At 34.9% G+C, this 576,716-nt stretch overlaps 1 protein-coding gene across 2 annotated transcripts; it reads left to right on the top strand.

Annotated features, from left to right (window-relative positions):
- Positions 1 to 213,338: 213,338 nt before the first annotated feature.
- Positions 213,339 to 572,444, top strand: LOC145664360 (uncharacterized). Of its 2 annotated transcripts, XR_014127421.1 has the most exons (3): positions 213,339 to 213,643; positions 530,658 to 531,068; positions 570,961 to 572,444. XR_014127421.1 is itself a non-coding variant. In XM_081730997.1 (2 exons), the coding sequence occupies exons 1-2, from the start codon at positions 213,584 to 213,586 to the stop codon at positions 530,982 to 530,984; spliced, it is 387 nt and encodes a 128-aa protein (XP_081587123.1). In that variant the 5' UTR covers positions 213,339 to 213,583; the 3' UTR covers positions 530,985 to 534,851. The 2 variants fall into 2 exon arrangements, 1 of the variants encoding a protein (XP_081587123.1); XM_081730997.1 differs by lacking the exon at positions 570,961 to 572,444 and having other exon boundaries at positions 530,658 to 534,851.
- The last annotated feature ends 4,272 nt before the right edge of the window (positions 572,445 to 576,716 follow it).

Here is a 576,716-nt window from a genome sequence, read left to right as displayed (position 1 = left end):
TGTAGAGTGAGAAGACTGAGGCGAAGCATTAGCTACAGGATCATGGATACATGGAGATGATTTTGACGGCTGGGGACTTTTGATATCTTCAGTGGATAGCTGGTTATTGTTGTCAATGCAGTTCCGGTAGGAGCTTGCTTCGAAAACACTGAAGAGATTGTACTTGGTGCAAATGTTGTTTCTGGGAGTACTAAAGGATTGAATGTGTATATGCCAGTATTTTGAAAAGCAGATATTGTATTCTGAGGTGTGGCAGCTTTAACCTAGACAGTAACGCCATTGCACCCATCGCGTTCGGCGTTATTGCAGCCACACAACACAATGAACATACCATCGTTCCACTACTCTCTACTGACACATGGACTCATGTAAACAAAGTTGATACACTCGTTATTGACCATTGTGTCTCATTAAAACAATACCGCTTAAATTTCTGCACATTACGCATCTGCAGTGATATTAATATAAAAGACCTCAAAAACTTTACGTTTTCCGTTCCCAATTTTCTGGTCTGAATTGATAACACAAAAACTGTACAACATACACGTTACACGACAGGAAATCAATTCACGCGCGAAAACAACAGATGTACCTCCCATGCATTGACACTTTGCAGAGTATTGCCACGTGCTTATTTTCTGTGCTGTAACAGTTGAAAAACAAACGGCGTTATTGAATCCATGGCGTTATTGTAGCCAGTTATCCTATCATTACAGTACGTCATATGTTAGAAAGCTGGTACGCTACATGGCGCTATTCGTTCAGCGTACAAGAGTGCAACTAATCAGAAACCTGTTAATCTGTTTATATTAGTAGGTTCAATGAAAGTATGGTGAAAAGCTAGAGCCAGACCTAAAAGAAGAACTGTAAACATCAAGTATTCATATCAAAATACCACAAAATAATCTCCGATTCAGCATTCCTTTCACCGAGACACCATTATGAATAACGCTGTATTTATTCTTCATAAAACCTTTTCACACGATATCTGTAGCTAATTTCAATTTCTTTCTTAAACTCAATTGAATATTTTACAATTATCTTTAGGTGCAGATTGGGTCCCAGTCACCCATAATAATAATAATAATAATAATAATAATAATAATAATAATAATAATAATAATAATAATAATAATAATAATAATAATAAGTATTCTGCCTTTTGGCAGGCCCTAGGACTAATGAGGTTTTATTATTATTATTTAAGGATTGGGTCTGGAAATGTTTCTTCCACGTTTCTTGATCTTCAACTTCCCCTTACAACTCCCAATATTTTCTTCTATTTTTCAAATCATCGATCAGTTGTGTTCTTCTTCCTATTCCTCAGTTTCCTTCTATGGTGGGTATGAAAAAGACATTTCTTCGCAAGATGTGTCGATTCCAATTGGCCTTCCTATGAAGGATGCTGGCTAAAAGTGTACTTTTCACTTCTATCAGTTTTAAAACATCTTTCGAAGCTCTCTAAATATTTCTTCTCTAACTTCCATAATACCCAAGTCTCAGTATCATACAGTCCAATGCAGGACCGTGTCGTTGGGGGGGGGGGGGCGAGCGGGGCAACGGCCTCGGGCGCCGAAGAAGGGGGCGAAAAATTCAGGAGAAAAAAGGAAAAAAGATAGGAAAAATTTCTTGGAATATATGTATGGGGGCGCTGTCGTATATTCTCGCCCCGGGCGCTGATTTTTCACGGCACGGCCCTGGTTTAATGCTCCATATATAGCACTTGACTGACTTCTTCCTTAGTCTAATATTAAGCCTGCTAGCTGAGTCTATATTATTAAATAATAATTGATTAGTAATGTACACAATTCCCAAATGTTCATAAACAAACTTCATCACCCTCTCCGGATCCCTTTTCTCACATTTTTCGCCCAATTATTATTCCACAAAACATAATTATAATTGACTTTATTTTCATCCTTCACATACGATCTTGCTCAGCTCGTCTTCTATTCCTGTGAGATCATAATTTACTTGACTGGGAATTCTTTGACAAAGGAGAATGCATCGACAACACAGACTAGTTCACTAGTAATATTTTTAAATCTTAAATAATAACACAGAGAAATCTTAATATCATTTTTTTTTAGTTCCTGAATATTTTGAGAAAAGAAAGAAAAAAAATAAACAGAATTGATGGGCATCCTTACCATTCATAATTCATTTAGGAAAAAATGCATTGTAGGTTTCTTGGTGGCATATCGATTTACAAAATAAGAATAAAACTGATTATAGTGTTTTCTAGAAAATGGCATTTTCTCAGGCCTCTAATTATATCCTTAATTTTATACTCTGTAGGAAGTATTAGGATGAAAACGAGACCCCACCCTTAACGAAAACACCAAGTTTTCTGAAATTTAAAAGTTAAATTCGAGTCGTTGAACAGCGAGGTTTTTTCTTACGCGGAAAAACATTCAAAATGTGCTTTTCACATACGTGTGTGAGAGTTTTCTCAAAAAACAGGTTCTACAGTTCATTTATCTATCGTACAGCTAGGCGAGGTCACTAAGCAGTACAATAGGGATAGAGTGGCCAGTTTCTTTTTCCCGTGCTGCAAATGGTCATATGAGGAAAGTAAAGAACTGGCGTAAAGTAAGAGTTCCAAAATTAGAATAAGATATTGTATACATTTGTAACAATGAACAATTATTTTTACACTTCACAGATAGTCACTTGCATCGTCAGTTTTCATTCTTTTGATATAAGACGTTCTGACTCATATAAAAGTCAAATGACGAATGTAGATCCTTCACAGAAGTTTCTTATATATACCGTAGAAATCAAGAAATATATAAATTCATTAAAATCTGAAACTGCACTTCTTCCGCTGTTTAGGCGCGCACCCAGAATTTTTTTATTATTGGGAAATATCCTTTTTTTTTAGGGGGGAGGAGGGTCCAATACGTCTATGTAGTGTTGAACCTATTATTCTGTACCCGAAAATATAATAAGTAATTCTTAATTACTGCCACCTATATTCTCAGAAAAAAAATGACGGAATTAGATTATTTTCATAAGAAAAAATAGCACAGATGAGATATAAAATTGAATCTGTAGATTACATAAATTATTTCTCTGTTCACCAAATATAGATGTGTTATGAAAGTAAACAAATATTAGTCGACTTACAAAGTTCATTTTGTGAGGTGTCTGGACACGATGGACTCTCCTCGCGGGTGCGCCCGTGCCTCTGTTTCAATACTTCCTTCATTCTCTTTGACACTCGAAAATGAAACAGAAATTTTCAAAACTTTAATCAAAATAGAAATCTTCCAGTTTAACGTCCCACGATTAAGTTTTACCCTTTAAGCTAAGGGAGACGGATGATTGAGACAAGTGAATGATGATGGAAGAATTGTTGAAATGAAAATGTTGAAGGAAAGGGCGAGAAAACCCACGAACAGCATCTTGTTCATCACAAACTCACTTAGCTGAGGATCGAAACAGGTACCCAAGCACCAGAGGTAAGTGTTCTACCACTGAGCCACCGCGCCCCCTATATTCAATACAAGGAAGAAATCAAGAAGACACTTCACAGTCCAACAAATGTGATTTTCGGGATGTTTGTAGTCTGCAACTCACAGTATAACAAACATTGATTTACACGGATACAACACTAATCATATTTTACCCTTATCATTCATACTTGACCATAGTGTGTTATAAAGTGATTTATTAAAACCAGGAAACTTAATTCAAGATACGGGATCACTATACGAGGAAAACGTGTTATTTCTGTTGTTAAGTTTATGTTGATAACATGTTATATCTTCATTAAAAAAACAAGTATTGTAAGTACATTTATTTTACACTGGGGGCAGGGAGAAGATTATGCTTTCTTTAAGAGAAGAAAAGCTAATGTTTGTAAATATTAATTTCTTCTAGGAATCATTAAATTATGTTGCAACACATGAATGAACTTCCTTAATCTGTGGAGGCTTAGTCAAGTTAATGTAATCTACAAATAGAATGAAAGTCTTTTTTTTCAGTAAACATTCTATTTCTTGCGAATCTCAACATAAGATTATGGTTGTACTTTTATTATTCTTATTCTTATTCTTATTCTTATTCTTATTCTTATTCTTATTCTTATTCTTCTTCTTCTTCTTCTTCTTCTTATTATTATTATTATTATTATTATTATTATTATTATTATTATTATTATTATTATTATTATTATTATTATTATTGAAATGAAATATTTAAGTTTTAATCCCACAGTTATGCCGGCTAGGCTAAAGGAGACGGTGGTGAAGAGAAATGAATGAAATGATGGAATGAAGAAAGTGGGAGGAAACGGGAGAACCCCGAGAAAGCCCACGCACACGGTGTTTGTCCACCACAAGGCTCACTTGGCGCCAAACCAAGGACCCCATACACCAAAGGTGAACACTCTACCACTGAGTCACCGCGGTTCCTATTATTATTATTATTATTTTCATCATTGAGTAACAACATACACATATATAGTAATCATTATAAAATCTGAATTGTTTACAATATTTGGGTAATTTCGAAAACATACTGACCGCAGAAAGTAGTTAGAAATAGACTATTCGTGTAGAGTACATCATTTGATACATTTTTAATTATCAACGTATACATTAAAGGTGAGATAATATGGTTTGAAATTGTCTATACTATGAGAATTGAGCTTGCAGGATGATTTATGCATTAACCAGTTCCACTGGATTCAAGTGCCGGTCGTTATTTAGATAGGAGGTTAACACTTATCATACCCTTGGTGTTGTATAGAGATGTACAATAAAAAAATAAAAAAAAAACTCAAAATGTACTCAACTCATGAAGCTAATCTCACAAACGTTCTGTAAGTTGGATTTGATTTGGTTTTCTGTTTAGCGTCCTTTTCAACAGCGAGGCTATATGGGACGTGAACCTACAGATTAACGTGTAATTCGAAACACATAAGATTCAGCCGGGAATCGAACCAGGATCTCCCACGCCAAAAGCGCAAACGATAACCGCTTAGCTACAAAGGAACTCATCTCTGTAGATTGGAGTCGCGAGGCATATTATCAAAATAAAATATTTTAAATTATTTTTCAAAATTCAAGAGGAATTGTAACTGGTTTCATTAACATTTTTGGATTACCAATGGAAAATACTTTTCAAGTACTGTTAAAGAAAGAATGCATTTCTCGAAACCAGGAAATGCGTGCGTTCTTTAAAACGTTTTCAGAAAAAAAAAGTAAGTATGCACTTTATTTTCTACAAGCTTTTTTGGTTTGTGAGAAAGATACCTAAAATTTTGGTTTCTTTTACAGTGACGTACAATGAACAAATAGGCTATAAATTTGTCTTGAGACATCGTTGGATCAGAGAAAGCAAACCAAGTAATATATATATATATATATATATATATATATATATTTACAATACTGTTATTCAGTGAGTAAATATATACATCTACCTATAATTACGTTGGGTTATAGGGAACGGAATAAAAAGTTTTATTTTTTAAAAATAAAATTATTCAATGACACAAAGAAAAATATATTTTAACTTAGTTGGATAGAGAGGAACGCGATTGAAAATTTTATATAATTTTCACAATATTATTGGATATTTACAATATTGCTAGAATATTTAAATATAAATCTTAAATGTCATTGCCTTGAAAATTATATAAAATCCCATTGCATGGTTCTGTATTTTTTGAACCACGTATTGTAAAAGAGGATTTATTAAATAAATAAATAAATAAATAAATATTGCTATAGACACAGGTTACAGTATTTTTATCTGTATTATATTTGTTCATTGCAAATACATAATATGATGGGTCATTCTGTTCCTATTTTGTTTCCAGTATATATCCTAATTCTCAAGCAGATGATGGAAACATTGTTGAAAATTATTGTAGTTTGAAGCATAAACCTTAAATACGAGGTTAGAGTTACAGTATTCACTTTATACGTAGACCGTATGTTTCGAAGACTGAATTACTGCTTCTTCATAATAATTAGTATATAATACGTAATAAAGACAAGAGACTGGATCAATTTTGCTATTATTGTGTAGTTGAGGGCGAAACAAATGAAAGACCTGAAAAGAAATGATTTTAAATCAACATATCATATCTTAATGAGCGAGGAACAAGAGAAGAAAAGAAGAAAGAGAAATGAACTGTCATTTTAACGAAAACTGACATGAATTTAACGAGGTGCAATTCTGAAAAGAATTTTGAACATTGTTTATTTCTTCTTCTATTTTCATTTAGCTTGATCCATTTTTTGGTTCTTCAATTTTTTTTTATGAGAAAACAAGGAGCAGTGTCAAGTGTACACCACGTGAAGGAATCTGGTTTGTATTCCGTGATATATATATTCTCAATTAATATTGAAACTGGAAGTTGTATAACGGATTTCTATCACTTCCGGTTTTACTTGTAGTAAAGAGTTACGGATAGAGATAAAGAGCATTCTTTGGTAACTTAGTCGATTACAAGAAACCCTTCGCGTCATATATTACCGTTTTTGCTCTATAGTGATCAACGTAAAAGAAAACCGGAAATGGTTGATATCTACCATTTCCGGCGATTGGATCACCATCAACGAACACGATTCCTAGGTTTTTTCCCTCTACATGTTGGCCAAAATTGAGGGTCATCCATCAAGCTGTTCTTGAGATTTCTGTGTCTCCCGGACGGACGGACGGACAAATATATAAAAAAGTTTAGGTAAACCAAACTCCTTGTAAACAAAATTAATTACAGTAATATCTATCATACGCTAACAATGAAATTTATCCAACCGTGACCTAATGTGACAAATGGTGATCGACTTCGACAAAGCTTAGAAATCATATGAAATATTATTGTATGCAGGGCTTCGATTTTCGAGTTATGGATTATCAAATTTGAAGTTTGGACTTAGCCTAATTCTTTGAAAACGGAATCTAATTGCTATTAAATATAAGATCACATGGACCAAACAAACCTTCAACTAAACGCTGATTTGAGGTGTAAGAAAGTAAATGATGGGATGATTGATAAGCAATGTTGTGAGTGAATTGTGTCCTTGTAGTAAATATTTTGTTTTAAGCAATAGGTAGAGTTACGTGTCTTTAGAACTAATTTAATATGTGATGTTTCTAATCTAATTACTTAAATAAATTAATATAAATCCTTGCTACATAAAGGGTAAAACAATTTTATTTATTTGACAAATATTGCTTTGTTAGTATTACCTGTTTGGGTCTTGTACTTTATACGTTACCGCACTAGTATTCGATTTTCTTTGGTTTATCAAAGTTACTAGTACTACGAAAAAAAAAAAATTTCTACGCATACGTAAGTATTTTGTTTAAATATTATATAACACCATCTAAAACTGTTATTGCTTGAAAGTTTAACTCACTAATGTATAAATATTATACCTAATTTCCTTTTTTCTAGCGTTGAAACGTAAGAATAAAAAAGTCGGCCAGAGTATATCGTTTGCTTTGTGTGTACGAGTCATATGATCAAAGAGACATGTTTCTCTTTTCGTTTCATTTGATACATCCGGTGTGTTGTTGCTGACTAATGAATGACGTTGCAACTCCAGCTGTAAGACGCTTGAGCTAGTTCTATGTGCTAGTCATAAAAAAAAAGAAAAAAGAAAAGAAAAAGAAAGGAAAAAAAGAAAACACGTTTAAGCATTTATGGTTGAAATCATTTCATTGCCCAAAAACGTCGTTGCTCTAAAGTCATGTGACTTCTCAAAGAAGGACAGAATGATTTTAAAATTAGAATGAGAGAAAATAAAAAATAAACTAAGACAAACACTTAGAGCTTCAGCTTTATTAATACGCATAAACATTTAAAAAGATAACATTAATACTAGTAGATGGTTATCAGTAAATGATTAAGTAAGTGTATCAAGTTTCCTGCAGAAAATTGTCCAGATTTTTTCCTCCACAAATTATTGACATAAAACTGACAATTAAAAAACACAATGCCCCTAACACTGACAATTAATTTCAATGTTTTTTGTGTACCACAGTACTCCGTTCTTTTCATTTTCGAGCAGTGGCGTAAGCAAGAGGGCTTAAGCAAGTGTTAAAATTATTCAAGTAATTATTCGAATATTCGCTATTCGCATATTGGAATAATTATTCGTTGTTCGAACAATTGTTCGAATAATATTCATTATCCAAATTATTGTTCGAATACTAGAAAATAATTATTCAAATAAAGAATTTTGTTCGAATATTCGAATAATGAATATTCGAAGAATCCCTTATTTGAATATCCGAATAATGAATTATTCAAATTTTAACAACACTAGTTTAAATCCCTTAAGGAAAATATTATTGTAAAAGTAGAGATTTACTGTATTAATACATACAGAAATCATGCTTGTCCTGGAAGGACATGAGAGTGAGTGTTTGGACCTCCCTCAATGAAATTCTGCATACACCACTGCTTTGGAGTCACAGTATTTTTGGTGTTGACCGAACATCGCAAAGAAGAAAACAATTGTTAGGTGAGGCTGTGACCTCATATTTTCTGTTGAAAGTGCGCCATGTTATTGACTATAGACTTTTATGGACTTTAGGTAAAGACGGGGAAAACCTTTTATTTTTCTTGTCAGTTTCGGTGTTACCGTATCTGTTTCATTTTTCGAGATTACATTTTGTCCTTTTTCATGCTGATATTTAACTACTTATTTACATAAATATCGAACACTTCTTATATTTACATATATAACTTTCCAATATATTAAAACTCCACTTTATTGTTAGTATTACTTTTCCCAATTTACAAAATGTCCATAGAGAGGGTGTTATTTTATTTCAAATAAAAACCTGAAGCAGGCGTCACTTCGGAAACTAGAAGCATGAAACTGAATGAATCAGGTAAGCTCTTTGAAGTTGTTTGTTGTTGAAATTTATTGAAATTTTAGAATATGTTGAACAAATAATAATAATAATAATAATAATAATAATAATAATAATAATAATAATAATAATAATAATAATAATAATAATAATAATAATAATAATAATAATAATAATAATAAATACCTTTAAGACATTTTCGTAAATTATTTGTGTAATAAATCACTAAAGTCGTCTAAATTAGTGAAGTAGGAGTTAGATTTAAATAATGCTTTGTCATGGTTTATAATGCGATAATTTTTTGTCATTATTTTGTATTAATGTTATTCCTTAGACGATTTGTTCTGCACTGACTATGAAAGTGGTTCCTAACTTTTTTTTTTTTTTTTTTTTTGCCAAATGACACACTTTACTGAGACTGGCGACAGTGCCACACACACACACACACACTTATTTGATTTTTTTTTTCTCCATAGGAGAAAGCTGCTTGTTGCTATCTACGTTCATTTTATCCATTATGCAATCAATATTGTAACCGAAAAATCCTAAATTTTTCCCACTTCCGGTTTCAACAGATAAATAAAAGTCGAGATGAAACTCACTCTTGGGGTGCTGAATCTGTGTCCAAAAAAAGAGTAAAAAAGAAAGAAATCGGAATCTCTCCATAACAATGTTTTTTTTTTGAGTGTCATTCACAAAGCAAAGATAGGATACATGCTTTTGGTGCGTTTCGTTTACGAAGCGAAGACATCTATCTGTTCCTTTTGTACTTTGTTCACAAGAAAACTGAAAGAAAAAATCCATGTGATGTCCAAAAGCTGCCTGGCGATCCATCGTGTGAGAGATGAAAACTCTGGCAGTGGAATACCTTTCCTCATATTTGTTATGTGTAAAAAAATCAATATTCAACGATACAAACTTTCAATATTTTCCCATTGAATATTTTTATTATATAAATTTATTGTGTGCGTTGCATATTTCCAGCGATGTACTTTATATATATATACAGGATGTTTGAAAGAAAACGACAACGTTTGTTAGGTGATTCCTGACACCAAGATAAGACAAAAAGTATAAACCAACCTGGGTGAAAAACCTGTCATTTCGTAGTTATAAGCTGCCGGAAGCATGAAAAATTGAACTTTAAAGATCCATAGCTCCAAAATTACTTCCTGCGATACTTCCGCAAAAGTTTTTATATTGGTAGTTGGTAAGTACTTCAAATTATATGTCCGTAGCCAAACTCTCTGTATAAAAATTGTAGAGTGCTTACAGCAGGATTCTGAAACTTTTTTTTTTTTTTTTTTTTTTTGGATAGCGCACATATTAGTCCCTAAGTAAAGTCTTGACCCGACTACGGTAGGTCTTATAGTATTGGAGCTATAGACTTTCAAAGTTCATTTTTTCATATTTTCGGCAGCCTATAACTCTGAAATGATGGATTTTTGCACCCTGGTTCGTCTATACTTTTTGTCCTATCTTGTTGTCAGGAACCACCTCCCAAACGTTGTCGGTGTTGTTTTGAAACACCGTATATCTATCTCTCTATCTCTCTATCTATCTATCTATCTATATCTATCTATCTATCTATCTATCTATCTATCTATCTATATATATATATATATATATATATATATATATATATATATATATATATATAAGCAAACTAGAAAGTAGTTTTACTTTACTAATGTTAGTTTTATTCCTTTTTATAAGATCTGAAGACGTAAATTGTTTTACGGAAGAATAGAACCCGGAATCTACAGAGTGCTTATTTTACTCTCTTGGCAATAGAAAGAAGATATATACATTATTTTTTCTCTCACAGGAAAATTAGTCGGTCCGTTTGAGAAAGTGTCAATTTTTATTCAAATGAAAGGCAAAAATTAAAGGGTAATAGATCCATTTAAAATTCACCCTTTTTTTCCCTTGGACTTTCACTTCAGATGATTAAACAAGTACCGCCTAAGAATTTTTCGCTTTTAGCTTTGTGAAAGATAGCGTATCGAAGAAAGAAAAAAAATATAAAACTAATTTAAAAAAAAAATAAGAAAAGAAGCTTATATACTATATGGAGCAAAAAGTGTAATTAGTTTTATCTTAATTCGTCATGCGCGACTTAAGTGGATTTGACAGTGATTTGATATTGAAATATACATTTAATCTAATTAAAGATTGGCTGACAGAAAAGAGAAAAGAAAAACATTAGAGAGAGAAAAAAATATAGAACAAGTAATCTATGGAGTGACTTCAGTTTATGTCTTGTATTAGTGAATTTCATTTTTCTTTTTTAAACAAATAATTTGAATAGACGTTTCCAGGATAACAAAAAAAAAAAAAAGGAAAACTACTTTTATTTCAATTATGCCTTTGAAGTATGTAGGAAGTCAGAAATTGGAAAAGAAGAAAGTTTACTCATCCAAACTTCTGCACAAAATTTATTACAGATAGAAATCTTACTACTTTTACAAATATTTAAATTTAACTTTTTTTTTAAAAAAAATAATTGAACATAAAAACAGGACAATGTGTGTTGTTATATTCATAATAGTACAAAAAAAAAAAAAAAACAGATCTTTAAGTTTATAAAATAGGAAGTGACAACAATCCAGTAGCCATGATTCTTACTTACAAAGAAAGAGGAAGAAATGAAAAGAAGGTAAACATATTGGACCCTGTTACCTTAAAGGTCTTCAATTATCTTTGGTAAAAGAGTAATTATGAAATATTGGCATTTAGATATATACAAGGATTATTATTACTGATAATAACAATAATAATAATAATAATAATAATAATAATAATAATAATAATAATAATAATAATAATAATAATAATAATAATAATAATAATAATAATAAATCTTCTAAAGCTGAATCGCTGTTAAAGCTATGATGACTCCCAGAACCCATTCAACACGCCGCGTTTTGAAAATCTTGCGGGAACCCCTGAAAAGCAGTAAATGCCATGACATTTCAACACAGAAATAGTAACTGTAACGATAACATTAATGGAGATTAGCTGCCCATTTTAAACACTGGTGCCATTTATTGGAATACGTTGCCAATATAAAATCTTTCTGAGCACATAAAATTACAATTTAGGTACAATCTTTTTCATTGTTATTCCAGGTAGGACCTACCATCAATTTAAGTGAGAATGAAAATAAAAAAAAAAATCAAGACTGTGTATAAAACGGAGTCTTTACTCTGCTCATTTTGCTCATAAGTGAGGTGAGCAAGCTCTGTTTCATAAGCAAAAACTCTCAAATTTCGTATGAATAAAAGCTATCATAGTTGTGAGAACTTACTCCTAAATAACCTTAGCATGCTCACAGAATTTGCTCTTCCGCGCCAAGACGGCCAAGCAAGTATTCTAAATTTTATTTTTATCACATATTTGATTTATATAATACAGCAGAAGCCATCTACTGTCATTAGCTTTAAGAATTTTAGACAGACAAAAGTAAAACCAAAAACATTACTTACGTTCTGTTTATTTTAAGCATTTAATATTTATGTTTTATTTACTTATTTTTTTACCTCATTTTATTTTATGTTTATCTATTTGTCTTATTTTGCACAAAGCATGAATTGAAGGTGCTACGATAATTGATACCGGTACAGGTCTTTGTATACGTCCCCATGAGGTTTGATAGCGTCGGTGAATAAGGCAAAAAATATGAACTAAGTATTACTAGTAGTATAGCAAGAAAAGTGACTCCAGGGTATTCGGAACTCCTTCCCTCGAAATTTAGAATAGGTACAAAAATGCAGTATTACTAGGCTTACATACGAGTACAAATATATAATAAGGTATATACATTAAAAAAATTGACTTTTGCATGAAAGCTCGACATTTTAATGACCTATAATTATCCTGGCAATTGCATTTCTGCTTTTTTGCCCTCGTTATCTCGTGCGTGGTGTCTCGTCTTCTGCAATGGCGTCCTCTTCTTCAAACTCTCTCTCAACAATGTTAAAATCTCCGTCCTTCATATATTTAGCCACATTATGCAGAACAAAACAGGCTAGAATCACGGAAGGCCCTTTACTGGTTGACAATCTTATTTTATTTTCCAGAATAGGGGATCGTTGCTTGACTTGGCCGAAGTAATTTTCTATTACACCGCATTCTGTGGTGAAGTAGATGTTGAATTTCCTTTCTGATACAGTAGCTGGATTGCGGAAAGGAGTCAAAGCCAAGGAGCAATGGCGTATCCAGAGTCTCCCAGAAGCAAGGCTTCTGATCTCTTTTCTGCTATGATTATGCGAACAGCTGGGTTTAATCATATTCGCCCAGGAAGCATCCACATTCGTGAATTCCTCGTTACAATTACAAGTGATATGAACATTAAAAGTTTAAGGTCCTTTACAATTTATGTACTCTTCCCTGTGTTCACGACGCCGTTAAATTTCCACATGTTTGCAATCGACGACTCCTACAGCGAACGAGAAATTGTACTGCTGGCGCCACTTATTTATTGCTTCCTGTTGTTCAGCAAGAGTTATGGTAATTTTGTCCACAAGTAATTCTCTACTATTTTCTCTAGAACTTTTGAAAATGTGATAGACACAGTACTCTGATCGAAACCTAGTTCTTCCTTCACTTCGCTTTGAAAGCCTGGATCACTTAAATATCTCAAAAACATTCGGATCCTCTGGTCGTTAGAAACTGTCGCGTCTATAGTTTGATTCGAATAGGAAATAATTACTTAACCACTCCACGTTTTCATTATCAAAGCGATTGAGAGGTTTATAGTCCTATTCGACAGTGTTTCTGTGCTCCTTGTATATTTTGTATCTTTGTTGTAAATTCATGAATGCAGTCATTTCCACAAAACGTCTTCAATTCTCGGCTTGAGTCAGCAAGTAAGCTAACTCAAGATTTTTGGAGAGAATATTCCTTAGTGTGAGAGAGATCTCAGTTTTATTCATACGAAATTAGAGCTATCTCAATAGTGCAGACTCCTTGCTCAGACGTTGAGTGACCTCTCGAAGAACTTGCTCATCTTTCTCATCTTTATTCATACCAAAAGGAGTAAACTCTCCAAAATTGGGGTAAACTCACCTTGCTCAACTTTATTCATAAGACCCTATGTCTTGGCTATATAATTCACTTATCTGTTTTTAAAGTGGGATATCTGGTTTTGATTCACGATAAGAACCACTGTAGCTTTTCTTTTCTTTCTTTTTTTTTTCTGTTCCACGTTATGCTGTTGGTTCACATCTTATAAAGTATCACTGCTGAGTAGGACTGTGTTATATCCGGATTTGGATATCGAAAACCGATATCGACAAAATATCGGTTAATCAATAATTATATCGAAACATATCGGAAATATCAAAAATATCCATTCTGTAGTAGAAAAATTTTCACTGATCTCGAAATATTGCATATTCCTACTGCTGACAAGTCACACCAATTGTCAATTTAAGGAAATTGTACTACTATTTTCATTGGAAAAGAAAATTTACATTTCGTGAATTGAAACTGGTGTAAAGCCTCTCTCTCTCTCTTTTCTATGATTTGATGATGGGCTTGAGTTGAAAATTTAATCATTATGTGTTGTGTAGTGTAGCTAAAAGTAAACAATAATCAGTCATTATTGTTTTCCTTAAGGCTTCGTATACCTGTCATACGAAGCATATCTTCCTAACTTTTGAATTAACAGAATAAAGCAAGACACATCATATGGCTGAAAACAAGGAGTTATCTTTAAACTTTCGCCATTTATTTATTTATTATTTTCTACTCAACAATGTGAAGTTTTAGTTACAAAAAGGTCATTTATCTACTAATGACAGTTTCTGGTAGCATTCGCAATTAGCAGAACGAAGTGTAGCAAACCTATTTATAAAGCAAAAAAAAAAAAAAAAACCGTCTATTTGGAGTAACGTTAATATACAAACTGCAAAACATTTAAGAGTTACAGGTTGCATAAACACTCGGAGAAAATATTTCGAGATTTCTTAATTCTTATAAATTCAAGACGCATCACTCTTGTCAGTCACCCTAAATTCTAAGAGTTCACAATTGGAATAATACTTGTTGCTAGCTGTGGTGACTCCTATCTGGCACCAAGAAATGTCGCTTGCGTGCAGACCATTTGCAGACGAGCTGAAGGCTTGGAGGCGGAGACAGCTATTATATATAATCGTTGACATAGCAGCATATGAACAATCTTTGCCGACTGAAATATAGTGAATATTTTTTTTCCCTATCGCTATCATTTCTAGAAAACAATTTGTTATTTTTAATTTCACGTAGCCAACCAACTGCTTCACGATCAATGTCGAAAATCTATACCTCATTGTCAATCAAACCCAAAATATTTTCCCTAAAACTTACACTGGAAATTTACTTATTTAAGTTCTGAAGATTTGTTTTAGTAACAAATAGTTCATTGTGTAGTTTTGGGAAGTTCCACGTTATTTCGTAAATTCTGAAGGCTTTCTTGGAAAAGTAGATGAAATACAGTGATTAAGTTACTTTATTTTATTTTAAACACATATCTGAAAATCTAATTTATTATAAATCGTTAGGTTTCTAATTAATGATTTGTGGCTTGATTAATTCGGACAACCATTACCTGATTGGCAACCTAAGAATAAGAGCAATAAAGTTGAATTGGAATCCGAAACCTCTGTCGAACTAGGAAGTTCATAGAGTGTAGATACGCTTTTTAAAGTTATTATTTATTTATTTCAGTTAGTCGTCTACTTACGACCGACTTTGGTTATGTCAATCTGATCGTAAGTCGGCCAGGTGGTAGCTTACTATACAGTACAGTATATAAAATAAAATTTTTATCAATTGTCTGCCGTTCTTAAGTTAGTTGTATGTTTATTGTTTCTAATTATGTAGTTATATTTATTTCTAAAACCACAGTACAAACTTATAATGTTTTCAGGGCCAAAATTGTTTACATTTCTATAATCCTGAGCAACAGTAGCTTTTCTACATTAGTGACATAGCTGGTTATTATTATATGATGCTGATGATAACAACTACCTAACCGAACCGAACCTTTCCAACCGGTCGTTTAGCGCGGGTGGTTGTAAGTTGACCACTAACTGAATTAATATTATCATTATTTTAGTAATTAGTAACTGTGCCACATTAAGAAGCAACTTCTTGCAACTTTTGTTGTATTAGTTATAACTATTCATAACATAAAGAAATAGAAATCTACAACTGGTTCATTTTTTATCCTGTATGCAGTATCCTGTCGTTCAAAGAAGCAGTCACCATTTGATCGCAAACTGGAATTCTTTTCATGTTAACATGCCAAACCAACAATATGGACATGTATAACAAACAAACATACAAACGAACATTCAACTTTATAAATATTAGATACACTACATAATTCTGTGTTATTCTTTACTGTTCTCGGATAAATTTAAAAAAAAAAAAAAGTATTATGAAAATGAAACACGGCAGGTATTGAACTTCAGCTGCTTTCTTTTTTGTCTTCGTTGCTGCCAATGTTTCGAAAAGTGATAGATTAGCGATAATATTGATCAATGGCAGTTCGAGTAGATGTACTCCGTAAGACACAGGAAGTCTCTGGCCGCCATAGATATGCACATAAATAAATAGGCAACATCGTTGTTAATTCAATTAAAGACACTTTTTGTTGAAACAATAGAATGGCTGTCGATGCATCAAGGCTTCATTAGTATTATATTTTGTTACAAGAAACTAAAACTAGAGTAATAATATAATGAATGGTTTGACAGATGGCTGCAGTAGTTAACGCTCAAAATGGATTGCCTCTTCACGAAGCGAAATGTTTCCTTCAATATATTGCATAACCAACTGTCAACCGATGGAAAAGGTCGGTCAAAGAGATATCGATCCGTTGGCTTATTAATTCGTTGCCTTATATGTTACTCAGGTTGTATGTCACAGATGGATGGATTATTTTATTTTCTTTACTCTAAGCACTTGTGTGTGGGTAACTGGGTGGTACCAATCTGCTGTAAGTAGTTTCAAGCAAAAATCTCTTTAAGTATTTTTTAGTAAATGTAAAAATGTAACCAAGGTGAAAATAAATTATCTGTGTACGTATTGTATTCTTTTCTTGTATTAAATATATATGTATATTTATTTTGCACTGAAATCATGCACCAGAGAATGGTTGTTGCTCACGAACCATACTCAATGAAGCTCGTATTCATTAGTTTCAATGAGGCTCACGCTAGAACAGGCGGAATGTTTAGCCCGGGCCGGGCCCGGCCCATGGATTTATAATGTGAGGCCCGACCGAGTCCGAAATATGTTTTAGCGTTTAGGCCTGAGCCCGGCTCGAGCTCGTGTGATAATCAAATGAACCCGGAATAAGCCCGAATTACAGAAACTTAATAATTAACGCAAAATTGTATTTTTATTTATAGCAATTAGAGGTTCAATTTTGCGGTTGTGCTTTAAAAGTTCTCTAGAAAGAACGGTCAAATAAATATCGTTATATAGTGTATTTACAAAGTTAGGCCCGAAAAGGCTCGAGAAATATGGTTGTATATTTAAAAATTTACGGCCCGAGACCGGCCCGGGCCCGAAGTGATATATGCTTTGTAGGCTCTAGTCCGCCCACGGGCCGGGTCGAGCTTAGGCTATCTCAGCCTCGGTATCCTGCATGAGGCTCGAGCTCACTCGATCTTGCGCTTACTAACATCATTAGACCTGCGCTCGCTATATTCTCAATTGCGCTCGCACCCAGACGCTGGCTTTCTATCCACTTATAGGGCTTGTGCTCACACAGCCTTGTTCTATATTATTGGCTCGAACCCAATTGAGCCCAAGAGTTGCAAATCTGGATATCTCTGTCGTATACACAGTGATAACCAAAGGGAGAACTTGTAGCGTACATTACTATTCTCAGCATGTTTCCCCAAACGTTCCACCATACATATTTCTTGGGGAATTTCTTGAGAATTCTCTTTAATTCTAGAGTAGTCGTTGCAGTAGTTATTTCCTCCCGCAAACGATTCAAACCGTGGATATGCACAGTATAGATCCACTTATTGGATATCAAAAGCCCTTCCCTGGGAATTGAGAGGATACATGACGATTGAGCACGTAGATTAAATGTGGAAGAGCTGCAACTTTGCAATGTTTCTTCTTTGTATTCGTTGCCAATGTTTGAAAGACTGATAAATCTTCTTCTTCTAAGCCTTTTTCCTAGTTAGCTGGGGTCGGCTTTTCGGATCTCTGTCGTTCACTGTTTCTATCTTGTGTCATATCCACTGGGACACCAGTCTGCTATATTGTTCTTCACAGAATCTTTCCATTTCTTCTTTGGCCGGCCTCGCGCTCGTTTTCCATTTAGCTTCTATGGCATTCTCTTATGACCCGTTTCTTATAGCATCCACTTGGTGAGGTACGTATTCCGAAGATCTTCTTCCACTCCCGAAATATCTCAGACTACTTTATTGTATCTTTTCTGCTGTTGGTCTCACTTTTACTGTTTCCCGAATCAGTTCGTTCTTAATTCTGTTCTTCCGCGTCACTCTACACATTCACCGTTCGAAAGATTGATAAGTTCTTAGATAAATTATAATATTGATTATTGGCAATTTTGGATTAAAGAACACATAGGGAATTTCTGTCCAATGATTTGTACCTACTTAAATGAGTAAACTACATTCTTGTTAAATTCAGTCAAGAATAGTTTTCTTGAAAGGTCTATGGAGATAAGGTTAGGTAATCGTACTGTTTATATCACATGTCTTCTTCTTCCAATTCAATGTCTAAGGAATATTGTCACTGTCACTGAACTAATTCCGTAGCTGTTTGCATACTATCATCAGTCTCAGATTAATATGTTGCATATTTGTGTTCAACGTATTGGACAACATAGATGAATTTAGTTTCACACTTGAGAAACAAGATACCACATCTATATGCTAATCTTCTTAGGCCTTTCCCAAATTCAAATATTTTTCGCTCTGTTTTTTTCTCAAAGCTATGTAAATTCACTTTTGATGGCAAATATAACGTCACCGAGTAATAGGATAAGCCAGCGCTTCTCAAACTTTTGTGAAATGGGAGACATTTATATTAATCAGAATGTCCCAACTTACTTTGTCTCTTTGGAAGAAAATTTAATTTTTTTAAAAAAAAGTCTTTAGACGATATACTATGTTAATACTAGTACACAGTTTATTTAAAGTAGTATTAAATTAAATTCCCTTAAGAAAGTACATATTGTATTCATTTTTCAATGATTGATGGCTATCAAGAATATTTTATAACAATATATCTCTATAAACTAGTGGGATTTGTACCATATTTACCTTATTAAATTGTACACGTGTATAATTTATTATTTGCATAATTCCAGGTTTCTCAGCCTACGGAATCACGAAGAGATGTGAAAAATATAAATAAACTAGGGTGTAGGACGATTTTTTTTAAAAAAATAAAGATTATTTGGAATTTTTAATTAAACATAAGATTTACATGTTTTTATATCCATTCTTCTTGTCAATTACAGTAAAGAATATTAAATAAAGATCCTTTTTAAACAAAATTGGAATAAAATAGGAATGAAACTAGCCAAAAATTGCAGATGGATACAGGAAAAATACAAATACAAGAGAAACTGCAAATTGAAGTACAATTCAAAATGACGAATAGCCTGAACCCTGAATCTTAAGTGACTTACTAGGCTTCACAAACGATAAGCAGCAAATCCAAAAAGCTTATTACAAGATGGAAATTACTTATGGGAGGAGGGGGCGCTGGTTTCAATGTATTTAAGTTCCAACAAAATATAGGAAATATATTAGAAAAATTAAACGAACATTTTTTTCTCTTTTTGGTCTGGAGTCCAACGTTTGTATTTTGTTTCTTTCCTCTATCTAGACTATCCTACTAAATATGACCGAAATCCAAACAAATTAGCCCTCCTTGTTACTGTAGTGGTTAACACATGAGACCAGGTACATCTGCGCCCGGGTTCGATTTCCGGGAGAAGTGCATTAAAATTTCAGAATTTTACGGTAATTCGTACTTTAACAAACAACAACCGAATAAGATTTGTTTTTTACCAGGAATAGAGCTCTGATATACCAAATCAAAAATGGGAGCTTAAAGGTATGTATGTGAAAGGAGGCATGAACAATGTTAAGGGAAGGTGAACTTGACACGAAGGTAATATACAGTCTTTTTTCAAAAATCTTGGCCACTCATCATACTTTACAAGACGTTACTATTCTATCAACCGTACATAGGAAATTTTCATATTTGCTCTAAATGAACTTCTCAATTGACCAAGGAAAATTCATATTTGTTTCATTTTATTTAAACTCTAAGTAATAATAATAGTACAGGTATTTTTAAAGAGAGGTGGGTGGTCAGTTTCTTTTTAACAGGATGATACATAAATAGTTTTTCAGTGTAGTTTATAGAAATGATTTCTCGTTTAGTATTTATAGGCGAAAAGAATACTATACTATAATTGAATGATATTGGACACTGGCGGGAAGTCATATGGACCGAAGCGAAAAAGGAATTTAAAAATTACATTTGGTCCAGGAAAAAATTCCTTGTTTACCTCATCAAATCGACGGGTAATACTGATCATGGGCGTCTCTGGCGGGGGACGGGGAAGACGCGTCCCCCCAATATTTTGAAATACGAAATAGTCAATATTTTATTTTAATTTAATTTATTTACTAACGACAGAATAACATAAATAATAAAATTATATTTATTAGGAATACAATATTCAAGCTACGAAACGATTATAAGTGTTTTTGATATACCTCAGGGGGTCTGTAAATGGAATCGAAGATAATAAACAGGTTGGACTAGGTAGTACCATTTAAATCACTTTCTTTGATCCCCCCCCAAAATTTTACATGCCAGAGACGCCAGTGATACTGATTGTCATAAATATCTTATGACAAACAAGAAGATGGCAAATTCGAAAAGTGTCATTTCTTTTTATATCAATAGGGCTACAGTAAAACGAAGATGACTGCCTTATTTTATTTTGTATTTAATAATTGTAAACTCATCCATCAAAAGAACAAAGACACCTTTAGTTCATGAAACCTTCGAGTGGCTAAGAAAATTCACTACAGTTTATTTTTCTTTTATCTTTTTCTACTTCCTTTTTTTTTCCTTTTAGTAATCACAGCTACTTAGCATATTCAATTAATGACGTATCAAAATCACGCTTTAGATGGATTAATTTATCTGGAACAGTGAATGTCTTGTGACACGATGCATTTTTCTGCACTATTTGATAATTGGGTTTCCTCCTTGTTCTTCCTTCTTCCAAATATACGATCCTTTCTTTTTTCTCTTTCTCTTTTTTCTATGTAGGTCTATCCATTTTTCATTATCTGCATCATTAGATATTTCCTATAGACTCTACTGTATCCGAAAGTGAGTCCAAAAATTGTCAAAAAGAAGACAGGCAAAAGTAACTGAATTTTAAATTATTAAAGATTCAAGCGCTTGATTAACTTTATTATTATTATTATTATTATTATTATTATTATTATTATTATTATTATTATTATTATTATTATTATTATTTACAAGTTGAAATGAAGAAGTGTATAGAAAATATTTGGACTCCTTCCCCCTTATGATACGTATTTTAATACATGTGTAATTATTTTAACACAAGAGACACTGACCAAAGCTTAAAACTTTACTTTATTTTAAATTATAATTTGTAACTGTTTCGTTACAAATTATAATTTAAAATAAAGTAAAGTTTTAAGCTTTGGTCAGTGTCTCTTGTGTTAAAACAATTAATCCAAAGCCATGAATAGTCTTACTATGTGTAATTATATATATATATATAAAAAACATAAGTTACTCTACTTTGACAAATTAACTCCCTTACTGCTTTAGGATACGCCCCTTAACCAATGATCTGATAAAAACCTTGAGGCAGAAACTACCGGTAACTATGCTCCGAGATTCATAAACGAATACAAAGTTTTCCGTGACGGAATTACAAACAACAGACAATGCCCATTGTAATGTGGTGAACAAATATAAAACTTACACCTTCTCCCCCCCCCCCCGTTAAAACCGTAATTTTAAAGGATACTGGATCACGTATCCGCTTATTTGTAATGGGGAGTTTATATACAGATTTTTATCTTTGTAACATGAGCATCTCATGAGATACTGTATTTTCCGCACTCATTTTGAGCTCCACATTTCATTAAGATACGCCCCATATTTCATTAAGATAATCAAAATGGCGGTTGAAATCAATATGTTCCACTTATTTTTATCTCCCTTTTCACCCCCCTTATGCTCATTGGGTTTCAACTCTAAGCATTACACTTATTTTCAGTCTAAAAAAAAAAAAAAGTTTAATTAAAATGGAATGAATTAAGTAACGTTATTATGTAAACAGATGGACCAAGACAGATAGAAGTTCATGGACAGTCAAATGGTAAAAGCTTGTTTAATACTCCTTAAGTATTAACGCATAATAAAGTGAAGTTTCTAGTTCTACGTCCCACGATTATGTTCTTTATGCTAAAAGAGACGGACAATAAAAAAAAAGTTAATGATTATGAAAGATTTCTTGGACTAGGGAGAAAATATGACAACCTCTAAAGAGACCAAGAACACGATGTTGCCCATCACAAACTTATATGGTCTAAGATCAAACCAGGGTCCCCGTAGTCAGTGACGTAACTAAGGGGGAGGCAAACGGGGCTTCTGCCTGGGCGCCGGATTGGGGGGTTGCAAAACTGGGCAAATATTTATTTTCACTATAAGGCAAGGAAAATAATTTTAGCAAACTAAAGATCATAAAAAAATACCTCAGAAACTTAACAGGACAACAACGACTCACCAACCTTAGGGTAGGCTCATATCCATAGAACATAAGTTAGCTTCAAGGCTAGGCTATCTTCTGGGGACATTGCAAAAACCTTTGCAACCGAAAGAGCCCGTAAAGTTAAATTTTAGTTCCAACTTTTTGTGTTTTCATTTAACTTACATCGATTTAAGAAATTTGCAAAATGTCTGAGTATAATACTCGAGACAACTGTTTGACTGTTTATCATAATTAAATATTCTATTCTAAAACAACAGACTGTTGATTCATTCTACACATATACACATCCCGATATAATTCCCAAAACACTGTGATTTACAGTTATTATGATAAGGCTATAAGAATATGTGAACTATGTTATTCTCAGCTCATTTGACAATCAAATACTAGTTAGTTTGGTATTTTATCTTGTATTAAATATTAAATTATGTACTGCAATTTTGAAATCAAGTTTTACCACTTGAAGAAAAAGTGGAATAGGAGAACTACTTTGAGATGCCAATATCAGGTGTAGTCGGAGAGTGTTTTGGTTTTGTTGGTCGGGGGAGGGGGAGCTAATGCGATTCTTGCCACGGGCGATAACTTGCTTAGTTGCATCACTGCTCGTACTAGATTTGAACGCTATGCCACTGACCTTCCTGTCCCCCGACAACATTCAAATAAATATCTAACCATAGTGTACTAACGAAGTCATCGAACAGAAAATAAATTTGTAAGAGAAAATTCGGACTACTGCTTTTCACAAATAATATCGAAAGAAGTTGGAAGTAAAAACCCATAGAAACAATTCTGTTAATGGAGTTAGGTGGGAGATAGGCTAAATTTATTAAATGAATCTCGTCTCTTTTAAAGATGAAGATAGACATAAAATTTCGTGAATAGAAAAAGGGGGAGGGACTGTTTTCTTCAGTTGAAAAGTGCCAGATTAGAAACTATACACTTATTGTTTGGTACGTAGTAAACAATAAAAATATCCATTTTGTCATTATACAGTCATAAATAACGAAGGGTCGGAAGTTGAATTAAGAAAAATAATATTTTTTCTTTATTTTTTTTTCCGTTTATGTTAACTGTGATAGAAAAAACTTACAGGGTAAGGGGATATGTTAATATTATACGAAAATCTAAAACACCTTTGGGTTGTATCTCAATTTTAACCCTTAGTTTACTATGTCATGAGGCTATTTGGCTTTTGTATTAAGTGTTTCAAATTTCTTAGAAGCATAGTTACTTCCTTGCTTATTGGTTCATTGATTTATAGTTACGTTTTTGTCAACAGCTAGGCTATATAGAACAAGGCTTAGAGTTTAAAGTAGGATCCGGGCATTACTACGTTCACGATGGTTTCCCACTGGGAATCGAATTAAGGACCTTGTGCACAAAAGACATACACGTTAGCCATTAGGCTAGAGAAGGAAACTTGTTTTTTTATCGAATCAATTATTTAATAATTGATGGAAAATAGATGGGTTGTTTGGGGCTTCTCTCATGGCTTAATAATAAGCATTTCTCTCTTGATGCAGAAGACTCAAGTTCGGTTTCCGGTGTGAGCTCATGTAATTTGGATTCCACGTAACTGTAGGTCAATGCTTCCTCGTTAAGCTCCGTGACAAGAGATATAACGATGGGCGCACACAGCCTGGTGTAAGAGGGGGCAATTGCTCCCTCCTCTGGATTTTCTAAAGGTATTCAGTTTTTCGAAATACATATCACATACATACACACACGAAATACATATGTATACATATATCGAAATACATATATTAGATTTGCTTACTCGCCTATTTCAGTGTTTAATATTTTATTTAATTAATGGGGTTATGCACAGTGTTGCAATATTAACTGTTTTGCATGAAGTATTGTGTAGAGGTACTGTATTTATATTCCCTAATTTCGATCATATGTCGGTCTCCCCCTCCCGCTTGGAAAAAAGTCCTGAGAACGGTTTTGTATAAACTCTAAAGAAAGAAGGAGGAAAATTGTTCATACCAATATTTTCAGTTGTTAAAAATTTTATGAACAAAAATCAATCTCGTTGAAACTACCTTAATCTATTCATTTTTCTCTCGTTAATACAATTTACTTATATGCATACTGTGTTCTTCACTCCGAAATCAAATATATTTTCCTCATATCTTCATTATTTGTTCCGTACTTTGCTCTGAACACCCACTAATTCTTTAATAATCCGATTCTCCGAAAAAATCAAAGGGCAAGTATTCTCTCAGCCCAGGTGCCGTCACTCTCGAGATGAAAACAAGATATTACACAGACAAATAACTCATAAACATGGTCACGCCGTGAATCATTTCAAAAAGATTCAGGAAGGAAAGAAACTAAAGGTTAATGTCTTTTTAAGGGGTAGAAGACAAATTGAAAAACAAATTTTCAGAGCTGATGGAGATATACAATGAAAACAAGATATACAAGCTTTCTCTTACTGAAATCAAAACATACTGTATTTAAGGGTTTGCGATAAAATCTGTAGGTTTGAAGGATGAATACTTAGATCTTAGTCAATCAGAATTATAATGATACCTTAAAATCCGAACTTAATCCGCTCCAGAATCCTGTTCAAGTGCCAAGACAATTTTTCTCTTTTAAAATGGCAGAAACTGAATTACTTTGTTCCTGAGTTCCACGAACTCAAATTTTCAAATAAAAACATTAAACTTTAAGGTAAAATCTTAACAAATAACAATAATATTTGAATAAAAATATAAAGTAATAAAAATAAAAAAAAATAATAAAAACCAGCAGAATACGGTACCTGTTTTTCGCACGGGAAGAATACGTTTCCATTTGGACATAAGGGGTACCGAAACTGTCACCAATCAATTTAGGGACTCCAAAAACTATGAATTCGACACTAATATCGGTCATTTTCAATTATTTTTACATGTCACCATCCCATCCTAATAGGAACTGGATTTGGATTTAAACGGCATCTAAAGTATCACTATTCATCTCAGCGACCCAATAAACTATGGATTCGACACTAACATAGGTCATTTTTTTTATTATTTTTATATATCTCCCCTCTCTCCCTCCCGCAAGTTGCAACTTCAAAGTGAAATGATCGAGATCGGTCGGGTGATTCAAGAGTTATTAAGTTACAAACATAGTAATTTTCATTTTTATATAGGCCATATAGATAACAGTGAAAAAAGCACTAATGCTTTCACAAAAGCTTCCAACAGCGAACCAAACGACAAAGCGTATGGGTTCTTCGAGTTCAGAAGAAACGACCAACGAGTTGAATATTCGTATTCCGGGACGAAATTTGCTGGAATTTTTTGTTCAGATTCCAAATTGTTGTTCGAATTCCGGAAACAATACTGTATAATATGTTTTTGATTGTTATTCTGTACTTTACATTAGACAGTCATTCTTTCTTCTATTGTCTAATACTCCGAAATATCAAGGGGAAACCCAGCTTTAAGCGAGTGCCGTCACTCGCAAGATAAAAACAAATATTACACAGACAAGTACTGTAAGTCTCAAACATGTTTTGGATGTTCTCGTACTATCTGTATCAAGCCCTCCTCCCCGTTCCCAGTAATATTGAGGTTACTTTACGTCATTTTCATTCAGTGCAAATATGGGAAATTTATGGGAACCCTCTGACACCCAATATATCCTCATCTGCACGATTTGGGTCTGTTTATATCAAATTACTTTTCCTGAATTGTAACAGGCATAACTATAGTTTGTTTATATTCATATTATTTTTCCTGAATTGTAACAGGCATAACTATAGTTTATTAATTAAATTAAATTTGCAATTTAATTTGTCACGGTCGTATCTTTTAACCTATTTATAAAAGAGACAGACTTTTGCGTCCCATAACAGCAGCAAGGCTATATAAGACTTAGATCTACAGCTGAACGTCGGATTCGAGCCACATGAGCATCTACCGCGTATCGAATCCGAGTCTCCAACACCAAAGGCACTTATGCTAACCGCTTAGCCACGAAAGAGCTCTAGAGTGTGTGTAACAAGTTACATGAAATAATATGAATTTACTCTCTCCTGGTGTAGTAAAACAACTACTTAAATCAAATCCCTTCTCCCCTTAGTGAGGAAAGAAATGTTATGATACACATACTGTTTTAACGTTAATTATTTGTGACTTTATTTTTTAAATAATATTAAACCCATGTTAGTGAATGTTTGAACGAGCTATTTCATATAGACTAACCGCAAATATCGAAATACCAGTCATTAGTTACCTTTTACGTTACTAGGTATTAGTAGTAAAATTAACGAACACATTTGGATTGTTTTGGGCCGCGGTGACTCAGTGGTAGAGCGTTCACCTCTGGTGCTTGGGGTCCCGGGTTCCATCCCAGCCCTCGCCAAATGAACTTTGTGGTGGACAAACACCGTGTGTGCGTGTGTTTTCTCGGAGTTCTCCAGTTTCCTCCCATTTTCTTCATTCCACCATTTCATTCATTTCTCATCATCACCGTCTTCTTTAGCCTAACCGGCATAACCGTGGGACGTAAAACTCAAAGATTTCATTTCATTTTACATTTTGATTGTTTTATTGCAAAAACATTTTCAATATTTAAGATTTTAAATATGACTTAGAAGTATGCATAATTGCAAAATGGAATGGAAAGTTAACTACATAATAACTAACCACACATCTATTTTTTAAATGAACTTGTTATGTTATGTAAAAAGAAAATGCCTCAAATCAAGCCGTCCATAGATTTCACGGGCTCCAGACATATATACTTCCTGACCCCCTCCCCGCAATTTGCCAGCTCCATTTATAAGAAAATAGCAAGTGTAATTCAAAAGTCTTTGAATACCTGTACTATTATCTATGGGTTAAACTTTATTTTGTTGTTTAAAAAGTTGCTAAACCGATATTTTAAATTTAATTTTATTTAATTTAATCTATAAATATATGATTTTTGTCGCTGTCGGGAATTTCAGACTTGTAAAAAAAAATCACAATTGAATTAAGAAAATAATAATAAAAAATATAACGCCCCTGTTTTTGTAAGGTTGTTTATCTTCCTCCCCTTATAGACTGTCATAACCGGTCTCCACACTTTTTATTTTTAAAATAAATTTGCTAACTTATAGTAATGCTTTTATTTGTCGTGGCAAATTAGTAAATTTAGATGAATATATCTTTTTAAGTAAGCATTGTAGTATATTTATTCTCACTGCATCTATACACAACTTCTCTATTTCTCTCTTGAAATTTCATATACGCTTTTTAAACTCTAACGTGTTTTTTTTTTAATTTATACGTATTTTTTCCTTTCTTTGTATTGCTACCAAAGTGAAGAAGTTTTTTGTGGTTTAGCCTTGCAGCTAACTGGTTTCAAACTATCTATGTATCCCCTTTCCATATCCTTTCAGTAGCCATGGTAACAATCAAGAGAACAGGAGACAAAACGGTAGATAAGGGAATTTCCTGGCGAATGGACAAGCAAACATGTCAAAATGGCTGCTTCCTCCTGACACACACATACATAACAGTAAGAAAACAATTTTCTTCACATAAAAGAACAGCATCTACTACAAAGAAAGTGTAAATGTTATGAAGATTTAAGAAAAAATCCATCTTTCTCCTGATTAATTATTCCCTTTATGATGTCTGTTGTTCCAAAAGAGAAATTACTGCATATTAATATCCATTATTCTTTCAGTTCTGTTAATGTCTTAACTGTTAACATAAACTAAATTTAATTTACCTAACACTGCTCAAGTATTTTGTTCTTCAATCAAAATTGTTTATTTAGCCTTCTACATTGAAAGCTTCGATTATTATTTGTAAAATAAAAAGACTATTTAAAGACAGTTTAACCAAACTTTGAACCTTTCATTGGATTGTTTTCTCACTACGAGGACCATTCAATAAGTCCTCAGAAAAAGATTTTAAGAAAATATCATTTTGGGTAGATTTGTGTTTATTTTTCAACATAATCTCCTTTTAGCTCGACACATTTTCCCCAGCGTTCCTCCAACATTTTTGAGCCGTCCAAAAAGTAGGATATCGAAAGATCCTCAAGGTAGGCATCTGCTTGGGCGATGACTTCCTCGTTCGACGTGAATCGTTTTCCGCCGAGCCATTTTCTCAAGTTTGGAAATATAACAATATTACTGGCGGCCAACTTCGGTGAATACAGTGGATGTTGTAATTCGAATTTTAATTACATAATTTTCGCCATCGAAACTTGTCTTGATGGAAAGAAAGTTTTTTATTTGCCAAATGAGGACGGTTTGTCTTGATTTCTTCTCTCAACCGGTGGCGATAACGACGCATAATAATATTCATTTATCTTTTGTCCTTTTTCCAAGTAATCGATGTAGATGATTCCGTGTGCATCCTTCCCCCCCCCAAAAAAAACTGTGGCCATCACCTTGTCGGCCGATTTCCCTCTCTTCACCTTCTTCGGAGCTGGATCGCATTTTAAAACCCACTGTTTCGATTGTTTCTTTTTTCTTGAGTGTAGTAGTGTATCCATGGCTACTCCACTGTTACGTATCGACGAAAAAGTTAGTCGAGATTGCGACGAAAAAGCGCCAAACCAGTCTCCCAATTGATCATACGATGCGTTTATTCTACAGTGAGCACAAATGCGACACCCATCTTGCCAAGATTTTTTCAAATTCATTTTTTCGTGCAAAATTGAAAAGACTGTATCTTGTGATATGCCTCTGGTCTCAACTATTTTGCACACTTTGATTCTTGAATCACTCAAAACCATACCGTGGATTTTGTCAATTATTTCGGAGGAAAGTCACTATCATTGGACGTCCCGAACAATGTTCAGCATTTGTGGATGTACGGAAATGTTTAAACTCATTTACCCAATTGTAAACAGTCGCGAACACAGGAGCAGATGTGCCATGAACTTAATTCAACTCGGCTTTGATATCTTCTGGTGTTAAACCTTTACATTGAAGTGTTGAAGAACCGCATGAAACTCATTTCTTTCCATTTTTCTAAATAAACATAAGTTTGTTTCTTCAACCGATTATGATAATGAAACCACGTGACGGGTATAGCTGAAACTTTAACAACAGTGAGGAATGACGCTTACTAAAAACAAACCTTTTTCATGTGTCTTATTTCGGATTTTTTAAGGACTTATTGAATGACCCTCGTATCAGGTCTTCATTTTTCAACCTATATAGTAGGTTCTCATTTCCCTTAAACAAATCGTTCCTTACGTTAGCCTATGTGCTGATTAAAGTTAATAATACCGATTTCAAGTGAATTTGTAATATATGATATTTGGTTTATAACTAAAATCTACGAAATCACGGGATGAAACTAGTCAGAGCTCTTCCAAAAGAAGCAGACACTCTTTGCAAAACATCACTTTCACGACATCTTTTAGAGACGAGACAACCTCAACTGTCGTCTCGTGAGTAAATCCAATGAAAACTGACTTAAATGTTTATTTATTTATTTATTGTATATTGAACACAACAGGTATATATCCATTGAAAGTGTTCAGTAGAATACATACTTGAATACATTACATAATATCTGTTCTACATGCTAAACTATGTAGTCAAGGTATTTTTTATATATATATCAAATATATCTATTGTAGGGCACTTTATTTGGACACTATTATATATTGTGCACATTCTCCTAATAGGCGATATATTTAATGCGTTGGTACGCTGGGGTGTTTGTAGCCGCGAGCGCATTTTCCTGTTCGGAACATAAAGGATCATTTCGGACAATAATATTGGCGAATCTATCTCATTATGTATAAGTTTATGCAGAAAACACAGAAGGAAATTAACTCTACTTGCTTCAAGAGAATACATTGAATAGCTTGGTAAGAGTTCAGGATATTTTTCGTATCGAGGATAGATCCCCGTTTCTTTATATATTAAATAGCAAACACATTTTGATTGAATTGCTTCTAATTGGTGTGTATATTTTTATGCACTAGGATTCCATATTATGGACGCGTATCCCAGTTCGGTACGCGTCCATACCAGTCTGGTATGCATCATACAGAATTTTAAGAATATTAGTGTTCTTTAATTCACTATCAAGTCTCATTACAAATCCGAGATTTCTGTAAGCCTCATTTACAATTCGATTTAGGTAAATATCAAATGAGAGATTTGATCTTATTGATACGCCAAGATCAGTTATTTGGTCAACTCTTTGCAGTGGTATGTCATTAATATGATACTCAAATTCCAAGTAATTTCTTTTTCTTGTGTAAGATATTACACTGCATTCTCAGTGTTTAATGGTAACTTTTAATTTCACACCACTCGTGAAGTGCACTGATTTCGTTCTGCAAATCAATGCAGTCTCTTTTCGAATGCATGACACGAAAATTTTTTAAATCGTCTGCATATAGCAGTTAGAAGAACAGAAAAGGTCCTAAGTTCGAGCCCTGTGGAACACCTGAATGAACTAAAAATTCAGTGGTCAGGACATTTTTGTAGCGAATACGATGTCTGCGTTCACGGAGATATGACGATAAAAAGTTACGTAAGGTTTGAAAAAAAAATAACCAGCTTACTAAGAAGAATATCGAGATTAATAACATCGAATGCCTTACTGAAGTCTGTATAAATTGTATCAACTTGATATTTATTGTCAATTTCTCTTGCTAATAATTGAGTGAACTCGGCAAGATTAGTTACTGTTGATTTTCTGGGTAGAAAACAATGTTGACTTCGCGAAAAAATAGGAGAGACAAGGGAATATATATATTTTTTTCTGAATAATAATTTTAAATATTTTGGCAGGTGCAGAGAGTATAGCTGTTGGTCTATAACTTTTTACATCAGTATTATTTCTACTGGCTTTAGCAATTGGACAGATATCAGCAACTTTCCATTTTGTTGGGAAGTGAGAACTAGCTAGTGATTTACAAAATGTGACTTGCAATAGCTGTTTAAGTAAATGGCAGCAACCCTTAATTATATACGGTGGGATTTTGTCAGGTCCTGGGGAAGTTCGAGGCCTAAGCCGCTTGATAGCATCTACTACTTCTTCAACTTCAATATGAGAAAATGTGAATTATTAAGAAGATCAGAGTTACCATGATGTGATAAAGGAGCAAGATCATACTCAGATTTATTATATGAGACTTCAAAGTGTTAACGTGTGATAAATGCATTAGCGATATCTATGTCGGCATTTAATTGACGTTCTGACCCAGGTTCGATTACCTGTGGGAGCTCATATAATTTGGGTCTTATGTTAAGCTGTAAATCCACTTTTATATAGTCTCGGTGATGAAAACGCAACGTTAAGCTGAAAACAAGGGATGGGCAATTCCGGAACTTTTACCTTTGGGAATCCGGAAAGTAAAATCGAAAAATTGCGGAATTCGAAAAAATTCCGATCTCAGAAATATCCCGGGATTCCGAAAAATTCCAGAATTCGGACAATTCCCATCTCGGAAAAATCCGTAATTCGGAAAAATACCGGAATTTTCTTGAATTCCGGAAATTTTTGAATTTCGAAGTTTTCTAAATTTCGGATTTTTTCCGAATTCCGGAAGTTTTCCTAAATCCGGATTTTTTCCGAATTCCAGGTTAGTTCCGAAATCCGGAAAGTGATATTTCCGATTCTCGAAAATTTTGGCCATCCTTACTGGAAACAAATCAAAACCAAATTGACTAAATGTTCAGAATATATTCCAAGTTCAACTAAATTCCTATACCAGATCCAAATAATCTATGAGTATTTTCTTAATCTGGGAACAATATTGATTGAGATTTAAAGAAATATATGTATTGCTTTAGAAGGGAGTGTGTAATTTGTATCCCACGTCAAATTTCTTGTCTCACAGCCTTGATACTGGAAAAAGATATGTTACACTTCACTTTACTGTAGTGCCTAAAATACATAACCTACTTTTCACGAGTTTCAGATTGAGCATTTGATAGAGTAAATGTCTTTCTCTTCCGTAACTTTGGTGTTATTTGTCCTTAACATACATAGCATGAATTATGTATGCAGAACATTCCAATGACAGCAAAAGTTTTGGAACAAAAACCAGCATGTTTCAATGAAGCAAAAGTTAAGTCCTTTTCTTAGTAGAAGTGACTTTTCAATTAACAATTATGTTTCGTCTGCTTACCTCACCTTGTCTAATTGTTAACAAATGGCCAGTACAAAGTATTGAAACTTCCTCACGCAATAGTATTTACGAACGTGCTTTCGTGGTCTTTGCTACTCTCATGTCGCCATTTATATTATTATAATTATTTTCATTTTCTAACTTTTTCCTTTCGTTAAGTTTGTGTTTGTTTCAGTGTCAGGTAAAGTAATTACACTGGGTAACAATAAAAAAATCTTTTTCATAATCTCCTGAATTTGAAAATAATAAAAATATATCTTCCACCTTTTTTTTTCACAAATGGCATAAATGTGCATCATCAATATGATGTAGTATATTGGACAGCTTGAATGCCAAGTGGTGAAATTCCAAAATTGATCATTTCCAGGAGAGAATTTTGAATTGCAATATCTCATGCAAATCACACCAAGAGAATGTTTTTCATTATCTCACTGCTTTATAACTGTGTTTTTCGTTATAACCATAAAAGAAATGTGAACTTGTCATGAGATATTGACTTTCAATGTTATTATCTCCATTTTCCAGTTCGAAGTTAGACTACTTGGCATCCTAGCAGTCCAATGGGAAATGCAGCATATTAGCGAAGCTTAGCGTACAACTTTTGTACAAAGCACCCAGATATGTTGGGGGTAGGTGAAGTAACATATGAATGTTTTCGGTATAAAAAAGATGCCTCCCCAGAAATAGTCTCTGCCCTCCGCTTGCCCCCCGAAGAAATTAAAGGTGGCGTCGTCACTGGTCAGTGCACCTCAAGAAAACATATTAAAATTGTTAACATATATTTTATTTCCTTAAACACAAAGATAATGAATGAATGACGTGTGGAAATTTAAAACTGCTGGTTGTCATTCTAAGTCGCAACCTGATTATACATGCAGGTTTATGAAGCTCCCATGTTCTATGTGAGAATAGAACAGTCAGACTCGAGAAAACCTTTGGAAAGAAAAACCATGGTCACGAAGGCTAAAATACTGTATAAGAACAGGGAACAAGAATACCAAGTATGAGAAACTTGTGGAAAGGATCAAAATTATCATGCCTCCTCTGTACATCAAAGTAGGGTATTGAAATAGTTTATCAAGGCATTACCGAAGCCTGGCAACTGTTTCATATACCTCTCTAATAGTTCCTCAAGTTTGACACATACAAAGTTAAAAGATGGTATTTTGGTCGGCTGAGATGTTCAGAACCTGATGGCAGACGACGACTAAAAAATAAATAAATAAATAAATAAAAACAATAAACAACATACAACGAGAGGAATGGACTGTCTTCAAATGTGTGGTTCGCAACTTTCTGGGGAACAATCTTGATTCTGATTACGCGCACATAGTTGAGAATTTGCTAACGAAATTCAAAATCACAGAATGCTCGATGAGTTTGTAACTATATACTTGAAGTGCACGTCACCTGGACTTTTCGCCTGAAAATCTCGATGCTGTAAGCGAGGAGTAGATGGAGTGTATCCATCAGAATGTTATGGACATTAAAAGACGATATTAGGGGGGAGGGGAAAAAGAACGTTCGAATAATGAGTGACTGCTGCTGGATACTCCTCCGCGAGACTCCGGGTAAATCATGTAAAAAGAAACAGCAATATTTTCATCATTACAAGGAAGAGAACATAAGCAATAAGGCACACTACAAGCTAACATTCTTTCAGATTCATACAAACGTAAGTGGTACAAACTAAACGCATACAACATTTGCAACACTTCTTTTACCTACGTGAACTGTATATTTAGAAATGCTATTGTTTCCAATCAGTGTATATAAAGCATACGGATTGAGTGAAGATGGTGTGTACTGACGGAAAAAACTAACATTATGTTTGTATTGACCTCCCAAATAAAACTTATGTTCCGGAAAAACGTTTTTTAGAGCCTTAAATTTGTTGTTTGGTGTTATTATAGAATAGGTTAAATGAAATGAAGTTTCTATTTTAACGTCTCGCCGTTATGGCCTCTAAGCTAAAGGAGACTGATGATTAATGAAGATTAGGATTAAACGGCGTGACAAACATCTTGGCATTTGAAGGCGGCGCTGCAAGTTCCCTTTAAATGCTGCTAGCAAATGAGAGGCCAGCGGTATTGCCAAGTTTATTTTGTACACATCCACGTCTGTTCCCTGGCACCTGATCGCGCTGTACTTCATCTGCTTAGCCATAGCCACACCCAGTGGCGTATTTAGGGGGGGCTTCCGGGCTTAAGCCCCCCCCGAAATCTTACTTACTATAGTAAAGTATATGAAATATCTTGCAGAATTTTCACATTTTCAGGCAAAGCCCTCCCCGAAAGTTAGCAAAGCCCCCCCGAAAGAAAATCGTAAATACGCCACTGGCCACACCCCTTTACTACTCGGCAACGTCGCGTCAGAGCTTGCGTTTTATACGTTTAGCTGAAATGCCAAGATGTTTGTCACAGGCTTTAGATTTCAGCAGCTATGTCCATGTTAACCCGTCACGTATGAAGGATGACGTCCCTCGGTGATCACACTACACTTGGAGTTGGCGAGGAAGAAAGGAATGGGGAAGGAAGAAAGCAGCCTGGGACCATTATGTTTGGTACCATCCCGGCATTTGCCTGGTGTGAACGAGGAAAACTCACCAAAACTTGATCCAAGATGAGTGGCCTTTGAAAATTTTTATACTTTTTGGAGCGAATGTCTCCGGAGACGTCTCGTAACAAAGGCGAATGCATTAGCGTCTGCGCTACGCGAGACACGATTAATGAAGGTGAATGATCAAGAAAGCATTAGTAGAATGATAATATGGGAGGAAGTGGGAGAACCCCGAGTAAAGCTATGGACAGGATATTGTCCACTATAAATTCACATGATGTGGAATCGAACCAGAGACCTCTAGCAATTTCACAATCAATTTTCAAACTATTCAGATTATTGAGAACTAAAAATAAATAACAAAATAACATTTACAACGCAGTAACTTTTTAGTAACTACTTGTACAACGTTATAATCTAAAACAGGCAGCATCTTCCATCTGTAATCATATTTTTCTATCTAACTTTTCTTGAATCAAAATTTGATTATATCAATTGGGAAAAGTATTGCCCCGAGGCAATACAAGACGAGAAAAAAGCTTTATTGTCTCGTCTCGTAAATTTTGTAGGATTCACTTCTCTATTCTCGAAAACCTTTTTCCCGTCTTGTATCATTTTGTAAATTTATAAACAAAATCTAAGCCCTGATTTTTTTTTTCTAAATATACAATAATCCGGAAGTTAATCAGAATCCTTCAGCGTTATGAAAGGCCAACGGAGGGCGTGATATAACAACATTTGCAATCTAGGATCTATGACTCTCCACTGTCGAACTTTTTTACATTTAAAATATAATGTACAAGGAGGATGTTAAATCCTTGGGGACTGGGGGATATTTCCTACTTAATATTTTGGAAGAATATTCCCTCCCACTAATAATTTATGGATGATGAATAAAGTACCACTACTGTCAAAATTCTGCAAATTAATTACAGTAATTCATGTATAACTAACATGTATTTTATGTAATTAATATATAGTATTATCTAGTGACTGGCGGTTTTAATAATTATGTGTGTTCAAATAGGTGAACTTTCCGTGTCCAAATATTCCAATGCGAAGAGTTTTTCTCCACCCCAACTGTTATTTCACACCCTGTGTAGTAATACTAAAAATAATCATATTGTGTGGTATGTCACAGAAATAACGATATAAGAAATATTTGTATAGTATGGTCCGCGCTCAATGAACAATGATATTTAGTGTTTTATTTTCTAAAGTTTCCTTTAGGCATTTAAGGAAATATAGGGGCTACAGGAAGTCTTCTCATATAACAATTTAATTTTTTGAATTCGCTTTGATATTTGTTGGATGGAAGACAGGAGCCCCGTAGAATGGTTACTACGACTCCCTACCTGTGAACACGTGAAGCCAGAGGTATACAAGATTAAGATGGTCAGCATGAAGCATCACAAGCAACGAATGATCGAGGCTTGTGCTATGCTTTATTTATCCAGGTACATTTATTATTTATTCTAAATTTGTGATTTTATATCCGTTTTGTGGCTCGGACATTTTGCCGTCGTTCAGTTAAGGTGAAGTACTATCAGACTGCATTTCCAGTATAAATAATTATTATACGAAGCTTCTCTCATAAGGTCTGTAAATGACAAGGAGAAGCTAAAATTGTAGATTACTTTTCCGATGTAATGTTTACAATAAGTATAAACTAAGATTATACTTTTTAACTCATATATTTTTTCATTGTAAGCCAATCTTTTTAGTAGAATTCTGCTTTACAGACTACTTACAGTAACCTACTTATAATTTGCTGCTGAAAAATGAGGTACTTGTTGAAAACAATGGCTAAATTTTATGCAATATAATTTTGCAAGTACCAAAGAGCTACGTTGTAAAATTAAACCCAGTAGTTTGAAATATGTTAAAAAAAAAAAAAAAAGACAAATTCAAGGAATAGTCTTAAACATGACTTACATTGTTTTAGTTTACTGTTATTATTATTTCAGCAAATTGTAAAGGCTTTTATAATTTGTTAAATATTAACTGTTATTTTCAAAAAACAACTGAAATAATGTGTTTGATTATTGAATTATAGTGTTCCTTTTCAGCATCAAGTTATATAAGACGAATCCTAGTGCTTAAAGCTCAATCCAAACTCTATGGATTTTATTCTTGGGAAGTGAATTCAATATGAGGTGAACCTGATAATATGCATGTTATCAATTTGGTCTCAAATGGGCGTTGCAATATGTATCAGCATGTATATACGTATATTTTTATATTAAGCACATTGAAAACAAAATTAGTTTTTTCTAAACATAATTCTAAACTGCAAAATAGTTTCCCAGCTTTTCACAGTAAAAGTTCAAGCAATTATTATCATGTTGTGTACATATATTCAGAACTACAGTGTTCTTAAGATAACATATTTGATGGTTTTGGCTTAGTAAATTCAGTGCTACATAGGCGTATCATATAAGAAGTGTTTCAAATGTTACCTCTCAGAATAATTCAACAGGAGCTATTAATAGTTTTGTTTATTTATATAATGAAATGAGTTTGCAAAAATGGATAATGATACTATCCATGATAGACTTATTTAGTAGTATCATCATTTAAGAAAGGAAAATACCTGGAAACCTGATAAAAATAGTGTTAAGAACCTTGATAGTTGTGATATAGGTGACATGTTTTATATGTTGTTAACATGCAGTTGTTGTAATTTTATGTTCTAACTAAAATATTACAGAGTCATTATATGATCTCAAATTGTAAATAATAATGTTCTTGTATTTTTCATAATAGTACTACATTTTGACTGTATATTGGTCTATGAGAAGACAGACATAGGAGTCTTCAGTAAATCACAACTCGGAAAAGTTTCTCTTTAGCAAAAGAAAGCATTTTTTTTTACATTCTTCAGCAATTACATAATCACTACCAACTAAACTAGAACATTCCGTGTATCTTTCTGTTCATAATTTCCTAATTTGTTGTCCTAATGACTTTTGATAACTTTATGCCTAGTTTTTGTTTTTGATAAATTATTTAAGTATTTAACGCCATAATAGAGAAGACAATTAATGTATATTCAACTCAAGTGAATGTAATTTCTTATTGTTGACTTAACTTTTTATTGACTTCATGGTTTTTCGATTCGAATTTCCCGACATTCGGAATTCGGGACAATAATTCTTGAGGACAGCCTAAAGTTACTTATTTTTTTATTTTCTTTTTTGGTTGGTTTTGAGTTTCACAACCATTTTCTACACCAAAGCTATGAAAGTATGATTAACATTCTTCCTTCCTTTAAGAAGGATCAAAGTTATGTCGTTTAATAAACAATCAATATTCACTAAACTTTATATATACGGTTTACCCAACATTGTTAGGGTCGTCAAGTCTAGGAGGCTTAGGTGGGCAGGTCATGTAGCTAGAATGGAAGAAAGTAGAAACGCTTTCAAAGTCTTGACTGGTAGACCCATAGGAAAACGACCATTAGGAAGACCTAGGCGCAGATGGGAGGATAATATTAAGATGGATCTCGCAGAGATAGGAATACAAAGTAGAAACTGGATCCAATTAGCTAAGGATAGAAGTCAGTGGAGAGCTTTTGTGAACGCGGCACTGAACCTCCGGGTTCCATAGGCCATAGAGTTAGTTAGTTAGTTATATATATCCGTGGTGTGGTTGGAAAGTTTTAAGACTGGGCTTGTAATTTAAAAATGACAGTACTTACAGGCTATTGTGAATGCATCTCCTTCGAAGTAGTCCCCTGCACAATGAACACAACGATTCCAACGATGTTTCCATTTCAGAAAGCATTCCTGAAAGTTATTTTCTGTGATGGTGTGAAGCACTCTCTTCGTATTTGCTTGAATGTCCTCAATCGAGTCAAATCTCTTCCCTTTTAATGACAATTTTAATTTAGGAAAGAAGTAGAAGTCAGCCGGGCCCAAATCTGGGGAATACGGGGGTTGCGGAAGCACAGGAATGTTGAATTTGAAAAAAAAAAACCTTGGATCGAGAACGCACAATGCGCTGGTGCATTGTCGTGGTGGAGAATCCAATTCTTTTCTTTCCAGAGGCCAGGCCTTTTCCGCCGCACATTTTGACGCAGACGCTGAAGAACACTTTTGTAGTAGCCTGTTGACTGCATGCCCCCTAGGGGCAAATTCATGATGCATGATACTCTTAGAATCGAAAAAAAAAAAAAAACAGCAACATTGTCTTCACATTGACCGACTTTGTTGCGCTTTCTTTGGTCTTGGTGAATCTGGGCTCTTTCACTGGTGAATCTGGCCTTTGTTTCTGGGTCATACCCATAAACCCATGATTCATCACCTGTTGTTACCCTATTCAAGAAATCTGAGTCCATTTTGGCTTGATTAAAGAGTTCTTGGGACACTTCAAGTATGTGTTGTTTCTGCTCGTGTTGCAACACTTTTGGTATGAATTTCGCGGACACTCGACACATGTTCAAATCATCAGGTAAAATTGACTGCATCGCATAGAAACTTAAATTCAGGTCTTCAGCCATCTCTCTAATTGTAAGAGTACGGTTCGAGCGCACTAAATCGCCAACTTTCGCAATGTTTTCGTTAGTTTTTGATGTTGAAGGCCGGCCAGACCGAGGGTTATCCTCTACTGCCTCGCGGCCATCTTTGAATCTGTGAAACCAGATAAATACGTCTGACCGGCTCAGACATCTGTCTCCAAAAGCTGTTTTTAAGAGTTCGTAAGTCTCTGAAGCAGATTTCCCATTTTTAAAAGAAAATTTCACACAAACGCGTTGTTCCAATTTTTCATCCATTTTGTGCACTTAAAAATCTGCCAAAATACGGACACACACACTCAACTGGTTGCTACGCCGTACTGGATAAAGATATGTCGGTGCATGTTTCGACATGTCTCAAGGACACACCAAGCCACCGCTTCCAAGCTAACAGGCGATTATATCTACTCCTCCTGAGCAGTGTTGCCAACTGTGTTAAAACTTTCCAATCCAACACTATATATATATATATATATATATATATATATATATATATATATATATATATATATATATATATATATATATATTGCAAGCTGGCTGAAGACTTGGGGATCAATTAATTACAATATTTATAAATTAGGTAATATTAAATTTTATAGGCTATATAATGCAAATATAGGAACACTTAACCAGAATTGAACAAGAGATTAGAAAATTTTTGAACCATTAACATTTCTATTCATTTCACAGAGAAGAGGAAAATACTTCACCATTAAAAAATCAACATACGAGTATTTAGACTAAAAACACATAAAGATGGCACTTTGTATTCAACACTCTTAAGCTTTGGAATTTGTTACTAAGTTTTAATATTCTGTATATAGAACTTAGAAAATTTCGGTTTCCAAAATTTAGAAAATTTCCTAATATTCTGTGCGAAGGAAGATAGGAATATGGAGTTGAAGAAAGTTTGGGCTGAAGACTTATCAAGATGCTGTCAAAAGTTTAAAGGAACTCCGACAATTGCCTTACGACGAGATGTGCTCAGTGTGGCTTCTCAGGTTAAGTATTTGTGGAAATTAGAGCAGCCAAGCAGCAATATGTACAAAAAAATCCTCGTTGATTATTAGGAAAAAATAAAGGAAACTTGTGTACATTATTTTTCCTGTTCATTGTTAAGTTTTGTGTCCGTTAATTCGTAGCAGAAATAAATACTGTAATTGAATAAGGTACGTACAGCATTTTATTTTGTTATATCCATTATTTGCATGAAAAAGATTTATATTTTTAAAGCATAGTTCACCATCGTTAAATGAACACCTATCTTTAGCAGAAATGTTTGCAAGTCTCGTTCGATTCCGCTACGACAGAGTTTACAGTATTTAAATTAAAATTGGAATAGTTGCTACAATAAAATAAAAGTGAAAACTAAGAATCGGCACAAACATCAAGAATTGATACTAAAATATTCGTGAAGGTTTGTCCTGTTTCACCCTGAAAAGTAAGTGTGTGCTGGCCAATCTTTTATTTATTTATTTTTATTTTATTTTATTTTTTTACCGATAGAACAAAATACGGTCTCATTATTTTGTTTCTAGTATACACTGTATAAGTTTCATTAGAATCGGCGTATATCACCTGGGTACCTTTCCTTGTTAGTGTCACTATGTGATCACTGATCAGTATACAGAAACTTTATTTTTCTTTTTGTTGCAAATGCAGTGCATTTTACCATCAACTGCGTCGTCATAATACAAAACATCAACTGAATTAAGTTCTATATTTGTCTTTCTACTATCCAAAGAGGCCAAACAACCTTGAAGGCTGTTGTATTGGACTTTACGTGAGAGGAGGCACGTGCATATTACTGCAGTGCCTGAAGGTTCAGCCATGATGAATACATCAACTGACACATTATGCTTCCAACATAAGAGATTGTTTGTCAATGCATTTATCCTTCTCTTTTCTCGTGATTCTCAGCATACAAGGAAGTTCTTCTGATAACATGACCTCTTTGAATCCAGATGAACTTGTTTTGCAAAACTATAAAGACAGACTGTAAAGGATCTGATACAAAACAGCGTTTCAAAGTACCATTGAGTTGCCCTATGAATTGATACTTTTGCCTTAGCTATATCGAAAACAAGGCAGGGTTGGAGGGCAGATATGAGAAACCTGTCGGATGCACTTCTTTCGAAAGTAGTAAAGTAAATATCTTCTGATACTTGACTGTAAGTGTTGAGTCTATAAGTTCAGTAATTTTATTTTATATTGCAGAAGGCAATTGATGACCAAATGGAACAATTCCGATTTGAATAAATATGTCCCACTGGCCCTAAGATTTCCTGTGGGACTCACATAGTGCTTATTGATAAACATGTTAGTGGAGACTGAACTACAAATTAAAATACATAATTACTTTTAAAAACTATGTTTTCATTCAAACTCAGACTAATACTGAAGTTCCTTGTGAAAGATTTGAACAAAACCCTGGTTTGTTTGGGAATGTTGTACATACAGTATATATGAAACTTTTTTTTTAATAATTCATATATGTCATATACGACAAGTGTGACAAATACAACTACTGAGGAAAACACTCTACTTTCAAGGAAAACCCCAGATCGGCCACATTTCGTCAATATTCCATTTAGAAATGTACCATTTACAATAATAGGATATGGCTTTAATTTAAAATTTACAGAATCTCAATTTTCAAAGATAAATTCAATTTTCATACACTCATCTCTGTATCCCAACAACACAGAACCAAATCAACTTTTTTTCTTTTTTTTTCTTTTTTTTACTTTTTTACTTTTTATATCACAGCCACCCCAATGTCCCATTTTTGTCTGAAAAAGTATGGTCAGTCTACACCAAGATATTATATTTGGTAATACTTTCTTTTCGAAGATATCTTTTGCTTTATTTTGGAATAATTAGACATTCTTTTTTCCATTATTTCTTGATTATGTACCATTCACCAGAAGTCGACATTAATTTATAAAAATATTATTTTATTTTTTTAATATAGTTTATGTACATTACTATGACGAACTTCATTATAATATACTGTATTGAAAGATTTGAATAGGTAGTATGCATGAAATAGTATCTATTTTTCTAAAATCAAATTTGTTGAATGTTTTCTAAATTTGTCGAATAGGTGTTCATTTGTCTCACATTCCACATTCCCGCTCTAGACGGCTCTGGTCCCGTATATTCAACTAAAAATATTAGTTCATTTTGCTTCAGCTTATAAACATTATATAAAATTAACTACAATCCATTTGTAGGCATAATCACAAATAATGATAGCCGATTCTACCTTATGAAGAACTGAATTAGACAATAAAGAAACCTAAAACAGGCTACATGATAATAATGACGTATGATACAAATAAGAAATTACTTTAAGATGGCTTTCACATTAAGGAATTTGTTCGATTTGTTACACTACATAAACATGACAAACAAAAGACCTCTCCTATTAGTAAAATAGCCATTCTACCTTCACTGTAGTGTTTCCACGTACAATGGATCAATCTGCTTGGTGCACCCTCAAGTTCCCTTGATTGCGTTGTCCGACCTTGGTACTTACATGAGAACAGAAATTCCCACTAAGATGGATCCAATGTTCTTTCCTAACTAGTTTCAAACTAATTCTATAACAATGTTATTTTTTTTAAAAAAAATGTTAGAATTCAGTTTTAAGAAAGAAAACACGTAATCCATATTATCCAATAAAGGGATTTTTATTAAACCATTTTTAATTAATGTAATAGCACAGATACTCATGCACATTTATGTATTTAATTCTGCAATTATTAATCATTGTGTATAGATTTAAACTCGTAAAGTTTGCAGATAGCTGATTACTGTTGAAACAATCTTTTTTGCTTACATTATATATTTTATCGTTCTAATTCGTTGTGAACATATCGGTAATACTTCATAGACACATTGTATTGGTTCACAGCTCTATGTTTTGTAAACATTGTGTTAACTGCGGTTTGGAAATGTAATTTACACTCCACTGTAAAAAAGAAAGCTTTTGAGTACACACAACACCTTGGATGCAAAATACTTCACTTTTAAGTTGTTGTTTTGATTCAGACTTATTAGGCAATGTTAAGCGGACGTAATAAGCACTCTTTCACAAAATAAATCTTTTACTGTGAATATGTTAGATAGTCGCCAGTCGCTATTGTTTGTTAAAGCAATAGAGATACGATATGCTTTGTTATTTCTGTCATAAGATATTGACTTACAATTACTGTACTGTTTTCTTTAAATTACTCTATTAGAAAAAAAAAAGATTTGTTTCATTTTTACATCTAAATAGATTACATTACATCTAAATAAATTTTACATCTTTTCTAGTAGTCACATTTCAGTTTATTTCAATAGTTATCTTAATTCTATGTAAGTTTTGAGGTTTTGTGTTCCATGCTCTTTGGTGAGCGTGTGCTGGGTTCAATTCCCAGTGGTAGCACTGGACCAGTCTTGTTGGGATTGCTGCAGTAACATAGGGTAATTGCGAAGCTACATCTGAACTAAAAAGGATTTCTGGGCTTTCGGCATCTAAGGCCATCTAGCCCATCACGTATGAGGGATGACGTCCGTCGGCAAGCACACTACTTGGGGAAAGGGAAACAAGAAAGGATAGGGGAAGGAAGGAAGCGGCCTGGGATATATGTTAGGTACCACCCCGGCATTTGCCTGGTATGAATGAGGAAAACCCAGGAAAACTTCATTCAGAATGACTGGCCTAAAAAAGCTCTTTACACTTTTTCAATCGAGTGCCCCCACCGGGAATCGAATCCGGCACCACTCGCACCGAAGGCGAGAGCGTTAGCAACTACGTTACGTGGGGCTACTGAACTAAATAGTAGCGGACTTGACTTGAGCTCCCTACTGATTAAATTATCAGCCTCTGCACCTTTGGGGCGTAAGATCCAAATTTGATTTCCGATGAGAATTCATGTGGTCCGGACCCCACTTAAGCTCTAGATTCACGTTTCATATAATCTCGTTGCTGAAAGGGACGGGAAACACCAATTGAACCAAGCAACCAATTGAACCAACATTTGAAGAAGGCTATGGTGGTTCAGTGGTAGAGCACTCACCTCTGGTGATCACTGGTTCCATTTCATTTAATCTCAAAGAAACATTGGTCCAGTCTACTTATTTTGAATTTTACGTTTCATGATTGTGTCCTGTAGGTTAAAAAGAACAGATAAATAACGGAAATGAATGATTATGCAAACTGGAAGAATGAAAATGTGGGTGCAAATCGGAGAATCCCGACAAAAGCCAATACATGACGTTGTCCATCACAAGTCACTTGATCTGAAATCGAACTAATGGCCCCTCTCACCAGGAACGAGTACTCTAACACTGAACTAGAAACCCCCTGGGACTGAATGCGATGATCACGATACGATAATTTAGTTGAACGTAGGGCATCAATAGGCCACAAATAACAGTTCGCGGTTAGTTGCGCCAGATAGTTCAATTTACAGTAGTCCTCCTACAATCGTTTAACAAAACTTAAAGATAATTCCATGAGACCATGTCAAACTTTTGACAAATGAGCAATCAGAGACAATAAAATAATCATGAAAATGATTACATATTTAAAACTGCTTTATTCTGCATTTACATATGACATGTTCGTTATATAACTAGTTTACCTACATTCAGTGGCGTATTTACGATTTTGTTTCGGGGGAGGCTTTGCTAACTTTCGGGGGGGTTGGGGCTGGCTTTGCCTGAAAATATGAAAATTCTGCAAGATATTTCATATACTTTACTATAGTAAGTAAGATTTCGGGAGGCTTAAGTCCGGAAGACGAAACTGCCTACATTCATAAACAAAAATATGTACTCATAGGTGTTTCTCTGCCAATAACTTCGAAGAAATGAACAAATTTGAGTACGGTTTATTATATCGAACGTAAAACTGAATTATAGTCTTGTACGTCAACAGTACCAGCCTGAAATTGGTTAATTGCTTCTTAAGTTGTGAACAGAAAGCATATAATATATGTACTTTTACAAACGACGAAATACAGATGAAGAAATGTTTATCGTCACCTTGCAAATTCTCGCTTTTCACACAAGTGGGGGACCACGGTGGCTTAGTGGTTGAACACCCATCTCTGGAGCATAAGGTCTCTGGTTGCACAGATCCTGCCAAATATGTCTTGTGGTGGATAAACAGTGTGTGCATGGGTTTTCTAAGAGTTTCCTCCCACTTACTTCAATCCACCATTATAATTCACCTCATTATCACCGCCTTTGTTAGCCTCTGTATATAATCATGGGATGTTAACTTTTTTAAAAAAAAAAAAAAACTTATAGCTTAGGAGTCTTCATCTCTTGAGGTAAATATAAACTCAAACATTTGCTATGCGAAAAATTGTAAATATCTGAGATATTTATTAGTAAATCCAAAAGATCCACTCTTTTCTAGCCTGGAGATAATACATTGATTAAAAGTTCAAAGAAATACTAACCTCAATTGTTAGGGAAACCTGAAGCTTTATTATAACGCAAACTTAAGTCGTCATTAGCGTTCCAAACTTGCCATATCAACTGCTCGTAGGCAAAATTGTTGCTTTTCCCACTTAAAAAGAAAAAGAAAGTCAAACAGAATACCAATGAGGAAATTTGAATAGTAGGAGAAAATACAGTTTTGAATATAATTAAAAAGAGGAAGAGAAACTGGCAGGGACATTAAGAAACATGACAGAAAATACGAAAGAAAGAAAGAAAGAAAGAAAGAAAGAAAAGAAAAAGAAAAAAAGAAAAGAAAAAGAAAGAAAGAAAGAATTGGCTACCCAAAGTGGGAGGGAGAAGGTGAACAGTGAAAATACTGTAATAAGAACAAGCTGACTTCAGTACACATGTTTCGATTAGACCCAGAAACGATACTATAAAAGTCCATTGAAGTCCTAGATGGAGAATAGCAGTCACCTTAAAAGAAAAACCTTCAATGATTTGTGTTTTTCAATATTTGCCCAGTATTTGTGCGAAAAATACGGAAAATACGACGATGTTGTCCTGAGTAATTTTGGAAAGCAGAAAATTACCTATAAAGTGAGCATAATGTCAGTTATATAACCCAAACCATGCGGTGACTACAACTTTTTTTTTGAAAGCTAATGTTAAAAAAAAAAACTCCTTCTAAACCACATATTTTGAAATGAGTTCTGTATCACATAGAAAACACAAGAGTTTACTAATAGTGTGGTCAACTCTTCGCTTATTTGCCTAAATTTGTTGGCATGAATTCGTTCCTAAATGCTTGAATTTCATACTAAAGAAAAATAAATTTCCTACGTAATTAAAAGAAAAATAAATTTCCTACGTAATTACAGGTAGTTATTGGACATAATTACTATATATGAAGCATATAAGGAAATGAATAATTTTCTAACTGCATCAAGTAGTAGCTGCAAATACTGAATGGTCTAGCAAATGAAAAATTGACGTGTTCTTGTGTGAAATGATATGATGAATACCTGAAGACTTTTTTAAAAATATATAAATTAAGTAATTAATATAATGAGAAATCCTATGTTAAAACATATGGACAATTGCTAAAGATTGGAGGTCACTTTCTATGTTATAAATTAAGTAGCTACTGCCCTGAAAATCCGCTGTTAAAAGATATGGACAGTTACAACAGACTGAAAGAGCTTAATACTGTCATCGATTTTCTATGCTGTAAGGTAAGTTAGTAATGCCCTAATAATCCTGAGTTAGAAGGTAATGGAGAGATACTGAAGACTAGAAGACTGATATATTTCTTTTAATATTCTAAAGTAAGTGCTAATAACTAATGCTTTCAATGTTACTCTGAAAATAATGAATTTAAAAAATACCAACTTTTATTGAAGATTAGAAGATAATGGTTCTAATTCTGTCATTGAAATGTAGCTTGTACTCGAACGTTTGACGGTTATGCCCTTTAGGCTAAAGGAGACGGATAATTAATGATAATAAATGAGTATGAACGAATTGGTGAAATGAGAATGTGGGAGAAAACAAGAGAGCTGCGAGAAAATCAATGGACACAATGTTGTTCACCATAAACTCACATGCCTGGACTCGAAACACGACTCTCACACCAAAGTTGATCGCTCTATTTTTTTATAGTGTGAGTCACCGCGTCCCTCCTAATCCAATACTAAGTAAGTAGTGCATACCTTCAACGTTAGCTTGAAAATTCGACAGCTACTAACGACTAGAAGATTGAATTATTTTTGCTGTAAAGCATTAGCATTTATGACCAACTGGCAGTTCGCAAGCATGTTTCATCCGACCCGCGAATAAAAATGATAAAATGTGCGATTTCTTCGTATTTTAACTCTATTCATAACAGGAAGAGTGTAGATGGCCACCATAATATATCTACATCGAGAATTGACATTTAGTGGTCAAACTTTTTCTTTTCGTTGACGGTACCAAGCCCATTTTGCAGGGCAAGGTCGTTAGTACCGCTTTTTTTTTTTTTTTTTTTTTTTTTTTTTTTTTTTTTTTTTAGAGTGCAATTTCATGTAGGTAAGTTCAAATGTTTGTAATTGCCCTAACCACATGAAATAAGAAACAGAGTACACATAATGGAACGAAGATTCAGAAAATATACGACTTACGCATGTTCAGCTAACCGTCGCCTCCCGGAGGAAGGATACAAGAAAAACCGAACATTGTCTCCAAGGATGGTACTTACTTTGTCCTGCCCAGCTGTGAGTTACAGCTTCATCATCATTGCTGTAAAGTAAGTAACTGATGCCCTGAAAATCCTATGTTAAAAGATACAAAGATGCAAAGTACTAGGTTATTATTATTAATGTTGCATCTGAAATCGCAAAAGGTGTCAGACCAATGATTTGATTAGATTTGCTTTTGAGTTTAGCGACTCCTTCAGCAGCCAGGCTGTATGAGACATGGATCTTAACGTGTAATTCGAACAACATGAGCTGCTGGTAATCAAACCCTGGTCTCCCACTCCAAACGCACGCACTCTAATCACTTAGCTACGAGAATTCTCTCAGACCACCGAGCGTTAACGAAGAGCGAGTGTAGGATTCAGGATCTAGGAAGGGGGCACTAAATAAACAAAGCTGGGAACCACTGCTCTAAGTTATGTAATTCATATCTTTAATATTACCATGAAAATAATGAATTGAATGATATCGTAACTTACTGAAGATTAGAAAAGGATTTCTTTGTATCTAAAAAAAAAAAAAAAAAAAATGTATCCTTATTATTACCCTAAAAATCTATTGTGAAATTCTGGCACCTCTCTACCAATTGGTACATTTTACAGTGAATAAATATCCCATATATATTTTAGTGATATAAACATGCCCACACTAGCACACTTAATTCCCTGAAAAACATTTTGTGAATAGTTTCAAAGTTATAGATTTAATATAAGTTCAATTTTCTTTGTAAAGAAAGAGTGTAAATCATAACAATAATGAAAATAGTACTGAGATGGGTTAATTTACTACTACTACTACTACTACTACTACTACTACTACTACTACTACTACTACTACTACTACTACTACTACTACTACTACTACTAATAATAATAATAATAATAATAATAATAATAATAATAATAATAATAATAATAGTCAAAAGAAAGTCTATAGGAGGTAAGACCATTTTTCTGGGCACTGCAAGTCTCTGTCTTAAATAATGTTGAGATGGAGTTTAAGATTGATTCGACATTGGAAAGATATTATTTCAGCTTGTATTATCTTTGCATATTTTGTATCCTGATTTCTGTATTTACTATAGACAGTTCTAAAAAAAAAAAAAAAAAAAAAAAATCATTTTCTAACGTTATACATAAAAAAGGCTTCTAAAATCGCAAATATACGTTTACTTAATGTATTGCTTGGTTCAATCATTATAGTATTTTCCCAATTACGTTGAAACTATTGAATAACTTGAAATAGAAACAAAATAACATTATTTATTGAATCTATTTGATCAGTAGCTTTTTTTTAAAAAAAATTCAAAGCAAATTCACGTCTCATATTAACCAACAAGAGTCTCAAGTAAGTTGCGCTCGAGAAATGAAACGAAACCTTTAGTTGTTTTAACGTTCTACACATATGTTTTCTATGCGAAAGAATATATAAAATAAGAAAAGGAGAATAGTAAAATAAGAAAGTGATTGGTAACAGAAAAAATTCGAAAAATACCTTATAAACACGCTGTTGTCCCTCAAAACCTCACCGTTTATGGAACTGAATCAGGAAGCCCTCGCACCGGCTCTACCTCTAAGATACAGTAGTCGCAGACTTATGCTCAAAATAAAGGAAAAGTAATGTTAAATCATATTGATATGATCAATTTGGAATTTTAAAAATGCCTCATATAATCAGTGGTGGATCTAACCTGGAGGCAGTTTGTTGAGCTTTCAAAATAATTGAAGCTATTATTTATATACTTTTAAAAGTTGTGTTGCCTTTTGTTCTTTATTGGAAATTTTTTGAAACATTAGGTACAGTTTCAGTTGCACTTTTTCTGTTATGCAATATGTAAAACAGTACTTGAGGTGTACAATGTCAAAGTTCAACCTAGTCATAATATCCTTCGGGAGAGAGTTAAGTTGAAAACTTTTGTAGAACCTATGAAAAATTATAAACTCATGATATACTATCATAGTCTGTGTTCTGGCTGGCCCCCTCAGTTTTTACTTTTTAGAAACGCCACTGCATATAGTTTTGGAACTTTCGAACTATCATCATATTTATAACACAAAAACAGCTCAGTCTATGTGTAATGCTAATATCCTGGAATGTTATAGAATCCTTAGGGGTGATTAGGATTAGGAATTGGATTTCTGGGCTTTCGGCATCTATGGAATATTAGCCCGTCCCGTATGAGGGATGACGTCCCTCGGCGATCATGCTATCCAAGGAAAGAGAAGGAAGGAATCGGTACCATCTCGACATTTGTCTGGTGTGAATGAGGAAAACCCAGGAAAACTTCAATCAAGATGGGGCCCTGAAAAAGTTTTTGAACTTTTTTGACCGAATGCCCCACCCGGAATCGAACCCGAGACTGGCACAGTAAGAATTCCTTATAATAAACGATCATGTGGTTCGGATTCCACGTTAATCAGTAGGTCCACGTCTCATATAGCCTCGCTGCTGAACGGGACGTAAAACTCAAAATCACCTCACCTCACCTTATAATAAACGAGAAACGTCAGTGGATCACGCTAATCCCTAGTAGTAAACATTCACGCCAATAGATGTCACTATGTGCGCGATCACTTTATTGCTTGTCGCTGATAGATCGCTACATACAGGATTGTTGTGTGTAACAAAATAATTGAATAATTGCATTAAAAAATATGGTATAGAGTTTTCGGTAGTTGGCGGGTAAATTTCAATAAACTAACGGTAATTTAACTAAATAAATTTAATCATATTCAATTCTCATGATATACATTCTCTACATTCTCATGATTATCTTATGATGCACAATCGTAGAATTTGAAACAAAAATTCACAAACAGTTTGATGCGGAAAGGGAAGACTTTCTTAAAATTTCCACGTGCAGAACCGTTGACTAGAAGATCCAATTTTTTTTCTTTTTCGGAAGCCTATGACCAAAACAAACGCTTTCTTTTTCAAGGTAGTTCATTTACTACATTTTTAACGATGATTTTAACACAAATGTGGAAATAGGGTTAGTATAGGCAACCAGGACACCTGTGGCTTGTGTTAATCTGCTTTGAGCAAAGTTCTTACTTGTTTTTTCGCCCTCATTTCGTTTGTTTTTGCCAAGAAAAGAAACATCTGACGGTGTTTCTTTAAATGGAGGAAACAAAATATTCTAAACCTTCTTTTTTTTAAAAAAAATACTAATAAACGTTTAATATTTATAGATCAGTATTCATACTTTTGTCAATAGAAATCTTATGCAGTTATTAATTTCCACTTACTTTCTTTCTTTTGTTCTTTCCTTCATGCTTTCATTCTTTCAGCACAATACAGTTTACACCTTGAAATCAATCTCTATCCTAATTGGTCACGGTACCTTAATGGTGAAATGCTAACCTTTCTTGTAAAAGATCACAGGTTCGATCTCACGCAATGTGTAATTGTAGGGGAGAATATCTCAAGGTTATGGCTTTCCTCGAGATTATTCCATTTTCTGTCACTTCGTTACTCAACCGATTCTTCCATTTTCACTAATTTGCATGTACAATAGATTTCCATTATTCTACTAGCTGTAATTGAGGGACGTTAAACTAATAAGTTTGTTTCCATTTAATTTCACTAACGCTTCAGAGTACTAAAAAAAAAGTTCTATTACCAACATATCAAAGATGGGCAAACAAAAGTGCATGAAATGTTATCAATTTGCAGGAAATCATTTGCCAATAACAACAGGAAACTGATGATCTTGATAAAATGTGATGCACACGCATTATTTCACAACTTCCAATTTATTCTTTGTATTAGTGGCGTAAACAGAATTTTATCAAGAGGAGGAGAATTTCAAGCACTAAACCTCATATCCTTTCAAGACAAGACTCATTTTTGTCTCCTGGTCTCTGTCTGTCTATCTGTCAGTCTCTCTTTATATATATTACTCTTTATATATAAGGAGCTGATTCCTTATATGAAATAAAGAAAACAGTTCTAACAAACATGGGTCGAAAAACAACTCCTTTCAGAGTTATGAACCGCCGAAAATTCGAAAAACCGCGATTCAAAACGCCCTGACTGAGAAACTGTAGAACCTATCACAAGCGGTTTAAGGAATTACACAGGAACTAATATATTCTCTGTCTAAATATCCATGTTTTATCATCCTCCGTCATCGGCGAAACGAACTGTAAAAAGGAAGTTCAGGTATAGGGATGCTCCTTTAAGTACTAATGGTGTGTTCGTTTCGCTGATACTGTTGAATTCTTAAACATGGATATTTAAACAGAATGCACCATGGCGTCATCATCATTGGTTAGCATACCATGAATTGGTTCCAAAACAGCCCGAAACCACCAGTGCACCAGAAGAAGGTCCTCCTGTGTGTTTGGTGGACTCCTGGTGGCATCGTGCATCGGGAACTACTACCAGGTGGTCGGAGCATCAATGCAACTGCGCACTGTCAGCAGTTGAGCCATGTTCAAGAAAAACTCAAAATTCTGGAGCTAGTACTTCTGAGTTGCAAAGGGATCCTCCTGTTACAGGACAACGCTAAGCCCCACGTAGCTAAGATGACCAGGGTAATGATTCTATGTCTTGGATTTGAAACACTATTGCATCCGCCATACTATCCGGACACTGCACAGTCCGATTATCACCTGTTCCATTCCTTGGAAAATTACCTTAGAGCACGCCAGTTCAAATCGCTAGTAGAGGTGCAAAATACACTTGATAACTTCTTCGCTTTACAGACCACCAAATTCTTCTGCGATGGAATCCATGGCCTTCCAGAACGTTGGCAGAAGATTGTCGATGCTGATGGGGACTATTTTATTATCTTCCAGGTACGTCTTAGGTGACATATCGATGTTCGAAGGTAGTGGATGAAAAAGCGACAGAACTTTCTCGGTATCCTTTATACAAAAATATTTATGGAGAATTTTCAAGATTTCTGAAGAATAGGACTCTTCTGGATGCTGCGAGCAGCTTCAAAATATGTGAAAAATAAAGTAAAATGTCTCTGTATCACTTATGCCATGTATCAGTTTCATTTGATTTGGTATACTATACGTGTGATTAATACAATGGCAGTTTTTTTAGTTTGTAATAGTGGTTATAAGAGTTAGAAGTTACAGTGGCACTAATAACACGCAGACATCTTCATTGTCAAATTTGAATCACCAATTATACAAATGCTGCTTGTGTTCGGGCTTGCTTTCAATCCAATCTGGAAGTCCTTTTCATATTGTGTTTATTTACGACACACTTTACTCATATTGTACCTAGTACTTATTTATTTTTTTCAAAAATCCTATTCATATTTATTTACCATGAACATCTGCTCGTATTTATTTACCTCAAATCCTACTCTAAGATAAAAGACAAATTCTGACCAAAATATATACTATTTAATAAATAATAACGTTGCAGTTTCGGCGAAGTTTTTTTGCCGAAACTGCAACGATATTATTTATTAAATAGTATATGCTTTTGTCTTCTTCATATCGACATAGAAGGAAAGATGGAAGGAAAGCGAGAAATAGGAAGAAGAAGAACACAGCTGATTGATGAATTGAAAAATAGAAGAAAATATTGGGAGTTAAAAGAGGAAGCCGAAGATTGAGAAACGTGAAAGGAACGTTTCCAGGCCCAAATCTAAAATTGAAAAAAAAAAAATCCTCATTAGTCCCAGGAGCTTCCGAAAGGCAGAATATTTAATAATAATGCTTTGGTCAGAATTTGTCTTTTATGTTATAAAAGAAGTTCTAAAGTTAGAATGAGTGGTATTTAAATCCTACTCATTGTGTATTTGTTTACTCCAAACCTAATCCAACGCGATAAAGTCAAATTCCAAAACTCAATTCTAGTATTACAACTGAACATCAAGACTATTTAATTCAAGAATGTTCGCTATTTAATCTTGTGTTTGTCAAACGATTTAAGTAATCAACTGTGATAACGAACATGAAAAACGTAAACAAAAGACACAATAAACATAGGACTTCTTGAATTCTTCAGATTCATATAGCTACATACTATATATATCAAAACTATTTAATAACGTTTTATTATCTATGCGGAAGAAATGTGTTGTCTTGCTTATCATGATTATCAAAGCTCTTCAAATGACAAACAGAGGAAAACAATTTGATTGTGAACTTAAAATATTGGTAGATTAGTGTACTGAAAACAATATTGTCATATTTTTAATCCGAGTGAGATATACTTGGATTTACACTGAAACTTATCTATGAATCTTTAGTACTTACACGTGTGCTTAATATAAATGTTTTAATTGTTTTAAAACATACAAATTCTTCTATTCGCTTCGCACAGTAGAGATGGTAATATACATTATGTTCTTCATAACTAGAAACTACTTTCTAATATTAAAGACCGTGTAGCTAGAAATTCGAAGTATTTTATATTGTTATCTTGTAAAAAGTACTGTTAGTCTTAACCAGTGGCGTACGGAGAGTTTCATCAAGGGGTTTCAAGTTCACATACCATTCTAAGTGTTTATGTACACATATTAATATGGTAAATATTTATTGTATTTTTATGTTATACCTTGCTCAAGTGGAGTTAAAACAAGAAAACTCCCTTGCGTACACCATTGATGTTGGCATCTAAGTATCATGCAAAAATTAATACTTTATTTATTTAAACTAAAAATTCAAATCTATATTAAATCAACAATTTAAGCTTAGAATTTACAGTACAATTAACAGTTAAATATACAGTATCCGATTCACTGAATTTAACTTTTACTATTTTAAACTTATAACACTCAAAAATACATATTATGATACATTCAGCTAAAACTTTCAAAAATTCCACGAAATTAAACTTTTACTAAGAGGGTCATTTGAGGAGTTATCGAATGCCAAACAGATGACAACACTAGTTTCAAATCGAGTACGTTTTAATCATGGACTATTCCGTTAGAAAAACTTTGAATTATTATCTGAATCAGCAAACAAGAGTTGAAATTATGTTGTAATTGTAAATGTAATGCAAGTTTTACAACTAAGCAACCGGAAGACTCAGAATAAATAATACCAATTTAATAATTCAATTGAGGTGACAACGGTGTCTTCCTGTTTGGCCTATTCCCGTTTCGTCTACAGACCTTTCAGCAATTTCTATCATTATCTCGGTCTCATCTTATCTGTAAGTAAAACAGGTATTCCCATTTTGCCTACGCTCACTGGACGAGAAATATTTAGTGTTTGAGGAAATTTTTGAGTGTTTGAGGTGGTAACGCAACATAAAGATAATGTAAATATTAATATACCAACTAAATGCAGTCATGCCATTTTCAATCAAGTTAAATCTATGGAAATTAATCAGTCTAAGTAATAATAAATTAAAACAAATAACTTGAATTTTACAGAAAAGAAAATTCCAGAATTAACACTGCATAGTAATACTTTTCTTGTCTAAAATTGTGTATTATAAAGGTTACGACTAACGTAAATTGAGTGTTAGAGAGCCAAGTAAGAAAGGAGTACCAGATTGAAACTTCGAATAGATTCTCGGTTTTAGAAATCCCAGAGTGCACTAGTATTGAGGATACTTGAATTGAAATCAGAGATAGCATTAAAATTTCAGCAAAAGAAAAATTGGGACACGCGGAAATACGTAGGTTCGACCAGGAATGCATTAAACTAACAGATAAAAAAACAGGCAAAATTACTTTGGCTACAAAAATGAAATAACTACACAAAATTTCATAGACATCAGCCGGTAAACTTCCAAAACTTTTTTAGAACAAAGAAACACGGTTTTTTGAAAGCTAAAGTTAAGGAACTTGAAGATAATAGTTAAAACAAAAACATTCGGGACATGTATAAGGGTATCAACGAATTTAAGAAAGTCTATCAACCGCAAAGTCGAAGTTTACGTTGAAAAGTGGATTTTAATGAATCTTTTCACAATGACTGCTTTTAGCTGGTAAAAAGTGTATCTGGAAAGTAAATTTAACGTTGTCAAAGAGAGCCATTTTAAAATGAGCATTGTTGAAATGTGACTTTTGGAACTACTAGTGGCACGGCACGACTTGCCTAGAATCACAGTCAATCATATCAGAGCTGTTGTTGACGTTGAGAAATAAACTTGTTCGTAAATCTTTGTTAAAAGAATCCCTCGTCCAGTGAGTGTAGGCAAAATGAGAATAGGCCAAACGGGAATACATGCTGAAACTACATCTAAGATGAGATTGAGATAATGATATATATTGCTGGAAGGTATGTAGGCGAAACGAGAATAGGCCAAACGGGAATGAACCGGTGACAACAACTGATCATCCCACCAGGAGTGGTTGTTAGTAAGAAATAATAGTTTTCTCTCTCTTCCCCATGCACCTTCATGAAGTTTAGCATTGAAAATCCTTTGAAATCAAGACATTATATATATATATATATATATATATATATATATATATATATATATATATATATATGACAACCAAATTTTGAGAAACCAAAGTTTTGTTAACTTTTACCAGTAATTATTTCAGACGATTTCTCCCGAGGGGAATTTTAATAAGTAATACTGCAAAAATACTTGTGACCCTTATTGATCACGATCGGAGATTTGTCCTGGGAAAAAATTTCCTCCTGGTCACTCCCTGAAATCATCAGTGGCTTTTAGTATCTCATTACTTACGATCCTGAGCATTTTTTCAGTAGAATATATTATAAATATTTCTTCTGTTTGTGATGATGATAATGATACTTTCACCAAATTTAATTTTTCATGAAAGTATGTGTCTCGCACAAATAGGAAATCACAAACCTCGGAGTTATAAAAATATAAATATGCATACAAAACAATAAAACTAATATATAATGTTTAGAAATCTATAATTTAAGTTGTAATATGTTTTTAATCGGTCTGGTAACAAGTCTGTTTCTCGTTTCTTACGTAACCCCCTGCAAAATGAGTATCCACAGGCATATCGTCAAATATTTGTCCTGGGATAATTCAATCCATAGTTTGGAAACCTATAATTATTACGGATGTGATCTACTATCATGTGGCTTTGGAACCACACCTCGATTTAAATCGGGCGCAGTTGGTAGGTATAAAAACATTCCTTTTGCAGACAAGTCCTTCGGAATATACTTCTCCGCACAATGATATCTCACTTCTAAGAGAACTAGATTACAAGTTCCACCAGAATCATTAGCTGCCACAGAGTTTATGATGTATTTAAAAAGTAATGATTTGATAATTTTGTGTGCAAATTGTTTTAACTTCAGCATCTACTAATGCACTACTGCTGTAGACCTCTAGTGCTCGATATTAATGCCATTTAAATATTTGGAGAAAATAATTGATATATTGCTACGTATATTGTATAGCTAGTGGCTGATACGAGTATAAGAAAACCTTGTCTGTATTCTGCATTCTCTCTTTACTAACTTAATAAGCATGAATTGAGTTTCAGTTGATAAAATTTCTTACAGGTAGACAATTTAGCATATTTGTAAGGTCTTTAGAATATTATCTCACACTTAAAATACAGTACTTACCTACGATTGAAATGTATATAAAGAATTCAGACGATTGGCCCAATCTTTGATTCCAATCTTACATGAGCGCATATTTCAGTTATTTTGTTTGAATTTCACCTTTGTCTTATTTTGATGTTGTTATGCTCTTTGAATTAAATCATTCTAACCATTAACAAAGGCAGAATTAATAGAAGAAATTAAACATTGCATAAGGATATACTGATATGAAATTAAATGTAAAAGCAGGGCCGGGTTAAGGGGGCTGTAGATCCGTTCCTCCAGGTGGACGGGGGCCTCCATTCTGATCAAAATCTCAACTGGCTGTCTAAAATGAATCATACAAGATACAATCATCAACATACAATGTAACAAGAACGCATTTCCGCTCTCGCCTTGTTATCAATTAAACATGAGGTGACTGTTCTCTTGACTTGCAGGATATGATAGAGGATTTCGCTAGAACGAAAGCTAGGAAAAGACTTTCTTGAGGTATTCATTTTTTAAATTTATTACATTTACATAATGGGTTAAGTTTGTGTAATTATTTTTATATATTTAGAAAGTTTTATTAGGTATAGGGCAGGATTTCTCAACCTGTGGTACGCGTACCACTGGTGGTACGCGAGACGCTGTTGGTGGCAAGTGCGACTTATGGAAGTACGCCTTTGGTGGTACGCGAGTGGAAAAGGTTGAGAAACCCTGGTATAGGGTATAATATCATCTAATGCATGACATGGTTGATATCGTAGAAGTACGTGTATTTTCTTAACTTTCCTACTTTACTTTCACAGAAATGTCTTAGGCGAAATCAGCAGAGGGCACATATTTTTTCTAGTCTCGGGCCCCCAAATGGATTAATCCGAATCTGTGTAAAAGTGTTCATATGTAATGATTATGAGGGATGAAAGCATACATTTACTTTAAGAAAAAAGTGCTTTTATACTTTTTACAACTTTTCCCTATTTTCCCTTCTCCCTATTTCTACTTTTGCCTAATTTTAATAGAAAAGTCATTTCTTTCACATTAATAATAATAATAATAATAATAATAATAATAATAATAATAATAATAATAATAATAATAATAATAATAATAATAATAATAATAATAATAATAATAAAAAAGAAGAAGAAGAAGAAACATTGAAGTCCTTTAAAATAATAACTGAACTATCATTATTTAGGAAAAGAAGAGATAAATATATTTACACTTATCTATATCTATGTATTTTATTAACTTTGATTCAATATTGATTCTGAGTAGTTAAATCAACTTTGAATATATCTATATATACAGTGTTACAATTATGAAATTATTTCATTCATTTTCTTTTCTTTTTACAAGAAAGAGTCTAGGGTTTGTATCATTCGTGAGTTAAGTGGGTCTACTAACAGGATTTTGTCCTTGGATTGACATTTGAAGAACTTGTGGTGAATTCCAGAGCTGGGAGTGGTGTTCGTTGGAAGAACGGAAGAGAGAAGACGGGCGTGTGATCCTCCATCTCGCATTCTCTGCACTCAAGAGTCACATGAAAAGTGGTACTTGTGCGCTATCATAGCAAATATTTACTGGTATTGTATGTCTGTATGTCACGCTGTGTTTTACCTCACAAGTGTTCCCTTGTACTTCTTATACTTGCGATCATAAATGGACCACATCGTGTTTGATATTCTTTATGTATCAAGAGTTAATCATAACACTGCCATTATTATTTCTTTTTTATTTTAACAGGTGTTTCTTGCCAGAGTAGTATCACGCATTGTCTTTCCCTGAGACTCCTATGGACTCTAGCTCAAAGAAAAGGAACAAGATCGAATTCCTCTTGTGGATTGTTGATGATTGCCTTTTGTTTTAAAGAGAATAGTACTCTATCCCTTTTTAATTTTTTTTACACGTTTCTAAAGCAATGGATAATCCAAGATCCTGATGGAAAGTGATATAAATTCTGTGCATTGAAGTGTTATAATTTTGAAGAAATAATAACCCTAATTTTACTGTTGTGTGCTATAGGCGAAATGACGTTTGACCTCACATGCACCAATCCGCTTACAGCGACGTTGCCAACGCTCTAATATGAGAATCCTATTCGGTTAGCACTCAGCGGACGTTTGACAATAGCGCAATTGCGAGCCCATTGGTTCATGTAGAACATCGATTGGACTGCTGCGTCCTATAGGAGATTAATCCTCATCAGAGTAATCTGTGTAATTAATGTAGCGTTTAATAATGGAAAGCAAAATCGAATTATTACCTATTAAAAATTAGACCGTTATATTCCAATATTGAAATATTCTTTAAATGGAAGAAATGTCTATTATGTCAACATAACCTCTGAAATCTTGGATCTTGATTAGCGATGAACCAGCTGAACCTTGACACATGGTTTAATGAATATTATGCAGGCTTATCAAGGTACAGCTGTATGGTAATAAAGGTAGACGGATAATTGAGGACATTTTCAAAACAAACGATATCGAAATATTTGGAAAATCAAAATGTGAATTCATCGATTGTTTCTGTATATTTGTAAGTAAACAAAATTTCTTTTATTCCTGTCAGTGTACTGATCAGCGTTTACAAGAAAGAGAAGGATTAGATATTAACAGGTTTAATGACCTCGCATAGATGCAGCGAGTTAAAAAAAAAAATAGTATAATAATTTCAGTTCAGCAATTATCTGTTTCTTCATGAAGTAGTTCTTCAGTATATTTTAGGATATAACAGTCTACTCGAAGGATGTTACAGAGAGGGAATAGTTAAAACAGTTATCTTGCATTATAAGCTTAGGTGACACGAGATGATAGACATGTTGCGCTTACCACAATGGCGTATCTTATGCAGCCACCAATGTAGGACTTGTGCAAAAGCAATGTGCATACCAATGTGGTGAGGAGAATCGTACTCTGTTATGAAAACGATGGTCTACATACAGACACTCTGGACTAAATACCTAGTAAAGAATAATCATACTACTTTAAAGTTGTCCTCTGCCATGATCTAACATCAATACAATGCGGCCATCTATGAATATGTGGACACGCGATAGGTGATAACAGGACTTTGTGATCATTCTGTAAACCTTGTAATTGAGTGTATCAGGAATTTTTCCTGTGATTCATGTGGAAAATAAACATAGAAATGGGCTTCATGCATATTCAAACTTACGATTTAAATTAACATTTTATTGATCCCAACATACATGAGGTATGCAAGTGTCGGACCTAACAACCGTAGTTTGGTGAGTATAAAGTATTTTAAATTTCATGATGAGTACTCATAGTTATTTAAAGACGACTGTAGTTTAACTTTTGGAACTAGTTATGCTTAATATTCTTCGGAGAGGGGTTTAGACTAGATAAAGCTAAGAGACACTGTGCTAATGGGAAAACAAGAATCTTTTCCTGGAAGAAACTCTTAATGTCAAAATTAACTGAAGTATTTACATACTTGCTTTCTTGAAAAAATCTGAAACTATACAAATACTTACTGCGAAGTTTGTATTATGCTCTATGTATGTATGTATACAAACTTCGTGGGAAGTTCCTGCAGGTAGAGATTTTATTTATATAATTACTCATAGCGTAATTCACACAACGTGCTCGGAGCCGCATTGATTTAGTGGTAGAAGTCTTACCTCTCGCGCAGAAGCCTGTAGTTTGATCCCAGCTCCCACCAAGTGAACTATGTGGTGAACAAACGCCATGTGTGAGTTTCCTCATCGTTCTCCCACTTTAGTCATCTCACTATTACAATATCAGCCATCTCATCATCACCATTTCCCTTAGCTTCAATGTATAATCTTGAGTTGCATATTTCAATACATTATCTCTAAGATAAATTAACAATTTGAGAGCAATATTTTTTCTATATCAACAAGAAACTGATATAATTAAGATACAAGTAAATATTAATGATACAATGATCTTACCTAAATTGGTGATGATATTGTATTAAAAATGACCTTTAAAAATTATATTATACGTATTTTAATGGATGTTATTTTTCCTGTTGAAGTTAACTTTAATTAATCAGGCTTGTATATCAAACTAATGTAAGAAGTTAGCTCTATATATTTCTTCGCTAACGTTTTTGTGAGTAGAAATTGTACAGTAATTAATTATAACTAAATTTTACATTTTCAAAGTCTTATTTTTGTTCCCTTTAGATCTAAATTATGAAATTTACCGGTAAATTGGATTATTTTTTTGCTACCAGCTTCATATAGGTATATGTTGCACTCACTTGCACTACTTAGTGGCTTGCATTCGCATTTGCTTACATACATATATATACGTACATCTGAGATTCTATTTTTTATTATTATTAATATTTTCTTATGTAGTGTGCAACATAGGAATACCAACACATAACATAGTGATGCTTTCAGGTGTAAGGAATCGGTATGCAGAGGAGTGTATTCTACCTTCTTTTTCGAGTAGGAATTTCCTAGACTATTCATTACAAATTCTTAATCCTTCAAACATAATCGTACTTGAAAAAGTATAATGATACTGCTAGTATTTTTGTTCTCTCAGTATTTGGCTGTAAAACAAAATGTCTATTTCGTACAAAAACCAACAAAAATAGTAATTCCATTATACATTTCTATCACGTAAAATGATATGTTTGACTGGAGATGGACATATGTTTGTTATACGTTCAGACGTAAAGCTAAATTTTAGTTTATGTTACCAGAGGTAAAAGTGGATCTGTAAAGGCAAGGAGACGCATAGATCGTTACGCCGTCTCCAGTGCATATCTTTGCCCATCCTACTTGTTTCTTTCTTTCATTCTTTTTCTTTTTTCTTTTTTTGGAAAGTGGAGGGACGCCATAGATATTTTCTCGGAAGTTGGGGACGACGTTCCCTTGCGTTTCCCGCATTTTTACTCCTGCTTGTTACCAGACCAGAGTTGGACTTTCAGTGGGAAATCATTTGGTTTGGATTCCATCTTCAGCTGTAGGTCCTGTGACAAAATTGACAAACTCCAAATCAATATTCAATCAGAATCAATGTGGTCGAGCGGATAGTTTGCCCTTGATACGAGTACTTATTCTTCTTGAAATTCGTATTTAGTATATCCGCTAGACACGCAAATGTTAACATGTGCTGCAAACTTTGACCTATAGCCGATATATTCAAACTTGAAGAAAAAAATGAAAAATTCCATTAATAACTCTGTATGGCAAATTTTGGATTGTGCTCAGCTACAAGTGGAACCAAGTGTTATACGGAACATGCCCAACTGATGACACTTGTATGTTGGCAAACTGGTCCCTGAGGAGACAATGCTATAGTCTAGTAACATACATATGTCTAGTAACAAGTTTTCTACGTATTTCTGGAATTCACTGAAATATACCATACAGCGTTATATATGTGAGATCCTGACTGCCTATATGTGAGATCCTTATCGCCTATATATAGTTCTTTCTTTCATACGGGAAGTACGTATAAATGGAACACTTATACGGAAAGTATTCCTATATGTGAGATCCTTATCGCCTATATATAGTTCTTTCTTTCATACGGGAAGTACGTATAAATGGAACACTTATACGGAAAGTATTCCTATATGTGAGATCCTTATCGCCTATATATAGTTCTTTCTTTCATACGGGAAGTACGTATAAATGGAACACTTATACGGAAAGTATTCCTATATGTGAGATCCTTATCGCCTATATATACTTCTTTTTTTCATACGGGAAGTACGTATAAATGGAACACTTATACGGAAAGTATTCCTATATGTGAGATCCTTATCGCCTATATATAGTTCTTTCTTTCATACGGGAAGTACGTATAAATGAAACACTTGTACGGAAAGTATTATAACACACACGTTTTCCGTTATACGTATGCTGCAGATGTTACATATAACCGTACGTTAAGTCCAAAAGCTAGAGGATTTACACATGTAACCTATGTTTTTAGGTACGCCATATACGTTTTTTTTTATGTGTGGAGAACTTTGAATTAAGCAATCCCCTTTGAAGATATAAACAAATCTGGATGAACAATATTAAAAATTTGTATTACCTCTGATTTCTCTGTAATATCAACTTCCTTCAGGTATTTTCGATTTCTTTTTTCTTGTTTTTGGTATACTTAGGTGTTTTTGTAATTTGTTTATTATATTCTCATCCTCTTTGAATTGTCACTGTGTTGGATGAATGTATATTTTTTTAAAAAAAATAAACAGTTTGAGGTCAAGTGAACTAATGTTATGTTCCTATTCTTTTATAAACTCTTAAAATATATTTTAATAAAATGGGAACATGTTATAAAACAGGATTTTAAAGAATTGGGATTTACCAATCATGAACGGAGAAGAGTGACACAAGTCAGGGTCCAGTAGCATTTTTTTTTTAATTTCTTTAAAGTTCCAGTGGCAATGAACGTTTAAATTCCTTAGTATAGAGTTGGTTAGGAATTATATTAATGTGCTTTCTCATATCTATACCGAACAAGAGGTTTCCACGTGTAGAAGTTAACGGAATAGAATTTAGATCATTTGCAATTCTGTCTCCATCCTTACACATAATAAATATCATCCTGTCTATGAGATGAACAAAAGCTTGTTTGTAATTAACTTTTTAGAAGTCATCTTCACATTTGAACATTTATTGTGGTAAAATTACAGAGTACAATACGTTAGAAATGATTACAAGTGTGCTCCTAAAGTAAACACAATGAAGTTCTATATTAAGCTGAAGAAGTTCCTTTAGGTGTAGCGATTAGCACACCAGGCACCAGCTTCATTCCAAGTAAACGTAATTAGGGCCTCCATAAGAAGAGTTACGTGTTAAATTAGTCCCCTCCCGGGTTGTCTGCATGTATAACTTTACCTGCACAGGGACCTTCTTTCTCACTCCATCACCTATGAGGAAACCAATAATAAAAAAACTATGAAATATAACAAGTGGCACTCTTTACAATTAACACTGTCACTTTTTATAATTATCATAATTATTCCCCCGTTGTTTTTTTCTTTTGTCCGATCACATCATTTGCATTAATAAACACTATACAGCGAAAACTAAAATATGTGCTCATAAATGAATAAATAAAATAAATAAAAAATACAGTTAATATGATTATTTTGCATTTCCTATTAAGTTTTTTTTTTTTTAAAGAGAAACTGTTTATATTCTGTACACTATTTTCAATAATAGGTCTACCTTATAGGAGGGCGGGCTACAATTAATCAGTGTTAGGATTAGCTAGTGCTTTCTTTCTGGAGAAAAATGTGCCGTACTCATCACGAATTTGTTATTGCAGAAATTTCCACATCTTTATCATATATGTCCTCCTCGTTTCTAGATCGCTTCATTTTTTTGGCAACTGCCAACTGATGGCCTGGAAGTAACCGTAATTTAAACCGTGTGAAAAGAGGAACCTATCATCTTGATGAATAACAGTGCGGAAGTTGTCCGTACAAGCAGAAACGACCGTGAAGAAATTACTGTAAGAATCATCTGAAAGAACCCCTTTTCATAGGACTATATTTTCTTGAAAATATTCACGGAGACCACGAATCGATTCTCTTCCATTATTTTATCGCATAATGGTTTCTGCCAATGTCTACAAATATAAATATTTATAATTCGTGGATAGTATTATTTAAAAAAAATATAAGCATAATTTTTTTAAAGAAATAAAAACATAAAAACGATACTCAAATATTGGAGAGAAGCCAGTCCCTTCAACAGCAATATTAGGACTAAAGAGCTCTGAGCCCTCAGGTTTCAGTGCCTTTCGGTACCTTTCCATTAAACTAGTTTTCACCCCAGTTCTAATGACAATTATTAACAAAAAGTCACAAACATATGTGTCTTTCTCACAACCAGAACACTATTCATAACCCCACATGTTACGCTGGAAAAATTTCTTTCATATTTCACCCCAACATCTTGAGAAAATTTCTAACCGCAATAAATAAATAAATTAATAAATAAATCTCACTTCACTTCCTTAGTATGCGATTGAGAGTTTTGTCATATTAAACCCTCCTCTGTACAGGAATAATCGAGTTCTAGTATCTGCGAGATGAAGTATCCTGCAACTCCCTCCCACAGTGTTTTTATTTATTTATTCTATTTTTGTGTCTAACACAGACAAGTCTCGACAAGAATACGAACGTAAACTTTCTATTCCTTGGAAACATAATACAAACACTTGAAATTAGGATAAACTTATACACTTAACATAAAACATATTAATTAAACTTAAATTATGAAAACATACTGTACTTTTGTAAGTTTCTGGCTCAGTTTTACAGTGCAGCAAAGCATTGCGAGAAGTATATACTGTGAATATAAGCTCTTGATTAAATTGAATGAAATAGTGAAACTTTTAAAATAGAACAAAACGTAGCGGGATAACTTTCAGAGAATTTTCTGTTATTTTAGAAATGCAGCCCTATGTTACAAACAATTCTATTGTAGAAACGCAGTCCTGGCTATAATTTTGTGTACAACGACTCAATTAATTAACCTAATAAATATAGAACTTACATTAAATACAAATTACTTAATAAAAAATGTTACTATGAAGCTATTATGTGTGTTTCAGTACGAAAGGATCGAAGGGACATACTGTGGGAAAACAGTACGCGTCCAAAATAAGTCGTTATATTAACGTCAAAAATAATTATTGAATGAAAAGAAAAAAACGTACTTATGGATTGGTCTAATAACTTTCATCTTGTTGCGTAATTTAAAAATGAACTTCACGTGTAGCAGACCATAATCTAATTTTCTTAATTGTAGGACGCGATTTTGGACTTGTATTGTTCTTCTACTCACCGATTCAATTTTTTATCCCACCTACGGTAAAAGATACATTTAGGAATGTGTTTGAGTCTTTTAGTCAAACAGTTGACGGTAACATTTTGTGACATTTGAGCATTTGTGAAAACATGAAAATTGGGTTAATTCATCTTGAGATCTCTTAGAGGTAAGTAGATGAAAACTAAATCATAATGAATTTCAAAATGCTTGAAATTGAAGTTTTTTTTTTTTTTCAGAAGTGAAGAAATCAGCTACAATTCAATTTTTCTCACTACGGTTTCTTCAGAGTTCTAACAGAAAAATATCCGTGTTATAACACCAAAAATGAAATGAAATAATAAATACAGTATCGAATCATTTTGTATATTTTGCAGAATAAATGTTGTTATCCTTTACTTTCTACGAAAAAAAATAATGTTTTAAAATTCAGGAACTAGATCTATTTTCAAGAATTAATAGTTATGTATAATACATTTGTAAAATCCCACTTTTGACACATTGTAGTAGAAGGGTATTTGTAGTAGAAGGATATTATAATTTCTAGGTTTTATATATCAGATTCGGGCTTAAGTTTAGAGTTATCACTCTAGGTTGAAACCTACAAAAAAAAAAAAAAAAAAATATTAAAACATTAAACATTGTTAGGTTAGGTTAGTTTAGGATAGATCAGGTTAGTTTAGGTTAGGTTTGTTTAGTTTAAGTTAGGTTAGGTTACCCGGTAAGACTTTAGTTAGACTAGAACAGTGACTCGAGCAAGTTCTCATAAAAGCTTCAATTTTCACTGAAGTTCAGTAATCCGTGGATCTCATAAAATTTTAATAGATTCTCTTCATTATTCTTATATAGTTCTGTAAAATTCAATGCGGAAATATCACATTCAACGCTCCGAGCAGTAGCGTACGCAGGAATTTATTTCGGGAGTCCAAACTCAATATGAGGGTACTTTTTTATTAAAATTCCTAAAATTGCCCTTAAAATTAGGCTAATATAATACAAAAGTCAAAATTTCGGGAGGGGTCCGGACCCCCAGGACCCACCCCCTGCGTACGTCCCTGGCACCAAGTCGTCATGCTATACGACTACCATGCTACTAAATCACCGAAACCTTCCGAGTGTTGAAAACAGTACCCATTTCTACCTATCTTTTCCCGTATTAAACATAACTTTACTGTCAAACTTATACACCTAAACATCACATAAGAACCACCAAATCATTATTTCTTACCTCATTTCTCCTGTAATTTTTTCTGATTTTTGTAAAAAACGGAGGGGCAACTCTAACCCCAGGTTCGTTGTGTGGATGGAAACTCCCACAGTAAAGAATGCTGTCCTCTCTTCTATCCATATAAGACGTACATTCAGTCTATGATTCCTTGTAATGTTTATTGGATGATATATTATTCAATAAACAACGTACTAATATACATACATGTAGATATATTTTTTGTTGGAGATCAATTCAACTACTCTTTTAACAGCCTCTTCATCAATTTACACATTATTATTAACATACACTTATCACATATCATTATATTATTTATATCTGCATTAACTTTCCATATTTATTTCTATATTATTAAAATCATATTTATTCCATCATATTTCCGTAGAGGGTTTTTTTTTTTTAAAGAAACACTACAATCATTTCCTCAATGCATATACATAGAGGCATCATCCAACAATTTATCGGTTATTCTGTTTTATGAAACTGCACATCGTATTATTTGATAGATAAAATATATATATATATATATATATATATATATATATATATATATATATATATATATATATATATATATATATATATATATAATTTTTAGTTTTGCATACAACATAGACTTCGGGATCAAACTTCTCTCAGCCCTCCCGTACTTTGAACAATTAAATTGTTCTCTCTACTTCTTAAAAATGGAATTAAAAGAAACTTTTCACCCATCGCACGTGTCTTTTTTAAACAGGATTAGCTTCCAGATAGACTTGTAATTTTCGTCAAGCAACAGCTACTTCGTAGATTGTGTAACACAAAGCCTGCCTCCCATTTTGAGAAAACGAAGCACGTGAAATAAGATGCATGACGGGATTTTCTATCAACGTTCATTTGTTTAACTTTGACCTTAGCTACGAAGATTGTTCTTGAGAGAGTTAACAAAAATAGGGAATCAGAACTCACAAGGCAAGGCACGTTAAGAGAATTTTCTTGGCGGAAAATTTTGTTTACTTCGTAATTTTTGTAACTCTTCATTGTGTTAAAGGGAAGTAAAACTTAAAAGAGTGACACATATTAACCTGACAGTGCATCAAAGAATTACGATAAACACTTAGTACGAACACCACTTTAACTTAATTAAGGTGAATACAATAACATAACGTTTCAAATACAGCATAGATACGTAGTGCTGTAACTTTCTCTTAGTTCAGAGAAGTTAGAAACATAGAATCGGAATCATTTTAAACAAATTCGAGAAGAGGTGGATATAGGTAAACTATGCTCGAGATACTAGCAATTATTTATATGGTTAGAGTTGCCCACGAAATGAGACAAGTCAGAGTTCTACCAACTGAAACAGATACACTTTCCGAGATAAGACATTACTTTCACGACATCTTTTCGAGACGAGACAGCCTCAAGTGTTGACTCGCAGGCAATCCTCGTCTCCAAGATGTCTGAATGTCCGTACCAAGATTTAATTTCTTCTGCTCAAAAATGTTGCAATTGAAATCTAAGTCAGGGAAGCTATTTGGGAAGAGCAGAAAAGCATTACCTCTTTCACCTAAGTTGAAGAATCACACATTTTAAATGAATTTTGTATATATTAATATCTAGTATAATAATAAGAAAGTGAAATCATTATATGGGTGGAGAAACTCTCCCCTAAGCAAAATCTGAAATGACACTGATGATCTCAGTACATATGATGAAATTTAGTCACTAGAAATTTTTGTTTAGTCACTAGACCATTTACCAGAAAGTTGAAATTAAATAAATACACTCAATATAAACATAATCGTAAAATTATCATTGGCAATTCCGTAGCTGCAAATTGAGTCGTTTTCGTGAAGTGTGCCATCCTAATTTTTTCAGCTTCATGACAGATAAATTGTATCAAGGAATGGTGTATCAGTACGTAAGTGCCTGTATATTTAACTGTAATTGAACGATCAGATTAATGTGTCGAAAGTTCATGTTAGGAACCAAAGGCCGTATCTGCATGGAACAACGTGGATGTTGCATCAGAAAGTTCTTGGTCGCATTCGGCAAGTTAGCAAATTACCTGTCAATAGCGAATCCCAGTGTATTTCACACCTCTCTACAGACCAAATCTCATCTAGTGAGATTCTTTTCTATTTCCAAGTTGAAATATAAATATTAATAAGAAAAAGCTTTGTGAGGAAATAGTTTTCATCAGCAAGGAAAATGATGAAGAATTTGGAGAAGGTACTGAAGATCATACAAAGAATTAACTTCCAGTAGGTGTAGTATTTTAAAGGGTAGGGGAAAAGTGAAATTTTTGAAAATAAAACAGTTTTTTTACCGTTTTTTCAAAGGGTAAGAGAGAAGGAGAAAATTGGGGAAAACGAAAAATGTTAATTTTTATTTTTAAAAAAAGCAGTTCTTTGTTACAGAGTCGTTGCAAAACAAAATTTGTGTATAAAATGTTATACAATAATCTTGTTCCTGTTGCATGCAGACGTATCCACTCATATTGCTGTCATTGATAGAATTCACTCTGAGCCACTACCTTTCTTCAAACATACACACAAACAAACATACTCAAATAAAGAAGTTTTTTTGAAGCAAAGATATATATATATATATATACATATATATATATATATATATATATATATATATATATATATATATATATATATATATATATATATATATATATATATATGTATGTATTAAGCGTGAGCCTAATTATTCCCTTTATGAACTATCTCGCATTCATAAAAACTCCCCCTTTACTTCTGTTCTTACCTAACTGGATCCAGTTTCTCTTTGTATTTCTATTTATGAGAGATCTATCTTAACATTGTACTCCCATCTGCACCTAGGTCTTCCTAATGATCTTTTCCCGATTGGATTTCCAGTTAAAATTTTGAAAGCGTTCATACTTTCTTCCATTCTGGCTACATGACCTACCCACTTGAGCCCCTTAGACTTAATGTTTCTAACAATGTTAGGTAAACGGAATAAATTTTGTATTTTCTTTTATGAATAATTAATATAACTTTAAGTTTATTGTTTTTCCTAATGCGCTGTTAGAAGAGGCATTATATCTACAACTTAGGATGTATTAACAGAATTGAATGAGTTTTTATATATATCATATTTCGTGAACGAAATGTGAATAACAGGAAGCAAAAATCACTGAATTTCGTGCAGATGTTCAAAAGTTATATCACATGATAACTTTTGCAAAGATTACTTAGGCTATATTCGTTGAGTGTGCAGCAACTAGAATTACTTAACGTTAGAAGTACAGTCTTGTTCAGAATATCACATCTCTCCTTTAAAAACTCTTGTACTTTTATCTTTATTTCAAAGAAAACTGATATAATAAGGTAGGTGCAGGTAAATACGCCATGTTAAGGGTGTTGGATATTTTAAGGCTTTCTTTCCTATTCATGAAACACAAAGATAACACATGTGCGTTGCAGAGTAACCTTTTTCGCATTTAGAAAAAAATGTGGCAATGATGCCACTCACATCTGTTTTTTACCCAAGGTAAAAAAAGTATTACAAGTGGCGTATTTACCAACACGTGCAGGTAATTACGCCAAGTCTACGATACTACTAGAAACCTGTAATAAATCCCGCAACTGCTTACATCGTCTGTATTATACGAACTCAACTATTACTACACAACATGGCTAGAGCTTAAAATAGAATAACCAAAGTGCAAGATGAAGATAAGAAGATAAAGTATAAAAATGATAATCTCCAAAGTTGAAATGAAGTTCCAAACTGAAAATATTTAGTCCATAAGAAGATAAACAGTGTCACTGTACTGTGACTTTAAGAAACTTCACCGATATTACATGCAACTTGTGGAACAAATGAAAACGTCTCTGTCTTCTGCAGTCAGTCCTACACAAGCCTTGGCGTATTTTGCTGCACCATGCTTGGTACTGATTTAGTAGCCATGGAATCACAAATACTGAAGTTACACTTACAAAACAAAGTGTTCGTAGGTTGACACGAAATAAGGCGCAGATTGCTGTAAACAATCGGCAATGTTCTGAGTTAGTACGGTACTATACCCTGGCCGGCGAACAATGATTTCTGACAGCTCAGCTCGCGTGGATGACTGAGAAGTGCGGTGTTGCCATGTGCTTCTCGCGCAAGGGAAAAATCGTCTGCTTCCTCGTTGATGGTGAGAGGGGGTGAGGGAAAGTTTGGCAATGTGCGGTGGTTACCATGGAGACGCGACAGGTTGTGAGCCTAAGGTTGGTTGACCTGCTGTCTTCTGCTCGCTCGCCATGGCCTTGTGCAAAGCTGTCAGAAATCATCGTTCACCGGCCAGGGTATAATAACGGATTCTTACCGCTATTGAAATAATAATGTACTTCTACGGAACCTTCCCGAAGCAAACAACACTGCAAGGCGTGGCGGTCTCAGCGCTCTCTCCCGCAGTATTCGTCAAACCGGACTTGTCCAAGCCAGTGGCACATATTGGATGCGCATTCTAACAAAATTCGTCGGAAACGCCCCAGCACTGAATACTTGGCGTATTTAGCTGCACTGACGTATATACCTGCAGTTACCTCAATACTTACGGGGCTTGGAGAATTCTGTCTTTTAAAGAGAAGTATGTAGTCATGTTGTTTTGAAGACAATTGTACACAGAAGGTTCTTTGCATTTATCCGAAAAACGTGCGGATTCATATCATCTTCCTCTTCTTTCTCAACTTGGTGGTAGTACTGAGTCTGATTCCGTTTGGTACGCCTCTGATATATTACAAAAATTTCTTTAAAAAAAATATTAACCGACTTCAACCAAAGCGCTATAGAGTAGAAAATAATGTAAGCGCCAGTAAGTAGAAATTTTTTAAAAATCACATAATAATAATCAGTTAAGATCATTGTAGTAAAGTATCATTTCAAACATATGACTTGTGAAGAACTTTACAAATACTTGTTCCAAGAACATAATGCACTTCTTCTGTCAAAACTGAGTGTCATAATTCTCTTGCTGTAACCAACATAGCTTCAACATAGCTTTCTATCTATCTTCAGAAAGATATAGACATGATCCATTTAAATGAAAAATCACACATTTTCTGAAATAATGTTCTGCGTTCGATAGTGTTGATATGGTAATCCTATATTATATATTTATGACTAACATTGTTAATAAATACTGTAGATCTATAAATTTTATTGTTAGTCCCTAAATGTCGCCCTTGGCGAAAAATCATAATGCAAAGGGCACAATAAGTTGTCTACTGATGTGTAAAGCAAGACTGTCTTCTTTGTTCCCACGAAAGGAAAAGGCGGGCACTCTTAGCATATATGTATATAGCCAGAGACAGAGAGCTTTAACTTGACTGCAGCGCAGTTCTCATTAGACCTTAATTATCTCTCGTTATGTATGCTTGTTTTCTTTATGTTACGGTACCTACACGTTGTCTCTTGCTTCAACGGAAAGCTTCTATGCACAGTATATATAGTAGAGTATGCTTAGTAATTCTTCAAGAAAGTTAAGGGGGAAAAAAAGTATCCCAAAATAATGCACCTTTAAGAAAAAAACAGAAGACTTCTTAACGTGTTCATTGATAAAATTCCTTCTGTTTTTTCTTATAAGGGTAAAAGATGCGATGGAACTTGAGTTTGATTCTTTCTGAAGGTTGGAAGGCGTCTAGTAGGTCCCTTTACACCTGGAATAGTCAGCCAGCCACTGAAAATCTTATCATTCATTCCTTCGACTCTTTGTTTGACTTGGATTTTCTTTATTCTCCTGCTAATATTCGTGCATTGCTACTAACACAAGCGTAAAGTCTTCATCAATAAAGGTTGGTTTGTTTTCGAATGTTTAGCTCTTTATAATAACCACCTTTGGCATTGTAGTCTGCAGACATTACTCTTTTAATTGTTTTATTAAATCACTTCTGCCTATGTCGTCAATGTCATTATCACCAATAGGTTCTGTATCTGCTGCTAGGAATATTGGCGCCTGCTGTCCTCGTACCATGCAGTTTAAGTCCTTCACATTTCGTTCAATATATATGGAACATGTACAGTAAAGTAAGAACGGATTCTTACAGTTGTTACGGTGTTTGGTGTCCCGACTGATGCAATTAAGATTACTATCAGAAATGTTTTGCTATTGTTGGCAGGTCTTTGGGAAATTCAAAAGCATATAATCATGCATTTAGTCTTCGGATAACCACTTCGTCCTAATAATTATCTGTTTTTATATTGTCCATCAGTTGTAGTATTATTTGCACCTTCACTGCTTTACCTTCCAACTAGCGTTGCACAAATGGCTAAAAGTGTATGTTCTAATGGGCAACACTAGGTCACTCAAGTCCTAGATCACAAACACTGTTTTAGTATTATATGATTCATAGTATAAAATCTATAAACTAATAAAGTGATTGTACGAACATAACGAAGAATGTTTATCAACGGTTAGAGATACACAAGTTGTTACACAATATACTGAATAACAAATATGGTTTAAATTTTCTTATATCACACCCTTCGTGGATCTCTCGTAACGCGGAAGAAGTCTGATAATTTCTAGATTAAACTAATTTTTTTTAAAGGCATAAGTTTTGTACATAAATTTCCAAAACTGGACTAGAAAAAAATTTTCTGAGAATCAAGTCGAGACGAAACTTTTACTAAATTTGCGAGACGAGACGAGAAAACCCTACTTCTCGTCTTGTGGGCATATACCATTCCCGCCATACATTTTAACACGTCCTTCGAAATATATTTATTCTCAACGTTCTAACCAGTTTCTTTTCCTCCTTTTACTTATGATGAGTTGATTTTCGAGTTTTTTCTTTCCTATTTCTACTAGAACTTTCATTGATTTTCTGTTCTTTATGTATTCTTTATGTAATTTTATGTATTCTTTTTAAACCCATAGTTTGAAAGCATTTAGTCATTCTTCACATAGATAATGATATATAGGTACGCTTATAAAGATGCTTTACAATTTATTATTAAGTATTCTGCCTTTTGGTAGGTCCTGTGACTAATGACTTTTTTTAAATTTTTCTTTCTTTCTTTGTTTTCCAATTTTGGGTCTGGAAATATTTCTTCCACGTTTCTCGATCTTCAGTTTCCTCTTTTAATTCCCAATATTTTCTTCTATTTTCCAATCGAATCGATCAGTTGTGTTTTTCTATTTAGGAATCGATCAATTGTGTTCTTCTTTTCCCTATTTGGCTTTCCTTTCATCTTCCTTCTATGGCGGTATGAAGAAGACAATTTCTTTCCAAGATGTGTCCAATCTAATTGGCCTTCGTTGGAAGGATGCTAGCAAGAAAAGTTCTCTTCTTTCCTATCGGTTTCAAAACGTCTTCATTTATAGGCTATGAAATGGTGATTTTCGTTTGAACTGATTTTTACGTTATGCGAACTGGGCCCGGTCCTGTGGTGGTCGGTTAACAGTGAATATATTATAATAAATTATAAGTTTAATATACACATGAAGCTTCCATCAGTACAGATTCATTAACGTCTCTGTTGTTTACATTGAAATATTGCCCCATTTTAAAAGAGTTTTCTTTTATTTACTAAAATTTCTTTATACTGTATATTTACCTTATCTGTACATTCAATTTTTGATTTGATTTCGGTTTAGCGTCCCTTTCAGCAGCGAGGCTATATGAGATGTGAACCCATAGCTTAACGTGGGATCCGAAACGTATGAACTGCCATACCGGAATCGAACCCGGATCTTCCAAGCCAAAAGTGCGCACGCTAAAAACTTAACCACAAGTGAACACGTACGTTCGGGAGACGAACTTTCAAGAGCTACTTGATTGATCACCATCAGTTTTGGCCAGAATGTAGAGGTCAAAAATTAGGAGTCGTGTTCATTGATGAAGGTCATATTAAACCGGATGTGGAAATATTCAATAATCTTAAATTTTAACATTTATTACAGGGATGCAAATAACCACTCGCCCGCTCGCCCGCTCGCCCGAGGCGAGTGGTTCATCGCTGCGGGCGAGTATTTAATATCATACCGAAGGTAAGTAAATGATTTCTATTGTGGGATATAGGCTAGTAACCTTTTTTCTTGGGCTAGTAAAATTTTGTTGCTTATTTGCATCCCTGATTTATTACTATAGAGCAAAAACGGTAATAGAGAGTGAGGAGCGTTTTATTTGGAATCGATTTAGCGTTCTCTATATAAGTACCACCTTCTCTCTTAATCTTCTATTCAAACCGGAAGTGGAAGAAATTAACCATTTCAGATTTCAACGTTGTTTGCTATAGAGTAAACACGGTAATCGATTGCGAGAAGTTGTTACCTACTCTTGAATACAATGTCCCAGGAATATATTTCATCTCCACTCTAATATCTCTATTAAAATTGGAAGTGGTTGAAATCTAGTACTACTTCCGGTTTCAATGTTAATTGAGAAAATATCACGCCATCTAAACCAAACTTCTTCGCGTTGTATACACGTAACACTGCTACTTGTTCAAGAAGGGTTTAATACAAAAATATACATGAAAAATGTTTATGGCCCATGAATTGAAGCTCGTAAATCAAAACTAGCTGTATCTACGTCTGCCTCCCTTTTAAGGTTTCCTTACAGTTCTGGTTATAATTTCCCAATTTGTTTAATTTTATTAAACCTTACAGAATAAAGTGATTTATCATAAACTCAAATAATAATGGAAGTAAGCTTATTTGGACAAGTAAAATAAGCTCTAAAAGGCGAATTTATTATTTAGACTTCAACTGAACATTACAGTAACTCACCCATTTCTGCGTTCATTTATTTATCTATTTATTCAACACAACATGCAACCATATTTACAGTGATTCTAAAAATGCATTACAGATCTACTGTATTTATTAATTTGCAACTTATTTTACACACGTACATATTACGTTGCTGATTAGGTTAGTTTTTTTTATTTTTTTAATTTTTTTTTTAGTAAGAGCCTAAATTATTATACAAGTGTCGATTGACGTAATATGATAGTTTTTCAAGTGTATGATATTCTTTCAGATAAAGAAGTCAAGAAAATTCATAAGAAAACAATATTTTATGCAAATATGCTATAGATGTATGTTATGTATGCTACTATACATTTAAACTAAATTTCTCATTCTGGTCTCATCCTACTGAATGGATTTGGGTTTGAACTTGAGCCTTGAATTACGAAAACAACCCATTTGGTGGTACGTACAAAGGTACGAGTCACGTTAAAGCTATAGAATCTTTGCATCCGAAAGTTTCTCCCACAGAGCAAATCCCTGCTTTCGCAATTAACCACAACTCATTAGGCGACGTTAATAGGGCAAGGTCGCGTTCATTAAAGGAAAGAGGTAGAAAGTAAGTAGGCATTTTTTTCTTAAGTAACTGTTAATATGTGAATGCTGTCATACTTTGTGTAATACTTTGTACGATACATGCCATCCTTCGAACAAGCTAAATAACAGACACATATTAGTGTCTAATATTGACTTAGATGTAATATAGACGAATCTACTTTGATCACCTATTTATGCAATCATAAAGAACAGGTAACAGGTATATCCTTATGGCTAAATGGTCAGGCTAGAGTCTCTGATTTTAGTGTGCGGAAGTTGGAGTTTAATTTTTGGTGTGAGGTCATTTGTAAATCCACTTCCCACAAGACGGGACGAGAAATAAGATTTTCTCATCTCGTCTCGTATTTTTTAAATCTAATTCTCATCTTGTCTCGATTCTTGGAAAACTTTTCTCGTCTCGAAAATTTTGTAAATTTATGTACAAAGTTTTTGCTCTAATTTTATCTTAATTTGATCTAGAAGTTTTCAAAATCCTTATGTGTCACGAGCGGTCCACAAAGAACTTGATTTAACAATTTAGATAATATTTGTTATTGAAGTGTGTAACTCATATATTGTGTTATTTCTTACATATCTTTAAGCATTGGTAAATGCTCTTCATTGTGTTCGTATAATCACTTTATCAATTTATAGTTTATCACTACCAATCCTGTAACACTAAAATAGTGTTAGAGATCTAAGACTTTGGTAAACTAGTGTTGCACACGAGACTCTAGAAATGTCTCTTCTCGTCTTGAAAACGAGAAGATAATTGTCAGTTTTCTTATCTCATTTCGAATTTGAAAATGTACTTCTAAGTCTCGACTGTTATTTCGTGGGTAACACTTCTTATACGAGGTTTGTCCGGAAAATATTGTTCACAAGGAATTTGTCCCTCCCGGCCAGAGTGTGAGTTTTGCGTGGAAGTTTTGAGATGTCTCAGAGCTCGTGTGTCCCGAGTTCGACACAAGGGGCAGGTGGATTCTTCATCACGACAATGCACACGCTCACACGTCGCTCGTTGTGCGTGAGTTTTTGGCCCGAAACTCAATCACCGTGACAGACCACCCGCCTTATTCACCCGATTTATCCCCTTGTGACTTCTTCCTGTTCCCGAAATGCAAAATGGTGCTTTGGGGACAGCACTTGGGAGATGTGGAAGCCATCAAGGCAGAAACGACACCGCAACTGAACAGCATCCCAACTGAAGACTTTCAGCAATGTTATCAACAGTGGAAACGGCGTTGGCAGAAGTGTATCTTGTCTAAGGGACAGTACTTTGAAGGAGACCATATTTTAATACCTGAATAATTGTCAAATAAAGTTCTTATTCAACTTTTATACGTATTTTCCGGACAAACCTCGTATAAGAACGGCATTAAAAAGAGGGTTTTAACTCCAAACACAGGAAAGAAAGAACATAGCGTACTTCAAATAGTATCCAAAGCACATATAATGATACAATTTGCTGTGTTAAAAGCTTAATTGCATATGGTACGAAATTTACATTCGAAACTCACATTCATAGTGTAATAAGTGGAGCAAACAGAAGTCGTGGGTTCATTCTAAGAATTGGTAGAGAGTTTAGTAAAAATATCACTCTTCCAAAATTGTATCATACTTATGTTCGCTCCAAGTTTAATATACGATGTTTGTTCAGCATTTTTAACATAAAAGAAGTAAACAATATTCATTAGATTCAAGTATTTTTATTTGCTACCAGAGAATTTTCAATAAAAACATGTCATTCCCTTATGTCCAGTTAGGGAATCAAATCATTGGGGTCCAAAAAATTCTTAAGGTAGTAGACTGGATCAAAATAATTTACAAAAGTATTTAAAATACTTCTTCTTCTTCTTCTTTTTTTTACACTCGTTAAAATTTCGATACTGATTGTAATATTTAATTCCATGTGAAGTTGTAATGTACTCCTTGACATTGTCTTACAAATGGTTATTCTTATTGTTGAGATTGTTTTATGAGTAAATTTTAAATGTTGAACTTTTAAAAAACAGTAGGCAAACTGGACCATGATTCCTCCATAAATACATACCTGGAAAAGGAGTAAAAAAATAAGAAAATAAACAATTAATTATGAACAAAAATTAAATAAAAGTTAATTTTTTATATGTCAAATATATTATAAAGTGGAACACAACTGAATATCTGTTTTTTTTTTTGTATAAATTGCGATAAAATAGTAATAATTTTATTAAGAAACTATGTTCTTAGAAACAAAGTTAATTATTTAAGCTATAATATTACCTAATATAAAGCGGACGTTAGCGAAGCTTCTACTATTCGACTTAATTGGCATTAGGGATGCGCACGAGACGAGTCGAGACGGAGTTTTCCTGAAAAAAAAAAATCAAGTCGAGACAGGTCTTCCAATAGATAAATATACATTTTTCGAGTCGAGACGTCACTTTTACAGCACATTTTCGAGACGAGACATCCTCAAATTTTGTCTCGTGCGCATCCCTAATTGGCATTTGTGTGTTTTCCCGTCCTGTAAACCTTATCTGAATTTGATGGAACTTGGTATATGCGTTCCTTTCAGTGCAGAATTAACCCTATTGTTTGAGGTTGTAATCCATCAAATATAAGGGGTAAAATCAACCCCATGTTCCAAGTTTACACATATACATGAAAGATAATTTCTCGTTAGAAACCACGTAAAAAAAAAAAGTTGACTGTGACAAAAATTAGTTTATATTTTTCCTTATTGCATTGTGAATAACCTGCAACTTGGAAATAAAATGTGCTAAAAATAAAAGTGTGAATTAACCTCCCCCTAGATTTCAAAAATATGTTCTACGATAATTTTATTTTAAAAATATTCGATTTTGGGTAATATGTAGTAGCTACATTTTCTTTAAGTCTTCCAATCATCTCCTCTGCAGGGAATTAAAGTCGGTAAAGAATCAAGTAATGGATTTACCCTCCTGTCCTTCCCCCTCGATTTCTTTTAGAGTTTAACTATATTTTTTTCAAAATCATTCGGTTTTCAAACAACATAATGTACACATTTTTATGACTCTTTTCCGTAATCCTCAGTTTTGTGTGGTTTCCGTTTTGTCATCTTATGTGGTTCTCCTCTGGTGGCTTAGTGAAGGTTAAAAGCAAGCCCTCGTACTATTTGAAAAAGACCAGTATTTCATATATCGACTTCCTCTGTCTTCAAGTACTCGTTTCTACACTTAATACTCTTAATATATTAATTGTGTTTAGGACAAGCGCTAATTACTACACCAGTGAGAAGGATTAATTGTAAAATATGAATAATTAAAGAACATATTTTTCCCTACAGATAATTTCTGCAGAAATGAATATATTTTCTGCAGTAATTATCGGATTTTGTTTCATAATATATGAGAATCCGATCGTGACTTTTGGACCATCCTTTTCATATCTAAGTACGTATAGACTAAATTGGCTTTGTTTACGAAGCACATAGACATAAATCATAAAGTATTGAATAAAATCCAATATTATTGTGGATAAATCTTTATGTACTACTTGCTTTAAAAAGTTCTCTCCTTAATATGCTTATGTACTTTGGCTTCTGCTTCACCTTGACGTCTCTAGCTACACCTATGTGTTTCTCAGCTCATTTGCGATTGTTTGTTGAAACTATTGTTGGCTAGTTGCAGAATGGGAAATGTCATCACCGCCAGATAATAATCTCCTGTCAATGAACTAAACAAACACTTACACAATTCAGTTTACTTGTGGCATAGACAGGCTACAGCGATATTATTTCCTCATTGTTCAGATTAAGAAGTACTACTTGCTAGTTAAATGTGGTTTCCGAATTCAATCGATTTATTAGAGCAAAACATTTTTGTTTAACTTAACGAAAAATGGCATTATATGTGCACTGGCATTTACTTATCCATCTGAATATCAGTTCAATTTCAATGCAAATCTAGTTCGGAAATCCATTCCAAATTCGTGTCTCATTCCTTTTGACACTAACTGAACTAGCTTACTAAGATATGTTCAAGTATAGTTGTTTCAGTACTAGATATTGTCTGACTTTACTAGATACTTTTTTTAAAAAAATATAAAATGATACGTATTGGTGAAAATTGGTCTTCCTTGGACCAAATGTTCATGTCCAACAACCCATATGGTCAACCAAATGAAGTCAGCCTCTGTTGATTTAAAATGTTAATAGTAGTGTTAACAAACGAAAGCACTACTTAGCTTTTTTTTTTTTTTTTTTTTTTTAATGAGAATAAATTTTTAAAGAAATGAGGATGACGAGGAATTTGGTGGGCTTTCTTAAACACTACAGTTTTACGTACTTATAATTTTCAATTATACACATTACATATACATCCACACGGTTACACGTTTCATCATTTATACTTCTACTATTACATTGTTCAGTCACTAAAATTCTTTCTTGACTGGATAGCAAGCCAGCGCTGTAGCTAGGATGTAGTCAGGTGGACTCAGCCTTCCTGCGACCACTATTAACTCTCTGAAGCTTTACGTTGCTTGTTTAGATAAATATATGCTCAAAGTAGTAAATTTTCCTATAGCGAAAAATTTGATTTTATCAAAATATTCTTCCATCCTTTGTAATACTACAAGAGACTGGACACACACACCGGCCAGATATCGCACCATTTTTGGGAACTTTTATGTAGAAAATGGAGAAGTGGAAATCAGAGAATCCTTTGTAGGCTTTGTGAAAGTCTCAGAAGGATCTGCTACGTCAGAAGCTTTAACGATGTGTATTCTGAAAGAATAGGAGAAGCATACCTGCTACTGGAGGATTGCAGTTTGAATGTCATGAAGGGTTACTACAACAGTGTTTAAAAGATCTCAGACTTGAACTACAAAAACGCATTATGTGCATTATTCATTACTCTCGTTGAACTTAGTAGTTTGTGATCCAGCCAATCATGGGCCAAAAATCACCATATTTTTGGTATCCTTAAGAAATAAAATGTCTTTTTTTATCAGCAATAACCGAAGGAAATAAATATTATACGTAAATATTTAGTCACCGAAATAAGACCTTGATCTGACTCGAGCATCAGCTTACGAGATTGCGGAGAAGATTAAAGTTATCCGAAAAGAAGGGATTACATCATTTATAGGGATGCGCACGAGACAAGATTTGTGGCTGTCTCGTCTCGAAAATTTGCTGTAAAAGTGATGTCTCGACTCGAAAAATGTATATTTCTCTATTGGAAGAGCCGTGTCTCGACTCGAATTTTATCAGGAAAATCCTATCTCGACTCGTCTCGTACGTATCCATAATCATCTATGCTCAGGGCACAGAATATGGCTAAGAAGTGTAAAATAGAAGCAACATTATTGTATAAAAGAATACGGAGAAAGAAGACTATGTCAGAAGAAGATACTCCTGATGAACCCCATGTTTTTCTCGAAAAAGAAATTGGAAGTTGATGTCTTCAACTCAATATTTGTTTCCATTATAGAGTTTGGAAAACAGGTTTAAAGGAATGAAAGAAAGAAAAAGACAGTTCTTTCTAGAGCCCAGTAAACTTGCTCGATTAGAAGATAAAGAAATAGGTGAAGCTAGGATTCAGTTATGAAAATACAACAGTAGCGAAATACCTGTGGACGTTGTATAAGAGATTGGTTTTCAAGTTAGTATGAGAGAAAGATTTTTTGAACTGTCCTTATGACGACCTGAAGTTCATAATTTCTAACGGTCTTCCTGAAATTGTGCTAAATACCACGATTGTCCATCGAATACTTTCGGTGATGCCTGTAGGTTAAGTGTCGCGAGTTGTGACAGCTTTTTTCAAACTGAAAATAGTCAAAAACTATCTCAGATCAACAATGAGTGAGAACAGAATGAGTGGTCTAGCTACACTATCTATAGAATCGAAAGTAACTTCCAATTTAGATCAAGTGATCAAGATCTTTGTGTCGACGGAAGTGCAAAGTGCAACAAAGTGTTGAACACTCAACGGGTCGAGTGCTTCTCGTCACGATTATCATTTTCTTTTTAGCCCTCTTCTAATATGGAACACGGTTGTATCGAACTCGACCCAGTGCAGTTCCAGGTAGACAAACTCGACATACTTTTAAGGATAACGTATGTAATTTACTAATTTATAATACGTATAATAAACTTTACTTTCTTCAAACCAGAGAAAGGACACACTATACATAGAAATTATGAATATTTATTATTTTCCTTCTTGAAAAAGAAAGAAAATAAAATAAATATCTGCCCAAAGGAAAATAAGCAATGTACGTTCTTGGGTCGGATCCAACTACAACCATACTATTTAAAGATTAGTGAATAGATAATAAAAGCTAGGTCACTATTATACACATACTTCTTATACTTCTTCATAATGATACACATTATTTTCTCGCCATTTGTGTAATTATACAAAAGACAAAATTATTTTAAATCATTAAAACAGACAAACAAAAACGAATAACACCATGGTCGATTTCGTGCCCAAACAAAGTGGGAGGGATGTTTCTTTAGTAGTTGTTTGATTGTTTATTTCTTCTTTTTGAATGAAAAAAATCTCCCTTTTTCTTGTGAGGGAATGGACATCAAACCCTTCTGTCTGTCCCGGAGTGACAAAATATTTAGCATCGCCATTGCGTTCTAGTGAAAAAAATACTTAAGTGGAATCTCATATTATTTATATGCTACCTTTAGATTACGAAAAGTAATATGTCATGTTTATACGTTGGTGTGAGGAAGAATGAAGATATATATATATATATATGTATATATATATATATATATATATATATATATATATATATATATATATATATATATATATATATATATATATATATATATAAACAGAGGCTCTGTTCCAAACACCTAGAAAGAAGAGAATAACACTGTGAATAGTTTTTAGAAAGCACTTCTAAAGACATTGCTTGGAAAAAGGAAAATAAACTTGTTATGGAATCATTATAGTTTTATACTGAGGTATCTGATAGAAAATATAGAAGGAAAAGCACAGAAAGGATCATGAAGTTTGTAGTTAAGGCAGACAATTACGTGAAAATGAAGAGATTAGCATTAGCAAGTAGTAAATATTATTCACTAATTCTCAACCGTCAATTTGCAGCAAGAAGCAGCTAGTGATAGCAGGATACTGATGCTGGTTATATTTTTCCTTCTTCAAGCCCTAATGTTCTGTATGGTAACGGAAACTAGGGTTGCTTACGAGACAAGAGTGCGTTTGTTTCTTGTAGGAAAGGAGTTCTGAAAATTATTATTTCTCTCCGGAAAGTGCATCCATTTCTATTGGATTGGAAGAACTCTACCCCGTCTCGTGTTCTCGACATAAAAAATCTGTCTCGACTTGTCTTGCTAATGAAGGTCGCAGGTAACGCTAATGGAGTCGAGTGATTTTGAGTTTAACATCCCTTTCAGAAGCAAGGCTATATGAAACGGGACCTAGTGATTAACTTGGAATCCGAACCACATCAGGTCCCGCTGGAAATCGAACCCGAGTCTCCCACGCCAAAGGCGCGTACGCTTACTGCTTGGCCACGAAGGAGCTCGGATAACGCTAATGGAGACATGTAGTGTTGCCCATGAGACGTGATGAAACGAGAAATAAAATTATTCTCGTATATATTTGTCGAATTCCCGTCTCGTCTTGCTTTTCAAAGAATAATTTCTTGTTTTGTCTCGATTTTTGAAAAACCTTTCCTCTCGTGTCTCGAAACTCATCTAGTCCTGTTTTGTAAATTTATGTAATAAATGTATGCTCTGATATATATTTTTTTAAAAAAATATCTATAAATTAACAGAATACTGTGTGACATGAAGGTCCTTAAAGAGTGTGATGCAACAACATTTAAATCATATTTATTATTGAAGCATGTTGTACAATTTCTTGTGTATCTTTAAACGTTTATAAATGTTCTCCACTGCGTTCGTGCAGTCATCTTATCATTTTTTACTATTAGTCATGTAACAGTAAAATAGAGTATCAGACCTAAGACTCAGGTGAACTAGTTGCCTAAGAGTCTCGTGGGCAACACTAAAGCCAAGACTCCAATGGCAAATGGAGCACTATACAGCCAAGTAGATAAAATTCATCGGTTACTTGACAATGTTTATTTGTAATCATACCCTTTGAACCAGGGGTGTAGCCACGGGGGGGAGGGGCATCGGGGCCAGTCCCCCCCAAATGACCAGGTTTTAAAACATTATGGTGAGACTACCTCGCTTCAATCATTTAAAAATAACAAAGTTTACATATTAATAATTTACGGTAAAATAGTATGGAAAAATAGTATTTTCCCATACCAATCGAAAAATAGTATGGTTTCTCTTCCTTATACCGATCGGAAAATAGTATGGTATACTTTTTTTGTGACAACAGATTACACAATTTACTGTGATTTGTATTTGACAGTTTGAAGACAAACGTTCTAACAAATACCATAAAACAATGGTATTAAACTAAGGGCGTGGGTGGATAAGTATAGTGAAATAGTACGTCTTAGGTGACATATGGATGTTGAAAGGTGGTGGGTGAGAAAGCTATAGAACTTTCTTAGTTACCTTTATAGATAGGTTCTGTGTACAAGGGCTTAAATTGAAATAGTTATGCACAAAGGTATAATGTTTGGTCCGAGGCAGTATTCTTAGTTAAACATAATAAAAATACCAGGAATATAATTTATGAAGAAAAACAACAAATACATAAATAAATAGATAAATAAATAAATAAATAAATAAATAATAATAATAATAATAAGCTAAAAACAATGAAGGAAACCAAAATTTTCCGGTTTTTTCAGGGCTCAGAAACACTAGCTGCAACACGTTTTTTTTAAATTGTACATTGCAGCTGGCCCCCTTCAAAACCGACGCCCCCCTACCAAAACCTGCTGGCTACACCCCTGCTTCGAACATAAGGAAACAAAGTTAAGCTAGTATTAAAACATACTAGAAAAATCTTACATGTTCAGAAAAAAGGCTGAGTGAGTGAGATTAGGCTTAAATTTAAATATAGGTACGCTTTGTCCCTGTAATATCGGTATGTTTAGGACAGAGTAGTGTACATAGGGTAGCGTAGCATGTATAAACCCTTAGAATAACTATGAATGTGAAATTCTTACGGTAAGTATAAGTTTTACAATACGGTTGAAAGACTATTTCCACTATTTCGTAGGTTATGCCCTACCCAAATATTTGAAAATGATTATCATTCTAATCCAGAAAGTACTAAAAATAAGGGTTAACATCACGAATGGTTGCAAAGACTTCAGTTATGATTTCGTTTCCTGTTTTGAAACATTTATTAACATTTTAAAATGACAGCAGTGTTAACTTACATGTTTCTCAGGGAAAAGTCTACGGGTAAGATCTGGGATATGATGTCCGTGCATAATTCATCAGTTTCGACAAACCTTTGTCAAGATATTCACCTATGTCACAAAACTGAGAAAAGCCATAACCTTGCTACTATAAGATAATAATCCTCATACTTATAGTTCTCTCTGATGCAAGGAATGATGTTTACTTGCTGTAAGTTCCATGGTGTGCCATCAGTAACCAGGGAAAATTTGGACTGAATGATTATATTGTTTTCTGATTACAGATGAACGGTGGCATTCACATGATGTAGTTTATTTTTGTTTATATGCGAAAGTACCAGACACAGAGGAAAACAAAGCCCAAGTTCGTAAGATGTAATAACACAAGTAGAGTTGGAATAATTGCTTTTTAAAGTATTGAAATATTATTGACTTACGACAAACAACATTGTATCAAAACACTATTCCCTGATCATCACCATTATTATATATATATATATATATATATATATATATATATATATATATATATATATATATATATATATATATATATATATTATTGTATATTATTATTGTCTATTGAATTTTCATTTTCTTCCTTTTACCTATATGGTTTGTATTTGTCCATGTGTTTTTTTTTACTAATATTTTTCAAATTTGTTTATTTTTAGGATCAACGTATGTAAATTATTAATAATACATCCTGCTTAATTGAATATTTACTGAATTGAGGATATGTTTGTAATTTTATTTTATAGTTTAGTTTGTATTCAACTGGTGTTAAATTTTTTTTATTTACTTTTTTCTGTATTTGGTTGTGATGACTTCATGTATTTTAATTTCTCTTTATTTTGCTTGTATTTTTCTTGTAACATTTTATTGTACATAATTGTATATATGACCATTATGGCTTTGGCTGTGGTCTCAGTCATTTATAATAAATAAATAAATAAATAAATAAATAAATAAATAATAATAATAATAATAATAATAATAATAATAATAATAATAATAATAATTATTATTATTATTATTATTATTATTATTATTATTATTACTGAAAATGAACAATCACTTTTGAAAGTATTTATACGTACAAGCTTATACGTAATACACAATTCAGTGTTACCCATAAGTCTGTAAGTTTCAAAAATGAAACTGTGTTATACTTCTTACAATTTGTGTTCGGTAACGCAGAGTATCTCAACACATACTACATATAAGCCTATATCTCCATTGTATGTTCTATTTATACAATTATGCGTCTTGGAAGTTCTGTGTAGACTATGTTATCCAAGCAGAATGTATACATTTCCATGACAATTATTTTATCATTTACATCTTTATTCAATTTGTTACATAATATATAATATATGGTGCTATAGTGAGCTTCTGGCTGTTTTAGTACTAGAAATTTCAATAAATTAAAATTTAAAATTATTATTAGTATTATTAACGTTTATTCTGGGAATCATATAGAAACTCTTCTTTAAGAAAATCAATTTGCATTTGACCACACATTTAAGCTGTTATATTATTTCTTGTTTGCTTACTTATAGACTAAAAGTCCGTTATTTAGCCGCAATTTTAGTAGTTTCGAATAGTTAACAAAAATAGTTTAGAAAGTTTTAAAGTACAATTCCAATCATAGATCACATAGAACATTCTCCATCCTAATTTTTTGCCATTTAGTAAAGAAAATGTAACAAATTGAATGTCTGAGATTGTGGAAGATCGGATGTACGGATAGCAATCAATGGTAGCGGCGAAGTCATTGAAGGGTCGTTTGTATCCGAAATGTTTTCTACGAGAACCGTGTGCTTTGCCATTGAGTGAGAGAGGTCTATTTATTTACTTTTAGTCGTTCTCCGGGGAATAATGTCAGCGTAAGAAGACGCCAGAAGGTAAAAAATACGATGCAAATAAATACCCAACATTTCTTCTTTATCCTTCCATTTTTTCCCCTTAATGTCTTGGTAAACACCTTTGCACGCTTCATCGAAAAAGAAGAAAAATCTTACTTCAGAAACCATTCACTTTGCTATTGGCGTCGAATATAGCCGACCTAGTTCCTTGTATAACTCCACGGTGCTCTTACTACTTCTGTTTCTTAGTAGTTTGACGTTAATGTCACGTGATAGTCTCTTTTCTTTCTTTTTTTCCAAGCTTACGTCATTAAAGTGTACCTACCTACCTACCTAGCCATGCGTAAGTACTCGGTCAAACATGGTCATCATGCCTCATTAGACGAGATGGTGCTAAGTTTTTAAGTCGCCGAAGCAAAATACTTATGCACACTTTTTTAAATTCAATTCTACACCAAATATATCTAATAAGTAGAGTTTGTTTTTTTCTTTTTTTATTTTCTTTATACATTTACACTAGTTGTTGCTTTGTTTTTATTTTAATTAGATTTTATTACTTGCAGCGTGCCTATTCATGAAAGGACATAGGGTGTTCTTAAATTTCCAAACATGTTTGTTTGTCCGATTGAAGTTGTATCGGCTAGTGACGTGACAGACTAATTACTGGTTCTCTATCGTGTCATTGTACAGAGGAATAGTTTAAGTGCTAACACAATGTTTGTTTAAGGAAAGTGCACACTACACATACATGCAGTATTATTCTTCTCAGATAAAATCCTAATTATGAGCAGAAAAGTTGTTAATTCAAAATAAAATTTAAAAAAATACTCTGGAAGTAAATTTATATAAATGTTTTATAGAACTATAGTATAATTGTTTAATTGAATCAAAATATCATTTCTAAATATCATTTATAAAATAATAGAGTGATAAATAATATCAACCATAGCTGGAGATGATAAGACAGTCATGTAGCCCTGTAATCCAGATCTCTTGGAATGTTGTGGGGAACGAACTGCACATATGAGTAGTGGAGTCGTTCAGCCTGTTCGCCCGAAAAGTTATTAAAAGTGTTTCTTCCCCTCTACATCCAATGATTACACAAAGAAATTAATTTTATAATGCTACTTTGGAAAAAATCAATATACAAAATATCAATATAAATACACTATTTGACTTAATTCTAGTCTTTATTTCATGTTAAGTGGAATAAATAATAATGATCTATATATTAAAAATGCTCGAAAAGTTTACATGTTGGTGGCCAATATTTTCGACAATAAGATTTCGAAAACCAGAAGTGCTAGAAACGTGACGTTTTCGCTAGGGGCCGTTTTGAGCCTATAAGATTAATATAGTTGCAGGCGGAAACCACGGTGTTATACAACCAGTAGAGAAGTTACGTATGGCGGGTTGACGGACATTGCAGGCGTTTTGCTTAAATCTGAATGGCAAAATTTACTGCATGCTGGCAACTTCAAAGGCTGAAAGAGACGCAATGAGGCGTATTCGGACGGACATGGATTTATTAGAAAAAAAAAAAAATCCGCTTGATATCGTGTTACTTCTACAAATTTTCTACAAACTCACTTCAACACCTATACATAGCAATTCACTTCCTTTATGAGTCTCCTATCCTTTACTTGTGTGAGTAAGAAGACATGCACAGTGGGAAGATTCATGGTCATAACAGAACGATGCGATGAGTAGATAGCGCAGGTTCAACTAGTACTTGATTAAAATATTAACTCTGAGATTTCTAAGGTGGTGTTTTGTAATTCGTGTTTCACTATATCCTTTAGTGCTTATTCTTTTTACTTATTCATATATTAATATACACTGCCTAAACTTAAGATTAACTTCATTTCAAGGGGGATATAGTGGTAGAGTGCTTACCTCTCGTGCATGGAGCCCCTAGTTCGATCCCCAGCCAAGTAAGTTTGTAGTGGACAACATCGTGTTCGTGGGTTTTCTCGGGGTACTCCCATTTCCTTCTACTTTCTCATTCCATCACATCTTTCATCATCATTCACTTGCCTTAATCATCCTCCCACTTAACCTAAAGGGATAAATAGTGGGATGTTAAACTGAAAGATTTCATTTCATTTCATTTTCAATTCATTTAGAAAGTTAAGTTTCATGAATGTTCGATTCTGTGTGATTAAGAATTGATTTCAATAACAGACAAATACGCAATAACTCTTAATTATCTCAATCTTTTCTCCTTTTATCGACTTGTGATGTATTCTTAAACATGTGAAGGTAACCAAGAAAGTTCTGTCCCTTTTCGTGGAGGTCTGTGTTCAATTGGCCCTCACACCGTGAGTTGAGCGCGAATGGAGAACTGACCCACACTAACAAGTAGGTCAGTTGTTAGTGTGGGTATACCCAACATACTACCTGGTTGCGGCAATTCAGTTATACCGTGAACCTGCGTAAGGACAGAGTGAACATGGGACCTCCACAAAGAGTCATAAGGGCGTGTATGCTGTACTAGTTCAAACTGAAGTCAAACGCCGCTGCAACGGGGAGAAAGATATACAAGGCCTTTGATGAGGGTGTCGTGACTACGCGGACAGTCAAGGTAGTTTAACAAGTTTAAGAACGGTGACGAAATACTCGAAGACGTACCATCAAAGATCAGCACATGCAAAAAATGAGGATCTTCAGGCAGCAATTGAGGAGAACAGTGGCCAGACATGTGAGGCACTGGGACTACAATTCAGTGTGAGTGGAACTGGAACTACAATTCGGTAACATCTCCATGAATTTGGGAAGCACAACAAATTGGGTCGATGGGTCCCACATGATTTGACTCCATGCTAGAAGGCAACGCCAGCAGACACTTGTGTTTCATTGCTGTCTCGTCTGAGGAAGTAGCCAATTCTGGACAGAGTGTTGACATGTGATGAGAAGTAGGTCCTGTTCGAAGCTCCAAGCGCTGTCATCATTGGTTAGCATCCCATGAACCGGTTCCGAAACAGCACTGCACCAGAAGAATGTCCTTCTGTGTGTTTGGTGTACTGCTTGCGGCGGCTCTGACCATCTAGGGCTGCTACCAGGTGGTCAGAGCATCAATGCAACTGTGTACTGTCACCAGTTGAGCTGTGTTCAAGAAAAACTCAAAACTCTGGAGCCAGCACTCCTGAATCGCAAAGGGGTCCTCCTGTTACAGGACAGCGTTAAGCCCCACGTGGATAGGATGACCCGGGACACGATTCTATCCCTTAGATGGGAAACACTATTGTATCCGTCATACTCCTCGAACACTGCACTGCCCGATTATCACCTGTTTCATTCCTTGGAAAATCACCTTACAGGACGCCAATTGAAATCCCTAGTAGAGGTGCAAAATGCACTTGATACCTTCTTCGTTTCACGCCCCACCAAGTTCTTCTGCGATGGAATCCATGGCCTTTCATAACGTTGGCAGAATGCTGCTAGGGACCATTTTTGATCTTCCAGGTACGTCGTAGGTGGCATATCGATGTTCGAAGGTGGTGGGTGATAAGGTGAGAGAACTTTCTTGGTTACCTTTATAATATATTGTGTCTCAAATTTAGTATTTCTGACAAATTTCGAACCAACGAAACAATTTTTTTTTCCCTTTTCAAGTCCCTTTTCAAGTTAATCTCATGTAGGTTGTAAATGGTGGTATTTCTGCATTTATGACAACTACCTTTACGCGTGCTTATAAAGAAATGCATTTCTATTGTATTTGTAAAATGACATATTCACTAAAACACTATATCAGGTAGTCTAAAATGTATTGAGCCTTTTGCACACGAAATGGCATCTGTGTACAAAATCTCAGAGTATACGAGTCGCACTGGGTCAGACCCAGGCTTGCCAACCATACGCTAATTTATCGAGATATAGGTAATTTAAGCCTCAATATGATAATGCCCTTACGATAATATGTGAATATACGATAATTTTAGAACGCACACGTTTTTGCAGTATTCGAATGAGCAAATAAATTGCAGATGTGCACTAAATAATAATAAAACACACACACTAAGGTTTCTAACAGTCATTTCCGATCAAATAAATCGATAACGATTTGCGAATTGGCAAATGGCAAGTATGAATTCTTTAAATTCAACTATGTTTAGGAGGGGATGGAAATATTGTTGTTGTTCAAAGTACGGTAGTGTTAATAAGGATAAAAAAAAAAAAATAGGACAGTGACGCCGATTTGGAGTTGGAAACTGAAGATTGCTAAATAAGTTTATATACTATTAGTAGTATTGTATTTGTTTCTACAATTATCACGTCCACAACGATTTTTTTTTGTAATATACGATAATTTTAGAAACGAAAATTGATAATTTTGTTCTCTGGGGTTGGCAACTCTGACCAGACTTAAAGTCATTTGCCAGCTGCTAGTCTATGTATAAAAATTTATATATTTGTGGCCAATCTTTACGACAATAAGATCTCGACAACCACAAGTGCTAGAAACGCGACGTTTTCGCTGGTCGATTCCAAATTTTGTGTAAATTTGCCTGTTTTCATTCAAATTTAAAAAAAAAAGTCTTTATTTTTCTATTCCTCATGTTAGGAGTCGTTTTGGCCCTATTAGTTGAATATTGCAACTAGGTTGATACCCATGTGAAAGGCAACCAGTAGAGGAGCTGCGTATAGCGGGTTGATGGAAATTTCAGGCACTTTGTTTTTTTTAGGGGGGGTTAGGATTTAGATTTCTTTGCTTTCGGCATCTAAGGCCATTTAGCCCGTCACGTTTTCAGGGATTACGTCCCTCGGCGAGCACACTATCTGGGGAAAAGGAAGGAAGAAAGAATTGAGAAAGGAAGGAAGCGGCCTGGGACCTATAAGTTAGGTACCACCCCGGCATTTGCCTGGTGTGAATGAGGAAAAGCCCAAGAAATCCTCATTCAGGGTGGCTGGCCTGAAAAAGCGTTCTACACTTTTTCGACCGAGTGCCCCCACCGGGAATCGAACCCAGGACCGCTCGCACCGAAGGCGAGAGCAGGCGCTTTGTTTAATCTGCGTGACAAAACCTATGTAGCAAGCTGGCATCTTCGAAAGCTTGTAGATCCACAATGAGGTGTACTCGGATATGGAATTATAAGAGAAAAAAAAATGCATTTGGTATCATCTATTACTTATCCAAGTTTGCCACAAACTCCCCCTAACATTCTATATAGTAAAATACTACATTTATATGTTTGCTCATAGCAATTCACTCCCTTTGAGAGTCTTCCTGTCCTGTCCTGGACTTATTTGTATTCGTAAAGGCAGATATAGTGAGAAGTAGGAAGAAGATTCACGTTCATATTAGAACTGTGCGCTGTATAAATAGCAAAGGTTTAGCTAGTAATCATAATATAATCTGATAAGGTCAACTTATCCTGATCATAAAACGGTTGCTAAATGATCTGGATGACATCAGTGACGATGAGAGTTGATAATACATCGTTTATTACCCCAAACCACACCGGATTCAATCAGTCGTGCTTCGTGCCCATGTTGATAGTTGGTCCTGTCCCTCATAACCACGTTGTAGCACAAAGACCGAAAAGCACAAAAATTCAAACTCAGGTAGCCAATTCAACATCAACCATTTATTCGCTATGTCACACTGAGACGATATAGTTAGACCAAGTAGTTCCTTCGTTTGAAATTAAGGCTGCGGATCTCTGATGAAAGTTGATGTGCTTTGAAAAGAAGTTTGCTGATATTTATTAGTGCTACGAATTCTAGGGCAACGAATTCACAATATTACTATTTGAGGTGAGATTTGTTTTTACTACCTTCTTGTATCCGTACAGTTAAGAGCTGAATTTGACGCAAATAAACTGACTCTTGTACACTATTTATTTTCACATTGGTGCTGTCAAATAATGGCTCAGATGGCTGTTGTTTTGTGTTCTTATCTAACACTAAGCTGTGAATGATGGGAACTACTACTTGCAAGGGCTTAGAACCATGTTGGGGACTTGAATACAATGTAGTTGGCAGGTCCATAAACCATCATTGCAAGATCATCTTGGGCAGAGAGAGCCGTTTTCCAGCCCATAATCTCATTTCCAAGAAAACTGGGTTACAGGAGCACGCCACAGCAGGTTTGACATTTTCTAACCAACAGGTACAGAAATTTTATCTGTCAAAGTATTCTGGCCTCTATGCTCTAGCACATAAGGTGAACGAAGAACTAGCATTTGGGGAACTGGTATGAAGCAATAGATTGAGAATTAGAATTAGACGTACTATATATTACATGTATACATATATTATGTATATTACACATATATTGATACTATTCCTTACCTTGAAGCTACTATAATATGCCAAGAAACCGCATCTTTGATAAAGATCGACACAAGATTAGTCACATTCAAATTCGTATTGTTCTGATAACAAACATTCAATAACAATAACGAAAATAATTTTGTTGAGTGTTAGTTGAGTATTGAGTGTTAGCAAGTTTATCAGTAACAAATTAGTAATCAATATCCTTAAGTAACGATCGATTCCTGACGAGAGCTCATAGGGTTCGGATTCCACGTTAATCAGTAGGTCCCATCTCATATAGCCTCGCTGCTGAAAGGGACGTTAACTCAAAGTCAATTCAACTCGTTAAGTATCGAGAGTTGGTGATTGCTTATTGGGAGAAATTTAGTGTATTGGTTAATCATCTACATAGACTTTATAAATTAAGCTATATTGCTTCACCTTAAATTTTCAAGGTTTACATTATAAATTTACATTATATTATGTTAGATTAGGTTAAACGGTAAAATTTTATTTGCATATTTATGGTAAAAATAAAGTAAGTGTAAATGAGAAAAAATGTTTTCAACGCTTTTTTTTATAGGAAAATTGCCGCGAAAGAAGTACATTTGTAGGTCATCAAATCTTCGTAGGTCAGAAAACAATAAAATTAATAGATCACCAAACCTCAGAGATATTAGTAAGTCACCAATTACTATATGCTCAATCCCTATCTACACTCAGAAAAATCCGTTATCCGGACAGCGATATGTTGTATGCACAAATATACGGAAACCTTATATTTACTTTGGGAATCTGTACGGAGCATACGTAATCCATATGCTACATACATACTGCTATTTTTTTCTCACTTAGATGTTACATCATACTACAGCAGGATGTTTGATATCTAACAGTCTTCCGTACATTATATATATATATATATATATATATATATATATATATATATATATATATATATATGTTAGTTACGTCAAGTATATGTTATATATGTTATATACGTCCATCTGTATGTGAGAACCTGAGCGCCTATATACAGTTCTTTCTTTTCGGAACACTTAGGAGGAAAGTACAGATAAAACACGTTTTCGGTTATGTGTTTGCTGCAGGATATTACGTAGGATTATACGCAAAAACTACAGGATTTACGCATGTAACCTATGCTTTTACGTACTCCACATACTTATTCCCCCGTTTATGTAGGCCTATATAGTCTTCAGTATGTATTAGTGTTGCCCAGAAGACAAGAATTGCCGTGTTTCTTGACTTGTCTCAATTTTTAAAATGTAGTCCTCGTTTCGTAGACAACAGTAGTACCATTGGTTATTTAGGCTACTTAATCCATGAAATAATGTGAAGAGTAAATTGAGGGCGGAATTTTCGAGTTGATATTATAGCCAAATACTATGGATATTTCAAAACAGGGAAGTTGATTTGTAGTCATGCGTAACACATGGACTGCTCAACTATATTAATGAGGTTTGGTTCGCGAACGAATATGTTCCATTAACAGAAGGTCGATAAATACCTTGACTATTAACTAGCAACTTTTCACTTTATTAACGAAGAAGCTGCACTATTCACACGTGTGGTTATTTGCATCTATTCAATTTATTTTTGCAGCTGTATCTTTTTTTATTCGATCAGCTCTGCACCTGTTTCGAATGTACTCTCATATAAATATCGTCTAAAATATTATTAAATTATGCTGAAAGAAACGAAACATTTAAGTGTTAACTTAGTGTTGCGGTCACCTCTTTCAAGTCAAGAACTGAAAGAGGTCAACTTTAAATATAGCATGGAAATGTAAGATATTAATAACAAAAGTTACAAAAGTTACAAGCAAACACTTCTCATTAATAACATTCTTGAGGAATAGTGGCTCCTAAACTTCTTAAGTTTCTTAAGGTTCACATTTGTAGTGACACTACTTATAGGCAGCCACATAAAACATGAGTGTTCTTGTTGAGTCAGTATTCAATTTGTTGAATGGCTAAATTCTAAAAGTCGTATTTTACTCGAGAGTCCGTCCTATAATTTTTATTATAAAGAAAAGTTGAGTACCGTAAACACTTGTTTCTCTTGAAATCTATCTAAATTTGATTTCCAGTGGAGCGCAGTGTAGGTCAATTATTGTTGAGAAACTTGAGGAGTTGCTTCAATCCCACAACATCAAAAGTTTTCTAGAACGATAGAATTGCAGTGATGGGTGCTGATGTACCGATCACACCTCATCCAAGAAGAAAGTCATGTTGCATATAAGAGCCATGGGGTTATACAATTCTTGCAGATAAACAGAGTATAGTGTCGATTTCAAATTTTCTCCGGGGAATCTTCAATACATAAGTGGGGGTGGGGGTAAAAATAATACTGTGAAGATACTGGTAACCCACATTAAAAATACGGATATGTTGTTCTGAGAGGAAATTTCAGGCTCCGAGCGAGGCATATCTTCTGGATCACCCCACGAAATCATAATTGACTGTGTGAATTCACATGACCCAAAACAACATCTTTTTTCTATGTTTCTACCTTCATTGTTACATCTTTATTAAAGAGCGTCATTATACAATTTTCATCTTCGGTTCGATATATCATAGTTCATAGTTCCTAAGTGACCAAGTGTATATAAGTGGTTGCTATTGTTATTTCTCAATCGAGAAGTTCGAATTCTCATTCCGCTGCTGGTACATTAACTGAATTTTTCATACATCCAAACAGTAAGATATTTGAATGGTATTTTGAAATATACGCTTTGTACGACTTGTTTTGTTCTTTATTAATGTTTCTAGTGCAAGGTGGTGCAAGGTTGTATCTGGAATTTCCTTACAGAAATAAATAACTTTAGTTAACATTGATAGGTCTTGATATAACACAAGAGTTGAAAATCATAATGAATTATCCCTACCAATACAAAATTAATTGGTGAGAGAATGTAAGTGTAAGTAAAATTTATCTCCAGAAGTCCAGAAAGTTATTAAATGGCGGTTTGATTACTTCCTTAATTTGAAATTTAGCGCCCCTTTTTTAGCCAGAGAAACTATATGAAATATGGACTGACCTACAGTTTAACGTAGAATCCGAACCACATGATATTTATTCCCTGAAGAACTCATCAATAATTGAACGTGGAATTTATTTATTTACATAGTTACTAACTATTATTTATTTCTATGCTAATTATATAACAATGAAATAGCGCCAAATTGAGCATGGGATTTTAATATTTTAATAATACCGCAGGAAATGTTACTGAAGCAGTAGGCATGTCGAATACAATAGCAAGGTAGAATTATTTCAATATATATGGCAGTGGAGGTAGACTAACTCATCTACCTCTCACCTTTCAATTATGACAAACATAAACTCTTAGAAACATAACTCTTTCAAATAAAACAAGTGAAGTAATTAATGTGATTAGAGAAAGATTAATATTTGTTTTAATGTTTTTTGTACAAGTTTGATTTTGAAGAGTTAATAAAATTTCCTTCCTAATTTCGTAATTTAAGGGGAAAAAATTAGGAACACACACTTACATATAATAAGCTGGCGGAGAATGTTTGAAACATGAATGCATTGACTCAACAGCAAAAATTACTTTGCTAATTCTCTGTAGGTGTCAGCAATGTAAAACATTCATTATGTGGGTGTTAGTACGGTGCTGAACATTTCTTACAGCGACATACACATCCATATGGTAGTAAATACAAGTAGTTCACTGAATTCACTTTTCATATATATATATATATATATATATATATATATATATATATATATATATATATATACCGGGTGCACCATTTATAATGTCCCACATTTATAACAGAAAAACCAAGAGAGAGAGAGGTACGAAACTTTGCACAAAGCAACCACAGAAGGGGGGACATCTATCCATGTATTGGGTAACATCACCAGGTGAACAGTGTTGCCAACCCAGTATAAAGTTATGATTTTTTAAATGGAATGACCTAAATTTAATTTCATAATTCGAATCAGCAATGAAAACAAAGACGAAAGAGATGACACTCGCAGATCAGTGTTGCATACTTTTTGAGAAATAACATTAAACATGTGTCAAATTTAAATGCCTTTAACACACACAAGGATTGAAGTAGAAACTATTTGTGCACATTAAATGAAATACTGGGAAGAACTCTTAAAATGACTTCAAGTTTAGAAACATCACTTAAACAGTGTTGCCACAACAGAAGAGAGAAAAGTTGAATTTGGAAATAGTGCAATAACTTGGAAAAGGTCCCTAGCATACTATGGTTTAAAATTCATAGAGCAAATCAGTATGTCATAAGGAGCATTTTCACGTTTATTTGAGATCGATAAGTTAAGTACTAACCGAGATATACGGTACTTTGTAAAAGCTGAGAATTTTGTGCTGTACAAGATGGTAACGCTGTTCCAAAATTCCCTTTTTTCCCTCAGCGTTGGAGAAATCGTTAAGAAATGATTAAAACGAGCTAAAACATTAATGAATGGACATTCAATAAAATGAAACCCATTTGAGTTTTTGAAGGGACTAATTAAACGTAATTTGGATATAAATTGTTCTTGAGTTAGTAATACGGATTCATGTTTGAACAAGATGGTAGAAATACGTTTACGAGAGTCACCTAATAGCAATTTCGTGCAGTGAATATATTTATTTTTTCTTGCAACTTTAGAGGAGTAATATCGAAACAATTCAATATTATCTGCAAATATTACTGACTTGTTATCATTTCTTTTTAAAACACGAATGAATGAAATAAGTAACAGTTTGCTGCAATTGAAGCAATACAAAGGATGTTTTGCCAGCACATGCACATTCAAATAATTTAGATGGTACTGGCACTCTGCGTCTATGAGACCCTCTCCAAGTGAGCTTGTTTGTAAATTCAGTCCGGTGTCTGTGTTGTAGCTGGTGGATGTAACCAAGATAATTACTCATTTCCTTCGTTTGCACGTCTAAGGGGATCATTCGGAAGCAGTGTTCAAGAAATTGTACATACAAGAAATGCAAGAAGTCATTATAACTGCTATGGCGATGATCACTAACAAAATATTAAATATTGCTTTGCGTTGATGCAATCCATAAAGGAATTATTCCCCAAAGTTTCTCACATTACCCATTAACCCATTAGATCACGAAACAAATTTCTTTGTGTGGTATACATTGTACATATGAACCCTTACTTAGGAACTTAAAATTTTAAAGTCATTGGCCCTAACTGAGATTTTTTTTTTATTTATTATTATTTTGCTATCATATTATAAATCTCTGCAAAGGTTAGCTATATGAATTGTAGCCTATATGCACCAATGAAATAGGCATTTTTCTGGAAATACATAATTGTATGTACCATAAAATTCGTGTATTATTTAAATTTCTACTTGTCAAATGCCGCCAACTTGTCAAACTGCACGTTATCTTCTGTATTTGTCAGTTCATTTATTGAATGTGTAGTTACAATTTAACGAATAAGTTTGAAACGTGCTACTGCATTTCATGTGAAGCTCGATATAATGTTTTAAGCACATATTTAGGAATATTTCTCGTGCACCTTTACTTCTGACGCACCACTCGAAATAATTGTTCAAAAAATTACAATTCTTTTACAAATTCCTTCTTATTGTTTACTAAATTACTTGCGCTGGCCGGCATGGACAATTGGCATAGTTTAATTTCAAGTGGACCATCATAATCATTTGATGAAAAATTAAAATTCTTCTAGGATCTGCGTGTAAATACGTCGTCCAAATGTATGCATAAAAACTGCAATGCAAAAAAACAAGAAACAACCTGTGCTAGTAGGCCACTAAAAAGCACGAATCCTACCTGAGTCACGGCAGAGCGATGCTGGAGCGCGTGAGCTCTAGAGACGGGGTGCGTCAGCGAAGGTTGGTATATGCAAAAATGAGGATAGTGAAAACGAGTGGATTTTGCCAATGATATGAGTTTCAATAATACGTCACGATTTCATACATATAGCGTTCCACTTGTAAACATAAAATACAACTTTTGTACACTGTGCACAAATAGAGCATCGGTGGAAAATAGTTCTTAATAAAACCATCATTTATATGCACCCACTTATTTTATCCGTAGTAAAGTACTCGTAAGGATTTTACACTATACTCGGAGTCACCCGAATTAACGTGTGGCATCAACCAATAAACTCACAGTGCTCTGTTACTAAGCCTTCACGGAGGAATGCAATCATTCATAATTAATTTTGTTTGTATTTGTAGACAATTATGAATGATTAGGTTCCTCCCTGAAGGTATAGTAACAGCGCACTGCGAGCTTGTTGGCTGATGCCACACGCCAATTCGAGGGACTCGAACTATAGTAACCTACACTTGTAAACATAAAATACAGGTGTATTACTTTGTATTTAACTGTATCGCTTGCAGAAAATTGTTCTTTATAAGTATGTCTTTTCATACGAAGTACGGAATTTTACCTGTAACTTTTTCAAAATTTGGTGCGCCAAAAGTAAACCAGCACCATATATACTATAAATTCAAAGCTAAATTCGAGCGGGTACTCTCGCTTTCTCTCACATTCTCATCCCATTAATTCTTGTATCATCAGTCACTTGCCTTAATAATTGTATTATTGTCCCCCTTAACCTAAATGGCATAATCGTGGGACGTTATAACGAAAGTTACCTGCGCTAAGGAATACAATGTCGTATATAATTTGCAGAAGTTTTATGGAATACTCTTTACACAGTGTGTTACACTATTTTGTTTACAAGCATTTCCACCTTTGCTAACGCGCCTGGTCCCTATACACACCTTGAGTTTCCACTAGTTCCGCCCTGCCCTGACTTGGTTAAATACTTACTTGCTTTTTGTGGCCATCCAGCACAGATTTGATCATGTTCTTTTTTTATACTGTACTCGTTTACTCGTCAGCTCAATACGAATCCAAACGTTCATGGATCCATCAGGTTCTCCCTTTCTTAACTGATCAGATACATTTCTTGTTTTTAATGGGCATCTAACAAAGGTTGTTTGGTGTTTGTTCCACTATAGCTTTTATGGCATATTTCTACGTGCTGTACTTTAAAAAAATATATTAGTACTTAATTTCGTGGTGAATGAAATACAAAATAAGTTGTGTATGTTCCCTTAAAATTGGACAGTAGGGCCTACGTATAAACATTGGATGATCTGAAAAATTTTGCTACCATTTAGCAGAACTTAGCCTATGTATTTTCAATTAAAATTTGACAACTATTAATATCTACGTTTTATTGTCTTTTCTAACTTATTTTCAGGAGAAAGAAATTAAATTAAAGAAATATATGTATATGATTATAAAGAAACAATTATTCGTAACATATATAACAAAATTCGTGAAACAGAAAATATATTGTTTCCTTATTGCTATTGTAAGTAGTTTGCTTTACTTCGGCATGTCACAGAATATAACTTTTGTCACAGATTACTACTTTATTATTTCTCCAGCGCAGAGGGATAAAAGGGAATTTTGGAACAGCGTTACCATCTTGTACAGCACAAAATTCTCAGCTTTTACAAAGTACCGTATATCTCGGTTAGTACTTAACTTATCGATCTCAAATAAACGTGAAAATGCTCCTTATGACATACTGATTTGCTCTATGAATTTTAAACCATAGTATGCTAGGGACCTTTTCCAAGTTATTGCACTATTTCCAAATTCAACTTTTCTCTCTTCTGTTGTGGCAACACTGTTTAAGTGATGTTTCTAAACTTGAAGTCATTTTAAAGAGTTCTTCCCAGTATTTCATTTAATGTGCACAAATAGTTACTACTTCATTCCTTGTGTGTGTTAAAGGCGTTTAAATTTGACACACGTTTAACGTTATTTCTCAAAAAGTATGCAACACTGATCTGCGAGTGTCATCTCTTTCGTCTTTGTTTTCATTGCTGATTCGAATTATGAAATTAAATTTAGGTCATTCCATTTAAAAAATCATAACTTTATACTGGGTTGGCAACACTGTTCACCTGGTGATGTTACCCACTATATGGATAGATGTCCCCCCTCCTGTAGTTGCTTTGTGCAAAGTTTCGTACCTCTCTCTCTCTTGGTTTTTCTGTTATAAATGTGGGACATTATAAATGGTGCACCCGGTATATATATATATATTTAGATTCATTCAAACTCAATTTTATTTCTTTATTTTCGTACGTTACGCTAAGTTTTAGATTATAAGGTTATAATTTACTACGTTCACTCACCTTCCTTTTGGAAAAGTAAAATTTTTGTACTAAGAAATTAAACTATTGATCGAAATAGGCTTATTTCTTGTAAGGTAGATATCCGTTTGAATTTCTGAATGATGGTTTTCCTTTGTTCATCCTCTAAGTATTTTAGAATTTCTGGAAGATCCTTCTCAACAAACAGAAATTTCCATTATCACTAATAGTCAACAGCAAAACTGGATATATGCATTCTAAATGTTCTTTTTTTCTAATAACTCACACACGAGTAAACCAGTCTTATTTTAAGTTTATTTGACGTAGAGAATGAGTAAATATCTGCTCAATACTGAAAACTACACTCCAATTGTCCAATTCTTACATGGCACGGATACGTCCATTGAACGTCCAAAGGATGTCAGTTTCGGGTCATCAGAATGTCCACAAGACATCCTGTGAACGCCCTATTAAAATCAGATATCTGCTTATGTTTTTGAAACGGGATTTTCTGTGCGAAACTTTTTTGGGCGGTTGTGGGATAACCACAAGACAACTTTTGGACACAAGAATATTGTCCCGTAATAGGCACGTCCCATTCAAATGCAAAAAGAGAAATCCTGTGAATATTTCCATTATCTTTAGTTTCTGAGTGTTTCGGGAACTTTATGGGGTCTATAAGACGTCCGAAGGTGGTTATGAACATCTAATAGGATTGTACGAGTTTATCTCCAAAAGCTTCCAACCTGGCACTGACATATTGCGTCATTGGTAATAAGCCGTTCATTTCATATACTATCATTTATAAGAAGAAGCATCAGTCACTTGATTCACGACTTTTCTCCGGGTCATCAGGGTCTGGATCTCACTTTTCGGACTCAATGACCCAGACAGACCCGGTGACCCAGATCCAGCCGAAACATCATCTCTGCTGCATTATTGCAGGATTTTACAATTGGTTAATGATGTTCACTGCTTGAGCTCTAACATTCATTTCTTTTATTTTCGGTGTGACATTTTTAAATGAAGGTATCATGTTTTCAATATGTTATCTTTTCACAAATATAACTTCATGTTTTATTCGTTTTCCCATGGGTAGTTTTTGAACGTAATCTATACTACAAGAATCTCAGCGGTATTTTTTATCTTCTAAACGACAAGTTTTACAGGGCGATTAAACTTGGATGATTTCTCATACGAGAAACATGTATTTTATATTTTCTATGATTCTGAGGCGTTTGTACTATGATAAATCTTGTACTTATCTTTCAGTGCAATACTTGACACGCGAAAAAATATAAAATATATTTAATGACAAATATATATTTAATGAGAAAAAATATATTTAATGAAAAGGCAAGGACAAAGGATTCAATTGCGTTCATTAGAAGTGTATTAGTAACTTCACGCATACGTTTGACGACGTTTCGTGTCTGGGTCAAGGGGCTTGGGTCATGGGTCTGACTGCCTCTGTGTCTTCCGAGTCTCGAGACACAAAGTTCGTTACTCATTTAATCACTGCAACCCATAGCGATTAATTTAAAAGACTGCCTCCAACAAACTGACGCAACTAGACAGTCGAAACTAATACGTTATTGGTACCATATATAAATGCAATGAATGGCTTGTTACCTGTGGCCCGATATTTTGGTCGGAAACTTTTGGAAATCAGTCGTATGTGAATTCAGCGTCAAATTATTGATAAAAGAATGTGAAACATGTGTATTCTCACCTTTCATGGTGACAAAATTGTGATGCTTCAATATTTTTTTCTCTTTAACGAAATCATAATCTTCTTTAATATTCTCCATCAATAACAATATTATTCTTGATCTCACTTTCTCTTCTACCACTCATTTTTACAGCATCGTTACAACTGAATGATCTATACATTCTTAAAATATTTATCCATCAACGTCCTATTAACAGCAGCTTTTAGATTCGAGAGCCTATCTAGGTAAATGGTGTTCTGGTTCTATATATCGAATATTTTTTTAATATACCTCAGTGTTATTCATTATAATTTTAAGTTTGCGATAAGACATACACGAGTCCTAGAGATATAAAAGATTATTATTTCTCATTCGTTGGTATGTATTAATAACTCTAATATAGTTGAGTTGATTTTAAGTTTAGCGCCCCTTTCAGCAGCGAGGCTATATGAGATGGGACCTATAGTTTAAAGTGGAATCTGGACCACATGAGCTCCCGCCGGGAACCGAACGCCAGCCTCACACGCCAAAGGCGCGGACGCTAACCGCTTAGCCACGAATGAGATCAACCGTAATATAGAATTTCGGTTGATGATTCAGCAACACGAGGTAATTAAAGAAGCGATTCAATTGAGAAAAGTAGAGAAGTGTGGTGTCTTGAAAACAAACAAATAAACAAAAAATGAGAACAACGGCATTAGGAGTTGATGTGCACCCAAAGCTTTTTGTTGGGAGGGGTCTAAGCTTTGGGGGGAGAGGTCCAATACTACAAACCATTACGTCTATGCTATATCCATGTAGTATTCAGCGGGTATTATGTTGCATCTGAGAAGACGATAAGCATTTGTAAAATACTTCCACCTATATTTTCAGAAAAAAAAAGATAGAACTATCTGTAGATTGTTTTTATAAGAGAAAGAATACAGATGAAGTGTAAAATCAAATAAATGTTCATGCTACATCAATCATTTCGCTGTTAAACAAGTTTAGTTTTATTGAGAAAGTATACAAATGTATGTTGAGTTAGGATGTTTTGGGAGCTCTGGACCTGGTGGGCCCACTTCTATGGGCGCACTTCTGGTTATAGGCCCTAGTTCAACATGTTCCTATAAGCAGCCTTAAACCATTGTCACTTATTAGCTTCGTTTGTAATACTTTTTTTTTTTTTTTTTTTTTTTTTGCAAAATATGTTGTTGAAGTTCTTTCCGGTTATTTAAAAAGAAAAAAAAAATACTAATCAATAACACCGTGAGCCTATAACGGGGGAAAATACCAAAAGATGAGAGATTTCCTGTCGATGGATCTCACTAAGAGTATATGGACCAGTGGTGAGCAAACGATTTTAGAAGAGCCAAAGAGAAAAAATAACTTGTTTGGGCAAATATAAATTATTTTGTTACGAGTCAGAGGATATTAGTTGGTTAATTAGAATCTTGCGTCTTTTTCAGCAGCGAGCCTATTTGAGACATGAATCCTCAATCTAACGTAGGATCCGAAACATGTGAGTCCCTACCAAGAATTGAACCTTGGTCTCCCGTTATTGAGAGGATAATAATAGAATAGTTAAGATATTTAATACCTTGTTTTCGTCTATGGCTTTTTTACATTTATAATTCGTATAATGTTGTTCCCTAATTGAGTTTGAAAGGAAAAGACTTTCCAAAGGGTTATGCAAAGAAACGTTATCTGTCACCGGGTTAAGTACCAGTGTTTAAACATATGAGCACATGATTAATAAATTATTCACCCTAATAGCTACACTCTTATTTCCATTTTGCTTTGGGCTTAGTGTAAAGGTCTTTCCTGTTGCACACTAGGTTTTATTTACAATCAGGTACGATTGAGATTGCAGCGAACACTTGGATATAGCCTATCTGTTGTTTTCGCACATGTCACATTTCCTCTGGAATTGGTGCTAGCTTGCTTGTGAACCAGCAATAGCTCAACAAGCTCCTCCATACCATAGTGATTAAAGCTTCGGGTTTGTAACTTACAGGTCAGTATTTGAATCCAGACAATCTTACTTTCTGTTATATAAACGTAACCAAGAAAGTTCAGTCGCTTTTTTGGAGGTCTTTGTTCAATTGGCTCTCACACCGTGAGTTGAATGCCAATAGAGATAAGGTGAAGGTCAGTTGTTTGTGTGGGTATATCCAACATACTACCTGGTTGTAGCAGTTCAGTTACACCGCAAATTTGAATAAGGACAGAGTGACCATAGGATCTCCACTGAGAGTCCCAAGGGCGTGTATGCTGTACGAATTCAAACTGGAGTCAAACGCCGTTCCGGCGGGGCGGAAGATATGCTAGGCCTTTCGTGAGGGTGACGTGACTACGGGGACAGTGCAGTCGTGGTTTAACAAATTTAAGGACAGTAAGGAAACATTCGAAGACGCACCACATGCCGGAAGACCCCAACACATGTACAAAATGAAGATATTAAGTCAGCAATTGAGGTAAACAGTGACAAGACATGTGAAGAACTGGGACTACAATTCAATGTAAGTGGAGAAACCGTTCGGCAGCACCTCCATCAACTTGGGAAGCACTACAAATTGGGTCGATGGGTCCTATACGATTTGACTGAGAGCCAGAAGGCAACTCGAGCAGATACCTGTGTTTCTTTGCTGTCTTGTATGAGAAAGAAGTCATTTCTGGAGAGGGTTTTGACGTGATGAGAAGTGGGTCCTGTACGAAGCTCCACGCCGCCGTCATCGTTGGTTAGCATCCCATGAACCGGTTTCAAAACAGCCGAAACCAGCAGTGCACCAGAAGAAGTTCCTCCTATGCGTTTGGTGTACTGCTCACGGCATCGTGCATCAGGAACTGCTACCAGCTGGTCAGAGCATCAATGCAACTGTATACTGTCAACAGTTGAGCCGTGATCAAGAAAAACTCAAAACTCTGGAGCCAGCACTTCTGTATAGCAAAGGGGTCCCCGTGTTACAGGACAACACTAAGCCCCACGTGGCTAGGATGACCCGGGACACCATTCTACGCCTTGGGTGGGAAACACTATTGTATCCACCACACTCCCCGACATTGCACTGTCCGATTATCACCTGTTCCATTCCTTAGACAATCACCTTAGAGGACGCCAGTTCAAATCCCTAGTAGAGGTGCAAAATGCACTTGATACCTTCTTCACTTCACGGCCCACCAAGTTCTACCGCGATGGAATCCATGGCCTTCCAGAACGTTGGCAAAGATCGTCGACACTGATGGGGACTATTTTTTTTATCTTCCAGGTACGTGATAAGTGACATATCGATGTTGGAAAGTGGTGAGTGAAAAAAGCGACAGAACTTTCTTATTTACCTTTATACGTACGCAACATACTTTTTTTTCTTAGTGTGGTTGTATGTGAATGAAGTCATTCACATAATGAATATTCGATCATTAAATTTCAATTTATCGTTGTCATTATTAATAACTTCTATACCTTGCGTTTCTTGCACGATAATCTTGAATTTTTTAAATACAAAGATAACGTCAAACGGCGTCTGCTTACGTTCAGTTTTTTTTTTTAATTATTGCATTATTAACAGCAATGAGCTGTATACAAACAAGTAAACAAAGTAATTAACAGTTAGTCAGTGATAACCAGTTGGATTGTAGAAATAAAAAATAAAATAAAGCAACACAACCTGGATTCGAACAAGGATTTCCGACGCTTAAGCCACAATGCTATGGATGCACTTATTGAAGTAGTGTTTGCTGACAAGCATGCTAGCGCGAAATTTGCTTTCATGCTTTCAATTTGAATTTCATGCTTTTGATAGAATTTCTACCCAATTTTCTCATGACCCTTTGAGGTCGAAGGTCTGCCACTTTGTAAGTGAACTTATAAATATCATATCTGGCATGTACATATTATATATTCTAGATTAAATCCAAATGGAACCTGCATATCTTTTGTTATATGCCTACATATTACTTATGTTAAGAGAATAAGACTTGCTACACCGTTGCCAAACTTTGGGGTATAATGTTACCATCTTATCAAGGTGCTCATTAGTCAAGTAAGCCAAGTAATTCCATGAGTGTTCATTAGGGTACTTATAAAATAAATACTCTTAACTAGCAGATTATCTAATCCCAATAGCGACACACATACTACTAACAATGACGCAGATTACTTGCAAGATAAATCTGCAAGATTACTTGCAAGCTTTGATTATTCAAATAACAAAGGATACCCTCAACATCCTTATTTATATTAACCAATTATATTAATAATCTTGTATCAAATAAGCTAGAAAGAAAAGCAATTTCTTGCTTTCTCATTGCTAAACAATTGAAAGAGGGAAGCTATTTCGTAGTTTTTAATCCACAAAATAAGTCCTTAATTCCTTTGAACAACCCTTAGATAATGTTATAAATTTATTGTAAATAATGTTATCAATAATGAAATGTAATTCTATGAGAAGAAAAACGGGGGAAATAAAGTACGTTTTGTTGATTTTTCAACGCAGAATCAAGGGAAGAAGAGAGAGAGGGGATATAGAGATTGTATTTATATTTTAAAAAAACGTTAGCATCCCGTCGTGTATTCCAATCTCACTGAGAATTCGGAATAAGTGAATACGAAGAGGTGAGGCGGGCGAAGGGTAACGAAAAAAAAAAAACCTTCGGGGCTTGAAACAGCCAGAGAAAGAGAGATAGAGAAGCGAGGGAGGGATAGAGAGAGAAAAAGTTAGGGAATGGGTAATCACAGTTCATTTCAATATCATTAGCCGCAGTTTTTGTTGAACCAATTGGGGCGGACCATTTACATGAGGCAGCTGAACGATTACTGTGTTTGCCAATAGAATCCGCTCATACAAATTCCCTCCGCTTCCAGCGAAACACACACACACATATACACATATATATTTGGCGAGCAAAAGAGAGTGGAAAAAGAAGAAACAAAATAAACGGGTGAAACAAAACAATTTGCCATTTTTTAATTTTTGTTTAAAAAAAAGGAAAATTCGTCTGCTGATTAATCCCTTACCTTCCCGCTCCTATAGTTACACGTGGTTTTGCTTTGCAGGATATTAGTACAGATCATTGCACAGAAGTTTTAAAAAATGTTAGTTAAAGAGAAGTCTGTAGATCTCTTTCGAAATAAATTTGAATTTTATTCATATTCATATTGCATACACTTGTACATAAAAGAAGGGTCCGGAAAATGAAGGTAACACATTAAATTTATCTTTATTAAATTATTCTATTATTTTTGTGCATAGATTAAGTCAATTCGTTTATTTTAAGTTTGTCATGCAATTGTTTTACCTTCTGAAACATAATTGGTTGAACTTCAGTTTAGCGTCCAATCAGGTTATAAAAGACGTTAACATCAGCTTAACGTGAAATCCAAACTCATGAGTCCCCCAGGAAATCAAACCTAGATATCCCGCGCCGAACAAGGATGGCACGGGTCATACTTTGGTCATGACTTTCGTTCGGATCACTAGGGTCTGAGTCTTGCTTTTGACCCGGTCTGACGCGGACTGATGACCCGTGAAGCAGTTAATGAAGTAGCTCGTAAAATATCAACTCTATTGTTGCAGAACTTTATAATGAAGTAATGATATCCAGCAATCAAGATCAAATATTTACTTCTTTGATTTCCAATAGACATTTCTAAATCAATATATCATGTCTTGAATACTTCAAATAATTAAATAAATAAAAATTAGAGACTTATGTTCATTTATCTTTCCACAAGTGATTTTGCATGTAGACTATACAAAAAGCTAAAACAAAACACCATTCGGCTTCATTCAGCGGCATCTCTCATGTTGTACACAAATTTTATAGACTCCGTCGATTAAATTGTGAATCCCTAAGAAATACGTGTAGCTTTCCTTTCTTTGATTCTTATGCAGTTATAGTCATAGGCCAGGAATAGCCAACCTTTTTCAGATTTTAGGGCTACTTTTCGTTTTCAGAAATCACTGGTAGCCTACTTATCTGTTCAATAGCCTGGTAGAGAAAATTACACGGCTACCTCTCACGATTTTCCGGTCAACTGCCACCCATGTCATAGACCTTGCAATTATCTTCCTGTCACATATACATTCGTATACGGAAAGAGAGAAAGAAACTGATATATTTAGTGAGGTAAAGAAGGAAGGAGAAAACAGGGGACACCCACGTGGAAGGTCTACTGGGTCCGGAACCCTCACCCCAAAACCCCCATAATTCGACATATATTTGCACACTTTCTTAATAAAACGACTTATTTAGCACAGAAATGACAGGTGTACCTTAACAATGTGATCTTAACACTTCATTTGTACTCTTTTCTTTCTTAAGAAAAAATATACTATATTATTTCTTTTTGTATGACAGTATTTAATATTTATTTAACGCCTTTTCGGTAGTATCTTGTAGTATTGAATCCCTCCCAAAACTTTGGATCCTCCCAATAAAAAGTTCTGGGTGCGCGCCTGGTAGAGGATCATGTTAGAATTACATTTGCAGTTACACAAATACAATCCACATATATCAGTATGTTTCGTTGTTTCCGAATCACGGGTCTGTCCGAGTCACTGGTTCAATTGTTTTCAGGTTACCGTTCCATCACTGAAATCGAAGTCGTGTACACTAACGATATAGACACGAAAGAACTACAGTGAAACCTCTCTAAAGCGGACAGCCGTGGGGAATCAAAAATTGTCCGCTATAGAGAGGTGTCCGTCTTAGAGAGGTTTCGATATTTTCTTACGTAAATTAGTAAATAAGGTGATATGTAATTACAAACTATTGAAGGTAATTTATCAAACCGTTCTATGACTGTGGGCATGTCGACATCTGCGGATTCTCCACAAATCGCTTTGAAAGAAATTTTGTGTCTAATCCGAAACTTCTCTAACCACTCGTTCGAGACCTTGAAATCTGAAACATTCATTTCTGTTGCTACCTCCAAATTCTTAGCTTTTAGCATCGACCCTAACACAGGATTTTTTTATTCATTCCGCACTCTATAAAAACATTCACTTGCACACCAACTTTGTTCAAAGCAATGAGACACTATTTTTATGGTCATTTTCACACCACAACTTTATTAACTTGTCTTGGTTTTATTTTATCTCAGGTGCTTGTGTTTTACCGATACAAAAATTTTCAAGTATCCTTCGCACTCCTCAGAATTCTTCGAAAATTCAATCAATTCGATTTTAACATTAGCGCTTCTCGTGGCATTTCGAAAGTTCACAACAACTTACACCTTATTGCTTATTCGATGCAGAATGACTTAAAAAGATTTCCGTCTACGAATAGAAGCACTAATGCCTCTTTCACATTATCCGGCGATTTGCCGGATCCGGTTCCGGCTGTTTACCGGATCCGGTTTCGGCCCCTTTCATATTATCCGGCGTTTTGCCGTGGATGAAAAATATGCGAGCAGGGTTGCTGTGCAACTGAAGAAACAAAACTCAGTGACTCTTGTCGTGTTGTGGTGGTTGTAATGGACAGACGTAAAATGTGTTTTCTACTCGCCTTGTTAAGACACAGGCAGAAAAAAAAAGTCAGAGACACATATGGGTTCACCCTTTTTTAGAGAAGCGGTACTTGAAGGGGATTTTTCTATACTGTTTCCACAATTAAGGGAAGACGAAGTAAAATTCTTTAATTACTTTCGTATGTCTATCACATCTTTTGATGAGTTGTTGGATCGCGTACGGACCCAGCTGCAGAGGCAGAATTCAAAATTTAGGAACTGTATTCAACCTCCAGAAATGTTGGCTGTAACATTAAGATAAGATAATTTGTATTTTTTATACACATAGATAACGTTAAATTTAATGTAATTGAATAGATGGTTGAAGAAAGGATCTGAGTCAATTTCGTATAGTCATAAGATATTGAAGAAAAAACATGTTAAAACATTTCACTACAATATACGAGACGAAACATTCAACACAAGAAGTTAATTCCTTTATCAATAGTACCTTACATTATTCGCAGCTGAATTTCCAAGGTGATGGATCCAGGTTCCTTCTGTAATCAATAGAATAGTGTAGCCAGTGACGGATCTAGCCTGGGGCCAGGGGGGCCTAGGCCCCCCAGTTTTTTGAGTGACAAAAATAATTCAACATATTATATATTTTTGTAAGTTTATAGTAAACTCATGATATATCTATAATAGCCTGGGTTCTGGCAGCCCCCCATGTTTTCCCTTCTAGATCCGCCACTGAATTTAGACTAAATTAGTAATAAAAATAATAATGTATGGCTAGGCAGAGTATAAGATTTCTATAACATTTTTCCCGGGGCCCCTTTTTCCTTGTGATAATTTCGAATTCTAAGGAGGAGGGGAATAATTTCACGCCAAAAAGTCTTTTTTTTTTAAAGACCATTGAAAAGGGGACTTTTTTCTTAGGTCTACTAATTCAAAACTTTGGGACCAATTCATCCAATTTGTTTTAATTCTAAATTTTTGATTTTGTTATTTTATTATTACTTTTTTTTTTTAGATTGATCATTATAATTTTCTCCCAAAATTCGTATTTTTGAGTTAGAAATGTTAGGCTCGGCCATTTTGGATTACTCCTGAGGGCAAAATAAGTTTCCAATCGAAAAAAAAGTCCAAACGTGTTGAAAGTAATCAAATACTACAGGATCCTCAGATTCGACCGTAAATTGACCTGCAAAAGGCAGATTGGAAAGACGGGTAGCAACCTTTTTTTATTTTTTATTTTTAATTTTTGAATATTTTCTTAGAAAGACCTTTTAACACATTTTAGGTCATATTTTCCCCCCTACAATTCATATTTTTGAGTCAGGACCGATTATCACGACCAAGTCACGATGAAGGGGGTTATAAATTAAAGTTTTAAATCCAAATCAAATATTTTGTCTTAAATACTGTCTCTCTTTCAATTCAGTACGCGAATAACTTTCGACGAACATTTGTTGTGTTAAAAGAATTGTGAAGAAATAAGTTAATGTTAAATTGTTTCACTTCAATAAAACGAGGGGACCGTGGTGGGTAAGTGGCAGAGTATTCACCTCTGGTGCAGGGGTGCTTGGTTCGATCCCAGCTCGCGCCAAGTGAACTTTGTGTTGGACAAGTAACGTTTGTGTGGGTTTTCTCGGGGTTCTCCCATTTTCTCCCACTTTCTTCATTCCATCATCTCATTCATTTCTCATCATCACCGTCTCTTTTAGCCTAGCCAACAGAACCGTAGGACGTAATACAAAATTTAGAACCTTATTACTAGAAAACTTAATCCAGTAGTTATATGTTTTTTTTTATGTATTTGAAACTACATCTTGATTGTGTGTTGTCATTTCATTCAAAGCTAATGTAAAATTAGTTCTTCAGTTCTAATACTTCCTTTGCCAGTATAATACTAGTGGAATTCTTCTTACGACAAATAATAGGTATTACCAAATTTAGTGTGTGGTTCTAAAGATTTTCCGAAACCTGGAGTTTTTCCGAAATCCGAATATTTTTGGTCATCCTTCTTCTTCTTCTTCTTCTTCTTCTTATTATTATTATTATTATTATTATTATTATTATTATTATTATTATTATTATTATTATTATTATTATTATACTATTTCGTGTTTATTGTTTTGTTTTAAGCGTTCCGACTATTGACTCAAGTCTCTTTAAAGCACTGCTCTAGTCTCTGAATTCAGAGGACTATTCAAGAAATTACAGCCAGATAATTATAAAACATATAAAATACGGTATATTTATCAAATATCACATCATGAATTCTCTCTTGCTTTGCGTAGCAAAATAGTACATAAATATATAGCAAAAGACTGTATTGCTGAAATATTTGATATTTCAATTTTGGGTCACCACAAATTTATAGAAGGTCATTTGTCTAGTGCTACACGGACATCTCCCTATCTTCTATTACATAGAAAAATAATAATTTATATTGATTTCGACACTTCGGTAGTATTGGTAGTTTTCAATTAATTTTACATGTCATGTTTCCCCATATATTGTATATATAGGTTTGGTTAATTACTCCAGATGTACTGGGCTAGAACATAACCACATACACAAACACACTTCACATAACACACAAAACCACACGCTCCCACATTATAGCAGCCACTTTCTGCTCTTTCCTGGCAACACTTGCTTCCTCCCCCAACACCCATCCGGTAGTTTGCCGCGTATATGTGAAGAGCGCCATTGCTTGTAATGTTCCGCTTGGCTATACACGGCGATTTGCCGCGCCGGATTCTAGCAGGGAGATCCGGCTGTTTTTGCTCGCCGGATGAATGTCCGGTGACCGCCGCACATATGTGAAAAGCTTCATTGCTTGCAATGTCTTTCTACCTCGTCCGGCAATTCGCCGGAACCGGATCCGGCAAATCGCCGGATAATGTGAAAGGGACATAAGACAACATACGAATACGCGGACAAAAAATACCAAACATGTCTCCTGCTTGATTCCAGCGGAACAGTAGAATGACGTGTCATCCCAAATGGCAGGCAGCTGTCAATCACTTTTGATTCTAAAAGAGGTTGGGTGGGAGTGGAATGCAAGCAAAGGATAGACGCTTCATCTGAGTTTCTGAACAGCCAGTTGACGAGGAAAAATGTTATTACAATGCTTCCTTGGTGATACATGTATGTATTTCTGAAAATGTATTTTTTCTGAACTTTTCAACTTGTTTCTAGAGAAAGTGTCCGTAATATGGAGGTAAATAATACCTATAAGAGACAGAAAAGACTGTCCGTGTCCGTACTAGAGAGTGTCCGCTTTAGAGAAGTTTGTCAACATGGTTTTATCCTATTACAGTGTTTGGGGATTACAAAATATGTCCGTTATGAGAGGTGTCCGCTTTACAGAGGTGTCCGTTAGTAGAGGTTTCACTGTATTTGTAAAAATATATTATGCCCATCACTGTAATCGAACTTGCAACACTTTGAAGATGAGTGCTCTATTATCACTAAACCACCATCACTAAGGACATAATTTGAAAAAAAAAAAAAAAAACTTCCGTGTCGTTCCTCTCTTTTATAAATAGGATCAGGGGTAAAAGTGCATATGAAAAGGTAGGGAACGCATGACGTCAAGCCTTTCCCCGCGACTGTCTTTGCTCATTGGAATTTTTTTAGGAAGTGGAGGGACGGGGTAGATATTTTTTGAAAGTGGGAGAACGATGTTTTCCTGTGTTCCCACTCACTTTTACTCCTAATTAGGATATAGATATACTTACCGAGAAGTCGATAGGTATCGTCATAAAAAAAAAAGGCCATATCTATTGGCAATACTGTTATTTTGTGATAATATTGGATGCTGTAATAAGTCAGCACAACTTGTGTGATATGACAATAATCTCTTATGATCGAAATTGGTTTTATTTCATGTACAATCTGAATCCCGAAGAGAATGTGTGTTCTCAGAAAATTTAAGAACTAAATGCCGATCATGTATTTGTGATAGAAAAGTGATCCTCTTATTCAAACTGAAAGAGTCCCGTGTCTTTATCTTTTTCAAAAATATAAGAGTCCTACTGTATTCATAATAACTGTATGTAATTCCAAGTAATATACCCCTTACGAAATAAAATTCATATAACCCCTTATTTTATTAGTTTCCGCGGTCCTTCATATTAAAACGTTATCTTCTCTCATGCGTACTGTTTATGTAGTTTAGCAACACAGTTTGTGTAATACTTGTGTTTCACGTTTTGAGGGTTCCAAAGTGCAGGCGATAAAAGTAGAGTGAAACTGGCTTTTGGAAATTGTAAACAGATAGCTAATCTTACAAGTCTTTGTTAATTTTTTTGTTGACTCTCTCAAAGGAAATCTTCTTCACTTCTTTCTCTTTTGCAGACACAGATATTTTTTTAAAAAAATAAATTTCTTTAAGATGATTAGGAATTACGCGCCAATGGTATTACTGTATAAATTTGGAATGTTGTTATGGAATAATACAGCAATGGGCAACATATTTGCAATTTTAATTAGCCAACCGTTGTAATAGTACATATATGGGTCTGTCACATTAATACGGGGTTTCTTAACCTGGGCTTGCGACCACTATGGGTGTCGCGAAGTGAGGTGGAAAAGATAAATGCAATTATGATCTAGTAGCGGAAAATATATTTTAAAGATTATTTCAACTTCCTTATTTTCATAGACATTTTTCTTTTCATGTGTACTACTGTAAGCGATAAGCAGCAATAATAATAATAATAAAAACTTACTAGAAACCAAAAGTTACTTATGGAGATAGCTGGCAAAAGGATATGATAAGAGATAGGTCATTATTTGAAATACGGTTAAGAAAGCCTGCAGTAATATAAGAATAAGATAGTGTGCAATGCATTACTTTATCAACTGAATTTAACTAGAGTTACCATACATTCCGTTTTGATCTTGACAACCCCGACTTGGAGACTATTATCCCGGTGTCCTGCTAGTTTACATTATGTCCCAATTTTCAATTGTGATAATCTTTTATACCTTTTCTTGTCTCCTATCCACACTGCAGTATTCTAAAATGTTACTTTTGGTATTATATACTTTATGATACACTTGAATATTAGTAGAGCACACCACATCACGGTGTACACTTTATTTATAATCGTTGGATCAAAGATGTTTGTTATTTCTTAACCATCATTACTGATACGTTTAACAGGAATGAAATCAAAATAATTCTTGTAGTGGTTAGGTACTTTCTACCGATAGAAGCAGTAACTAGCAAAAACATGGCAGTCCTAAATGTGCTGTCTCTTTAGAGCGATATCGCGCTTTAATACGTGCCAGTGATCGAAAGGGCCATAGGCCACCACATCACTTGAGCACGATATTTGTATGCGTTATTCGGGTCTGGGTCGCACTTATCAGACTCGGACACATCCGATGACCCAGAACTAGCCGAAATATCGACTCTGCATTACTGCAGTTTTTTTTTTTTTTTTTTTTTAAAGTTGATTAATGGTGTTCTCTACTCGTGCTCGAACACTCAATTGTTTGATTACTCGTGTAACATTTCTTAATATTGTCTTGAATATTTCAAATATACGGATATTTTCAAGTGTATTCATTTTTCCAGTGATTTTTGAACATGGACTATACAAATGGACTTAACAAAACACTATTTTGGCTCAGCGGGATCTTTTATATTCTAAGCAAGTTTTACAGACTCGCTCGATTAAACTTTGACGATTCCTCATAAGAAAAGAATATAGTTTATCTTTTCTGTGATTCTCAATGCGTTTATACTCTGATAAACTTTGTTTATATCTTTTAGTGCAATGCTTTGACACACACAGACGCAAACAACAAGCGAGAAAGAAAATATAGACAGGAGCGGATTAAGGGCAGAGCCAATGGAGCCCAGGCTCCAGGTCCCCAAAAATCCCTCTCTTTAATACTAAAATAGGGATGTTTGAAAAAGAACTCCCTAGTTTTAAGTATAAATTTAATTGGGAAATGAATGAAAATTTACATCAATGAGTACATATCATGAAAGAGAATTCCTTCAAGTTTTGTTTAATGTTGGTAGACTTCAACGTGGGATCCATTTGTGGCCCTCCACACGTCGAGACGATATTCCACTTGTAAGACTTCTTTCTTTGAAAGACGTTAGCCAATGACGGATAGTTTTTGCTGTAGGTGGTTCACTACCATACTGACGTCTAAAATTACGTTGCACTGTTATAACTGACTCAGTTTTCACAAGCCAAATAACACACTGCGCTTTCTGTTGCGGAGTACACATTGTTGCTGAGTGCTCTGCACTGCACGCCTGCCTGAACTGAACTGAGGAAACAGAGGAAAAAAAAAAAAAACAGCACTGGTGCCATCTCAAGGTCAAGCCGACCTGCCAACTGCAGGGGAGCCAAACTTGAAGAGTTGATGAATCAAACACCACAAACTAGAATAGTGTATGTCACTTTGTACATATTCTAGGACACATTAAAACTAGGAAGTTCTTTTTTAAACACACTGCATAGCAATCAACTTATAACTTATCATGGCTTCAAACCCATGCTAACTTTTTGCCGCTCGCCACGCTCGCGATATCGCTAGAGTTAAGTCTTTTTCCACTAGCGTCTTCATGATACGTATTTTGTGAGAGAATGAGATATTTTGGACTATATTACAAACCAAATTATTAGCCTGTGAGAATTCCTTTGAAATATCTCTGTCATTACTTAGAGCAAATCTAGAAAGTTTTCCAAATCTCCTTTACTCTATTAGTGTTTTTGCAGGGACTGATGACCATTTGGCTTGTATTTGGCATTTATGTGTTACGCTGCAGTATATGAGCATTTAACTGAATGTAATTGTTTAATAATGAATGTAATTAAACAATTTATTGCAATCTTGGAGCACATTAAAATATTACATCATAGTTCTCGGTGTTTCGATAAGCCTATGAAGCTGTGGTAGGCAGCAAAGAAAATTTATGCGCTGGAATTATTCGTAAAATAGGACCCCCTTGAAATAGTCGGCTCCAGGTCCCCAGAAGCCTTAATCCGCCCCTGAATATAGATTTAATGAACAGACAGAGAAGAAGAAGAGGATCATGTTTAAATTACATTAGCAGCCTCATATACTCCCCTCGTCACCGAGTCATACCAGGTAAGAGCCGATCATGCGTCTGACCATCTCACAGTCTTCTGGTTAACGAGTCACGACCTGCATGACTCGTTTTATCACTGGGTACGAGATGTAAAATATTATGGGATACAAACTACAAAGAAGAGTGCGATCGCGTTGAGAACTGATAGTAATCTAAATATGATCCCCCGTTGGACAGTTCGAACATGTTATACACGGTTTTCGAAAAACATAGAACCTTACTTACCTTAATAGCACATGCAACAACCACGACTGCCCACGTAAATAGCGTACAGATTTGTGTAAAGTACAGTTATTGGTTCCCTTCATAATGTTTTTCTACACAGTTACGCCACAGGTAGAGTTGCCTGAAAGCTAATATAATATTAAAAGAAAAAAGAATATTCGTGAGAAAAATACGCACCAATCTATGCTGCATGGTTACTATAAAGAAGCTTTGCATCTATTTCGGTTCAGGGCAGGGCGAATTTGGTGGGCCAGCTCAGGCCTGCATCTATAATGGACAGACGCGTTAGCAGCGATTAGTCAAAATAATCGAAAATATATTTATAACGTTAGTTTGAGCATAAGCATACTACCAACTGGCCTTGATAATACACTTTCCACACACTTATATAACCAAAAAAAAAAAAAAATCAGCTTTTAATGTTTGGAACTTTTCTCAATGCAAGGGCGGATCCAGGGGGGCGATCGCCCCCTCAGAAGAGGAAACTTTTTTATTTTATATATAAATAAAATATATAGTTTATTTTTGACGCTCTTAAAAGTAGCTCTAAGTAGCAGTATTACAACCCACCGCCCACCGTCCTGGATCCGCCCCTGTCTCAATGTTGTATTTATATTGACACATAGCTTACATATTTACCATCTAAATAAATGGTTTTCATAACCGACACTCTTCCTTTCTGAAATAACAGAATTTACCTTTAAATTTGCCAAAAAGTGACCAGAATATTTTTAATCCGCATCAAATAATAAATGTGTTATTATTATTATTATTATTATTATTATTATTATTTTTTTTTTTTTTTTTTTTTTTTTTTGTACCTTACTTTAGCTTCAGTAGTTGGTGTCTGTAGTTCTGCTTCCATTTCCAAGAGAAATTTATTGATCCTCTAGGTCAGAGTTTCTCAAGCTGAGGATCTCAGCTCCTAGAGGGTCGCGCAGAAAAGTGGAAGAAATAAATATAATTAGAATGTAATACGAGAAAATATTTTTAAATATTATTTTCAATAAGGTATATTTTTATACATACCGTTAAGAACAACAAAAAAATTGGTCTAGTAAACATTTTCAACAGGCGCAGAGTTGTTTAAAAATCAATTTAAATCAAAGAGGTACGATATTAAACTAATGAGAACTACATATTAAAATACCAGAAAACAATCAAGCAACAAAACCTGTATATTGAAATACTATTAAAATTGAAAGCTAATGAGATACGTAGCCTATGTGCATGAGCGAATAGTCTTTTATCTAGCAAGCTGGCCCCAATGAAGGTAGAACTTTGGTATGTGATTTTATTTGTTTCCTAAATTTTAAATCTAAACAAGTTGCTTTTAACAGTTTATGGTGGTACTGAACACATACACAACAATGAACCAAATTCACAACAATCTCAGGTAACTCAAAGTGGAGGCCTCTCAGAAATTAAAATACTGAATACCTTTTTTAACAACTGTCCAAGCTTTTTTATCCAAAATAAGAAATCACTTTATTTTTTTTTTTATCATATGACCCAAAATTAAGGGAGTTATGAAGTTTTAAAATTTTCAAACGGCCTCCGTTTTGAAACAGTATAACGGATCGGATTTGATATTTGTAATATGAATGAATTGACCAAATTTGGTTTCAATCCATTAGCTTTTAGGAAAGTTATTGTATCCACTATATACAAGAAATGGATTCTACTATTATAGAAATAGATGGATATCATGAGACCTTTACAATAGATATATTAAATATCCCACACATGCTCAATTCAAATCAGAAATTATAAGGGGGTCGCTGACAAGAGGATGTGATAAAAGGGGGATCGTGATCAGAATTAGGTTGAGAAGCACTGCTCTTGGTTATCTCCTACAATTTTGAAATACGATCAAATAATAAAGAGAAACACTGGGTTGGCATCACTAGCTGCATTGTGTGTTGTGCAGTATATTTAGATAATCGTATTTACGTAAAACACACAAAACTGTGTTATTTTAACCAAAAAGCTAGCTAAGTCAATGATTTGAGAACAACTTTTTGTTGCTATGAACAGAGACTTAATCATTATTATTTTATTTTGCGTGGGTAGTAAAGGAACTACGCGTGTGTGTTCCATTCAGAAATTGGAATAATTTCAATCTAAAAAAAACATTTACATGAAATTCCAATATTGAATGAACAGTTTTGCAACAAAATTTGATTGTTTAGTGTTTGTTTTTACATAATACGTACAAGCAATGTAATGATAGTAATCAAGTACAAATATTATTACAAATATTTCATGTACACTTTATTCACTTATTTATTTAATACTGTTAAAAAAACTAGAAGATAATGTGTATATTCTGTTCTTTATGTAGACAGTTGTTTTTCTCTTATCGTGTGTAGACTAACCACTTGCTTTCACTCAATTTCTTTCTGCCACTGTTTGCTATGTGTATAGACACACACAAACACTCTCCGCTCTACTTATTTAGATACTCGTACAGGAATAGTTGTTGACATGGCAAGGAAAAAAATTAAAAAAAAAAAAAAAAAAAACAAAGATTGTTTACAATGTGGAAAGTGCTTGCGTTTCTTCTGATTCAATGAGTTGATGATTTGGTTTCGGTGGTATCTGCTTTTATGTGTAATAAAAGGTCATGTACAGTAAGTGCACTACTCATACATAGTAAATTAAACACAACTTCTAAATCCACATGGGAGTTCGGCTGGAGTCGAAGTGAGACGCTGCTGACAGAACAGACAGAATAATACATTATTATTTGAAGAAAGAACTCGTTAGTTTACAACCTACAAAACTTTTATCAAGAGAATTTATATTTACAGAATAATTCAATGCATAGAATCTTTAATAGTAGTGCATTCCAGAGAAGAGCACCAAAAGGGCCTTTCCTAGTAAGGTAGTGAGATCGGCCCTTGACCCAAATTGGTTTGTTATACTCAAAATATTAGTTTGGACCTAAAACCATCCCCCCCCAAAAAAAACTTCCGACCCCAACCCCTACCCCTTACCGAATTATCGTATCATACACGCTCAAAATTTAATGTTTTTCATTCTGGTGGGGGTGGCCCAAATGATTTAAATGTTTCACAGATTGTAGACACTATGTAGGTGTAAATGTGAACATTTTTTTAAGAAAAATCTATGCGTATTTTCTTGTCTTTTTAGGTGTTGAAATTTCCAAAAAATGTATTATTTTTGGGAGGTGCTAAGTTCCTTTTTTTTGTTTAAAATGTTGTAATACCCTCATACAACAATTTTTTTTCAGGGTCTGAAAGTGATAACAACATTGTCAAAAGAATTAAGACTGCAGGCGACGCGACGTCTCTCATTCAATTTTGTTTGCGATTTTTTTATTGAAGTGGGGTCAGTATTCTTTTCTTTCGTTTATTCGAAGCTTTTATGTTATGCTTTTATGCCGATAGAAGTTTAGATTTTTTTATGAAACACGAGCACTAGAACAATAGGTCTACTTAAAGTGCTAATTTGTAAATAGAGTATTGCTGTTACCTCGAATTTGACACCACAGTTGTATTATAACTATAGAAATCTCTATAATTTCTATTTTTGTGTAGTTTTCTTTTTTTTTTTAAAGATTAGTGAACGTATTTTGTAAACTGGGAGTCCAATAGCCATATGCACACAGAGAGGTAAAGGTAAAAATTCCACACCACATCATACTAGAAATCCGTTTATACAACACAAAAATTGAGTATTTTAAAGTCTAAAATTAAAATATGAACTCTGAACAAGGCATTACAATTTTCAACACTATAATAATAATAATAATAATAATAATAATAATAATAATAATAATAATAATAATAATAATAATAATAATAATAATAATAATAATAATAATAATAATAATAAATATTAAACGCCTTAGTCTAATAAACTACCACGCTAACAGTTGTCACTGCCAGCCCTACCTGTATAACACATTTCTTGAATAGTTGCATAAACATGGTATGGAGCTAAGGGTGTTTAGTACGCAAACTTAAAAATTAAAATTAAACAAATAAATGCATTCGTTAAATATAAATAATTAGAGCTTTTAATTAACCATGATTTTAACCTAGGTCTAAAGCAAGATTAAAAATCCTCCCCCTCCCCCCCGGAGATAATCTTCTGAGATCATCATTGACCTAGAAGTATGTTAGTCCAAAAATATGGGTTTGAATACAAGACCAACAAACATTCAGCTTTATATGTAGGAGGGTATTTCCAAAAAATTCCGGACTGACTGAAGTAGTGTGCCATCCTTAATAAGTCGTTCATGGCATATAGTGTAATATATGGAAGAAGAAATGTATAAGTTTAAACTGTCTATTAGCGTCAGTCATATTTGAATCAGTCACTATATGTGCGTCGAGCTCGCAGACTGCACGATAATGCTCCAGTCTGCACTACTATTCTCGCCAAAGCTGCAGTGTTAAATCGGGCCTGTAGGTTGGATGTTGAGTCTCCTCAAAGATACAGTTTTCACTGCACTCTTGACGAGAACAGCTGTTTCCCGACTGATATATGATTTTTTTTTCTATGTGCTATAAACAGACGATTGATTGCCAACGGCGCGATAATTCAGTATCAGACCGACAACTTTTGGAAATACCCCATCCGAGCAAACACCGATGTTTCATTTGTAAAATAATATTCTTTAAATACTATATATGCATATAGTAGTAATAAATATTATAGTTTCTTATGAAGTCACATTTAAGCAATTTGTAAATTCGACTTGTGTAAATTTGAACCTATGTAAAAGTTTACGGAACACATTAATTACGTAAGTCGAGGTTACTGTATTTACATATCATTGAAGAAATAAATGTATTTTCCCACATGAGACCCAATTAAATTTAAAAACAAACAAACAAGAAAAGATTCGAAATACATTTTCCTGAATTACAATAGAGCTGTCTAAATAAAAAGTATGGGAAAATGATTGGTGCTTAGCATTGGCAAAAATTGTTTAAATTTCAAATAAATAAACTTTAAAAAAAAACGGAAAAGAAGATTTACAAAATGTAGACGATACCTGGAGAACAATTTACCGTCTCTTGTTCAACAAATAAATCAGGAAGTAATGTTTATTTTTTCGATTTAAAACTAGGAACATAGTTTTATTTTCTTCATCTTTTCTCTTGTCTTGTTCAGGAAGCAATATGGGTATATCAACCAATAAACTTCGATGGAAAAAAAAAGTAGATTTTATAACAGTGTGTGCAAATAAAAAGGAGAGAGAGAGGGAGGAGAATTTCCTTGAATTATAGTTCTATGTATTTTATTGGAATCATTCCCTTTACTTCCGTCTGATAGAAAGGAAGCAACAATCTCAAACACACACACGCACACACACACACATGGATAGATGGATGGGGAGAGAGAGTTTCATCCTTCCATCCGAGCAGGCAAACCCACCCACTAAACGTCACACTGGCACAGATCAATACCCTAAGCCCAAACCCATGAGCGTCTGTGAGGAGAATCCTCCTTTCCTCCAGCAGCCAGAGGTGATGGAAAGCTCTCCAGATTTTCCTTCAGGAACCGGGATTTCTATTCCTCTACGATCACTTCCTTCTCATCTTCTCTTTCTTTGTCTCCATTATTCTATTTTTTACCCACTTTTCTCTTCGTCTCTCTGCAGGGTCTGATTCTACTCATTTCTTTTTTAAAGCAGAAGTTTCCATATGGTCTAAATAGACCTTATTAAAATACATAGTTTTTAATCTTAGTTTTAAAACGAGATCTAGGTTTGAAAATCATCTTTAGTTTTTTTTATATTATCTATGTTCACTTTCTGATGAAGAACAGAATTTTCAAATACTAGGCGTCGATCCAAATTTGTGAGACAATTGGCCATGGTGTGTCCATTAGTTGCCAAATTATTAATACACATGGTTTCTGTGCAGACGATCCGTATGGATGCACAGTACGGACACTTCCTTTGGATTAATGGGGGCGCGGTGGCTCAGTAGTAGAGCGTTCACCTCCGGTGCTTGGTGTCCCTGGTTCGATCCCAACTCGCGCGGTGTGGACTTTGTGGTGGACAAACACCGTGCTCGTGGGTTTTCTCGGGGTTCTCCCGTTTCCTCTCACTTTCTTCATTCAACCATTTCACTCATCTCTCATCATCACCGGCTCCTTTAGCCTCATCGGCATAACCATGGGACGTGAAACTTAAAGATTTCATTTCATTTTTCCTTTGGATTAAAAACGAAATAGTGATTCAAATCAAATTTAAATTGATAGGTCTCGCCTCATATAGCCATTGCAATTTCAAATTCTCATTTAATGCTACATGATTCATAGTATAAAAACTATAAATTGATAAAGTGACTGTTCGAACACAGTGAAGATCATCTATTGACGTTTAAAGATACGTGAATCATTACATAATGAATTCTAATAATAAATCTGGTATGAAAATATATAAAAAAAATCATAACATAAATTTTGTACATAAATTTACAAAATTAGACGAGACGAGAAAATCTTCGAGAATCAAGACAAGGCGTAAAAATTTTATTTCTTGTCTTGTCAGGTCACGTTGACGACAGTATTTACAATACCGGTACTTAAAAAATTAGATTTCCTTGGATTGTGAGTTTACTTTATGATTTAATTATCAATCATAGAAAAGGATCTTCATAACTCTCTTGAGTTCCCAGCCTCTTGCTCTTCCAGCCAGCTTCTGAAGAGTACCATCAAACGGAATTTCTTTGTTACAGCTTGGTTAATTTTGAAACACATACATTTTTGGATGTTGGGCATAGTGTGGAATACTCTGTTATAGCCGAAAGCGGAATTTCATGGCCCTATCAGAAAGGTAAGCTTTGTTCTCTGATAACTTTTAAAACCACTGGACAGAACCTTGTCGCAAGCACAGCAGTTGAAGTGGGTTCTGAAGATGTAAGGGAAGACCTATCGTTGACAAACTTTTACAAAACGAAAGTAAAACCGTTGTAACGAAAACTGGTACCTAAAATGAACATTAAATGCCTTATTTATTACCTATGTCGATTACTTGGATATGTATCAGAAAATAATGTTCTGATGGTGAACTGTATCAAAATTGAAACATTGGCGGGGTAACGGTGTTGTCACTCATTGTATGGTGCTAGAGAGATTGCCATCATTCTTAATGGCAAGAGAAGCAATGACAGAAAGAATATGTTTCTCTGAGAAGAACAGCAGTGACTTAATTTTAATGAAATTATGGGAGAAAAAATTAAATGTTCCTATTGGATGAAGCATCTCTCTTAGAACATCCATGCCATCTCCTGAGAACATATGAGAAACAAATGGCGGGGCTTCCAGCAGTGGTAAAAGCATATCGGTACAGTTCATATTGTTGGATAACTCGATAGAATTAAAAAAGTATTAAAGAAATAAAGATAAAATTAAGTTGTGTTATATCAATTACACAAAAGTAAACAGTGAATTCCCAAGTCAAATTAAACGATTGGTGGTTAATCTCTTATTGTCACAAATAACAATATTTTATTGATGAAACAATTGGCTTACAACGGTAGTATAGTGGATACTTTTGTAACGATTCAACTATGGATATTTAATAGTGTCGAGTTTAACAAATTACATAATAGTAAATTTATAAATTTATTCAACATGGAATTAAGCTGAATATTTAAGCATTTAAATTTGTCTGTCACTTAGAGACTTCCCAATATCATGTCGCATGCAAATAGACAGTTTAAGTTCTGTATTGTCATACTTTACCTCATTGCAGACCAGACATTGGTCTCTCTTTCTGTATTTAAAATTTCTTAGAGCCTTTTCCATGTCGGTGCAGAATGCAGGATGGTTTTGTAGTTGAAAACTTGGTTATTTTATATGAACTATTGTCCTTGTTTGTCTCAATTAATTTTCCTTTCTAATTTACCGTATTTTAAAATTTACAAAATCTTGGGAAAGTCCTAATGACAAAAATATTGTTATCTAATGATGGAAAAGTAAGAAGCATTTTGAACTTTAATTTACCTTGAGGTTTGCTTTCATTTTTTTCTTTTTTCATGATTTTATCCGAAATGTTGATGACTACTGACAAACACCATGTTATTTTACCACAGATGATTCTTGACTATTTGGAAACACCTTGCTTCTGCTTCCAATGATTTCTTGATACACAAATCCTGTCCTTGTGATTTAAAAAAATATGTTATGCACGTACACGAAATTTAAGATATTACAAAAAAATCTTCGTTCAGTTTCACCCACAGAATTGACATGATTTTTATGAATAAAATTAATGATGATTTTTTTTTTTCATTCTTAGTTTGTGGCTTCATTACAATATCTACTGCACGGTGAGCTTCTGCTGAGAGAAGAGCGTAGAAGAAGACAAACTGAGACGGAAATCAGTGACAGTGAAAGTTCGTTATCCTCAGCAGTTCCTTACGTAAAGTCTTCGACAGTTTCCTGGGACTTCTCAATAACACGCACATCTATTCCAATCTGTTTCTCCTGCCATTTAGGCAATCAAAGCAAGTCCATCTTAAATTTGTGACAAGGCCAGTTCATTCTCGTAAACTATGATGATGAGCTCTACCCCTCACACGAATGATCCAAAATTACTATGAACATTTGTTTATGCAGCACAATGCAAACATGCAATATGATCGGGTAATGAAGACGTCCCTAACTACGCGCTAGATGAGATTTTTTTTTTTTTTTAAATAATAAATTTGCACACACAAACAGTGTGTACTAGTTTTGTATAACAAATATTTACCTGCTTAATCCACTTTGTTTGCATTATGGACACTTTTTCCTCAGTTTCAACTGTATTTCTATACCATGACTTTTTTTTTTCATTTTTATGTACTTTCTTGGTTCCAATTATTGTTATTTTGTTCAATGGGAATTTTGTTTTTCTGCATTTATTTTTCAAGCAAATATGCTCAAGCTTTTTAAAAATATATTTTTCAACTAATAGGCTATACTGAACAGGATTATTGAAAATATAATTAATAATAGGCACGCACATGTGACTCCCAACATTGTCTGTCACATACTAAATGTTTAATGCATACTTCCTTGAGAACATGACACTTGTCCCAAAGCTACACTAGTTGATGGGGTAACATTGGAACAAAAGTGAAGGGCAATATCTCAGTACATATTGCTCAAATAGTACAACTATGCTCATGTTTATAAATCGGAAGGTTGGTCTTATTGTACTCAGACGGTTTCGGATCGAAATTGCTTATAATTTTTCGAAGTCTTCCAATCATACTAAAAATTGAATCAAAGTAACCCCATTTTTTACAGTACTGGGATATGTAGGATGCTCAATTAAGAATGAAGTTCAAAGAAAAAAAAACTTCTTAAGATAATGTTTACGTTAGCAGTCTTCACCTCCCCCCCCCCCAAAAAAAAAACAATAACTCGAAAGTGTTTTTCCTACTTATGTCGCTGCACTATTTAACTGGCGTTATTAACGAGAATAACTAGAAGACCTACTGATCCAGACAGTAGAAAGTTGTTTGTGTGACCTATGACCGATAGAAGTCTTCATGGTCAGTAACCTAATGTGGGCGTTCGAATTGTTTCACCTACATACAGTTGTTTAACACTTCCCAGTTAACGAAGCGGTGAATGCATCCACCAGTTTACAACAATTTTTTTTCTGCCCGCAAAAACGTGATTAACTTCCTTTCATTCTGTTTTTGTATTGTCATTTTATTATTGTTACTATTACTACTACACATTACATAATAATAATAATAATAATAATAATAATAATAATAATAATAATAATAATAATAATAATAATAATAATAATAATAATAATATACATTTAGAGCTGTTAAAGATACAAATTGAAAATATCAGTTAACACATGTAGAAAATATAAGATCTTACCAACTCGTGTTGTCTTATATGAAATTACACAACAGTATTTCGAGAGAATAATACGTATGAACATTAGGATCACACAGGAAACGGACTTACGTGTACGAATCACACTAGGAGTATGAACCTGCACGTGCCGCTGACAATTGAACGAACGGAAAAAAATAAAATGAACTTATCAATCAATCACTGATATGAATCTAATCAGAGGTTAATCAGAAGCTAAATTAACGAGATTGAGACTGATTAGGGTACATTATCTCGTAGGAATGATGTTTACATAGCAGTTCTACTTTTAGACACGTTGTAATAACTTGCTAGCCCCTTTGAGCATGAATTGAAGAAACCGCGGCATGCAATTTAAGTCATGTTTGCAATTGGAATAATTCATCCCCAAAATTTAGATTAATTTAAATTAATTTTGCTTTATATATATATATATATATATATATATATATATATATATATATATATATATATATATATATATATATAAGCAAAATTAAAGACATCTTCGATGTAGAATCCTGTTGTGTTTGGATACACGTGACACGAACAGAAAATTTTGAGAAGGAATGGATTTAACCAGCTAATCAATCTTTAGTTGGCCGGAAATATGTATTTTCAAACAACTAAGTGCATGATATGGAAAATAATAATAACAATTAACTTAGTAATTAGTAAGACTCACGACTTAGGTATTGAAAAATATTAATTTGACATCTTCAAGCCTATTAACTGCTTCTTACTATTTCGATTCTTTCTCTATTTAAAATGTCAAATGCAAATTATAATGTGAATTTCATTTTTAAAATATCCTTTTCTTTTTACAGAAAATATTTCATCCTTTCCCCTCAATCGGACGGGATCCAAGAGGTTAAGCCATCTCTCTAGCCACGTTTAAGTATAAGGAGAATTTTATAAGGCTATTTTGATGGATATGTCTATAGTGGTGTGAGGTGTTTACTGATATGAGTATAATATTTACAACTGTTGTAGATCAGAGTGAGGGGTAAATGTGTTTACAAGTTTAGAAATGTATTGAAATATGGAACGATAAATCTATGCTACTATAGAAAAGAGTAAAAATTACTCATTTGTCAACGCACAGGCCATACTACTAAAGCTAGAAGCATTAAACTTGAACAGGAAATTCCTTTCGTCACGAAAACAAGGGATCAGGAAGTTTCGTTTTTGGTAAATATTTCACCTAAAAGAGACAAAGTTTTTTCTTTCTTTCTTTGAGAATAAAGTACCTCAGGAATTACTGAAGTTGGGGAGATAAAACGCCTCACTAAAAGAAACTGGAAACGTGTTTGAGCGTTTTCGAAAATCTCGCTCCTCAAGGATAAAAGGAGGATAATTTCATTAATATCACATTTTCGTTTGTATATTCACAAAATGTAGTATGTGGGTCTCCGCTTAAGTTGGAGATGTGAATTTCCGTATATAAATTTTTAATTAAAAATTAGGTAACACATGCTTCAGCGTTTACGAAAAGTCCTTTCCTAAAGCCGTAAACAGGTCAATTTCTTTAATATTCTAATTTTTCAGTTATTTATTCAGAAAACACCTAATGTGAGGATTCGCTTAAGCTGAAGGTGTGAAATTCGGTAAAATTTTACTTAAAAATAGCGGAAAATGTGTTCCAGCGTTCTCGAAAATTCCGCTGCTAAAAAAAAAAAGAGAGGTTCTTTTATCAATTTCTATAGTATTCAAGGAGTTTATACAATATTCAAAGTACCTGTTTTATATTTATTGAGCTTTATTAATCCCTTCAAAAAACGGGATTTCTACTAGGTCAATAAATAAATAAAAGATTATGAGTGTACTTGTATTTAACTGAACGTCACCATTTTAAAATTGTCTTAGAGTAAGCAATTCATAGCTCAACCGTTAGGATGCCAACTGGCCTAACTTCAAAATGAAGTTCAATATATCATGAAAAGTTCATACATATTTCAGTTATGCTGGCAACCAAAATCATAACTATCTAATTTAACGACTTATAATTTAATCTTGACATTTATAGAAGTGAATCAAATCTTTTTTTTTTTTTTTTTTTTTTTTTTTTTAAGAGTTAGGCCACTTGGTATCTAAACGGTCCAGTTGGAATTAGGAATCGCTAATAGCCTCAAAACTAGTCCACTTGCTTTCTGCGCACCAACCACAAGTTGAAGTCCTGCTGAGAATATATTTTTTCTGCAATACCTTGAATAAAATCCAAGCAGCGGCTCGAATTCCATTGTCTTATACCCCTAAACAGTATTGCATAAAGCTCATAAAGCAATTATCATATGTTTGGAACTGAGCAGTATTCTTAAGAGCGAAAGCATTTCATTAAAACATAAAATGAAAAGATTTGTTAATCAGTGTGGTGCAAAGGATTTTCAAGATGGTTCCTTGCTTTCGTCTGTAGTTTCAAGTAGAACGATAAACGTCAGTTTCTGAGTACGTCATTCAAATAGAGGTACTATATGTATTAGTAAATTAACTGAAACCCTCAACTGTGCAGTGACTTTAAGCAAGCTAAAGATTTATTCAATTTCTTACAGTCTGTTTTTCTAGATTTATTTGTACTCTTGTACCAACTTATATAATACTTTATGCTTATTTGATTTTTCATTTACTATCTTACTTTACCATTTTGCGTGTCATTCTTAAATGTTTATTTTGCTCTAAATTCCAGGACTTTAATTATTATTAGCAAACTTGCTTTCTGTGCTGAGGGAGAATTATTTGTCTTACCCTATATAGACTATACTGAACATACTTCGGGATTACTTTTTATTTTATATTTAAATGGAATGAAATATTTATTTGCTTGTCAATTTTGAATATTACTTCCACACGTCTTTCAGACAAACTACAGGGTGGTCCGGAAGTGGGCGTACCCCGCTTTAGTTTCAACAGATAGTGTTAGTTATGTTAAAATGTCTGCACACAGTTACCTTGAAGCCTTAAGAGTCATAAACATCGATATGATTACCATCCATGTCGTAACACAGCTGAATTCTGCGCCAAGTTCTCGCAGATGTTTTGCGGAGATACTCCGGAATCATCAGGGGAAAAGCGTGTTCCACAGCTTCTCGCAGTTCCTGCGTTGTGTGATATCGAGTGTTTCTTACTTGTTGCTTTATGAAACCCCAGAGAGCATTGTCTGTTGTCGTCAGATCGGGAGTTTCGTGAAGCCAAACCGCAAAAACTAATCTTCGTTCAACTGCTATACGAACTTTGATCATACATTGTTGATTACTCCAACTTCACTGCACATAACTGTTACCAAGCAGAAAACAAATGAACATGGATAACAATGTTGCCAGACAATTGCAAGCAATGTTACCAAACAAATGTGGGTAAAATCTAAAACCGTCAGAAAACACCAATTAGGGGTACTCTCACTTCCGGACCAGCTGTATATATATTTTTTTATCACACCTGTTTCCACTTTTTACGTATTCAAAATATTGCTTAGAAATCGAGCAATGATACTATTTTTTTCTGTAGAAAAACATTCACTAATCTGGCACTTTTGATGAGTCGCAGCCTTTCTTGCAAGAAATGGTGGGGTTAGCGAAAGTGTAGTGAATTTTGGAGAAACGTTAAAAGGACTGATGAGAACCTCTAAATGAAATTTTCAGTTTTTGGAATACTTTTTTAATACTTCGTATACCCGTAGCCAGACCATTTAGACAGGGGAGTGACATTTTATTTATTTATTTATTTTGGTAAGGAGACTGACTTGAGTTCACTCAACAAAAAACTGAAAGATTAAGAAGGGAGCTGAAGATCATTGCGGGGTGGGGGATGAGCTCCTCGGCCACCTCCTGCTCACGGACCTAATACTTCGGTACAGTTCAAGATTTTCTGCCTCTGAAGTTTTACGGGAAGACAAAACTTTATTAAATTCTAGAACCTCCAAAGAGATTTTTCATTATCACCCATAGAAAATGAAGTGGTATTCTCAATCCACAGTAGTGTAGTAAAAGTTACCAAAACTTGCTCCACCTGCCTTCCTATATAGGCACCTTGCTCTAAATTTTTGAAGGAGGTATCATTGGCTCTATTACGTGTGTCTTTTTAATATATTTCTCGTATAACGTAGGCACTTCCACCTCTATTATCGGAAACATTCAAATAAGAACTTTTAATCTTACACGAGTAGTTCTTCAGGACAGACGATACATGACATAAATTTAAAAACAACAACATAGCTACATCTATTGTTTCAACTCAAAGCAAACAGATAAGAAATCGTTGTATTGAAATCAATAGATTCCAAGTTTTAATGTGATTAGAGTTTGACAGCTCTGTGATTTAATCATGATAGAATGATATACTCTCTTCAAATACTAAAGTCTACATATTACGTCCGTTATATGTGATACGCCTTGATGAGTAGTCTGATAGTGATCAGCTGATAAATTACTAGAGGTCAATAACCTTTCTCTTGTCTTCCGCATTTCAAATATAAAATTATAATGGTAATAATACAAAAAGTAATTAAAATAAGTCATAAGTCGTGGAATATTCGGTACACAACATATCCTGCATTCATTGCAGTGCAATGAAAACAGGTTAAAATTGCCCCTTATGTTAGACTGTATGCAGTAATCTTCTGTCAGTTCATCGATTCTATGTTGATACCACATCTTGTCCTTAGAGGGAGGGCAACGGTGGCTCAGCGGTAGAGCATTCAACTCTGGTGAGTGGGGTCTCTGGTTCGATTCCAGCTCGCGCCAAGTTAACTTTGTTGTGGACAAACACGTGTGTGTGGGTTTTCTCGGGGTTCTCCCGTTTTCTCCCACTTTATTCATGCCACCGTACCGTTCCATTCATTTCTCATCATCACCGTCTCCTTCAGTGTAGCTGGCACAACTGTGGGAAGTTAAACTTAATTTTCTTTTGTCCTGAGAAGCAAAGAAATTAATCCCTGCTGTTTCCGCTTGCTGGTGGTTGGTGAAGCATTGTGGTTTCTGGAGATGTCTGGAGATGGACACAAACAAGAAGTAATTTGAAGGAGAAATGTCAGAGCTACATGGTGAGTGTGACATCAATTCGATGCCGTCAAGTTTCTGCAATTTTTCGAGCTGAGAGTGCTTTTCTATTATCCTGTTGCAGGAGAGCGCGGTTTTGGTTTGTCAATACAGGATATTTCCTAGCGTAATGCATCATACATCTGCTCCAACTTTTCGGAATAAAGGTCAGCATTGATCGTATGACAAAAAACGAACTCAAAATAAATTACACCTCCATAATTCCACCACACATGGAGTATGACTTTATGCTTGAAATAGTCCTGTTTGATGGCCAGCTCCAGATGTTGGGGTTTGCTCGTGTCCGTAGGTTTTCTGGGAACTCCCGTTTCCTCCTACATTCTCATTCCAGGTACTTTTTCATTATTATTCACTGGCCTTAATCATATGTCTCTCTTGGCCTAAAGGGTATAAACGTACGACGTTAAACTGAAATATTTTATTTAATTTTTAATTCATTTTCGATGACTGGCCCAATAGATATGCTCGTGTACAAGATAAGCCATAAATACTGTATGGCTAAATGGTTGATCTCATGAGGCACTGACCTATTCGATTTAAGAGTAATAAGCATCTGGAAGACAGATTTTCTTTCCGATTATAATTTTTCATAAGCGATATCAATCTGGAAAGCAATGACTGTTCCTGAATTTCTTCTCTTATCGTGTGATCGTCTTTCGACTAAAAATTCAAACCTTCTAAACATTCATAAAGTCTAGTAAACTGAGGTGGGTAGGCCATATAGTCAGAATGGAAGAAAGTAAGAACGCTTTCAAAGTCTTATTTGGAAATTCAATCGGGAAACGACCATTAGGAAAACCTAGGTGCAGATGGGAAGACAATATCAAGATGAATCTGCAGAAGTACGTATAAAAAGCAGAAATTGGATCAGTTGGCTGAGGACAGAAATCAACGACAGCTTTTGTGAACGCAACGTTGAACCTCCGGGTTCCATACGGCATAGAGTTTTTTTTAGAGTTAGTTACTTTAGACATTCACAAGACCAACTATTACTAGAGACATTCTATTTCAAATCGACCAATGATGAAGAATTCATGATCTCAGATTTTGATATTTTTTGTATATTGAAAGACATATTTGAAAATAGTTATTTCCCAAAATAAAACTTTTCCAGCCCTTATAGTTAATTAGTAATTAATTACGCAAATAGCTTCAAGGTGACAACTCAAACATGGCTTCTTTTGCATTTTATTGTTTCTTTCAATAACCGTAAATGCTATGAAGCTAAAAATTTTCATCCGCGTGTAATTTTGCCTGTAGATTTCAAATCTGCAATCAAAACTAATGAATAGGTATAGGTGTTTGGACATAATTTTGAAATCCCTATTTGGTGTAAATAGAACGTAATGTTATCTGTTCTCCTCGTCGATCATCTGTTGTAATGTAGCTCAATTACCATCTTATTAAAAATACATCTTTCTAAGACTAGAGTAATGCGATTCGAGGACCGTGGTCTGTCAAAGAATCTGTGACATACAGAAAATATTGTCCTTGTGGTCATCTTAGATTGCACATTAGACCTATATATATATACAGTGGCGAACCCAGGATATGATCAAGGGAGCGGCTAAACCATAGCTTGCAGCTTTATCCAGTGTAAAGGAGGATTGAAGCCCATTTTATCCAGTGTATACCTGAGCATCAAGTGAGAGCTATAGCTTCTATAGCCCCCCTTGGATCCGCGCCTATATACATATATCAAACAAAGCTCTTTCACTTTCCCTCTCAAAACTGACATTTTATGAAATATCCTTAAGATACATAAAATATTAGAAGAAACTAATATACATTTTATTCAATTAATTCCAACATGAAATTAAGGGAAGTTTAATATTAATTACTACTTTAAAAATTATATCTAGTATTAACATATGCTTAATTCATAAATAAATAAATAGAAGTTTTTTTAACATGATAAATTTGCTTTCGAAGGGAAGAAGAGTATTGTTGTTGGTAGAATATTCCGAGGAATAAAAGTGGTTTTCATTTGAAAAGGTTGAGAAACGCTGTCTTAGAATACTTCGGTGTACGATAATGGGGCCCTTATCGATTAGGCATCCGAAACAGTACTTCAGCTGCCCCTGCTTATTCTTGTCATTGCAGATACTTAAGATTGAATATAGAAGCTGGAACTTCGGCAGCCACCAGCAATTTCCTGCAAATAAAGCATTTTTGACTATTACATTGAATTAAACATTAATCATTTGACAGTATCTACATTAACCTTTGCCTTCCCTTATTTACTGTACATATGAATCACCACAGCATCTTTTGATTTCCTTAGATGAAGAAGGCTTCTTCCGATGATAACATTCTAAGTTTGTGACACGTTCTGGCGTGCTTTTGTGTTTGTTGAAGCACGATAGCAAACGTGAGTTAATTACTTTAGCAAGATCTCTGTTTGTAATTGGTATATAGTTTTATAGGCGTTCTTCTGAAAGAGACTCGTGTCATAAGAACTGAAACAAAATCTCCGAGAGTTAATTAATTAATTGCTTAATTAATATATGTATTTCTTTTTAATTTTCAGGTTTCTTCTAATTTAAAAAGAAAATCAAAGACCAATCGTACTTATCAATTTCCTCTTGGAGTTAATTTGTTGGCCTTTCAAACTGGAAAAAGAAAAGAAAGATACGTAGATATTTGTGAAAACTACTAAATTACTTCTATGTATTTTTTTTTCATACAGAAAAGAAACAGGAGGAGGGAAAACAAACATTGTAAGACTTTGACAACTAAGTTTTCTCATTTATCTAATGCGATTCTTGATGTTGGTAATTTATTACTCTTGAGTTTGTAGTGGAATTGTTGCAATGAACTGAACACTATAATTATTAGGTATAAAACTTCTTTGTATAAGTAAAACGAATACAGCATGTGAAGGATACAGGCCTAAATATAAAAAATGTCAACACGGTGAGGAACCCTGATTGGAATTACACCACGAATCGGGAGCTTTCGATTCAATCTGACATAGCCGACAAACCAATCTAAAGCCATAAGCAAAGGAGAATATCCATATTCAGAGTACACCTTCATCTCAATTATAAAATTTGTGCGTGATAAAATGACATTTTAAGTAATTTTCGATTTTTTTTCTCAGAGAGTTCTTGACTTTGATATACAACGCGCCAAACTTTCTGTTTTCTCCATACCTTCTTACGTTCAACCAATCTTTAAATTAAGCGAATACAGTATTGTGTAACTGTAATTTTATGAATTTTGTAAATAAAATGTATCAATCATCAATATCATTCGACCGAACACATCTTTTATTTGTATCTGCACTTAGATTCTATGTACACCCTTGTTTTAAAAGATGACTACACCTATGTTCGAAACTCCTGCATTGTTATCTACAGATGGAATATATGTCCGTTCTTGTTTTTTTAAGTGAGATCAGACATTACTTGCAAGCTAAACTATTTAAAAATCTGATAGCTCTTAGGTCTGAAAATTTTGTGGACAATTATATCTCATCTCTTTCATTCTATCTGTTTAACAAATAACGATCTGTGATTTCTTTCGTCTTATGATGGTGTGGGATGGTATATTATCATTGAAAGTTTTGATCTCCAACATTTATCTTTCAAATGGCAATAGTCTGTTCAGGAATGAATTAAAGAGAGCTTAAGTAAGGTGTCTTTTCACAGAACTTCGAAATTTTTGAATTAGAAGAACAATAATATATAAAACGAAAACTCTCTTCTCGTTGAAGGTTTCATATTCCTCCCCGAGCTGAAAATGACCAATTAACACTCATTCAGTTCCTGGTGAATGATAGTAATGCAATTACGAATGGAGTCGTATTACTATTTTAATTTAAAGTTTTATTAACAGGGTGCATCCAAAGTTCATGCCGTTTTTTTTTCAGATTGAGTTTGATTCCATGGCTGATTTGGAGTTTAACGTTCCTTCTCAGCATAGGTGTCATGTAAAACGTGGACGTACAACTGATCGTGAAACTTAAGTTCCACCACACTGAAAACCGTCCCATATGTTCTATGTCATGAGTGGTGCAAGTCAAAGTAATATAATTTTGAATACAATCCGCAACGAAAGAAGATGGTACATCTTATGTACTCTCTGTATATAGAATATGTTATTGATAGTGAAGAAATATTCCCCTGACTATAACATTATTAGATCACATTATTAGACCTTTCTAACGCATTGAGCTCGTTCCGTTGTCTAATCGTGACAGACAACACGCATTTGATGCTCTAGCATTTCTGCCTTCACTTTTATAGCATCGGTGAGGTGTACTGAAGTTTCTGGGATCGTTTACTTGATGTGAAGATGTGTTCGGTGATTTTTGTCAACATCGTGTATTTTAAATAACAGTTAAGATATCGTGCAAAGAAAAACTACCCTTTTCTCGAAATGTTCAATGATCCCATTACGCTTAAAATTTCAATTGTTCAGTAGATCTATCTATTGTAGTTTTTGACCGCTATATAATAATAATAATAATAATAATAATAATAATAATAATAATAATAATAATAATGAAATGAGAAAGAAAGCTATACTTTATTAGTTACCAGTAAGACATATTAATAATCAATAATGATAAACACTATTATAATTATTATTGGATACCATAATCGCAATTATAATATACAAAATAATTAATAATAGTGTAAACATTTAACTTTTCCTTGAGTTAAAGAAAGCTTTTATGGATTTGTTTTTTTAACTTAACTAACTTTTGAAAAAATGTTAACTAACTTTCCCAGAGGATGGAAGAAAATTCCTTGCATCTAGCCAGACGGGATTGTTTCATTTTCCAGGCCTTATGTGATCTTAGCATTGGAAGCCCGAAAGAGATCCAAACACGTGTTATTGAGAAGAAACGTAGGATGAGAAAGAGGATCAAATAGGGTCACGTGTGATGCTGTGATGACCTCCCTCCCATATGCCTTCTTTTCAATGGGTTCGAGCTTACGACACTGTTGTTGTCGACGGGGTTCGGCAATAATCGGAGCAAGAATAAGAGGGCAGGGGGAAGGTAAAAAGTGGATGGATTTGGTACTGAAATAGGGAGCTAATGAGCAGGTCAGGCGGGAATTGAGTTTGGATTACAGGGCGGGCAGGAGGCGAAATTTTCCCGTCGTTGGGATGTAAGCAAAACCAGCTGTTAACACCCTGGCCAATTTAACGGTTTTCCCGGACTTCCCCTGTTAATAGAGGATATAATGTGATGCTCATTTGTTCTTCCCTTCATATCCCTCAACGATTACGTTACATACACACATACACGGGCTTCTCTGTTGTGCATTTAAAGGGTCGCAGAGATTTCTGTGAGAAAGAAAAGGGAGTCTTCACACATGCTACACCATAACTAAAGCGTTTTCTATCCTCTTCTTTCAAAACATTCAATCAATTTCAATTGAAGTGCTTCAGTTAACAAGAAGTATTTTGTTTTAATTTAGATAGGAAGAAAGTAGATTGTTATCTTAAACAGATTATACTTGAAATTTATCAGATACTGTACAGCTCAAGAGCGATTACAAGTTTCATTCTTCTTTCAATTTGAATTTAGAACAATTAAAAAATGTGTGAAATCAGATACTAGACATGAATTGTGAATAAATGGTAGTTCTTGAGCTAACTTCGAAAGTGTGAGAAATTCAACAAAGAGTGGAACAAGTGGACAACAAAGAATAAAATTTAGAGCGAAAAATAAAAGCTTTCTATTAATAAATATTAACCGAAAAAGTACTAAAAGCAGAAAATAACTTTTAAAAGTACTAAAAAGCAGATAATAATTTTAAGAAGTACTAAAAAGGAGAAAATAATTTTAAAAAGTATTAAAAAGCAGATAATAATTTTAAAAAGTACTAAAAAGGAGAAAATAATTTTAGAAAGTACTAAGAAGAAGAAAAAAATTAAAAAGTACTAAAATGGATAAAATAGTTTTAAAAGTATTACAAAGGAGGAACTAATTTTAAAAAGTACTAACAAGGATAAAATAATTTTAAAAAGTACTACAAAGAAGAAAATCGTTTTTAAAAGCGATGAAATTTTAAGCTATTAGTAGTCTATACCAAACCAAACAAAATAATCCAAAAGCACAGACTCCAAAAGCTTTTATTTATAATAGTAACTTTTAGCGTTTTTTAAAGTTATATCCCCCTTTCTAGCCTTTTTAAAATTATTTTCCACTTTTTAGTGATGTTTCGTAAGTCGGCTAATACTTTTTATGGTATAAAAGTTTTTTGTTTATTTTCTCCTTTTCAGCGATTTTTTAAAGTCGGTTAATGCTGTTTTCAGTTTGATTTCAATTTAGCGTCCCTTTCAGCAGCGGGGTTATTTGATAATATTGTTTTATCCCCCCTTTTTTACTCCAGTAGTTTAGGTACGTACGTACTTAAACTAAAGGGAGGTCAATATCTTCCTATAAAGTTGATCGATCTACGAAAAATACCTTTAATAAATATCTTTTCTTCATATTCGTTTATGCGTTACGGGATTATATTTGAACATATAGATCCTGATCAATTTAATGTAAACATCTGAAAAAATCGCGATTACCAGATTAGCATAGCGTATGACAACGTTTCGCACTCAGAAAAGCTCTGATGTGAATGAGTCATAGAGGTTATGTATGGTAGTACTGTAATATATTATGGAAGCACTATATTTGCATTACCGACATACTAATATTAATCATCATATGATCATACAAAACGTCATTTTTGAGTCTCATTATGAACTACAAGGAAACAGATTGACACTTAAGATTCTTTAGGTACGGATTCTCATTGGTATATAGATCCATAACACAGTAAAGCATGTGTTATGCAAAAATTGGAACTAAGTTCCTTGAACTAAACACCGTGCTACCCCACTTATATTCACGAAGTCTGAACTTTTCTTATAGTCCGGAGGATAAATGCATGATTTTAAGAGAATTGTGCACTTTGGTATACCAACATGAAACTTGGCACGCAGGTTCTGTGTATTAATTTGTTTAATTTAAGATGTGGAGGCATTTCGAGAATCTCGTATATTCAAGATGGGGACCACTTTTCAAAATGGCCGAAAGTAAATTCAGAAGAGCTAAGTGGAAATAATAATTTTCGAGGTAACTGGATGGAATTTGACACAGAAAGGTTTTGTATGCTTCTTGTTACTCACGTGTATATATAGGAGCTTCTAGGAATACTCTCCATTAAAAATGGCTGCCAATTTTCAAAATAGTGGACATCTATTTCAAGAAAGTTTTTATTTTCATACATGGATTATCTGGAATTTGGTTGTTACAATGTAAATGCCTCTTAAATGTTTTAATAAAGTAAAACGTAAATAAACTATCATAGAAAATAATATACGCATTTTCTTTATTTATTCATTTGCTTATTTCAAAAAAATAGTTTGCACAAAATTAATTAAACATATTTGAATGTTCTGAAGATTTCAACTTCCAAAGCAATACATATTTCTAACATATCTAGAAATAAATTAAAAGTATATATAAGCGTTTAAGAAAGAGAAATTCATATGTAGTAGTAGATCAAATCTTTCACTTAAAAATAAACAATGCAGCTTGAGGAAATGCATTTGTTGATAACGTGTCCATCACAGTTAACACTTAAAGTTTATAATAAAAGTTATGAGGATCCATTTTCATTTTAGTCATCTGTAGAACAAACTCCACAGTGGCAGAATGCTGTGCATGCTAAATCAGCCTTTACACATTTGCAAAGGGCCCCACATCCCTTTAGACAATTGCATTTGAGGATCTGCCTCCAAGCTTCTGCAGCTGCAGGCAATGTTGTCCACCTGAAAGAAACAATTGCACGAATAAACAATGACATAAAAATAAGATTCACATTTCAATGTAAAAACATTTAAAAAGTATAACAGATACTAACCTTGGCATCCAAGCCTTTGAATTTGCGGGTCGCATCCATCCAAAATCACTGGGAGAGGGAAGGTGTTGTATTGTTTGAAGAGTTTGTCTCCATACAAATCCTGCTTGGTAGGCCACACGAAGAACATGCTGTTGCAAATCATCCTGCGTTGGCGGAAGGTTTTCAATGTCTATTTTTTTGGGCAAACAGTTTTTGTCTTGCGCTGTTGACGTGTTGTTCTTGACTGCATCTATCATAGAGCACAACCACAAATCTTTCTAAAACAGGAAATATTTTGACAATATCTTCCTTGCTTGGTGAACGACAAAGTGTTGCTAGTGCTGCTGGAGTAACGGCTTCGAATGAATGCCATGTCAACAATGCAGATAATTTCCCTTTACCTCCGAATCTATATAGGTGTCACAACCTGTTAGGGTGTGAAACGCTGGTAAACCCTCACAACGTTCGCTGTCTAAAGATGCAGCAATGCCACTCACGTCGATGATTCTAAAATGTCTTCCAGTTCCGAATGTGTTCTAAGTTCAAACTGAAGCTTAGACGCGATGTAAATACCAAGAACTACAACATCCGTATCAACAGTTCGTACCAAAACACGGCGACATCCATTGGAAAGACCATGCGCAGCGTGAAGAAATATCCTAGTATCTGCTTCTTCGTGGTTGCAGGGCATAAGTCCACTTATATCGGTCGAATCAGAGCTGAAAGAAGACTGTCTTCAAGTTACAACTACTGTGCCACGGAAGGAAGATATAATATTCTGTCTGCCAAAAGTAAGAAATCTCTTCTTTGTTTGATTCTACGCGAAAGAATTAGTTCCATTTGCTTGGAACTTTCTTCCCAAGTTGTACTTTTCTTCTTATATCTTTCTCTTTTTCTACGAGTCTCTGCTTTTAAGCTGTCAGTCCTATACAAGTCAAAAATCACATCAATTCTGAAAATATTTGGATGACTGAATTTTTGGGTCAAGTAAACGATGAATTTATCTGCATATTCTTCGAAAGTGTCTGCCAAAGTTGGCTTCATCATGTTGACTAAAGCTGCGCCATCAATGATGATCATTTTGCAGATTGATCGATCTTTTCTGTTATGATTTGCTCGTCCTTTCTTAGGTGATCTAAACATTTCAGCAGATCAGACTTTCCACCGGATCGCATCAAACCATCTTTTTTCTGTCAACACTGGAGAAAACCATTGATTTTCATGTCGGAAGAATTCAGAAATGTTTCCATCACGCGCTTGACAAGAGATGTAAATGTGTAGAGAAAGATTATGGTCTTGCTTCAGAGAACAGAGTTGTTTCTGCTTGCTGAGCTTTTCTTCAGACTTCGAGTGAGACAATAGTAATAATATCAGGCTTAATAATACCGTTTTCTTCTGATTTCTGAAGATAGAGTCTATTTCTGTTGTATAGAGCGACCAAACAAGGCTTGTGGTATACTGCATCAATAGCTACCATGTCACCTTCACTGAGTTTCGACAACAGCAGCTGGTCTTGTAGATTGATAGCACACTGACGGACGTTGTTGTCAATAGCTATTGTTGCAGTCTTGGTAAGTGATTGTCCCTTCGTTTCCGGTTCATTACAGAAAAAAACATTGATTTGTCACTTGTAGATACATTACTCCTTGTGAAGTGTTCTGAAGAGGAGGAATCTTCGTCACTAGTGGATTGTCGTTCGTTCAGTACTTGTTTAGTAGCAAGCAGAAGTTCAGTTTTGTTGTACTGTAGGCTGCAACTTTTATGATATTTCGCACCTCTTCGTTGAAAAGTCTTTCTCATTCCGTCACCATCATCGAGCCGAGTTAACTTTAGGTTATCTGGTAGGCACTTAATTTTATGGAATTCTAGAAGATTTGTAGCAATAGTATAGTAAGCAGTTACGGAAAGTTTTCTTTTATTAGTAGTATTACAAGAACACATTAAATGTTCAATGGTCTCCTTCTGGCAAAATAATCACTTGTCCCAGTCAGTATCGCTACTTGATTCACTGTATGGTGAATCTATTAAGTGGAATGTTCTTTTCATTGTGAAAGATTCACACACTACCAATACACAGATATTTATTTCAGTCACTCACAACTTAAGTTCACACACACAAGCACAAAAATGACTTCTCTAGACACTCTTTCAAGAAGTAACCCATTTCCTGCAACGATAAGAACAAGAGATAGTCTATGACTCATATAAAAAATTCTTGAACATAAATACGTAAACAAGATAAGCATATTAAATAATAATAGAAAAATATCCTGTAAGTACTGACGGTGATATTGAGGTGACATGGAAGTTGTTTCCAAATATCTTCATATTGGGAAATTGCAAATGAAACATGTAGAACATGTTTCGACACGAAAAGAGCAATATTTCCGTTAGTTAGACATTTTTCGTTCTGCCATTTTGAAAACAGGCCGCCATTTTAGATCGCTGTGGTTTGAAAGTAGTTTATCCTTTATACTGGCCACCAGTATTCACAAAATAGTTCATCTAAATTTCAACCTATCAATTCTTTTCTGTTTATTTCCTGTAATTACCATCCGCCATTTTGAAAATCTACCTCCATTTTTTATAAGGAGCTCTCAAATTAATTATTCTTTTGCATGTAAAAATTACTAATGGAACACAAAGAACACATACAATAAATTTTACTGTATTAGTATTTAAAACATGACTTTTGTGTTCTTTCATGGTAATTCAGCCATTTTGAAAATTAACCGCCATTTTGGATTAATGTGATTTTGAAAATGCCTCCATATCTTAAAATAACCAAGTGATCACAAAGAACATTTGTACCAAATTTCATGTTGGTATACCAAAATGCACGATTTTTCTGTTATTCTCCGGACTATTAGTGATAAGTAGGCTCCGGATTCTTAGGTTCGAACCTATTTTATTCCTGTACAGTGAATGCAAAAAATTCGTGTTTTATTTACATTTCAAGTTGCTATAAGTACAACTATATTAGTTTTATAGGACCTAAAATGTCCTAATTAGGGGGTTAGGACCTAAAAAATTCTAAATTAGCTTTTAGAACCTATAACGTCCTAAATGATTCTTTATAGTTATTTTTAACTTGAAAAATACTTTCAAACACGTAGTCAACCAGTTTTTAACAATGCAATTACAAGGTTTCCTTCACACAGCATGTTTCTTTGTAATTTGCGGCTGCGATTGTGAATAAGTGGGGCAGCAAGTTTATTTTCAGCACTACTACTACTACTATAGTACGACAGGCCACACATATGTTAAACTATATTTCAGCTATCAAAAAGAAGTCCAAGGTAAGAAGAGTTTTATTATTTTTATTACGCAGAAGACTGGTTAGCATAAAGCTTACTAAATTAAGGTCACCATTTAAGTATGAAATAGCTAACAAAGTGTTTAAAGCGTAGTAATATTCCGTTTTCAGTAATATAACGCTAAAAATCCTAAACGTTGTTTTTAAAAACCTATAAAATCCTAAAATGAACTTTTTAAAATCCTAATTTGAATTTTTTGGGACCTAAAAATCCGAAGCCTAGTGATAAGTGTACTCTTACTGCATTAAAAAGTATTTCTTAAGGGAGAAGTTGTATTAATGGATGTAAATTGTCTTTAGGAGGATTGAATTAAATACAGTGTGTAGAGATATGGCATAAAAAGTACTGTGCATAAAACACGAACCAACTTAAAAAGACAAACTAACTTGCGCTAGGTGGCCACTAAAGAGCACGAATGCTGTTTAACCGAGTCAGGGCAGAAGCGTAACAAAGGGGTTCAGCCGGTAGTGAACAGACGCGTCAGCAACGGTAGATATACTCGTTAATGATGATAGTGGGAAAATACTTCATATACTATAAAACACATGCTTTGCAGTACTTCTATGATCAATTGTAGACTCTCTTTACATAGCACTTCATTTCATCAAATGTTCTTTATGGAGTACTACGTAGTAAAGAACATATTTTGCATTTCGTATTTTTACCTTATTACATTTCTACATGTGAGAGGCAAGATCCTAATATATGTTGATTATTTATACAATCCTATTATGAAACCAATTAACATATTTCTGCCGTAAATTTTACAAATGTATCTAACCATACCCCAAATAAAGGGTGGCGCAGTTAAAAGTAGCCTGCACCCGCTTTGAATGCAAAATGGGACAACATGCCACACTTCTAAGGTATCCCTGGAACGAGTCCATAACATCTTTTCTGAGAAACAAAGTGGCGGTGGCTCAGTGGTAGAGCGTTCACACACAATACAAAAACTGAAAGACAACATTAGCCATGAAGTTGTTAGGAATGGGAACTAGAAGTAGGAATGGGAACAAAGATGAGATGGATGTTGAAATGAAAATGTATTGTAAATAGTAGTAACACAAAAACAAAAATGTTAGTGTTGTTGTTATGCTGTATGCGTATTTTCGTAGTGATGTAATGTTGATACTCATACGTGGTACTTATATTATTGTTACAGTTCATAGTTTATCTTACGTATGTGACCCACCCGCTATTACGTTCTACTGTGCTTTGCATTTTTGTTCCCATTATGCGATATATGCAACCCACTGCGCAGTACTGTCTCGCTGGCTGCCTATACGATCGCCGTTTGCATTCTTCCTGCGCGTTCTCCCATCCTCATGCATTGAGATGAATCTGTGTCTCTTTCGCATATGGGCAACGTATGAACCCAAAGCAAAACCACGTATTTTCTGTTTTCATTTTTCTTCTTTCTTCTTGCTCCTTACACCCTTTTCGTTCATTTCCGTAACATCTTGTAATAATGTTGTACACGTGATTGGTCCATTTCCGGATGTTCTGCTTTCTTCACATGGATGCGTCCTACATCATTGCCTTGCGTCGACTATGGGTAGTATTTCGTACACTTAAACTTTTCTGATATATGTTCTCGTTCTCTCTATATTCCACATAATCTCATTTTGATCCCTTTTTTATGCTTCTATTTGACCCTTTCAATGCGCTTGTTGGCCGATATAAAAAAAAATATTTGTCGCTTCTTTTTCGAAATTTTCTATATCTGTGCAATCTTATCACAATTGGTGTGTTACACCGGGGTAATTTATATACCCTGCCTTGTTAGAGTAATTTATATAACAAGTTTAACATGGAATTTATTTCCTTATAATTTTCACTGCGCAAAGAAAGTAAATACTGCGTACTTTCACAATTCGAAGTATCCTTTCAAATAGATGCATTTATGGAGACAATCAGAATCCAAGCAAACATCACGAAAGTTAAAAATATTTTAAATTACATTGCGTAATCGAACATAAAGTGACCTGTCAGCTGTTAAATATGCATTTTTCCCCTCTTTTTCCTTGCACTTTTCTTTGGCCACAACACGAGCATTATCTGTCCACACATAAAACAAAAAGTGGAGCTCCCTTTCGGGATGAATTGTGATTGGAGAGGCTGACCTGTGGGAAGAGCTTTCCCTGTTTCAAGGATTTATTGATTTTAGCTTACTACATAAAGGGAGCTGCTCGGCATAGTTGACCAAAAGGAATTTCTTCTAAGCATTTACATTATAGAAGATATCATACCAAATAACCAGTGCTTCTTAAATGGTCATTCCTGTACATAATTCTCGAATTCGAGTCAAATGCATTTATAATTTAAGTTACGTTTTAGCGTTTTGTTCATGTACAATATTATTGTGTTGCTACCATTTTAGACACTGTTTACAGCTGACATTCCAAGAAAGAACTAACTCAAATATAATTAAGAAAATTGTTGAACCATGCCTTTAATAAATTGGTAATTAAAAGCTTGATTAAATTAATACTTATTGAATAGTAAGATAATATTAAAATTAATTCGATATTTTTTGTATCATCTAAGTTTGATTTCTCTTCCTTATTTGTGGTGTTAGTTTTAATATACAGCTATTGCTTCTCATTAGTCTTCATAGATTATTTCACGCTATTTTTCAACTACACATGAGATACTTTGTACTTTTTTTCATATTTGGATCATATATATTCTGTACTAGCTCAAACATTATTGGTGTCATGGTAGCTCAGTGGTAGAGCGCTTATATCTGATGTGTGGGATCCCTGGTTCGATCTCCGACCAAGTAAGTTTCTGGTGGACAACATAGTGGTCGTGGGTTTTCTCGGGATACTCCCGTTTCCTTCCATTTTTCATTTCACCAATTCTTCCATCATCATTCACTTGTTTTTATCACCGTTTCCCTTATCTTAACAGGGATAGAGCTCCTCCGTGGCTAAGCGGTTAGCGTACACGCGTTTAGCGTGGGAGGCCCGGGTTCGATTCCCGGCGGGAGCTCATGTGGTTCGGATTCCACGTTAATCAGTAGGTCCACGTCTCATATAGCCTCGCTGCTGAACGGGACGTTAAACTCAAAATCAACTCAATTAACAGGGATAATCATGGGACGTTAAACTTCAAAACTTTCATTTCAGACATTGTTGGACAAACTGTTAAATTATTAGGATCATACTATTCAGTTTGTAGGTCCGTTACTCCACGCAATAACTCTTGAACGAAAGCGAGCTTTTGAATTCTGTCTTTTGTAAAAGACAACTAGATTGTAATATCTCGGCCGAGCTCCTTGATGGAGTCTGTGCATTAACATCTTCAGGAGTTAGATTCGTATCACATTCATTCATACATATAAGTTTCGCGTAACCCTAATATGTAAACCTAAAAACATTTAAGAATTACGCATTACATAAACATCTAGAAAAAATATTTAGGTATTCTTAATATTTCTTATAAACGCAAACCCATTCATTTATAATTACATGTTTCGCGTGATCCATTTCCGACTTTAGTTCAATTTTTCAAAAAATGAAAACTGATTATCAAAACCTTCAATACGATAACAGCTAATGAATAATAAGACAATATTATAATTAAACACAATGTTTCATTTAAATTTGTTGCTTAATCTGATCATTCTTTCTTATTCGTGTTGTAAGTTTTAGTTTTGTTTTGGTTACTTGTTTCTACTTAATCTCTTGTGCCAACATATTTTATACATAACGTAGTTATAAGCTCATTATGCTATATTCTCTTAGCTAATCTCCGTCCAAACACTATACCTTCCGTTTGTCCAATGCATATAATAGTGCATAGCATGGCACTTACTCTCTAGTATACTCGATACTATTGAGTAAAACTAGTTTGACAATAGTGTTCTTATTTCCAAATCAAAAGGTGCCGGGTTCGAGTACGTGCCTGCCTATCATTACTGCTTTTTCAGAATACTTATCAATCAAATTCGACGATGTTCTAGACTATAAAGATTCTGTTTCTTTCTCCTCTCTGATCCTTTCGGAAAAAAAAATCCTTCTCATTTCCCACTGTTAAAACTTCGAATATAATATAACATAATAGAATTCAGACTGGGTAAGGAACTTAAATAATAAATAAATTAATGTATTTTTACTTTCAATTGACGAAGTTATATCGTAAAAACACCGAATTCGAAATTTTAACGGACTCACACATTTCATGGCCCCTACATGACGAAAAAGTTATTTTCAAATGTTCGTTCGTTCGTTTGATCCAATATACGCACACTCGCCTAGAGGACATGTCGTTTTTATATTATTTTCCATGGAAGGGGGGGGGGGGCGTAAATTTTCTTCGTACTTCCAATAACAATTGTAGTTTACTGAGGGGGTAAAAATAAAAATGTACAATTTTCTTAGAAACGTTCTAACGATTTTGTTTATATATCAATATTTCATTAACAACCCTGCACTGTAGTGCGTCATTTCTCTCTCTTAAAATAAAAGGGGGGTAGTTTACACTTAGAAGTGAATTCTTTCTGGACAAATTCTCAAACTGATTTTTATTCATACTTCATAAATAAACGTTTCATTAGTAACTTGACAAGGGAACGTTGTCAACATGACCCAACTTTCGCTTGTTGAAAGCATATTTTTCACCGAAGGTTTTGACAGTACTACGTCACAAGCTTATTTCTTTAGGCAAAAACGTCAGTTCGGCTGCCGCGTTCCACGAGCAGCAGTGAAAGCGAGCTTCTGTCCAGATACAACGTCATGGTTAAAATTGTATTTCGTATCATACATTTCTTTGTACTTAATGGGAAGAACAAGAAATGCACAAGGTATCTGATTTATTGACTTTTTTGTTGTTATACTGGTTCTAGGAATAAATATGAAATATTTTTTGGATTTTTTAAAATTGTGAAACCGCTCCTTTACAAGCGTGTAGAGTTATAAAAACAACGTTTTATATAATACTCGTTAAAGAGAACGCTTTTTCTCCTAATGAAACCTAATCGAAAATCATTAATGACTACATTGATTTCTTTTTTCTTGCAGATCTTATAATTAATTTGTTTTAATCATCTTAAATGCTGTTGACGCCTTCCCCATCTGAAGGATGAAGCAAGGAAGGATTTTCCTTTCATTCTGGTGTTGATTGACAAATGGATTGAACAATGAATAATAGTTCGTAAGCCATGAGTCTGAGAACAATCACATTACAGCTCTACTTTTTATTGCTAGTTACCCGCCTACAAAAAACAGCAGTAATATTATTTCTTTCTTTCTTTTTTCTTTTTCTTTTCTTTTCTTTCTTTTTTTTTTTTTTTACAGAATGTCAATAAATCTCGAATAGAGAATGCATTCACAGTCAATTTTCTAAATTAGTTCTATACCTCGGAGAGAAATGAAACAAAACAGTTTTTTACGTGGGTGACTGTTTTTGACGTGGGTGAAACAAAACAGTTTTTTTATAAAATATTTTCATGACTGTTTATAATCTGGAAAAAGAGTCATAAAAATGATTTCTCGTCTCGTGAAATGTACATGTTTCTATTGAAAAGATTCTGTCTCGTCTCATCTCGTGGACAACCCTGCCGCTATTGTGTGTTTGTAGGGTAAGGAGGACAGATGATTAATAGAAGTAAAGGATTTATGAAATAATTACCAGCATTGTGATGTGGAAGGAGACGGGAGAACTCAGAAAATCCAGCCGAAACAAATGAACTTGGGTCAAATCTGGAAAAGAATTGAATCGGAGATGACGAATTTACAACCGAACCATCGTGGAATTTAACTCGCTTTTCAACGTGTAGTTTAACTATTTTCTAGACTTCCAATTTGTGTATATGTGTGATTATGAGAAAGCTTACGGAATGACTATGTTCGACTGTCAATACATAACAAAAAGAATGTAAAAGGTAGGGCGAAAAACAGATTTTTTTTTATAGGATTCAGCATCCCAACAATGGTTTCATGGGAAGTGGTAGATCTGTGACATTTCCGGTTTGAACATTGATATGTGTCATCACTATCATAAGTATTTTGCCAATATTGGCAGATCACTTTCACCAACTGAGAAGTTTCCATGGTCTTCCTCCAACCTCTTCGTCTTCATGTACGATTTTTTAGTTTTGATATTATCCATTAATTGTAGTCTTCTTTACCCCTCCCTTTCTTTACAGCCACAGTGCCTTCTAGCATATTCTTCAAGATACAGTTACCTCTTAGCCAATATCTAAACTAGTTTCTCTTCCTATTCCTAATAATATTTAAAATTGTTCTTCTCTTCTCCATTATTTCTAACACCCTCTGATTCATTTTCCGTTCGATCCAGATAATTCTCTCCATTCTCCTTCACACCCACATTTCGTAAGCTTCCAGTCTCATTTTTCATCATAGATAGATGGAACAGTAAGAGATAGCGATAAATTTTTATGTGTGGAGTTATTTATTTATTTATTTATTAGGGATTTAATGAGGATATGAGCGGTAATTATATGGATTCAATACCTGATGAATAGATTCCATGCCATCTCCTTTATATCCCTGTACTGAAACCAGAAGTACTTGATTCCCAGTTCTGGTTTCAATTTTGGATCCATAGAATTTGAAAGTTTCGCTCCTTTTGAAATTATAACAATAAAACAAGATTTTTTTGTACAGAATGTTACATTAGATATTCTACATCTGTATCATACGATGACACACCATTCCATTCCATTATATTTCTATAAATTATTAACTTTTTTCCTGTTGCAGCTTTCTCCGAAGTATACTATTAGCTCTTAGGAAAAATGCTTCTCAGGTTTCTTCTCGTCAAAGTCAGAAGATCATATCTATGATGAGTGAATTTTCGAACATGACAGTGACAGCTTTCGAACTGTTTTATGATTAAAATGAATTCTTACTTTACCATGGGTAACTCTCTGGCGACTTACAATGGCTGACCCTTGTATTATCACCTCTTTCTGCAGCTATTATCAGTAACTATGTACACGAAGAGTTGTACCCACCAGCTCACATCACTGACTGCGGGTTCTCTGGATAATTCAATCCTTTGACGAATACAAAGCCACAAATCCCGCACTTCAAATATGTATCAATCATAACTTAATTATAATTGAAAATGTATGAAACTAATTTTAAGTTGTTAATTTTTTCTTTCAGTTCTTCCTGCTATGCGACAATTACAAAATCTGATAAATAACATTTTGCTTGATGTCAATTCTTGATGAGATGCTTGGTACCAACTCTGCTTTGAACGACTTTACTGCTGTTTCGGTTGTGTTTAGCATATGGATGTGTGAGATGGTGGGAATATGCTTTCAACTGTGGCGACTTCACAACTAGATCAGAACTACCTAATTCCTTCTAATGCTAATGCAAAACAGAGAGTATTTATTTGGTTCTATAAGATCGTCATTATCCCATACGTCTTAAATAAGCTTTTTCAAAAGATCTTTTATATTCAATTTATTATCAAACTTTCTCATATGCAAACTTTTAACAATAACAGAGTGCGACAGATGTTAGGAAGGAAATTGTCCAGAATATGTATGTTTAAAGGTGATATTCGACACTCCTTTACTGCGATAGATAAAAATCACTGGAAAATCTCAATCAGGATATGCAGTAGTGGGATTCGATTCCACTTCCGATCACGAAGGGCGAGTGATAAATCTTTTGTGTACGCTACCTCGGAAGCAGTAGTATAACACGACAGGTTTTGTAACGAATACCTGTGCACAAAATGTCTTGTATATAATTTTTATATTTCAATTGTTTTGTTACGCTTACCATTCTAGTTTTGATTGATGAGAATGAAAAAAGGATTGTAATCGTAAAAGTATACGAAAGTCAGATTCTCAATATGCCTACATACCAAGAGAGCTACTGAAATTTTGGATGTTACTTCATGTATTAGTCCATATGTGCAGAGGCCTAACGACCACATTGTTCAACAGGCCTAAACCGAATTTAGGATTTCTTTAACGGCGCTCCACAGCACGGTTTTAATTTTTGCCTTACTACAGTTCCTAACGAAGGAAGGTTATTTACTGATATTCGAAAATTGCAATTCTCATGAAAACAATTGCACTGAGGGGGTAGGAGGGCCGACTTTTAGTCTAGAAAAACCAGAGAGGCAAAATTTAGGATTCTGTATCATACACAAGATTTTCGGTATCTGGCTACATATAAGTTAGATGCTTAGTCAGGACAAATGTGTACAGCCGCAAATGGGCGGAAATCATGAGTGTTCTCCGTCAGCATGTGCAGGATAAGAAAATCAAGGTTATGTGCTTAAATTGATAAACATTATCTGGTTGCATACAGCAACTATACTGACTATACTAACATACTGTTTATATATATAACTGCCGTAATATGTAATGATGTAGATTTTCCTTCTGGCTTTAAATAAGGCAAGCGTAGAAAAGGATTGAATACATGCAGCATCTAGAAAAGCTGTACAAAACATACGTACAAAGATAAGGAGTATGTATGCAACATATATGCTGACCTGACTCAGGCACGTAGCCAGGATTTGGTAATAGGGGGGGTCCGTGACGAAATATTGTGATCATCACACTAGGGGCTCGAACATTCTAAACGTTTTTACTGGCAACACATAATGGTTCGTTTAATCAGGATTTCGTAATCTGGGGGGGTGACATGAAATACTGTAGTTACACACTAGGGGCTTGATCAATCTAAACTATTTTACTGGGAGCATACTTATATTGATTTGTTAGGAGAATAAAATGAGGATATGTTAGTAAGTATTTTAATAACAAACTATGAAGAAATCTCGAGTAAAAGAATATTTTTAAAAAAGTACTGAAAAACATACAGTCTTCCTAGGTCATTAGAACTATGTTCTTCTTGTCTCCTTTCTTCTTTTTCTTATTTTTGTTTAATGCCCTCAAGGATAGCAACAAGAGCTCTTTCGGTAGTAAAGACATCCTATAAAATGGATTAGAGTTGCCCCGAAATTGAAAATTTCTTCAATGAGTTTAACTGGAATGTATGTTACCATGCTCATATTATTGGTGATTGGGAGCATTTCTTAAATTCTACCTGAGAGTTTATCTGATAGAACTGGTTTATCAATTGTTATTTGTAATCCATAGGATTAGCATGGAGCTAGATAGAATTCGGAATGCTCTGTTACAATAATATCCATTTTTAACTTGATCTCCCTCCCCGTTTCCTTCACACAAAGCTTCTCATAAGAAAGAGTAACCAAACGCTTGCTGTAGCTTTATATTTTTAACGCTGAGTTTTTTCTTGTTTTTTCTTGTTTCATCCTTTCTTATTTTTTTTTTCATATCTGGCTTCAAAGGAGTGTCCTGACCCCCCGGACCCACCCCTTGGCTACATACCTGCCTGACTCCACCACAATATAGAAAATCTGCACTACGACACAAATTGCAGCTTTGCCGTGTCAAAGCAGCGCCAAGAGAGCAGCCCATAGCTTGTATCTACGGATTTTTCTTCTAAATGCGCCAGGTTTTTGTCTCCCTGTGTAGCGATTTTGTTCAAAATTCATAAATCAGTGTGCAACTAATGTTCAATTAGAATTATTTATCTCTGAAAGAATATTCCACATAGATTATTTTTCTAACGGGTAGGGATGCGCACTAGTCGAGACATGTCTCGAATATCGACTCGAATTCGAATCGAGATTCAAGACGAGACACACTTTGTAAAATTCGAGACGAGTCGAATTTTCTAGTCGAGACACGAGTCGAATCGAGACCGCTCCTAAAAATCTTGACTCGATTCGAATGTCTCGAAAATCTTTCTATAATCTTTAATATTATTTTGAAGAAAGTATTCGCTCAGAAACAGCCTTGAAACCAATCCCAGCATTTATTACTTTAGAAAAATACAGAATGCATAAACTTAACTTAATTTCGAGATCAAGATTTAATTTCCAGCTCAATTCAGTTAATTAGTGAAGAGTTGTCCGTGTGTAGAATGGGGAAGGCGCGCGACCTATCAAAGTTTGACCTAGGGCAGGTTGTAATGGCCCAGAGACCCGGCACGAGAATTTCGGAAACTGCAGAACTTATCAGGTGTTCGACGAGTGCTGTGGTGAGTGTCTTCAACAAGTGGCGAATCCAAGGGGAACCGAGGTCCAAACATCGAGGGGTTGGGCACCCCCCACCTCATTACAGATGTCGGATGTCGTAGGTTACGTAGACTGATAAAACAGGACAGGCAGCGAACTATGTTGGAACTGATATCAGACTTTAATGCTGGGCAAAGTACGTGTGTGTGTGAACATACAGTGCATCGAACACTCCTAACGATCAGCTTTCGCAGCCAACGACCCATCCATGTGCGAATGTTAACACCACGACATCGGCAACTATGACTGAAATGAACACGTGACCATCGCCACTGGCCTTGGCGTAGTGGCAGAGCGTTGCATTGACTGATGAATCCCGATACCTTCTTCATCATGACGATGGAAGGATGCGAATCCACCGTGTTCCAAAGGAACAGCTCCTTGACATCTGTAAGGCGGGACAGAGACAAGCTAGCGGCGGCTTAATTATGCTCTGTGGAACATTCACGTGAGCATCCATGTGTCTAGTGGAGCTCGAGCAAGGCACCATGACGGCCGAGGCGTATCGCACACTGATTGCAGACTACGTACAGCCCTTCATGACCACCATGTTTCCCAACGGTAGTGGCATTTTTCGACAAGATAATGCACCATGTGACAAGGCAAGAAATGTGATGGAGTGGTTCGAGGAACACAGGGGCGAGTTCCAAGTGATGTGTTGTTCCCCTAACTCGCCGAATTTGAACTCAATCGAACACATCTGGGATGTGTTTGAACGTGCTATCAGAGCGCATCGCCCCCCAACCCCCTGGAATTTACGGGAATTAGGTAACCTGTCTGCCCATGTGGTGCCAACTCTCTCCAGCGACCTACGAAATAATCATTACATCCATGCCAAGACGCTTCGCCGTTATCCGTCCCAAAGGTGAACATACTGACAATTATGTAGGTAGTAATAATGTTCTGGCTGGTGTGTGTGTATATTTTGTCTCGACTCGAATTTCGAGACGTCTCGTCTAGAATTCGAGTCAAGTTGAGTTAGAAACATATTTTCTAGTCGAGACACGAGTCGAGACAACATTTTCTCGAGACGAGTCGAGACAGGCTTAAATCTCGACTTGACTCGACTCGTGCGCATCCCTACTAATGGGTGAGACATTTTCGCACAATTTGTTAGAATATAGTTCTAATAATTTTGATAGTGTTTAGTATATTAGGTTATTGATGCTGCATATATGTACTGCTACACATTTCACAGATAAATCAAGTACGGTAATTCTTACATGGGTGGGGAGATCTGGTCCATTGTAATTTTAGTTCCAAGCAATTGTAATTTTAGTTCGTCCATGAATGTCATTCGTGATCCTCAAATATGTTATTATTCTTCGCTCTTCGAAAAAAAATGTTTCTCGTAGTTTCCTTTACGGTTAGTTTGAATTGGTCAACCAGTCATAATTGAATGAGAAATTTGGTGCACGAGAATACAATCTTTCTCTAAAGAAGGAATGCAAGTTTCGCAACGTGGATAGTAAGAATACTAACTGTGCAAAATAATTTATTCGCTGAGGTTCAAATAGGGTTCGAATGCATATATACCTATGATTCTTTCATATGTACTGTCAACGTAATTCAAATTTAATTTTGACGACAAACTGAAGGGTACGAATTCATATCCATGTAATAAGTAGATGCATCATTCAGCGGCGTAGCGTAAGGGAACGCCGGTATGCCCGGCATCCCCTGTTAATAAGAAAAAGTACGTATTTCGTTATATATAAATTGTTTGCTTGTAATTATCACAATTATTTCCACTGCAATCTTCTGGCGTGCTCTCTCGACTTACTTTGACAAGAGGAACCTACGCATGCGCGTCGCTCAGATGCACATTTTCTGTCTTTCCTCCTGTTGTATGCTATTTTCCTCGGGCTTCCAGGCCTACTGAAAGCATCGGGGTTTTCGTCTGCTTTTTGTTGAATGCGCATGCGCAATACTTCCCTTCTCACTCTTCCTCATCCCTTGCAACCCTACATTTGCTTTAGATATACGCTGGCATATTCAAGTATTTCCAACTGTATATATTTTGAACTAAGCTATAGTTTCTGAACAGAACGTACGAGCCCTAATATAAAGGATATAGAACAAAACGGAAATGGTTAGTTCAACGCATTTTTGAAGCATGCCGGTTATGTAAATAATAGTATTAAAATAGTTATGCCTTAATCGTAATTAAATGCATCGTAATTGTAATCTTCATCGTAAAGGAGCTCACAGACACAGGCATAAATTTAAAGCATTCTGTAGAATTACGGTCACCGATCTGGTAGGACAAGAGAGCCACCACTCCCCGTCACTCGCAAAGATTGTGCCAGGGCCCTTCAGTCACTGGCACAAATCTCGGGGACATAAGGGGAACATGTTCCCTATAATCTTGTCCACCCCCCCCCCAATAATCCGATTTGAGATTGTGATGATGATGATTTCTATCCGACTGTCACAAAGGAAACTGATGCCCTTTGACTTGTTTCAGTTTTAAAAAAGAATCGTATTCTTTAATATTTCATTGTCATTAATTATTAATAGCCTATTTTCAACTATTTGTTTAATTCCGGTAACAATTCCTATAATGCTATTGTGGTAATCATAATTTTGCTCAGATAAGAGTATTGTTGCGCTAAATATAGGCCTGATTGATTTTCTTTCATAGTTTTGGGGAAGTCATTATTTGTATTGTTATAAAACAAATGTCCTAAAATTTTAATGTGGATCATTGTGGATGCGTAAGTAGAAACATGACAATTATTATTATGCATATATTCAAATTTCAGAAAGTGCTCACGGCACTGAGTTGTAATAATGATATGTACCACTATTTCATCTACATCATTTGGTATATAATATACGAGTACAACAGGTTTACCTCAGAAATCTGATTCATCTACTGTAATATGAGTCTCTTCTCCCCTCCCCCCACAATAAGCCTTAAAATGTGCCCTCCCGCCGATGTTATAGACAACTCTGCTCCCCTAATCCTCCACAGCATTTTTTTTTCAACTTCATAAATATTTTGAACATCGTTAAAAAAAGGAAAGGATTATGGAAACAGTCTTACCCATCCCACGAACGTTGAAGACAGATTTGCGCCCTTGACTTCAGTATCTGGATACAGGAACAGACCCCCAGAGTTGGTTTAAGTGCTTTGTATTTACATCTTCAAATGATATATACACTCAGGCCCATATTCACGAACGGGCGTCTGAGTTCCGGACCCAAGATGACAAATATCTAGGGGCGATATATATATATATATATATATATATATATATATATATATATATATATATATATATATATATATATTGGAAAGAAAGAGATTGACGTGTGGTATGTGGAGAAAAAAGCCGCCCACGAGAAAGAAATGAAGGGAACGATACTGGAAAATGTTCATACAAAAGTGGAGCCTAGTTTTCTCGTCACAACGGTAGTGGCAAGAAGGAGCTGAGACAATTGGTTTTTAAATTCTAACGTAATCCACGCATTCGCTTCTTTATGCCCCACTAGACCCCCAATTAGGGGGGCTTCCTCCTAAATTTTGTATAACCCTATATTTCCATTCGGAATAGCTATGTATTGCTGCTTGCAGTAGTACTATATCGCAGAAATGACTAACTTTGGCATCCCCCTTTCGGAATATCACGCTACGCTACTGGCATCATTTAGGAGAAAGTTGTCTAGCCAACGTAACATCAAATAATCGTTTATCGTTACCGTTGAATACAACTTAGATTCTGTTAAAACTATATGAGTTCCCTCGTGGCTAAGCGGTTAGCGTACGCTCCTTTAGCGTTGGAGACCCCGTTTCGAGTCCCGTCTCGAGCTCGTATGGTACGGACACTACGTTAAACTTTAGGTCCGCGCCTCATATAGCCTCGCTGCTAAACTGACGCTAAACTCAAAATCAAGTCAAATTCGTTAAAACTGTGATTTTTTTGCATTTTGAACCATTAAGTTTGCATGCAACACTATAATTTAGAAACTGGCCAACTTACACAATACATGGTAAATTGGTAATTATATTATTTTTTTTTATATCTTTATAAATGCGTGAAATTAAGACCAAATCTAAAGATGATTAAATCCCAGTGTTTTACTATACAGGAAATGGTTTTAGTTATTTATGATTACAAAAATTAGTACTTAGAAACTGAAAAGAAGTGTACGGTGTTTCCACATCTTACAAGAGAACATTGATTTCCACAGGATGTGAAAAGGTGAGATAAGCTTTATCTTTGTTACGAGATAACAGAAGTAGCGTCGTTTTCTAGTACATCCTTTCTTTTTTTTTCTTCTCTTTTATCTTACTGCGTCTCTCTCTCTTATCGCTTATGAGACGAAGCCGAAATGTTTTACTGATAGAATGTTTTCCTTCATATTATTTTAAAATAAAACAGGTAATACTTCTAATCTGGCCTTCCTAGAATTTGCTTTTCTTCTTAACATCACCGATGGTGCGTCCATATGGTTAATTCCAGGGGTGGAAGGGTAGAGAACTTCATTTTATAGAGCTGGTCTATATAATCTCTATATTTGCCAGGGGAGGGTTACAAGATTGTCCAACGACATAAGGGTTTTCCTTTTTTTATTAGCATACAATTTATTAAAAAAGCATTTGTTACTCAAACTTGGGGCGGATTGCTGAAGGTCAGATTATAATGGGTGAAAATTAGCAGAAGAGCTAGATTAGGTCACTTTTGAGCTTTGTACAAACTGACATTTTGTAACTTTTCCTATTCTTGTGACAACCCGAAATTTATATACAGAGTGACCCAAAAGAAGGTATACAAACCTGCATCGATCAAGTATGGCATTTTAATTTTTAAGCTAATGAATTTATTTGCTTTGGTTTGTTCCGAGCCTAAGGTATAAGTGAAAATAAATTAAGAACAGATAAGGAAGAAACTAAGTCAATACCTGTGTGGATAACAATACGTAAATGATATAAAATGCCATGAGCCGATCAGTACGCGACTGTATACCTACTTTTGGACCACCCTGTATATATAACCTGGTTTTTTAGTCTCATAGCATAACCTAAAAACAAAATTTTACATGGAGGTAAGAGAAAATAAAGTCGATTTATGAAATATCGTGAAATTGGGAATGTTATTTGTTCGTTTGTCTGGACTTTATTTATTTATTTTCAGCAGCGAAACTACTCGAGTATATGATACCTCTCTCGTCCTGAAGGCGAGAACACTGATTACTTATTCAAAAAATAGAGATATCTGGCAACCCTTTGCTATTACGTAAGGTAGGCCTATGTGTTAGTTTTCACGATAATGAGATTTGATTAAGTCCGCAATGAAAATAGTGTGGCAAACAACACCGTGGAAAACTACACGCCACCATATACAGGGTGTTTCAAAACAACACGAACAACAATGTTTGGGAGATGATTCCTGATAACAAGATAAGAGAAAAAGTATAGACCAACATGGGAGCACAAATGGTTCCTTTTGGAGTTATAGGCTGCCGAAAACATGAAAAAATGAACTTTAAAGGTCCATTGCTTAAATACAAATGTATTTGAGACTGAAAACCTAACCATTGAGGATAAATTACCCCTTCTCGAATTTCTCCATAGAAAAGACTGATACTACACTATGAACTTTTTATTGAAAAATTAATTTATGAAATATAAACAAAATCGTTACTTTTTTTTTTTTTTTTTTTAGAAAATCGCATATGACTTTTCACCTTTCTGTAAGTTACTATTAATTTTAGGGGTACAAAGAAAATTTAAAAAGGAAAAAAGAAACCTTGAGAATCAGATGAAAATATTAAGTTTAAAATTTATTTGAGACTAGTTGGATATACCCATGCTTCTCACGGGGTCTGTATTTGGAAGTCAACGCCTATGGGAGTATCACCATTGATCTCAGCCACCGATTTGATACTAATAGCGGTCGTTTTGGGCTATTTTTTACATGTCTCAGTATCCCCCCCCCCCGCTGATTCCCGGCCCGCATACAATTGTAACTGAATTTGCATGTTATCGCTAATGGAAGTGTCACTATTGATTTCAGCGACCGCGAAAACTATGGACTTGACACTAATATCGATCACTTTGGATTACTTTTATATGTCTCGGTATCTCACCACCCCACCCCCCGTTCACCCCCGGCCCGAAGCCGAATAGCTTGAATTTGGAAGTTAATGCAATCGGAGTTTCACCATTGATTTCAGCGAAAACTATGAATTCAACACTAATATCGGTCATTTTCTACTACTTTTACATATCCCGGTAAACGCCCCTCTGAGACGAATTTTGACAAAATTCGAATTTTGACAAAAACGATTAACTCTGGTCTGGAGCCTGAAGCAAGGTATTCGTGACTAAAATTTGGTAACTCTAGGTCAATTTGTCTGGTTCCCAAACCGGTTCCTGTAAACGCCTCTCCTGAGACCCCCTGGTTCGAAATTGAGAAAAGGACTTCGTCTTGATCTGGGGCCTGGGCCAAGGTAATTCTGACCAAAATTTGGTAACTCTCGGTCCACTCGTCTGGTCCCCAGGCCGCACGCAGACAGACAGACAGACAAACACACAAACTTTATTTTATTTACAGGGGTAGACAAAAAAAAATAATCTAAAAACACTTCATACAGAACCCAGAACACGTAAGTTTGGCCCTCCACTGTACAACGCGTGTTGCGGTTGCCGATCGTTTTTTGTTTTCAATGTGTCATGTGAATCTTCCTCTTCCGTCAGCAGTAACCCGTTCACCTGTGAGTGTCGTGGTGTGAAAGTGGTGCAATAAAATGAGCGACCTGACAGACTTCCAAAGAGGCATGATCGTTGATGCCCATCTGGTTGGAGCTTCAGTGGTAACAGTGGCGAACATTGTGGGGGTATCGAAAGGTATTGTGTCCAATGTCACTAAGGCATACACAATTCATAGGCAAACGACATCTGCAAACCACAACAGTAGTCGAAAGACAATTCTCTCAGATAGGGACCGGAGGGCATTAAAACGGATTGTAGCAGCTAAAAATAAGACCACTCCAATGAAAATTACGTCTGAACTCAATTACGGCCTACAGAACCCGGTTTCATCGAAAACAGTGCTACGGGAACTTCATAAAATGTAAATTCATGGCAGGGCCGCTATCGCCAAACCCTTGGTCACAGCAGTAAATGCGAAGAGGCGTATCCAGTGGTGGAAGGACTACAAGGCGTGGACTCATGAGCAGTGGAAACACGTAATGTGGTCCGATGAATCGACCTTCACCTTGTTTCCAACAACCGGTCGCGTTTACGTATGGAGAACACCGTCGCAGGCCTATGATACAGACTATCTGCTCCCAACTGCAAAGCATGGGGGTGGTTCTGTTACAGTATGGGCAGTGATATTGTGGTTTTCCGCAGGTCCCATCATAGCTCTGCATGGCATGATGAATGCTAAGGCGTATGAGGCTTTGGGGGACCAGGTTCTACCCATGGCCCAAATATTGTTCCCTGATGGTGATTGCATCTACCAAGATGATTTGGAACCCTGTCACACTGCAAAAACGGTGAAATCATGGTTTGAGGAGCATGGCCAGGAGCTATCACACCTTCCCTGGGTCCCACAATCACCAGATCTGAACATCATTGAGCCATTGTGGTCTGAGTTAGAAAGGAGTGTTCTGTCTCATTACCCTCCACCAGCATCCCTTAAGGAACTGGAGCATGTTTTGGAGGGACAATTTTACAAAATTCCACATACCATGATTCAGAAGCTGTATACGTCCATTCCACGTCGGATCCAAGCTATTTTGGACGCAAAAGGAGCCCCCACACCATACTAGGTATGATTTTCACACTTTTGCAAACGTTTTAGATTTTTTTTTTTTTTTTTGTCTAACCCCTGTATATTAGATACGTTATTCGGTATGGCCTCTATGAGTGAACATCGTGATGAACGGATGAACGTACAAACAGACGGACTGGCGTCGAAAAATCACGACATGAAAATCGGTTGAAACTTCGAATTCGATTTTCTTTTCACGATCTCCTTCGCTCGAAAGTAATAGATGAGGATGGAAGTGGTCAACACTTACTTGAGGCCTGGTGGGTAATGTTGGACTATCTGAATGATAGTTCACTATGCTATAACATGATTCTCGCTGCAAGTGGTTGTTCTCAATATATTTGATACAATTTTGTAAACTTGTATTGTAAGAAATGTTATAACAACGAATAACTGTTAGGCAGTAATTGCTCCTTAGCTTGAGATACACAATTTCAATCAATTGTATAGTAATGTATTAGTGAAATAGTGAAACTTATATTATATGATTGTAAAGTTTTCTCTGCATAATCCCCAGTCTCCTTATTAAATCCAAGAAGATATAATGTTCGAAAACACTTTGTGTTTTGCTTACTGGCCTAACTTTGCATCTATGAAAAATGCAGAATTTTCACTTCCTCGTAGTGCATCTTGGGTACTGTATTCATTGTAATGGAGGCTAATGAGACTCTGGCTAGTGGTAACACCAGGATAAACATGTTATAATGAGAGGTCAATGCGGATGATGTTCCTTGTTTTCGTTTATGATAGCAAGGTACTGAGACGGTAGTTTGAATCGATAAGGTATGGATTCAGTTTGTAGAATGAACAGAAGAGAAACTTGGTGAATAGTAGTGGTTTTAGAAGTAACTTATCCCGAATACACGAAAGAAATGGTATGTGAACGATAATGATTGATGATAGAGGATAACTATATGCGATAATAAACCCAGTATAATGAGAGGTAGGGCGATGGTTGTGTTGGTGAATGGGCGAAACCAGTATGACAAGTAATTTCAATGAAAGTGTAATTATTACCTAGCAAATCGAGGACTGGAATGGTACAACGTGTTACTACTGTATGTGAAATAATTGCGATAATGGTTGTGATACTGCTACTGATCAACTGAGTAGGCCTTCTTCTGACTCTGAACCGTTATTGCCTTTTTCGTCTTCATTTAAATTATTCACATCTATTTCATCATATTAATCCTACTCAAACTTGACAAAACTGTCGTACTGCTCAGCAAATTGTTTCAGCTCTATTATAAGAACACTTCTACCAATTTTGGTTAGGTGACAAATAGTGCGTGAGACTTTTGTTGGAAATTCGTCAATATCTGCAAATTCAAAGTGCTCTGAACTCCCTTTAGTAATGATTTGTTGTAGCAAAGTTTGCACCAAATTCCAAGCTGTACAGTAATCATCTTCTTTACTCTGTATTTTGAAAGGGGGATGTGGCCAGAAAAACATCGAGCATGACAAAATACATGAGAATATTTTCGAATTTGGTCCATTGATTCATCATATATCTGGCTGCAAACTTTGATTTGCAATCGAAGCTTCCACTCGATATTCCAAATTTCCACTTACGGGCAATATATACGATGGAGATACTTCCACCACACTGAATATCTTAGCCCTTGTTGATCATCAGCTTCTATATTTTTTTGGCGCTTTATTACAAGGAACACAGTGCTGACTAAACTAAACTAAACTCCATAGCACAACAGCCCCGAAGCCGGCCAGAGGACTTACTTCAAACTCAGGAATGTGTAATCAGCGCAACGACAACCAAAGTCCTTAATGTCGGCTTTCTAGGTCGTAGTCCGCTGCCTCTTAATTCAGGTAATTTCACAATTGTCCTCACGATGCTGGGTCAACACCGAAATTTTTGATTGTCCCCACTAGGAATCGAACCGGGACCATGCGCTAACCATTCAGCTAAACACAATATTAATAAGCGAAAATATTTTTAATTTCCAACGTTACTTGTATCTTCATAATTGAAAGCGGGAAGAAAAAATGGTACCAAATTGGTAGTAATGTAAAATTTCACAATAATTCTTTCTCACATATAAGAAATGAATAACAATATAAATATTCAGTAAGGAGTAATAAACGGGTTCAGCGGGGGCCCCAGTGCTTTCCAAAGCTTGTACTGTTGCTATTCTTTACTTAGCACCACTAAGTTATACAAGTTTCGTATTTTAGGTCAAAATTTCAGTAGTCCACGAGAATTGCTTTCTTTCAGAATGTCAATCAAACGTGTGTACCGCAAGGAAATTTTATATTAATGCTTCTTGCAAACATGAGTAAGGGCGAACGTAGTACAATTCTACAGTTTTGAAATAAATTTCACGCATTTTATGCTTGAATGCGATGGAATAGTATCTAAATGCATGTAAACGTTTTTAATCTCAACCAAAAATTTATCATTTTTTCCTGGGGGTCCCAGAGCTCCGGGGCCCTCGGCGATTGCTGACCTACCAACCTGGTCAGACCGTCCCTTCACCTAGTCCACCGTTGCACTAGATTCCCGATACCCTCTTCCCCCCCCCCCAAAAAAAAGTTTTTGGTTTCTCAACAAGCTATGAATGCTCCGCTTCCTTTACCTAGTGATGGGAGCTGAATTGACGGTCTTCGAAGGCATGTTTAATGAACCAAACAGATGGTAATCCGACGGGCAAGATCGGGACTGTATGCAGAATGCTCCAACAGATCGAAACACTGAACTTGAAGAGTTTGAGCAATGTGGGCAACGGTATATGGACACGCATTGTCATGCAACACAAGCATGCCTTCCGCCAATCGACCACTGCCTTTATTACTAATTGCAGGCTTCAACTTGCTTACCAGCATATCATTGTATCTTTTACTGTTTTTTTGTTATCCCCTTTTCCAGGTAATATTCAAGGAATGGCCCTGGTGAGCCCCAAGACGCTGTGAGCATCACTTTTCCTGCAAGAGATCGACTCTTGAATTTCTTGTTGAGGGAAGATCCGAAGTGTTTCCATCTCATGCTCTGATGTTTGCTCTCTGGTTCAAAGTGATGAATTCACGTTTTATCTCCAGTAATGATTCACCTGAGAAAAGCATCATTTTTTTTTTTTTTTTTTTTTTTAGTGTAACGGTCCAGGGGGTATTGACAGATTCTCACACGGTTCGCTCGTGCTCTTCGTCGAGTTTTTTCGGAACCCATCTCGTACAAACTTTGTGAAACTTGAGCCTGTTATGCATGATATTCAGCGGCGTATTTACGATTTTGTTTCGGGGGGGGGGGGGGCAATGCAAAACACGTAAATAAGTACTTATATTTTTCCTTAGAAATGGCAAGAAGGATTATTGTTGTGTGTGGAATTTCAGGGGGGCTTGAAGCCGATGGTCACTCCCCTAAATACGCCACTGATGATGTCATGCAGATCCATGATTAATCTGCATATAAGTTGCAACTTCATCAACAGTCACTCATCTGTTATTCAGAATCAGGGCACGGACTCGTACAATAAAGTCATCATTTGTTGTAGTTGGACGCCCTGCTCTTTCCTCATCCTTCACGGTTGTTCGACCACTTTTGAACTGTTCAATCCACTAGTAAACACTTCGCTGTAACAATACATTGTTCTTATATTGTGTTGAAAGTGTTCTATGAATTTCCGCTCCTGGTATACCTTCAAAACACAAAAGAACAGATGACAGAACGCTGTTCTTCTTTGGTGCACACAGAGAGTGACGCGGTCATCTTTACTTCGTAACAGCGAGAAGTGGACTGACGTGATAATACTTCAACCTACCACAGGTGAATCCAATGCAACGGTGAGACCTAGTGTCTGGTGAGCACACAATGCTGTGCTGAGCCAACCTGAAAAGAAATAGAAAAATATTGGAGTTACTTGTTGATTTATTCTCGTATATAGCTTTCTTTAGCTTCTAAAGCATATTACTACCTAAAGTTTATACATAAATTGTAAATGATAATTTTGTTCTATGATATGTAACTATTAAATATATTATGTTAAGAATAAACTTTTTTTTTAATTAAAACTTTTTGTTGTTAACAGTACTCTAATAGCTATACAAACAGTTCGTTGGCACTAGAAAACGTATTCCGTCCACCGAACTGTCCTTTCTCTTCCCTACCGAATGACCGGTTTATTTGATTTCTGAATTTCTTTTCTATGTTTTTCTCTTCAGAAAACAATAATCAAATGTTTTTGTGCTATTATGAGAAAAGAAAAATGTAACGTACTTTACAGTATCAATAAAATTGAAATATTAAAATAAATCTCAAAAAGTCCGTGAAAAAAAATTAGTTTATGTTTTCATAAAAGCCAGTTTCCTTCAGGGCCCTTACATCTCTACTCATCATATTATTTTTTGGTTTGATTTCAGTTTAGCGTCCTTTTCAGCAGCGAGGCTATATGAGACATGGACATGCAGTTTAACGTAGGTTCCGAACCACATGAGCTCCCACCGGGAATCGAACCCGGATCTCCCACACCAAATCGCTAACCGTTCAGCCACGAGGAAGCTCTTCATCGTATTATTGTTGATGGTTCAAATATTATACGCTATATATATCAGCAATATATGTTTTTATTCTGGCTACTTTTCTGTCAATTGCCATGTGAAAATTAAGTTTAGTGAAAGTCATACTTGAAAGTTGATCATGCTTTTAATTACAAACTGTACAAATCAAAGCCTTTCATAATTTGTGGAATTTTTCACTCATTCTGAACGTTTTGGAATGACAAAATTATACATTTGTGTCATATAAACCTTTTTTTTTTCATTAAAAAGGTGGGGCGTACATCGTAAAACAACTCTTTATGCAACAGTGACTTCTTACTCAGTAGGCAATACAAAATTGTGAAACCATACGTAACGTCTTCTACAATGCCTCTGGACTTGAAAAGCAAAACAAAATAAACAAAAAAAAAAAAAAAAAAAAAAACGGACGAAAAAGCTCAAGTAGTTGAGTTATAACGCAATGTACCATGAAACACCCGTATGGTACAAATTGTACCATAAGATCCTAAAAACGTTAAATAGGCTATACCAAGATGAAAAATAGCCTGCGTGAATACTTTTAACGATAATGGAATAAAACTTTAAGCCCTAAAAACAGAAAATAGGCCTAGACCAAAATTGTTTAACTAAACAGTTTCTTTTTTAATAGAATAAAGCCTCTTAATATTTACAAGTTCTGCTCTTTTAACAATGAACGAATCATTCTCTAACAAAATTGCTGGACAACAAAAGATAAACACTTTAAGGTCAATCCAAATGAAATCGACCAATGATGGTTGCTGACAAAATTTAGTTTTTGATTATTTTTTTTTACCTAAGTTTGTACCATATTCTGGGAGCTGAAAACGGATATTCATTTACTTTTTAGTCGCGCAGGTTTTGTCGTAGCAGCCATTTTGTATAGGCGCCTGAGCGTATTTTGGACTTTTCAGAGGATTCTGTTAAACGCTGTAACTTTTTAGGTTTTAAAGATAATGAGTTCAAAACCATATGAAAGATAATGGAATGGACAACATTCTGTGTTCTGTGGACATTGAGACGTACTTTAGAGCGTCGGGGGGAAACCCTCGAATCTCAGTAATCTAATTTTATGCACGTGTTACTGCACAACTATAGTCTATTTTGTGCAAATTTGGGATTTTTCATTTGCGTCCTTTCTGAGATATTTGATGGTAAAAATACAAGATTTTCGAAAATTCGTAATGTTTAAAAATTTTCAAAAAATCAAGTGTATGGTTCTCAAATCTGAAACTTGTTTGGGACACTGTCTATTATCTAGTCTCTATGTAGGCAAAAAATTGAAGGTAAGTCTCATTTATTTCGTTTCAAAATGTACATTCCAAAATGGTCATTTCTAGGTTTCCAACCTCAATGTTCAGAGCTTTTTCTTTCAATGTTCTGAAGTACGCCGCAATAAGCACAGAGCACAGAATGTTGTTCATTCCATTAACTTTTATACAATTTTGGTTTGAACTCATTATCTTCAAAACCTAAAAAAGTTACAGTGTTTAACGGAATCATCTGAAAAGTGCAAAATACGCACACGCGCCTATACAAAATGGCCGCTACAAACAAACCTGTGCTGCTAAAAAGAAATAAATAAATACCCGTTTACAGCTCCTTGAATGTGGTACAATCTTAGGCAAAAATAAATAAATAAATAAATTTTGACATGAACCTTTGACCAGGAAATTGATCGATTTCATTTGGATTGCCCCTTCATTCACTTTCTAAACATCATCATGAGGAGGCCAGTGGAATTTTAATCTTGACTTAGTGAATCTGGAAAGATCAAACGACTGTCTCTTATTACTTCGACAAAACAAAACAAAAAAAGGGAGGTAATAAGAGACACGCATTTTCTGGCAAGCTCATTTATCAGAGAAAAACTAGAATAATTCCACTTTGAAGTATCACTAATGCTGGACAAATTTATGCAAAAATAAATAAATAAAATAAAAATATCTATAACTAAGTTGTAAAAAAAAATTTCTACACGAAAAAGACTGACTTTAGGTACCTAAAGTTTTTGGTAGACACTTTTTGAAAGGCAGAAAAGAAGGTAAAGAAGTTGCCTAAAAGAAACGAATTTTTTAGGCTTGTACATAGAAAGATATACAGTAAGCTGTGGATTTTTTTCGTTTTTTCTGATAATAAACCAAACTACCCAACCATTTTGTATCTTATTACCCCTGTCTCTTATTACCCCATCGTCCCCTATATCCTATTCTTTTTCATTGAAATGGTTAAAGAGAAGTGTTCAGTTTAGAACATAAAAGAATGGAAAGACAAACTCGATCAACATAACATTTGATGTAATTTAACAACGAAATGAGATAGAAAATGAAAGTTTGTGAAATTAAACTATTTCACGAATTGTCCGTGTTGTAAAAATCAAACACTTAAAGACGAACTTGCAGCTTATGTTAGATGATCTAAAACAAACTTAGTACTAGTTTTTTTTAAAAATAATTATGATTATTTTTACTCTGTTTTTCCTTTCATTATTAAACTTGTTTTTGATATATAAAAACAATTATTTTTGTGATTTCATATCGATATTAAATAGTGAAACACAATACGTAATATTTTCCTTCACTGACGAAAATGCTACGTAAATTGCTTTGCAAATTTAAATTTGTTTAGTAACGCTTTCAAAGTTTTAACTGGAAATCCAATCGGAGAATGTCCATTACGAAGACTTAGGCACAGATGGGAGGACAATATTAAGATGGCTCTCGCAGAAATAGGAATACAAAATAAAAACTGGATCCAATTGGCTAAGGACAGAAGTCAATGGTGAGCTTGTGTGAACACGGCATTGAACCTCCGGGTTCCATAGGCCATAGGGTTAGTTAATTAGTTTAGTACAATAAATTTCTGCATAAAGAAAGACAGAAAACAAGGAAAAAAAACTGTCATATACTATATATGTATATATAAAGGAAATCTCCAGATAAACTGAAGTTCAAGGATAAATCTGTGTTATCATCGCCGCTAATCTTGGAGTTTTTACGAACTTAGATGAATGACTCACATTCTATATACCATGAGTCATAATTCTGTTGATTATCTCACTTTGATGGCGATGTTACTCAAAAACCACCATGTCTCTATTTATACCTAAGCAAATATAATAATCCATTTCAAAATAAACGTTTAATTACGAAACCCTTTAACTTCCATAAAACAATAATAATTTCCATGACGTTAATTTAAATTGGAAGTCATCAAGTTAAGGAAAAAGAAAATAATTTAAAGACTTTGAAATGTGAGTGTGGTCAAGAATGGAGAAAATTAGGCAATTGGGGGCGAATAGTGTAGGTTGATTCGACAACAAATTAACTTCAAGCGCACAATTTGCCATCTGCATTCTGGGCCCTTTACCACTTCTGTTGTTTCAATATAAACAATACATTTCTATTAAGATTGGAATTATTCGTTGCATTGTTTTCATTATTCATGTATGTTATGTTTACGAGTACAATAAATATTTTGTTCATATTTCAATAATACTTTCGGACTCTTTCGTAATATGTCACTTCCGGATTGTTGCTAACTTGCATGTTCTATTTTCCCTTAATAAATCATTGCTCGAGACGTTGGTTCAATGGTTATACAAATTATTTGCATCCATGTTATTATTTTATTGATACACAAATATAAGTTGTGTTTTATGAATAATAGTATACTATTGACCACTAGTAAAAACGAGACAAAACTGACATTGTTGCTAAAATGGTGGGAAAGAAGAAAACTGAGTCGAAAACAGTACCATCTCGTTCAGAACAGTACATATAGTTAACCTATTTTTAGCATATAATTCTCTTCAGCATAACTTACCATAACCAGAAGTCGCAGGTCTTTTTAAATCACTGGTTTATTGGCCAAGAAATAGATCCACTACAAGTCCATCTCTCATCTAATTATTTGTCCATATAATGTTTCATCTGGCTGTCTCGTCTTGTTAAAAAGGAAACAACGTTATGCGTGCCTCATTTGTTTCATTTAGGAATTTGAAATGTTTGTAACATTTATCAAGTATGTACTTCGAGTGAAGTATCTTCTAAATCAGTAGTTCTCAACTCTTTTTTCACTGAGAGAACACACTTAACTGAACACCCACAACGCCACGACACACTTACTTGATTTATTATTATTATTATTATTATTATTATTATTATTATTATTATTATTATTATTATTATTATTAATAATAATAATAATAATAATAATAATAATAATAATAAGAAGAAGAAGAAGAAGAAGAAGAAGAAGAAGAAGAAAGAAGAATAGGAGGAGAAGAAGAAAAATAATTATAGTAGTGAAGACTATGAAGTAGTGATTCTATTATATATAATGATATATTTTTTCTACGTGGATTTTTAACGATAGAGGTTGTGTTAAATTAATTAAATTTACGAATAGTAATAGTGAGGATTGTTCCTGCCGATGGAGGTGTTGACTAGGATAATCTGTCTCAAAATTGATTTTAACTAGTTATTGAATGTTTCATGATCTTTAAATTTTAATTCCATAACGTATCTTATGGACACACTGGTTATAAACAACTGCTATAAATTATATCTTTAATTTAACGAACAACGCTTATGCCACGTTAAAGGAGATGAATAAAATATTGGTGGAGTGACTATGTCAGAGGGAACGGAAACACCTTGAGAAAATCCACGGACAGATGTTGTCCACTAGAAACTCACATATACCGAAACCATTCAAACCAGAGATAGAGATTCAAACCTCTGCGCTACTGTGCCTCCTACTATCCTCAAAGAAGAATAGATTGAGTTTAAATATTCCATTGGAATGGTGATTCCACATTGCCAGAGAGCTGTACTATTCTTTTAAGTTTTTAAGCCATTTCTTAATATTTCCGTTGTCCCGAACTATCTTTCTTCAACTCAGTGGTTCCCAACATTTTATCTGGCGCTCCTCTTCGTAAATGCTGCATACTTTACGCTCTCCTCCTTTCCATGACAAAGATAAATGTAATCATATACTCTAAAGCATTCTATGATAAGCTCTTTCTTACAATGTCCCATCCAGTTTCTTTCTTCTTCTTAATAATATTTAAAATTATTTCTCCCCACCATTTCTAACATCCTCCTCAGTCATTTTCCGCTCGACCCAGCTAATTTTCTCCATTCCTCTCTACGTCCACATTTCGAAAGCTTTCTGTCCATTTTCATCATTTTGAGTAATGCCAATGTTTTTATAATAGTTAAGATTAAAATTTTTGAATTGGTAACATTATAGGTCATCTTTTAATCAAGTGACTTTAAATCATGAAAAGATGACCTCATAATGTTACCAATTCAAAAATTTTAATCTAAACTATTATAAAAACATGGGCATTACTCAAAAATGATGAAAATGGACAGAAAGCTTTCGAAATGTGGACGTAGAGAGGAATGGAGAAAATTAGCTGGGTCGAGCGGAAAATAAATGAGGAGGGTGTTAGAAATGGTGGGGGAGAAAATAATTTTAAATATTATTAAGAAGAAGAACAGAAACTGGATGGGACATTGCCTAAGAAAGAGCTGTATCATGAGGAATGCTTTAGAGGATATGGTGGCAGGAAAGAGAGGGAGGAAGCGAAGGAGACTGCAATTAATGGACGATATCAAAACAGAGAAATCGTACATGAAGACGAGGAGGTTAGCGGAAGATTGTGAAGCATAGAAGCTTCTCAGCTGCAGCAAATGACCTGCCAATAATGGCAGAATACCTATGATGATGATGATGATCGTTACAAGTTATTACGTTTCGTGTAACACTTTTTCCGAAATCAGGCGAATCTTCAGCAAAAACACACTGTACATAACTTTATATGTAGTACATATGTATGAATTCATTAAAATGCCTATTTCTTTCGATATCGCACATGCAAATATATATATCCAAAGGTATAATAACAAAAACACGGACAGTAAAGCAGAAAGAAATAACCTATATAAAATGTAATGTAATGTATCTTTTAATTTCTATTTCCTCCTCTTTTAATTTGGAATTTCTTTGAGGTACGCGTATGCGTATATCATGTGTAAACTATATGTAACCTTCATCACCGATCATTGGCTTCCCCACTTGGCTTATTATAAGTAAACATTTCAAGCATCCTTCGTCACGACGATTCGAGTGATAGATACATCAAAGTATATTGATAAGTTAAATAGCAAATAAAGAGAGGAGTGACAGAAAAAAAAAAGATACCTCTTCATAGACTATTTACCTTTCGTTGATAGTCGGATTTGACGGTCGATGCTCCACACCTAATTATAATTGCAAGCGAATAATATATATATATATATCTTCATGCATGTGTGTGTGTAGAAAACTCACGGAATAAAATGATGATGAAGGCAGCATATAAATATACATATATTTCATGCAGCCTTTGTGGTGTAGAACAAAATTCTGCATGTTATCTATTGCACGAAATACGATCCGGATTAATGTAATGAACGATTTCGATCACCTTTGGTTGCTAATTACAAGCAATATGCGTGAAATAGGAAACACTCTTTAAAAAAATAACATTATGCTTGTCATTATTATAAGTATTCTGCAACCGGCTCCACTAAAATAATAAATATAAACTGTTAAATGAAAATTTAGAAAAAAGAAAATTAATGGAAAAGCTTAAAAATGGTAAGAAAATAAAGAAATTGTGCACTTTTTTTATCGTTATAAACTTACGAAAGAAAACAGAATATTTATTAATACTATTATACAGCTTGTATTGATAAACTGTTGTATACTAATTTCTTTAGCTTGTAGTGATAAAATGTCGATTTTTACCAATATGGCTTCCTTCAAGAGCCGCCATTGTGTGCACCACATATTACGTGGAACTGTGTTGATCTTCATAAGTTCTTAAACTAGCTTTTAATGCTTCTGCTGTCTCGAGCCATCTTAGTTTAACTTTTCAAAACTCAGTGTGCAATGCAATATAAGATTCAAATTCAGCAAAGCAAAGAACATACTGCTCCTTGTTCTGAGCTCCAACAATAAATAATGTCGAAATAAATAGAAGTGTAAATAATATTGTAGAGCTGGGTTTCTTAACCTGTAGGTCGCGAACCCTAGGGGGCTCGCGAAGATAAGCGGAAAATATAGATATAATTAGAATACCGGAAAATACCGGAAATATTTTTAAATATTATTTTGAATTTTGTACTAATAGGCACATTTTTATTTTTATATATACCGTTAAGAACAACAACAAAAAAAAAAAAAAAAAAAAAAAAAATAGGTCCACTAACCATTTTCAACAGGTGCAGACTTGTTTAAAAATAAATTCAAATGAAAGAGGTACGATATGAAACTAGTGAAAATTGTATATTGAAATGCCAGAAAAATACAAAACCTGCATATTGAAACACAATTAAAATTGAAAGCTAATTAGATACCTGAGCATGGTGTGATTTCACTAGTACGACAATCTCCCATTCAGTCTTAGTAACGCACATGATCAAGTCATTCAAAACTCCCAATAACGTTTTAACAACTGTCCAAGTTTTTTAAACCAAAATTAGAAATCACTTATTTTTTTTTTTAACCTATGACCCGAAATTAAGGGAATTATAACGTTTCAAAAATTTTTAAACGGCTTCCATTTTGAAACAGTATGACGGATCGGATTCGATATTTGTAACATTAAATGAATTAACCGAATTTGGTTTTAATCCATTTGCTTTTAGGGAAGTTACTGTATCCACTATATGTAAGAAATGGATTCTATGATCATAGAAATAGATGGATATCCTGAGAGCTCCGCAATAGGTATATTAAAAATCCCATACAAGCTTATTACAAAACAGAAATTATAAAGAGGTCCCTGACAAGAGGATGTGATAAAATTGGAGCCGTGATAGGAATTAGGTTGAGAACCACTAAGGTAGAGCAGCAATGAAAAGTTTAGTAAAATGGGTATCTAATTGGTTGTCTCTTACGACGTTGGTGCAAATTCTATGGAAATTACAATCAACGTAATATGCGGAGCAACCAGCACAAAATCAGAAATTGATCCCATTGCAATGTAATGGATACTTCGGTGATCAATTCTCTCAACTTGTAGGTAACTGATTAATATCAAGATGAAATATTAAAAACATTTCGATTGCTACCAACCATTATCTAAAACTCATTTCGAGCGGTTCAGCTACCTTCCAATGAAAAGGCGACGTATAAAGTCCAATGTATTTGATTCATTCTTGTTTCGCTTACGGACCTTCCAGCAGTGATGCTAGCTAGTTTGAGGGAGACTTTCCGCGGTGTAGGGAGATTTATCAAAGAATTTTTTAAAGAGGGAAAAGGGAGATTTTAAGAACATGAGATAAAATGTAGGAAAATTTACTTTTCAACAGGATGACGAAAGATGGTAGCATTCTTTCCTGAATCCCACACAAAGTGACAAACTTTTTATTCCCATAAGCCTTCTGCGGCCTGGCTGTCATTATACAAGATACCATTGAAGTAATAAAAGAAGATCAAACGCACAAATGTAAATTTTGGAGATACTAGCACAGCATAATAATCCATAGATACGCAATAATGCTATCGCTATCTTTAAGCAATGAAAATTAGGGAAATTTTATTTCAACAAGGTAGAAGTCTGCACGGGCTCGGGCTGAGCCCGCGGGCCGGACTCTGGCCTACAAAACATATATCACTTCGGGCCCGGGCCGGGTTCGGGCCGTAAATTTTCAAGTATACAACCATATTTCTTAGGCCTTTTCGGGCCTAACTGTAAATATACTGTACAACGGTATTTATTGGACCATTCTTTCTGGAGAACTTTTAAAGCACAACTGCAAAATTAAACCTCTAATTGCTTGCTAATAAAACTCCAACTGACCAAAGGAGTATATATATTTTAAGATTATATATTTGTGTTAAAGTTTCGGCTATGTAACATAGCCTTCATCAATTTTTGTAAATGAAAATACAATTTTGCGTTAATTATTAAGTTTTTGTAATTCGGGCTTTTTCCGGATTCATTTGATTATCACACGAGCTCGGGCCGGGCTCAGGCCTAAACACTAAAACATATTTCGGACACGGGTCGGGCCTCACATTATAAACTCACTTACCGGGCCGGGCCTGGGCTAAAAATTGCGGGCCCGTGCAGACCTCTACAACAAGGAGATTTTTGAGCATTCCTGAGGGAAATTTAAACTTGAGGACCTTAAGCCAAACGAGTATTCCCATTTGGCCTATTCCTATTTTGCCTACACTGACTCGACGAGACTCAGTGTCTGAGAGATTTTTTTTTTAACGAAGATTTATGAACAAGTAAATTTATCAACGTCAGCAACAGCTCTGACGTGATTGACTATGATTCTAGCGAAGTACCTGCCGTCCCACTACTAGTTCCAAAGGTCATCATTTCAAGAATGCTCTTTTTAAAATGGCTCTGCCTGAAAATGTTAAATTTAGTTTTCAGATATACTTTTTTGCTGATTAAAAGCAGTCATTGTAAAAAGATTCATTGAAATCCAAATTCAACGTAAACAAAAGCAGGAATAAGTAGGAAAAGTGGGTCTACACTTGTAGCAAAGAACGACGATTCTTAGGATTCGAATAATACTTACAAATATAATTCACAAGAGACTTGTATGTGTTACAATATAACCTTCATAATATAACTATGTCCCTCTTTATAATATGTAATGCTCACAAGTACCTTTACACCTAGAAATTTTAAGTTTCCAAATGTAAGTATGAAAGTGCATCTACGTACTATATTAAGTCAATTTCCCCTGACTCAAATCTAGATTTTAACGTACTGATGCGGTTATCATCACCATTATATTTTAACTTTTTTATCTATGGCTTGTGTCCAACTTCAAGGAGCTGCATAAATATTTCATTTTCAGCTTGTTCTTGCTGCAGTAGCTGAAGAAGAGTACATACATTTGTACTCTTCTTAGTTAGTATGCGTTTCAATTTGGAATGCCATCCTTCCACTTCATTGTTGATTCTATTATCTGAGTCATAGTGATTCCATAAGCCACTGGAAATGGAATGAAAAAATTAGATCACTATAAGTAGTACGTCAAAAGAGAAGTATACCAGAGAAACTAATTACAAGAATTGAATGAAGATCTCGGGACGAGATTTGCTGTTGGTTAAGTTTGATCAGAGACTAATTCGGATCGGCTTTTATATGGTAGTTTCTTTCTCGACGGTAACTACAGGCCGAATTTGAAAGAAAGAAATTTGGTTGACAAGCAGTCCAGCAACAGGTCTCACAGATTTGCACGCCGGGAGCTTCTGAGTTCGATTCATCGCCTGTATTTCTCGTTATACGTACGTACATCACCAATAATATTGTACAGTTAATTTTACGAATTTGACTTTTTACCCGTTTTCCATATTAAAATTACAGAGCCCTTCACGGTAAAAGGACGGAAGCAAAAATTGACAGAACTAGGACATCTAAAATAAGGCCTAATTTTGAACAATGTGATTATCAGTCGAGCCTGAAATTATTCATTTTAGGCTTAAGATTGTTCTGCTGGAATAATAGTGAGTAAACTACAAAATCCTTCTTACAAAGGCGGAAATAAACGCACAAATAAGATTTATTCATTTTTATTTAACTCCTTAGTTTAAAGAAAAAAAAAAATGTTTGCTACCAGTCATGTTTATAGAAAAGATTATTGAATAAGCAAACATTAGCTTTATTTAGCGCGTAAATGGAAATATGTAATTTAACAACAACAAAAAAATGTATTTGTTTCTTTCTTTCTTTTGCTTTTTAATATTTACAGAATCGATTGTGCTTTTGTAAATAACTCAAAGTAAGTAATAATGTCTGTACTATTTCCTGCAATCAAACAGTACAGAATATACGTATATACATATGAATATACACATAACAATCAATGTTCATATTCTACATTTACAGTATTTGGACAAATAAATAAAAAAAAAAAAAATACAATATGTTGCTGTGTACGAGGAAAAGACAATAATACTAAAAGCCATATTGTAAAAGTTTTTTTTTTTTTTTTATTCTTTCTTCCATAAAGTGCAAAAGATTTATGCAATTTCCTGTGATGACATTTTTAGTGAGCGCTCTTCTGACAGGATGGAGAAATCTAGTGTCAGTTTTAAGGGCAATGTTTATACGAAAAAGGAGTGAGTGCAAGTGAGTATATATAAAAATAAAACACACAGAGAGGGATGTGGTGGGTACTTTCCCTTCCCCGGCTCTTTTGAATATATTTGCTCTCATGTCCACTTCTTATTTACACACATATACACACAAGAGCAACAAAGAAAGAAAGAAAGAAAGAAAGAAAAGAAGGAAAAAAGTCCAAACAAACTCTAGTAAACTTGAGAAAAAAAAAAAAGTCAGGAGATGCCGGTGCTATTACCTTTGTGGTGCGCTTGCCGATGTGTAATACGTTTCACCAATTTTGTTTTTGTGTTTGCTCTATTCTGACGCCTTGTCTTAGCGTTCATTGTTATCTGGGCTTTTCTTATAACTCACCGCCCTTTTTAATGGAATCTTGTTAAGCTAAGACTCGGACAACGTACAAAATTAAACACTAAAAGAAAATTAAAATGAATGAATGGAATGTGGATATTAAATATAATTTTAAATTAATTTTCTTTCTCAAGTAGGATCAACAGTCTCTACGGCTTTGGACCGTGTCATAGTGTAGTGTAGTACTACTCGAATTTCTCCACATGGTCATCTTTTTGTTTTTGTTTTGTAATACAAGCTAAAATGTCCATCCTTTGCATTGGGAGAAAAGGTGTATGGGAAATATTTGAATCATTTCCTCTTCAGGATACGAGTTTCAATAAACTCCATTAAGACTCAAATTTTTGTCTCAAATTTGACTTTTGGCTCAAATTTTTGAACTTTCTGTCTTCATAGAACTTGAACTTAAATCGAAATAACATGGTAAAACCCATCTTGAGATCGATATTGTTTCAAAAGTTATTTCAAACGGGTTAGTCGTTTTTCCTTTACTATGAATTTGACACTAATATAAGTCATTTTTGATTATTTTTATATGCCATTCCCACATTCGAGGTGCAAAGAGTATCTTATCCCAACTGGAGACTGAACTTGGACTTCGGGAGTAGTATACATATCAATGACCTCGAAAATTACACGATTTGACATTAACATCTGTCGTTTTCGATTATTTTAACATATTATTCCTTCGTACTCCACTCCTAGATGAGTTAGGGGTATCTTACCCCACAGTATTTTTTCCATGTAAATCATATATAGGCCTATACCCAATTAGGTTGAAATTACTGCAGGTGTTTCAGAGTTATGGTGGAACATGCATGCATATATCCAAATATCCAGCTTATATACTTGCCTAAACTTAGACTTAAATGTTATCGGGATTGATATTTAACAGGTTAACGCTCCGAAAACCTATTAATTGAATCCATAGCTTTTACCTCTTTTTCACCCCCATGCCGATTAGGGTAGCATTCGAACTTTGATGGTATCGGGAGTGTGTGACTATTCATCTCAGCGATACAGAATACTATAAGTTCGACCAGTGGCGTATTTACGATTTTGTTTCGGGAGGGGCTTTGCTAACTTTCCGGGGGGGGGCTTTGCCTGGAAATGTGAAAATTCTGCAAGATATTTAATTTACTTTACTATACTAAGTAAGATTTCGGGGGGGGCTTAAGCCCGGAAGCCACCCCCCTAAATACGCCACTGAGTTCGACACTAATATCTGTTGTTTTTGATGATTTAATATACATGTCACCCTTCCCCCCTCCCTGCAGAGGTGCTGATGGGGCTGAACTTGAACTGAAACCGCATCTGGAGTGTCACGATTCATCTCTTCAGTGATCCTCAAACCTATTTTCTTTTCTTTAAAGAAATTTTATATTATATTTAGAAAGGATAAAAATGTGAAATTTGTTTAGGAGACATTCGAATCGATATATTTGATTAAACTGAACAAAATTATGTGGGCAAGTTTAAATCCTCATGTAAAGTTTTCAAGAAAATTGACTTTAAAAAAAAAAAAAAACAAACAAAAAATGCTATACGATAACCACGCCATCCATTAAGATGAAACTGACTCTGAAGTATACGCTCATCAAATTGTTCACTATGACACTAGCAAGATATATATACTGTAATTAGTATGGTTAATGAGATAGAGATATGGGCCAAAATTAGGATTAACTCTTTAATTTTTGTTTAAATATAGAGTGTTCAAATTTCGATGTTACTTTTAATATACTAAATAAATGCACAAAAGATTGGAAAAGTGAAGACTTTAATATTGGAATGAAAAGAACATCCAGCTAACAATGGCAGATGATATCAGACAAGTGAACCCTCTGGAATTGTGGAAAACAATATGTCTTTTGTTAAAATTTTAAATGACATTTGCGCTTAAACTCACGTCAATTGCTATGGTAGCAGCGATAACGTTGTCTTTAAGATCCTGAATTGTTTGTGGGTTCTTAGGATACACTTGTTCTTTCAAGTAACATCACATAACAAAAATCTAAAGGTATGCCATGAAGTTACAATCGTTGCTATCACAGCAATTGAAGCGCGTTTAAGCGCAAAATGTCATTGAAAATTTGGCCGCAGAGAAGCAAACTGGTTCACACTGTTTTTTCATGAATCTAGTAAATTAGACCATGAGAAACATGAATTTGAAGGAATTTTGACGATTCGAATTTCGGAACTCGAAATATTCGAATTTGAAGTCACAAGCGAAGCAAACTGTTTCACACTGTTTTTTCATGAATCTAATAAATTAGACCACGAAATTCCAGAGGAGGTCACTTGTTTGAGATCATCTTCCATTATTAACTGGATCATATGTTCTTTTCATTCCAATATTAAAGTTTTCATTATTTCATTTGTGTGTGTATGCGTGTTTATTAAAAAAAAAAAAAAAATCAGAAGTAACACTGAAATTTGTACACCCTTTATAAGATCATCCAAAGATGGGACATATATCAATCTAGATGACATTAAACTAATCAAAATTAAAAGTTCGAGAGTGAATTCCCATACGTTTATTTTTTTAAAAAACGAACCTCTTGTAGCAATAAAAAGAAATATGTAGTTCGTTGATTTAATAATTGATTTTTTAATTCTGCTGCAGAAGATTGTACTGTACTATATGAGAAAAACTGTCAAGTAGTAGATTGTATCTATTGTAATTTGTTTTCTTTTAATGGTGAGAAACATGTCCCTAACAGAGATACACTAATTCCTAACAGTGGGATACATATTTCAAACAGTGGCACACCACATATTCTGGACAGTGAAACACATATTCCTAACAATGATAAACATATTCCTAACAGTGATAAACGTATTGGTAACAGTGACATACATACTACTAACAGTGATACACGTATTTCTAACAGTGACACCTATATTCCTAACAACGATGCACGTGCTTACTACTCGTAATCCCTTAAAAAAATTACGATGTGCAAAATACATAGTGGCGTAAACTAAAAGGTGGTGAATGAAAACAATAGTTTTAGACTTCCAAACAATACTATGAGTGTGGGAAGTCTTATGTAGGAACTCTGTCTCTGTTGGTAGGTATTAGAACAAAAACCGGTTAGAGATAGCTAGATTTTAAAAGAAAATGGATTCAGCGTCCGAAAAAAAGGCCAGACTACGCCCGTATCCCTCTATTATACGGTTAGACCCTCAGAATTTTGCAGCTTTCATTATTTGAAATAAAACTTAACTTGTCGCAGTAATTGAATCTGACAACCACTTACATCCCATGTTATCCGCTGAAAGTACTGTTGCGCGACTACAGCCTTGTACAAGTAGGAAATAGAAGGCAACTTGTTGACAACCAATATTTTATCAAATAAGTGAATATATTGTTTTCTTTTTGTATTTTGTTAAAGAAAAAATCTTTGACAAGACACATTTTTAAAAATGAACGAAGAAAGTTGGGACAGATCGTGATTTAATAAAATGTTTCTCGTGACAATCTGTCTTTTCTCTTCGAGGATTCAAGAGGGTGCTTTCTCTACCACGAATTCAACTCTAGGCGAAGTTTTTTCCTATACCAAAAAAATTATTTTGCATATAAAAATAACGTTTTTAACAAAATATAAGAAAATCGTAATACTTAAGCTTTCAATTCGAACAGTTCCTGAATATCTATTTTTTTTTAATAGTAGCTCAAGTAATTAGGTGAACTTTTTATTATTGAATGTGTTTATGAAATACAGTATTTTTCTGGAAAGCAAGTTCTTGAAAATTTCTAGAGATGTATAAAAACTGTGAAAGTATCTCATAAGTATTCAGTAGGCGAAAGCTTCAGTTCATTATGAAACCAAATGAAGGGTTTTATAATTAGAGTACGACATCTTTATCTACGACCGAAATTCAGAAAACATTAGTTTACTTCTGTATTTATGTTCTGACGTGCAAATCGGCTGTAAAATTTCCATTCGTCGAAGTGTTTTTTCACTTTGGGTTGCCTTTTTCCTACGAATACAGGGTTATCTTTCCACTTCGTAGCAACAGCTGTGACCTCTTGTTTTATTTCATGATATTCTTCTCTCGTTTTCTTCACTTCCTCTCGGCTTTCTCTAAAAGTCAATTTGTTTAGATTGTAAATAACTAGGTATTATTTTTTTTCAAGTGTTTTAAAAATTATTATTTACAGGCAAAGTATAGGGGATCTTTCAAAGCCCTTGGGCTCTTGGGATCCTGGCCTCCCCTCACCGCGGGTTCATGCAGTTTATAGATCCGGCACTAATACTAAATGTTTTAAGAGCATTTACTCTAAATTTAGTGTTGGTTATTATTATTATTATTATTATTATTATTATTATTATTATTATTATTATTATTATTATTATTATTATTATTATTGTTGTTGGTAGTAGTAGTAGTAAACCTTTTCATTTTTTTCACCTTATTAAATTTTCATCTAATGTGGGGGAGGGGGGGCTAGGCATTACTGGTACATCGAACCCTATACTTGATCCATTGGCGCAAATCTGTCTTCAACATAGGATGGATAAGACCGTTCTCATAACCTTTTTTAAGCGATATTCAAAATATTTATGAAGCTGAAAAACAATGCTATGGAAGAGCAGGGGAGCAGATTTGTATTCAAAATTGGGAAGCGACCAGAGGCAGATTTGAGGCTTATTCTAACGGGGGAGAGATGAAACTCATATTATGGTAGGTGAGTCTGATTTCTGAGGTGAACTTGTTATATAATATACAACAAGGGACATCAATTTTATTCCACTTTCCTTTGTGGCAGTCGGACACAAATTATAACATTTCTCCCCCCCAAAAAATTCAAATCGGATTATTGGGTGGGACAGTCCCCCAGTTGCAAGATTTGGGGGATATATCCTCCTCATCTCCCGGGATTTGCGTCAGTGACTTGATGTATGGTTCCATTCAGGTCACAGCATCTTATTTTTCGACAGAATCAACTTTTAAGACGAATCTCTTTATCTTATAGTCACTTTATATGGAGCTTAATGTTCCCTTTCAACACCGAGGCTATATTTCAAAAGATGACTACTTTTTTAAAAAAAAATCATCCTCTAAAGGTTTTTCATTCTTTAGTATGAAATGTTCCACAATTGCTAATTTTACAATAGAAGTTAATGAACGAAGTGGATATATTTAATTTTTTTCTATTCACGACTAACTTTGTTCTCTCTTATTTTGAAGACTCGATATAATAATGTAGAAACTAAATAATAATAATAATAATAATAATAATAATAATAATAATAATAATAATAATAATAATAACAATAATAATAATAATAATAATAATAATAATAATAATAATAATAATAATAATAATAATAATAATAATAATGTAATCAACTTAATCAATAAACGTGAAAGTCGGAACATTTTAAATACCCAACAGACCACGGTCGGGACCCAGGACTTTCGTCGAAATCGAGATGTTTGGTAAACTTAGACTTACACATGTACTGTTTGTAAATACAGTTCACATTTCATTATTTTTTCAAAACAGTGATTCTTTATTTCCTCATATCGATACTTAGCTATCCAGATGACTGGAGTAAGGAGAATTGGTGTTATACTGTATTTCGAACAGGAAAGAAGGCATCGGAAGGAATTTTCCAAACTTACTTTAGTAGATAATGAAGTTATATCAGTTTGCCGTGTACAAACAAGGCTGGGTAATAAGGGCAAGTTAGTAATTTGGCCTTTGACGGTTTTCCTTGCCTTAACTTCGAACATTCTCAAGTGCTTAAGTTATAATCTTGTTTTCCGCAAGCTCTGATTCAAGTTGTTTAACCCAACAGGCAATAAAACGTTATCTCTCGCAAGGTGTAGAGGTAAAATATCTCTCGTCTGTTCATTGCCTTTTTCTGTTATCAGTTACTTTTTTTTTTCATTCACGCATATATATGTAAAAAAAAAAGTTTCTATCTTTCCCTCTCTGTCTGGGCATATAAACTTATTATCTTTTAACCGTTTTGTAAACTATATTTAATAAAGACAATAGTTTTCTTGACAAGGAAGATGTACTATAAAAGTGCTCATGCGTAACCTATTGGTTACTGATTTTAATTTTTTAATCTTTTTTCAGGCAATTATTTTTTTCAGGTAGTATTGGTTTCAGAGAGACTCGGGAAGGGGATGAGGAATTCGCCCCCGAAGTTACAAAATCTCCTCCCACAGCCACATTTCCGTTCTTTTCCCACGAAGGTTACTTGTATATTCATAGTAATATTTTCACACCCTATGTATTGAAAGTTCTATCTCGAGGAAAGTCTTCTGAAAACACCACTGTTTCTAGGGACATTTTCTGGGAGCCTAAGTGCCCCGAAGTTGGCTAACCGCAATTTGGGCATTAAGAACAATTAATATGCAATTACATGTCATGTTTGTGTAGGACATGTCCTTCAGCAAAAATGAAATGCAATCTTCCAGTTTAACGTCATACGGTTATGCCCTTTAGGCTAAGGGAGACAAATGATTAAAGCAAGTGAATGACGAAGGAAGAATTGATGGAATCAAATTGTGAGAGGAAACGGAAGTATCCTGAGAAAACACGGACGCGATATTGTCCATCACAAACACATCCTTTAGCAGATAGCCCCCTCACATTTTGACTTCACTTTTCTTCCCCATGACAAAACTGTCTGACAAGAAAAGCCTTCGTGGACTTGGGTGTAAGTGTCGATGAAAGCGTAGAATTTTCATATCGCTTGGGGGCGAAGAAGGAGAGAGTGAAAATCGAGCAGTGGCGTTAAGACGGCCCAGATATTGACTTGTACGTCTTTTTTATCAACAGTGATTCTATATAGGCCGAGACCTGCAGTTTAAAATGTACAATCTGACCACTGTAGTGATTCTGATACTTTGTCACCAAGAATCGAATTCAGGGCGTTATGTACCAAGAGCTTCAAAATGATAAATGTTAAATGCGTTTTAGCCACTAGACCACGGAGAAAGACTTAGGTGTTAACTCAGCATTGTGGGACAATACAGGGTGTCCGAGAATTATCTATACAACTTTACGATGTTATATGGAAAGAAGTTAATGTGGTATTTACATGCGGTTTTTTGCATTCAATACAGAAAGTCCTAAAGTTTTTTACCTGTTCAGTACCCCTCTATATGGGCACCATGTGTGATACGAAGCACATCCAGACGAAAATCAATTTCAGCCCATGTGCGCTGCAGCAAATCATCAGTTACTGTCTGAAAAGCAGCAAGGATACGCTGCTTTAGCTGTTCAAGGTTTGCTACCTTCGTAGCGAAGACAATGTCCTTAAGGTACCCCCACAGGAAGAAGTCCAGTGGTGTCAGATCCGGCGATCGCGGAGGCCATGATATCGGACCGTCGCGACCAATCCACCTATTGGGAAACACCTCATCCAGGTATTCTCGAACTTCTAAAGACCAGTGTGGCGGAGCTCCATCGTGTTGGAACAGAATGTTTGGTTGCAGATCCTCCAACTGAGGAATCACATAAAGCTGGATCAAATCCAGATAGACCTGACCTTTGATTGAATTTTCAGCGAAAAAGAAGGGTCCACTAATGCGATTATGCATTAACCCACACCAGACATTTACCTTAGGGCTACCGCGCTCCATCTCACGTGTTACATGAGGGTTCTCGGATCCCCATATGCGAACATTGTGCCTGTTCAACTTCCCAGACACATGGAATGTTGCCTCGTCACTGAAACAAATCTTTTGCAGGAACTGGTTATCGTGCTCAATGCGGTTCAGTATGTGACAAGCAAAGTCAGTAAGTCTGGGTTTGTCGGTTGGCAACAAGGCCTGAAGGAGTTCCACCTTGTAGGCGTGCAGCTTCAGCCGTTTATGAAGAACATCATGAACCGTAGCCCTGGGCATATTCAATTCTCTCGCCGCTTTGCGAACACATTTTGTTGGACTATGCACAAAGGCCTGTTTCACTCTTTCCACATCTTCCTGACTGGTACTTGGTCTTCCAGCTCCTTTCTGGTGCAGAGCACTTCCCGTTTCCATGAATTGTTTATACCAAGCTTTAATTGTAGCTCTGGTTGGAGGATCACGTGCATACTTGGTCCTTACATTCCGCTGCACCTGAGTCTCCGACTTCGTTTCTATGTACCAGGCAACACAATGTGCTTTTTCTTGTGGTGTCCACATCTTCATTTATTGTTTGCTAACCTGTAAAAGACAAAAGAAGAACCTGTAAGACTTTCTGCATTGAATGCACAAAACCGCCTGTAAAAGAAAAAACTTTAAGACTTTCTGCATTGAATGCAACAAACCGCATGTAAATATCACCTTAACTTCTTTAAATATAACGTCGTAAAGTTGTATAGATAATTCTCGGACACGGTGTATATTGAGTTATTTGAATCAAGAAAAGAAAGTAAAGTTTAGAAGGTCAGAAATGTCAGTGGTGGTGGGAATCGATATGTGCTGACCCACATTACCAAAAGAGACAAGACATTTGAGCGGCCATCTGTAATAGAAGAAAGTCGAGTTTAATTTGTATGAAATTGAGATGAAATCTTAGTCTACGAGAGATACCATGATGTTTATTAGTAGATACTATGTGGGAATGATAAATCAGATTTTTTTTAATAGTCAATAGAAAAATAAACCTCGAAATAACACAATGAAATAAATTTTTCTCCTGTCATATTTTCCAGAATGTAAAAAGTATCACAAGCATTAATAAAATCTAACTATACAAAACCAAGTTCAATCACGAAAATACCAAATAACGTGCAAAATCTTGAATGAAAAATCGAACGTGATTGTACAGCATAGTTAATGACAGAAGCGCTGTTAGGTGTATACAAACCCGTATTTATGTGCCATATGACACCGAGCCAAGGGCGGCATGTTAACAAAGAAAAGAATAAAGTATGGTATGAAGAGAAAGAAATTTAAGGAATGTCTGTACTGAAAACAATTCTGGCTCTCGTTACTATGCAACTAGCGTTAGAAACTGAGACTGCCAGCATGAAATTACTTATTTTTTAATAATGTTTGTCTTTTGTCGGTTTTTTGTATTATTTTTACTTACACATAGCTGAATATGAATAACTAAGAGGGTGTAAGATTTTTTCTGGGCCAATGGGCGATGTGGGTGCATTTTTAAAAAATGACCCAGAGTTGCAAAATGTTAAATACGACGCTGGATGTACGAACACAGCTCCTTGAATGGTGTTTTGAATAGTGCTCTGACGAGCAAATATCTACGCAAGATTAAAGCTTTTGGCTTATGATCCAGGTTTCCGCCTCAGAAGATCTTTCCATATCAAGTAAAACTATTTATTTATTTATTCATTAACAAAGGTCAGATTCGGCTATTAAGTAATTTTACAGTACAATGGAAACAATTAAAAATTAAATATGGAGAAGAATTTTAGAAGGTCAGAGGGTCTATATCTAAAAGTTGTATCATTCAATTGGTAGAACTCAGAAAAACCCTGGAAAAATCCTTGGCCAAAATGTTTCAAACTTGAGGGTCCATTGTAAACTTATCATCTAACTACCATTTGGTTTAACATCAGAAGCCGAACGCTAACAGACTTACAGAGTAACCTATGGCGTTGAAAGTTTAATTTTACATTATGCTTTACTCGATGAACGAAGTAGTTAATACTCTCCGACTCAGTACTATAACGACTAACGTTATTCTGAGGTGAAAATGAAATCTTTTACGCCTTGCAATTATGCAGTACGGGCTAAAGTGGACGGATGATTAATAAAAGTACATAATTATGGAAAGATTGGTCTAATGAGAATGTAGAAGGAAACAGGAGAACCTCGAGAAAATCCACAGATATGAAATTGTCTACCATAAACTCATATGATCTAGGATCGAACCAGGGACTCCTCGCACCAGCGCTATACTACAGAGCCACCATACCCTTCTACTTCTGAGATGGTTTTCAAAAGATATATAATGAGTTCCAGGATTCTCTTCAGTTAATTGTAATGGTGTTTGATAAATCAAAATTGGATATCTACTAGTTGAGCGGTGTTGCGACAATTGCGATCAATTGAAAGTGTCATAATATTTGTTATTAAGATTCTATTATTATTATTATTATTATTATTATTATTATTATTATTATTATTATTATTATTATTATTATTATTATTATTATTATTATTATTATTATTATTATTATTATTAGGTGGTAGTAGTAGTAGTAGTAGCAGTTTTGTTCTAGTAGTTTGCAACATTAACGACAAAATACCGATTTCACTCACACTTGTTCAAAGTTCGAGACTGGTAAAATTAATGTTGTCACTTTGTTGCCCTTTTAAAAACACTGACAAGTAGTATGTACATCACTTTAAAATTCAAGCAACAATAAATACCTAGGTAGATCCAGTCTCGTACTAACACAGAAACCTCAAGAAATTCCAATAAGATATCGAAGAACCAATTAGCTTGTTGCATAGCCCTCATCATATTAGCAATCAAACAAACAAAGAAAAAAGAAGAAGAAAAGAAAAAAAAAGAAAGAAAAGAAGAAGCTAAACTTGAAATCCAAAAAGCAATTTGAAAAATCAGCATTAAACTCTCTGACAAATGAGGTCGAAGTGGCCAGTGTGAATCTAAAATAATATATATTAACAGCGTTTAATCGACTACCAAGGTTGAGTTGATTTTCAGCAAAACACTTTCGACAAAATCGCCTCCAAATTTTATCACCTGTAACATCTACAAAAGAGTGGATTCTATAATGTGGATCAAATGTCATATGACAGTTCTAACACAGGAAAGACTCTTGGGTTGGGCTTCTGTATGATGTTTGAAAATCTGATAACCTTACAAACACAAATTACCATTATGGCGGCATGTTAGAGACCGCCATCTTGAATACCACTTTAATGCTTTAAATACGAAAGTCGACATGCGATGCATATTAAATATGCAATTTTTTACAGGAATTTAATGCCTCTGACCTTTAGTCCAATCACTAACCATTCACTAACTATGCCCTGTTTTGTTACTGACTGAATAATGACGCTGGCCGTTTTATCCTATCACTAACCGTTTACTAATCATGACTTGTTTTACTTTTACAAGTGTCACTGACAACAATGTAACTGATGACAGGAAATTGTGGAGATAATCCTGATGTGTAAACATAGCAACTCGCCTATGGTAGCTGCAGATTTCAATGTGTTTAATCCCGATAAGGAATCAATTCCCCATGATAGTGTTAACAAACTCATCAGCAGATTATGACAAGGGAACATTCCGATTTGGTTAATTCAATTGCTGAAAATGATTGCTAGCACTGGATTCAGCACCATAAGAAACAGAGAAAAAGAAGGTGTCTAGTGGCAGACCGTATACAGGGTGGGAGATAAGCGAAGGCAAAGTGGGAAGATAGAAGATAGAAAATGTCTAGAAATGCCATGTTAATTTTGAAACGAGTAGAAGGATTGAGGCCAAATGTTGGATATGGAAAATGCATTTAGAGCTCCACTGAATAGGCGTAATGTGAATCATGGTGGGCATGTGAAAAGTCGCCATGTTGGAATTAGCGCAAGAAGAATATACGGGAAAGGATCATGTGGTATATGACTCTTAACGCACACCATCTGTTGAAATCAATAGTGGCCAATACAGTTTGAAACCTCTGTAACAGGAGGCGTTCCACGCTATGGCAATGTAGGAATACTGTCGTAAAGGTGACGTGAATGAGGCCACTTTCCAGCCAACAAGCGTTCCGATCCACCCAATATTTGTTTATATGCTGGTAAAAGTGCAAATATGACCAAGGACAACCTGAAAGAGTTTATGACTGACGTTTTATGGCCTTCTAAAGAGCAGATAAAACTGATGCTCCTCGCTAATTCATGGAGAACCAACAAAGAAGAGAAGCTGGTGCAGAAAGTGGACAATGTTGAACTTCCCGACTCATTATCCCTGATGCTTGCACGTCGCTCGTTGGATGTGTTCTTCTTCCGTACTATACGAGTTTCGTAAGATATATAACAGACACCGTTTTTCTGTCATCTGACTTCAAAATATGACAACGAGACAACTTCATTAACTTTCAATCACTCACTCACTCACTTCCAGTTTACAGCACCAAGGTTCCAAGCTATGATTACATATGCTTTCTACAAAACTGGGTATTTGCAAACAGCACCTAACTTGTCGACTACTGTTTCAGTTTCAATACCGGAGACAGCTGTGATGAGCCCTATTGTCCATCTATATCGTTTTTCAAATGTTCACACTGTTGTTTCCATTTTTGTATCAGCTACACAATCATTCTTAAGTTCCATAACAGTTGCAATTAAACAGAGGTCTCAAACTGGTTGGCCACTATCGATTTCAAAAGACGGTATGCGTCAAGTGCCATATGTCACATGATTCCTTTCTCGTATATTATTCTTGCGCTAATTCAAACATGGCGGCTTTTCAGATGTCCTCCGCGATTCACATTACGTCTATTCAGTGGAACTTTATATGCATTCCTCATATCCAACATTTTACATCAATTCATCTACTCGTTTCAAAATTAACATGGCATTTCTAGACAGTTTCTACGTTCTACCTTCGCACTTTACCCTCACTTATCTCCCACCATGTATACGGTCTGTCACTAAACATCCTCTTTTTTCTATGTTTCTTTGGGTACTGAATTCAGTGCTAGCAATTATTTTCACCAAAAATAAATTCACCAAAGCGGAATGTTTTCTTGTGAGAGACGGGATCTGTGTCGGATAAAACTCGCAGTGGTTGCCCGAAATCATTTACAGATATTGAAACTGTCGCTGTCTTCGCATTCTTTAGCAAAAGCTCCCAACGGAACACGACGTTTATATTAAGAATATGGCGTGAATTGAGCGAGAACACTTTCCCCTGAGAAGTGGAAACCGTATAAAATACACATGAACTAGCATTTGACGGAGAACAATCCAGATCATCTGATGTAGTTTACCGAGTGGGCCAGAAAGAAACTACCAACTAACCTGAATCTCTCCTTAAACATGTTCTCTGACAATACTTATTTTTACGTGAATGGAGAAGTAAACAAACGAAACTACTGCTACTGGAATGACAACAGCCCACGTTGAACTGATACACCAGGAATAGCTTGTTTCGAAAAGGTTATGGTCTGGCGTGACATTTTTGGCATGAGAATCATTAGTCTATTCTTCATATACGGTCCAGAAACATCGCTAGCCGCCGTGTATGTGGAGTGGAAGAGGCGTGTGGCATATATCATTTTGCAGAGGATAGTTATTTCAAGTCTATGCTACGGTAAAACAACATAAAAATACACAGTGAATAGTTAGTAATAAGACAAGAGGTTAGCAATATTGCATTCCTACGAAAATATTGCGCATGAAACAATCATCGCACGTCAACCATCGACCTTTGGGTACACATTTCTGTGAAAGTGTAATGATAAAAACCTCCAGAGATACTATATTATTGTAATAAATTTTTAATCCGTCTATTTTTCTAGGAAGCATTCTCCAATTGTGTCAACTGGACTTTCACCAATCAGCACCACTGGATTCGACACTAATCTCGACCATTTTAGATATTTTATTTTTAGCTCTTTCTCAACCTCCAGGCGCATAGGGGCTGAATTTTGACTTAAACGGCATCGGGAATGTCACTATTTATCTCAGGAAGCCGGAAAACTATGGATTCGATACTAATATTGTCCATTTTCGATTGTTTTTACATGTCAATCCTTCCCATCCTCCCTAAGGATGTCATGTAAAAATAATCGAAAACGATTCCCTTTCCTACCCTCATTACATTTTTTCATACTGTAAGTCATATGGGCATTAAGTTTTGAAATTGCTCTATGTGTTCCAAAGCTATGGTGGAATATATATTCATATACAGAGAGTTATACTGTTACGTATTCTGATGGAATATTCAGAATGAAGAAACTAGTTTCCAAGAATGTATGCAGAAAAGTTAAAAACCCACTTAAATTACTGTTAAAAGTTCATATCTAGTATAAATGCTGGAATGGGTGACTTGTCATCGGATCATTTGTCACGATGTTTTTTTTTTTTTTTTTTTTTTTTTTTTTGAGATCATCCAGGTCTGGTTCTTGCTTCCCAGACTCGGTTTGAAACGGAGATACCCCTGACACAGATAGCTTCGCGGGCCCAATAGACCCAGACAAATTCGATGATCCGAAATCATACGAAATATCAGCTCTATAGCGTTGCTGTAGAGTTTTATATTCGTAGCGGATTAAGATCGTCCACTATACGAGAGATTTAATACTCACATGTTTAATTATTGATGTGATATTTCTTAATCATGATAACGTGTCATGACACATAATTTTATGTTTATTCGTCTTTTCATATTGAAAAATAAAGCAATGGTTTCGAACACAGCCTATACAGAAAGCTTTAACAAGAAAATAAATCTTCACAAGATTTGCGGGCTTTTTGATTGTCTTGTAATTATCTTTCAGTGCAATGTTTTGAAACACAGAAGCACACAAGAGAGAAAGAAAACTATTGTTCTAGTGAGATATGAGAAAGATATGTGGTTATTTATTATAGAAAACCTTCCTGTTATAAATTAACTTGACTTCACATATCATATTCTGCCGAGATTGATGGTATGGTCCTATGATCCAGATCTGTTGAAGGCGATATACTTCGGTGGGGAACGGGATAATGTATACTATAAGTGTTGATCTTGCATGATTCTGGTATTAAGCCCTATCGTGGAGCAGAGCCCACGTTCCTGTTAGTAGTTCGTGTTGTTCTTCATGAACTCGGTGTTGCACAAGGATGTAAAACTCAACTATAGATGATGCACGAGTCAAGACGAAACAGAGCTCTTCAAATACCGTAAATATAGTCACACTTTCCGAGACGAGGTATCATTTTCATAACACTTTTCTCGAGATGAGAGAGCCTCAACTATATATCGTAGGGAACACTCGCTTCAATTCATTCAATAAATAAATACACCTATTTCAAAAAGAAATCCAGATCTCGAGAATTTACTTATTTTAAGTCCCACGATTACGCTCCTTAGACTAATGGAAACGGATCATTAATGAAAGTGAATTATTGTAAAATTATTTTTTGTTCTTTTTCACCGGATATCGAACCCACGACCACATAAATCAAAGGCGCACGAACTTTCACTATTCACTTTTTTTTTAAAGTTAACTGATTAATCTAATATTTGAATCGCTTTCTGTTAAAAGGGCGTATATGCAATAAACAAAATTTTCGGTAAATGACAAAAAAAAAAAAAAAAAAAAAAAGTGTTTTCTCACGAGTCGGTTAAGTTGATGAAAAAAGAAAAATATGTGTAAATGTACATGGTTACTGATTATTTATTAGCTATATAGGATGTAACTGTGAATTATTGCTTAATCTACAAACAACATTAAACTTTGGACACATGCGTCCTTTTATTAGAAAACATGGTGACATAAAATGTGAAACCAGGATTTTTCTTAAATATATTTAAAATTTTAGACATTGTTACATTGGTAGTATATTGATGATACTAATAATAGTAATTGGTAATAATAATAATAATAATAATAATAATAATAATAATAATAATAATAATAATAATAATAATAATAATAATAATAATAATAATAATAATAATAATTTAAAAGCAAACATTTTGTCTCCCAAAAATTACTTTAAAAAATATTTAATCTTTGTCAAGATAAGTTCTAAATTAACACTTGTCATCACTGTTTGCCTCACTCTGACTTGTAAAGTACTTTGACTTTCATGTTTACCAATAGGGTATATCGAGAAATGCTGAGGTTAATGCTGGAATATACCTTGACCACCTACATGCTAAATAACAATCCTGTAAAGCTTAATATTGTGCTAGTATAAAAGGTGAAATTTTCTCACGGTAACTGTGGCGAAAAAGCAGAGACTGATCTTCAGCTGGTCTAACGTCCAGGCAATTATAAATTTAAGTGGTTTTTGTTGTGGGACTTGACATAATTGGGAATGCAAGGAAGTAGCATTGCATAAGAAAATATTACTTTAATGGTAGGATTTTTTATTTTTAAGCCAAGTGAGTTTTTTTAAAGTTTTATTCCCCAAATTCCTGATGAGCCTGTGTCCACATTCCAGTACAGCTGATAGACCGACCAACAGGGCACATTAATATATTATAATAATATAATCATTGCATTTAGTACTGTGCTTTTCAGGATTATGTATGAATAGTACAAACCAGCAGAATACAATATTTTAGGAAGAACAAAGAATGCAGTATTCTGAACGTGAACCTTCTAACATATTTATGAGTCACTCTAATTAATGATCCTGATTGGCCAGCACAATGAAATAATTGAGTGCTAGAAATTTTTAGGTTCATCCAGTACTTAATACTTCAATGGGACAGCTCCTGTTCGGTTCAGTTTAGTTTTAGGAAGTAATACAGTTTTTGTAGTGTTGAATGACATAATGAAAGTGTATTTCATTAGTCCATAATTACTTGGAAAACCTGTTCATACTCATGGATTGTTCCCAAAATAGATAAAGTGATGAAGGCTGCTGGTTCCAAAAGTTATTTCATTTTATCCTTTTTCTGTTTGTTACTTGTCTAAAGAGAAACTAGATTTTTCTCATAATATTGTGGCTACCATGACCTAAAATCTAGAATATCTTCACCACTGCTACCGTGAATAATTATAATTAACTCCGTCAAAGGCCATCAGCTTTCCTAAGAGCTCGTTTGATGATGGCCAAGTCCCCGTCATATGGAAGGTCGCTGGGATTGCGACCAGGAAAGAATTTTTGGACATATTTCCTTGTGTAACGCTCTTCATTATTATGCTCTTACTTGTCTGATTTTCAGTTAAAAGGGCGTATTTGTGGAATTACGCTCTTTTAACAGAAAGCGTAGATTGCAATGCATTTTATTTTCAACATGTTTCAAGGAATGCATTTTTTTTTAACATAAATCGTTGCATCTATCTCTAAAATACCCAGTTTCTTTTATAAAAAAAGTGAAAATGGTAAAAAAAAAAATGTTACATACGCCCTTTTAACAGAAACCGATTCATTTCTCAGTAACTTTATTTACCTAATTATCCTGATTTCATTCTTTTACCATTTTCTACATACCGATAGAACAGGGATTCTAACACAGAAATATCGAGGACAGTTAAAATTCCGACTTTCTTTTCATCCATCCAGAATTGAACTCACACACGCGCCAGCCACTTGACCAGCGGGAAGGGCTACATTGTACTTTATGTTAAACTATGTTTTACTGAAGGAAATTTTGGATTTAAAAAATCTGAAAGGGAAATGCGAAAATGGATCATAAACGTGATTTACAATAAATTTATATTTCTTTTGCAATATTTAGTAAGTCTGGTAATAAAAAAAGTCACTCTCAGCTTAAATTCCCCTAAGATACGAATTTACTAATAGTAGCATCATCTATATTACAGTATATGCATATCGGCTTTCACTTTCTCTCTTTGATGTTACAAATAATAATCATACACACACATTGAAGGTAAATTCTAAACTCTTCTCGTTACGTATGGTCTGCTGAGCAGGAGAAGACAATATAAAAGCTGCCTAGTCACTTATGTTATAGGGTAAACATTATATCGCCAGCAATAACAATGAGGTTTCGGCTCCAGTAATGAAATAATGCAGTGGGTGTCCTAATTAAGTTGTCTCTGTAAGAGATTGAAGGAGGCAATCGGGAGGGGAAGACTAAACGCATCCATCCCAATCACCAGTGATTTGAACGCGCGGTTGTTCCCTCGGGTTTTTATTGTAGACACAACTGGTGACAGCTGGCTTGTGCTCTCCGACGAAGAGAGAAAATCCTCCCCGGAAGAGAGCCCCCCAGTCGATAATTGAAGTGGTTATATACTCGGCTGGGCTCCCCAAGGAATACAGGGTGGTTTGATTTCGATTACTCAATCCGATCCTCAGCCCGCCCTAGCTTAGTCCTCCTACAGTCTCCACTCTACTAGTACAAATGGCTCTTTTCCCTTTTCCTCCAGTTCGCTAAAACTCACCAACAACGCCTTCGCCATCCAAAACACTTTGCTAGAAACTTCAGTTAAGACTAATCTCGACGTCGAAAGAAAAAGGATATATATAGTCTTTCTGCAAACAATTCCAATCACGGAATCGATAGAACATTGCCACTTGCCACGTACGCACACCAAACGATTCGAGCTTTTAAAGAAGAAAGAAAATAACAGGTATAATAAGAATCATTGTGTATATACATACATGATGCATATACAATTATATGCTAAATGAAATTATAAAAATAATGAAATAATTGGTGGAATCATCATGGGGAAAGAAAAGTGTAAGTATACAGAGAAAAACTCTCGATCATATATCTGAAAGAGTTTATATGTAGCCAACAAAAGATCAAACTTGCGAGCATTCACATCCTACATACTCTCATAAAGGTTATTTCATTCGCGTTGATTTCAGTTTATTGTTCCTTTCAGCAGCGAGGCTATATGAAACATGGACCTACAGCTTAACGTGGGATCCAAACTACATGAACTTCCCCCGGGAATCGAAATCGGATCTCCCACGCCGAAGGCTCATGTACTGACCGCTTAGCCACGAGGGAGTTAGAGTTTATTTCAGTAAGTATATGTGAATTGGTCCTGGGTTTAATCCTTTCTTAACTACATATAATTTTATTAAATAACTTGAATATTCAAGAATCTTTTAAATTATTACATTTCCTTTCCTCATTGTAGAAATTATTTTATTATATTTGTAATTTCTTTAAAAGCTGAGGTGCGTGTTTGTGCTTTTCGTCCTTATGTAATACTCTGGTTATGAAGGACAAGATCTATTAACGGTGGCTCAAAAATAACCGGGAATTGAATACAGTGTAGTTGGAAGGTGCACAGATGATTATGAAAGATCAATCCTCACAGTCTAGGTCTTTTCTCTCCGTACTGCCTCGCTCTCAAAAGAGATTGAGGAGGCACGGTGGCTCAGTGGTAGAGTGCTTACCTCTTGTGTGTGGGGTTCCTGGTTCGGTTCCCGGCCAAATAACTTAGTAGTGAACAACATCGTGTCTCTGATTTTCTCGGGATATTCTCGTTTCTCCTCTTTTCTATTCCACTAATTCTTCCACCATTATTCACTTGTATAAAGAGCACAATCGTGAGGCGTGAAACTGAAAGATTTCATCTTAATTTCATTACAAGAGAGCTGGATTACATGGATATATGTCGATAATGAGTACAAAATAACTAATTCCAGAGACAATGTTCGATGAGCGAATTATGTAATGCGGATAAGACTCATATTGATCTATAGTTATACCATTTCATTTCTATCTAGTGTAATGTAGTCATAAGCACATTCTGTTTTGTTTTACGCATGTCTAGTACAAATCTTCTTGAAGGTTAATGCTCAATTTCTATAAAATAATTTCAAAATAGAGTGCAAATAAAAATGCAAGGAACAAGCATAAGTATTTCAATATTCTGAAACACTCATATGCATATTTGTTACAGTACAGTACAAGCATGTTAACATTTAAAGTACAGCTCTTCGTGTTAAAATCTCTGCAGTCTACCATATTTTATTCTGAGAGTAGAAGTCAGTCATTCCTGGTTCCACCTTTTGATGGTTGGTGAAATGATTCCAGGAAGTGTGGCATTGCCTGCAATACTAATCCGAAGGGGCAAGGTCAGGACTATATGTCGGATATAGTCAATTCGATACTATCAAGTTCCTGATTTTTTGTTGCATATTTCGAGTACGGTTTTGCGTTTTCCTGTTTCCAAGGGAGCGCTTTTGGTTCACTAATGCAACATATTATTGGCGTAGAGCAGACTTATCAGCTCCAACTACTCGAAATAATAATCGCCATAGATGATACAACCGTTAGGAACTAACACAAGGGAATTACCCTTTCGTAGTTCCACTACACACAAAGTATGACTTTATTCTCCAAATAGTCCTGTTTGACTATCTGTTCTGGAATTTGGTCCTTGCTCAACCACTGTTTTTGCACATCATGTCGCATCTGACAATTGGTTTCAGCACACTAACTTTACACTGATTTTGCAGCAGTTGTCGGCACACATACATTCTCTGGAGTTGAGCTGCTATTAACTCATGTGGCATGAGATAGCTCCTGATTATTTTTCCGAGTTCGTGAACGTGACACACTACAATGAACTGGGACATGCCGAGTTCGTTTGATAATCGTCAATGTGCTGGTAGATGGACTTTCCTCAATGGCGCGTCGTATGATCTCATTATCTGTTACTCTGAGATGGCCGGGCTTTGGCTAATCTTCAACATTTTTACAGACTGCACGAAATTTCTGACACCAACAAGTTGCTCTACTGTGGTTCATTGTACCTTCCCCTTCCTCACGACAAATGTTTTGAGTTGCAGCCGTAGTGTTATGCTCGAATTCGAACTCTCACAACACCAGCTCACATAGAAAAAATGTCAGATGTTGTTGAGCACTTATCGCCACTAAAATCTGACTGAAGGCACTGACAGAGTGATGGCCTTCGTGTTAAATAGGTCTGCTTGGCACACTACTTCTTGGTCTAGTTGAATCTTGTACTTACGGTCGATCGCGGTGTATACACGTGCCTGCTGTTCTGGTTGTAGAAGCATTTGAAAATTTATGATTCATCTTTGTACCTTCTCTCGCGCAGAGATTATTGTCATGGTCATAAGTATTTTGCCATTATTCTGCAAAATTGGAAGCCTCTATGCCTTACGATCCTCAGCTTACCTCTTCGTTTTGACGTAAGAATGTATGTGTTATGCAATTTTGTCACTTCCGGTGACTACAAAATACAAAGTTCCGTATGTTGCACTTCCAGTTCCAAACATTGTTGCTTCCAGCAAGGTTGCCCATAGTAAAGCCCGGATCTTTGAAGGGCTGTATTTTGAAGACCTGCAGTAAAAGGACCACAATCGAATCCAATATCCGTCATTACCTGGTCAAATGTTCGTTAATACGTAGGAGGCACGAATAGACATGAAATCCAATGGGATTCCACACTAACACCCAGTGCCGAAACTACGTTGAGAATCTTAACTCAGGCGTGGCCCAGCGTAGTGACACGGTAGCACTGACACCAATTCAGCCATCATGACGCTGCACACAGAAGAGGTATTCGTCGGAAAAGAGGATGCTCTGCCATTCGTCTCTTCATACCTACTGCAGTCAGCGTAAACCGCAGTAATGGGCGTCGTGCAAATATGCCTTGCTTTGCTAGACGACATAGGAATGTTAGTGGGGTCAGTATACGCTGTGCAACTACCTTCAGTGCTTGCGCCAGTGCATAGGATGTGGCTGTCTTATCTGCCAGAGCCATACACATCTCGTATATGGCATATGTTCGTTCTACATAATTGATTCAGGCAATAGTTAAACATGACGTTTGTTCTTGTGTCGCGTGCATAAGAAAATACTTGTTAAGAAAGTAGAATTAGTTGAAACACAAGTAGTTTCTTATATATTTAAGCATATTATCATTTAATGTAGACCACGTAACTGAAATATTTAGTAAGTATTGATCATGAAACATGAATTATGATTTACATCGCGGTTTGGCAAAGAGATTGCCAAGTCTTTTTTTTTTTTTATTTACCCATTAAATTTTGTTTTACTGTGTATTATGAAATCTTGAAATAATTTTAAACCTTGTGGTGTCTTAAGTAAGAAATATAAACATACATTTTTACTTCAATCAGTGTTCTCAATGAGATTTTTTGTAGATAACTTATTTGGATCGCTTTTGAATGCAATGTTCTCTCCTCAACCTAATTGATCTAATCTTATCGTTGACTTCACTTATACTGGCTTAATGCTTGTAATGAGCGTGTATTGAGCTTAAGATTATGCCATGTGTGCAGTTTGTTGTGATAAATTCTTCAGTTTTCACCTTGCAATCCATATACAACGAAAATAAAATAATTGATTTATCAATGGTAGAGAGGCGCACCCACTGGGTAGTATACCCAGTCCGGATCCCACTCAACAAATCTTCCTAACTCAATATAGATGTGTACACTTTCTCAATAAAGCTATACTTGTTTAACAGAGAAGTGAATGACGTAGCATGAACATTTGATCTTACACTTTATTTGTACTATTTCTCTTATAAAAACAATCTAGTTCTATAAGTTTTTTTTCCAAAAATATAGATGGAAATTGTTTATTTTACAGTTACTTATCGTCTTTTCGGGTGCTTAATAATAGCCATGCAATATTACATAGGGTAAAAGTTCCCCCCGTAGCTTTAACCCCCTCCCAACAAAAATTTTTGAGTGTGGAACTGCAATAGTATAATCAATATTTTGATGAATTAAGGGTGCGTGTGATGAAAGAAATATCAGGAAGTAAGACAACAGAAATATAAATTACCATCATTTCTTTATCGTCATCCAATCTCACAAATTCTTTTAGCATCTATCAAAGTTTCATAACGTAGCGATTCCATTTCCTCTATTTTTAAAATATTTGTTTGTGTTTGCTATTGAGTGAAGTTAACAAAGTTTGTATCTCTGTTAAATCCAACCCCTTTGCTTCACATCGAGCCTTGAGGTTAAATGTGAAATATATTTAAATCTATTTTTATTTATTTTAAAGACTCATATGCTAACGAATATTAAGGGTCTTCACTACAGCGAAATTAAGCTACCGCTAATTTTAGAGTTTTTCAGTAATATCTTCAAAACAAATAAAAATATTCGAAAAGCAGAAACGTAGTGAAGTACACAATACAATTTTGCATGTGATACCTTTACCACAATTCACCTATCTGCTTTTGGTATGCCGCTATTTACAGAACCCGCAACAAATGCTATATCTACCTACAGTTGCAAATCGAAAGCAGATAGATGATTTGTGATCAACGGCGCCGACTTTCCAAAACGTATGTGGGTGCATATCAGTGGTGGGACGTTTGTATGTTTTCAGGGGAGTCTCGATACTCTTTGATTGATTTCCTTTAAGTTAAAATCTTTTATGAACACTGTCATAGAAGGTTGTGCTCGATTTTATTCACAATCTAGAGTTCCATTTTTTATTGTGGGACTACCTTTGACTAGGTCAAAGACAGACATGGAACGGGGGAGTATGTTGCTTGATTGCCTTTGCACAAAGATATTTGATACAATTAGGTTTATGTTTTAGAGGTTAGGAATTTTAATTTCCATCTTAATATTTTAATTTCTTATTATTTTTTAATCATGGAAAGTGCGAAATATTTATTTTATTTTTTTCAGTCAAGCTAAAATTCTTGTGGCTGTGGCGCACCCACATGGTTATTTGTGTGTGTGCTGGAGCCCCGGAGCACTCAGTCGGCGCACATGTTTATGAAAACGGCATCACATGCAAAATCATATTGTCTAGTTCCCTACGTTTCTGCTTTTCGATTATTTTTATTTGTTTTGAAGATATTACAGAAAAAAACTCAAAAAATAAGAGGTAGTTTAATTTCGCTGTAGTGAAGACCCTAAGAGGAAAGAAAACAAGCCCTTGTTAGATCAGTTTATTCTACTGAAAACTAAGGTGAGAGTGTGCGTTAAATGATCTAACTTTTTTCTGAAATAAAGATGGCTATTATCGCCTTATTCAAAAATTGGAGAACTTTTATATCCAGAAAATAGAAACATGAACAGGTTCCCAACACGGTCTCACGTCCTTACCAAAGCTAATTCAACCTTTATTATTGGAGATACTATACGCAATTCAGCAAACAAATATTAAAGGTAAATATTACTCTATCAATGAAAATTTCTTATGTTATATAATTACCTTTTAACTGATATGATCTATTACTAACATCAAAGTTTATTTAATCTTGTTTTACTATTTTATCATGTTCGATCTTTGATGTAATCTCGTGGGAAGTACTTAAAACAATTCACATATAAATTTTGCGCTCGTATAATTTCCTTTATTGAGAACAAAATATTGTTTATACTTAAATTAGATTGTACTTAAACGAGTGATTTTATTGAAGAAAATGCTACAGTATATATATATATATACCTAGGCACTTTACTTAGATTCGGAGTTACAACTATGAATGTAAGAAGTATTTATACAAGTTTCAGCAGTATATTGGTTCTATGTGTGTTTTGACGGGGACAATCATAAGCCGAGAATGTGACCTAAGGATCTAGGGATTACGTTTTATCGTCCCAAATATAGGTGCCGATTACATGGGTACTTCGGGACAGAAGTATTCACTGAAAATGTTTAATGGGTGCTCAGTGTCATTAGATTTTTCGAATTGGTATTAATTTCGAAATTACACTTTCATGCAATGAGGAATCTTTATGAATAAATATTTTGCATTTAATTACAGAATACAATATTAAAACTGTGATAACAATCAGTAGAGCAAGTTCATTCTATTTCATAGCTTTCAGTTCTATAATGAAATCTTTAAGTTTTACGTTCCAAGATTATGCCGGGTAGGCTAAGGAAGACGGTAATAATGAGAAATTAATGAAATGGTGGAATGAAGAAAATGAGGGGAAACGGGAGAATCCCGAGGAAACTGACGCGGTGTTTGTCCACCACGAAGTTCACTAGGCTCGAGCTGGGATCGAACCAGGAACCCCATGCACCAGAAGTGAACGCTCTACCACTGAGCCACTGCGGCCCTCTGAGCTATATAATAATAATAATAATAATAATAATAATAATAATAATAATAATAATAATAATAATAATAATAATAATAATAATAATAATAATAACGTCCACAAGTGAATGTAATTCTGTAGAATTATTTCTCTAAATAATTTGGAGTTTGATGCTGTTATTTTACTTTATATATATATATATATATATATATATATATATATATATATATATATATATATATATATATATATATATATATATATATATATATAACGTTCATATAAATAAAGACAGTTGCTCACTTTGTTTTCACTGAAATATTCTCAAGTGTTAAAATTTTTCATTGTAATCGTTATTGTTTTAACGTTTATCTGTCTCTTTCCTTTGGCCAATATTACTTAACATATTCGGAATGGAACAACAAAATCTGATCAGTATTTAATTTGAATTTTGTTCAACACAAAGTTAACATAATCATGGGAAAGAAAAGCCTTTGATTTTGCACATACTTAATTTTATTCCTGTAGTCTGTGATTCCTGGATAGTGTTTCACACCTCTCAGGGCGAGTCCCCCCTTTGAGAACCACTGGTCTCTTGAATTTGTTTAAAATAAATAATATAAAGAAACCTTGTGATTTATATTAAAAGTGCTGAAGCGTGAACACCCATTAAAATAAATGCTACAGGCCATTACAGTCAACTTCCTCACACCAATACCTTAAACTAAATAATGTTCTGCTGCCGTTATTAATGAAACATTTCGTGTGAAATACGAATGAAATTATGTATATAACATTTTCTGAAAATTTCACCCGAAGAAAACTCATTCCTAAGAGTATACTTGGAAAAATCACCTGAGTTGTGGATAAAGTTACAGACATATATGTTTGAGTCGTAGAGAACATTTACCAAACATTGTATATTCACGATTCCCAAATTTTAAGAGGTATGCCAATGTACCCCTCCCGAAATTTCAGACAGAAGCGTCAATATAACCACGTCTTATGAAAAAGAATGCACCCTTGTACTTAACCATGTAACCGTATAACGTAATAAAACCTCACCAAAGAGAATAAATTACGTCAAAAACCTCCCGAATTTGAAGGTTTAGTAGTTTTTGACCCATAGATGGGAACGAGATGAACTGATTAAACTTACAAAGGTACATATTATGGTCTCATACTACCATACTAAATTCTTAGTTTTGACAACTTCCGAAATTTAAGAAATGGTCCTATGGACATTTCCCAAACTCGAAGGGATGAGTCAACATATTCATTGCCAAAATTTATAGGAGTTGGTCATAAGTACTCCTGAACGGTGGCATTAAATCAGGGACCGAGACCGAGGGGTACAAAAGTTAGTTTGAGTGCTGCACTTAGTACTTCCTATTATAAGTCACCTTGGACTGTTACAAATCTCCTTTTATTCATATTATTTTGTTCTAAGGCGTAATTGGAAAAGCAACATGACTTATTTTTTTCTTTTTAGAAAATAAACTGAAAATCTGGTTTTAATATATTTGATATTCACTCCACTTTATTATTTAGTATAACAGCATATTAGTATATAGATATACTGCACACACGACAAGTTAAGTTCCATATTTGTTGAAGAAGTCAAGTTGAGTGAAACCCTTGATAGATACATGGTTATATTTGTTCTCTTAAGGTTCCTTTACATACCACTTGCGTTTTAGGTGACAAGAATGCTGAAGATAGCCTGCCTTGCACTTTATTGCGCTGTTTAGATTTTTCCTTCTTAACCAATACAGGTCGTCTCTTTATCCCTTTCTTGTAATTTGGTTGGTTAGCGTTCAGATAAGCCTATAACACTCATTGAGAGAGAGAAATTTGCTCATATCCTATCTTCTCTGTGTTTTTCAACCGTCATTTTCACCTAACCTATCTACCCGCCTATCCTCTCTTTCTTCTTCATATATATATATATATATATATATATATATATATATATATATATATATATATACGTTTCCCACCTAGCCCCTCTGTAATGTCGCGACGGTTTCTTTTCCCTCTTATCTCCTTCCTTCTCTAACAATAAATCATATGAAGGCGAGATAAAAGTGATGCCATAAAAACAGAATTGGTTGGGGGAGTTCTGATATATATATATATATATATATATATATATATATATATATATATGGGAAAGTGGGGTTGGATGAAACAGCGGGTGAACAGAACAAGTACAGAGAGAGCCCTGCGAGTGAGTGAGAAAGACAGAACAAGAAGAAGAAGAGGAAGAAGAGAGGAAGTGAGGACTAAAATCTCTCGAGATTGGAATATTCTAATATCCTAGCAACGCGTCTGTTTGCTTAAGGCTTCAAGTGAAATATTAAAACCTGCGCACAGCTAGAAGCTGGAAGCAGCAGAACTTACACACACACATACATACATATAGAGAGAGAGTGAGAGGAGAATTCCAGAAAATCCTGGCCCGACTAGAGTAGAGTAGAGGGTACAGGAAGTGCGGGGAGGAAGAAATGTTGGATGGAGTGAACCAGCGTTGGAGGAGGGTGATACATGAACGAATAAAGGAATGAGAGGAGTATGTGGAATGGGTAAGATATTTTTTTTTCCATAAAGATGGGAGAAATTTGAAGATGGTTGGTTGGAAAGAGAGAGGGGGAGAAGAGGAGCTATTCGACAGAATACTTAGTTTCTTCGTAAGAAAGGGAGAGAAAGAGGTATCTGTGACGCATTTTTTGATAGGGAAGTCAGTAAACAAAACTAAAGAATTAGAGGTATAAGGAATTATGTTTTAAGCATTCGAACCTAGAAAGAGAAGATGGTAGGAGAAAAGAGGCAAGTAAAAGGTCTCCAAACTCATCTGAGGTTGTCTACCGTTATTATTATTTTTATTGCTTCTTTTTCGTGATTACGACAGTATTAAATTTGTTCACATCATCTACCGGTATTTGATTATTTATATCAACACTAAAGTACGATGTTTCAGTAATATGATAAAGTAAGTTCATAAGTTTTCTTTAACAAACAACTCTAATCTCTATATATATACAGGGGCGGATCCAGGATATGATCAAGGGAGGGGCTAAACCATATTTTGCCGTTTTATTCAGTGTAAAGCAGGATTGAAGCCCATTTTATCCAGTGTATACCTGAGCGTCAAGGGGGGGGGGGCTATAGCCCCTATAGCCCCCTTGGATCCGCCACTGTATATATATATATATATATATATATATATATATATATATATATATATATATATATATATATATATATATATATATACCAGTGGCGTCTCTTCAGAGAAGCACATTAGTAATGCTGACATTTTTTCTCTACAAGTTAAAGGAATTAGTACTGGTTTTATCGCTGGAAGCCGAATACAAGATTAGTCAATATTTTAAGTTTCCTTCTCTTAGCGAGGGGCCGCGGTGACTCAGTGGAAGAGCGTTCACCTCTGGTGCATGGGGTCCTGGGTTCAAACCCTGCTCCCTTAAAGCGAACGTTGTGGTGGACAAACACTGTGTGCTTGGGTTTCTTCGGGTTTCTCTCGTTTCCTCCTACTTTCTTCATTCCACCATTTCATTCCTTTATTATCATCACCGTCTCCTTTAGCCTAGCCGGCATAAACGTGGGACGTAAAACTCAAAAATTTCATTTCATTTCATTTTCTCCTTCTCTTAGCGGTAGTAATAAAATGTTAGTTTTAACTTATGTAACTTCCTTCAAAAGTCGCAACTTACATATTAATCGACTAAGCAATGAAAAGGTTGCCGTCGACAGCTTTGTAGTAGCACCACGTGGTGTTACTACAGGTGGAAGTAAACGTAAATGGTGCAGAAATGCACCGTATGATGTCGCTACAGCAGTGTTGCCAGAGCTACTGATTTTGCAGGAGATCTCCTGCTTTTTCTACGTTCTACTGATCTACTGCGAACGAAAATGAAAAGTTAACAATCTCCTGCTTTTTCCTTACTTCGAGAAGTTAAAGAAATATATTATTATTAATATTGAATTTTCATTTTTTCCTTTCATAAAAAGATAAAATTTCTCTGTATGCATACACAAACCTCTGTAGAACATATAGAGCTTTGCTGTATACAATATGAATACAAGGATACAACTGTACGCCATCTTCTGTATGCATGATGGTTGGTAATCTTTATGACCTACTGTAAAATTTATGAGTACGTGTTGTTTAGATTGGGACTTGCAATGGAAGACTAGCTTAGATCACCTCTCCACGATCGTTAGCGAAAAATCGTCTTACATCACGATCACATGTGACTGTATCATATAGCTATACTATCGCTAGGTGCATCATAAGACACTTTCCCACTCTACTTTGCTCTTTCATTACGTCTTACTTCACACAAGTGTGTATCAAACATTATTAATATAAAGGGGGCAAGAGGGTCTTTCTACCTCCAAAAGATTACCTAATCATCGGAAAATATGAAACTTAAAATTCAAATTTAAGTTTTCTATGTATTGTTTTATTTTGAAATGAAAGTAATAATGAATTTTGGACTGCTTGTTTTGACCACTGTCCCCTTAATATTGGCAAATTTTTTGCTGTCCCTGGATTTGCACTCAAATGCCGCCCCATTATGTGTCTACTACTTTCTCCTGTTTTTTATCGTCGAGTCTTCTGCTTTTCCAACTGATCGGTCTGGCAACGCTGCGCTACAGTCGATGTGGCCACAGTTGCGCTCTGGCAGTAAGTTATATATTATTATTTATCTCACGATCATTTTGATTTTTGTCAATAATTTATACAATTGCATTTTTAAAATTGTTCTTATTGTTAACGCAAATAACAACATTAAATTAGTAGTGATAGCGTTATTGTGCAACCGTTATTTCGTGCATTGTTGTGAAGCACTGAAACCTCATCATAATCAAGCGAGCTCAACAAAATTTTGTATTCCATAGTTGTTTCAGAAATACTTATTCCTTTCAAGTTAGAATGTTCAAGCTAACTTTTAGAGAGGGACGGGCCCCCCTCGGCCCCCCAAGGATCTGCACTCATAATTCAACAGAGAAGAAGGAGAACGATTCTCCATGTGAAACTTTAGGGAAAAGGCTATTACTCGATCCTTAACCCCTTAACTGACGTCCCTGCCCTGAATTTAACTGTAAGATCTGTACGTTTGTATTCCTTGAAGAGTTCGATCCTTTGGAGAACCGGGAATTTTACTGATACAAATATACTGTAAGTAGGTTAAACTTAACTTTCAGAGCTTGTAGTATTGTTTGGGACTTTTACATCACCACGGCCATTTTTTTTTTTTAATTTTTATTTCTTTTGTACATTTTCCGACTACGAGGAAAATGTGAATATGAACTTCTACTTTAGATGTCAAAACTGGAATCACATGAAAGTTATAGTTTGGAATCAGACAAATCGAACTCAGAGTTGTCAATAGATGTCTTTAAAAAGTAGCTAAATGACGCACAAATCTAACTAAAAATAGCTTATATTGATTCAAAATTATAGCTAGTAGAATTTTACAATAAAGTAAGCAAAATATTTACTAACTTTAGTGTGCTAATTTAAAATATACTGTAATATTCGTTCTTATATTTTTAAATCAAACATTTACACTGACCATACTTAAAATGTTTCGAGTACGTTTTACTCCCTCGTTTACAAGAATTTCTATAACCTTTTGAAGGATTTTCTTAGTTTCCAGTTTATGCTGTAATCCTTGCTATATTTTGATGACATTATTGATCTAGGACAACATTAAAGCGCACAGACATGTTCTTTCCCTCCTTACACGGGTTAGATATTTGTAATGATTCGCTTCCATTTTGCTCGCTCCCAAATATTACCTTCTATTAACCCCTTTTCTTCTGTAATCACAGAATCTCTCCATATCCTTTTCAGTCCTTTTTATTTTTTGCCTTCTCCTTCCGTCTTCCCCACTCTCTTGCCAACATAATCTTCATGTCTTCTCATAACATGACCATACCACTGTAATCTTCTCTCTTGTACTTTCTTCGACATCTCAGTCACTTTAACGCTGTCTATTATTCTTTTGTTTCCAGTCTTTTTCAACCTCGTAACATCACACATCCATCAGAGCATTTTCATTTCGGCTATGTCTACTTTCTTCTCTTGCCCCTTCTTGATTTTCCAAGTTAGTTGTTCGTACAGCATTGCGGGTCTCAATATAGCCTTATAGGATATTCGTTTCACCTTGACACTTCTCCTTCTATCACAAAAATACCTGAGATCTCTTCCAGTTCATGCATGCAACCTTACTTCTGCATCCGCATTTAAACTCCTACTCTTATTCACAATGAAATCTTTGCATTGAAATGTATGTACTTTCTTTATATCCTGTTCTTCTATGTGTACGGTTTTCTTTCCATCTCCTCCTAATTTCGTAACTGTTTTCTTCTTACTGGTTTTTAATACCAGTCTTCACTTTTCTAATTTCAATCTAAGCTAAAAATACACTCGGAACAAAATCATACAGAAATGAATTATGGAAAAGCAAATCTTCGGAATCCCTATTTGCTGCGAGACTGTGACGTATAAGTGAGAATAGTACAAGTAAGATGTAGTACTTTGATGTACTTTGATGTAATACTTTGATGTGAAAATATAGACTGTGTACGCTGTTCCTAGCAGAAACATTAGCAATGCTGAACTTTTGTTTCAATTTATATTTTTCTCATATAAATTTTGACTGGAAAATAGATTCAACTAAGAAAAAGAGGCTAGAAATGGGCAATTATGGATGTAGAATTAGCAGTGTTAATACCTAGAGATAGAATCGGTCAATGAAAACTTGACTTATGACCCACTGACCCACCACCCATCGTGACCAACTCTGATCTACCATGACATACTCTGACCCACCCACCAACCGCTATGATCCACTCTGACCCACCATCCACCATGATCCACTCTGACCCACCAACCACTATGACCCACTGTGACGCACCACCCTACAAAACCCATAGTTATTCCTTTTTGTAAAGCCCTTGTATTCATCTATACCAAACAGTTTGTACCGTTATTATATAAGTTTAGCTTATATTTTACAAATTTAAATCTTCCATAATTAAATAACAATAAATGCAGCAATACATAAAATATCGTGGTCATTAATAATACGTCTATATTACCATTCCGATTTGAATTCATTCATAACCGCGAACTAGTGGTTGACGTGACAGCAGCTCGAATCTTGATATAATGTAAAGCTTTCAGAAATGGCATGAATGACTACTACTGCATCTTAATTGAGGGTGTGGGTGTATGTTTAATTACTAGTAATGAACACTTTAATTAACTAACAGTTTCTGAGGTCGTTAATTTCATGTCGACTTAATGATTTAGTAGATCTGTATATGACAAACTATTATCTCCTGGTGACTTACTATACGAAAATTTCTTTTATTATAGGGTGTAACTTTTACCGTTGACCCAACCATAAGATTTTTCTCTGTTTAATTGTAACCAATTTCGAAAATTAGATTTGTTACTTCCACACCTAATTTTCTAGAAGGAAACCAGAATCCTCTATTGTCTTAAGAGAAACGGGTTTAAGTCAAATTCGCTAAAATTAATAGGCCTACATGTTGAAGTTTCCGCGCTGATCAAAAATCTAAATGATCACAGGGCTATTAAACTGATAATATTTCTATTACAGGCTATCAAAGGAAATTATTTATGCAATTCTGACTATGACTGCGCTTTGGCAGCCAGCTTTTAAAAAAATGGTACTGAATTTTCTTTTCATTGGAATTTTTATCAAACCTTCGAAAACAACAGGGAATTTAACGCAAACAGAGGCGTCATTTAGGAGGGAAGGAGGGAGTAATTGCCCCCTCCAAAAGTTTGAGGAATACGTATAGTTTAATAGATCGTTTACTAATATACTTATGTCGGTGGTGCTCTTGCTGCATCAAGCGAAGTCTGATATGACGCCCCTTAACTCAAATCGAATTTACGTGAGGATATAGGCCTACTATTGGTTATACAAAAAAAATCATACATAACTAAGTAATTTATTCAGATCTAATAAAAAAAAAATAACCTGCCCAGCTGTTCTAGTGCCTAGTACGCGCATCTCTGGTACACGTGCCCTTAGGTTCGATTCCCATAGTGAGATAAATTCGAAAGATAAAAAATGTAAACATATTACGGTAGTTTTGAGTCCAATAAAATTATAGGTTTAATATAGTCTCGCTCCTAACAAGGGACGCTGAACTCCAACAAACAGAAATATACCAGTTTTGGGGAATGGTATTTGAGCTCGAAAATTACATATATTAGCTAATTTTAGCGAATTTGATATAAACGCATCTCTTGGCAGCAAGACATGATTGTACTCATAATCATACACTTTAACAGCCCGTAGTAGAAAAAAAAACTTTTAATATTCGAGCTTTTTTACCCGTTAGGACTTTTCTTGAACTTCGAAAACTTCGAAATATAGTCCATTAGTGACTTTATCGAACACTAATTTTTCCAAAGGAGATTACGGGGTTATTTATATTTCATTATGATCGAGTTCAACATTAGTGTAAATAAAAATGAGAAAGATATTTTTGTACATTCTCTTTATTAAATACGCTGAAGTAGCACTACTTAAAAGAAAAAAATGGCTCTTTAAAACGAAAGGATTCATAGCCACCTGGTTTTAAAGATGTTTGTATTCAATATTGCTCAAAACATTTATTATTATTAGCCTATTATTATTATTATTATTATTATTATTATTATTATTATTATTATTATTATTATTATTATTATTATTATTATTATTATTATTATTATTATTATTTAAAATTCTAATATTTGGACTAATCAGCGATTTGTTTTTTGATTCTAAGGATATTTGTCCAGCGCAAATATGAAAATTATAAAGAGGAATTCAATTCCAGCAACTGGGAATAAGAAAATAGTCATTACATTTAAAAAAAAAAAAAAAATCGAAATTTCTATCTATTTAACAACAGCGTGTACAGTTCTTTTACAAATGAATTTTGCTTTGTATTTTTAGAAGTTAGTGGTGATAAAAAAAAAAAGCAGTAATGTAAATACAAATCTCACGTTTCGGTACTCGTTTCTACAGGTGTTGTTATACATACTCCACTGAATGACTGTCTGTGAAGCCAGTTACTCACTGTGTGTATATACTCTCTGTATGTATGTATGTGTGTTAGTGAATGTATGTGTGTGCCTAGCTTGAAGCGGGCTCGATCAATATCTGGAGATCTACTGTAAATATTCGCACTCTGCCCGCTGCCTTTATTTTTCCAAGCCCCACGAAAGTCAACATCGCTTGGTGCAGTGCCTAGAATAAAATGCGCCGATGGCCTCTGAGCCCTCCTCAATGTGGGGACAGCATCAGGCTAGTCCGCTTGCTTGGACAGCACTGGAGACACTATATTAAAACTTTTCACGTTTTACAATACAGCTTTATTTCCCTATTTTCATTTATAATTAGTGCGACGTTTGGTTCTCTTGTCAAGAGATATGTATCGCCCGGACCTTAACGAAGACATCACTTCAGCAATGAATCCGAAGTCGAAGGAGGTAAGTAGAAGTTTCTGTCTCTTTCATGTTTCCATGGTTAGGCAAAGTTATGGGCTAAAGAGAGAGAGAAGGGAGGAGGGAGGGATATATTGTGTTAGCCAATCAGGATCGTGATGAGTGTTTATGAGGAAATCAACTATTGGTGGCTAATCTTCATACTTTTTTCATTTTCGCTAAAATGTATTCCTTGTATTTTCCCCTAGTTTTCCAAGAACAAATTGCGAAATCTGCTCTTGGCCGGTGTAAAGAAGACTTTAGGAATCGTAGTCTTGGATGTAGTTTTGCAAGCGTTTGGAAGGAAATCTATCCAAGCAAAAGTTGCGCTCGCCCTTCGTGTTGTTCCGTCCTCCACCTCACTAGCGTGACGTCACAAGTCACGTGCCTCGGAAGTATTATGTCAACAGTATTAATGTTATCGCTTCACAACATCTACTCTTTTATTCTACATTACGTGTAACCCATTTCCTGTGCTAACGCATGTTTCCTATATATATATTGCGTGTGTTCCCCAAGCGACTTTATACGATCTTATACATATACATATAAGTATAAAGAGACTAAAAGGTTGATAATGAACAAGATCAGTCGTGACCTGTTCTTGAAATATTCACCAACATTCTAACCTGTAAAAATGTTATTTGCTCTTGTCAGTTCTTCGTATGTTAGGTTCATGAAAATAGATTTTCTTTCCCTGTCGTCTTTTTCCTTTTCATTATTATTATTATTATTTCTATAATGTTTCGCGTGTAAAATTTCAAAAAACGCTTGTTTACAGATTTGTTTGTCTCTTGTGTGTGTGTTACTTAATCATAAGAAGGAACATGCAAACAGTCATTAATCAATCTTTAGATTGAAAATCACGAGGAAAAAGAAAAAAAAAATATGGTCAACAAGTCTATTGGGAAACGACAACAAACACTGTTATTAAGGAAACGAAAGGGGAATTGATAAAGACAAACAGTCAATAATGTTTCATCCTTTAAGAGATCATTAAAGATACATACATACATACAAGATTTTTTTTTTCCTTCTAAAGATAGAATGGTATAATTTTCAAAAGGAATTTATATTAATTTATACTATGTTAAGTGCAGCATCAGCAAGAATTTTATGTGAAAGATTGCTGCTGAAATAACAGAATATCCTCATCTACCTGCAATATTCAAAGAAAAGAATTTTGAAACGTTTTTCTACGTCTTTTTTTTTTTTTAAAAAAATATGCTTTAACACGTTCGCTACCGACACAAAAAAATATATTTGGGACGCATTGGTTTTCACTAAGGACCAGCGTCCCATATGTGAGACGCTCGGGCTCGTTCTAGCAGATGGTCTGTGGTAAGGTAATTTTCTTATGACTGGTCTATAGTGGCGGTTTATGTCTATGAATCGGTCCCTCGTAAAATCCGCTGTGTCCCATATATGGGACGTTGGTAGCCAACGTGTTAAATCCCGGTCACTACTATTGCCCATGAGATGAAAAGAACATTTTCAAATTCGAAACGAGACAATTCTCGTTTCGTTTTCATGACGAGACCAGAAATTTCACAAATCTTCTGAGCAGTACTAGTTCATCAAAGTTTTATATTCGAAACACTGTTTTAATTTTACATGATTCATGGAACCAATACTATAAATTTGGTATAAAGTGATTGTAAATACAAGGAAAGACAATTTTCCATTTTTTAAAAATATGCTTTCAACTTTAAACTTTAAAAAAAATGCTATGTGAATTTAAGTTTTTATTCGAATTTTTATCAAGACCTCGAAAACTATTGGGAAGCTAACCCAAACCCAATTTACGTTAGGATATGCTTTTAGCTATACTAAAATCACATAACTGATTAATTGAAGCCCCGTCAAACAACGATGTATGTTACATTTTAGTGATTTCGAGGAAAACAAGAAAAACTTGTAGTATATTTCAGAAGTATAATAGGAAAAAAATAAAACCAGGCGCAAGCACGGTATAAAGTGATTCTAAATAAAACGAAAGATTATATTTTTCAACTTTTTAAAATACGTAAGCCATTACACATTGTATTCCAATTATGAATATGATTTAAAAGTAGATTTTGTAATTTAATAGATTATAATCGTATTCTATTTTCTATGAATACACAGTGCATTCAGAATACTTAATTTCTTCTCGTAAATAGGTTGGGTACGAAATAATGAAGACCTTCGTCATATATTATTACATGATTTAATGGTTTAGGTTTAAACCATTTATGCAATTAATTATTAAAGTCCTTAAATATTTGTGAGATATTCAGTTAGTTTCCACTAAAGAAATTATTTCCCTATTAAAAAGTAAAAGTCTATTTTTTGTATGAATTAATTTTTAAAGGAACATTTTTTTGTCTAATATTTGGTTAATAGAAAATCATAATTTCTGTTATATTTCTTATACCTGTAATAGGTCAGAACTTCTATATCCTCCGAAAATTTGAATTATTAATATCAGTTACTAGAAGTTCTGTTCTATGAACAACTTTTATGTTCGTTTTTTTTTTTTTTTTTAGGTATGAACATTAATGAACTGGCTGATATGTCATCTTTTTAATTGTTCAACAGTTATCCCAATATGCAAGATTTGAATTTAATATTATTAAGTGCAACTACTTCCGAAAGTCAAATACATACGTAAATTTACAAAACAAATCGAGACGAGACGAAGACAGCCTTTCGAGATTCGAAACGAGATGAAACTTCTACAAAATTTACGAAACAAGACGAGACGGAAATTGTTTCTCCTCTCATGGAGAACACTCAGTCACTTGTTTTAAATCACACACACACGCACACGCACACGCACACGCACACACACACACACACACACATATATATATATATATATATATATATATATATATATATATATATATATATATATATATATATATACAGTGGCGGATCCAGGATATCATCAAGGGAGGGGCTAAACCATACTTTGCCGTTTTATCCAGTGTAAACCAAGATTGAAGCCCATTTTATCCAGTGTAAACTTGAGCGTCAAGGGGGGGGCTATAGCCCCTGTAGCCCTCCCCTTGGATCTGCCACTGTATATATATATATATATATATATATATATATGCATTTGGTATCATTCTTTTCTGAATTTATCCAAGGTTAGTGTGATACTCTTAGAATTTCACATTCTGATGTCTTATTAAAATCTCATTATACGACAGAAGTCCCGAGTGACTGACTAACGCATCAGATTCAGTATCATCTCGTACATTCCCATTCGCGTACATGTTTCATGAATTGTTGCATCTCGTATCCTAACACCTGCTGCAGTATCATTTCGTGCCCTACGCATAACATATCAATGACTCAAAGTGGTTACGCTTGGTCATGCTCCACTAAATGATGAAATTCTCTTCGTTTTCTTGAGTAGTAAATCTTTAAATAAATATTGATTCTGCTTACCTGTTTTACATAATCATATATGCTAGAGATACTAAACAAAATGCTCCTACCTGGCACTGTCTTTGAACTTTATTAAGATAATTAAGTAAACATTTTGGTTTTTCCAATTATCATGTTTCCCTGAAAATATGATCCAACAAGAAAATATGCCCTAGCACAATTTTTCAGACTACTTATAATATAAGCACTCCTTTAAGGAAAAGCCATACTTCGAAAATATACCCCAGTAGTTACAAAACTCGAAACGAATTAATTTTAAAATAAGAAGTGTATACAAATACTGTTTTTGTGTTTGTGTAAATACAATCCCTAATGTGTCTTTTGGTCATAAACAAACACTAACACTCTATATATATATATATATATATATATATACAGTGAAACCTGTCTTTAGCGGAATCGAGCGGGACTTGTAAAAATTTCCGTTAAAGTCAGGTTTCCGCTTAGTGGAGGTAGACCTTTCCTCTTTTAAAAAAATACATGCTTATAAAGGGGCATACTGAGAAAATATATTACTGTACGTACATTGTTCGATTACAGTACTTCTTTCTTGTACGAATAAATACACAAAAAATTAAAATGAATACAAAATATACTATGCACACGTTTTCTTTATTTTTCTAATAGCCAAACAGGGTTTTCTGTGTACATTGCTCCTTGGCTGCGTGACTTTCCGCATACACTTTAGCCTGAGAAATTATACTAAGTGAATCAGAATCATTTTTCCGCAAGACAAATTTTTCAGTTCCTTTAAACTTCTGAGAGCATCTTGATATGTATTTATTCTACACTCTTCTTCGAACTCGGTATCGTATTCCTCTTCTTCCTCTATCTCGTTTTCTTCTTTCCGACATTCCGTATGATTTTTGATTAAGTTGCGGGGATTAAGGACATTTTGTGGGGGTGAACATGAGTAGTGGTTGGGGAAGGTAAACACTGTCCAGAAATATTTAACAAAAGAACTAGCATTTTATCGCAGACAGTGTAATGTATATATCTCACAAAATGTCTAAACATCTTTTAAACGCTGTAGTCCGGAACTCAGAATTTTCCGTTAAATGTTTATTTTTCTTTCCGTTGTCCGCGTAACACAGTTTCCGCTTAATGAAGGGACTTTTTACACGTTTTGTTCTCCAAAATTCATGGGACCGTGAAATATTTCCGTTTAAGACAGTTTTCCGTTTAATAAAGGGTCCGTTGAAGACAGGTTTTACTGTATATATATATATATATATATATATATATATATATATATATATATATATATATATATATATATATTAGCTGAATTGTCCGTTCTTCGCACGGGGGGAATAGGTTTAAAGGAAATATTTGCATCTCCTTTCTTCTTAGAATATTTATTTCAACGAAAGTATAATGACAAATGTTGAAACATCCTACCCACACAGAATACAAAAATCACAGCTTGAACTGCGTACTTACTATGTTCCAAAAATAATTTCAAACAGGTGAAACGTCTTCCCGACCCTGAAAACTGTGAATCCGACACAAATCTCAGTCATTTTAACATTTTTCACCTCCCCCACCATATCCCCTGTACATGGGGATGAACTTAGACTTAAACGGTATTTGGAGGGTCACTATTCATTTCACTAACGCCGAATGCTATGGATTCAACACTAATATCGGTCATTTTTCAATTATTTTTACATGTCACAATTTCAGCCTCCATGTTGCTAATGGGGCTGAACTTGAACTTCAATGGCATCTGGAATGTCACTCTTTATATAAGCGACCGCGAAAACTATGGATTCCACAATAATATCTATCATTTCTTATCATTTTTATATCTCTGCTTCCCACTTCCACGTAGGAGTGCTAAGGGAGTCTTACCACTACTGGGGATTGAACTTGGACTTTACCGGCAGCAAGATTGCCACCAATTAACTTAGCAACACTGAAAACTAATGATTCAACACTATCGGTCGTTTTCGATATTTTTACATGTCATCACTTCACCTTCCCCTTCCCCATTGATAATGAGGGCTTAAACCGAAATTATACGACATCGGGAGTGTGTCACTATTTAAATAAGCGACCAGGAAAACTATAGATTTGACATTAATATCGATCGTTTTCGATCATTTTATATGTCTCCCCTCCCTATAGAAGTGCTCGGGCAGCTAAGTGGAAGCTGACCTTGGTCATTTTCAATTATTTTTACACGTCACCATCCCCCCTCAGAAATACTAATGGGGCTGAATTTGTATTTGAACGGCATTGGAAGTGTTTATATTAGCGATCTGAAAACTACGGATTCGACTTAATATTGGGCATTTTCGATCATTTTTATATGTCACCCCTCCTATTTTCCGCAGACATTTTAAGTTGTCTTACCCTGAGTGGGAGGAATGAACTTGGACTTAAAGGGCATCGAAACTGTTACCAATCAGCTCATCGATCCCGCAATATTGAAATAATATTTATTGTAGCATTAGGTCCATAACATATAATGTGAAGAAGAACATCCATATTTCATTATTCAGTGGGATGACTAATATTTGGTATATTATCACTGAATTTTTTTCATTATATTGTCAGAAGTAAGAGAAGGTATCTGGACGCCAATATATAGCAGTATACAAAATACAAAAATAATATCCATTATATAAAATAACATAAAATACCATATTCGGAATTCGAGGGTTGAGTGCAGTTTCCTTCGTGTGTATACACAGATGTTCGGATAAGTTTCTGCGAAACTTTACAGACAAATGATGTCCAATGGAAATACTTTAGCTTATAAATTCCATCCACAAATGCCTCTTTGTGGCGCTGCAGGTGGAGACCCTTGAAGTTGCCAGTGGGAAAGACATTACAGGTCTATTACTCAGGTGCAAGCAAAGCACCTGGAAGGTCTAGGAATTTGCTATACGTAGCTGGTCTATTGGTTGCCTAACACAAGGAGAGCACCCTGGTAGTTAGACGCGTGCATTCAATGGTTTCATAGCAGCAAACACCCCGTTAGGTACACACACAGCCCGGATGGTATGAGTATCAGTTTGATAAAGTAGTTGAAACGGAGTGAAAAACAATTTGTCAGGTGTTGCTGTCTTAAAACGTCTTACGCATGGAAATGCATCAGCCTCTATAGTAAGACCAAAATTGGAATATGCATGTTCAGTGAGGATCTTTGTAGCTGAAGCTCATTCTTAGCAATTAAGTGAATGTAGAAGAGAATCATTAAATGCTTACGTTTTAAACCAGATACAATTTGGGCGATACTTCTAAAACTTGGCTTACAGAACAAGAGACGCGTCTTACATGATCAAACACAAGTACAATGTTGCCCCAGCACTTGAATTCTTCGAAAGTTTTTATTGAAAGCTTTTAAATGCTAGAAGAAGACAAAGAATGACGTAATAGGTTTGCCTTAAGTAGATTGCTAAGAAACTATAATACTTAAAAAAAAAAAAATAGAAATCTCAAGATAATTAAGAAATGTGATGTCACTAAAATTATACATCTAAAATTATGCATCTAAATGAACAATAGAATGTGGGGTAGTGGTCAACATATAAATTATAATTTATTCAGCAAGTGAAATATATCTATTTTAAGAGTTTGACTAGCTCATCGCTTGAAAAACTTTAAAAAAACATTGAGTTTTCTATAAATAATACTCTTTTAATAAAGAATCTGATCGGAAGAGGCTATTGAGCTAAAATTTGAGTATAACATTCCATGTCTATGACGATACTTTTAAGATTTTTATTATTTTTTTTCAAGATCGCGATGCGAATATTGTAACTGTTTTGAAGATATCAACCAGATGTTGTATTCGTTGTCCAGTATTTTGAGAACAGACGTTCTTACTTTCAGGTTTAGTAACTGAAGGTGAAAATAATCTCTCGAAACACTGAAGAACAAACACTTCACTTGATGATGTACCGAAAACAGCAATTTGCATTTTTTTTATTGCATGATACAGAGAGGAATTTTATTTAATAATATAGCAGGAACAATGTCCATTGTGATGGGAGAATAATGTCTCAGAATCTCAATGTTACATAAGAACACGAAGAGCAAGTTACGATATTAAATGCAGTTGATGGATTTCACTGAACATTCAGGTGGTGCCCTTACCTTTACCTTCTATATTTTCCATTGGTTAGATCGAGTTATTCTGTTGTATTTCACGAATGATTGAACACAACTCAAGAGGTTCTCAAAGTACACTTTTTAAGTCTCAAACATCAGAAAAGTGATTGTAAAATATACTGTTACGGAAACAAGTTTATTCAGCTGTAAAAGAAGATGGTCTTTAGTTCTTCTGAACTTCTTTTTTTTTCAATATTTCTGAAAACCAAGTTTCTCACTTGCTTGTTTAATATTTACTTTAAAATCTAATTAACTTCCACTAATATTGATAGCTTTGTACTGGAAAGAAAATTACTCTATGTTTCTTATTTCTAATTACTTAAGAAAAAAGTGTTATTTCTTTTGCCCTTGAAATATTTTGATAATGTAACATAATGGCCATAAAAGTTTTCAATGTGATTCGATAGTATATGCATAACATTACTATGTAGGAATGACAATTTATCTTTAGTTAAATTAATCTTTTCGAGGGGTTTCACTTATTGGACACTCGCTAAGAAGGAACTGTATGATGAGGGACGTGCTAGAGGCAGAAAAGATAAGGAGAGGGCAAAACAGGCTACAATTGATGGACGATATCAAATCAGAAAAATCGTACGCGAAGACGAAGAGGATAACGGAAGACCGTGTAACATGGAAACTTCTCAGTGGCGGCAAGTGACCTGCCAATAATGGCAAGATACCTATGATGACGATGATCACCTATTATACTGTAAAACAGTGTAAACATAGTTGACTGGCACGGTGGCTTAGTTGTAGAGTTCTCACCTCTGGTGTGTGGGGACCCTGACTCGATCTCCGGCCAAGTAAATTTGTGGCGGACAACATTGTGTCCGTGGATTTTCTCAGAGTATCCCCGTTTCCTCCCACATTTTATTCCACCAATTCTCCATCATCATTCAGTTGCCTTAATCATCCGTCCCCCTTAGCCTAAAGAGCATTATCGTGGAACGTTAAATTGAAAGATTTTGTAAACGTAATTTAAAGATTTTGTAAACGTAATTGGAATTAATTAAAATCATGTAAACTTTTCACATATACAGAGTAAGAAAACACTGGGACGACATACTGAATTTGAACTAGTTTTCTGGTGCGTTTTTTTTTCCTTTCTGTAAATAGTATCAGAAAAAAAGTTTCGGGGATCTGAAGTGGCAAGAAAACTTCTCTAAGATCCTCTTTTTCTACTTTAGAGTTCCATCAAAACCAATGGAGAAGCTTGTCTCGATTTTCAGGACAATAGTCTGTCGACTGTATATCAGCGAGATAAGAAGAGTAACCAACTCCATGTTTACTGCTGTCAGTTCTCTTGCCAGAGCGAGGCGTGATGAGTTTTCGCGTAATTATTCGTCCTGGTTCCAAGAATTCCACAAGAATCACACTCTTTTTGTGAAAGTAAAACTATTATTCAATAAGAAAAGTAAATATAAAATAATTAAATTTGATGATTGTAAGAAATGTCTGACCACTGCTGAAAAAATAAACAGTCAACTTTGTTATTGTGAATCGTAAAATATTTAGGAGTTCATGAAATATTTTTACAATTGAATAAATATGAAGTAAATATCAAGTTTAATGTCCTTTTCAGTAGCGTGAAATAGGAACTTTTTGCCTTTCCACAGATTTTCTCCTGATAAATTCATAATGGACTCCGAGTGCTGTAACGCCAGCAATAGCGTGGCAAAAATACAGATTTTACAAGTGCATTACCATTAGAAGGCAAATAACAAATAAAAATAAATACAGTCTGCTACTTAGCACTTTACCTTTTTATCTTATTTATATGGTCTATATAAAGGCTTGTCACATCCACTGGCACAATAAACTCAATCAATTACGTACATGTAAACACGAGTTTCTTCCCTAGAAAATAAACGACAGATGAGGCAGTCACTTACATTGTGTAAGAAATAGTCTATCTACTGCGAACACTCAGCATCAAAACAGGAAAACGAAGAATGTGGAAGACACACGCCCAGCACATGAATTTCAAAGCACCACCATATAAAATGAAATGAAATCTTTAAGCGGTACGTCCCACACTTGTGGCGGCTACGCTAAAGGAGACGGTGATGATGAGAAATGAATGAAAATGGTGGAGGAATAAAGTGGGACGAAACGGGAGAACCCCGAGAAAACCCACGCACACGGTGTTTGTCCAGCACAAAGTTCACTTGGCGCTAGCTGGGATCGAACCAAAGACTCCATGGACTAGAGGTGAACGATCTACAACTGAGCCACCGCGGGCCAACACCACCATCTAATCACAATCAGATAACTTATTTATTTTGTAATAACTTATGTAAGTTATTACAAAATAAATACAAATATTATTTAAAAAGTAGTTAACAAGGAACACAGACAGCATGATAAGTCATCAACTACCGTTGAGTTCATTCTTCTAGTCGTTGCCTTAACCTAGATTTTTGGGTAATTCAAATTCTGGTCGCACTGTAATTTCTATGGATGGGAACACTGAAAATTTTTCCGATTCATATTTTCGGGTGTAGAATAACATTATCTATTATTGAGGTAAGTTAAATTTCATTATCTCTTTTCATTTATTAAAAACTGCCAAAAGAAAAATTGTTAGCTATTGAAAAATATTTAGTAGTTTGCCCCCTTAACATCTGCACTAAAAGTGTTTAAATAATGTTTTATTTTTTTACAGTGAAGGTGGGTGGGCGGCTAAAACGCTATAATCCCCATTACGTACCCCACTGATGAGTATTCGAGCCCTTCATGTTCTTTTGTTATAGTGGGGTGGGGGGACACTGAACAATTTCGTGGTAATTTATCTTATAAGCAAACGGTTCGCAACGAATGGAAGAAACTTTACATGGAATCGAAACCCAAATATGTTGTTCAACACTCGGTGCAAGCAATGTGCGATATCTGGTATAGAATGGATGCTACATGCGTGGAAATGAACACGTGTGTTGTGTTCAGAGTCACCCACGATCGGGAGGTGAAACTGAACAAAGGAGGGGTGACACTGAACATTAAAAAAGGCACTAAAAATATGCAGAAATACTAAACGTACTGTATATATTTTAGGGAAGAATAATCTGCATGTGTGATCTGTCCAATAAGAACAAAGGAAGAGATTTACTAAAGTCAAAACAGTGTATTAAAACTCCTTGGGGAACGTAGACCCCGTAGATCTGACATGTGCTCACGCACTGGTTCTGCATCGTCCACAGATAAAAAGTACATTGTCACCAGTGCTCACACAGACTATGCGGTACCAACGGCTGCATCTTGAACATTGGATCCAGTTACCTATTGCAGATAACCCAGGACAGAGAAATGAAAGCGCTTGCAGCATTACATAACGAAACATTTTCTCCTTTCTTGGCTCATGTCACAAACACTGCGAACAACCTTTGTCTGCCACAACACGCTTTGGTTTATTGTTGAAAAAAAGGTCAGTCTCTTCCACGTTGTAGATGTGTTCCGGAGAGTTGACCAAGCCAGTGCCTTACGGTTTAATGCAGGAGATCAAAATATTCTGTGACAACTTCCTTGCTGAAACCATTTGCTCTTGTAAGAGATAGCTGTTTCAGCGTTCGTAATAATAATTCAGGGTTTCGTTTGAGAAACAATCGAAGCCAATCTTTTCCCGCCGATCGCGTCTCCCTGTCGAAAAGATGTTTCAGTGCATTCTTTTCAGCGTAGTCAAATGCGGCTTTTCGTACATTTTGCGATGTTATAGGGAAAGCTTTCCGTGCCACCTTGAGCAACAAGTTTGCCATTTCGTCTTCCTCTTCTTTCCCAAACACGGACTGACCTCCTTGTGACCTCCTACTGACAGATTTCAACCGCAAGTGTAACGTACCCTTGCTTATCTCGTATTTCTCGGCAACCTGGCAGAGGGACAGTTTTTTTTAATTTCCTTGAAGGCTTGCGCCATTGTTTGCTCATTCTATCGTTCGTATTTTGTGCCATTCTTTACTCTCTTGTAGTCTCTGGGCAGCTGTAATGAAACATGAAACTCTGATAAGGCACTGTATACAAATTGTACAGTAAAAACATCATAACAGCAATACAAAGCTGTGTTCAGTGTCACCCCATCAAATCTGTTCAGAGTAGCCCCACAACGCAGGTTGTCAGTTAAATGTTCGTAATTTTTCACAGATGGCAGCACCAGTCACCATGTAGCAGTCAGGCATGACTAAATCCCCGCCAAACTTCCATGCATCAACAACGTGGTTCTGTGCTGTCTCTAATAGAAATTACACACTATATACACAAGGTCTCAAACTACAGTATGGCTATTTTATTACTTGATCCTTACATTTGTGTTTGTCTCTTTCACTTTCCTCTCCAAAACAAACGTGAGTTCCTCATGTCGCACGAATATTTAGTTCACCACATAAACATCTTCCAATTCCACCACTTTCTACCAAACTCAAGGTGGCGGTTTTTTGAAACAAATGACAAACGTTAATATGTTCAGAGTCGCCCGCCGTTCAGAGTCCCCCCACCCCACTCTAATAACTTACAAATAACTTAATCAATTGGAATGTATAATTTTGAAGATTGGGCACGGAATTATATGTTGTCTCTATATGTCAAATAAAATAAAAGAGTGTCAAGTTGTTTTCAAGTTGTTGACCCATGAATATGTAGGATATGTGTATACACTAGTGTTGTTACTATTCTAATAATTCATTACTCGAATATTCAAATAAAGGATTGATATTCAAATATCTGTTTCCGGAATATTTGAACAACATTCATTATTTGAACAATTATTCGAAAAGTTATTTGGAAGGCAAATGAATATCTGTAAAGTTATTCAGATAACGAATAATTTCTGGGATATTGCAAACGAATATTCGAACGACAGTAGAAAAAATATGTGAATATTCCATTAGTTTTAACGGCAGTAATGTAAGCTAATTAGATTAATTAAGATATGTTTTAATTAATCCCAAAGTAAAGTCCAGGTACGAGAATTCTTATTCACGAGCTTCCAGGTCGAGAATGGCCTGAAACAAGGAAATTCGTTGTCGCAATTATTATTCAAATTTGTCTGGAGTACGTTATAAGGAAAATGAAAGATAGCAACCAGGGCCTAGAGTTGAATGGTCATCAGACATATGCTGATGATGTAAATTTAATAGGGAATGATAGAAGAACAATAGAAAGAAATGCAGAGGTCTTATTAAACGATTGCAAAGACTTGGGTTTAGATGTAAAGGCACAGAAAACTAAATACACGGAAGTTCGTCGAGATCGTAATACTGCAAATTATGGATGCGTTAAAATTTAGTGTCGGACTGGACAGGGTGGAAGGCGGGGTTCTCCGCCTGCGCCCACCCTCTTATGGTGCCCTTTTGTCACAATAAAATAGGCTTAGTTGTATTGAACTCAAGAAAATTTTAGTTAATATTTTCATTATTGTCTTTATAATAAAAATTATATCACAGAGTTATTGCAGGTTTGCGTACATTATTTAAAGGTTATATGTAAACTATCAAGTCGCCCTACTCTCCTCGTTGCGGATGCCAATACTACCTGCCAGATAATATCCTAGGTGTTATGCTGTAACTCGGTCTGATCTTTTATATATATATATATATATATATATATATATATATATATATATATATATATATATATATATATATATCACAAGTGGCTTTGTGACTGTTGTATGGCTCACTCTCTTGTTGCATTGTTTGACTGTGATAGTGCCATAGTGTTAGCGTCGAGAGACTCAACATAGGCGGCACCTGTGTATTCCGTTAGAACTTACCGTGTTCTGTAAGAATAATGACTCTGGTTTTGATATCAAGAAATACAGTTTAGTAATCAGTTTACTACAGGAAATAAGTACAACCAGTGACTTTGATGGAAATACTAAGGTCATAGCAAGAAGTTTACGAGACAAATGGTTAAAAGTCGTAACTCTATTGACAGCAGCTGTTCACGCGGAACTATTTGAGCTTACAATACCAACTTCAAATTACTTACAGTCCCCAAACATGAACTACTTTGCGGTATGGGAGATGGTTTAAACACTAACAACAAGTTTGAAGCCACTCAGAGAAATTTTCTCAGCTGTATGGAAACGCTAAAATGCTTTCGGAAAAGTTTAACAGAGAATTTGAAGAAAACAAACTTCACCTCAGGGTAGGTGCTGATTTTGCAACGAAAAGGATTTGGCGTAAAACGCGCTGTTTTGTTGGAAACTGCTCTGATGAAGACTCGTCTTTGCAAGAAGAAGGCCATTGGAAGGAGTTCCAAGAGGAAACCTTCTTCAGAAATTGTGGCACCGCTTTTACAAGTTTTGAGGGGAGGTTTGCTCCAAATGAACATTTAATGAAAGATTTGTTGTCTGTTTGGATCCAAAGAGATTTGAAGAAATAAAGACAAGTGGATTATCAGATGGAGAGGGGTGAATCTAGAAGGTCAAAACTGGGAGGCGGGGTGGCAGCCAGAACCCAGACTATGATAGGTATATCATGAGTTTGCAATTCTTTCTGCAGAAGTTTTTACCTTAACTCTTTCCTGATGAATATTATGGCTAGGTTGGACGTTGACATTGTGGACCTCCAGTATTGTTTTACACATTCCATAACAGAAAGACTGCAACTAAAACTATATCTAATGTTTCAAAACTTTTCCAAAAATGAATAAAAGGTAACTCTTACTATAAATTTTCAAAAATATATAAATACCTGTAATAGTTTCAATTATTTTTGTCACTCAAAAAACTGGAGGTCTAGATCAACCGACCCTGGGCTAGATCCTCCACTGCAGATGGAGCCCTGAAAACATTAGCAGTAAATATAGGCGTGTGTAAAGAAACCCTGATACAGGTTTGCATACACTGTGTCTTTACACTCTTGTATGAACTGCCTTTAAATTTGCAATTATACCAATTTATATCATATTTTACGTACAAATATGTTATGACTCTTCTAACTACCCAGGAAACGTGTGAACGCTTATTTTCTAAGTTGAAAATTATTAAATCAAAACTGAGATCAATTCGAGGCAAAGCCTAATGGAAAATTTAATGCTTCTTAATACTGAATATGTTCAGAATTTTCCTGTAGATTACGGTGTTATTGGAAGCGAAATAGAACGCTCCAGAGATCTTAAACGATTACTCATGGTGTGAAATTTAATATATAGTCAGAATTGTACTTAATGATACTTTTTCCATCTGTTTGTGCTGGAATAGGTAATATATTGCTAATTTATCTATCCTACCTAGGTACATGCACATTTTTTGTTGGCTGTAATTATAATATTATTCAATATTACAACATTTATGGTATTTCGTCCTAGTCGTTTTGTGTGTAACTGTGTATGCTTAATGCTGTGAAAAAATTAAAAAGGCATTTTAAAAGCAAAAATATTTACATTAATTTGTCCATGAAGCGCCCCTCTAAGTTTCCATCTCCGCCTAGCTCTGACAGCTCCAGTCCGACACTGCGTTAAAATATCAAATAATACTTTCGATAAAGTGGATACTTTCAAATATCTAGGATCAATATTAACAGACCAAAACCATATTCACGAAGAAATTAAATGTCGATTAAAAGCAGGAAATTCGTGTTATCATTCAGTTCAAAATCTTTTGTCGTCATGAGTTTCCGTCGAGAAATTTGAAGCTTAAAATATATAAAACGATAATCATGCCTGTTGTTCTATGTGCTTGTGGAACATGATTGCTTACTCTGAAGGAAGAACGTAGACTGAAAGTATTCTAAGACGAATATTCGAACCCAAGAGGAACGGGAATGCGGGATGGCGGAAACTTCATAACAAGGAATGTATATCGTTTACCAATCATTGATCGGGTCAAGTCTAGGAGGCTGAGGTGGGCAGGGCATGTAGCCAGAATGGAAGAAAGTAGGAACGCTTTCAAAGTTTTGACTGGAAATCCAATCGGGAAACGATATTAGGAAGACCTAGGCGCAGATGGAGGACAATATTAAGATGAATCTCGCAGAAATGGGAATACAAAATCAAAACTGAATCCAGTTGGCTAAGGATAGAAGTCAGTGAAGAGCTTTTGTGAACGCGGCATTGAACCTCAATTTTCCACAGGCTATAGCTAAAGTTATTGTGCACATTTTTGGGGGCATATAAAACTATGGTTTATAACTGAGACTCAATGTGCCTTCTCAGAATTGATTTTTTGTTGAGAAAAATAGAAGCTTGACTACATTACGAACTTACATATATATAGAAAAATATAGCAGTATAAAATTTATTATTTTTGTAGATATAAAATATATATAACCTAAGAGATTTAGAAATGGCCATTTGTTCTTTCTCCTTTACCTTCTTTAGATGCTCTTTAGGAAAGAACGTGACTAAGGAGGCACATTAACTCTCAAATTAAAAATTAAAAAAAAAAAATAATGTCTCTACTCAGCTTCGTTTCTTTTACCTTCTCTTGTTGGCCTTAAAATGCAAAGACAAAAGATCATTATTTTTACCTGCTTTTTGCTTCAGTTCTTTTTCAACAAATACAAAACTTCAACTCAAGTACTTCAAAACCTTTTAATGTCATCCGCTTTTTTGATATTTTTTTTACCTCCCCTTCACTATATGTATCTCTCTCTTTCTCTCATAAAAATACACCTTAAAAGACTTGACAAGTTTTTGTCTTCTTATTTTTAATTTACTTTCTTCTTTCCTTTTCCTTTTTTTTAATAAGAGATTTCATGTATAAAAAGAGGATAAGAATAAATTAAGAGGAATGTACAGTTAGTTGGACCATCTCAGTTCTCAGATCTTCAGAGCTTTGGGTTCACGGTTGAATAACACTGTGCTTTTTAAGTGGCAGGTGCTTTCTTTTCATCAGCAGCGCCCTCTGATATTTTTTTTTCCAAAAGGGGTGAACAGGTGGCGCCATCTGCCAGGCGCTCAGAGAGACAGATTTCTATAACGGGATTTAATTTTTTTTTTTTATTGTATGTATTTGCACGAAATATATGAATGCAGTTCCTGTGTGTATCTGTATGTTTGTATACTATTTGTGAGGGTGCAGTCGTATAGAGAGAGAGGGAGAGGCAAAAACAAGGGTTATGGGTTATAGAATAGTAGTAAAAGTCCAGTTGTTGAATTGAGGGGTATTAGTAGATCCAGATGCAATGCGGGAAAATCCTACAGATCAGAAAACTTTGTCCGACTGTCATGCAGTTTCTCTATAAAGGAGAGAGAGAGAGGGGGGGGGGGATACAGATATATAGAACTATAAAAGGTGGGGGAGGGAGGGAGTGATGTTACGGTTGGCGAAGCGGAAAATACCCCGATCCTCCGTTAATTAATTCATCAGACGGTCGTGGACCAGATTGGAGCACCGCAGGCGAACCAGCTAACAGCTTCCCACAGGACCAGTGCTACGCCACAGTGTTGCCATACTCCACAGTCCACAATATCTCACGTTGCCAATTATATCGGAAAATTGAAATGAACACTTACTGTATATTTTGAGACTTGTAAATTTAAGAATTAATCCCTAGTGGTTTCTACTGCCACGTTTCATATCAACATTTTTTTTTTAAAATTTACTCCTCTCAGTTATTTGTTCGGGGAGAGTAACAGAAAAACCTGATTTCGCCAATACGAGTAGGAAAAACTTGATTAGAGCCACCAATACCGACCTAAGACCATCTTTGATATCAAAGATAAAAATTTTACACTTAATTTTATCTCCTTTCAAACTTGAGATAACCTGAGACAACATAAAATCTAATTTCGTGCCGACTACAGCATACATTTATTGGGTTCGAAGCCCCTTCATACAGTAATTTACAACTTGGAAATCGCAGAGGTGAACCATATTGAAACACAATTGGAATTTTAAAAGTGCTCCTGCTTGCGTCCAGCCTCTATTTTTTTTTTTTTTTTTAATTTCTCTAACTGTTGCAGAAATCAAAGATAATAACAAAATTTCCCTTTGTGATTATGTAACACTTAGAAACCATTCTTAATGAAATCTACTGTTGTTATACTATATCTACTGTTATGTATATCTACTGTTGTTCCCCATTGTTAGAGATTACGTCTTCAAATCAATAATGGCGCAGAAGACTCAGATAACAAACTAAGCAAGAACAAAGATAATCTCAGCAACATTAAGTAGTTCAGGTTATTATAACCGGTTTGTATCACAGTGTGGCGGAAACTCAAAATCAATACGTATTAAAATCCATTTTTAATCCATTTTTTTCTTTTTCGTCGGGCTAATTAGCTGTCAATACCTATGGGTTAGCACCTGGGTCCGTCATAACTAGAGTTTCAGAAGGCTAGCTTGAGTGCTAGACCGTGGGACGTCATTACAAAAAACAGCAATAAAAAAGTAGAGGAACATTCTTTAAAAATTAGTAAATTTTCATGTAAAACACTGTTATTTTCTAGTATTGGGTTGAATTGAGTAAGGATCGGAATGATTTTGTCTTTTCAAAGCATTAACATTAGAAGTGAGGAGAGAATTTTTTAAACATTTAAAATCAAAAATTAAAAAGTGAGAACTGAAAAATTTCCGACTCTATGTATTACAGGTTTTCCATTTATTCTATCTAGAGTTTTTGTGTCCTTCTTGTGTCTTGGTCATTCCAAGGCTAAATATACCCTAGAGGTGTGCAAGAAGAGCCTCTACCGTAATTAGGTGCACAAACTTACTGTGCGCCTAGGGCCCGAATTATCCTCTAAACCAGTGGCCGATCCAGGATATGATCAAGAGAGGGGCTAAACCATAGTTTGTAGCTTTACTCAGTGTAAAGTAAGATTGAAGTCCATTTTATCCAGTGTATACCTGAGCGTCAAGGGATGCTATAGCCCCCATACCCCCCTTGGATAATTTTTTGCACATTCTTCCCGAGGATGCGGATAACAATGGATCAGTCGAAGATGACGATGATGATGCCAAAGATTTAGTAGATTATGCTGAAGAACTGAGTAGAGCTGTGCTTGATCCCATGAAGATTCACTAGTAGCCCTACTAGTATTTTAATAGATACGTTCATGTTTTTTAATTACTAGATTTGATATCTTTCGCGTTTCATAATACATTCCGTCGCCTTTTCTTTAAAAAATATTACTTTTATCGATACAGGAGTGATCACTTCAATTAACACCAAGAAATAGGAATGTGTGCCTTATTATCTACGTGAATACTCGTATGTGATTTATCTGTTGTAAAAATATTGGTTAAATATCTCTGGGTAGGCATTTCTGAGATTTTAAAAAGAGAAGTGTAAACATTCTTTTCTTAACGTAATTATACCACTTAGTATTTGTTTTGTGACATAAATATATATTTCAGGAAAAAAATGTTTTGCTACGTAGGCAGTTCTTCCATTTTAATATGTACTGAAGGCGTTACAACGTCGAAAATGTTAATTTTGAAATAAAAATTAATTTTTCATTGTTTTCCATCTCGTTCTTTGTTTTTACTTTTTATTATTTTTTCTTCTCGTTCTTTTATTTTTTGAACCTTTTAATATTTTATAATCAAATTAACTTGGCCAACTAAACCATTGACTGCCTGGGTTTGCAGCCCAAAAGCCATTTAGTTTTGAGCACTATATATATATCTACATATATATCTATAGGCCTACATCTATTTATCTATATATCTATATCTATCTATCTATCTATCTATCTATCTATCTATCTATCTATCTATCTATCTATCTATCTATCTATCTATCTATCTATCTATCTATGTATCTATCTATCTATCTATCTATCTATCTATATATATATATATATATATATATATATATATATATATATATATATATATATATGTGTGTGTGTGTGTGTGTGTGTTTGCTTCATGCAGCCTCATGAAATGTATCGCAAAACTTTAGAATTTAAAAATGCATTTTATGGCATCCAGAAAGCTTGTATATCTATAGAGTTTATACGATAAACTTTATTTTTTACTATGAAGTTTTTAATAATAAGTTAACATAAACTTTGGGATAGACTTTAAACAGTCAACATTCGCAACGATGCTCAATCTTACATAATCTAACATGAGGACGTCACGATGTAGCGAACATGCAATTAAGTGTGTCGTCATCAAAAAAGATTGGGAAGTACTGAACAGTTACAAGCAAGTAAAACTCTAACTGAAAAGCCGCTTGGAAAATAGCTTTAGATATGCCAAGAAGGTGGGATACTGATATAACATGATGCCTTTGTTTATGTCGATGCACTAATAAAACTTCATGCTTTTTAAGAATAGAGTTAGTTAGCAAACAAATAATAAATATAAAGCCCCTCGTTCACTTTCATTACCACGATTTGCTTCGAAATTAACTAATGAATTGATTATTCTTTACTAACGGAATATTTGTAACAAGTTGATGTGTTTTTGTGAATTAAAATGTAGTTTATTATCGTTTTAAATATATTTCCAACACGGTATTTTCAAATTGAAATTGAAAAAATTAAATAATTATAATAATAAATATTATAAATATAGATTGAATTTCTACTTTTTAAAAAAATCTAAAGATCCAATATATTTTAGGCAAAAATTTTCTTGTAGGCCTTATATCTGGAGAACTACACATAGTGTAGAGAAACCCAAACTATCACTTAACTCAGTATGATGTGCTCATTCCATAGAAAATATGAAAACTCCATTTAGGGGACGTTCGAAAATTTTGTGGTCCCTGATCCAAAAACTCCAATATATTTCAATCAAAATCTGGAGAACTACATATAGTGTAGACAAACCTGAACTATCACTTAACTCAGTAAATGTGCTTTTTCTGGTAAAAAACAAAAAAAAAAAAAAAAAGAAAGAAAAAGAAAAAGAAAAAAGAAAGAAAGAAAGAAAGAAAGAAAATGAAAACTCGATTTAGGGGTCGTTAAAAAATTTGTGGACCCTAATCCAAAAACTAATTATTAGCCCAGATCGCAATCTTTGGATCCATTTTTCTTAATCATTCCTAAGATTCTTATTTATTGATATAGTCTTGGGTTTCGTATTTCTTATGAGTTATACGTATTTTATGAAGTACATGTCTATAACATGGTAACATTTTCTTAATTTGAAGTTCTTGACTAAATGGTGAACTATTCTTGTTAAATAAAGACGACTAAGTTTTCCAAGTTTTTTTTTTGCTTGTTTTTTTTTTCAAGTATACTACGTTCAAATTAAAAAGTGAAACTAGCCATAAATTCGAAAACGAGATGTACTTCATGGAATTTTACATTAACCATATCAGAGAAATTTTAATAGACGTCAGCAAGTGAATACCTACATAACGAAACCTCAATTATTCAGTTCTTGTATACATGATAAACCCATTATTCTCAACGTATTTCTGCACTTTTAATTTCCAATTTTACATATATACCAGGCTGCAAGTTAGAACAGATAGTGGGCCAATCGCAGAGGACTTTCTGGCATCGAGGGCCGTACTCTAGAACATACAACATTTTCGCAAGAATGGAATATCCATATTAAATTTATAAAATTGTTCGTCGTACACAAATACGAGTATCACAGGAACACAAAAATTGTTAGAACGGTAACCAAAAAATTTACTTACTAAAGAAAAACAGAAAAATCTATTTACTTACCATTTTTAGTGAAACACTTGACCAGTCTGCCAATGATCGGCGGTATACTCTACACTGAATGTGTCAACGCGGAGGTTATTTTCAAGGTGGATATCAGTTATCCAAGGAAAAGTTTCAGCTCAATTTATGAGATTACGTAAGAAATTCATTTTCAATAACGAGTCAGAAGGGTCGGATTAAAGGGCTCAGTGAGCGGCCCGAGGGCCAGCTGTTACACATGGCTTATATATACCTTTGTAAATCAAGAAACTGGCTACCTTTTCTCTGCTCTATTGGCTTAGCAACTCGGTCTACAAGTAGACTAGAATGTATCTTGTTGCAGCACACTTAGATAGGTGAAAATGGATGAATAATAAACCTGTTTGACTTCTGTAAATCAGTTGAAATTTTGAATTCTATTTTTTTTTTTTTCATTATTCGGCATATTTTCTTCTCTCCTACTATCGTCGATCGAAAATAAAAGTGGAACGTTACTCGTAAAATAAGAGATTATACAAATAACACATGTTTCTAGTCATTATGGGGTGACTTACATACTGTTTAAATGAGAAATTTATTTTTCGATTCATTATTTTTGCACCATTTAAAAATGTCAGCGTAAGGAAATTCTTTTTTTGAGAAATAAAATAAATGTTCACAATCATAACACAATCCAGCTATGACAAAATGAATGCATCCTTTGAAGAGAAGCAAGTTTGCTGTGTTTGGTTTGTAGCAAACTGTATATTTTGATTTCGGGAGGAAAATAGCAGACTTACCTTTACTTACACTTCCCTACAATACCCTGAAATGTTTTCACCAAAATGTCTGCAAAAATTTTTATAATACATTTTAGTAATTTTCATTTATATGTTTACGCTTCATTGTCCTTTCGAATTTTATTAGTTTCTTATACGGCAAGGAAATCGCCACATTTATAGCCTACACCATCTACATAGTATACACGGAAAGATAGATGTATGTTACGTGTAGATTGCAGCAGATAATTTGCTTAACATTTTAGTCTATGACACATTCATTGACTAGAAGCTCGATTTAACGATTTAATGCTAGAGCTCTCATTTGTGCTACGAATGGTTCCTAGTTTAATCTGATTCTATGTTATAATTACCAGAAGTGAACTAAACAGCTTTTTATATTTATCTTCCATGTCCTTTAGTTTACAGAGTGTAATCGAGGTACAGTCATGTCCAAAATGCTTGTCGCATATCTATAACTGTCTTGTTGTGGGAATATAATTTGATAATGATTTTGCGACGTACTTTTAATACTGTTACTATGTGTATAATCGGTAAATGTATTTTTGTAGTAAATTTCATAGAAAAAGAATTTATAAATACGAAAATTAGAATAAATAAAAGAAAATTTTGCTATGGACAAGAAAGTTTTTTTTTTCGTTATATTGACCTTATTTACTGCTCTTTTGTCATGAAAGTTATCACATACATGTCTTTGCCGATCATACACATACTAACATTATAAAAAATACCGGGCGAAATCGTTGTCAAATTATTTTCCTACAACAACTTATTTATAGATATGCGACAATCATTTTGGACATGAGTGTACGTTAAACTACACCTTTAATTTAATTTAACTTAATTTCGAATCTCCTTAGCCTTTCTCCACTAAAGTTACAGGAAGTGATGCAATAATCCTGTAACAATCCAACTTGTTTTATGTAGTAGTAACTTTAATGCTCTGTCTTAGTCTTTTCACAGCGTGATACACACAAGAAATAATAACGGAAGATGTTTACAGAATTAATCAAAGCGAAGTTATTTATTCTTATACGATGTACAATAAGTTAATTTAGTGGCTGAGAAGAAAAGAATCCTCCTATTATCTTCATTGGAGACAGAAATAAAATTAATCCTAATCTTTAACATTTGTATCTAAAGAATAGAATACAATCTTGCAGAATGTTTTATGGCTTCGAGTTAACTTTGAAACTGACACAGAAAATAGTATAATAATTCAAGTATACTGTCTAGTGTCTTAGTGAGTGCATTAACCTTTCGTTAGGTATTATTATCTTGGATATTGTTACTATTTTTGTTATTCAACTTTTCTGTTGTTACTTTTCTATTCTGTAGAAGATTCAGAACTAATAAAATGAGAATTACTAACGTAGCTCAATATTTAGAATACATTTTCTATTGCATAAGTAGAATATTATAATCGTCAACAACTAAAATGATCTAATATCATATCATTTTGGCAACTACTTTCGACAAACCCAAGATACGGACAAAATTTTTAAAAAAATAAAACATGGACTATACTCGACATTCGCTGGTTAGGGAAATTTTCTTTCCGTCGATAAAAGTCGACTTACGCAGTGAAAAGGTTATACCATATTCACCATGTTTACTCCACTCTAATTTGACATCGACTATTATGGCAGCATAATTTCCTACTACATCGCCTCATTTATAACGAAATATCTAGCAATGTAAGCCTATAGATACTGCCAGATCATGAAAGCAAGTTTGGGGAAAACAATTTACTAAAATTATTTACGTGTAGTTTATTAGGACAAATTCGGTGGTTTTACCGATTCGTCTTAATTCTATTAACCTTTATTCCGAATCACTGTAATCTTATCATCTGTGATACGATGTAACTCTCTCAAATACTTAATCCGATTCTCTGTAACTCTTTTAGTGACTATTCCGCTTCGTTTCCGCGAGTCTCGCTCTAATTCCATTGGAACAATTCTCCTTCTCAGTACTTGGTGTGCATCCAGTTAATTAAACTTCTAACCTTTCGTAACTCTTACACATATTATGTGACTTTGGGTGAAGTGATATGTAGGCCTATTTATATACATATGAGGGAATAAAGACTTGTATAATGTTTTGGTTAAGGAAATATTTTATTTCTATCATGAAAGTTCAAATTTTGGATTTTAGTATATAGGTTAAGTGACGCTAATTTACTAAACTAATTTTATTGTTAAAGAAAACTTGACATCAGTTGTATCTCTCACCGAAGGTCTAATGGTTAACCCGCGCACCTTTGGTTCCAAATTCGATTTCTATGTGGCAACACCTTGAAAATATTACGGTGGTTTGGATTCCTTTCCAAACTATAGATTTCCGTTTCATAAAGTATTTTGTTGAAAAAGAAAGCTAAAGTAGGGGAGGGGCACAGTTGCTTAGAGGTAGAGAGCTTATCTCTGGTGCGTGGGATTCCTGCTTCGATCCCCGACACGTAAGTTTGTGCTGGACAATATCCTGTCCGGGTACTCCCATTTCCTCCCATATTCTGATTCACCGATTCTTCCATCATCATTTATTTGCATTAATCATCCGTCTCGTGTCTCCCTTATCCTAATAAGCGTAATGGTGGAACGTTAAACTGAAAGAAAGATGTATATATTATACGGAAAACCCTGCTGTAACTATACATAAATAAAATCTGCCTTCAACTAAAATTCGACAAGTAATCTACGTTTATCGCTACATAAACAAAAATTCGAAAATTGGATTGCATCTTGCGCTAGAGTAAACCAATTTAAGTTTGTTATTAAGTATTCCTAGGATTTTTTTAGTAATATCACACAGTGGGACTTGTAAGATTGCACTGTTAACACGTCCGTATATCCGTTACTCCACACAACAACTCTAGAACGAAAGCGATTTTTTTAAATTTTTGTTTTTCTGTAGCAGACAGCTAGAATGATTCTCTTGGTCAGAGTTCGTTAATGGAGACAATCCATTAACTTCACTGGTAACGGTGATGTTAACGGTAGCTACCTATATCCCTTTTTAAAATATGTAATATTCCTAGCTTATATGCAACTTTCACAGCAGCAAAGACATGTTGGTTGCCTATAGTAAAATAGTCCTCTTTATTATCTTTTAACAGATTTTACATTATCTTCACCTTTCGTTTGGTCTGGCTAAGGACCTCTCCTTCATCGCATATTCAATTAGAATCCTATACAACCTTAGTGTATTTCCACGTGAGTAACGTGTTTTGTTAATCATGTTTCGATGTTGTTATTTCCACAATATCTAATGACGAGTACCGATTCTAAAATTATACACTTTTTCTGCCTTTCTCAAATATCTCTATTTTTAATACTCTTTCCTTTTTTTATAGTTTAAAAACAAGTTTCTTCAAAATTTTGTTTTAAAAAATATCTTCATCTCCATTCTTAACCTGGAGCCGCGGTGGCTCAGTGGTGCCGGTGGGTGTAGCCGTGCGGTCTGAGGCGTTAGGCTGATGATCGCGAGGGGAAGCCCATTGGGGGTTCGAGTCCCTCTGTAGTAGCAAGGGTGGAATTTCAACTGTCCTCGATGTTTCTGTGTTCGTGTCCCTGTCGAGTCTAGTAGTCCTGAAAAGTGGTTGCAGTAGAAAATAAAGTCAGGAAGTTTTTTTTTAAAAAAAAGTGGTAAAGCGTTCACCTCTGGTGCTTGGGGTCCCGAGTTCGATCCCAGCCCCCGCCAAGTGAACTTTGTGGTGGACAAGCACCGTATGCGTGGGTTTTCTCGGGGTTCTCCCGTTTCTTCCCACTTTCTTCATTCCACTATTTCATTCATTACTCATCATCACCGTCTCCTATAGCCTAACCGGTATAAACGTGGGACGTAAAACTCAAAGTTTTCATTTTTCCGTTCTTAACCATATTCTTCCGTCTCCATTCTCAACCCTCTATTGCAACCGAAAGTGGTCTAAATTGCCACTTCCAGTTCACTGTAGATCGTTATAGAATAGAAATTATAAGAGATGCAAGAAAAGTCATAAGAATAGATCCCATCTCCGTCTTTATCACACTACTGAAACCGGAAGTGGTTGAAAAATTCCAGTTCCAATATTGATCGCAAAGAGGAAAATCGGTAATATATATATACGTTCTACGAATGGATGCGATGTCGGTTTTGAACCCTCTATTGTAACCGAAAATGACAGAAATATAAATTTTCGGTTTCAATATTGATCGTCACAGAGCAGGACAGCTACAAACTTTTCTTTTTTAAATCCTAAGACGGGTGCTATCTCCGCCCTTGTTCCTCTATTGAGATCGGAAATGAGAGAAATATGTTACTTCTGATTTCAACATTGATATCCAAAACATACAATTGGTAATAGATAGTGAGGAACAGATTTTTGATACAGATTTAATGATACAAGAATAATTTCCACTCAACTATAATCCCTCTATTGAAACGAGAATTAATATAAATTTATATAAATTTACTATAATTTCCAGTTTCTAAATTGTTCGCAATAGTGCAAAAGCCGTAAGAGGTAGTGGGATCGATTTAATGTCCAAAAAACAAGAGTTATCTCTGGTCATGACCCTCTATTCAAAACAAGAGTCAGTTTCGTTTGCGACCATGTTCGTCTATTTAAAGCAGAAGTGAGTTTCATCTCCGACCATGTCCCTCTATGCAAGATAGGAATGGGTTTCATCTTCTACCATGCTCCTCTGTACAAAATAGGAATGGGCTTTATCCCCTGCCAGGTTTCTCTATTCAAAACAGGAGTGAGTTCCATCTCCGACCATGTCCCTCTATGCAAGATAGGAATGGGTTTCATCTTCTACCATGCTCCTCTGTAAAAAAAAAAATGGGCTTTATCCCCTGCCAGGTTTCTCTATTCAAAACAGGAGTGAGTTCTATCTCCGACCATGTCTCTCTGTATGCAAGATAGGAATGGGTTTCCTCTTCTGCCATGCTCCTCTGTACAAAACAAGAATGGCCTTTATCCTCTGCCAGGTTTCTCTATTCAAAACAGGAGTGAGTTCCATCTCCGACCATGCCCATTATTTCGAAACAAAGAGTTCCATCTCCTACTATACCCCTCTATTCAGAACAGGAGTGAATTTCGCCTCTGACAATGTCCTTCTATACCAGGGTTTCTCAACCTGGGGGTCGTGAAGTGGAAGAGACAAATAAAATTATAATCTAATGCAGGAAAATATTTTTAAATATTATTTTGAATTTTGTTCTGACATGCATTTTTTTATTTTTACACATACTACAGTATTAAGAAGAACAAAAACTAGATTCACTAAACATTTTCAACAGGTGCAGAGTTGTTTAAATATCAATTTAAATGAAAGAGGTACGATATGAAACTAATTAGAACTGCATATTGAAATACCAGAAAAATACAAACGCAACAAAACCTGCATATTGAAATCAATTAAAATTGAAAACACTAATCCGCAATATCTGTGTTGCGTTTGTTGATCAATCAACAATGAACAAAATATTCTGTCGGCAGTAAAAGGGATTGCTTTTGTTTAAGATCCTTTGTTGTTCTTTGCAGAATTGTACACGTATGTGAGCGAATAGCCTTTTTTTTTTTTTTTTTTTTTTTTTTAGCAAGCTGGCCACAATGAAGACATGCTTTTCGTGTGAGGTTTTATTTATTTCCTAAATTTTTAAATGAAAACAAGTTGCTTTTAACAGTTTTTGGTGATCTGATCACATACAAAATAATGTACCAAATTCACAACAATATGAGGTAACTAAAAGTGGCGGCTTCTCGAAAATTAAAATACTCAATAACTTTTTTAACAACTGTCAAGTTTTTTTAAAACAAATATTAGAAATCACTTTATTGTTTTACCATATGAGAGGTATGAAGTTGTAAAATTTCAAACGGTCTCCATTTTGAAACAGTATGACGGAACGGATTAAATATTTGTAATATGAATGAACTGACCAAATTTGATTTTAATTCATTCGCTTTTAGAGAAGTTACTATATCCACTATATACAAGAAATGGATTCTGCTATTATAGATTTAGGTGGATATCGTGAGATCTCCGCAATAGATATATTAAAAATCTCACATAAACTTATTGCAAGCAAGAAATTATAAGAAAGGCGCTGGCAAGAAAAAGATAAAATGAGGTCGTGATAGGAATTAGATTGAGAAACACAGCTCTATACAAACCAAAAGTGAGTTCCATCTCCGACTATGTTCATCTATTCAAAATAGGAGTAAATTCCATCTCCTACCATATATCTATTCAAAACAGGAGTAGGTTCCATCTCTTACCATGTCCTTCTATTCAAAACAGGAGTGAGTTTCATCTCCGACTATGTTCCTCTATTCAAAATAGGAGTAAATTCCATCTCCTACCATATCTATTGAAAACAGGAGTAGGTTCCATCTCTTACCATGTCCCTCTATTCAAAACAGGAGCGAGTTTCATCTCCGACCATATATCTATTCAGAACAGGAGTGAGTTCCATCTCCGACTATGTCCCTCTATACAAGGTAGAAATGGGTTTCATCTTCTATCATGCTCCTCTATTCAAAACAGTAGTGGGCTTTATCCCCTGCCAGGTTTCTCTATTTAAGACAGGGGTGAGCTCCATCTTTTACCATGTTCCTACCATATCTCTCTTTTAAAAACACGAGAGAGTTCCATTTTCTATCATGCCCCTCTATTCAAAACAGGAGTGAGTTTCGTTTCCGACGATGCCCCTCTATACAAACATGGAGTGAGTTCCATCTCCGACTATGTTCATCTATTGAAAATAGGAATAGTTTCCATCTCTTACCGTATTTCTCTACTCAAAACAGGAGTGAGTTCCATCTCCGACTATGTTTCTCTATTCAAAATAGGAGTAAATTCCATCTCCTACCATATATCTATTCAAAACAGGAGTAGGTTCCATCTCTTACCATATTTCTCTACTCAAAACAGGAGTGAGTTCCATCTCCGACTATGTTCTTCTATTCAAAATAGGAGTAAATTCCATCTCCTACCATATATCTATTCAAAACAGGAGTAGGTTCCATCTTTTACCATATTTCTCTACTCAAAACAGGAGTGAGTTCCATTTCCCACTATGTCCCTCTATTCAAAAAATTAAAAAAAAAACTGAGTTCCATCTCCTACTATGATCCTCTATTCAAAACAGGAGTAGACTCCATCTTCTACCATGTTTCTCTCTGTAAAACACGACTGAGTCCATCTCTGACTACGTCCGTCTATTCAAAAGATAAGTGAGATCCATCTTCAGCAATGCTCCTCTATTCAAAACTGGAGTCGTAGATCTAGAAGTTTCAGTTTTAATATTGAATCCCCATTGTTTGAAAATCTATCGAAACTACTGAAACTTACATGTGTCTATTCATTTATTTCATTTTAATTGATCTTCAACTTTATAAGAGAAAATTATATCTAATTGCCTATATTTTGTACGGGACATTTTGAGTGTAAAATTTATGCTTTACAGATTAAAACAAACTGTACCACAGTTTCAATAGCATAATGATTTCTATTGTCATAATTAAATTGCTGCTATGCAGATCAGTTGATGAACAATATTATTTTATCCTCCATTTGCTTGCTGTACTTATATATTTTAATAATTAACCTGTCATAGCCAACTTATCTGGAATCATTAAAGCCCTATATAACGGTTATTGATAATATTCTATTTTCATTGAATTTTCCTTTCTTAAGTGAACTATATTTCATTAGATTCATTAATAATCCTTGCAATTATGCAATTAGCAATTTAGGAAAGGAGACTGGTCTAGTTTGGTGCAAAGTTAGCTTTGGTATAGAAGTTTTTCATAGTGACGAGAATCTTGCGTGTGATCTTGGAAACACATGCTGTAATTTCCAGCTTGGCCGGTCGCCATTTTGATTTGTGATGCAACTCAATAAATACTATTGTTGCGATAGCTCGTCATCATTTTAACAACGGAACAAAGAGTAAATATTAAGTTCGGTGTGCGCTTAGGAATCATTTAAGATGTTGAAAAGTGTTTATGGGAACTTTTCTCGTTGCCATTTTTTGAATGGCATATGAGGTTCCGTGCTGGAAGAGACTTCGTGAACAGTCAAAGTCGGAGTAGTCATGTCCAAGCATGCCTATCAGAACGACTGAAATGATTAGCCAAGTTTGGGATATCATTTTGGATGACCGAAATATAAGTCTCTCATGGTAATACCAGACCTTGTAAAAGTGAATAAGCAGACTGTTCACCAAATAATAACAAAGGATTTTAAGAAACAGAAGCTGCGTTTACGTTTGGTGTTCCATTTCTTAACGGAAGAGCTGAAACTGGAAAGAGTGCCTCAATATTCAACGCAATGATTATTTGTAACGTCCCCCTCCCCCCATAAAAAAGTTTGTGTGTTACCACACCCTGCACACTAGTCATACATGTTCTTTGTGATTACTGCGTTTTCTCCAAATTAAAAGCACAACTGAATTTTTTTTTTTATTATTTCCAGAAGTCACATCATGATTTACATTATCATATGAAAGTGTAAGTCCAAAAAGTACTGTAACTTTCAACTCTGAATAACGCAATAACCCAAAAATAAACTTATTTTATTTTAGTGCAGTAAATGAAGCTCCAATTTTAATGAAGAAAGGAACAAATTAATAACAAGCTGAAAATTGGTACAGGTGTTGGGAATGATGTTCTAAACAACATACTAAAAGTCCCCTGAAATCCCCGGTGACCTTCGCCACCATATTGCAAAATGGCGGCCGGAAGTGTCAAATGAACAATACCCAGATAAAAGGAGCAATATCTTCGTTGTGGTTGAACATAAAGAGATAAACTTAGTGTCGTTTTATAGAACCTAGATAACACAATATTCTTAAACAGATTTTTTTTCATAAAACGCATACTTTTAGAAATATTTAGCTCTAAATTCTAAAATTCCGTAAACTACCGTCAAACTGATTTAAAAATTTATTGAACTTAGGATGTAATTATTAACAAGTTTAGAACATCATTTCCAACATCTGTACCAACTTTCAGCTTGTTACTAATTTGTTCCTTACTTTTTGCTAATTTGACTGCACTATTTGTCACTCATCTATTTTGTTAAAATCCAGTTTCGATTCCTAATTCCTGCATTGTTTATTTTCTATCATTAGAAAAGCAGTTTCTACTAGATAAGAATCAATATAGGAATGACGCACGTAAGCTTCTTGTGTATAACTAGTATCGCAGGTAAGTGAACTCACAGTAGAATCAAATTCAAACACAGATTAAGAGTAACATTTACATTTCAGTTTTTTTTTCTCTAGATTTTCTTGAACTCCCTTTGACCATATCTAATACATAAACTTAAGACCAACGTACAGGCGAAGGATCTAAGTTATACATAATTGCTATTGATATTATGGAAGTAACGTATGTAAGTCAGTTTCATTACTTAAAGAGGATGAATGATTTTTAAAAAAATGAAGTTATATTGTTCAAATTTGAGCTGCTAGTGATCAGAAAACCTCAAATACAAATATACGTTTATGTTACGTTTAAGGGAAAATATATCAATTTCGATATTCTTTTGAAGATTAAAAACTGTCAAACAACTTTCAAAAATCAAAATCTTTGACTATATTTTAGCTGGCTGAAGAATTTCGTTCGTCGATTTCTAGCTTTTCGCTTATCATTGAGATCTCTTACTCCTTAGCTCGCGAAAGACACGATAGCAAAGTGGTAGAGCGCTCAGCTCTAGTATGAGTGGTCACAGGTTCGATTCCATGCCATCAGAGTTTGTAGTGGACAACGTCATGTCAGCAGCGTTATTTCAGATTTTGCTTGGAAGGGAGGGGAGGAGCGAGACTACCCGATATAAGTAGAGTTTCACGTTCTTCATTGGTATGTTATTATACAGGATGACCCGAAACAACCCCCCACATTTTAAAGGTTAATAAAATGAAAAGTATTGCAGATAGAAACTTTTTTATTCGAAAATGTAAAATGGTATAGATAGCAGTTTGTAATTACTTTGTTGTGATTTGAATTATTCTCTTCTCTTGTGTGTTGAAATGACACATTAATTGGCAAGAGTTATTGTCAATAACACTCAGTAACCTCCTCCACTTCTTTATCTGCTGTAGTGTTGTCAGTGGAAGGACGAGAGGAGCAATCATCTATTCCACTGTTTTCAGCCATCATTATGGTTTGGTCAGAAGCTCATCATGCGTATGCAGTCGAAATGATTAAAAAAAACAGCAGTTCTGTGATTGTTGCGCAAAGAGCTTCTCGCTTCAAATTTGCTATTCCACGTAATGACAATATTCCTGATCAGAAGAGTAATTCAGCGTTGAAAAAATAATCTAACCGATCTAAAAGTGCTCGTATGTCTGAGAATATTGGGAAGTTACAAACTAGTCTTCAGAAATTGTCTTCAAATTGTATTGTCAATTGTTTTATTTCAATCAGAACAAAAAGATTACTAACTGTGTTCAATATTATTTTATATTTTTAAATAAACAAACTTCTGTCTGCAACATTTTTTTTGTTCTATTAGCCTTTAAAATATGGGTGGATATTTTGGGTCACTCTGTGCTACAAGCAGAAGTGCCCATTCATCGCACGGACGAAACACTAGAGTGCTTTGAGCTATCTAACTTGTGGGAAGTGGGACTCCTGAGATGCACTATACCTTTTGAACCTCCAGAACATGTGACTTCTTAAGTCCATCCCCAAGTCAAGAATCGTAAAAACGGCTTCAAATGATATTAGATCTGGCGAATAACTAGTGATGTGAGGTGGAAAATTTTCCGCGGAAAATTTTCCACTTCAGAAAATTTTCCGGGAAATTTTCCCCTATATTTTTAGGGAAAATTTTCCGTTCTAAACAAATATCAGTGATCAAGTAACAGTTCCTCATTTACCATAAAATTGATTAACTTCAGGTATAGAAATGTTAAAAAGTTGAAGATCGTTTAAAGAATCTGAAAATTTTCATGGCTCAGAAAATTTCTTGAGTACTATGTAGGAGAAAGTAAAACAATTTTCATGAATAGAAAAAATTTGTCGTGTATGAAAAAATTGAAAACTTTTTATAAGTAGGAAAATTTTCATCATTTTGAAGCAGAAAGTAAAACAACTTTTTTTATGAATCGGAAAGTTTTATTTCTCTGCAGAAACAAATGGAATGAATTTTCATGGATCGGAAAATTTTCAATATGATGTCGAAACAAGTAGAAAAACTTTTCATAACCTGGGCAATTTTGAATATTTTGTATAGTGGTGTTAGGTGGAAAATTTTCCACTATATTTAACTGCACATTGAACTTTGAAAGAAATTTCTGTAGAAGAAAGTTAGACAGCAACAAATTATAATTTTCCAATTAGCTTTCGGAAACCGGAAAATTTTCTAATATTTCGAGTTGGCAAGTAAAAACTTACATAGTGTTTCTCTCTGTGTGTATGTGTATGTATGTGTGTGTGTAAAGTGTAGGGAACATAAATCGAATTCGTAGAGTACAAATATCACATTCCATTGTTTAATATGTAAGGAGAAAGCGAAAAGAAACCTTTGTGAATTTATCAATTATTTCAAAAACAGAAAACCCCACTATTTCTTCATATATATGCCTGCCTATGTAATGAAATAACTACATAAAAGTTATAGTTCCTTATGAAGATTATTTTTGTAACAGAAAATAAGAAGAAATGCTTTTATTTTATTGTGTTTAAAGCTACAAGGTAACTGTTGAGTTCAGAGGGCTTGAAATATTTGTGTATGGCTTGGTAAACCTTGAGACATCCTGTCGTACGTAGTCTAGCCTGCAAAATTCCAGATTCAAATTCAATTAAAAATCTGTGAAACTGTTTTGCAGCACCGAGTGAAGCGCAAAGTCATTATTGCACTTAGCTGATTTTACAGGACCTACTATGGGCGAGTGGATTTACATCGATGTGAAATACCTGTAATGCCTTATGAATTCATTTACAAACAGAGTTCAGCCGGAAGCCAGAGGGAGTGGTTTTACTCAAAATTAGGTAAGTTTTATAGAGAGGACTTTCTTTGTCCGATATGTTTATTATATTGTTTGATGATATGATTGAATTGATGCTTATGAATGAATCTCACAAAATCATATTTCGTTAATTTAATACGCAGATCAAAGAGGAATTTTGAGGGAAGAATACGTTGAAGTTATTGAAACATTTTTGCAGAAATGAAAAATCGTTAGATTTTCACTTCATAAAACTTTTTTCAGACAATATTTATTGCAAATAAATTTAACGGCTAAACAACGATGTAGGAATAAATGGAGTATATTTCAAAATTTTCCGGAAAATTTACATCACTGTGAATAACTACCTAGGTATCTGGGTACAAAATTTATTGACTCTAGGCGACTCCTTTTTATGTGAAAATCTGATGACAGAGACACTCGCTCACAAACATTTTTCATTTACGTAAGTGTAGCTATTAGTAAGCATTGGTTTAAATATAGGTGTGTGAATGGATCTCGAACTGAGTTGTCTCTCCTGAAGCTACAAATGTCGCCTCTGCATCTTGTCCGTGGATGTTCTCGATCATTCATAAGCATCAATTCAATCATATCATCAAACAATATAATAAGCATATCGGACAAAGAAAGTCACTCTCTGTAAAACTTACCTAATTTTGAGTAAAACCACTCCCTCTGGCTTCCGGCTGAATTCTGTTTGTAATTGAATTCATAAGGCATTACAGGTATTTCACATCGATGTAAACCCACTCGCCCATAGTGGGTCCTGTAAAATCAGCCAAGTGCAATAATGACTTTGCGTTTCACTCGGTGCTGCAAAACAGTTTCACAGATTTTTAATTGAATTTGAATCTGGAACTTTGCAGGCTAGACTACGTACGACAGGATGTCTCAAGGTTTACCAAGCCATACACAAATATTTCAAGCCCTCTGAACACAACAGTTACCTTGTTCGAATATTGGATTGATATTCAAATATTGTTCATAGATTATATATTAACATTATCCTTATTTATTATTTTGCTAAATGTTATATATGGCTTTGAACAAGGAACACGAAATAAAATTTCAGCATTATTATCTTCAATAATAAACAACCTAAAGATCCTATTCGAAATACGATTTACCGTTTCTCGTACCAGTCACCAAAATTAGAAACCATTTGAACCCCATTATACATTACAAAAATAAAATAGTCGTAGTTGAGAAAATGAAGTAATCAAGTCCTAACTAGCCGTTTGATTTTCAAGTAGTCTATAGCTACTAGTATAAAAACATATATTATATTTTTTCGACTGAAGTTACCTCTTTAGAAGTTACTTTATTTTAAAATTTGGCAGCAATCTCTACAAATCTGCAAAGCGATGGCCGAAACCCCTCTTCCTCCGAAGCGAGCCCTAATTTAGTAATTTTGTCTCTATAGGAATGGCCACAAGATTAGAATTGGCGTTGTCTCGTCTCGAAAAATTTAACTATTTTAATTAAAAGAACTTTGTTTCATCTTAAATGCTGACAGGAAAATTCTCTCTGCTAAGTACGTCTGCTAAATCTAATATCGTTTTTGTTACAGTTTGTCTTGTCTGTGTTTTGACATTCCTATTTGTTGTAAACTTCTAAAAGCAAATATAGTATGACAATTCTTCGGATAGCAATATAAAAATAAGACAGTTTAAAGGGTATGTTTTTCCAAATGTTAAATGTTATAATGACTAACTTTAAATCTTTGACGTCATTGACTCAAGAAATGAAGATGTCTTTCTTTGGTTCTCAATTCTTTAATTACGAGCTACACAAAATTACGTGAAGTAATAATGAATAAGTTTCTATTTTTTTAAAGAATGTTAGGAGTTTTTTTTGTGTGTGAATCTACCGGAACAAAAAATACATAAGCTGGCAACAGTGATTCGAATACTTCCTCCCCCTTCTACACATCCGAGGATGTGTGAGGGAACCTCAACATGTAGCTCGTATCCTCGCACAACAATGAGCACAATCACCGTTGATCCTTTCCTCATTGTTGCTTCATTATCCATAACAAAAATCTCGGAGCTAATTCTTCTTTTGTATTCCGAGCTTTTATGTGAGATGTTTCCTTCGGCGGCGACATATTTACATTGTAGTCCATGGAAGTATATTGTGTTTTTTTTATCCACCCCTCCTCCTTCCCCCCTTGACTAAATCGCTTCGAATTATTGATTTCATTAGCATCATTAAATGGTACAAATGCCCTCTGCACCAACACAATGGTTAAAACATGACGCGAATGGGAAAGAATGTTTAATAGTAGTAGGCGGGGTCCTCTCTATGAGGCTACCAGCATGTTCGGATAGGCATATTAACTAATCACACCCACCATTCAGAGTTTTGTTTCACGCAGCTTTGATTATAGGCTTAATTGAAGAGGGAATTGAATTACGCATGGACCACGTTTTTATTTATTTGTTCTCCGTAGATATGTATAAATAGATATGAAATGCCTTTGGGGTCATGGCTTGTCGGGTCATTGTGTGCGTAAAACGTCTCTTCTTTTTTAAATTTTAAATTGAAGCTTCTGACTTATATTGTCCATCGTTTTGAGATGTAAACAGAGTTAATGTTTTTGTTGTGTTCATATCTTATTAACACCTTCTATAATACGTATCGGGTGTGGTTCTTTAATGAATTAAATAATCATTCGAAAATTGATCTAAGATTCTCACCACGAAGTCTCAGCACAATATTATATATTTTAACTGACGTTTTAAATATATATTGATTGTGTGTGTGTGTGTAAAACAAATTATAAATATTGTTTGTCTAGTAGGTAGTATAGTAAGTTCCTCGAAATATAAAATTTTCATCCAATTTTGCAACTATAGCATGATTCATCTCTCGGATTCAACTCTTCACTGAGTTGCGTTAGGTGTTTAAACTATCGCCACCAATATCTGACCTCACATCATATAGCCTCGCTACTGAAAGGGACGTTAAAGTCAGAATCAACTCAACTCAACCAATATTTGAAATTCAAACATGGATAGGGCCGAAAACTAATTACGTGTGGTTTATATACATTATTCATCAAAGTCTTCCGACATTTATATTATCTTGTGATCATGTTGGATTTATATACCTTACTAGCACAAGTGAAGATCACATTTATATCCTTACGTGTGTGGCTGTTCGTGGCACATTTCGTGCATTATCGGCAAACTTCTGCCGGGCTGAATCATTGAAAATGGCGATGCGGCGAACTCGACTCGCAATTCACTGCTTTCTTCCTCTCTTATGCCAAATATCAAGAAATGCAGCTACTCGTGTTTAATTATTTTTAAATCCAAAATCTAAATTTCAAAATTAATTTCCCTGAACCTAAGGAATTCCGAGTTTTAAGTGAAAAATCTAAATTCAGAAACTATTTTTCCAAATCTAAGAAATTGTGGGTTCTAAGTGAAAAGTATAAATATTAATACCAAAATTCAGTTTTCTAAACTGAAGGAAATCTGAGATAAGTGCTGCTAGTGTACCACGCCATCATTTTTTCAAACATAAAAAAAGAAATTATTTTAAATAAAAAAATTAAATACTAAATTTCATCTCTCAAGGGATGCCGAGATATGGTCATATTATTATAATAATTTTAACTTCTCTCCCTCATCCTTTCACATCAAATTCCAAAAAATCTTCCTTATACGTCACAAATTCTATGCACTATACACATTTTAAGTTTTTATCGTAAGCAGTTTGTACTAGGCGTTGATCAATCTGTCACTAATTCTTCATTTATATACAAGAGACATTAACAAAATAACGTTAATTTTGTGTTATTCTATAGCTAAAGTATGGTTAATAGATGATCAAGCAGGATGACAAAGTATTTAAAATTTTGAAGTTTACAGTGAAATTAATATTTAAAACAATATATAAGATTTATATATAAACAATTCGTGTTCTTGGGCTAAAATTATAATACATTAAGAGTAAACATAAGCGCATCGGATAAAGAATAGTTACCCTCCGTAGAACTTAGGTAATATCAGGTAACATCGTCTCTAGTCTGGCTGACTGACTAAATTCTGTTTGGTAAAACACTCACTCAAAGTACAAAAGATCCCATAATTCCAGCAAAATACGAACTGACTAGTGTTATGTTTCATTGCTGTTCCAAGTATTCTCAAAGACTATTCATTGGATTTAAATCTTTAAAATTTGTAGGGTAGACCAGGTGTGGCACAGTGCTTGAATGTTCCTTATAATATGTACGTACAAATGTTGAGCCTTGTGAATTGGATAGTTGTCTTCTTGAAAGACGGGAGTATTCACTTCATACTCAACATGATGATGCAGGAGAAATGGCAACACCTGGTTGCTGAATTGCAAATAACCATGCTGGTCCAGTTCAGATTCCTTTCTTTGAGTGAGCTGAAGCCATAGTATGAGAACAACTTTCATATTATCACCAAACCCTCTTCGAATTTGAAACACATCGTCCATATATTGAGGGTGAGATGATTCATTCGACTGTCAATGAACTCGACACCTTGGGTAATTGGAATACAGACTAAAACGCGATTAATCGAAACAGTCCAATTTATGTATTCTTGAACTTCTTGAACCGAGTCTTGAGTTTTATTGTGGCAGGTTTTAGTATATGAAGTATCGGACCGCAGCCCTTGCTTTTCATTTGAATTTTCTTTGACTTTTTGGTGTTTGCATGTATTTGTTGTCGAAGACCAGCAACTGTTTCTGAGCCTTGCAGTTGTCATCGGTAATGTTTGGTGCCTTTTTAACTGTTCTTTTTACGGTTGAATTCGATGGACTGCTCTACCTCTCTTTTCGTGAGGCGAGCTGTTGATTGTGTTAGTAAACTACGGTAGTATTTCATCTAGTTGTGTTTTGATGCTTGGAGTTGCATCCTTTATACTATGTGTGTGAATTGTGGGAGTCTTTTAGGGGTCTTGTTGATCGGGATTTTTTTTTTTTTTTGTTGAAATTGTGAGTTCTTCCACTGCTATGCTGTTTTTATTGCTTTTTGTTCTGTATGATATATCACACTTTTCCTTCATGAAACCATTGAAGATTTCTGCACCATAGTAAGAAGTGGCCTCCTACTGGGTACTTGACTCAGTAAATGGCTATTTCATGAAGTTCCGCCACAATGTTCTTCCAGAAATTGTTTGGAATTGAATTGCATTTATAAAGTGTGGTAATTTCCGACGGGTTTAAAAGCGATTTTCCTTCATCAGGCGTGAAATTCGTCGTCTATGTTTTAGGGTTAGGATTATTTTGCGACCACAATTCTGATGTTATTTTGCGTTCAATACTTCTTACAGCATTACTGATTAGAGATACGTTGGTAGACCATGTTGATGAACATCCAGAAACTTCATTTGCAATCTGTTCATGGTCACACCATACACAATGATTCTGTTTTACCATTCTGTAATATCTATACTTTCGACTCATCTTGACGAATGGTTTCCATACAACTTGCTGCTATAATCACTGCAGTTAACTCTAATAATCATTTATTAGTGTTACATGTTACCAGTGAAACACTATCTATAACAATATAAATATATCAATAATACTTGTAGAGGGTTGCCAATTTTTATCGGATCTACGCTTATTTAATTTTCTAATTTCTTTTCAATAGTTCTCCGAACAATAGTTATTTACTCACTTGATATATATTCAAATAAAATAAAATAAATAACTTTTTGTATGTTAAACGAATTGACTATGACATTGCTATGAATTCACCGCTTATTACTAACTGCAAATGAAAGTAGGGCCTACATCAAAATTTTGGGCTCCATAGCGATATGGTAGTTCGAAAACGCTATCCAGCAAAGTAGCCAGTGTCGTTACTAGCGCTTAGTTTGGTCCTCCAGTCAGGTTCCTCCAGGAACAACATCAGGCGTAGTGAACTTTTCATTTCAATGCTTTAAACCAATGTGATTCTCACGCTAAAAGTAGCTCAGTTTTGTTCATTCGCCACTTAGGTAAATATTCACCTTATCTGAGAATAACACATGGATGGAAAAATTCTACGGGCACATTCCGCAACGGTTTGCGCCAAGGATTGCAATAATGTGCACAGGAGTTGTTATGACTTTCTACATTTGTTGTGTTGCGTTGCGTTGCTGTACATAGAATTTTACGAAGATATGTACGGAATTTGGCCTCGGCTCACATTCAATCTATTCCAGAAACACTGATCCGGATGGTTGTCGACAATGTTGTACCATTGGTACCCTCGCTGTAAGATATTGTAATGGAGTATCCTTTATGCCAGCCACATATAATAATACCTTCTACGTTCTTTGACATCAACATTCTCTACCTGAAATAAATAAATATATATATATAAAGAGTTATTTCCATACATTGCTGAACTTTCTGGCTACAATTATTAAGAAAAAAAATCATAAGAATTATAAATACGGCAATTAATTTGGATTTGATTTGAGCTTAGTGATCCGTTGAGCAGAAAGGTTAAAAGAGACGTGGACCTGCAACTTAACGTGGGGTCCGAACGACATGAGCTTCCGTCGGTAATCGAACTCCGGTCTCCTGCGCCAAAGATGCGTATACTATCTACATAGCCAAGAGGAAGCTCAAGTGCAGCAATATGCTTTGTATCAATATTCAGAAATGATAAATGGGAAACTACCAAAATTTGTGAAAGACGTTTGTATGGATTATGTGAAAGACACATTATTTGGATTATATTGTGATAATTACATATTCGAAAATTTTGCTAGTGAGAATGTTCTGTAATCGGGGGAATTTCTGCTATGGTCTTGCAACAAAGTACCATTGAGTGTTTCTTGTAACAGAACGGACATCGGAAAAGCAACTGTGCACTATATTCTTGTGACCAATGAGTATTTCCTTTATTCATCGATTTATTTGTCCATTTTCGTACTAAATATTTTCTTCAAAGCTTTTCGAGAGTCCTTAACCTGTGTTTCTATGTGAATTAGCAGTAAGTTCTCATATCCATACAGTACAACAGAGAAAGTTATACTTTTATAGATACTAGTTATCTGTCACAAGCCTTCGATTCATCTGCAAATTGCCTGCGTCCTAGCAACAACTCTTGGAGTCAAATAAGTCACAGCACAGCTAGCGACAACTATAGCCTCCCTGTGAACTATTGGAAATTATCGTGGCTGCGGGACTGATGGAACCATGTTCAATGTTAATATATTTTCATATACATTTCCTAGTCTTTTCACATGTCTACTTTTATTTTTAAAGTATAGTAGCTAAACTATTTATATTCATGTGTAACATTAGCATTTATTATACATATATTGTATAAATAAAAAAGTACCCTACATTTTACCAGTTCCCTGAAGACTGTTGTTAAGACCACTGCAAGTGTCACTTTTTCATACAATAAAATTAAGTTATAATTTTGCAATCTTAATAAATATTTCAATTAAGAATTTTAAATTGTTTTTACAGCTAAGTCAAAAATTTGTAAACATTATTAAGATTACAGTTAAGAATGTAGAGATGGCATAAAGTTATCAGTCTAGAACACGTCAATGTGTTTCCAAATCCGACTTAAACTGCATGCTGAGCAAAACAATACGTTTATTGTAAAAATTATTAACGTGTAACAGTTTCGCCAACTATCCACTTGGTTTCATCAGACACTATCTGAAATCTGGATGATAGCGTCTGATGAAGCCAAGCGGATAGTGACTCTCGAAATGATCGAGACTCCCGAAATGTTTGGGACTCTCGAAGTGTTCGGGACTCTCGAGGTGTTTGAGGCACTCGAAATGTAAGAAACATTAGACAACTTCGAGACACTCGAACTGTTCGAGAGTCTCGAATTGTTTGAAAGCAGCAAATACAGAAATATATCAATATGGTCGCATTTGTCGAGTCGCTTGAATATTTTGAAAAGTTCGGGATTATCGGAGTGTTCGGAAGAAACAATGCATTCGAGGTTATCATAGTTGTATATAATATGTATTACATATATGCAGGGTGTTCATATTAAAACTTCTCTCCTTAGCAATGAAGTGAAGGAAAAGTTTTTTCCCCACAGATCTGTACAAGGTTTAAGCAGTCTGTCAGAAGAGAGAAAGAGGAAGAGAAAACATGCATCACCCGAATGGAATTAGAACCCAAGACACCATTAGTCTATTAATAGTCACTTTGCCGATTGCGCCAATAACGGGACAGGCAGAAACATAATTTTACGTATGATTTCGACAAATACAACTTTGCAATAACTCATCAGATAAAAAAAGTTGTTTGACTAGTTCGTCTGCAAGAAGGAATCATTGGAGAGGTGAAGGAACCGAACTGTCCATCACTACTTTTGATAATACCCGAAACTTCGATAATACTCGAAATGTCGATAATACCCGAAACTTCGATAATACTCGAAATGTCGATAATATCCGAAACTTCGATAATACTCGAAATGTCGATAATACCCGAAACTTCGATAATACTCGAACTTTCGATAATACCCGAAACTTCGATAATACCCGAAACTTCGATAATATTCGAAATTTCGATAATACCCGAAACTTCGATAATTTCAAATACTCGAACGGTTTCGAGTAACCGATGACTACTCGATAAATTTTCACTCCCGAAGTTCGATAGGTCCTCAGCCTTATCGAACATTCCTACCTTGGCCTCCCTAACCACTCTCCTCCATTCTTCTCGGTTCTCTTCTTCTCTAGCCTCTGAATCCTAATTTCTTTACATCATCTTCTAGGTCGTCCATTCATCTTTTTCTGGGTCTGCCTCTTCTCTTTCGACGATCTGGTTTCCCTCTGAACACCTTCTTGGCCGTTTTACTTTCGTGCATACGCTGTACATGTTCTGCCCATCTTAATCTTCCATGTTTGATTCTTACAATTATATTTAGCTATGCGTATAGATCTTGAAATTCTTCGTATGTTCTTATGCGCCACGTGTTATTCTCTTTTATTGGTCCATATATTTTTCGCAGGATCTTTCTTTTCCTTCTCACTAACCATTCCTCTTCTCTGGTGGTCATTACCCAACTTCCTGAACCATACATGACTATTGGTTTTCCAATAAACGTATTATTTTGCTCAACGAATAGTTTAAATCGGATTTTAGTCTACTAAATGCAAAGATTGTACACTCCGCATCAAAAAATTGCGACACCTAACGCCGTGCAGCTAGGCCACCCAATATACACATTCTTATCTCATAATCGTGTCTGGTAGAGAGTCCCTCAATCTCCTCCCTTCTTCTCTCCCATACTAAAATTAGCTAACAACATGAACGCGATTCTAATTTAAAACTACACATGTATTAGTATCGATAAAATGAAATAACAAAACCGAGACGAAACAAGATTTATAAATTAATTTAGGGAGAAACTGAAACACACACAATGAAAAATTGAAACCAATGAATGTCTATTACACAGAGGTTCACAAATGAGGCAGAGACAGAGAGAGAGAGAGAGAGAGAGAGAGAGAGAGAGAGAGAGAAAGAAAGAAAGAGAGAGAGAGAAACGAGGCGAGAGAGGAAGAAAAAGAAAAGGGAGTACTTAAACTTACCAAGAAAAGAACCTAACATTATAAAGTTCAGTTACCAGAAATCCAACAGTAATATAGAAATAACGTTTGTTTTATATATTTTTTCAGGACTATTCGAATATATAGAAGGTGCTTGAAACATTCATTAAGTCACTTTCAAAAAGGATAGCATACTCAATTTCCAGTAGAATTGTAGATCTCACAGGACACATCTAAGATAATGTCAACAGTTTAACACACATGCTTTGTTTCTGCGTGTTTGTTCGGTTGTAAATTCGATAGTGTTAATTGGACGTACTGATGCAAACTACGTTCTAATAAGACCAGTAGGTAGCGTAGGTCATATCTTCCATTTCAGACTACTAATGCAAAGTAAAAAAAAATTTAAAAAAGAAAAGAAAATGAAGAAAGAAAGAAAGATAAAATTGAATGAGTGCTATTTTACCAGTAATTTTTTATCAGAAATATCCTATATTAAAAGTCCAAACCGTATCATAATGCAAAGTTACAAATGTAAAAATGGCAAATTGGATGTTCCTTATAGATGTAGCAGACCTTGCATGTTTCAAATTTCAACGTGAATAAATCACATTGAATTATAAGATGGAAACAAATTTGTGTCGAACTAGTATAAATAAAATTTTGTTTTCAAATAACCAAAGAGGTTACCATTTTCTAGTCTTTTAGGAAGATTTATCTGCACCGAACATCCAGCATCACTTTCATCTGTTGCGAATAGAACGTTGTAATTTGCACAAAGAAAATGAAAACGCTAAAGCTAAAACGGATCATAGTGTCAGTCGGATGATGTTGGTTAGCTTATGGACCACCACTGGATCGAGGATTTAAACCCATAGTGACCCGGTAATTCGACTGAGACTCGGTAACCCAGATGATGAAAAGGATATTTTGCTTATTCTCTTGCGTTTAAACAGCATTTCTTTCAGAGATGACCAGGAATGAAGATGTTACGTCCAGAGCACGAAAACCTCGACGCTCAAGTTGGCAGTTAATTACATTCTCCAGACCAGGTCTATCGTGCTCTTGCTCCGTTTTAACTTTGGAACACGCACACGCAGATGAAGTGCATGTGTACGTGAGAGAGAGGGGGAGAAGTGAAAGATGTAACGATAGAATAGGGAAACGTCAAGAAACACACAGAGAGAGAGAGAGAGACGAATATAAATATGAAACATACTTATCATTACAGTGTATGATGAACAACACACGCACTGTTTATTCGAATTCTAGCCAGTGATGCTTTGTAAGTTCTCCAACAGAAGATAAATCTCTGTTTGCAGCCATTATTTTATGCGAAAAGTTATCCTACCTGGTGGGAAATCGAACCCAGATTTTGTGGTTGGAAGTCTGGTACTTTACCACTACACCACCGATTGCTTTACCCAAACTTTGTTAAACAAATGCTGTAATATTTCTTTCTGAGAACGATAACACGAAAAGTGTTTACTGCAGATCAATGAAGTGTTTCTAATGTCCTGGTAAATCCCTTGCTCTTTCCCATCCAACATTCGTAAATCGTCTCTATCATGATAAAGGTATTTGCTTCCACATTTTTAAGCATTGCACGTGTAATATGAGAAATCGATTCTTCACTATCGCTTTGTAAAAATTGGAAGGTTGGCATGAACAGGATTTGAACCCATGCTGGACACCTTTATTAATCGTAACTCCATTACGTTACCGCTACACTACCACGCCACCTAAAGCACGAAGGCAAATATTACTTACTTTAGCCTTGATCTTTGGAACGATCAAGCTTCTTCCTGTAAGTTTATTTGCACCTAACTGGTAAGTGCACAACGAAATTCATTTATTCGGCGACCTAGAGAGAAGTTAGTGCAAACTAATAAAGGAAATCACATTCAATGCAGGAAAAAATACAGAAATAAAAACATATTATGCAGTAATTTCGCCGTGCAAATTCAAAAGTATAATAATAATAATAATAATAATAATAATAATAATAATAATAATAATAATAATAATAATAATAATAATAATAATAATAATAATAATAACCTATATTGTAAAATTGAAAGGGACTGTGACTTATAGTCTCTTGAACTACCCGACCGATCTCGATCAAATATTCAACATTGATAATGTTCCTACCAGGGAGTATTTTTATTTATTCGTTTTGATGGTGTTACTTAGGGCAGAGGGAGGATGGAAAAATATAAAAAATAAAGAAAACTTAATAAGTCTTGAATCAAACGACCGACGTGGATGAAATTTTCAACATAGATTACGTTTGTGGAGTGGAATGCTTTTAATCATTTCACTTTGATGGTGGAATGTAGGGAAGGGGAGGACGGGGAGATAGACAAAAATCAATTTAAATTAAAATAAAAGTGACTATGTTAATGAGTTAATAAGTCTTGAACCACCGAACAGATCTGCATCAAATTTTCAACATGGCTGAAGTTCGAGCCTTGAGTGGTTTTCATCATATCACTTTGACTGTAAAACTTAAGGGGAGTTGAGGGCAGGGGAGAGATATATAAAAATAAATAAAACTTAATTAGTCTTGAACCACGTGACCTATCTCGTTAATTTTTTTTAACATACAGGAGATTCGGGCCTAGTATGGTTTTCATTATTTCACTTTGACGCTAGAAATTAGAGAAGGGAAATGCTATTCGCTGAAATGAACAGTGACACATCTGATGCCGTTTAAATCCAAATTCAGCCCGCAAAATGGAGGAGGGGAAGACATATAAAAATGATCAAAATAACCAATATCATTGTGGAATTCATAGTTTTCCGGGTGGCTGAGATGAAAAATGGCACTGAAGATGCTGTGCTCCGCAGCATGGAAAGGTGAGGGGATATATAAAACTTAATCGAAAATGACCGATATCAAAGAACGCTTTAGTAATAGTAAAAAGTGACGGAGTATATTAGTAATAGTAAAAAGTAACGGAGTGAATAACGGAGAATATTATTATTATTTTATCAATTTAGCCCAGCAAAGCGGCCAAATGATGCTAATAATAATAATAATAATAATAATAATAATAATAATAATAATAATAATAATAATAATAATAATAATAATAATTATTATTATTATTATTATTATTATTATTATTATTATTATTATTATTATTATTATTATTGACATAATTTTTAACTTAAACGGCGACATTAATTCATAATATATATTTATTTCCGTAATTTTACCTGGAATGTATGTTGTTTCCTTTAATAGTTTGCACTAAATTCTCTCTAGGTCGTCTAATAAATGAATTTCGTTGTGCACTTACTAGTTAGGTGCAAATAAACTTAAAGGAAGAAGCTTGATTGTTCCAAAGATCAAGGCTAAAGTAAGTAATATTTGCCTTCTTGCTTCAGGTGGCGTGGTAGTGTTTCTTAGCCGTACACTGGTTTCTCTGTTTAACGCATGGTTATCTGGGGAGCCCTTTGTTCACAACGTAGCTATTGTGGTTCTCCTACCAAAGTCCTCCAACGCGCGAGTCGTGACCGATTATAGGCCGCTGTCCTTATTACCAGTGGATCTTAAATTATTTACAAAAGTTCTCGATGCCAGACTTCGTCCCATTATTCGGAAATACATTAGCCCGTATCAAGCTGCGCTACATGACTCGCATAACATCCAATACACGCTTCGTTCCCTGCGGGACCTATTTGCGTATTATCACCTTCGCCATGTTCCTTCTGGCGCACTCGCAGTGGATTTAGCCAAAGCTTATGATTCAGTAGACCATCAGTTTCTCCATCAGACGCTTGAATCTTGGGGTTTTCCCACTATTTTTCGCCGGGTGATTCATAATCTATATGCTAAAGCTCAGTTCCGCTTGCAAATAAATGGACATCTATCCCCAACCATCCCTTTACAACGCGGACTACGCCAAGGGTGCTGTCTTAGCACCGTTCTTTTTGCTCTGGTTTTAGACCCACTTCTCCATCGTTTGGCCATGTTGTCTTCGAATGGACCCTCCCTGTTCCGCAGTCAAAACATTTTTGGGTATGCTGACGATTTGACCATAACAGGAGTTGATCCTGTCTCACTACAGGGCGTGTTTCCTGTCCTGACCCGTTTTTCCCGATTCTCGGGTTTGCAGTATAACGACAACAAAACACAGGTGTTGTCCTTTAACGGTTTTCAGCTCCCAGAGGATCCTTCAGTTTCTCCTGCCTTACCGCATGTCACCTCACTCACTATTTTAGGCATTCCCTTCACGTCTAACCCAACTCCCAACTATGATGAAGTATAGGCTCCCCTTTTAACGCAAATTCGTAAGTTGTTCTATTCACAGCGCTTCCGTAGGCTCAATTTACTTCACCGTATTCAGTTTATCAATATTTTTGTTGTGTCTAAACTGTGGTACAGAGTGCGTGTGTTTCCGTTCCCAGAAATTTATGCCAAACGATTTGAATCCTTATTCCTATGGCATATTTGGCGAGGTTTTTATTTTCGCATTCCCCGTCAAGCCCTTTATTTGCCCCGTTCCGCTGGTGGGCTGGGCTTAGTCAATATTCGTATCAAATGTCAAACGTTGTTTATGGCTGACACTTATGCAGCGCTCTCATCACTCAGTTCTATCACTAACCATTGGGTAAGTTGTTTCTGGAAGGATTATAGTCAACCGCAAAACCCTCCTTATATTCAATTCGTTGATCAGTGCCCGGCCTATATCAAAACGTTTATCCGATATTGGAATTATTCCGGGATGGTTCTCCACCCTCAACAACACAATGCGCGCTCGTTATATAGGGCACTCAATGCGCACTCTTTCTCTCACACTACTTTACGCGTACCTGAAAAGTATCCACACGTAGATTGGCCGCAGGTGTGGTCTAATATCTCAAACCCTGTCATACCTGAGTACATGCAGGTGTTGTGGTTTCAGGTAGTACATCAACTTTTCCCGACACGGGCGCGTCTTTATGAGATTCAACGAGCCCCAGATGCTTTGTGCGAGCACTGCCAGCAAGAGGACACATTAGCCCATCGATATACACAATGTGTCGGATCGCCATTGATTTGGCACACCATGCAGGAGGTGTTGGGCCGCATTACCCGTCGCCCGTCTTCATACTTCACGGTGCAATTTATGTTATTCCCAGATTTTCATTTTTATCCCCCCACTAAACATCGAGCGGTGCTGTTTCTTGTTGCCAGCACTCTCCTATATTTTCAGCGCTTCACAACCTTGTTAGATGCACGCACGTATTTTGAATTTTTGAAACGTACACGTCGAAAGTTGTACACCCCAGACAGGGACCGGCAACTTTTTAGCCGGTTTTTGGAAGTGGTTTTGCAATAACGCACATCCCTCTCTTTCGGAATAGTTTTTTTTTTAATATCATAGAATATTCTATTGTAATGTTTAGTATAAGTATTATTATGTAATACAGTAAACAGGCTTCCGCTTCCTTTAGTACAATTTTTTCCCTTTTATTATTATTATTATTATTATTATTTATTTATTTATTTTTTTTAATTTTCTTTTGTGATGTATAGTATATGTGTTATGATGTAATATAGTAAACAGGCTACAGCCTCCTTTTGTACTTAATCATGTTTGGCTCCTGTGGTTGTGTTCTCAGCTTGTAATTTCTGTACGGAAATAATAAAACTTGTAGTGTAGCGGTAACGTAATGGAGTTACGATTGATAAAAGTGTCCAGCATGGGTTCAAATCCTGTTCATACCAACCTTCCAATTTTTACAAAGCGATAGTGAAGAATCGATTTCTCATATTATACGTGCAATGCTTAAAATGTGGAAGCAAATACCTTTATCATGATAGAGACGATTTACAAATGTTGGGTAGGAAAGAGCAAGGGATTTACCAGGACATTAGAAACACTTCATTGATCTGCAGTAAACACTTTTCGTGTTATCGTTCTCAGAAAGAAATATTACAGCATTTGTTTAACAAAGTTTGGGTAAAGCAATCGGTGGTGTAGTAGTAAAGTACCAGACTTCCAACCACAAAATCTGGGTTTGATTCCCCACCAGGTAGGATAACTTTTCGCATAAAATAATGGCTGCAAACAGAGATTTATCTTCTGTTGGAGAACTTACAAAGCTTCACTGGCTAGAATTCGAATAAACAGTGCGTGTGTTGTTCATCATACACTGTAATGATAAGTATGTTTCATATTTATATTCGTCTCTCTCTCTCTCTCTCTCTGTTTCTTGACGTTTCCCTATTCTATCGTTACATCTTTCACTTCTCCCCCTCTCTCTCACGTACACATGCACTTCATCTGCGTGTGCGTGTTCCAAAGTTAAAACGGAGCAAGAGCACAATAGACCTGGTCTGGAGAATGTAATTAACTGCCAACTTGAGCGTCGAGGTTTTCGTGCTCTGGACATAACATCTCCAGTCCTGGTCATCTCTGAAAGAAATACTGTTTAAACGCAAGAGAATAAGCAAAATATCCTTTTCATCATCTGGGTTACCGAGTCTCAGTCGAATTACCGGGTCACTGTGGGTTTAAATCCTCGATCCAGTGGTGGTCCATAAGCTAACCAACATCATCCGACTGACACTATGATCCGTTTTAGCTTTAGCGTTTTCATTTTCTTTGTGCAAATTACAACGTTCTATTCGCAACAGATGAAAGTGATGCTGGATGTTCGGTGCAAATAAATCTTCCTAAAAGACTAGAAAATGGTAACCTCTTTGGTTATTTGAAAACAAAATTTTATTTATACTAGTTCGACACAAATTTGTTTCCATCTTATAATTCAATGTGATTTATTCACGTTGAAATTTGAAAAATGCAAGGTCTGCTACATCTATAAGGAACATCCAATTTGCCATTTGAACATTTGAAACTTTGCATTATGATACGGTTTGGACTTTTAATATAGAATATTTCTGATAAAAATTTACCAGCAGAATAGCACTCATTCAATTTTTTCTTTCTTTCTTTCTTCCTTTTCTTTTCTTTCTTTTCTTTTTTTTTACTTTGCATTAGTAGTCTGGAGTGGAAGATATGGCCTACGCTACCTACTGGTCTTATTAGAATGTAGTTTGCATCAGTACGTCCAATTAACACTACCGAATTTACAACCGAACCACGCAGAAACAAAGCATGTGTGTTAAACTGTTGACATTATCTTAAATGTGTCTGTGAGATCTACAATTCTACTGGAAATTGAATATGCTATCCTTTATGAAAGAGACTTAGTGAATGTTTCAAGCATCCTCTATATATTCGAACAGTCCTGAAAAAATACAAAAGCAAACGTTATTTCCATGTAACTGCTGTATTTCTGGTAACAGAACTTTATAATGTTAGGTTCTTTTCTTGGTAATTTAAAATTCCACATTTTTATCTGTTCTCCCTTTTCTTTTTCTTCCTCTCTCGTCTCGTCTCTCTCTCTCTTTCTCTCTCTCTCTGCCTCATTTGTGAACCTCTCTGTAATAGACATTCATTGGTTTCAATTTTTCATTGTGCGGGTTTCAGTTTCTCCCTAAATTAATTTATGAATCTTGAGTTGAGTTGAATTTCAGTTTAACGTCCCTTTCAGCAGCGAGGCTATATGAGACGTGGGCCTACTGATTAAAGTGGAATCCGAACCACATGAGCTCCCCCTCGGGAATCGAACCCGGGTCTTCCGCGCTTTTATGAATCTTGTTTCGCCTCGGTTTTTTTATTTCATTTTATCGATACTAATACATGTGTAGTTTTAAATTAGAATTGCGTTCATGTTGTTAGCTAATTTTAGTATGGGAGAGAAGAAAAGAGGAGAGGGAGGGAGTCTCTCTACCAGACACGATTATGGGATAAGAATGTGTATATTGGGTGGCCTAGCTGCACGGCGTTAGTTGTCGCAATTTTTTGATGCGGAGTGTACAATGTAAAATATTGCATGAATGTGGATTACAATTATACTTACTTTGATGTTCATGTAAACCAAATGGACAAAGTAAATACGATTGTCGTTATGTTCATGTAATCAAGTAAAAAACAATATTGAACTACTCAAAATTTTAAAAAATCAAGGTATAGAATGTATGTATACTGAGTTGATTTATGTTTCTAAACAGTTCAACATTGTTCTACTGCTTTAAATACAAAGAATAACGACAAATGTGTTTACTTTATCGTCACCACATCTTTCTATCTGAATGCATCTTCTTTTATGTTTACTACAGTGTTTCGTTTTTTAAAAATAAAGAGCAATTTTTTTGTGTAAAATGATGACAGGAGGAAGTTTTTAGTATTTTTGAAGTTATTTCCTCTAAACAATATAAAGTTATTAAATCACAGAATGTTTTTGTTTAGAATTTGTTGATACAGTACTTTATTAAATTAACATATTTATTATACTATGTTGTTTCAGTAAATTATGATCGTTGTTAAAAGTTTTAAAATATTCGTTCTATTCAATTAATGTAAATAATTCTTTTTTAAAATTAATTCTTTTGTTTAGCTAATTACAATAATGTTGCTAATTTAGCAGTTCAGTTAATTTATAATATAACATTTATGTAGGATATGGTTTAATTAGTTGAAAGGGTTTATTTGAATTAACGCAATTAAATGCAGAGAGTTCCTTTAATCAAACACGTGTTTAATTAACATAATTGTTTTGTATTTTAGAAAAAATACTTATTGCTAATATTGGTATAAATAAATATTTTGCTCAATTAATAGCAATGTTGCTCAGTTTAACAGGGATTGAATTTAGCATTGCTTTAAGAAACTATTTACCTAATTAACATAATTCCCTAAGCTAGCAATTGTTTGGCTTCTCACACGTATTACATACGCGCATATGTGTAGTTACATACATCCATGTTTTACTTAATAATGTCCTTAATACCACTATGTATTTACCAAGTGATAGTTGGAACATGCATGTATTTTGAGCAATAATCATTGCTTTTACGCAATCAACAATTTGGAGAGTTGTTGATCCAGTTAAAGCGTTTATAGGCATTTTTTTTTAATGAAAACATAAATGAAAGTTAGTAATACATTTAATATATAACAGTATTTGTCATTTAAGCATCAGTAGAAACTTTTACTAGTGTTATAAACACATGATTAAATAAACATTGGGTGATTCGTATGATACGTATATATTTCCCTTTCGTGATATTGAAGAAAAATTTCTTATGATTATATAGTTAGTACACGTGACTTCAGTTGGGAAAACCTAGGTTCGATTCCTGGTGGAAGCTCATATGATTCAGATCCCACGTAAAGTTGTATGTACAGGTCTCATGTACCATTGCCACTGAAAAGGAACGTGTTATACTCAAATTTACTGGACAACTACACTTAAAAAACCGTATATGTCGTACGTAAAAACATAAGTTACATGCGTAAATGCTGTAATTTTTGGATGTAACGTATAACCCTATTTAACATCCTGCAGCAAAGTATAACTGAAAACATATATTTTGTACGTACTTTCCATATATTTTTCTAAGTATTTCAAATAAACGTACTTTCCGTACGAAAGAAAGAACTATATAAAAATAGGTCAGGATCTTGCACAGAGATGGATGTATATAAAATATAGATCACGTATATAATATACATATACGTATGTAATATACAGAAGACTGTTAGATGTCAGACAATCTGCAGCAGCATGATGTAACACCTAAGCTGGAAAAGGGTAGTACGTACGTTGCATATGGATAACGTATGTTCCAAACAGAATTCCGTAGTAAACATAAAGATTCCGTATATTTGTACGATATACCACTGTCTGATAACAGATTTTTCTCAGTGTAATATTGAAGAATGTTTGTAAATCCAAATACCTTTTATAAGCGTAAAATGCTCGGTAAAAATGGAAATTCATTCAAAATTATCGGTTAAAGTAGTTCAAACACTATACAAGAAGTAACGCACAAGATAAAACAGGTATCAAATATATATGAATGCTCCTCATTCTAGCTATGAAATTACATATAAGTGAAATAAAAATAAAGTCTGACCAAGCCAAACACTTACTATTAGTAATCTGTGTCATACATTATGTTTTATATATTTTAGAAAAATAATAGGTCTCTTCTAACGGCCTATAAGATTCTTCCTTCAATGTATATGTATATCTGATGAAGGCAATGATATAGTCTATTGCGGAAACTATAATAGATTACAAGTAATAAGTTATGTTTGTGAGTTTTGAGAGTAGTGTCATTATGAGGAGTATGAGTGTTAGCTTTCAGAGTTTGTGCTAGATACAATCTGCTAGTCAACTTTAATTTTTTAACGTATGTTGCGTTCGGTGCACAAGGAATTCAAATCCAATATATATAATTGTACAATTACTAATAAGTGGTTTGGTCGGATTTTATGAGCATTTTTTATTAAGGTAAAACATATATACACATAGATTTAGCACAATATTTTTTATAATTTGTACAGTGTTGGAAAGTCTTGCCTGAAGGTAACATGAAAGAGATCATGAATATTGGGCTACTAAGTGATGTATGTCTCTTTTGCGAGGTAATGTCTAGGCTTAAGGAAATGTCTAGGTTAGATTGCGTGATCATTCTAAGAGCCCAATTCATTACATGTTAACAACCAAAATATCTCTTTCTACATGTAGTGAAGACTAATAACATCGCCCAGTTTTACCACATGAAAACATATTTTTCTTTTTATGTGTGTGAGTTTGGATTATAGGTGTACGCTTAAAAAGCAATACTTGGAAAATATATATTACCATAAAAACGTTACAATTGTTAACTTGTTAGTAGTTATAAAGAATATTTTTAATAATTAACAATTAATTGTCGTTGTTTCTTCTTATATTTTCCTTGATGCTGATAAATGTGTTAACTAAAATACTAATGAGGCAGATTCATGTTTGACTTTCAGCATTTATCTTTTATTTTTACTTTCACGATCTACAGAGACAAAACTTTCCTGAAGTTTCACATCATGGATAAACTATGCATAACGATCAAACTTAAAATTGTTGGATGTAATGTCAAAGTTGTCTCATTACGATCACTGGATAACCGATTTCATCAAAATATCAATTCACGAGATATTAAAATAATATTAAATTAGACGTTAATTTTAACTATTCTTGTTTGAAACTGGCATTTCAGTTAGAAATATCAAGTCATGGAATGATTTATTCCTGTTTCGCCTACAGCTCTGCTGGATATTTATATCATTAACTTTGCCAGTCTCATGTAGTTGATAGTTTCTATTCTATTGCAATAGATTTTTTAATTTATAAACCGTATATAAAAACATCAAGTATATAAAACATCATCTACATGATAGTAGAGTACGTCTATCTACAGTAGATATTTGTGTGTATTGTTTCATTTCTCTTAACATACTAAGTGTAAATCAATAATCAGGCAAGTACTGTTTTCTTTTCTTTCGTTTTTTTTTAATTGAATGGATTCCGATTAACTTGTTTCTTCATAATGTTTTAAGAAACAGCCTATAGACCCTATATGAAAGTTTAGTCTATCATGATGTAAAATCATTGAAAAACAGAGATGCAAAAATTGGTGGTAAAGAGTTACATGAACATCTTGAACAAGTATCTACTTAAAAAAATCTGTACTGGTTGTTCATCATTTTCGCTACAATTGAATTTGAAACTGCTATTAAAATGTGTTCTCATGTCCCTAGAAAGAAAAAAAAAAATGTGTTGTGAATTGAAGCTCTTGAGTTCAAGTCCTTATGGACAGTATCACTGTTACAGTGAAACAAGTATTTCCCATTCGATGAAGCAAATAATTCTGTCTCATCTCTGTTCACAAGAAAATGATCAGTTAATTTATCATCGTGTCTTGTTCTCACGACCTATCTGTCTATCCTGTGTCGATTACAGTCAGACGGCAGCCGAGATTCATCAGGAATCGCAGATGGCAAACGCTTGTGGTGTTGTGTAGCGAGCATCGTGCCAGACGCGTGGCTCTAGCATTCGCCCGACGCAGCAGGACGTTGTATTCCAGCTTCTTATAACTGCACGCGGAGGCTCGAGTGGTCTTGCTAATTTCCGTAGCCACTTGCCACAGAACGCAAACCACCTGTTCCCCTTTCAGGAAATTAAAATACAGTTCAATTGTTCATAATTTCTTCTCGTATTTCGTTCCTTCACTGGTTCGTATCAATAGATTACAGGCAAAATAATTATCTATAGATCAAATAATTATTATGTAAAACGTAGGCATCTCGTTTAACTTTAAATTATCATCAGAAAAATGCAGAGATAACATAATTTCATAGACCCATGACACTCATGGTTACATTCTTACATTTAGTTAAGACTTGAAGAATATAAAAGTACTATTAAGTATTTTGCTTACAGTGCGGTTTCTTAAACTGTGTGCAGCGGCATCCTAGTTCCCTTGGGTTGCTAAGAGGAGCGTCGCGAAATATTTGGAAATTTTGACTAAAATTATGTCAGTTAGTTTTAGAAATTTGATAAGTATGATGATAATTATTTGGATTTTGGATTTACATAAATAGTTGTCAAAAAATATATACGAAGAATAATGAAGAGCTCTATTCCAAAAGAGCCTAAGTCAAAAAAGTAAGATTTTCAGGAGACGTTTCCATCGTTTTATTTATTTATTTTTTTGAAAGAAAAGTAACTTACATAAAAGAAAATTGTAATTGACTACTTTTCGTAAGGTAACGGTGAAATTATCGGTTCTGTAGCAAGAGTTTTATAAATGTTTTTAGGCATGAGTCAGAAAATAACTTCAGAGAATACTGTTGACTTAGGACATTTTGGAAAATAACACTATTTTCTTTTTCCTACAATTAATTTCATTTATGGAATTTTGGCATAAAAACCCAGTTCAATATACGGAGATACTGAAATGTAACTTAATAGAACCAATATTTCAAAATTGAGTAAAATTGACTTAGGCTCTTTTGGAATCCACCCCTTCAATTGTTCGTGATTTAACATATTCTAGTTTTTATGTCCACTTGTTAATTAATATAATGATAGCTGACTAGTAGGATTGAACCACACAAAGTTTATTAATTTAATCCCATAAACAGCCGCGTAAGGTTACCACTTGTGGTGATCTAATTGGAATCACGTCCAGGTAATTGTGTATATCTTCATATTTAAGATAATGCTTGGTAAACCTCAAGCTGATAGAATCATTGTGACTTGACTATTGCGACAATAAGCAAGATTTATGTGTAAACGTTGGTGTAAAAAATGAAAGACAGAATTACCATTATATGGTAAAACCTTCATAAGTTTCTGGTCATTACTAAATAATATAATATAATAAATAAGTAAATTATGAACATGGTATAACAGAATTAGATCATCCTTATTCTTCAACATGCTTAATCTGTAACCTCTGTACAAGTATTTCTTACCTTTACCGAAAATAATGCTTTAATGTTTACCTTTATTTTTCGAAAGTCAATACAGACAGTTCCCAAGTAGATACGTGAATTTGTTATTACGTAAGAAACTTTCGATATAAGAAGTACTGTATATTGTTGAACTGTTATTAACTAGTTACTTTTTCTTTTACCATCGACGCTGTAGGAATCTAAGGTTCTGCCCCCTATTTATAAAGCATATTATGTAATTGAATTTTCCCATTGCAGTAATATTAAACAGTACTTTGCGATTTTTTTAAAGTATTGTTTTTCATTTTTTGACAAATCTTAGGATATCGTAAAAATTCGCCTTACGCAAAGAGGCCTGAAACGATCTTTTGACATAAGTCGAAGACTGTCTGTATAAATTTTATTTGTACGTATGATGTACTCAGCGCCAACTTAAGGCTACAGCACACTTGCCACAATCTAGGGATGCCCTCAAAAAGAGGCACCGTTGCAGTACTTTTCGCCAATGAAATGATCCCATAGATTACATTTAACATTATCACTAGAGTTATAAATCTGCTAGCTTCATCCATCTTAGGAGGCGTCATTGTGTGTGTGTGTGTGTGTGTCAAAAACCATTGTTGCCAGATAGTTTGAAACAAGTTTAGCCAAAGTATTTTATTTTGTGTATAATATGTGCTATTTAACTTCGTATACAGCGCCGTTCCTATTGGTAGTGCCTCGTGCCCAAGAGAGGAAATTTATTTCGTAGGGTATTAATAACTACATTTATTTATGTTTTACTGTAATTTCTCTTCTTTGCATATTTAATCCATTTTAATAGATTTTCTATCAAATTTTCATAAAATATATGATTAAATGTATATACCGTATTGTGTTTTATTTCTTTTTTATTAACCTACTTCAAAAAAGGAGGATCTCAGTTTATTCTGTATATGTCTATTTGTATGCATGTATGGTTGTACGCGATTAATTCGAGAACCGTTGGTCGTATTTAGATGCGGTTTTCACTAAGCGAATAAGTTATTTCCAAGATAATTTATACATATTTAAAAAACGAAGAAAGTAATAAGAGCAATAAATCAGAAGCAAGAGGAGAGCGAAATCTTTCAAAATAAAAATCGATTAAAGCTTATTTGCAAACTGCAATGACTCAGGGCAGGCTAGATGGTTTAGCAACAATATCTATCTAGCGCAGTTTATTAAATTAAATTGACATGATAAATTTGATTTATGCATTCGCTAAAATAAAAGCTCGAAAACTTACATTTCTGTAATTGATCTTACTATAAGATGTAATGTTGTAATTATATGAGGTAATTGTGATATGAATCGATAGAAAATAACTTTTTTGGCTCTAAGTTTATACGGTGGAAGCTGAAGAATTACACAGAGGGAAAAAAAGCGTATATGGTGCACGTAAAAACTAGATTACATGCATAAATTCTGTACTTTTTGGACTTACGTACTCCCATATGTAACATCCTGCAGAACGTATAACCGAAATTGTATGTTGTTAATACCTTCCGAATAAGTGTCCAATCTATACATACTTTCAGTATGAAAGAAAGAAGTGTATATAGGTGGTAGAGATCTCACACATAGATGGGGATATATAACATATAACTGACGTATGTAAGTATACGTATGTAATATGCGGAAGACTGTCAGATGTCAGACGTCTTACAGCGACATGATGTAACATTTAAGCAAAAAAAAAAAAAAAAAAAAATGGCAGTACGTTACAGGCGTGTATCCAAGGGGTGGGCTATAGCTCCCCTTGACGCTTAGGTATACACTGGATAAAATGAGTTTCAATCCTACTTTCTTAACACTGGATAAAGCAGCAAACTATGGTTTAGCCCCTCCCTTGATCATATTCTAAATCCGCGTCTGAGTACGTATGTATCATATGGATAACGTATGCTTTCGTAAGATTTCCGTAGTAAATATACAGATAACGTATATTTATACAATATACCACTGTTCGGATAACGGAGTTTTCTCAGTGTTGCCTAAGGGAGCCGGACACCCTTGAGCCTTCTTGCCACGCCATGCATTAACAAGTACTTTTCCACATTCTAAACAACATCTAAAGTGGCAATAACTTGTAAACTTATTTATTTATTTTTAAACCTCCATTAAAAATATATCTCCATTTATTTATTTTTAAATCTCCATCGTTAATTGTGCTTTATATGGTGTGTAGTGCTACGCTAAAAGGAGGCAAATTTTCAGACATCACTCATATCCATCATATACTGTGATCAAGGAAAAGAGTATGATGGTACGTGTAATGTTCGAGCCGTATTTCTAGATATTTTAGCAGCATCTAAACTCAGTGTGTAGATGCGCAAGGGCATTTCATTGAACAAAAAGAAAATAAAAAGACGTTGCAGCTCTCAACGTATTTTCTTACATTTGGATTCCGAGAATAAAGTATGTATTACACTTCGTACCTGGTATTGACATTTTGTTAAACTAGTATTGCCATAAATGTTTCCAACCGTCTTGTTTATCACGCCAGTATTCTGTGATCTTTTCGTTATAAACAAAAGGATGAACGAGATTTATGGCTTACCATATTTTAAAGAAGTAACTCCATTTCTTCCTGTAATACTAGTGATTTTTTTTCCTTTTTCAAAATTCTTTAATGCAACTCATGTACAGTACATAGAACTTTCACATCACTCTTAAACCGATCTCCATCCAGAGTGACGTGTTAGCAGCGAAAAAGCTTTTAACTCTCTATGTTTCACTTAACGAAAGTTTGTTGTGAAAGTTTCCCCTCGAATATGGAAGTCTGCACGGCACGTTCTGCAACCACATACTTTCTTACATAGTGTTATGGTTCCTTCGACTCGAACTATTTATATGTATATGTTGGAAGAAACTTTTCAAATCCGAAAACTTTCAATTTCATATTTAATTAAATAGATTGATAATAATTAAATATCTATTTACCAGGTTTATCACTAATTAGTTAGAAAATTAACGATTAAATTAACCACTTATTTTTTTTAATTTAATAGATTTTTGAAGGAGTTAGTTTTTAATTGAAAATAGTTAAAAATGATCTCTATAAAATTAAATAATCGATATTTTATCTCAAAAGCTATGTTACATGAATATTCTGCAATAACGTTCAGTTTTATTGTTCAATGAAGTTCGTTACTGAATTCTCTATGTATGTTTGTGTGTGTGTGTGTGTGTTATTTGCGATTTTTTCAATTTTGATCTCTCCATTCGATAGAGAATCAAAAATTGTATGAGAAAACTATGGAATTTTTCGCGTCACTCTTACCTTTCCCGAGATATTTGCCAAAACAGTTCCGATTTATAGATATTTAAGAAGCCATATCTCGGGAACCTTAAGTCATAGAGAGATCATATTGGTGTTCATCAATACCTAAGATGATGAACATTTTGGTACCAAATAGTAACTGGTATCCACTGGCTAACTGGTCTCGTTCCCGAGATATTGAGCCAAAGAAGTTCCAAATTCGGGAGATTTAAGGAACTATATGAAGGGACCTGTAAGTCATAGAGAGAGATGATATTTTGCGAATTTTTCAATTTTGAGCCCTCCATTTTGAGCATGTGTCTTCGTAAAACCAGATATCGTAGAACGTTTTAGCAGAACTCTTAAACAGAACATATGGAACAAATTTAGTACTCAATAAAATTATAAATGAATAGATAGGGGTAAAAGTGAGGGGGAATAGAGGGTGACGTCGTTACTCCACTTCGAAAAAATATCTATGGCACCCCACCACTTCCTAAAAATTACAATGGGCAAAGATAGGCACGGGCACGGCGTGTCGTCATACGTCACCCTACTTTTCAGATTCGCTTTTATCCCTGGATATATACAAGAATTGTTTAATGAGTATAATAATAAAGTACATAGAACAATTGGTATTAAGCCTGTAGAAGTTAATAAGAAAAATTAATTCTTTTTAAGTCCGTTCTGGCAATGCTCTTGGTTTTAATTATAAGCTTTGTTTGAAAACATGAACTTTTCGTAATAATGAATAAATTTTCCCATGTCCTTAATTTTATCCATTAAAGTCTACTTCAATTTTCACACCTCACGACAATTCTCACTGGATAATAGTGAAAATTGATTTCTTTTAAATCTAATTTTAATTAATTTTGAAATTAATTGTAACTTTAACCGTTACTTTTTCCTGAAATCATTTTTTTTTAATTTAATGAACTATTCCTTCAGTACCTTAAGTTTTAATTTTGATCTGTCATTTTTCTTATTAAATTTTCCAACTCTGTTATTTATCAATGTTATTCACTCCATAGTTCATGATCTAGCCTCTTTAATTCTTCTAGCATATTTCCATCCAAAACGGAAAACCTGTTTATAAAACTACTCAGTGGTTCTGATCACGAAACTCCCTGTTTCCTCATTCATATGTCCTAGATTAAAAAATGTTCTTGTATAAATTATGCACTATTAACTTTTTTTAAAAAATATATATATTAACAGCCTCAAACACTTCAACTATTATTTTTAATTTCCTAAAATTTCAGTGGCGTACTTTTCGTTATTATTCCCTTCCTCTTTGCTGGTATGTGTATTTTATAAAGATAATAAATACTTTTCTTTAAAAAGTTAGATTTTCGTTTGATAAGAAAGGTATTTAACGTTGAACGTTAATAATTGATACATAACCTAAAATGTTCTGAGTCTTCCTCACAAACTCAATAGCGATATCCAAAGTCTACAAACCGTAAGATTCGGTTAGTTCACAAATAACACGAAATCATTGTAAAGGAATATACTTTGCTGGTTTATAATCACATATACATTTTCTCAGTTAGCAGGAAAAAACGAACTCCCAATACAAATGAACTTACTAGAAATGTTAACAACAATTTAGACCTAATATTGAGATATACTTGTATTTTAAACCAGTGAGTGTCTTAAATTGATTCATGAATTAGTAACTATGCAGATGTTGATCGACAAACCTTTATATTATTAGTTTTACACTTTTTTTTATCTACATCATTTAAGTCAAAGGCTTATTAAAAAGTAGTCAACTTTTTTTTTCTTAAGTAGCAAGCCGTGTTACTACAACAGTTTTTGACATAGCTGAGTATCTGCTGAAAATCCTTTTAATACCCATCCTTTATCTTCAAAATTTGAACTATAGACACCATACGGTTCGCGAACAAAATCTACAAGAACAAGATCTACTACTATTTGATCGTCTATCTATATAATATCTCCAACCGTGAGCTAGATACAATACTTTCTAAGATATTTATTACATTGTTGTTGCTATTTGTTCCATTTAGTATAAATAAACATTACAAATTTATGTAAATGTTTCTTTTCACTAAAAGAAAATGGCCTATACGAATTACAAATGAAATACGACGTATATTATTTACTTTTATTGATGGCTTAGGTACAAGAATATTTTATATCTGTCAAGAATCTATATATTTTTACCTTCTCAGCCTTTATATCAAAATCTTTTACTTATTGCCAATAAACCAGTTTCAGAACAAACTCAGCAAATTATTTCTTTATGGATATTCCGTAATAATTGTTGAACATCGAATTGCAATTTGGGTACACCATGAGTGGAACATAGAATCCAATTGATTTTTAAACTTGTGTCGAACCTTAGAATAAGCAATTTATAAGGAGTCTGGTTTACAACTGTCCGTGTATCTGTTCGTCCGGGAGACACAAAAATCTCAAACATTTCATTAGAATAAATTACAATATTTACTATATTTTTTACAATTTTACATTAAATTTATAAGAAAATATATTTTTATTGATAAAAATATAATTTTATACAATTTCATATTAAAATTTTACTTTATAGTACTTTTATTTTACTAGTAATTTTACTTTATAGGCGTTAATTGATTTACATAGAGGTTTGGCAAACATATTGCCACTGTTTTCTGTAAACTTACCTACGAATTTTATTTTTACAGTGCAGAAAGTAGAGGGTCAAAATTTAGGAATCTAGTTCGTTGATAGTGGTGATTCATTCATAGTTTATTCCAAGATATGGATAATCAAAAACCAGTTCCTTATTTATCCCCATGGGAGTGACTATAGACGTCATCCTTGCTGGATAGACTACCCGCAGTGATATTTACGTTAGCGGGTTAATATAATTATCAGGATAAAAATACTAATCTGTCAGGGAAATACAACGCTAAAATGGGACTAAATGACTTTCTACGCCACAAATCTTAATATTTTCAATCTACGCCTTGCATATTTTCTATTTTCAAATATTCATTCATTTTACTGAACTTTTTGAGTGGGAAAACGAGAGAGAGGAGAAATGCAAAAATTCAAACTTCAATTTTCACACTCTGTATATTGTGACAAACCAAACTCCTTCACAAGGTGTACACTGTGACACTACATCCTGTTTGGTGAACATTAATTTGTACTGTGGTTATTACCTCTTATGTAATTATTTTCATAATTATTATAATCGTCATATATTCAGGGATTAAGTTCTAATATCGTCAGTGGGGAGTAAGGATTAACCACATGTTAAAAAGGAGCTTAAATCATGTAGCCTTATCCCAGCAGGCCTAATTGCCTTAATAAGTTAAATACTAAATTAACATTCAATATGTAGGACGTGTCCCCCTGGGGGTATGCGAAGATATTTCTGGAGTAAAATTTTGAAGTTTCTCAAGTTAATTTATTCGGATGTGCACTTTATACCCCTGTAAATAGCCTTTTAATTGGCACACTGATTTTCCTTTTGTTGGGTCTCCGTTTGCCCCCCTTGTTAATCAACACAACATGTGTATTAAGATTAATAAGTTTATATCGATTTAATTTCTTTTAAACAGCTTCAGGGGTACAGAACTGGATAGCGAACTGTGTCTAGGGGTACGCGAGGAAAAAAAGGTTGAATAGCACTGATATAAAGGACATACGAAGAAGTAAGACACCAAACTAAATTACCCACATGTCATAAGTATATAATACTGTTAAAATTATTAGCAAAAAACACATATTATAAAAGAAAAGTGTATGTGTGTTCCATCATAATTGTGAAACGTCTGGAGCGATTTCAACCAAACTTGGTACATATATGTCTTACAATCTGGAAAAAAATACCGTGGAGTTAAGATACTCTTAAAACCCCTAAGAATTGAGCGGGGAAAGAAATTTCATTTGACAACAGCTCCTAATAGGTTATGAAAAACTTTGTAACTAAAAGCAATGTTGATTGGATACACACTAGCAGTAACACTTTCTATGAGATGCTTATCTTACGGTGGAAGGAGTTCAAATACTTTCCATGAATTTATTCTATTTGAACGAAGAGGGAACATTTCAGACAGGGACATGCCGAAGACGTTTCTCCTTTCATTTTTTCTGCCCAGTACTTTATTTTCAAATATTTTTACATATAAACGTTATTCTTCCCATGCAAAGAACAGACATTTGAAATAAGTGAAACGACAAAGACGTTACTCGTCATTATTTATTCTCCTCACTTCTATATTCTCAGATATTTTACTACGTAGTATTCTTCCAGTGCTAGAACGGACATTTCAGCTAGCACCTAGATCACGGCGTACTTCGCGGACATAAAGCCCGCCGTGATCTAGGTATATAAACTTGCTGAAATATCTGCTTCGCACGGGAAAAGTAGGTTATGGAAAAATATTTGAACTCCTTTTTCCCTTTGGATACTTATTTAAGTGAATTTGTAATGATAAAAACCGATAAGAAACTATTTTTGGATAAATTTAGTATTATCCTATTCCTTTAGGGTGCGCTCTTTAATAAAAGCAACACAAAAATCCAGCTTGAGGTATGTTCTAACATTCATTTCATACGATTCACCCAACAGACAATGTCGATTTCAATATTGCGAAAATAATTACAGAAACTTCCTCTTTCTCTGCACTTAAAAGCGAAATTTTCGAAAACTCCAGAACACCGGTTCGCTTATCGTTCTATTCGACTAAACTTGGGCTTAAATTTCATTGGGAATATCACCAGTCAGCTTAGTGACCTTAAAAACTGTTAATTCGAAAATAATCAAGGTCATTTTAGACGTTGTATTTTTCACGTTTTCTTTCTCACATGTTGATGAACTTCGACTTAAATGACATCTGGAGTGTTACTATTCATCTCAGCGACAACAGAAACTATGGAGTCGACACTAATATCGGTTGTTTTCGATTATTTTTATATATTACCCCTTCGCATTACCTACCCTAGGGTTGCTGATTTTATTCCCACAACATTTCTGGCCAGCTTGTAAGTACATATTCTAATTTGTTTGAAATTCTCCAGCTTTTCCAGAGTAGTCTTGGAACACACATACATGCATATATATATATATATATATATATATATATATATATATATATATATATATATATATATACAGTGTATATATATATGGCGTTTAGTTTGAACTGAGCGATTTGGTGGAGCCACGGTGGCTTCCCCTATAAAATTCATGCGGGAGCTCAATCTCTTCGATCTTCCCCTGAATGTAGGCCTAACTTTTGCAATCTTTTCCTTGAAATTTCGTATCTTCGGGAAATTTCGTTTGGGATTAGTATTGATGTATGACTAAGAACTTGGTAATAATTGAGTTAAAGAAGACATACATAAGAACAAATTCTAATTTGTCAACCTGAAACTCGTATCTCATGCTATTTCGCACGTACCAGCGATCTATGGGAAAATCCATTGACACATGTGTAAGAATGACCTTCGAGTATTTACAAAATGTGCAAGTGCCTAACTAATATTGGGTGCGAAATTATTCAAAATTTTCTTTATGATTTTCCCTAAGGAAGAGAGAGAGATAGGAAAAAAAATAATAGTCAAACATGTGACAAGGACTTGTTTGTCACATACATATATCTACCTACATTCACACATCACATAGACACTCACACACATCTGTCGTACGTACATTACATGACATAGGGGCTAAAAAGTGACAACGTTTTATTTCGTAATTATTTTCTCGTTTTTATTTCGTTTGCATCCTATCCTTTTATGTGGGACATCTTTTGTCAACAGAAAAAGCGCTTGAGAAGATCCATGTGAAAATTTTCTGAGCAAACTTATAAAATCTTGTTAACAACGAGGGTTTAACTAGTTTCTCGACCACGAATCGCATGTCTTGTTTGTCTCTTGTCATTGGGTGTCATCCTTCACCATTATTTACGTCCATTGTCGTCAGAGGAGGGGTGACGCTAAAAGATAAGTGTCATTTACTTTTAGCAATGCCACGTAACTAGCTTTCGGACTAACGGGTACTTTTTTCTTCTTGGCTAGTATTTCATACCATATTAGGAAGTGTCTCAGCATAAGAACGATGTGTCTTTGGTAAACTTTCTAAGAAATTAAATGTGAAAAATAACATCGTAAAACAATCTTACACACAAAAACACAAATCTTTAGGAAATTTAACCTGTTCTGATGTTATAAACTCTATTATATTATAGAGTAAATTAAATAAATAACTTTCAGTGTTCGTTTGATTTAGTTCACTATACTGCATGTTCAAAACTCCAATTTCTTGCCAATGTTTCGAAGAAATCGGCTATGAAATACATCTTAACAAATGGCCACATACAAACAGAAGTCAGGGATCGCGGTGGCTCTGTGGTAGAGCGTTCATTGTAACTTTGGGGGTGTTACATTGAGGTGTAGATAAATCACTGAGTATAGTTGTTCTTGCTACAGTTGCTTTTTAAAAATACAGTTATATATATTGTTGCCACATAATGATATTATGGATTCCCCATAGGTGCTGAAGAAGGTCCCGAAATGTATACCATCATATAGCATTTTCGCTTTATTTGACATGTAGAATAGCACTCTATTGTCCGAGGGCGCTACTTTTAGAACACCCGATATATGTATATATAATATTTAATTATCAAATTTAATGTATTATAATTATAAAATTTATATATAATGCACACTTATTTTGAAAAACGACGGGACCTTTAACTTGAGTTGAATAAAGGTGTAAAATCACATCATTAAAAGATAACATATATATGAACAAATGGATTTAACCATGAGAAAAATTTATTAATGCACTTCCGTTGTTGGAATTTTCTTCCTATGACAGGATATGGATAAATAATGAACAACTGGTGAAATATACAATTATTATAACTATTGATTTCACTTGTTATTGCTTTTCCAGATTATTAATACTTCCGCATGTTGTAATGTTGTCAAGTGAATTCTTAACTTTTTTTGTTAAAAGAAATCTACTTCAATAAGATTTTCAGGCATCTAACAAAAGAACAAAAGATAAAATAGGCTGCAGTCTTATAAACAAGTAGACACAGGTCACTTGTATTCATTGAGGACGTCTCACATCGCAATTTCGCAAACATTTTAAACATTCCCTACGCACAAAGTTAGTAGTTGTACCACAGTAAACACGAGTCTTTCAGAAAAAGACCGAGCAAGATGAATCCCTCATGAAAGAACACACAAGAAAAAAAAGTTATTCTTTTTTTTCTAGGGTGGGGTAGGGGGTACTTGTTTCGACCTTCCACTTTTTCGCTTGCTCTAGCTCTCTCTCTTTCACTCAATTTTTGTCTTTTACAACCTAATGAAGTTTGCGGAGCGTGCAAAACATGGCAGAGTCCATCATCATTTCTCCTGTTATATATATATACGAGTTGGAAGGTACTATCATCCATCCCAGATTGCTTCCGTGTTTCTCGTGAACGCTATGTGAGGTCGATTGTCATATCGAAAAGCGAGCAGGAACAGAGACTTTTAAGGTTTGAAACATCAGCATCACCACCCGAATAATGTTTCTAGAACATTCCCGGCACCGTTGATGAAACCCCCGGAGGTGCCCCTATGCAAATGTATACTCTGCAAACAGCCTACAGTTCATTGCTGTTCTTCGTCTGCTTGTATGTGCATGGAATGAAAAAACAAGGCACAGATCACTTCAAAAATGGAACTTAAATTGCTCTCTTATACAAGGGATGTAGTCATCCAGAGAACTGTAATGTAGAAATGGGGTGAGTAGAATGATGATGTACATGGCGAGGAAAAGGGGAGTAAATCCTTTTGATGACGAACTAAAGCACCGTTCTTGCGTGGCTTTTTTTTCTTTTTACCTCCAGGGAGAACAAGGAGAGAGAAGGATATATATATTTGAAAATGACCCAAGGATAGGATAGACAAGATTACATGGTCTTATTGTACTCATCATGTCTTCTTTTGCTTTTATGAAGAGAACAGCACGTGCTTCTAGCATTTAAAATTAGCCACCAGCTATTGTGCTAAGCGGAGATTGAAAAGAAGATATATCATTGTTAGTCTATATAAAATAAAAAGCAAGTACAACATACGTTGTTCTCTTCAAATGAAAGTAATAAGGTATATGTACGAGTATCATATCATCATAAAGACTGAAATTTTACATATATCCAGAAACACCTGCAGAATTTTTTCCAGGGGGGAAGACCGACATAATTTTATATATATCCAGAAACACCGCAGAATTTTTATCCATAGGGGGGAGACCGACATACAAGCAAAGTTGCAAATATGCACACCTATAGTCACGTAATTCTTCATGTAAACTAATTTTTATTGACTCACCTTGCATAACTTTATTAACTGCACTAAATATACTGTATTAAATTCTGTAGTGGGTGAGTAAGCAAATCTTTGACATTTACTTCGAAAAGACGAACCCCTTTCGAAAATCCAAGATATAGTAATTGCTCTCTCTTTCCCCTCTTGCCCCCACTGTGGCATTCTATGCATATATTGAAGGCTCGTAAGTACAGTATAGGACAAGTTAAAGATATAGACATTCAAATCAATCAACGTGTATTGATTTGATCTTGTATAACCAATTATCCTCAACAAATCTATAGTACTCACAATGAATTTAATTTTAAAAGAAGTAGGTAGCATTTGTGGTAATTGATTTTTTTACAATTAGAGTCATCATAATCATAGATATTTTGTCATTATTGGTAGATCACTTGACGCATCTGAAAAGTTTTCATGGTTCACAGCCTTCAACTAACCTCTTCGTTTTCACGTACGAATTTTCTGTTTTAATACCGTACATCAAATGTAGCCTCCGTCCCATCCCTCTCTTTCCTGCTACCATATCGTCTAGCACATCCTTCATGATGAAGTTCCTTCTTAGCCAATGTTCTAACCGGTTTCTCTTCCACTTTTCAAAAATCTCTAAAATTGTTCTTTCCTCTCTCAATACTTCTAACACTCTCTAACTCGTTTTCCATCAGATCCAGCTAAATCTCTCCATTCTTCTCCACACCCATATTTCGAAAGCTTCTGGTTGTTTTCTTTTTTATCATTTTAGCGTAATGTCTATGTTTCTGCCCCATACAGTACAATACTCCACACATAGCAATTTTATAAGTTTTTTCTCAACTCTTTATTCAAGGTCTCAAAAAGTATATTTTTCTTTCTCATAAAGCCTTCTTTCGCCATTCCTATCCTTGCTTCTATTTTATGTTTGCACTTCATATCATCACTAATAATAATAATATCCAGGTGTCAAAAACTAGTCACCTGTTCTATTTTCTCCCCTCTTACTTATATATTTTACGCCGACCGCTTTTTTTTCAATAACCATTGCTTTTGTCTTTCTTAGATTTATTTTCCTCTCATGTTCTTCACAGCCCTTCCTCAAGTTTTCTAACATCTTACTGATTTTCTTTTGAGATTCCGCAACAAGCCCTGTCATCGGCAAACCGGATACAACTAATCATTCTATCTCCTACCGAAATGCCATTTTCTTTGTGTAGGCTGCTGTTTTTCAGTATCTCTTCCAGATAGATATTAAATATTGTTGTCGACTTCCGCTTCCAATTACACTTTCCTCTGTCATCTCCTCTCCTGATCTAACACTTACTTGTTGATCATGTATAAGTTTCTAATGAGTCTCCAATCTTTCCATTCCAATCCATTTTTCTTTAGAACTCTCAACAACAATCCTCAATCCCCGCGGTCCAAAGCCTTTTCTAGATCAATAAATACAAAACACCTCTTTCCCTTTTTCCATAAACCGTTTATTGATTAATAAACCAATTACATATCTTGTATCCTTACCTCTTCAGAACCCTGTACTGTTCCTGCACATTTTTTTTTTCATTTGTTCCTCCATACAACCTTTTGTTTAGTATTCGAAGCAAAATTTTTGCTGCATACGATATGAGACAAATAGTTCTATAATTCTCACATCTTTTTGGGTTCGATTTTTTAGCCATTGGTATCATGATCGTCATCTGGAAATCTTTTGGTCACTCTTATTATTTCACATATTTCATTGCACAGTCGGATCAATTCTTTGTTCTCCTTGTCTTCATATTCTTAATGAATTCGATTCGTATATTATCTATCCCGGTTACCTTTCCATTTCTAATCCCAGATAGCTTACTTAAACTCATCCCGAAGAATTTTAAACCATTTATCAACCTTGTTTGTTTCATTTTCTTTTTCAACATCTAGACCACAAGGTTTATCTTTACTCTCATATATGTAATGTGCCATTACAGTCTAATGAAATTATGTTTTTAATAGGAGGGTGCCCGAAATTTTTTGCACCGACTGTACTTGATGTTTAACAAAAAATTTCTGGCTGTTCATATAATTCGTAATATTGTTCATTATTCTATTTCAAATTAACATGGAAAAACTGTAAAAAATTCATTGGGAATGATAGTTTTGGGAATCAATATCTTTATTTATATTTTAAATTAGTTATAAGTCGTGTATATGTATATGTAAATGGATTATTACAATTCTTACGGTGTCAGTGCTATCTGAAAACATAGATCCACTATTGGACGGAACTTTCCAGATCAAATAACCAATCTAAAATTCGACAGAATTTTCAGGACCACCCTTCACCTCTCTTTTAGATACCTAGGTCCTTCTAAAATCTAGTTTAATCCAGATTTCACCAAATTTTATTCGTTTCAAAGCCCCACCGCCAAAATGCTTAGTTTTGATTGGATGATAAACCCACGCTATGATATTAGGGCGCAATTATTCCATTCCAAGCCGGAAAATCTTGCTGACAACAGCCAGATTTCGATCGTCGAGCTTAAAAGGTCGCAACGGAGTGAGAAAGCTGCAAACAAGGTAACATTTGGATTTCATTAACACCTAAAATCGTTGGAAGTCTCTAGGAGCCAAAAAACTATTAAATTTCATAGTCAAAACTGGACTAAAAAAAAAAGCTGAAATAGTAAGTGCAACAGTGACGCCATGTTTTCATCTGCGGATCGCTATGGACAGGATTCAACAGTAGTGTGATTTCCGTCTTTCTTTTCCCAAAACCGGTTCAGAAGATCAGTGTTTCCCATCATATTTCTACCTCCCAATTTTCCTACTAATTGAGGGTTACAAGACCTGTCCATTATAGATTTGTTTATGTAGTTAGTGAGTGATTTTTTTTTTAATTACATACATGGCGGTATTTAATTTTGTGGTAGTCAGTCCAGTAATCACAATGCACGTGTAAATTTCAGTAAGGGCTCCTATCTGACTCCCAAATTGGGAGTACGGCTTCCAGCGGGATGAGTTGAACATTCAGTTTGTTCCGGGTTCCTGCCCCTTCAGGGCAGGGGTCCTATTGCTAGCTAATACTCCGATATGTCCCCTCAGGGCATCGATTAAATAGGTCGAGTAAAGAATATGATTTAGTAAATATAAGGGCCAGTTGGCCCTGTTCATTTCTTTCCTTTCGTTACCTTTCATAGAGCCGATTTAACATGGTAAAATCTGAATGATTTCTGTGTATATTTATTAGTATAACATGTATTAATGTAGTGTGTAGTATGAATGTGGCATGATGTGTCTTGTAGTTCGAGTAGTATGTGTATATTTGTAATGTAGTATCAGTGATAGTGATAATTAAGTGATGAAAGAGTGTGTTGGACAGTGTAGTATTTACTATGCGATAAATTTTTATTACTCCGTCATTAAGTGAACGTAATATAGTATAATAATTCCGTGTACAAGGTCACATTCAGTTGTTCAAGGGTTCATTATATCGTCGCTAGCCCTAGTGTCAAAAGTCAGTACTAACCGCCATTCTTCCGTCGAGGTGCTTAGTGATTTAGTTTTCATGAAATTGACCTTTCTTTCCGAAATAAAACCTAGAAGGTATAATTCACAGCCCATATGAATGTACAGTTAGGTCAAGTGACCCAAAATTAATATATTCTGAAAGTTTCAACATTCTGCATAGTCTAGAAATCTAAATATTTAAATAAATAAACAATACGTAAATTTTTAACAGAAGTCGGGCGATATGATGCTAGTTCTTCGCTTTGAAAATATATTAAATGTCCATTTTTCTTCGTGGCTGTAGAATTTCATTGTTGATGCAGAATTTTATAAACATTAGACATTATCGCAGATAATTCTATTTTCAGGGAACATACATAGGATTTTTTTTTCTTTCGTTCTTAATAAAGCTACCAAGTATTACATAGTATTGTGTGTGTGGTAAAAGAGTCTTGGGTTCGAGTGAGGTTGTCGTGCGGTGATCGGAATGGGAAAATGTTTGTAGTGATTATAGATTTTAAAGTATTATGATGAAATGTGTAAATAGGCTGGGCGTAGATAGAGGAAACAGGGTGTTTGTAGAATATAGCGTCGTGGCAAATGAATATTAATGTGAATATGAATATTAATAAGTATATGAATATTGTAGTAGATGAATATAGAATATAGGACACCCATATAGTTAAATATATAGTAGCCCAGTGAATACTTCGCCGTGCGTTGATATATATAGATATTGAATAGATATGTGTGGCTACAAACATCTCAAGTTCTGACCCCTGCACCATAATATCACGCGGACCGGAGGGCGATATATAGTCGGACTACGGTAATACTTTGTAGTTTTATGTGTTATAATAATAATCAACCATAGTAATACCATCTGATAGAATAGGTAGCATCATATAATCGCAGACTAGACATATTGAATAATAAATTATGAAAAGACAGTAGTAGTTATACAACAGGGCTGTAGTGAATTATATTTTCTGGTCGGTTTTTAAAATAGAATATCCTGCTCCGTGAGATTTTTTTTTTTCCCACGTTACCTACTCGGGCTAGCTTACAATGTTCATGGAGGCGACAGCTCTGACTGGGTACAGAATCAAAACAATTAGTTATTGAAATTTATTTTCGCGTACCCGGATGTCGACCCCTAGTCCCTTTAAGTATTTTCATTTCTTTTCTTAGTTTAATTAGACGAGGGAAATTAACGACATCCCAGACCGTGGCGTGTCTGCGCAGGGTAGCTATCGGTGAGGTTTGGCATAGAAATCACCGATTCAAAATTCAGTTTATTTAATTTTTTTTATTTCGGCAAATCATTAGTTAGGGATATCTTAGATAATACTTCTATTCTAGTTTCATTACTGTCCTCGAACCTTCTTAGTTTTTCTAAGGGGTCGAATATTTTTTTTTACTTAGAGATTTCAAAATTGGGGACGCAGTTACCTGGTCCCTTTCCCCCTCTCCTTTTATCCTGCTGGTCTGGGCCGGATACGGGGATCGGATTTCAATCTTACAAGCAAACTCTTGTGGGATTGGGATCTGATGGACACAGAACTTGCATCCTTGGCAGCAGGGCGCCCCTTGAGTCTACGTATTTGAGTAGACCACCCTTTTTGGCATGTTAAGAATATTTTGGCTATGGATTTTGTTGAGAGCGAAATTCGACTTCTAACTTTGTAGCGTTAGTTATTTCTCACTTAAGTCTTTGGCGCCCCTATTCTTCGTCTTCTTCTTCTCTATCTCTCTCTCTGTCTTCATTTCTTCAAGTTTTTTTTATTTTTTTTTCAACCTTCCCCCCCCCAAGATTTTGAACTTGTTACTTACGATTTATTTAACGTACAACTCTGATCTGAAATTACCAGCTGAGACGTTGCAAGACACGATTCATGAATGGAGTAGATAATGATTGGGTCCTCCATCACATTTTGACCTATCGCTGAAATGAACAAAGACTTAGTATTTGACGACACTTCGATTACGTTCTTTCACCGTCGTTCCTCTTAAGTTTTTTTTTAATCCGTTGGTCACTTTCCTTTCTGTTTTGGTTTTCAATTACTTTGTAGTTAATCTGGGCCCAGAAATTGTATTTTGATTTACCTAGTTATATCTAGAAATGCTCTGTGTTACGTGCCTGCCTCACAAAGTTTTTTTTTCCTTCATGATTTAAACACGAATTGATTAAATAAAAGTTAAAAATTTATAGACGCGCGGTATCAGATAAAATTTAATTTGTTTCCAAATGTAATGTTGGAAGTCATTTGTTTTCTTGGACAATGTTGCAACCTTGTAAAATTTTATTGTTGGGGATGATTAATTTAAATGTGTGCGCATTTATTATAAATATATATATATAGAGAGAGAAATAAATACTTCGAAATGTATGTGTAATTAGTATGTGAATATGATGTTAAAGTAAAAGTATGATATTAAATGTATTATGAATATATGTAAGAGCGCTCGTGTCTGTCCCCCCAGACGTGTATTGGTTGCTATAGTTTACCAGAAGTCTTCCGACGAATTTAAGAATGTAGATTTTGTTAAGAATACCGCCGTGCACTTAAGTAATTTTCCTTTTCTTCTGAATCAATGTAAGTGATAACCTCTGTAATTATATAATGGCATGCATTGAAAAAATATCGGCAGGTCTAAACGTAACCCACATCATAACAAATATTATCCCTGAACAATAAACCTAAAACCATTGTGGAAAGTGTACCTTGAATCTGTCTCACCTTCATATGTATCCTGTGACTTGACCAGTTTTTTTTTATCCTCAATTTGAACCATCATACTCCGTACACCTGTGGAAGATCATTTTTTTTTTAAATCCGAACCATGTATAAACATATACGAAAGTGATCCTAATGAAAGGTCTCGTGAAGTGTCCCAGTGTTGGATAAATAACTTGAAATTATTCGATTAATAAGTTTGGAAATAGACCGTCTAAGAGGAGAAACTTCCTCTAGTGAAAGTGATTTTCTCGAAATCCCTAGATGGATATAAATGTCGCAGTGTGCGATTGCAGATACAATCTGTTAAGAGTTATAAACCAAATATAGTCGATGAATGTTTTTTTTTCGTAAACCACTAGATATATATATATAGATATATATATATGTATAAACACAAATTAAGTTAAATGGAGCGAAACGTTTTGGACACTACGACTAGTGCGTGAGTTGTGATTTGGACGCTCGAAATTATTAATATTTTAATATCTCGACGTGAGGTAGAGACTCATATAAGTTCTAATACACCAAAAAGTTTTTTTTTCTTTCCTCTTTGTCCAATTTTTTTTTTAAGTGAAATAAGTGTTTTTTTTTTGCGTATGTCGCAAATCATCATTTTGCTTTAGCATGCCTAAGATATGATACATGTAATCATTTTTTTTCTTTCTTTTTCATTTGTCAATATGATTGAATATATAAAAAATTACTAAAATATAATACTATGTACTCTATTAATATATAACCAAGAACTTGTGCTTTTAATATTTTCTTCATAATTATATGTTTGTCTTTTTTTTTTTTCACTATGAATGTAATAAACTATTTGTACCCTTGTAGTTAGTTGGTTTCCTTTAACCATATATACACTGTCCTGAGTGAGTGAGCGTGTGAACGCATGATAGATTTAATTTAAGTAATTTTAGTGATATCATTTGTCATATTAACATCTGTAATATATGTGTCATGTTTTAATATATGTGTTAAGGTAAATAACCTAGGTCATGAAGGACCGCTACTAATGGTTTAAATCGGCTCGAGGAGTGAAGCAAAATAGCAGGATAAGCCTAAATACGACATCTTTCTTCCAGGAAGTTGAGACTTCGATTGATACGACACATAAATTTATATTGAGTTTATAAATTTGACTTTTTTTTTTCCTTGGCTAATTCATATGTGTGGTCGATCCTAGAGGACAGAGTTCAGATGCTGGATGGTTATCAGTCACCGGTCGGAATAACATTACAAAGAATTAAATTTCACTTTTCTCATTTCCAGGTCTAGGTCTGGGCAACCCCATGATCGTGGTGCCTGGAGCTAGGTCTGGGTGGTATGAGGGAACATGTGTCTATTCCGAAGCATTCCAAAATTGATTAGTTGTTAATAACATTTAGAATGATTCATCTTTCAACGACTTTCCCGACCTTTTACTATATTTCCGGAATTATCCAGTAATCTGTTTCTCATTAAAATACCCTATTTCTTTTCTTTCTTCTTTACCTACCTCCTTCTTTTACCCTTCTACTTTCTTCTCTTTCTTTCCTATTTCTAAATGAAAGAAAACGGAGTCATGACTGAGAGTAGTCGCTATTGGCACGGTCAATAAGTTGTTTAGATGAGTTTTCTTCGGGAGTCCGATATGGAATAATTAACAATAACAAAAGGTTTATTGGAAGTTACTCTATTGGAAAATAATCTGGATTTCAATCAGTAAGTGATCTTTCGTAATCGTCCTCGTTAAAGAAAATTAATTTTAGCGACTCCTCTCCAACTCTACATTAGCTCTTTTATCTTCGTTAAATTTTTACGTGTTTTCTTTCAATATTGGCTAACCGTGACAGGATCTGTTGCCCTAGAAACGACGGTTTCTATGGCAACGGACAGAAGTTTACTTTCAAATAAGTCCTCACATATTCTGTCCTTTTTCCTAAGACTTCACTTCTCTCACTGACTACCTTGCCATTTTTATTTTCTACTGCCATTGTAATACCTCCTTATTTCCTCCATGGTTCCATAGATATTTCCTCCTTGTACATTTTTTCTTCATATTATTCACTCTTTTCTTCTATTTCCTCGCATTTTCTTCTGTAAAACTCTTCCCTTGTTCTGTCTGTTTCCTACCGTAACTCATTTAACTTCCTGTACATCTTTCTACCCTCTTCTGTATCAACCTGTTTCCGTGTTCTCCTTTCCCTCATCTTCTTATTCAACATTTTGTTGCCTACTTTTCTTCTGCCTACATTTTTCAGTTGAGTATCCCCTTCGGACAGCACAAGGTTAGATCAGAGAAAATGTCGATCCCGGGAAAGTTCTTCGCGTTCATCAAGTTATTCCGATACCTATCTAGATTGATAGCATAGTATATTTGAAATCTTCGGCCGTTTGTTGAGGATTTCCCTGTATATCTCCTTCTCTTGTGCTGATTGAGCCAAGTGTTCCCAATTACTAGTGAATTCTGTATACAGAAATTGGCCAGTCCCTCTCTCCTTTCATTTCTTTCGCCTAACCCATATTTGCCTACGATATTACTTTCCTATTTTTCTCCCATAACTTAATTGAAATCTCCCATTAAAATTCCGCATGCACTCCTCTTCTCCCTGTCTACAATTTCTTCTATTTTGTCATAATTTCCCTCTACTTCTTGAGTTGTATGCAAAGTCGTCGGTGCGTATGTCTGTATTACCACTAGATCTTTCTTTTTCTCTTTAAGTCTTAACTCATAACTCTATAATAAACAAATTCTAGTTCCAATGTCTTCTCTTTTAGGCACTTAACAATAATTATTCCTACATTATGACCACCATTTTCATTACCTGAGTAATAAAGCATTCTATATCCTTCGCTATTCAACTCGCCATTTTCTTCCCTTCTAACTTCACAAACTCCTATCAATTTGCTATGGATACTCCTCTCATGGAAACAAAATAGGCGAGTTTTTCATTTGTTGTATTAAAAATTCGAAATTAGTTGGAATGAATTGTTTTAACACACATTAGTTATGAAAGAAAAAAGGCTTAAAAATTGAAAGTTTATTTAAAGGAAAGAAAAGTGACCACAAACATAGTACAAATTACAAACGTACGTTGGAAATTCCAGATGTACAGAGTATATATACAAATATAGAGAGTGTAGCTAAATTATAGAATAAATTGTATAAAGATATAAAAAAAATATTTTCACATTATACCAAAGGAAAGAAAAGAAAGAAAGAAAGAAATTAGTCAATGGGATTTGGATAAATCTAAATTTCCTTTATTTACATTGTTCTTCATTCTTGTCTAAAGTAAATCAGTGTTCCAGATTTCCTATACAATATACCCGGACTGTTTAACATATCCAGTATTCCGAGGATGATAGAGCTTTGGATTTCCAGAAGTCTTATGCTCCAGTTCCGGTCCAAAATAGTGTAACTCACAATATTAATTCAAAAGTGTTTGAGATCAATATAAGCAGATGCTTGAGTGTGTGAGTCAGTTTCTTTAAGTCAGCTGATTAATACATACATTTAAGTTAGACCTTACTTCCGTAATATTGTTTCAATTTGTTCATTTGTCATATTTTGTATATGTATGTATAAATATAAAAATAATTTCGCAGTTCTGATCATTTCGTTATTCTGTCATTCATTACGGCAACATCTTGTTGTAACTTCCTCCGTATGTGTTATCTCTGAAATTATTATTTAAATAATTAATATTTTTCTGACCAGAATATGCACTTCTTTACTAAAAATAAAGTATTTCGTAACAGTTTCCATAACGTAACGTTATCTTCCTGAGACATTCATATTAACGTCTGAAAATATGATAAGCAACAATAATAGTTGCATATCAATAGTTTAACATTATGATATCTCTACATCAATATAAACATACATATTAACGTTTGCGGAAAATAACGTTACGCTATGGAAACTGTTACGAAATACTTTACTTTTAATAATAAAAAAAAGGTGCATGTCTGGTCAGAAAATATTAGTTATTTAAATCTTATTAAATCTTAAAAATATTAATTATTTGTTTGTATCATTATCAAATAAAAAAACAGGTCCACATGAAGAATGAGAGTGGACTTTCAGAAGACCTGCTCGAATAGGCAGCGACATTCGCTTGAAATGCATAGTTAAAAAAAAAAGTTATATATATATATATATATATATATATATATATATATATATATATATATATATATTGATTATACGATCGACCAAGGAAGGCTTCTATTTCCACGTAGGGAACATCCATGTTGTTGAAACCATCAAAACGATTGATGGGTGTTGGTCTACCGAGGAAGAAGAAAGAATATTGTTCAGGCAGTTTCGAGTAATCACTTGATTGCGAGTGATGGGGCGCATTGTTGAGCATGTCTTGAACAAAGATCGATCGCAAATCCGATACCCATTACTTGTGAAACTTGTGAAGAAGAATAAGAAAAATACAAGAAAATGGTATTTGACGGTAGAAAACAAAAGAAAGTGACATAGTAAGAAAGTGACATGAATTCTGAAATATCATTAGCGTTTAACGGGGAAGAAGTTGTCCAAAGAACTGACAAATACCAATCGATAAAAATGACATTAAGTTGAACAAAATGCGTGAGTGTAAAAAATTCATGCGTAGTTTTCGAAGAAACCGACACAAACGAATTTGTTTGTAAACCTAAAAAAAAAAAAAAAAGTTTACGAGAATCACGTCAACTGTTAGAATGAAACTTGCAGCAAAATACCATCACCCTTAAACCTTCATTTCTGTTTAACTAAAATAATGTCTGAAGTTTATGTATAAGTTATATCAGTAGATAGAGGACAACGATGTTGGGTTTAATGAAATGTCATGCTTGAGGCTGATCTCCAATTCATAGTTTTCGAAAATTAAGTGACTCTAAAAATCATGACGTTCGTAGTCATAATAATATTTTTTAAAAGATAGCAGTTTTTATTCTACTGGGAAAGATAATTCATTTATCTATGTACAGGGTTTCTAAAAAGTCTTTTTACACCCGTGCTAAATGCGTGTGACAATGTAAGATGTTAAGATATTATCTGATCATTGATATAGCACTGGTGCTTTTCAAATGATTTGACACGTAATTGGCGCGTCACGAGGGAACAGAATAAAGTCTGTGCGTTGATCAGTACATTGTCTTCCCTTTTCATGATTGATGAACAACAATGGTAGATACTATTGACTACACATCGGATAGGATGTGGAACCCAAAGTCCAGTAGCTCCTTATCCTTGGCCACCTCCAAGTCCAGACTTTACGATACTACACAATGCTCTGTGGGGTATCATCAAATCCCATGTCAGGAAGAAGAGGTACGTGAACAATGATCCTCTGCTGACAAGTGTGCTTGAAGCCTTCCAACTTCTGGCGCCGCAGCTGCTAAAACGGATGAGTACGTGGTTGTTGAGGCGCACCAAACTATGCAGGGATAATGGAGGTGCACATATGGACGTTTTTGCACACATAACTGTAAGTAATATTAAGTATTATTAATGTAGGTATGAAATAAGTCCATTTGTAAAGGGACTTTCTGATCACCATGTTCTATATTTGTAGGATACACCATTAACTAGCAGATTGTATTATTATTGTTTGCATTTTCCTATTAGCGGCACACATAATCCCAACAATGACACAGATGGCCTACGCCTAAGAGTTATGCATTACATGTACTCGTAAACTGTATCATAAATATTTGTGTCCACTACAAAGATTTTTCAGTCAATCATAACCAGTGCCGTGCCGTGGAAAATCAGCACTTGGGGCGAGAGTATACGACGGCGACATATGAGTGAGGTCGACAGACTAGCCGCGAAGCGCCACCATGGTTGACGCAAAGCGTAATTTTCAAAAATAAAAATAAACTCTGTTTTTCCTTGATTTAGAGCACTTTGTATTACATTTTTCTTTCCGTTTTATATATGTGCACATTAGGGTGGGCCGAAAAATTTTTTTTCAGATATTCAGGATTGAGTAGTTATCAAAAGTTGTGCATTAATACGAAATGAAGTCATGCCAAATATGTTTATTTTAAAACAATATTTAACCGGGCCCCCGTGGCCCTAAAGTTCCCAATTTTTTGTTCAAATAAAATGGTTTTAGCTAATAATAACATTTTACCAGACAATACTATTAATACATAAAACATGAAATACATGGTTTCAATATACGCAAATAACTATTAAGAGTTTAACTAACTTTAATAACTACCATATTAACACACGAAAAACCTTTATGTTGAGCCCACCTCAGAACTCTCAAACTTTAAGAGAATATCACTTTTTCGCATCTGGATGCAAAATGCACAACACTGGCTTTCCGAAGGCGGCGCTTACATTGCTGAGTTCAAATAAACTAGCCTCTCTTCCTGTATTGTCTTGACTTCGAATTAAGCATATGATTTTGAATTACAACTCAAAATGCAAAACGATCATTAACCCCATTAAGAAATGAGACATACCCCATTAAGAGCCAAATTAAAGAAATTTAAAAACGGTGCTCAGAAGTTATGTGATAATTTCTCTTGCAAATGCTGCGATAGATTAACCTGTAAGTGTGGTAAATCAAATTATATACCGCTTTTGGAGTGGGAGCTCATATTAGATCAGAGAAATCAGAGACAAATGACGAGTTGCAATGTAGATGAAGCAGAAACCCATAGGCTCAAAAGAAAGCATGACACACAGATCGATTATGAAGCTACGGTACCAATTACAAGAGGGTTACAATCGTTAGCCTCAATCCCCTACTTGGAACATACATTAAGCGCTTCCACCCCGAATTCAGACGATGAAGAGTTCGCATGGAGCTATCGTTTAGAGAATAAAATCTAAAGTAAACCTAAATAAACAATAGTGAGCCCTAAACAAATGAGTACCGCAAAAGATTTAACAGGTATATCGAATAGGTCGGCTGCTAAAATTGTATCCGCAGTTTTAGAAGATATGAATTTACTGAACAAAACTAAGACAAGGTAGTAGATAAAAACAAAATCCGTACGAAACTAGCAAAAAAGAAAAAGAAAAAAGAAACCGTCTACAGTGTAAAGCTACTAATTTTAAGGGTCTCTATTTTGATGGCCGAAAATACCAAACTATAGTTTTAATTGACAATTGCAATAGGCAAAGCACTGAAGAATATGCGGATTATATCGATTTGGCCGATTAGTCAGAAGTAATAGTAACGAAACCTCCAATTTTGGCTAACGTATCAACAGAAGAACTAACCGAAATAATTGTGGAAAAGAGGAGGTTTCACAGTTTGTCACGTTTCCCTTCTACACACAGGCTTTGGAAAGGTGTGTAAAGGTAGTAACAGAATCTTCTTCAGAAGTATGCGATAGTGTTGCACGAGACGTTTATATTCGCGCAAAACTGGAAGCACGAAAGTATCTACCAAACTTCGGACATAAATCTCAATATTTTGTTCCAAGATTCCACTAAGGAGCTTTAAGTAAGAGGAGGGTGGGTGGGAGGAAATCGCTGTGTAGTCATCTCCACGTGGTGAGTTCTGCGCTGGTTTGGTGTTTGTTGGTCAATTTTTCAACCTTACCTTATGTATTTGTGTCCGTACCATTATATCTACTTAAACACCAATCAGGCGAAGAGCTGCACATCAGATCAGAACATTCAAAATCCTGGGGTCAAGTTAAAGTATGAGGAATCTTAACCAATTTTCTATATATACTTAAAATAATGATATATATATATATATATATACATATATTTAAAAAAATAATAACACTTTTCGGACCCTCAGGGCCTGGTGAAATATTTTTATCTGCCTCTGTTTTGGGGAAGAAACATAGCATTATACAACTTTTGCATGGTACTCAAACTTAATTTTCTGAAAACAAATATTTCAATAATATTTTCACTACTCTCAACCATATTTTTTCAGCATTAACGTTCTTTTGGGCTCCCGGGGCGCGGTTAAGTATCTTTTTATCCGGCTCTGTTTTGGTGAGGAAACATGACATTATAAATTTTGCACGGTACTCAAACTTAACTTTCTAAAAAAATATATTTCAATAATATTTTCACTATTCACAACTTTGTTTTAAAAAAATTAACGTCCTTTGGGGCCCCCAGGGCCCGGTTAAATATCTTTTAATCCGGCTGTTTTGGTGAGGAAACATAATATAACATTATACAACTTTTGCACGGTACTTAAACTTAACTTTCTAAAAATATATTTTAATAATATTTTCATTGCTGGCTACTTTTTTTTCAAAATTACCGTTCTTGCGGGCCCCCGGGGCCCGGTTAAATATATTTTTATTCGGCTCTATTTTGGTGAAGAAACATAACATAATATTATACAACTTTTGCATGGTACTCAAACATAACTTTCTAAAAAAATATTGCAATATTTTCACTACTCGCAACTATTTTTTTTCAAAATTAACGTTCTTTGGGGCCCCCGGGGCCCGGTTAAATATCCTTTAATCCGGCTCTGTTTTGGTGAGGAAACATAATATAACATTATACAACTTTTGCACGGTACTGAAACTTAACTTTCTAAAAATATATTTTAATAACATTTTCATTGCTGGCTACTTTTTTTAAAAAAAATTAGCGTTCGTTCGGGCCCCCGGGGCCCGGTTAAATATCTTTTTATCCGGCTCTATTTTGGTGAAGAAACATAACATAATATTATACAACTTTTGCATGGTACTCAAACTTAACTTTCTAAAAAATATATTTTAATAATGTTTTCATTGCTGGCTACTTTTTTATTTATTTATTTATTTATTTATTTGCCAAAGTTCCAGATACAGCAAGGCAGCCATTTTACACTGAAACTATATAACATAGAATATAAAATTAACAATAACAAGTATAAACAAAAAGCTATATAAAGGTTCATAAGTGTAGCAATAACAAATTGAAATAAAACTAAGGTTCCATAAGTGTAGCAATAATTTCCTGTCGGAAAACATTCTCAGGTTTAAAAATATCCACGTCAGAAGCAATGGAGTTAAATTCAGAAGCCAGTCTATAGAACAAAGAACGCTGAATAATTGATAATCGAGGCGTGTTGCAATGAAGTAGTTCACTATTTCTAGTTCTTCTTGCAGGTACCCGAATATTAAATTTAGAGATTAGTTCTTCAGTTCTAAGTTTCCCATTTAGAATTCTATGAAGAAACATCATATCAAATAGCATGCGACGAGATGAAGGTGTACGGATGCCAAGAACAGTCAACAATTCAGGTTTACTTAAACAGCGTACAGAAGGTATTCTTTTCCTGACAATGGCAAGAAAGAAATTTAGAACTGAGTCAATGCGAGAGAGAGTTGATACGCTAGCCATACTCCAAATGGTGGAACAGTACTCTATTTTGGTTGAAATGAACGTTTTATAGAATATACTTAAGGCTGTAATGTCCCTAATCTCTGTAAACCTGTACAGGAGACCTAATAATCGCATAGCACTCTTGGTCATGGCAGCAATGTGATCAGCAAACAGAAGTCTTTCGTCGAACACAACCCCGAGATCCTTCTGAGATGAGACCTTGGCAATAGGATCATCTCCAATGAAGTAGGTAGAAGGGATTTTGTTTTTCTTTAATGAAAATGTAATGGTAGAAGATTTTAAGGGATTTACTTTTAGATTCCACATGCTACACCAGTCCAGAAGATCGGAGAGGTTTTTTTGCAGTTCAATCACATCTTGAGCTGTCCTAATTTCCCGAAATAATTTGCAGTCGTCAGCAAAGAGAAGAATTTTGGTATCAGATAACTCAAGATAAGACGGGAGATCATCTATGAAGAGAAGGAAAAGAAGTGGGCCTAGAATACTACCCTGCGGAACACCAGAGAGAACAGGAACAAATTCGAAGCAGATCCAGAGAGAACAACACGTTGTTCACGTTCGGTGAGATAGTCTCGTAACAATGAGAAGAAGTTGCCGTGAATATTAAATCTGTGTGCTAGTTTATGAAGAAGAAGCTTAGTGTCAATGCGATCAAACGCTTTAGTTAGGTCTAGATAGATTACATCAAGTTGTGTATTATTGGACAGAGATTTAACTGCTTCCGAAAGTAATAAAGATAAATTTGTGATAGTAGAACTGCCAGGAAGAAAGCCATGTTGAGCAGGATCTAAGTAGGGTGAAACAAATTTATGCAATCTATCTTTGATTATTTTCTCGCACACCACAGAAAGGATGGGCAAGAGAGAAATGAGTCTGTATGATGAAACATTGTTCGCGCTGCCAGGTTTCAAAATAGGTACAATATTAGCCTGTTTCCACGATCTAGGAAAAACACCTTCACTAAAGCATCTATTTAAAAATCGTGATAAAGGGTTGGCCAGAGATTCTGTAGTATTACGTAAGAAGATTGAACTGATATTGTCAGGACCAGGAGAACGATTCAAAGGTAAAGAAGAAAGAAGATGCCTTACCTCATCAGGAGAAGTACTGAGTGAAGACAACGAGTGTGAACAAACTTGCTGAACAGGGGGAAACGACGTAGGAGTAGTCTGAACACAAAAATTCTTGTAGAAATAATCACTAAAAATATGAACTCTATTTTCACCTGTTGCTACAATCGAGTCGTGAAAAATTTCTTCAGGAATGCGGGAAGCACTTCTTCTTGAATTTACGAGGGACCAAAATCTGTTTGGATTTGTAGAAATATCAGATGTTATACTGGCAATATAGTTTTCATATTTTATTTTAAGCAACTGTTTTGAGTAACGTCTTATCTCAGAAAATTTCTTATATGTATTCTCATTTGGATGTTGCTTCCACAGTGACCATGACAGTTTTTTGTTTTTTAAAACGGATCGCGCCTCCGAATCAAACCGTGGAGGGTACCTACTAGACTTACATTTCTTTTTAGGAACAAAGTCTTCACATGCTGCATGTACAATATCATTGAGGAAATCCAGGGCTTCATTGACAGAACCCACTGCAAGAATGTCCCATGGAATAAGAGACAGGGCACGATTAATGTCAACCCAAGGGGCTTTCCTCCACAAAGGAGCTTGATGCTTACTAGATGAGTAATATTTATTTATTCTGTGAACTTTTTTTTATGTGGAATAAGGCCTCCAAGCTTTCATGATCAGAAGAGAACAGATTAAGTGATGGAGTGATAACACATTTATCGAGCGAAGACAACGCATAGTCTAGTATCCTATTTCCTCTTGTATTGTACATATTGTGTTGGGCGAGTCTCAGTCCATGAATAAAATTTTCCAGGAACCAAGTCTCTTGTAGGTCGGTGGGAATAGCTGTTCGTTCATCGGACCACTTGATGTGCATGTTAAAGTCACCAAAAAGTAAAACATCTCCTTCCGAAAGTGCAGCTAGTGTAGAATCCCGGCAGGCTTCCAGAAGGGCCATATGACTAGTTTTGTGCGGACGATAAAAACAGCCAATCAGCAGTTTTTTACGTGGATTAATACGCACTTCAGCCCAAACTATTTCACACGCCGTTTTCAAGTCTTCCCTCAGTCTACTCGGCCACTTAGAATGAACGCACACAGATACTCCACCTGCATGAGTTCCTCGATCGCTCCTATAGATATTAAAGTATTGAAATAGAGGAATTTCAGCACTCGATACATTTTCATTTAACCACGTTTCACTGAGAATAACACAATCGTAGGTCAGAAATTCTGGTATATTAAGTGCACAGTCAAACAGTTTATTCTTAACAGATTGCACATTTTTTTTAAATTAACGTTCTTTGGGGCCCCCGGGGCCCGGTTAAATATCTTTTAATCTGGCTCTGTTTTGGTGAGGAAACATAATATAACATTATACAACTTTTGCACGGTACTCAATCTTAATTTTCTAAAAAAAATTTTTTTCGGCCGTTTTCGGCCCACCCTAGTGCACATGCACATCCTCCGAATTCCCCCCCCCCCTTACTTCGGCGCCCTTGGCCGTCCTCTGCTTGTCCCCTTTCACGACACGGCACTGATCATAACAAATCTTTGGCAAATGAGCTGTCATAATAATGTTTTTAAATTCCATCATAACACGTAACAGTTCGTATACATTCCGTATTTTACGGGATTGTGCCTTCTTACGAGGATGTGTCCTGTCGTTCCGACAAATTTCTTCGAGACGCAAAACTGTCCCATAATGTGTGAATTTCTCATTTTTAAATTTAAGACATATAATTGCCAAGAAATTGATAGTTATCATCATAGAAATATATCAATTGGCGATACTGTTATCTTGCTAGAAAAGTGTCACTAGAGGTTACGGTAATAACTAAGCACGGCTTACTTGATATAATGTTGACCTGTTATATATCGAAAATTGATTTCTTATTTCATCTGACTTGAAAATGCCGAAGAGAATACATGTTCTCGCAGAAAATCTAAGAACTGAATAGTCCTTTATCATAACAGTATATAATTGTGATGAAAAAGTGTCCCATACAATTCGAGCCGAAAGTATTCTTTTTTTTTCGAATGTGATAATAACTGGTTGCTTCACTGCAAAAAATACAGAAACTACTTTTAGACACGGTATTACACTATACACATTACCGACACTCTTTGAACACCTTCAGGTGACACATATTTACTCCTTGTAGATACTGTGTTGTCCAAGTATGTCCCAGATATACGTACAAAATGTGCAAAATATATGTCACTACTGTTTTCGGAGAATGAACGCTTTTGAACACGTGAAGCACACTTTATAAACACATACATTAAATATTTCTCCCTCTATATCTGTACTAAAAGTGTTTAAATCCTGTTTTATGTTTTAGGCCTATATTACTCGGTATTTTAGTATCAATAGCTATAAATTTGATATTAAACCGAATTCTTCGCATTATATATAGTGTATTATACTTGAAGAATAATATTATTTGAGCATATCTGCCGCTATTTTATTGAAATGTTAGTGAAGAATCTCATAGTAGTTTTGACAATTGATGAGATATTTATATTTTGTAGGAAATTTAGAATTTAAAATTACTTTTAAATGAGAAAGGAATATTTCCTCTTAAAATAACATAAATAATTTATAGCGGGTTTGATCCCCTTTTAGAAAATCGTCCGATGTTCCGAGAAAAATGCAAATTGGAAGCAAAATTTCAGTTTTTCAAAATAAGTGTCCCACTTTGGGATCGTAGTATTTTACTATGATTTTTGGCCTCATAATTACGTAATATCAGGAATCTCTCTTGCCTTCGTCATTAACTTGAGAGAGATTTTTACAACAAACTTCCTTTCTTTTCAACCAATTCGCAAATTTATTTAAGAATGTAATTTGACTCATACACTCGATTTTACGGACCTCTGTTTTACTGATGTAAGCAACGGACAAAATCTTGAGAAGCCGGATGCTTCAAATTCCGGTTCGTTACGGACAGAGTTGTAGTAACACTGGACACTAGCTACAGTTTCGAGTTTAACCATTCGCTGGCGAACCGTCACACTTTATTTACGTGACTGGAACCATGCATGCTTCTTATTGCTTCATGGTTTCACCACTTTTTATGCATACACCAATGTGTTTATTTATTCTTCTGTCTTAGAAGTACAGTGTTGTATTATTCTCCTTTTTTCTTAATGTTTGGCGTGATAGACCCAGGTTTGATTCCCGGAAGCTTATGTAGTTCGGATCCCACGTTAAACTGTAAGTCCTCGTCTCATGTAGCCTCGATGCTGAAAGGGATGCTAAACTCAGAATCATATCAAACCAATCAAATCTTTCGTAATGTAATTATTGGTATTAGCCACTACAGACTTAGGGTACGAAATTATGGACAATCGATAATGTTAAACCGCTATTAGCTCATTTTTATTCGTTAAAATGAGAGATGAGTATATGTATATAGTTATATGCTTATTATACTTCTGACTATAATAACTGGTGACGAAGATATCAGAGAGTTGTGAAACAGTTTAATATAATTAAAGTACTACATTTAGATGTAGTCAGTTATTATTTTTATTGTTATTATTTTACAAATGCACCAAATCATATCCTTAATAATATGCTTTGTTTATACTTCATCTGTAATGAAAGATACTAATTAGAATGAAGCACAGTTATGTACCGAGAAAAAAAATTAAGATGGTCTTGATGAGAAAGGAAGTCTAAAATGGAAATAAATCTAATTTTCATAAACTTGAAAATTTTAGGAGGTCGTGGGTCCAATACTTTCCTTAGATACGTTCTTGATAAGAAGAAGTTAAACTGTGTTAAGAAATTCGGTAGGAATATCTTTAAGCAGAGTAACATTATTTTTTTTAAAAAATGATTTTTTTAAATGATTCTTTTTAATTCAGTTGAGTATCTGTAGATTTTGACTTTATGTTCTGAGAACTCTTCGTCGGTTGGTCTACTTCCTCTTCTAGAAATGGTCCATCGAAGACCCGGGCAAGGCAGGAGAAGGCAGCTTCTCCACAAAATTCCTCCTACCTCTTTAACTGGGTAGGTCAACTGTGGAGTAGCCACCGGCTGCCTCTAATGTCATTCCCAAATGTTTGCTCTCCAACATCACGAGTGTCTTCGAACAGGTTTCATTCTCACTCTCCACTACTCAAAAGAAACAACGGAGAGGGCACAAGAGAACTTCTATTGTTTTTCTTCCTCTTTTTCTATTGTTTGTGTGTCTATGTTGTTACTTGTCATTCACAAATTATTTCCATTGTTTCAAAGATTTTCTTCCTGTTTTTAACTCTGCAGGATCACATTCAATTTCAATTAATTACACATTTTTAAAATTTTATACATCTAATGAGAATACTATTTAAAGTCTACTACAGAACTCCTGTGTCACGAACCAAACTTGAGTGACTTCAATCCAATAAATAAATAAATAAATGTTTAAACATATTGTCATTGTTTAACATGTCCACAAATGTCCTGAAATTTTCTATCAGTGACAAAAATGTCTAAAAATGCATTGTAATAGTGGTTAATATTAACTGTCAAAAAAGTGTTCAAAATGTACCTGAACTTAAACAGCCTCGGCAGTGTCAGTATTAGCGATTCCGGAAATACTAATATTTGTCGTTTCGATCTTTTTTTACATTTAACCCCTTCCAACCTCACCCAGGTGGTGGATTTTAGACATCTTATCCACACTGGGACTGAACTTGGACTTAACGGCATCAGGGGTGTCAATATTCATATCAGTGACCCCGAAAACTATTTATTCGACTGTTTATTTAATATCTGTCATTTTTAATTACTTTTACGTCACTCTTATCTACCCCAACTTCTAGTAGAGCTAGAAATGTCTTATACTACGGCAATTTTTTTTTCAGAATGCAAACCATGTGTGCACCAAGTTTGATCGAAACAACTCCATGCGTTTCAGAGTTATGGTGGAACTTACACACACATAGATCTTGTTTGTATATTGTCCCCGTCATAAAATAAAAGTAGAATAAATATCGCAAGCAACCTCTTTCACCTATCACAAAATAAAGTGCCAACTAGAATAAATAACAGTGTAAATCCTCGAACCAACTGACATACCCGTTCTTGCTTAAACTTGTACTTAAGTATCATCAGGATTGCAACACAACAGCAAAGTGATTCCGAAAACATAGTAATTGACGAGGGACCTCAGTGGATTCGTGAGTAATTTCGGTCATCTTAGACGTTTTATTTTTCACCCCTATACCGATGGAGCCTGAATTTGGAATTTAATGGTATTCTGAAGTGTGACTATTCATTTCAGCGACCCGAAAAACTAAGGATTTTACAATTATATCGGTAGTTTTCGATTATATGAGCATAGGCTATTACTCCCTACCTACCATCCAGGGATGCTAGTTAGAGCTGAACATGAACTTACACATCATTGAAAGTGTCACTATTTACCTTAACGACCTCGAAAACTATGGATTCGACACGAATATCGGTTGTTTTCGATCATGTTTATGTCTTCCTCCCCCACTTCCCTAGAATTACTAGGCGTCTTACACCCCACTGGGGGTAGAACTTGGACCTAAACGGCATGAGGACTACTATCAATTAACTTAGCGACGCTGAAAACTATTGATTCGACACTAATATCGATCATTTTTTATTATTTTACATTACATTTCACCCTCTCTGGGGATTATAATTTAGATCAAAATTGGACTTAAACGGCATCTGGATTGTCACTATTCGAGATTGTCACCCCAAAAAATATGAATTCGACCTAATATTGGTGTTTTTTTTTTCATATTTTTTATATACCATTTTTTCTCAATTGTCAATTTACCCTAGCTGTACCTTCACAGTACTGTTTTTCAGTGATATGTGTACCAAGTTTGATTACAATTTCAGCAGGCATTTCAGAGTTATACTGGAATATATATACACCAGAGATGGGGGGGTCAGAGAGGCGTGAGTCAAGTGGGTCAGAATTTGTGAGTAGGTCAGTGGATCGTGCGTCAATTGGACGTGACCCACTACGACCCACCACCCACCGTGACCCACTCTGACCCAACATGATCCAATACGACCAACCGACCCACTCTGCTCAGAACATTGTAGACAGCATCTTCTTAACACTGGTAAATTTGTCTACGTTTTACTTTCAAGGCTTCCATTTTTCTCCCTTTTTCGTTCGTTTCTGTTTGCTTAACTGAGATGAGTATATCTAAGTGAAGAAAAAACTTCAGGCACTTTTGAATATTGATATTTGTAATTGTAATAATAGCAATAATACTTACTACTTGGATTTCGAGGAACAATCGAATTTTACAGTTTTTTCCCTTATGTTGGCCTATTTTACCTTGATTTGAGAATTTTAAATTTCATCCTACTTTCTACTGAAAAGTATCTGTAATTAATTAAAGAAATTATTATATAGGACAATAAAATTGAAATTCATCAGAGTATGGTCCATAACAAACACCTTACCAATTTATATCGTAAAGGTAGATCCTCCGGTATTGTATCTCCGATTACTGATAATTTCACAGCCTTATTTTATTACAAGTCGAAACGCTTTAATCAGTGGAGAGGAGGGTGTGGATCATGGGTCAGAGTTGATGATGTTGGATTTTGGTGGTTTGTGGGTCAGAGTGAGTCATAGTGGGCCACGGTGGATGTTTGGTCATGGGTTAGAGTGGGTCATGGTGGGTTGTGGGCAGGGTTTACTATTGATAAAATACATCGAAATGTCGTACTTTGTGTGTGGGGGGGTCATAGAGACCCCACGAGAGGCATTTAGTGAAATGAGAAGTATCTTTGGTATCTATTTATGTATAAATGAGTCTGAGCCAAAGTGGAATCGAATAATTCGTATCTTTATTCACTTTTCTTACTGATATGCAAATTAAGTCGTTGTATTTCTTTAATTTGGACCAATAAAAGTCGTTGTTAACTAACTTGAACTAAATTAGTTCTTCTGTACTCCGTAGTACTTTGAAATTGTCCATATGTAATTCTGTATAATGGTTTCACTTGTGCAACTGTTTATCTTTTTGTCCTTCTGAAATGACTCTTAACAGTTATATTAAGAAGCATGTAAAGATCAGTACAACGTATTTTTATCAGGATTCCTTCGTGAGTGAGTCGGCAGACGTATCGCATTTGTGGCCAATTAGTCCTGGTTCCGAGTTCAAATGGAGGACAATTTCTCTCGGATGTAACTCGAGAAGCAGTTTTTATTCCGCTTTAAGCTTATGTGACCCCTTCCAGCATAACCCGGTTGTTGCATAATAACATCAAGGCGAAACAAACTTATTTCTGTCTATATATGATATGAATATATAGAGCAAATTATTTAAATCAAATAAACCTGGTTTAAACCAAAAAAAACGTTTGTTTTGGTTTTTTCAATAAAAACCACGGTTTTTGCCAACCCTGGTTGTGGGTTAGTGGGTCATGACCCATGCCATTTCTGACACACACATTCATACATTGTTATTTATATAAAGTTTCCGTTTGTTCATGTGTGTATGTGTGTCCAAGAGACAAAAATTCTCAAGAACTATTTGATGAATCAGCATCAATTTTGGTCAGGATGAAGAAGGCCATAAGTTAGGAGTCATGTTCGATGATGGAGATGATATCGAAACCGGAAGTGGTAGAAACATTGATCCCTATACTACTGCAAAACACGGTAATAGATAGGAAGAAGTGGTTTTCTGCAATCAATCAAGCGTTCCAAATATACATCTTATCTCCATCCTTAACACTCTACTAAAACCGGAAGTGGTAGAAATTCGCTACAACTGACAGTGTAGTGAATTCATCTATATAGAGCAAAAGCGGTAGCACAGAAAGCAACCATTTGAGTGGCTAAAAGTATTACGTAGTTCTGTATGAATCTGAAACATGGTTATTTTGAAACAGAGAAGCATAAGTTGGAAGTATTTAAGATGTAGTAGTGGGAAAAAATGCAACATAAAGCAAGAACAAATATCTAACAGAAGAATTAAAAGAAGCAAATGACAGTGTGTAAAATGTTGCTAGATAGAATAAAAAAGAAATAACGTGAGTGGTCGTTTAGTTAATCTGAGCTACAAGGAAAAGTTGAAAGTATAACAGCGTGGAAGATAATAATGAAATTTCTGGACGATATCACGAAAGAGCGATTATACAAACAAGTTAGGACAGAATAGATAGAAAACTTAATCTTTCCAATTTTGCCAATCAATCTCCGATTCAAAACAAAAGAAGATGACAATCATTTTATATTAGGTGTTATGACTCTAATGTATTTTTCTATTTATGCAGACAGTAAGATTGCAAACTAACTTTGCTGTTTATAAATCATGTCTGGCATATGACAATATGGTCAGAGGTTAACTGTTATATGAAATTTCTTGTATTTGGGTAAATGTTTCAAGAAAACAGAAACGATGAGTTGAATGTATTCAAATTTGTGTGAGAGAAATCGTTTACGTACTTTAAGTAATTTTGTGTTCAATGTCTAGAATTATTTAACATGAGATCCAGATAGCTACTAATTTAATTTTCATATATAGAAAACTAACCTTTAGGAAAATTTCAAAGAGCACTGACATTAGTACGTCTACGTATAGGCTTTTTCCTCTCTGCAAAATTTCAGTGCTTTGTCAGTGGTTCGCAAGCAGTACATCGCACAATCCAATAGTGTGTGCAGCGAAATTTTAGACCTCACAAGGGAACCTTCCGACTTGATGAATTCAATTGCTGAAAACGGTTGCTAGCACTGGATTCAGCACCGAAAGAAACAGAGGAAAAGAGGTGTTTAGTGGCAGACCGTATACAGGGTGGAAGATATGTGACGGCAAAGTGCGAAGATAGAACGTAGAAAATGTCTAGAAATGACATGTTAATTTTGAAACGAGTGGAAGGATTGAGGTCAAATGTTGGGTATGAGGAACACATGTAGAACTCTACTGAATAGGTGTAATGTGAATCATGGGGGCATCTGAAAAGCCGCCATGTTGGAATCAGTGCAAGAAGATATACGGGTAATGGGTCATGTGACATATAGTTCTTGACGCACACCGTCTATTGAAATCAATAGTGGTCAATACAGTTTGAAACCTCTCTAACAGGGGGCGTTCCACGCTATGGCAATGTAGCAATATTGTCGTAAAGGTAACGTGAATGAGGCCCCTTTCCAGCCAACAAACATTTCGATCCACCAAAATGTGTTCATATGATGGTAAAAGTGCAAATATGACCAAAGACAACCTGAAACGGTTCATGACTAACGTTTTCTGGCTTTCTGTAGAACAGATAAAACTGCTGCTCCTCGTTGATTCATGGAGAACCAATAAATATTAAACGTTGGTGCAGAAACTAGACAATGCTGAACTTACCCGACTCCTTATCCCTGATGGTTGCACGTCACTCATACAACCGTTGGATGTGTTAATCTTACGGGACACCGTTTCTCTGTCATCTGACTTCAAAATATGACAACGGGACAACTTCATTAATTTGCAATCACTCACTCACTTCCCGTTTACAACACCAAGATTCCAAGCTATGATTAGATATGCTTTCTACAAAACTGGATATTTGCAAACAGCACCTGGCGCATTCATGACACCTGTCGACTACTGCTGCCATTTCAATACCGGAGACAGTTATGATGAGCTTGATTGTCCATCTTTATCGTTTTTCAAATGTGTCCACTATTATCTCCATTTTTGTATCAACCACACAATCATTCTTAAGTTCCATAACAGTTGCAATTAAACAGAGGCCACAAGCTGTATTGCCCAATATTGATTTCGATAGACGGTGTGCGTCAAGAGTCGTATACCACATGATCCCTTTCCCGTATATTCTTCTTGAGCTAATTTCAACATGGCCGCTTTTCAGATATCCCCATGATTCACATTACGTCTGTTCAGTGGAGCTCTACATGCATTTCTCATATGCAATATTTAACCTCAATCCTTCTACTCGTTTCAAAATTAACACGGCATTTCTAGATATTTTCTACGTTCTATCTTCGCACTTTGCCCTCATTTATCTCCCTCCCTGTATATAGTCTGACACTAAACACTCTCTTTTCCTCTGTTTCTTTTGGTGCTGAATCCAGTGCTAGCAATTATTTTCAGCAATCGAATTCATCAAGTCGGTAGCTTCCTTTGTCAGAAATCACTAAGCATTTCATAATTAATTATAATAAATTTTGAAACAGAGTGTACCAGTCAATTTCTCTAGTGATAGCAGCAATACTCAGTACTACAAAGTCACTACTAAGGTTGTTAACGGTAAACAATTTATGGATTTCGGTATCAAACCAAAACTAAAATTCACAGAAAAGTGATTTTGAGTTCCTGAACCAGAACCGATTTCCTAAGGAAACTTAATTTCGGCTCTAGAAGCAGAATTGATTTTCTGAAAAGAATAAAAGAAACTGTTTCAACCCTAGAACTGTTATATATATATATATATATATATATATATATATATATATATATATATATATATATATATATATAACTCTCCAGAATCCATTTTAAGAAAATTCAAGAACCCATTTACTCTTATCTGTACTGTTCATAAGTGGCCGTTTTGTTTTGAGATCGCTCGAATTTGCGCTAACTCATGTTCCGATTCATTTCTTAATTGGGTTCGATCTCACTAATCTCAATTTGGATTCGCGCTCAATCGCGCTCGTGCTCCTACCAAATGAAGCGCTGATTTGAGAAACGTCAAAAGTTAATAATATCAATAATGCCGTAAGTCAATGATTTGTGACGTTTTTCAATTCAGGAACATTTGTTGCATCTTGATACTGCATCAACCATTAACGTAACTTTACATATCACAACCCAACGGTGTAGCTACCTCTCAAGAATCTAAGCTGTATGTAAACTCATTTTCAGCATATGGCCAAATTACGACGTTTCTCAAATCAGCGATTCAAATGGCCTTGCGCTCAGGATCACTTATTTCAATTGAGCTCGCACCTACTGGCGCTATAGCGCTCATAAATCACAATTCAACTCTGCTCACTAATCTCAATTATGAGCGCGCACACTCCCACTCGGTCTCACTTCTCTTAATTGGGCTTGCCCTCATTCATGTTTAAGTTTACTTCTCTCAATTGGGCTCGCTCTTACGCTCCTCAGACTTACTTTTCTCAATTGGACTCGTACTCTGGTTCATTTCTCTCAATTGTTCTCGAGTTCGTTCTCAGGGTACTTTTCTCTCAATTGGGCTTGTGATTACTCAGGCTCGGTTTCACTAATCTCAGTTGGCCTTACGCTCATTAGCGCTCAGGCTAACTTCTCTCAATTGGGCTCTCCCGTACAAATTTTAATTGGGCTCCGGTTGATTAGCGTTATGGGCTCACTGCTCTCAATTGATACTCGCTGGCTATTGTCTTGGCCATTTTGAGTACAAGACCAGCTCACCTGATTTAATGACTCTGACAATGTTAGGTAAACAGTATAAATTATGCAGTTCCGCGTTATGAAGTTTCCACCATTCCCCATTTCCGCCCCTTTCTCAACCGAATAATAGCCTCAGGATTTTATTTTCAAATACTCTCACAGTCAGTCGGCGTTCTCTTATAGTAAGCCACCATGTTTTGCAACCATCCAGCATAAAAGATATAATTATCGTTTTATATCAATTTCAGATATATTTACAGATTTATTAAAATATAGAGTCTTCGTTTTTTATGAAAATATTAACAAATGACTTTAGTTGGCGTCTTGCACAGTAAAAAGAACTCGAATGAATGACATTAAGAGGCCTAATCACTGCCAAATTAAAATACCGCTAATTTTACAGTAATTACGTGATATCTTCAAATAGATAAAAGATAATCGAATGTGGAACCAGAGCGCCCTAGACAATATTACTTTACATGAGATACCGTTATCACGAGTCACCTAGTAGCTTTCCGTTTGCAGCCATTTAGAAACGCGAAAATAAATGCTGATTTTCTAAATGGCTGGAAATCGAAAGCAGATAAATGAGTCGTGATAATGGTATTACATGTAAAATAATTGTCTAAGGCGCTCTTGTTCCACATTTCGATTATCTTTTAACTATTTGAAGATATCATATAATTACTGTAAAATTAGCGATATTTTAATTTCGCCGTGATTAGGCCTCTTAACCATACCCTATTTTTACTCTTTATAAGTATGCCTCAACACGTCCTTCAGAGTACTTATCATGTTATTTGGTAGAGTCATGAAACCTTTTCATGAATAAAAACATAGTAAAGTGAATAATATTCATTAAAAAAGAAAAGATAGTACAAATTCATTTTGGCCTTGTATGTTGAGAAACTCTTCATGTATATACATTGAAGTTATAAATGCCACGTATTCTTCAACTTCCTTCGCATTTTAGAGGTGAACAGAGATCTGTTATGGGAGAAAGAGAAATGTATATTATTATCATTCTTATTTTGTTCCCTGTCTTTTCTTACCTTCTCCTCTTTATTATCATCGTGTCTTCTTTCTATAGCATAAAGGTGAAGAGAGTTTGTTTTTTAATTTTATTTTATTCCAAGAAGATTCTAGCCTCCGATGTTTGATGGCTGTGCTAACCAGCCCATCCCAAGCTGGGAGGATCCTATGAAGGAGGTTGGATAAAGGGAAAACCACTTTGTTCCTGTCTTTTCAGAAAAAGAAATAATAAAAAAAAAATTTTTTTTTTCCTGTTTAAAAAAGTCTTGGCTGGTTTGTTTAGTTAGTGTTCGCACCCACTTTATTACTGGCCGGGAGTTTTTGCCTTGTCGAGCAAGTTCCGTTCTAACGTCATATGTTAAAATGCCCCACGAACAAAAGGTGAAATATCCTGTTGTGAAGAAGATAGCACTTTTTTTTTTTTTTTTTTTTTTTTTTTTTTTTTTTTTGCTACGTGTTAATCGTCATGTAGAGAATACAATCAAGTCCAGCAAAAGGGGTTGCCTATAAAGAAAGCACTAATTTACTCTACTTTTAATTCAGTGCGTCCAAAAGAAGAAAAACGAACAATACAAGAATCGTTAGAAGTATGTGGCAAGTAATAGAGAATCTGAATACTAGGTTTCCAGATATCTCAATATTTCCACTATAGTTCCAGTATCACTATGAAGTAATTCGAAGCATAAAATATAATGTTCTTATTTAAAATGATACAGTGCAAAGATTTTTTTTTTTTAATGAGAAATTTAGTCTTACCTTGCTTGGACTGTATTTGAGTGTTGACTCTTATTACGATATGATCATACGAACAAGAAAAAGCGTTTAAAATTGAGTGCACGACATTTGCTGAGTTCTATTAAAACTGATTGAATTATCATAAATCTGATCATTTTCTACATTTTATACTTATCTTAACAGAGCATTGTCAGCACATAATCACTTTACAACTCTATTTTCCCAGCGTTGATGTTGACTAAATACAAATAGATGGATAATTTAGAGAAATAAAGTTTTTAAAAAAAGTACCTGTGAACGAACTTTGAGCTCTAGCACCTATTTATTATTCGATGAACATTCGTCTTTGACTACTAGCTGATATATTTCACAATGAAGTAGAAGAAGACTCAATGATTCCTTGTTGTATTCTTCCTCAATCATAAACTAAATAGTTCTAAAGTTTTAGAGTGTAATTCCTTTAGAACTAGAGAAAAACATATAGAAAAGAAATTTATATATTCCTCCTTTTCTTCTCAAGGGTTTTCCAGAGGTTTTGGATAGCTGTGAAAAAATAAGCATGTTGAACCTTCATCCACGTGCAATACATTCTGAAAGTTTCATTGTGCTATCTGTCAGAGCAATTCAGGAGAAAGTACATTTCCATTGATTATGTACCATACAGGCCTATATCACAACAGAGAATATAGTATATATATATATATATATATATATATATATATATATATATATATATATATATATATATATATACCATCTATCATAAGTTATATGCGTTGAATAAGATTCTGTGGGACCAAGTATTTTGTAGGTTTGGAAATCACTCGGTTTGAAACCCTGAAATGAATATATTGAAGTAACGGGTTTTGGTCAAATTTTCTGCTCGTGAGTGTGCTTTCAAGTGGGAAAGCTTCCTGAATATTATAAAAACACTATTAAAAGAAAATTGTACAATATTATTAGCGAGAAAAGTGTCCAAAGCCGAGACATATACCGACCTCATAGAGCGCAATCTAATGATTTGCGTGAGTGTAAAACCTCATACGTAATCTTCGAGGAAAATGAGGAAAACGCACTTATTCATGAATCTAAATATTGACGCTATACGAAAACCTTGCTGATTTATATTAAGTTAAAGCTGATATTAATGTCTACCTTCATTTAGCTCTTTTTTATGACACTAGGAGGACAACACTGCATAGTCTTGTTAATGAGATTTAGCCTAGAATTACTATTAACTCTTAAATTTTAATTTATAGCTAAATATTATCCAAAGCTAAGGAATGTATCAGTCGATAGTGCACATTGAGTCTAACAAAATAACATGCTTGTAGGTGAGTTATCTTCCGTAGTTTTTGAGGAAATAACAAATCGAGCATTTCTGACGTTAAAAGGTATGTTATTAGTTGCCAATAATAATTGGTAGTTCTTTTTAAGAAAAAAATATTTTCCTGTAAGATGTTCTTTATTTCTGTATTGTAGGCATATGAACACTGTTAACTAGCAGATTGTATGCACTGTTTATGTTATTTATTTATAAAGTTAAATTATTTACTGAGCGCAATTCGGACGGTAGAGTAAGTCTATTGTTAGAGATAACTGAATCGACATTCAAGTGAAGTAATTCAGTGTCATTTTCGAAATCCATAAACACCTTTATTAGTCTTGTAATACGTTGATACTGGTGAGATTGAATACTGTAAAACCTTAAATAAGCACAAAATAGTCCATCTTGAAATGAAATTTCTCAGTTTAATGTCCCATGATTATGCATGTTAGGCTAAGGGAGATGAATAATTTAGGCGATTGATGATGGGAGAATTGGTGGAATGAGAAAGTGGGAGAAAAGGGAGTACCCTGAGGAAAACGGCAGTACCACGGACATGATGTTGTCCACCACAAACTTATTTGGCCCGGGATTGAACGAAGGATTTCCACGCTTTATCACTGAGCCGTGTCCCGTCCATTTTCAAAATTGATGTAACCACAATTCCAAATTGATCACTCTCTACGTGGAGATATTTTTGGACTCATTTTTAGAGCGTACTAAAATAGTTTTCTACGTGACGATGTATCTTTAACTTTTGACTGTTTGCTTCTCTTAAACTTTCATACTTCTATTGGTTTTCTTTATACAGTTTGATTCTATCTAAGAAGTTTTATCTCTAAAAACCAGAGCATATACTTTTTATGTCTTCTGATGAGTTTGACTTAATATAATGATTACCTTTACCCGGTTCATCAGAGTTTACACTAAAGTTTGTTGGCCTATATTTTATAAATTGTGTTGCCATGATAAAATAAAAAATATTGTAGGCGTTTACATTGCATTGTGGATGAGAGTCGCGGCGAGATTAGACATTACTTGTCTCGTGTGGAGCACTGCTGGTCCAGAATGTAACAAACTTGCAATAGAATCCATGATATAAAAAAATTCTCAGCATTTTGATACAGTGAAATAGGTTACTAATTCTGAATGAGTTCTTGGAATTATTCAACATGCACTGCTATTGTTCACATGCCCTTCACCTAACCAATATTTATATGTAAATTCTATAAATTCCATATACAATGTTCCAAGTAGCTAAATACGTATACAAATGCAATTTTCACAAACATTGTCATTTTAGATGTGAATATGTCAAAGTATATATTTCAAAAAACACTTATATGTGATTCGTAAAAGCTTAATATTTTTTGAGAACTGCTCCAAAACAGAAAATTTAATATTAATCATAGTTTCCAGAAATGTGATTTGTAAGTTATAGAATAAATTAAATACTCATAATCGTAAGAAATCGATCTTCATTTGGTTATTTTCTGTCCAAGATTGTTCTCTAATTGCTATTTAAACTGTATTTACTACGTACGTTTTAATTATGCCCAATATGTTGATTATAGTTTTATGCATAACTTAAGAACCAAAGACCTGTCCACCATAATATTTCACAGACTTATAGAGAAGATCAAGGTCTATTATCAAGCCAAAATTGATCCCAATCAGATGAGTTCGTTTTTTCTTCTAAAAAATGTGGCCCAAATGTGATCACCCATAACTAGGGATGCATTCGAGTCGAGTCGAGTCGAGATTTAAGCCTGTCTCGACTCGTCTCGAGAAAATGTTGTCTCGACTCGTGTCTCGACTCGAAAATATGTTTCTGTCTCGACTCGTGTCTCGACTCGACAGTCTCTGTCTCGGCTCGACTCGAATTCGAGTCGAGACGTCTCGAAATTCGAGTCGAGACAAAATGTACGAGTTAAAATATACGCACACATCAGCCAGACCATCATGACTACCTACCTAATTGTCAGTATGTCGACTTTTGGCATGGATAAAAACGGCGACACGTCTTGGCATACACGAAATGATCCTTGATAGGTCGCTGGAGAGAGCTGGCACCACATGTGCTCACTCAGGTCACCTAATTCCCGTAAATTCCGGGAAGGGGGGCGATGTGTTCTGACGTCACGTTCAATCACATCCCACAAGGGACATCACTCAAATGTACGGCTCCAATTTCAATGAAACTTTTTTTGCTGATAGAAGGCATGTATGTATCATTACTTGTGATGACAAATTTTTGCCATGGTGCATGTTTTCTATTTTTTTTAAAATAACTTTTAAGAGTTGTGATGTGGTTATTAGAGATTACTACAGAAGTCCCTTACTACCCTTTGTAAACGGAGCGTTAATGAAGAAAAGTGAAGAAAAACCATGTGGATACATATAAGTCCTGGGGGAAGTCGTATGGTAGATATGACCTTGATGGCAGCCATCTTCAAATCCGCCATTTTGAATTAAGGTCAAGTTTTCAAAATGGGAATAGGGTAATATGATACATAATTTCGGGCTAGAATTTAATTAGAAAAATAATGGTGAGGTTAGTTTTAAGATACACCCATTTGGGGGAAAGTTACAGGCATATTAATTGTTTTTACTCACTGTGTGCGTAAGTCCCTTCTTACTTTCGTCTCAAGACTTGTAAATCGATCGCAACGGCAGAGCCCGGTTTCGCACTAGTGTTTAGAAATTTTTAAACTCACTTGAGGCAATATTTGTGGATTATTGTATTGTATTTTGCCTTTAATTAAATTTGAACCCACTTCATGATCTTGTGTAAAGTATCATTAAAAGAGAATTTCTGTTTTTATGGAGAACGTAAGCATAGCAATTATAAAAGGTGAGTAAGGTGCGTATGTATTTATAAGAAAGTTTATTTTACGAGTCTTTTGTGGTTCCGCCAACCTATTCTTTAGTTGTTTTTTTTTTTTTTTTAATACTCATATCTCATAAATAAAAGAGCTATTATAAAATCTCTTACCACTATTCTTTAATACTTATAAAATTTTATTTATTGTAAAAGCACTGGCGAAATATTTCTTATCGCCCACTAAAATTATGGTGGAGCTCCTTCGTGGCTAACGGTTAGTATACTTGCCTTTGGCGTGGGAAACCTGGGCTTGATTCCCGGTGGGAGTTCATGTGGTTCGGATTCCACGTTAATCAGTAGGTCCACGTCTCACATAGCCTCGCTGCTGAACGGGACGTTACATTGACTACATTATAAAATTGTAATTTGTGACGACTAAAATATCAGAAATTAAAGATTATTCTTTGGATTTTGGAACATTTTGAAAAACGTGAAAAACTGGTACTGCACCGATACAACACACCTTTTGGATTTGTCATTGTGTAAAGTGATACAAACTAAAGAAGAATTACAACTTTATGAAATTGTATTAGGACTTATTTAGAAATAAACATCAAATAAGTGTAATAGTTCATATCCGTATCAAATACCAAGTTTATGATGAATCAACTACACAACGTAGGATCCAAAAACGCTCATTGCAATTTGTTCCATCCTTCAGTCGAACCAGGAACTGAAACATAAAGAGTGACATTTTCTTTTTAAAGATACTTTGTCCAGCTAAGTATTGTGAAGGTTTATGTCAGTAGAAGGAATTGCATTCCATTATACAAGCGCAATTTCACAACTTTATGTACACATTACTAAATATCGAACACCCTTGTCCATATGATTAGCGTACGCGTCTTTGGTGCGGGAGACCTAGGTTCGATTTCCGATGGGAACTCCTATGGTTCTGAACCCACGTTAATTTCTAAGTTCACGTCTCATATAGCCTTGATGCTGAAAGGGACACTAAACTCTAATCTAATACTAAATACAAATATTTAAAGAAAAATGATGACGAACCAAGATGACGTGAATTTGGCTATCAAATCCATTTTGTGTTTTCAGTTATTTTCTAGTAGTATTTTTTCTAGGCATCCTTTCAAAAGACAGTGATGCAAATTTCGTAACTGCGAATTCCTGTTAGAAGCCATGAAATTATCCGATTAGATGCAAAATTTCCCGTCCACTAAAATAGATACCGTATATTTACAATATCTAACAATAAATAATTTTGAAAGATATCGCTTTCGAGGGAAAAAATGAAGTGAAATCTTTGAGTTTTACGTCCCACGATTATGCCGGTTAGGCTAAAGGAGAGGGGTGATGATGAGAAATTAGTGAAATCGTGGAATGAAGAAAGTGGGAGGAACGGAAGAACCCCGAGGAAACCCATGCACACGGTGTTTGTCCACCACAAAGTTCACTTGGTGCGAGCTGGGATCGAACCAGGGTCCCCAAGCACCAGAGGTGAACGATCTACCACTGAGCCACCGCGGCCCCGCTTTAGAGGGGCCATGACGTATAGTTGAACTCATTCTCGTAGTATGAAAGGCATTATTTATAATTATGCATGATAGGTTCACAAACAAAATTTAAAAATATTATGTGCACTTTCTTTTAACAAACATTATATTGTCTTTTACGGTGTGGAAGGGAATGTTATGTTCGAAAAAAAAAAGTCCTTAACACGATTCTTGTTGCTACACACTGCATGTTCCTAGCCACAGAAAAGATGCAGCGATAGGTAGGCTATTTTTCAATTGCTTTACATTAGTTTGATGTTTCAAGTCTTTTGTGTGTTTCTGAAGTTCACTTTTACCACAAAAGAGCTCAATATTAACATGTCTTACATAGCTTTGGTTCAATTCTCAACACGGACTGCAACTACCCGTTAAATTGTGCATCCGAAAGGCACTCTTTGTTAAACCTCGCTTATCACCGCTCATCTTAATAATATATATATAACTTCACCGCGAAGCAAATGTTGCATTTCTCTCTTTCATCCTAACACAAAACAAAACTAACCACAGCTGTGACACGAAGGAGCTATTTCGAAAAGAAACAAGTTGTGCTTCATAGAGATGTGTACCAAATGATAGAAGTATAAAGTATTGTTTTCTTTCCTGTTTATTGATATCAGTTGGTGTTCTTAATGAGTTTACTCATTAGTTTAGAAATAGTATATATGGAATTTGGACATATGTTGTACGTATTTTCCTGAGAAATTGATGAGACCAGAAAAATTATAAGGACAGATGGAATAGGTTTAAGCGCATCTACGTGACTTTATCAAATATTTATTCTCCATAATGGTACCACGCGGAAAACTTGGTATACTATAATCTTTGCCTCCCTCTGTTAGCTGTTTCGTATCATATATATTGGATGGTTTTGATATTTCTTCTGATCATTAAAATATAGCAATGGTACCTGTGTGCGTGCAGAAATGCAAAAGCACAAGATAACTTCCTATTTGTTTTGGAAACAACAACACCCATTTCACGTGTGCGAGAGAAATTGAGCACAGCGAGATTGGGTGTTTATGTTTACTCACGGTCAGTTCGCAGCAGGAGTCCATGGTAAAAGATTTGGCTAACTATCTCTTCATATTGACGTGAAAACACTCGCAAAACCCTACAAATACAAAAGAATGCGCTTCAAAGAAAGTTTAGACACAGATGTTTCAATTTTCTCTTAGCATCTTTCTTCAGCAAAAGAGTCGGTTCATTGTATTCGAAAAAGGGAAGGGAGAAAGGGTGAATTTATATTTTATGGGGGGGGGTAACATTGTAAGTAGTATAAACAATACATACCGCTTCCGACTCGACCCTCATCCTACCTCAAGTTGTAAAGTAGAAACTACTAGAAAGGGACAGAAGTATTCAACATGACTGCGACTTGAGTTTCAGTTCACAATACTAAAACCAGTGAGCAAGTAAACAGTCTTTTGTAGGATCGTGTTTTACTTCTTGAATTGATTTTTGAACATTTCTGTGAATTCAACAACAGAACGCAGTAGAAATACGGACTAGTTTTTACTTCAACCATTACTTTCGCTCCAACCCAGGGATGCCACATTTATGATTTCGTATAATACTAGATTTAGTGATTTTACTATTGAACTAGTGATCTAGTACACCGCGGTGATCCTAGCAGATATCTGCTACCTCCGTAACAGAAAAATCTCAGGGTTGCCAGTGTATACAAAGACAAATAAACAATCCCCTGTAACTCTCTCAAATCATATAGAACGTAGTAGTTATTTATACTCTGATATACACCACCATATTTATATTATAGTTGTGCTGAAGCGGCCTCCACGTTATCAATAATTAATTAAAAAATTAAAACAAAAATCAAAATTTTACATATTCTCCCATATCAGCTCCTATATCACGAGTTACCCCCTCGGAATAAAATGATCTTGGTATCATGTAATCTACAGATATATACCTTCATATCTATATTATCGTCTTGTTGAAGCGGCTTTCAGTTTATCACTAATTAATTAATCAATTAAAACGAAAAGTCAAAATTTTACATATTTTCCCATATCAGCTCATATATCACGAGTTACCCCCCTCGGAATATAATGATCTTGGTATCATGTAATCTACAGATATATACCTCCATATCTATATTATCGTCTTGTTGAAGCGGCTTTCAGTTCATCACTAATTAATTAATCAATTAAAACGAAAAGTCAAAATTTTACATATTTTCCCATATCAGCTCATGTATCACGAGTTACCCCCCTCGGAATATAATGATCTTGGTATCATGTAATCTACAGATATTTACCTTCATATCTATATTATCGTCTTGTTGAAGCGGCTTTCAGTTTATCACTAATTAATTAATCAATTAAAACGAAAAGTCAAAATTTTACATATTTTCCCATATCAGCTCATATATCACGAGTTACCCCCCTCGGAATATAATGATCTTGGTATCATGTAATCTACAGATATGTACCTTCATATCTGTATTATCGACTTGTTGAAGAAGCTTTTAGTTTATCTCTAATTAATTAATCAATTAAAACGAAAAGTCAAAATTTTACATATTTTCCCATATCAGCTCATATATCACGAGTTACCCCCCTCGGAATATAATGATCTTGGTATCATGTAATCTACAGATATTTACCTTCATATCTATATTATCGTCTTGTTGAAGCGGCTTTCAGTTTATCACTAATTAATTAATCAATTAAAACGAAAAGTCAAAATTTTACATATTTTCCCATATCAGCTCATATATCACGAGTTACCCCCCTCGGAATATAATGATCTTGGTATCATGTAATCTACAGATATATACCTTCATATCTATATTATCTACTTGTTGAAGCGGCTTTCAGTTTATCACTAATTAATTAATCACTTAAAACGAAAAGTCAAAATTTTACATATTTTCCCATATCAGCTCATATATCACGAGTTACCCCCCTCGGAATATAACGATCTTGGTATCATGTAATCTACAGATACATACCTTCATATCTATGTTATCGTCTTGTTGAAGCGGCTTTCAGTTTATCACTAATTAATTAATCAATTAAAACGAAAAGTCAAAATTTTACATATTTTCCCATATCAGCTCATATATCACGAGTTACCCCCCTCGGAATATAATGATCTTGGTATCATGTAATCTACAGATATATACCTCCATATCTATATTATCATCTTGTTGAAGCGGCTTTCAGTTTATCACTAATTAATTAATCAATTAAAACGAAAAGTCAAAATTTTACATATTTTTTCATATCAGCTCATATATCACGAGTTACCCCCCTCGGAATATAATGATCTTGGTATCATGTAATCTACAGATATATACCTTCATATCTGTATTATCGTCTTGGTGAAGCGGCTTCACTAATTAATTAATCAATTAAAACGAAAAGTCAAAACTTTACATATTTTCCCATATCAGCTCATATATCACGAGTTACCCCCCTCGGAATATAATGATCTAGGTATCATGTAATCTACAGATATATACCTCCATATCTATATTATCGTCTTGTTGAAGCGGCTTTCAGTTCATCACTAATTAATTAATCAACTAAAACGAAAAGTCCAAATTTTACATATTTTCCCATATCAGCTCATGTATCAGGAGTTACCCCCCTCGGTATATAATGATCTTGGTATCATGTAATCTACTGATACATACCTTCATATCTATATTATCGCCTTGTTGAAGCGGCTTTCAGTTTATCACTAATTAATTAATCAATTAAAACGAAAAGTCAAAATTTTACATATTTTCCCATATCAGCTCATATATCACGAGTTACCCCCCTCGGAATATAATGATCTTGGTATCATGTAATCTACAGATATGTACCTTCATATCTGTATTATCGACTTGTTGAAGAGGCTTTTAGTTGATCTCTAATTAATTAATCAATTAAAACGAAAAGTCAAAATTTTACATATTTTCCCATATCAGCTCATACATCACGAGTTACCCCCCTCGGAATATAATGATCTTGTTATCATGTAATCTACAGATATATACCTTTATATCTATATTATCGTCTTGTTGAAGCGGCTTTCAGTTTATCACTAATTAATTAATCAATTAAAACGAAAAGTCAAAATTTTACATATTTTCCCATATCAGCTCATATATCACGAGTTACCCCCCTCGGAATATAATGATCTTGGTATCATGTAATCTACAGATATGTACCTTCATATCTGTATTATCGACTTGTTGAAGAAGCTTTTAGTTTATCTCTAATTAATTAATCAATTAAAACGAAAAGTCAAAATTTTACATATTTTCCCATATCAGCTCATACATCACGAGTTACCCCCCTCGGAATATAATGATCTTGGTATCATGTAATCTACAGATATATACCTTCATATCTGTATTATCGTCTTGTTGAAGCGGCTTTCAGTTTATCACTAATTAATTAATCAATTAAAACGAAAAGTCAAAATTTTACATATTTTCCCATATCAGCTCATATATCACGAGTTACCTCCCTCGGAATATAATGATCTTGGTATCATGTAATCTACAGATATGTACCTTCATATCTGTATTATTGACTTGTTGAAGAGGCTTTTAGTTTATCTCTAATTAATTAATCAATTAAAACGAAAAGTCAAAATTTTACATATTTTCCCATATCAGCTCATATATCACGAGTTACCCCCCTCGGAATATAATGATCTTGGTATCATGTAATCTACAGATATGTACCTTCATATCTATATTATCGTGTTGTTGAAGCGGCTTTCAGTTTATCACTAATTAATTAATCAATTAAAACGAAAAGTCAAAATTTTACATATTTTCCCATATCAGCTCATATATCACGAGTTACCCCCTCCTCGGAATATAATGATCTTGGTATCATGTAATCTACAGATATATACCTTCATATCTATATTATCTACTTGTTGAAGCGGCTTTCAGTTTATCACTAATTAATTAATCACTTAAAACGAAAAGTCAAAATTTTACATATTTTCCCATATCAGCTCATATATCACGAGTTACCCCCCTCGGAATATAACGATCTTGGTATCATGTAATCTACAGATACATACCTTCATATCTATGTTATCGTCTTGTTGAAGCGGCTTTCAGTTTATCACTAATTAATTAATCAATTAAAACGAAAAGTCAAAATTTTACATATTTTCCCATATCAGCTCATATATCACGAGTTACCCCCCTCGGAATATAATGATCTTGGTATCATGTAATCTACAGATATATACCTCCATATCTATATTATCATCTTGTTGAAGCGGCTTTCAGTTTATCACTAATTAATTAATCAATTAAAACGAAAAGTCAAAATTTTACATATTTTTTCATATCAGCTCATATATCACGAGTTACCCCCCTCGGAATATAATGATCTTGGTATCATGTAATCTACAGATATATACCTTCATATCTGTATTATCGTCTTGGTGAAGCGGCTTCACTAATTAATTAATCAATTAAAACGAAAAGTCAAAATTTTACATATTTTCCCATATCAGCTCATATATCACGAGTTACCCCCCTCGGAATATAATGATCTTGGTATCATGTAATCTACAGATATATACCTCCATATCTATATTATCGTCTTGTTGAAGCGGCTTTCAGTTCATCACTAATTAATTAATCAACTAAAACGAAAAGTCCAAATTTTACATATCTTCCCATATCAGCTCATGTATCAGGAGTTACCCCCCTCCGTATATAATGATCTTGGTATCATGTAATCTACTGATACATACCTTCATATCTATATTATCGTCTTGTTGAAGCGGCTTTCAGTTTATCACTAATTAATTAATCAATTAAAACGAAAAGTCAAAATTTTACATATTTTCCCATATCAGCTCATATATCACGAGTTACCCCCCTCGGAATATAATGATCTTGGTATCATGTAATCTACAGATATGTACCTTCATATCTGTATTATCGACTTGTTGAAGAGGCTTTTAGTTTATCTCTAATTAATCAATCAATTAAAACGAAAAGTCAAAATTTTACATATTTTCCCATATCAGCTCATACATCACGAGTTACCCCCCTCGGAATATAATGATCTTGGTATCATGTAATCTACAGATATATACCTTCATATCTATATTATCGTCTTGTTGAAGCGGCGTTTAGTTTATCACTAATTAATTAATCAATTAAAACGAAAAGTCAAAATTTTACATATTTTTCCATATCAGCTCATATATCACGAGTTACCTCCCTCGGAATATAATGATCTTGGTATCATGTAATCTACAGATATGTACCTTCATATCTGTATTATTGGCTTGTTGAAGAGGCTTTTAGTTTATCTCTAATTAATTAATCAATTAAAACGAAAAGTCAAAATTTTACATATTTTCCCATATCAGCTCATATATCACGAGTTACCCCCCTCGGAATATAATGATCTTGGTATCATATAATCTACAGATATGTACCTTCATATCTATATTATCGTGTTGTTGAAGCGGCTTTCAGTTTATCACTAATTAATTAATCAATTAAAACGAAAATTCAAAATTTTACATATTTTCCCATATCAGCTTATATATCACGAGTTACCCCCCTCAGAATATAATGATCTTGGTATCATGTAATCTAAAGATATATACCTTCATATCTATATTATCGTCTTGTTGAAGCGGCTTTCAGTTTATCACTAATTAATTAATCAATTAAAACGAAAAGTCAAAATTTTACATATTTTCCCATATCAGCTCATATATCACCAGTTACCCCCCTCGGAATATAATGATCTTGGTATCATGTAATCTACAAATATATACCTTCATATCTATATTATCGTCTTGTTGAAGCGGCTTTCAGTTTATCACTAATTAATTAATCAATTAAAACGAAAAGTCAAAATTTTACATATTTTCCAATATCAGCTCATATATCACGAGTTACCCCCCTCGGAATATAATGATCTTGGTATCATGTAATCTACAGATATATACCTTCATATCTATGTTATCGTCTTGTTGAAGCGGCTTTCAGTTTATCACTAATTAATTAATCAATTAAAACGAAAAGTCAAAATTTTACATATTTTCGAATATCAGCTCATATATCACGAGTTACCCCCCTCGGAATATAATGATCTTGGTACAGTATCATGTAATCTACAGATATATACTTTCATATCTATATTATCGTCTTGTTGAAGCGGCTTTCAGTTTATCACTAATTAATTAATCAATGAAAACGAAAAGTCAAAATTTTACATATTTTCCCATATCAGCTCATATATCACGAGTTACCCCCCTCGGAATATAATGATCTTGGTATCATGTAATCTACAGATATATACCTCCATATCTATATTATCGTCTTGTTGAAGCGGCTTTTAGTTTATCTCTAATTAATTAATCAACTTAAACGAAAAGTCAAAATTTTACATATTTTCCCATATCAGCTCATGTATCAGGAGTTACCCCCCTCGGTATATAATGATCTTGGTATCATGTAATCTACAGATATATACCTTCATATCTATATTATCGTCTTGTTGAAGCGGCTTTCAGTTTATCACTAATTAATTAATCAATTAAAACGAAAAGTCAAAATTTTACATATTTTCCCATATCAGCTCATATATCACGAGTTACCCCCCTCGGAATATAATGATCTTGGTATCATGTAATCTACAAATATATACCTTCATATCTATATTATCGTGTTGTTGAAGCGGCTTTCAGTTTATCACTAATTAATTAATCAATTAAAACGAAAAGTCAAAATTTTACATATTTTCCCATATCAGCTCATATATCACGAGTTACCCCCCTCGGAATATAATGATCTTGGTATCATGTAATCTACATATATATACCTCCATATCTATATTATCGTCTTGTTGAAGCGGCGTTTAGTTTATCATTAATTAATTAATCAATTAAAACGAAAAGTCAAAATTTTACATATTTTCCCATATCAGCTCATATATCACGAGTTACCCCCCTCGGAATATAATGATCTTGGTATCATGTAATCTACAGATATATACCTTCATATCTATATTATCGTCTTGTTGAAGCGGCTTTCAGTTTATCACTAATTAATTAATCAATTAAAACGAAAAGTCAAAATTTTATATATTTTCCCATATCAGCTCATATATCACGAGTTACCCCCGTCGGAATATAATGATCTTAGCATCATGTAATCTACAGGTATATACCTTCATGTCTATATTATCGACTTGTTGAAGAGGCTTTTAGTTTATCTCTAATTAATTAATCAATTAAAACGAAAAGTCAAAATTTTACATATTTTCCCATATCAGCTCATATATCACGAGTTACCCCCCTCGGAATATAATGATCTTGGTGTCATGTAATCTACAGATATATACCTTCATATCTATATTATCGTCTTGTTGAAGCGGCTTTCAGTTTATCACTAATTAATTAATCAATTAAAACGAAAATTCAAAATTTTACATATTTTCCCATATCAGCTCATATATCACGAGTTACCCCCCTCGGAATATAATGATCTTGGTATCATGTAATCTACAGATATATACCTCCATATCTATATTATCGTCTTGTTGAAGCGGCGTTTAGTTTATCATTAATTAATTAATCAATTAAAACGAAAAGTCAAAATTTTACATATTTTCCCATATCAGCTCATATATCACGAGTTACCCCCTCCTCGGAATATAATGATCTTGGTATCATGTAATCTACAGATATATACCTTCATATCTATATTATCGTCTTGTTGAAGCGGCTTTCAGTTTGTCACTAATTAATTAATCAATTAAAACGAAAAGTCAAAATTTTATATATTTTCCCATATCAGCTCATATATCACGAGTTACCCTCGTCGGAATATAATGATCTTGGCATCATGTAATCTACTGATATATACCTTCATATCTACATTATCGACTTGTTGAAGAGGCTTTTAGTTTATCTCTAATTAATTAATCAATTAAAACGAAAAGTCAAAATTTTACATATTTTCCCATATCAGCTCATATATCACGAGTTACCCCCCTCGGAATATAATGATCTTGGTATCATGTAATCTACAGATATATACCTTCATATCTATATTATCGTCTTGTTGATGCGGCTTTCAGTTTATCACTAATTAATTAGTCAATTAAAAGAACAGTTAAATTTTACATACTTTCCCATATTTGGTCATATATCACGAGCTATCCCCCTCAGAACATAATCATCTTGGTACCATTATATCTACAGATATATACCTTCATATCTGTATTATTGCCTTGTTGAAGCGGCTTTCTCTTTATCACTAATTAATTAATCAATTAAAACAAGTAGTCAAAATTTTACATATTTTCCCATATCAGCTCATATATCACGAGTTACCCCCCTCGGAACATAATGATCTTGGTATCATTATATCTACAGACATATATCTTCATATCTATATTATTGTCTTTTTAAAGCGGCTTTCACTTTATCACTAATTAATTAGTGAATTAAAGCAAACAGTTAAATTTTACTTACTTTCCCATATTTGGTCATATATCACGAGTTACCCCCTTCAGAACATAGTCATCTTGGTATCATTCAATCTATATATATGTATTTTTATATCTATATTATAGTTTTGTTGAAGTGACATTCTGTTTTGGACTTATTAATTAATTAATTATGGTGAAATGTCAAAATTTTTTATATATTCGATTATTCAATCATATATCAGGAGTTACGCCCCTCCAATCTCAATCATCTTATTATGATTTAATCTCGAGATTTATACCTTCACATCTATATGATAGTCGTGTAAAAGTGGCTTTCACTTTGTGACTTATTATTTAATCACATAAAACGAAGGGTCAAAATTTTCCATATTTTGTTATATTTAATCGTATTTTACAAGTTATCCCCCTCGAATGTCAATCATCTTTTCATCGTTTGTTGTCTTGATGTATAGTTTTATATCTGTACTATAGCTATGTTGAAACGGATTTCATGTTATAGATAGTTAATTAATCAATTAAAACTAAAATTCAAATTTTGCATGTTTTCGAATATTGATAGCTTGTGTTTCCCCTATGTAATTATAAGGATCTTGATATAATTTTATTTCTTGTAATGCAGTTTTGTGTTTGCATTGTTGCTGATTTAAGCAACTTTTTAATTAATTGTTGCTGAATGAGGAATTAATTGTGTAGATATTAATTAATGAAATTTTATGTGTAACTTTTTTTGAATTTCTGATGCTGTTTCTTGAGTCTTTTTGCATTTACTCTGTATCTGTTGTAGGTTGTTTACATTGTCAACTTTTTTAATTTCAGTTATTCATTACATTTAAATTTTTCTAATGATTTTTTATCAGTTACTCAATTAATTACAATTAATTAATTACAATTAATTACAATCATTTATGTTGTTGAGATAAAGTATGCTTCTCGATTAGTTACATATCGCTCTTTTTGATGAAAGAAACTACTTTTTATTGAACAAGTAGTTGTGTCACACAATACAGGAAGTGAAGTAGTTTTCTCCAAATGTTACAATCTATTCTCTCCATTAATGCGCATAAGTAAGGTTGATTACGTATTATTGAAATGTGTTTTCAAATTCCAGGAAGGCGCGCTGGCTCACTGGTAAAGCGCGCACTTCTGGTGCGCGTGCGCAAAGTCTCTGGTTTGATCGCTGCCACGTATGTTTGTGTAGATAACACCATATCACTGGATCTTCTGAAGGTACCCCCATTTTGTCCCACTTTCTGATTCCAACATCATCATTCGCTTGCTTTGATTATTGTCTCCCTTATATTAAAGGGCATAACGTTGGACGTTAAACTGAAGGATTTCATTTTTCTTTTTTTTAAATTTATTGCTATAGGTACAAAAGTTTCTTTTGCAGATATCTTGATATGAATTGTATATATAAGCTCCCTTTAGAAACCCAATTTCTAACTCTTAGTCGTCTATATCATGGCCAAACTTAGTGTGTTCCATCCATTACTTTATAGATTTTGTCCCCTGTAAAGAGTGACACATTGACTAAAATATTTAATATATACAGGAACTTTTGGTAAATCAAACTTTACAGGGCATAATAGGGAATGACAAAGAGACATAATAGAATACGTTCAGAGTAATATTTCGTTTAGTTATAAATAATTATATAATTGAAATTCTAATTTGCAACAAAGCTTAGTTATTGGAGCAATAAAAATAAATAAGTTAATTAATAAATAAAGTACAGTGTAATGTAGGTTTTTTTAAATTAACGTTATATTACATTTCATACATACTCTTCTACTTAATTGTACGTAATGACTAATGTTGATAAGCTATAAGTTGAGAGAGTGCAGGAATACACTTGTACAATTACTGAAGTATTATCAAATAATATATACCTAAGTTTAATCATTCGCTTTTAGAATATGATCCATTGATTGGGCTATTGTAAAAGTTCACTTTTAGTATTGGAGAGTAATGCAATAACCCGAACAATAGAATTTGTGTTGGCTTGAGAAAGACAAGGTCTCCTGTGTTAGCTGTGAAGGAACTTTCATCCATTTTACTACCTTTTCCCATCAACCACACATCGTCACCGGAAACCTAGAAGTCGGGTTCTTTATGTTAACGTACAGAAGGACTAAATGACAAATTTTTATTGCCTCCACTACTATGGAACTAACGTTTTTTTCATAAAAAAAATAAAACAGCAATAAAACAGATGTACAAGGACAAATTTTGTTTTCAAATATTGAAAACAGAAAACATTATCGAGCTCTGAAATGCATCTCATGTCATTCGAGTTTCATTTATATATTGAGGGGGTTTCGTATAAAACCTTACTTGTTTCTATTTGCGTACTATAACTGATTTATTTTGCTATTTTTAGACACTACTTTTTCGTTTTCTTTGCCGCCGCCTTTATTATCCTTTCCGTGTCTCTGTGTTTCATCTCCGAACATGAATTAAGTTATACATTATTATTATTATTATTATTATTATTATTATTATTATTATTATTATTATTAATAATAATAATAATAATAATAATAATAGTTTTTTGTTTGATGCATTAGCGGATACTACATGATTTTACTTTATCTTAGTTAATATTAGTTTTTATTTATGATGCGTCATTTTTATTCAAGTATGTAATCTAAGTTTATTTTGTGTTGATTTCTATCAGTTTGGTTGAATATGTCATGTACCTGCTGCCAGGCTGCACCTGTGGCTGTGTATGCTGTTTGCTGCCTAATAAATCAAATCAATATTATCATAAAGTATTAAAGGTAATAATTTATTAATAGTGTCCTGAAATTTATTTTAAATCGGCTAATCAAATTTAGTCATGATACAGGTTCAGTTTAAAAACTTTCAAGAGGTCCAAGTACGTCTTCATCCATTGTCCAAACATACTTTATGAAATACACGTATGCGGTATATACAGTAAGATAGCAGTATATACTATATATCGAGATAGCAAATCTACAAACATTACATACTAGGTAAAAATCTGATAATATAGAATTGTTTAAATGTTTCACTTTCGCTGTAACACGATTGACATTATACTGTATCGTTTCAACTGTACATTGTTTCACTTACGTTACTGGATTGCATTTAATTTTGTTATTAATTACTTACATTAATTAAAATAAGAATTTTTACAATCATGTTTTCTTTTTTTTTAAAAGAAAATAAGAAACAAGTTACAACAAATCGTGCTAAAAAGGAAGGAGATGAACTAAATTACATTCAAAAGATCTACTTATGCATGTATAGGTATGAAAATCATGAGGAGACTGTCATATGCAATCGCTTGACTTTTTTTCTTTTAGAAATCCAACGTAAAATTTAATATAATTTTTTTGTCATTTATACAGGGTGCGGCAGCGTTCATAGTAGGATATTAAAAACACACCATCAGGCAGTAACTGTAATTTATTTATTACCTCTTATGTCAATTAAAAGTTAAAGTTACTAATGTGTAAGTCATTATCCATTGAGTGAATTACTTTTTTAATATGACTCCTGTCAAATGAGGCCCCCTCTGCACAACACATTCATCTAGGCGGCGTTGGAAACTTTCCATAACTCGGCGTAACGTATTCCCTGTGACATTGTCGACGGCAGTTTTGATGCGATCCTTCAAATCAGGAATGGTGGCACAACGTGTTCGGAACACTTCTTGCTTCAGGTAGCCCCAAAGGAAAAAATCTGCACATGAAAGATCAGGTGAGCGAGGCGGCCAGGAAATGTCACCGAAACGGGAAACCTGGAATTGTCTGTCGCAAGAAACCAATGCCAATTCTGGCTGTATGCGAGGTCGCTCCGTCTTGTTGAAACCATAATTGTTCCACATTCACATCGACCATACCTAATTGGGTAAGAACGAAGTCTTGCAGCATCTTTAGGTAGCGTTCACTGGTGACAGTTACAGCCAGACCGCTGTCAGCCTCAAAGAAGTAAGGGCCAATAATCCCAAAGGAAGCAACTCCACACCACACTGTGACACGAGAACTGTGCAAGGGCTTGATGTACAGTTCATGCAGGTTTACATCACTCCAATAACGCATATTCTGATTTTTCACTGAACCACATAACTCGAAATGCGCTTCATCTGGCATCAGGATGGTGTGCAACATTTGTGGATTTTGGCGAAGGAGATCACGCATGGTCAAGCAGAATGTTTCTCGTGAAACCCAATCGCGAGGCCTAATTTCCTGAACAATCTGCAGCTTATATGGGTGAAAATGGAGATCTTCGTGCAATATTCTCCTGAATGACCGATCGAACATATGTACAGTTTGCGAATGACGACGAGCAGATCTTTTTCGGCTATGCAATATTGCAGCACAAACATTTTCCACGGCTTCTGGTGTCCGCAGAGTTCTTTCACTTCTTCCCGGTTTGCCACTGCAAACAGAACCTGCTGTTTGAAATGCACGTACCCACTTCACAATGGTTCGTCCATCTGGAACTTTCCCATGATTTTCCAAGTTGAAATATTGCCGAAATAGACGCTGGGTAGCAATAACAGAGTCGTTATTCTTGAAGTAAATTTCAACAGCAAAGGCACAATGCTGTGCACTTCACCGCTCCATATCACTGTCACACTCGAAATGGAAGCTCGTTAGTACACGAATGCGGCACGAGCTGGCGCTCATTCATGCAGTACGTCATTGTGCTATGCAAGTCAAATTACGCTATGAACGCTGCCGCACCCTGTATATATGCACATATAATGTTATATGAAAATTGAAGAAATCATAAAATAATGCTAGTGGCGGGTAAAAAATTTTCCGATGATATAAAATACAAGTTGCAAGACTTACATCCCTAGTAGCAAAATCAGTTGGCTCAACGTTGGGAAAATATTGGCGATGCGACATACCAATGGAGGCCCAGAGTCAGGTCTGGCCGCTTTGGCAACCATTTCAGACCCATTTCTCAACCTAACGAATGTTGGGCCTTCGTTTATCCAACCAATCCCCAACCATCTCTCAACGCTGGGCCAACCAAATCCCAATGACATTAAGATCGCCTTAAACGACCAGAGAATTGTGTACAAAGTTGAATGTCGGCTATAATGCCTTGTTTGTCAAAGCTGTAAGGAAGTAGTTAGCCTCAGCTGGTTCCAATTTTTACAAGCGCGGCATGCAGGCTCTGGTTCATCGTTGGCAAAAGTGCATAAAGAATGGTGGGAACTATGTGGAAAAATGAGTCTGTAGCTGAAATATTGCTCTGTTTAGCTGTGCTGTTGTTATTAATGTATCTCCATTAGTTTCCATGAAAGAAAATATGATGAATTACTTTCGAAACGACCTTCGTATAATGCTTGTAATAGACCTACATGGATAAAAAAAATTGTGTTCACCTTAGAATATAATTAAATTTACTTCACTCACATTCAGGAAAATACTCAGGAAATTCAGGAAACTCGTATCAAACTACTAGTCACACGTACCTTGTTCAATATTTCCCTTCCAGCGGTGTAGATAAAATTTTCGCAAACATCACACACAGTTATGTTATAGACCAAGATCCTGCGAATTGGCCTCGTAGTATAAATTATTTTATTAGAACCACCCTAATCAAAAGAGGTCCTCCAGAGCAATTAACTGATCTTGACAACTGTCCCAGAGACAATTTCAACCGTAGGATCACAGGTAACTAACTGTAACATACATTATGTAATGGCAAAACTGTGTTCAGAAAGTAGTTAGTTTATTCAGAAAGTAAGAATGCTTTTTTCTGTTTTTGTTGGAAATTGTTTTCCACAAGTAAAATATATATTTCGCAGTTGATGGCTATAATTGGCACCTCTTTTCTGAGAGCTTTGGTTAGTCTTGAGTCGCAAACAAGGTGGATGAAGCTTTCGATAAGACTGAAGAGTGGTCTTACAATAGACGCAGAACACCAGAAAATGTTCAATGCCGAAGCACATTGGAAGAACGTAATAGAACGACTAGTTGCAATAATACAGTTTTTAAGTGAACAATGTCTACCGTTACGCAGAACATCAGATAAACTTTACACAAGTAATAACGGTAATTTTTTGAAACTGGTAGAACTCTTTGCAAAGTTTGACTGCGTCATGGCCGAACACATTAAAAGACCAATGGGAGGGCAAAATAAATACGATTATTACTTAGGAAAAGATGTCTAAAATGAAACTATTCAAATTCTTAGTGAACAAATTAAAAGTAAAATATTGTCTTTGTTGATAGCTGCAAAATATTATAGTATAATACTAAACTGTGCGCCAGATATTTCTAGTACGGAGCAAATGACAATAATCGTTCGTTTTGTACAAATTACATACAGTACTGGAGAATGCCTTGTAAAAATTTGCAAACATTTTCTTGATTGATTTCATACCGGTAACAGACACCACTGGTCGAGGACTGACAGAAGTAATAATTAAACAGCTAAAGGAAATGAACATTCCTATCGAAGACATGAGGGGCTAAGGATAAGACAATAGTTCCAATATGGAAGCCAAACATTCAGGTATTCAGAAGAGAATTTTAGAAATAAACTCCTGAGCGTTCTATATTCCTTCCAATAGCCATTCACTAAATCTTGTCGTTAACGATGCAGCTACAATATTTCAGTACGCCGTCTCATTTTTTGTATAGTTAAAAAAGTTTGACTTTTTTCCTGCGTTAGTTCAACATTGGGCCATAACTAAAGGAACATATTGGCAGTCTTGCTTTAAAACTATTAAGCACGCAAGGTGGGAGATCCAAATTGATGCTCTGACTTCACTTAGATATCAAATAGGGGAGATTATGATGTCTTACTTCAAATAAATAACGACAATAAAACAGATAGAATGGTCGCCCACGATGCTTTGTGTATAGCAAAGGAGAGTAACTTTACTTTACTCATTCGTTATCTGCTATGACTTTTTACTTCAAGTAAACATAGTAAGCAAAAATCTCTACAGCATTGATTATCATGTGTTGTATGCTGTTAGGTTACTTGAAAATATATGTGAGTACTTTGAGAGGAACAGAAATGATAAAAAGTTTCAATCTTACTTAGTTGATGCGATGGAGTTGGCATGAGCATTAGATATGGATGATCCACTGATAGGTAAGACAGTGCAAGCTCGAAGTCGAAAGAAGAAGAGACAGTTTCAGAACGAAGCAGAGGATGAAGCTATTGAAGATCAACAAAAAGATCGATTTCTATTACAAAGTTCTAGACGTGATTGTGTTAGCTTTAAGAAAAAGGTTTGAGCAACTTAAAGATTACAGCAAGTATTTCGATTTTCTTTACGTTATAAGTAATCTTGAAGATATGCAACCTGAACTTTTGTCTGAAAAGTGGACTAAACTTGCCAGCATCTTAACACACGAAGAATCGAAAAATATTAACACCAGTGATTTCAAAGGCGAACTGAAAGTGTTAACTGCTATAATTAAGCCTCAAGGTACACCAAAAGAAACTAAAATTGAGGAACATGACTTTGCTCCCGACATCAGTATTGCACTTAGGATTTTGTTAACCTTATCGGTAACAGTGACAAGTGGAGAAAGACGTTTTTCGAAACTTAAGCTTATTAAAAACTAATTTACGTTCTTCCATATCTGAAACACGCTTGAGTGGTCCAGCGATGATATCAATAAAACTTGAATTGGTTGAAACATTGGACTACGTGAACGTGAGAAAGGAATTTGCTTATATCAAAGCAAGAAGCAAAGCAGTTAGTGTCTGATGAAGACAACGTTACGTTGTTGAAACTGTTACACTGGAATTTAGTTTTTAATAAACAAGTGTATATACTTTGGTCAGAAGTGTTTATTATTTCCAAAGCAAGAAAAGTTTCTTTCAATTAAGATATTTTAAATTTATGTATCTCTATTGTGTTTTAGTACATTATAAGATTTAAGCTAATCACTTAATTTTGCCGTAATATTGGAAACACACCTTGATATAAACTTAAAATTAAAATTCTTAGTCGGGACTAAAGCATTTTTTATTATTATTATTTTCTGTACGCGCTGCTGTGTATCATAGATATACAGCGAAATCGAGAATTCTAAACATTGTGTCACGTATGGAGTAAACATTCGAGAGGGGTAGTTCAATTTTTTGTTTACTTTTCCATTTCATACAAGTTTTTAAATGGGACATCTTTTTCATGACACTTGAACGTCTTCCGTTAAAATAAGGGTTCCAGATTACAGGGGCGGCATGGGAAAGTACCGCCCAGGGCGGCGAAACGGTTAGCGCCGGCCCTGCCATTAGCCAACGATAAAAGAAAATGGTCGAGTGGTGGGAAAAGTGCTTTTCTTAAAGCGGTTCCCCAGCATTTAGCCAACGCTAAAGTAACGTATTACTTAGTTGGGAAAACAGTCAATTCTAGTCTCGTTGCGTGAAGATCGGGAGATTAGTTAGTTAGCCAACCTTATATTTAACCAACGTTGGGCCAACGTAAGTTTTTCCGCTATAGGCTCTCACCAAACATCACCCACCCTTTTTACCAAATCCCACTAAATTCCCAACGGTGAGCCAATCAACCTTGTTACTTGGGATTATTGTTAGGAAAGTACTCTTTTTAAAGATCCTATACGCTGTTTAGTTATATCTTTTCACAAATATACGTATTATATATAGGAAACTGTAACTAAGCACAATCGATGAATATTTTTATACGACTAACAGAGGTAAGGTCATAATCCTAACAGATATTGCCCAGATATATTTATGGTAAAAATAGGTAGTTTTTTGATTCATTATTTCATTTCAAACACGAACGTAGCAAAGGGAGGGCCCTGGGAGTCCGTACTTCCACCGGAAATTTCTGATGTTAGTAGAAAGTTTTGTTTTTGTATGTTTCTCTCTCTACATTAAAATCTAGCTCATTTAAGTATTTCACTTAACCTGTTTAAAACAATTAGACCATATGATGATCGAGATTATTAATGACGTACCTAATTTATTATAAGCACTATTTTCGACAATCGTTTGACTAGTAAAATTACGTACTACCGTTTACTTATAAATACACAATACCACCCTCAAATTAGCTACAAACATATTTTATTTGCTTCCAAATGCTTTATTATTATTATTATTATTATTATTATTATTATTATTATTATTATTATTATTATTATTATTATTATTATTATTATTATTATTATTATTATTATAAATAAACAGTCCTGGTCCAGAAACGGGCAAAGCTAGCGATTTCCTGGAAATAATATATAACTCTTCTTCGATTATTTCAACGAGAAGAGACGATAAAAGTGTTTTGAGTCAATATATTAGACCATTAATCTGCTCTCAATCTATTGTTAGTACAAACTAGCTAATTTCACCAAGTGCTTCAGCGAAAAAAAAAAAACGCATCTCGATATATCATACCATTTTTACTCTATAGAGATCAATATTGAAACCGGAAGTAATAATAGATTTTTAAACACTCTCGGCTTTGGTAGTATGTTACGGGTGGTTATAATTTTCTTAACTGGGATCCTGAATAGATTGCAAAACGTCGGTTATTACTACCTGTTACCGTTTTTGTTCTATGGCGATAAGCACTGAAACCTGCAATGGTTGATTTGAACCACTTGTGATTTCAATAGAGGGTGAAAGGGAGAGATAGTTCCTAATTTTGGTACCCTGAATCTATTGCAAAATACAGCTTCTCGATATGTCTTATGAGCTCCTTCGTAGTTAAGCGGTTAGCATACGCACCTTTGGCATGGGAGACTCGGGTTCGATTCATGGATTATGTTTAGTGCATCGGATTCCACGTTAACCATTAGGTCAACGTCTCATATACCTTCGCTGCAGAAAGGGGCATACTTTTCTATCTCGTTTGTTCTAAATAAAACCTCAGTTCTTGTTAACCAATACCTATTTTGTATTTATACGTTATTTAACGGCTCGTTGTTACAATATTCGTAATACTTATTCATAATTACATAAGTAACTTATTTATGTCAGTAGCGTGATCCCCCTTTGCTCGCTTTGCACGACCTGCCGCTATGTTGGGAACCACTGGTTTAAACTGCGAGAGAATTGTTGTTGTTGATTTATGAATATTGGTCTATTAAAAAAGTGACCTTGTAATAGCACGGGAGCAGAAAGATTGAGTGTAGGTAAATTTGGTGTAGGAAATCTTGGTGTAAGAAAATTCGTTGCACGGAAAATTTGGTGTACAGAAAACTCGATGTAGCGAATGCTACGTGTAAGGAAATATTCGTTTAGTAGACTGTACGATGAATTATAAACATTGAAAATAAAGGAACGTATTAGTTTTAAGTTCAAACTTTGTATCTACTGCCTACTATAAGGAATTGAAAGAAATGTGATCGTGAAATAATGTGAATTCAAGATTTCGACAGATTTTAACATTTCTGACTCTCACATGACGAAAACTTAGTTTTCCGATGTCCGTCCGTGTGATTTAGCGAAGCAACCACCACCACCTATCGACATTTAATTTGAAACTTAAGTTGTTTTAGAGGGCGTCTTCTAGAATTGTCTACTTCCAAAAATAAATGTAGGTTACTGGAGGAATAAAGTTGAAAAGTGCACATTTTTCGAAAACGGTTACATGCGGGAAGCTTCCATAATAGTAATAAGAAATACAAATGCTCCACTTTACACAGTAGCTTGCAACCACTTTGGACAATAGGAATATTGTTCAATATTTAAGAGGAATGATCTATAATTTGTCATTTAGGCAAATAATTCTGAATCTCGCATTTGTTATGTATATATTATGCATAGTGTGTACTTTAGGTGTTTTTAGGACATAGTAAATATTATACTGAACTTCTTAATAATATTATTATTGCCTTTGTTCCTATTATTATCTCAATACTATCTCTACAACTATTATCTGATAAAACCATTCCACTTTATATTTTAATCCAACTAAGAATTTTTTATCCATATATTTTTTGCTTCTTACATATGTATCCTATATGGTCTATGGTGTACTATATGGAATGTGTTTTAAGTTGTTTCTATACATTCTGTTTCTATAACTATTCTCTGAACATCTAGTTGTGATTGTTTTATTCCTGACAAAAACTATCAGGTTGATTGTATGATGAAAACAAACTACAGTAATCACCCAGAAAAGACATATAAGAGATATCGGACCCAATACAAAAAATAAATTTTCTTTTCTTGAAATACGTAATAACATTTTATTCGGTGCATTTTATGCCGTTTTCTTTTTCACAATTTGAAAAATGAAATGAAATTAAATCTTTGAGTTTTACGTCCCACGGTTATGCCGGTTAGGCTAAAGGAGACGGTGATGATGAATAATGAATGAAATGGTGGAGTGAAGAAAGTGGGAGGAAACGGGAGAACCACGAGAAAACCCACGCACACGGTGTTTGTCCACCACAGAGTTCACTTGGCGGGGGCTGGGATCGAACCCGGGACTCCTAGCACCAGAGGTGAACGCTCTACCACTGAGCCACCGCGGCCCGCTTTTCACAATTTGAGTTTTATAAGTTATCGTAAGCGGCAATACGCAATATCAGAGATGCAAATAAACACTCGCCCACTCGCCCGGGGCGAGTGGTTCATCGGTGCCGGTGAGAAGCAGAGAAGGGAACTTGGTTTTCGGGATTATCTTTGTAAATATTGTTGTGCTGAGAGTTCTTCCTGTTATTTGAGGAGTATATTTAGCTAACAATTCTGATTACCGTCTCTCTGCTCAACTAAATGACAAACTGCCGCACAAAAATAATATTATTCTTTCCCACTTTATATTGCCTACAATAAAAAAAGGAAAGAGACAAAAAGTATTCGGTAGAGAAAGTTTGAACCTTTGCAGTGAGAGGCAGAGGAAGGGATAGGGACCCTCGGATCTGATTACAGATTCCGTTTGGTGGTAAGTTATTTGCAAGGCGGTCCAAACAATAAACTACATGTGTTCAACTGAAGAACGTTTGCCTACAATGAAGAAGATAAAAGAGGATTTCCAGCCATAGAAATATTTTTATTTCTCCAAGTGGCAAACCATCCATCAACATCTTTCCCCAGGTCAGCATTTTATTATATGAGAGGAACGAGCGAGAATAATGGCAAATGTCACTTCCGGAGAAACTAAGGTGAAATGGGTTCGCATAGAACTTTGAATAGTGTGTGTCTTTACATGTTTGCTAAAAAAATTAGAAAATAACGATTACATTTCCTTAAACTGATCATATAGAAGAAATAATAGATTGTAACACAGGATGAAAACATTGTAACCATTTCAGTGTTAGTAATGAAAACATTGATGTTCTCAGCCAGTTTCAGAACAAAGTAAATAATAATAATAATAATAATAATAATAATAATAATAATAATAATAATAATAATAATAATAATAATAATAATAATAATATAGTAATAATAAGAGCAGCCATAAAGCATAAATGCAGTAAAAGCATAATGGAATTTTTCACCTATTGTTGGTACCATATCTGAGATTTTGACCACTTTACATGTCCAAATTTGCTTACCTTATAAACATAATAAAGCATAATTTACAAAAATAAAGCATCAAGCATAATGCTTAATGTTTTTGATTCCAGAACCCTGAGTATCTTTACAACAAAGAAAAGCATGTTAATATATTAATGTGTCGAAGATAACAATTGTCAACAAAGACTGTCATCAATGCCGCAATCAATGTAAATCAACTATCAATTGCCTTCATGCGTAACAATGGAAAGTTTGAATTCTTCCTCTCTCTGCACCTTCCGCTCAGAGTGAATTTTTGCTTCCTCACAATGTTTTAAAAGGCAGGCAAGACTCATTGTGCTTATTCTAAGATGTCAAAATCAAAAGTATATGCATCTCAGACAGTAAGAGAATTCCCAACTGACCCTTTCAGAGTAGAAGGTGGTAATCTATTTTCTGCTCTTTGTTCTGAATTCATCAAATGTGAGAAGTCTACTGTGCAGGTACATGTTTCATCTTCGAAACACTGCTTAAGGAAAACTTCACAAAATGATTTGGTATGTTGTATTGATGTAATTTTGAGTGAGAAAAATGAATGGTTTCATATATACTTTTACTGCTTGTGTTATAAAAGCGAGTAAAATAAACCAAATATGAGATGCAAATGGGTAAAAATGAAATACAATTCAAGGATCAGAACATTAAGGACTGAATTAGGAAAAAGCATAATAAAGCATAACGTAAGGAAATATAAAGCATAATCTACAGATGTATAAAGCATAAAGTTCGTTGCAATAATAATAATAATAATAATAATAATAATAATAATAATAATAATAATAATAATAATAATAATAATAATATGGTAGCCTTCCACTAAACAGAAAAAAACATGATAATTATTTTTCTCACAACAAATTCCAAACTGATAAATTTAAAAATATTATAAAAAAATTACAAGCTTAAAACACCAAGGGAATAAAACAGAAGATATAACGATGAACACTACAAGTCAAGCATGATTCCTCTAAACACTAGTCCTCTCTAAACTGACTAATAGTACCAAATCCAACAACAACAAAAACGTAATCAATAAAATAAAATATTGACTTTTTAGCTTTGGGGTTAATTACTCACAGAGCTATTATCATCTTCACAGAAGAATAACTCGCAATATAAGATAAAGGCGAGAAAATATGTAAAATTTTGACTTTCATTTTAAAAGATTAAATAATCAGTGATAAACTGAAATCCGCTTCAACAATACTCTAATATAAGCCTATATATGAAAGTATATATCTGTAGATTGAATGATACCAAGATGATTGTGTTCCGAGGGAGGGAACTCGTGATATATGATAGAATAATCGAAAATATGGAAAATTTTGACTTTTCGTTTAAATTGATTAATTAATTAGTGATAAAGTAAAAACCGCTTCAACAAGACAATAATATAGATATGAAGGTATGTATCTGTAGATTCCATGATACCAAGATGATTATGTTCCAAGGAGGGTAACTCGTGATATATGAGCTGATATGGGAAAATATGTAAAATTTTGAATTTTCGTTTTAATTGATTAATTAATTGGTGATAATCTGAAAGCCGCTTCAACAAGACGATAATATAGATATGAAGGTATATATATCTGTAGATTACATGATACCAAGATCATTATATTCCGAGGGGGGTAACTCGTGATATATGAGCTGATATGGGAAAATATGTAAAATTTTGACTTTTCGTTTTAATTGATTAATAAATTAGTGATAAACTGAAAGCCGCTTCAACAAGACGATAATATAGATTTGAAGGTACATATATGCAGATTACATGATACCAAGACCATTATATTCCGAGGGGGGTAACTCGTGATATATGAGCTGATATAGGAAAATATGTAAAATTTTGACTTTTCGTTTTAATTGATTAATTAATTAGTGATAAACTAAAAGCCGCTTCAACAAGACGATAATATAGATATGAAGGTATATATCTGTAGATTACATGATACCAAGATCATTATATTCCGAGGGGGGTAACTCGTGATATATGAGCTGATATGGGAAAATATGTAAAATTTTGACTTTTCGTTTTAATTGATTAATTAATTAGTGATAAACTGAAAGCCGCTTCAACAACACGATAATATAGATATGAAGGTACATATCTGTAGATTACATGATACCAAGATCATTATATTCCGAGGGGGGTAACTCGTGATATATGAGCTGATATGGGAAAATATGTAAAATTTTGACTTTTCGTTTTAATTGATTAATTAATTAGAGATAAACTAAAAGCCTCTTCAACAAGTCGATAATACAGATATGAAGGTACATATCTGTAGATTACATGATACCAAGATCATTATATTCCGAGGGGGGTAACTCGTGATATATGAGCTGATATGGGAAAATATGTAAAATTTTGACTTTTCGTTTTAATTGATTAATTAATTAGTGATAAACTGAAAGCCGCTTCAACAAGACGATAACATAGATATGAAGGTACGTATCTGTAGATTACATGATACCAAGATCGTTATATTCCGAGGGGGGTAACTCGTGATATATGAGCTGATATGGGAAAATATGTAAAATTTGGACTTTTCGTTTTAATTGATTAATTAATTAGTGATAAACTGAAAGCCGCTTCAACAAGACGATAATATAGATATGAAGGTATATATCTGTAGATTACATGATACCAAGATCATTATATTCCGAGGGGGGTAACTCGTGATATATGAGCTGATATGGGAAAATATGTAAAATTTTGACTTTTCGTTTTAATTGATTAATTAATTAGAGATAAACTAAAAGTCTCTTCAACAAGTCGATAATACAGATATGAAGGTACATATCTGTAGATTACACGATACCAAGATCATTATATTCCGAGGGGGGTAACTCGTGATATATGAGCTGATATGGGAAAATATGTAAAATTTTGACTTTTCGTTTTAATTGATTAATTAATTAGTGATAAACTGAAAGCCGCTTCAACAATACGATAATATAGATATGAAGGTATATATCTGTAGATTACATGATACCAAGATCATTATATTCCGAGGGGGGTAACTCGTGATGTATGAGCTGATATGGGAAAATATGTAAAATTTTGACTTTTCGTTTTAATTGATTAATTAATTAGAGATAAACTAAAAGCCTCTTCAACAAGTCGATAATACAGATATGAAGGTACATATCTGTAGATTATATGATACCAAGATCATTATATTCCGAGGGGGGTAACTCGTGATATATGAGCTGATATGGGAAAATATGTAAAATTTTGACTTTTCGTTTTAATTGATTAATTAATTAGTGATAAACTGAAAGCCGCTTCAACAAGACGATAATATAGATATGAAGGTAAATATCTGTAGATTACATGATACCAAGATCATTATATTCCGAGGGGGTAACTCGTGATATTTGAGCTGATATGGGAAAATATGTAAAATTTTGACTTTTCGTTTTAATTGATTAATTAATTAATGATAAACTAAACGCCGCTTCAACAAGACGATAATATATATATGAAGGTATGTATCCGTAGATTACATGATACCAAGATCATTATATTCCGAGGGGGGTAACTCGTGATATATGAGCTGATATGGGAAAATATGTAAAATTTTGACTTTTCGTTTTAATTGATTAATTAATTAGTGATAAACTGAAAGCCGCTTCAACAAGACGATAATACAGATATGAAGGTATATATCTGTAGATTACATGATACCAAGATCATTATATTCCGAGGGGGGTAACTCGTGATATATGAGCTGATATGGAAAAATATGTAAAATTTTGACTTTTCGTTTTATTTGATTAATTAATTAGTGATAAACTGAAAGCCGCTTCAACAAGACGATAATATAGATATGAAGGTATATATCTGTAGATTACATGATACCAAGATCATTATATTCCGAGGGGGGTAACTCGTGATATATGAGGTGATATGGGAAAATATGTAAAATTTTGACTCTTCGTTTTAATTGATTAATTGATTAGTGATGAACTGAAAGCCGCTTCAACAAGACGATAATATAGATATGAAGGTATATATCTGTAGATTACATGATACCAAGATCATTATATTCCGAGGGGGGTAACTCGTGATATATGAGCTGATATGGGAAAATATGTAAAATTTTCACTTTTCGTTTTAATTGATTAATTAATTAGTGATAAACTGAAAGCCGCTTCAACAAGACGATAATATAGATATGAAGGTATATATCAGTAGATTACATGATATCAAGATCATTATATTCCGAGGGGGGTAACTCGTGATATATGAGCTGATATTCGAAAATATGTAAAATTTTGACTTTTCGTTTTAATTGATTAATTAATTAGTGATAAACTGAAAGCCGCTTCAACAAGACGATAATATAGATATGAAGGTATATATCTGTAGATTACATGATACCAAGATCATTATATTCCGAGGGGGGTAACTCGTGATATATGAGCTGATATGGGAAAATATGTAAAATTTTCACTTTTCGTTTTAATTAATTAATTAATTAGTGATAAACTGAAAGCCGCTTCAACAAGACGATAATATAGATATGAAGGTATATATCTGTAGATTACATGATACCAAGATCATTATATTCCGAGGGGGGTAACTCGTGATATATGAGCTGATATGGGAAAATATGTAAAATTTTGACTTTTCGTTTTAATTGATTAATTAATTAGTGATAAACTAAAAGCCGCTTCAACAAGACGATAATATAGATATGAAGGTATATATCTGTAGATTACATGATATCAAGATCATTATATTCCGAGGGGGGTAACTCGTGATATATGAGCTGATATGGGAAAATATGTAAAATTTTGACTTTTCGTTTTAATTAATTAATTAATTAGTGATAAACTGAAAGCCGCTTCAACAAGACGATAATATAGATATGAAGGTATATATCTGTAGATTACATGATACCAAGATCATTTTATTCCGAGGGGGGTAACTCGTGATATATGAGCTGATATGGGAGAATATGTAAAATTTTGATTTTTGTTTTAATTTTTTAATTAATTATTGATAACGTGGAGGCCGCTTCAGCACAACTATAATATAAATATGGTGGTGTATATCAGAGTATAAATAACTACTACGTTCTATATGATTTGAGAGAGTTACAGGGGGTTGTTTATTTGTCTTTGTATACACTGGCAACCCTGAGATTTTTCTGTTACGGAGGTAGCAGATATCTGCTAGAATCACCGCGGTTCTAGTACGTACTTTGGGTAAATAGGCACATTCTAGTGATTTTTTTTTTGCATTTTTTTCTGATGCAGACAAATGACAAGGAAATGGTTCTTAAAATAAAAGGAAGAAGTATATTGCAGTTCAAAACAAATGTAGAAACTTTAAATTTTTTTTTTCTCTCTGACTGAGTGAAACCCCTGCTGTGTAACGACCTTAGGTAAACAACGGCTATCTTTGGTCCGCTACCTCCTTTTGTTAGCCGACATGAGATGTGTTACTTTTTTTTTAAGAAAGTGAAGAAATAATTATCCAGTACATTTACGTTTTGTCAGGCACACAGGCGCAGTCTGTACTTGTTTCCTAACGAATTTTAGCAACATAACATAAATGAAACATGTGTACCAGAAAATAGAGGCAGTACAAACGGACATTTTCATCTGTGACACATTTGATGAGAAATATAGTTAGATGTCACGTGCAAGCACTCTAAACATGTCCTATCCTTTAATTCTATTCGTATGTTTATGTAGGTGAGACTGAGAAATCAAGAAACAATAATAACTCGTTTTCTTCCAGGGCAAAAATCTAAATGTGAAGGGGTGTTACACTGGGACTTTAATTGCGTCCTTTGTACAAGATTGACAAGTAATCGCAATTTTACAAGATTAACAAGTAATCTCAATTTTTTTAATTTATTAGTTCTTGGGAAGAGGAAGATGGAAGCGAACCCTCGTAAGGACCTCTGCAAGAAAACATGAATACTATCCGCCACTGTTTGTAACATTACACAAAATAGTTATATATATACAGGGGCTAAACCATATTTTTCCGTTTTATCCAGTGTAAAGCAGGATTGAAGCCCATTTTATCCAGTGTATACCCGAGCGTCAAGGGGGGGGCTATAGCCCCTATAGCCCCCCCTTAGATCCGCCACTGTATATATATATATATATATATATATATATATATATATATATATATATATATATAATATTGAGTTTTAGTCAGGGTTTTCATTCTGCAGGAGAGGGGAGGATAGTAATACCTGGCGAACATTTTCTATTCTCAGAGTGTTGCAAATGATAGCATTTCCTTCATTATAGCTTGGCCAAGCTAGTTGCATTATATATAAGGATTAAGTTAGCCTAGAAACCTTAAATTTTTATGGCAGTTTTACTCTGTAGCCATGTTTCTCATTTTCGGTCTACGGGACTCTGTGTCCGGAAATTTTCGATGGCTTCCAAGTCGGAAAATAAGTGTATCAAAGGCATATATATTATATCTATGGTTATATGAGGCATGGATCTACAGTTTAAAGTGGAATACCGGTAACAACTTCATGAGCTTCCACCGTAAATCGAACCAGAGTCTCCCGCGATCAAGGTGTATGTGTTAACCATACAGCCACGAGGAAATTCACATAAGCACACACATATATATATTGTTGAGTTGATTTTGACTTTACCGTCTCTTTCAGCAGCGAGGATATATGAAGTGTAGACCTACTGATTAACGTGGAATCCGAACTACATGAGCTCGCGCCGGGAATTGAACCCGAGTCTTCCACGACAAAGACGCGTACACTAGCCACGGAGTTCACACACACACACACACAGAATCAGAGTCCTCACGCACCAAGGGTGAAAGCTGTGCCACTGAGTCACAGCAGCCACGAGGCTAGGTCGAGTCCACTTTACGTTCATAGTTTCTTAGTACATAAATGTTACGATTATGAAATAGATTTTCCTTAATGAGCTGCATATAAATAAAAGCTTTCGAAATGTATTAAACAATTAGCTCGATTTGAGTGTGAACTTAAAAGTTATATCAGAGTGTAAATACGGATACGCATCAAAGCTCGAAAACTTAATACACTATTTCTCCTATATAGTCAACATGTACCAAGCAATCGTTCAGCTTTCATTTGAGAGGATGAAAATCGAAGGCTCCTGAACAACTATGTTACTAATGTGCGGAATGTATTTATCTTACAGTGAACTGCTTCGATGCCAAGTGGCCTAACTCCAAAATTGAAATTTTCCAGGAGTGAAAGTTAAAGTTCAATATCTCATGAACAATTCATATTTCTTTTATGTTGGGAACCAAAACCATAACTACTGTATGTAGTTCATTGTTTTATAATTTAGTGTTTACAAAAATCCTTTAAAAAAATACCTATTCACAGAAGTGAAAGGTACTTATCTGTACTAGTTCTTGGCATCCAAGCAGTCCATTTACTGTAATACTAGCTTAATATACCCATTCTTAGCATGGGGGCTGTATTTGGAAGTCAACACCTGTGGAAGTATCACCATTCATTTCAGCGACCGCGAAAACTATGGATTTGACACTCGTATCAATCAATATGGGCTATTTATACATGTCTCGGTATTCCTCACCCGCTGACACCCGGCCCGCATACAGTAGTAGCTGAATTTGCAAGTCATCGCTGATGGAAGTGTCACCATTGATCTCAGCGACCGTGAAAACTGTGGATTTGACACTAATGTCGATCAATTTGGATTACTTTTACTACATGTCTCGGTAAACGCGCCCCTGAGACCCCCCTGGTTACAATTTTGACAAAAACGCTTTGCCTTAGACTGGGACCTGGACCAAGGTATCCGTGACCAAAATTTGGTAACTCTCGGTCAACTTGTCTGGTCCTCAGGTCGGTCCCAGTAAACGTCCCCTCCGAGACCCCCCTGGTTCGAAATTTAAAAATAAACGCTTCGTCTTGATCTGGGGCCTGGACCAAGGTACCCGTGACCAAATTTTGGGAACTCTCGGTCCACTCGTCTGGTCCCCAGGTCGCACACAAACAGACAGACAAACTCACAAACAAACTCTTTATTTTATTTATATTAGATAAGATATACTATGTAAAATAGTCTCGTATCACAATATGTGATGTACAACAAATGTTTCATTATATATTATCCGTAGCTCTTGATATGCTGCAACATATTAAAGCCTCAAAATAGTTGGGCAAGCGAATAATCCAGAAGTTACGTAACCCTATTGCGTTCATGGGAACAAAAACAATAATTATAACTATGCTAAATTACTATAGACTATCAACTGCTCATTCAGAGAATTTATGGAGTCCACTTTATCGCAATAGTTTTATACAAACTAGATTTAAACTACGGATAATAGTTTTATACAAACTAGATAATCAATTATTATTATTATCATTATATTTGCAGTACAACCAAATACAACAACATTAACTATTAGTTCTAATTAACTGAATTGAGCTGAAAATTAAATCTTGATCTTTAAAGATTAATTATTAATTTTATGCGTTCTGTACCTTTCTGAAGAAATAAAAGCTGGAATTGGTTTCAAGGCTGTTTCTGAGTGAATACTTTCTTCAAAATAATATTAAAAATTATAGAAAAATTTTCGAGACATTCGAGTCGAGTCGAGATTTTTAAGAGCCGTCTCGACTCGACTCGTGTCTCGACTCGAAAATTCGAGTCGAGAAATACGTTTGTCTCGACTCGTCTCGAATTTTACAAAGTGGGTCTCGACTCGAATCTCGACTCGAATTCGAGTCGAGTCGAGTCGAGATTCGAGACATGTCTCGACTCGAGCGCATCCCTACCCATAACTCAGGAATCAAAAACCTGCACAGCATCACATTTCACACGCTTATACGAATGTAACCCATCAAAGTCTACTACCATCTCAAGTTCGGTTCGGTTGAATTCATACGATGTTTGAATATAGTGTTCTTGATTTTTCAGAAGAAAATAAAATTAAGGACGACAACTGAATTGTGTATTTATCTAATAATCTTCATAGAACAATCCATAAATAGTAGTGTTAGTTGTATATAACATTGGGGCATTTTGAATTGCTCATAACACTACTATATTACTATCATAGAATGGAAAAATGTCCAAGCTTGAAATGTATACTAATCAATTGATTTGTCGTGTCATTAGTGCGGTGAATGTTAATCCTCATGTGTAGTTTTCGAAAAATTCGAGATTTCTTCTTCAAAACTAAAAATTGAAGTACGATAACCACCTGATCTTTTAAGACGAAACCAGGGATGGAGTGGATCAGTGGGTCAAATGGCTTAGTGGGCCGTGGGTCAACAGGACGTGACCCACTGCGACCCACCATCCACCATTGCCCACTCGGATCCACTACTGACCCATTCTAACCCACCGACATACCATTACCCACTCTGACCTACCGACTCTCGGACCCATTGGCCCACTCTACTCAGTGCATTGTAGACAGCATCCTCTGAACACTGGTGAGGTTGGCGACGTTTCACTTTCAAGGTCTCCATTTTTCTCTTTCATTTGTTTCTGTTTACTTACCTGAGATGAGCATATCTAAGTAAAAAAAGAAGAAGAAGAAGAAGAAGAACTTCAGATACTTTTGGATATTGATATTGTAATTGTAATAGTAGCAATGGTAGTTACTACCTGGCTTTCGAGATACAGCCTGTGAGTTTTTAGAGGGGCTAACTACTGGAAAAATATTTTTCGAAGCACATGTAATATATGAATTATTACATAAAAAATGAATGTTACTATGTGTGTGTGATCATTGTGGCCACATGTCAAAGGCTAGTTAAATGACCATTGGTATATAGTTCCAATTGGGGTGTTATGATATCGCTTTCATTATTATACATATACTAAGTGGGAAACGGAGATACGAATTTCTGCGAAAAATTGAATATCTCGCAAGCCGTTCAACTTAAGGAGTTGAAATTCAGTATATTAAGTCTATTAAAAAATAAACAGAACGTGTCTTAGTGTTTCTTAAATTTCTCTTTCATGTGGGAGGCATTTTTTATATATGGAAAATTGATAGTGGGTTGATTTGTAAAAATAATACGAAACGATCGATATTAGTTGCGAAAAAAGTTGAGAAACAATTATTAATTGAGAGACAAAAAATACAGTGCTTCGCATTATATATCCACTGCTTTCTATTATAATATTTGCTGAAGCTTATGTTTATTATATGGAACGTTCAGAGCACAAGGCAATCAAGTCATAAAGTTTTGGAAAAAAATATACAAAATTTTTGCTTTAATTACATGGAAAATTTAAGTTTGTACAGTATGCTTAATTATATGAAAAATGTTACATTTTTAGGTTCGTCTACTATACCTTAATTTGAGATTTCCAAATTTCATTCTATTTTCTACTGAAAAGTATTTGTAATTCAAGAAGAAAATAATTATACATGATAATTAAATTGAAATTCATCGTAATTTGGCTCATGACAAACACTTTACCATTTTATATCGTAATGGTCAGATCCACCGGTATTATAACAGAGCGGTGCTTGAGCGATTGACCGTGGAAATTCAAAATCTGATTAGTGATATATCACAACCTTGTTTTATTACAAATGTAAACTCTATTCAGTGGAGAAGATGATATGGATCATGGGTCAGAAATGGTGACGATGAGTTTTGGTGAGTCGGAGTGGATCACAGTGGGTCAGAATGGTTCATGGTGGGTGATAGATAAGAGTGGGTCACGATGAGTCGTGAATCAGGGGGTCGTGGATCACGATAGGTGGTGGTCAGTGTGTCGTGGGTCAAGTTTTCATTGACCCATGCCATCTCAGGATGAAACATATTGAACTACAAGATTTCCATTATGACAATAGAAAGACTCGGGTGAACAAAATGGTAAGCGCCACTTCCGGTAAAATTGAGTAATTTGGTGGAATGGATTGTGATCAAAATAGAGAACAGTATATAAGATAGTTTAATTTTTCGAAATGTACCTGCAGAAAGTAAGGGAAAGTTTGTTTGGTATGTGCCATTGCATTGAATTGCACGGGGATGGTCAACCTTCTTTTTCTAGTTTACTCGAAAGTTAGAACATGTGACGTGCTATTATGTTCGACTGAGCCGCTCATATATAGGGTGGCGCAGGGAAGCAGCAAATTGTGAATGTTAGAGTTGGCAATATTGTAGTGCCGGCAGTTATTCGGAACCGATGTGTGGTTAATGTGAATGTATTGCCATTTAGTAGGAACTGGAGTGGTGCGGAACGTGCTATCGCTGTGAGAGCGTTCTACAAGCAGGGTCACAGTATGAGTGCAGCGCAAAGAGTGTTCTGACAACATTACCAGATAGGACGTCATTGACATGTCCGATAAGCTCATGCGATTAGAACATGGGTGCGTAATTTTGAAGAAACTGGTTCAGCCTTGAACAAGAAGCCTCCAAGTAGTGTTCGAACGGTACGTACTCCAGAGAACAATGCAGCTGTTGGAGTTTCCATCGACACGAGTCCTCGCCTCTCGTTCGACATTTATCTGTGCATCACAGCACATGTTTCAGATGTCATCTTTTAGAAGTAAAGAGACAGTTTGTGACATTTTGTAATGAAAATAATGATATACTGTATACATAGACTTTCGCCAATAAAAGATGTTTTCTCCTGTGTTTATTCGTGCAAATTACTAGGGATTGCCAAAATTTTCAAAATTCTGGAATTTTTCTGATTTTACTCTCCGGAATTGGCCATCCCTACAAATTACGCTACTTCAAGATTTCCCGTTTCCCTGCGCCATATTTACCGATACACATTATATCGAGCTGAACAAGATCATGTGTTGAATGTAAATTCTTACGCGTATATATATATTAGAAAATTACGAGAAATGAATTTTATGGCTCTAACAAGTAGGCCCTATGTCATTTATTCTGCTAAAACAGATTGTTAATTTATTTATGTATTATACTGTATTTACATGTAAAAAAAATGTTAAGTATCGAATTGTATGAATTGTTAGTTGTCTTTTTCTAATGGTAACACAAATTGTCCTAACACAGATATACTTGTAAATAACTATATTTATCGTAACGTTAATAATAATAATAATTAGAAGAAAATTAAAAGAAGCAAGACTTAAAGCGTAATATTTGAATTGTTTTTACGCTTAAATTTCATAGAACAAAATCCAAGCTTCAACACTACCGCAGCGGACCACGAATCGCCATAACCACAACGGTAAGTAGCAGCACCCTATTGAAGAAAAGATCTCACCGAAAAAAAAAAAGAAAGAAAGAAAGAGCTCGTGGATAGCCCTTGAGCAGTACACATCACATACTTTGTCGTTCCCCAAAAAATTCAGCAGCTGCACTTCTATAGTTGTTGAAGTGTGCTTTCCTTTACTGTTCCTCTTTGTGGATATACTCTTGGTGTCACTCAGAGCAACTTGACGTGACTGGCCATGTGTGAGACATCAATGGCTGATCAATTGCAGCAGTTTACGGCTTGCACCCCAAAGAAAGGTAGAGAGAGAGAGAGACAGACAGACCAGTTTTCATTCTCATATCAGTGGGTGTGTTTGTGCATGTGCCCATGAGACTGTTGGTTCTATTCTCTACGTTTTCCTCCACTTGATCATCTGCAATAGCCTTTATTCTAGATACTCCATGAATTACTCATCAAAATTGCCTGCGTTAGGCTTCCTTGGCTCAGACCCGAACTTCGGACACTATTTTCCCAAGTTTTGTCCATATAGGGATAATGTAATCTCCGATTTAATGTTCAACGATTATGTCCTTTAGGCTAAAGAAGACAGTAGTGAATCATCATGAAAAAAAAATGGTAAAATAAAATCTTTCTTTCAGTTTAATGTAACATGATTATGCTTTTTAGGCTAAGGGAGACGATGATTGAGGCAAGCGAATGATGATGAAAAAAGTGGTGAAATAAAAATGTGGGAGAAAACGGGAGGCCCGAGGAAAAAACACGGACACGACGCTGCCCACCACAAACTTACATGACCGGGGATCGAACCAGGGACTATTGGTGAAATGACAATGTTGAAAGAAAAGGAGAACCTTGAGAAAACTATGTTGTCCATCACAAACTCACATGGCCTGGGATCGTACAAGGGACCCATCACACCAGAAGTGAGCGCTCAACCACTGAATGAACGTCGTCCCCCTTATTTATAGCTATACAATGTATCTTCAATGCTTCAGTGGGAGCACAAAATATATCTACTAAATTTTATGCACGCATTTGCTTCAATGTATATGTTTTTTAAATGTAAAACAAGCATGTACTTTTTATGCAGCGATATGTTATCAACAAATAGAAATCTGAATATTTTGGATTATGAGACGTGAAGATGCATTAGTCAATGAAATGAGCTTTCAGTACATGGACGCTCATGTCCAAAATGATTGTCGCATATCTACAACTGTTTTGTGGGGAGAATATAAGTGCATAATGATATCACACGGTACTTTTAATACTGTTACTATGTGTATAATCGGGAAATGTTTATTTGTGGTAAATTTCTTAGAAAAAATTATAAATATGAAAATTAGAATGAATACAGTAAAATGTTGCTAAATGGACAAGAAAAGTTTTTTCTCGTTAGATTTTTCTTATTTACAGCTCTTTTTGACATAAAATTTACCACATACATGTCTCTACCGATTATACACATACTAACATTATAAGAAATACCGGGCGAAATCGTCATCAAATTATATTCCTACAGCAACATATTTATAGACATGCAACAATCATTTTGGACATGACTGTAGATGTAAACTAATGTGCAATAATAGTATAAAGTTGTATGTAGACTAAAACGAAAAGTTGTATGCAATATCAGGCAAGGGAACAAAATTTTGTGTGAAAGGTGGCAGTTTACCACAATCAAAAACAACAGCACTATCACAATGTACACCATGTAAAGAAGTTTGGTTTGTCACAGTGTACGCAATCTGAAATTGAAGTTTGAATTTTAGCATTTCACCTCATCCCCTCATTCCCAATCAAAAAAGACTATAGTAAATTGAATGAATATCTGAAAATAGAAAATAAGTTTTAGAAACTCATTTAGTTTCAGTTTAGCGTTATATTCCACACACAAATTAGTATTTTTCATCCTGAGCATTATACTAACCCGCTAATCACAACATCACTGAGGGTAGCCTATCAAACAAGGATACTATCCATAATTACTCCTATAGGAATACATGGGGAACTGATATTTGATTGTCCATATTTTGAGATCAACTGGATGGATCATATCCACCAAAACCTCGATTCCTAACTCTTGACATTCTACATTCTGGGCAAAAGTGATGGTTATCCATCAAGTAGTTCTTGAGATGTTGGGTCTCCCAGGCGGACACACTAGCAAGCAGAGTAAATATATAAAGGAGTTCTTGGTAAATCAAACGTCTTTAAAAAAAAAAAAAAAAAAAAAAAAAATCAGCTTAATTTTGAAGCTATCATCAGAATTATTTTCATATTATCATCTCAACTGCAATATTACCAAAAAAAAAACACCGGAATTCTATGGAATAAAGCACCCAAGCTTGGAACTAACCTATCTCTGAAACCACTGCATATATATATATATATATATATATATATATATATATATATATATATTATACAAACGTTATACTAAGCAAATCAATCCAACATACAGAATCGATGGAAGAGACGTCGCTGTAAGGCAGGTCTTGCGTGAGGAAATTCTCTGTATGTAGTCTGTCAACAAAAATGTTTTTGGAAGCCAATTTGTAACATTACAAACATACATTTTATTTCATAGTTTACTAGAACATAAAATTGTATTCATTTTTTAACATTAGAAAAAAAGGAACAATCAGATTTATTAGGTCATTATAAAGTGGGAAATAAATTATTTATGTCGATTTTAAAATACTTGAGTCGTTTACAATAGATAGTAGAAGGCAGGATATACTGTATATGATGCGTGAGAAATTATTGTATGTGGTAGATGGATTCTTGGAATGAATAATTTCGAAGTGGTATTCTAAGTTTTTTCAATACTTGACACCCTACTAATGCCAATACACTCCTGATTCAAATAATTCAAATGTGTGTGTGTATTTTAATGTTATTGATAAACAATCAAGAAAGAAATTAGGATTTGAAGTATTGAATTACGAAATAAAATATCTAATATAGTAGACCCCTAGTAATGATGTTATTGCATACCATAAATATGCTGTGTTGAATTGCGTTTGCTGTTTGTCAATTGTGTTATTTAACATCATGTTCTACTGTATTCTCAGATTCAAATGTTCAAATATAGAAACACTTTCATTAATTGCTAAATAATAATAATAATAATAATAATAATAATAATAATAATAATAATAATAATAATAATAATAATAATAATAATAGTCTTTCAATATGAATAAGATCTTTTTAACTTGCTGACGGAAGTGCAAGCAATGAATATTCTTGAATACAATATTAAGGTGAGTGAAAAGATGATGCATTGTTCGGAAAGAAAAGATAGTTCCAGATACTCTATAGTGAGCTGAAGCGGTTGACAAAGCATCTAGAATGTATGAAGCTAGAGAAGAGAATAAAAAGGAAATACAAGAGGAAGAGACAAAAAGAGGAAAAGAAAATGTGAAGAGAGCGGGAATGGTGGACAAGGGTCGAGCATAGGCAGACACGGAAAAAATCACGTGACAAGAAGAAGACGCTTTGTGATTGGTTTATGGTCGCACCGCCTTCTGCAAAGGTTCATCCATGGTTTTGAAAATGTATAGAATGAACGAGCAAGAAGGAAGAAGAAGAAAAAAAACTTTTAAAAAAGAAAGAATTGGATGAAGAACTATGGGAAGAAGATAGATAGATACGAGGAGGAAAGAAAGGAAGGCAGATCCAACATCGTCACTGATGGAACGAGAGGAAAGCGAAGTGAGTGCGTGAACCTATTCCTTTTTTTTCCTGGTACTTTCTCATCTTGCCTCCTTTACTCCATTCCGTTCTGTTCTGTTCCAACTTTTTTTTTTTATCTCTCTGACTCTATTCAAGCCCATCACCCCTTGCAACTGAGAGAGAGGAGGAACTGCCATGCCGCTGTGGAGGCAAGCGGAGCAGAGCGTTTCGTCGACAATATTCGCCCTGTTTTCTGCTCCGTGAAGCGCGAGGGCAGAGAGTTTGATGAAGTTCTGTGTGAGAGTGGAGTGCCAGAGCCTCTAGGGATGACTGGAGGGATGGATGGATGGATGGAATGAAATGGAATGGGGGAGAGGGGAGCGAGAGATAGATAGAAAGAAGGAGTAAATGAAGGAAGGAAGCAAGAAAACTGAAAGAGCAGAGAATGAGAAAATTGCGAAGAAACATACGTATATATATATATATATATATATATATATATATATATATATATATATATATATATATATATATATATATATATATATATATATATATTGCACGAAAGGCAGGCAGAGAGCAAAGTAACAACTTCTGATTTCAGAAGAATTCTCGCGCGTCTTCTAACACACAGCAGACTTTTAAAGAGAAAAAGCTAAATTCTTGATTTCTTTGTATCTTATTTTCACCCGTTGCTACTGAGGGCCAAAAGAACGAAAAATAAGTTGTTTTTTTTTTCAGTTTTGTAAAAGTGTCTACCTGACCTTTTCTTCCATAATATTTTGGTCGACTTTCCTCTTATACTGTCTATTAATAAATTCCACTCAAAATGAATTAAAATATGTAGTTTAAGCCAACATCCTTATTGAGAAGGTATTTTATTCTGTTTGAAAGTACTTAATTTCCTTTGATATAATTTTGTAATACAATCAACGAGGTAATATAATAGCAATTTCTCCAACTATACATACTACATTGATTTATTTATTCAAGGGCACCATCTACTTAGCACATAAAGAAATAAGGATGGGAAAAATAATATTTGTCTCAGGATACTTGAAAATGGTTTGCAATACCATTTTATTCAGTATAAACTGGAGAATTTCTATTTTGAGGGTTCTAAATCCTCAACACTCTGTCACTGACACGGTCTTGAAATAAGCTCCAAGCCAATTATAGTAAGTATTCCGTAGTCATAAATCAAACTACATTAAATTTATTCACTTGCTGTTGTCATGAGTTTCCTTTAGCATAATGGGCATAACCGTGAGACACTTTAATTTGATTTAATTTCATTTGTTTTAGAAACTATGAAGTAACGCGGTAGAGAAATATTGTATAAAAATACATTGGATAAACAGAATTATGTAAAATGAAAAATTGATCATTCAGAATATTTAAGTACATTGTGTCTGCGAGGTAATATAATAGCAGAAAATAGGTAATGTAAAGCAGAAAATTTTCCGATCTTAATGAAACATGGATGATATATAATTGATATTTATCAAAGGACTATGCAGTCATATTTCTGCTTCTACTTAACTTATTAAAAACCTAAATATGCAATTTTCTAACATTTCATTTCATAGGTTGTAGTGAGTTTCATTTCATTTAATGAAGACATTTGCTGATAAATATAATCTTACTCCAAGATAACTTGGCTTTAGCTTAGTCTATTACTATAGTGCAACGTTTTCCAATTCTTTTGATGTCCAAGACTTGCTGTAACGATTGTTACTTCCCTGCGGTGACCTTATGAAATAAAATATTTCTTTTCATGTAGTACCGTATGTTCTTTACATAGGTTATCATAAAAATGAAGTGATAAATTGCAATTCTAAAACACTGTGCGTTGTTTATGGCAATATAATGCTGTTATAAGTGGAAATGTTCGAAGAAACTACGATCATACCAGTGACATCTAATATGAATTCAACAGATGCCTAATATGAGGGCTGGTGCTGTTTTTCAGAAGTCAACTTCCATATGTCAGATCAAAAGTAGATAATTTCAGATATAGATCTGGTTCCACGTTAAGTTTGTTTCTGTATTTGTTTTTCATGCGAATGAGATGAGAAAATCTCACAGATATGCACTGGCAAATGGCAACAAATTTCCTTCAGCCTTTTCAAAAATTTAAGGATAAACAGACTTTGACTGGGAGCAAAACTGAAGTGACGGTAACGATGGAAACACCATTTTAAACATGAATCACGAGACAGCTCAATAAGTTATTGTTCTTCTGCAAAAGAAACTTCATGTTCCGAATCTAGAAAGGAAATTTTTATTCATATTTTGAAGAACAAATCGGAAAACACATGATGAAGTTTGATGAAAAAAAAAAAAAGTCGCACGGACTCCCCTTTTAATCTCTCGTGGCTTCTCCGAAGGTCCGGGAACATAGTTTGAGAAACACTGCTATAGTGGTTATAGACGAGTCTTAACGTAAAGAAATATTGCAGGTTGAGAAAAAAATAGTTCAAAAACTTTTAAACCATTTAGCAATTATTTTTTAAAAATCATGATTTTCATAATAATAAAGCTTCTTTTATACAAAACCGTGCCTGTAATATATCAATAACCATGCTTACCAGAGAAAAGTTTTATATCCGAGGATGTAACTATCCTTACTATTGTTATATACATAATACTAAGAATATGACAATTCCCGTATGAGATTTCGTTACATAGTTTGATATTGTATCATTTTCTGGTAGTATGTTCACCTTTTGAATAAAGAATAACTAAGAATGTCAATGTTTTGAGTAAAAATTTTAAGAAAGGATAGACTACTCCATAGAGTTGTTTACATCACGTTAACCATATGATTGAAGATTAAGTAAGGCCAATAATAATAATAGGGTCTAATAATAATAATAATAATAATAATAATAATAATATTTTAATAATAATAATAATAATAATAATAATAATAATAATAATAATAATAATAATAATAATAATAATAATAATAATAATAATAATAATAATTTGATTTTATCTTAAAATTTTCGTGATTTTCTTGCAATGGTTGCATTGCTTATTTTTTTTTAAATATCCCATTATAAAGTATCGTTCCACAAAGCCATCCCATTCAGTTTTTTTTTTTTTTTTTTTAAACTAAGATTATTTAGTTGAACTAAACTAATTTCTTTACGGACATTTCATTATTTTCTGACCAATGATGAAAATAGACCAAAGTGAAAGAATACCGGTACTAATTTTTGTTTAGAGTACTTTTTTATAAAATCATGCTACTAAAATTCTTTTTCATTATTTTATAAGAAAAAGTGCTCTTTATTAGCACAAATTGAGCAGGGGACAACGCAGGGAAAAATTTTCTCGAGAACGAACGATGAAATACATAGTCTATTCCCAGGAAAAGTGGGCTTATCATATAGCACAGAATTTTTACTGCCCAATAATTGTGACGTCATCATAAACTGTACAGTTAGGTTTCTGTGCTATTAAAGAATATGTCTAACTCTCCATTAGTTTATTTAATAACACGTAGTCTGTAAATATTAAGTGTCTTGTAGTTTCTAAGTTTCCGAAATTCCTTGTTCTTTTTGCGTTATTTGCTGGCTGCCGTGTTGGGCCGATGGGCCCAACAGTGAACTTTCCTACTGCGCCGCGTTGGTCCGATGGGACCAACATTGTAATATTGAGTTTATGACTCTATTCCCAGCCGTTGGCTCACAACTAAAGCTACTTATTCGTGCTGTCGGACCAATACGGCGCACGAAAGTATACCGGAACTAATGGCCTATGAAAAAGTTTTTTGCTTACTAACTTTATGGGAGGAGGATTATAGCAACCAGTGAATATTTTAGTGAGAGTTACATAATACTGCATCAATGGCGCCTGGGGCCCAACCAGCTAATTTTGGCCGGCAGTTAATGTGTTAAATAGAAATATCATTGAGAATATGAGGGAGCCTTAAGGATTACTTATGTTGTCTACTCTGAAACCATTATTATGTTCAGTTCTCTAAACTTAAATTTTGATTAATTAACATAGCTCTTCATCATAATCGTAGGTATTCTGCCATTATTGGGAGGTCACTTGCCACAACTGAGAAGTTTCCATGCTCCAACGTTTTCCGCTAACCTCTTCGTCTTCATCAGTGCCGGATTTACACTGAGAAAAATCCGTTCTCCAGACAGCGGTATATTATACAAATATACGGTATCCTCTCGCTCACTATAGAAATCAGTGCGGAGCATACGTTATCCGTATACTACATAGACACTGACCTTAGATGTTACGTCATGCCGTTGCAGGATGTCTGATATCTAACATTTTTCCGTATATCACATGCATATACTCATGTTACATTCCTCAGCTATATGTTATATAGGTCCATTTGTACGTGAGATCCTGTCCGCCTATATTGATTCATACGGAAATTATGTATAGATGGAACACTTATAAAGAAAGTATTATAAAACATGCGTTTTCAGTTATACGTCTTCTGTACGTTAAGTCCAAAAACTACAGGAATTACGCATGCAACATACCTTTTTAAGTACGCCACCTACAATTTTTTTTCTCAGTGTACGTATAAGCTAAATAAGTTATAACTTAGAGCCCCATTTTCTTGGGGGCCTCAAGAAGTTTAAAGGAAAAGTGAATTACATCTCCAAAAATAGCATTTTAAAAAATCAAATCAAATCTACATATAGCTGTGTGCTTCTATGGTGTAAGTAATGGAGCCCGTCTTCCTAGCCTGCTCCCTAAAATGTCAGTTGATAAAGGACAGCTGGATATCAAGGATGTTAATAAACTATACCGACAAACTGTAAGAGATGATTTCTCACATCAAAATAAGAGAAAAAGTTCAGATGGACTTACGGCGAAAAGTGCATAATTTCAGAACTAGGGCTGTCCAAAATCGCGAAAGAGCTAAATTTCAACAGACCCTATTTCGAATTCCAAAAACTATGGATGGTGGTCCTTATCAGCGTAAAGAAGGTCATAGGCAATCCAAAAGTGCATATTTTATCAATTTTCAATAGGTGTACAGGGTATTCCCACATTGTGTAATTCTCAGATATGCTCTAAACAGAGTTTTCAGATATACCCTGGTTTCAAGGAGGATCCAAAGTAGGCAGGGGGTAAGTCTTGATAACAATGGAAACACAATGCTTTGGAGGGAAGTAGGAAATGTTAGGAACCGGCAGCTCCATGTTTTTTATGTTCGGAATAACGTGTGCTGCGATGTATTTCCTCACGGTACATTTCACGTTTTCTTCACTTGTGAAAGAAAACATTCCAGCGTGAGTTTTCCCGAGCCAAAGGATTCCGTATTCACTGCTGTCAAAGCTTATCGTTTGCCTACTTTGGACCAATCATAAAGTTAGAGCATATCTCAAAATTCGGTTGATGGCATCTCTGGGAATTTCATCCTGCAGGGAATATTCTGTACACCTATTGAACATACATAAGATATGCATTTTCGGATTGTTGAGTTGAATTGATTTTAGCTTAGCGTCCCTTTTAACAGCGAGGCTATATGAGACGTGGACCTACTGATTAACATAGAATCCGAACCACATGAGCTCCTGCCGGAAATCGAACCCGGATCTCCCACGCCAAAGGTGCGTATGTTAACTGCTTAGCCACGAGGGAGCTCCATTTTTGGATTGCGTATGCATGACTTCCTTTACACTGATAAGGACCATCATTCACAGTTTCTCGAATTTGAAATAGGGCCTCTTGAAATTTGGCTTTTTCGCTATTTTGGGCAGCCCTAGCTTTGAAACTATGCACTTTTCCACATAGGTCCATATGAACGTTTTCTCTTATATTGATGTGAGGAATCACCTCATACAGTTTTTCGGTATAGTTCATTAACACCCTGTATATTTTACGGTTCATTAATACCACGTCCGATTACCTTCAATAGCTTAGGGCCTCATCAAACCTAAATCCGACTCTGGTCTTCATGTACGACTTTTATGTTTTGATATCGTCCAGTAATTGTAGCCTCCTTTGCCCCGTTCCTCTCTTTCCTGTCACCATATTTCTTTTGTATATCCCTCATGATTAGTTCCTTCTTCGCTAATATCTCAACCAATTTCTCTTCCTCTTCTCAATAACATCTAAAATTGTTATTTTCTTCCCCATCATTTTTAACACCCTCTTATTGGTTTTCCACTCTACCCAACTAATTCTCTTCCTTATTCTCCACACCCACATTACGAAAGCTTCCACTTGTTTCTCATCATTTTTGCGTAATGTCCATGAGTCTTTTTCTCAACTCTTAGAATTTCAATGGGGATTTGATAAAATGCGGCGCTGATTTTTTTTCTTTTTTTTTTTGCCTTAATTTCATCTCTACTGTCACCTCCTGCAATTTACCGATGTATTATCTTACCATTCTGTATAATTTTAAACAGTATGTCCTTTCTAACATCAGAATATTAGCGCATACGTTGTGCAATTTTAGTTCAAAAGAAAATTCTTATTTTTATAACTTGTGTAATATTCATATTTTAGAAAGAAAAATCGTAAAATAAGATTAAATGAAATGTTCAGCATTCTTTCTTTCTCTCTCTCTCTTTTTTTTCTAAATTTGCAATTTAACCGTTACCTTTGAAAGACAATAGAATTTGCAAAAGACAGGAAAGAAAAGATTTAAAGTACACTTTGTTTGCATTGTTTGTACTTCTTTTTAAACATGAAGTCTGTCAATGTTCAATACGGGAACTTACATAGATGACGGACATAAAAACTTTGCATTCCTTCAGCCAAAGTTTTGCGTTTAACTTGCATATGAAATTATAATAGCGTTTTATACCGATTATCCTTATCCATATTGAGAATACTTGAGACTTTATGTGAAGGTGAAAACGCTTTTGGAAGCCTTAGGAAATCAAACCTCCCAGAAGATTGAACTTTACAATCAACCCCTCCTCCTCTCCGTGGTTCTCTCCAACTAACTTCCCTTTCTTTGTCTCTTTCTCTTTCTCTCTTACTCTTCTATTACTTTGTTCCTCTTTTCTTCCGTTCTGTTGTAACCTGCTATGCAATTGACGAAAAGGAACCAAAAGAGAAAGAAGAAGGGAGAGAGATCATGAATAGCGGCTAAAGGGAGAGAGAGAGTAAATGGAAGAGGGGAGGAGGGGAACCGCCCCAAGATGGGGACACGCTGATCCCTAGTGTAAACACAGGAACAGCTAGAGAATCGAGAGGGCGGGCAAGAACCAAAGTCCTGGGTTGCACTCACTGAATAGCGGAACCCCACCGATAAAATTCACTTGCATGTGGAATAAAGTCTGGCGGTTGGTGTTACAGAAGGCTGAAGCGTCGATTGAGGATTAGGGCTTGTTTCACATGGCAAAATGCACTTTTGTATGCGATATTGTGAGACAGGCTCCTTCCTTCACACACACACACACACAAGCACACGAATATACATATATTGATAAATGGGAAGTTCCCTTGAAAACGTCGTAACTCATCAGGCAGAAGTACAAACAGTTACCACCAGCTTCTACCCGCCGTTAGTGCTTTTGACCCTTGCTATCACCATTTGTCAAATCCCAACGATTCCCTCTTCCCACTTTTATCCATCGTCACTACACAGTATTCCAGTCTCTCCCACATGACTTGCACGGCATACTAGCCCACATATACTTTCTTCATCCATCAATGTCTGTTGTTACGTGATATATCGCAACAATGTTATCCTTCTTGGAGGAAAAACTCTTATCTTTATATATTGTTTTTCCCTTTCATTTATATTTTTTGTAGTATTCATTCAATTAGCAGATCAATACTCAAGAGAACCATCAACGAAGGGTGGTGACACTTCATTTATCAGCAGTGTCCGACGAAGAAATAAATTGTTATAGCCTACTCAGATGCCAAAAGTATCGTAATCAACACAGACAATGTAGACACTATCTCACGCATAGACACAACATGAACTTCATCTTATCTATTAACTACAATAGTATAATTAATTCTATTTCTTATTTACATTAAATGTATAGATCTAAACAACTTGATTATCATTACTCCAAGTATTTATTATTACAAGTATCATTGAGATCTTTAGTGTAATAACACACGCTTATGTCATACGTGGATTAAAGAAGACTAAACGAGAAGGGAAGTGAATAATGCAAAAGTGATAGAATGGCTAATTGTGGTACTATCTAATGACTTATTGGGGGAGGAGTTCAGTGGTGTATCAGAGTAGTGTAATCGAGTGGTCTGAGCCGTTAGTACGACGAAGTAAAGAGGAAATCCATTGTAAATTCAATTGGAGAATTTGTGTTTTTAACTGTGTCCAATGTTCCCATGTTTGTGTCCCCGTCGAGAAGTGTCAGAAAGAGAAAATAAGAATCAGTTTTTTTTTTTTTTTTTTTTTTTTAATGTTAGAGCGTTCACATGTGGCCCCAGGATCCCTGATTTAATCCTAGGCCAAATGGATTTACAGTGTGCAACATCGTATGTGTAGTTTTCCCGGAGTTCTTCCGTTTACTTCCTCATTTTAATTCTGTCGTAATTATTCACTTTTATTAATCGTCTGTCTTTTTTAACCTAAAACATTAACCGTGGAACGTTAATGTTTTCATTTTTAAAAAATAAGTTATCCGCTTATTTTAACTTATTTAAGAAATAAGTTAAGAATAATCGGGGAAATGTTTTTGGACAAGATGAAGTATAAAATCTTACCGCCTCTCACATGCGAGGCAAATACAATTACCCACGTGCTCTTTCGAAACAACAGTATCACAATTTGGTTGTTGATTGATTTGGAGTTACCGTCATTACCGACCTACAACTTAACATGGCATTGGCATTACATGTGCTCCACCGGAAATCAAACCCATACCAGAAGCATCTATGCTAATCATATAGCTATGGACATGAGCGTCGACTACGTGGGTGTTCCGGAGCTCAAGCACCCACACAAATAACCTTGTGGGTGCGGCACACACACACAAGATTTTTACTTTGCTAGAAACAAAATAAAATAAATATTCCTCATTTGCCATTATCAAAAATTAATAAGAAATTAAAACATTGAGATGGAAGTTAAAATTTCTAACCTTTAAAACATAATTGTTTGTTTCAAACGTGTTTGTGCAAAGGGGACAACCATGCAACACACTCCCTACTTCTTTGCCTGTCTCTGGCCTAGTCAAAAGCAGCCCCCTCAATGAAAAATTGAACTATATTGTGAATAGAATCGAACATAGACCTTTATGATACTGTTCATAAAAGATTTTAACTATAAGGAAATCAATCAAAAAATATCGAGACTCCCATGAAAACATATAACACATCCTGTATATGCACCCACATAAATTTTGGAAAGCCGGCGCCGTTGGCTACGGGGGAGTTCAGTATTACACCCCTACAGTACTATTATGACAGTAATAGAAAATTGAAAATGAAATTTTGCGTTTGACGTCCCATAGTCATATCTTGAAGGCTAACTGAAACGGGTTATAAATTAAACGAATGATCGTGGAAGAATTAATGCAGTAATAATGAGAGACAATACGGAAGAACACGAAGAAAACCCACGGAGAATATGTTCTTCATCATGTACTGGCATGGTTTGGGCTCGAATATGCATCATTTGGATCAAGCATAAGAGTTATACTACTAGACTATCATACTGTCTGATGCTTAATTAAGTTTAAGATGTTGAGAAGACATGCCGCCAATGAAAGTATGTACCCTCTGGAATACTGCTACTTAGAGCTACCTTTAAGAGGTCCAAACTCTGAGATGAGTTTTATTTATATATATATATATATATATATATATATATATATATATATATATATATATATAATAAGAAAGTTTCCTTTTCTGGGAGGGGCGATCGCCCCGATCGACCCCCCCCCCCTTCTGGATCCGCCACTCAAGTGGAATTGCGTACATACGAGTGAAATAGGTGCCGTAATACAAAATTCCACCAAATGTGTAGTTGATTAAGCATTGTCGTATGGCTACTTTGTATCAAAAAGGTTTATTACTTTTCTGATGGTCAGTTAAAGAATTTGTTATTGGAGAGCTGTTGTTTGGTTTGAATTAGGCATATCTCGTAACTTCTTAGAATTTTTCAGACTGTCTTTCATTGTGTGTATTGCCTAGATTTTTTTTGAAGTCATTATTTGAGTTGTTGTGTAGTTTACTTTTAGCCAGTAATGATTTTTTTCACTTCTTTATTTATAATATTTTCTGCTTTTTTAGAAATAATAGGCCTATGGGTTTATATTAGAGGAGTTGATCGTTTTCTTTTGAGTTTTGATCTTGAGTGAAGTTTGTGGTTCTGTGAAAATAACTGTTTTCATATTGTTGTCTGATAAATTCTCTGCTGACATGTCTTTATGTTTTTCCTGTGTTGAAGAATTTGTTCTTAGTCCTGTAGACCTTCTTACAGGTCGGGATGCATGTTCTGCTCTTATGATGGAGTAAGGTAATGTTTTGCTATCATATTGAGACATATATTCATTATTTCTATTTATTTTACGACCTAAAGATTAATTAGTATTTGTAGTGTGAACTTGCATTTTGGGATCTTTAGTGCTAGTGCTAGTACTAGTGCTTCATTGAATGATAATTTATGTATTGTCATTATGTCCATGATATGTTTCTGACTTTTTTCTCTCTGGAGGCACGGTCCCCTTTGACGCTCAGGTATACACTGGATAAAATGGGCTTCAGTCCTGCTTTACACTGAACAAAGCTGCAAACTATGGTTTAGCCCCTCCCTTGATCAATTCTGGATCCGCCACTGCTCTGTATTAAACGGAGAGTCTGCTGAATGACAGTCCACAGTTCACATAGCTTGTTTTTTTCTTTTTTTTATTACATTTCCCGTGATTGTAACTATCCCCACAATAATGACGAATTATTAGTTTATTTTTTGTATTTAATTACTGTATGTTCATATTTAAGTCATCCATTTACATCTTTTTTTTATTGAAATATATGTAATTACTCATAGAAGTTGCAATGTAACCTAGTATCCCTTTTGTAATGTGTGCGAATTAAATGACAAAATTATTATTTTTGTAAGTATTTTAACATAACTCTAGTCTTTCCTGTATATTCTACCGGCAAGACTAACGGGTATGTCAGTTTTGATATCATACAGTATATCGTACATAGTGATACTATAATATTGTTTATGAGATGAGGAATTTTTCTTCTCGTTTTAATTATCGTCACGAAAAAAAAAGACGAGAAGTACATTTTTTAAAAGTAATATGACCATTCTCGTCTCAGTTGCAAGTCCGAGAATCGAGACGAGACGGGAAATTTCACAATTTTCATGGATAATACTAAATCACCCACTCAAGTCTTAGGACTCAAACACAGTTTTAGTGTTTCATGATACATAGTGTTGTAGAAACTATATACATTGATCAAGTGATTTACAAACACAATGAAGAGAACGAATTACGTACGTAAATTATTATGCAATATGCTCGGATAATAAGTATGTTTTAAATATGGTTCCTTTGTACACCTCGGAATGATTCTGATAATTTCTAGATTAAATTAAATAAAAACTTAGTTCATCATTTTTTTTACACAAATTTACAAAACAAGATGAGAAAATCTTTTTCGGGAATCGAGACGAGACAAGACTTGTATCAAACGAGAAGAAAACCTTTTTCTCGTCTCGTGAGAAATACTACTCAAAATATTGATGATAATATGGTAGAAACGATTTTTTTTTAAAAACTTAAAATGCCCCAACAAACGATATGTAAGTTTGTTTAGTATACATCCTTTTACTACAAATAAGAATTAATCATCTTTTAACGTAAAATTTAAATACATTTTCTTTCAAAAATGTTGTTTTTAAATACAAATGTTATCATTTCATGTTTTATTTTTCTACTTGCCGTTCTTACTGAAAATCACGCACTCATTTTAAAATACAAGAAATAAATGTCTGTATTTACGTTGAAATCAATATCATTGCTCTACCACACAAGTTTATGTTTACGTATTATAATTATCTTAGAGAGAGAGAGAGAGAGAGAGAGAGAGAGAGATAATTTGTTTAGAATACATTTATTTCTAATGCACCCCTAAGAAGATCCATTTAGAGTAACATGCAATTAGTAAGATCAAAAGCCATGTATCATTACCACAAACATATTCCTTGGAATACTGTAATTTATTTGCCTATCCGACAAACAATATAGGTCGACGTATAAATTATATATTACATGATATTGACTTTATTAATTATATTAGAAACATTAATTTATTGCTTCCAAAGTGTATCTTAACAGCGCAATAACTAATAGTGAACATGAAATTCATTTTGTGTGTAAGAGTTATGTTTTTATCTTTGTAATTGCATGTATTTTAAAACAATACAGCAAAGTATGGATGCGTTAACATATCGAATAATACTTTTGGTAAAGTGGCAACTTTCAAATAGCTACGATCAATATTGACAGACGAAAACCATATTCACGAATTAATTAAATGTCGACTAAAAGTAAGGAATTCGTGTTGTTATTCAGTTCAAACTCTCTTGTCGTCGCGAATTCTGTCGAGGAATTTGAAGCTTAAAATAAGATATAAAACGATAATCATGCCTGTTGTTCTGTATGGTTGCGAAACATGGTCGCTTACTCGGAAGGAAGAACATAGATTGAAAGTATCTGAGAACAAGATCTTGAGATGAATATTCGTACCCAAAAGAAACGAGAATGGGGAATGACGGGAACTTCGTAACGAGGAACTACATAATTTATATGGTTTACCAAACATTGTTAGGGTCATCAAGTCTAGGAGGCTCAGGTGGACAGGTCATGTAGCCAGGAAGTAGGAACGCTTTCAAAATCCTAACTGGAAGACCAACCGGAAAACGACTTTTAGAAAGACCTAGGCGCAGATGGGAGGACAATATTAAGATGGATCTCGCAGAAATAGAAATACAAGGTGGAAACAGGATCCAGTTGGCTAAGGATAGAAGTCAGTGGAGAGATTTTGTGAACGCGGCATTGAACCTCCGGGTTCCATAAGCCAAAGAGTTAGTTAGTTATATATATTTTAAAACATATTCTAGAAGGAATGAATAACATCCGTGGTTGACATTGAGGTAAAAGCAACTCAGACGTAGCACAATAAACAGTCGTAGATATTTTTAAAAGAAAAAATTCAACTGAATGACTAATACAGTGTTAAGTAGCAGATTGTATCTATTGTTCTTTGTTCTCTCCTAACCGTGACACACATATACTGTACTTGTAATGTAACTGAATCGTTTAATTCGAAAATCAGCCGTCTCTATCGAAACTAATTTGGGAGGAGAGACATAGAAAACTAAATTAGTCAATATGCATCTGATATATAATGTTGTATTCATTTTTGGACCAGTAGAAACTGCTATATTCTACGGTCCAAATATGAAAACATGCATATTGACTAATTTAGTTTTGTTTGTCTCTCCTCTCAAATTAGTTTCGATAGAGACGGCTGATTTTGAACTCAACGATTCAACTGAACAATTGTCTTGTTTCAAACTGGATGTAAATGTTAATCCGTTTTGATTTTAAACTTTTAAATTATGTTCGTTATCATATTTATGTTTGTGTTTGCAATAGATCTTTATATCCAGATATTAAAATCAGTAAATATTGAATAGAATTATTTCCCAAGGATTTCTACCGTTAATTTTCTCATTTATCTTTCATTACAGATGATTTTATTTCAGTAAAATTACAAAGGCAACTATGCTACTATATGGATTCAACCATTTGCAGAATATTTACCAAAATTTGTATTGATCTTCCTATATACATTGAGGATGTCTTGTGCTATACGCGTATGATATATGATCACTGACGATCAACGCATAATTTTCACATATTCTCTGTTTGCTCAACACCATTTTTATCCTCTTTTATTTTTTTCTCCCATCCTCCAAGTGTTATGTGCTTCTGAATAGACTATTTTTTGCTTGGTACGTGGGAAACCATATGTCGCAAAGACCACAAGATTCAACTTGTATTCCATATTCATAACTTTTGATGTTGGGTCTCCATGCATTAGCATATAACAGTTGCTTACGTGCACCGCAAGAGAAGATTCGCTTAAATAAACTACTAAGAAAAAACTGAAAAGAAACATTTTTAGTAAACAGACGGAAATTTTCGACTTCTTTGGCTTTGCGTTCTGTTTTCTTCGAAATGTAGAGTTAGTAATACTAGAGACTTTCAAGGAAAAACTACTAAAATATGAATACAGAAGTGTTATCATACTGTTATTAATAACTTTATTTACAGTTTCTAGAAATAACAAACAGATAAATACTGCAATTAGTTGCTTACTCTTAACACAAGTACTATGAGTGGCGTATTTAAGGGACTTCCGGGCATAAGCCCCTCCCGAAATGTTATTTACTATTTTAAAGTAAATGAAATATCTTGAAGAATTTTCACATTTCCAGAATAAAATTAGCAAAGCCCCCCGAAACAAAATCGTAAATACGCCACTCATTGTTTCACGTGAAGTCATTATAGTACAGTTATCGTAATATTATTTTGTCAGTTTTCTTGGAATTTCATTTTTTTCAATTGTATATTTTTTATTAAGAACCTAAAATAAATCTACTATCTATTACTACTACCGTTACAATAATAATACAGTAACAATAGTAGTACTAAAAGCAAGGGAAAGAGATATGATTTAATGAATCGACCTTCCTCATATTTGCTTTATTTCTCATGAACTTTAGAATGAAAATTAATGTCGGAGGCATGGCATGGTGGCTCAGTAGAGTGCACGCTTCCAGTTCAAGATAGTTCGATTCCAACCTATGCAAATTTGTGATAAATAAAATCTTGTTTGTGGATTTTTTCGGAGTTCTCCTGCTTCTTTCATCTCTCTCATTCCATCGATTTTCTATTATAATTCACTTGAATGTATACTTAATTTCATTTAAGCTATAGGGTATAGTTACGAAACATTCAACTAAAGATTATATGTTTATTTCCCCATAGAAGCATTACCACAAACTTTATTAATTATGATATTTATATGTATGTATATTTGTATACAACATGATTCGAAATTTCAATTACAACGTTTTAAAGAATCCTACTACGCAAATAAATCAAGAAATCCATGTGAAAAAAGAGGGAAACCTGTTTTCTGATAATTTATGAATCCCGCATCATGTAGAAAAATAAATTTTGAAACTAACACAAATATCAGTGACCTTAGAGATAACGGTTTAGAGAGTTCTTAATAAAAATGCTCTACACCGGACATTTTGCTCGGGTGGACTAGAGTTTGATGTACTTTTGAGTACCGAGGCCAATTAAGGCGTGGAGTCAAAGTTTAAGGTGCAGTCTGTTCAAATTGCAAGGGTCTCCTACCGGAAATCGAACCCGGGACTCAGTGAACGAAAAGTGCTTGCGCTATCCGCTAGACCAACGCGAAAATCACCACCTATGCTAAAACTATTGTTTGTGCTATATCGTCTTCGAGCATACTTTCCAACATAGAATAACACGAGGAACGTAACTCGTAGAAACAAAACTTATTTTGGCTTCCTTGTATTTAAGATTTCTTGACTGGTTTCCGTAACTAAACAAACCTCCCAAATAAGAATTTGAAAACATCCTGCGTATATTATGTGTTTGTAAGTGTATTTCACAATTATATCTGAAATTCAATTTGGGAAGCTGTCAAAGGTTGTCCAGAATATTACGGAAGTTTAAACCTGAGCGTAACTATTTTTATGTACCTTATCCCATATTGGTGTTACCTTCTAAAGCAGAGATTCAAAAAGGCTAACTTTTATGGGATGAAGTTTTTTCATAAAAGGCCAGATTTTTTTTTTAAAGGAATTTTCACATTTTTAGCTTTTTATGGCTTTCTTGTTGAAGTACAAATTTTGTTTCTCTGTAGTGGATTCTATCATTCAGAAAATGCATTTACAACATCCGGTATTTGTGAGACCCATATTCACTCCGTAGTTGGCTGTCTTGATTGGTTTTCAAACTGGCATTCCAGTTGTCACCTTCAAGTGTAAATTATGCAACCCACATATCCCAGGTGTCGTTTTGGTTGCCTAAACATTTTTTCAAGTACCTGGAAGCTACGGATCTTGATATAGGTGTTTTACTGGTTCCCTAAATTCAATCTGGCAAGATAAGCACACTTTAAATCAGGAAAGAAACTAAAGAAACTAAATCAGGATACTAAACCATTTTTGCTTTGGTATAAAATCTTGCTTACATCTTGTTCTCCGTTCGGGAAACATTTTATCATGAGCTTCAGAGAGTTCAGTTTACAAAATCAAAGTCATAAACGGCTATTTTGTTTGTAAAGTTAGTGTAACATCATTATTTACTGAATCGCTCTTTCCTTTACTGTTATATCGTATCAAGATTTTTGAAATAATAAACTCGTGGCTAACGTTTCAAACGTTGTTCTCTCGAATTTAACAGCCTCAATAAATGTTATAACTATGTAGTTACAATGAAGTTTCAGTTTATTCACAAATTTTAATCGATAATTTTGTCCATGAAATCCACTATACTTTCAGAACAGTTATTACCAAGACACTCAAAGTTTTTATAAAACATTTTTGTCGTTGAACGTTGATCTAAAAACTCAATAAATAATTCACTGAACTGGAAAACCCATGCGTAATGGGAAAACAAAACTGAAACGTACTGTTATCTCTCCACTAAAGTTTAAATATTTTTAAAAGTTCAAAATTTCCCAGGAAAAAAAAAGTCGCGTAAAACTATTTGTTTTTTCACAACTTATGGGCTACGTAGGGAAGCAGAGGGAAAATTAGCCTATAATTAAGGTAATGTCTTGGATTTCATCTTAGGTGGGCTTAGTCATGTACTTCCGGATACATAAGTATTTTAAATAAATTTAAGTGGGCTGACCACTGATTGAGGCAGAAGTTTCCATCTTGATGCTCCAAGAAGACATTTTCCCGTCTAGTCCGATAGGAGGAAGCACTATCTTTCTGAAAGATAGTGAAATTCAAGGATATTGTTTACAAAATGACTATAATTTTACTGAATGGATCGCTGTTATCATGGTTCTATCAACTACAAAACATCATTTTGGCTTTTAAAGTTTCATGATAAAGTTCCATAATATGAAAGTAAAATAAGCATCCTTTGTGGTCTAACTACTAACTCTATGGCCTACGGAACCCGGAGGTTCAACGCCGCGTTCACAAAAGCTCTCCACTGACTTCTATCCTTAGCCAACTGGACCCAGTTTCTACTTAGCATTTCTCATTTCTGCGAGATCGATCTTAATATTGTCCTCCCATCTGCGTCTAGGTCTTCCTAATGGTCGTTTTCCGATTGGTCTTTCAGTCAAGACTTTGAAAGCGTTTCTACTTTCTTCCATCCTAGCTACATGGCCTGCCCACCTAAACCCCCTAGACTTGATGACCCTAACAGTGTTCGGCACACCGTATGAATTATGCAGTTCCTCATTATGAAGTTTTCGCCATTCCCCATTTCCGTTCCTCTTGGGTCCGAATATTCGTCTCAGGATCTTTTTCTCAAATATTTTAATCTATGTTCCTCCCTCAGAGTAAGCGACCATGTTTCGCAACCATACAGAACAACAGGTATGATTATCATTTTACATATTTTAAGCTTCAAATTCCTCGAGAGAATTCGCGACGACAAGAGATTTTGAACTGAATAATAACACGAATTTCCTGCTTTTAGTCGACATTTAATTTCTTCGTGAATATGATTTTCCTCTGTTAATATAGATCGTAGATATTTGGAAGTATCCACTTTATCAAAAGTGTAACTTAATATTTTAATGCATCTATAAATCGCCGTATTACGGTCCCGACGCACTTCCATGTATTTAATTGTCTCTGCATTTACTTCTAAACCCATGCCCCTGCAAGCGTTTAATAGTACCTCTGCATTTCTTTCTATTGTTCTCCTATCATCCCTTATTAAATTTACATTATCAGCATACGTCATAACCTGGTAAACACCGTTCAACTCTAGACCCTGGTTGCAATCTTTATTTTCCTTATAACAAATTCCAGTTGAATAATAATAATAAATGGAAACTGAATAATAATGGCGACAAGGCATCTCCTTTTTTCAATCCATTCTCGACGTGAAAGCTCGTGGACAAAGAATTTTCCTATCCGGACTTTACTTTGGGATTCATTTAAACATATCTTAATTAATCTAATTAGCTTTCTCGGTATTCCAAATTCTGTCTGTAAGAATGTTGTATAATGTTTCTCTCCTAACCGAGTTGTAATCCTTTCTAAAATCAATAAATAGTTGATGTACCGGGATATTGTATTCCCACTTCTCTTCGAGTATTTGGCAAATGGTAAATATTTTGTCGATAGTTGATCGATTTCATCTAAATCCGCACTGATAATCTCCAATAATTTCATCTGCATATGGGGTCAATCTTGCTAACAGAATATTTGAAAGGATTTTATAAGATGTTAACAGAAGAGATATGCCGCGATAATTATTACAGTCAGTTTTTGTCGCCTTTCTTATGAATTCGAACAATGATTGATTCTTTCCACTCTTGTGGCAATTTTTCATTGCTCCAGATAAAGAGAATGAGTGTGTGTATCTTGTTCCATAATTTTTCGCTTCCAGCTAAAATTAACTCAGCCGGAATTTCGTCTACACCCGAAGATTTGTGTTTTTTAATTTCTTTATAGCGATTTCTACTTCTATTCAGTTAGGTTCTGGAATATACGGTTTTGCGGTGTGTATCTCCCTTTGTCTAAGCACATTAGTTTTTGGCTGCTTGTTAAGTAAATCGTTAAAGAAACCTTTCCATATATTTAAGGTGTTATCTCTATCCGTGAAAACTGTTCCGTCAGCATGAGGTTGATAACCTTTCTTAAATTCGTTGATCCCCTTATACATGTCCCGAATGTTTTTAATTTTACTATTATCTTCAAGTTCCTTAATTTTAGCTTTCAAAAAATCGCGTTTTTTATTCTAAAAGTTTTGGAAGTTTCCTGCCTGATGTCTACGAAATTTTGTATAGTTATTTCATTCGGATTTTGTAACTAACGTAATTTTGCCTGTTTTCTTTTCTCTGCTAGTTTAATGCATTCCGGATCGAACCATGGTTATTTCCGCGTGTCCCAATTTTTCTTTTGCTGAATTTTTAATTCTATCTCTAATTTCAATCCAAGCATTCTCAACACTAGTGCACTCCGAATCTTCTAAACCAGAGAATCTATTTTAAACTTCACTTTGGTATTCCTTTCTTACCTGGCTCTCTTCTAATTTCTTTAAATTAAATCTCTCCGTTTTCGGACATGAATATTTCCTTTATTCAAGGATAATTTCTCTTTCTTATTATCGCTGCTACCAGGTAGTAATCAGTCACAATCAGCCCCTGTAAAGGACCGAACATATATTATGCTAGATTGTCTTCTTCTGTCTACTAAAACGTGATCAACTTGATTATGTGTTTTTCCGTCTGGTGAAGTCCAAGTAAATTTATGAACGTTGCGATGTGAGAATTTTGTACTCTTCACGAAGATTTTTGGATGTTGCAAAGTTCACGAGTCTAAACACTGTTGTCATTACTTTCCTTATGCAGACTTTCGTTCCCTACAATCGGTTTGAAAATACCCTCTCGTCCTACCATCGCATTGAAATCCCCCAATAGAATTTTTATATGGTATCGCGGGAATTGGTCAAATATCCGTTCCACTTTTTCGTAAAAACTGTCTTTTATATCGTCATTCTTATCTTCTGTTGGTGCATGTACATTTAAAACAATAATATCACAACACCGACAATTAAGAGTAATAAAAGAAAGTCTGTCAGTAACAAATCCTTTGTGGTCTACTATAAGTATATTCATTCTTTTGGGGAAGTTTCTGATAATTACCTTACAAACTTTAAATATACAGAAGGTTGCTCTGGATACTTGCGAACAAATTTGATGTAGTATCTACCTCAAGAAAAAACATGTTGTTACTGCAGTGGTATTCAATTGAGTTACCAGCATTGTGAACAGTTGCTTGACATCAAAATGTTCGTACAAGACTGCAATAGAGAATAGCGATAAGTTTTATCTCCTACTCCTCTCTGCAACCCGTGCAGAGACTACAAATAGTTCAGACACGGATATTTGAATCGGTTTCGAAGTTCAAAGGTACAAATACCCATCGAACTGGGAAGATCAGTAAATGAAATAACATGAGTGTTATTTTCTCACTCCATTTGGTGATAAAAGCGGATGGAAGTTTGAATTGAGTGGCTGGACGTCCTAATCATGTGAATGCGCACATTTTGGGATATATGTTTATACAAACGTAGAATATCAGTGCGAAAAGTAATAGTCATAATGGCTGACTAAAAATATGTGACATTAATCTTTACATTTTTGTCAGTTTTGCACTCGAGTTCTATTGCAGGTCATTTTATCAGTGAATGTTTCCTCACAGTTCGTTGGCGGGTGTACTGGGCTACTATGACGTGAAAACACGCTTTACAGATGAACAAACGATTGTCTTGAGGTTTTGTTACAAATCCTATCATATGTGATCATCTCTTGGAAAAGTGTCATATTATACACACCTTTACCAATAGTGGTTCAGTTTAGATGGCATTACATTGCTCCAAGCACTTTACTCCGGAACCTGGTAGAGCAAGCCACAGATCCATGACCAACTTCACGCCTGTAGATAGCAGCGGAGCATCAAATTTATTTGCATATGTTCGGAGCAACCTTCTCTAGATCGAACTATGAGCATACGTTCATTGTCCTTTAACAACTATACTGAATATTAATTTTTGTTTATATTTGAACATGCATTTTTACAGGTTTTGTCAAAATGGAAAATTCTTTTCAAATGTACTATAGTTCAGATAAATTTTCGAAATTTTCAACATCATTATACCTTTTCTCTTGGAGATCCTTAGGATGTTAGAGTGGTTTTGTTTAGAATCATTCCTAGACATATCTCTCTAACGAAGTTTTTCTTTTTAATTTTTGGTTTTTGCGTTGCAAACTACTAAACACATTCGAATTTGTGTAATTACTTTTAGGTTTTCTATAGCATTTTCCACGGTGTAGAAAAATATTATTATTACTGTATTACTATTATTATTATTATTATATTATTCTGTTTTATGTGGATAGGAAATAATAAGAATGAACATTTTCTTTATATCACAAATAATAATGATAACGAGAAGCAACATAAAGAAAAGGTAATGTCTGTTTTTTCTTTTTCTTTTTCTTTTTTTTAATCCTTTGCCCTATAGATGACATAAACTGGAAATGGTTTCGAATGCATCCATATCGAGGGCTTTCATTAAGTGCTGAGTCCACAAAGCCGCCACTTAACGGAGAATTAGAATCAGTATTTAAAGTAAACCTTCATTTTAACTATAAAGACGCAATAAGTAAATTTTATAAAAATGTTCATTTCTTCACTGATGCTGTAACCAAATACTAATCGAATTCAGTTGATTTTCCCAGAAAGATATAAACAAAACATTATTTTTATTTCTCCATTATCGATGGAAAGCAAAGAAGCTTAGCAAAAAGAATTTTTCTGGACTAATGCTACGTAACGACTAGATGTTATTTATGAACTCCTTACCAGAGTCTGAAGAAACTATCAATAGAAAGAACAGAAAAGAGGGTAGTGCAGTGCTTAAATCTCGTGTTTTTGCCACTGATCTTGTTTGAGAAACATAGATGGGGTCTTGCATCTCGATATCTCATTAAGGCGCTTTATTTCCAGATATATCAAACTAAACAAGATATTTGCGTCGTCAATTTTATGATCAGTCTTCAGTAATGTGGTGTATAATCCGCAGTGGATTAGTTTGAATTATTGAAAACTTTACATATACCTAAAGGAGAAAGGTTGTGTTTCTGAGCGAAGGGATCACTGAATGTTACGTTTGTCAAGTCAAAATCGCCACTTACTAATAATTAAATTAAAAATATACTAATCGTTAGTGCTATGTTAGTACTGGTTAGTAATGCAAACACTACGTTAGTACTCTCACCTATGTAAAGTTTTATGTCGCCACTTGACATAGGTGAGAGTACTAACGTAGTGCTTGCAGTACTAACCAGTACTAAACGTAAATAGCACTAACGATTAATGTATTTTAAATTTAATTATTAGTAAGTGAACATTTTGACTTGACAAACGTCTGAATGTTTACTAGTATAGGTGACCTCAAAAGAGAACTGTCCTGTCTCGTAAACATTAGATACAGGTAAAAATGATATACAGTTCTTTTATTGAAAAAATGGCACATTTCGGTAATAAATTATGATCATAAAAGTATCGCATTTTGCGATACTATATTTCATTTGCATTGCATTTGTATGTTTTAGTGGCACAAACTGCGATGCGATACCGCTTGTTAAAAAAAAAAAAAAAAAATACTGATTCCTAATTCACATGCACTATACTCTATGTGATAAACCAATAAAGATGAAAATCCAACCAGGAGTTGAATGTTACTTGGTCAACTGGCAGTGAATGGAATGAATTAGAAGCACCAGCTCACCTTAGTTTTGAGCTCTCATTTGTAGTTTTTCTGCTGTGTGCAGGAGTTGTGACCATAATGTAATCTTGTTCCCAAACAGTGTGTCGTAAATCATAACTTCATTCATTGACAATGTATAATACTGCTTCCTTTTAAACCAGCAGCAGCCGACGTTAGTTGTAAACCAGATCTGACAGCTGTTTTAAATGCTTTCAATGAAGCGCTTTCATCCACAAATCTAAATCCCCTGCTGGGTAACCTGGATACTACAAAGCTTCCTACAATACTCTCTGCTCATCAGTGTTTCCAATGCTTGTTTCAGTCTGAGACTAAAACGTTTTTTCTATTAAAAAAATTGTATCTCAATAATATTCTTGTTTATTATTTTATTATTTGTATTAGTACAAAACAGACTTGAAAGTAAACGGATTACTACTAGTCAAACAGAGGAAAGCATAGTACAAGTTGATACCAAAATGTTAAATATATTGTTTGGCAGCAAAATATTCTCTTAAAGTAAAATAATAATAATAATTAAAAAAAATATATGATAGTTACAAATATTGTCTTGTTAAGTGGCGGCTCTTGAGGGAACTCACATCAGTAAAAATTAAGTTTTAATCGCTTCAATCGGAGTACGGTGACCATTTCCTTTCTCCTGTCATTCTTAAGTAAGACTGAATTATAAGTCTTGCAATATCCTGGTAAAAACATACCTTAATTTATTAAAGTACAATTAAATCAGCTTAACATTCGAAATGTGGCTCCTCGAGTTGAACTGTCTGCACACATCTCGTACCAGTTCCTCGGTTCCCCGTCCATTCTATGTTTTTCTCTTAGAGACGAAATCAGTCACTGCTGTTTTCACCTCCTGCTGGTTGGTGAAGCATCTTGATTTTAGGAAGTGCACTATGGAAAGTCTGGGCTAAGGAGCATGGGTCAAAGACAGGACTATATGCCGAGTTTGTCATCAGTTCGATGGTATCAAGTTTCTGAGGAGTTTTTTTTTTTTCTTTAGTATTATTCGAGCCTAGTGTAGTTTTGCTTTATCCTGCTGCAACAGGGCATGCTTTCGGTTCACCAATGTAGGATATTTTTTGGAGTAGTGCAGCATACAATGCGCTCCAACTGTTCGAAATAGAGGTCAGCATTGATGGTACGACCATTAGGAACGAGTTCGAACTGAATTACTCTTTGTAGTCCACAGAGCATAACTTGATGCTTGCAAAACTCTGTTTGATGACCGGTTCTGGAAATGGGCCCTTGCTCAACCAGTTTTTGCACACTCAAATTCGAAAAAAAAAACACCCTTGTTTAGTCACTGTGACAATCCGTTTCAGAAAATATATATCACGCTATCGGCACACATGCACTCTTCTCTAGACCTCAGCTGGGGTCAGCTCATATAGCACAATGCGGTAGCTATTGGTGATTTTCCCAAGCTCCCGAAGGTACACACCACAGTGGACTAAGAGGTGGTTTGACAATTGTCGTGAACTGGTGGATGGATTTTCCTTAGTGGCGTATCGTAGACCTTAGAACTTATTATCCTGAGGCGGACGGATCTTAACTGATGTTCGACATTTTTACAACGTGCACGAAATTTCTGGAATCAACGAGTTATTCTACGAGTTATTCATTGCACCTTTCCCTTTTGGATTGCAGCCTCAGCGTTTTCCCCGATGACCTGATCGAATATTATGTAAATGTCATAACCTGGTTACTGACAGTGTCCAAATAAGCATGCTGGTTCACATTAACATTCACTTGTACGAGTGGGCCCAAGTCGGGGTATGAAAAATACCTCCACCCCATCACATACCAGTGAAATCCCATCTATAACAATAGAAACGAATCAACATCAGTTCTAATGTGACTACTTTTTGTCCAGTGTGTTTTTATATATAGTTATCACAATAATGGAAACCTGTACCTTGCAACACGTAAACTATGTGAAATGATAACACAAAACTGGCTGTTGCTATTGGTGTATAAGGTGATCGTATGTAGTATATCAGACGTTCGAATGTGGCGTGTGTTGAAGCGGGGAGGTAGTGATTATGTGAGACTAGCAGCGTTCACCCCGCTTCGCTGCGGTCACCCCGGAACGCAATAAACTTTGTTACTTAGATAATTTTTACTTTTTCGCTTTCAAGTGATATGATAAAAACCATAGAAGATTGCAGTAAATGTTAACATTATATCGCCTGTCATTTATGTTAACCCGCCCCGCTTCGCTGCGGTCACCCCCGAACGCAATAAACTTTGTTACTTAGATAATTTTTACTTTTTCGCTTTCAAGTTATATGATAAAAACCATTATAACGCCTGTCATTTATGTTAACCCGCCGAGTGACACGGTCATGCGGGTTGCATATAAATACGTTTATTTTTATACCTATGATGAACTAACAAAGGATTTGTACGTAATGGACACCTGAATGGTCAATTATCTCAAGACACTGGTAATTGAAAATTAAAGTGATATGATAAAAACCATCTAGGGTCCAAATCCTAATAACCCCCCAAAAATGAAAGAAATTGGTTCAGCCGTATTAGCGTGATGAGCGGACAAAGGATTTGTACGTTCTCTTTTATATATATAGATAGATTGAAGACCTTTCTGAGTTTCAAAAAAGAGCCAAATTGTAGATGCGCGGTTGCTTGTCGTTGTAAGAGAGACTGAAATAAGTTTCATGCATTGGGTTTGTATCGTACACATCCTCTCACGTTCTATTAGGTGACGAAATATGTGGTAAGTTATACAACCTAAGTATTATACAACCTAGACCCCACGCACTGAGGATATATCAGGCACGATCTATGTCTATGACAGAGAAGTGTAGACTAGCGGTTATAGGTCCAGTTCTTGCTTCGCAACAGAAGGTTCCGGATTAAAATCCTACGGAAGGTCGTCGTGAATGAAATTTTCCTGGATTTTGGTCAGTTTAACCAGTAGGATGTCAGAATGGTATATTTAAATAGACTCTATAGACCGTGATCGACTACTTTTCATTTGTTGTTGATTCTTCATGATTCCAGTGTATGTAAGTTTGCCTTGAAAGCTGTATTTTGAAGATTGTTAAATAAAATAAACGAATGTATTAAAGAAAACTTAAATAATTTGTTCTTTGATCTGGATCGAATACTTGTCTATGCACTTTAAAAAAAAAATTAGAAAATTGACTATTCGGGAAGCATTTATAAAACTTGTAAATGTCCATTTGCATGCCTATTTTAAGTGTGTAGTTTAGTTATTTAGTCATTGAGATAGCACCATTGGATTTCTCCCTGTATGAGTTGAGGAAAGAGCTCGTGTTGGCTTCCCGCTGGTCCAGAATTGCAGTCAAAACTCATGTTTCTCGTATCGCTTACCCCTGCATCAAATACCACCTAATGTGAGTTAATAGGCAGAGTGAAATCTTTTCTGAAACATCCACCTTTTGTCGGCGGCCTCTGGTGTCAATCAAACCAGGAAGACTAGCTGCGGTTGTAGGCTGTATGAGCGCATGGTGTCACAGCCTTTTTTCAAAGGAGAACGAAAGTTGGTTCCTACGTAAATTACTTGAAAAGGCGACAAATTGAACAGTGAACGCCCTCCACTGAAAGAGCGATTGCTGGTCATAAAAGAAGACAAAGGGAACAATAAAATATTCTTTTGTCCTTGGTGTTGATGTTACAAAGGAGGCGTTAACACTGCATTATTTGTGCTTTTGGCCATACTACACCTGCCTCTCTTCAATAAAATCTAAATTGGTGAACATCAATAAGCTAAAAGTAATCAATTGGAGCAATCAGCAAATTAGGATTTTACAATCTCAGTTTAATTGACAGAAAGATTGATTCAATTGAAAGAATGGTATTAGTTACAGAAAATCTTCATGGAACAAGAAGGTACTGAAGAATGCATAAAAGTATTTGAACAAGACGCAGAACAAAGCAGAAAATCATACCAACAACTGGATGGCTATCACATTTCCAGGTTGTCCACAGAATTTTTCCTGGACTTTTCCTATCAATGTTATACGATTCATTGTTTTATAAGCTATAAAATGTATTGCATACAATGCTTACATGTCTATGCTATGTTTTACTCTTATTTTTCTAGTTGATCAATTCCCTAATTTTGTAGTTTATCAATGCATCTATTATTTATTATTAACTGCAGTAATAAAAACAACGCCATATATATTCTCAGACATTATATTTGAATAATGTATACTCTTTTCACATCATCTATCTAAATACATACTGTATATTAATATGACTTTTATACGACCATAGAATATATGTAATTTCCTCCTTTATAATATGCAACTCAATTGTACAGCGGTGGACACTTCTAAATGGTACACCTTAGCCGTAAATCTCCATATGGCTGTACCATTTAGAAGTGTCCACCGCTGTACCTAACACCAGATTGGTTGAATACAGTTCAATATATTCAAATCCCTTCACGTGACGTACATATGACCCTGCTTCTTTGTAGGGGCCGCGGTGGCTCATTGGTAGAGCGTTCACCTCTGGTGCTTGGGGTCTCGTGTTCAAACCCTGCTCCCGCCAATTGAACTTTGTGGTGGACAAACACCGTGTGCGTTGGTTTTCTCGGGGTTCTCCCGTTTCCTCCAACTTTCTTCATTCCACCATTTCATTCATCTCTCATCATCACCGTCTCCTTTAGCCTAACCGGCATAACCGTGGGACGTAAAACTCAAAAATTTCATTTAATTTCACTGCTTCTTTGTATTTAATCTTAGGTGTTTCTTTGAAAGTATTGTTAAAAATATTTCCATTTGTTATCTTCTTACTAGTAGTCAAGTGGCGTCACTTTGAGTTGATGTCACCAAGTGCGAACCTTTCCTTACTGACTTCACATGTACAAATCTAATCATTTACAAAATAATATATAATATTTTCGATAACATTTTTAGTATTTTTCTTGTAAATTTCTATCAAAACAATAGTTCCAGGATTAGTGGTTTCTTGAAGCCTTAGTTTAATTGACGATTACCAATTTGAAATGTCAATCTATGAAATATATATATATATATATTTGGTCTAGGAATTAATTCGTGCGGTTGGTACGCACACATTGAAGCTGTAGTACAAACACAAAATACATAAATACCTTAAGAAAAATATTGTCCATCGCTAGCCACCACTTTCGCCCATCTGTCAGGCAATGTACGGATTCCGTGGCGAAAGAAGTCCTCATCCTTGGAAGCGATCCAGTCAGAGACCCATGTTTCGATATCTTCTGAAGAAGTAAACCGCTGTCCAATCAAATCGTTGTTCATGCAATCGAACAAGTAGTAGTCCGAAGGAGCAACGTCTGGTGAATACGGCGGGTGGGGTAAAACTTTCCATCCGACATTTTCTAAATAGGTTTTGACCGGTTTTGCGACATGTGGGCGAGCGTTATCATGTTGAACAATAAGTTTATCATGTCTGTTCTCCCATTCTGGTCGTGTTCTGGCCAGAGCTTGCTTCAAACGCATTAATTGTTGTCGATAACGTTCTCCATTCATAGTTTCACCCGGTTGCAGCAGCTCATAGTACACCACACCTTTCATATCCCACCATATGCACAGCATAACCTTTGCACAGTGAATATCTCGTTTTGGTTGTGATGGACCTGGTTCACCTGGTTTCACCCAGGCCTTTTTTCGTTTAGGGTTCTCGTAATGGATCTACTTCTCATCACCCGTAATAATTCGATGCAGAAACCCCTTTCTGCTCTGTCGTTGAAGCAGCAATTCGCAAATGGTTTTTCGTCTTTCAACGTCTCTGTCTTTCAATTCATGTGGAACCCAATGTGACATCTTTTGAATCATTCCCATGGCTTTCAAGCGTTTGGAGACTGTTGTTTGATCAACGCCTAATGCTGCTGCAGCTCGCTCTTGGTCTGCCAAGGCGAAATCACCACTTCTAAACCGTGCAAACCACTTCTGACACGTTCGCTCAGCTAGAGCATGGTCACCATACACTTCCACCAAAATACGATGACTTTCAGTCGTACTTTTCTGCATGTTAAAGTAATGCAGCAGGACACCCCGCAAAAACACTTTATCAGGCACAAATTGCGCCATGTTCACTTAACTACAAACTGGTGTTGTTGACGCTTTAATCCACTGTCCTATACTACGAACGATACGCGATGACAGGGGTTTGCAACACATGTGTGGATACACGGAACTTGAAAGAGATGATAGGCTTCGTATTAACAGCTAACAGCTATAGTATTTTTTACGTGGCTGCCTACTCTAAAAGTAGACTTTCACATTTCAGACATTTATGTACTACAATTAATGTTCGAGACATTGAAATAACTAGAATTTATATGCAGACACAGTATTTCATTATTATCTAGCCATAACAATTTATCTGAGTTAAGAGTCTTCATCCTGGTGAAATTAAAATACCGCTAATTTTACAGTAATTATGATATATCTTGAAATAGATAAAAGATAATTGAAATATGGAACAAGAGCGCCCTAGACAATATTATTTTGCGTGAGGTACCGTTATCACAAGTCACCTAGTGGCTTTATGTTTTCAGCTGTTTATAAACGCGAAAATAAATGACGACTTCCAAAATGGCTCGAAATCGAAAGCAGATAAGTGAGTCGTGATAACGGTTTCTCATGTAAAATGATATTGTCCAGGACGCTCTTGTTTTACATTTCGATTATCTTCTATCTATTTGAAGATATCACATAATTAATTTAAAATTAGCGGTATTTTAATTTCGCCGGGATGAAGACTCTTAATCATATCTAGCTGATGCCTTCTGCATTTAACTATGTAACGGCTTGTTATCGTTTCTTTTCTTAACATTAATTTTCAAGTGATCAAGTAATCAGGGTTGAGCTATGCCCTCTTCACAAGGTTAAGACTGATATTCTTACAGTTTTTTTTTTCATCCATTTGCATGGAGCACTGCTGTGTAATGGGATACCAGCTTCACTGACACCCCTTCCTTTATCTCTCTTTCTTCTGTTGTTCTTCATTACTGTATATCTTGAGGAACACCGGGTATTATGCTGACCTCATCATAGCAATTTCGGGTTTCAGTAATTTCCTGGTATCGTTAGGATTGGTAGATGATTATTATCATGACAATAACACAATAATGAAATATTGTTAGAATTCGATACTATTTCATTATTTCATTAATATGCAAAATTAGAACAATCATGTCTCGCCTCCCTATAAAGTTCTGATTCGCACCCGCCGCATCTTCTGCATTACGAAAAGTAAATCAGGGTTTGAATTAAAAAAAAAAAAGAAAGAAACACATTTCAACATTTTTAATATGTCAAACTATTTTGAAGTGTTTAAGCAGTAAGCAAAAATGTCTGGAATGCATCCTAACTGTATTGAATAACAACTGTCGTAAGTGTGTTCAAAATGTACGCTGAGAAAAATCCTTTATCCAAACAGCGGTGTATTGTACAAATATACGATTTTCTTATGTTTACTACGGAAATCTGAACGGAGCATACGTTATCCATATGCTATATACGTACTGCTCCTTTCCCGCTTAGATGTTACATCATGCTGCTGCAGGATGTCTGACATCTAACAGTCTTCTGTATACTACATAGGTATATGTATATTATATACGTTAGTTATATGTTATATACGTCCATCTGTATATGAGATCCTGATCGCCTATATACAGTCCTTTCTTTGCCACAGAAAGTACGTTTATTTGGAGGACTCATTCGTGGCTAAGTGGTTAGCGTACGCACTTTTGGCGCAGTAGACCTGGGTTCGGTTCCCGGCGGGTCCACGTTAATCAGTAGGTCCACGTATCATATAGCCTCGCTGCTGAACGGGACGTTAAACTCAAAATCCACTCAACTCAACGTTCATTCGGAACACTTATACGCAAAGTACATATAAAATATATGCTTCAGTTATACGCGTATACGTGTTCAGTTATACTTTTGGTGCACGATTTAACATAGAGTTGTACATTAAGTTCAAAAACTACAGGATTTATGCGTGTAACCTACGTTTTTATGTACGCCACATACGTTTTTCTTTTCTCAGTGTACCTAAACTTCTGATGTGTCCAGAAAGGATTTTTAAACAGTGTGAGAACACTTTACCCGTCACATTACCATTTACACATTTACAAATCGTTTCTGCCCGTATAGTTGTCAGATACTTCAGAAAGTTCAGATATATTTTGAACACTTTAAGGGCAGTGTTTATTAGCATTGCCTTCTAGACATTTTTCTTTATTCACTGATAGGGTACTTTAGTAAATTTTTGGACTTGTTAAACAATTTCCAAAAGAGGTTCCCACATACACACACACAAAAAAAAAAAAAAAAAAAAAAACTCAAAGCATTGATTTATTTTTTGTAGTGTGGGGGTTAATTCCTTTTAATGACAATTATCTATCAGTGCAATCAGTAATGAGATTGAAAGTAAGTATTAGAAAGGAAAAAAAAAAGCTTGAAAGAAACTATTCGTTGACAACAAAAAAATAAGGTTAAGATTTTTTTGAGTTAATTGTAGCTTGGACAATGAGTGAGTGCACTCTGTCAGATGGGAAAACCCTAAAAACTCATCTTCCATCCCTGATCTTGCACAAAGTAACTTCTGTCGCCACCGAAATTGTTAGGTTTAGTGAACTGTGAATAAGTGGTTATGGTTCACGAATATGCATTAAGAACTGACATGACTCGACTACCGTAAAACTATTCTCTCTTTTTTTCCTCCTTTTTTTAAATTTTGAATTTCCTGTGAACTATGTACGTGTGTGTGTTTGTACGATCTTTTAATATATGTTCAACAAATCTATAAAAAACATGTAAAGAAAAAAATAATTTTAAAAAATTAAAGAGGGAAAGAAACGTCCATACAGTTTCCCTTATAAGATTGCTCATGTATGAAATGAAAAATTAAAATCATATTTGGATTTCTAAAAATCTTAATTGGTTCGTCTACAAAGCTCCCAGTTACAATAATTATATTAACTTTTTTTTTTTATTTTAATGTAGCATTAGACTGTAAGTATCTAACAACGGATTTAAAGATTCCTTTAATTTTTAATTCTTAAGAGAAAAATGAAACTTCGAGTGTCTTGGGAAAAGCAATTAAGCTTGTTGAAATGATAGAATAGAAAAAAGAATCTCAATACAGGTGTTGCGGTTCGAGTGCAATATCTACGAATTTCACCTTTCGAGCGTCGTAGAATTATAATCAGGAGTCTGCCATGTGTTTTATTTTTACGATATATACGTACATAGTCTTCTTGGACTGTCTTTGCCCTTTACGCGGGGTCGACGTTATTGATGATTCTTTTCCATATTGCTCGGTCTCAAACATCATCCTCTATTAATCCATCTTCTTTTTGGCTTTTCTCTTCCTTCTTCTACTTCTACTTTCTCTACTCTCTTGCCGACATAATCATAATTTCTTCTCATAACATGACCATATCACTGTAATATTGTCCCTTTTATTTGTTTTCGACATCTTATACACTTAAACGTTGTCTCTTACTCTTTCATTTCGAATCTTATCCAACCTGGTAACACCACACATCCGTCTGAGCATTTTCATTTCTGCCTGTCTAGTTTCTCCTTTTGCGCCTTCTTGGATTCCCAATTCTCTGTTCCATTATAGCGTTGCGTATTTCACTATGATCACTTGTATCACAAAGAATACCTGAGATCTTATTCTATTTCATCCATCCCACTTTAATCCTATACTCCATTTCCACATCTAAACTGCCATCCTTATCCAGACTTGAACCTAGGTATTTAAATACATATGAGGAAAAATTATTAAATCAATACAACAGGTAGTACCTTTTAGGACTATGAATTATCAAAAGGGAAAAAGAAAAAATAGCTGTTCGGTGGTTCTTCCTAAGCCTTCGGCTTGTCTGAAAATTGCCTGCACGCAAGCGACATCTCTTGGCGTCAAGTAGGAAGCTGCGCAGTCAGCGGCAACTATTAACCTGATTGGAAACTATTAGAAGCGTTTTGCCTTTTTATAATAAGGATTTTCAAGAAAAATTGTTTTAAACAGCTAATAATGAATTCTCCGATTGCGCGGGTGTGTGGATGGAGGAGATCGTTCTTCATTGATTTTAGTAAATCTTTATTATAAGTATACACACTATATTTACTTAGCGTTTAATAGATTAACCTTTAACGTCAAATTAATGTTTTTAACGGTTTTTTTTTTTTCAAGTATTTTTCGTTAATTTTTGTTGTAAATCGCATTTAATGGATTTTGTTTGGCGAAAATTTATCTAAGTCTAAATCTCAAATTTGATGGGCATTAACTCAGGAACCAAATGTCTGCATTGAAAAATGTTTTACATACGCACTAAAGAAGTCACAGTTTATCTCCATGTTGAGTTTGGTCAATATTGTAAGAGTTCTGTCGATTGCATACGAAGCACGACTGTTTTTTTTTTTAAGAAATTAAATGAAATGCTTAAATTTGACTTAAAATACTTGCTGAGCAAAACAATACGTTTATTGTAATATATATATATATATATATATATATAAACGTGTAACAGTTTCGCCAACTATCCACTCTGGCTTCATCAGACACTATGGATACACAGGTAGTGACAGATTTAATATAAGAGACAGAAAAAAAAGCTTAGAATGCTGATTGGTTACTGTAGGCTTCAACAGCCAATAGCCAATTCCGTTACATCGCACCCCATTTTTTTTAAATCGTTACTCTCCAGCCCCTTCTCTTGACACCATATACATTCATTTCTAATAACTAGGCCTAATCTAATTAACAAATTAAGCTTTACAATTAAGTACTTTAAGTACACCGGTATGAATACTAATTTAATGATATAAATAAATAATTAAATATAAATAATACTAAATGTACAAAAATAAACTTGTGCAATTAACTTATTTAATCTTTAAGGCTTCTTAATAACATTTCACTGTTCATTAATTTTAACATTAATAAGTTTTAACGTTATACCATTAAAAATTAACGTTAATAATATGTGACGTTAACGTTAATATTTTTTTACAATAAAAATATTGTTTTGCTCAGCGAGCAGCTTAAATCAATTTTAAGTCTATAAGAATCAAACCTTGTAGGCCTACCTAGGTACAATGGATAACATTACAAATGAAGGGCTAAAAAACACAAACAAATAAATGGATTGGAGAGTTACATTACCTGAATGTATATTCTGAGCAACAAATCTGCAAATATCATTGGTTAATGAGATAGAGATGTCGAAGATATAGAATTAGCAATTAGTGCTCGCATAAGAACACGTCATTTTATGAAAAATGCACGTGAGGAGACAAGATGAACATTAAACTGCGAGTCTTTTAGACAGCAAAATGCAAAAGATCTGCTTAATTTACTAAGCATACGTAAATAAGGTTTGGCTTAGCATAAAGTTTAATAGTGAGCTTTTGTTTCTGTGATGATGAATCTTCTTAATTATACACACCAAGCACATAATTGTAGCCACAAAAAAAAAAAAAAAAAATCGTTCTTGAAAACCGTTAATCGATGTATATACAATAGATCTACTATAAAAGCTATTGGATGTTGTAGACAAATTCATCGACCAATATAGTAATTGTAATTTAGAGTCTTTTCTACAACAACTTCATCACTTTTAGATTGATGTTAATTATCTTTAAAGAATGGAATTGTTCGTATGTTTTGATAGAAAGATTATAAATTTTGCAAAAGATAGAAATTCTTCTGTTTGTAATATGTTAAAAGAAGGTAGATATAATTGAAACGCTTTTATAACTCTTAAAAGCGAGTAAATAAAAGAAAGTGAAACATAAACAGGAGGAGATTATTTGACATACTAAGGGTCTTCACTACAGCGAAATTAAACTACCGCTAATTTTAGAGTTTTTCTGTAATATCTTCAAAACAAATAGAAAAAAAAAAGGCAGAAACGTAGTGAATTTCACAATATGATTTTGCTTTTGATACCTTTATCACAATTTACCTATCTGCTTTTGGTATGCCACTATTTACAGAACCCGCAAAAAATGCTAAATCTATCTATTCTACAGTTGCAAATCTAAAGCAGATAGATGAGTTGTGGTAACGATATCACATGCAAAACAATATTGTCTAGTGCACTACGTTTTTGCTTTTCGAATATTTTTAATTGTTTTTGAAGATATTACAGAAAAACTCTAAAATTAGCGGTAGTTTAATTTTGCTGTAGTGAAGACCCTTAATAGTGTTGTAAACCCAACACAAAATTGTATTTTGTTTTCCAAATGACACTACGTCAGATTATTACATATTAGAAATCTATATATTAAACGAAAACTTACATTGTTACATTTATTATCCAGTGTTACAAACAAAGGACGCTACATTATCACAAACATGTACATTTCGGAGACCTCTACAACAGTAATATCACAACTGAGACGGATATAGAGCAATGAGTATCCAACGTACCTTAGTGTCAAATCCTATGATCATGATATAATGCTTTTAGGAGAAATTGAATCGAAGTTACAAAAGTTTCAAATTTTAACTTTTTTTCAAAAGGTTTTATATCGAGAAACTATTTAAATAAGAATCACAACCACTCTTTTTTTTTCAACAGACGAAAAGATAACAATGCAGTTGACAGCAATATAGAGAATTATTACAAGTGATTGATCCGATTTCATAAATTCACTGTAACTTTATTATGCGAAGGTTTGATTTTGATTTCTGCTATAAGAGCGCAGTAGTGAACATTTATTCATAATGGCGATAGGTGCAGAGAAAGCTCATGTTGTGCTCGAGTTTCATTCACATCAGTCTGTCCTAACAGTGAAACGACACTTCTGCACAAAAGTTCAACAAAGATGCACCAACTGTCAAGCCCATTCGGCGATGGTATGCACAGTTTACAGCTTCAGAAGCTCATGTGGTTCGGATTCCACGTTAATCAGTAGGTCCACGTCTCATATAGCCTCGCTGCTGAACGGGACGTTAAACTCAAAATCAACTCACTCAATAAATCCGCACTGCTGTGCTCTAGTGACAGAAATCTGCAGCGAACCTGAAACACACACACATACAAACAAACAAAAACTTTTTGAGTTTTTCGGTATATCTGCAAAGTTTTGTGACAATATGTCCAATAATGAAGCTACAGTGAATTTATGAAATCGGGTCAATCATTAGTAATAATCCGGTAATATCTCAACCCATTTCAGTGACACGAAAAACATAGGTAAAGTTTGCACCACTGCTTAAAGTTATGTAATTGCGAGAACTTGTAATTTCAACTTCCAGAAAAGGATTATTACAGAACTAAAGGAAACCAACCATCGTTTTGAATATTTTTCATAAATATGTCATTTTAAGCAGAATAGCAATCTCTACATAAATATTTCTCATATCTACGGAACGGTTTGAAATAGGAAACGGTATTATGATTTTTGATTTTTACAGATATTGAAGACCATTCACATGGTTGAATATAATACTTATATAAGATATTCAAGCAGAAACTCCTACAAGATTTTTTTTTCAGGAGGTGCGTGCAAATGACCGATCCCAAGTAGGGGGCAAAGACCGAATTCAAGGAGCTTAAAAGACCAATTCCATGGAGGAGCCAAAAGACTAACACACAAGCGCAGTCACAAACGTACGCACTCTTTGATGCATGCGCACACATAATATATCATACAAAACAACGATTATATTTTAAGCACATATCGGTATTAACCAAGTAAATAAACCATAGTGCAGTATTTAATATAAATACTGAATATTAAGTACTGTAGTACATGAGAGTAAATTAGATTTTTTGACATGTATTTCCAAGAATGGAACATCCTTCAAAAGTCCAAAGGGGGCAAGAGCTTTCCGACATATACATCATAGAATAAAATTGCATATTTTGATTACTAAGAATGAAACAGAATAGGCCCTGGAGGAATAGAATCACACATATTTTATGTGTACCATTTCGTAGATCATGATTTTTGCATCTTGCCAAAGCAATTCTTTCGTACTTTCCTTCTATTATTTTTTTCGTTTCTTTTCTTCTTTGTTTAATACTAAAAGTAACAAATATAATAGATAGAATCCCTGATCCCTTAACAATACATTTTCTCCCCACAGGTCATTCGTCGTGGTTCTCTCTAGCTGTCACTACTTGTAAACCTATCCACAGATTGTGTAGAGATCAAGTAGTTCGAAAATCAGGTGCATTACTAATTTGGTCAATAATTTCTCGATTGGTCGGCACAGAAAAGAATATAAAGAAAGTATTTACAATGATCAGAAAAGAGAAAAAAGGGAGGTAAAAAGGAAGTTACGAAATTTGAAAGACCCCCAAGGCTTTGGTTTGGATTTCGGGTGCTGCCACAACCTATCGCCATCACATATACATTGCTGGTGGTTAAGAAGGGAGACAAAGACTATTCTAAGCGTTCACTCAGCTGAAAAGTAACATCAATTGGGTGAAAAAAAAAAAAAAAAAAATCACGCCAAAATTGCTCTTGTATACATGTATAAGAACGGCTTTTGAAAAGCCAGAAGCATTTCATTTTTCTCGGATGCTACCGCAAAAATGTACGCATATTGAAATTAAATGGAGCGTAGTCTCTGGACAAACAACACCGATTGCCCTCTGAGAAATCACCCCTCCTCCTCGCGCCCACTCTTCGCATAACAATAAGAAAAGAAAGATTAAGACTTTATACATTTCTCCCTGTTCTTGAACTTTTTACGTTTTGCAACGCCTGTTAAAACGTTTAAAGGCTCCTTTATCCAAAAGGATATAAGCCGGAAGCCTTAGATTAAACCATTCTGATCCAATTTTCTAATACATATTCTCCCCACGGATACACAGAGATTATCCAGCGGCTACTGAGACCACTGTTACCACCACTGGGACCACTATTCAAATCTAATGTCCATTCTGCCCATTTTTTGTTACGAAAATAATGGCATTGAGCCGAGGGAAATAAAGAAGAACTAGGGAAAAATTGAGTTTTGCCTACAGTTTTCTTCCCTTTTTACATGCTATTCAATTACTTTTTTTTTTTTTCCACAATGAGTGTTGTATTGATTTCTTTCTGTTCAATATATATAGGGAGCCACTTTCATGGTTCATTAAATTGGCGATTTCATTGCACTCATCTGCGTAACGTTATCTTGCGATGACAAACATTATCTATCAATTTCACATTAATCATTTTGAACACGTCATTTTGTCAATATTTCTGGATAAGGCTTCTCAACCCCCCTCCTCTTTATTTGCTTAAATGAGCGCAGTAACACGGGTGTGTACTATGCGATATGTTTGGTTCTTTCTTTTCTGCCACCTCTATAAGACTGAAGGTCGCTCTCACGTTACGCGCTGAAAGGTCTTTGTTCTTTTGTTAACGTAAGAAAATTTTCTCTAATAGTATAAATTATAGGTAATTCCTATTTGATTGATCATATTTCATCAGATATTAGTTACATGTTTTGATTAACAATCATTAGAAAGTAATCCATTCACGCATTATACTGAATATAATACGCAATCATACTATTTTGTGAGAAAGAAAAGGGAAACCCTCTTTTAATTTTGCTAGTATCAGATTCGATTAGACCTACAGTAATTAAGAAAAAACCTTTTTAACAGACTAAACTGATGCGTATGATTATAAATATTAGATCTAAATGTAACTTTCGGAAACATCAATATTTTACTTAATTGTCGTAATTTTCAATGGGAAATCCATTTTATCAGCGACAATTTTTCTCGCTTACATTGTATAAATATAATTGTTCGCTTATATTTTTGGAAACAATCGAATATTCTCTCTGGTTATTCGTAAAAACTATCCTGAATGGTATCTTTCGCTGTTTCTGTTAGTGTATGGGCAGCAACACAACTAGGCTAGTTGTCACCAGGTGCAAGGAGAATTCGCCTTAGCGTCCCACCCTGATCAACCAAACCGAAAACGCTCCCCGACTACATTACACCTGATATTGGCATCACACAGTAATTCTCCTATTCCATTAATTCACCTATTTCATTTTTTCTTCAAGAGGTAAAGCTTGATTTCAAAATGCAGCACATAACTTAAGTTTTATTACAAGATAAAACACGAAACTAATTAGTACTTAATTGCCAAATAACCTGAGAGTAGCATGCTTAACATATTCTTATAGTCTTATCATAATAACTGCAGATCACAATGTTTTTTTGGAATTGTATCGAGATCTGCATATGTGTAGAATGAATTAGCCTGTTGTTTAGAATAGAATAATTAATTATGACAAACAGTCAAGCTGTTGCCCTGAGTATTATACTCGAACATTTTCCAAATCTCTTAAATCGATAGAATTTAAATGAAAACACAAAAAGCTGAAATTAAAATTTAACTTTGCGGGCCTTTGGCTGCAAAGATCTTCAACAATGTCCTCAAAAGATAGTTTTGAAGCTAACTTATGCTCTATGGATGTCTTAAGGTTAGTGAGTCGTTGTTGTCCTGTTAAGTTTCTGAGTTAAAAATTTATGATCTTTAGTTTACTAAAACTGCTTTCCTTGACTTATAATGAAAATAAATATTTGCCCAATTTTGCGTCCCCCACAATCCGGCGCCCGGGGCACAAGCCCCGTTTGCCCCTTTGGTTACGTCACTGTGTGTGAGCATTTATGACAGCTATGTTGCACCAACAATCTTTCAATTGTACAAATCCTATGTTCAGCAATTTAACTCTCTTAGACGTTTACGGTAAAATGTATATCTAACAAATACCCCAGTTTCTAGGCAATGAGCTTCGGTTCTCTGTAGGAAAATGCGTATCGTTTAGTGATCACATCAACTTTAATAAGCCAAGGAGCAGAGGAATTTTTAGACTTGGAGACAGCTATTTTATGTACACCGAAAATAGTAGTTTATAGTACTTGACCTACCTTACATTACAACATATCTCCAGGTAGACCTTGCTACGAGGGGTTGAGAGCACTTGCTCTCTCTAGTGTCGTCACTGGCATCTTTCTATAGCAAGGATAGCATTTCCGGTCCATTTGTACTTCTTGGGTTGCTGATGTATTTACGTATGTATGTTATTATTCTCTTCCCTCTTTTTGTAATGTTCCCATGACACGAAAAATAAAGTTTTCTCGTTTTATTTCGCAATTCTTGTCAAAATCTCGTCTTGTCTCGATTGTCTCGAGTTCTAGTCTCATTTTGGAAATTTCTGTAAAAAATTTATGATCTGATTTTTTCTTAATTTCATCTAAACGTTAACAAAGTACTACCGTGTCACGAGAGATCCACGAATAGAACAATATTTAAAGTATTATTGCAGTGTTTTGTGTAAATATCTTGCGTATCTTTAAACGTTGATAAATGCTGTTCATTATGTTCGTGCAATCATTGTATCAATTTATAGATGTTTTACTATGAATCACGTAACACTAAAACAGTGTTCGAGATTTAAGACTTGCGTGAACTAGTGTTGTCTACGAAACTTGGGAAATTTCTCGTCTCATCTTGATTCCTATCTGGCAAATGAAACGAGAATGGTAATGTTTCTGGTCTTGTCTCTAAGTTGAAAATGCATTTTCTTGTATTGTGCGTAATTCTACTCTTTTTTTGTTATCTGAATTTCTATTCTTTTATATAACCCTTACATTTCATATTCCTCGTGGAAATACACACATTTACTAGAACGGCCTGGGGTAGAACAAAGAGAACTTGAAGAGGTAGATCATATCAAATATTTGGGAAGTATTTTGACGATAGACGTGTACTGCACCAAAGAGATCAGGTTAAGAATTGCTGTATCCAAAGACGCATTCAACAAGAAAAGATCACTCTTAACCAATAGGCTTAATACTACACTGAGAAAAATCCATTATCCGGACAGCGGTATATTGTACAAATACAAGGATTCGTTATGTTTACTAAGGAAATCTGTACGGAGCGTACTTTATCCATATGCTACACAGCTACTGCCTTTAACGCGCTTGGATGTTATATCATGTCGCTGCAGGATGTCTGATATCTAACAATCTTCCGTATTTTATATACGTATACGTATGTTAAATACTTCAGCTATATGTTATATACGTCCATCTGTGTGTGAGGTCCTGACCGCCTATAGACACCTCTTTCTTGCACCATAGATGACGTCATGAAACAACTGTCGTATGCTTGCAAGCTGGTTTATAAACGAGGTTGTTTACAAACGGAAAAGAATAGCGGAAGGAAAGAAAAGCCTGGGTAAGTGCAATAGTAAATTATCACTTTAGTTAAATATTCCATTAATTATATATTCCTTTAGTATAACTTGCTTTAATATAGTACTAAACAAGTAATGTGATTTATGACCACAATTCTTACTATTGTAACTCGTTAATGGTTGAGGAGAAAGAAATGGGTTAATCTGAATTTTGAGAAATCTTTGAATATTAATGTTTTGTAACTTTTTACATTTCAAGGTACGCAAAATGAATGTTATGTGTTTATTCTTTCCTTTTTATATGTGACGGTTTATTACTTGATGGAGATTTACTACAGGACTGCTTAACATAATTGCTAAGAAACCGTTTTCAGCGCGAACATTTTCTTGTGTAGTGAAGATTTAGGATTTAGATTTCTGGGCTTTCGGCATCAATGACCTTGTTAGCCCGTCACATGTGAGTTATGACGTCCCTCGGTGAGCACACTATCCGGGGAAAGGGAAGGAAGCAAACGGCCTGGGACCTATATGTTGGGTACTACCCGGCATTTGCCTGGTATGAAATGAGGAAAACCCAAGAAAGCCTCATTCAGGATGTCTGGACTTAAAAGCTTTTGATACTTTTTCGACCGAGTGCCCCTACCGGAATCGAACCTGGGTCCGCTCGTACCGAAGGCGAGAGCGTTAGCAACTACGCTACGCGGAGCCACTTGTGTCTAGGAAACCTATTTTTACTAGGATATTTGCAACAAAATTTATTTCCTTTCTTTCTTTATTTTTCTTTTTCTTTTTGTTTTTTAACAATAAAACAAAACATATTTTACAGCCTCACTGAAATTTAAAAACAGCAGTCAGGGAGAGCTCACGTTTAAGATTCTTTTTGTTTTGTTTTGTTTTGTTTTGTTTTGCTTGTTATGTTCTCTAGTTAACTAATGTTTGAGTTCCTGAGAATTACATTATTATTATTATTGTTTCATAATTTTCGAACCAAAAATTAGATGTTTTTCTTTTTTTCCTTGTGTTGACGTCATTGTGGCAAGTTGGGGTGTTTGTATCGTACCTTGGCATTAATTTGGTTACTAGCACATAGTTTCAAGGTCATAAGTTGTAGGCCGCTTGAAACAGCTATTACACAGTTGAGTGTCAGGCGTTTGACTTGCAGCTTTCGTTACAGCGTCTAAATTGCAGTATTGGATTGCGTCCAGCTTCTATGGCTGGTAAAAAAGTTATATCGCTTTCGTAATATGGTAAGAAATACAATGTAACAGTTAGGTATAGTATATATGACTAGTTTAATTAGTCGGAAATTACTCTGTTTCCTTGTCTTATTCTTTCGATTATGTTTAAGTACTGTGTCTTCATAGTATTGTTTCACTATTTCTAGAAGGAATTAAGTATTAACGAAGTAAAGAATAAGCAGAAGCCCACTTTGATTGACGATTACTATTTCTCATACTTCATTGAGAATGTTTTGATCCCCAATTGCGCAAACTTCTAATATGTATGTGTGTTTCTTTTTGTTGTTGTTGTTGTTGTTCTAGTATGTATGTGTGTTTCTTTTTGTTGTTGTTGTTGTTGCTTACACTGCTATAGATATGAGCTCCTTCATGGCTAAGCGGTTAGCGTACGCGCCTTTGGTGTGGGAAACCCGCGTTCGATTCCCGGCGGGAGTGGTTCGGAGTCCATGTTAATCAGTAAGTCCACGTCTCATACAGCCTCGTTGCAGAAAAGGATATTAAAATCAACTCAGCACTGCTTTACAGATGGAGTTGTTTGATTCAGGGTTCGAATGAAGCTTTTTACGGGAAGCAGGCACGTAGCCAAGGGGTGGGTCCAGACCCCCCCCCTTCGGATCCAGAAATGAAAAATATTAAGGAAAGATGAAACAGAAAGAAACAGATGAATCAGCCTCAAAAATATAAAGCTACAATAAGCGTTTTGGTTACTCTTTCTTACGAGGAGCTTTGTGTGGAGGAAACGGGAGAAGGGGGGGGGGAGGATCAAGTTGAAATTGGATATTATTATAACGGAACATTCCGAATTCCATCTAGCTCCATGTTAACCGTATGCAGCGGCGCAAATCTGTCTTCAACATTGGGAGGGACGGGTAAGACAGTTCTCATAATTTTTTTAAGGATGTTCAAATTATGAAGTTGAAAAACAATGCTGCGGAGGATCAGGGGAGCAGAGTTGTCTTCAAAATTGTGAGGTGGGCAGATTTAAGGCTTATTCTGGGGTGGGGACATCAATTTCATCTTACTTTCCTTTGTGGCAATCGGACACAAATCATCACATTTCTCTCCAAAAAACGCATTTCAAATCGGATTATTGAGGGGAAAGTCCCCCCCCCAGTTCTAAGATTGGAGGGGACATGTCCTCATCCCCCCGGGACTTGCGCCAGTAACCCTATGGACTACAAATGACGATCGATAAACCGGTTCTTTCAGATAGCCTGTCAGAACTTAAGCAATGCCCAGAATTACCAATAATATGAACCATTTTGAATTTCGCGGCAACACTAATCCATTTTATAGGATGTCTTTACTCCAGAAAGAGATCTCGTTGCTATCCTTGACGGCATTGAACTAAGATAAGAGAAATAGAAAGAAGACGAGAAGAACCGAGTTCGAATGACCTTGGAAGACTATGTCTTTGTCAATACTTTTTTCTATTCTTTTACGCAAGATTTCTTCATAATTCTTTAATTAAAATACTTACTAACATATCCTCATTTTATTGTCCTAACAAATCAATATGGATATGTTGTCAGTAAAATAGTTTAGATTGATCGAACCCTTGGTGTGATAACCACAGTATTTCGTCACAGACCTCCCGTATTGCGAAATCGTGGCTACGTGCCTGCGGGGAGGGGGCGACTTTTCAGATATACAATCCAAGCCTTTTATTTCTCAGTGATGCAAGATATAATATATAGTATATAATATGTAAAATATGAAATGAGGGAACATATTTTCCCGGCAAGGGAGAAATTCTTTGGCGAGTTGGGGAAATTACTTGACGAGAGGGAAAATCTTCATCCTCCCGTTGATTCAAATCTTGATCGAAGATCATGCGAGTAGGATTCCATATTATGCTGTAGGTGTAGGTAGTACACAGTCTTGGCGCTGAATAGGACGCTAAGCTTCAAGCCAACCACATGTCTGTAATAACCTATTGCGATTGAATGGTAATGTAACGTAATGTACGATATGTGCATTTTCTAGATGCCATAAAATTATAATTTTAATTGAACATTCCACGATTATATACTTCAGGTTAAAGGAGTTTGATGATTAATTGAAGTGAATAATCGAGGCAGTGATTCTCAGTCTTCTTGACTTACGACACACTTTAGTAAACCCCAATGACATCGATATATTTGTTTAGATTTTGGATTGCTTTCCAACAAGTCAAGCCGCGCCAAAGCTGTAGGCTTACTAAGTTAAGTGAACTGATCCTAATCTAAATCCATTGTTTTCGGGGGCGCAGAAATGGACAGTGACACTTCCGATACTATTTAAATCAAAATTCAGCCAAGCAACTTGGGGAGGGAAAGAGGGGAGACGGATCTTACAAATGATCGAAAATAACCGATATGAGAGAGCGTTTCGTAATAGTAAAAAAAGTGACTGACTAACGTAACATACATGTATTACTGGTTTTCTTATTTTCACCCAACGAAGCAGGTAATTAACGCTAGTACTAGGTATGTGTAGACTAAATGAGGTGATTTGCTTCGTGACCCTTCGAACAATGTACGAAGCGGATGCAAGCAGTTAGTACATGGAGTTAGCTTACCTAAATTTAGATTTCGCTTTCCGAAATCTTAATGGATGTATTAAGTGATTTCGTTACTTACACTCTTAATCTCTAAATACAAGGATTCAAAACACATTTTCGATTCCAAACTATGACTCTGCTAGACAAAGAAAGCATAGTCCAGTGTATGTTTTACTTCATTTTCATATACGTGCTCGTAGGTTTTCTCGGGGACTTGGTTTCCTCCCACTTTCTCATTTCACCAAATATTCCGTAATCATTAACTTGCTTTAATCACCGACTCCCTTAGCCTAACAGCATAATAGTGGGACATTAAACTCAAAGACTTTATTTTTATTTTCAAGTAATTACTTTTCTCTCCCTTATTTATTTTTAATTTAATTTCTCTTTCAATTTCCCTCTTTTAGGAACATCAACATAATTTATAATTCTTTCTCATTATAATAACACTATTAAAAGTCCCATATGCAGCTCACCACGTTGGAACCCAGCGGAAACAGATGAACAACGAATATTGTCGAAAATATGCATTGCTTACAGCGGCGTAGCGAGCATTACAAGATTGGGAGGGGGGTGAAACTTGAAATTGCCAAGTCTTGATTTTTATCTTAAAAAAATGTCAAGTCTTGATTAAAAAAAAAATGCCAAGTGTTTCGAAAATCTTACAAACCCTATGAAAAACTATTACAGCAACCTTATTTTCATATTCGTTCCATTACATGCCCCCCGTCTGAGACACGAATAAGATCAGCCCTTGTTCCGCTCTCGAGTCCAATTTAACATCTAACCTCAGGATCATTATCATCACCCACGAAGCAGAACTGTTAATTTGATAACTCATGGCTATGTTAGGTAACCTCCGCCAGCTAATCTTCACGAGAACCTTTAAAGTTACAATCAGTTGTAGAAATGCATTTAAAAACGTAGAATAAGGTAGGTTATATTTACTGTTTGTGATGTAGAAGTGCCTAATTTACATATTAAACATTCAATTGAGGGGTTCAGTGAGAGACCAGGCTAACTTACATCCAGGTCAAGATTGAGATTTTGACGGAACAGCATACTAATGTCATTAATTGACCTTTGCCTCAACCACTTGTCTGTGTGGCTTGTCCTGAGACAGGGGCGGATCCAGGGAGGGTCTATCTACCCCAAGAAGAGGAAACTTTGTGTATTTTAATATAAAATAAAACCCACCCAGAGTTGAATCTCTTAAAAGTAGCTCTATCTTGTAAGTAGTGGCATTACAACCCACCGCCCCCCAGTAGTCCATTCTGGATCCACCCCTGTTGTATACTAAACCAAACTATGAATATCAGTCGTATCCTTTGAAACGTGCTGTTTTCATTTGTTTCCTTTTCTTTCAGAAAGTTAAAATTGTCAGTTAGCCTAGTCTCTCGCTAAACTGTCAATTGTGACAAAACACACCAATAATTGTTGATGCCAACTAAAACATACATATCCAAAGCCTACAAAATATATCACATTATTTAAGTTTTTTTCTTTCTTTTTTTTTCAAAATTGCTTGCAATGTTTTTCTTCGTGCCAAGCATCCGAATGTCATCTTGAATTCTGACCTCATTTCACTACAATTCTTTGAAGTGTAAGACTGTGCAGCTTTTTTTTCCCTCTCTCTCGCTCTCTTCAGTCCTTCAGTCTCCCCCACTTTGATTTCATGATTTCGCACTCTGATGAAAAGTATTAAACACCAAAATGGAAAAGTACTAATATATAACCTCTCTTTTAGTAGCCCCTCCAACCACACGCCCGGGGCACGTGCCTTGCTTGCTCGTCCATAGCTCTGTGAGCTATATAAGTAAAATACAATGCGCGCGCATATGTAAACTTGGTGCCAGCTTTGATTCTCGCTGAGAGAGTATACATATAATGTTGGTTCGAATTCCATCAAAACCATAGGCTCATTTTTGTGTAACCTTGGTACTGAAGAAGACAGTAGACTTCAACAAATATTCCTGTCGGGCCTCGATGGCTCAGTGGTAGAGCGTTCACCTCTGGTGTTTGGGGTCTTTGGTTTGATCCCAGCTCGCGCCAAGTAAACTTTGTGGTGGACAAACACCGTGTGAGTGGGTTTTCTCGGGGTTCTCCCGTTTCCTCCCACTTTCTTCATTCCACCATTTCATTCATTATATCATCATCAGCGTCTCCTTTAGCCTAGCCGGTATACCCGTCATTATTGATACAACTATTATATACAGGATGCATCAGAAGTCCCTTGTCATCCTTTCTGAAAACTACAGGGATGTAGTTACATTGATTGCGAGATAAGAGATACACATTAGGCCCAGAGGGATACTTTCGGATTACATCACGCGGACGGTCGCCATCTTAGATTCGAAATTGTAATACGGACGATAAGTGGGTAGTGTGATACATGGCCATGCACTAAAATGTTCTGAGGATGTCAAATATGCAATCAGATATCATGTAACTTATTCTGGTGAAATGTTATTGGCAGTGAACCAAGTGAGACTATATGTAGTGGTATGTCATACCCTTCTTCTTTTTTTTTTTTCCAGTGATAGAGACATACCGTTTCTGGTTTTTTAGTGATCAAGATAAACCTTCACGGAAGAATAAATGCTAAATACCATTAATAAATCCCTTTTTTATACGTATTGACGAATAGCTTTGCACATAAAAAGATTTTATTTCTTATGTAGATTCTAAGTTGACAATACTGACATTTTTACCTTTTTCTACCTTTTGTTTGTAAAATGAGGTGTTTTCAAAGAAGTTCATCTAGTTTATATTTTGATGTGCCGTATTGAATTGTTTCTTTCGTATGTATGTATGTGTCGTCTTGTCTGAATTCTTATAAGCGTCGTATTTTGAGCATGGGCGGATTTAGGGGATTGCTGTGGGGGCAGATCTTACGGGAGTTTGAAATACCCCTCATTCGAGTGTGTGGTCCAGGAGTTTTCCCGCTGGAAATTGTTAATATTGAAAGTCGGTTTTTGAGCACTTTCGTGTATAATTCTCTGATACAAGGTAAGGGCTATTTTTATTTATTTTTTTCCAGAAAGTTGTTCACGATGGATGGATCAGTCTCTCCGTTTTTTCTCCGTAACTAAAAGAAGCTTTCCAGTGGTTTTCAGACATTATGTAAATAGAAATGCAATCTTGTAGGCTTCACACCTCACTGCATTTGAACATTTAGATAGCCGATATGTCGAGTCAAAATCGTAATAAAACACACCGCCTCTGATTTTTCCCACTTCGAACACATTTCCCTGTTATAGTCAGGGGTAAAAGCGAGAGGGAACGCGGGGGACGCAGTTCCCCACCTCGAAAAATATGTAGGACGTCCCCCAGATCCTAAAATGGTACAATGGGCAGAGATAGGCAGGAGGAACGGCGTGGAGTGATGCCGCTACCTACCGTCCCCCCACCTTTTCAGGTCCACTTTTACCCCTGGTTATAGTATATGTTCTACATGTTCCTACTGAGCAATAAACATTTGCAGAAGCTTCTTCCAATTGCTGTGGACACAAAGTAGGATATAGGGTCAAATTTGTGCACAGACGATGGCGATACTTTGTTCTAGATGATAAAAATTATGAATATTTACTGCACAAACCATAGCCTTAACTTTTCCACTTAGCTAGAAATTGAACAGCGTTAGGTCCGGTGATCGAGCAGCCATTCAACTGCCTCTCGTCGATCAACCCATGTTCTAGAAAATTGTTCAAGTAGTGACGCAATACGAATCCATAATGAAGAAAGCGCCATGGTGTTGAAAAAACTGCGAGAATGTACCATCCTCGGGCATCGCAGCTCGCAATATCTATCCCTGTACGAGCGTGAGGTATTATTCCGCAGTTAATTTTATGGAATGAAAAAGTGACTGATTAGACGTATTCCTCATTTGTCTGCCAACAACATAATTAATTTTCTTTGCGCTGGTCATGTTGGAGGGGTCTTGCACGCGGGGTTGTCAGGTGACCAATTGTGCATGTTCTGCCTATTAACCTTCCCATTTACGTAGAGGTCAGCTTCATCTGAAAAGAGTATTTGCATAAAAATGTTAACCATAATTACTCACTGCACTTGGCGATCAACATCGTTCTCGTGGAGATGTTGCTTCATTTGCACCTTGTACGGATGCACTTATACACGCGCAGACCCTATGACTCAACCCACATTGCATTAATAAATGACGTGTGTTCCTCTGGGGCCACGTCGAGAAAGAAGTCAGCACTGCCGTAGGCGTTGCTTCATCTGTAGCTCTCTACGATCGTCCGCTACGACGTATGTTCACGGATGTGCCCGTCTCCTCAAATTTAGTTAATTACTGTGACACTGCAACATGTAACACAGTCACATTGTGGATGATTCTGTTTGCAATCGGTAACCACTGTACAGGCACTCCTCCCGCTCCACAGTTTGAATATTTCGATGCATTCCTCACGTGCTAACGGTATGGTTCTACATCTAGAAGAAAGAGGTAAATACAACGTTCAATTGGCAATAACTTTTCACCAAATTAAGCTCCATGGAATCTGATTGCATATTTGACATACTGAGAAAATTCTAGCCTGTGGCCATATATATATCATATTACCCACCAGTTTATAACAAACAAATTTAATCCAAAATGGCGGCCGTCTGTGAGAGTATTTCCAAACGGCCTAATGTGTATCACCCATCTCACATTCAATTAAACTACACCCGTGTAGAATTTAGAAAGGAACTTCGTTACAACAAAACGTAAGAGGAAAAACCATTTCTAAATATGTTGTTTTCATTCTAAAGTGAACACTTTTTAAATCGGAGGAGCCGTTTGGGCTGTACTCTTTATGCGCCCAATGTGGAATGAAAATGCAATGTTACCATTTACCTGGACCCACAACATATGTGAATGAAGTTACTGTTTGAAATGGGGGCTAGCCATCGACATGTTAGCGTAAAAATCAGTAACTTCATTCACTTATGTTGTGGGTCCAGGTAAATGGCAACGTTGCATTTTCATTTAACATTGGACGCATAAAGAGTGTACAGCCAAACGGCTCATCCGATTTTGAAAATTCCTTCAACTTACATTGGAAACATCATATTTGGAGACGGTTTCCCAATTACATTTTGTTGTAACTCTGATAATAATCGAGTTACTTAGTGTCAGGGGACTTTTGAGACACCCTATATATCTTATGGAATATATGTTTGATGTCCCTATAACTGTAGTATAATTTAGTTTGTTTAAATTTACAAGTTATTACAAGTAGATTCTGACTTACATGCGTAAGAGTTTGTATGTAACTAACTAATGAATTCTTTTCATGAAATTTACATTGAAATATTTAACACAAAATCTTTTATATTCATGCTTAACTTAGTGACTTGGCTTTGGACTGCAACTGATTATTGTACCCCATTATTGCTTGAGAAGAAAACCGATGTCCGAATCTTCATTTGGAGAAACCAAAGAACTATTGGAATGCTGAGGATTGCAATCATTAATTTCTACACTTCAAGGTGCGTAAATTATATCTAGGTATATTCTGTGTTTATTGTTATAATTACTATTACTATTATTGGGTTTAGAATCAATCAAGTACTTCATGATATTTTAGAGGGATCAAGATGGCTGCCAGATAGATAAATATTTGAGCGTCAGGCCCTTATTTCTTTTCAATTTTATATTTAATCAATGTCTATTCCCCCCCCCCTCATTATTCCACCAAATCGTATTCCAAGATCATCAATTTTCAATACTCATTTGTGACTGTCAGCATACATAGCATAACCGTAGGAAGTAAAACAAAGATTTATTTTTATTTTTCGTTTTCATGTCTTTTCTCCATAGCTGTGAAAAATAACGCCTTCAACATCATAAATTTGTATGCTACTTGCCTGCTTTCGAGCACAGTAATCAACTATTTGGACATTACGAAGCAAAGCAGGTCTACGTTGCAGTTAGCATACTTTTGAAAGGATGTGACATAATGATATTGGTGTTGCGATGTTCAGCCTAAACAGTGCAAGTAAATAAATCTGTAACAATTGTATTGGTGTTTAGCTTACATGTCCTCCAGACGGGCCATTTTTTTTTTTTTTTTTTTACATCTTGTTACTTCTACTCTATATGAGGGGTCGCGGTAGCTCAGTGGTGGAGCGTTCACCTCTGGTGCTTGGGGTCCTGGGTTCGATCCCAATCCCCGCCAAGTGAACTTTGTGGTGGACAAACACCGTGTGCGTGGGTTTTCTCGGGGTTGTCCCGTTTCCTCCCACTTTCTTCATTCCACCATTTCATTCATTACTCATCATCACCGTCTCCTTTAGCCTAACCGGCATAATCGTGGGACGTAAAACTCAAAGATTTCATTTCATTTCTACTCTATATGAAGTATATTCTGAGGTTGTGTTTTTGGGGACGTGGTAGCTCAGTGATGGAGCGTTCACCTCTCCTGCGTGGAGTTCTGGATCGATCCCAGCACGTGCCAAATGGGCTTTGTGTTGGACAAACACTGTGTGTGGTTTTCTCGGGGTTTTCCCGTTTTCTCTCACAGTTTTCATTCTACTATTTCATTCATTCTCATGATTATAGTCTCCTTTAGCATACCCGGCAAAATCGTGGAACGTAAAACTCAAAGATTTCATTTCATATAAACTTTGGTGCAAAGTAACCCCATAGATGAAGATATTTTGCACCACATACAAAAAAGTATGTTCAATATACTAACATAATGTTTGTCTGCAATGTTTTCTCTCCTGTATTTATACATTTCACTTTTTACACAAAACTGCATGTGTAACGAATTTTTGTTACGAAATTCGAGACGAGACATAGCTCTTCCAATAGAAACAGATACAGTTTTCGAGACGAGACAACTTTCGCGACACCTTTGCGAGAGGTGACAGTCTCAAATCATTTCTCGTGCGTACCCCTAGCCCATATCGTGCGTTATCAAAAGGCATGTTAATGAGAAATAACAACATGTAAATACAATATAGGTAGTTAAAAACATTTTTGTTTTCATTCTTCACTAATGCATTATTATTAACCTCAGTATTTTATTGTCCATTCTTAATCTTAAGGGGATATATAATTAAGTTTTGAATTCGGTTAACTTATTTTGTTTCTCAAATTGTATTAAAAATGTATGTACAAACATGTTTATTTTCATTCTTGAGTGCTTAAAGTCACTATAGTTATTAAACATAGTAATTAATATTGTACTCTTAACGTTAAAATAATATACAGTTAACTTTTGAATTCAGTTAACATTTTTCTTACTGAAATTGCTTTAAAAAGTATGTAAAAACTTTTTTATTTTCTTTCTTGAGTGCCAAAAGTGATGCACAGTTATTAAGATTAGTACTTTATACTCTATTCTTAATTTTAAACTGATAAACAGTGCGTTTCTGAATAAATTATGTCAAGTTATTTGAGTGACGAACACTGGTACAAAACCCTAACTACCACTGGAACATTTCGATTTTGAGATGACTACTACCGGTGCAATACAAGGGATTTTAAAATATTGTTTTTCCTTCAACGGCTATTCGATTTTGAATTCTGACTACATGGTCATATATAGGAAGGATCAGTGTCTCTTTCCAACTATGGTACAGCTCCGACCGATTCACGGTGCTCACAGAAGAGACAAAAGAGTATGTTTTCAACCTTAAAGTAACGACCACTGGTGTTTTTACCCTGGTATGCAAAAGTAAGTGGGTACCCCAATGGGGTAGAGGGGTACTATGCGGTACCTAATTTCTGCATTTTAGATATATGGAAATACATGTGTCTAAAATGTAAAGAACTGATATTTGTTTACCGAAAACTGCAACTCGGTAAGCCTTACGGATACCGAGACATGGGAAAATAAAGAGCGACACGATATGTATGTGGGGCTTGCATACTTGAAGGTACAATTTGGAAAATGAATTCAAATATGACTAACGGCTATCAAGATATTGTCAAATAAAGAGAGGACCAATACAGGTATGGGATTTTCGTATTAGATGATAAAATTTCCGAAACCGGTCATGGAAAGTTAATAAACACCAGTAGCAATTCCATCTTCAAGTAATTAGATATTTCCATGGGGTGTTAGAACATCTTACAGTCTACCAAGATTAAATTTTAAAAGCTTTTGAAAATATAACTTGACATTTGTAAAGAGTATTAGAAATATGTATTTACCTAAAACTTGCAGCTAGTACATCTAACATATAGAGAAACACCGTGAAATAAAAGAGTATGAGATGTTGAAACTTCGGAAAAATTATTGGTCCCAACAAAATTAAATAAGATGGTATTTCTATGGGTTAAGTAAGTACCTCAGTACAATTTCGATGGAAAGATTAGTTCTAGGTTTTCTTCAGGCAGTTCCAAAGGTTCATCGAGCTGTGTAAAAGAGTGAAAATTCCCTGTGAATATCTAATATAGTAACCAAAATATAACGAGTCATTTATTTTATGACGTAAAAATAGAGATCTTTAAGGATTTGTACTTCTGGGTCTTTGCTATAAGAAAGAAATTCAAAAACCTACTGTATATACCTTAATATGCAATTAAATCAGTGAGGACACAGTAACTTAGTGGTGGGGTGTGTACCTAGTATGTTTTGCAGAAACTACACTGGAGTATTCTCTTAATCCACAGAGATACGATCACACTTAACTGCCCATTTAATTTTAAAATGAAATTAAGGCAAGTGAATGTTGATGATAGAATTGATGGAGTGTAAAGGTGGGAGGAAAGGAGTACACCGAGAATACCCACGAATACAATGTCGACTACAAACTGACTTGGACACGGATCAAACCAGGGACCCAATACACCAAAGGTACGCACTCTACCACTAAGCCACCGTGCCTCCACCCATTTAATTGTCTATTAAGGTGTATACGGTAGTTTTCTGAAATTTCTTCTTCTTACAGCAAAGACTCAACAGTACAAATCCATGTGGGTCTCCATTTTTACGACCTCGTAAAATACATAATTACTTATATCTCGGTTGCTATATTAGATATTGACAAAGAATTTTCATTCTTTTTGTACGCTAGGAATTATCACGCTTGGATTTACCCGAAGAAAACTTCGAGCTGAATTAATCTTTCGATCGGAATTGCCCTGACGAGTGTGAGGTACTCACTTAACCCATATAAGTACCATCTTATTTAACTTTTATTAAGATCAAAAGTTGTTTTATGAAATTTCAAGATCTAATACTCTTTTATTTCACGGTGTCTCTCTAGCTGTAAGATGTACTGGCTGGAAGTTTTGGGTAACTCTATTCTCTTTTCTAATACTCTTTACAAATGTCAAATTATATTTTCCAAAGCTTTTAAAACTTTATCTTTTTAGACCCATGATGTTCTAAAACCCCATGGAAATACCCAGTTACTTTAGGATGAAATTGCTACTGGTGCTTATTCAGATTTCATGATCGATTTCGGAAATTTCACCACCTAACACGAAAACCCCATAACTGTGTGGGTCCTCCCTTTATTTGACAATATCTTGATAGCCATTAGTCATATTTTCATTAATTTTCTAAACTACTGTCAAGTATGGAAGCCCCACATACCTATGGTGTTCCTATTTATTTAACCATATTTCGGTAACTGTTAAACATACCGACTTGCGGTTTCGGTAAACACACACCTGTAACGTTCTTTATAAGTTTATTAAGATATATTTTAGAATGTTTAGAAATGGGAGGTCTGCGAATGCCATAGTACCCGAAAACCCCCATAAGGACGTGTGTGTAGTGTATTGAATTGAAACTACTTTTGAGGTTGTTGATAGCCCTCAGTAATTACGTTTTCGAAACTGCACAATCTAGTACGCAAAACTCACACTTCTATGGTGTTGTCCTTTATTTTCCCATACCTCGGTATCCATAAGGCTTACCGAGTTGCGGTTTTCTGTACTAAACAGATATCAGTTCTTTACATTTTAGAGACATATATTTCCACATATCTAAAAATGCAGACATATTAGGTACCCCATGGTACCTCGAACGCCAGTGGGTACCCACTTACTTTTGCATAGTAATACATTTCGAGTTGTTCAGCATCAACAAACACTTTTTTTTTAATTCATCATTTTTCTACCAGAAACCCAAAAGTCCATACCTGACCGAACAGATTTTGTCTATTTAATCTAAAAAATGTTAAATATTTTAAAATGTAACATTTTAAATATTTTTGGATTTTTGTTTCAGGTATTTCATGTATCAAAACAAAACCAGGATTCTGCATGAAAGACAGCGAAAAGAAGCAGTGTAATTTGTGGCTAAAAGCACGTCCTTTCTGAAGACAGACCCGATTGTATTTACATTCTTTTGTACAAATATGTAACCTTAATAAATATACTGCTCCGCAAATTATTTCTTTCTTCCATAAATTAGAATAAATGTATGTCTGTTTAAAGAAAATGTTTGTTAGTTAAAGGTCTTTTCAACTCTTTTTCTCTGTAAATAAGAACATTATACCTTGCAACATTTTTTTTATCATTGTGCAATTCCGATTGGATAAAGTAAATCTGCACGAAGCACTATTATTTCAGTCATACATTAATAACTAATGTATTGTTCTGTGAATAAGGCAATGGTATAGTGAATATGTTTTAACATAAAATCTGTAACTCAGCTTTTCAGTAGTCAACTTTATTGAGAATCCGAAGAAAGAAAGAAAAAATGTTGGACTTAACAAATTTCAAAATTATTTTTGTTCGAATTCTGGACTAATCCAAATTATCCAGAGAAATCATTTATGTTGCTCTCTACAGATGTATCCTTTCTCCAAATCGTATGAAAAGGAGACTTCATACATCGCTATATTTTGTATGTACTATGTTTCGTATTTATTTAATCACTTTGTACCTTTCTCTAGTGTTGACAAGGCCGCAAGTGTCAATCGAATAATTTAGTTTCACTCATGTAACCTTGTGACTAACGTACGTCCTGTCGGTATATATATGTTACTGGGTTCGGTTAGCGACAAACAATTTTTAGGGTTAAACAAATACAAAAATCTACACGCAATGAGATACGATGATCTCTGCCTCATAGACAATACCAAGCAACTAACGGTACTGAGTGTGGTTGAGTTTACTAGTGGTATTATCTGGCTAAAATCAATGTTCCGAGAGCTATACTTCTTTTTGTGCTCTGAATGCAAACTTTGATATAACCGTTTTAAATTATTGTACATCTATCTATCTATATAGCTATATCTATATCTATCTATCTATCTATCTATATATATATATATATATATATATATATATATATATATATATATATATATATATATATATATATATATATATATATATATATATATATATATATATAATTGTAAACTAGAAACTTCCGAGTAATTCTGAGAATCATCGCTCTTTCTTTAAATAATGTATGAGACTATTACACTGCTCGTTACTTAAAATGTTGAACTAAGAAGGATACATCCAGGAAAGTCCAAATTTGCAGAATGTGTAGAGCAGGGAAGGATAAATACGTTTGGTCGATGGCTGCACAGCTTCTCATACCTGTGAACTCCGCCAGCTACAGTTGATGAGCTGTGGCATTGGATCGTAAGACGCATGGCTTACCATACCAGAAGAGAACATCCTCTCGATGTCTCGCTGTGTTACAGTCGTTCTGGTTGTCAATGTTGGGTCAGTTCTGCTCTGCTATCACCACGTTGTCACACAGCGAATACAGCGGTAAGTTTAACCCTTAACGTAGCAAGCCTAAGTCGTCAAAGTTGTTTACCAAGCTGGAGTCTTCTGGGGACCCCAAGTATTATTTTAATTTCTCAACATAGTATTGCAGAGGGTTACTCCAACTATTATTTTTTGGATGTCTAGAAGCATACTTAAGTTAACAGCCAAGGACTTTCACGAGTTTTATTTCTCCGTCCAGAGATGGAGTTAGCATCGCAGTCGGTCTTGCCTCCGCTCGCAAAAACGTGTGTGAAAATGTTTGTTGTTTAATTCGATATTGCCATCTCAATAATGAAAAAGTGTTAAATACAGTCAAATCAGTTGACAAATAATGAACATAAAGAACATAATTGTTTTATATATACACAATTCTTCTGTATATTTATACGTGTATGTTTGTGTGTATTGGTAAAATAAGTCATAGTTTTCGTCTAATAGTAAGAAAACAGTCTATAACATGTCATGAAATCTCAAACACCCTCCAATCGCCCCTTTTTGTTCCAAGCCTCGTTTAGAAAGGAAAACGCCTGTGGGGCCGTTAAGCCATTGTTAAGAACCAGTGATCGAAATAATGAAAATAATTTCAAGATTCTCATCATTATTCGGACCCCCTTGAAGTCTCAGAAAAAGGAAAAAAAAGTACTGGAAGTTTTTGATAAATGGGAATTTCTTGTTTTATCTTCATTCTTGTACATTTTCAGAATACGAAATACCAGTAAATTAAATACATTTAAGTAGAGAAAAGGAAGAAATGAAATGATTACTTGTTCTGTATTGCTTGGTATATAATGTGTTTCTATGGAGTATCTGATACGTTTTATTATTATTATTATTATTATTATTATTATTATTATTATTATTATTATTATTATTATTATTATTATTTCTCTGTGTACGAAAACGCGTACCAATGAGTGCAATATCGCGCTAATACACTTACGTTATTTTTATTTTTGTAAGTAACCTTTTAACTTCTTCCTTCTGTTCCCAATATTTATATATTTTCAACCCATCAAGTCTTTTCTTCTGTTACGAAATAAAATACTAATGTATTTAAAAACAGATTTTGTTCGATTTAGAGATGGAAATTGTACAGTAATTTGGCTGTCCGCAGATGTACATCAAAACCCGATTACCGTACGAAAAAGTGCGATAATTTTAAATCTTGAGCTCTTATTCCTCAATATAGTCCCAAAAACTATTACTGTTTGTAATAAAACAGTAATACTACTTTTTAAAGAAGGAAAACGTTCCGTTTAGCTGATTTTGAGGAAAAAAGAAAACACTACTCAGCCGAGTAAGGAAGTTTAAAATGTCGGGGGAAACCTATTTTATTACGCTTCCCTAACAGATAGATAAAGGGAGTAAGGCATATGCTTACATCTCCCGTGACTGCAATATTACATAGAATTATTTATTCTTTTATTCATGTTTATTTATACATTATGTTTGGAGGGTTCATTTCACATATACAGTACAAAGAAAATTTATATAGTAACTACTTTATGTACAAAAAGATTCTACCGAAGGCGGACCGTAGTCAGTCAGCGCCGACAAAAGAAATAACTAATATACTTACTTTTTTGTTTGTAATATTGCCTCCTTTTTGTTTTATTGAGGGCTGCAAAATGAATCTTATGTACCTTTGACGCCCCTCAAACTCTATCAGAATTGAGGGAGGGGCACCTCTCTTGGTCCTTCATCTTGTTACGCCACTTATCCTGCTGGACAAAATATTTTCTATTTATGTCACTGAATACTTGTCAGAATCATTTTATTGAATAGTTTATTTCCCAATAGTATATGCCACACATAAGCGTAAATTGCGCCCCCACAAGCCTTGCGGCCCAGGGGGCACATAACCAAGGGCTATGGGGACTCTGAGGCTTCAAGTTACGCTACTGTTGCCACATATGTTATAACGTTTAAAATATGGTGGTATGTTTTTAGCTGAATCTAATATAATATCTTATAAATCAGAAAACAATCTTAACAAATCATGAAACTGTTATTCAAAAGAGTACAGTAATGTTAAATATGCCTATATAAAATTTTGTTTATATTATTTATTACGAGAAACCGAATTCAGATATAGTCTTCACCAGAGACGTACGCAGGAATTTATGTCGGGAGGGGTCGAAAGTTTTTGGGCGGGTTCAAATACAATTTGAGGCTAAATTATATTAAACTTTGTATTGCCCCTAAAATTAGACTAAATTTACAAAAATGTCGGGATATTGGGGGGTCCGGACCCACTCCCTGAGTACGTCCCTTGTCTTCACAATCCTGATGTGATGTGATGTGAAATTGGTCATCTCAAAATTTTATCTTGTAGAACACGTTATGCTCTCCTGGTCTGTAGTTTGAATACATGTATCAAGTTCGGATACATGAGAACTTATTTGATTTGATGGGAATTTAATCACTATATATTAAGCACTTATCCAGGTTTTCTTTTCGCGGAGGGGTGACAAGGGGAAGACTCGTAAGCACGTAATTCTAATGTTTAAAAATATCAATTTGTTTTCAAAATAATAATAATAATATAATGCAACAGTTCTATTCTTGTTTAAACTTTTCCTTACTTTTCATTATAAGAACCAGTTTAGTTTGAACGAACTGTATTGTGGCACAAAGAAAGTCAAACAAATATTTCCGAGAGATATGTAACTAAGGAAAATGTCTGCGATAGCATATAACAAGAATAACAAGAAAACACTGAGTGTATACTTCTAGTACATTTAAAGTTGTAAACAGAACAGAAACGAAATTTTAATCCTATTTAAAAGTGTTCTTTTTTATTCCACCAAGGGGCAATGGTATCACGGTATGTTCTTGGACTTAAAAGAAGACGACAACACATTGACCAAAATTTTGACAGACTCGAAGTAATTTGAAACAAAAGAATCTCAAAAACGTAAAAGTATGTTTATTAAAAACATGCTTCAGTTTCGGAGGGGACATGAGCCCCCAGGTCCCACCTGGATACGTGCCTGTTATATATACTTGCTGTGGTGGAAGCTTCACGTTGATCTGTTTCAATAGTTTAAATGGTTGTTGCCATAATTCATCGATCGATACAGAGAAAAATACATAGCCTTTCATATCACCCCTAAAGATAAAGTATCTGTATTTGCCTCAGAGACGTACGCAGGAATTTATTGTGGAAGGGGTCCAAATCATTTCGGAAGGTCCGAAAACAATTTAAGGTTAAATTATATTAAAATGTGTAAAATTACCCCTAAAATTAGACTAAATTTAGAAAAAAGTCGGAATTTCGGGGAGGGGTTCCGGGCCCCCAGTACCCAACCTCTTCGTACGTCCCTGGATAAATATATGAAGAAATGTTAGAAACTTTACTTGAAAATTCCAGGGGTACCCTGTAGAGATAGTCAATTCTGAAATAGCCATCGATCAAGCCATGAAAAGTATTTTTTGGAGAAGGTGTACTTGTTAGAAAATGTTTTTTCTGCCTTATTTTATCACACATGTAATTTCGTTTACGTTATGTTGTTCCTCCATGCATCAATATCCAAACTCCCCCAGCAAAAATACAGAATCCGAGACAAAATTCTGGGAAAACCCCTGGTTGGGGCCGGTGCAGGGCCATACACCGTCGTCTGGTTACTCTGGTTTTATATATATCATTTGTTATTATTTATCAAATTTAATAAAATTTTGAAACGACAATATAACAAAAAAAGCCATAGAAACCTCTTCTGTCGCCTTGAAATACAAAAGCATCAAATACGAATTGAAAGGATGGGATTTCAAGGAAAAAGAATGGCCCAAAAACTTGTCTTGAGAACCAAGTAATTAGAAGAACATGTTTGGTAGCAGCAGTCTATATCTATAGCACTAACCGTGGCGGGGGAGTTCTTTCAATGGTGGTATACCCATCCTTCTTCTGTTCAACGCGCGATCAGTAACCCTCCCCGTGTAGAAGCTGTCACTCACTCCAAAAAACTCGTCCTATAGAGCGGAGATGTTCATTCTTCCCTGACGTACTTCGCGCTCACTGACCCTACTGGTCGATCTCCCCTTCACACTTCTATCCTCTCTATAGTGGTTTTCAAAGCTAAACCAAGTTTTCTTATCAGCAGTAAAACTGTCATATGGTTGTTAGCGGCCACGTGCGGTTTGTCAACCAGTTGGATGTTGCCGGTATTACAAAAGCTTAGCCGCTCTCCCTGTCGCCAGGGTAAACAATGAAGTCTCGAACTATTCTTTCTGAATGTTGCAAACCAATAAGCAGATACATGAAACCAGAATAACCATTTAAAATAGGGATAAAATACGTACAGGTCATTCAACAAGTAATTTCTCTCCTATTAATAAAATAATAATAATAATAATAATAATAATAATAATAATAATAATAATAATAATAATAATAGTAATAATAATATGATAGTTTTTACATCCGAACCATTTAGGGCTACTGTGCATTTGCGGTAATGCTCGGAAAATACAAGGTAGAATAGAAACTGGACCGCACGTTAGACCGATATTGTATTTTCACCCGTATGAATCGGGTTTGCCCGATTGAACCGTATGAATAGGGATGACCTAATTATCCCGTTTTTATGAAAACAAGCTTAGTCTGTCATTATTGTAAATGATGTGTTGTTTCACTTTATTATCATAACACAAATTGTTCTAACACAGTTGTACGAACTCATAACGAGTCTATCGGTTCAAACGGTCCAAACAGGCCAAACACGGGTCAAACGGGTTTATCAGGTCTAAGGATCGAGTAAATCAAACGCAAACGGTATCGGGCGGGTACAGTTTAAACGAAAAGTTCAAGTACTAATTATAGGTTAAAGTCAATACTTAAGAGCTCTAATTGTTTGCATTCACTTTTTTCTTTTTCTTTCTTTTTTTTAGGTAGCCGACCAACGAAATTGCGGATACATAAATATAAATGCTCAAATCTAAATTATTGCATTATATTATTGCAATGAGCATCAACGTGATTTACTATTAGGAGTTAGCGTGATGCACTAATGTTAGTCTTTTATAAATGTTGTTGTTATTATTATTATTATTATTATTATTATTATTATTATTATTATTATTATTATTATTATTATTATTATTATTATTATTCGACAGGCCATCTGTCTATAATGACAATTTAAAACTTTCTTTCTAAAAAAAGAAATGATTAAAAAGCATTCTATTAAGTACCTAAATCCTCATATGTATTAATGTATGCAGGTTAATATCTGAGTAATAAAGCTATCATTATTAATTTACTGTGTATAGTATCCTAATTTGTAGTTTCTCCAGTTTTTATATACGTGACGAATCACATTAGAAAGAAACTAATCAATTATATATTGACCTGTATAACCATATCTTAAAGTTAGAAAGGGGCCGCGGTGGCTTAGTAGTAGAGCGTTCACCTCTGGTGCTTGGGGTTCCGGGTTCGATCCCAGCCCCCGCCAAGTGAACTTTGTAGTGGACAAACTCCGTGTGCGTAGGTTTTCTCGGGGTTCTCCCACTTTCTTCATTCCACCATTTCATTCATTACTCATCATCACCGTCTCCTTTAGCCTAACCGGCATAACCGTGGGACGTAAAACTCAAAGATTTCATTTCTTTTTTTTAAAGTTAGAAATAATATACTTACAAGCAGAGCAGATAAACAGGCAGAATCTTTATTAAGCCTATTACTAATATTACATATTATTATTAGCAATAATAATAATGATAACTAAATTCCTGGCACAACAGTCTTTAGAAGGCCTGGACTTATGGCACTCATTTCTGTGGGGTAATATATTTAGAGGTCTCCACGGACTCGGGCTACTATGATAACCGTAATGGGGTTAGCCATACTGAGAGCTTTATACAGTTCTACCTAAGTTGGAGCGGCAACGCCGGAATCTAGTTACAATGAAGGATTTATGGTAGGAACAAGTAAACCCTTAGATCTTGACCTTCGAGGAAAAAATTGGTTATGTTTTGTCGCGAGCTATACATAAAGATATACACAAAATACAAATGACAGGAAAAGCAATCGGCAACTGTCGCTCAGCATTCACCGGGCTTGTGACCGCCAAGAATGTGTAATTCTTGATTCTCAAACAATTTACCTCTAGACCCGCTTTAGAAGTCAGTAAAAGTTACGACGTCTCCTCTTTGTATAATACTAATGTCACAAAGTCATTTACGAATGAATATTTTTAAACTTACAAACTCCTTGATATTTTACCGATTTTGGAAGTTGTTACCAAACAGTTTGAGAAACACTGGTACAATGTCTTCTTGGCTGCTTTCCCAGTTACCTGGGGCTAGTCAGACTAGCGATTTCTTTATTTATACTAAAATACAAATAATGGTATGATTGTTTGGTTATTCAGCGCAAGAATACAGTTACTACATTATAAACTACATTTAAAAACTTGGAACTTGGAAATAATGTTAAGTGGTTATTTGAGAGTAACATAAGTACATAAGAGTGTATGTGAATAAAAAATATGTAACAGAATATTTGAGTAAAAATAAAGTGTTGCAATGATAATTTTCATTTTATAAATTATTTACACTATTTAGATCATTCTTAGTTCTCTATTTTGAGTCTTTATATCATATAATAATACCCTAAGTTACTTTATTCAATATTAACAAGTACATCAACATGAACAAATTCAAATACATACACAGCTTAACTATAATACAAAAATAACAAATAAACACACATGGTTATATTTCCTAACCATGATCCAGTAAATCATGGCATTTTCCAGCATTTCGAATAACACGATACAAGCAGTATTATAAAACATTACAAGAGTAATTAACGAACTGCAAATATACAATAATAGTAACAATAATTATATACACATGCTAAACACGATTATTTAGAACAAATTCGTTGCAGTAAGTATGTACATTATTACACCTATTTCATCTTTGCTCGATCATTGTCTTTTTTCTTGGCGATCTTGCTTTGAGCACTTAGGATATATTCCGGGTCTCTGCAGGGCATCCCACGTTGTACCATAGAATCTACTATCTCAGGAAGAATACACTCTTTAAAAAACCGTACAAGTTTCGGTAGCATAACATTTTCCCATAATTCTTCATCTCTTCTTACCTCCACAATGTGTAAAGGTGACTTATCATCAATGTATACAACTAAAAAGCATTTGTCTAATTTTGTAATATTCAACTGGCCCTGAATTTGGTAGTAGTAGTCGCTGTTAGTATTTAGTCCTATAGTTCCGTCTGGAAGGGCTCTAAGAAAAATTCCCCTTTCTTTTTCTTTATCTCTTCAGTGACATCCTTATTTCTGAGTGAAGGAACACACGCATCATCTTCTACTACATATCCTGAAATATGATTAGGAGGGAATTAATTGATAGACTAGAATGAAAAGATTTTTTTAAAAGTAATATAATAATCTGTCTGTCCCTTTTCCATAAACAAAAAGGAAGTGGTTTGGTTTCGTTCAGATTCAGTTAATACCTCTAATTATAGCACACTGAACAAACAGTACTTATTAGAGTTAAACAATTATTATATTATATCAACAAAGAAGTTGAAAAATATTTCTTACCATCTGGACTAGTAGCTAAGAAACTGTACTTAGAATCAATATATAATCCTCGTTTCTCTACTGTCACATTCTTCTCCGCAAACTTTCGTAGAGCAACATCTTCATGATTTCTTCCGTATTCTATTGATGGTGTCGATAGATTTCTCTTGTGTAAAATGTCTTTCACCAACACATGGCACGAAGTGTGATCTTTACGTTTCACAACTTTACCGAACGTGGATGACGTTAGACGGTTGCGGCGATGTTCTTCATAAATCGAATTCCCATGCTGTCCGCGGGAGGATACTTCAATAAAGTACTTTCATCTGAACTGACCTAATATGAAAAATAATGTAAAGTATTCTTGAAACAGGACAGGGTGAACTGAAATTTGTAAGCGATATTGTAAGCACAAATAGCTACTTTTCCTACAAATATTAAAAGGAATGTTTATTAAACATATCCTTCAAAATTATCTTTGTCGAGGTATATGTTTGCGAAATATGTAAAAATGAAGTTTCGAGACAACCTGGAATCGTAGAGTTGAAACATATTTTATAATTACATGAATCCACAAAACTGATAGGCTCCCAGAAATTCTCGTAATTTTCTCTACTTACTCAATGTGTATCCATCCACACATAAATTATAAGAATTTTAAAAGAATTTCGCTTGATTTCAATTAGTGGAGCATGACATATCAATTCTGCGATTGACGATTGTCTCTGAAAGAAGAAACAAGTGAGTATCGTTCCACAGTGTGAAACTACGGTAGACTTCCAAACTATACAAATTACATAGTAAAACTGAAAATAGTAGAGACCGGAAGTAGTTGATTTCTACCACTTTTGGATTAAATAGAAGATTGTCGAAGGAGATTGTACCTATTCTTGGAACGATGAATCGATTCTCAGAAACCTCTTGTCGATACCTCTTACCGTTTTTGACTTATGACAAATACTGTTGAAACCGGAATTGGCCGATTTGTATAGCTTCCGTTTTAACTTGAAGATTGGTGAAGGAGATAGGACATATTCTTAGGATGCTGAATCGATTTCTGAAAACTGCTTGTCGATAACTCTTACAGTTTTATGTCAATGAAAATCAATATTGAAACCGGAAGTAGTAGTGAATTTCTACCACTTCCGGTTTTAGTGGAAATACAGAAGTCGAAGTGTTTTGTTTCCTTCACACCTTGAATCGATTTCTGAGAACCGTTTGACGCTAGATATTATCGTTTCTGGGTTATGACTATTACTGTTGAAACAGGAAGTGGTAAAAATCGACCACTTTCGGTTTAAGTAGGAGGTTTTTGAAGGAGATGGAATCTGTTCCTGGGATGCTGAATCGATTCCCGAAAACCACTTGTCGATAGTTTTTACCGCTTAAATTGTATGAAAATAGCTCTTACCGTTTTTGCTGTGATACCTGTTGACAGATAGACAGACGGACGGACACAGCCGTTCTAAAGGACTTCAATTTCTTATGCATAGCATAGTTTGGAAATCTAAAATTAATCCAGAAGTTTCAGAGGCATCATTGTGATACAATGATAGCTACGTGATATATATAGAGACGTGCAGATGGACGGGGGTCTTACCCAACCCATCCCAGAAAATTCTGAGCAAATGAAAAAAAATACTCCTATAGAAAAAGAAATAGCAAATTCCACATTTTAGAAGTTGGAAAAGTCGGATCTCACTGAGGAATGAATTTTTTCTTCTATCATACCACTTTTGTGATGCAATAATCATCAAAGCTGGTAATTGCGCGTCAATTTTTTTTTTTTTTTTTTTTGCGAATCACGTTTTCGGACGTTCAAAATTCTCAGCAATTACATTTTTTTTTAGTTTCTACCAGGAACGTAGCCAGAGCTCTGATTTGGGTGGGGGGGCATATATACTAAACTAGTAGTATAAATAGCAAACTAGTATTTATATACTAGTTTAAATATTTGGAAGGCAAGTCAAGATTTGGACCCCGTGCTCCCCCTAGCTACATCCTTGGTTTCTACACAACTTTTTTCCGCTGTAGAATTAAATAGTAGCCAGTACCCAAGTGAATTAAATAGCTACATAAATTGCTTGCTATAGTACAACATGTAAATAAATTCTAGAGAAAAAAAATCATTCAAGTCATAGCCTACGATGCGGGAGCTTGCGAATATGATTCCCGACTGGCGTTTTTACCATGCCTTGAAAGAAAGAAAGCGAAACAGATACCCTACTATGGCACCTGAAATGCCCGCGGCTGAGTCAACACTTGCAAGTTAAAAACATTTTGGCGGAACAATACAGGAAAACCAATCCGGCAGGAGGGGGAGTAGAAATGACATGCCAATTCCAATGTGAAAACCCTCTGTGCAGCACAAATGGAAAAAAAAAAGTCTTATCAGATCCCCTCGTTTGCTTGCTTGCTTCTCAATTCTTGGAATTCTAACCCGAAGCTAGTCAGTCACGTGATGTGCAAAGCAGAGAAATTCTTCGTTCATCTCTTCCCCAACGTACCGTTTACGAGATAGGATGTACTCATAACTGATAGATGACACTTATTATTATTATTATTCAAACTAATGAAATAAGGAACTTCACACTTACCCGTCCGATTTTCAGATTTTTCACCTCAAATCGTTAGTTTAGGTTAGTTGCTAAAATTATTATTTTCGAAAGAGTTCTTTTATACTAGAAATAATTTAGAGAGAGGAGGGATAGTGTGAAGTTGTCCACCCATGAACAATATCCATATAGTTATACTGCATTATATAACTAGTTGCTCATCAGTTTACGCAGTTCTGAAGCTGCCTATCTCAGTTTTGCAAAAGTAAATATTTTATTTGACAAATATGTTTGAGGACCAAGTGGCATGTAATTATAATCGTACTTCTTCTCTTTAATCAACATCATATTCGTATACATCGCTCATTGTCATGATATGTATCATCATAATTAATTCCACATAATCTCTAGTCCATTAACAATAAATTATTATTATATTGTGCTAAAGATCGAACAAAATGACATGCACAAATTTTATACGTACCATGGAATATTTCAGAACGAAAATGATTCTCACATGTGAATATTATTATATTATTTAATCGTCAACACTATTTATATCTTGCTTACTGTCCGATCCTAATTGACAAATATTATACCTACGTAAACCAAGATTTCGAAGATAGACCCCCCCCTGGTATGGCGTACGGTTCACGGGTATCCTTGTGAGCCACTGTTCTTAGCACTCTAATTTATTGAAATAACTTACAGTACAATGGTACCCTTATTTGGTTCACAGTGAGAGAGTATTAAATGTAATACAATATTCCGTCCCAGTCTAAATAGTGAGTCAATATATTAGATTGTATATAGAAACTGGTAGGTACTGAGAACAGATGCTAAACAACGAAAACAAAACATAATTAAAAACCAGAGACAAAAATAATGTAAATATACATTAAATAATAAGTAAAACGAATATAAAGAGTTATCTACTAACATACTCCAGTAACACGAAGCTTATATATATATATATATATATATATATATATAATCTTACCTTTCATCATGCTGTATTGAATCTTCAGCGGTTCCTTGTTCTTGATAACATGGAAAAGAATCATCAACAGAAACAACAATTTCAGTTTTGCGACGTTTAGCTGCGGCTCGAGCAGATTTTGAGCGCTTATTTCGTTTTCTGGTTTTTGATAAAGGTCGTTTACGAGCCATTATGTATTTGCAGTATATCAGCTCACGCCTGATTGGTAACACCTTCAACTCGTTAGCTACACTGCGAAATAGGTGATAGTAGGACCTTGTAGTTGTAGAACATCCCGTCGAAAATGCGAGTAGCGCTAGCGTACAGATGTTCCTTTTAAAATGTTAACACTTTGTGCATTTATTCTCGAAATACATAAAGTACGTTGGTAGTACATGATGAAGTATAATATCGAGAGGAAGAAGACATTTCAGTGTTTAGAACGATATATAAATGTTGAAGATCGCTGGCCTCTTTCGACAAATATAAGTGATCAAAAAACGGATTTGCGCTGTGGTGTGCAGTTTAGTTGCATTTTTTCATTCCAATATCTAGTTCTTAAGATAATTGAAAACAAATCAAGCTTCAAGAAAAATTTAATACCATTTCATTCTAATCAATAATAATTAGGGAATAACATATTCAAGTTTTGGAACGAAATTTTTATTAATTATTGCTCTAAATTGGAACAAATTTTAATTAATTATTAATTAATTATATAAGCACATATTGATTATATCAACATAAAATTAATCATTACTACTTTTAAATATATTGCTATAATGTTATATACTCAGATCATTTCGATAAATTGCGTTTTTTAGTAATTCTGAGTAGAGTGCCAACGCCCTTAAATGAACATTGTTGACGTCAAATATTATGTATATTTGAACACTATTCAGTTCTTCATACAATTTCATACTTGTGTGTTCGTAAATCTGAAACACAGGTTTAACAATGAAGTTTTTACATTTTGAAGTGTGTTTTTATTTTTTGTATTTTTTAAAGAAACGCATCGTTGATCTAATCATGTAATTGATATCTCAAAGGGTTGCAGGATACATATAAAAATCGAGAATAAATTGATTCTTATAATTGCGGCAGTATCACCAAATATCACTCTCTGGGGTCCCTAGAGTACCCCGCTTGGTATGTTAAGGGTTAAGCATATTCGACACTTACTATTAGATATCGGCTTGGGAACTTTGGCGTAGCTACCCTGTCTCCTTGAAGTTGCATTTTTAATGGGGAGTACTGTTTAGGAATCATCTTGTGAGGGAAAACGTTTTCAGCTGACACCATGTTTTTAATTATAGCTTCATTTAAAAAATAACTTATCTGTTAATTAAAATGTTCAGAGAAGTTATTTCTGGAAAATCCTATTCACGCCTCTTGTGGTAACAACTTCTGCATTTTGGAAGAGGATATTATTAAGGAAAAGAATGAGGTAAAGTCGTCTGTATATAGTACACACGGAAAAGAAAGTATTTGACAGTTGACAAATTTTCTTTTGCCAATAGCTCGGCAACAAATTAATTAATTTGGATCTTTTTGTTGTTATTCTTCGAATAGTTATAACTTGACAACCTGCCAAAGTCGGTACTCTGATAGGTTAATTTATTGTTGAGTTTTTAGGAAAACAAATTTTGTCAACTGAAGAATATTTTCTTTCGTGACTGTACAAGCAATGGATGATAACGGCTTAATAAATGACTGTACGTAAGTCTTTTTTGAGTTTGAACATAGGATTGTACATGGCTGTGAATTTTGCATTATTATTGAAGTGCTGCAACTAAGTTATTGCAAAAGGTATGATAAATTCTTACAGTAATATTGTCACATATTGATTTACTCTGTATGAAAACTAAAATAGTTTAACATGTGGTTACCCTCCTTTGTGCCAATAATTTTAAAATTAACTCTTGTGCCACTTTTCAACACTTGGCTTTGCAGTAGCTTTCCAAAGAATTAGCAGGAAGTCCAAACTTACACCCTGCAGATAAATACATTTCTCTGGACAGTTTCACTGCTCCAAACTAAAATTTGAAAAGTGTAGTATTTTTAATTTTATTATTATTGGCACAAAGGAGATCAACCATATTTTAAGCTATTTTTGTTTCCATACAGAGAAAAACAATATGTGGCAACATTACAGTAAGAATGTATCATGCATTTCTCAGTATGTTGCAGCACTTCAATAATGGTGCACTATACGTACAATCTAGATCCTGAATATGTCCAATTCATATATTACAACAAGGCAATACGTATGCGATACAGGTAAAATCCGTATATTTCATATGGACAATCTACAAGCTACATACATCCAGTCCATACATTACATATGGCCAGCCTGTACGCGACATACGTGTAATCTATATGCCGCATGCAGACAGTCTGTAAGCTGCATATGTGCACTCTGTATGGTGCATACGGATATTCTGTATGCTGTATCGGGACAAGCTGTGTGCGACATAAGGAAAATCTGTATAATACATAGGTACAATACGTACACTGTATCTAGTCGTACGTACGGGGCACAAGTACAATATAGATGCTGTCTCGGGGTTGAACGCAAGAAACACACGTACAGAACGTATATTGCATACTTCTTGAAATTACGCTCCGTCCTGATAGTCAGTGAGTGTCGTCATTATTAACCCACATGCTACATACGATCCTGACGTCACAAAGCTAGATATTACCTCCGTATATACTTGTTACTGTAGATGACGTCACATGAATGACGTCATTGCACTTATGTAGACAGTACGTATAATACATACTTTTTCAGCTATACGTTTGCTGCAGGATGCTATATACGGTTGTACGTTAAGTCCAGAAACTACAGGAATTACGAATGTAACCTACGTTTTTAAGTATGCCACCTACATTTTTTTTTCTCAGTGTAGAATAAGACTAATGAAGAAGCTGGTGTGTTGGGAAACAGATTTTGTAAAAAAAAAAAAAAAAAAAAAAATGCATAAGATAATTTAATATGTGCTAAGATGAAGAACTATTAAAATGTTTTGTTCAAATAACTTGGCCTAAGGGACAAAATAAACAAACAAACAAGGCCTCTTAATTGTTTAAAAAAAGATAAAGTGGGGAATATAAGGAAAATATCCAGGCTGGCTAAGGGAGGACGGAAGCAGCCAAAGACTCAGTCATGTGGGTGAGAGGACACCTAACACTCATGTAAGACCTTTTCTCTTTGTAAAATCTAAGTTGGAGAAGAATCTGAGCCAAGTATGGTCTCTCGTGTATAATATTTTATAGTTACTAAATTTACTGTATTACAATATAATTTTATTGTATTTTTGCATTTTCATATAATCTCTCTCAGTGTTAATAAAGTTTGCTTACTTAAGTATTCCTCCAGGTTCTTTTACTTACTTCCACAGAAAAGAGATAAAAACCAAAATTTGTAAATTAACAGGCAGTGGATACTCATCACTGCCGATACTATAACATTCTTACATTTTTATTAATCATGGCTCCCCTGGCGACATGCTAATGCTCAAATTCTTTTTTGGCTAGATTTTACATGTTTTATACCAAATTCTATTTTTAAAATTTTTTTTCTCTATTTCTTGGTTACGGCTGATGGGTTTCTCGTTTCTTGTTAGGGAAAAAATATTTAGATAAATTCGTAGTGGTGTTGGAGGAAAATGGAGAAGAATGAACTGAGTAACAAATGAAGATGTTTAAAACGGGTAGGAGAGAAGAGGATGCTTTTAACTAGAATTTTTCGTTCAAAGACCAATTGCAAAGAAAGTCTCCCTCATACCCCCATAGAGGGAAATATGCAAGGAAAGCAAACAGTAGGAAGAAGAAGAATACAATTGATCGATAATTTGAAAAATAGAAGAAAATATTTGGAGTTAAAAGAGGAAATTGAAGAAACATTTCCAGGCTTGAACCTAACAAGATAAACTCATTAGTTGCAGGACCTGCCAATAGATAGAATAAATAATAATAATAATAATAATAATAATAATAATAATAATAATAATAATAATAATAATAATAATAATAATAATAATAATGGCTTGAAGAAGTCCCACACGGAAATCGAACTGGGATCCTAATCTCCAAAATATGTCACTAGAGGAATCTCTAGAACTACGCTTTGTTTTGTTTCTGGACAATTTTCTCTGACCTTATGATAGAGACCTGCACGGGCCGAATTTTTCGGTCCGAGCCCAATCCAGCCCGAATGTACCTAGGCCCAGCGCAGCCCGGGCCCGAAATGTTTTGGAGATTTTCGGTTCGAGCCAGGCCGGCCCGATAAGTTTTTAAAAATTTTTGGCCCAAGCCCGGCCCGGGCCCGATACATTTTAAAAGACTTTGGCCCGACCCCAGCCCGATAAATTTTTTAAAAAATTAGCTCGAGCCCCAATCTTTCCCAATTACACTTGACCTAACCCACAGAAACATTTTCTAAACTCTGGTTCACAACCTGACGCTTGCCTCCCAAATGGTACCATTGCCTCCTAAAACTTGGCCTGTCATCGAGAGAACAAAAACTCCATTTCCTGTAACAAAAATCTAACTTAATTGATTTTTTTTTTTTTAGCATGAAGTGAAGATTAAAGAATTGCAATTAATCTGCCCCAGCCCGGCCCGACCTGAAGAGAAATCAGTGTCGGCCCTCCCAAGCCCGACCCAGCCCAAAGAAATAACAGAATTGGCCCGTGCAGGTCTCTACCTTATGAGCTCTAGGCCAAACTTCATTATTTGGCAAAATTTATGTTTCAATATATAGATTCTCCTAAGTTTTTATTTCTATTCATACGTATGTATGATACAATGATGTAGAGTCGTTTTATGTTTAGGAGAAACTAATGCTGCCTCCGAGACGAGACGAGACGAGAAATCTTTCTTGTTCTTCTCTCGTTTCGATTCTCGAAGATTTTCGAAATCTTTCTCCTTGCCTTTTGTAAAATTATATATATAATTTATTCCCTGATCTTTTCTTAATTTCTTCTAGAAGTGATCATAACCCTTCCGTACCACGAGAGGTCCATAAACTAATTTAAACCATATTTATTATTGGGGAATATTGTGTAATGATTTGTTTATCTTTAAACGTTGAAGAACACTCTTCTGTATGTTAATACAATCATTTCAACAATTTGTACAGTAGTTTATCCCTTTCAAGTGAGTTTGTAGTGGATCAATATTGTGTCCATGTTTTTTTTTTTTCAGATTGCTCCCGTTTCCTCCTACAATCTCATTCCACCAATTCTATCATCATCATTTACTTTCCTTAATCGTCCATCTCCCTTAGCTTAAAGAACATAATCGTGGGACGTTAAAGTAAAAGATTTCATTTTCATTTTCAATTTATAGTTTTTATACGATTAATCACGTAATATTAAAACACTGTTTGAGATCTAAGATTTGGATGAACCAGTGTTGCTCACGTGACGCGTAAAATTTATCGCTTAATCTCGAATTTACAAATGTTACCTCTCGTCTCGATTCTCATTTCGAGACGAGTCTCGTCTCGTGAGTAACATTAGAGAAAATCGTTATTATTATTGCATTATTCTAAATAGTCTGCATTATTCTTAAATCATTATTGCAATATGGATTTTAATGAATTATCTTGTTTACACAAAGGAAATGACGCTCATTCAACCTCCATTGACGCTACGCCCTTGACCATTATACAGGGTGTTACAAAAATTTGTCACAATATTTTGGGAGTAGATTCCTTACATCAAAATAAGAAAAAAAAATTCATATGGACCTGTGGTCAGAGGTGTATAGTTTCGTAGTTATAGGGTGCCCGAAAACGTTAAAAAATTAACTTTAAAGCTCCATAGTTCAACTACTATAGGATCGATCGTAGTCGGGTCAAGACATCACCGAGGAACTAGTATGTGAACTATCCAAATACAGTAAAACTTGCCAACTTGGCCACCTGCTCATCTTAGCCTCGTTAGTCTTGAACCTGCATTTTCCCATAAGACATTCATTACTTATTAATCTGTAACTTGGTCACCTGTCTATCGTTGAAGTTGACCGCATTGAAGAAATGTTTACCCTATGACGATAATGATAAATTTACCTGCGTATCTTGGTCACGCAAAATATCGTTTTCTTATTTTTCTTAACACTTTCGTTTTCCCATATGAGAGGCAGATATTCTGTATTTGTGGCTGCATAGAAAGAAGCATGAGTTTTTACGATTTGTTCTTGGAGGTCAATGGTCAGAACACTACCCTGATAAAGGGATGGCGAAGGAAGATGTGAATAAGAAAAATCACGTACATGAATTCAAGAAGTGGTTGTCCGTATTTATTTACCCTGTCTGTTTTGGTAAAAACCATTAGTTACATCGGCTCCCTTTTGGAAAATCTCATTTGTCAACTATTGGCACCTGATGGGTTGTGGAAAGGTAGCGTAGGTTTTAGGATATGAATTCCCTTAAGATCTTCTCAAAACATCTTTTACTCCGAGGAAAACATTTGTAGCTCATTAAGAAGAGACAGTTAACTACAAAATTAGAATGTGCATATGTAAAAGAATAAAAGAAATTGTAGTATGTACATACTGTAGTACCTATTCCAGTGCTATATATTATAATTACTTTATATACATTATTTACAAGCATCTGTCGTGCCATTGTTTATTAAAATTTTATAATCAAATAATACTAGAATTCCTATTCTAAAAATGCACCAATCACACTTATTTTCTGTAAGTTGGCCATAGACAGGTTTCACTGTATCCATCTTTCAGAACCTCTGATACTTGCACAATCATTTTTAGAGAGGCTGTTTGCTAGTACTTGATCACTCTCCACCTACCTCTCTAAAAATTGGTGTGCAAGTACTGGAGTATTCTTAAACATGGATATTTGCATAGTTCATATACCAGTTCCTCAGTAATGTCTTGACCCGACTACGATAGGTCCAATAGCAGTGGAGCTATGGACTTTTAAAGTTCACTTGTTTCACGTTTACGGCACCCTGTAACTCCGAAACTATCCACTTTTGAGCACAGGTCCATATGGAATTTCTTCTTATTTTGGTGTAAGGAATCAGTTCCCAAAATATTGTGAAACATTTTTGTAACGCCTTGCATTAAAGAACTAAAGATTTTTTTTCCGATTTTCAAAACAAAATTCTGTCTGCAGTGCTGCCTACGAGATAACAGTTGAGGCTGTTTTGTCTCGAAAAGGTTTCGTGAAAGTGATGTCTCGTTTCGGAAAATGTATCTGTTTCCATTGGAAAAGCTCTGTCACGTCTCGTCTTCCTTTGTGGATAACCCTAACTGCAGCATTCAATTAATTTATCACAGCTAAGCATCAAAATTAGTGCGGGCAGTGTCTCTCTCAATGGGAAAATCATAAAACGATATGAATTTGAGGGCTTGAACCTCGCCTTAATGAAATTCTGTGCATACCCCTAAGTATGAAGATCTGTACCATTAATGAGTGTTTTAGGAATTCTCAGTCCATTTATTCATGTAGCTACCTAATTGCCTAATTACTATTAAAAATGACTCCGTTCTTTCTAAGACACTTCAGAATGTTGCAATGGAAATTTATACCCCATTTCCCTCATAATTTGTACCTGCATTGGAAGAGTGGAGAGGGTAGCAAGAGACAGGTGTAGCCTCAAAAGTAAGATTTTTCTGTGAAACTAAGATAATTAACCTGGGGATTTTATGGCATGAGTAATAACCACACTGATTGCTGATATATATAACTACAAGTCATTCTTCTCCCACTTAAAAACTTCCGCTTACCAACCATGTGTTTCGACTATCTCCATATGTGATAATGATCGCTGCAGAGGGATTGACAAAACATATGTTACTTTGAGCTCCTACTTCATCGTAGTCTTCATTGCAGCTGCGTGTGTGTTCATAAAATCAAACGAGCTAACTTTTAATCATTTCGTTTAGGAGATACGATTACTAATTAATCAGTAAGTCACTACATAACATATGTGTGTGAGATACTTTGTGTTATTTCCTCAGCATTGAAAATAAATATATATTGATTTGAGGCTCAAATATTATGATGTTACTAGCACGTGTATTTCGTTATCTGAACGTTGCGGATTAGTTTCCGGGTGCTTGACTGGAGCTTCCCTGTTTCTAGACCTATTACCCTTATTATTGAATATTATTATTATGAATAAATGAATGTATTTATGGTTAATCATGGATGTAGAGATAATATTCTAAGTTGTCAGCAGTTTTCAGATTTCTCAGTAAAGTTACAAGAAGCTATCCTCAGTAAACTCTCTGCGGATTCTTATCATTGGTATTCCTGTCATTATTATGAAGTCACTTTGCTGCATACCGCGAAGCTTTCATATACCATAGCTCTCAGTTACCTTCTCCAACGTGACTCAGCAATTTTTGGTTGTAATATCGTCCATCAATTGCAGCTTCTTTTGTCTCCCTCCTTCTATATTTTATAATGCCACTGCACCTTCTGGTACATCTATAATATCATGATACGTTCCTTCTCAATCAGTGGTAATTTCTGAAGCTATTCCTCGGGGGATTAAATTAGTGATGCGAAAATACTTGAAACTCACGTTGAGCACGATCAGAAATATGCCCAGCAATGAATCCCTTGAAATCATCAATGTCCCAATCAGTTTCTCTTCCTCCTTCTAATTACATCTATAATTATTCTTTCTCTGTCTACTATGCCTAGCACTATGTCATTCGTTTCAAGCTGGATCCATCCTAATTTTCTCCACTCTTCTGCAAATCTCCATTTCTGTTCGTCGCTTTTCCGTATAGTAAATGTTTGTGCATGCTTCATTGAAATGGACAATTAAAATTACAAACATGCAGTGAGTGATAAAAATTGCAAATTTTCACTGTTAGAAAATAAATTCCTTATTATTAAACCTTAGGCATCGGAAATGTGGTTTTGGAGGAGAATCACTAGAACTAACTGGACTGAAAAGAAGAGAAATACGGCGGTACTGCAAGAAGGAAATGGGAAAAAGACAACTAATTAAAGTAATAGGAGTACGAGAAGCAAAACTCATTGGTCATTTACTTAGATATAATGCTTTCTTCCAAAACATTTTCGAAGGCAAGATATTAGGGAAGAAGACGAGAGGACGACCGAGAACATCACGCCTTAAATAAATGATCAATGAGATGGATTGTACTTCCTACAAGACGATGAAAAGAACTGCTGGAAATAGGAAGCTGTGGCTGCAATCACAAGGCTTAGCCTTTTGAAGGAAGATATTGTATATAAAGTAAGCATATAAAAATTAAAAGGAACATAATCAACAGTTCACTTTAAACTATAAACCTGAAAGTTGCCAAGTAAAACAAACCTACGTACTTAGTAACTGACGCACACAGACACGGAACTGTAAGTCCGTTGTGGTACAGAAGTAATTCACTTCGATTGTTCTGGTTTGAATTAAGATATCTTCAAACCGAATTTTTCACACGCTTATGTCTTTTAGATTAAAGGAGTCGGATGATTTGTGAATGTGAATAATTGTGAAATTAATTTTTTGTGCCCCCTTAGCGAGAATCGAACCCGGGACTACATTCACCAAAGCCACACGCACTAGCCACTAGACTAGAGGGCTATGAATTCTACAGAAACAACCTGTATTTATCACTCCTTGAATTGGGAAGTGTTATAAATACCTATTCCTGTCCTTAAATACCTATTCATTATATTCATAAAAGCAGCTTATCAACTTACAGTTCTTATTGTTCTTATTGTATGAATTATGTAACCCTAATAAAACGTTTAAGATCTAATACTTGGGTGAACCAGTGTTGCCCGTGAAACTTGAAAAATTTCTTGTCTCAAAAAGTGACATGATTGTCACGTCTCGTCTCGTCCCGAACTTAAGAATGTACTTCATGTCTCGTGGTCAACAAGAATTGCATATTACATTACATTAAATTATTTAGTGTACGTGCCTATACGTACAGGAGAAAAACAAAACATTCTTCGCCTGACCTTCTAGTTATTTAACAGTAGATTATCGCACTGATAGGCACACACCTATTTTTATAACAAAGAACAATTCACGCAATGTTGTGGCCGAGAAAGCTAATCCACCCTTAGATTTCTATCAGCTAATCATATATATATATATATATATAATGCATCTGTGTTGTTAATTGTGAATTATTTTGTTATTATATTATTTCCCGATCGCGAAAAGACAGTTGAGTGAATGACACGCGATGTTGTGATGTTTCGCAACCAGGTTTCCTATAAAACGCACCGTTCAATATTATGTTTGGAAGCAAAAATACTGTGCACCTTTTTTTGTCAATATTATTAGTATTGTATATAGTTGCTTGTGGCAAAGATATAAACGAGCCAGTAAAAACAGGTTAATACGATTTTATTTTATGTGGTGGTTGATATTTGCGATTTTGCCTCTTTATTTGTCTCCCATCCCTCCCGCTCTCCCGCAAACCCTGAGGCCTGATGGATTAGGTGTGGACCCTGTGTATCGCACGAGCGATATCGAAATTAGGTAGGCAATAAATCCTCGACAGACCATCAGATTAATTGGTACAGAAATTCCAATACCACAGGAGCATTGGTTCGGGAGCAGTAGAGTATGTTTGTGTGTGTGTGTGTGTGAATCGTGTGCAGTGCTGGTGGTAATGGTAGTGTGTAATGGATGGATGTGTGTTTGCCTGCAAGGTATATGACGGAACGCACACAGACACATACACTAAACGTACTTGTATACAACGTAACGGTGTTGGTTACATGCATCTATCCGTGCCCTGCAGTGAATGCTCGGTATCGATGCATGTTTTGGGGTTTGAAAGCATGTACCCCGATCATGAATGCAGTATTTGATGCAAACAATTGTCAACAATGTGAGCCACCCTTTCACGCCCCTTGCATCCCTCTATACTAGCCAGTAACATACACTCACTTGGAACTAACATCCACTGCGAGTCATCCCTTTTATGTTTATACGCGCATATGTGAGTGATTCCGTTCATGTGTATGTGTGTGTGCGTGCGTGTGACTATAAGTAAAGGAGGTGGAGGATAGATGTATTTGTGACCAGCAATGATGTATCGATTGTTTGACAAAGCTCTGTTCTGTGGAACTGTGGTAGATCCCCGTGTCACCAAAATCACGTCATACATTTTCAATGCTCAGTGTCCTTTTGCAATGCAAATTTAAAGTGTATTGTCAAATAACTTTTCTTTAAAAGGAAATAACAACATTCTTTCAGTTGTTTCAATACGATCATGCAAAATCGGCAGAAAGGTATTGTAATATGCTTATTAGATTTCAACTATGAATTTCTAGTGAACTGATTAAATTAATTTTAACGTAACTTTCTTTTTTCATTGTACGAAGTGTAAAGCAGATCATATGAACATTAGAAGCAATGATATACATATATGTACAATGTAAATACAGCACTACATACCTAGGTATATATACAACATGAAATGTGCATATACTGCATGTACTATTCTCATATACTTTTCCATTTAATATTTACTGCATAACATATCTACCTTGGTAAAACAGGAATAGCCTATACATATGTGTCTTCATGTCTTCAACTAACATTCCTGCTCAGTGATTGGAAAATGCCAGGAACAAATTTAAGGTTTTTTAGTCTCTCAAATAAGCTGGGCTTACTTCCTTTAAGATGCTTCTTTCCCATCTTCCTTCATTAAAGTTTCAAGCATACAAATGACCCTTTTTGCTGTATTTGGCAGAACCTGGTGGTGAAAATCTTTTAATCGCCCATAAGTCAAGAGGAACCACAGACCTGCACAGAATGATGTTTGATTTCATATGCTTATCAAACAAGTCAGAGTCTACCTCCTTGCTAAGTTTGTCAAGGTTGGATTAAGTTCTGTAAGCAGCACTCGATATATAATTACTGTCATTGTTACTATTATTTTTTAAAAATGAGTTGAAGCGCAATGAAGTCGTTTATCAAAATATATTTTAAACATCAAAATTAAAATACCACACCTAATGAAATATTCAGATAGGATTACAGAAGATCCCAATTGCTTTTATATTCCTTTTGAGCATTTGACAATTCTTCAAGTATGAAATCCGGAAAAGAAGAAGAAAATATTCCCTATGTGTCTACAGGTTGTAGCCCTGGATTTAGTTCAATTGAAAGACCAAAACCTATTGGTTACGTTTAACTACGAGCAACTGAAGGAAAAAAAATTGATTTCATTAAATCGACTAAAATTACCACCATACAAGGAAAAATACACTCTTAAAAATTTCCTTGCTCAGAAATGAGAAAAATGCAAGTTCAAAACAAAATAAGTAATGTTTACTCATATTTGAGAGAAAATGTCTCATTATTTCCAAATGTGTTTTCATTTGTGAGCTCAAGGCAAATTTTCAGATTCCCATTTATGAGATTTTCTCACCTCTTAAAAATGAGAATGGAATAGTACGTGATTTGCAATATCATAGATGATTAAAAAATAACTGTTACAATCTTACCGAAATAATATTACTGTTTTGCTAAGGAGTAATATTGCTAGGGCTCAATTACTATTCAGGAAACGAGATAAAGAATTTCAGCTGTAGCAGAGTGCGAATGGATATGAGTACGCAGTAGGTGATGCAGCTGAGATGGCGTATGGATACATGTCATGTGCACGGGGAACGGACAGAATGGCAGGAGGACAAAATGGCAGGGGACATAATGGCAGGAAATAATGGCAGGAGGACAAAATGGCAGAGGACGAAATGGCAGGCGGACGAAATGGCAGGGGACAAAATGGCAGGCGGACGAAATGGCAGAGGACGAAGTGGCAGGAGGACAGAATGGCAGGAAGTTAATTTGAATTGTCGGTTTTTAAACTATTTTGTTTCTTGCTTGATAAATTAAGATTTCAACATAAATTTTCGATTTATTCATTATGCTCCAAAATTCGAACTGCTAATAATATTTCAATTCTAATTGACAGTCGTCTACAAACACCTTACTATTGCAAGCTTTCTATTCATACCAGCAGTGTCTTAATGAAAGAAATTAGTTTTAGTCGTTTTCTTTTTTATATATATTATTTAAGATCTTTTCGAGTATTACTAGAAGGAAGCAGCTTTTATCTTTATTTCTCACTGTGATCTGTATATGCTCAAGTGAAGACAAACAGTTTCAAAAGTTATTGAAGTTATTTGCAAAACATTTTAACAAGCAAAAAAAAAAAAAAAAGGAAAATACATAATCCTCCATATTAACTTGCGAATAAACTAACCTCGGTATTGTACAAAGAATCAGATACTCTCTGTGACAAAGAAAACGAATTAAAATTGGTCGATTCGACTCGTTCCGAAGTTTTTGACGAGAGAATATGTAGGATGTGTACTCATTATTTTCTGGTGACTGTCTCTAGTATTTTTAAGTCTATAAAATATGCATAGGGGCAAATTCAAGGGAAGCTCGGGGCAAAAATCATCGGAGGAAACAAATTGTAGAGTACTCACAAGAAACACTAGAACTTTCGGTAGACATAGGATCTCCCGAATTTCAAAATATAGGATATGATTAATTGGGGAGCAGGAAGATTCGGTGTAGGAAAATTCGGTGTAAGAAAATTCGGTGTAGGAAAATTCGGTGTACGGAAAACTCGGTGTGGGGAATGTTAGGTGTAAAGAAAGATTCGTTGTAGTAGGCCGTAGGATTTATTAAAAACTCAACTTTGATGATAAATGAGCATATTTGTTTGAACTTCAAATTTTGTGTAGAAGTACTTTTCCTGTCTACTATCATTTTTACTGTTTACTGTCTACTTTATATTGCTTTATATTGAATTGTGTTCCTGAAATTATTTGAGTTCTAGATTTTGACGGATTTTAACATTTTATGGCCCTTACATGACGAGAAATTTGTTTTTCGAAGTCCGTTCGTGTGACTTAGCGAAGCGACCATCGCTACCAATCGATATTTAATTTAAAACTTAAGTTCTTATGCTGTTTTGGAGGATGCCTTCTAGAATTTTCTACTTCTAGAAAAATGTAGGTTACTGGATGGGTAAAGTTGAAAATTGTAGATTTTTCAAAAATGTTCTAATTTTATGTCTATTTTATAAATAAAGTCTTCAAAAACGACATAGTTTATTTATGTTACTCAAAGGTGTAAAAATAAATGCCTCAACTAAACTATCTACGCCTGATTGGAGGAGAAGTCAATAAGGAGTCAATAGGGTTGCAGTACTTGTTTACCTTAACTTAAGGCAAACAAATTAAAGTGTCTGATTGGAGGAGAAGTCAACTATTTGCACAACTATTATCTGATAAAACTATCCTGCTTTATATTGCTCTTTCCACTAAGACTTTTTTGATCAATATATTTTTTGCATCTTACATATGTATATACAGAGTGATTCAAAACTCACGGATTTCATTTGGCTCTAGAATTTCTAACTGAAGTCCGATTTTCATGCGGTTTACTGCAAATCATCAAGAAAGGATGGGAGATTTATGGGACTATGTATACTGGTTTAAATTCATCTGGGGTAATAAAGAGCAGGCTGCAAGAAAAACAGGAAATATTCGCTATTGTAAGTTACAGTTCGAATGAGATATTGGATATTTCAAGCGAAATTGAAGAATACAAATTAAGTGTTAGTGGTAACATACATAAATCACATGTTGAATAGGGATTTCTTGGGTGACTTAGAGTCGGTAACTGACATCTTCCACAACATCCGCCAGCGAGGTCCGATCCTTCCCTGTCTTCCTCAGAAGCGATCCTGTTTTCTGCAATTTATTCACTAACAACCATATTATGTTTCTGTCTGGGGCAGAACGTGAGGCAAAGTGGTGCTTTTAGTTGTTCCTATAACTATTGTCTGAACTTATAGTTGTAATTGTTTTATTTCCGACAAAAGGTATCAGATTCATTGTGTAATGAAAAGTAGTTCATAGTAATACCCCGCAAAAGACATGAAACAGATATTGGACTCAAGGCAAAATAATAATAATAATAATAATAATAATAATAATAATAATAATAATAATAATAAATTTGCTTTTCTTGAAATAGGTAATACCATTTTATTCGTCACATTTTATGGTTTTCGTTTTCACAATATGAAGTGTCGTAAATTATCGTAAATGGTAGGGGGTCTAATATTCAATATGTATTACACCGAATCTACCTTACACCTGAATTTCCCCACACCGAGTTTTCCGTACACCATATTTTCTGTACACCGAATTTTCCTACACCGAATTTTCCTAGACCCGATTAATTGTATATATATCATATGATTAATTGTATATATGTCATATGCAATTTGATAAGGTAATAGTATGAACACAAGAAAGAGCATTTATCAACGTTTAAAGATACGCAAGTCATTACACAATTTACTTCATTAATAAATATGATTTAAGTGTCGTTATATAAATTTTTCGTGGACTCGTCGTAACCTGGAAGAATTCTGATAAATTCTACATGAAACTAAGACGGAAATCAGGACACATTTTGTACATAAATTTACAAAAAGAGACGAGACTTTTACAAACATTTACGACACGAGATGACAAAACCTGAATTCTCATCTCGTCTCGAGGGCAACGCTATGAGCAAGCAAGTTAGAAATCAAATATGTACGATCATGGTTCCTTTAAGCTGCACTAAGCTGTAAATATACCCAATATCGCATTGGGGACGAAAGGGGAGCGATTAAAGTGAAATGCCTGATAATTTAAGGTCTCTCATAACTCCAGTGAAATTCAGGAAAAAATCTCTGAATTACGAAAAAAAGAAAACATACAAAATACATTTTCAGGGTAACTCTTACAGCCATTACGTTATTATAAGATTAATGCTACTTCTGAAACTGATTTGACTGAATATGTATTTGGATAACGAAACTACTTTCATAAGTTTTTCAAAGTATCAAGTTTGAGAAGAACGAAGTTTATCTTCCACTGTTGTTATCTCGTTGCTCATAGATACCAGTGATGAAATAATTGGTCGAAAATCACGCGGCCGCTTCTTACATCAATTCATGAAGAAAATTAGTTCGAATATTAGGTACCTAAGTTCAGTATTAACCAAAGAAAAAAAAAAACTAGCCTCTTGCAACCACGCGTAGCACATTTTTATACTTACACTTGAAATAAAAATATGACTGGATAAAGACGATTGCCTTTGTCTTTGAATTTCATATGTGAATAACAATATAGGGCTTTTCAGATAGAGGAGGGGAGGGACAGGTTTTATTAAACAAGATCGTATACCTGATATGTTTTAACTATAGGCAACTTGTACTTGCAGGCTTAACTCAGTCTTCTGAAGTCAAACGGCAAATACCATTAAGATGTTCAAGAGAATAACGTATCAGCATTATTACATACTACAGACACAAAGATACCACTAGGCTCCCAAGTTTCAAAATTATTTTGTGCGTGAAAGCAGTTAGTAGATTTAATTCTTTGTCACATGGTAGCTAGACCCTGAGAGAAATTCAGAGGGAGTCCACGGGAAAATTTTTTCGTCATAAATAAAAGTTGTACTGCTTAGAATTATTATAAAACCAAGATATCAATTGGAAGATGGTTAAAAAGAAATAAATTTAAGAAGAAAGTTAAGACATGGATAACTGATATTTACCCTCGTTTACGCTCTTGGTTCAATTTAGCTGTATTTATATGCTTTGGACATTTGAGGTAGAAATGAATAAATCGAGAACCGTTACCTACTAACAAACACAATAGGTAAAACCTAAAAATACGAGCCCTGGGAGTTATAATTTTTGTCAAATTAACTTCCTGCCATTCTGTCCTTCTGCCATTTCGTCCGCTGCCATTTCGTCCTCCTGCCATTTTGTCCGCTGCCATTTCGTCCTCCTGCCATTTCGTCCGCTGCCATTTTGTCCTCCTGCCTTTATTTCCTGCCATTATGTCCCCTGCCATTTTGTCCTCCTGCCATTCTGTCCTAAATTCCATGTGCACAGCGGCGAGGAGCAGCATACATATCAACTTTCTAACGTAAGTTTGGGTGAATTGTAAACATACTACCATAGACTAAAAGTTACTGAGTACATTCGTTAGGGTGTAGAACGCTGACCCCCTCATACAGGTTATATAGGCTATAGCAGTCAGGTTGGCTCCTTTATGTATCAAAACTCAGTACTCAATTCACATAATAGCGAGTGCAGCAATAACAAGTGAAGGCGGGTTAGAGCCCCGTAGGGCACGTTGTTTTCTATATTACAATAGAACGAGGAGGCATGCCAATGTTTTACACCCTTCGCCATTCGTTATAATGTGCAAAACAGCTTATGTACGGAAACAAAGAATACATAAGTCATCTGTGTAGTTAGAAACAGCGTTACAAAACAACGTACGATTTATTATTATGGAATTGTAATACAAAGGTACTTTGTACTGATCACCAAGCATAGATTGGCGCCTCCTTTTTTTTTTTTTTTTTTACCACCAGTAATCGTTTTAATGACACAAGTTTGCAGGTTATTTGTGGCATACAACTGTACGCATTGGCTCTTACTTTTACGTAGAGGCTGCGATAGCTCAGTGGTAGAGCTTTCACCTCTGGTGCGATGAGACCTTTGCCTTGATCCCAGGATTCTCAGCTTGCGGCAAGTGGTCTTTCTGGTGGATAAACACAGTGTGCATGGGTTTTCTCGGGGTTCACCCAATTCTTCCCACTTTCTTCATTCCACTATCTTTTTCATTCTTATCATCATCGTCTCCTTTAGCCTACCCAACACAACTGTGGGAAGTAAAACTCAAAGATTTCATTTATTTTTTAATCCAAAGTCCAACGATTGTGCTCCAAGGCTAAGAGAGATAGTGATAGAGATGGATAATAATGGTGTAATGAAAATGTGGACGTACGTTTCTTGGCAGTTTTTGCATGGCTTTGTGACCTTGTTTCCAATCTGAATTGAATCCTTAGCAGTGGAGTTTCAGCACATTTATGAGGGGCAGAAACTGTCTCATGCCCCTGCCGTAATGAAGAAGGTGGAAGGTAGGGGCTGAGTCCTGGAACTCCGGACCTTCCCCGAAATAGCTTTTATGTAAATTTTATCTAATTTTAGGGACAATTTTACATATTTTAATACAATTTGACCTCGTATTGAACTTGGATTCCCTCCGAAATAAATTCCTATGTACGTTTCTTGTAGGAGAAAACTGAAGAATCCTGGAAAATCTCACAAACATGGTGTTTTCTCATGTAGGCAACCTTTTTTATGGTAGAGAAGTAGGCATATTGGACTGCGATGACTCAGTGGTAGAACTAGCCTCCGATGCCTGGGGTCCCTAGTTTGATTCCACCTCCGTCAAGGTGTCAGTGTGAGTAAACATCTTATGTATGTTTTCTCGGGATTCCCTCACATTCTTCATTACAGCATTTTCGCTCAATATCATCATAATGTCTCCCTGAGCTTCGTAGCATTAGCGTGGGACGTTACATTTCAGCAGAAATTGTTGCCGTTATTCTGAAGTAGACGAATTATTCTTGAATCTGAATTATCAAGAATTTGGTATAATGTTGGAGGAAACGGGAGAATCTTGAGTAAAACACGTCGATGAAAAAGAAAAGTCTTGAGAAAGTGGACAGTGATAAAAAGGAAAATGTTCAACTGTCTGATGCAGTAGGAATAAGTAACGCACCTAAAGTACAAGTCGTCGTGGTATTCGTGGAATTTTCTTGAGTTGGAGTGAATATTTAAATGTGTTATGTTATAAACAACATCTATAACTATAGGTGTTTATTTAATATAAATTCTGGGTGTATTATTAGTTTGAATTTTTTGCATATTTATATTTTGGTTATATCCTTTTACATCTTCTCGTATTTGAGAACCCCGTTTCTGTGCACCGTTTCTCGCTTTTGAGGAAGATATTTCTCAAATCTTTTTGAGAAATGTGTTTCTCAAAATTGGGGTTATACGTCTCATTTCCTGAAATGTTACTTTCTCAATTTTAAGAAAAAATACATTTTTTCTCAAATCTGAGAAAGCATTTGCACCCTCAAAAATGAGAGATAATTCCTCGCATTTGAGTCATTATTTCTCAAAATGATTTGAGAAAACCGAAATCTCACTTTTAAGAATGTATTACTCGGTGCACAGGTAAGAAACGGATATTCTCAAATACGAGGATTTTTTACTCGAATTTAAGAAACCATTTTTAACAGTGTAAGAGATATTCCAAATTTAGCAAGAGGACAATGAAACGTAGATGCATACTTTCTTTGCAAATTTAGAACAATAGGTCAGGTCATGCCACAAGACACCGAGGAGCAGAAAATGCACTTTTTATGGACTAAAATAGTGTAGCGTCACATCCTTGTCGTTGCCATGGTGATCGCCATTTTATTTTCTAAACAACAAGTGGCCTAAATACCTTAAGAACTTATATGCAAAGCGAAAACAGTGATGAAATATTTCGGAACTACAAACATTAGAGTGAAAGAAATATTTATGCTTCTGTTTAAATATTTTTAACCAATGAAACTAAAAAGAGGTAATTAGATAAGAAATATGTTAAATACTGCTACGTGCATGACAAGCACTGAAATTGAAATAAGCGAGTTCACATATCTTGAGAAATTTTTCCTCTAATATCGTATATTTTGAGACTTTCTATCTTTTCAGGTTAAATTAAACCTGAAAAGATACTTTCTTCATAAACAGATATTAACTTTAAATACTTCTTGGAAATTTTTGATTCAATTATATCAGTATGATATAGATATACTATTGCAAATTTGAACAGGATTACTGTTTAACAGTTGTTTAAAATATATACTGAACCATTCATTATTGAATGTGTAATTGTAGTACCTTTCCATGTAATTTTTTTTTTTTTTTAGTTGACTGAGAATGTGACAAAAGATGTCACCTATATCCACTGATGGTCTGGATTGAATATTTCTAAAGGCTAGCCTTTTCTTTCTTTTGTAATGTTGGATAATTAGAAATAATATTTTGCATTCCCACTATAAAGAGTGGGCATTAGAAGTGTAAATGCTCCAATAGAATTAACATTACTCTAAAAGATTTTGCTTTCTTTTTAAAATATCGTATATTTTTACAGCTTTCTCTGTAGTGAAAGTTTGTCTATCTAAACGTTAGAGAATTAATATTGCATATAATTGCTTCCTATGGTAGATTACATGGTAATTGTGCTTACATTAACTATTCGATTTCTACCTTATTACTTAAAGATGTGGCACTTTTAGAAATAAGCTTCTTAGCTCCATTAGTTTCATGTGTTTGTATAGAAAAAAACATGGCGATCACCATGGTAACGGAAAGGAAATGACGACATCACTATTTCAGTCTATTAACGGGACTAAAAAAAATTCCTACAGAAAATTACTTTGGAAATCTTTCACATGTTGCAGGTTCTCCAAACTTACTTTCACTCACTCGAGGCAGGACTTGATGAAGAAAAGTAAATATTGGAATTATCACAAGCAATTTATGCTTTATACGGACAACTTCCTCGTACATTACAATTAATTATGAACAATGTTTTTATGGTCCCACACCCTTAATCCTCTTTTACCTATATATAGATAATAAATAACTTCCAGTAAGCACAATACCTATCAAATTGGAAAAATCCTCAAGAAATTCCAAATTACCAACAATTACAATCTGCACAATCATAACACTGCACTACATCTCCCTTACAGGCTGTTCCTCAAAATCCACCCACTACCTTCCTCTTACAGCAAGCAGGAGCTTTGCAACCTTCAGCTCTCCTCCCAGTATGACTCAGAAACCACCCTCTCAACAAGTCAACAATCCAACCGAAATTACCAGAATCATCAACAAAATGGGTGAAATATCATTGCTTATAGTGCAAAACACAATGAGAAACCTGCACTCGCCTTTTGTACACTATATAACAGGTTCGACTCCTTTTATAAGAACATTGAAATTTGAGTGTATTACGATAGTTCGGATTCCACTTTACACTGTAGATCTACGTTTTATATAGCCTCGGTGCCGAAAAGGGATGCTAAACACTAACCAACCAACCAGTTTAACCTAAAGGTTCTCAGTTTGACCTGTATGTTTGTATGCGTGTAGGTAAATAGATATGCTCGAGATTGTATCAAGAAATATTGGTCATATTTCGATATTTTCATTAGTCAAATAACCTATTCCCAAGGAAAGTTTATATGTATCCTATGTATATATATAACTTATATTTAAAAATGATTTAATTATCTAAAAAAAATCAAATTATTCCTGTAACGCCCAATGAAAAACCTAATCCTAAAATATCCATCAACCAGATAATCAAGAGGATAAGGTGGGTTGCATATAACAAAGAGGTTTAAACCTCTTTTTGTAGCAAACTTTTTCCAAATGGTTTAACACTATTTGGTTATGGATGTTAAGGTCATTGGCGATGTCATGACTTTTTCCATGTCGCTTTTGCTCCACTTTTGCTGGAATACCAACCACTTTGTTTCTGCAGTTGGTCGCCCACTGCAATAAGCATCTTGGACAGTAAAAATTCCAGGATGAAAGTGGATAGACCATCTTTTGTTTATTGCTTTTAATAACGTGTCCATAAACGGTATAAATATCTTCACTTATCCGTGCAGCATTTCTGCCTTGAAATACAATTATTGGAGCATAATTTTGCGGAAAGTTCATTCATCTTCACGCCACAATTCGTTGGTGTGATTGTAATAATAATTAAAACTTTTTTGCACATCTCCTAGCTTCAACAGTCAATTGTCAAATTACGTTAGACTGGGTCCACAGCGACTAGTGTGTCCAAAGATTTGGGACATTAACGTCATGTCGTGCGTAAAAGGATCGCTACTATTTAGACTATGTGATATTATGATGCGGTTTCCAATAATGTAATAAGTTATTCCTAAGCAAGTTTCTAACCTATAGACTAATAAAAAAGTCATTCAAAACATTTGATAAATAATTATTTCGCATTTATTCACACATGTTTAGTAGGGAGACCCATTTCATAGGAAGTTTTAGTGTCCAACGTTTGGTTTAGGTATCTAACTAAACTACTGGGGTAACGCAAAAGTGAAAATAACAATAAACCTTAAAAGAAAACAATGACTTCAAAACACATGAAAATGCAGAAAATATTAAAAGCGGTGAAAGCAGACTATAATAATAATAATAATAATAATAATAATAATAATAATAATAATAATAATAATAATAATAATAATAATAATAATAATAATAATAATAATAAAGCCTTTAAAAGCAGAAAAAACTCATTTCTATTAATTACAATAAATTTTTGAAGTTTTGCCAAACCAAACATATTAATGGTTCACAGAATTGAAATAGAAATAATTTTATATTAATTTTTGGCGTAGCACAACTACAATTTTTTAAATAATAAACAATAGTAATAAATAGATAATAGTAACAAATTATTTTATGTTAGCGCTTTTATTGCTTTCTGCCTTGCTTTTAGAGTTCGTTTCAAGTTAGTTCATATATATATATATATATATATATATATATATATATATATATATATATATATATTTTTATTTAAAATTTATATTCTGTTGCACTTCTGTGCAAGGTATTGTCCCTGCTGTTAAAACTCGAATATACTCGTAAATAGCATATCTAATTCTTCAGGAAAAATTTTCAAACTTCTTGAATATTAACCAGGTAACACCATTGAGTGTTGATTATTATACGTAGAAAGACCATGGTAGTCCAAATCCTCATTTCTCTTGTGATACTGACTAAACACCCTACACAGAAATGTAACCGTAGGCGTGAAGTGCACACGCGTACAATGTATTAGTTAAGAGTGACATTGCCCATTCACACATTTCATAGTACAAAACATTAGCATCGACGAACGAATGGTATCGCGCAAAACAAATTTAAAAATTAAAGTATCGTTAAAACAGCATTGTTTGATTTTTTTAACAGCTTAATTGGTAGTTCTGAGTAGAAACACCAATCAAAAAAATAAATATAAACAACAGTAATAAGTATTTTCAAACCCCCTCCTAAAAAAAAAAGTTTAATAAATGGCATTTCATTTAAAATGTAAACAAATAATTAGCTTTAAAGGTTTGTCATGCTAATTACTGATTTACTAATTAGTTATTGATTATTTAATATTTATTTGTGGTTGCATTATCGAGATTATCTGTTGACTTTGTTTAACGAAACAAAATTTTATACAATAGGATTCATCAAATGTAAATCGTACGTCTTTGTTCTTTATTTTGATATTACAATTTGGTGGAAAAATACACGAAATCTCTAAATATTTAAAATATATTCAATACTCTTTCTCCTTTACTTCATGTGGAAAATTTCTTGCAAAAAAAAAGTCCTACATATAATGCACTCATGCAAATTGATACATTGTGAATTTTTTAGTACGACATGCATTTTCTCTCATTCATACACAGATGTTAGCCCATGCATCGCTTCCCTTCCTCGTAAACATTGACCGATAACAGCATATAAAATTAAATATTCATTAACAAAGCAGCAAAGATAAGTTCGATATATATAACATTACATATCGTCGATCCAATGCCAAAACCCGAATGTGCTAAATTTGATTTTGAGTTATAGGTAAGCATTTTAATATTCAAGTGACTCCGAAAAATCAGTATATAGACTTAGGTACATGTTTTAGGAATTGACGATAGCTTCTCATATACTCATATTTCACAAATGGGACTTTGATATTGGAATCTGTCTGCCCCAAATAACATGAAACTGCACTTAGGTGAAAATAGCAAAATTTGCACATTCGCGGTTTTGGCATTGGACATATTTTACATATTATGTAAAATAGCGAGACATTTTGTAGAATCGCCGATCATTCACTTACTCACTCTATAGATTATTGTATGCTGCTTTCACAAAGCTCTGCATTGTCTTTGTTCTTATCCAATTGCATCTAGTTTCTAGTTTGTATTCCTATTTCTGCAAGATCCATCTTAATATTATTCTCCCATATGCGCCTAGATCTTCCTAATGGTCTTTTCCAGATTAGGTTGCCAGTTAAACCATTATTTTGAAATCGTTTCTACTTTCTTCCATTCTGGCTACATGACTTCCCAAACCGAGTCTCCTAGACTAGGGTAAATGCTAAATTTTTTAACTTCCTCGTTATGAAGTTTCCATCATTCCCTAATACCACTCCCCTTGGGTCCGAATATTTGCCACAGGATTTAATTTTCAAATACTGTCAGTCTACGTTCCTTCCCCGGATAAGCGACCGTATTTTGCAATCCCATAGCACAACAGGTATAACAAATTTTCGTTTTATATATTTTAAGTTTCAAATTCTTCGACATACTTCACGAAGACAATAAAGTCTCGACTGAATAATAACACGAATTCCCTGCATTTAATCGACATCTAATTTCTTCATGGTTTTGGTCTATCAATGTTGATCCTAGATACTTGACAGTTGAATTTCCGATCGGACTCGTAGATAACAACATAGATTTCAAAGAACTAAGAATTTGTGTGTACACCTTTTCTAAGCAATCATCCTAGCGATAAGAATATAGGGCTTGTATTTATGGTCTATGGTTTTGAACACTATACATGTCTGTTGGAATATGTTTATGTTCCATCGTAGTGTAGTTGGCAAATAATACCAGAAGTTTATTTCTTTTATTTCAGTTTAACGTTCAACGATTATGCACGTTAGGCTAAGGGAAATGATTGGTGATGGAAGAATTGGTGAAATGAGATGTGGGAGGAAAAGGAGTACTTCGAGAAAACCCACGAACAAGATGTCACCTACCACAAACTTAATAGATACCTGACTGGGGATCGAACCAGGGACCCCACGCATCAGAGGTAAGCCACTGATTACCAAAAGTTAAGCACCATGTAGTTAGAAGACTGAACAAGATGAAATCAGTTTATTTGCTTGTTGTTAGGTTCATTAGTTCAATGTGATGAGTTAGTTTTTTTTTTTTTTTTTTTTGGTACAATAAAAGAAGACAAAATCAAAGACAAACTGGGATTTTTAAATCCGCACCTCAAGATGGATGTCCGAAAGGATGACTTAGATGATATGATAATATTAGGAACAAGTTATGATAATAGTTTGAAATCAATATTTTCGTCAATGTAGAATGCAGCATAGAAACAAAGGTAATTACTCAGTAATGCAAGTACAAGTCTACCATATTAACAGAGCGTGAAATCGGGACATTTTTCTGAAACTTCTCAATTGAAGGATAAGTAGCTAAGAACACACGGAAATTATTGGCGATTTACTTTAGCGTGAAATTTAGGCTACAAGAGATTGATTTAAAGTGTGCCGCGACGCACAGGAACTTCGGCTCAGCAAATCAATGTCCTGTCCAAAGTTATTTCCTACGCGACATTTGTATCTTAGCAAAATTTGATCTGAAGTTTTCACTCTTTATTGACTTCCATTATTGACTGCGTTACGGCAAATTAGAAAAAGCTTTCCGACTGTTGACTGAAGTCGCTTGAAGTACTACAAGAGGGAATGCGTTTTAAGACTGCCAGAATTTGAGATGGCTGCTGCCATGTAATGACGTTTGGCTTTTTGGTACTTCCAATCCTTGCAGTCAACTAACGCTTCCCTCCAGAACTTAGATGGCTCGTGTTTAATTGACTGATGCGTAGTAATAAACCTAACAGCACATCGGTTCCAAGGCTCCATTATTTCTGGCTTTCTGGATCGGAGCTCAATGGCTCTTAATTCAGCCCTCCAGTTGTCTCATGATGCTGGGTCAATACTGGAAAATTGTAGTGCTCCCTCCAAGAACAGAACCAGGTACCATGTACACCGAGGCAGCATGCGCTGACAATTCCACTAAACGCGAGCTTAATAATAATAATAATAATTTGAACATCTATTTTCTTTTTAATGCTCTCTATTCATATTCGCAAATAGTAAATTTTGATGCACTTGATAAATTTGATGAAGGATACAGTATATAACTAATCTGCTCAAATCCTGTGTAGGGTTAAAGATAAGAGTTTATGCAAAGTAAGATTTTTTTAATATGTCTGTATAATGCTTGCTTTTAGTAAAAAATTTATATATATATAAGAAGCAGTAAAATCGGTGATCACAAATAGACCAATTTAAATACAAACTAACGCTGCTATAGAAAGGTGGAGGTTTGACGCCAGTCAGGCCCCTCCACTGATAGGTCTACTTTTTAACCTACAACTTCGTTACTGTTATTTACGTAACTAGTTGCACACAGTTACAAATTTGCTATACTCTTGTTTAACGTGTCTGAGAATTATCTTATTTTTTCTTTGATTTTTCCTTCATTTGTAGCAGAAAATGAAGAAGAGTGACATCAGTATTCCAGCACATCAAAAAATGTATGCCCTTCAGTGTTAGGAGTTGCATTTTGTTTCTTTTTCCAACCCGTGCATGTGTTTCTTTTCTTACCCGTGCATGTGTTTTCCTCAAATAAATTGCATTTGTCAATATATAATTTATAATTCTCTTGTGCCAAGAAAGGGCAATGGAAAATGTAGGTCAATAGTAATTTTTGTTCAGGTTGCACACAGCAAACAAATTTAGAATATATTTCTAAGTATATGAGGGGAAAATAAATTATCGGAGAAGAGTGAAATTTAATTTCACTCTCTATCAACAAGACGTTAGCAAACCTCGTACAGACTCTATGAGATTGTTCTTCAATAGTTATACAGGATGTATCAAATGGCAACATGTCTGTAAGCATATGGGCTAGAAAATTGTGAATCCCCAATGCAAAATATTTTCATGGAAAGTTACGAAATTAATTACTAATAGGTATTACTGTACTCAATATAACGAGAAATCTTACTTTATTGGCCTTCAGATTCCTGTAAAATAATAACAATCAATAGTCCAAATTCTCGAAGTGAGTTACTTAAGATTGTTAATTCTCATAAGGAGTGTGCACATCTCATATGTTTCATTACGTAGGAGTACGAAGCTTAAAATCCAGATAATGGGTACCACTCTATTTATATCAAACGCCACATTACGATTAATTACTTTTTGGATGTGTCGCATTAATGTACGCAATTTGTAAAGTTAGACGCGTAATTGTAATACATCTACCGTATATACAAGATTGTAAATTAAGTTATTCTAGAGTATACAGCAATATTAGGCTTAAGCTACTATTCTCTTTAGAAAGAGTGTACTGCTGTCGTTGCTGATAGTGAACATAACCGTAAAATCAAAGTTTAATGTTTAGAGTGACTATTTCGATATTCAATTTCAGATGATTATTTGTAATTAGGGATTAGAAGAAGCGAGGGCTCAACGTACTACATCAAGTTTGAGTTGTTTATCTTTGAAATGAATTTCCATAAAACTTATCTCTTATGCTACTGACTTGCTTTTAAAGAATCACTAATCATTGGAGAAAGTAGCCTAGATGCTAATAGAATTCTATTACATTTTACGAGCTGTTGTATAAAGAACGAGCCGTAGTTAGTATTGTATTACTTTAGCTTTAAAGAAGTATCAGTTATATCCATGAATTTACATTGCCTAGATATATTGGAAGCATTAACAATTATTCCTGGAAAAAAAATTGGAAGAAAATTGGCTAGGATCAAAACAGTAATCTTTTATAATATATGAAGGTTTTCTAGATAATAATATTGAAACCATAAGCTTGTCAATAATATTGCATCATACATTTACTACGTGATGTCGTGTCATTACCCTTAGCGTTTACTTTATCACAATCTCTTGGCTTGAGTCTTGTCTAGTGGATGCTGTAATGGAGGAGCAGTATATTTGAACAGGATTTGTTACGACTATTCATAGAATTAGCGCAATGCACCAACATACAAGATGAATCATCAATGTGCCACCTAAGCTAATCTAGTGACTAACGTGTGCGTCTTTAGTACACGGGGCCTGGGTTCTATTTTCAATTGGAATACTTTCAAATATGAATATATTACGATGGTTCAGATTTCACCTTAAACTGTAGACCCATGTCTCATATAGCCAAAGTGCTGAAAAGGGACAGAACTCCAACCAACCAACAAAAGTGCTGAAAAGGGACAGAACTCCAACCAACCAACAAAAGTGCTGAAAAGGGACAGAACTCCAACCAACCAACAAAAGTGCTGAAAAGGGACAGAACTTCAACCAACCAACAAAAGTGCTGAAAAGGGACAGAACTTCAACCAACCAACAGAAGTGCTAAAATGGGACAGAACTCCAACCAACCAACAAAAGTGCTGAAAAGGGACAGAACTTCAACCAACCAACAAATTTTCAGTGGGTATCAAACTTTCGAGACGCTCTATATACATCTTCATCCCATACAACTCATGTAACCATATCTGCTTTACGTAATCTATTTCTACTACAAATTATTCTACGGATGTGATGTGGCCATTATGTTCCCCGGACATTGCGTCCTCTGACTTATTTCTGTGGATATATTTGGAAGAGCTGTCCATCATCCACACAGCAGTCAACGATACTCGTAGTTTCAAAGATAGGATAACCACAACGGAACTGGAATCATTCTACAGGAAACGTTACAACAATTAATGACAAGCTTTAGAAATATATTCTAATATCCGTGCAACATAATGAAAACCATTTGAGTCTGACTTTGAGTTGAGTTGAGTTGAGTATTTGCATTTTACATCCTTATGTAATAACAAAGTTATGAAAGACAGGATCTACTATTAACGTGGACTGCGAACAATGACCGATCCTTGAATGTAATGCAGTTGATGAGTTCATAGACTATCATGCAAATCAACCCTCTGTATAGTATGTTCACTCAATAGGAGTGCAGTTCGGTAAATGTCTTTGAAGTTCCCATACTGAATTTTGCATCAGTATCCCTTCCTTCCTCCATCAGTCTTTTGACTGCAATTGCGGGGTTGCAACGTCTTAACACTCACTGTACCAGTTCTTTCTTCTCAATACTATGGATAATATGAAACAGATGTCAGGCAATGTAAGAACAAGGAAGCTGGTGTTGGGAACAGGGAATCGAGCACTAACTTAAACGATATTTGGAACTGTGGATTTGACAAGCGGGACTATCAAAATTTTGAAATGAGGGTTCTGGTTGGGCATTTAGTTATTGGGGGTGTTTTCCTCAAGATTCCTCGGACGATAACTTATTTATGGCACGAGTCACCACACGTAAAATACTTCATTCTTTATATGTGGATTGCACTCCGGTTGAAGAAACGAACTGTACTCCTATATTTCTAAACAATTTAACATCATACTATCTCACCTCCAAAAGAGCTAATTTACAGGATGACACCATTGGTCCCTGCGAAGACTATTTCAAATATATTGTTTTCAAGTAGGCGATATCATATAAACATGTTTAAATATACATGTACATACTGCATTGTGTATAAAGATATACTATTAATAGTTCAATAATACGTTCAATATTTTACTCTTGTCTTTTTAATTTCGTCTTGAAAATCTGCAGCCATCTCTGTCCATTTCTGTATTGTTCTTAATATTATGTATATTTATATTTTACAAAAGCATATAAGTTGCAATGTTTGAAACATGTAATAGCTGGTACTTTATTTAAAACTTCATTAGAAGCCTTCGTATAAAATTCGTAGTCTGAACACATATGGAAGTTTTATTCTGCAACACGTACTTGCAATTAGCATATGAAAACTATTTATGGTTGGAAAATTAGCCTTACGGGGAGAAAAAAGTGAAAGTTGAATGTATGGAAGAGTAATGTACGAAGCGTTGATAGTCCCTAATGCTTGTCCATTGTATGTACAGCTAAGCATATATTTGCAGAGTCACATAACACAATAGTTCTCAGAGAATGGTTCATGTCGGAGACAGGCGCATTTTTTAGGAAGAAAAATATTAGAATTATTGAAAAAAAAACATATAATGTGTATATGAGTTAAGATTATGCTACTTTCATACTACACGTACATTTCTAATATCAATCATTCATTTCTTGTTACTGCTGGATGAAAATTTTATCAATTATACTCTACAGTCCTCTGACTACGGCAATTCTTTTCCACATTTCTCAGCTTGAGTTTTTGATTTCGCCACAGTATCTTCTATGAAGACATTTTTCACAGGTCATTTCTTGTTTCTTGATATTTAATCAAGGATTGCTTTCGTTCACCGATCATTGTTTCTTCTTATAATATGTTCGACCCACTGCAACCTTCAATATATACCTATTTGTTATTCATAACAACATCAGTCACTTCTGTCATCTTTCTGCTCTGTATGATCCTTATATACACGTGTTTTTTTCTCGAACAAGAGTCGATTATCAGAATGGGAAGATAAAGCTCTTGAATACTTTTGTTACCAAGTAATACTTCCGACAGAATGGATACTTTCAAATACAGTAAAACTTGTCTTTAGCGAAATCGAATATATATATCGGATGTTCCAAAATTCTTTCTCTGTTTACAAACATTCTAAGACTAAAATATGACATAGACAAGTACTTTTTATCTTGAATTACATGTAACATATTCAAGTTTTTGTGTACATACTTACTGATATGTTGTTTGTTACAGGGCCCAATGACCTAACATCAGCGGAATCGGGCACCATTTGCATTCATGAAACATGTATTCAAACCAGGAGAAAGCCCAATGTATCCTGTGGTATCACGGAACACAATCACTAAAAACAGTCCAGAGACAATTGCAGACGCCATAACATAGGCAGCCACCAGATGTTAAATGCATCAAGATATGGTATGCTAAGTTAAGGAAACAGGGAGTTTCACTGATCTCCCTAGAACAGGCAACCTGAACTCAGTGCACAGACAGTTCAGACAGTGAGAGACACCTTCGTGAGAAAGCTCAAGAAGTCAGTCTGGAGAGACTCACGTGAATTGCAGATTCCTAAGACATCAGTGCACCGCATCCTACATAAACGTATTCTTTTTTCGTGCATACAAAGTCCAGATCGTACAGTCTCTACAACCAATGAATTACAGTGATCGTTAGAACTTTGCTGTTAGCATGCTGCCTGAAATTGAGAAAGATGTTGACTATCTGAAACTTGTCTTTTTCTCAGATGAAGCCACATTTCATTTGAACGGTGTTGTCAACCGACACAATGCTAGGATCTGAGGGTCCAAGAATCCCCATACTGTGTTTGAGACCGTCAGAGACAACCCTAAGCTGAACGTGTGGTGCGGTATTATGCACAAAAAAATCATAGGACCTTTTCTCTTCAGTGAAAGACTATCACAACCAATACCTGTCTTGATATGTCACAGTTGTTTGTTGTGCCACAGATTCAGGACATTACGGACTTAATTTTCCAACAAGATGATGGTGTTAGATGTCCGTGCCTGTTTGAATACAACTTTTCGGAGAAATGGATCGGGCGTGATGGTCCCATAAACTGGCCTCCGCGATCACCGGATATGTCATCAGTGGATTTTTTCCTGTGGGATTAATAGAAGAACCAGGTTTACTAAATACCAGTGAACGACATCGCAGCATTACGGCGCAGAATTACTGAACTCATATCGTTCATCCCTCACATAATGTTGACCAACACATGGGTGGAATTGAAATATCGCCTGGATATCCTTCGGGCAACGAAAAGATCACACGTAGAAATGTATTAATTGTGTACACAAAAACTTGAATATGTTACATGCAATTCACGATACAAAGTATTTGCTTATGTGTCATATTTTATGCCTTATGAATCTTTGTAATCAGGTAAAGAATTCTGGGACGTCATATATATAAATTTCTAAAATTTTCAAAACGCTGCAGACTAGAAGTTAAATTTTTCTGTTAAAAGACTTATTTTGAGTTTTGTTGTCCATGTTACAGTTCCCGTTTAATGAAGGGAATTTAACACGTCTTTCGGTTCTAAGTTCAAGAGACCGTGAAATATTGTCGTTCAAGAAAATGTTTACGCTAAATAAAGGGTCCGTTGAAGGCAGGTTTTACTGTATCTCGAATCAACATTAACAGACCAAGACCATATCCACGAAGAAATTAAACGTAGACTGGAAGCAGTGAATTTGTGTTATTATTCAGTTTAAACTTTGTTTTCGCGAATTTCTGTCGAAGAACTTGAAGCTTAAAATATGTAAAACAATTATGTTGTGTTGTATGGCTGCGAAACATTTTCAGCTACTTTGAAAAAAGAAAACAGACTCAAACTATTTGAAAATTAAATAAAAGGCGAATCCAGACCCAAAAAGAACGATGATGTGAAGTTTTGTAACGGACAGTTTCTACCGATACACTTACAGTGCTATTGTATGGTGTTGAGGAATAAGTCGGTAGCGTTTTTATTAAAGAGGTTTATTGGAACAAAACTCAATAATTATAACAATACATTAATCAAGAATGTATTCGCCTTTGCTGTTTACGGCCTGCTCCCACCTCTCGACATATTCGTTGATTACCTTCTGCCAAAAATCACCCGGCCTAGTGTCGAAGAAGTTGTTCAGCCAGTTTTTGAGGTCCTCTTCGTCGTTGAAGGTAAGTCCCTCATTTGATTCTACATTGAGCGGAACAAGTGGTAATCGGTTGTCGCCAGATCCGGAGAGTATGACGGATGCTGAAGAATCTCCCACTAGAGCTCTTGCAGTGCGGCTTTGACGACTTGTGCAACATGCGGCTTGACGTTGCCGTGAAGGAGAATGGTTTCGTCTTCTCGATCGGGGCTCTTCAGCTGAAGTGCTTCATTTACGCGGCGCAGTTGGCGATATAAAATTCCTTGTTGACCGTACTGTTCCTCTCGAGCATCTCCTACTGCAACATACCCTGCCTCCTGCCAGTCCTACCAAACCAAACCAAAATCTCCGAGGCGAGTCGTCGAAGTCAAAGTCGCCCTTTTTGAACTTTGCAAACCATTTCCGTGCTGTAGACTCTCCTATGACATCGTGTCCGTACACGTCGCAAATCTTCCGGGCTCCTTTTGCAGCTTCTTGACCTCGATGAAAAGAAAAGAAAAGCAGGCGTCGAAAATGCTGATTTTCACCTCGTGGATATTCCATTTCTAGGATTGAAAATAAAAGAATACCAATGGTTATCATAGTTTTGTAGAGCAGAAAGAGCGTTACTTTCAATAAATATCAATACTTCGTCAAACTGCAAACAAATCATAGTAGGACAAACGAAAACATAAACGCTACGAATATATTCCTCATCCCAATAGAAAAAAATAATCAATTATTTTGTTAATGTTCACTTTTGCTTTAAAATGTTGATTGAATTATGTTTAGAAAAAAAATACTTTATTATTTGTTATACGCCGACATTATGTCAACCTGTACTTTCATTTACTATTTTCGATTGCATTTATTTATTATTTGGTAAGTATATTGTGTTTATGTATAATGAAATTCATATTTAATTATGTTTTCAATGTTTCTAGTGATAGGCTATAATATTCTTTATTTGCACCTAGAATACTGTATAACGGACATTCTATCATATACAAATTTTGAACTTTTGTAACCAGAGCGAAAATTGAATTGTTATGCCTTACTTTTATGTAAATTGACTTTGACTGTTGGGCTTTTCGTTCAGATGAATTTACAAGAACAAATGATAGAGTGATATACAATGGTGTCATTGTTGTACAAAGTAACAACGAATTACTTCCAAAAATAACCTTGTTTATTTTTAGGCATCAAAATATTCATCGTATAATATAGATTGCAAATGTTTATTTCTCCTGTGTTTTCTAATTTGATGAAAGTGATTTATTGAAACGAAGTTTTAAAAGGAAAATGATGTGTTTGTAAAATAACTTTCTTCCGAAATCTAAGTGATATTTGTTGTATCAAAATATATCGGATGTGATTTTATTTTGCTGTCATTAAACCAAACAAATTGTTAAGTTCATAATATTTTTTGCACGAAATGAGTCCTGAAATTACGTTAGCTTGACCATTTGATGTTCTTTCTTTAAGCAAAAGCACTAACCTAAATTAATTTGATATAGAACGATAAGTAACATTCAGTTTATTGATCATATACAATATTTATCCTGCAATTTAGTAAAAGTTACTGGAATTTGACTATTACAAATATGGATGCATGTGTATATTCTTCACTATTTGTTAAAAATGCTTTTAAGGTATTCACTATCAGAGAAGTCTATGTAATTATTTAATGATATATTGAGTTACTACTGCGGTTGGAAATGGAAGCAATTATTTTATCGTACATATATGGAGATTTGTCAAATATCCGATGTCCAAGTAACGGCTAACATATTGAAGGACTGAGATAAATATGGTTTGCAACTGAGATAAGGGAGGGGGCCCAAATTTCGTCCCCTAGTCATGTTTTCGTACCTTGAGGCTGCAGGATATAGGTTAGGAGAGCCAAACTTGCACATTATCTATAGTGACTATTTCTTTATTGGGTAGCCAAGATGAGTTGCGTGTATCAGCATTTAGTTTTATTTTTACAATATGATTTCAAAAGTATTGCAATCTGTCCAAAAACAAAAAAGTGGTCCTAATTCCGTCCCCCATTAAAATTTCAAAAGAAAGTACAACGTTAAGGTTTCTTTCGTAATAAGCAGTTTTATTTAACTAGTTACAAAAAATAGGCAGAAAAGTGAACATGTGTAGCTGACTATGATGATGTACTTTTAACTTTTACGTGTAACGAAGCAAACTACAAACAAATGAACTAAGGAAAATACAAGTAAAACAAGTGCAAACAGAATTATAGAAAAACTGGTTATCAGGATAATATGAGAATTTAACCATTTAAGCAATCCCGGCAAATGAATGTAGCACGGCGTTCAGCACCACAACAAGCTTCATGAAGCCATGTAAGGCATTGCGAGCAGCGGATCCACGTTTCATCATGTCTATCTGTAGAATATTTCCCCCCAAAAATTGTACATTGAGCATGAGCATCATCCTCACTAAAGCTGTCAGACGAGTCGGTTTATGGAATGTCAAAGCTGGAGTCACTGTCGCTTGTCGTGTCTTCTTTGGCTTTGCGGAAGGATGGTTTCCCGCACTTTTGTTTGGCACTAGTAGGTTGAACACGTGTCTTCGAATGTCTCGAGCGATTTTTTTGCCATAGCTTCTTCAATCTTTCTCTTATGGGGCGAGCTGGTGATAACAGTTGCTGTACCTCGTCTCGTAGATGTTGATGGTTGGATCACTGGAACGTTCCTAATGTTTTGAGGAGTAACTGCTGGCTGCTGGTTTTGAAACTGCTTGCTGGTGGATGCTTGGTCAGAAGGACGGATCATATCATCGGGATTATTAGTTCCATCCTGATGTTTGGTGTCAGACTGTGGATGGCCAAGAAAATCCGCTTCACTAAAAATATTCGGATTGTATGGAATAATGCCCGTTTTGCGAAATCCGTTGACAGCTGTTTGTACTACTACAGCACGCTCATATGCTTCACGGAACAAACCAGCTTCCTGAAAATTGCCAACTGTGCGACCAGGATGGTTACTCAACCAACTTTCAATGGCTTGACCATAATACGTCTTAAAGGGAAACATGAAAGCAACATCAAGCGGTTGCAGTTTCGATGTAGAATGAGGAGACAAGCTAACTATTGACACTCCATGTTCGCGAGCAGCATCTATTACACTGATGTTACGCGTGTGCGAATAATGTCCGTCTACAACTAACACAACGGGGTCTTCTTTTGAAGGTTTTGTTATCAACGAGAAATGTTGAAACCGCTTCTCAAACAGATCGGCCGTTATCCATCCAGACGGGTGAACCGCTCCGATACTTCCTGGTGGTGCCCCATCCATCAGTTCACTTTTCATTAGTTGTCTTGGGAAAATCATCATGGGGGGCACAAATTGCCCAGCAGCAGACATGCACATCACTACAGTGATTAACGAACCGCGCTCAGCAGAGGACACTTTATGCACCTCGCGTTTTCCTTTCATAGCCACAATTCGCACAGCTTTGTGTTGCACTATCAAAATGCCCGTCTCATGAACGTTGAACACTTTGACCGGGTTAAATTGCACTTTTTCCAGTTCTGGCTTTAACAGAGCAAAAAACTGTTCAACACTTTGAGGGGTGAATCCTTGAATCCAAGCAAGTGACAGTGATTGAGGTTTTCGAATTGAGATTTCGGTATGTCTTTTGAAGAATAGACGCATCCACTTACGTCCAGCTGTTTTATTTTCTACTGAAAACGGGTGTGGAATGTTGTTCCGAATAGCAAGTTGATAGGCCATGCGCCGTAAATCTTTCAGTGTTACACCGTAAAAGTGCTTCTCCATGACCATGCAGTATTCAACAAGTTGTCTCTCCAAGTCGGTGGTCAGCACTGGTTTCCTGCCAATTGTCTTCGCTACCAACTCTTCTCCACTTAAATGTCCACCTTTCTTCACATAGTCTTTCAATGTCGCCCTAGGAACATTATACATCGTACTGGCTGCTTTGTATCCCAACTCCTTCTTCCACACTTCAGCAATCGCAGTCCTCATAGCATCTTTATTCCATTGTTTCCGGGGACCCATCTGAAACAAATGGAATACATGTGCGAGTTCCTAATTTCGTCCCCTGGGAATAAGGGGACGAAATTCGGAACGTACAGGGGGACGAAATTAGGAACAACTTTCACGCTCACATGGCTCATCCTACCTTCCTAACAAAAATACCTTGTGACACTTAAACACATACAAATATTGCTATTGTCATCTACTTACACCACTGACATGTGGTCAGTACCAAACCAATACTTCCAACAAATACAATAGAATAATATGAACAACACTGCAAGAACTCACCTTCGCAAAAATCACACGTTTCCTCGTCAAACAACAGCACACGCGTCCTTGACCGCTACACTCTCACAACTGCCCCCGCTTGCCTTCCCCTGTACAAATGTTGCTGCACCGACAGCGCTCCTACCATCAACAACATGAAACTGAAGGGGACGAAATTAGGCACGTGGACGAAATTTGGGCCCCCTACCTTAATATAGGGGAAGATGGGGTAATAAGAGACCAAAAGTATGGTAGGTGGTTTATCATCAGAAAAAACGAAACAAAACCCACACCTTTCTGTATCCTTCTGTGTACAAGCTTTAAAAAATTCATTGCCTTTAGGCACCTTCTTTATCTTCTTTTCTGCCTTTCAAAAAGCGTTTACCAAAAATTTTAGGTACCTAAAGTCAGTCTTCCTCATGAAGAATTATTTTTACAACTTAGTTATAAATGTTTCTAAAAAATTTCGCATAAATTTGTGCAGCATTAGTGATATTTCAAAGTGGATTTTTCCAGTTTTTCTCTGATAAATGATCTTGCATTCAGGAAGTGAATGAAGTCTTTATCTTTTATGGCCCTATAATTTTATTAGGAAATGATACGTTTATTGTTAGAAAAACAGAACTTGTAAATATTAAGAGGCTTTATTTTGTTAAAAAGAGATTATATTTGGTTCAAAAAGTTTTGATTTAGGCCTATTTTGTGTTTTAGGGTTTAAAGTTTCATTCCATTATTGTTAAAAGTATTCACGCAGGATATTTTTCATTTTGGTATAGTCAATTTAATTTTGTAATAGTCTACTGTGTAAGAAGTCACTGCAACATAAAGAGTTGTTTTACGATGTAGACCCTATCCTTTTAATAAAAAAGATGTGTATGACTACAATGTGTAATTTTGTCATTCCAAAATGTTCAGAATGAGTGAGAAACTTCACAAATTATGAAAGGCTGTAATTGGTATAGTTTGTAATTAAAAGCATTCAACTTTCGAGTACGACTTTCATTAACCTTAATTTTCACATGACAATTGACAGAAAAGTAGCCAGAATTAAAGCATGTACAAAAGGCAACAACTGTAATTTATTTTTAAAAAATATTTTTTTCGCAGTCTTCCTGTATGTTGCCAAGAAATAAAATAATTTTCTATTGTGTTGTCCAGTAACAATGTGTATATATAGACAAAGGAATCAGAAATATGACTTGAAAACTGTTAACATTTTAAATTACTTTTGTCTCTTATTACCCCGAGTGTCTCTTATTACCTCATCTTTCCCTTGATTCCCAGGTCTCGTTGGATATTTTAAGATTGCTATGTATCTACAACAGTCTATTTCATGTAATTATTAAACTTACTTGAGATAAATGAATAATGAAGCTGTTTTTTACATCTGGGGATTGAAGTTGATCTTTTCTTAGTATCTAGTACAACTATCTATTTGTGCAGCAGACATCTGATTTAAGCCTACGTCCGATTATTCACTTTCTTCCGATGGCCACACCGTCGTCGTTCCGAGCTCGCAATGTAGATAATAGTCTTGAATTAATAATAATAATAATAATAATAATAATAATAATAATAATAATAATAATAATAATAATAATAATAATAATAATAATAATAATAATAATAATAAGTCCAAAAACTATATCGTGACAAAATAATTTAATTAGTTATTCCCTTCGGCCTCACATGAACACTCGTTTACGTGAGGAAGAGGAGGTGGAACAGTCTGTACCATATATTTAACACTGCTAGGATCATTTAGTCCAGGAAGCTCATGTGGTCATATCATGCAGCTAGAACGGAAGAAAGTAAAAACGCTTTCAAAATTTTAACTGAAAACCCAATCGGGAAAAGACCATTAGGAAGACCTAGACGTAGATGGGGAACAATATTAAGATGGATCTCGCAGAAATAGGTATACAAAACAGAAACTGGATCCAGCTGGCTAAGAACAGAAGTCAGTGAACTTTTGTGGGTTTGTAGTCAGGTAAAACATAGGAATTCATGATTTTATCCAAGAAATATAAACTTCATGTGTACGCACATTTTTCCTTGGATTTACGGTGAAAATAGGACACCTCAATTACAAACTTTTCTGTGTTAAAATCCCTAGGCCTATGTATTTTTCGAGAATGTTTGTGGAAATAAGGAATATTCTTAAAATTTACTATGAAATACTGTACTTGATAATTCGAAACTTCAGACTGTTCATTTTTTCTTGATTTCAGTGTGAACGTAGTCTCTCTCTCTCTCCCTCTCTCTCTCTGTATATATATATAATGTCACTTTTCTTTTGTCACAGTCTGTATAATGTACGTATTTACGATAGTTCCCTAGTATATACATTTAACGTGAGTAAATCTTGCATAAGTTGAATCAAAATGTGATTATCATTAATAAGGTGATTATGATATAGGCAAACATTACATTTCAAATATTCGCTGACTAAAGTTTTTCCCAAGGCGTTCGTGTAAAGGAAAGATAAATAGGATATATTTTATTTAGATTGAAGCTTTCCCTGCGCTGAGTGACCGTAAAAATTCCTGCGAAGTCGCGCCGACCTTGTGTCTCGCTGTACCCGTGATGCTTCTTAGGAGAGGGCCAAAGGAGAAGATCGGCCGACACTTCCATACCTCCCCTTAATTTCCCATCATCCTTTGCTTTTGCTTTTCCCCTCCCTTCGCTCTCCAGCCCTCCTTGAAGCTATCTTCCTCTCCCCCTCCTGACAAAGCCCATGTCACTTCACAGATCGATAAGGGAACAAGCGACGCGCGAAACCCGCCCAGCGCTCAACACTCGGATTGGCTCGCTACTTCCTGTAGTTTCGGGAAAAGCATTCGTTCATCGTCCTACGAATTCCACCGAACATATCCGAACGCCGCCGACTGTAGATCTTGAAGCAACATGTCGGTTGGAGTAGAAGTGGAAGATGATCGCATTGCAACACAGAAAAGAAGTCTTTCTAAAGGAGCCTGGAAGATGGAAAGCGGCTCTGATTTGAGCTCGTGCTTTTAATTATGGTGTTCTTTGCGTATCTGTCCGTTTACCCAATTTACGTAGCTATGCGTTGGCATATAGAAGTGTTCATAAGTTCTAATAGAGGACGAAAGTGTTTCTATTTAGCTGAGGTAGTAGACAATCAACTTTTCTATTCTACGAGTTTAAAACCGGTTGCATATTTTTGTCAATTATATTTTTCATTAATTTTCTATGTGATAATTATTACCACTGTGCTTTATATTAGGCCTATTTCCATCTTTTTCTCATACAGAGTCATAGATATGTCACTCCATTTTATGAAGCTTTTATAACAGATTATTTTTCTTTACTAAAGTTTCGTAGTTTGTGAATCGAATTCTTCGCCTAATATAAGCGTTACTACGGATATTTACTGAAAAGTAGCATTCTACTATATATTTTCAGCGAACTAAAATCATTGGTGATCTCTCGTGGCTAAATGGCTAGCGTTCGCGCCTTCTTCACCGCTCAGTTAGATTAGGTTTGATTCCTTATGAAAGCTTATGTAATTCGATACGATGTTAAGCTGTAAGTCCACGTTTCAAATAGCCTCGATTCTGAAGAGATGATAAAATTCAAACCAAGATGCTCACTGAACGTGAGGGGTGAACTAACCGAAGTTAACGGCCTAGACAAGCTTTAGTTGGCTGATGTACAAACAGCACCATCATCCATCACCAGTATTTTTCTAACTTTGTATATCGGTTCTCTCTTTATCATACTGCTGAGTCAGCACTTGAAATTCATCCCTTCACCGGTAATCGAACACACAATCACGCTCACAGCCCCCGCCAAGTGAACTTTGTGGTGGACAAACACCGTGTGCATGGGTTTTCTCGGGGTTCTCCCGTTTCCTCCCACTTTCTTCATTCCACCATTTCATTCATCACTCATCATCACCGTCTCCTTTAGCCTAACCGGCATAACTGTGGGACGTAAAACTCAAATATTTCATTTCATTTTTACAATCACGCTCACTCGAATAATTCGGATACGTGGGACTACGAAATCAACGAAATTCTCAATTGTACTACTGTATTGCAACAAGATGTCAGGGATTTTGGGATGAAACTATCCATTATCTCATTTCAAGATATTAAGCCAGGACTTGTCTTATATTTGTGTAAAAAAAAATTACCAAAATCAATAATCTAAACTAAAATAGCAAAGAGATTCAACCTATGTCTTCACACACCGGTAAAAAGAAAGAAAAAAATTGTAGGGTTATTGCATGAGAAATTAGAAAAGGAAGCACAGATCGAATGGGTGTACAAAGAATACTCATGTCATTGTAATGTATTTCAAGCAATGTGACTTCTGCTGCATTATTGTTAAAGTCACGGGTTACACTTATAATCAGATTATGGATTGTACGCATTACAAGTCGTAGCGTGGTAAATTATCATTAAGTAGGCCTATATATGTTAGTTCAACATTGTCACGTAGTTATCCTCCAGCATAATTTATTACCACAGTACCACACAATGACATAAATGGGTTTAATCAATTGCCAATTGTCGTTACTGGGGCTAGTTGCTTATCCTCCTCCAACAACCCTGCGTTTCACTGTAGACCTATTGTATCGTGTACGGGGTTATCTATTTGTTATTTGCAGCGGAAAGATAAGAATAGTTAACACTTTTCTTTATATTATAAAATTATTTTTGGTGATCCGTATAATGCCATTAAACAAATAATAGATAGCATCAAACAGTAAAATTTGATTACTGGCCTGCACAAGTATTTTATCCCATTCTGAGATTTTCTGTTCTCATTAACTTTGGAACAAATTAACCAATTTGTATAAGGGTTTCGGAAATTCAGAGTATTGCTTCTTTTCCATGGTAAAATAAAATATTCAAATCAATGCAACAATTCCAAAAATAAACATGTAGATAACAGGGATGAAAACATTCTTTCTCTTGACCTATTGTCTTGCATGCGTGGTTTTGGAGAACAGATCTCATTCAGTTTGTGATGGAAAAGCGTCCAACACAATAGATTGCTTTAGATCATACTTTCAAATTTACTTTAGGGCATAAATACAACTTAACCAATCTAAGAAGAGATTATGCATTTTTGTAGTCTTTTGGCGTATAATATAGCTATTGATGGGTTACTTACGCGCCAGGAGCAACATTGTTAAATTTAAGTACTTAATCTGCTGTGTAGCTATGTAAGAAGTTTTCTTTTCTTCCTTTATTCTTTATTTTCTTCTTCGTTCAGCCACATTTAATTTAATTTATGTTCCCCGTGCAGTTACAAATAAGCGTTCTTCTTCATGTAGGTGTTTTCAATGAAAATAATGCACAATTGTAACTCAATATTGACATTCCTTGAAATTCACACCACATATGTTGTTAGGAAATGCTTTAAATTAATTGGTTAATTAACTCTTCCTTATATAATTACTACGCTATATAATATTTGCTTATCATTATTTACATATTATACAGTAAATATTAAATAGTAGAGTAAGCTAAACTGTACGCATGAACGAATAAATTCACTGTCTCTTCAACTGATTTACCCATGATCCGATTTCCAAAGGTTTCACGTTGGAAATTAATTTTTTTTTTTTTTTTTTTTTTTTTGCTGATGTTTTCTTTGAACCCTACGGTGTTTGATAAGATGGAATCGATTAAGCTTCGATTTAATATGGACCATAAATGCTATGAAGTTTTTTTTAAAAAAAAAAAGAAAAAGAAAATCTACAATGTGCTAATTCAAAGTAAGAGTCTGATACGTTAATCCTGCTGCATTTATGAAAACTTCATGTTTATAATAAAGTTGTAGTTCATTATATTAAAATTCCAAACTCTATAAGAAAATTGATTATCCGTCTAGTATTGCCTACTAAACCGGAAATTTCTCGTCTTGTCTCGAAAACTGGATGAGAATCCAGACGCGAAGTACATCTTTAAATTCGTGGTGAGACGAGAAACGTAACATGTCTCGTCTCGTTTTCGAGACAAAACAAGAAATCTCACAAGTTCTGTATGAGAAAACTAGTTCATCCAAGTCTTACATCTCGAACATTGTTTTAGTGTTACGTCATTCATAGTGTAAAAAAATTGGATTGGATTGAATAGGATAGGATAGGATAGGATAGGATAGGATAGGATAGGATAGCATTGGATAGCATTGGATAGCATTGGATTGCATTGGAGTAGATTGGATTAGATTGGATTAGATTGGATTAGATTGGAGTAGATTGGAGTAGATTGGATTAGATTGGAGTAGATTGGAGTACATTGGATTGGATTGGAGTACATTGGATTGGATTGGATTAGATTAGATTGGATTGGATTGGATTGGATTTTATTTTATTTTATAGCGTCCCTCTCAGCAGCGAGGCTATTTTAAACGTGATCCTACAGCTTAACGTTGGATCCAAATCACATGTGCTCCCTCCGGGAATCGAACCTGGGTCTCCCACGCCAAAGGCGCGTGCGCTAACCGCTTAGCCACGAGAGACATCAACTATAAATTTATAAAGCGATTGTACGAACACGATGAAGAGCATTTATTAATGTTTAAATAGAAAAGAATGTACGTAAGTCACCACACAATATACTCCAATAATAAATATGTTTTTTCAATGTTGTTATAGATGTCACAACTTTCGTGTACCCCTCGTGATATGGAGGGGTTCTCACGAAAAAAAAATAAGGCATAATTTCGTACATAAAAGCTTTTCCGAAAATCGAAAAGAAACGAGAAATAATTCTACTGGAAATGGAGAATAAATTTTTCTTGCCACCGAGGATCAAACTTGGGTCTTCATATTGTTACGTAGACGTCTTATCGATTACGCAGCAGGGGCTATAAAACAAATATTATATAAACATTTCTTATATAGAGAGCAATTGTCCTTAAATATAAGGAAACAAAAACAAACATTCCGACATAACAATATGCTACATGCAATATATATAATGAATTCTAGAGACTGTATCGTTCTCGATATTACCAAATTACAAGTCCCACAATCCACAAGTACTCGTTTGTTTAGTTTTATTTCTTACTTCACTGTGGCTACCGAGATATCGATGATTTTGTTGCACCGAGAGAGTTGGTCTGTTGACCTTGTTGGTTAGTTCTCATAACATAAGCATCGAAACTATTCACATTAAGAACAAGAAAGATAGTAAAATGGTGGCTATAATAAGCTTGTAACACCATTTGTTAAAAGAATTATCTTAGATGTTCCATTATTATTGCTATATTTAAACATTATTTTAAATCGTTGTTTGTAACGATTTCTTCTTCTTTTTCTTTAACAAGAGGAGTAGGACTTGTTGAGTAGAAGTAGGAGAAGTGGAGTAGGACAATCTTACGGATTGTGTGACTAAAGTTCTGAATCATTAATTCGGGAAAGGTAAAACTACTGTCTTCATCACTGGAGTGTTATTCCTAAAGTTAACAATTACTGTTTATAATCACTTTGGTTATGAATGAGTTATTTAACCGAGCTCAATCCCCTATTAAGAATATAGTTTCCTGACACTAATGTGCCAGATATCTTGTTATCATAGGAATATTGATTGATGTGAATATATTATTATTGAGCCATAATTATTCAGCTATGTATATTTGTTATTTCTAGGACTATTCTTAATTTTTAGTCTATCTGTTATTCGAGTTGCGTAGTCTCTAATTGCCCATATTCTTTGAGACTATAAAGACTAAGAACTAGGCACTCTCTCTTTGGATATTAGTGAGCTCACTATATGTTAGATGAGTGGACCTTTGGACAGAACACTCATGCATATCACCAGGCCTGTATTTAGGTGTCTTACGCCCCTGAGCCCAAGAAAATGTATTCGTATTCAATATAATATAATATAATATAATATAATATAATATAATATAATATAATATAATATAATATATAATAGAAACCAATACAAAAAACAAAGACAAAATATTATTGCTACGTTGCTATAAATAGTAACATTGAAAGATCAATTAGGAACTTGAAAAGTCAAATATCAGTTGCTAAAATATGTTGGTGATTTTTTTTTTTTAACCACCAGTAATAAGATGCTGGAAGATAAACGATAAATATCGTTCAGCAGTTGTAAAGGTTAAGGATGTAGCTCTAATTTAAGCGGGGGGCCGCGGTGGCTCAGTGGTAGAGCGTTCACCTCTGGTGCTTGGGGTCCTGGGTTCAAACCCTGCTCCCGCCAAGTGAACCTTGTGGTGGACAAACACCGTGTGCGTGGGTTTTCTCGGGGCTTTCCCGTTTCCTCCCACTCTCTTCATTCCACCATTTCATTCATTTCTCATAATCACCGTCTCCTTTAGCATAACCGTGGGACGTAAAACTCAAAGATTTCATTTCATTTTTCTAATTTAAGCGATCTACTCATCATCAATGAAATAAACAAAATACATTTTTATGTAAATAGTGCAGCAGATAGAGGAAAGGTAAAATTATGGTTTTTAACGAATAATGCTCTGACTAAAGCTTTTTAAAAAATATACGTTAGTCTGTAGCACAATATTTTGGTATAAAGCTGGAGGTCTATGAGATTTTGTTGGATCTAGTTTTTTTTTTTTAAGTCATGTATAGTTCCCCGTCTATCTCGAAGATGATATGATAGTTTTGTTTAGAGCGGGTTTAAACAAAATTTGTGCATTTTCTCTTTATTATCACAACAATTCAAAGTTTTGGGTTTTTGGAAACTAGTTTGGGTCTTATTTTACATTATACAAAATTATTGCATATTTATAATACTGTAATATCGAGAAAACTTGGTAGGGTTGTGGTACCAACGTTGTTTTAAGTATAGATTTCCCTTAAATTTCTCTCTCGTGGACTGATTCTTTTTCAGTGGTCTCATTTGGACCTTCAGGGTAGGTCCGTATGAACGGGAAGGGAGGCACGGGGTGCCGGGCCCACCTTAAATTTTTACTGGTTTCCTTAAAATTTTCACAATAGGTTTGCAAATGAACTTGGTTGGATCGCCCCCCTAACTTCTACCGACCCCTCTAAATTTTTGGACTGGCTACGGGCCTGCTTCAGGGAAGAGCAATTGCAGTCCTGAATTTGGAATAGGTATACATTTTAATCAATAATATAATAACATACTAACAAAAAAACATGAAAATTTACTTATATCGGAGTGTCATACCCCCCTTTCCTCCTAAGCAAAACCTGAAGGGATGCTACTGTTTTTTCCGCATACTATTCTTAAATCTTGATTTTTATAAGCTGTCCTGGATGCGGACTTTTGTGGTCCGTGCATAAATTCGAGCTTGCATATCACCAAAATGCTTTGTGAAATAATAAAAATTATTGCCAGAAATAATTATGTCGTTGAAGTCACGTATTCAGACCTCAGCAACACACACACACACAAAAGGCAGAAGAGAATAAACATTAGAAAAAGATGGATCATGAGACGGTCACTGATATGATAACCTTGTACTAAAGACCACGGAAAATTTCCAAACGACTCGTGGCTCTGTCTGCTATAGCTACGTATGTTTACTTTCTATTGATTCAAGATCAGAGCGTGGCACCCAGGCATGACCTAAATAGATTAGACCTACGATCCCTCTTATTCCCCTTCCCCTCACTCAACAGTTACATTCGAAATCTAAACACTGTTCTTTATCTTAATTTCATTTTCTGTCCTTAAACAAATGATTATTGACAACTTTTTTTCATACTTTGTGTATGTAAAATGAGGAAAGCATATCGATCCCGAACACCTACTGCTTTCCCTACTTGTATACAGTTATTTCGCAAATTTTGAGCCTAATTTCATTTCATTTTTATTTGGTTTAATATTCCACGATTATGTACCAAGGTTAAGGGACATGGTGACAATGGTGAAAGAAAAAAGTGGAGGAAACGGGAGAAGCCCAAAGAAACCAATGCACACTTGCCGGGAGCTGGATCGAACACGGGACTCCACGCACAAAAAGTGAGTGCCGTACCACTGAGTCGCCGCGGTCCCGAGCATAATTTCATAGGAAATGATATAAATATTGGAATATTGCAAATATATACATATTTTTTTAATATCAAGCCACCTTTAAACTTGAGTTTATTCTGTATATATGGTTCTTTCGCAAATTTTGAGCCTCGTTTCATTTTATTTCATTTTTTAAATTTAATCTTCCACCATTATGCAACAAGCCTAAGGGAGACGGTGATGGTGGAATGAAGAAAGTGGAAGGAAACGGGACAACCCTGAGGACATCACAAACACGATAAACCGAGGAACAACGAGAAATATGATCACAAATTCAAATGAAGTTTATCACATAGCCCTATTTATTTATGCTAATGAAAACAGGCTAACTGCTCATAGTCAAGTTACTTTTAAGACTACCAAATTATGCTATAGTCTTAGCCCTCCGTGCTGATCTAGCGGATATGGTCCCGGTAGAGAAGGATTGAAATTTGAAAGCATTACAATAGTTCGAATTCGATCTTAAATTATTGCCTCATGTTCTAAATATGTATAGAATAATCCCAGTGCTGAAAGAAAACGCTAAACTTCTAGAAACAAAGATGTTATAATCCAAATTAATTGTAGAATTATAAGACCAGCTCTGTCCGTCTGTCTATTTTCAGGTATCAGAACAAAACCGTAAGAGGTAGTGTGAAATTCTGTTTGGTATTGATTCAACATTAAAAAAAGAAAAAAAATAGATCTTCAGAATTATAGGTCCTTTATTTAACACAGGTGTTGTTTAAATAAAATATGAGATGTAGACCCTACTATCTAATTCCGAAATTTTCTAACTTTCGTTTTAATGTTTTCAATTTTCACTTAAAAAAAAAAAAAGGATTCTCCCATACTTCCCCGTTATTGTCACTTGCAAGAAATCATGTATGTAATTATGGGAGCAAATGGGGACCCTTATCCTTCCCCAAAACGGCCTCCTGGGTCTCCGAAATGAGATTCGTCTATTATACATCTATTAAAGTTGTTTAATACTTACGACAAATGAAGTATAGGAGAAGATGAAAGAAAAGTATATTCTTTATTAGATAAGAAATGAACCATGTCAAAATAATAAAATAATCCATTTTTTACTCTATTTTTCCTAATTTTGCCATATTGCGAAACTATAGTATTGGGTAATATATAGTGTCTGAGTTTTATCTTTGTTTTATTATTTTTTAACCATTTATACACTGTAAACGGAGTGAAATAAGTAGATTCCATAAAACAGTTTCCGTTTTACTAAGGGTCTATGAATAGTTCATACAACCTACAGGTATGATTCTGTCTTCTCGCATTCTGAAGAGCCTGTTTCTAAAAATTAACATACTAGAGATATAATAATAATAATAATAATAATAATAATAATAATAATAATAATAATAATAATAATAATAATAATAATAATAATAATAATAATAATAATAATAATAATAATAATAAAGGTATGTTTGTATTGTGGTGAGTTATTCATGCCTTTCACAATATGAAAAAGAGACTTCATTTACTCTCAGTATGTAAAATGCCCATTCCCTTGGAAAGTTGTGTTGTTTTCCTCCCCAGAACAAGTTGCTGGCTTCACCACTGCACTAAAATTATGGATCCTACGAAGACAATGACTATGTACCAACAAATCTATAATGTAGACAAGCATTACATCATGTTTATCAACAAAGTTAGTGAAGATGTTGAAATTAAACTCATTCTAGACTTAGCCTTATGATATACGTGTTGAAATTAAACTCTGGTCTGGACTTAATCTAACAAAGGCAAATACGAGTTAGCACTTTGTTTTCTAAGTTGATAAATATACATCTAGATTCACAGGAAATGTACTGCACATCCACACACACGCTATTGAGATGAAGGGTGTTTGAGACTGGGGTTGGAAGAATACACATATAATTACTATTTAACGGTCATATTGATTATACTAGTACTTACAAATTTTATCTTCAGCTGTCATTACAGATATTTCTTTTTTTAATTTTTATTTTTTATTGTCTGTTTTTATTGTAGGGGGAAGAGAAAAAATAATGGGGTAAAGTACTGTGTAAAGCAGACAATCTGGTTACACTTGTGACCTCTGTAGATCTAATGGGGATGATTTTTTTTCTGTTGTTACTATCATTTCGTCACAGTAAGCAAAAAGGTCGCAAGGGAGTTAAAGAATGAAGCAAAACAAAAATGTACTTATTTTTTCTATTGTTGTAGCATATGCGTATCGTCCTATGCATGTGATCGATATATATATATATATATATATATATATATATATATATATATATATATATATGATAATATTGTATAGGAAGGCAGTATTCATGTGTGTTATTCCCTCTCCCCTCTGTCTCACTGACGCTTCTTCGACTAATTTGGTTACGCTTAGGTTAAACGCCTGCATAGGTTGTTACGGTAGATTTAGTAAACCACCTGCATAGGGTGGGTGTTCAGGCATCTCTCTTTCCCTCCCCAACTCGCTTATTTTTTTCACCCTCCTCAGCCTCTGCTCATCATCAGCACGTGGGAATATTTGCAGATGTAAAAAACAAGAAAGAAAAAAATGATAGAACTGTATTGTTAACGAGAACAGCTGATAATGAGGCACTCATCTGGAAATGCAACGTAAGAAAAAAAGGTAAACATACAGGCCTATATCCAAGAAGACAAGGCTCAAGTTTGCAAAATTAATATTGGTTTTGTTACTGTCATTCCATTTTCAAAAAGTACGAAGTACGTAATTATGTTTTGATTATAAACAAATGAAAAATATACACAAACTTTAAAAAGGTTATAAATTTATAAAATGCATATTGCACAAAAAGAGATTTTTCTTCTTGTGGAATAAAACGACGAAATAAGGCTAAAGACTATAAAAGCATTGGGCCCTCTGAGTAGTTAGCTATAATCCATTATAATCAATCATCTTTTGCGGTTATTACTTTTTTAAGTTTAAAAATATAAGATGTCATATGAATGATTCCTTGAAATCAATCGTTGTTTCATAGTGCGGAACAAAACTGAATTATGAAGATATCCTGGGTGTTATACTGTACATGCCATCTCATGTCTATTTTGGTTGCATAACGGAACAGGATAAATAGTTAGTAGAGAAATAGCTCATACAGAATTTTACAATGAAACGATAAGGTATATTGTAAGACTTCTTATCAGGTTTATATTTCAGTACAAAATTTCACAGCCTTATTTAGTATAGAAGGGCACGAAATTAAAGTTGCAATATTTGAAACTAAGAAAAAGAACAGAATGAAAAAAAATAAAGAAAAGTAATGTAATAAAAACATTGTAATGATAGGATAATGATGTAACAGAGGAAATCAAGAAAGAAAAAGAACATAAGGGTGAACATCTTTCACTGTTTAACCACTGTGAATCACGTTGAATATAAGATCTGTCCGGGCCGAGATATGATAATGATGAATACCAATATTAAATTAACGAAATTTTAGTTACTACTGTCTCAAAAGTGTAATACTGGCAGTGGCGTATTTAGGGGAGGGGGCTTCCGGGCTTAAGCCCCCCCCGAAAGCTTACTTACTATAGTAAAGCATATGAAATATCTTACAGAATTTTCACATTTTCAGGCAAAGCCCCCTCCCCGAAAGTTAGCAAAGCCCCTCCCGAAACAAAATCGTAAATACGTCACTGAATACTGGTATAGTAGTAGATATGTTCTAAACCTTAGTAAATAAATTATAAACTTCCTTTCAAAGGGATCAAGAATAAGAGGACCTAAAAGGATAAGGTGCAGATCACTCTGATTAATTACAGTGGTTCCCACCTGGCAAGAAGTTCGAGAAAAAGCTACTTTGACTCACTCGTGCATTGTGACCGCCTAAACAACAAGATGTATCACGATATTGATCACATACATTGTTACCAGTATACAACCGAAATATCTAAATTTTATGTTTTCTGGACTCCTTGTTCTTACAATTTAATGTGTTACATACAAGCCGGAAATGAAACACAGAAGTCTGCTTTTATTCGAACAAATAATAAACGTTTGCGATTGAAGAAGTTGCTTTCTCACTATTGAATATTTTACTTCACATACATTCCCAATTATTTTTTCTTTTCTTTCTTTTCTTTTCTTTTTCTTCTTCTTCTTCTTCTTTTTTAAAAATGTTTCAAGTAGAATTTCACATCACAGATTTCACTTACAGCTTTTCCTTTTATACCAAGTTGATTTCAATTAGCAAGTGGAGCTTCACATCAAAGAGAACGTACTGACTACATTATGCATGCGATATTTCTTTGCAGGAAACACTGAATATTCTTGTTTTACAAAGTAAATATATAATTACTTTACTGAGTGAAAATAACTTGAATTACAAAATGTTATATACAGGGCTGTGAAAAATTGGTAATTTATATCATAGTGAAAAGCCCTGTATTTTTATCTTTAGGTCGAATTAAATAAGACAAATTGTAAATTATCTTTGACCAATTAAGATCTTTCTTCTATAGTTCTCACGTTAATCTGTAATTTCACATTGGAGCTCCTCCGTGGCTAAGCGGTTAGCATACGCGCCTTTGGCGTGGGGGACCCGGGTTCGATTCCCGGCGGGAGCTCATGTGGTTCGGATTCCACGTTAATCAGTAGGTCCACGTCTCATATAGCCTCGCTGCTGAACGAGACGTTAAACTCAAACACAACAACAACAACAATTTCACATTTCATACAGCCTTGGTGCAGAAGGGTTGGTTTAAACTCCAAACCAACCAATTCGTTAATAGTAAGTCTTGTTTTTCAGCATCTCGAAATTGAATAACTATTTCTTTGTATTTAAGATCTCTTGCTTTTAACAATTTTTTACCACTATTGTTATGTGCAAAATGTCTGAACACTATTATCCCTCTTCTTTACTGTGTGTCTCATTATTACAACATTCTGTCAATAAGTTCTACATCCATTCTTTTCTTTTTCAGTTGGAAGTATGAGTTGCCACGATTGTATTTGTCATTATTTTAATTGAATATTATATAGAAACCGCTTCATAATTGATTCTTCACAAATTTCTCACATCTACCGCTTTTCTCTGAAATAAAATAAATAAGAAAGAAGTAAACCTACAATTTATTATCTAGCTTGATCACTTTTTAAACAATTTGCCTACCTTGTATATACAGATGACACTGACATTTGTTTCTTCTTAAGCTCCGTTAAGTCTATATTGTGGATATACGGGTGTATGTATCTTCAGCGTGGAGACTCGGGCTGGATTCTCACTGAGAGTTCGTGTGGATTCGGTTATACATTAAGTAAGGAGGTTATACATTTTTTTTTTCAGGACGCGAAATATTAGGATAATCCGAACAAAAAAAATGCCCGACTACCGGTACCATGTAACGCGTTACATATTTTCTGTTGTTCGTGGGTTGTCCCATTTCCCCCCACCTCACTCCCACATTCTCATTTATACTTTTTTTTTTTTTTTTTTACAATAATTCCCTTTCACTTACCTCCCTTTAGTCTGCAAGACTTAATTACGGAAATTAAAACTAATATGTTTCCTTTTTGAAAATAGTTTTTCTTCTTTTTTGGCTTATATAAAAATTTATGGGGCTCATATTTGGGGACTTTTGAGTGAAGCCACATCGGTACTTTTATCGCTTCGAACTAAAGGAAGAAAATTTACCTAATGTTTTAATTTTTGTATGCAAGAATTAGTCCATTTGGTACGATTTTTTGCCTTTTGACGCGATAAAAGTCTGATTTTGGATTGAAGTAACTTCCTTCAAGAACCGCTACCTCCTATAATAATATTTATTGACCAATTATTTATTGTTTACGTGCATTCAAACTGAAAGGAGAATATTTCTATCACTTCAAGTTTCAGTAGAAAGAGAAGGGCGAAGATAACCCTATTTTTGGGACACTCGATATTTCTCATTATTTTTCTTATCGTTTTTGATCTAATGGAATAAAAATAAATATGAGGAAGACAAAATCCATGGTGATTGGAACGAAGTAGTTGTTGCCAAATATACAAGTATAAAGGGAGAAAATAGAACAAGTGACTAGTTTTCGATAACTAGTTAGTATCATTAGTGGTGATATGAAGTGTGAACGTGAAATAAAATCAAAAATAGGAATTTCGAAAGAAGCCTTTAGGAAGAAGAAAATACTATTTTGTGGGACCTTGACTAAAGAGTTGAGAAAAAGAGACTCATAAAATACTTGGTGAGGAGTATTATACTGTATGGATTAGAAATTACATCTACAAATCTAAATCTTGGACATTACGCAAAAATGATGAAAAACGACTGGAAGCTTTCGAAATGTGAGTGTGGAGGAGAATGGAGAGAATTAGCTTGGTCGAGTGGAAAACAAATGAGAGGGTGTTAGACATGATGAAGGGAAGGAAAAGACAATGTTAGATCTTGAATAGAGGAAGTGAAACTGGTTGGGACATTAGCTAAGAATTAAAGGAAAGAGAAGAAGGGGACAAAGGAGGTACATTTAATAGACGATGTGAAAACAGAAAAGTCGTACGTGAAGATGAAGACGTTGGCGGAGGATCGTGGAGCATGGAAACAAGTGACCTGCCAATAAAAGCAGGATACCTACGATGATGATTTGATACTTGTCGAAAGATGGGCAAACATAGGCGTTCTATAGGGCAGTGATGAGCACACTTTTTTAGAAGGGGGCAAAGCAAAAAGAAAGAAAATTAAGAGTCTTCATCCCGGCGAAATTAATATACCGCTAATTTTACAGTAATTATGTGATATCTTCAAATAGATAAAAGATAATCGAAATGTGGAACAAGAGCGCCCTAGACAATATTATTTTACATAAGAAACCGTTATCACGACTCACTTATCTGCTTTCGATTTCGAGCCATTTTGAAAATCGGCATTTATTTTCGCGTTTCTAAACAGCTGAAAACATAAAGCCACTAGGTGACTTGTGATAACGGTACCTCACGCAAAATATTATTGTCTAGGGCACTCTTGTTCCATATTTCAATTATCTTTTATCTATTTGAAGATATCACATAATTACTGCAAAATTAGCGGTATTTTAATTTCGCCGGGATGAAGACTCTTAAACTGACCAACATAATTTATTAAAAATACAATGGTATATTTTACAATATTCTTGTAATACTAATCCATATTAATGATTGGAAGTTTCTCATAATCTGGTTCGAACTAGGATGCACTGATTCTCAGAAGTTAAGTAAGGTCATTTTGAGTTTAAATTCACGTTCAGCACCGAGGCTATATGAGACTTGGACCTACTGATTAACGTGGAATCCGAACCACATGAGATCCCTCCGGAAATCATATGTTACTAATAAGTAACACTTTCCAAGTGTAACACTCCGATTTTGATAAAATTTGACATGTAGATACTACACATAAAATAAACGAATACGTGTAGTTTTTTTTATTTTTTTTGCGGAAAAACGGTTTTAGGGGGCAAAAGCCCCCACCCAAAATTTTGAAATTTGACGCCCGAAAGCCAAGAAAAAGTGAACCAAAGTAAATGAAATTGTGCACAGATATTGTAGACATAAAATGAGGGAATACTTGTTTCGTATTTTCCTGTAAAGAAAACGGTTGGGTAGGGCATGGACCCCTCCAAATCTTTAATCGTGAAATATCAAACGTGCTAGTAACACTATCTCAGATGTGTGTAAAGGACATGAAGAATTGCATCGAAACTTTGTGTATGGACAATACACACAAAAAAAAAAAAAAAAAACGAATACGGTTTTTTTTTTATTTTCTGCAGAAAAACGGTTTTAGGGAGCAAAATCCCGCACACAAAATTTTGAAAGTTGACGCCCGAAAGGCAAGAAGTGAACCGAAGTAAATGAAATTGTGCACAGATATTGTAGACATAAAATCAGAGAATACGGGTTTCGTATTTTCCTGGAAAAAAAAAAAAGTTGGATGGGGCACGGACCCCTCCAAACCTTTGATCATGAAATATCAACAGTGCTAAGAACAGTATGCCAGAATTGTTTAAAGGACGTGAAGAATTGGAACAAAAAATTGTGTAGGAGGAATAAGCAAAAATAAACAATACGTTTTTTTTATTTTCTGCGGCAAAACTGTTTTAGAGGACAAAAGCCTCCACCCAGAATTTTGGAATTTGACGTCCGAAAGGCAAGAAGTCAGTGGCGGCGATACCGGCTTCGGGGCCCCCCCGCAAAAACTCAACCGAAAGGCCATGTGTTACTCGAACTTCATTTACAATTTCTATATGCGTACTAATGTACTATTTTACAATGTTAACAGTATTAACACTATGATTACAGCTACTATGAATAATAATAATAATAATAATAATAATAATAATAATAATAATAATAATAATAATAATAATAATAATAATAATAATAATAATAATAATAGTAGTAGTAGTAGTAGTAGTAATAGTAATAATAATAATACAATATAGCCACGGTTAACCGATCTAAAGTGGGGTCTTATTTCGGATTTTTTTTTGTTTGTTTGTTTGTTAAGTCATGGACATCTGTTACCGGGCCTGTACTACAGTATTTCTTATTTATCTGAAATGTTTTGAAGATTAAATAACATCAAAACTCTCTTTGTATGCTACACTTATGTTCTTTATTAAAGTTAAGGAGTTCCATAATCTAGTGGTTACAGCGTTGGATTCATATCCACGTGATCCAGGGCTCAATCATCTGCTGGAATACTCCAAATTTTTGACGTCTGCCCAGCGTCGTGAGGAAAACTGAGGAGTGATACGCCTCTTGGTGGAGGGTGACGCAATGGGCTGACCACATGTTCGTCACCCAAGTAGTTGTAGGCAGGGTGGATTGATTTAAATTAGTCTGATTTAAATCACGATTTTAATCAAATTTAAATCATTTGATTTTTAAAAAATAAAAATCGTTGATTTAAATTAAAATCCGAAATAAACTAATTTAAAGTGAAAATAAGTAAAATCCCGTTTCTGTTCTGTTATTTCGATTATGGAAGATCATAATACAATGGGACTCAAATGTATGTAAGCACAATATGGAAACGAGTATCATGCAAAGGATGATTAGAGAAATCCCATTTTGAACGGATAATGGGTGAATCCTGCTTTCTTCTGTTGGTAACATACGGTTTTTAAATCGTTAACTATTCCAACGGGGAAATCACCATGGACACTTAAGGCGAAAATTTTCTTCTGTCCACGTCTATTTCTTTGTTTCCAGATAATAGGAGCGCATTTACAAGGGTCCGATCCCCTCTCTTAAAAAAAAAAATAAATAAATAAAACTAAGCGAAATTTATGGACTAAATGCATAGAAGTTTATCGGGATCATAATACGGCAAATTTTGGATGCGCTAAAATATCGAATAATACTTTTGATAAAGTGGATACTTTCAAATATGTAGGATCAATATTAACAGACCTAAACCATATTCACGAAGAATTTAAATGTCGACTAAAAGCAGGGAATTCTTGTTATTAATCAGTTGAAAATCTTTTGTCGTCGCGAATTTTGTCGAGAAATTTGAAGCTTAAAAAATATAAAATGATTATCATCCCTGTTGCTCTGCGAAACATGGTCGCTTACTATGAGGGAAGAGCATAGACTGAAAGTATTTGAGAACAAGATCCTGAGACAAATATTCGGACCTAAGAGGAACGGGAATGGGGAATGGCGAAAACTTCATAACGAGGAACTACATAATTTATACGGCTTACCCAACATTGTTAGGGTCGTCAAGTCTAGGAGACTTAGGTGGGCAGGTCATGTAGCTAGAATGGAAAAAAGTAGAAACGCTTTCAAAGTCTTGACTGGAAGACCAATCGGAAAAAGATCATTATGAAGACCTAGGCACAGATGGGAGGACAATATTAAGATGCATCTCGCAGAAATAAGAATACAAAGTAGAAACTGGATCCAATTGGGTTTGAAGCTCCGGGTTCCATACACCATATAGTTATTTACTTAATTTTAGGTGAAATATATGTACTTTATATGTATTTCGTGCCGCTAGCTAGTTCCGACTTTTTAAAGTGCCCCTGCGAAATATCAGTAACTTTCGTGAAAGGAAAAGTGTTATGTTGATAAATATTGCTGTACGTTTTCCTTAATGCTGAAGAAATATTGTTTGGGATTGAAATAGGTTAACGATTGGAGATTAATTCAAAATTCAACCCCAATACTTTCACTTAAATGGCATAACTAACATTTAATACTAATTCCTAATGTTTTTCTTCAGTTCGTGACTTGTATTATACGAGGAAAAAGATTTGATTTAAATTTTAAAAAATCGATTTAAATCAAAAATCAAGAAAAATGATTTTTTTTAAATGATTTTTTTCCACCCTGGTTGTAGGTCCACCAGACGTTATCATATGGCATATAGGCCGGTTCAGGACTTAAGGTCTGTTACGCCAGTGGTTTCAGTTTTAAATTTTTGAAAGTTAAATGAACATTTTAGGACTACAGTACATCTATATGTAGTTAGTACTGTAATAGTTTATCTTTATAGCATATGGATTAGGCACAGCCTAGCGCGTCCCCGTCCTCTAGATTATTCCCGTGCAGTACAGTACATGTTTATTGGATTTGCGATTTCGGATAATTCGGGCTTCGGCTATCCGGGATTATACTATAATTACATTCCACACAGAGAAAAATTAACGTAGAATATTTTTGTGTACTCGTGTAAAATACAGTACTCTCATTGCCTAGAATATAACGGATGGGAAACTCTTCTTGTATCGTCACACCGGAACACGTACCGGTACCATAGAAACACACATTATAAAACTAAGGAGATGTATTGTAAGCATCACTATCGCTGTATTTCACTTGAAATGGAATGGAACACACAATTTGTAAGAAGTGTTTACCTAACCTTCAGTTCTTCAGGAGCAAGAATTTGCCTGTAATTTTATGTTTTATTTATTTATTTTTTTTTTCATGTTCGATGCTCAAAATGGCAATGAAACTTAGAATTAGTCATAGGATGTGTAGAAACGCTTTCAAAATGCATTAAAATTATAAATGACATGTAAAATTAGTCTTGCTGAGCGTACTTTGTAGGGGCCCCCTCAGGTCCGGGCCCCCCCGCACCGCGGGGTCTGCGGGGCCCTTATCGCCGCCACTGCAAGAAGTGGACCGAAGTGAATGAAATTTTGTAGAAATGTTGTAGAGATAAGATGAGGGAATACGTTTTTCGTATTTTCCTGAAATATATATATATATATATATATATATATATATATATATATATATATATATATATATATATATATATATATATATATATATATATATATATATATATATATATATATATACACTATTGAGTGGACCGAGGCGTTAAGTTCCAGAATAAATGTTCCGAAGCGAATGAAGTTGTATGTAGATATTGGATATGTAAAATAAGGCCTTTCGTGTTTAACAAGTGTCTCCGACCGATTTCTTCAAATTTGGCAGATCAACAAGCACAAACAGTATAGCGTATTTTTCCACATAAACAAAAACAAGTGTCGATTAATTTCCTCTTTGCTGTTGATGTGCCAAATTTGAAGCAAAACGGATAGGGACACTTGAGAAACACGAAATGCCCTATTTTACATAGGGTCTGTACAATATCCACACACATTTTCATTTGCTTCGGTCCACTCCATCCTGCGCTATTACGGTAATATTTACTTTTTCCGGAGGGGACCTAGGCTCCAACACTGTTTTTCCGCATAAATTAAAACACGTTTCATTTATTGTTTTACAAATTGTCCCTATACGAAGTTTCGTTGCAATTCTCAATACTCTTTAGGAACTTCTGACGTATACTTTTTTGCACTTTTGATATTTCGTAATCAACAGTTTAGAAGGTCCGTGCCTCACTCAACCGCTTTTCTCCAGCGATATACGAAACCCAATTACCTCATTTTATGTCTGCAATATCTGTGCACAATTTCGTTGACTTCTGTCCACTTGTTTTTGCCTTTCAGGCGTGAAATTCCAAAATTTTGGGAGGGGGCTTTTGCTCCCTAAAACCATTTTTCCGCAGAAAATAAAAAAAAACGTGTTAGTTTATTTTTTGAATATTGTCCATACAAAAGTTTCGATGCAATTCTTCATGTCCTTTACACACATCTGACATACTGTTACTAGCACTTTTGATATTTCGTGATCAAAGGTTTGGAGGGGTCCGTGTCCCACCCAACCGTTTCTTCCAGGAAAATACGAAACACGTATTACCTCATTTTACGTCTACAATATCTGTGCACAATTCCGTTCCCTTCGGTTCACTTGCTTTTGTCTTTCTGGCGTCAACTTTCGAAATTTTGGGTGGGGGCTTTTGCCCTCTAAAACCGTTTTTCCGCAGAAAATAAAAAACACATATTCGTTTATTTTATGTGTAGTATCTACATGCCAAATTTGATCAAAATCGGAGTGCTACACTTGGGAAGTGTTACTTCTAAGTGGCCACCTAGTCTATTGTTCTTTACGTTCGTCAGATTAGAAATCATGTCGCGGGCCGGATATAACCCTTCAAAGGGCCACATCTGACCCGCTGGCCGTAGTTTGCCTATCACTGTTATACGTTGTCTTATGCTTACCTGTAGCTTAGTTTTAAAATCTGAATAATAATAGATAAGATAATGGGGATTCTTTCCATTTACAAAAACGAAATGGATGGAAATTCGGTTTCACTTATCTCCATCGAAATAGCATACTGCTATCGGCTGAGTAGTGTTTCAAATATCAATATGTGAGATTTGTACCTAAATATAAATTAAAATAATCAATGCATACATTTTAAATTCGTCTACACTGTGTAATAATTAACTTAGAATATACTTGATTTTTTTTAAAAAATAATACTAAACTTTATTAGTACACAGGAAATTTTCAGTATTACAAAATGCTATCAGTAATGTCAAAGTCCAATCATATTAGGTATAATTCCATTGTTGATTAGATTTTGTGAGGCTAAATCTTTTAACTAGAAGATATAGAGTGAATGCAAATGTCACTCCAACGTACAAGAAACAGATGGATGTAGCAACACAAATAGTTCATTTTCTACCACACAACAATTTCAATATTAGAATATACAGTACATGTAAGTTCCTTATTTACTGTGTAACACTATAGCAAACTGTTTTATCAAATAACTGGTTAGCATAAGAACAATTTAGCCTCTGTTGATAAGAACACTAATAAAATTTCATGCCCGCATTGATAATCCAAGCAGACACTGTTGCCAAACTTAGTAAAATATTATGTATCAAATTGAATGATATTTACTTTCCTTTGATGAGGTGAACTATTAGGTATGAATCAACTTAAATTCTTTTTTCTTCAGTGGAAAAAGCACCACTAAGTCGTGGATAGAATGAACTGAAGACTGTTTAAGAGTTTACCACATTAATATGCAAAGTGACAATCAGTTGAACGTCTTCTCGTTCACAATATCATTATATTCCTCAGTACAATCATGAATCTATATAACTTTCCCAACTTTATCAATACCTAGGAATATCACATTCTATGTACTGCATCGCTTACACTTGATACAAATGTTATGCCTACGTTTTAGAAGCAGAAGATATAAAGAGGAACAAATTAAAGATTCCATCCCTTGAAACTTGAATTTGGTTTTATAACGATGTTACCTCGGTAATACTTTGCAACAATACCTGATCTTATTGAATAATAACCTTAAAATATTGGCAAGGCGATTGTGAGGGTCAACAATATACAATATAAGAACGAATAGTAGTATGCCTAGGAATTACAAGATCATAGGCGTATAGGGCCTGGGAAATCAACAAAATAAATATTACAAGCATGTGGAATGAAGCCTCAATACGGTTTAAACTTAACATAATCCTATTACACAGAATAATGCTTAATACGACTCCTTCACCAGATAAATTAGCCTGCCTATACCTAATAAATAAAAAAAGATACAAATACATGTTTGGTGCCAGGAAGATCATCGGACTTTAAATCTGATAATTTTTAACAGCAAATTATTGAACATCAATAGGACGAAATTCTTACGGATGTGTATCCCAGTCTTTTGTCTCTCCTTGGAAAAAAATCCTGTGGATGCTCCTGTGCTCATCACTAAGCGACGCTAGGAATGGGCACGAGCGAGTCCTCGAAACAGACATCTTTGAGCTCGACTCGAGAACTCGGCTCGAAAAATTTCCTCCAACTCGACCCGAATTAAGATCGAGTTTCGAGTCGAGTCGAGTCAACACGACCCAAATCGAGCTGAATCCTGTGTGTAGTTTCAAATTCTCTCTTCAAGTATCCTACAAAGATAATTAATTATTATCGATGATACTACTGCTACTACAACTTATTATTATTATTATTATTATTATTATTATTATTATTATTATTATTATTATTATTATTATTATTATTATTATTATTATTACTATTATTATTATAGGTATTACAACATCGTGTATGAGTGCTGAATACAAATCATTAGTTGACTGCCGATCTCGGTAGTCGTGAAGTCTAGGAGACAAGGACATTGTTCACGAGGTTCTGGGTTCAAGTTCCAGAGGAACAAGTATTCGGGCTGAAGCTGAAAATTGTTAAAACTTATAAGGCGCCGGCCAAACACACTCAAAACTGCTCAGCTCGGGTTTCGGGTTACATCAGCTCGAGCAACTCGGCTCACATTCACTATCGAGCCGAACAGAGAAGTAATCCGATTCAACAGCTCACCCAACCGAGCCGGCTCGAGCCCTCGGCTGAATTGAGCCGAACTGACCTGATGGTTCACTCCAACCAAGCCGGCTCGAGCCATCGGCTCAATTGAGCCTAGTCGAACCGAGCCGATGGACTCGTTTCAACCGAGCGGCTTGAGCTCATGGCTCACCTAAACCAAGTTGGTAGCTCATCCCAACCGAGCCGACTCGAGCTGTTCGCTCAGTTGATTCAAACTGAGCCGGTTGACATCACTACCAGGTTTGGCTTCAGCTTGGACTCAAAAATTCAACCGCGTAGATTTCAGTCTTGATGGTAAGAAGTACAGTATATTCACTGTATTACAGCACTTATATTGCACTCACGAAATTTGAAGCTGTCTCTATTGTTGCCTCGTTATCGAGACGAGACGAGTTGCGGGCACTCGAACAGTGTTCCCTCTCGTGAGCAACACTAAAAGTATTCCATATTATTACTTATATTTCTCATGGCTTTCGCTTTGGTCTAATCACGCCATGATTTCAAAACGAGTTAAAACGAACTGAACGAGCGAGGCATTTATCAAACTCGACTCGACTCGAAACTCGACCTCAGAAAAATTGACTCGACTCGGAACTCGACTCAAGAAAATTACATTTGACTCGACTCGGAACTCGATTCGAATTCGAGTCGAGTTTTAGCTCGTCTCGTGCTCATCCTTAAGCTACGCTCAGCTCAGTTTAGCATCCTAAATGTTCTTCAATTATCTTTAATCAGAGTGTGAACTATTACTCTAATTACAGTTACTTTCACTTGGTAAATTGTTCTTCAGTAAGAACGTCGTGAAGGAGAATCTGATAATACTGTACTATCGTCCAAAAAGAAAATAATTTCTTCCACTTTCGGTAAGGCCTGTTTGGATTACCAGGTAATGGTAAACGAATTAGAAGGGGCAATATCAGAGCCATCTATCGCCTGATGTTGCTATTAAGAACAAAAGAGGTGTAGAAACAGAAGACGATAAGGGGAGGGGCTAAAGAAGACATGTTGTAAGAGAAGTTAGCACAGTATCTTTTTGATCAGGAGCGATTCAAAACGTAGTCGAGGGCTCTTGGGACAGGGCAAATATTGATGTTTGTCAAGGAACGAGATCTCGTATGTGTATAGAGCAAACCTTGTCTATCTGTATTGCAAACTGGCGCTTCTTTTTCCACAATAAATCTCGCTATCGTCTACAAGCAGCACGACATGAGCGCCTCCAATGTTGATAAAAAATAAAAAGAAAGTGTTTTTTCTTTATTTCTCAAGTTTTTTTTTTCCTAAACGTTCAGCGAAAGTAAACTCCTCTTCGTAAGTCCACACACAAACGCTTGTTGACTCTGTAATTGAATCAACTTTTCTTCATAGTTTTAGCACTTTCCTCTCTTTCTTTTCTATCATTCATTCATTCCTTTCTTTCTTTTTCTACTACATTCCCTTCTTACTGTCTCTGTTGTTCCATCAATGATTACATAGTTCATTGTTTTTCCTGTCTCACTCTTTCTCGATTTTCACGTCAATCACTGAAAAGAACTCCCATAATATTAAGAAAACTCACCTTTTATCTGAAGGCAAAGAACTAAAGTTTAACACGGCGTTTCGCAAACTTTTTTCAATTGGGGATTATTTTTATTTAATCAGAATCTTCTCGGAACATGCTACTCCTGTGCCCTCTGAAAGCATGCATGCATGCATGTATACAACATTATTAACTGCCTTAATTAAAGTTACCTTAATTTCACACAGATATTAATAGAAGAAATAATCATTTTCTTTAAAAAAAAATAATAATTGAAGGCGAGAAAGAAATTAAAAAGATGCTTACATACATAACTTCCAAACTTCGAAATTCTCAACTGTAGTGTATAATATGCAATACACTTGCATTTTTAAGTTTTTCTGTTGCTTTGAGACTTAAGTTCAGCATAAGAGAATCACAAGGATAGATCTTGAGGACTAAGTTTGAAAACCACTAGTTCAAAATATTATGTCTTTCAGAGGAAGGCAATTCTTCATTAGGCCTTTTTCTTTAGGATGATAAGCAACTTTTACTAGGAAATCCTGTGCATAAAGCTTATTTAAACGAGTGCAACTTGCTTAAAAATAGTCTGTTAACTTCAAAAACATTTTTGTAAAGTGTCTAACAATATCACGATTCACACTACGTTTAATTTAAATACCAACATTCATATACTGCATGAATCTATTGAGACCAAGCTTTAAAACTTTTTCCTCCTCCTTCGTCTTACAGACGTTGTTTGATTATGGTATTTTAAGAATTGTTTTGTAATGAGGAAGATGTATGAATCTCCTTTACACAGCAGTGATGCTATAAATCCTTTAGTCACTTGGGTGACTGCTTTTCTCCGGATCACTCAGGTATGGACCTTGCTTCTCAGGTTCCGTCTCACCTGGACAGACCCGGTTTAACACGGTGACCAGGAAGTAGCCTATATAATTAACTATACACCATTATTGACATGTTCTATTACCAAGTATCAGGTAAATACTACAAATATAACTAGGTAATGTCGTATTTATTCATAGGCGACGGTGGCTCAGTAGTAGAGCGATCATTTCTAGTGCGTGAGTCCTGTTTCGATCCCCACTCGCACTAAGTGGATCTTATAGTGAACAAATCGTGTGCGTGGATTTCCTCGGAGTTCTCCCGTTTTCTCCCACCTTCTTCATTCCATCAGTTTCTTCATTCTTATCATCACCGTTTCCTTTAGTCTATATGGCATAATCATGGAACGTAAAACTGAAATATATATTAAAAAATAATAATAAAATACTAAAAAAAAAAAAAAAACAATTTTTAGAGCTCAGCAACACACTACAAATCTTACAGGCTCATCCAAGTAAACTATAATATTTCTCATAAGAAAAGCCTTATTTATTTTCTCTTATTCTTACGTGCTTATACTCTAAGAGATCTTGCAGTCAATGGTGTACCAAGAAGTTTGTCAAGGGGAATGGAGCTCAAGCAGCCAAGTTAATATAATTTCAGTTGTCTATAAACATACCTTAATACGGTAAATGTTTATTTTTGCTTAATAAGTTTCTCAATGGGGATTAAAACCCGGATAGTCCCTTGTGCACGCCACTGCTTGCAGTTATTTTTCAGTGTAGTGCTTTGATACATACACTCATATACACAACAAGAAAGAAAGAAAGAAAGAAAATGATGGATGTAGTGAGGAAAGAGAGACGAGATAATCATTCTTGTTACATTTACATCAGCACCTTCGTATATGTCCTCAATATGTATGATAATGTCTCGTTGTCTCTGGGTCATACCGAGCAACTGGTCTGTCTGAGTCACCACATCATTGGTCTGTTTTGATCCCCGCCTCTAGTGGGTCACAACTCCAACTGCTTCTGAGTCACTTCGTGAAACGTTCCACAATACAGAGTATAACAATTGAAGAAGTTTGAGAAGAAAAAATACGTTACTCCACGTTTACCCTATTTATTATCATTCTAGGCTCATTCCATGTCAAATAAACCAATATCAGATTTTTTTTTTATTTTTTTATTTTTTATTATTTTTTTTTTTTTTTTTACACAATGCTAGCATGCTGAAGGCATGCTAGCCCCTTACAAGGGTTACGCCCTTTTCTCGGAAAGAGAAGGAATAGTAATATGGAAAGTAGGCAGCAGGGATGGTCTAAGTGATTTAATAATTTATATTAACTTTATTGATAATAAATTAAAGAGTATGAAAGTAGCATAGCAGACATTATGGCCTTTAGCCATAATCATTAGGATCGGTGATGAGATGGAGATGAGACTGAGGTGCACTGAACGCCACAACACAGTAAAGGCAAGGGTTAGTTAGACGAATGCATGTTATCTTCCGATCCTGGGGCTGCTCAGGATCATGATGAGAGACACAATGAGCCCTGTTAGAAGAGATGGATTACTGTGCGTATGATGGGAAGATGTAGTGCGAATCTGAATGAATGGCAAAGGCAGCTGCGATGTCTTGATCTGGATGATTTGGTGGGAGTGAATAACGGTATAAAGTAAAGAGGAGGGAGAGTGGCGGGTGGCGAACAGGATGTTGTGGAGCATAATCGATATCACTGTGTAGGATATCAAGGAAAAGGGGATGCTTCTGAGCCAGTCTATTGGTGATGTAGGAAAGTCGAAGTTTTTCAATGTGGTACAGGATGTGAGGAAAGGGGATGCGATCATACAGATCTTGTGTAGGACTGGGTAGCTTTATACGATATGCAATACGCAGGGCGTGTCGTTCTAGGATCTTCAGCTTGTTGTAAAAGGTTGAATGTGCAGCGACCCAAGCTGTGAACCCATAGGTGAGGACGGGTCGTAGGAACACCTTATATGTTGTCAGAATGGTATCTGCTCGTAGGCCCCAAGTTGTGCCAGAAAGTCTGCGAAGAAGATTCAGTCTATTGTAGGCTTTAGTGATAATCTGAGCTAAATGAGGACGCCATGTGAGGTGAGTATCGAATATAACGCCTAGGTACTTGACGTTTTTGGTAGGTTTGATGGGAGTATCAAGAACAGTAAGGTTCAGGCGTGTTGGGTTTCTATGGACGCGGGACCGTCTCTTAGGGTCAAGAAAAACTATGGCTTGAGTTTTCTCAGAATTTAGGCGTAATCGCCATTTCGAGCACCAATTAACAAAGATATCGATGGCAGATTGGAGTGCTGTGTTCAATTGATGGATCGTTTTGCCGAGAGCAAGAAATGCCGTGTCGTCTGCAAACTGGAAGAGATGTACATTTGAAGGAAGTGGAGGAAGATCGGCAACGAAGAGCAGATACAAAAGTGGAGATAATGCTGAGCCCTGTGGAACTCCGGAATGAATAAAGACAGGGTGTGATAAGGAGTTGTTTACAGATATGTATGTTATGCGACATGATAGAAAGTTGAAAATGAATCGGATGTAGCACATTGGTAGTTTACAGGACAGAAGCTTAAAGAAAAGCGCAAGATGCCATACCTTATCGAAAGCTTTCTCAAGGTCGAATAGAAGTAAACATGATGGCTGTGAGCGATTAAAGTGATTCGTAATGATATTGGTAAGGCGTAAGAGCTGGTCATGAACACCAATGCGAGGACGGAAACCTGCCTGATGGAGTGGAATGATGCGATGGCGAGAGAAATGTGGATGAAGTCTGTTAACAAGAATGCGTTCGAGAATTTTGCAGAAAACAGTGGTTAATTGGATTGGACGGTAAGATGATACTGAGGTAGCTGGCTTGTTAGGTTTTAGAAACATTAAGGTCTTGGAGGTTTTCCAATTGACGGGAATGATACCGGTACGTAAAATGAAAGTGAAAATATGCGCTAACAGGAGCAGTAAACAGAAAGGACTCTCTTTAATGTGACGGTAAGTGATAAGGTCCATGCCTGGAGCAGTGTTACGTTTGCGAGCTGTGACTTCACGAATTTCTAGAACTGTGATAGGCGTGGTAAGTTCGTGATGAGCTGGAAAGGTATGCTCTGTACTGGGTTGAAGATGACGAGATTCAACATTAAACGTATATGCAGGATGGCGTCGTTCAGATCTTTCAGGAGGAAATGGCGTGAAGATGGTTTGGAGGTGATTCGCAAAGGCATCAGCTTTGGCACTATCTGAGGTGAGTGGATGATCACCGTCAATGAGAGGATAAGGTGTTCGAGTGAGTTTGCCAGTCAATGCATTAAATCTCTTCCAGTATTTGGTAGGATGTGAAGTTGCGTCCAGTGTATTGCACGTTTTGACCCAGTTTCGAAGTTTATAGGCTATAACGTAGTTTCGAACCGTACGTTGGAGTTGTCGGTGATGGCGGAGAGCCTCCTCGTTCTTTGTACGTACGTAATCTCGGTAAAATTGTCGAGAACGTCTGATCATGTGAAGGTATTGAGGTGGTAATCGAGGACGCCATGGATGTACTTGCGAGGTAGGTATATTCTCGGCAGATGCTGTATGGATAGAAGAGGTGATAGTATCCAGCGCCGAGTATAGTTCATCCTCAATATTTGGTGGCTCGAGATGTTCAATCTTAGAAGTGAGATGAACTCTGTAGTTATCCCAATTAGCTTTGTCAAATCTAGGGACCTCCCTCGGTGGAATGTTTACAGAACAGGGATGTCGAAAGGAACGTTTGATAGTTAACTTGACTGGAAGGTGGTCGCTGCCAAGAGGGTCTAAGACTTCGATATGGCATTTACCGGCAAGGGTAGTTGAGGTGATGACAACATCCGGTGTGGTATCTGAGACAGGGCGTGTTGATTTTGGAAGTTTATGCAGAATGCAAGGTATGCGTGTTGTAACGAAGTCCTGGAATTGAGCCTTCTGGTAAGCGGGTCTACTATGAATGTTAATATCGGCCATGATAATGAAGTGGCGAAAATTGTTTGCGATATACTGAAGAAAGGAGTATGGTATTGCATGGCCGGGCCGAACGTAGATGGTCGCCAAGGTGATGTATAAAGCTTTGAAGTAGACGGTTGTGATAAGATATTCTGGAAGGTTGGAAATAGGAGCTTGGAAAGTACGATAAGATAACTGAGAAGCAAATCCAATGAGTACGCCGCCATTGGCGCGGAGGGCTGGTGTTTGATTGTCGGCTCGAAAGATCTGGTATCCTGAGAACTTACAAGACATACGAGGTGTGAGATGCGTTTCGTTTAGTAGAAACGCTGATGCATGTTCTTCCAGAAGAAGTTGTTCGAAGAGACATTTATGTTGATTGAGAGAACTGATATTGAGAAAGATAATAACGATATCCATAAAGAAATTCATAATTTCAAACAGATGTTTCCAAGCGGGTGGTGTGAAAGTGAACTCGTTGACCTGTGTAGGTGGCATTGAAAGTAACGTTGAATATGCAGCGGGCAGCATACTGTACTTGTTGGAGTACATGCGGCCGTAGAAAAGGATGCACGTTTTGTAGCGTTAATGTGATGAACTGAAGAAGTTGAGATACTGTAACAGGCTGAGAATCAGGTGGTACATTGGAGGTAGGCGTGGAGTTGGTTGTTGGTTCACTTTGAGTGCGAAGTGGTGCCACTAAGTGAGGTTTATCCGGTGAAGGTGCGGGTCGAGCTTGACACTTAAAGCTATAAGTCGGGTGTTGTTCAGGACAAGCGGAGCACTGCGGTGGACGCTGCAGGTTCGGACAGGTACGTGTGGAATGAAGTCCAGCACAGTATCCACATTTCAAGTTATTCCTGCAGTTAGCGGTGGTGTGCGTGTTATATTCTTGACAACGCTCGCAACGGATTGGTACTGGTCGTGCAGTGCGTGATGGCTCGACACGATGCCGCTTGCGATAGATAAAAGCTCCGTTATCAAGTAGCTGGTTGATGGTGTCCTGCGTTTGAGATAACACTCGGACCATGTAAGTGGGACCTCGGTCGTTTCGAATGCGGATGCACTTGGAAACTTTGTACCCTTCTTCTGTGAGTTCTTGTAGAATCTCATCATCAGTAAGGTCAGGATTTACACCTCGTATGACCACGGAGAAGGCAGGCGTGCGAGGTGGAGGAGGCGGCTGTTTGATTCTCCGGTCAGTCAGTTTAGTGAGCTGTGCATTCTTGCCGAAAATTTCATAACTAAACTTGTTGCGAATAGTGGTAGCCAGATGTTGATCAGGAGATTTGATGATCATCCCATTTCTGGTGGCAACAATTTGTGAGATCTGAGCTCGCCGATAATATTTAGTGAGCTGAAGATAGATGTGCTTTTCGTTCTGATATTTCGTGTCAAAATTTGTAAGTAAGAACGAATAGATTGGTGGTTTTGTACTGTCAGATAGCGACGGAAACTCTGTGTCGTCGATTCTAAGTCGCTCACTATCAGAGTCTGAGATGCTATCTCGGCGATGACGTTTCGGAGATGGTGTGTGATGGTGACCTATAACTGGAGATCGTGATCTTTCCGGGCTATTGTCGGTACGGTGTGAATCTCGGTGCCTACGTCTGATATCCGAATCTACAGAGACGGTAGGACCAGCTATTACCGTAGGAAGTCCGACATGTTGTCCTCCAGTCGCCATATCGGGTCAACCAGTTATGGGCTCAAGGCCCACTGGTCGAAATGAGATGAACAGCAATGAGAAGTGAGATGAGAAAATACGATGAGTGTAATGAGTTTCAAAAGACAAGGAACCCTTCGAAAGCGATAACTTTCGTCTATCCTGTAAGTGCTGTATATGTGTTATGCTCTCAGGTACGTATTTCAATACCTGGTCCTCGCTGACACACTAACAAACACAAGACAGGCTAGGTTTCTTGATGAGGTAAGTATGTATCAGATTTTATGGTTGCCCTTACATCATGGATTTTCTTCATATTTTGTCTGTGGGTAGATACCCATGAGAAATGACCACAGGAATATTTGCAGATTTTTATCTCTTAAACGGACCTCAGGAAAAATAAATGAAAATCTGGCATTTTCAGAGACTTTTGCCGCGGAAAAATCGACATGTAATGTTAACATTCTGCAACTCCCTTATTTTTCGGCCAATTGAAGTGTTTCTGGTGTCAAATTAAAGCTAATAGTCTCTACTATTCAGAACTACTGTTGAATCAGAAAAAGTGGTTCATAGAAAAGAGATACAAACTCTGAAACACAATTTATATGATTTATATGTGATTTTTGTAAAAAAATCATATCTGCTAAATCACTGAAAACACAACCTCCACATTTTTACCTCAGATTCACCTAAATATGTATGTTCAATAGTGCAAAAATGAAAAGGGTGTTTTTTGTGGTTTGTCAGTAAGAAATTATAATGCAGGGACACGACTTATGGCACGTTATTAACATTTAACATTAACATGTTATTAACTATATAAATGTTGCATTTTGTTGGAATGTTTACTACATTGGTTACATTTGGCTTGGTTGAGATGAACGCGTAACGTGCAAAAACTAATATATTGAAACATTATTTTATGAATACGGAAGGGTATCATAAATATTGAAGGAAGTCAATTCCAATGACATTCTCGCTCACTCACTCCCCATCACACATACCCACGTTACTATTACTAGTGGCTCTAAGGACCAGGTGCCTCACGTGAATTTCAAAAATTGCGCCGTATAGAGTGGATGGCCGCCATTTTGAAAAAGTTTGCCGCCATTTTGAAACTGTACATTGGATCACTTGATTGTTAGATACACTAAATTTTATGTCTTTTGCTTCTATTCTCAAAATTTCAAGTCAAAATACTGAAAATTACGACCTGGAGTGTAGATGGCCGCCATTTTAAAAATCGACCGCCATTTTGAAAGTTGACATTGCTCCACTTTAATGGTACGCACAGTAAATTGTATATGTCTCATGCTTCTATTCATAAAATTTCAAGTCGAAAACCCGAAAACCGCCCTATAGCGTGGATGGCCACCATTTTGAAAATCTGGCCGCCATTTTGAAATTTTACTTCTGTTCTATACTATAAAGCAAATTTCGAGCGTCTCACGGTTCTTACCTCAAAATTTCGTGTTAAAAGACTGGAAATTGCGCCGTAAAGAGTGGATGGCTGCCATTTTGAAATTTTACTTTTGATCACCGCCAAAATCTATACAGCAAGTTTAGGGTATCTCATAGTCCTATCCTAAAAATTTCGTATTAAAATACCGAAAATTGCGCCCTTTAGCGTGGTACAGACAGACATACAAACAGTCAGACACAGGAAAATCCAAAAGCAGATCGAGTCCAAGTAGGAGCCTCACTGACGTTCGGCAATTAGTTTATATATATATATATATATATAATGTTACTGAGTGACTGTTATTTGGTATTTCGAATTTACTCTAATAATGTTACAAATGGAACCAGGTGACCAGTGTTCGGTTTGCAGGCAGTATGAGGAATGTGAGGAAGTTCCAGTAACTTCCGTGTGTGATATGAAAGCAAGTGATGTGGAACTTATCAGACTTAGAGCCAAATGTTCTGACTTGAAATTTATTTGTGATTTCCATTTAAAGCAGTATTTATCTCTTTATGAAGACAGGCAGAGAACATGCATTGATCCTTTTCTAAAGCATAAGAAAAGGGTAGTGAAAAGTTTAAAATCTATTTCGCTGGCATTTTCCAGAAGATTTACAGATATTGAACTAATTCCTGGCACAAAATTGTGTATATCTTGCAGGAAAGCAGTGATAGCAAACAGCAGCAAATCGGACAGTGAAATCAACTTTGATTCTGATGACGCTTACGAACCAGATGAATCTGTCTCAGAAAAACCTAATAAAGCGTGTGAATTACTTAACTGTTCACCACTGAAAGCTACCAAAAGAAAAGTGGACAGAAGAGGCACATACTTAACACATAAGGCTAGTCGTCTTCTGCCAGTTTCACAGGGTTAGCAGCAAACGCTTTTGGTACTGAAGGGCCCTAGTCCTGTAAGAATGAGGTGGATGAAGACAAAAAATGCAAGGATTGTGAAAGTCTGATGGAGAGACTTAGCGCAAAGTTTTCTGCCAGCAGTGTTGATGAGAAAGTCCAAATATTAACCCTTGTCCCTGAATCATGGAGTATCCAAGACACAGTGTCTTATTTCAATACCACTGTGTATTTAGCAAAAAAAAGCAAGGAAAATATTACAAAATATCACGAAATTTTAAGGTAAGAACCGTGAGACGCTCGAAATTTGCTTTATAGTATAGAACAGAAGTAAAATTTCAAAATGGCGGCCAGATTTTCAAAATGGTGGCCATCCACGCTATAGGGCGGTTTTCGGGTTTTCGACTTGAAATTTTATGAATAGAAGCATGGGACATATACAATTTACTGTGCGTACCATTAAAGTGGAGCAATGTCAACTTTCAAAATGGCGGTCGATTTTTAAAATGGCGGCCATCTACACTCCAGGTCGTAATTTTCAGTATTTTGACTTGAAATTTTGAGAATAGAAGCAAAAGACATAAAATTTAGTGTATCTAACAATCAAGTGATCCAATGTACAGTTTCAAAATGGCGGCAAACTTTTTCAAAATGGCGGCCATCCACTCTATACGGCGCAATTTTTGAAATTCACGTGAGGCACCTGGTCCTTAGAGCCACTAGTAATAGTAACGTGGGTATGTGTGATGGGGAGTGAGTGAGCGAGAATGTCATTGGAATTGACTTCCTTCAATATTTATGATACCCTTCCGTATTCATAAAATAATGTTTCAATATATTAATTTTTGCACGTTACGCGTTCATCTCAACCAAGCCAAATGTAACCAATGTAGTAAACATTCCAACAAAATGCAACATTTATATAGTTAATAACATGTTAATGTTAAATGTTAATAACGTGCCATAAGTCGTGTCCCTGCATTATAATTTCTTACTGACAAACCACAAAAAACACCCTTTTCATTTTTGCACTATTGAACATACATATTTAGGTGAATCTGAGGTATAAAATGTGGAGGTTGTGTTTTCAGTGATTTAGCAGATATGATTTTTTTTTACAAAAATCACATATAAATCATATAAATTGTGTTTCAGAGTTTGTATCTCTTTTCTATGAACCACTTTTTCTGATTCAACAGTAGTTCTGAATAGTAGAGACTATTAGCTTTAATTTGACACCAGAAACACTTCAATTGGCCGAAAAATAAGGGAGTTACGTAATTTTTAACATTACGTGTCGATTTTTCCGCTGCAGAAGTCTCGGAAAATGCCAGATTTTCATTTATTTTTCCAGAGGTCCGTTTAGGAGATAAAAATCTGCAAATATTCCTGTGGTCATTTCTCATGGGTATCTACCCAAAGAAAAAATATGAAGAAAATCCATGACAAAAGGGCAAATGGCATTGGTTCATTTCACATGGAATAAGCCTCTATTGATAAACCCATAGTGTCTACTATATTAAATATATGACTACAGTATGTTTAATATAATGTAGAATTAATTTGTAAGGCAATAAATAAATAAATAAGAAATTAAACTTCCAGTAAAACAAAATACTGGAATATACAATAAGGTGAACAAAAGGGAAACTAATTTAGTTTACTTTTAGTGACATAAGTAATCTAAAATATCTTCCTTGGTATCCCAATTATCAACGCTATGATCTTCATCATTCTTTTGTATGTTAATTAGGAAATCGCTTGATGATGTCCATTGTACTGCCAAATAGCCGAATCAGTTCTTCATTATGCCCTGTAATATCAGCGGATTTGATGGATTCTGGAAGAAACGTGTTTCCACAGTTCGTACTCCAAGTTTGGATTTAGATTTACCTAGTTAACTGTATTTGCTTACAGAGCTTTTATTACCTTCTCGTTTGGTGTATAAGATTTGATTTAGTCTCTGGGTTTTACGTTCTGATATTTTTGAATTTTCAGTTGATGTTTCAAACAGTTGATAAGCATTCTGATGACAAAATTCAAGCATGTGAGGGTAATATCTAATGTTTCTGATCACAATAGAATATCGTTGATATTTTTAGGATTACACCCACAAAAAAGTATGCCTCTTTTGAGATAAGATTTGTCACAGAATTGCACATCATTTCATCACGATTGCAAATACGAGTTTTGAAATAACATTTATTTCCTTGCCTTCTAACAGAACTTACGGAAATTTAAATTAGTTATTTGAGTTATTGAATATACAGTACTTCTGTCTCTGATGTATCTGTTCTCTCCTCTTGGTATAGTAATTTAATTGCTCGACGACATTTCCACGAAGATAATCTAGCTGTTTTTAACAGAATTGTTTTTGTTAATCTCATCTAATTTTGAATATAACTGTAAGACACATACGGTGTCAGTATCCTAGTTACTATATACAATATATAGTGTTGTAATGTTCAAGTTTTTGTTTATATGATAACCATTGTTAAGCCATTGTCATCCCAGTCCTGCTTGCATAGTATTTTAATTCTCTCTCCATCTTTACTGCTTTGTTCATCTTCCTGTTTCAAAATGCGTTTAATGTTACGACCCACACTGAATAGCCAAAACCTTATGACCGCTCGCTACCTTTTGTACGAAGTCGTTCAGCTGACATAAGAGATACGATGCACAACAGAACTGCTCGCCAGATGGTGATAGATGTCTTACTCGATCAACCACTTAATGCTTGTGCGTAGAATGGGGAAGGCTGGTGATGGATCAGAGTTTGATAAATTCTGATGACCTGGCAGCTGAGAACTAGAACTTCGGAACCAGCGCAACATGTCAGGCGTTCGCGAGCTGCAATGATGGTTAGTGTCTGTCAAGAGTGGCAAAAGGACGGTAAGATCAGCACCGACCATAAGACATGGGAAGGTCACACACCTCATTAAAGATGCCGGACATCGAAGACGGTCAAGGTGGGTACGACAGAATAGGGCGCAAACTGTAGGACAATTAAGAGCAGACTTTAGCAATGGGCAAAGCACAAGTGTGCACACAATTTATCGTACATTTAGATATAGGCCTTCGCAGTCGACATACCACACGCGTACCAAAATTAATCGTACGACATCAATAATGACTGAAATGGGTCTATGCCCATCGTTGAACAGCAGAGCAATGGTACGCATGTGGTACAACATTGCATGGTCTGAGGAACCATGATATTGCCTTCATTTCATCGATGGCCTGATCAGATCCGTAGTCCTCCAGGGGAACAGCTGCTAGAGACATGCATACTTGGATGACAATAGCCCGGTAGTGACTCAATTATGATTTGGGGTACCTTCGTATAGTCATCCATGGCAGTAGTGCGTGGACAGGGTCACCACGATGGCACCTAGATATCGACAATTCATTACTGATCACGTACACCCATTCATGTCGACCATATTTCTAGATAGAATGGTATTTGTCAGCAGAAGGGCGCTCTTTGTAACAAGGACAACATTGTGCTGCCGTGCTTCGAGGACAGTGATTAATTCCAATCGCTGAATTAGTTCCCAAGCTCACCCGATCTTATTTATAGGAATTAAGTAGCCTGTTATTGCGTCTGTGTGCGTTATGGCTCCAGCCACCTATCAAACCATCCTCATTGCTTCCATATCAAACCACATTGCTACTTGTCTGGAAGCTAAAGGTGGGCATACCATATTAGGTAGATGTTCATGATGTTCTGGCTGGTCAGTGTAGTATTGTGGGTAAATATATTTCAACAAAACTGTCAGTAATAATAAAAATAATCCTTTAATTTATCTTCCTTCAATTCTTCAATTAGGCCTATAATTTCTTGCCCAACTTTTATCCATTTTTTTTACAAGAACTACATGGAAAAGGAGAATCACTTACAATAAAACTTATTAACATCGTCACGTCATCATCATTTTTGAATCATACTCATAAAGCTATACTAAATTTAACCGTTTTGTTGTCGTTCTCGTACGTATTGCACACTCTTTCAGATTTAAACATCTGAAGATTGGTTTAATCGTAATCCGTAATCCCGTACATTTGGTATAGGAACATTTTCCAGTTCACTGGGCGGTTATCAAAAAAATTGTGTATGATTTCGGCATCAACAGCAGCTCTGGATATTGTAATATGATAGTTAGGGCAAATATGTTGTACTGTTTTCGGAAATAGCCGTGTACTCTTTCTTCCACTTAGGTTGTCTTTCAAATAGTTAATTGGGAAACGATACCAAGATAAACTTTAACATTATATGGTAAATCAAATAATGTGACGGGTTGCGGGAATGCTAAATCTATCAGAGTTATACTTGTTAATGATGTTATTCTCTTCGTCTCAAGACTTTCGGAGCACATTTAGTTGTTACTAAAAACTGTAGTTCAATTCACCTTTGGTACGTACAGTCTATAATAGATTTTTGCTTCAAAATAATTCATTTATTTATTTATTTGTAAGTTTGCCATCTGTCTGTAGGTCGCTTTTCAATAGAACTGATAGTGACCAACATGGTTTCACTGTACTCTGAATAATGTACTTAGGACGTAATACTTTTCCCTAATCCAAGGAACCTTCAAATAGTGTTTAGGCTAAGCGCTATTTGAAAACAAGCAAAGGAAATGTTGTACTTTAAAAAACGTGAAAAAATACAGTTTTTTAAATTTTAAGAAACGTCAACAGAAAAAAAAGTTATTTTAGGCTGTATACTTAGGTATTACTTTCTGAATGGGATAGGACAATGAATTTTGATATTCGTTTTAATATAATTCTCAAATGAATATTAATGTAAATCTACATGAATTTTAAGGATATCTGGACCTGGATTTGGAACTCAAAATTTAACTTTGAGGCCGCGGTGGTTCAGTGGTAGAGCGTTCACCTCTGGTGCATGGAGTCTTTGTTCGATCCCAGCTCGCACCAAGTAAACTTTGTGGTGGTCAAACACCATGTGTGTGGGTTTTCTCGGCGTTCTCCCGTTTCCACCCACTTTCTTCATTCCACCATTTCATTCATTTCTCATCATCATCGTCTCCTTTAGCCTATCCGGCATAATCGTGGGACATAAAACTTAAGGATTTCATTCCATTTCAAAATTAAACTTTGTTGCTTATAACAGAGGTTCAAAATACTTTCCACTGGTGTAACACTATAGGTCGTCAGTATCATCCAGCAGCGGCTTGCGTACCACAAGTTGGGAACCTTATAAATAGACGAATAGACCTATAATAGACGAGAAAAATCCTTTCTGAACAAACTATACATGTTTCTTTGTTGTACAGTTTATTGCTCCTTCTCGTATGGACAAGAAAATGAAATAAGTCCAATTATGAATAACAAAATGCTTACGGATGCAGACACACCCACATGTATGAATGTTGCACGCTTTATACGTATATTGACGAGCTATCAGACTGTGCATGGAGTTGCATTGTATCTCTGCTGCTCAAAAGACATACGCATTGTGCAATTGTATCTATTTAACACATGCATGAAGTACATAACACATGCAGTGCACCAAGACCTCTGACTTGACACTGACATAAGCTGTCATATAGTGTGTATAGATGCAGGACTAGCATTACCTATGCAATTGGTCCTTTGTGAATCTTTAGACCTGAAAATAGCAGTTGCTAAATTACAAGGTCGAATGCCTCACCAGATGTAAATGACAATCATCATCTTTATTATTATCTGGAAGCACTAATAATATCATGCTACTTACCCAAGCGTGAAAGTATTAGGAACAAAGTAACACATATCAATACAATGTATTTCTAACATGCAACAAATGCGTGTCGTCAAGTGTACATTTATGCAATACAGTAAGAATAAATCTGCATAGTGTGTTAACCAGAGTGGCAAAACTGTTGGTGTGTTATTTCGCCAGTATTTATGGAGCTCCAATAAAAGGTGCGATGTGATCTAATTTAACAATCCAATATATACAGATTGAATCATTTATCTTGAAACGCAGTTATGACTTTTAAACTGATGGACCAAAAAAAATTACATTTTGTACGAAATGTTGTAAAAATTTCTTCATAGTGGTTTACCCACACGAGGGAACCACGGGGTCCGAACCATCCAAATTTCCTAACTCAGCATACACTTCACTTGTAAAACTATGTCTATTTAGCAGAGAAATGATTGGTGCAGCATAAAGATTGGATTGTACATCTGTACTCTTTCTTGTCTTAGAAAGCAATCTAATTCTCTCTCTCTCTCTCTCTATATATATATATATATATAGAGAGAGAGAGAGAGAGACTATATATACTATCTATATTTGATAATATAGGTGACCGCGCCTTATCAGATGCAAAACAACACCGGTTCAATACCATATAGATATAGTTATAGTGTCTTGTTGTATTGGACCCCCCCAAAAAAAACTTTGAACCCTCCCAACAAAAATTTCTTGATACGCGCCTGATCTTTATCGACAGAAGGACATTGTTTATAAACTCTGTAATACTACCAGAATGGCAATTTCATATTTCACAATTTCAGCGTTTTGTGCAGTATATATATATATATATATATATATATATATATATATATATATATATATATATATATATATATATATATATATATATATATTAAATATATATATATTAAAAGTTACAAAAGTTACAAGTGCGTTTCAAAACTACAAGTCTCCCGCCACCATACCCTCTAGCACGTCCCTCAAAAGACAGTTGCGTCTCAGCCAATGTCCCAACCAGTTTCTTTTCCTCTTTTGAATTACATATAAAATTGACATTTTCTCACCCACTATTGCTAATACCCTCTCATCCGTTATCCGGTCGACCCAGCTAATTCTCTCCATTCTTCTCCACGCCCATATTTCTAAGGCTTCTAGTGTTTTTTAATCGCTTTTGCATGATGTCCATGTTTTTGTCCCATATAGCACAATACTAAATAAGAAATATTTTAAGACTCTTTTTGTCCACTTTTCATTCAGGATCCACAAAATAAATTTTTCTCCCTTCTAAATGCTCCTTTCGCCATTCATGTTCTTTCTTCCTGTTACGCATGAAGTTAAAAGAAAGTGAACCATACACATTCTCGTTTTAATTCACGGGCCGGATAAGGCCGACGGGCCACCATTTCGTAATCACTACTTTATAGAATAGGTAGTTCTTGGTTAACTTTTTTCCCCGTTAAACGCTATTAATTTTGTAGAAATAATTTCTTTAGCAACGAATTTCTTTAGCAATAAAATAACAGGAGTACTTCCAATTTTGCAAGTAACTTGTCTCTCCTTTTTTTTTTCCTACCCAAACTACTCACTGTTTGATTTGTATGGCAGTCAATCTTGGTGGAAGCAATCTTCTTTCCTTCTGCCGGAAATTCATAGCCGGCCATAAAATTCTCCTTCTTCCTGTTTCGAGGCGATATGTCAATATTACTAAGTGTTATGTGGTTTTATTGATTTCTTGGACGCGAAGAGCAGAGTCACTTCTGTGGACGCAGATGATCACCCGACCGCCAAACATGGATTCGATTAAAATTTTATGAATAACTCTCTCTCTCTCTCTCTCTCTCTCTCCTATTCCGAATAATGAGTCGGCTGACCATAACATAACTCTTGCTAAATTATTTACAACATTTGTTTCTGTTTTCGTTATTAATGTCGTAGCCCCGACCATACCAATTGGTTACTTCTAACGTGCTTTCCCATTTAATTCTAGAGCTCAAAAGATTTTATGACTTACCTTCCCCTTTTTAGCGTTAGATTTAATAGATGGCTTCATGGTGAATGGTTTCTTGTTTGTTATGGTATTTCAATGACAATATACTGAGTTCTACCTTCTAGCAATTTTAATATTATATAGAACACCACTAATATATACAAACACATTTTATACTCTTAAATGAAATGAAATCTATAAGTTTGATGTCTCTCCATTATGCCCTTTAGGCTAAGAGAAACAGATGCTGAAGGCAGATGAGTGATGATGAAAGAATTGGTGGAATGATAATGTGGGGGGAAATGGGAGTGCTTCGACAAAACCCACGGACACCATATTGTTCCCTATAAACTTGCTTGGCCGAGGATGGGAGTAGCAACTAGTGCTGTCGAAATCGGTTTTTGAAAAAACCGAAAACCGGTTTTTGAAAAAAGTGAAATTTCATAAAACCGAAATGTCGGTTTTGAAAACCGCTTTTGCGGTTTCGGTTTTAAAAACCACATTTGCGGTTTCGGTTTTGAAAACCGCTTTTACGGTTTCGGTTTTGAAAACCGCATCTGCGGTTTCGGTTTTGAAACCGGTTTTCTCAAAAACCGAAAACTGCTGAAGTCCCAAACATTCGACAGCACTAATATCAAGTAACGACGAGAAAACAGCAAGGAATCTTTCCCATCTTCGGCTCACAGTTGCCAGATGGAGGGAAATTTCCCCCGGAGTAGGGAAGAAATGCTCAAAATTTACAGAGGTGAAAGAAGATATTTTTTTCTTAAAATGTCTTAATGTGTAGGGAAATTCTTGTTTAGTATTCTTTTACAATTGGCAGAATAAAAAAAATAAGTTGCAGTTTCTCACAAAGAGGCGCGGCTATCGTTATTGGGAAGTAAAAAGATATAGAATAAAATATGATCGGTGTTCCCTTCACGTATGAACTATTGCAGGTGTCTGGGGCTTGCGATAAGAAACCAGTCAACACATGCAAAACCACAACATTCACATTTATCGAAGTGGCAACAAATCAACAAAATTGTGTATTGCGATCTAATTTTTTTCTTTTCTTTTTTTAAGAAAGGGAGGTGGTGTTTTTTTTGTTAACAAAAGAAAGAGTGTCAGTACTATTTAGAAACAAGGTGAAAGAGTAATGATAATATAAAAGATATCAGTCTAAGTGGATGAGATTTCAAATTGGATTTCATGAGTTGCAGGTGTAGTGATCTTAAATAGGGATATACCTTATTTTCTATTTAGCTTAGTGTTGTCATATTACCCGATTTTTGCGGGTACCACCCGATTGTCAGGTTCTATATTCGTCCCTCGCTATCTTAATCACGAAAAACCACCCCCTTTTTGGGATTGGAGAAAAATCTAAGACGACTTACAGGATAAAGTGTTGGTATATTCAACGCAAACCGCTACACCTCTGACAATCTTAATCGCGATTGATTTAAATTTGGACTCGCGCTCAGGCTCAGGCTGTGAGCTATCTGAGCAGTGCGCGGGTGTAGGGACATTTGCTAATAAGAGATCTGCTCTAATGCACAATAGTTTTCTTTGTGTAGTTCATGTGTTTTTAATGTAATGTATTGGATGTTCTATACGAATGAATATTCGTTTGTAGATGTTGTGACAAACATACTTGAATTATTCATGCCTTCATAAGCTACAAGAATGCCGAACGACAATTTCAAGTGTAACTTTAACGACTCTTATAAAAGCGAATTTACGTATGTTAGCCAGGGCAGAACTCAGTTTGAAGCAAAATGTACACTCTGGAAAACTCAGTTTCGTTTGAAAAGTAGGCTGCAGGAAAGCAAAGTGGACCCCACCTGATTTTTATATATTTTGTAAACTAGATCTCGAGGAACACGAATCTGAACGAGTTTTGACATTCCGACTTCCGGACCTCGAGATATTAAAACTAAGTTTAATATAGATATATTCTCTATACGAAACATATTATGTCCTGTGAGATATATAAAGGTAACCAAGAAAGTTCTGTCGCTTTTTGTGAAGGTCTGTGTTCAATTGATCCTCACACCGTGAGTTGAATGCGAATGGAGAAAAGGCGAAGGTCAGATGTTGGTGTGGGTATATCCAACATTCTACCTGCTTGTGGCAGTTCAGTTACAACGTGAACTTGTAAGGACATAGTGAATATGGAACCTCCACAAAGCGTCATAAGGGCGTGTATGCTGTACGAGTTCAAAATTAGATCAAACGCCACTGCAGTGGGGCGGAAGATATCTCAGGCTTTTCGTGAGGGTGTCGTGATTACGCAGACAGTGCAAGGGTGGTTTAGAAAGTTTAAGGACGGTGAAAAAGCACTCACGAAAGACGCACACATGTACAAAATGAAGATCTTCAGGTAGCGATTGAGGCGAACAGTGGAGAGACCTGTGAGGAACTGGGGCTAACATTCAATGTGAATGGAGAAACCATCCGGCAGCACCTCCATCAACTTGGGAAGCACTACAATTTGAGTCTATTGGTCCCACATGAATTAACTCCGGGCCAGAAAGCTACGCGAGCAGACATCTGTGTTTCTTTGCTGTCTCGTCTGAGGAAGAAGCAATTTCTGGACAGGATGTTGACATGTGATGAGAAATGAATCCTATACGAAGTTCCACGGCGCCGTCATAATTGGTTAGCATCCCATGAACGGTTCCAAGACAGCCGAAACCAGCACTACACCAGAAGAAAGTCCTCCTGTGTGTTGATGAACTGCTCGCGGCATCGTGCATCGGGAACTGCTACCAGCTGGTCATCGCTTCAATCCAGCTGTGTACTGTCAGCAGTTGAGCCGTGTTCAAGAGAAACTCAAAACTCTGGAGCCAGCACTTGTGAATCCCAAAGGGGTCCTTATGTTACAGGACAACGCTAAGCCCCTCGTGGCTAGGATGACCCGGCACACCATTTTACGCCTTGGATAGGAAACACTATTGCATCCGCCATACTCCCTGGACATTGCACCGTCCGATTATAATCTGTTCCCTTTCTTGGACAATCACCTTAAAGGATGCCAGCTCAAATCCCAAGTAGAGGTGCAAAATGCACTTGATACCTTCTTCGCTTCACGGAACACCAACCTCTACCGCGATGGAATAAATGGCCTTCCAGAACGTTTGCAGAAGGTTGTCGATCTATTCTTGATCTTCCAGATACGTGTTAGGTGACATGAATGTTCGGAGGTGGTGGGTGAGAAAGCGATAGAACTTTCTTGTTTACCTTTATAGATCGGTTCTGTGTATTGAAATAGTTATGCACAAAGGTATAATGTTTGGTCGGGGGCAGTAGATCTTGGTTAAACATAATACAAACTATCTGTAATATAATTTATGAAATTATTATTATTATTATTATTATTATTATTATTATTATTATTATTATTATTATTATTATTATTATTATTAATAATAATAATAATAAGAAGAAGAAGAAGAAGAAGCTAAAAACAGTGTTTTTAGTTTTCCGAAAGGAAACCAAAATTTTCCAGTTTTTTTCAGGCTTCAAAAACACTAGCTGCAACACATTTTTTTTTTTAGATTGTAGCTGCCCCCCTTTGAAAAACGACGGGCCCCTCCTACAGAAACCTGCTGGCTACACCCCTGGTCTTAGGTGACATATCGATGCTCTAAGGTGATAGGTCAAAAAGCGACAGAACTTTCTTCGTTCATTTTATACATACTATGTAAAACTACTGTATAAGTTCTAGTATCTCGAGTTCGGGATGTCGGAATGTCAAAATTCCTTCAGATTCGTGTTCCTCGTGCTCTACTTTACGAAATATATAAAAATCAGGTGGGGTCCAGTTTTCTTCCCTGCAGCCGAAAAGTACATTGGAAGTGTTATCAAAGAAGTAACTAAAAAAAAAAAAAAAAACGTGCGAAGGATCCCAGGTCAGTATTTGTAACACACAAGTTCACAGCAGTGCTTCCACGGTTTAGAACTCCCCACTTTTCTGATTTTAAAATATTGCAACCCTAATTTAGCTGTGACTTGTACAACCATCGAACTATCCCTTTCGCACAGTGCTGCATATATTACCATAATAGTCTTGGAGCAAATAAAAAAAAAAAGTTGAAACACAGACATAAATCAATACAATTGTCTCGATCGATAGATGCTTTCACAATTGTTAAAAGATGTAATTAAAAACATCAAACATTGTTTCTGCTTTGATAAGGACAAACAGAGTTTCGTTTATAAAACCGCAAACACGGTTTCGGGCGGCTTTCGCTTCCGAAAATAGCTTTTGCGATTTCGCTCCCGAAAATAGCTTTTGCGATTTCGGTTTTGAAAACCGCACTTGCGGTTTCGGTTTTGAAAACCGCATTTGCGGTTTCGGTTTCCAAAACCGCTTTTGCGGTTTCGGTTTTGAAAACCACATTTGCGGTTTCGGTTTTGAAAACCACATTTGCGGTTTCGGTTTTGAAAACCGCTTTTGCGGTTTCGGTTTTGAAAACCGCATTTGCGGTTTCGGTTTTCAGAAAACCGGTTTTCTTAAAAACCGAAAAAAGCAAATGTCACAAAAATTCAACAGCACTAGTAGCAACCCCACGCACCAGAGGTAAGTGCTCTGCCAGTAAACCACCGTGACGCTTATAATCTTAAAAAGGGTTTTTTTTGGGGGGGAGGGGGGAGTGAAGTAAATCTTTATTGCTTTTTCCTATACGGCGTGTTTCAAAACAACACCGACAACGGTTGGGAAGTGATTCTTGACACCAAGATAAGACAAAAAATGTAGACAAACCTTGGTGCACAAATGCTTCCTTTCGGAATCATGGGCTGCCGAAAACATGAAAAAATGAACTTTAAAGGTCTATAACTGGAATACTGTGGGACCTACCGTAGTCAGGTCAAGACTTTATTTAGGAACTAGTATGTGCTCTACCAAAATATCCGTGTTTCATAATCCTGCGGTACTTCCGCAACTATTTTTATAGAGGTAGTTGGTGAGTACTTCAAATTATATGCTCGTAGCCAAACTGCCTCTTTAAAAACTGTTACGTATCTTAGGATTCTAAAACATGTATTTTTGGATAAGGCACATATTAGTTCCTAAGTGGTCTTGACCCGACTACGGTAGGTCCCATACCTTTGGAACTATGGATTTTTAAAGTTCATTTTTTCATGTTTTCGGCAGCCTATAACTCCGAAAGGAAGCATTTGTGCACCAAGGTTGGTCTACTCTTTTCGTCTTATCTTGGTGTCAGGAATCAGCTCCCAAACGTTGTCGGTGTTGTTTTGAAACACTATATATATGAAGTGTTCGGATATAACAACAAACAATTTAAAAAAAAAACGTGCCAATATGGATAGACAAATGCGTTATTTTGAAATAATAGCACGCAGAAAAATGATCAGAATGATATAAAAAGTGCCATAAGTCGAGCACTGAAATGTCGGGTAAAACACCATAGTAATTATTTTGAACCTAGATTGTATTAACGTACAACTGGATATGAAAAGTGAGAAAAATTTTCAGTTGCTGCTTTATTATTTATCGTTTTTAGAAGCCTTTATAAATTTATTGTGTACTTCCAGGCTAATTTTGTTACCGTCCCTTTGTCTCATCTACCAATATATTAGTGGAATCTAGACACAAGGTAATCACTACGTTCTTTTACTTGACCTTGATTTGATATTTCGTTCTCTAGTTTATGACCCGTTTATTGTATCGTTTGTACCGATTTTCATCTCCAAACTGCCGTATTCGATGTTGAGATTCCATTAAACATTTAGCAACCACTACATTTCCCATTTTAGTGGTTTGGCTTTGTTTTAGAACAACTTGTAGGGTCTATATTGTAGAAAGATTGTGTCAGTGTTAGAAAGTTATTTCTCGTGACTGAGATTTTCAAAAAATAATTTTCAGATTGTCAGTGCGTATGTTAAAAAAATTTTTTCTTCTATTTAAAGATATATTTAAATAAGCAAGTGTAGCATCCAAGGGCGTCGATCCTCGGGAACCGGGGGACCCGAGCCCCCCAAAGCTCATGTGAACCCCCATATTGTGTTTATGAATATACAATATTTGGCATAATTTGAATGCAATTTTTTTTAAATCCTCATATATATATACCTTCTGCATCTGAATGCCACCCAAATTTACAGAGAATGACACCCTTGTTAACATCTTCACAAATCCGACCAGTTGTGTCTTTCTTGTCCATTGACAATGTCAAATGTGTGCTTTTTGTACTCAAGGTGCCACTCAAAGTCAATCAATAACAATGTCAACTTTGTAATAATATCTATTAGCCATGGCCTCTCACTGTGGAACGAACTAGCAACCGTCTGCGTTTCTCGTATGATTTTATAAGTAGAATGTACGTCAATGTTAGTAGTATCTGTTAGAAGTGTTTCAAATTCAAGAAGTATGTTTGTCATCGGTACAAGAAAAAGTACAATGGATACAATCATGGTACGTTAAACTGAAAGAATTTCGAAAACTTCCCACGAGTGCAGTGGCGTACGCCAATTGTATATTTCGGAGTTTTAATTTCGTCCTTGAGCATAATATCGTGGAAAAGTAAGCAGTGTGTCAATGTTTTTTCTTCTTTTACTTTTGCACAGCCTCAAGTGTGAAACTAAATCCTCTTCCCACAGGTTCATATATATATATATATATATATATATATATATATATATATATATATATATATATATATATATATATATATATGTTCTTATTTTGATGTCAGAAATCACCTCCCAAACTTGTTTACGTTGTTTTGAAATACCCTATATATTAATTTGGAAACACTGACATTTAAAAATATAGTTTCTTTAAAGGATTTTCACCAGATGTAGAAACTTTGCATCTTCTCTATCTCTAACAATGTTTCTTCATTTCTTCCTCAGTAAATACGAAGGAGTCTGTAGATATTGTGCAAGAAAAGAATAGACAAACTTCAGAAATGATAGTGTAAGTACATTATTCTGTAGTAACAATCATGATAATTATTTTGATTACTTCGGAAAGGAAGAATGATAAGAGTTGTCACTTTTAAATTAAGAGGCTCCTAAATTCAATTCAAAATCATTTCTTCTTGACTCAGAAGTTATTCCCGTTTGTCGTGTGCATCATATTTGAAGTCAAAGTGCGAATTGACGACGAGGAGGAATGCCAGGAATTTCCTCCTTGAAAAAAATAATCCCCCCTGAAGAAGAAAATGTTCATCCCTGGCAGGGATAATTTTATCCCTTAATAGAACTTTTTCGAATGATCATGAAGATAGTAGCAGGAAAAAAAAAATTTCGTGTAGCCAATCTAACAAAGCGTTTTTATTTGAGTTAAAGTACTTTATAAACCATCTCACTTCTCAACCTTGTTGTAATTGTTAGAATCACATAGTTTTGTTTCAAGTTTACAAGCAAGCTAGAATTGCCCATATCATAGTATGTATATATACGAGGGCCTGTCAAAATGTTTCTGGAATGTTATTCTAGTTTTGGCGTTTGTGATGTAATCACAATGAATCTTGTATAACACGGTCCTTAGGTTGCCTAATTATGAAGTATTAACACGTCATAACAGGCAGTGTACAGCCACTTACATAAGTATCTGGACCCCTGACTGTTATAATTTCATTACTTGGGGTTTAGGTCATTTACAGTTGTGAGAACGCCTAGACAGATGCAACCCAACTTACACGTAACTTTTCTCGGCACTGGCAGCAGTTGGTAGCACTAAATCAAGTCTTTGTGCAAGTAATATTGTGAGTAGATGACGCACGAAACATTTCTCCATTCTGAGATCAATCTCTCTGGTCCAGAGCGTGTTGTCCAATGAACATCATATGTTAATCTCAATATTGTTGTGTATGTAATGTATTATTTCATTATATACTGTATATTCAAAGAAATAAAAAAAACACTGACCACAAATGGATCAGAATATGCTTGAAAGTAGACGAAAATATCAAATCTAGAACAGCTGCTGGAAAAAAGTTTGTAAATCACTGTCTCCAATGACAGACCTTCTCCAGTTCTCCTATTTCCAACATATTTTTCTTTCTAGGGAAGAGAAGATCTTGTTTGTCACACTGAGTATGCATTGAAATTGAAATTGAAACAAAAACACTTGAAAAATTTTCAGCCTGGCCAGAATTCGAACCCGGGTCTATCGAATAGAAGTCCAATGCACTAACCACTCACCTACCACGCCACTTAACCTCCCACCCAAACTAATACCTAGTTAAAATCGTTTCATGGAAAAATATAAACAAGATACTAATGCTTTTGTGAGTGTCTTAATGACTAACTCGAGATTTCCTTGTTTAACGAAAAAACAAGTTACATAGACATTCTTCAATGAGGAAAATATTTCGAAACTTTCTTGAAGTTGAGGCTACGTCATCGTTTGGGGATTTACATTACATTTCGTATTTACCATAACTTCTAATTTCCAAAGTAGAAAACACGACAGAAATTATTTTCACATTCTTTGAAATTTATCAACACGTGTAGAAATAAACAGTTCTATGTTTATGTTCCATAACTACTAGTTTATTTTCCTATATTCATATGAGGAATTTGTGGCAAATTGAGACGAGTGATCTCGGACGTTCGGCTTTTGATCATAAGGCGCAATCCACTAGGGGAGTGATTCTCAAAGTGGGGTCCGTGGGATCTAGCCAGGGGATCCACGAGTTCTAAAAATTGAAATGTGTTGTAATAAAATGGAGCTCACAGCTGTTATGCAATAAGTATTTTTTTAAGACTAAAAAACTGCAGCTGTGGGCAATACGAGTAAAAAACAATAACTATTCATAATTTCCAGTGCTGAAGGATTTCATTGACTCTTCATGTGAAAACTCTGCTGAAATGCACAAAACATTTGAAGGACACTTGAAAGCATAAGCTGCAAATTTTCGACAATATTTCTCTGTCCCATAACCTGGTAATGGTTGAATTGAAAATCCTTTCACTAACGTAGAAATCCATGACATACAAAGTATGAATCTCTCTAACACAGGACAAGAACTATCCTGCGATACTTCATGGAAAAACGTTTTCAGAGAAAATGAACTTCGTAGCTTTTGGTTGCGTGATTGCTGTGAGCATGAACAGTTGTATAAAAAGGCATTGCAACATTTGATGCCTTTTCCTACTTCTTACTTATGTGAGCAAATCTTTTTTGCTGTTTGCAGTATTCGAACCTTAAAGCGAAATCATCTTCATGTAAAATCGGACCTAAGCTTGATGGTGACAAAATTTATTCCAGATTTGAATGCAATTATGGAAAAACACAAAGAATTTCATTCCTCACATTAATGAGCCCACATTTGAGAATTTGTCAATTACATTTCCTTAAAAGAAAAAAAACATTGATTTTCCGTCTTGAAAGTTACTGTATTTTCAATAGAAATTTCGTTCACTACGAAGCAATCATGTATCTTTAAAACAAATTCCTTATTTCAATATTTTTCTTGATCTTTTTACTGTCAGGATTAATTCAAACTAATACATATTTTTAGTACCTTGTGAAATTGCAGATAGCGTTGCAAGGGGTACAGAGATTACTTTCCAAGTGAACAGGGGGTCTGTGTTATCGAAAAGTTTGAGAACCATTGCACTAGGGATTCGAATTCTTCTGAAGAGCAAGGTTGGAATTTTAACTGTCCTCAGTATTTCTGTGTTCATGTCTCTGTAGTGTTCGGAATACGTCGAAACGACATGAGGTGTCAGTGGCGAACAATACTCCGGTTGGGGCGATTTGTTTAAAAAAGAATTGTAGAAGCATGAAACTCCCATTGCAGCTACCTGGGTTCAAATCTCGTCGTGACAATTATTATTTTTTCTGAGTGGGAAGATAATGTTTATGTAATTGGTATTGTAATTATGTTATTCCATTATTATTATTATTATTATTATTATTATTATTACCACAGAAGGAAAGAAAAAGTAACATAGTCGAAGGTATTCATAGGAACAGAAAAGATATACAGTATATCAGATGTTTCTTAAGTTTACATGAACGTAATAATATTATTACGTTTACGGATTTATATATAGAATTATCATTTTATGACAACAAGAAATGGCATATAAATATTCGTTAGCTGATAACAGTAATGCATTTTGTTTCGCCCTTCTTCTAGGTAGAAAGGTGGTGTGACATTTTAAATAGGATCATTCCCGTGACTAGCATTGTAATTTCGATCACTATTTGCAATTGTGCAAAGCTAGGAACAATTCCTTGGAACTCATTTTTGGCCCATATTATAGCAGTAAGGACGTGTTTAGCCCTTATGTATTCATCAATTCTTGTCCAAACACGTTACTTCCCAGACAGTTACGAATGAAGATTGATACGGATGACGTAATTTTGTGTTGATGGCATTTCACTTGTGAAGGAAGTCGTCTCAACTCTTAGATCCAGAGAAACTGAATATTTTTCATGTTAGTATACATCAGAAGTATTAATAATGCAAATTACAAAAAAAAATTTCTTGAATTGGCACAGCCGAAATCGAATACGCGTCCCCAACATTATGAAACTAACGCTTAAGCCACTACTCTAAGACATCACTGTTCTGGGAGAAGGAAAAAACTGGATGTGCAATGAATTCAATAGTTACGCACTTTTACGATTCCAGTATAATAATGCTGAAACTTTCTGATTTCAGTCATGATAAAATAGTAAAGTATTATGCAGAAAGAATAGTCCAGAGAATTCAACTTTAAATTGACAACTCATATGTACGGAGGCGCTGCCGTATGCTCTCGCCTTGGGCCCTGATTTTTTACGGCACGGCATTGGATAGATACTCATATTGAATGGAGTCTGGTGTTTCAGGGCACTGGATTATTTTTTTAAAGTTAACTAATTTAACGAACCTTCCTCAGTATCTTGTTTTCTATTTTTACGAGTTTTGCTCACTTTTACAGTTTTTCCACTAACTCTTTAAGAACAGGGACAATTACACAGAAACATTGAGGACAGTAAAAATCACAAACACTATTCGCTAAGAACAGGGACAATTACACAGAAACATTGAGGACAGTAAAAATCACAAACACTATTCGCGCGTTCTTCCCTTGCCTGAAGTGAAAAAATAAAATATTGTGAACATGCAATTTTTGGTCTTTCATCTTCTATGTGTTGTCAAATCCCGACTTGGACTGGGTCAAATGGATGAAGTTTTCTGAGTGGGTCAGTGGGTCGTGGTTCAACAGCATGTGACCTACTGAGACCCATCACCCACCGTGACCCACCACTCATTGACCCATTCTGACCCACCGACCCACTGCTCACTGTATTGTGGAGAGCATCTTCTAAACAGCATAGTTTTCACCGTCGACCCTAGCCATAGAAACACTTTTCTGATTTGTTGCTGATTGCGATTGTCCAAACCGTCTGGTGTATGTACCGGTATTGTGTATTATGGTAGTAATAAGAGAAAATGGTAAGTTCTGTTGGAATTGAAGAAGAAGAAAATTGAAGAAGCAGTTGAGGTTAAATTATTTCATGGCAGTCAAGGTGGAACAAAACGAACCCTGCGGGGCTAATAACTCCTTCTCCTCCTACTACTACTAATACTACTTATACTGTGGATTCGTATACTAAAACTGCATACGTAACGTAATCATTTTTTGAGCATTATTTTCATTATATTTTAATAAGAAAGGTGTTTTGAAAATTTTAAAAATAAAATATAAAAATAAAAAACTTTCCTTGGCCCAGATTGAACCCACACCAAAACAATTATAATTACTTGCTAGTACACTCGGCCACGCAGACCGCCAGGAACAGACACTTAATTTTTGCTATATTTATGCTACGTGGTGAGAAAAGGATAATTCCAACTTACCAGAACCGAGTATTTAGGTTCTATGAGTAGGGTCGAGCGTGAATTAAGAATAGCCTTCTGAACACTGGTCAATTTGTCTACATTTTACTTTCAAGTCCTCCATTTCCCCTTTTTCATCTGTTTCTGTTTACTTACCTGAGATGAGTATCTCTAAGTGAAAAAAGAACTTGTGGCATTTTCGGATATTGATATTTGTAATTGTAATAATAGCAATAGGACGTATACTACTATTTGGCTTTCGAGACACAGTCTGTGAGTTTTAGAGGAGCTGACTAGTGGAAAAAGATACATGTTTGAATCACTATAATATATAAATTATTATAAGAATGAATGTAACTATGTGTACCTAATCATCACGGCCAAATTGCAGTCAAATAAAATGGCTTTTGGTATATAGTTAGGCCTTAATACAAACTGTGATGTTATCATATTGCGTTTATTATAATAATATCCTAAGGGATAGTGAGGATCCGAATATTTGCGAAACAAATTGAGTATTTTACAAGCCGTTAAACTTACGGAGATGTAATTCAATATATCAACTCTTTATTGAAAACGAACACGTCTCCTAGCATTTTTTAACATTCTCCTTTACGGGGAGGGATGCACATTCTACATATGGTAAATAGATAGTGGATAAGTTTGTTAAAATAATAAAAAACGATCGATCTTAGTTGAGAAACAAACTGAGAAAGAAGAAATACAGCCAGGTTCGATTCCGATTCCGGATCCTATGTGGATTGGATTCACGTTAATCCGTAGGTCCACGTCTCATATAGCCTCGCTGCAGAAAGAGACGTTAAACTCAAAATTAACTCAACTCAACGAAAGATACAGTGCTTCGCAGCATGTATCCATATATGGTTACCATGCGCTTTATAATAATTGCTGGAGTTTGTTTATTATATGGAGCGCTTAGAGCATAGGGCGATCAACTCATAAAGTTGTGAGAAAAAAGATATAAAACGTGTAATGTAAGCTTATGTAAGTTGGTCTTCTTAATCTGATTTTGGACTTTCAAATTTAATATGTTTTTCCACTGAAAAGTATTGATAATTCAACAAGGAAATAATTAGACCATGATAATTTAATTTAAATTCATAGTAATTTTTTCCCATGACAAACATTTTACCATTTTATATCGTAAAGGTCAGATCCGTCGTTTTTGTAACAATGCGGTGCTTGAGCGATTGACCGTAGAAATTCAAACTCCGATTAGTTAGAATTTGACAACCTGGTTTTAATATAAGTATAAACTCTTTAGTCGATAGAGAAGAGGCCGTGGATCATGTATCAGAGTTGATGACGATGTGTATTGGTGGGTCAGTGGTTCATGGTGGGTGGTGGTCGGAGTGGGTCATAGTGGGTGGTGGGTCAGGGTGGGTCACGGTGCGTGGTGGGTTAAGGGTCAGAATGTGTCACTGTGGGTGGTGGGTCAGAGTGGGTCACGGTAGATGGTCTGTCAGTGGGTCGTGGGTCAAGTTTTCATTGTCCCACGCCATCTCTGCTCAAATCTCAAAAACCAAACCAAACAAAGATCAATATTAATACACAAAACGGTAAACATCTTAGCTATTCATGACATAACTATTGCATGATCCGAATAACTCTAGTACATCCACAAATCACCATTTGTCATTTTTTACCGAAATACGTCATGACTTTTCCGACAACCTGGTACCTTAAATGTTGTTAATACGCAAAGTTCATTGATCTCATCACTTATTCACTTGCTGTCTTATGATCATCAAAACCTTTAGGGTACTTCCCGTAGATATAGAAAGATGAAATGCAGTATCCAGGCTTGGTGTAGCGTGCAAGTAAACAAATAAAAAGCAACAGGATAATATTTCCCACCCCTAAACCCCCTACAATGAAGTGTGTTGATTATTCATCAAAAAGACTTGAAATCCAATCAGAAAATTCATAAAATATAAAATATGTAGCCAAGTCTCGACTTTGCAATAATAATAATAATAATAATAATAATAATAATAATAATAATAATAATAATAATAATAATAATAATAATAAAGAAATAACAGAATTACAAAATCAATTACGTAAACAATACCTTCCAATTAAGAAAAAAGATTGCCCCGACGGGATTCGAACCAGTATCTCTGCCATACGAGTTTCATAATTTGCCAATCTACCACAAACTCCTCATACAAAGATAAAACAATAAACTAGAAGTTACGGCAGCTAAAAATAGAACTTTCATTTTCTACACGTATTGATGCAATTCAAAGAATGCGAAAATAATGTCTGCCGGTTTGCATCTTCGCGGATTCCAAGAATTTCAGATATCCTCTGCTCTTATTGGCCGATGCAGATAGGACATTAAGAGTCATGACCTACTTAGAGGGAAAGTAACTCGGCCCTCGTAGCACAGCGTGTTAGCTCAACATCCTAGTAATAAAAATCTTTTTGGCGTGGGTTCAAAACCTGCCCAAGGATTTCTTATTTTACTTTTTAAAATATCATAACACTTTTTTCATTAAAATAGGATTGAAAATAATACTCAAAAAAGTGATTTACCGATTATTTTTTTAAATTTTCGTAACACCTTTTTTCATTAAAATAAGCTTGCAGTTTTGCTATATGGATCCATAGTAAAAGTAGTAGTAGTAGTAGTAGTAGGAATAATAATAATAATAATAATAATAATAATAATAATAATAATAATAATAATAATAATAATAATAATAATAATAATAATAATAATAATAATAATAGGAGTAGTAGTAGTAGCAGCAGCAGCAGTAGCAGTAGCAGTAGTAGTTAGTAGTAGTAGTAGTAGTAGTAGTAGTAGTAGTAGGAAGGGGTTAGAAGCACCGCAGGGGTTGGTTAGGTTCTATTCTCTTGCCCAAATTTTTCTGTACATTTTACGATCGGCGTAAATGCTGTCGGCTTTTCTTGTTTGGATATTAGAAGTTACGATGAGAAAGAATAGTAGTAATGTAAATCGGAAGCAGCTAAAAACGATGAGGTAGCCTCAACTTGAAGAATGTTTCGTAATATTTTCTTCATTGACGAAGGTCTATATAACTTGTGTTCGAGTTAAACAAGGAAATCTCGAGTAAGTAATTGTGACACTCATAAGGAATGTCTTTTTATATGAGCATTATTATTTTGTATTGTATCACATGCTATGATTTTAACCAGCTAATAGTTTTGCTAAAAAGTGAAGTGTCGCGGTAGATAAGTGGTTAGCGTATTCAACTTATACTTGGCAGACCAGGGTTCGAATCCCGGCCAAGTTGAAACTTATTCAAATGTTTCAATTTCAGTTTCAATACATTTTCAGTGTAATAAGCAAGATCTTCTCTTCTCCAGAAAGAAAAAGATGTTGGAATGAGGAGAATTGGAGAAGGTCTCTTAATGGTGGCAATCGTTTACAAACTTATTTCCAGCAATTGTTCTAAATTTGACATTTTCAGCTACTTTCAAGCATTTCCTGGTTCATGCGTGGTCAGTATTTTATTTCTCTAAACATACAGTATATAAAGAAATAATACATTACATACACAGCAATATTGAGATTAATATATGGTGTTCCTTGGAAAACATGATCCGAACCATAGAGATTCATCTTAGAATGAAGAACTGTTTCGTTAGTCACCTACTTTACAATTTTACCTGCATAAACACCTGGGTCAGGGCTAACAACTGCTGTCAGTGCCAAGAAAAGTTACGTGTAAGTTGGGTTGCATCTGTCTAGGTGTTCTCACAACTGCAAATGACCTGGACCCCAAGTAATGGAATTATAACAGTCAGGGGTCCAGGTACTTATGTAAGTGGCTGTACGAGTAATGTAGTTGAACGAAGGAGTGTGTGTGGTTATCAGTTGGTGCAATTTCAGAGATCGAGTAACGCGCAAACATCAAGTTCATGTGCAAATTGGGGAAAATCTGCTTTAATATTCTTAAAAAAAGGTTTAATACCATCGGATGTGTGGCTCTTCCCAAAGCTAAAAATGGGCCTTTTCTGTTTCGTCAACGCATAGGAGACTAAAACAAACGCAACGAATAAACTTTGGAAGATACTGAAAGAAGACTTTCTTTGGTGTTTCCACCAACAGCAGGAGCGATGGAACAAATGTGTGTGTGTTCCGAAGGTGCCAACTTCGAAGGCGATGAAGTAAACGTGTGCTTATATTGTGCTGATAATAAAGAGCTACAGCAGAGTTCCGGGATCTTTTTCACTGCTTCTCCTATATATATGCTGCATTGAAAATTTTTCAAATTCCATCCATTAAGCATTAGCATTTAACATAGCCGAAGTGACTCTCTGGTGATAAAATGCGAACGAATGCTCATGGAATAGGTAGTTGACCAATCAGATTCTCCATTCATGTTATGCTGGGAGAACGCTTATTCCTGATATACGTAGACCGAGGTCGGCAATTTATGAACCAAAATGTGTGTAGATATGTTCGTTGGGGTTGAGACAGCATGATGTTGTACTTTCCATTCCAAAGCGAGCGGGTGGCTAATGCTGAAAGCAAACATACTATACATCATGTTAAAAAAAAAAAAGTAATGAAGTATGATCTGAAATACATATGTTATAACCAAGTTGTCATTTTCTCTTCTCTCCGCCCAGTAACGCTCCTCGTTATGAGGCTCAAGACTTCCAATATCGTTTCCCGCTTTTGGAATGCCACTATCCAAATAATGACCAGATGAAGATTTACAGTAAGATGTTTCTTGAAATTCAAAAATTTAGATTTCATGAAAATATGTATATACATTTTACCCTCTCATAACAGTAAATGAATTAAACTTGTGGTGTGATGTAAAAAGTGTTAGATTTCAAAATTTTATATCAGAATGATTTTAAAATTTGTTAGGTAATGGTAAATTACAAAATTTTGTAATCGTAAATTACAAAATTTTTGAAAACAAATATTGTTTTTACATTTACTTAAACTACGTCATTGTTTCAATTGACGTCTTTTTCTTAGACACTCCTGTTTCACCTACAGTCCTACCGGCAATTTATGCCACTATATCTATCTGAGATGTAGGCCAAAGAAGAACTCCTGTTTGGTCTATCTTTCTTGCTCACAGTCTTACAGGAGATTTTTTTTTTAAATTCATGTCTTCTACAATTAATGGCCCAACGAAAACCAAAAGAACACAATCCTCCTTAGAATTTCGTTTAGCAAGCTTATTTCTCTTTGTTACGTCTTTTGCTAAGATTTTTTTTAAAATAGCTGTTGAGTTTGATAAAAGTGAAAGAGAGTTATTGAATAAGTTGAGATTCAGTGCATTGAAGATGAGTTAGAAATTAAGGATATGAAATGATAACAAAGCTGTAGGCGAAAAAGAAATAAGCCAACCGCAACTTAAAAAGAACGTAGATCTAATTTTATATAGTGCTTGACATTTTATAATTGTTAATTTAACAGAGAAGTACTGTACATTTAGAAGCTAGAACATCCTAAAAATTTCATAATGTCGGGCAACAGTTAAGTGTATTTGCCACGGATTAGCCCTTAGCAAGGAAGGGCCAGAGAATAATGATTAAAACTTTCAGTCCAAAGCTCGAGTACGACACGTAGGACCTTATTAATATAACAGGACAGAGCCCGAGTCTAGATCGGGTATTACGTATAGTGTCTCACAGTTGTCTATTCCTTCTGCTAGTGATGCTCGGTTGCGTGGGAAACTTATTTGGATTCTCACTTATTCAAAACAGACAAAATGGAAACTATACGAGTAATGACAGCAGCTATTTTGAGGATATCTGGGAATTGTTTAGGACATTTTGATTGGTTAAGTGTTCTTCATAAGCGATTCGATACTCGGTTGGATAAAGAGTTGTCATTAGCCATACAGCTTCCATTTACTCTTTAATAATAATAATGATAATCATCAACACAGAGTTTCTGATTTAATAAACGGATTTTTTGCACTTTTTTCACATTATATTTTTGTTGTAAAATATTTTTTCATGTAGGGTCTAAGTGAAAGAGCATTTCCTTGAAGGAATATTGTAGCAATTCCATCCAACAATTCCATTAAATGTGTTTATCTTAAAACCAAATGCTTATAAAGATTTATTTACCATGCATTTCGAATATCTATTTTTCTTTTACTACCTGATACACATCTTTTAAAAAGGCACTAAACTTCCAGCCAAGAAAGCTGGAATTCGCATAATATACAAGCCTAGGAGCGAAAGTACTAATAAGTTTGTAAACACTATCATTATCTATGATAAATAAATGTTTCTAAGAATTATGTCACAAAATGATTATGGAATATTACCCTGGATGTTCCCAGTATTCAGTGGTGTATATAAAGTGGTTGGAGGAACTTCTTTGCATAATTTCTTCTTCGTTTGTTTCTGAATATAATAATAAAATTTAGAGATGCGGCAAGTCACGAACACAATGAGATTACTATAATCATGAATTGTGACAGGAGAATGTTGACTGTAACTTTCATGTTGGGAATAAAGATAGGGGAGGGAAGGGGGATGAACATTTCGATTGGACAGCAACCAATCAGTCGAAATGTACTGTCCGGTGACGAATGCAAATATTTCTCACTTGTAATTATGTTTTCTTCACTTATTTGTCGCTATTCCCCCTCCCAATTGAAAATGACAGATCGTTATTATTTGAATCACGAATGTTTTCCACTCACTGGCCTAACCAAATTTCAATTCAAGTGACTTTTTCGCTTCGTTCGATAGATCGATAAACAACCACTGAACAATTTTCCCAATTACCTTCCAATCATGACAGAGCTAAATGCGTTACGTTGCATCTGGTCTTGGGTCTAATGCAGTATTTGTCTTTTCGGTTAATGCTGGCTGGTTGTGTGGTGTGTTGACCCAATAAATATATAGTGCAAAGTTTTCTACCAACAGTATACGATCATTAAATACTAACTCACTCGTATGGTAGTTTAATATTAAATTTATTGCTAACCCTGCTCATACAACACAATACAAGTTATTAACAGAGAAAAATGGCAATGTAAAATCGTAACACTGTCTAAAGATGACATTTTTATTATTTTATCATCAAAACAAAATTTGTCATGATTCGCCTCTGTGTGACCTTTCCACTAACCAACAGAATTTTTGGATATATTAATACTTGACCATGCTTCTGCACCAGAGAAACTACAACTTAGATTTTGCCTAATATCTGACTGTGTCTTACTTTTGCTAGTGTGTTTCGTATTGTGAAAGAGTAAGTAAGCTTAAAGGGAAGGTCGCAGGGTGTCACTCTGACTACATATCGATGCTATGCTCATTCGACTCCTCTACAGATGAAAAAAATTAGGGAACCAGAGAAATTCTCCATGGACAGTATGTTTGAATTACGAGCGTTACAAGTTCAAAATTGAACAGATGTTGCAAAAAGTTTGAAGTCGCTTTTTCTCTTTCTTTTTCTTTTCTTTTCTTTTTTCTTTTTTTTTAAAGATAGACGCTTCACTGTTGGTATTGGAATCTTTTCTTGGGTGCCTAACACAGTAGTGAAGTCAAAACGTACGCATTCTGAAAGATAAGGCCACTTATTGGGAAGGAGATGAAAGGTAATGGCGTCTTATAACTTGCAAATTGCCTCCCATTTGACACATTGGGTAATAAAATGTATTTGCCACCTCTATTAGACTGCATTGCCATTCAACTATTACCCTCCTGTGTGGCACTTTCAAATTGAACAATGACATTTGTCTCCGAAACGTTTTCTCAGGCGTGCGAAATTCAATGAAGAATGCCATGATATTCATAGTTAATTTTGTGATAATCTATATTGTGATGTTCTTCCTCTTCTATGGGTACGAGTGAAATGAATATTATCTCAAAATTGTCTTTACCAATGTGTCGCTTTGTCCGGATCAGCTGTCTAGCAGCATAAACTTCTACTATGGTACACTGCAACATAGGATCATATGTGGAAAATAAAAATCAATCTTGCTGTTAAAATTAAGTTAAACCAAATAAATTATCCACCATAGACTTGCCTCGATAGTGAATACGAATATCAAGCTACACCACCGGTATTTCATTTATAGTCAATCGCGCGGAATTGGCGATTCTAACAGCTCGCGCAGCGCTCGAGCGACTGGCCACGGAACTAACGTGAGCGGGACTCCGAACCCAGTTAACCTATTCTTATGCATCGTGGAAGACGGTGTTTCAATATATAATTGCTAGCCATCTATTTTAGTTTTCAGCGAATTGGAAGGGGAGGCGGCACAAGTCCCAAATGGGACAAGACCTAAAAACCATTTCGCGGCATAAGTCCGAAACGGCACTAGTCCTAAACGGCATAAGATCTAAACGGCACAAGACCTAAAAATCATTTCGCGGCACAAGACCTAAACGACACTAGCCCTAAAAATCTCTTGTGGCGCTAGCATCGCGTCCGTGCGAAGAATACTATCAGCCTGTTAGTCAAAGTTTTAGACATATTGTTTATATTACAGAACCAGATTCTAGCTTAGTCCTTACAAGTAATTCGTATAAGTACATATTCTATCTTTCTGAAATAAATAAACAAAGCCTATTGTCCTTTCTTGCTATTTGCATGATAGCATTTGTATGGTCACAAAACTTTAACTGCCTATCAAATGTGATTCTCAGATATATCCTAATGTCTGTTTCTTTCTATGTCCACACCATTTACCTCGTATTAGTAACATTATGTTGTGTTTTAGTTACATACGTCATAAATTTTACTTTCTTTGTACTGATTTGATGTAAATTATTTTTACACATATATTTATTGTACTGAACTCTTTCTGTAGCAAATAGTTGTCATACTCGTAACTAACTACCTTTCTAGTTACCATTATTAATAATAGTTTTAGTATTAGGGTGGGTGCACCATATATGGAATACATTCCTAATGTGAAATACCAGATTATTTTGTCTGCTATGTTCTGCCACTGAGTGGACTGTATGTAAACTTGTACACAGTGACACCCTCAGTCTGCGCATGAGTGGTTTGCTGCCGAACGATAACAAGCCATTTTCTTTTGTTGCAGAATATTTTTCTGAAGAACTTGAGTTTTTCGAACGTATCTTTCCAGACTGCTGAATGTACGCAAAGAGTTATGTATTATTGTTGAGTTTGTGATATTTAGATTACATATATAGTGTACCATAAAGGCATAAAGATTCAGTACACAGAGAATCACACAAGCGTGTGTAGGAAGAGAACTATCCAAAATGGCGATTTTCCTAATATGGAATACTAGCAGAATCCTAATATGGAATACTCCTAATTATAATAACTACTACTCTGAAAGAAACAAATAAATACATTTATTAGCTTAAGGAAAGGAACAAAGGAAGTGTTCGGGCCTCCAACTCCGAGATCACATCGGCCTTTAAGTTAAGTCTACGAATTGGAAAGGACTCGACCCTGGCCTAAGGAAAAGTATCATCCCGGCATACGCCTAATGATACTGAGGAAAAGCAGGGAAAACTTCACCAAAGGCCGGTGCCAGGATAGGCGGTCTGAGCAGGGATCGTGCCCATCCTCGAATTATCCAAATATCGCATTGTAGACAAATGAGCATGTTTTGTTCTAGTATTCCATTTTAAGAACAGGTAGTGTTCCATATTAGGAGCGGGGTGTGCCTAATATGGAAAATTGAGTTTCTTTCAATTTTGTAATATTGTAAAAAATCATTAATGAGGAACAAACTTTCATACTTGTATTTTGTTTTGCAAAGGTACCACAAGTAGTATGATGTATAATATTTTTATTCTGGAGTACGCATTTCTGAGAAATAAAGAAGAAACAAAAAGTATTCCATATTCGGTGCCTTTACCCTACTAACATAGCTGTTACCGTTGGAATTAACTATATTATTATTAGTATTATTATTATTATTATTATTATTATTATTATTATTATTATTATTATTATTATTAATAATAATAATAATAATTTATTTCAGATATGCTACATTTTTGAGACCTGAGTCGTGTTTGTAGGTGAAGTTAAAATCAAAGATTATGTCACGGACGGCGAATGATGGCTTAACACCCAAAACAAACTCATGAGGCCCCAAATGGGGGTTAGTCTCTTTTACGTTTATTAAACGTGTTTAATAATTATAACGAATTAAGAATTTTTATGATAGAATGTGAAAGAAAACACTTTTAAAAAGTTAAACTACGTCAACATGTTAAAAAAAAGAACTTAATTAATCATCCACTTTGAACTCTCATTTGCTTAATTGGACAAACCAAGACCTAAAGGAAAAAGTTTTCTGCCCAAATCTCATAACCGTTGGAAAATTTTAATATTATAGAAATTGACCCTGCTTCCCTCTTAGAAGTGTAATTTTCAATACACTGAAACATATATTTTATTACTTTTAGTTAAAAAGTTCAAATGCCGTGCTTCATTCATCCAGCTTAAGCAAATTCCTCCTTACTTTATAAATATTTTCTGAATAAGTAATGGGAAATTCGAACATTAAACAAAGTGCCCCCTTCGTTCTTTCTGTTTTACGTTTAGAATTTTCAGTTGTTTTAAAATATATTTTTTAAGTGGAAAGTTTATATGCCAAATTCCATTTTACTAGCTTCAGAGATTTGCGAGATACACTACTCTTTTTTAAAAAATATTACCCCTAGTTTTTACAATACGTATTTTCAAAAATTCTTTCTTATATCCTACTTTCGTAAGAAAATGATCTTTTAAAATTGAAATTTAACGACTCTACTTGTAGTAGTATGCCAAGAAAGTCACTCATCTTTATTCTTTTATATAAGGGTACAGAAAATAAACACAGTCAAACAAATGAACTTCTATGAACAGTTTCCGATTTCATATGACTAACTTATCCGTATATTTTCCACAAGCTGTGGTTTTAAATTCACGCACTGTCAATACCCAGGTTTCAAAAGGGTAACAAACTGGAAATATAATAATAATAATAATAACATATGTATTTATGTACGTGTGTAATATGCATATATTTATTATCTTATTGAAGCTTTCTTAATCTGGAAATGAACTTTTGGTTTGCTTTTATTATGTAAAAAGCCTGCTCCCCTAGTAAAGTTTGTAGAATACTCCCCTAGATGACTATGTATTGGTTTCTGCAAACGTATTGTGTTGCATATTACATTAGTAATTTAGCGTTATTTGCTGATTTTTTCTTGCTTATACATAATCAACTCTATCAAAACACACTGTGAAATATAGTAATTGTATTGCATAATAAATGTTCTTTGTTCAATTTTAAATTTACTGTGCTCTTAATGTGTACAGTCGGTATTTAATGTTCACTTGTGAAATGTCTACTGGATTTTTGTCCTAATTAAGTAAACTTTCGTGGGCTTTTGTCCTACCTTTGGAAAGTTAGAGTGAGCTTTTGTCCTATGCTGAATAAAATACAGTCCACAAAGTATACAGGGTGTTTCAAAACAACACCGACAACGGTTGAGAGGTGATTTCTGACACCAAGATAAGACGAAAAGTATAGACCAACTTGGGTGCACAAATGCTTCCTTTCGGAGTTATAGGCTGCCGAAAACATGAAAAAATGAACTTTAAAGGTTCATAGCTCCAAAACTATGGGTCCTACGGTAGTCGGGTCCAGACTTCACTCAGGAACTAATACATGCGTTATTCAAAAATACATGTTTCAGGGTCCTGAGGTATACATGCAACAATTTTTATAGAGGGACTTTGGCTACTGCATATAATTTGAAGTACTCACTAAATACCTCTATAAAAATTGTTGTGGAATTACCACAGGATTCTGAAGCTTGGATATTTGAATAGGGCACATACTAGTTCCTAAGTGAAGTCTTGATCCGATTACGTTATGCTCTATAGTTTTGGAGCTATGGACCTTCAGAGTTCATTTTTTCATTTTTTTCGTCAGCCTATAACTCCGAAAGGGAACATTTGTACACCCAAAATCGTCTATACTTTTTGTCTTATCTTGGTGTCAGGAATCACCTCCCTTGTCGGTGTTATTTTGAAACAAACTGTATATTGCAATTCTGAATTCTTACTTGGTTTCAGAAAAGTCTGGTAAAATATGCTTTTTAAACATTTTTATTTTATTTTATTTTATTTTTATTTTATTTTATTTATTTATTTTTTTTTTTAGGAATTTGTCATGGGAGTCTCGTGTCTCCATTTGAAAGAATCGATTTTTTAACCAATTATATAATTAACTCTTAGAATGAAGGAGATTATACAATGTAATTCATGTATAACTGCAGAACAGATAACGATAATTTTAGTATTTTTAGTACAAATATAGCTGTTACCGGTACCGTTGAAATTAGCTACGTTCGTAACATTATTGCCAACTAGTTACAGCATCGTCGCAATTTCATGTGGTGGTGGCGAATTTCAGAACTAAGGCAAGTAAATGAAAAAGGCACAAGACCTAAATGACACAAGTCCTAAACGGCATACGACCTAAATGGCACAAGACCTTAAAATCATTTCGCGGCACTAGTCCTAAACGGCACAAGTTCTAAATGACATAAGGCCTAAACGATACAAAACCTAAAAATTATTTCGCGGCACTAGACCTAAAATTCAGATCTAGTGGCTATTTTTTTTTTAGGTCTTACGCCGTTTAGGTCTTGTGCCATTTACAACTTATACTACAGGGAATACTTGAAGATCTTCAGGGACAAAATAGGCCGAAAAACAATTTTAAAAAGTTGATTAGTCGGTATGTGCTCTCAAAGCTGTGAACATGGTTTCTTTCGTTCTCGAAAGAACGCTGTCCACATTCATCATCGCTAGCCAATTAGTTATTTTTCGGTCACATTTATCGCCGAATATCGTAAAATATTCTCTTAAGTTTGATCAATATTTTGCCATAAGCGGCATTTCAATTTCCTGAAAACTAAAATAAAGACTAGCGATGATGTATTGAAGCTCCGTTTTCCGCAATGCATAAGCATAGGCGAATTACTAAGTTTTGACACGTATTTACAAGAACTAAACATCCATTGAAAATCTAAGAAAGGCAACTGCCCCCTTGCCACCCGCTGGAAGCAACCATGTTGGGCAGAAATGGAGTGGGTCAGTGGGTCGTGGGTCGAGATTTGTGAGTAGGTCAGTGGGTCGTGGATCAAGATTTGTAAGTAGGTCCGTGGGTCGTGGGTCAACAGGACGTGACTCACTGCTACCCCCATGCACCATGACCCACTGACCCAATTTGATCTACCGACTCACCTTGACCCATTCTGACCCACTACGACTCACCGAAACACTTCGATCCACCGATCTACTCTATTTCAGTGCATTGTAGACAGCATCTCTGAACACTGGTAAATTTGTCTACGATTTACATTCAAGACCTCCATTTTTCTTTCTTTTTCATTTCTTTCTATTTGTTTACCTGAGATGAGTATATCTAAGTGAAAAAGAAAACTTAAGCCTCTTTTGAATATTAATATTTGTACTAATTGTAATAGTAACAATGGGACTTAATACTTTTCTTTCGAGACACAGTCCAATTTTACACATTTTCCCTCTTTACGTTAGCCTACTTTATTTTGATTTGAGACTTTCAAATTCCACCCTATTTTCCACTGAAAAGTATCTGTAATTCAACAAAGGAAATAATTATATATGATAATTTAATTGTAATTCATCGTAACATGGCCCATGATAAACACTACCATTTTGTATCGTGAAGGTTAGATCCACTGGTATTGTAACAGAGCGGTGCTTGAGCGATTGAACGTAGAAATTCAAACTCTAATTAGTGATAATTTCACAGTATTATTTTATTCAAGTGTAAACTCAGTAAAGTCAGTAGCGAGAAGGGTGTGGATGATGAGCCAGAGTTGATGAGATGGGTTTTGGTGGATGGTGGGTCATAATGCGTGATAGGTCTGAGTGGATCAGAGTGCGCCATGGTGGGTGATGGGCGGGAGTGGGTCAGTGAGTTGGGTTCAATGTGTCATGGGTCAAGTTTTCATTGACCCACGCCATCTCTGATGTTAGGAGCAATGTTTCATTGAACTAATCTATTTAAAGACAAACAAAATTTCTATTCTATTCTTATTCTATTCTATTCTATTCTATTCTTATTATACCTAGGTATTCGCAGCTATAGAGCCAAGTCGACGTCTGTAATTGTTTTATTGTTAAAATTATAATTGAAAAAGTGCAAGTTCAATGCTCATATATTTATCTGTGCGGCAGCCATCTTGATCTCCCCCACAAAAATTTGTTATTGAAAAGCTACTTAAATTCAAGGTTTCAAATTCCTTTTGTAATTCTTCACATTCAATTTAGAAATGATTAGTCTACAAGTAAACTTTAATACAACATTTTGTTCTCGCAAATTCTTGAAAAATTTCCCCATTTTTTCAGCGCGAACTGTATCATCCATGAAATATACATTTTTCCTACAATATCGGTTATAATTAAAGATCGATAAATAAATCAAAACTGCAAATGAATTCACTTCCATAACTTAACATTGTTCTTGAATATTAATAGCATCAAATGCTAATTAATACACGGCATCTAATGAAACTTTTAGGGATACATTTCACAGAATCAATCTGTTATTTCTGTCCAATCAACAATGCACCAGTTGGTTGTCAATTATTTATTCATATTTATTACTTTTTCTCACTGAGCTGTCAGCACAACAATAACAACAGCAAGAACAGTAATTGTGATGAATTTTGAATTTGTCAAATAGTATTAACATTCTAAAGGTATACAACCACAAAGTGTAAAATACATAACATAATCATATTATTTGCAATATATTCATCAGGGGAATATCAGACCAAAGATAATTTTTAAAAATATTTTCCTGCAATGAACTACAGCTCTCACAGTCAATTTAAAATAAAACTTTTAGTTACTATTAAACCATGAAATGAAATGAAATCTTTGAGTTTTACGTCCCACGATTATGCCGGTTAGGCTAAAGAAGATGGTGATTATGAGAAATGAATGAAATGGTGGAATGAAGAAAGTGGAAGGAAACGGGAGAACCCCGAGGAAACCCACGCACACGGTGTTTGTTCACCACAAAGTTCACTTGGCGGTAGCAGGGTTTGAACCCGGAAACCCATGCACCAGAGGTGAACGCTCGACCACTGAGCCACCGCGGCCCTATTAAACTATGCTTGTAAAATCAACAACTGTTCTTAAAATAATGCTTGATTGATTGATTGGTTTCAGCTTAATAAGGACGTCAGGAGCTAGGCTGTTTGTCTCCATCATATTTAAAAGTATAGATATAAAACAAACACAAATTTACTTATATGAAATATGACAAAATTAACATTGTCGCTAGCAATAGTGCATAACTCAGTGAACAGCCTAGCTGTTACAGATCTAAGATAAATGTACTCCTTTATACTCGTCATATCTGTAATAAATATGTTTGGAGCACTTCGTTTAAACTGAAGGCATTAAATTTTCTTTTCAGTGGGATGAATACGCCAAGTATGGCTGGATTTAGTTTTAGAAAAGTACAAGGATCAGCCTATAATCTATATTAGCGAATGGCCCGCGTGTTATTTTTTTTCTCCCTCCTTCCATTTCTTCCGTATTGAAATCAAGCAAGTGAACAACAGATGTCTTAAGCGAAAAAGACCCAGTTTCAAAGTTTGATGTCTTTCTATCTCGATTAAATGCAACGAAAGTGTTCCGTGAACCTGGCACTAATTTTAAACATGCCAAAAATTAGTGTTAAATTAGTGCTGACGATACCGCATAGAAAGAAAATTAGTGCTATGTATCTTTTGATAGAAATGAGGAATTGGAAATGATTTCTTTTCCTTTGACGATACCGCAATTAAAAATTATCGAATATATTTAGCTTCTGATAATAGCACTAATTTTCTTTTTATGCGGTATCGTCAGCACTAATTTAGTGCAAATGAAGCATGCAATATTAAATAAACTCCGCATTTTCCCCACCTCTTTTGTAGTGGAACTTTTTAGACTTAATGCAAGTGCATTAGATATTTGTATTCTACGTAACTTCATTCTCTCCTTCTGCTCTTGCCATACTGAATTCGCTTCTCATCCGTTCGTGGTGGAATTTCAAACATTCCTGCAAGTGATGGAAATATTCGAATTATGTGTGAAGACCCCATATTCCGAATATTGTGCCTATATGTGAAATGATTCAGAATAAAAATATAATAATAATTTTATTATTTTTCTCCCTTTCCAATAAAACTTGAAAAAAATTAGTGCAAGTAAAAAATGCATATAATTGTATCATAGCAATTTTCATATTTTTTATCCTTTCTAGGTGACTTTCCAAACAACCCGTTTAAGTGAATGTAATGTTTGCTTCCTAATAATTTTCTTCGTTTCCTGAATTCAGGCTAGGATTTCCAAAATTCGTGCAAATGAATGTAATGTTTGTATTTTGAGCATCAAAAGAATCCTCATATATATAAAATTTCATACCTTTTTATCCAAAGATTGGAACGTGAAGAAAATATCTGAAGTACAAAAGTAAACAATCCACTTCAATAAACACGATTCTTCTCTTAAAGAAATATTAGTTCAAGTAGGCGTCTTCCGACTTCTAATGCGGGAAAGAAGAAGTTATGTTAATTCGGTGTATGATATATATTATTGACGTATCATGAGAATAGAATTATACTTTTATATGTAAGAAGGTTACTTCGTGAAATGTATTTCAAATTTTGAAATGTATTTTTGTCATTTGGTGTCTACATTGTTTAATTTAGTTCTGATGTATGTGGTTAGTATTTTTAATTCGTAGTTTGCAAACAATGTACTTTGATATTGTCAATCGCCATTGTGTAAAATTTTCCAGTGATTTTTTTTCTCTTTTTCCAGGAAAACGTCTTCCTAATGGGTACTGTGGGTGGAGTCTTATTAGAAGCAACTTGTCTGGAAGATTCAGTCCAGCAGCATCCCTACAAATCTCTCTCCATCTTTGTCCTCCCTCCTTTCCTTCATTTCAAGGGGAGATTTGTTGAAGAGAAGACCGGGGGAGGTTTTACCGGAAATTACCAGCGACATGTCAGAGTAATATCAGACGAGAGCCGTGGGGCATCTGATGAGCAAACATGGCGACCGCTTACCAATTCATTCCTCTTCTCCCTCTCTGTGATAGCCAAAGGGGCCGTTTCATGTATGTCAACAGTTGACCTCGGCGCCTAAAGCAGGAAATGATGTCATATTCACTATACATGCAAAACCAGCTCCAATTAGACGACTTTCACCACCAGTTCTGCATCATTGCAGGTATTGCATACACGTACTCTCTCTTCTCTGTTCGTGTGTAATGTCTATATGAAAAGGCAGATTGCACAATGATAACAATCATTTTTTTAATGTCCAAATGATGATGATGAGTTCAAACTAATTTTCTAACAAAGAAACGAAACAGAAGATTTAAAAAAAGTTTTCAAAAAAAATCCTATCGAGAAAATTAGAAAATGTATTCATTCAAAAACACAAGTAGCTGTGAAAGTACGATAATTAACGTGTACTTTTTATGCTCTCTTAGTATTTACTTTCATTTTTATAGCTTTTCAACCTTTTAGTGGGACTGTTGCAATTGTATTATCATTATTTAATAATATAAGTAAAATAAATGAATATATGATTACTATAACTGACGTATAGTGTACAATTTTGAAGTTTATATCAGAAAGTTGAAATTGTGTGTATCATTTGTCATTCAGTGGATATTAACACGATAGTCTAATTCGCCCAAAATTTGTCTAATATTAATAGATCTACTACCAGCAGCTGTTACTATGTTATATTTCATCCCGGATCTTGAAATTTCTTACTCCCTTCGTAGATAGACTTATATTTCTAGGATCATCCTAGTGGACTTTAAAAGTCGGTATGTCTGTCTGTCCCATTTCAAAGATATCCATTTTCAAAGATTGATGTCTTTGTACCCCGATTAAATACAACGAAAGTGTATAATTTTTATATATCCCTTTCTTTTGAAATATAATTCCCAAACTCGACACGATAACTGGCGAGCCGCGTTGCCTCACTGATAGAGCGTTCACCTCTGGCGAATGAGGCCCTCGGTTCCATCCCAACTCTCGCCAAGTGAACTTTGTGGTGGACAAACACCGAGTGCGTATGTTTTCTCGGAGTTCTCCAGTTTCCTTCATTTCATCATCACCGTCTCCTTTAGCCTAGTCGGCATAAACGCGGGACGTTAAACTTAAAGATTTCATTTCATTTCATTTCACGATAACTGGCGCGTTAGATTCTGTTTCGACTCCCAGTTGAATTTCATGTGGTTTGAATCCGACGATATGTTTTAGGTCCACTTCTCACACAGCCTCACTGGTGAAAATGGATGCTAAACTCTAATCTCATCATTATCCATTTGATAACTCTTGAATAATGGCGTAGTTTCGAATTCTTTTTTTTTTTCAACGGACAAGTACAACGATTATATCGGTAGAGTTTGTTAATGGATTCGATCCGTTAACATCTTCATGGGTGATGATGAAATTAACGATGGCTATCCATATCCTACACATGAAAATGTGTGCCGAGGTTGAATTTCTTAAAGGTTAAAAGATAAAATATCTTTTGGGCTAAAATTGTTTGATATATTTAACAAACTTTTTTGAGGTTAAACCCTTAAAAAAATTGGTGAAATTAAAACCTCATTACTTGCGCTATCAGAGGGTATATAAAACTTCCTGAGGGTGTATAAACTGATTCTAAACAGTTGTGCTCCTCAAATATTAAAAAGTGTTTTTGCTTAAACTTTAACAAGGATTGGTGATCTTAAAACTTCACATACTTGGAATGTGAGGAACCCAGAAAGCCTAGAGTATTATTGTTATGTAAACTGATACCAAACGAATGTGCCTGTCAGAAGTCAAAAGATTTTTGATTTGCCAAAAAAAGAAAAAGAAAAGAAAAAATACTGGCGAGGTTAAAATCTCATACTTGGGATATGAGAGGGTATGTACCTCACATACTTGGTGTGTCAGAGCCACGAAAGTAGCGTGTGTGTATAAAGCCTAAAGTACCGCTATTGTTCTTATTTGGCATCAGTTTAACCTCAAATTTAAGAATTTTACCTTAATGTTCAAAATAATAATCTTAAAATTAAAATCTCACATACTGATAGTGGGCTTCCTGATGAGAGCCTTTGGCACACGAGGTTCCGGATGTGATTCCCGTAAAAGAACATGTGACGTAGTACAGTGCTTCACATTTAAACAGTAGACTTCGTTTTATATAACCTCGCTGCTGACAGAGGATGGAGATATACTGTAAATTTATCAATCAGTCTTCTAGATAGTGCATTGACGTATTTAACACTAATCTATCAAATGTTCCTATAGTGGAAGAAATCTTCTTTATTGATTTTTAGAAAATCCTCATTATAAGTATCATTAGCATTTACAATATAGCAAAAATTTTGACCAAACTTCAAGCCCAAAATTTGATGGTCCACATCTCGGGAACCAAAGATCTTCATTAGAAACTATTTTACATGTATACGAAACAGATGAAAATCTTTCAATATGCTATGGAAGACCACATACATTATGGTTTACGAAGGGGTCTACCTGCACACTTGCATTCGTGCCCCTATAAGGTCAACCGGAGTGTGGTTATGTGTAAATAAACCTGTGTATTTCTTCGAACCTCCTGAGGCGACCAAAGCGAAATCGAAAATCCATATTTTTTCTACCTTCACTTGAGTGATATCGTGCTATAAACTTGAATGTCCCACAAACGCTACGTTGTCCGGTCAACCGGAGTAGTAATGCATGCATAAGTCGTCAGACGTAGCCAAATTTTTGCACTATCTGTCTTACTTTCTCTTTGTAAATATGCCTTAAGCTAGGTTGCCATGCTGGAAGAATCTTGTAGCTGCCATTAAAAAATCTTGCAACCCCATCTTTCTATTTACTATTTACACAGTACAACTTTCTGAAAGCAAGAAAGATGTCTCCACCTTTGCAGCACTGCACTCTAGTGGACAAATAGTGAACCTCCTCATTAAAAACGTGTATTTTGGCGCGCTTTTCCTCCCCGTCCAAAAGAATTCGTCGTTTCGGAAGCGGCAAAACTGGTTTTCTCTTTATGTCAATGGGAGGGTAATAACAGATAGCAAGCAAGACGACCCAGAGAGTTGCACATGGTTTGACTCCTTACAAGATGAAAAAATTTGTTTCACGTCCCTTCCAAGACTGTTTACATGGAGAAATATTGTAAAGCTGCAAGATTTTTTTAATGACAGCTACAAGATTCTTGCAACATGGCAACCTAGCTTTAGACCTCTAGAGGGCCATGTTGTAATATTGGAAGGTATATAAATATAACTTTCTTATTCTGGTGACTTGTCATGGGATGTCATGAAGGTTTCGAGACGTCAGGTATAACACGTCGATGGTTATTATAAGCAATACTATGTCGGATGACAATTTTAACTTGCTAATATGTCCGTGTTCTATTTTTAATGATATGTATGTACTATGATACGCAAATGCAATAAAAATTACGGACCATGGAAATAAATAGAATAAGATTAACGTAACATAATACATTTGCCTTGAACCGGGTTAATTATTGGCAGCTTCCATCCTCAGAGAAAGCGAGGTCCTTAATTTGGCGTTACACACACACACATTATTAATTTGCTTGGCCCATATGGCCTCATAAAAATCAGAAATTGTCGTTGTAAAAAAATGTGAGCGTTCTATAAGTTAGAATGAAATTACGTAAAACCAGATGGGCCCTAGCACCTTTCATTGACCTCTGCACTTTTTTGACCCCCACCCGCCCTTGTAGAAAGTACATAGTGATTATCGTCGTTTAACTGCTACTTATAACATTTAAATCGATTTATTATTTAAAAGTTAAAAGTTATGATATGGTACCTCAATGTTATCTCTGAATTGCATTGAAAATAGTGGCATATATTGTATTTTAGAAGTAGAACATCAATATTTATTACTAATGTGAGTATTCTTTTATTTTGAACTAGAGAAACAAATCAATGAACAAATCAACGTTTGTTATGATAACTGTGTGATAGTTTCGCCAACTAACTGAACAGATTGGCTTCACATACAATGTCTGATGAAACCAATATGTTCAGTTAGTTAGCGAAACTATCACACAGTTATAATAACAAACGTTGATTTGTTCATTGATTTGTTTCTCTAGTTCAAGTTATTTAATACAGCAAAGCTAATATGAACCAGTTAGTAATTCTTTTATTTTATATCTCTCTAAATAAATTTTTCGTTCGAACAATCTTGGATTATGAAGCAATAAAAATTAATTCAATATATATAAGTTGTTGTACTTGATAACGAGGCAGGGTGTTTCAGTAGTAGAGCCCTTAACTCTATGGCTTCATAGTATGATTTCAATTGTGACAAGTTAGACTAATGATGAAAAATATCGTGTTTCTTCATTGGTTCCTTCCACATTTCCATTCTACCATTTCATTTCATCTATTTTTCTAAGGAACTGTATTTCGCTGGTCCCTCTGTGGGTATTATGTATTAGAATATAAAATGCTTGGTAGATTGTTGCACACTGTTCATTAAGAGTGTTAAATGGTCAGAGAACCCTTTCGAGGAACAGTATGTGTGAGGGTTTCAAGCTGGTAGATGTTATAATAGGAGTTCTTTGGTATAGATTTAATTGAAATTGCAGGGAAAGAGGGCCACCCCTGCAGGGCCACTATATAAGAGGAATTCTGTGGTTAGCATGGGCTTATTTAAAGTTGCAGTGGCGGGTGGTCTTCTCTGCAATGGACACTATATATGAGAATTCCAGGATGTTCCATTAGGATAGGAGTTGGTTGGGAGATATCGGTAACCGGTGAATTGTTAGTTAATAGATAGAATATTATTAATGGATGGGCGTTACATGATTATTTATTTATTTATTTATTTATTTGAGAAAGAGGTCTCTGGAAAAGCTATGTATTAGGATTTCAGAGTGTTTGGAATTAGGATATGAGTTTGTTGGCAAATGATCGTGTATTATTAGTTAATAGGTAACCTTTTGTCAAGATGGGCAGTATATGGTTATTGGTGTTGGCGAAAGGAGGCTCTTGGAAGACTATGCATTAGAACTTCAGGGTGTTTGAGCACAGGGTAAGAATTGGTATTGTGCACAAACTGTATTGCTGGATAATAGGTAGCCTTTTGTTGGGGGTGGGCAGTATAGGATTATTTGGTCTTGTAAGAGCAAGGAGACCTCTGGAAATCTATGTATTAGAATTTCAGGGTGTCTCGGTACAGGATAAGACTGGTTAGGTGATGGATGGTGTATTGCTCTAACAGCACTAGATGTATTACGCATGTGTCATTTAGGTGTACCAGCTACTTTATAGGTACCTGACACTTGGCACATATGATAATCATGTGCTAAGCATGTACTTCAGCTACCTACAGTTTCAGGTACTTGTTACACCTAATTGATATTTGCAACTATGTACCACAAATATAGCATTTTTATACCTGGCTTCGTTTCGCACTCTGTCATTTATTTTTATGTCACTTGTGACATATATCTGTCATGTTCTAGGTACGTTCTTTAGGTATATATTGTTTCTGATACCCTAACAGCACAAGATGTGTTAGGCATCGCCATTTAGGAGTTCGAAATTAATCTCCCACATTTGATGCATTTGTTGCTTCTCTTTCTCAGCGATTGTGTGCTAGAAGCAATAAACACATCAACTTTATTAGGTGGCAAGTGTCACCGATCATTTGAAAGTGAATATGGAAAGAACATGAAATAAAGTAAATAGACACTTATCAATTTGTTATAAAATTACATGGCAAGCACATTTTATTTGATCCCAAACGGTTATAGTCGAATACATGCGGTTAAAGGAGCACTCTGATTAGCCGAATGCAAAAGACCTCAACAATTTATCCCTCTACAAGCGCCGTTCTCTTCATCGCCTCTGAGGCCAAGTCGGAAGAGCACGCGGCTAGTAATCCAAAGGTTCGTGGTTCGTGCCCACTCTAGGGTAGTCCTACATTTTTTTACTTGTTTAAAATGTTGTTTAGACTCGCTTTAATGTAAACACATTACACATATAGGCGATTTAGTATATTGGGGTTAGTAATTTTGTGGTTCACTGACGCTTACGGCATGGGGAACCTACCTAGAACATACTAGGCACGAACATACTAGGCGGTATATGTCAGGCATGTGCATAGGGGCGGACATAGACTGTGACTATCACTCGCCATCCATGTAATTGCTCTCTCAGAAGAATATAAGGCACATACTGGACACATTCCTATGTACCTGAGGAAACATGATAGGCATATGCCTGCTACGTAATTGTGCTGTTAGGGTGTTGGTTAATAGGTAAACTATTGTTCGGATGATTGACTACAGGATAAAGTTTGGGTGATTCGTGATGTATTGTAATTCTATTGTTGATAGGTGGTACATGGTTATTTGGTTTTGTAGGGTGAAAGAAAACCTCTGGGAAGGTCGCATATTAGAATTTCTGCCTATTGGGCTACAGGATAAGAGTTTGTTGGGTGCTGAACGATGTATTGTTGGTTGAAAGCAGGACGATTGCTGGGGATGATTGTAATTGATTTATTTAGTTTTTTAGCGGAAGGAGATCTCTAAAAAGATTGTTATTAGGATTTTAAGCTGATTGGACAAGGATAAGAGCTAGCTGCTTGATGGTTGGTGTATGATTAAGGAATAGTTTGCACGGGTTTATTTAATTTTGCAGGGATTGGAGAACTTTTGGAAGCTTCTGTATTTGGATATCAGGTTGTTTGACACTGGAATAGAACATGGTGCTGATTGTCACACAGTATTGGGAGATAACTAGCATAGTGTTGAGGAATGGTTATTTTGGAGCAATATATATTAGGATATTCAGAATACTTGGGTGTAGGATAGGAGTGTTTGATAGACGGCTGGATTATCCTTAGGGTGGGTGCTGTAGGAGGTAGGGGCCTTTCGGGTAACAACATGTTTTAGGAATTAAGTGCACTTGGAACTAGGATAGAAATTGGTTGGGTGATTGTTGGGGGGTGGTACGCAACGGTATATTTGAACTTGTAGCTACAGGAGACCTCAGGGAAAGCTTTGTATTAGAATTTTAAAGTATTTAAGTATAGGATAAGATTTAGTTGGCAAATGGATGGGGAGGTTGGAGACAAGAGTTTTGTAGTTACAGTAAGTGTCTGAGAAACTCATATGTTAGAATTCTATGGTAGTTGGGACCTGGCAAAGGACTGCACAACACGTACTAACAATGAAACATGCTAGAAATTGAATATATTGTTGTACATAGTATGTATATGTAGTAATGTGAACGTATAAATTACGTATATGGAATATATGATCAATTAATCTAACTTAAACTTACATCTCAATATATATTGTTGTTATTATTATTGTTTGAAAGCGCAGCTAATATCAATAACATGTAATATTATAATTCTAGCAAACATGAAAGGTTATAACATTTGTATACTTCTGCCTATCTAAAATAATCAAACGCCAATAGGCTAGCGCGAGGTCATTTGCCTATACGGTGTAGCTGGAACTTTTTAAAACACCACAAAGCTGTTTATTGTATATGGTAGCAGCAGTGGCGAAGAGGGAAAATCCCGGACAAATGCAAGCGTCGGGAACACAGGGGAAACACAGATGGGGTGGCCCGATCTAGGAGTACGGTTAGTAGGATCGGATACGCTGCACGTTTGCTCATAGAACGCGTTAACAGGGGAAGTCTCACAAGCCTTCGATTCCACGGCGCACAGGATAACGTGTGTAATAATAGGAGTAACAATTTAACGGGCAAATACACTTTTTGTTTGTGAAAATCTCACACACCTGAATTTCTTGTGGTGGTAGAACTTGTTTCACCTCGCATAGGGCAATAACCCTGTTTGTTATTGTAATTAACCATGTGAAGGTGAAAATTATTTCAACTAACAACGCTATTAAAATTTTCACATAATAAATTGTTTTAAAATTATATGAGGGAAAGTAAGAACTTTGTTATGAAAATATTTAGATGACACACTATAATGACATCATAAAAATGTTTTAATCGTTTTGAAAATATCTTTAAAAGCATTACGTGTTAAGACATCAATGTAAAATTCTTTGAATATTGACCTATGGAGAAGATCGTATGCATTAATAACGCAGTCTTTCGAGAGTGAGGTTCAAAATATTTGCAATATTCCTGACTGGGACAGTAGTTTTGATTTATTTGAATCTCCCAGGAAGAAGCTTAAACCGTGGAAGAAAATATATCATTCGTTGCAATCTCCAGATCCTTTTATAGAGGAGAAGACTACATAATGAGAGTTTCGTAGAATATAGTAGTAGCACCAACACAAACAGTAGTAGCACCACCAGCAGTGACTAGAACAGTAGCAGAAACAGTAGTAGCAGAACAATTGGAGAAGAAAAAGAATAACTTACCCTTTATGAAGAGCTAGAAGAAATGAAGCCAAAACACCACCAGCAAATACTTCTCCTTCCTCTCCAGCATCACCATTCCCAAAAGCATTACCATCATAAAGTATGACTATTCATCTTATCGTATTGATGAAAAGTTTGTCAAGAATAGTGTAGAAGAATAGGGCACAAAGGTTGTAGGTTTGACTGTGTGAAGGCTGTAAGTTTGACTATTAAAATCAATTGAGACAAATATCTCTTCACAAATTCGTTAACTTTAGAGACAGAAGCATGGTATGCAATTGTGAAGCCTGGAGTGAAGTATCAATTATTTCGTGAATATTGTAAGTTCATATTAACGCCATATTAAGACATGAAATGTTGAGAAATGGGAAATATTATCTAAAACTTGTACAGGTACTGTCAGAATAAACAGAGAATTAAAAGTGATAAATGGGACTTTACAGAACATTTCTAATATTGTGTGTATATAATGTATATAGTTAATGTTTTCAATTTTGCGTTTAGAGTACGTAATATGATTTGTGTTTATTGATTACATTTTTTGTTTATATTATGTATTGTGCTTTATACGTTTATGTATAATATTGTAAATAATATTATTGTGTGTTGTAAATAGAATAAACCTGAAATAAAAACATAGAAATCATTTTTATTTTGTAATGAAAGTGTTGAAAATTTTTCCCTTTTACTCATGAATTAATTGAAATAATAGTTTTATTGTTTTCCCTGAAAATAGTAAGGTATTAACATTTATATTAATGTTATTGGTAGTTAAACATCATCGTTTTTATTAATAATTACATTTTTTAGTTTATGAAATTTTAACAAAGAGCTTTCAGTATATTTCAAAATATAATTTTATCTGGTCTTTCCTACAGGAAATGACCCAAATGAAAGAAAATTGGTTCGCGATTTTAAACAAGTTTTCAGTTAAAACGAATGTGCAAACAAATACAAATTGTAACGTGATGCCAAATGTAATTTTGTCTTTCGATTAATTTTAATAGGAGGGAAAAATAATTATATAATACCATATTTTAACGGTTCAAAATATTATTTTAAAAAGCAAAAAAATTATGTTTTCTAAAGAACGAATAACTGTTATGGGAATTTTAAAAATCGAATTTCCTTCAGGAAACCAAACAACAAAAATTAGAAAAAGAAAACAGTTAAATACAACAATTCCCACATTTCTTTTATTGTGTTAAATAATAATATTGATAAAATGTTGTGCATTAATACATACATTGAATTATATATATTAGGATATGAGACACTTGGTAAATTATTGGACATGGTTGAGGAGGGTCTTCTAACAGATACGGACCCTTCGCTAGACATTAAAATGTGAGTTGCTTGTAGATGGTGGAAAATCCTCAGGGAGAGTTTTAATGAAACAGGGCCCCTCTTTGAGGGACACTTTTCTCAGGGTTTTAATGTGCTTAGGCTTCGGACATGAGTTGCTTGCTAGATTGTAGTACATTCTTCAAATTGGTTTCTCGTGGTGAAATATATTTGGAGTTCACATTTTACACATGTCCTGTCCCACGGATATATCCTTAACAAGAACCAATATGAACATCTGTATTTAGAAGATACTACAGATATCCAGATGAAATACCATTTGAACAAGAAGACGAAAATACAACTCGTGCTGCAAAATACTGTAATAAAATTCTTATATTCAAGGAAGTGAATTGTGATTGTAGTGGTTATGAAGTGAGTAAGCTTCGTGCGAAACAATTATTGGAATATTATAAACTTTGTAAACCGTTACTTTGTGAATGATGAGCTATATGTTCTGGAAAGGAAATTTACATAAGTTTTAACTGAAAGCAATGAATCTTTAAATACTATTGTATAGAATTTCTTCATTAAGAAAACTACCAGTGAACAAGTATTTAAACAATACCGTACTTAAAAAGACATTTTCTTGAAAGAAGAAATATGTGTATAAATAATCATCAGTGTGGACATCATTTAGTTTCCCTCAATGTAAATAATCATTTGGAATATCAATGCTATTTTTCTGTGAGTAAACAATGTGTGTTACTATATATTCCAAATTGGACACTACGATACAAAATATTATGTACAGCGTGTTTTCAAAATCGAAGAATGTTAATGAACATGAATGTATTGAGTTATCATACAATATACTTTGTTATAATGCTTGGGTATATGTGTAAACTTTTGATGTTTTATATAAAGAATTTTAAACCTTTCATAGTATTGAAATTAATGAATGGGTGTTTACATATGCATTATACAATTTATTACTAAATAAAGAAAACGTAGATCATCGAACAGATGGTTAAAACAAAGATTTTGCTACCAAATAAACAAGTTGTAAACAAGAACTATATCTATAAAAATTGTGTGTATGTATGTATGTATGTATTAATACATAAAATTTACTATTATTATTATTATTATTTAACACAATAAAACAAGTGTAAAAACGATAATTTTGTTCTATTTGTATATATATTTTTTAATTTCTTTGTACTTTCATTTCTTGAAGGAAACTAATTCTTTAAAATTATCGTAACAGTTAGTCGTTCCCTTGAAAACATAGTTGTAGTACTTATTAAAATAATATTTCTGACTAAAAATATCTTATAATTATTTTTCCCTCATTTAAAATTAATCAAATGATAAAATTGTATTTTACAGCACGTTAAAGTTTCTATTTGTTTGCACTTTCGTTTTCACCGAAAACTCGTCGTTTAAAATCGGGAACCAAGTTTCTTTTATCATCTCTTGTAGGGAAGTCCAGTTAAAATTATATTTTGAAATATACTAAAAGTTCCTACTTACAATTTCATAAACAAAAAAATAAAATTTTAGGTTAGGTTATCAACACTGTTAAACTTGTGGTATCACAGAGAATGCCAAACGATGCCCCTCTTCCGATATTTGGATGGTACAAATTTCAACGTTTTTTGTCTATTGGTTTAAAAGTTACAACGGAGTATTAAGTTGAATTATCCATCCTCTATATCACAATTCTCGTTTTCATTAGTTACGAGGATTAAGATTAAAAATTAGATTTCTGGGCTTTCAGAATCAAGTATAATCATGTTAGCCTGGCAAATATGATGGATGACGTTCCTCGGCAATTACACTACCCGGAGAATTGCGGAGACAGAAAGAATGGGAAAGGAAGGAAGCCGTCTGGGACCATTATATTAGGTACCATTCCGACATTTGCCTAGAGTGAATGATTAAAATCTTACTCAAGGTGGCTGGCCTGATGAAGTTTTTAGATTTTTCCGACCGAGTGTTCCCAACGGGATTCGTTAGTTTCAAGTTAAATTGTTCAGAAGAAGGGATTGAATCACTAAATGTTTTTTTTAATCTATTATAGTCGTTTACAGGAAGTTAATATATAACATTTTGGCTTTATTCTCGAATATCTAATTGTAAGCTCTTGTGCGACCTCTTCCAATTCACAAAATACGTGACTTATTTGTTGAGTGCATATCTTATTTGTCGTAGCTATGTGCTGCCCACCGTATTTTACAACTATTCTCGTAAGAAATACTATTATTTAATCCCTTTAGCTCCTTTCATGAACATATTCATTCATTTCTATACATCCCAGAGCGACATTCAAATAACATTCACATATCTACAATCTGCATCCAACTGCATTTGCAATTAGTTAAAAAGAAAAGATTATTGTATCATCCTTTTATATTAATTCAATTTCACTGTGTCGCAAGAGTTACCAAACTATAAATGCGTATTTCCTGTAAAGCTAATTATGTACAACTGCATTGGGATATGGTATCAAAGCCATCTGGGAAATTGCAGCTAACTGTACCACGTTGACACAAATATTGATTGTTTCCTTTTCAACAGATGATATGTAAGACAATGGCATTCAGCTTATCGTGGGATGTATTCACACCGCGGGTCTAATTAGGATCACTCGTGACGAAGTCGGTGCAAATATTGATGTTATTAACTAAAACTAAAATTTTCTGGCGCTAAGACCTACACTGCGTAAAATAAATCAGTGTTTGAACATGGTTTGGACACTGTTTTAGAAATGACATGTCGTCATCGTTTAGAATGTCTAAAGATGTCCTCCTAACAATTGTTAATAGAAATTGTCCCAGTAGGTATTAACACAGGAACAACGCCCAGGCAACTTTTTTTTTTTTTTAGCAAAAATATAATCAAAATGCTAACTTTAAAAAGGAAGAAAGTGATAAAACTTAAAAATGTAAGTATATAAGTAAAAGGGAGACTGAAATCTATGAACTACGAAATAAATGTTACTCTAATATATTAAATTATTAAATCCTGTTAATTTAATGCTAGATGTTAGCTAATTTAATATTAGCTGTTAGATGATTGCGAATACAACAAATTCTAGAAGCAAACAGGTAAAGAACACCAGCAAGAACAATCTCACATTCAGCATTTCTTCAAGACACCACTCCTACATCCACTTCAAGACCTGAGCCTAAAGTATCACGCAGCATCACAGTTTTAATACCGAAGAATGCCACGATGATAATTCATCCTCTGAAGACATCATCCAAACTATTAAAGAACTTCCTCAACTTCTGAAAGATTTAAACCTGACCAACATAGTACACACGCTACACACCTACATGCTAAAGCTGAAAGTCGCTCCAGATCTGCTCAGCACATTCACTATTCTCATGGATTTCTTCTCTGAACTATTACCATGAAGTCAAGAAAATTTTTCAGCACTTCAGTACTTCATTGCCTGTTATAAGATGCATTTTTCTTGTTTTATTTTGTATTGTTTTGTATTTTGTAATTTTGTTTTGTACCCAGCCAAACACATAAATAAATAAATAAAAAATCCTGTTACCCATCTCCAAATGAAACTACAAATAAATAAATACGCATGGCCCAAGAGAAGGCTTTACCTTCTGTGGTCCACCCATCTTCAGATGGGAATGAAATTGCAGTTTAAAAAACTGTATATTAAAAATTAAAATCTCTACATATAATAGAGTATAGTATGTTATGCCATTTTCTTGGAAGAATTGAAGAAAATATAATAGGACCTAGAACAGTCAGATTTTGGAAATATGTATTTTAGGACATGAAATGTGTGTACCTCGAACCTCCATTAACCTTTCGCCTTACCCGTTGCTGTAGTAGTTAGCGCGTGCACCTTTAGTGTACGTGGTCCCAGGTTCAATTCTCGGTCATCGTTCATAATCATTCATTTGCATTAATCATTGGTCTCCTTTAACCTAAAGAATATAACCGTGGATCGTTAAACTAAATATTTCATTTCGTTCCTATCAACCCTTAAAAATATTGTTTCCGAGGAAGAAGAATCTTTCTATTTCCAATAAGAAATATACTTCATTTGTTTCGATTCTCAATTGTTGAAAAGAGTTGAGTTGATTTTGAGTTTAAAGTCCCTTTCAGCAGCGAGGCTATATGAGACGGGACCTACTGATTAACATGGAATCCGAACCACATGAGCTCCTCCCGGGAATCGAACCCGGGTCTCCCACGCTCAAGGCGCGTACGCTAACTGTATAGCCACGAAGAAGCTCACAATTCTCGAAAAGAAAACGGTTAGTTTTTTTAAAAGTTTCTTTTTAAAAAATAGTACCTCGATACTCTCGTTTTTCTTCTAAAATGCGCCCTTTTTAGAGCAGTAACTTCTATTTTCATTAAAATATGTATATGTAAATACTGAATATGAAAACATATAATAGGTCAATCAATAAACACAGTGTCTCGTGACATACTCAGTGTAAAAATTAGTAGTTCAGAGGCTGTTCAAAATAATAATAATAATAATAATAATAATAATAATAATAATAATAATAATAATAATAATAATTATTATTATTATTATTATTATTATTATTATTATTATTATTATTATTATTATTATTATTATTATTATTATTATTATTATTATTATTATTATTATTATATCAAATGCAATGTTGCTAATTTTGGGGGAAAAGTTGCTGAATCTAGGAGATTTAGCTTCCAGGACAGCGACTAAGAGCAATTTTCCGATTGGCAAATAAATAACTATTTAATCACTTATTCACACATCTAGCGACTTTTTGTGCTGCAAATTTCTCCTTTTCAAATTAAACACTTTTACTTCGAAGTAGTTTGATATTGGCACGTAAACAACTTGGGTATCCCTCTACTTTGTTTTCTGTTACCCCTTGCCCTCTAACGAAGAATAATTCAAATCTTCTCTGTCCTTCAGTTCGCATAACTTCCATTGATAAGCGTAACTATACATCATTTCCGATAACCAGCCAACTAGCTGTAGACGTGTGAGTTAAAATGAAGTGGGTGTTAGCATAATAATTTACTAATGAAAAATGTGAAACTGTGCTTATATACGTAAAGTGTCGTAACCTATCCAAGCAAAACATAAAATGACGGTACTGCTTCCAAATAATAACAGAAGTACAGAAAATAGTGTAAAATGATCCTTGCGGTTAAGGATTGGTTGCAACCTGTCAACAAAGACGTAAATAGAGAATATTGTTTTGTGTGGTAGTGGTAGTACTAGTAATTGTAAATTTTGCTCTTGTTGAAAATATGAACTATATAAACTACATGTCAAAATTTACAATAGTAAATATGGATAAGGGATTTCACGAATAATTTTCTAGCTATTTTTCACCCTAAAATGGAGCCTTTTCATCTCTTGTTTAGTGACATCTTGTGTCTACGTTTTGACAATAGTAATCAAATGCCTAATTCGGAAAATCTCAAGAAAGGGAGAAAAATAAAAGAACGGAATGGAAAGGTTCACTGATCAATGCAGAAGTTTTTACCGGTTAATGAAATGGTGAATGGTTATAAAATTGAGCTTCGATCTCCCACGCCTCCCGACAGAGATTTTGGGGTACATTAGGGATGGTCAGAAAATTTCGGATCCGGGTTACCTGGTTCCAAAAATACTCAGTTCCAGTGAGAACCGTGCACCCGGATCCGGAACCGAGAATTGAGTGCCTCGAACCAGAGTTGAGAATTGGGTACTTGAAAACGAGGCCTAGATATGAAAGTTGAAAGTGCATCTGTTTCACTGCTAGTACTTTTCTTTCGCTAAAATTGACATTGCAGAATAAATTATACAGAGTAATATTATCCTGTACAAAGTAATATTGGGAGCTATCATATGTATTGACTATGATTTTTGCTGTCACTGCTGTTGGAGTGGCGTGCTCTGCCATAGTTACTGTGAGGAGAGAAACAAGAAGTTGTTTATGGCATTTATATTTAATCACTTTTCTTCCAGAATCTGCCATGTAGCTTTCTTTCTCTTCTACTATCATCTTTCTTCTTTATACTGAGTCTAGGTGTTCCCCACCCACAGGAGCTATCTCATGAATTTCCAACTCAATGCCTAAGTGCTAGAGGAAAAGAGTGCTAATCTTCGGAGAAATAATGGTTAACGCAACACAAGCAAACAGAATACCTTTTTTATTTTAACCACTATTAGGATATTCTATACACGTTTTATTCACTGATAGAGCACTTCAGAACATTTCTGGACATGTTAAACCAGCAGTGGGCAAATATTTTAAGGAGTGGACCAAAGAAAAATATTTAGAAGTACCAATAAAATGTATTAAAAGCGTCAATGGCACATTTTATAAAATTTTTGAAATACTAAGATAATTTTTGTAATACATTAAAATCTTTGTAACGATTCAAGTTTCTCATAATATACTGATTGAGATGCACTGATGCAGTGATGTACTGAGGTGCATTGATTTTCAGAAGTGAAGTTAAAAACTCATCTCTCAGTCTGTTTTTACTACAAATCTTTCGAAGCAACCATCTTTTTCTTTTCATTCGTTAGATTAGCAATTACGTAGTGCGCAGAATAGAGCCTTTCAAAGGGCGGTATTTGACCCATGGGCCGTAATTTGACCATTACTGTGTTAAACAATGACCAAAAGTTGTTTTTGGAAAGTGTCCAAATCACGTTCAAACAAGATTTACTTTTTAGAAGTGTAGATTGGGTGTGAACATCACAGCCACCTAATCTCAATTCCATGGACTTTACAATATGTTGTATTTTCGAGTCAGAAATCCATGTTGTGGATACCAAAGGTCTGCATTGTCTCCGCGGTAATACATCTACTGCTACAGCTAGCTAATATAGATCCATACCTTTGGGGAAAATTCAAAGAGGCAATCTTTATGTAAGTGTATTAAGACTTATGTGGGACATACGTTGGAAGTTTGCTTTAAATAATGTATTTATTGTATGTCAGTTCTCTCATTGGCATCATAGATATTACCGAAAACATGAACATTTAAAAAACAGGCAGAGTGAAAGTTTATTATTATTATTATTATTATTATTATTATTATTATTATTATTATTATTATTATTATTATTATTATTATTATTATTATTATTATTATTATTATTATTATTATTACTATTATTATTATTATTATTATTATTGTGAAAAGCAATTATATGCATCATACTTCGCAGCACGACTTTTGTACATATATAGGCCTAGCATTCTAAATTCACAATGATGCCTTCAATTTTCCAGTCCAGTTCACGTATTGTTCCTGGCGTATTCTCAAGGAACTGAGATTTGAGGTATATCTAGCTTCGAAGAAAATAACTCTGAAGAGAGATCGCATGATCTGAGCGGCCAGTTCACATCACCATTTCTCGACAGAACGAGTTTGGAGAGCTTTTCGTCCAATAAGTCAAAAGTTTAGGAATTGTGTAGCAAGTTGCTGGAACAGCCTTGCTGAATAAAGTAAAAATTGTTTATGTCACGATTTGTCAGTTGAGATTACAAAAAATGGATTACCACACATGTATTCATGTATTGCTCATCGTTGACAGTAATGTAATTAAATTGTTCGTCTTCAAAATAATAAGGACCGATTACACTATTGGCCCAAAAGACAGAATACACAGTAACTTTTCGAGAGTTGAGGGAAATTTCGTAAATTGCATGTGGAGTTTCATCATCCCAAATTTGTAAATCGAGCGTTCTGTAGGTTGACTATACGAACATTTCATTTGAAGAAAGGAAACATTCTGTTTAATTGATTTTGAGAAAATGAATAAAGAAAAAAACCTTTCTGCTGGCAAAAATAGTTTTTCCTTTAAATTTGTGTTATTATGCTATGAATCATTGTTGAAACCAATTGATTGTAAAGTTGTAAAGTTTACTTCCTAGTGGATGAAACGGATTACTCTGTTGAACGTGTAGATATTCGCTATGAAATATCATTTTGGTTAAAAAAAAAGGAAAAGTTTCCGTTCTTCAAATCATACACTCGTAATACTTCTAACCTCAGATACTCAGCTTACATTGACCTTTGTGGATTTTAAAGCCCCCTCTGCTTGCCTAAAGCATTAAAAATCTTAAATCCATTCCACCTAGCTTGCTCAGAGCTCTGTGAAAACATTAGTAAACCTTTTATATTAAAGTAATTTTGTATTACTCCATTTATAATAAGAAAATTATAATAAAATTCGATAGCAAAAAAACGTTCCCGTGTATTATTTAGTCTACCAATGTTCTACCTCTGCATGAACTGAACTTTACAATATCAAAACAAATTATATAAGGATGTTAGTCAAGAGCTTGCCAAGGAAATTGATTATATTTTCATTAACATATAGTTTCATCCTTCAGTAAAGACACTAACATGAAAATAAAGAAAGGGATGTCCAGATTAAACTGTCTAAACACAAGTCAAGATACAATCCCTGCCAATCATGAGTACAATCCCTGCCAATCATGAGTGTAATATCCACTGGAACGCAAAAACTAATTAATGAACAAAAGATAAGAGATATTCTCCAACATGTTCTTTATACACATTTCTATCCTTTTTTCATATGTACTTTTTAAAGCTTCATATATATATCATTTTGAATAAAAATCTACTCGTATTTCTTTTATTAAAAGTAATCAAAAGAGATGGCAGCTTTTCAATTTATTCTTGTCTCACTATTTTTTAGAAAAAAAACTTTCTTTTGGAATAATATAGACAAAAAAAAAAAGCAAAAGAAAGAAACGGTTTGTTAATGTTGAATTAAAGCTTGGCTAAGAAATTTAATTAAAAGCTCGACACAGACGAAGCTAAATTGAATTTTGTGCTCGAAAAAACGGAAGAAATAATTTTTGAGGTGTTTTCAACTGGATGAGGTTACAGAGAAAAAGAGAAAACCAGGCGTTTGGATGCAAAAGAGTGTGAAGGAACGTAAGGGGAATGTTTGATTGCACGAACGAAAGGTGCTGTAGCAAGGAGGGAGGGATGGTTGAACGGAATGAGTGGGAAAAAAAAAGTTCGTTTCCAAATTCGTTACTGTTTCTCTTCGTTACTATCTTCCGCTTTCATTTCGTCTTTTTTTTTTTTTCCTTTTGCGATTAATTTTTGTACATACATATATGGAGAATATATAAAAGTTGAAGGGTGAAGATAGATAGTTAGCTTTGAATGAAAAAAAAAGAAGGAAAAAAGAGACTGAACGTCAGTTTGCAATACAAGATTAAAACCAACGGGTGAACGGTCAGCCAGATTGAGGATCGTTAAAATGCTTCACAGATTCCCTCGCACCCTTCTAATAGCAATAACAATAATAACAATAATAATACGAAAAACCTCAGTGTCAATTAAATAACTTTCAATTATAAATCTATGTACTTACGACAAATAACAAAATGAAGTCAGTAATATATGTATATATTACGTGTTTCAGTATATTCAGACGTCTAAGAAACATGTACGTGCAATATAAATATTAATATCTCAATAAATTTAAGTTGTCGCCGTTAAAACGCTTCACAGATCCCTGCTTTTAATAGAAATAATAAAACGAAAAATCTACTTGTCAGTTAAATAACTTTCAAGTGGAAATCTATGGACTTACAAAATAAAAGGAAATATTTTAGTTTAACGTCCCACGTTTATGACCTTTAAGTTTAGGGAGATAGATGATTAAGGCAATTGAATTATGATGGAAATATTGGTCGAATGAGAATGTGGTAGGAAACGGGAGTACCTCGAAAAAACTCACGAAAACAATGTTGTCCACCACAAGCTTACTTGACCAGCGATCGAAACAGGGACCCAACCACAGAGCCATCTTGCTCTATGCAAAGATGGAATGGGTCAGTGGGTCGTGGGTCAAGTGGGTGAAGATTTGTGAGTGGATACGTGGGTCATGAGTCAACAGGAAATGGGCATTGCAACCCACCGTGACCCACTTTGACCCTCCGACCCACCCACCCACTCTGCTCAGTGTATTGTAGACAACATCTCAACATTAGCGAACTTGTCTTCGTTTTACTTTCAAGGAATCCATTTTTCTTCCTTTTTCATTTGTTTCTATTTACTTATCTGAGATGAGTGTATCGAAGTGAAAAAAGAACTTCAGGTACTTTTGGATATTATATTTGTAATTCTAATAATAGCTATAGGATATCTTACTTGGCTTTGAGACAGTCGAATTATACATTTTTTTTTCCCTTTACGTTTACCTATTTTACCTTGATTTGAGACTTTCAAATTTTATCCTATTTTTCACTGAAAAGTACCTGTAATTCAACAAGGAAGTAATTATATATGATAATTAAATTGAAATTCATAATACGGTCAATACAAACAGTTTACCATTTTATATCGTAAAAGTCATATATCCACCGGTATTGTAACAGAGTGGTGCTTGAGCGATTGGCCGTAGAAATTCCAACTCCGATTAGTGATAATTTCACAACCTTGTTTTATTACAATGTAAACTCTTTAGTCAGTGAACAAAAGGGCCTGGATCATGAGTCAGAGTTGATGACGATGAGTTTTGATAGGTGGTGGATCAGAGTGGGTCTTGGTGGAAAGATTGGGTCAGATTGGGTCAGATTGGGTCAGATTGGGTCATAGTGGGTGGTGGGTCACGGTGGCCCATGGGTAATATTTTCATTGACCTACGCCATCTCTGGGCCAGGGATCGAACCACAGGGACCCAACTACCAAAAGTAAGCGCTCTTCCACTGAGCCATCGTGCTAAAAGGACTTCGAAAAATAACAAAATGAAATCGCAAATATATATGTAGAGTGTTTCTAAACAACACCGACAACGTTTGGGAGGTGATTCCTAACACCAAGATAAGACAAAAGTATAGACCAACCAATGCTTCCTTTCGGTATTACAAGCTGCCGAAAACATGAAAAAATGAAATTTAAAGGTCCGTAACATCAGAACTATGGGACCTACCGTAGTCGGGTCAAGACTTTATTTAGGAACTAGTATGTACCCTATCCAAATATCCATGTTTAAGAATTCTGCGGTACTTCCGTAACAGTTTTTATAGAGGCAGTTTGTCTAGGGGCATATAGTTTGAAGTACTCATCAACTACCTCTACAAAAATTGTCGCGGAAGCAACTCAAGATTCTGATACATAGATATTTGGATGAGCACAGATTAATTCCTAAATAAAGTCTTGACCCGACTACGGTAGGTCCCATAGTTTTGGAGCTATGGACGTTTAAAGTTCATTTTTTGTCTAGTTTTCGGCAGCCTATAACTCCGAAAGAAAGCATTTGTACACCCTTGTTGGTCTTTACTTTTCGTCTTATCTTGGTGTCAGGAATCACCTCCCAAACGTTGTCGGTGTTGTTTGAAACACCCTGAATATGTGCGGAATGTCATTTCATTTCACGAAGACTACGTATTTCATTACGTTAAGTCAACTAAAAATATATAGACCAATTGGATTCCAAGTGATATAACTTCAAAATGTATTTTGTTTTTAGGAGACAACTTTAAAGTTCTATATCTCCTGAAAACTACATATTTCCTTTATGGTTGCAACCAAAAACATAGTTATGAAGGTTATTTTCTAATACTGAAGTTTATTTTCTAATCTTGCCTGGATGCGATTTATGTGAAATATTGAGTTTTCTCCTATAAAATTTCAATTTTAGAGTTATACCAATTGGCATCGAAACGGTTCATATTTGCGTCTATTACATATGATATTACATATACAAAAATGGAAGTGACTATGTTTGTGTCTTCAGGCCTCTTGAACCACCCGACCGATCTCAATAAAATTTTCAACATAGATGAGGTTGAGCTCAGGATGTCCTTTTATCACTTCACTTTGACGGTGCAACTTACAGGGGAAAGGAGAGGAAGATATTTTAAAATGATCGAAAATGACCAATATTAGTGTCGGATCCATAGTTTTCGGTCTGGTGTATGGAGTCTCTGGTTTGATCCCAGCTCGGCCAAGTGAACTTACTGGTGGACAAATACCGTGTGTGTGGGTTTCCTGGGGGTTCTTCCGTTTCCTCCCAATTTCTTCATTCCACCATTTAATTCATTTCTCATCATCACCGTCTCTTTTAGCCTACCCGTAGAGACCGGCACGGGCCGACTCTGTTATTTCTTTAGGCCGGGCCGGGCTTGGGCGGGCCGACACTGATTTCTCCTAAGGTCGGGCCGGGCCGGGGCCAATTAATTGCAATAATTATTGACTTTCATTAAACGATAATTAGAATAAAGGCAAACGTTGAAGAAATGTGCCCGTGAAAAATGTTAGAAAATGAAACTTTTAAAATTTATCGGGCCCGGGCCGAGCTTGGGACAAGAATTTTAAAAAACCTATCGGGCCGGGCCGGGCTCGGGCCGAAAATCTCCAAAACTTGGGCACATTCGGGCTAAATTGGGCTCGGGCCGAAAAATTCGGCCCGTGCAGGTCTCTACCTACCCGACATAACCGTGGGACCTAAAACTTAAAGAGGCAGTTTAATTTTCCATAGTTTTCCGGGGTCGCTGAGACGAACAGTGATACTTCCGTTACCATTTATACCCAAATTCAGCTCTGGAATTTGGATTGGGGGAGGGAGAGATATATTAAAATGATCGAAAATGACCGGTATCAGAGAGCGCTTCCGTAATAGTAACTTTATACTAAATAACGGAAAATATTTCTATTTCTTTCCCATTTTAACTCAGCGAAGCGGGTAATTAACACGAGTATTTCAATAAATTTACTATTTTAATTTCTTTTTACACAAAGTTTTAAAGTTTACTTTTCACGTTTATTATTATTATTATTATTATTATTATTATTATTATTATTATTATTATTATTATTATTTTATTGTTCATGTTCTAGTTACATGAGTAGAGTAAGAAAGTAGAGTAAGAATATTTTATTGCGTGATAGTGCATATAATAAAATTGAATTTCTTTTATTTTTCATCATCAGGATTCTTAATGGTTGAAAAAAAATATACGTTTACCTACATTTGAAATATTGGCAGGTTGGTGGCCATATTGCTTTTATTTCCTATCCTTGGAGTCTTCGCTGCTTGTCAGAAAGTTCTTCCTATTGTGAACTTGTCAGTGCAAATTAAGAGCTACGCGTCAAAGCGGAAATGACGTATATATACAGAATTGTCTGTTAGCTTCAGTGTTATCCGTCTATACCTTTCTCACTTTAAGATCCACTGTGGGAGGGAGAACACCTTTTGAGAGCCCAACCCCTGAAGTAGTTACTCTTATTTCATCGATTACGAAAGTCACTTGTCGCTACCCTATTTTTTTTCACTCTTCCAAACCCATCGTTCTAATCTACCCTACTTATTTTACCCTATAACCTCCCTTCATATCTCACGCTAACCACAATTCTATTTTTACATTTTCTTTTCTTTTCTTTTTTCTCTCAACCCCTTTTCTATATTCCTCTTCTTCTGTTTACTCCTCCCCTCATGCCCTATACCTCTTCATCACTCTGCCGTAACTGAAAATTTACAAATCATTCATTATGCAACAGACACGGAATCAGCAAACAGTCATTAGTTGTGCCGTCACTGAGAAAAAAAAAATGATTGAGGGACTGCAACCAACTACTACTACCCCCTACTCCCACTATTAGTAGTAGTAGTAGTGCTAGTAGCTTTGCTATTGGTAGTAGCTGAAATGATGGTGTGCACCACTCACTCCTGGTTGCCGAGGCAACACCTGACATGATGAACCGACGCTGATGTGATAACGATGAGTGACGATCGGTTTATTCAAATCTTTTTTCTTTCTCTTTGTAGATGTCACTCAAGAAGCGTTATAGGAAAAACTGGGGGGAAATATAGTGTATAGAGGCAACTCGAAATAACAAATCAATTGTTTTGCATTTACGGAAATTACGTTTATGCATGGTGAAAATTGAAATAACCTTTTATTATTTTTGAGCAATTATGGCCAAATAACGGCCCGCGAGTATTTTTCATCAGGCCCGCGAATAAAAATGGAAAATCATTTGTTCCAGTAATAGTTACAGAACATTTTCTCGCGGGACAGGGGAATTTAACTTGTTGGAAAAATGAAATGAAATCTTTGAGTTTTACGTCCCACGGTTATGCCGGTTAGGCTAAAGGAGACGGTGATGATGAGTAATGAATGAAATAATGGAATGAAGAAAGTGGGGGGAAACGGAAGAACCCCGAGGAATCCCACGCAGACGGTGTTTGTCCACCACAAAGTTCACTTGGCGGGGGCTGGGATCGAACCCGGGACCCCAAAGTGAGAGGTACTGAAAAAATATTGGTAAACCACATTGAGCACGATAGGAACTATAGCCCCGGGGAGAATTCCGTAACGCGGGGTAATTCTTTCCTCGACCACCCCTTGAAATCATTGACTTGTTCCATCTATATATATAAAAGAGAACGCACAAATCCTTTGTGAACTCATCACGCTAATACGGCTGAACCAATTTCTTTCATTTTTGGGGGGTTATTATGATTTGGACCCTAGATGGTTTTTATCATATCACTTTAATTTTTAATTACCAGTGTCTTGAGATAATTGACCATTCAAGTGTCCATACGTACAAATCCTTTGTTATTAGTTCATCATAGGTAAAAATAAACGTATTTATATGCAACCCGCATGACCATGTGACTCGGCGGGTTAACATAAATGACAGGCGCTATAATGTTAACATTTACTGCAATTTGAAAGCGAAAAAGTAAAAATTATCTAAGTAACAAAGTTTATTGCGTTCCGGGGTGACCGCAGCGAAGCGGGGTGAACGCTGCTAGTATGTAATAAAAAGATTGTGGATGACCATCATAATAAATATGATTGAAACTTGATCTTTAATTATTAAAAAAAATCTGTTAACCTTTTGGTCATAAAGTGATTCTGCAGGGCAAGGCAGTTAGTACCAGATTGATTTTTACACAATAATGGAAATTTCAGTTACTTAGCTCAAACACTAACTGGATGAGACACATGAAATGAGAAGCAAAGTACTCAAATATTAATCAACCCTTTTAGGATTTATAGTATATTTTTATACTATGACGTAATATCGTCTTTGACCGCTTATTTAGGTTCTATAAGAGGTATTTAAGCCGGATTTTATATTGGTCAAGTCAAGGTGGACCAAAAAACACCCTAGATGCATTTTGGAACTGGATGTTCAACTTGGCGGCGTCAAGTGGAGGCGTGACTTTTATTTTTTCTCTTAATGCAAATTTCAAAATTTTTTTCAAGCCTTTAGTTCTCAAGATATCAGATTGAAACTTTCCATACGAATTGTGCACCTTTGGATATTTCTCAAGTTTTTTTTTTTTTTTTTGAGTTAATTACGTGAAACCAGGGCCGTCCAGAGGGAGTGATTTTTTCAGAAAAAATTCCTGTTTTTCCCGATTTTTCCGGTTCAGGTGTATGACATGGACATGTGAGTGGTACGTACCGTTGGAAAGGGCTTGTACTGAAGAAAATGGCGTTTGAACCATGACTCTAGGCCAAACAATGATCACGCAGTAAATTCTTATATCATGTATATACAGGGCCGGATTTAGGGGGGTGCACCAGAGCACGTGCACCCCCCTCCGTTGTGAATATACACTATCTAAACTGAGAAGCTGGTAGTGAATATAGCAATAATTTCCGAAAATTTCATGTTATGTTTCCGTTTCGGGCTTTAAAGTAAGCGGAGTTTTGCAAAAGCAATAGTTTCTAAGTCAATTCCTCATACACACGACAAATGCCTAAAGGCATTTAAAAAATTTAAAATTGATTCAAATATACTGGTAGTTATTGGTGCACTCCCCTCAGAAAATCCTGGATCCGGCCCTATATATATATATATATATATATATGTATAGGGCCTAAATTCAAACTTTCAACATTTTTTTCCGCCCTTTGTTTTCAAGATACAAGATTGAAATTTTGCACACGTATTATGTACATAACAACGTACTTGTAAAAAAAAATCAGATCCCTAAATGAACCCAGGCCGACGTCCGAGGGGCAAAGTGTTTTGGCCGGATTCATCAAACGAAAATCCGGGTTTTTCCAGAATTTTCCGGTTCAGGTGTATGGTACGGATATGTGAGTAATACCGTTGGAAATGGCTTGGTATACTGAAGGCAATGGCGTTTCAACCATGACTCTAGGTTAAATAGTAATGACGCAGTACATTTTTGAAGTATTTTTATATACGTGTGTATAGATTCATGTGAAGAAAATGAGTCAGCTTTAGATTTTCCAAAATTCTCCCGACATTAGTTTTCAAGATCATTATTATTCGGCAGGTCCTGGGACTAATGAGGATTTTTTTTCAAGATTTGGGCCTGGAAATGCTTCTTCCACTTTTGTCGATCTTCAGCTTCCTCTTTTAACTCCCAATATTTTCTCCTATCTTTCAAATCATCGACCAGCTGTGTTCTTCTTCTTCCTATTCCTCGCTTCCCCTCCATCTTTCTTTCTATGGCAGTGTGAAGAAGACAATTTCTTCGCAAGATGTGTCCAATCCAATTGGCCTTTTTACGAAGGATGCTGGCTAGAAGTATTCTCTTCTCTCCTATCCGTTTAAAAACATCTTCGTTTGTTGCTCTCTCTGTCCATTTTATCTTCTCCATCTTCTTCCAACACCACATTTCGAAGCTCTCTAAATATTTCTTCTCTAACTTCCGTAATGTCCAAGTCTGAACCATGCAGTCCAATGCTCCATATATAGCACTTGACCAACTTCTTAAGTCCAATATTGAGCCTGCTAGTTAAGAGTGACCTCTTCTTGTTGAATGCTTCTTTAGCTATGGCAATTCTTGACCTGATCTCTTTGGTGCAGTAAGCCTCTCTCGTCAAAATACTTCCCAGATACTTGAAATTATCGACGTCTTCAAGTTCTCTTTGTTCTTCTCTGATCCGTAAGGGCGTATTTCCACGGGATATTCTCATGACTTTCGACTTTTTGATTTTAATTTCCATTCCATACAGTTTTTCGGTGTCAACTATTTTGTCAATCATCTCCTGTAGCTCTTCTTCGGTTTTAGCTATTATAACCGTATCATCTGCATACCTGATCTTGTTAATGATCTGCCCTACAATCTTAAAATCTCAAGTTCCTATTAATATTTCCTTCATTAAACATTCACTGTAAACGTTGAATAATTGGGGCAACAAACTACATCCTTGTCTGACTCCTCTTCCAATCTCCACACTATTGGTTTCTCCTTCATTCAAGCGCAACTTCACTCGTTGTCCTGTGTACAGGTTTCGAATGAGTCGTCGAAACTCACTCCGATTTCTTTAAGTATTTTCAGAAGTTTCGTCCAATTGACTCGGTCAAAAGCTTTTCGCCAGTCGATGAAGCACAAACACAACTCTTCCCTTACATCAAGAAATCTTTCTGATATAATTCTCGTCAATCCAATAGCATCTCTGGTGCCTTTTCCTTTCCTGAATCCAAATTGATCTTCTTCCAACCTCTCATCTATCTTACTTTCCAGCCGCCTGTTCAGTATGCGTGCAATGGTCTTTCCAGTGTGGGAAATCCGCTAATGGTTCTGTGATCGCTGCATTTCTTTGCTTCGATTTTATTGGGTAATGCAATCATTGTAACATCAAGAAAATCCTTTGGCCATTCTCCACTCAGGTAGATCTTGTTTGTAAGTAAAGTCAGTGCTTTCATTGCGTTGTCTCCTAATCCCTGAACAAATCTACTGGTATGTCGTCGTCTCTAGTGGCCATCCTCCTCCACATGTCTTTGATTTCTTGTACTACTTCACTTTTCAATATACTGGGTCCTTTTTCATCATCATCCACCTCTTCCTCTTCTTCGATCGCAATATCTTTGGTGTGGTTCTTCTGATCATATAGGTCTTTTATGTATTCCTCCCAAATTCTAAGGATTCTTTGATGGTCAGTGGTTACATAATCATCTTGATCTTCGATGCCGAACGTTCGTATACTTTCCCTCCTAACTCTTGTGCTTTCTGGTACATCAGATCATATCTGTTGCGCCGTTGAAGTTCCATTATTTCTTCACATAACTGCTCCATGTACATTTCTTTGGCTTTGTCTGTTTCTCTTCTCAGTTCATTTTTCAATCTTCTGTATTCATTGATGTCCGTGTTTTTTGACCTTCTGCGTTCTTCCATCTTCTTAAGCATTGCTTCAGTAATCCATGGTTTTCTCGGTGCTCTTTCCATCCTGCCAATGTTATTGTGGAGTGTGTCAAGTAGAATTTCTTTAACTTTTTCCCAACTATTCCCTATATTATCAACCACATCGCCCATTGCAGAGAATTTTTCTTCAGTCTCTTCTTTCACATCATCGTCGATATTTCTTAGTAGCTCTAAGTTCTATTTTCGATTTCTCCTCCCATTTTTCTTGATCGCCTTTAAAAAGGTTTGCACTTCCGCCATCAAGAGATTGTGATCCGAATCAATGTTCGCTCCTGGCAATGTCTTCACGTCTCGTACACTATTCCTGAAACGTTGCTTCACAAGAATGTAATCGATTTGGTAGCGTTTCTTATCTCCTGGACTTTTCCACGTGTACAGCTTACAATATTGAAATTTTGCACACGTATTATTACATAACAACGTATTTTTAAAAAAATAAAAAAAACTCAGATCCCTACGTGAACTCAGGTCCGGACCAGAGAGGTGCAAAATTTTCGATTTTTTTCGAAAAATCTCCCGGTGTTTCCCGATTTTCCCGTTTCTGATGTATAATACGGACAAGCGAGTGAAACCATTAAAAAGTATGATGTATCTTGAAAAACCGAGGTATGAACCATGATCCTACGATAAAAGTAAGGAAGCAGTAGTTGCTTGTGTGAAGGTCTAAAATTTACCTCAAAAAGTGGAAATCCTAAAAGGGTTAAATATATTAATTAGGGATATATTCAGATCATAACTATCACTTCAAAGGGGAAATGGAATGAAAATGTTCCCCAACTATAGTTTTTATTGTGTCCTGGCCTGCAATGGGTTATAAACTGGTCATTATTAATTAAGAATGTAGACTACTGATGGTGAGCATTGTTGAAGTGAACAATCTTCCCACTTTCGTTTCACCTATTTCATAAGGCTCTAATCTCAAACAAAACATACTGAGCTTTATGCAGATTCGTTCCGACGCGTTATTGGTGCCATATTAAAGAGTTCGATTAACATATGTTTCCTGCGGTAGTAGGCCTTTAGCATGACGCTAATCATACGTCAAAGCGACTCTTCATAAGGCGGACTATATTTTACAAAAATTAGAGAATTTTTCAGGAAAATATCCTTCCTAATGATATATAAAACTACATGAACTGATTGACATAAAATAAAATGGGTACTTCCGGTTGAAACTGAAAGTTGAAATTTGGCATGATTGTAGCTTTTCGGGATTAGCCAACAGAAAAATTGCCAAAAGTGAATATTTTTAAGTTTTAGGGGGTCTCAAGGGGGGGATGAAGAGATTCCTCATGTTATTTAAATGGTATGTTTGGACTATAATCGCATATTTTAGGTACCTGGAATTGGAATAAATGTTTGAAATTCGGTGTGCTTGTACGTTTTCGTTATCATTACCTAAGTAAATCACCAATAATTAAAATTTTCAAATTTTAGAGTGATTTTATGGGCAATTGAAAAATCTTTCTCGTATTATTTATATGGAAAGTCTTCTATACCCCAAAATGTTTAGGCACTTTCGGCAGGATTAGGATGATGAAATTTGGCATGATTGTAGCTCTCCAGAACTAACACACAGGAAAATCACCAAAAGTGAATATTTTTAGTTTTTAAGGGGTCTAAAGGGGGATGAAGAAATTCCCATGTTCTTAAAAGGGCGTTTTCTTGGGATACAAAATCTTATCTTTTAGATAGTTGAAATGGGAAAAGAAACTTGAAAGTCCGTAGAATTGTGGGTTTAAGAGGTACGATTTCATAGACTAAGCAACCGCGGTGGTCTGGGGACGGATTCCCCAGCTAGCCGAAGGCTAGTTTTATTTAAAATCAGAAGTGGGGAGGATTAACTCCCATGTTATTGAATCAGTAAAGAACAATGGTGATCCTAAGAAATGTTTACGCCGTGTTTTACCAAATATATTATTTCACGGAAATTATTGTGAAACTTATATTTGAAAAATGTCATATTGTGTATTTGACGAAGGGAGAGGAAGTACGACGATTCCTCATTTTTGACGGACTTCAACTCTATGTATTGAGGACTGTGTGAGAGCCTCAATAAATATACCATATTGCGTCAAAATGGAATGTATTAAGTACGTAATCGTAGAACATTTTTCACCGGATTGACCGGCAAGGGGAGGAGAAAAATTCACTCCCTTTGTCGATTAATTTTAAATCCAAGTTATGAAAATGATTATGAAGTCACAGAAATATGCGCTAAAGTCAAACTATAGACCTAATATTTGTTTTTTGTGAATGTTATCGTGGGAAATTTCATTTAACCGGAGAGGGATATTTGTCCTACATCAGAGGGTCTAAATTCACCGCTCATTTTTTATTATTTTTAACCCCAAGCTCTGAGGATTGTGAGAAATCCTCAAAGAAAATACTCAAAATATTCTATCAAAATCGAATAACTTTTATGGAAGTTATCGTGGAATTTATTTCAAAAATCGAGTTGGAGACATAATCCATCCTTTGCTCTTCAACGACCTTGGGCTCTTCTAGAGGATATAATTGAGAAGCCTCAAAGAAAGTATTAGCCGTATAGGATTCAAATCTAATATTGTTTTTTTTTTTAAAAAAAAATATCATAGAACATATTTCTTAAATTGGGGAATTGTATTCACCATTCCCTTATTCGGAGATTTTAACCCCAAGCTGTGAGGATTATCGAAGTGTTCACTATGTTTTGTCGAAAGCGAATGTTTTACGTTCATCATCCCCCAATATTGTTTGTATGCATATGTTCGAACTTGGAACATGGATTGATTTTATTCCCCTTTGAACTTCTTATTCTACATGGGTTGCAACCCCAAACAATTTCTATGGAAATGTTGGGCTAACCTACATACTAGGTTTCATTAAAATTGGTTACGTTTTACTAGAGTTTATCATGGAACTGACAGACACGCAAATGCCGATCGAGTTGAATGACAGAAGCTCGCTAGTGCTAGCTTCAGCAAAAACTTTGGGGGCACGGTGTCTCAGTGATAGTGCTTGAGGTTCCTGGTTCGATATGTGGTCAAGTAAGTTTCTGGTGAACAACAACTTATCCGTGGGTTTTCTTGGGGTGCTCCCGTTTCCCCCCACATTCTGTAAGCCAAATCATTAGATCATACGTTAAGATGACTCTTCAAAATATAAACATTCTTCAGGAAATAACTGAAACTGTTGTTCACTTGATAGTGGCGAGAGAAGTTGCATTCTATGCAGGACACATCATATTACCGTATTTAATGTTTAGCATTATGTCTAACCAAAACTGTCAATCTTTGAGACTTCTGTTAAATTTCTTGCTTCTCCTAATCCTGTTTTCTTCAAATGCCTCATTTCCAACCTCCGTGTCAGTATCCTTGTTGGGATTTCATAACGTCTTTCAGCTTCACGCAAACAATTTCAATGATTCCGCGTAATGTAGTCCCGGTCGGTACACTCGGTCGAAGAGATTTAAAAGCTTTTTCAGGTCAGCCATCCAGAATGAGGTTTCTAGTGGGGTTTCCTTATTTACACCAGGAAGATACCGGGATGGAACCTAGCGTAATGGTTCTAGACCGCTTCCTTCATTCCCCGTTCCTTTCTTCCTTCCCCAACTCTTCGATAGTGTGACAGCAGAGGGACATCATCCCTCATACGCGACGGGTTTAGATAGACCATGGATGTCATTTAATGCCTAAAAATATTCCTAACTTAGCTAACATATTTCGTTGTTTTGCAGTCAGTTTATGTCGTCCCTCCTTAAATGCATTCTTAGTTCAGCTTCCCCTTTTTGAACCAGGTTTCCTTTTATAGTGTGTAAGCATTTTTCTTTCTGAAAAATAACAAGAAAACTAATATTATTATGATGTTACTATTATTATTGGTAAACTTTAATATTGTCCTTTTAACAATAACGCTTTCAACTCAAATCAGTCCTAACAACTTTGTCACTCTAACTATAAAGATAACTAAGAAAGTTCTGTCACTTTTTCACCCACTGTCTTCGAACATCGACATGTCACCTAACACGTACCTCGAAGATCAAATATAATTCCTATCAGCATCGACGACCTTCTGCCAACGTTTTGGATGGGGATGCACACGAGACAAGTTTTAAGACTGTTTCGAGTCGAAAATATGTAATGAAAGTGATGCCTTGTCTCGAAAAGTACATATGTTTCTATTGGAAAAGCTCTGTCTCGGCTCGAATTTTGTGACAAAAAATCTGTCTCGTCTCGTCTCGAGCGAAACCCAAGTTCTGGAAGGCCATATATTCCATCGCAGTAGAACTTGGTGGGTCGTGAAGCGAAGAAAGTATCAAGTGCATTTTGCACCTTTACTAGGAATATGAACTTGCGACCTCTAAGATGATTGTCCAAGGAATGGAACAGATGATAACACTAGTTAACAAATTTAAACTTTTTGTTTGTTACATGAGAAAAATCACCTGATCTTAAAGGAACTTTTTGCGCTGAATTCGAATATGCACTCCGTTTCTCTCCATCACGTACAGTTTTCCCGTAAGAGAGGGATTTTCGGGAAATTCCCTCAAAAATTTCCCTTTTTCAGATTATTTTATTCCCCTAGCTCCTGTCCCCTTACATATAGTAACATAGAAATTATACCTAAGTATACCTTGATTTATATTTAATAAACCCTAAAAGTTTCGTAAAAATCGCTTTGTTCTTTCTAGAGAAATAAATATATTTGTATGTATACTGTGTGCACTGTTTATTGCACCTGATAGTAATGCTTTCAGATCTCCTGAGTTGGGGTAAAAACGATTTGCTTTATTACTACAAACACAGACATAAAAATGAATATTTACAATAGTCAACAACACACTTGTATTGCTCTCTGTAAATTAGAAACGTGTATAAAAATAGAATGTACTTCCAACGTATATATTTTTTAAACGTACAGTATATGTATATCTTAATACATATATATACAATTCTCCAAGTTTTTTCGTTTTGTTCATGAAATGGTTATCAATATTTGCTATCAAATGTAACAGAATGCAAAAGAAAGAAAGAATGGAATACAGACTCATTGTTGACAACAATGAACTAATGCAGTCTGAATTTTCCACTACGGTATCGTTTCCCCCCTCCCCCCGCGCATTTCTTTCTTTCTTGTGTTCTTGACACCTGGTGAGGGAGTTTTGTACATTTTTATATTGACGTGTGGTTTAACACTACTTCACTTTCAAAGTTGTCTTTGCTGCTAAGAGTGCTTTCATGTTTGATCTTAACGGCATTATACCCAACTAAGACCAGAAGTTTAGTTTGTGATCAGTACAATGGCGTCAAGAGGACGACGTTCGTGTGTTAACTCACCAAATAGTTTTTGTTATGTGTGTGGCCAGTTTGTAGTTAAAGGACAGTGTAGATCCATTACGCCATCGGTGAAACTAGCATATTATATATATTTCGGATGTCGTGTGGGAGATCAGGACAAAACTTGGGCACCCAACATAATTTGTGCGTCGTGCTACGTCACTTTACTTGCATGGGCCAAAGGGAAACGGAGGTTCATGAAATTTGCTGTACCAATGGTGTGGAGAGAACCCACCAACCATCTGGATTATTGTTATTTTTGTCTCACAGTAGTTAAGGGACATTCTAAAAAAAGCAAATACACAATAAGTTATCCCAACGTTAAATCCGCAATTAGACCTATTCCGCACGGGGATGAACTTCCACTTCCCGAGCCCCCTACCAACTGGGAAGAGATATGGCCAAAAGACTCTGATGATGATCATGACCTTGATGAACCATCGACATCAACATGTACATCCAAGGATCCAACCCTGACTGTGTTCGCGAGCCACATTTCATCCGGCAGTGTGAACTTAATGACATAGTCCGTGATTTGCACCTGACAAAACAAGAGGCGGAACTTCTGGGATCAAGGCTCCAGCAGTGGAACTTATTGGATGCAGAAACGAACATATCAGTGTACAGGAAAAGGCATGTTCAATTTTCAAGCTATTTCTCAATGCAAGATAATGTGTGCGTATGTACGGATATAAATGGGTTGATGGCGGAGCTAGGAATTCCTTACGTTCCAGAAGAATGGAGGTTATTTATTGACGCGTCAAAGGTCAGCCTTAAAGCTGTCCTTTTACATAATGGAAATAAAAAACCTTCTATACCACTTGCGCACTCAGTGAAGATTAAGGAATCCTATGACACCATGTCAACTTTGCTAAATCTTATAAATTACAAGGACCATTGTTGGCAAATATGTTGTGATCTCAAGGTAGTTTGTATTTTATTAAAACTGCAGTGCGGTTACACGAAGTATCAATGTTTTTTATGTTTATGGAATAGCCGAGCAGATGACAAACATTATGAAGTGAAGGAATGGGAACCTAGAGTGAATTACGTACCTGGAGAATGCAACGTCAAATACGCTCCTTTGGTAGATCCTAATAAGATATTACTACCGCCACTTCATATCAAGTTAGGACTTATGAAAAACTTTGTCAAAGCCATGGACACATCTGGTGAAGGTTTCAAGTATTTGCGAGATAAGTTCCCTAACCTGAGTGATGCTAAGATTTCAGCGGGAGTGTTTTTTGGTCCCCAAATTAGGAAATTAATGCTTGATGATAGCTTTGACAGCAAGTTAAACAGTGCTGAGCTAGCTGCCTGGACAGCATTTAAGTGTGTTGTGCGCAACTTTCTGGGCAATAACAAAGCTGAGAGTTACACAGAAATCGTACAGGACATGATACAGAAATACAAAGAGTTGGGTTGTAGGATGTCTTTAAAAATCCACTTTTTGCACTCCCACCTCAGCTTCTTTCCTGCTAACCTAGGTGCTCTCAGCGACGAACAGGGGGAAAGATTCCACCAAGATATAATGGCAATGGAGAAAAGGTACCAGGGACGATGGGATCCTTCAATGATGGGGGACTATTGTTGGGGTCTTGTTAGAGAATGCAACATATCTTACAAAAGAAGGAAGTAGTGTACGTTTTTGTAACCCAATGGAAGTTTCATATATTGTGATAGTTTTGATTATCTTTTCATGACCTTTTGGTACATTTGTATTATTGTTTATTGTAAATTGTCACACTTGTAAATTATATTGTATTATATTTTATATATGTGTTTGTGGTAATAAAGCAAAACGTTTTACCTCAACTTAAGAGATCTGAAAGCATTACTATATGGCGCAATAAACAGTACACACAGTATACATACAAACATATTTATTTCTCTAGAAAGAATAAAGCGATTATTACGAAACTTGGAGGGTTTGTTAAATATGAATCAAAGTATACTTAGGTATAATTTCTATGTTAGTATATGCAAGGGGACAAGATCTTGGGGTGTAAAATAAACGAAAAGGGAAATTTTTGAGGGATTTTCCCGAAAATCCCTCTGTTACGGGAAAATCGTACTTGATGGAGAAAAACCGAGTGCATATTCGAATTCAGCGCAAAAAGTTCCTTTAAGAACAGATATTTCCTTTTATGTAAGAAAACCTTTGTTAACTAGTGTAATCGGACTGTGCAATGTCCTAGGAGTATGGCGGATGCAATAGTGTTTCCTATCCACGGCGTAGAATGGTGTCACAAAAGACCTGGCATATCTTTCGCCCCGCTGCACCAGCGTTTGACCCCAGTTTGAACTCGTACAGTACACACGCCCTTATGACGCTCTGTGGAGGTCCCATGTTCAATCTGTCCTTATGCAAGTTCACGGTGTAACTGAATTGCCACAACCAGGTAGTACGTTGGATATACCCACACCAACAACTGGCCTCCGCCTTACCTCCATTCGCATTCAAATCACGGTGTGAGGGCCAATTGAACACAGACCTCCACAAAAAGCGACACAACTTTCTTGGTTACCTTCATACTATTAGCTAGGCCTAGTCCTAACAACTATTAACTAGGTCTAATTGTAAGAAAGATAATACAAATAAATCTAAGAATAATATATAGGTTAATATTAAGAATAATAATAAGAATATAAAGGTTTATTTACGTTCATTTGTTGCTAAAATATTAAAACTAATATGCACGTTGCTTAATCTTTACACATCTAAAACAAACAAACAAAAAACTCAAAATGTAATATAGACGATAGATCTCTACCTAAGGACAATATAGTATCTTTTCTGATTTTTCAGGGGCAGACGACACACCTTCATACACACATAAGATTCGCTTTTCAATGGTTGTCTTTCTTGTAACATGCACTTCAAAATGTTCTCTCATCATAATTATCGTTATTAATGTTTAACTACCATATAAATTCTACAGAAGAGATATTACACAGATCCTTATAAAATTTTCGTTAATGGGAAATACCTTACTTACCTCACTTAATGGAAAATTTTCGTTACTTACCTTACAAAAATTCTTACGAAACAACAATTATTCTGATGAACACTTCCAGGCGATATTTCCTTCTCTATTACTGTGGCGCGTCTAATACTTATGACACCATCCAATGGATTTTTTCAGAAGTGCGATTTTTAATGTGGCGTTTTTAAATAAGGGAACTTGCTACTTTGTTATTTTATTACTGTTTGCAATTATTTGTGTTTATTATTTATTTTCGTGTCAAGATAGTTTACATAAATCAAGATATAATAAAATACAGAATATTGAAAGAGAAAGTTGGTTCACTGTGGAAAACATAAATGAAATAATGATCGTAGTTTTTAAGAAATAAAGTATTTAAGTTAAAAAAGTGAGCTAAAATGAAATGTGTAGATTGAGCAAGCCGGCAGGCATTGAGAGGAATGAGACAGGAGGGCCTGCAAAAGCGTGAGAACATCAGGCAACCTGTTTTTCTTAATGATTGAAAATATACTTTAAACAGTGTAGTTTACTACAAAAATAGATAAATCACTATCTTTGAGCGTCGTTGTAATTCTGAGAAATGTTTATCTTTTCGTTGGTAGAACGTAAAACTTTATTGCTCGACTTCAAGCTGGATAGCACTTCCTTGTTGAAAGACTATTTTCTCAAGGTGATGAAGTTGTTCGTTCATAATTTCTTCCTCATTAATTGCTTGAAAACACCTTATTTACAGATAGAAGAAAATATTGCAGTTTATTTTCTAGAGTAATATTCAACGAGTCACGTATTAACTGGGGTCTGGTTTTCCATTCACTTACCTGGACGTCCTTCCGTCATGTTATTTTTGAAAATGCATCTTACAGTTTTTTCCTTTCCAGGTTTCGATTGCTACTGTATATGTTACTGGCAGAATAATATCTATTCTTAATTAGCTAAATTTTCAACGAATAAATAACATTTTAAAGTTAACTAAGCCAACGAAGGAGACAATTATAATTAAGTTGGTAGTAAACATTGGTATATTGCAGTTTGCGACGTGTCCAGTTTGAGATCAACTCAATTTTCGACCGTTTAGTGATCACCTCAGGTTGATAGGTAAATAAAATTTGTCACGTACGGTAAAATAGTGCAGTTTGCTATCAAACTGTGACTGATTCCTTCAACGAAACCTTTCGGAAGGAGGAATCACTGAACTGGTTATTAGGTTCAATTATTTTAAACTGTGAATACAAATATATTAACCAAGGCATAGAAAGCGTGGGTAAATCTAAAACGGCTTCGAAGCTCTTTCACGTAGTATGGTATATGAACAATTTCTTTTTTTTTCTTTTTTTTTTTTTTTTTTAAAGTGACCTAAAAGCTGCCAGATCAACAGGTTCTAAATGGAAATTAAATATATGAAAGTTTTTTTTTCACATTTTATTGAGAATTTTCTATTTTATATCGTTCTAAAATTCCATTTTATATTTTGATCTCCATTTTCCTTCATGTCTGTAATAATATTTTATTAGGATCCTGTCGATTTCTAATTTGAATATTGCTTTCCTCCATTAAATAATTACTTCATAACTTTCACTTAACGCTAATATTATAAGTGTCCGTATTTGTAGGAGTAAGAAAGATTGAGATTTATAGTAGGTCACATCGGAGCGAAGTGAGAATGCTGACATAAATTTGAGTTTGAGGTACACATTAGCAAAATCAGCATAACTATAGGATGAATTTACCCTTTTTATCATCTAGGTCGGAGGAAATACTTGTGTTATAATCAAGGATACTACTACTACTACTACTACTACTACTACTACTACTACTACTACTACTAATAATAATAATAATAATAATAATAATAATAATAATAATAATAATAATAATAATAATATAATATATAATAATAATAAACCCTTTTAAGCTGAATTGTTGGTAACGTTATGGTAGCCCCCAGAGTTTATTCAATACGCCGCATTTTGTAACTCTTGCAGCAAACTCTGAAAAACAGAAACTGCCATGACATTTCAACACGAACAATAACTGTTCATGAAGGTCATCTGTTCTACTTTAAAAATTATTTCCATTCATTGGAATGGATTGTCAATAAAAAATGTTTCTAAACACGTAAAATTACAACTTAGGCACAACATGCTTCATTATTATTTCAGGTAGGCACTATCATTAATCTAAGTGCGAATACACACACACACACACACACAAATAGGTTCTGTCTTGGCTGTATGATTCACTTACCCATCTTTGGTGTGGAATATCTCAGTTTGTTTCATGGTGAGAACCCATGTAGTTTTGAGTGACATGTTATGTTATTGATTCATGACTTATCAAGTATTATATACTGCTAAGGAACCAAGCTAAATACCAACTTAAGGAAATTGCGTTATCTATTCTAAGTTTCTGAATACTATTTTCTTCATTTAAAAAGAAAATTTACATTTCGCGAACTGAAATTGATATAAAGCTTTCGTCTCTTTCTTTTTTCTTTCATCAAAGGATGGGTTTCCGTTGAAGAGGTAATGCCATTGTGTGTTCATAGCGTAGCTAAGAGTAAACAATAAGCATTCTTTATTATTTTTGCCTTGAGGCTTCGAATATCTGTCCGTTAAGTAGAAGCACACTTTTCTAACTTTTGAATTAACCGAATAAACCAAAATATATCATTCGGCTGTAAACAAGAGAGGTACCTTAAAACTTTCGCTATTTGTTTCTTCTGGAGGATGACGAGCACCGAAGCACCTCCAGAGTAAAAACCCAAGGACATGTCGTTAATACCTTGCCTCATTTACGAAGAAGAAAAGAAGAAAAGTTATACAGCAAACTAAATTAACGTGAAACATGAGAACAAATATTTCGTTCCTAATAACCGAATAGAAAGATTCTTTTCAAATAATGCTTTTATAAAATGTATTACAAAGAAGATTTTTTCTGAGGAGATGAAGGAATGGGACTAACGTAAATGGCTCCCTCGCGTCCAATCCTTTCAGCCTTAGTTCTTTGTTCATTTTACTCCATCAAAAAATATTTTATTTTTAGTGTATATTATGAAAACATTGACTTTAAAATTCTTTTTTCTTTTTAGTTATTATCTCAGTCTTTGTTCAATATTTTTAATTACACTGAGGAAAACATTAAGTCTCTTTCGTCTTATTACGAAAAGAGAAGCACTCAGAACTTGTTGATATTGAAGTAATCAGAGCAGCTAATCATATGCAACCAACCAAACTTCTGTAATAGTATGTGTTGCATAAGTAGCAAGCGCTCGATAAGCCAGAGCGAAAATTATATTATCATATTGTGTTGTCATCCGATTTACGTGCTACGCATAAGTACAAAATTTCAGAGGTTTGGGAATAGTAGTATGGAAATACGTTAAATTTAATTTGCAAGTTTTGACTCAAACAAATAAAAAGTAAACTATATCATTTTACGTATTTACCTATCTGTCCATGTGCTCTTCCGTCCGGAAGATAAACAATCTCAGGAAGTACTTTGATTGATTAGAATTAATTTTGGCCAGGATGTAGACTCAAAAGTTGGGAATTGAGTTCTTTGATAGAGATCATCCAGCTCTTAATCCAACCCAAATATTCCCATAAGTGCTATTATAGTGAATTGGTGCTTGGTAGTATGCAATACAACTGACCCTAAAGCTCAGGTTGGTTGCATACCGTTACTTTCAATACTCTAACCAAACTCCTTCACGTGCTGTACACGTGACACATCTAATTGTTTAATACATGAAGATGTATCAAAGATAAATATTATTAGTCACTGAGAAATAAGTTTCGGATTGAACACCTATAAATAAGCTTTTTTTCTTAAATAACTTTATCAGATATTTGTCTTAACCGTTCATATAGTATGTTTTTGTTTTGATTACATGTGTACTTTTTGAACACGCCTCGTACTTTTCTTTGCAGGGTTAAAGCTCCTGGGGAAATTGGATATATATATACTTTTCTTCAGAAACTTCTACAACTTTCTCAGAGAACAAATCGAGAAGGAAGAAGAAACTAGCATCTCGTTCAGAGGAAAGATGAGAAAAGCAAAAAAACGAAGAAGAATTTCTCAAAAGGACGAGTGAGTACACAGGAAAGCTGTCCCATTGCGGAGTAACAATTCCTCTAATTAATTCATCACACGACAACAGAATTTCAAGAGTGAGAGAGAGAGAGCTTCTGTAAGGGCTGGGGGTGGGATGGGAATTTGTGAGGAGAGCCTATTCGTAAGTAAGTGGGGGTAATGGAATGGAAGTGGGGGAAGTAGTCGTAGATGATAGTGTCTGGTTGTGCCATTCCTTGTTCTTCTTCAAATCAGTAGCAATGTGGATTGACGACAACGGATGCCAGCCAGCACTGTGGGAGTGAGAAGATAGAGACAGCACTGGAGGAAATGTTCCTCTTTACAGAGCCACTTTCCTGCCAAAATCCAGTATTTACAATGCGTTTAATAAAAGTTTTATGGAGTTATAATTTAAACAAATCTCAGCGAAGATCAACACACAACTCAAGGGATTTTGTAGGCCTTCTGGTTCTGAGATTGACTAACGTGTTTGAGGTTCGGATTCTGGCGTATTAACTGGCTAGGTTGATGGTAAACATCCAAGGTATTTGCTTCTGGAGAATTTGCAAATATTTGTTGTCGATGCAAGTGTTGACATTAAATTGTGACGAATATACATAGGTAAATGGTGTAACCGCTTGCTGAACCTGCCTGGTCTGTCAATGCTAGAAGAGAGGGGGCCGAAAGGGGAAGGAAAAAAACGAAAATAAGGAGGGGTTGTTAAATGTTATAAGGGTGGGGGAAGGACATAAAAGGTGATGATATGAAGATTCCCCACTCCTTTGCCTCCTACAACCAGATCTCTTGTGTTCAACATTGGACCCCCCCCCCTTCATTGCAGTAACAACTACCCCCCTGACCACCTGGACTAAAGCGCGCATACGTACCAAAAGACAACAAGCAAAATGCAAACAGTAAAGTCGCGTCTTTATCACAGAGCAGACATTCACTGTGACGTTCTTACGTCATATATTTGCTAGTCGCAAACACATCAAACCCGTCCCTTTTATTTTTTTATTTCTCTCTTTCCCTCTCTCTCTCTCTCTTTCTTTCTTTTCCCAATGGATAGCTAGATGGAGCTCTTCTGTTACCTAATGTGGGGCAAAACTTGACGCCATACATTTGCAAATGTTGAAGAAAGAACGAAAAAAGAAAGAAAAGAAAGAAACTCGAAGCGTAACGCTATGATAAAAATAAATATATATGTGTATATAATAGAAAAAAGAATCAAGAACAAAAAAAAAAAACAATTATCAAGTGAATGAGTTTGTAAACAGACAATGTTACTGTAACAACAACTGAGAGAAGTAAACAAATTTAAACTTACACTTATTTTTTTCTTTTTTCATTTAGTAGTTTTCTTTCCCCCTTTCTTCTTTTCAAACCTGTGTTTTCATTCTACAGGCGATGAATGAGTACTTTTAAAAACTAAATTGCTAGTGCAGAGCAGCAGGAAGTTTACACGAACAACAGAGAATCCTTGTCAAATAATAACCAGCATTTTATTTAAAGAATTAAGAAAATAAAAGTATAATGTAACTACTGCAAACGTTATGTTAGATATTTATTTGATAATATTACATAAAATATATCATTTCGTAACATATCATGCAAAGATTGTGGCAGGATGTTTCGAATAGGTAGGTCCCCATGTTATTCTTCCCACTAAGAGACGGACAAGGCAACTTTGGTCCATCTCTTTTAGCTACAGAGTTGGTCCACCATTAAAATTTATGGTAGTAGCTTCAGTTGAAGTAAGATAGTATTTTTCGAAAGTCAGTTAAGATTTTTTTTTTTGTCCCGGAATGTGTGTACCACCAGGTTGTGTAGTAGCTTAAATATTGTTATATTAGATTTAGTATTAGGATTGTTGGTTGTTTTCTAACCTAGATTCACATGTTTTCTATTCTGGCTAATCTCTCATATTTTTCATCTTCGACAGAGATTAAAACCTTTCTTTCAGTAGAACCGTAAGGTTTATTTCTACCCTTTATACGTCAATATACAGTATATATACTGTATTTTCTTCGTAGCTAACCATGCTCAGGGTTCAAACGTATGAAAAAAAAAGAATTTAAAAAAATCTGCACGTAAATAAAGGATGTTCCATAAAAAACAAAACTTTTGAGTGCGTAATAACACATGAATTTATTGCTGAAATTAAGTAATTGACATATTACATATTTACATATTTTTGCAGTGTGTGCCACCTGGTGATTATGTATGAAATAGGATATTACTCAAATGTCCTGAAAAGGTATTTCCTTTCCCCATATAGTCGACCAAGGTTGTGCCACGTGCATTTAAAAAAAAATAATGAACATAACTTTGCCGGGCAAACGTTGTATCTTTGGGCGCTTCGGACGGCTTTCACAGTCTTGCAAAAAAAAAAAAAAAATCTACAGACTGCCTACGGTCTGTAATAATGAATTCATGTTTCATCAGTTATCACAAATCGATGCAAAAATTCCGTTCGATTACGCTGAAACAACGTGAAACAACGCTCCGAATCATCAACATACTGCTGCTTCTGATCTATTGTTAGAGAACACGACACCCATCGCACGATAGGTTTTTCTTGCTTAAATGTCCATGTAGAATATAGCGCGCACATTCTGTTGTTGGCCTTATGATGCCATCTATCTCACATACTTTAACTTTCCAATCATCTAAAACAATATGATGTACTTTCTTGATATTTTCTGGAGTCGCTGCCTCATTTCAACGGCGTGAACATTTAGCATTATCGGTGCATGTACTGCACAACTACGTTTAAATTCCCCACACCAGTTATTCAATGTTGTATATGATGGAGATGTGCCAAAACTTTTATCGTGCCATTTCTCAGCTTCGACAGCATTTTTTTCTTTTCATTAGAAGGCAGTGTATTTTCAAGACATAACATTCTTTGTAATCCATTTTTTCTTACACAGCACAATCAACGTCACACCAATGTTTGTAACTCGTAAACTACTTGATGAAGTGTTATGAAAGGTTGATTAGAGACTAGTTGTGTTTGGCGCTACTGAATAAAAATAAGCATTTTGACATTGTGACGCCATCTGTATGTAAGGCTGCGTATGTTTCATCAATTTTGTTAATATTTCATAAACAAATATTTCATTAATAATCCTAATATTTAGCATTAGTTATTTCTCATGGAGAAACCCACAAGGAGTAGGTTATTTTAGCAGATGAGTGTTCGTCGGACAAAGTTTCGAAAACGCTTTATAATTTTGTTCGTATTTCACAAATAAATATCTCACACTAATAATAGTACCATAGTAACATGATTTAGTTTAGGAGATTGGAGCCAGAAAGTTTAGTGTGTTGGGCTGTACTTTGTACTTAAATAATGTTTACTACAATTACAAATATTCCAAACATTTACGGACATTAACATATGCCTTTGGCTTATATTTACATTTTTCGGTAGGAGAAAAAGTTATGAAAAATGTTATATTTCGCATAATATAATACAACTGCACTTTGTAGTTTACTTCAGTTACTATCATTTAAAAAAATATTTTCTTTGTTAGTTATTTAGTTATATGATGCAATGCTTAATTCCTTTGAAATAGATGTAATTTCTTCAGTAATTTTGTCACAATCTACGTTAAATGATCTTTCAGCGTAAAAGAGGACAACAAGTCCTGCCCAAGGGAAGATCATAGACCATTCTTGATAACTTCATGATGGAAATAATTCTTTCGCAATATACTTAGGAAATTCAAAAATACATTTGTATAATGGATATATTGAACCGTAGAGATTAAGTTCATAAAGTAAATTCTAACGCACAGGATGCACATCTTTTGCATTTTCCCCCAATTTGATTAGTAATAGTTCATCATCGGCGACTTCTTTGCTTTCCTCCTTACCCTCACTCTTTTCATCAGAGCCTTCATAGTCCAAATTCTCTTTCCTAGCCTTGCCCTGTTACATATACAGGGTGTCTCGAAAGTCCCCTAACATAGGGTAACTCTGTTATTATCAGAGTTACAACAAAATGTAAGAGGGAAAACCGTCTCCAAATATGATGTTTCCTATCTAAAGTGAAATATATTTTTTCTTTAATCGGACGAGCCGTCTAGACTGTACACTATTTATGCGCCCAATGTTAAATGAAAATGCAACGTTGGCATTTATCTTGACCCATAACATAAGTGAATGAAGTGACTTTTTTTCTTTTTACACTTCATATACAGATTAGATATATACAGAGCTGAGCTGTAAAATAAGGATATACAAAACAACTGCTCACAACCAAGAAAAGAAGTTGGGAGAAATTTTTGAAGAAAAATATTGAGCTGGATCTACGGGGCCACCCCTACAAACTAATGATGCAAAAAAATAATCCAGTGAGATTATCAACTATAAAAAATAATGATGGATCCTATACCCAAACTCGGGAAGAAACTATACAAAAACTATCTAACATTTTTCCCCAAGGGACTTACAAGAAGATGAAACTGAATATCAACGCATAATAAGAAGGGAATATGAGGATATCCAACCTGTAAAAGATCCCTCATGAGATAACAAATACAGAGGTAGAATAAATTATAAAAAAAATAAATAAAAACAGGAAAAGCCCCAGGCTTGCATGGTATAAAAAATGAAATTTATAAAAACTAGAAAAGTATTTGGATTCCTTATCTAACTAGACTATATAATATATTGCTTAGGAAACAGGAATTAACAACCAGCTGGAAGGATGACCGGTTAATAATATTATTAAAAGGACAGGAAAAAGATTCAACGGATGTAAGTTCGTACAGTCTTATATGCCTCCTCAAAAACATAGCAATATTTTTTGAAAAAATAATAGCTAATAGAATCAATAAAGTTAGAAATATTGAAAACGATAGGCTACACTTTGGCTTTAGACCCAGGAAATCGACAGAAGATGCCCTCAATACCTTCATAGACCAAGTAAGAACAAATACTAGCTTAGCTAAAAATATGCATTAGTATTATTTGTAGACATTATAGGTGCGTTTGACAATCTATGGATCCCTTCATTAATTCAAAATCTAAAAAAAATAGATATACTAAGATACTTACTAAATATAATAAAGAATTATTTCACAAATAGAAAAATATTAATTCAAAAACGAAAGAGGGAATATTACCGTCAATACGGAGAAAGGATGTCCTCAGGGTTCGATCCTAGGACCGTTAATGTGGGATATAGAACTACAGCCCTGTTTGGAAACTCTACACAAAAACGAAGCAACTGACCGAGTAGTGGGTTTTGCTGATGATATACACGTAGCAATCATTATCTCAGCAAATTCACGAAGAGAATTAGAAAACAAGGCAAAACAAACTCTCAATATTTTACAAAATTGGGCTAATAAATACAAATTACGATTATCCGGTAAGAAAACAAAGTACACGTTATTTGGAATAAAACTACGTAGGAATCCAACCATCAAACTAGGAACCAATACAATAAATAGGGTAACAGAATTTAAATATTTGGGCATACAAATAGATGATAAATTAAGCTTTGGACCACATATAAAATATATAGTAGATAGGGGACATAAAGAAGCGAATAAATTAATATCGATAGCAAATAGTAGGGTCTACTTATAAATTACCACGA

The sequence above is a fragment of the Thermobia domestica genome, chromosome 11 (genome assembly GCF_964235325.1).
Source record: "Thermobia domestica chromosome 11, izTheDome1.hap1.1, whole genome shotgun sequence".
Classification (NCBI taxonomy): Eukaryota; Metazoa; Arthropoda; class Insecta; order Zygentoma; family Lepismatidae; genus Thermobia; species Thermobia domestica.
This window is presented reverse-complemented; position numbering and strand designations above follow the sequence as displayed.

What these genes read in the sequence shown, in the direction of transcription:
- LOC145664360 (XM_081730997.1), top strand. Translation starts at nt 213,584, where the DNA reads ATGTATCGCCCGGACCTTAACGAAGACATCACTTCAGCAATGAATCCG. An exon ending in TGAATCCGAAGTCGAAGGAG is followed by an intron (nt 213,644 to 530,657) that starts GTAAGTAGAAGT and finishes CTCTTTTTCCAG; the next exon opens with GAAAACGTCTTCCTAATGGG.